The 556,588-nt window shown below is 50.1% G+C and overlaps 27 protein-coding genes, 3 long non-coding RNA genes and 1 pseudogene across 55 annotated transcripts in view; 19 read left to right on the top strand and 12 right to left on the bottom strand.

Moving 5' to 3' along the window:
- The window catches only part of LOC306809905 (oxidative stress-responsive serine-rich protein 1-like), a 5,047-nt gene extending 3,798 nt beyond the window's left edge, over window positions 1-1,249 (top strand). The window contains exon 4 of the mRNA XM_079321815.1: window positions 1-1,249. This exon is cut by the window's left edge and continues 383 nt beyond it. Within this exon, the coding sequence (XP_079177941.1) occupies window positions 1-302 (302 nt within the window). The 3' untranslated portion in view covers window positions 303-1,249.
- A 4,192-nt stretch (window positions 1,250-5,441) lies between these two features.
- On the top strand, window positions 5,442-17,931 carry GDAP1L1 (ganglioside induced differentiation associated protein 1 like 1). The gene is made up of 6 exons (XM_079321676.1): window positions 5,442-5,646; window positions 7,867-8,059; window positions 11,039-11,212; window positions 13,161-13,258; window positions 13,388-13,502; window positions 16,135-17,931. The coding sequence occupies exons 1-6, from the start codon at window positions 5,467-5,469 to the stop codon at window positions 16,476-16,478; spliced, it is 1,104 nt and encodes a 367-aa protein (XP_079177802.1). The 5' UTR covers window positions 5,442-5,466; the 3' UTR covers window positions 16,479-17,931.
- A 7,161-nt stretch (window positions 17,932-25,092) lies between these two features.
- FITM2 (fat storage inducing transmembrane protein 2) lies at window positions 25,093-30,011 on the bottom strand. Its single transcript, XM_079321381.1, has 2 exons — window positions 29,812-30,011; window positions 25,093-27,710 (listed from the first exon to the last, which is right to left on the bottom strand). The coding sequence occupies exons 1-2, from the start codon at window positions 29,982-29,984 to the stop codon at window positions 27,068-27,070; spliced, it is 816 nt and encodes a 271-aa protein (XP_079177507.1). The 5' UTR covers window positions 29,985-30,011; the 3' UTR covers window positions 25,093-27,067.
- A 5,407-nt stretch (window positions 30,012-35,418) lies between these two features.
- On the bottom strand, window positions 35,419-68,567 carry LOC306809965. 3 transcript variants are annotated; one of them, XR_013776329.1, is made up of 4 exons: window positions 65,402-68,567; window positions 62,240-62,307; window positions 42,873-43,089; window positions 35,419-38,025 (listed from the first exon to the last, which is right to left on the bottom strand). It is a non-coding gene; the product is annotated as an uncharacterized lncRNA (long non-coding RNA). The 3 variants fall into 3 exon arrangements; XR_013776330.1 differs by lacking the exon at window positions 35,419-38,025 and having other exon boundaries at window positions 42,075-43,089; window positions 65,402-67,035; XR_013776331.1 differs by lacking the exons at window positions 35,419-38,025; window positions 42,873-43,089; window positions 65,402-68,567 and adding an exon at window positions 62,436-62,490.
- LOC306809968 lies at window positions 37,975-38,733 on the top strand. Its single transcript, XR_013776337.1, has 2 exons — window positions 37,975-38,051; window positions 38,201-38,733. It is a non-coding gene; the product is annotated as an uncharacterized lncRNA (long non-coding RNA).
- On the top strand, window positions 47,048-51,357 carry R3HDML (R3H domain containing like). The gene is made up of 5 exons (XM_079321525.1): window positions 47,048-47,358; window positions 48,569-48,687; window positions 49,193-49,325; window positions 50,332-50,447; window positions 50,545-51,357. The coding sequence occupies exons 1-5, from the start codon at window positions 47,098-47,100 to the stop codon at window positions 50,675-50,677; spliced, it is 762 nt and encodes a 253-aa protein (XP_079177651.1). The 5' UTR covers window positions 47,048-47,097; the 3' UTR covers window positions 50,678-51,357.
- Window positions 52,574-55,796, top strand: LOC306809967. Its single transcript, XR_013776336.1, has 3 exons — window positions 52,574-52,802; window positions 54,734-54,822; window positions 55,625-55,796. It is a non-coding gene; the product is annotated as an uncharacterized lncRNA (long non-coding RNA).
- A 655-nt stretch (window positions 68,568-69,222) lies between the features above and the next one.
- HNF4A (hepatocyte nuclear factor 4 alpha) lies at window positions 69,223-87,722 on the top strand. Of its 3 annotated transcripts, none has more exons than XM_079321948.1 (10): window positions 69,223-69,511; window positions 72,795-72,972; window positions 74,686-74,780; window positions 76,781-76,887; window positions 79,374-79,533; window positions 82,319-82,402; window positions 82,907-83,062; window positions 83,326-83,562; window positions 84,181-84,303; window positions 84,941-87,722. In XM_079321948.1, exons 1-10 carry the CDS (start codon window positions 69,397-69,399, stop codon window positions 85,081-85,083), a joined length of 1,398 nt encoding a protein of 465 aa, XP_079178074.1. In that variant the 5' UTR covers window positions 69,223-69,396; the 3' UTR covers window positions 85,084-87,722. The 3 variants fall into 3 exon arrangements, with proteins under 3 accessions (XP_079178074.1, XP_079178073.1, XP_079178075.1); XM_079321947.1 differs by having other exon boundaries at window positions 69,227-69,511; window positions 79,374-79,529; window positions 82,315-82,402; window positions 84,941-87,720; XM_079321949.1 differs by having other exon boundaries at window positions 69,234-69,511; window positions 72,798-72,972; window positions 79,374-79,529; window positions 82,315-82,402; window positions 84,941-87,717.
- A 6,601-nt stretch (window positions 87,723-94,323) lies between these two features.
- TTPAL (alpha tocopherol transfer protein like) lies at window positions 94,324-103,653 on the top strand. Of its 2 annotated transcripts, none has more exons than XM_079321370.1 (6): window positions 94,324-94,405; window positions 95,875-96,327; window positions 97,031-97,224; window positions 99,002-99,112; window positions 99,796-99,993; window positions 101,701-103,653. In XM_079321370.1, exons 2-6 carry the CDS (start codon window positions 95,889-95,891, stop codon window positions 101,788-101,790), a joined length of 1,032 nt encoding a protein of 343 aa, XP_079177496.1. In that variant the 5' UTR covers window positions 94,324-94,405; window positions 95,875-95,888; the 3' UTR covers window positions 101,791-103,653. The 2 variants fall into 2 exon arrangements, with proteins under 2 accessions (XP_079177496.1, XP_079177497.1); XM_079321371.1 differs by lacking the exon at window positions 94,324-94,405 and adding an exon at window positions 94,794-94,816.
- A 689-nt stretch (window positions 103,654-104,342) lies between these two features.
- SERINC3 (serine incorporator 3) lies at window positions 104,343-112,081 on the bottom strand. Its single transcript, XM_079321369.1, has 10 exons — window positions 111,936-112,081; window positions 111,420-111,581; window positions 110,781-110,974; window positions 109,960-110,039; window positions 109,120-109,257; window positions 108,107-108,276; window positions 107,305-107,395; window positions 106,716-106,893; window positions 105,698-105,925; window positions 104,343-104,947 (listed from the first exon to the last, which is right to left on the bottom strand). Exons 1-10 carry the CDS (start codon window positions 111,972-111,974, stop codon window positions 104,809-104,811), a joined length of 1,419 nt encoding a protein of 472 aa, XP_079177495.1. The 5' UTR covers window positions 111,975-112,081; the 3' UTR covers window positions 104,343-104,808.
- Window positions 112,082-127,038: 14,957 nt separating this feature from the next.
- On the top strand, window positions 127,039-144,363 carry PKIG (cAMP-dependent protein kinase inhibitor gamma). Of its 2 annotated transcripts, XM_079321956.1 has the most exons (4): window positions 127,039-127,223; window positions 133,421-133,488; window positions 142,191-142,366; window positions 143,428-144,363. In XM_079321956.1, exons 3-4 carry the CDS (start codon window positions 142,216-142,218, stop codon window positions 143,505-143,507), a joined length of 231 nt encoding a protein of 76 aa, XP_079178082.1. In that variant the 5' UTR covers window positions 127,039-127,223; window positions 133,421-133,488; window positions 142,191-142,215; the 3' UTR covers window positions 143,508-144,363. The 2 variants fall into 2 exon arrangements, with proteins under 2 accessions (XP_079178082.1, XP_079178083.1); XM_079321957.1 differs by lacking the exons at window positions 127,039-127,223; window positions 133,421-133,488 and adding an exon at window positions 140,442-140,552.
- On the top strand, window positions 127,262-386,120 carry STK4 (serine/threonine kinase 4). Of its 2 annotated transcripts, XM_079321945.1 has the most exons (13): window positions 127,262-127,265; window positions 340,258-340,309; window positions 342,995-343,075; window positions 343,900-344,028; window positions 345,824-345,938; window positions 346,479-346,643; window positions 347,033-347,200; window positions 347,556-347,693; window positions 348,359-348,487; window positions 348,906-348,959; window positions 350,720-350,906; window positions 362,927-363,084; window positions 383,043-386,120. In XM_079321945.1, the coding sequence occupies exons 2-13, from the start codon at window positions 340,278-340,280 to the stop codon at window positions 383,199-383,201; spliced, it is 1,515 nt and encodes a 504-aa protein (XP_079178071.1). In that variant the 5' UTR covers window positions 127,262-127,265; window positions 340,258-340,277; the 3' UTR covers window positions 383,202-386,120. The 2 variants fall into 2 exon arrangements, with proteins under 2 accessions (XP_079178071.1, XP_079178072.1); XM_079321946.1 differs by lacking the exons at window positions 127,262-127,265; window positions 348,906-348,959 and having other exon boundaries at window positions 340,135-340,309.
- Window positions 145,886-165,497, bottom strand: ADA (adenosine deaminase). Its single transcript, XM_079321675.1, has 11 exons — window positions 165,406-165,497; window positions 157,907-157,968; window positions 154,722-154,844; window positions 154,464-154,607; window positions 153,611-153,726; window positions 151,296-151,420; window positions 149,668-149,739; window positions 149,304-149,405; window positions 148,526-148,593; window positions 148,013-148,142; window positions 145,886-147,626 (listed from the first exon to the last, which is right to left on the bottom strand). The coding sequence occupies exons 1-11, from the start codon at window positions 165,439-165,441 to the stop codon at window positions 147,525-147,527; spliced, it is 1,080 nt and encodes a 359-aa protein (XP_079177801.1). The 5' UTR covers window positions 165,442-165,497; the 3' UTR covers window positions 145,886-147,524.
- Window positions 184,346-189,952, top strand: CCN5 (cellular communication network factor 5). 4 transcript variants are annotated; one of them, XM_079321554.1, is made up of 5 exons: window positions 184,348-184,525; window positions 186,789-187,005; window positions 187,593-187,844; window positions 188,039-188,232; window positions 188,743-189,952. In XM_079321554.1, exons 1-5 carry the CDS (start codon window positions 184,466-184,468, stop codon window positions 189,013-189,015), a joined length of 996 nt encoding a protein of 331 aa, XP_079177680.1. In that variant the 5' UTR covers window positions 184,348-184,465; the 3' UTR covers window positions 189,016-189,952. The 4 variants fall into 4 exon arrangements, with proteins under 4 accessions (XP_079177681.1, XP_079177680.1, XP_079177683.1 ...); XM_079321557.1 differs by having other exon boundaries at window positions 188,735-189,952; XM_079321555.1 differs by lacking the exon at window positions 188,743-189,952 and having other exon boundaries at window positions 184,346-184,525; window positions 188,039-188,712.
- On the top strand, window positions 193,242-196,042 carry LOC306809943 (P2Y purinoceptor 1 pseudogene; annotated as a pseudogene). Its single transcript has one exon. The product of its transcript is annotated as a P2Y purinoceptor 1 pseudogene (transcript).
- Window positions 206,985-213,068, top strand: KCNK15 (potassium two pore domain channel subfamily K member 15). The gene is made up of 2 exons (XM_079321950.1): window positions 206,985-207,325; window positions 210,821-213,068. The coding sequence occupies exons 1-2, from the start codon at window positions 207,043-207,045 to the stop codon at window positions 211,732-211,734; spliced, it is 1,197 nt and encodes a 398-aa protein (XP_079178076.1). The 5' UTR covers window positions 206,985-207,042; the 3' UTR covers window positions 211,735-213,068.
- Window positions 214,894-269,968, bottom strand: RIMS4 (regulating synaptic membrane exocytosis 4). The gene is made up of 6 exons (XM_079321954.1): window positions 269,630-269,968; window positions 239,192-239,333; window positions 225,481-225,593; window positions 224,746-224,847; window positions 224,360-224,499; window positions 214,894-222,518 (listed from the first exon to the last, which is right to left on the bottom strand). Exons 1-6 carry the CDS (start codon window positions 269,724-269,726, stop codon window positions 222,300-222,302), a joined length of 813 nt encoding a protein of 270 aa, XP_079178080.1. The 5' UTR covers window positions 269,727-269,968; the 3' UTR covers window positions 214,894-222,299.
- Window positions 305,522-319,254, top strand: YWHAB (tyrosine 3-monooxygenase/tryptophan 5-monooxygenase activation protein beta). The gene is made up of 6 exons (XM_079321955.1): window positions 305,522-305,673; window positions 312,922-313,222; window positions 314,198-314,321; window positions 315,286-315,449; window positions 316,782-316,877; window positions 317,340-319,254. The coding sequence occupies exons 2-6, from the start codon at window positions 312,929-312,931 to the stop codon at window positions 317,394-317,396; spliced, it is 735 nt and encodes a 244-aa protein (XP_079178081.1). The 5' UTR covers window positions 305,522-305,673; window positions 312,922-312,928; the 3' UTR covers window positions 317,397-319,254.
- PABPC1L (poly(A) binding protein cytoplasmic 1 like) lies at window positions 321,203-332,961 on the top strand. Of its 4 annotated transcripts, none has more exons than XM_079321327.1 (17): window positions 321,203-321,307; window positions 321,618-321,655; window positions 322,393-322,604; window positions 323,306-323,499; window positions 323,938-324,053; window positions 324,803-324,942; window positions 325,709-325,803; window positions 326,033-326,170; window positions 326,646-326,741; window positions 327,571-327,837; window positions 328,290-328,380; window positions 328,659-328,787; window positions 329,782-329,918; window positions 330,251-330,344; window positions 331,112-331,242; window positions 332,059-332,148; window positions 332,753-332,961. In XM_079321327.1, exons 3-16 carry the CDS (start codon window positions 322,412-322,414, stop codon window positions 332,140-332,142), a joined length of 1,905 nt encoding a protein of 634 aa, XP_079177453.1. In that variant the 5' UTR covers window positions 321,203-321,307; window positions 321,618-321,655; window positions 322,393-322,411; the 3' UTR covers window positions 332,143-332,148; window positions 332,753-332,961. The 4 variants fall into 4 exon arrangements, with proteins under 4 accessions (XP_079177453.1, XP_079177451.1, XP_079177452.1 ...); XM_079321325.1 differs by having other exon boundaries at window positions 328,659-328,853; XM_079321326.1 differs by having other exon boundaries at window positions 321,203-321,655.
- Window positions 335,695-340,171, bottom strand: TOMM34 (translocase of outer mitochondrial membrane 34). The gene is made up of 7 exons (XM_079321953.1): window positions 340,007-340,171; window positions 339,830-339,929; window positions 339,317-339,469; window positions 338,607-338,767; window positions 338,198-338,342; window positions 337,444-337,570; window positions 335,695-336,724 (listed from the first exon to the last, which is right to left on the bottom strand). The coding sequence occupies exons 1-7, from the start codon at window positions 340,119-340,121 to the stop codon at window positions 336,626-336,628; spliced, it is 900 nt and encodes a 299-aa protein (XP_079178079.1). The 5' UTR covers window positions 340,122-340,171; the 3' UTR covers window positions 335,695-336,625.
- A 3,444-nt stretch (window positions 386,121-389,564) lies between the features above and the next one.
- KCNS1 (potassium voltage-gated channel modifier subfamily S member 1) lies at window positions 389,565-411,148 on the bottom strand. 3 transcript variants are annotated; one of them, XM_079321685.1, is made up of 3 exons: window positions 411,110-411,148; window positions 396,563-397,555; window positions 389,565-391,772 (listed from the first exon to the last, which is right to left on the bottom strand). In XM_079321685.1, exons 2-3 carry the CDS (start codon window positions 397,526-397,528, stop codon window positions 391,335-391,337), a joined length of 1,404 nt encoding a protein of 467 aa, XP_079177811.1. In that variant the 5' UTR covers window positions 397,529-397,555; window positions 411,110-411,148; the 3' UTR covers window positions 389,565-391,334. The 3 variants fall into 3 exon arrangements, with proteins under 3 accessions (XP_079177811.1, XP_079177809.1, XP_079177810.1); XM_079321683.1 differs by lacking the exon at window positions 411,110-411,148 and adding an exon at window positions 402,320-403,207; XM_079321684.1 differs by lacking the exon at window positions 411,110-411,148 and adding an exon at window positions 400,666-401,135.
- A 2,014-nt stretch (window positions 411,149-413,162) lies between these two features.
- LOC306809942 (waprin-Enh1-like) lies at window positions 413,163-413,959 on the bottom strand. The gene is made up of 3 exons (XM_079321917.1): window positions 413,801-413,959; window positions 413,487-413,648; window positions 413,163-413,329 (listed from the first exon to the last, which is right to left on the bottom strand). Exons 1-3 carry the CDS (start codon window positions 413,913-413,915, stop codon window positions 413,325-413,327), a joined length of 282 nt encoding a protein of 93 aa, XP_079178043.1. The 5' UTR covers window positions 413,916-413,959; the 3' UTR covers window positions 413,163-413,324.
- A 4,610-nt stretch (window positions 413,960-418,569) lies between these two features.
- Window positions 418,570-433,930, bottom strand: MATN4 (matrilin 4). The gene is made up of 11 exons (XM_079321412.1): window positions 433,802-433,930; window positions 424,646-424,762; window positions 423,186-423,755; window positions 422,747-422,869; window positions 422,162-422,284; window positions 421,948-422,070; window positions 421,693-421,815; window positions 420,844-421,257; window positions 420,380-420,532; window positions 419,532-419,648; window positions 418,570-419,389 (listed from the first exon to the last, which is right to left on the bottom strand). The coding sequence occupies exons 2-11, from the start codon at window positions 424,716-424,718 to the stop codon at window positions 419,322-419,324; spliced, it is 1,887 nt and encodes a 628-aa protein (XP_079177538.1). The 5' UTR covers window positions 424,719-424,762; window positions 433,802-433,930; the 3' UTR covers window positions 418,570-419,321.
- On the top strand, window positions 427,209-446,275 carry RBPJL (recombination signal binding protein for immunoglobulin kappa J region like; the record flags this gene model as incomplete). Its single annotated transcript, XM_079321411.1, has 12 exons — window positions 427,209-427,307; window positions 433,770-433,845; window positions 440,002-440,127; window positions 441,678-441,748; window positions 441,998-442,113; window positions 442,949-443,123; window positions 443,463-443,600; window positions 444,035-444,144; window positions 444,236-444,376; window positions 444,694-444,849; window positions 445,495-445,598; window positions 446,002-446,275. Exons 1-12 carry the CDS (start codon window positions 427,280-427,282, stop codon window positions 446,273-446,275), a joined length of 1,515 nt encoding a protein of 504 aa, XP_079177537.1. The 5' UTR covers window positions 427,209-427,279.
- A 9,463-nt stretch (window positions 446,276-455,738) lies between these two features.
- On the bottom strand, window positions 455,739-475,092 carry SDC4 (syndecan 4). 2 transcript variants are annotated; one of them, XM_079321702.1, is made up of 5 exons: window positions 474,379-475,092; window positions 460,775-460,916; window positions 459,859-459,911; window positions 459,434-459,617; window positions 455,739-458,217 (listed from the first exon to the last, which is right to left on the bottom strand). In XM_079321702.1, exons 1-5 carry the CDS (start codon window positions 474,451-474,453, stop codon window positions 458,066-458,068), a joined length of 606 nt encoding a protein of 201 aa, XP_079177828.1. In that variant the 5' UTR covers window positions 474,454-475,092; the 3' UTR covers window positions 455,739-458,065. The 2 variants fall into 2 exon arrangements, with proteins under 2 accessions (XP_079177828.1, XP_079177827.1); XM_079321701.1 differs by lacking the exon at window positions 474,379-475,092 and having other exon boundaries at window positions 460,775-461,012.
- A 5,632-nt stretch (window positions 475,093-480,724) lies between these two features.
- Window positions 480,725-483,776, top strand: SYS1 (SYS1 golgi trafficking protein). Of its 2 annotated transcripts, XM_079321824.1 has the most exons (3): window positions 480,738-480,972; window positions 481,535-481,602; window positions 482,173-483,776. In XM_079321824.1, the coding sequence occupies exons 1-3, from the start codon at window positions 480,811-480,813 to the stop codon at window positions 482,411-482,413; spliced, it is 471 nt and encodes a 156-aa protein (XP_079177950.1). In that variant the 5' UTR covers window positions 480,738-480,810; the 3' UTR covers window positions 482,414-483,776. The 2 variants fall into 2 exon arrangements, with proteins under 2 accessions (XP_079177951.1, XP_079177950.1); XM_079321825.1 differs by lacking the exon at window positions 481,535-481,602 and having other exon boundaries at window positions 480,725-480,972.
- A 654-nt stretch (window positions 483,777-484,430) lies between these two features.
- On the bottom strand, window positions 484,431-490,490 carry LOC306809914 (neuritin-like). The gene is made up of 3 exons (XM_079321826.1): window positions 490,325-490,490; window positions 489,797-489,944; window positions 484,431-487,250 (listed from the first exon to the last, which is right to left on the bottom strand). Exons 1-3 carry the CDS (start codon window positions 490,365-490,367, stop codon window positions 487,025-487,027), a joined length of 417 nt encoding a protein of 138 aa, XP_079177952.1. The 5' UTR covers window positions 490,368-490,490; the 3' UTR covers window positions 484,431-487,024.
- A 3,536-nt stretch (window positions 490,491-494,026) lies between these two features.
- On the top strand, window positions 494,027-501,457 carry DBNDD2 (dysbindin domain containing 2). Of its 3 annotated transcripts, none has more exons than XM_079321926.1 (4): window positions 494,027-494,168; window positions 499,362-499,520; window positions 499,971-500,114; window positions 500,863-501,457. In XM_079321926.1, the coding sequence occupies exons 1-4, from the start codon at window positions 494,162-494,164 to the stop codon at window positions 501,069-501,071; spliced, it is 519 nt and encodes a 172-aa protein (XP_079178052.1). In that variant the 5' UTR covers window positions 494,027-494,161; the 3' UTR covers window positions 501,072-501,457. The 3 variants fall into 3 exon arrangements, with proteins under 3 accessions (XP_079178052.1, XP_079178051.1, XP_079178050.1); XM_079321925.1 differs by lacking the exon at window positions 494,027-494,168 and adding an exon at window positions 494,334-494,719; XM_079321924.1 differs by lacking the exon at window positions 494,027-494,168 and adding an exon at window positions 494,955-495,445.
- A 1,809-nt stretch (window positions 501,458-503,266) lies between these two features.
- On the top strand, window positions 503,267-508,631 carry PIGT (phosphatidylinositol glycan anchor biosynthesis class T). Its single transcript, XM_079321923.1, has 12 exons — window positions 503,267-503,496; window positions 503,909-504,086; window positions 504,905-505,032; window positions 505,509-505,609; window positions 505,759-505,845; window positions 506,096-506,183; window positions 506,258-506,355; window positions 506,589-506,754; window positions 506,844-507,044; window positions 507,584-507,749; window positions 507,869-507,952; window positions 508,086-508,631. Exons 1-12 carry the CDS (start codon window positions 503,304-503,306, stop codon window positions 508,336-508,338), a joined length of 1,743 nt encoding a protein of 580 aa, XP_079178049.1. The 5' UTR covers window positions 503,267-503,303; the 3' UTR covers window positions 508,339-508,631.
- Window positions 508,632-512,625: 3,994 nt separating this feature from the next.
- On the top strand, window positions 512,626-519,698 carry BLCAP (BLCAP apoptosis inducing factor). 6 transcript variants are annotated; one of them, XR_013776286.1, is made up of 5 exons: window positions 512,626-513,462; window positions 514,830-514,987; window positions 515,304-515,500; window positions 516,422-516,513; window positions 517,706-518,000. XR_013776286.1 is itself a non-coding variant. In XM_079321380.1 (2 exons), exon 2 carries the CDS (start codon window positions 518,188-518,190, stop codon window positions 518,449-518,451), a length of 264 nt encoding a protein of 87 aa, XP_079177506.1. In that variant the 5' UTR covers window positions 515,322-515,500; window positions 518,115-518,187; the 3' UTR covers window positions 518,452-519,698. The 6 variants fall into 6 exon arrangements, 2 of the variants coding, with proteins under 2 accessions (XP_079177506.1, XP_079177505.1); XR_013776285.1 differs by lacking the exons at window positions 512,626-513,462; window positions 517,706-518,000 and adding an exon at window positions 518,115-518,128 and having other exon boundaries at window positions 513,495-514,987; XR_013776287.1 differs by lacking the exon at window positions 512,626-513,462 and having other exon boundaries at window positions 513,495-514,987; window positions 517,757-518,000.
- Window positions 519,699-523,674: 3,976 nt separating this feature from the next.
- On the bottom strand, window positions 523,675-551,834 carry SRC (SRC proto-oncogene, non-receptor tyrosine kinase). Its single transcript, XM_079321410.1, has 12 exons — window positions 551,552-551,834; window positions 535,703-535,952; window positions 534,705-534,804; window positions 530,946-531,044; window positions 530,119-530,222; window positions 528,847-528,996; window positions 528,433-528,588; window positions 528,135-528,314; window positions 527,986-528,062; window positions 527,475-527,628; window positions 527,209-527,340; window positions 523,675-526,891 (listed from the first exon to the last, which is right to left on the bottom strand). The coding sequence occupies exons 2-12, from the start codon at window positions 535,941-535,943 to the stop codon at window positions 526,683-526,685; spliced, it is 1,602 nt and encodes a 533-aa protein (XP_079177536.1). The 5' UTR covers window positions 535,944-535,952; window positions 551,552-551,834; the 3' UTR covers window positions 523,675-526,682.
- Window positions 551,835-556,588: the final 4,754 nt, after the last annotated feature.

Here is a 556,588-nt window from a genome sequence, read left to right as displayed (position 1 = left end):
AGTGCCCTTGTACGGACAAGAAGTGCCAGTGCAAGCAGTGGTGCAGCATGGAGGTGTACTCCTTCTCCGGCCTGCGGAGCGTCCTGTCCGAGTGCGAGAAGGCAGTGCTGGGGGTCCGTGCCCACTCCCTGCAGAGCAGAGCCCCCTCTGGGACAGCCTCAGCCAGCTCTGCCAGGTCTTGTTCTGAGCAAGCTCGAGCCTTTGTGGATGATGTGACTATTGAAGATCTTTCGGGATACATGGAGTACTACTTGTATATTCCCAAGAAAATGTCTCACATGGCGGAGATGATGTATACTTGACTGGGAGCAATAGAGAATCCTGGAGCAGAGTTTGTTACAATGGTTGGGCTAATTGCCTTGTCAGTGCCATGTTTTCACTGTTGTGTGTTTGATTAAATGTTTCTTTGCCTCATACAGTTTAGTTTTCTAATAAAATGAAAAATTAAATATAGTTTCTGAGCTTAGTTCTAAAAAGAATGCACTAAAGTCTCTGAACACCTTAACAAAAGCACTCTAGATCAAATGAGCTCTGTTTGGTTTTTGGTTTGTGCTGTGGATATTGAAGCTCTCTATGCTGTTTTCACTATGTTTTGGAAAAAAACAAACAAAACCAAAAAACTTAGGGTTTTTTTCTGATACTTTGAAGTGTTTGGAATTTTCATTCTTAATGTATCTCAGTACTTAGAGGAAAGTTTCACAGCTACAGCTCCGTCTTCATTATCCTGCTCTAGGGAGAAGGATGAGAAGGCCTTCAGCATTTTGGATAGGATGAATCTCCTTTCCTTCAACACTAGCTGGCTCCTTTTTTAGTTGGATCAAGTTGTGAATGCTTATTCCTTACAAATTTTTTGGGAAGTCCAGAACATGCAGGTGTGTACTTGGACCCTTCCTTAATCTAACTCTCTCACTTTTAAGCAGTTCTATTTTTCTGCAGATAAGTGAAGCTCTTAGAAGTAAAAATATATTTTGTTATTTGTGCTTTACAGATGGAATAATTTAGGGGGGAGTGAAGCAGGCTACCAGGTTTTTTGGGTGGTGCAGTCTCAGAAGTGGAGAAGGTGGAATCATTTATACAGGATGTTTCTGAGCACATCTGATACACAGAGTGTTGTGGAAAGGGGGTGAACAAGATGTGTGTATCATCCTGGCTTTGTGCTGTAGAGCTATGACATTCCTGCTGGTTGAAAATACTGCAATAAAAAATTCTGTTGCCGAGACTTGCATTAATAAATGTTTGTCAAAACCCAGCAACTTAAAGTCTGAATAATTTGACTTGCATTCATCTTCCCTCAAGACCTTTTGATTTAAAAAAAAACCAAACAAAACTCTGGTTTTAGTGTCAGCTGTACATGCTCAACAAGCATGTCTGAGTAAAGTACTGTAATTTTTACTTACATGCTGAAAAATGAGTGGTCAGCAAGTCAAGGAGTCACAAGCAGTTGTGTAAAAATAGATGAAAAGCAGATGTGAACAGTTGGCCTTGTATTCTGTGCTGGAGAAGGCTCAGACATTCTAGATGATAATCACTGTAGATTTTATTCTCACCATCCCTAAAATTTGCAAGTTCTGGAAGCTGAGATTTAAAATCCAAATAAGTCAAAAAACCATAGGAATACAACTAAAACCAATTTTGCTCTTAAGTTTCATGCATATATTTAGCATGCAGTATTTACTCTTACTCAAATTAAATGTAACTGATTTCTACATTTTCTCATGTCGCCTCCCTCTTCCCGCACTATCCTGCAATACCCACACACACTTTGGGTTTTCTCCACTTCCCCTTCTTTCTCCCTACAGAAAATCTGGTATCATATGTACTTTGCTTTTAAACATAAATATTTAGTACCAGTTATCTTTGCTGCTGCTATTTTTTGGAGGATATTTCTGCTTCAGCAGAGGGTATCTGCTCCTATTTTTATTCATGTTTTGGTTCTGTGCCCTCTTTACAATTGTAAAGACAGAGGGTTTTCCCCTTTTAACAGTTTTCCTGCCTCTTGGCAAGCATTGATCCAGAGTCCATGTGTGTGAAGCTGAGGCACAGCTCTTCCACGTGCACAAAAATGATTATTTAAGCCTTTTATTGGTTGTCCCCACTCTTCTCTGCACCTGGAGCCTTATGAAGGGGCACAGCAAGGCCCCTCTGCAGAAACGTGGAGTAGCAGCCTGGTCAAGGTCACCTTGGGGCAGTTCCTGCTGTGCTGCTCTTTAACAAAGTGTGCAGAACCCCAGGAAGTGTCTGGGCTGGTGTTACATAAACCCAGAATGGATGGACAGTGTTGGAAGGGCACGTTTTCAGTTGTGGAGCAGGACCATGTGCCACAGACCTGCAGGGGCCAGGGAGAGAGGAGGAACTGAGAAATCATGGAGGTTAAACTAGTCCAAGATCTACCCTGAAACTGAGGGCTGAAAAGTGAATTCAGGTTGCCAGAAGGGAGGGAAAAGCCTGAGAGCAGGTTCTGAGGGCACCCTTTCATTGTGTCCTGTGGAGGACTGGGTAACTAGTGGAGGAGGAAGGAAAAGGGAAAAAAAAGACAATAACCCAGTCATTTTGTTTTCTGCCTGAACCCCTGTTTTTCCTGGTGTTTAAGCACGGTGAGTGCTGCCTGTGGCAGAGCAAGGGCAGATATTTTGATTCTTGACTGCAGTTGTGAGGTTTGCAGCAAATGTACTGGAACGTTGCTGCTGACATTTGCACAGCACAGACCAACCCCTGGGTGTGACTGATGGGCCCTAAGAGAGGCCCAAACTTACTGTTTCCATCAAAACCTTCTCAGTTCAGCTCATCCATATCACTGATAACACAGTGGCTTGTTTTTGCTGCCTGTCTGAAACCTCAGGATTTATTGGAAAACTGCATCTTTGGGAATGCCTGCACAGCACCTTTAGCTTGATTGATGAGTAGAGATGCCCTGGTACAAACAGTGCTGAATGCAGCAGCCCTATTGCTCCCAGCTGCTGCTGTACCTGCCCCAACAAACCTGGGGGATTTTTCTGTGGGTGCTCTAGGACCTGTTCACAGCCAATCTACAGAATATGTCTGAAATGTTCTGAGAAAGCACCAGTGGACTTGCAGTGCTCCCAGGACTTTGCTATAATTGGATCCCAACTCTCTATTTCCTAGCTCAGCAGACTCAGCCTGGGTGTTTTCCAGTAGTTTCCCCACTCCCAGCACTTTACAAGTCCTTTTCCCTCTAGTTTCAGGACTAGTTCAACTGAAGCAGGATGCAGAAGAGCACCCTGGATCAATGACATTTCTTTCTTGCCTTACAGAAACCGAGTCTAATCCAAGCTGAGCTTTACAATGGCAGATACTGAATTAGGCTCCTGGGAAAAAAAAAAAAAATCAATGGAGCCATTTCTAGAGCCTGTTTTCCACCCTCTCCTTCTAAAACAGAGAGGGTTCTTCTGTGCCTGCAAAGTCCTGTGACCAGCTCCATCCCCCTGTTCTCTCATCTCTGTAACCTTTGCATCAGCTCTGAGATGAGACCCTCCCCGGGATTCAGTATTTCCAAACTGCCAGCAGCCACAGTCCTGCTCTGATGGCACCTCCTGCCAGTGCACAGCATCCCATGGGGCAGCCCCACACCGACCCCCTGGCAGTCAGGGAAGCTCTGTTGAAGAGCTTGGGATTATCTCAAGGTCACACAAGGTCAGGGCACCCCTACAGAAGGCTGGTACCCCTCGTGCCCTTCAAGCCTTGCTCAGTTTAGCAACCCAAAGCCCAGCTAAATAAATAGCCCCCTAGAGAGGCAGGACCTGCAGCACCCAGAGGGATGCAGCAGCCTGTCCTGTTTTGCTCCCCACGGCGCAGCATTGATTCATCACAGCATGTACCACTAGATGGGGCCTGCTGGACAGCGACTCAGGGAGAGCAGCTGCTGCCTGGTCAACCTGCTCCCTGCCTTTCCACACCCACAGTGTCCCCTTCCAGTGCAAGGAGCCCTCAATGACACTTGCAAGCAAGGGAAGCTGTGGAGCAGAGGGCAGGGTGGGGCTGCATGGGGGCACCAGCTCTTCAAAGTTCAGTTTTCCTCCGTTTTTGCAGCCCCAAAGCAGAGGCCAAGCAAGAGCCTGTCCCTGTGGGTGTCCCTGAGGCCAGTTCAGGGACTTGAGGACACCTGGGCTGGGGAGAGAAGTTGTTATTGGGGGCTGTTTCCTACGGAGGGGAGAGGAGGAAGCAGCCAGGGCAGAGCACTGCACGTCCCTCCCCTCTCATCACCTTCCTGCACACCCTGAGGAGCAGAACATCACAACAACCAAATAACTCTTTTTCATCTCCCAGTCCCTAGAAAAGGGCTTCTTGCACTGTATTTATTCTGGGTACCAGTTTGGCCCTGCTCCCTCCCAGGCTCCTGGGTAAAGTGTGCCTCAGTTTCCCTGCTTGACCCAGATCTTCCAAACCTTCCAGTTTCTATCCTCACCAGCCCCAGTGGCTCACACTGAGATCTCTCACACAGCCCTGAGACACAGGCTGGCTCCCTGTGCCTGAACAGCCCTCCCCCCATCCTCACCTGAACCTGCCCCTACACCCCCAAACTGGGCTGGCTTTATCCCCTGGCACTGGCAAGAGTTCCAAGGGTGGGGAATTATCTCCAGGCTCCCAGATTGCTGGAGATGGGGCATGACAAAGCCAAGTGTCATAAAGCACAAGTCCTGATGTCCAGATCACTGTATTCAGCTGCCCACACACCTGTGCCTGCAAACCCCTGGGTGATGCTTATGGGGCTGCAGAGCAGCAGCAGCTCCAGAAGCCCCAGTGCTCCCCGAGTCTCCTGGACAGTTTGGAATTGTGACACACCTTGCTAATTCTGGAATTACCCCCAGCTGTGTCGACGTTGTCCAGTTTGGGCAGGCACCCCGGGCTCTGGCACACACCAAAGGCTCCTGGGCTCTGCCCTTGTATGGACTACACAACACCCAATAGGCAGAAATTAATTTGCACTCTCCAAAAATAATTGAATACCCTTAAAGAGCCATTGCTGCCTCTTTCTGTGAAGGTTGCAAGGCAGGCAGACACCTGCTAGGCATTTTAAAGCCAGTGTCCATCACTGTGGCTATTTATTACACATCCGCCATATCTAAAGCAGTGTAAAAAAAAAAAAAAAGAATCTTAATCTGTGCTGGAAAATGTTCTGGAGGAGCCGCAGGGGCTGGAGCGGCTGGCAGGGAGGCAGCACCTCCGCTGCTGACTCCGCTATTGAAGCGATGCCTGCACGTTTCCGTGGGAGCCCCGCCACGAGCGGGGCCGGGCTGCGAGCCCACCCCCATTCCCACCCCCACCCCATCCCCAAACCCACCCCATCCCCATCCCCATCCCCGGCCCCGGCCCCGGCCCCGGCCCCGCGCTGTGACCCCGCGCCCGGGATGCCGAGCGCCCCGGGAGCGATGGGCTGGCAGGAGCCCATGTGATGCTGGGCTAGCGCCGCTCGCTCCCCGTCCCTCTCCCGCTCGCTCGCTCGCTGTCATGGCGACTCCCAATAATGTTACTCCCACCAACTGCAGCTGGTGGCCCATCTCGGCGCTGGAGAACAGCGCGGGGAAATCCACGGAGGGGGAGGAAAATCACGACCCGACAGACCCCGCTATCAAATCGCAGGACAGATTGGTTTTGTACCACTGGACCCAGTCTTTCAGCTCGCAAAAGGTAAAGGAGACAATCGCTCGAGAATCACCTGCAGGTGCCGGGGCATCGCTTTGCCTCGGGAGGATGGATGCGCTCGGGAGAGGGCGAGGGGCTCAGCCCGCAAGGCGCGGCCAGACACATCTTTGTACCTTCCAACAAACAGCATCTGCCTGGGGAGGGGAGGGGGTACGCGTGGGGATGAGGATGGGGGGGCTCAGCCAAATTTTGCCTTTGCTTTGGGATCACGGCTTGCACCGGGAGCCGCCTCGGCTTTTGTGCTCGCTGCCAGCCCCACAGCGGCGTGTCCGGGAGCGCGGACAAAGGCAGAGCCGGGCCCGGGACCAGCCTGGGCTGCGAGAGGAGAGGGAGGCAGCCCCGAGCCCGGCTGGTGCCCAGGAGAGCATCCCGGACCCCAGCACGCAGCGATGATTCACCCCTCACACTGCAGCAGTGCCCTGGAAATTCTATTCCCGGGATGCCCCAGCTAGAAATCCCGTTTTCCAGACAATAGTAAACGCTCATTTCTCAGCACGGCAGCTGTGCAGCAAACCCAACCTTCTCCCCCGGCCCCAAACCCCCACCATCCCTAACCATTAATACCGTACTGAGAACGGGCTGTTGGGAGGGTGGGTGGTGGAACACCAAGTCCCGTGGTGCCAGGGCCTCGCCGAGCTCCGGAGCCCGGGCAGAGGTGCCGTCCCTGCGTGCGGACACAAAGGAGGGAGGATGCCCGATGCAGCAGGGCGGTGCACGGGGCTGCCGGGCTCGGGATCCGCATGGAGGGGGATGCTCGTGCCCGGCTCCCTCCGGGAATTCCCCAGGAATGATTTGTCACCCCTGCCCGGGATCCCCATTTGGGCATCCCCTTGCCCTCAGGCACTGGGGGAGCCGGGGCTGCCTCACGCCCAGCAGCTGCCTCCTTCCTGCCAGGCCTTCAGCTCCTGACAGCAGAGCAGGGAAGCACAGGGAGCTTGGGGCTGGATACCCCTGGTGGTACTGGCTGAGGTTTATTCAGCAGCTGGGAGGAAAAGGCCAGGAGTGGGTTGCAGTTGAGGAATCCAAGCTTTCTTTTGACTTTAAAAGAAAAAATTAACTTACCAGTCCTGTGAATAATTAATGACTAATTCCCCGGGAACTCTGAAGTACTCACAGAAATGCTTTTATATGTTAAATTGTATTTTTAGCTGCTGCTAGTTGTATGAAAACAAGTACTTTTCCCTTATTCAGTGGTTCTGTAAATCATGACTTTCTCACATCCCCCGTGGGCTTTTTATTTTTTGTGTTTGACATACTTAGTTCATAATAGTCAGGTTTTATAACCCAGAAGCCTAAAATTCCATCCCTGAGTGCATATTCAACACCATCTCATGCACAGAGCAGAGCAGCAGGATCAGCCCTGAGTGCTGGCCATTGGGGTGGGGATGGTGATGTGTCCCACATCCAGCCTCACTCCTGCCCCTCTGCAAGACTGGACTCACCTTTCCCACCCCTGAGATGTGTGAGTGCCACTCCTGCTGTGCTGCTGGCAGGTCCAGGGCTGGAGGAGGGCAGGGGCAGTGGCAGGGGAACGGGACGCAGCAGGTTTGACACAAGAGGTGTGAAGGTGCTGGGTAATGTCCTCAAGCTAATGTCAGCATGGAAGAGGAGGATGAGGAATGCAGGGCCACAGGGGCTGCCTGGAACTCCCACAGAACAGAGCCTTAATGTGCTGGTAAAGCCAGAGTCCACTCCTGAGAGTGGGACATACCTGAGTCAGCGTTCAGGCCTCCTTCAGCCAGACTCATTGGGTGCACATGCAAGGCATAACACTGCTTCCTCCTCTTCCTCCTCCTTTTCTTCCTCAGGTATCCTGGGCTGTGCTGGGGTGCACAGCAGCATCACTCATTCTCCCCCAGCTGGGGAACTCCTGTCCCCTCCACCCACTGCTGAGGGACTGGCTCCCAGCCCTCCAGCTCCTCTGCCTGTCCCACAGGCCACCAGGACCAGGGAGGATGGGTCACTATTCTGAGAAGACAGGAGGGGTTTGGGTATCCCCTCTTTGCCAGCAAAACAAATTCTTTCTTAGCTGCCTGGATTTTTCAGCTGTCCCATGGCAACAGCTGCTTGGCTTCTAGCAGGGCAAGCAGGTGATCCTGGCATGTCACTGTGTTTCAGTTTTAGGGAAGGGTCTGGGGGTGTGCTGGGGTAGGGGGGACTGGGAGCAGCTGGGTGTGTGAGCCCTTTCTCGCCGGTTCTCGCCAGGTGCGGCTGGTGATCGCAGAGAAGGGGCTGCCCTGCGAGGAGAGGGATGTCAGCATGCCCCTGATGGAGCACAAGGAGCCCTGGTTCATGCGCCTCAACCTGGGCGAGGAGGTGCCTGTCATCATCCACAGGGACAACATCATCAGCGACTACAACCAGATCATCGACTACATGGAGAAGAACTTCACGGGAGGTAATGCCAGGCTGGCCTGTGCCTCACAGGAAATTTCTGTCTAGTCCAGGTTCTGTTTGCTAAATGAATCCACTTTTCCTCTAAAGTTTCATCTTCACCCCAGAAGATCAGCAAACCACCAGCCCTCGCCAGACTTCTATGTTTTCCTGTGGAATTGAAGAATTTCCAGTAGAAATCCCCTGCTGGAGGGCTCTGAGGGGTGTGGTAGCTGAATCCCCTTTTCTGTCCTGGAAGTCACGCTTCCAAATTAGAAAATTTCTCTCCATCCTCATGGTGGTATTTCAGCAGAGTCCCCATTGGGACACAGCCCATGGCAACACTTCTGACTTTAGGCACATTTGTGCTTTGGCAATTGTATAAAGGGCCATGAGGGGCTCTGCAGAGAAGGTGGGTTTAAGCTATGTGCTGCTGCCCCTCTCCCTGCTTCCTCGAGGACTCCAGGGCCATGGGCAGGGGACCCTGCTGTCCCTGCTGCTGCTGTGTCTCAGAGAAAACAGCCTCCTTAAAGCCAAAAACAGCCAGTGGTGCTGAGGACCATGGGAGGATGATGTGACACAAACCCAGAGGAAGGGACAGCCAGGAGAGGGAAGCTCATATTCCCCCCGGAGCAGGGCTGCAGGCAGTGGCCTGCTGGGGCACCCCGGGATGCTGAGACAGAGCTCAAAGTCAGCTTTGCTCTGCAGCTGTGGTGAGCAGCCTCTCCCTGGCACCTCACACCCCTTCACCCTCATCCCCCCAATCCTGTTCGCCCCAGCATCCATTCCCTTGCAACAGAGATATCAAAAACATCTCAAAATAGCTGCCGGAGCGAGGGCGCCTTGCCAGCTCAGCTGCTGTCCTCTCCCGGCCCCGCCGCCGTGCTGCTGCTCCGTGCAGGCACACAGCTCCCTCACCACAGGGGCAGAGGAGAGTCCCACACCAGCAGCAGCTCCTAGGGAATGGCAGCTGCTTTCCTGCCTGGCAGCAGCCCCAGCACCACTTCACCTGGTCTCTGCAAAGGGCAGGTGGTCTGACATATGTGACAACAGGCTGTCCCCAGCAGGAGGGGGACACAGAGCTGTCCGAGTGCTGGGAAACTCCTGTCGTTGAGATTTTCCAGCCAGGTGCAGTTTTCTACCTCTTTGCTGAGAAATGGAGAGGGGAAGCTCCAGGAAAGAGTGCCCAGAGCATCACTCCCTGCTCCACGCTCTGCTCCATCCTATCACCCAGCTGCCAAAAGCATTTCCAGGATGTGGCAGTGCTGATCTGAGGGGGAATCAGCCACCTTGCAGAAATATGTAGAGTTTGAAAAGGCCTTTACAAGGTATTTTTACTGAGCTATGTTTTCCCCTGGACTAAGAGCATGGCCTTTATCAGCTGCTTACACACACTGGGGGCAAGCTATCAGTAAAGGGTGGTGTGTGGAGAAATATCTTCCTTTCCTCAAGATAGCTGTGAATAGTGCCAATAAGCCACATTTGATGAGTTGACCAGGACAATATTTCTGCCACACAAGAGTGTCCTGCAAGGTCTGCACCCTCTAGCACAGCCATAGAGTGCAAAGCAGCCCCTGTGTGCAGGTTGCTGTGGCATGTAAAGGCAAGTCAAGCCATCCTAGTGAGAAACCTCCCTGGAATGTGCTGAAGGACGTGGGCTGGTGGCCAGCACGCTGCTATTTCATTGTGGTTGCTCCATCTTCCTGTGGGATGGGGCAGTCCCTCTGGATGTGCTGTTCCCAGCTCAGCCCCAGCCTGTGGAAAGAACACACAAGCTATAGGTCAGTTATTATTTCATTCCCCAGGTCACTTTTCTTGGGTGGAAAATCCCCACTTGGAGAGCTGGAGCCCAGGCAGCAAGCAGCCCATGGCAGGGAGGAGCCACCAAAGCACATTTTGCTCAGGGGACAGTGACACTGATGCCTCTCAGTGGGAATAACCCTGTGGAGCCTTCCAGCAGGGACAGGGTCAGAGCCATGAGGAGGCTTCCAGTACAGGAGGTACCAAAATTTGCCTGGTTCTCATCCAGCCATGGGCACCAGTGGGCACGATAATGGCAAGGCAAGATCCCTGCCAGGCAGGCATTGCCATGCCTGCAGCCCAGCTCCTGCCACCAGCAGCACAGCTGTCATTTCAGGCCCTGAAACAAGGGGCTGCACTGGTGACATCTGCCCAAAAGTCCTTCTGCCAACGTGACCTAGCTCAGGTGAGACACTGGCAGGTGGAGAGCCCAATGCTGCAGACAGCATGTGGGCAGCAGAGCCAGAGTCCCAGTGGTGGATTTACTCACTACCTGTGAGATGCTTTCTGCAGACACTATAAACATTTATGATCCCTTAAAAAACTGGGAGAGTTAAAAAACTTGGGGGAGACAAGAGCAACATTTTGTTGTCACCTGCCATGTATTTTAAACTGAAAGTGTAATGAAAGGCACAATGCAAACTGCCATCCATGGGAAGTGAATAAAACCCAACAAGGCAGGAAGGAGCAGAGCCAGCCAGGGCAGGGGATGCTCCTGCAGCTGAGAGGAAGGTACACTGGGCTTCTTTGGCCATCTTCTCCGATTGCCCATTTTTGGGATTTTCAAGGAAGCCCAAGAGAACAAGGTACCTCACTGCCACTGGAGTAAAGAATATGTAACTCGGGAGATCCTAAACTCAAACCCCCTGCATTTTTGTGCGGACCACGAAGATTTTTCTCCCATTCTAAGAGATGTGAAATTAGAGTGTACAAATTCAGAGCTGTTAAACTCAGGGCTGGCTGCACAGAGCGTAGGGAACATGAGGGCTCTGGGGCTGGGTAATGACATCTGTACAGCTCCCTGTGCCCATCTCGGGGCACGGGCTGGCTGCACTGCTGGCAGGGATGGGCAGCAGGAGATTTGAGTGAATGCTGTGCCTCAGCTGCTCGCTCTGCGGGCTGCACAGCGCTGTCCAGAGCAGGCTAACGAGGCACTAAGTGCTCGGCCCTGGCAGGGCTGCTGACACCTTCCGTGTCCCTGCAGAGAACGTGCCGCAGCTGATCCCCGAGCCGGGCAGCCTGCTGCACTCGCGGGTGCTGCAGTACCGGGAGCTGCTGGACTCGCTGCCCATGGACGCCTACACGCACGGCTGCATCCTGCACCCCGAGCTCACCACCGACTCCATGATCCCCAAGTACGCCACCACTGAGATCCGCAGTAAGTCGCCTTCCCGGGGGGCTGCCCAGGGCTCCTTCAGGCTCACAGCCCAGCCACCGTGCTCCTGCTCATCTCCCCTTTCCATAGGCACAGAGCTGGGGAATGGCAAAGCACAGCTCCTCTGGGAATTGCAGAGCCCGAGAGGGACTTCCTAACCCAGGGTGTGTCCGGGCTCCCGTGGGCCATGCACGCTTCTCCTCGGCTCTAGCTGGGGCACAGGAATTTGCCCCTTTCCCTCCAATAGCTCTAAGGGCAAAGGCAGGAGAGTGCAGCCAGATTGAGTTGCAGGCAGTGGATGAATCGGCATAAGTCTGTGTACCTGACCTTCAAGTGCTCATGAAACATTGACGATGCTTAATATAACTCAATGGCAGGGATTGCTCCTGGAGAGAATTCCTTGCCAGAAAAGCGACCTTGTCGGGAGGGTATTGGCATGTCCCAGGTCTCTCCCTCCCTTTAGGCTCTGACCCCAAGCTGAGCCCATAGAAAACACTGTTCCCACCCCCATCCCTTCAGCTGCCTGGGTCTCAGATGATCCTGCTGATGTGGGATGCACTTGTGCACAAAGAGAAATAGGCAGTTCCTGAGGTGTAGCTTGTGGCCTGCCCTGCCTCTGACACCTGTCACAGAGAGCTTTCCCCATGTCTCCAAGTGTCACCTCCACCCCCAGACCTTGGGCTGATGTAGGCCAGAGCCCATCCCTTCCCCAAAGGCTGCTGCTGTGGTGGCTTCAGCCCCCATCTGCCTCACATCACCTCCCCAGCACTCTGCTGAGGTCCCTAAACACATCTCCTTGTCCAAACCTCACCACTGGTGGCGTTTTTCCCAAGCCATTGGAGGGGTAAGAGCAGGTCTGTGGGCTCAGGGTGTCCTTGCTCCCCAGCACATCCTCTGCACTCAGGCAGTGGCTCAGCTGCAGTGGGTGCCAAGGGCAATCAATACAGCTGTGTCCCAAGGAGAGGGTGAACCAAGGTTCCAGGCTCTCCCAAGGGGAATGAAATCAGGATGATATCCAGCTTTCCATCTGAGTTGCAGCCCCAGGACAGCTGGTTGGCAGCCTCAGCAAGCACAAGCTCATGGCAGAAGAGGGAATTTCAGCATCTGATGGCAGTGCACAGCCTGCTGCTGGCTCCCACCCCAGCCAGCCCTGGCACCTCCTGCACCAGCACACTGGCAGAGCCAAGCCTCCCTTGGAGAGAACAAGGAGGGAAAGACAGATGGTCCCTGGCAGGAAGACATTAGCCCAACTTTGGGTAATTTATGCTATCTCTTAGGTGTTACTCTGCCTCTAGGATTCCTTTCTTCATTTCACTCTGCTCCTTTCCCTCCTTTAGCTCCCTTGCACAACACCCTTCCCATCCTCCCTATGCCCACAGAGGCAGGAGGGGGAGCATCTCTCCCATGCTCACAATAGGCTCCACACCATGGAATTGCACCCCTGGACACTGAGCCAGGATGGCACAGCTTCAGCCAGGAGGGACCACTCCCCTCTATGCCCTCCCTGCCCCACTGCTCTGAACTCACACCCAGGAGTGAGCAGCCAGCTCAGATATCCCAAAGCTGAGCCTGCTGGGGATGGAGCTGAGGAGCCAGTTATGGGCAAGCTCAGGGCTGATCTTAAAACACTAAGAAACAGATAGAACAGATAGAACTTCCAGCAGGGGAACTGAAGAGCTGAAACTCCCTCTGAAACTCCCAGGCTGGGACATTCACAGGGAGGGGGACTGGTCATACTTTGGAGCCAGCACTGCCCTGTGTGAGTGGATGGGATGGCTGACAGAGACACATGCCCTCTGATGTGGAAGCACAACAGCAGCAAACCATGAATTTGGCCCATTTTAGCTCTCTGGGGTGTTTTTTCTTGGTGCTATGGCAGGATCAGACATGGTATGGCTATGGCTTTGCTATCAGACACCCATCACCCAGCCTGTCTGTCTGTCTCTCCCAGGACATTTAGCTAATGCCACCACGGATCTGATGAAGCTGGACCACGAAGAGGAGCCACAGCTATCTGAGCCTTACCTCTCCAAGCAGAAGAAGCTCATGGTGAGTGGGTCAAAGCCACACACATCCCTAGTGCTGGAGGGAACATGACCCAAAAATTTGCCATGAGCACCTGGTGCTTTGTGTCCCTGCATTCATTTATTCCCCATTCTAACCTCACTCTCCACCCAGGCCAAGATCCTGGAGCATGATAATGTGAACTACTTGAAGAAGATCCTTGGAGAGCTTGGGATGGTGCTAGACCAGATTGAGGCTGAGCTGGAGAAAAGGAAATTGGAATACCAAGGTAGGCACTGGGCTATGTTTATGGGTTGCTTTCCCACACGAGGCTGAGGTGCAACACCAGAAAAAGCCAAAAGCTTTGTACCTGAAGAACTGCTGGTAGGTCTGGGGCTGCCACTGGGCTCTCCTGATTTTGGGTACACTGATGTTGTTGTAGCCATGGTCTTACTAACCTCTGGCAAACCAGCCCTTGCTACAGGGGATAGCAGGACCCCTGTCCTCATGGGTGCTCTTTGGGAGCCCCAAAGCCATCTCAGGTGATGGCAGGTGCCCTCTACCCCAGCAAGGGACTGATAGTGACTGATGCTCTGTCTGGTTTAGGAAGGAGCAGGCTGGTCCCAGGCACTTGCACCACGAGGAGCACTGGCTGCTGAAAGTGCAGAGATGGGGACGTGCCACAGCCAAGTGCCCTCACATCACCAGGCTGTGGCACATCCCAGAGGAGCAGGGAAACCCAGGAATGAGAGGGGCTCTGGAGGGGAAAGCCTTCACAGAACCTGCGTCACCTGCCAGCAGGTGGGAGAGAGGGACACCAGCCACCCCTGACATCAAATGCACAGTGCTGGGAGCCTGCCAAGAGCAGCCCTGGCAGTCAGGGGTGCCTGGGCACAGCTGGGCAGCACTTTCCTGCCATCACCCCTGCATGACGCTGTCCTTCTCCATCTTCCCCACTGCTGGCAGGGCTCAGGGCCCTGGCCCTGGGAGGGCTGCCAGCACCACGGTGCCAGATGCAGAGAAGGGCCAGGACACAGCTAAGAGGGGATGGTCCCACAGCCCCCCTCCCCTGGGGAGCCGTGCGTCACTGTCGGGGCCACGCCGGAGCCTCTGCAGGGCGTGGGGCTGGGCATCACCCTGATGTGCCCACACTGGCATCCTGCCTTGCCCTAATTTCCTCAAACGCCCTCATTAACTGGTGTGAGGGCTGGGACAGCACAGTTCAGCCTAATGAGGTGCCCTGGCAGGACATCCCAGGTGCCTGGGCAGAGGGATCCCTGCTGCTGCTGCTGCCAGCTCCCAGGTGCTCCAATGCCTTCAGTCCTTGAGTGCTGCTCCTGCCCTCTGCTCCAGAACCCCAAACCTCCAGGCTGTGCCCGTGGGCTGGTCAGGATCTCAGCAGGATCAGCACTTTGGCAGCTTCCCAGGAGCTGCAGTGCAGCAGCTTCTCTCCATGCAGCCCAGGAGACCCCTGCCACAGGCACCCATGCAGCTGGGACAGCTGAGCCCAGCTGGGGTGCTGGGGGTGCAGGGGGAGCATCTGCCTCTGCCTGTGCTTCTACCCCCTCAGTGCTGGGCGGGGCTGCAAGGGGCTGGGGCAGCCCAAATTGGGGTCCAGACCTCAGCAGGGGTGCAGACCAGGATGGGTAGGGGTGGGTCACAGCTCTCTCCTGGTCTCCATCCTACATGTGCTTTCTCCCTCACCTGCAGCAGTGCCTGGGAGTGAGGCAGCTGCCTCAGTCCTGTTCCCCTCACCACAAGGTCCCCACCACACCCAAGCAGCTCTGGCTGCAGCACCCCCACAAGTCATTAGTCACTGAAAATATTTATTGACTAATTATGCACAGGCAATCTGTCCACTCGGGCAGTGCCTCCAGCAGGATTTGGCAGGCTGCCAAGCAGCTACAAATGAGGGTTGCTAATTATCCATAATTGCCCCAGCCTGGTGCTGCAGACAGCCCTGCAGCAGCAGTGCCTGCACTGGGGTGCCATACCACAGCCTCTCTTTCCTGATACAATAGCCAGGACAATGAAGAGCTCCAGAATGAGGAATCTGGAGCAAAGCTGAATGAGGGTGGATTTTTGTGTCCCTTCTGATGTTCTTTACCTGCACCTTCTTTCATCTCCCTCAGCTCCATCCCAGCCCAGCTTCTCAGTACTGAAAGGGCACTGGGGGAGTGCTTAACAATATCCTGGCCTGGAACTGCTTTTTCCAGCCTAACAGCAGCTTGGTTTATTTTTGGATATCTCTCCAGTGGGGTTATTTCCAGGATCACACATTATCAGGGGCTCTCATTCCCTGAGCTCTGTCTCCCCAAAAGCCTTGGCACAGATGTGCTGCTGGTTTTGGTGTCCTGGAGCAGGGTCCCTGGTACAGGAGAGAGAACAAAGGCATAACCTCCCCAGCAGCACACAAGGGAGAGCAGCCAGGCCATCCAGCAAATGGTTTTGATTCTTGAGGATTTCTCACATCCCTAAAATAGGTCAAGTTGACGTGACAGTCCTGAAGCAGCTCGTGGTGCAGCCAAGGGCAGATACTGCTGCTCTCCCTGAGCACTGTCACAGCAGAGGGGTCACTACACAGCATCTTCCTTCAATGGGGGCAAAGGGCTCTTTTCCAGGGACCTCCTGGGTACAGGAGGGTGTCATCTGCTGCTGTTCTTGACTTGGGGGAGAGGCAGCAGAGCCACTTTGCAGCCAGTAATTTGTATATTCACATGGGTTATAAATTATCATCTCATATTCTTTTGGCACCCCCCTACTCTTCATCACATAACCTGGTAGATGGGCTCAGAGTTCCTGGCCCACCAAAGAGCTGGGGAAAAACACCCCAGATCTAATACAAGTGTGGACCTTTTGAGCAAGATTTTGGGTGCCCACCCAAGGGATTCTCACCTTTGCTCTGTCTCCTCTCTCTCCAGGGCAGAAATGTGAACTTTGGCTCTGTGGATGCGTCTTTACTTTGGCTGATGTCTTGTTAGGAGCCACCCTGCACCGCCTCAAGTTTCTGGGACTCTCTAAGAAATACTGGGAAGATGGCAGCAGACCTAACCTACAGTCCTTCTTTGACAGGATACAGAAACGCTTCGCCTTCAGGAAAGTTTTGGGAGACATACACACCACACTCCTCTCTGCAGTGGTACCCAACGCCTTCAGGCTGGTCAAGAGGAAACCTCCCTCCTTCCTTGGAGCCTCCTTCCTGATGGGATCTCTGGGGGGAATGGGATATTTTGCTTATTGGTACTTAAAGAAAAAATACATCTAGTGCTGACTGCTTGGTGTTTAGTTTGGTGTCTCTGTGCTGTGTGAAATTATGATGAAGCCTCAGTAACTGTAATGAAATTTGAAGCAAGGTAATGAATAATTATATTGTTTAATGTAACATTCCATAGTCTAGAAGTAGAAACCTATACTGCAAGGAAATAAGACAACAACAAACAACAAACAACAACAACAACAAAAGCGTCAACTTGTAAATGCCTTTTTTAGGTTTAAGTATTCAACTCCAACGAGAGGCTCAAGGGCTGAGCCGTGCCCAGAGGGAAGTGGCACTGCCTCCAGCACCAGCCAGCTCCAGTGGGAGAGACAGGAATCCCAGGAGGCTTCCCAACACCCAAGGGACTTGGATACTTGGTCCTGTGCGTTTGTGTTTCCAAATTGTTCACTGGCCACATTTCACACATGCAGGTAGTGGGGACTCTGTTCTTATAGGAGGCGTCGTGTTGTGCTCGGAGGCTTTCCTGGGAGCAGGGTGCAGTAGCTGGTCACAGTCAAGGTGGATTTCTGTTCTTCAAGTATCCATTTTAAAAATTATTTTCATTAAAAGGAATATTTTTTATTGAGCTGCTCTTAGAATGTATCCACTTTCTACGTCTGGTTTTGGTGGGCTTTTTTTTTAAAAGAATTTAATGTCTGTCTTTAACTGCCGCACTTTTTCCTTGAGATAAATCATTCTGACTTCCATCCTGAATTCTGGCACATGAAGGAGATTATTGTTTTAAGCCTTTTGGCTCTGTCTCTTGCATTTTCTTTCACGGATTTGCAAAGCATCTTTCACCAACTGAGCATATTTGGACTCTGAAAAGTACAACTGTTTTCAGAACTTTTCAGCACTTTCCCGAAGGCGCTTTGGCTTTCTTCCATCGGGGGCTCTTTCTGTCATTTCCTCGCTGTGTGTTTTCTTAGGGACACTTTGCACAGAATCACGTTGATGACTTTCTTGTGCCTTTTGCATGCTGGAAAGAATAATGGGCCTCACTGCTACTCATGCTTTGGAAACTGAGATCCTCAATAAACCATATGGGAGGAGTAATGGCTTTGCATCTCTAAATGTGTTCCACATCCTTCTGGTCCTAGTGCAAGGCATGCCCGAGGGCAGGGGGATGTGCAGGTGGTTTGTGCATTGGCTCGTGTGCTGCACTGGGATAAAACTGGCATGGAAATTATATATATTCCTCTTCCAACCACTGATTTCTGTCAGTGCTCAGCCTGCTGGTTTTCCAGGGATCTCAGGGAGCCATGCTGCATCTCAGGGCTTGGGAACATATGCCAAGTGTGGCTGAAATAAAAGGAATTGCATTTTCCCCCGATTCAAAAGTTATATTTATGTATTTGAAAGCAGCAAGCTTCCCCAGGACCTCTTGATACAACCTGGCAGCCACAGAATTGGGAATATCTAGCAGGAATTATAGGGGGTGAGCACATAGGGAGTGCAAAAGGCACATATTTATAGGGTGCTTGTCATAAGGCTGGAGTACAACAGGTTGTGTAGCTGTAGAGGCTCTGTGTTGTCCCTGTTACCTGCCCATGGTTGGGGCTGCATTTAAAATTGGTGTGTGAGAACCTAAATCCACCACCTGCACGTGCACACCTGGCTCCTGCTGCTGAGGCTGCTGAGTGAAGCCCTGCAGACACTCATTCTCCCAAATGCATTCAATATTTGCTTTGTGGAATCAATGATTTCAGAAGAAATAGTTATTTTCCTTCTTTTTGAAGAGGGAGGCAAGAAGGTGCTCTGTGCTCCTCTCTTTTGCTGAATCTGAAAGGTGTAAAAAAAAAATGAACTATGGGTTATCCTCTCTTTGGTGAATTAGCTGGTGATAAACCCCCCAGAAAGATTTATAAAGATACACCAACATGAAACCCTTACTGGGATTTCACTCTTTTCCCTTTGTTTGTGGTCCTAGACAACACTCCCCAGTGATGTCCAAAAGCTGATGAGATGCACAACCAGGTGTAGAAAGGAATATTAATGGGTTACAAGGTCAGGAAACCCAGATGGAAATAGAGGAAATACTTCCTCCATTCCTAGATTTCAGCCCAAGAATGAGGCAGAAGGGAGCTGCTTAGCAAGACTGCTGCTGGTTATTTTGCTCCTTAATTTTATTTATTTTTGTATTTTAAACCACAGAATACATTTAAAGTCATGGAGAAAATCAGACCTCTAAACACTGGAGAAAATAGGTGTGTGTTTTGTTTGGAGCACACTATTAAAATGCAGCTGTAAAAGGAAGCCAGCAGCTGGAACAAGAGCAGTCACCAGTGCTGCACTGTGAGCTGCTGATGCTGTAGTGGTGGATTTTGTACAGGTTCTCAACTAGAAATAGTCAATAATAAGCCTTTATTCTGGACCAAATTAAAAAAAAAAATAATAAAAATAAATTGGTGCCACTGCCTGTCACTAAGCCTTGTTTTCCTGCCCTGGTAATGAAAAAGTACCAGAACTTTGCTCCAGGGAAAAGCAATTGGTGAGAGTGATAAAAGACAATTACTGTGGCAGACAGAGGCTGGATTGATGGGTGAGATCCCCAGAACCAATGTCAGAGCCCCGATCAATCCAGATTAGCCCTCTGCAATAAGCAGCCCTGGGGTGATTACAGGCTGTCATCATAAGAAGATGCTCTTGCTCTGACTGATCTCAGCCTAATCAGACCTGCTCTGCTGCAGCTCCACTGCAAAGGGGAGCCCACTGCACCACCTGGCCACGAGCCAGGCACTGCCTGTTCATGCCCAGGGCATGTTCTGTACACAGAAACATGAAAATGATGGCAGAAATCTGTTTTCTCACTCCAGGGCTTCATGCTTTGCTCTCAGCATGGAGTGGGGTAACAGCAGTGCCCAAGGGGAAAGGCTGGAAGGTGCTAATTTATATTTTAGACAAGAAGGAATGGCTCCTGCTGCATCCTGCACCCAACACTCCTGTGTGCCTTACCCAACCCCAGCCAGGGTCTCCTTTACTCTAGATGTGCTTATTTACCCAATTTTTATCCTTCCAAGTCCCTGTGCTTTAGAGACAAACATGATTTGAGGCACCTCAGTGCTTTAAAATCTGTATCTGTGCTGAGGTGTGGAACTTGTAATTATCAGAGGCATGAAAATCAGGGGCTTTATGTCAAGTCCAAGCAGCCTTGAGATGCAGCTTCATGACACAGCCTTTCCCTCCTGCCTCCCAAGCCTCTTGTTTAACAGGCTCCCAGTGGTCACATTTGCAGAGCTACAGCTTCTGAAATCTTTTTACTCCTAGAGGATTTGCTCAAAAGACTCGATTATGAAAATTGAAACTGTACATGTCAGCCTTACTGCTGGCTGGCAGTGCTCCCCTTTGCTTGGCAAGGGATGGAGAAGACCTTTCCATGCAGAATAAAGGATTTCAGCACCAAGCTGGCCAGAGGACAGGAACACACCACAGAGCCTCTCACAGCTTGCCAAAGAAATTGAGATCAAGGGCAGCCTAAGAATATCTAGTGACCATTTGGTGGCCCTGTCAGAAATTATTTGCCAAGTGTTCCTCTGTTTTTGAATGAAAAAACCCATCCTTACCACCTGACTGCAATTTCAGAATCCAGGTTACAGAGGGAAGAGGGATGGTGTAAGAGCTGCTCCTTCCTTCCTTTCTGTAAGTAAATGAGGATTTCCCCACATAACACCAAACAGAAAACATTGAAGCTTGTGAAAATATTTAACATCTGGTTGTGTTTGGTGGCATTCACTGCCATCATTAGGAACAAAGCCAAAACCACCCAGGCTGGATCCACAATGCAGGCAATGACAGCAACTAAATCCCTCAGGCTGCTAAAAGATACATGGGATTAAAATAATGTGGGTTAATACGAATATAATATTTTGAGATGGCTGGGGATAATATAAAATATGATAATATGAGATTAAAAACCAAAAACCCAAAGAAACAGGAAATAATGTACAAGCTAAGAGCTAACTATTATAACCCCAAACTTGCAATTACCTGTGGCATAGCTGAGGATAAAAGGGCAATTTCTATTCACAGCAAAGCTGCTCTTGCTACACAAGTCTGTAGAAAAGCTCCTTCTGCCATGGTGGGACAGAATAAAGTTCCCAGTTCAGCAGTAGTGCCTAGGGAAAAGTTCAACCCCACAGGAGTGAATGAGAGTGAAAACATCTCTGTATGTAGTGAACAGGAACAGATTTTGTATGCCTGAAAGATTTCTCAAAGTTTGGCCTCAGTGGCCAAATTGCAGATGCTTCAGACCCAGCCATTTCTACTGAACCTAGAGCTATAAGCAGAAATAAAAACACACAGGGACTTGGATTCTCTGATAAAGCACATTCATGACAAATATATTTCCTGGTTTTCCCCTGGTGCTGATCCCCAAATGTGCCCAAGGGGCATTTCACTATGGTTGTTTTTTATCCTCCTTTTAACTCACTTTCCTCTGGAGGATTAAACAGAGAGAAAACAGCGTGTACTGAGCAGCTCCCAGTGAAAGCAGGAACAGCAGCTCTGCCATAAATAATGAGGATAAAGAATTGCTCTGTCAGAACACAGGTGTCCATCACTGCAGCAGTACCTGTGTGCTGCTGGCCAGGCTCTACCTGCAGAGAGATTATTTCCATTTCCATGCCACTTTGGTGCTGAAGAGCTGCAATAAGCAAAATGTCAACCTCCACCCACTTCTCAGGAGCTCACTGTATTTTTCTTCCTTTTTGTCCCTCTGCACAATGATCTAGTTTCAGCCCTTTTTCTCTTTACCCCTCTCTGCTGTCCTGCCCCTTTGCTCTCTCCTGGACTCCCTGGTGTCACTCTCCTGTCCCAGACAGCAGGCAATGTGTGACCATCTCCCAGAGATATTCCTATAGTCAGGAGTCCCTGGGCTGTCAGGTTCTGCATCAGTGAACACATCACCTCCAGTTCCCCCTGTCTGAGGAAGAACTGCTGAGAAAGGAAGGAGATGGAATCCTGCTAAAAACCTCTTTAACAAACAGCACAGATCAATGACTTCTAAAACATTCCTTTAAAAATAACAGCATCCATCCCCCTACTTGCATTGCCTCCCTTCTCAGCTCTTTCCTACCAGCACCTCATCTCTCCTGTGACCTAAATCCTTTTTAGCTCCAGGAGAGTTATCCAAATAAAGCTACTTTGCAACCAGAACAGTGCAACCAGGTTTGAGGGTGCTGTGTAATGCTGCAGGCAGTTCTTGACACAGAACCAAGTATCCTGCATAGTTAAGGGCTGTTTTGCACACGCTCTTTACATCACAAGGTCATGTCACTCCACCACCAGCCTCCTGAACACTCTTCTATTTTTGCTTACCAGAAGCAATTTCTTTCCATTCCATGCCCTAGGATCCACAGACTACACAACAGCAGTAGTTCTTTTCTTTTCCTTGGCCACAAGAAAATAAACTAAAGAAAATCTCTGAAAATAACAAAGAAAAATCTCCAGTAAACAAAATAAACCAAAAAAGCCGCAGTACAGTTTCTTCTCCTAACTTCCAAACTATGTCAATCAATGAAAAAAAAAAAAATCCTTAAAAATCTCAGACTTCTATTATTCCCATTTTTCTAAAAACTGGATCAGGTCAGGCTATGGCAAAGCTGAAGCAACAGAGCTGTGGTCCAGAGTGATACTGTACCAAGCCTACAGCAGATCCGTGCTCACTCCCATCACCTGCAGAGGACAGGGTGCCATCCCAACAGCACAATCGTGCCAGGTGTGCAACAATTCACACATCTGGGTAAGGCCAACAGGCTCTGTGGGCTGAGCACCATCCTTATTTTGCACTCCTTTTGCACGGCTCTCTCCATGCCGGTGGCTGTTGGGAGGCTCAGCACATGCAGCCGGATTCTCCTCGGGTGAGTCACGGTGCTCAGCCTGTCCTGAGCTGTCACCGAGCTGTCACTGAGCTGTCACTGAGCTGTCACTGAGCTGTCACTGAGCTGTCACCGACTGCGACCCCTCGGCACAGTCCCATGGGATGGGGACTCTGCAGGCAGGGCAGGACCCAGGGAAGGCTTTTCAGAAGAGCTGACATTGACACTGAGGATATGCCTTGTTCCTGCTCTGACATGGACCGTGACCGAGGGAATACACAGCCCAGACCTGCAAAACTGACCCGGGCTGGACACGGGAAAAGGCTGCAGAGATGTGAGATGAAAGTAATTGTATTTCTTCTTGTTGCACATTTTCCTTTGCTCAGCTTTCACCAGTGGGGAAACACTCAGTTCTGCCACAGATCTGCCACTGCACACATTGTCAGGAAGAGTACAACAGGGAAAGGGCATTTTTCCAAGTGCTGCTTTCCCTTGATATCCAGCCCTCCTGAAAAGCTGGTAAAGCTCTTCCCCTACTGCTTATTTTCTATGTCATCTTTCAGTCCCAAAGCTTTACAGAGGAGTTATTTGTCTTGTTACAAACATATGACATTGTCTTTTGTTTTGTCATGGACAGGGGGTAGTTTAAAAATAACTAACCTTTCAGACTAAATATTACAATTACATAATTGCCTGAGATTTCATGGACTGCACTCAGTCTTGATAGCTATTTCTATGTCTGCTTTTTCAGCTTTTAAACTTTATGCTCTCGTGCTGTACTTCATTTATGCACTAAGGCACTCTTCCCATATCCAAATTAATTATTTCCTGCTAAGCACCTGGGTGAAAGTACCCTCCACTGAAGCGATCACTCAGTCCCCAAGAGGACAAAATAATTCCTAATGCATCAAGCTCTGCTGTCACATCACCCTTTTTCCTTCCCTGAGCACATCAGGTGCAGAACTGCTTCAATGAATAAACCATGTGCTTTCCCCCAGGTTTTCCACCAGTGACAGAGCAGCTCTGTTTAACAACAGTTAAACAGTTCAGAGTCACAACTGCCTTTTTGTGTCTATTAAATACTTTAATCTTAAGCTTTGCAAAATACCTCAAAGAAGGGAAGGCACAACACTGAGAAAGAGCACACATCCAGCAGAGGTGAAGAGCATTTATTACTAATCTGTGCTCCAGGAGGAGAGATGAAGCTATGAAAAGAAATAATCCCAGGAAACAGGTTTCTGTGCAAAAGGAAGGTGATCAAAGAGCTGGAAAAGGCCAATTGCAGAGAAGCTGCAGGGAGCTACCTTAAGTGTCCCAGTTTGAGGGACATTAAGCTACAGAGGAAAAATCAGATATTATTTCATGAAGTGACCATAGACTTGTGTTCACAACTAGAGACTGATTTCCCAAAATATTTAACATATCACAGCAGTTTGTTCCATTAAAGTACACCCCAGGGCATAACTGGGTGGTTTTCACTTTGTCACCAATTGCCACACACCAAAACAAACAGGATTCTTCTTTTGCAGCCACCCACAACCCAAGTTTCAGCACACACAAATAAATTGGGAAAGCAGGAATATCATTTAGCACAGTGAAGCACTCACGGATCACATTTGCTTTGAACAAACTTTGAGGAACAATCAAATCCTGGGTTCAGACATGTTTAAACAGTCTGAAGTGCTCACAGGGCTCTTATGAAAGATCTCAACTTTCCTGTTTGCCTGATCTCACCTCCAGTGATGCAAACATTTGAAAGAGTCCCAGGTAAGTGAAGAGTGAAATGAATCCTAAGGCAGTTTCTTTCCCCACTATGCTCTACCTGTTCCCAGCAGAGGAAAATGTTTAAGGCACCAAGAGCTGCCTTGGTGACACAGTCAGGTCAAATGCTGCCAGTTTTTTCTTCTGTGAAAGAACTGTGAAACAGGGCCCACAAAACAGGCCAAACACAGGCAATGCAAGATTAGCACAGAGATGTTGAAATATGTTAGTAAGATGTTAGAGACAAAAACTCCCTAGGTTACTCTACAGACAGAAAGCTCTGTGAGAACAACAGAAATATTTTAATGCAGGAAAAGCAAAAAAATCCCCAACCCAACACTTGAAACAAACCATAATACCTGTTGACAGCTGGTTTGTGCTTTTGGCACAGGATACCAAATCCAGCTGCTCCCAGTACTTTTCTCTATGGCTGCAAATCTGTTGTGGAATGGCTGCAACTTTTATTTTAATGATAAAATTTGGGAGAGAAAAGGAAGTCAGATAAGTGTGATAGGAAATATGAGAGCAAGAAATTTGCAACCTTTGGTCTCCAGCTGAAGTAGAAGGAAGCAGATTCCTACTCTGGAGTCAAAGAGCACAAATAAAGGTCTGGAGCACAAGGGAACCTTCTGAGCCAAGAGCTGGCCCATGGTGTCTGGGCACTGAGAAAGAGCCCAAGATTTCCAAACTCCCAAGCACTATTACAGCCCATGGGAGTTTCCCCATACATTTCAATGGATTAGGATTTTCCCCTGCTACAATAAACCAACGTCCATGTCCACAAAATGAACTGCTTGGTGTAACAGGCACACATTGGGAAACTTGCTTTAGTCAGCCATGGGTTTTGTTTGGTTTCTTTTCAAACCTTGCACTCCTGAGAACTCGTGCTCTGTTAACCCTTTCAAACAGTGCAGAACTTGCAGTGCCAGTTTGATCAGACACCTCAGTGGTCACACAAGCTCTGGGGCTTGGGTCATCCAAGGGAATGAAGAGCAACAACAGATCTTTACAGACATCAGGAACAGATTCTCAAAGACACAAACTGATAAAATTTTCAAATGTTTTTCTTTCATTGTTTAAATAAGAGAATAACCATATCCTACATTATTTCCATTACAAAAATAATCTGCATGACACGGGTTAAAGTGGACAGAAATATCCACAGTGATTGCACAAAACATTTGTGAAAATTAACATCGTTTCAGCAAGTCAGTTGGTTTAAGTAAACAGCATTTCCTGTTCCAAGGGCTTGTCTATACAGCAAAGTTACATAAAGATAACCTAAAATAGGAGCTTAATGAAATTAATCATAAAACCTTCTGGGTATATAATCCTTTTTCATGGTGAAAGTGGCCTGTGGTCTAGCTTAGCTCTATTGGGAGAAGGCTTAAATTACATCAAAAGAGTATCTGCAAATAAATTTGCATTGTTTAAACAAATTTAGTTAAACCCAATATGAGTTAATCAGTGCAATTTTCAAAGAGTCAGCTTAAAAGGCAATTTAATACAAAACCAAGAGGAGCTTGACAGAAAATACATAACCCCCTGGACAGCTTCTTTCTGAGAGGTGATTTGTTCTTGCTAAGGGCACACAGCTCCTACTTGCCACCAAACTCAGTGGGAATTCCAGTGAATTTAGCTCTCCTCAGAGGCAGAACTGGCCTCTGGTTGAGCTGGCAACACGTGCCAAGATTACCTGATGGAGCATCACAGCCAGAAAAATTCACTCTGGAGTCTGTGACCCCACTGTGGGGTCAGTAGAGTGACCCACAGCCTTGCCCACAGACCTGTCATCACTGTCAAACACAATTCATGCAAATGCATCATGAATGAGCAATCATTAAATAATAAAAAGCTTTTTGAGATAAAAACTATGCTAAACATCTGACTGATAGGAGCAGCAAACCCACCCCATCCCTATCCATTATCTAATAGTAGTGTTTTATTCAGTAGTGGGTTTCCAGCCACATCAAAAGTGGCCACAGCTCTATGTGCAATCAAATTTAAATAGCTTATTGGCATTGCAAGAATAAATATTGCTTCAAGCACACTCTGCTTTGCAGCTCCCAGGATAAACAATGCATTTCACTCATTACCAAGCAGACTATTTGGGAAATAGCAGGATCAGCTAGCTTGTTCAGAACACTAGGATTCCATTGTTGTTCTAAGAGAAAAAACAAACTTAAGGAATTTGTTGTTGCAAAGTGTGCAATGGATTACATTTTTTTTTAAATTAAAACCCCAATCCTTGTACCAGACTTTTTAGCAAAACAGAAACGAGTTCGGGTTTTTTAATGTTAAGAATAAAATTATGAAATATTATTACATCTACTTCACCTAAGGAGAAAGTTAAGGCTTGTTTTTTCAAGAGTTTCCTTTTTGGAGGCAGGCATGAATTTAGAGTCACAGTCTGCTTAAGACATTGCATTTCAGATTTATTCTCTGTTGCAGAAGGTGCAGGCAGCTATGAGGCATTTCTGGCAAGTTAGAGTTTTTAACACTTGAGAACATGGGATGTTCCAGTTTCACAACAGAGCTGCTTTCACAAGAGTTTATATTTTTGCAATGCTTAGCAGCACTGTGATTATTAGAGCTTTCCCATAAGGTGATACCAATAGGAACATTAAAAAAGGCATGAGGTTTGGATCATACACAGTATCTTGATAAAATTAAAAAGGAAGAGAAGAAATTAATTGAGATAAATCGCACTCCTAAAGATCAAAGGCCTCTTTTAGCCTTGGGTCTGCTTCTCCATTTATTAGTAAGAGAAACAGATTCAGCTTCTGATTTCTTTGCTGGCCATCCCAGTTGTCAGCTCCTAAACAAGAGCAGATCTCTTCCAACATGATTTTTTTCTTCTCCCAGGGAAGAGGCTCATTACCACCTGTCAGCCAATGGCTGGTACAGATCTGGTTTCCTCCAACCCATCACCTTGTTCCTTACAGTGGAAATACAGTAACCATTCCTACATTCAACTACTCCAGTACTGAAAGCAAAATCTAAACCGTTTCAAACCTTATTTTATCTGCTGTAACTGTATTTCTTTGAACTCGAAGGTATATTTGGAAGAGGTAGTCCAGGAGAAAAGGGCTTTAAATACCAAAACCTGTATGTCCCGTACCAAGCTGACAGCCCTATCAGCACACCGAGAAGCTTCTGGCTGAAGTCATGGAAATACAGGGCAGTGCAGAGGAACATGAACACCCAGATGAAGGTGAGGAAACACAGGGCAACAAGCAGGACGTCCATCACCAGACGCAGCCTGGAGCTGTGCTCCATGGACAGTGCCTCCAGCACAGCCACCTCCTCCAGGATCACCATGGCGCAGTAGGAGAGCAGGAAGCAGTGCCCCGAGATGTCGAAGCCGTCCCAGACGCCGCTGTGCTGGTGGCACTCTCTCTTGGAGGCGTAGAGCCGGGGGGGCTGGCCGGGGCTGGCCTGCAGGGAGCACTCCCCAGTGATGTTCTCCACGTAGAGGAAGAGCCCCGTGCACAGGTACCAGACGGCCGTGCCCACCAGCAGCGCGCCCAGGCGCCGCAGCACCAGCAGCGCGCTGCGGCCGCGGCCGTACAGCAGCCGGCGCCGCGCCAGCTCGTACGTGCCCAGGCTGATGAAGGGCAGCAGCAGCCACAGCGTCCATGCCCAGGCCACCTTCACGAAGTAGCTGCCAGAGGAAAGCAAAGGAGACACAGCACATGTGAAACGCCACAGCAGCGGGGCAAGTGACGGAGTATCAGCGTTCAGAACCATCTAAATTAGAGATGCAGCTTAGCTAGCATCTTAACTCTCTCCCCAGTACTTCTCTCAAGCCCAAAACCTGAATACTTCCTCAGCTAGGTACTTATTCCCTTGGACCCAGAGCCCTCATCCATTGCAGCAGACTTGCAGCTCAGTTTTGCAATCACTTTTACCCTACAAACCAGCTCAACTCTGCCCTACTCGAAATGCAGCTGCAAAGAATGTATTTTTAGCTTGCAACCCTGACCACAGTAACCCCTTCTCTGACTCTTCCACCATCTCAATTATCCTTGCTTACAAAGCCTTTCACAAGCTCAACCTCTTAAGACAGCCAGAAGGGCTGGCTCTCTCCCCTCATCATCCTGTGAAGCTTTTCCTCTCTCACATCCTTCTGAATAAATGAAGCAGCACCATGTGTCTGTTGCTTTGTTGTCCTTCCAATTGACGAGAGCCTTCTTTCAGCATACACAAATCCCTCCATCTCTAAATTCTCTCTCTGCCCTGAAATCTTTTGCTGTGACTCCCATAAAATCTTGAAACCCAGCTGATGGTGTGTTGATATCTTGTTTAACAAAAGACAGTATTGTGCAACTCATTCTCTTCTCAAACCTTAAGCTGGAGCATTAGTAAGTGAATTTATTAATGAGTTAAGGAGGCCACAGTCCAGGATCTTGCTTTTCCCATCAGCACCTTCCAATGGAGTTTGCTTCCTATCAGCTGGTGGAAGAGGAGAATTGTGCACTCTCTTTGTTACCCAGAGTCCGGCTGAATTCTGCTCTGTGGCTGAGCTATGGACAGACACACACAGTCATCATTTAATCCTCACCTGAACATCAAAGGCAAAGCCAAACCAGTCTAGAGTTGTGCATCTTCCTTATGACCCTAACAAACCTGTCAGGGCCTTGCCCAGGATTTTAAGGAGTACCTCCTTCACTCTTTAATTTTACATGAGAAGTGATGCCTGTGTGGCAGTAATATGGAACAGCAATTGAAAATTTAAAATTATGTTTGGGGTTTTTTGTTTAAAAGCAAAAAAAGGCTACCAAGGTTATAGCTGACAAACCAGGAGACAAGTAATTTGCAGGGAAAAAGTCCTTGCTTCAGGAACTGTCAGTACAGATCACCTTCCTCTATTTAAAAGGTAGAACTGAACTATGCTTTTACTGTAAGATCAATTTCTCTCTAAGTGTTTCCTGTCAATGCTCTTTCAATCACACTAAAAGCAGCTCCTCTCACACGTCACCAAATGTCAAATTTGAGTCAGTGAAGTCCAGAGTTCCCAAAGTCACAGAGGAAAGCAGCGATTTCAGTTTTACTTTCAGATCTGCAGATGTACAGCACATTCCAGCCCAGCTGACTGCTTCCTTAAAAATGCTCAAACTTTTCACAGAATGACTAAGGCAGTCAGATCACTGCCCAAGTGCTAGAAAAGGATGGCAGCCACTCTGCTTTTAGGAAATATACTAAAAAACCTGTTTCCTTCAGCCGGGTTTTAGATCAGCTCAGTAACTATCACAGCAGCACAGAATGTGCTGAGTTGGAAGGGACCCACAAGGATCACAGAGTTCAACTCCTGCCCTGCACAGGACAGCCCAGGAGTCTCACCGTGTGCCCGACAGCACCAAAATGATGCCAAATCTGCCAAAACTCTGATGTGTGTCAGCCCTGCTGCTGGTACCGCTGCCCCGGGACCCGGCCGGTGCTCAGCGGCCTTTTGCTATGCCCAGCCTGACCCTGCCCGCTCAGCGCACTCACAAGCGAGGCATTATCTGCGAGGTTAAGAAAAAAAAAAAAAAGCAAAAACCCAAACCCAAATCCTCCCTGTTTCCCCCCTGAGCGACAAACTCTCGGTATTTTGAAACCTCTGAGTGGGGAAGAGGAAATCTCATCATGGGAAGCAGCAGCCCCCGGCCCGGCGCGGCACACGCGGCCAGCACCGGGCCCGGCCCGGTTCACCCAGCCCGCCCGGCCCGGCCCGGCCCGGCCCCTCCCGCCCGCAGCGGCCGGGCCCCCGCGCCCCTGCTCACACGTTGAGCGGGTTGCGCTTGTTCTGCAGCGGCGTGTCGGGCACCAGGTCGCTGTCCTTGAGCGCGGAGCCGAGCACGGCGATGGCGAGCAGCAGCACGGGCAGGCGGCGGCGCACCCGCCCGCGGGCCAGCGCGGCCCGCAGCCAGCGCCCGCTGCGCTCCAGCCGCTCCATGGCCGCCGCCACAGCCCGGCCCGGCCCGGCCCCACAGCGGCGCCGCCCCGCAGCGCGCTCCCGCAGCGCGCCCCCGCGCGGGCACCGCCGGCACCGCCCCCAGCGCGCTCCCGCAGCGCGCCCCCGCGCGGGCACCGCAGGCACCGCCCCGCCCTGCAGCGCGCCACCGCGCCCCCTGCTGGACGCCCGCGGGAGCGCGCCCGCTGCGCTGGGTGCGAGCGGAGCCGCCGCGGGGATCCATCCCCAGAGACATCCACAGGGATCCATCCCCAGAGACATCCACAGGGATCCATCCCCAGAGACATCCATAGGGATCCATCCCCAGAAACATCCACGGGGATCCATCCCCAGAGACATCCACAGGGATCCATCCCCAGAGACATCCACAGGGATCCATCCCCAGAGACATCCACAGGGATCCATCCCCAGAGACATCCACAGGGATCCATCCCCAGAAACATCCACGGGGATCCATCCCCAGAGACATCCACAGGGATCCATCCCCAGAGACATCCACAGGGATCCATCCACAGAGACATCCACAGGGATCCATCCCCAGAGACATCCACAGGGATCCATCTCCAGAAACATCCACGGGGATCCATCCCCAGAGACATCCACGGGGATCCATCCCCAGAGACATCCACAGGGATCCATCCCCAGAAACACCCACGGGGATCCATCCCCAGAGACATCCACGGGGATCCATCCCCAGAGACATCCACAGGGATCCATCCACAGAGACATCCACGGAGATCCATCCCCAGAGACATCCACAGGGATCCATCCCCAGGGACATCCACGGGGATCCATCCCCAGAGACATTCACGGGGATCCATCCCCAGAGACATCCACAGGGATCCATCCCCAGAGACATTCACGGGGATCCATCCACAGGGACATCCACGGGGATCCATCCCCAGAGACATCCACAGGGATCCATCCCCAGAAACATCCACAGGGATCCATCCCCAGGGACATCCACAGGGATCCATCCACAGAGACATCCACAGGGATCCATCCACAGAGACATCCACAGGGATCCATCCCCAGAGACATTCACGGGGATCCATCCCCAGAGACATCCACAGGGATCCATCCACAGAGACATCCACAGGGATCCATCCACAGGGACATCCACAGGGATCCATCCACAGAGACATTCACGGGGATCCATCCCCAGAGACATCCACAGGGATCCATCCACAGAGACATCCACAGGGATCCATCCACAGGGACATCCACAGGGATCCATCCACAGAGACATTCACGGGGATCCATCCCCAGAGACATCCACAGGGATCCATCCACAGAGACATTCACAGGGATCCATCCACAGAGACATCCACAGGGATCCATCCCCAGAAACATCCACGGGGAAATATCCAGTGAAACATCCACGGGGATCCATGCACAGGGATCTGTCCTCATGGAGCCATCCACAGGAATCCACTCTCATGGAGCAATTCACAGTGATCCATCTTCAGGGATTTATTGACAGGGATCCATACAGAGGGATCCATTCACAGGTATCCATCCAAAGGGATCCATCCAAGGGGGTACATTCATAGGGATCCATCATCATGGAGCCATCCACAAGAATCCACCCTCATGGAGCAATTCACAGGGATCCATTCTCAGGGATCCATCTACAGGGAGCAATCAACAGGCATCCATCTACAGAGAGACATACACAGAATCCATCCTCAGGGACCCGTTGACACTGATACATATGAATCCATCTGCACGGAACCATCCACAGAATCCATCCACATGGATCTATCTGCATAGATCCATTCACACAGACCCCCACGGATCCATCCTCACAGACCTACACTGATCCATGCACACAGGTCCATCCCCACAGAGCCATTATCAAGGATCCATCTACGTGGTTTCACATGGAACAACACAGATCCATCTACAAAGATCTATGACCTACACTGATCCATGCACACAGGTCCATCCCCACAGAGCCATTATCAAGGATCCATCTACGTGGTTTCACATGGAACAACACAGATCCATCTACAAGGATCTATGCCCACAGAGCCATCCCCACGGACCATTCCCAAAGAACAATCTTTACAGAGCCATCCACATGGATCCATCTACAGATCCACCAGCATGGATCCATCCACATAAATCCATCCACATGGATCCGTCTGCATCACCTTGTGGCGTGTCCATGTCACAGGAATAAAGCATTAATAAATAAATTAATAAAAAATGTGTTTCCCACCCTTGCCTGTCAAAATGAGAACACAGATGGGCTTTTGTCCCTCTCTACAGATGCACAGGAAGCTCCCAGAGCAGAACATCAGATGAGATGCTCCAAGGGCCTGTGGGCTGCAGCACCAGTGCTGTTGAATCACAGACTCTCAGAAACACTGAATATTCTGAGTTGGAGGGACCCATAAGGATCACTGAGTTTAACTCTGCACAGCACAGCCCTGAGAGTCACACCATGTGCCCAAGAGCATCGGCCCTTCACAAAACCATGTCCCCAGGTGCCACATCTGCACATCTTTTAAATCCCTCCAGTGATTGTGACCCCTCCACTTTCTTGGGCACCCTCTGTCAGTGCTTGTAACACTTTTGGTGAAGAAATATTCCCTAATCTCCAATTTAAACCTCCCCTGGTACAACTTGAGGCTGTTTTCTCTTGCCCTATAAAAGAGCAAGCACTGCTTTTAAGTAGGGTACCAATACATCTGAATAGAGGGTCTTACCATGATATTATTGAGAAAATCTGAGAATTTTCTCAATCAGTATTTTTACTTAATTAAAAATTATTTTAATTTTTCTAGGGCTCTAGAGGCTGGGAGAAAGTATTTCTGGAGCTGTTAAGGCTCCCATGCCTTTTCACTATCCATGTTTATGGCTGGAAATTGTGTCCAAACACTGGCTGCCACTGTGGCATTTGAGACCTATTTCATCTATTGAACAGCTGCCGCTGTCATTTCAGCTTAGTTCTTAAAATATTAAAAATGCATCAGCAAGAAGAGAAATGGCTCAATGAACAAAGAGCTTTTATTCATCCCAATGGCCTCAGTAAGAAAAATGTGAGAGTGGTGGGGGGGAGGAGAAGCAGACCCTATCTGAGACAGGATGGGAAAGTATTTCTTGCCAGAGCATTTCAAAGCTAATTTGCCATCATCGTCAGCAAATCTATGACAACATCTGGGCTGAGAGAGCAGAACAACACATCAAAGCAGCCCCAGCAGATATGGAGGGTTTTGGCTAAGGAGGTTATCCAGGGTAAATGGCATTTGGCAATTAATTAGCTGTTGTTTTTAATGAGACTGCCACGGCCATGTCTAGCACTCCCAGCCCCAGCATTGCACCCCGAATTAGAAACGACAGGCAGCTGCGCTCACTCAGACGAGTGAGGATGAGAGGGGCAGGGAGCAGGTTTCACAGAGTCCCCCTTTGTTTCCCTAAATCCCCTCTGCCTTTGAAACCTTGCCTCCTCTGCTTCCCAGGTTTGGGGCTGTGATCTGCAGTGTTTGCAGTGAGGTGGGAGCTGCTGGGCTGGCTGCTAATGAAGCGTGCTCGGTGTCTGCCACACGCAGGGGGATTTCGTAAGCTTGGCACCTGCTCCACATGAATGCAGTTGATGGCATGGGCTGGAAATGTTGTCTGTCCTCAGCCCAGCTTGAAATGTCTGAGGATTATCTCTGTAAATCGTGGATTCTTGCTAGTGTGGTGAGCAAAGCTCAGCTGGGCCCAGGTGTTCTGCAGATTTAGAGAAAATCTCTGCTTTCAGGCCGTGGATTTGCTGCCATGAGCACCAAGCCAAGGCCAGGAGACCTTCTGAAGAGCCGACTGCCATAGCTCTGTAAAGAATCAGAGAAGTGGAATTTAGGCCTTTCAAAACAGCAGATAAAGCTTTCATTCATAAACAAGGACTAAGGTTTGTTCGAAGGGAATTGCATAAGGCTCCTAAAAAGCTCTCATGGATATTTGGTCAAGGTGTGACAGGTATAAACCATACTAAACTGAATTAATTTGTCAGGTACAGCAGATGTGGCTTTTGCCTTAACTTCTTCCTTAAGATCCCCAAATCCCTGCCAGATTAAAGCTGAAATTTTTCAGACTACTTGATTTTAAAAACTGGTTTGGGAATTATTTCTTTTTCTTGTTTAAATTGAACTACGGCCTCCAACAAATTGCTTCTCTTTGAAAAATCCCATTTTGCCTCTAAAATCCGCAGGGACAGGTACATAGAGCTGGAATACAACTTTCAGAGCTGAAGAGGGATTGGTAAGCCCATTGTCCTTTCATGCCAAATCACCCAGATCTTAGGACACTTATTTGGACAGGTAATGGGGAGCTCCCAGCTCCCTGAGCAGAGGTTTAAAATAGGATCCAACAGTGCTGAAAAAAGCATCCTCACTCATGAGCTGCAGCAGGCTGGGGGGAAATCTTTCCTGTTCATAGAATTCATTTGCTATCAGTTATTAATTAGAGAAAGAACAATTACACTCGGAGTTGCTAAATATTTTAAATAATTAGGTTGCTTGAAATTTGTATTTGTCTTGTTTTGGTGATTCTGTTAATGGTCTGTTAATCATTTTGAGTGCAGAGAAGTCTCTCATTGATGTGAGACTGTGGTATGGATACCCTCTGCAGAACTGAGGCTCCTCATCTGGGAGCAGACCCCCCATTTCAACATAGTCAGTGCAAAGACACTCTTAGCAGCCCTTTCCAGGAGCCCAGGGCGGCTGTTCACCTAATTTGCATGCTTAAAATTAGCTGTGGAGAAATTCAGACCTTCTTGCAAGACAACGGCATTTTGGTCAGGTGCTGCATTTGTGATCTGCTGTTGCCTTGATGCTGAGAAAATGATGCTGCACTGAGGTCCCAGCCTCACTCCTCAATGTCTGGAGACCCCTGCTCACAAGCTCTTCCTGCTGATTACTTGAAAATATCACAGGCTAGAGAGTGGCAAGATTGTTACCGAAAAGCTGATTGTGCCTTAAAGCCATCACAGGATGAGTTACTGGAGTTTAATTCTTCAGCCCTTTGACAAAGCTCTGCAGGATGTTCAGCTGTCATGAGTGGCCCAGCCAGGGAGTGTCCTGACACTTTAAAAATTGGCAAAGGTTGGGAGTTTGCTGTGGAACAGGACCAAGACATTTGAACTGAAATCTCAGCTCAAGCAGTCCAACTAAGCCTCTTGACTGTGCTAAATAGGAATCAATTTCTTTTATGAGAATTCTGGGTTCTCTGCTCTGTGTTGTGGCCAAGGAAGGATGCCGTGAGGAGAAAGAAGAAAAATGACACAATTTTTTTTTACCAAAGCAATGGTTCTTCTCTGACCCACGTTTGGGGTAAGGTGGTTCTCCCAGCCCAGTGAAGCCCAGAGGGAAGGTGTGCTCCAGGGACCAGGAGCAGAAGGTGGGTGCCCATCCAAGCACCCAGCCTGGCTCTGGCAGAGCCACCAGCCTGTGTCCACACTCTCTGGGGGTGAGTCCCCCCAGTGGTAACAACCCCTGTGGATCTGGGATCTTCCCAGCTCATCCTCCCCCCTCCCAGCAATTCCCACAGCCTGCCAGCACCTGCTTGCCATCCCTGCCTTCCCTGGGGGAGCCAGGTGCTCATTCCTGCCCAGCCTCCCCTGCTCTGTGTTTTCCTTGGTGAGCACTGCTCACATCTCCATGATTGATTGTGTTTGAGTTTGATCCTGGAGTGTCCTGGGATGTTTGCATGAGAGGTGCTACATAAGCATAATTTGGGCTGTATTTTCTTTGCCTAATGGAAGCTTAAGCTTGAAGTTAAGATAGTTTTGGCCCTTTGCTGAGACACTGTCCATCAACCTCAGTGCTTTGAGCTCTGCAGCCTTCTCTATTCACTGCTGGCTTAGGAAAGGAGATTAAAAAAATAATATGGTGCTTTGTTCCCTTGTGTCAGTGATGCCTTTGAAATGCAGCCCAGGGTGGAGGCACAGCAGCCCTTCTCTCATGCTGGCCTGGATCTTTGCTGCCCATCTCTGGTGGGAAGGGATGCTCTTCCTGCCAGCCCCACACCTGCCATCAGCCCAGGCAGACCCAAGGCTGGCCTGTGAGGGGACGGTGAGGTGTTTGCAGTGGGGATGCTGAGCTGGGAAACAGAAGGGAGGTAACTCATCACCTGTGTGGCTGCCCAAATAAATGGGAAAGGTCTTTCCCTGTCCTGAAACCCCAGGAGTTTTAGAAAAAAAGTGTGGAAATTAACCCCAGGGAATTTAGACACACTGAACCCAGCTGGACCCAGCCTGAAAACATCTGCAGCTCACACATTTTCCCCCCAGCTCTCCTCAAGTGAATAGGAAGGGTATGAGCTGAGCTGCAGGGAATTTGTAGCAGGCTTGGTGGTTACATCCAAAGATCAAAATATTTTGGTATATGGGGCAAAGCATAAGAAAGAACCAATTCAGTTTTCAGTGGTGCAAACTTTATTAATGCTAAAAATTAATACCTCTTGCTACAAAATATTTACATTTCTTGCTTGGCACAGCCAGATCACAGCAGAGCAGACTAATGACAGGGTTTGACTTACAGGGGAGAATGATCTTGTGACAAGCATGAGGAGCTGAGTTGAATTTGTGGCTCTGACAAACTCCCTCCCCAGCCACAGACCCTTAGGCTCTGTGTCCCCACACCCTGAGCAGGGTATGGGAGAGATTCTGTTCTTCTCCTTCCTAAATGTCTCTCAGAGAAAATGGTGAGGTTGCAGAGGGCTGTGATAATGGTCTGAAGAGCTTAAAAACAAGCAGAGTTCACAAAGATGTAAAATAGCTACTCTGCCTAGTAGACAGATTAAGGAGCCCATTAGCAGATGAAGTGAGGTGAGATTACATGTGAAAATATATATAATTTATGTGATTAAGGATACATGTACTTGGGCATTAAAAGGTCTTAATTACTCATGTTTATCTCTAATTTCCTGACTTCCTTGAGCAGCTGTGGTGCTGCACTTGCAGCTCCTTGGTGAAATACTCTCCTTTTTTTCCTCAACACATAATTCACACCTTCTGTGTTTGCCCAAACACTCCTCACCCCCACACCTGTGCATTTGAATTAATTTGCTGTCTTTCAGGGGCAGCTGCTGAGGAGTTTTCCCTGTAGGGTGAGTGGGCAGTGCTCTCCCAGCAGCAGCTACTGGGAATTAACTCTTGCCCAGACCAATTAACCTTCCTGTTAGCCATTCACTAAAAGCATTATTTTTGTTCCCATTTATTCTCTTCTATAAGGATTATCAAGCATAGACTAAAGATCACATGACCATGAAATAATTTGCTGAGTAGCCCTTGAGCTACTGTACAAAATATTGGGTTTTTTAAATTTTATTTTTAGATTAAGAAACTACCGTTTATTGCAACTGATCAAATATGGGAAGGAAATGATCTGTGCTTATTAATTCAAATTCAGAAATATGAACTTTTCAAACTTTGTTGGTGCATTTTTAGCTCATATATTTGCAGGAAAGAATCAGAGTGTAAAATTTGGAAGTGACTTTGTGTTGATTAGCTGCAGGACCACAGTTCACAGCCCTGGTTTCTTGACTGGGTACCAGGTACAGCCAGCCACAAAACATGAGCTATTTCAGTCCAATATATAATTACAAATGTTTAAGTGTAAATCTAAAATATATACATACATAATATTTAATCTATGCTTTAGTGGCTTGGATAATGATAAAAGTGTTGGCTGGAAATGTCATTTGGATTTTTCCTGACCACAATGACCATTGAAATGCTCTGCAGACAAAAAAATAATAATTACAAAGATGTTCAAAGGGTGTGCTGAAGAGACCAGTGCACTCAATTCTGTCACAAGCTTAATTTGGATGCCAAATATTACAAAATATTATTTTAAAAAGTTATTTGTTCAGTTTTTTACCTATGCATTCCCTGTGTTCAGTGGGCTCATCATCTCTGCTAACCTTGCCATGCCCTCTCACCACAGGGCTGCCCCACACCTCAGCCTTTGGCAGAAAAACCAGGATGCCCCAGGCCATGGAATTTATCGGGGTGCTCACCAGCCATGGGTGGCATCTGCAAGACAAGAGGGGCAGGAAGAGGTGAGAGGATGTGGCAGTGTGAGGGTGCTGAGCAATGCCCAGCTCAGCCATGCCCAGTCAGGGCAGGGAAGGAATAAATTTGCCTCCAGAAGAAGCTCAGAGCTGTTCCGGTGCCTGGGCTCCAGCTTTTCACATTTTTTCTCATCCAGGATTCTTCCCTTTATCACCTGCAGCATTTTTGGAGCCTCATTTAACAGAAGAACTGCCAGTAGGTTTAAATGCTCCTAAAAATCAGGTTAAGCCTGCAGTGTCTGTTCTTGAGCTTCTGAACCTTCTCCAAGGCATCTCCTGGTATTTTACTGTCAGGCACAGGGGGCTGCAGGACCAGTCCTGGCTCATCACAGTCTGGCCCAGATTTTCAGGGTGAGAGGGACCAGCCTGGCTGCTCTTGGCTTCCACCCAGGAAGCACATCCCAATCTGCCAGGCACACAGCATCTCCCAAAATACAGCAACTCAGCCTGACCTTACCAAGTGGAAGGAAGGTCTGGAGGGTGGTGAACAGTGCACAGAGACCAGCCCCTGTCACAACAGCTGAGGAGGTGGAGGTAGGTGATGAATGTTGAGACTCTACCTGTTCTGAGAATAAACAACATTTTTTTTCCTCCTCTAGCTTTAACTGTGGTGAAAAATAAAATTAAAGCCAAATCCTAGCACTTTAACTAAATCAGAGCATTTACCAACTTCACTTAAAGAAACAAGATTCTTTTCACAAGTGTTTATTTGCAGAGTACAAACAAGATATTTTTTTAAAATATAAGCCCACCACAGATGTGCAGCTCAGCCCAATCTCTGTTGACACCACTCAGAGGTTAGGAACAAAAATACATGTGTAACATGTTCTGCCTCTTTGCTAGAACAAGGCTTTTCTTTGGGCTGATTAATTAATGTAGGCCCCAAACAACTGGCAAAGCAGATGTTGCTCTGGGTGGGAAGATGAGCAGGATGCTGTGAGAGGATGGAAAATGCTAGGACTGCACTGGTGCCCCAGGAGGAGGATGGGGGATGCAGTTTCCCTCCTTTCAGAGGGGAGTTTTTGCACGCTGGGCAGAGCTCGATCCTCCCACCACGTCAGCACTGCTGGGGCTTTGAACTGCACTTCAAAGCTGGGGCTGGAGGAGGTTTCTGCAAACCCAGGGAAACAGGTAAATATTTGTCAGAGTCAATTAACCCCCCCTGATCACCTCAACGGGCATCTGTGCAAGACGGCTGGAGGGGTTTCAGCACACAGAGGGGAGCCTTGTGGATTTACTGAACTCTGGGAGGTGGGCAGACACAAAACACTGCAGAGCATGGCCCATGGACTGCACACACCTCATCCTTTCCATCACTGGGGAACAGGGGAACATCCTTTTCTCGTCTGGGGAGAAGACCAGTCCTGCTGCTGTAGCTTTGTAACAGCTTCACTGATGCCAGCTACTCCAGATGGGCATCAGCTGCTCACAGAGCAGAGAGCACATTGTATGTTCCACCTGCTGCTGCAGGTTCAGCCATGAACACTGTGAGTCATCTATTCCAGGAGACACACCATCATATTTCCATGAATTTATTTCATATTTCCATGAATTTATCGAGTTCTGGCTCCTGACATCCCACCAAGCCATTGCAGGGGGACTCAGGGTGTTTGTTTTGGAAAGAGGCTTTGCTGGACCACTCTGTCCATGATGTCTGCACTGCAGCAGCTGGTGGAGGGGGAGATGCAGACACCCAGCCACCAAACCACCCACCAACGCTCCCAGGCTTCCTCTTTCTTATCAGCACAGCATGAAAATGCAGCTTAAATAAGGAAAAGGGAAGGGGGAAAGTAGAAACAGCTGAGCACCAGATGAGATGAATGCAGATGGATGGGCAAGGCTAATTCCTCAGCCCCCTGCCCAAACCTGACCCTGCACCTTCACTGCTCTGACATGGCCCCTGGGACAATGCCACCCTCCCTTTCTCTCAGCCAGAAACGTTCAACTGGATGTTAAAAACACAGAAGAAAGTTCAGGGGTTGTAAGGGGGTCCAGCTGGGAATATCCAAACCCCTGAAGGTGTTTTTGAAGGGCACAGGGACTCTGGAGCTGCCAGCACTCACACCAACCTCAGGGCACTTATCTTTAGATGATGTGTTCTACTTCCAGGGTTTTCTGGGATTCACATGTCAGCACGTCCCTGGTCAGGAAGAAAAGATTCTGAGAAGTGTGTCTCCGTTCTGAGAGAGCTGTAGAGATAATTGCTTCCATTTTGTAGAGTATTCTAAGAGTCTCAATTTCTGCTTTCCCAGATTTTTTCCAGCTTTGAGCAAAGTGGCTCTTGCAAAGTTCTCAGCCTCCATGGTTGAACCTGAGAAATGTCATTTCTAGGCAGAGAGAAATCTAATGGCTTAGATCCAGTCATCTGGATGTGGGAAAGCTTGGAAGTCCCACCAGAAAAGGGAGATTTCTTGGCAAAGATTCACAATACATTTTTATGGGAGAGTGGAGGGGAAATACAAAATGTCCATCAAACTTCTCACTTTCTGTAGGTGGAAGTCAGGAAGCACCAAGATGTGCAGGTGTAGCAAGAGATTTTAAAAGTGAGGAAAAATATCATAGGCTCCTTTCAGCTTCAATGCCAGGAACTGGCAGATGTCACAGAAATCCTGCATTGTCCTGCCCTGCTCACATGGAAGGGAAGGACTGGCTCTGATGCAGGACAGGTCACAGGCAGCCCTCAGAGCCCTCTGGTAGATGTGGTCAATTGAGATGGGAGAGTATGAGCAGAGAAATATGTTTGGAGAGTGGTTTGCTCAGTGTCACTGGGGAGATGGAGAGCTGGATTTCATCCTGTGTCACCTGTCAGGTGCTCGCTCTGCTTCAGAACTGCTGGGGGAGCTGAACTGGTGCTGGCTCCCAGCCTTGTGAAGAAATGTTGACACACCCAGAGCCTCTGTAGACAAGTCCTTCCTGCCCAAAGCTCCTGATTTACCCCTGAGTGTCCCTGAGAGCTCCTGTGATCCGTCTTTCCTTCTGCACCCCCTTCCTGTGCTCACCAGAAACTCCCCAGGCTCTGAATGACCATCACCACCAAAGCTGCATCTCCTCCTTCCTGCCCCAGGGAGAATTTACACCCATCCCAACATCCCACAGCATGAAAAAACACTGCAAACATCGCCCTCTTCCTTCAGAGGCAGGGAGGAAAAGCAGCATCTCTTTTAGCCCCAGTCATTTAATCTGAGCCAAACAAACCCTGGCAGCATTTTTCCACAGTGAAAACATTTTTCAGCTGGAGACAAGGAGCCTTGCACTGGTGGGATGGTCAGAGGGTGTTTGCTGGTGCCCCAGTGGAGTTCTGGGGATGTGAGCAGTGGGGCCACCCCAAGAAGAGGAGCAATGGGAACAAGACCTCCCTGTGCAGCCACAAAAAACCTGCCTGTGAACCAGTGCCAGGTGCTCAGTTTCTATCTTAATTTTGGTCTTGGAAAAATAGGGAATGGAGTGAATACACAGGGGCTGCAGTCAAACTGTGGCACACCCCCGTCCAAGCAAGAAAATTACACAGTGAGGCTGCCAGGATGTCCTGACTTCACTTCCCTGGGTCTGGGCTTTCGAGGCTGGGATCCACTTGTCCCAGCCCAGCAGCTGATCCAGCCCTTTGCTGGAGCCACAGCACTCCCAGCCATTACACAGGTAGCACTTACTGTGCCAGATGATGAGGAAAGACATGATCTCAGCTCACCCCAGATGATGAATTTTGTGCAGGCTGGTGAGATGGGAAATTCCCACCAGGACTCCTGGGTGTGAGGGATGGGTTTCCCACCACTGAGCCTGGAAAACAATCACACAGAAAGCTGGAAGCAGCACAGTGAAAACCCCACCAGCACCATGTTTCCAGGGCTGCTGGTTCTGGCACGTGTCCATGGGCACAGCTGGATGTGGGCTGCAGCTGTGTGGGTGTGTAGTGGGGATGGGGGGTGGGCATAGCACTGCTGTGAGGCAGGGGGTCTCAGGGGGGCTGCAGCTGCTGAGGAGGTCACAGAGGAGGTTCAGCTCCAAGGTTTGGTCTCAGCTGGCTCAGGGTGTGGTGGGTCCCTCTGCCCACTGAGCTGAGAGTTTCTTCTCACCTTGGCAGTGTGCAGTGAGACCATCACACACCCACAGCACCAGGCTAGACAACCATTTACTAGCAAGCAGCAAATTAACTATCCTCCAAATTGTGCTGAGAGGAGCTTCCGTGTTATTTAAGTGAATTTCTAAACTTAGCCCAGTTACTCTAAAAAGCACCTTTGCGAGCAACTACTGTCCACAGAGCTTGACTTCAGAGATGTTTATTTCTAGAGCTAGTGGAAAAATTTCTCACCTTTCAAAGGTTCCAAATATATCTTGGTGCGGGCTGGAGCCATTGGCCATCAGTTTCCTCACAGGCTGATGGTGGGGCCACAGCTCTGACGGTGCCTCAGGTGTTGTGGGGAGAGGTGGGGGCTGACCCCTCCCCAACTTGGCGACCTCTTCACCAAGGAGTTCATGAAGGATCAGGTCAGCCTCAAGGGACACCTTAGTTAATACCCCAAAACAAGTGGTTTTTACTTCAGGACTCAAAAGCATTAGTCCTGGCCAGTTGCACAACTGAAAGGAGCTAATTGCAGTGCCCAGGTCACTTTTGGAGAGGGGTCAGGAGCCAGACTGAGGGCAAGGCTGCTGTGCTGAGCCCAGCCTGGGTGGCCAGACCCACACGTGCAGGCTCCTGCCCACACTCTCAACTGCTGGCTCCCTACACTATCACTATATATAAAATGGGAAAGGTTTTTTTTCACCTTAGCAAATACACAAGCAGAAACTATGGGTTATGAGAGGACATTGCACCTGAAGCAGTGGGATGTGCTGGGCTGATGCAGAGCTCCAGGAGAACTCCTGTCCCTGTTGGAGGTCACCTCTTCAGTGTGAGATTCCTCCAAGGTTCAGCTTAGCTCAGTAAGGGATTCAGCATTTACAAGGAATTGCTCCTAATTAGGAAGAAGGATGACTTTGGAGTCTCCAGGACTGATCTCAGCTGTGTTACACCTCAATGGGTGTTTCACTCCTGGAAGATCACGAAAGAAGGTACAGGAGCTCAGCCTGGGTTTACTCAAGTCACAAGATGTGGAGATCAAATCTTCCAACCTCCAAGTCAGAAGGAAGATTTCCCTTTGTGATGTGTTAGGAGGAACCAAGCTCTGGAAATTCTGGACCTCTACAGGGCTCCAGAAATACAAAAATCCTCAAAAAACTCCATTTTCTATCCCTGACAGGGTGGGCACCAAGGTAGCTGGAGCTCTTGTTGATGTTTTGGGGTGAGACTGGGGGAAAGGAAAATCTTTCAAAGATGGAAAGTTGATAGGAGGGGAATATTTTACTCGAGCAACACAGTTTGTGCATTGCCTGGAGAAAGTTTTGTTCACACAGGACCCTGGTTTCATTTTATTTTACCCCAGTGAATAGAAGGCTCCTGCTATGGAATCCACATCAACCTGCTCCAGGCAACAGGATGCTCAGGGACAACAGCAGATCCTGACATCAGCAAAGGGCAAAGCCCTGCTCAGTCCAGTATGGGCTCCTATCACTGTCTGCCACCTTGGAACGTGGGTGATGGGTGATGCCCAAAGCCAACAGATGGGAGAAATAAACATGACAGAGAAATCCTGCAAGTCCCATTATGCCTTATTCTGGAGCGAGCTGCTGTCTGTTGGTCATAAAAGCATCAGGGGGTGTCTCTGCCAAGAGAGTGCTTGAACCCAGTGATTTATCTTTTTTGTTCCCCCTGATGCTCATTAAAATGGGGAATTTGCCTGCTGCTGCTGTATCCAGCTGAATGCATGTGCTTCTTGGCTCCCAGCAAGCTCCTCGCTGCAGATACCGTGTGCTTTGGCAGCCGGGCCAGTCTGGGCTGCAGGATATTACGCCTGGCAGGGACACAAACCCCTTCCAGTTCCTGGAATTTGGATTGTCTCATGGAGTGCTGATTAAGCAGTGCTTTCAATCTGCACCCAAGACAAAACCCTCGCCTTGCCTCTGCTGCGTGGCAGAGGGAGCTGCGGTGGGTTCGCTCTGCCCGAGCCCGAGGGAGACAAAATCTCAGAAAAAAAATCCCAAATTGAAAGCTTTGCAGTTAACAGTGTTGGATTAGCATTTGCTGCTCAGGGCTCTGTCTTTTGTGAAATAATAGATCATTAAAAACCACCCTCTCCACAACACAGCCTCAGTGTCCTTACCTCAGTGTGCACTTGGCAGCTGCTGCACCTCCCAGTCTGCCCAGTTAGGATCACTGCTGCATGTCCCCATCTGCCTTTTTAATCTGCTGGGAATGAAACTGCCTTTACCAGCCTCACTAATGAGAGATTTGATATCTGGGGCTGAGTGGAGGGAGGCAGCACCAGTGCCAGGGAGTGCAGCACAAAGCACAGTCCTGCTGCTGGCCCTGGAGCTGACACGCCTGTCCCATAGATGAACATGAAACAGGGGTGTCTGCAGGACTGGAAAGCTGGGGATGGCACTTTGCCCAGCACCTGCAGAGAGATGGCTGGTGTTTTGGGGTGATGTGGTGCTGGAAGGTGAAGCTGAGCTAGTTAGACCCCTACAACAGGCAGCCTGGAAAGTCAGAGGGCTATGGGAGCCATCCTGACACCCTGGCATTGCCAGTGCCATCCACAGCACAGCCCCTCACAGCCCTGCTGGTTCATGGGGTGCTGCTGCTCTCTGCACTGAGGAATCCCCTCCTGCAGTGCTGCAGTGGGGCCAGAGATGCCTCACCTGCATGAGAGATGCATTTCCCTGTCTCCTCACTGGCACAACCATCACCCCACCTGCTGGGTGGGGAATGGATGGAAATACCCCTCTGGCACACGTCTCAGCAGCTCACTGGGGCCTACAGAATCTTGAGTTGCTTTATGAGAGAGACAAATATACAAAGGGGTCTCTTGGGTCTCCTCTGTCGTTGGAGGCTCCCAGCAGGATGAGGCTGTATTGATACACATCAGCTCAGCACCTGGGTGTTATTCCTGCTCCATGCTCAGCTCTGTGCCTCCCTGAGCTCCTGGTCAATCTCTGCTGCTCAGCAGGTCTGTGGGGCAGCTGGGTGCAGCCAGCCAGGCTCTGGGACATGCTGTCAGTCCCTGCACAGGCAGGAGTTATGGGTCTGTGATCCTCAGTTCTTGTCCCAGTCACAGCTGTGGGGATGAGAAGCAGTGATCTGCTGCTGCTGTGGGACTGCCTTCTCCTCCCTGCACTCCATCTCTGCGCCCTTGCCAGCTCAGGAGTGGGAGTTTGACCTTGGTGTTCCTCTTCATGCAACTGCAGAGTCAGATCCTGGCTCCAAACCTGCCTATGGTGAGCCCAAAGCTGGTGAGGCACATGGGCACCAGCACCTTGCTTACCTGTGTCACTGTAGCATGAGGGATGAGAGCAGCAAGCCCTGCTGCAGGTCACACATGGCCACCCATGCTGGCTCTGAGCACAGTGGGATGTGACAGGCATTGCAAGCAGCCCCTCCGGATGGCAAGGTGTCCCTGTGACCTGCAATAACTCAATTGTCCCCTGGCATGGTGACTGTGTAGGATGTTGTAGGGAACACACCTCCACACCCACTGCAGGATATGGCTTTCAGATGCTACAGCCATTTCCCCTCCCTGGGGACAGACACACGGACACAGCAGAGGGAGCACAGCTCACTGCTCTGCCCTGTCATACCCTTGGTTGGGCACTGCCAGCTCAGGTCAGTGCTGGGGCCACGGGCAGAGTCCCTGTGGGCTGTGACAGTGGCAGTGCCCAGCCCAGTAAGTGGCTTCATCTAAAACAGGGGCAGCTGCTGACCCAGGGACGCGTGTGGCCACCAGGCACCCCCATAAAGGGGCACGTCTGCCATCTGCTAAGCTTGCACCAAGGTGGGGTGACCCTGGGGGTCCTGGTGAGTCCCAGCCCTGCTCTTCCTTGCGAGCAAACCCTCCCTGCATCCCTCAGCGAGCTGGACTCGCTTCTCTGTCCCAGCAGAGCCCGGCTCGGGAACGAGCAGCAAAGAGATGAGTGTGGGCAGCCCGAACAAGCCGCAGCCCCTCTGCCCAGCGAGCCGTGCCCCGCTGCTCCCCCCGGCCCCGAGCGGGGCTCCGTGTGCCTGCGTGTGCGCGGAGGCATTCACCAGCCTATAAATCTCCTGGCAGGGCTCTTTCCAAACTCCGGGACATTCCTCGGGGGAAGAGTGCAGATGCAGCTCGTGCGTCAGCGGCCGCAGCGGGCTGCCCGCCGGGGCTGAGCTCCCGTCCCGCATTGCCCCGGCAGGTTGTTCCCGCAGCTCCATCCAGCGCCGCCGCTCCAGCCCAGCGCTCACGGTACGTGCTGCGGGAACATCCTCCCGCTGCTCGGGAAGGGCCGCCAGGGATGCTAGGAGGTGTAGCTGATGGATGAGGGGATATTCCAGCCTTTTCTCTCATTTTTTTTCCCCCTTAAATAAAATACTTCGCTTTTGCTGTGGCTGTTTTTTCTTTCCCTGAGGTAAAAGAGTCATTAATGTTTCTCCACAATGCTTTTAAGTCTTGCCGTGCATTTCTTTATCTGTGTGAGATTTCTGTTTCTGCTGGGGATATATTCAGCTACCCAAACTCCTGGGAAGTTACGGGTAAGGCAGCTGAAGTGACTTTCAGCATACTCCTAACCATGCCTTGTGCCACAGGTACGTGCCATGAGTGAAAAAATAGGGGAGACTTTCTACTGATTTTATCTTTTTTTATAAGAAACAAGAAAACTGATTCCCCTGGCATCTCCCTGACAGTTCTGGTGAATTTACTCTGATAAATATGGTTACTAAAGATATTAATTTTAAATATTGCTATTTTTAATAGGGGAAAACTACTATAATTAATAGGGGAAAAAAAAAAAAAAAAAGAAGAAAATTTGCACCTTAATTTGGGAAGTGGTGCTTGCATGGTGTTTGCAATCCTGAGTGGTGCCTGCGTTGTTTTCTCTCCTAGATCTGCACACCAGCAGCGGGGACCAGCAATCCCCCTTTGTTCTTGCTTAACTCGGCGCAGGAGCAGAAACCTGCCAGCCGATCCCGCCGGGCATGGCTGTGCTGCACCTGCAGCTGTACCTGGCGGCCTTGGGCTGCTGGGTGACGCAGGTGTCCAGCTCGCTCGTGCTGCCCAACGCCACCGAGCTGCTGTCCCCGCGCGGGGGCGCGGCCGCGGGGCTGCTCTGGCCCGGGACGGTCCCGCGGGGCCGGCGGAGGCGGCACCTCTCTGCCCACGACATGAGCGCCATCCTGGACTACCACAACCAAGTGCGGGCACAGGTGTCCCCCCCCGCCGCCAACATGGAGTATATGGTGAGCTGGGCTGTGGCACGGTAGTTTGGGGTGTGGTGGGCTCAAAGGGCTCACCTTGGATGTGGGAGACCCAGCCTAGCAGGGATGTCAGGGAGCTGAGCTGATTCCTGGATTCCTGCCCTGGGGTATTTTTGTGTGTCCCAGGGGCTGAGCAGACCCATGCAGCCTCTGTGCAGATGGAATGGAGTCCCAGCACAGAGATGTTTCCTCATGAGGGCAGATTTAGGATCTATGGGTCTGTGTCTGGGGCATCTGGGAGGTGGCTACAAGCATGAAAAGCTCAGGTCCTAACCCAAAGCCCAGGCAGGAGCTTCTCCCCTGAATGCATCTGTGAGGAATGATCCCACCACAATCTCCAGAGTCCCTTTTGAGTGTTCCAAGTGGCACCAGCTCCAGGGAGAAGAAATGTGCAGGAGTGAGTCAAGGAGGGGAAGCACCTTGAAAAGTTGGATGATTTCAGATGAGGCTCACCCTGGGCAGAGTTTTCCCAGTCTGTCCACCCTGCTTGGAGCTCCTAACCCAGCCCTAAAGTTCCTCCAAGAGCAGCTATTTCCAGCCTACACAGGGCAGGACCCTGAAGGCAGGAGGTGCTCCCAGGAAGGGACCAGAGCTCTGAGGGAGCAGCTGGGTGGTCCCTGGATGCAGTCTGGGAGGAGCACACAGCAGCCCAGCTTGCTGGGTACCAGAGCAGGTCAGACATGCCCGGGAGCATCCTGCACTGCTTCTTGCTTGGCCTAAATTCCTGCCTTCCAAAATAACTCACACAGGCATCTCCCCAAAGGCGTTCAGGATGGGTGAGGGAGCTTTAAATAATGCATGAAGGAACCAGCTGTGCTCACCGGTCAGGCTGTGGCCAGGGCTGCTCTGAGGGCTGGGACAGCTGTGAGCTGCAGTGGCAGCACAGGGCTGCCCCTGTGCTCAGCTCCACCTTGTGCAGAACTCATTCCTGGAGGGAATCACACACACAGAGCTTGCAGTGCTGCAGGGCATCTCTGCTGTGCTATGTTGTGTGTCCAGGAGCTGTGGTGGCAGCTGGGGAGGTCCATTGCTCCTGGACATGCTGCTGTGCTTCCTTCCCCTGGGCTTTTCTAGCCTGATGCATGAGTCAAATTTTTTGGACACTCAGGAAGCTCCCACGGCACAAAGGAGCAGGTTTCTCCTCTTCCCTCCTCTGGGATTCTAAAACTCCTGCCTGCCCTTTTCCTTCCAGGTGTGGGATGAGCGGCTGGCCAGGGCAGCGGAGGCGTGGGCTGCGCGCTGCCTGTGGGACCACGGCCCCCCCGAGCTGATGAAGTATGTGGGACAGAACCTCTCCATCCAATCGGGCAGGTGAGTGCCCTGCAGGCAGATTGAGCTCCCCAGAATGCTGGAGGAGGAGCAGCAGCAACCCCTCAGTCAAGGAGCAGAGGGGCTCTGAGCTGGCACTGCAGGAGAGTGAGATAGAGCTGAGAGGCACATCAAGGACCCCGGGGTGGAGGAGGAGAGCCCAGCTCTTGCAGGAGGGTAAATGCAGGAAAGCAGAGGTGCCTGCTGCTCCTTTGGGAAGTATGCCATTGCTCCCCTCTCTGCCAGGCACCTGGACCAGGAGAACACAGGTCCTGGATCTCCACATGGCTGAGTGCTCAGGTGTCACTGGTCCTCTGGCCTCCAGCACAAGTGGGCTTGGCACAAAGATGTCATTACCCCCTTTTCCCCAGGAATGCCTTTTCTCAAAGGGGCCCTGGCTCCAAACCATTTCTCTCCTCCACTTCCTCGGTGTGGAGCTTTCCCTTCCTTTCCTTCACCATGCCCTCTGGTGTGGAGGAGATCCACCTCACCTGTAGCACCGTTGCAGGTACCGCTCTGTCATGGACATGGTGAAATCCTGGCAGCAGGAGAAGCAGCACTACTCCTTCCCCTACCCCCGGGAGTGCAACCCTCGCTGCCCCTCCAAATGCAGTGGCTCCGTCTGCAGCCACTACACACAGGTGAGCACTGCAGGGAGCCAGGGCAAAGGGGGCCTTGTGCAGCTCACAGCTCTCCTCCTGATCCAGGATCAAACCCTGGCAGCTGCCAGCTCCAGGTCAGGCAGCAGTCCTCGCAGCTGGCACTGCATCTGCTGGTGGAATGCCAGTGATGCTCTCCCACCCTGGGCATTTCCAGCATTTGGGCTGTTGCAGGAGGAGCAGCTGGAACCTTCTGGCCAGTTCACAAGGAGGTTTCCATTTTTTAAAAAGCTTTTCTTCCCTCCTTTGACCTTTCTCTCCTCACTGCACATCTGGAAACTTAAAGGTGGTGAAGAGAAAAAAAAAATTGCTTTGTACTTTTGCCAAGAATGAATCCTTTTGTCTGTGATGGAACAGCTTCACAGCACCCAGCTGTTTCTGGCTCCCTGGGAATGCAGCCCCTTCAAGCCCTGGCAAATTCCCACACAGCCTGGCCAGCACAAGGTGGAAAACTCCTCTGTTTCTCTGCCTGGCAGCAGAGCTGTGCCAGCCACTAACTAGCTCTTCTTCATGGCTGCAGCCTTTACCTGAGCATCTGCATCCCCATGTGGCTCATGCATGGGGATGCTCAGGGATGCTCTGGGTTGCAAAAGGGCAATATACACTTTTTATGGAGGAGACTTAACCTGGAGAGGCTTTCGGGAGAGCTTCTGTCTTTGCTTGACCTCCCTGTGTGCAGGGTAAGCTGCTGACCATGATTCAGTGTGATGTTTAGGAGCTAATTTGGGTAAATTGGAGCAGTGACTCTGCTGCTCATGGATGTGAGCTTGGCAAGGCAATCCTGTTTGCAGGCAGTTTGCAGGTAGGAGAGGGAGAACAAAAAGTCACCCTCTGGTAACAAAGCACTGCCTGTGATGGGACAGAGATTGGGGCAGTTGGGATGCAATTCCCTGGTGGGACAGAGCCCTGGACTGGCATCCTGGGGCTATCAGCTGCGGGATGTCTGGTGGATGGACACCAACAGTGTCTGTTCTCTGTCCTGGCACAGATGGTGTGGGCAACCTCCAGCCGCCTGGGCTGTGCCCTGGGCACCTGTGCCAACGTGCAGGTGTGGGGCAGCACGTGGCGCCACGCCATCCTGCTCGTCTGCAACTACGCCATCAAGTAAGTGACTGGGGGAGAGCCCCCGTGCCACCCTCCCTCCCCACACCAGTGGCAGCGGGCTGATGATGCTCAGAGGTGATGCCTCCTCTCTTTTTAGGGGCAACTGGCTGGGTGAAGCACCCTACAAGGTGGGGCGGCCGTGCTCAGCCTGCCCCCCCTCCTATGGCGGGGGCTGCTCCAACAACATGTGCTTCACTGGAGTCAAATCCAACCAAGTCAGCTGGTTCTAGGGCTGCAGCAACCCCAGGAGGAGCCCCAGGAATGGAGATGGGGTGAACGAGAATTATTTATAACACTGACCCCCCCAGCAGCCTGGCTGTCCAACCTGCTTCATCCCTAATGCCATGTAGGAAAATGCTCTTCTAACACACCTCGCCAGCAGTGTTGTCTGGCTGCTTCCCACTCTGCAGGAACTAGGGACAGTTCAGGTCCCTATTTTCTGAAACACAGATGGGTTAGGGGTGCATGGAGGGAGTGGGGCTGGCTGGCATGGTCCCTGCTCTGCAGACTCGAGGGGCTTTTCCCACTGCCCCTGGGTGCCAAGGCAGAGACTGGTGGAAGTGAAAACCAAGATGTTCCCCTCGTGGTGAGCAGCTGGGTAAGTGGGGAGCCCTGAGCACGCTCCTGCCTCACAGCAGCCCCTCTGACCGTGGGGCCCCCAGCTCTGAGCCCCCCAATAAAGCAGCCTGGAGACCCCCATGCTTGTGTTGGTTCTCCCTCACTTGCAGCCTGAAGCCTCGGGGTGACACCGAGCCAGCGCTTTGCTCTGGTTTTGGGGATAAGCAGCAAAGGGGCTGCAGAAGCCCTGGGTGGGGCTACGGGCACAGGAGATGCCTGGGTGCTTTGCTCCATCGTGTGGGAGAAGCCAGCACTGCTGGGACACGGGCTGGTGATGACGCTGAAGGGCCACAAACTCCCTGCCCTGTCCAGGCTGTCCCACACCACCCCACTACTCTACCTCGCCCCCAGTGCCACCCAGCACCCCATTATCCACATCCTCTCCCTCTCTAGAACCTCTCAGCGCTCAGCAAACTCTGGGATTCCTGCATTGCAAGTCCTTGGATTGGCCCATCCAGCTGTGGATTCCTGTGCTGGAGCCCTCTGCACTCTCCCCACCACATGCTCCCTTAGGATGTGCTTTTCCATTCAGAGGAGCAGATATCCTTAATTTTGGTCCCTCAGGGCTGCAGGGTTTCAATAGCTGAGATGTTGAGGCGATCCTGAGACTGGCAAGGATTCCTCTGTGCTCCTCCAGCCTGTCACCTCTTCCCTGAGATGTACAGGACATATGGAAGGCTCTGTGCTGATGGACAATAATTTTTCAGCTTCAGCTGTGGATTCCCCATGTACTTGGTATCCTCTCAGCAACACTTGTTGCACATGGCCCTGCTGGCCTCAGCACAGCCCCTGGCAGCCCTGCTCCTGCCATGGAGCCCCAGTGGCACAGGGGCTGCCACAGCCTCACGGGGAGGTTGGGGAGCCCATCTGCACATCTGTCACCATCAGGTCCTGGATGCAGCAGTCCCAGGGGGAGCACTGATGACCACAAGTGGCTGTGGCACCTCGATTTGGGGAGCAGAGAGAGACAGGGAGGAGCTGCAAGCACCCTGTGCCCAGTCCTGTGCTGAGGGCATCACCCTGCATCCCTCCACAGCTCCTCATCCCCAAGCAACCTCTGTGGTTCGGCACTTGGGGACAAGCCCTGGACTCATGGCCTGGCATTCTGTCCCTTGTGCCTCACCAGGCTCTGCTCTGCCCTCACCAGTCCCTACACTTGTCCCCCAGGCCCTGTCCCCCCACGCTGTGTTTGCCCTTTGCTGTATCCAGCCTCAGACCTGGTTTTCCCACCTTGGGTGGGTGATGGCACAAAACCCAGCAGCACCAGGGGCACTGCCGAGCTGGGTCCAGCCTCCCTGACTCCCCGTGGCCGGGGTGAACCCCAGCCTGGCGGCTGCCCCAGCCTTGACACCATCTGGGAGCGGGAGCCCCAAAAGAGTCCAGTAAAAGCCGTGTTTGAGTTTCTAGCTTGGCAGCAGTTACTATAGCTACAGCAACGGCACCTTGCAGATTGGTTTCCATAAGAGCTTGGTTACTATTTAACATCTCCACCCACATTAGCCCTGATTAAGCGAATCAATAAGATAACAGGAGAGGCAGGTTTCCTCGCCCTGCCTCTCCGCGCTCCCTCCTGCCTTCACCTAGTTCCTTAGTCAGAGACATTTTTATTTATTTATTTAGATTTCTTTTCGATTCCTCTACTTGCTCTGTTTTTGGCCCCAAGTCCCCATAGCAGTGGCCGGCGAGACATGGTCAATGTAAGCACCCAGCTAAGCGCTAAGATGGAGGCTCCATATGGTGAGTACAGCGTTCCCATCCCGCGCTGCCGGCCCGGCTGGCTGGCGGGGACGGGGCTGCCCCGCACAGCAGCCCCCAGCCCGGCCCTGCCCTGCTCCCCCACCTGCACAGGCTGGACATGGAGGCAGGAGAAGGGTTCTGCTTGGTTTTGCTGTGATGTAAATCCTCTGCGTGCGTTTTCTCTCTCACTGTGCTGGACCCAAGGAGGAAGGCACGTGCCCGAGGGAGCCCCACGTGCTGCAGAGGGGCTGCGGCTGCTGCTGCTGGGCTGGCAGCACCGGCGGCAGCGCTTGAGAGGAGCTGCACTGCTGCCCGAGCACACACAGCCAGGATGCTCCGGCTGCGGGCTGCCCGCGGCGTGCCCGGGCTGTGAGTGGGCACAGTGGGCAGGCTCCCAGCAGGGAGGGCAGTGCCTGGACTGCAGCAGCCTCCAGCCTCTGCAGGGCACAGCATCAGGTGGCACAGTGCTGCCTGGGCACCTGGCCACAGCGAGACGCCTGCCAGGCCTGTCTGTGCTCCTGCTGTGGCACAGTGGGCACCAGCCTGGAGCAGCCCCTGTTGTGCTCCTCGGCTGTGCCAGATGCCAGCTGCCAACAAATGCACCTGGGGGACAGGTGTCCCTGCCTGGGCTGACACCAGCCCACAGTTATCCACAGGATGGGTCAGCTGTGCCTGTGCTGCGGCATCCCCACACAGCTGCTTTGGTCCTGTGTGTTCTGGGAACCCCTGGAGTTCCTGGAACTCCAGGCTGTGGAGTGAGGTCCCAGCAGCTGAGGTCTCACAGTTATGAAGCTCTCCATCACATCCTCGTGGCTCTCCAGCACTTCCTCGTGGCTCTCCATCAGATCCTCATGGCTCTCCATCACTCTCAAGGGCTCTCCATCATGGGACTCTCCATAATACTTCCTTGCCTTCCCTCACTCTGTTTTTCATGTCCTGTTCCTCTTCTCTTTCACAAGCCTGCAGCCCCAGCCCAGCCCACCTTCCAGGTACTATGTGTACAAACCCAGGTCCCAGGAGGGCTTGTAGGACTCCCAGGCCACTTCTTGCACTTTGCTCATGGCCTCTCTTTGGGTGGTTTCTTCCCTTGATCCAGGCTTGATCCACAGGTATCACCTCCAGCCCTAATCCATCTCTGTTGTGGCATTCATGCTGCCTTGTGCCTCCTTGCCCCAGCACTTTAGTACCCTGCAGATCACTTTATTTCAGGTCACATCACCCCATGGTGAGCCACAGCCAGACACAGGGCATATCAGCATAGGTCCATAGCCTGTGGTAATGGAAATGTGAAGGAATTGTATAGTATGTGCTGTAGTGTCACTGGGCTGGGCTGCAGCAGGCAGTTGTGATTAAGCACTTATGGAATGCTGAGTTTTAGCCTACTTTTATCAGGTTGCTCATTTGTGCATCCCCAGCCTGAAGAGAGGAGCTCTGTTCACCCCTACCTCTGAGATCTGGAGCCAGCACCAGGAAAATGCCCAGAAAACTGTCCAGGTTTTGGTCTGTTTAGTGCAGGTTGTATCTTTGTGTCCAGCTGGTGCTGCTTGGACAAAATGCAAGGAGCCATGTGATGAAGGACATGTGTGAGCTGGTGAAACAAAGGATCAATACCTCTGAGATGTGCAGAGGGTTGGATCCTGGAGTCAGAACTGTCCCAGGAGGAGCCAATGCTGAGCATCCTCCAGGGTGAACCCTGCTGCTGGTGGGAGATGGCCCCTGACCCACCCAGCTCACAGGGACTGACTGCACCTCATTTGCAGGGGAAGGGGAGGTCCAAGGGATGTTCCCATCAGCCTGGGAGACCTGGTGTGCAGGGTACCTGCATCCAGCTTTGCCCCAGGGTGCAAAGCCAACCTCATTTCTGCAGTGATCAGCCAGCTTTGTCTGACACATGCAACACCAGGAGCTGAACCAGCTCTTTAATCACTTAGCATGAAGTTTTTCTGCCCACTTGCAACTGGCTCTAATGTGAGCAGCCACTTGCCAGCCCTGGCACATCAGTGACCTTAAACACAGGCAGGTAAACATTGCTGGCAGTCACTTTCTCCTGATTTTTTTTTTTTTAATTTATTAATTATGATTCTTAAAGTTGGTTTTGTTTTAATTTTTCAATCTGAGAGTCAGCAACTGAGATACATACTGAGCTTGGGCAAGTGCAGGCAGAGCCAGATGCTGTGGGGTGGATGGGGAGGAATCACTGCCCATCCCACCTGTGGCTGCTCTCCCCATCTGCTGCTGTGGCTGAACAAAAGCAGGCTCTGGCTGACACTCACTGCAAGCCTGGGGCCAGGCAAGGGGGAGAGAGAAATAATAGGAATAAAAAAGTGAGAGGAAACTCAGAGTGTTGGCAAAAGGAGGGGAGTCCTCATAAATAAAATGGGTGGAAAAGTTATCCAAACAGAGGTGAGGAAGGGCTGGTGGGATGGGGGACTGGGCAGTGCCTGGCTTCCCCAGAAGCTCTGTAGGGCTGGGCTGGGGCTGGGCAGCAGAGTGGGCACAGCAGCCAGGATGCACCATCCTGCAGATGGCAAAGTGGTGGCCAAACCCTTCCCAGGGTCACTGGGAAGTTTGTTCCCTTGCAGAGCAGTGGGGAAGCTCACACAGTGGTGGTGCTGAGCCCCAGCCATGCCCATAGTGATGCCCTTGCAGCCAGCAGCTCCCAGCCCTCAGCAGGACAGGCCATGGAGCTGGCATGCTTGATGGAGACACAGCAGGCTCCTCCAGAGGAGCCTGCAGCCTTGGGGAAGGTCACAGAGTATTTTCAGTTTCTTTTGACTGATGGAAAGATTTTTCTGATTTCCCCTTTCCCCCATCCATTTAAGGAGCTTCAGGATTTCAGCATCCATCTGAAGTCAGGGATATGCTCTATTGGGGAAGCTTGGCACTGGCATCCAGCCTTGGCACAGTGAGCAGGTCTGGCCCTCTCTTGGCAGTGCTGGCATCAGTAGGAGCATCTCCTCACTGCAGTTACTGCAACCCTCCCCATGCATCCCTGCCCCAACACCTTGGGGGCACTTGTTTCCCTCTCATCAGACCTGAGCCTTGTGTAAAGGAATTGGAGGATGCCCTGCCAGGCAGTGACTAACCAGGCCTGTCCCTGAACCCCAAGTGGGTCCCTGGAGGAGAAGGGAGTGATGCTGCAGCTCTGGAGAGATGTGGAACTGGAGGCACATTCAAAATCCTCACCAGCACCTGCTGAGGACAGGCTGTGAGCTGGAAGGGCTGCACTGGTGCTAAATCCCTGCAGGAAGCTGCAAATAGGTGTGTGAGAAGGTGGAGGATGGAGAGGGGGCAAGGGGAACATCTCCTCCTGGGCAGTGAGGAAGGGATGAGCCCCTAGATCCACTTTTATCCTCCCACTGAGACTTGGGCACAATTTGGGCAATTGGTTTCAATCCCAGTGCAGGCTGCACCACTCCTTCATATTTTGGATCTTCTCAGAGCTGGGGATCCCCAGGGCTAGTGGTTACAGCAGGGACCAGCACATGGTCAGGGCTGGCCCTGATCAGTAAAGCAGCTTTGGAAAACAGCTGAAAAATGTGAGACGTCACTGCTGCTCAGGAGCTCTGGTCAGATGTGGGGAATAGTTTCAACTGAGGAACATAAGAGGGGGCCAATTTTCTATTTTAAATTTTCACTGCCAAATGCATGGAATTTTTTACAGGTTTCCTCTAGATATGACCTGAACTGAGCTTTTCCTCCTCAGCTGCTCATGTCAGCTGTTCTTTAATTCCTCTGTTTACCCCTTGTTCTCTGTGTCCATGACCTGGCAGACATCAGGGACTGATGGGTCTTAGGACACCTGGCACAGCCCCTTTCCTTGTCCCCACTCTGGCCATCCCTGCTGGATGTTGGGGTGGCTGTAACACTGGTGCTGGCAAAGTCAGCACTTTCCAGTGCCTGAGCAGGGTATTGGAGCAGCCAGGAATAAGCACAGGTATTTGCTGGGATGCAAAAGGGACAATCACTGTGTTAGCAACTTGGCCAGCTCCCAAGAGCTGTTTGCTGGTGCTTGGTGAAAGTTTCCTTGGGGAAGAGCTGAGGATGCTGCTCAGTGTCACAGGAAGTCTGCACTTACCACAGGGCTGTGACTGCTCCCACCTCATTCTCCAGACATTTATGGGGCCAGCAGCACACCCTCAACTTTGGCTTTGCTTGAAACACAACGGTATTTTTATAGGGGGAGTGAGCCCAGAGGGCTGCTGTCAGCAGGAAATCAGCTCCAGCTCTGGAAGGTGAGCAACAAGTGGCTCAGGAAGGCTTGAAGAGTGTCTGAGAGATGCTCTGAGCTCAGCAGGGCAGCTGTAGGTCTGCCAGTCATACTCTGTTAGTCATCTGCTGACATTTCTTAAATGGAATTATAAAATGTTTATTTAGCATGGGTGCAAAGAGGTGGTGAGTGGTGGTGGTCCCAGAGACAGCAAGGGCTGGGTGAGTTTCTTTTACAAATAGCAGTATTTACAGCAGGACTAGGGCCAGCAGTGGGGGACAGGGCAGAGCCAAGGGGTACATCAGGGGATGTCTGCAAGTACCTCTGCCAGCAGGCTTGGGGTTAGAACAGGGCAAAGACTGCAAAAAAACCATCCATGACTGTTTGTGTTCAGGCTCCTTCTCTGTTTGCTTTCCTCAAATACTCAAGCAAACAAGGTTCCTGGCAGAAATGTATGTGGAAATGGCAAATGTTGCAGAATTTTCAGGGAAGGTGAATTTCGGGGTAGCAGCTGTGTGGTGAGCCTGGGGCTGAGGGCTCTGCTCTCCTGTCCTGGGCAGAGGCTCTGGGGCCTCTGAGCAAAGCTGGGTCCCAGAAGCAATTACTCCCAGGAACAGCTCCTGTCTAAGCCTCAGCCTGAGCATCAACAGAGATTACTCAGCAAATCCCTTTGGGAAATACACGTCTCAAAAACTAAAGGTAGGCTCAGGGTGCTGCACCAAAGGGGTGGGAGGAGCAGCTCATGCAGAGCAAGTGGCTGTGAAAATGCACCAGCAGTCAAGGAACAAAGAGACCCTGGCTCTGTGAGGCTGGACCAGACTTTGAATCCCAAAATCCTGCAGTCACCAGAGGGATTCCAGCTGCATCCCCACAGTAATGGAGCTCTGGTGCTGAGAGGCAGATGGGGACCATCACTGTGAGCTCAAGCCCTGTGAGCCTCCAGCACCAAGGTGTCCCTGAGGGCACAACTGCAGCTGGCAGCTCCTGCTGGGCAGAGGATTGGAGGTGGGGAATGGGTGCTAGTGTGTGCCTCCATCATAGGTGACCAGGCACAGCCCATATTTTCTGTGACAATGCTCTGGGAGTATCTCCTCCTCCTCTGCACATCCAGGCTGACAGCCTGATTTTCACTACAGCCCTACAGACCTCAGACCTTGCTCACTCCACTCCAGACTTCTCAGGGCAGCATCTTCCCTGCAGCTTTGCTCATCCATCTGTCAGGGTGGGTGGCTCATCTCCTGTCACTGAGCACAGGGAACCCAAACCCCCCAGCCAGTGGTGGGGACCAGCAGCCACCTTTCACCTGCCTCTGCACCAGAAACCTGTCCCAGCCATGGGTGTGTGTGAGATTTTATAGGTGATAAACCCTGGGAAAGTGGGAAACACAAGGAGAGACTCACACTCAGCTTCCTGGCATGGCCCAACGCTCTGGTTAGGAGAGCCAATGTCAACAGATAGACCCAAAGGAAGGAGCAAAACCAAATACATGGGCACTTCTCAGAACAAGAGCTGTAAAACCTGCACAAACCTGAACAAGTGCCACAACACCAGTTTATATGGTCAGAATCAACAGTTAAGCCCACTCAACATGTTTGCCAACACACAAAGGACAGCCACTGTGCTGGGTTTATGGCCCAGTGCCCTTCGTGGAGGCACAGCCCAGCTCCTCCTGCCCCACTCAGCCACTTCTCTCTCCCTCTGCTCCCAAGGGATGCTGATCATTTTGCCACATGTGATAAAAGGCTGCTGCTGCTCCTCTGCAGCATTCCAGCCTGCCCTGGCTTCCACCCAGCTGGACAATGCCTGCATCCCATCCAGCATGTGGGATGGCAGCATCCACCCCAGCACCCTGGTGAAAAGCAGCAGCTCAGCATGGGAAGAGGATTCACAGGTGCTACCACCACCCAAGGGATGTTGCCATGGGCTGTGAGGCTGGCCATGGTGTCAGGGCACAGCAGAAGGTGCAAAGTGACAACTACTGCAGGTCCCCACACAGCTCAGCCACCTCTCAGCTGCAGTCACTGCAGCTTGAGCACGTCCTGTGCCTCAGGTGCAGGTGGCCCAGCAGGGAAGAGTGGACAAAGCACTGATGGATGCCTGAGGGAAGCAGCTCATGCAGAGTTTAATGCTGGCAGGCCAAAGCAGCAGCAGGAAATGAGGAGTGGAATAAGGAGGCAGGAGGGACAAAGGGACAAACAGCCAGGCTCCAGACCCACAGCCCTGCCCTGCCTAGAGTCTGCTGCCACCATGGTGGGACCCAGGTGGTGGAAGCAGAGCCAAGTGCTGCCTGTGGCTCATCCATGGGTGTGTTCCTGCAGGCTGCCACTGTCTGGGAGAGACGTCTGTTGACTTGGGTGTGTTTCCTGTTAGAGCCACTGAAACCTGTGTGGCAACCAGGGGTGCAGGGAGGTGTCATGGGGTCACACACAGTTCAGTCCCAGCCCTGCCCTTGATGCTGCTCCCTGCTCCACATGGCAATGCTGGCCATCAGCCCCTGCTGCCAGCACACCCCTCCTGGGCACAGAGCTGCAGTCACTCCCCATCCCTGACCCACCAGCAGCACTCTGCAAGTTGCTGGCTGTGGGCACTCCATATTAACTCAAATGCATATCAGGCAGGGTTGAGTGGAAGCAGAAGCTTGTGGAAACAGGACAGGAATGGTTTAGGAATGCTTTTGCTCCATCAGATTTGTTCCTTCGAGATGGTGCTTGGGGCCCAGTGTCTGGAGGCAGGAATGAGCTCTCTTCTCCTTGGGACAGCTAAAGCAGAGGTGGGCTTGGCAGGAAGAGAGTCATTCATCCAAGGAGGAAGAGAAATGCAGGAAAATAGGTGTTTCAGATGGCTTTGTCCCTGAGTTAGTTCTCTGGACACAGAGGCCAATGAGACCAGCCCTACTTGGGTCACAGCCATGCAGCCCAAGGCTGAATTCAGAGGTGCCCAGGTCTCCCTTTCAGCAGCTCAGTCACTCAGTGCCTGTGAAACCCTACTGAAGTGCCACTCTACTCCCTCACAGGATTTTCCTCTGTCATTATAAACAGGGCCACACTTGCCAGAACACACTTCCCGAAGAAGAGAAAACTCGGGGTGCTCAGCAGCCTCCCTGCTCCCCTCTGGACTGAGCCATCCTGTGATGTTAGCTGGGAGGGGACACCAAGGTTGCTGCTCAAGGATATGGTGTTCTGGCTATTTATATAGAAACACTTTAAAGCAAAAGCAGTCAGCTTCTCCCGGAGGAGCCAGACCCACCCTGCTATTAGACACACCCAGGCACATTTTCTGGATCTACCTCCAGGGCTGCACATAGGGTCAGGTATCCCCTGCCCTAAAGAAACCCAGTGGCAGGCTAGAGATGAGTGTGAGGCACCTCAGAAAGGTGGCCCAGAAAGCAGCAGGCCCTGCTGTGGGCACTGACAGCAGGGCACAGACCCAGAGCCACCTTATAATTTTCCTCCGGGCAGTGGCCAGAACCCTTTAAAACCTGCAGCTCTGCTCACAACCTCCTGCTCCCCATCAAATCTCATTGTGACCAGCATTAAGGGATTATCCTGGCCCTGCTCTGCGCCACAGCAGCTCCTGGGCATGGCTGGTGCCCCGCTGCCCGCGGGGGGCTCGCCAGCTGCACGCCCCCAGCCCGGGGCCAGGCTGCCCTAGCTCTGCCCACCCAGCTGAGCACCCCTGGAAGATGAATGGCAGCAGATACCACCTGCTCCAGGAAACACCAGGTACCCCCCAGGTCCCCCAGCACCTGCAGCAGGGAGAGAAGCAGCTGCATAGCCAGCGCTGCAGAGTTCGTGTGCATGAAGGGCATTGCCAGGCCTCCAGTGGGGATTGGGAGCAGCCAAAATGTGCTCCTTCCCACTGGTATTGCTGGTCACCAGCATCTGGGACCCCCATGTCTCTGGTTTGTGTTTTGCTTCGTGCAGGGTGAACATGCCAGGCTTGTGGGTGGTGATGGCTCCTGTCCCCAGGTTGGTTCTGGGGATTGAGACAGAGACACCCCAACATGGGCAGCATGGTGGGTGCTGTGACTGCTGGGGGAAGAGCTCATAGAGTCAGGCTGCATCCCATGGACAGCCCAGTGATTGCCTGTGCTGTCTGGGAAGTGATTCAGTCATTCTCAGTTCAGTGCCCGGGCTGTGGCCTCAGCTGTGCTGGGGACAGATCTGCCCCTCTCAGCACAGCCTCTGCTCCTGAGCCAGGTCTGCACGGGACCTCTCAGCCCCCTGATGAAAGCTTAGGAGCAGCTAAGAGAAAAACACTTCCAGTGTGAACTTTACTGGTTGCACAGAGTCCTTACCAGGTTTTAGGGTTCCCCTCTGTGGCTCCCTCCAGCTTGTGCTCAGCCCCTGAGTCCCAGCACTAACAGGGGACTCAGTGTGGAGGCCAGGAGGCTGGGTGGGCTTGGGATGCACCAAACATGTCCAAGTTCCTGCAGAGCACTGCCAACACAGTGAGGAACTTGGACATGTTTGGTGCTTCCTGAGCCTTGGACCCCTGTGCCTCACAGAACCTCATCCCCAAAACACCCAGTACCCTCCATTCTGCTCCAGGACTCAGCAAAAATTGAGCTGCTCCTCTTGCTTGAGCAATTCCTCCCAAGCAGGGCTTGTGCTGGTGGTGGGGTTTGTGTTCCTGGGGCAGCCTGCAGCTCCAGCCACCATCCCAGGGATGAGATCCCCATTCCAGTGGGGAGTCACAAGCTGGGGGCTGCTCCCAGCAGTACCTGAGCTCTTTATCAGCTGGCAATCAATTTAGGAAAGTTCATGGCTTCAGCGTCCCACAATACGTTTACTAGAAGTAGTTCATTTCCTCAAATGATGCAGTTTATGGTCATAATATATTTTAATTTCTTTATGATACAAGAGGCCAATGGCACTGGGACTTGCAGGAATGTGAAGGGACAAACAATAGTGTTATCCAGTGTTAGAGACCTGTGTGGAATGCTCACAGCAGTTTCCCATGTTTGTGAGCTGGGAGCCAGGCAGGTGCCCTCAGTGTGCTGGCCATGGGTTTGTAGAACTGTAGGGATGTGTGGTCCCCTGCCCTTGCTGGTCCCCATCCAACAAACCTTGCATGTAGAAGGCTTCCATGTTCCATACCTTGCTTTTTGCTGTGTTTTTGTTTCTCTGGCAGTGAGCAGGAGGGTTGTGTCACACAGCAGGGTGTGTGGTGGGCGTGCAGCTGCTGTGGACATGGAGTTCCTGAATGTTGTCTGCTTCTCACTCACCCCTTGCTGTGCTCTGGTGATTGAGGACACTGGGGACATGACAGGTTATTCAGGCACTCCACACACTCCTGCAGAGAAAAACCATTTTGTACTAACTTGTTTCCTTCTGTCTCCAGAAATTAGAATCTCACAAATTTTAACTCACCATGCCCTTTGTTTTTTGTTGGTTTGGTTTTATTTTTCATGTCCAGCCTGCCTTTCCCAATTCAGACCTGCCAGTGCTCCCACCTGCAGCAGCCTCTCTCCTTCCTGTCCTGGGATGATCCCCCAAGTTCAGCTCCCCAGCTGGGGCTGACTTTGCCAGTCAGCCCTGGGCAGGAGGGCAGCTGGAGCTGTTGGGCCCAGGAAGATGCTTTTTGCCCTTGAGGTGCCCTTGCCTTGCCCTCCTCCAGGGCCATGGGCTCAGACTGTCCCTGACACCCTTGCCCTGTTGCACTCTCCCTCCACCCCTCAGCACCACTGCAATCTTTTGCCTTAATTTTGAGGGAGGGCTGATCCCAACAGCCCCAGCAGCCACTGGAGGTCACTTCCAGGCGTGGCTTGCTGATTCACCCAGCTTTGCAAAAAAGATACTTAAAAAAAAAAAAGAAAGGTAAAACTTGATGTGTAACCACTATTGATTTTGGCTGTTCTCCTCCTTTACCTATTGCTCCACAGCTGGAACGATTCAGGGGCTGTTTCATGTGTGTATAATGAATGCATAAAGTCAATGAAACATAAAAGCCCTGCAAACAGCTGGCAGGGCTGAAGGGAGACACTCACTGACTGAGCTCAGGAGGGATCCTTTTCCTTGGAAGCTTCAGGATTACTTCAGGCCCAAAGGACTCATATCTACCTGCTAAATAAATTCTCCCCAGGTTCAGAGTGGGCTGCTGAGATCCCTGCCACACTAAATGAGGCATGGAGGGCAATAGGTGTCTCCTGCTGGCAGCAAACCTTCTGTCCAGTGCTGCTGCTGAGGCTCCTACTCCCCCATTTAAATGGGGCTTAAACCACTGGATTTCAGCCAGTCCAGTCAGTGAACCTGGAACAGCAAAGTCAGAGCTGTTCTGGACTTCCTCCCAGATAGGCAGGAGAGTGTTCAGCAGGAAAGTGTCCTGGTCTCTGCTGGGTTGGGGTTTGGAGGGAGTGCTGTGCTGGTGGTGTGGGAGGGAAGGGAGGGAAGTGGGATCAGTGGTGAGAGCTGTACTTGGGCCAAGTTGTGTAATGCAAGAAGAGGAATCTATTCCCCTTCCTCTCTTGGCCCTGAGCTTATTGTGTGATTTTATATGGACACAGAGCAGACAGATTTCCAGAGTCACAACTGCAAATCTGCAGGCCCCAGAGCCAGCTCAGCTTTCAGGGGCTGCAGTGCAGGCAGTGATGGCAAATGCACATCAGCAAATGGCATTTCAAGCACAGCCGCCCTTCTGGGAACAGCCCAAATTTACTGTCCTTGCATAATAACAGCTCCCAGGAGAAATAGTAATTACTTCCTCAAGAGTTCAGAGCCCTTGTTACTCAGGATAATAAACCCCTTTCCAGTCCTGTGATGAAAGGTAAGCACAGTGTTATCACCAGAGCAGTATATGCTGAAATGGTCTGTCTGCCCCATGTTTGGAGTTCTTTTCCTACCACTTTTGCAGAACAGATTTTTATTTTAGCTCCAATAATTGCCTCCAGGCCCAACATCATCCCAGCTTCAGCTGAAATGCACATGTTTCTTTTGGAGAGGAGTTTGGGCAGAGTCTTACACCTTCTTTAAAGTAACTCTTCCCCATAGCCTAAAGCTGCCTCGATTCTCCAAATGGGGATTTTGTGGTTTGGGGACCAGGACAGTATTGGCTGGCTTGGCTACTTTTGGATAACTTTGGTCAGAAACAGGCTAAATTTGCAATGAAGCTGCCTCTGTCACCCTGAGCTGTGCTGGGGAGCCTGGGGTGCCACCACATATCCCATGCTGATCAGTGACAGTGTGCCTGGGGTCTGCTCAGGGATTGTCTGTCCTGGGCATTGCCCCAGCCCCAAACAGCAAATCTGCCCCAGCCCCAGCGACAGGCACTTGCTTCAGCCCTAGGGAAAGTAAATCACCAAGACTGATTGCTGTTGAACAGGCTGATAAAATTGATTGCATCTTCCCCAGGCAAGGTCTGGCACATGGCTGTGGTCTCTTCCTGCCTCTCATTGTGGATCTTTCTGATCCCTGGATGGAGCTGGTGGCTCATTTTCACCTCCACCAAGTGTTTTGCTGGGGCAGGGATGTGCAGTGTGCAGCTGGCAAGGGGCAAACAGACCCTAAACAACTTCTGCTGAATCATCCATTTGCCTGGAGGCTTCTCACAGCTCCTGGGGACATTCTGGGGAGGGACATGGGAGCAGACCCCCCATCTGTGTGTCTGTCATATGATTGCCCAAAGCAGAGGCAAAGATCTGCTCCCTGGGGTGGGGGCTTGTGAAGCTGCACTGACCTGCAGCCCCCCAGCCCTAAAAAATTCCTTGGAGCTGCTTATTAACACACTAACAACTCTGCTCTGGAGTCATGGCACGCCGAGGTAGAAGGCAGGAGGGTTTGACAGTATGGCCTAAATACCCCTGTTTACAAAAAGTCTGACAAAACACAAGCCCTTGGCTTTATCTTTCCCATTTGGAAATAGTCACCGAGCAAATATACTCAAGGCATGAAAGGAGGGGGGTTTATATTGACTTTAGAAAAAGCTGTTCTTTAAAAACAGGGAAAAAAGCTCATCCTGGAGCTGTGCAGACTGGCTGCAAGACCCAAAAGTCCTGTGTAGGGGCTTAAAGCATGCCTGCTAATCTGTAGCAGTTCTATGTGAACAAGTCATGCAGTAAACTGCTCTCTGTTAATTTTTTAATGCAGAATAAACAGGTCAAGAAATGATTAGCATGAGAATAAGTTGAGCTTAATTGGGAGAATCAGAAAAGATGAGAGGGAAGAGGCAAATTGGAGTTATCAGTTAACCATAGAGAGTGGCTCTGCCTGCACAAACTCATGTTCCCTCTTGTTTTTCACACCCTCTGAAGCTGCTTTTTTTTTTCCCCCTTCCCTTACTTAAATGATGAGCTAAAATTGCTGGTACAAGCACAATGAAAGCCCTTGTTTCTCCTTCTCATTTTCTCTCTGCAATGGCTGGCCAAATGAATTGCAGGTGATAAGGCTCCTACCTGGTTACTCCCGAGGTTCTTCCCAGAAAGGAAGCTGCTGACATTAAGTGCAAAATCCAACTTTGTGCAAGTACCAGTGCTGTGCTCCAGTGCAAAATTTTCGGTGTGATCCTGGGAGATCCAAGGACTGAGCAGACAGGTCCGTGGGCAAGGGAAGAGCAGTCTCGGGACTGCTTGAAGTGGAGTTTGGTCAGTGGTCGAAGATCTATATTCTCAGATAGGCAGGACTTTGTCCACAAACTGGAATTTGAAATTTCAAAGGGGGAAAAAAAAAAAAAAAGGCAGAAGGGACCTTTGCATGTGTGGAGATGACTACTGTGGTGACGTTCCCCCGGGGACTTTTGTTCTTTGTCTTGTAACTTGGGCTTCCTGCTTGCCACAGCTCACTCTGAAATGGCCCTGGGCTGAGCAGAGCCCATCTCTGCTTCCTGTGCATGTGGGGGAAAAAAGCCATGTGAAATATTGCAGCTCTCCAGTGGCCTTGGAGCTGTGAGTGACACGGGAGCAGAGCTCTGGAGTCAGCACTGCCAGGGCCAGTGATGGCATTGCCAGGGAAAGCTGAGGCTGATCCTGCTGCCTCTGGGCACTGCCTTTTCTACTGGGCATTTCTTAAGAGTGTAGAGCTGTGAGAGAGCAAAGCAAAGGGCAGGAGGCCCCTGGTTGTGGTCCATGCTCAGAAAGTCTGCAGGCAACCCCAGACTGGGGTGCCTGGTCAATCCATTCAGGATCCTGCATGAGGCAGGAGAGATGGGCCAGCAGGAACATAACACACAGGGGCATCAAAAACATAGGGCCAGGCTACTCACAGGGTGCATGGCTGGAGATGAAGGAGTGTAAAAATTGGAGAGAGGTTCAGCCAGTGTCTAACCATGAGCACAGTCAAACACCAGCTGGCTGCTGAGGCTGCTCTCCATCCTTGGAGATGTTCGAGACCCAACTAGATAAAGCTGCAAGGAAGCCATGCTGCTCTCAGCTGGCCCTGCTTCCAGCAGGAGTCTGGAGCAGAGTCTCTGAAGTCCCTTCCAACATCAATTTTCCTCTGATCCCACTACACCCTGTTCAAGAAGCAACAGGAAGGAGTCCCTTGAGGGGAGCCTGCTCATTTGCTTGACATGCAGAGCTAACAAGCACAGTAGGTGACTCCATCCTTACCAAAAAATGCCCTATTAAATACTCTGTTCCTGATCCTCACCTATTGAGAAGCACAGATCTTATTTTCAGGGAATCCCCTTTAGGTTTGCATAAATTTGCCAGATGGGGATATATAGATTATTATAGAGAATTAGTGCCATGATGTTCCAGTGTGGAAAAGGATTTACTGCTCAACAGATAAAAATTAAATAATCACTTGGCACAGAACAGTTCATGCCCCAGAACTGTCATGGTCTCCTTTGCAACCATGGCCTGACATAGGAAACAGTGGGTGGAGTGTACAGAAAATGGGGACAGGAGAGAGGAGCAGATCTGGGGGCTGAACTTCCCCCTAGTCTGGGAACAGCCTTCACCTACAGTGGGGGTCTTCCAGCTATGAGTTGTCTCTCTGTGGAATAAAGACAGCAAAACATCTTCTGTAGCCAGAAGTGTTTGAAACAGGCCCACAAGCAGCTGCTGACTCAAACATCTCCCACCTAAACCAGCTCCAGAGCTGTGGGGACCTGTTGGCCAGTACAAGCCATGACTGCATTGGCAAGCTGTCCCAAAACTCACCAGACAAGGATGCCAGGGGGAGATAAGGCAGAAGACACCGGGGGAGACATCATTTCCAGCAGCAGTGGCCAGGGAGCAGCCAGTGCATTTCCACCAGAGCCCATCTCCAGGGCAAGGGAAACACGCAGTGTCCTTGGCTGGTCTGGCCCTCGACCTCCACACCAACACGAGGGATTGGGGAGGGGACACTGGTGACCCACAGAGGACACTGCCAGCGAGAAAACAACAGTCAACACAACCCTGGGTGGAAAACACCACGTCCCATTGACAGCCCTGGCCTTGTGAGCCACCTAATGCTCTCCAAACTTCCCCACTCCTTATCTGCCGCTCTCCCGCACACGCTGCCTCTCTCATTTCTATTCCTGGCCCTTTTAATCCTTCCTGCCTGGGAAGTAAACGGCCTTTGCAGCCTCCTTGCTCAGCAGGCTATTGAAGCAAAGGGTTTGTTTTGCTGAGCAGAGCAGAACAGGCCCTGCTTTTACGATATTTTACTAGACGCTGTGGCAAATCCTGCACATATTTGACCTGGTGTCTGTAGCATTTATCTAATCAAAGGGATCACCGTGGCCTGGCTGGGATGGGGATGGAGGTCCCTGGGATGAGGCTATGGAAGGGGTTATGCTCTACTCTTGCATCTCCATCCCAGTCTGCATATTATAAAACCAATTTTTGGCAAGGCATGTATCTGCCTGAAGGAAGAGCCATCAGCACATGAGCTCTGGCCTGTCCCTCAGGAGCACTGACCAAATGACTGCTTCCCCTGCAGCAAAGGATCATTTATCACCATTCCCAAGTGAGAAAGCAGGGACTCACCCCGTGCTCAGATTCAATTCTGTAGACCTGTAGCCTCAGGGTAGAAGAACTGTTTAGAAGTGCTATGTAGGTCATGGTTTTGGGGGGCAAAGAGCTGCTTGAACAATTCCATGTGCTCCTAAAATGTGAATAGAAAATCATCAGTAGCATAACTGCCCAAAGGCATGCACTGGTGTGCAGCCAGAGACCTTGGATTGGTGTTGTGGCAGTGATGGCACTGTGGCCAGGGCAGCTTGTGGTGCCAGTGGGGTTGGGGCTGCTTTGGGGTGCCTGGGAAGAACAAACACAAGGCACTGGGAGCCCAGATCAGCAGCGTGTGGACTCAGTCGCTGCTGGTTGCGAAACCAGGGGCTGTTTTCAATGCAGAGCAAACTGATACCAAATCATTAATTGCTGCTTCTCTTGCACCATGCAGCCGGTGCCATTCGGAGATCGATTGAATTCCCACTCAATGATCTCGCAATTGCACTGAAAAGTCTCAGTTCTGGCTGAAGTGGAGGGGTGATGTGCCATGGGGAGCTGGGGAGGAGAGCACAGGCAGCTCTGGCCCCCGCTGCCCAGCCCCAGTGGGGTCAGACCCAAGGTCTGGGCAAGGCACAGACCCTGTTGGTGCTGACAGCAGACATGGCACCCAAAGGAAAACTTCTGCTGCAACATGCCTCATGAAACTTTTATGGCATATCAGCCAAAACCCAAGGCTGGAGGAGTCCAGCACAGTGATTTCAGCTGTGGGACAGGATCCACCCCAGCGATTCCCAGGGTGTCTGTGCCGCCCCTCAGCCCTGCTCGCTGTTTGGGCATGGCTGCAGAATGGGATCTGTTTTTATGTAGGGCATCCAGCCCCCTGTAAAACTTGGTTTATAGGGAAGTAAAAGGAGTCACACATTTTACTTTACATAGCAACGTGTGTAAATTTGCAGGTAGGATCTGACCTTCTCTGACCATGAGGGAGAGAAAAGGAGAAGGAGTGGAAGGAAGGAGCAAGAGAAGGAAAAGCAGGAGTGTAGGCAACCAGTGGTGAGGAGAGGAAGGCAATGACAGAAGTGGAGAAGAACCTTGTTCTCCTGGTAGGGCTTTTTCCAAATTTCCCACCCCAGGTATAAGTAAGAGCAACACCAGCAGCTCAGCATCAAGGTCAATAGCTCCTGGTGAGTGTCTGCAACCAGGAGCCAGGATCAGAAACACCTTGAGATTCAATAATAAACAGTCAACAAGAATCACTGCTGCTCCACCAGAAAAAAAAAAAAAAAAAAGAAACAGCTTAGTATTCAGCAATGAGATGATTAAAGATTAACCCCCTGCCTCCTGCCTCCACCCCTCTGGGACTATAGGCCTTGAGGCTCAGCAAATCCTTTCAGAGAAAAATCTGAATTAAAAGGCAGCAGGTAGGGGACGCAGCGAAGGCAGAGGAGGCAGGAGGGCCAATAGGCTGGGCCAAGGGGATCGGGACAATCTGGCCCTGTTTGCCCAGGATAATGCGCCTTTCCAAAGCCCTCATAGACATGGAGATGGCAGATTACAGCGCAGCGCTAGACCCAGCATACACCACCCTGGAGTTTGAGAACATGCAGGTGCTGGCCATGGGCAATGGTGAGTCCCCTCTGTCTTCTCCCCTCTGCTGGGTGGGATGAGCCAGGAGCTGCAGGAGGAGAATTCCTGGGGTGGCACAAAAATGTTCCTGGGGAGGGAAGGGCTGTCAGTGGGAGCTCGTAGGGGAAAATAGAGGGGGAGAGCAGAGCTGTGTTTGGTATGGGTGGGATGGTGTCCTGCAGCCCAGAGCCCTCGGCAGCAGGCACACACCAGGAGCTGGGTGGAACGAGAGATCCCCTCCAGACATTCAGCCCAGGGAATGGGGCTGGGGCTGAACATGGTGGGGTCTGCCAGACCCCAGCAAATAATTCCTGTGTGAAGTGCTGGTTCACCAGACACACTGACCCTGTGTCTCCAGAGCCAGTCCCTGGAGCAGAAAGGCACTTAGCACCTGGCAGGGGTGAAAATCACTATCAGAGGTGATTTAGGCACTGCTGCTCAGCTGCTGTGAGGCCACAGCCCTTCCCCAGAGCAGTGCTGGCGTGTGGGGTGGCATCCCCTTTCCTGGCTCAGCCCCCAGTGAGAGGGACAAGGGGACCTGGAGGGGATAGACAAATGCTCCCATCCCTTCAGGAGGGCAGCATCACACTTAACCCTGCAGAATTCACAATGCTGGCCCACCTATTTGGGGACTGAAGAGCCTGGGTGATTAAATGCTCGGAGATAACAAGAGACTCCTCTCCAGGTCCCCCCTGAAGTCTCTCTAAATATGAGGTTAATGACCAAATGAAGCCACAGAAAGGATCCCTCTGAGCCCTCTCCCCCCATGTGCTGTGTCACCAGGGCTGCTGGGCACCTCTGTCCCAGGAGGGCTGTGCTGGCTGTGTGGGCTCCTCCATCACAGCCTGTGTGGGTCTCCCCTGGGTTATGGCTCTGCTCTGTCAGGGATGTGACACTGTGGTGCCAGAATGGCTCTGCTATGCAATAACCCCCTACCACAGCCCCTTCTCCACTCCTAGGGGCTGCTGCTACCCATTCAGGTGCCTGGGGGCTAAAAATCACCCCCTTGGCTCTGCTGAAATCCATCTGGACACCCTGGGACAAGCCCAGCCCTTGCTCTCTCTGTGCCCCTCTCCCACCCAGCAAGCATCTGCGGGAGGGGCTGTGCCCCACCCTCCCCAGCCCCAGGGCTCCAAGGAGCAGAGGAACAGGATAATTTCCTGTGACAAGATCCAGTGTGACACTCCAGGGTGGATGAGTCATCTGGGGCAGACACACCAGCTCCTCTCTGCTGGGCCAGCTCCAGGACAGGGACAGCCCCTGCTGGCGGGGTGGTTTTGGTACTGCAGCAGCCCTGGAGGACACACCTCCACCTGCAGGACCTCCACCTGCAGGACCTGTGCCTCTTTTTCTGGCCAAGGGCTGCACCAGAGCCCAGCCATGCCCTGCACAGCTCTGTAGCTCCAGCCCCAGGGCAGCTCTCAGCAGGGACCAAATTTGCCTCTCACAGGCAGAATGCATCCCATGCTCAACAGGCTCAGGGACCTCTTGAGCAGCTCCTGTCCTAACACAAGGCTCAGCTGTGAGGTCTCAGTCAGATTTTTTCTTTCCTCCATTTACCTTAACTCCAACCACTTGGTTGTAGCAGCCAGAGCCCACGTTTTTGGCACATATTTGGCAAAATAAACTTAATTGGAAAATTATCCATTAGGCAATAATTTCATTGTTGTTGACTATTAGACTGAGATGTTGCAATTTCTTTGGTAAGAGTGCCAGTTTTTCAAGTTCTATGTTCATCTGATTACAGCATGATAGTTTGCTAAAAAGGGATTTATCTGGGCTTTCACAGATATACAAGTAATGGGATTACAGACAGATCAGCTCTTCCTCTCACATCTAAGACTTATGTTTAGCTGAAACTGGGAATTTGACTTTCCTTTTGAAGTGACCTGCATTCAGCTGAGCCCTGGGTATATAAATGGAGGAAGGATGTTTTCAGGAGCAAGCTGCTCTCAAGGACAAGAGAGAGCCAGGATAGCCTTGGGAGAGCTCAGGGCTTTGGGAGTGGAGACAGGAGCTTTGCTCTGTATGGAAGATGCTGCAGAGGTAGGGGAGGCTCAAGAGCCCCTGTGCTCACTCACTGCTGGTTCTGTACCAGTTACTCCTGCTGAGGGGTGGCATGAGCAGGATGTGCAGCACCTGCTCAAATACTATTTTCTCTGCAAAATAGGAGCTAAAAATGCAGTTCTGCCCCAGCCAGACTTGCCTTGGCTCCCCAGCACCCACAGCTGGGCCACACCAGCCCTTCTGCTGTCCCAGCTGTGGCCCATCCAGGGTGAGCCTTAACTGAGTCCCTACAAAAACCCAGAAATCAGGGGCCAATAGAGTCAAGCATTAAAAATCCCAGTAGGTTTCTATGGCTTTGTAGATCCTGAGCATGATTTGTGACTGGCATTTCCACTGAGGGAGGGGGATGTGCCTGTGCTGACACAGAAAAACCTCCATGGGAGGGGACAATTAGATCAACTGAATTAAGGGCTGATCCCTTCAGCCTTGAGGTTTGTTTGGCTTGCTGGAGGGGTTTAGTGTAGCCCTTGTATGGTTTTTAGCCTTTCAGATGTCCTTTCCTTCAGAGGCTGCTGCAATTCCCTGTCCTCAAAAAAAAGCCCTGAAAGTCCCAGCCCCCCTTGGTCTATAAGGACTGCAAGACAAGTCAGTGTCCACTGTGATCCTACCAAACTCTGGAAGATACCCAGCCTACAGCCTCCATGCCAGTGACACCTTTTCCCTTTAATCAGTCCTTCCTTGCATGGGCAGCCTTTGCCCACACGAGTTTTCCAACTGAAATAGTTTGAGTTTGTTATTTACCTAAAGTCCTGCTTTCCCAAAGAAAGGCTGTGCAGGCTGGAACTCAGTGCCTGGAGAGGGGAACTATTCACCTCATCTACTCAGGGCTGTCCTGGGCTCTTTCAGTGCTGTAACACAAACACCTCCCTAATAAATCAGCTGCTCACCCTGAGCTGTAATACCTCAGCTTTAACTCTGCGTTTTTCCCTGGCCACACAACTGCAGCCCAAAGTGTCTGCAAAACCCCGAGGAATTTTGGCTCTGCAAATGAGCTTCCACTTTATCTGAAGGCATTGCTGCAGCCATGCATACAGGAAGTTTTAGTGCACCCAAAATGCAATTATTTAAGCACTGAGAGGTGATGCACACCTCTCTGACTGACCCCTGCCACACAGCCAGGCTGCAGCTGCCTGGTTCCTCCAAGAGCCTCACTGATAGCTCAGTTAGCAAATGTTGGTTGTCTCACTGTCTCCTCCGTGCCGTGTGCCTCCCCAAGCAGACACGTCTCCGTCGGAAGCAGCCAGCCTGAGCAGCTCCAGCAGCATCGGGGTGAGCACGCTGTGCGCCATCTGCGGGGACCGCGCCACGGGCAAGCACTACGGCGCCTCCAGCTGCGATGGCTGCAAGGGCTTCTTCAGGAGGAGCGTCCGCAAGAACCACATGTACTCCTGCAGGTGAGGGCAGCGGCACGCACACACACACAGGCACAGCAGCCACCCATAGATCAATGGCAAAGCCCGCTAGGTGCAGCAGCGTGGCCCTTCATCCTCCTCATCCTCCTGCGCTTTCCCTGATCTGCGCCCTCGGCTGGGAGGAGTCAATGACTGCCCCGACTTTGGGACTGAGCACTGGGTAAAGACCCTGGGAAGTCCTGCCCCATTCTTTAGGAGCCAAGCACGTGTTTTTGCAAATGTTTATGGCCAGCTATTGATGGGGCCAGCAAGCAGCAAGTTGCCAGGGAAGCCTCATTTCAGGGATTTAGCACCCCACTGCTCAGTGCCCTGAGTGCAGCACAACCTTGCCCACTCTCCATTGATGGAGAGGATGTGTGTCTGCCATCCAGCTACAGTGCTGTCACTGCCTGGTACATGACACAACACCAACAGGGGCCGCACAACATGCACCTTTCTGAGGATGTTGCTCCTGAAACTCACCCACTGCACTCTTGCCGTTGATGGCAGCCCATGGCTCTCCTGTGCCATCAGCAGCTCTGACCTGCTTGCTGTGAGCAACTCACATGTAGAGTCACAGAGGAAAGTGAAGAATCCTCAGTTCACAGTGTCTAAATCCCTAATCCTGGTGGCCTGACAACCACCTGGAGAACATGAAGAGTAACATAAGTTGAAAACCTGAGTGACAGAAGGAAGCCCCAGGTTTCTGAGTGCCTGTGAAACACACCATCATTTGCACCCCAGGTTATTTAAGGTGGCTGCCCAGGGAGCCCCCTCCCCACAACTCCATCAGAAAAGCCAAGGTGCCTAGTTCTTTGGAAGCATTTTAAAAGCTGATTTAGGCATCCATTTAGGCAAATCATGGCTTGGGGGTTTTAAAAAGCACAGTAGAAGGAAGCCTTTCCAAAAACTACAGAATTCAGCATGGCTGGGAGCCCTTCTCCAGCTCTCTACTCCTTTGTCTTTACTCTGCAAGCTGGATCAATCTGCTGTAAATTAGAGCAAATTTGCAAGTGAAATTCATGCTGCAAGTGGCCACCAGGCTTGTGAGTCACACATGGGAGGAGATCAGTGTTTTCGCCACCATGTGCAGAGGATTTGGTGACTCAAGCCTGGAGGGAAGGAGCTGGTTGCTTCCCAAGTCCTCTCTGAAGTGCAAGTGACAGCAGTGCAGTTTGCACACCAGCAATGCTGTCCAGAGGTCAAAAACAACTTCTGAGAATCCCAGACACAGCCCTGGAGAGATGCAGGGACTTAAACTGACTTCTTAACCTCACAAATGGGCTACTACAACCTTCCACCTCTTTTTAAAATTCAAAATAAAGGCATTCTTCCTGCCATTCTACTGAGATCTAACTTACAACAAGTAGCTTCTAAGTTGGTTCTGATGCTCCTAGATCACACTTTTAACTTCCCTGGGGTTTGTTAGTCCACTATGGACATCCTATCCCTAATGATTACCAAAGAAGACCAGCAGCCTGAGCTCCTGCATGTGACTCAGTTTTAGTCTGTCCTTATGGAACATCCAGAGGTGGAAGGGAGAGCTGAGAAGTTCGGTGCAAAAAAGAAACCACAGGCTAAAATCACAGGCTAAAATCCTTTCTCAGGGTGAGCCTCTGGGCTCTGAGCTTGGGGCTTGGCTTGGGTCTCTGTCCTGTCCTGTCTTCAGGCTCAGTCTTGCTGCTCCTCACACCTTTCTTTCTTTCTTTCTGCCAGGTTTAACAGGCAGTGTGTGGTAGACAAAGACAAGAGAAACCAGTGCCGGTACTGCAGGCTGAAGAAGTGCTTCCGAGCAGGGATGAAGAAGGAAGGTGGGTGACTGTGGCTCTCCCCCAGCAGCACTCCCAAATGTTTGAGGGAGCCCTAGGCTGGTCCCTGCCAGGTGCACACCTGCCCAGCCACCTTAGCCCTGTCTTCCCTCCACAGTGCTCTGCTGGGCACAGATCCTGACCCCAGTTCAGGGGGATTCAGGGAGACTCCATGCCTGCATCTCAGAACTGCCCGTGCTTGTGCACACAAATCACACCCAGGGCTCTTCAGCTCCCTTGTGCTCACACTGACACAGACATCACCTGGGCTCCACACAGCCAGTCCATTGCAGGGGGTTGGGAATGCTTCTCTACATCACTGAGGAGCAGAAACTGCAAAGCAGGTCTGTACATTTGGAAAGACTTTGGTAAAACTGCTCCAAGTGCTGTTGTCCCTGACTGACCACAAAACCCACAACTGGGTAGGTGAGTCCAGCAAAAGTCACATTGACATTTTGCACCTCTTTTTCCTGATAGATATATAGGTTCTTGCTGACCCTCTGCAGAGAGGCAGTGAGTTTAGTTTAGTTTCAGCCACAGCAGAGGGAATCCAGGGTAAAGTGGAGCATTTTTGCTATTTAACTGTATGAAAATATTGGAGATATCCCTACATGACCCATGCTCATCCCTTCAGCTTCCCTGCCTCCTTTCAGCCCTTACAATTCCCCATGGCAGGATTGTCCCCTTGTTTAGCCCTGTTTTGAGAAGTGGCAGGAAAACCTGGTGGCCTTGGTGGTGGTTAGTGGAGGGACAAACTGCCATTAGCAGAGGCATCCCCCAGAGCTCACCCCACTCATGTCTGCAAAGGGATAATGGGATGCATTTGGCCCTGTTATTCTATACAGGGAAATTAAATCCCATGCTCCTCCCAGTTCACAGCTTCAAGGAGAAACTTTGGAGTAAGTACCAGTGGTACATTGGTGGCTGCAGAAAGACCTCTGAGCAGGAACATTTATCCCCTGTAAAAGGGGATGAGTTATCACATGCAACTTTTCTTGACTTTTCCTGAAGAATATAGGAATCCTCCTCTCCATGCAGCTCATCCCCTGCCAGAGCTGTGCTGTTGTCTGTTAATATTCAATAGAAGTTACATTAGGTGCATGACCAGCTAATACTGAGCAAACATTTGGAAAACATCATGGCGTGACTGAACTCGGGGGCCTGCCACTGATAACAAGCAGCATAACCTTGAGAGCTCCTATTTACAGCCGCTGACTGCAGGGCTTTTCTCCTGGCCCTGCCTCCTTATTGCTTTTTATCAGGCAGATTTATACATCAAGAACGTATCAATGCAGAGAGCCACCAGCCCAAGGCAAGGACTTGCTGTTTCCCCTGCCATGGGTCAATGGCTTATTTCAGCAGATGGCTTTGAGTGGTGTGGCCAGGGTGAGTTATGGCCAGCCCAAGCCTCATGACAGACAGAGCAGGCAAATCCTGGGGTCAGACCTGTCCTGGGATGCTTTTACAATAAGGTGTGAGAGAGCTCTTTTGCTCTGGGTGGATATGCAGGAGCAGTTCTGCACTTCCTTATTGTAGTTGAGACAGAATTTTTCCAACTACACCTACCCAGTTCAACAGCTTCCTGAATGGAGCTCACAGGAGTCGTGTGGGCAAGGAAACCTTGCAGATACTTCTCCATTTCACACATCAGCTTTGGGCTGCCTACATGAGCATGGCCACCGTTTCAAACCCCATATCATGAAATCAGAAAACTCAGATCCTTTGCCAGGAAATTTTCCCCACTGAGCTCTACAGGTGTTTGGGTTCTGAATCACCCCCATCCCTGGAAAGCCTAACAAAGCAAAAAAAGAAATCAGATCCACCAGATGTAGTCAGCTCTCGCTGGCATCCCATCACAAACCAGACACAGCTGCACCTCCGCCCTGCCTGGCAGGGAAGCTGGGAAACTGCAGCTGAGGAAGGGGAACGCCAGCAATCTGTGCTAGTTTTCAGTGTGCACTGCCATGAACGACCTGCAGCTGAGCCAAAATCCTCTCTTGCAGCTGTACAGAACGAACGGGACCGAATCAGCACCCGCAGGTCAAGTTACGAGGACAGCAGCCTGCCCTCCATCAATGCCCTCCTGCACGCAGAAGCCCTGGCACAGCAGGTACCTCTTCTTTCTTCAGCAAGTACAAAAGCATCAGGCACTAGCTGGCTTGTAGAGCCAGCTGAGTGTTTAATAGCTGAGTCTTCAAATTAGCACCTCTTTTCTAAGTGGCTTAGCTGCCAACTCAACACTGATTTTTCAAAAATCATTTGTTACCTGAAACCATCCCTTTAAATCTCCTTACTCCAGGACTCAGCTGTAACAATATGCAATGATTTGTTTTGCTTTAACGGGACACAGGAAGGCTGGAGAGCCTGATGGAGGAAAATAGAGTGGAATCATTGCAATCTGAAGAGCTGTGGCTGCCCAAGCCCACGAGGGGCTGGCCTTGCATGAGCAGCCTCCCTTCCCATTGAGCTGTTAGGAACTTTGGATTCCTGCACAGTTTCATGAGGAATCAGTTTCCTGCTTGTTTTATGCACATACCTTTTCCAGTGCTTGCTTGAAATTCCCTGTTTCCACTCACATATTGCCAAGATTTGTTTCTTAGAGTGTTCACACTGAAAAGATGACTCTGATTTAAGAGACTGGACACTGCAAAATGTGTACACAGCTCAGCACTCTCTGGGAGGATACAGGACAGGATGGGCACACACAGCCTGTGGGGAGGGTTTGTCTGTCAGAACAAGTGATGAGGATGGAGCTGTGCTGGAGGCAGGAGCTGCCACTCTTCATGGGAGCTGGGAAGAAAAGCACTCTGTGTCCTGGGGAAGATGGACAGGGGCTGAGTTGGCAGTCCATGCTGCTTCAAGGGTCACACTGCCCTGAAGGCTGTCCTGGGAGATGCTCCAGGACAGGATGTGCTCTGCTCTGAGCTCCACATGAGGCTCAGACTGTAAGATCCACTTCCCCAAGGAGGGGATATACCAGAAGGGCCAATCTTGTACAGAAAAAGCACATCCAATCTCATCCCACATCTCATCTTGTCTTATGCAGGCCCTAATATGTTTATATACCCTATAAAAATAAGATTGATGCTGCTCCCAGAGGTGTGAGATAATGGGGTCTGGAGTCACCAAATCTACAAGGGAAGGACATTTCTGGGGCTCAGAGCACTGCAGTGCCATCCCATGTATGCAGGGTCTGCTGATAAAAACTACAACCATGGACAAATCCAGGGGAGTTCCTGCTCTCCCACAGAGCACAGAGAGATTCATTAAACAAGTCAGGCTCCAGCACGGTAATTGGTAACTTTTATGTGCCTGGCTAATTAGAACAAGATACTGCTGAGGAGCTGCTTTCTCCAAGATCTAGGGTCACTCACTCAGAGGTCTTTATTTATTTGCTAAGCCTTCCGGGCCCTCTGATTAGGGAAATACATGGTGAGATTTTTACAATCTTATTTATTCAATAATAGCTGGTGAGCTGGAAAGCCTCCAGGTAATACAACCTGAGGGAAAAAAAAAATGTAGGTGGCATTTGAATTCCATTTCCTTGGGGAGGCTGGCAGGACCCAAGCTGAAAATGCTGGCAGGAATAGGACAGGAAGAGCTGATGTTGTACAAGAGCATAGAGGGCAGGCAGAGGGCAGTGATGGGGTTGAGTTAGTTGCTTACAGAAGCATGAGGATAAAGTAGTGACTAAGGGCAAATTTTTAGATGGCCTGGGTGAGCAGCTATGCATGAGAACCAGGCAGGAGGTTGGGAGCCTGGTTTGGGGGAGATCTTTTGTCCAGCTCTGTGTGACAGTACTTGCAGAGTTGTCAGATTTGTCCTGTGCAAGTGAACTGGCAATCACAAAAAATTCACCATGTAACAAACGTGACCTGTGTTGTGGGCATGTTTGCACTTGCCCAGTTTTGCCAAAAGCACCTAAAAGCCAATGGGGGGGTGGGAGACTGTTATCTTTAAAGTCTGTCTTTAGCTATTCAAAGTGGGTGATATCAAATGCTGATGACCTGGTGCTCACAGGGAGCAACCCAGACCTAGACAGCTGTGGCCTGGTGTGCTCTTGATGACCCAGGAGAGGAGCAGAGCCTGCTTGCCTCCCGTGGAAAGCAGACACAGCAGCTCTGGCCAGGCACTGCCTCTGGAGCAGGGTGGAGGGGGAGCAGCTCTCTGTGCTTTGGTGGGACCAGGCAGCTCATGCAGCAGCACTGGATGTGTCCTTTCTGCTGGTGAGGCTGACTGCCACACAAGCCCCTCTGTTCCCTCCTGGATCTTGACTGAGCACATTTGTTCAGTGGGAGGAAGATCCTGGATTCAGGAATGCTTCTTCTGTGCTTGCCAGTCCATTCAAGGCATTAAAGTTTATCAAGATGATCCACAGCCTCTGCTCTGCAGTGTTTCACATTCACAGATCCCCAAGCTGATCTCAGTTTAAGTGAGTCTTGTTGGGTCGCCTATTCTGGGAGCTGGGAGTGTGCAATAGAAAAATGTAGTTGTGATTTCTGGAGTCTGTGTCAACACAACCCATGGGCTGGGGATTTTCCTCTCTGTGCTTCCTCTGGGGCACTGAAAGCTGAAGGATCTCTTCTCTCCATCCAGATATCATCCCCAGTTCCCGTGCTCAACGGAGACATCCGAGGGAAGAAGATTGCCAATATTTCTGACGTGTGTGAGTCCATGAAGCAGCAGCTGCTGGTGCTGGTGGAGTGGGCCAAGTACATCCCCCCCTTCTGTGAGCTGCCCCTGGATGACCAGGCAAGTCCCCCCATCCATCCCACCCCTCTGCCCTGGTAAACACAGCAGGGACCCAAAGGCAGCTGAGACCTTCAAAGAAAATGCTCATTGTGCACTCTGTTATCCTGACTGCTGCAGCTGATTGGGAACAGCATCCATACAATGCCAGCACAGGCCAGGCATCCATACAATGCCAGCAAAGGCCACTTGCATGTGCCACTAATCTGCTGATGAGCACAGCCAGATAATGCTGGGGTTGAATTAAGTGGTTATCAGATGAGCATTTTGGGGTCAGCCAGTCATTTATTAATTATGGTTGGCACAGCACTTTGGAAACCTGAAGTGATATACAAATGCTTGGGGTAATCAGAATTAGCAGGAGAGATTTCTGGCTTAAGGTCTGCCCAGAATTTAAAATCTGCTGTCTCTTGATGCTTCCTGCCTAGGGGTGTTTTTATATCCATTCTCCCAGTTTGGAATTTTGAAGCTGAACACTAGTTTACTCCCAGGCAGTAGAAAATCTTTTTCCAGGATTTAAAAAGCAAGAATATATTTAACAGAAACTACTAAAATGACATTTGTGGGTTCCCTAATGAAGGTAAGCATGGTGGGTTTGGTGTCCTCTGTAGAACTGCACTGCAGGATCTCAGGCAGCCTCACAGAGGTACAATGAGAATCCTCCCATGGAAATCTAAATTTCAGAAGTCTGCAGCAGGTGTTGAAGGACATGATGTGTGTCCAGCCTTGAACAGCACATGTGGCAGGGCCAGCACAGGTCCTGTCACAGGTAGGAAGGTGTTTCCAGTCTGTCCAGCCCACAATCCCAAAACCAGCATGTGTTCTCTTCAGCTAGCACCAGCCTCCAGCCCTATTGACCTAGAGGTAATTTTTATATAATGAAGAAAAATAATATCCAGTTGAGAGTATACAGCTGATCAAAACCCCCTAAGTCGTAAATCTGAGCTCTTTGGTAACCACCCAGCAGCACCTAGAGCTCTGGGGAATTCAGTGCTCTTAAAATGGGAGCATGTTTCCTTCTCTTCTATTGTGTGCAAGAGCTAAATGGTTTAAAATTATAAGAAATCTGTTAAATTGCTAAGGAAAATACAATTAATAACTTAGAGAGACCAAAATGGACTCCAAATGCCATTGACTCAGCAAACAGGCTGCAGCCCAGCACAGACCTGGGGCAGCTCTGCACAGCCCAGCAAGGATGTGATCATCCTTGTGCCATTTGAAACAGAGACCCTAAACCTGCAAACTAAAGCATCTACATGAGCTCATTTTACAGTTGTGGGGCTGCAAAATTCCTCAAAGGAGAAAACAAAACCTCAAGATGGTACAGTTTGAACTCTGCCTTCCCACAAGGGAGAGGCTGCTCCACAGGCATGAAATAGATCTCCTTTTGTAGCAAAGATCATACCCAGCCCCTCCTTCTCTCTCTGCACCAAAATGTCAAAACTACCATGTTTGGTGGGGCAAAGCCATTGCATCTCTAAGTTCAAGTTCTGTTTTGCTGTGTTACAAATTCATATATCAAATAAATATCAAATGAAATGGTTTAGCCTTCTTGAAGTAATTCATGTTAACCCTGCTCAAACAAGGACATTTTATGGACACAAAAAATGTGGTTGCAAACTGAACCTTCTTGAATTTTCAGTAGGCAGTAAATTTCTAGGTGAGGGCTTTACTCCCCTATAGGACTGGCAGTTTTTCCTTGTCAAAGCTTTGTCAGGTAGGAAAGCTCAGTTTTGTGCAGCTCTGGTAATTCCAAGCAGCTCAGCTAACACATCCACCCATGTTTGGACAGTGATAGAGGCTAGATTTTGGCATCTAGATAAAGATTCCCCAGTATCATGTGTGCACAGTCTTTTTGCAAGGGTCTCTGTTTATTTTGCATAACCTTTTTTACCATCTGGGAAAAAAAAAACAAAAAAAACCCCTTTCCTAGGCATCAGCGTCTTTCCTAACCACAGCTCTCTTCTATGGGTGATACATTCTCCTGGCATTTCTGGCAGAGTAAGACTTCTCTTGGCTTTGACAGATGTTGAAGATAACACACTGGAAAGGGGGACCATACTTTTCAGCATTTCTCTATTAATGTTTAATGATTGTTTTCTCCAGCAGAAGCTCCTGGCTGGACATTAAGAAGTCTCTGTGTCAGGATGTCCAATCGTTAACTTCTCTTTCTGCCTAAATCTCTGAAATTTTTAACTGCAGGAGGGCAAAAGATTCAGAACATTCTCAGGAGCCACTGGAGGGTGTAAAGTGAAACACTTCAATCATTAACACCAGGGGAGAAAAACATCCCTTTGGCTTTCCTGTCCCCAATTCCTGTGGCTGTGGAGGGGATGCCTGGCCAGGGGGTGACCCCAGCTGGCTGTGGGTTCCCATGGGTGTGATTTCAGTGGGAGATGGGCACAGCCCAGAGGGACAGCAGCTGTCCAACAGCAGGGGACTGTACTGCTCCCCAGTGCCCAGGATGGAGGGTGGTCCCTGGTTCTGCACTTAGAAGTTCTCTGCAAACAGCCCACACTGGTGGCAGGTCCTGAGACAGGTCTTGCTCATGACATGTATCCTGAATATGGGATATTTCAGGAGCTGTCTGCTATCTGCTGGTTCTGCTGGATTTATAACTGGTTTAGCACAGACCTTCTTTTTGTCTCTTTCTCTGCTTGTAATTGAAGAGGGACCCTCAGTCCCTATCCTTGAGTACAGCACAGGAATGCTGAGCTTTCCCTCCTGCATACATGAAATCACAGCTTTGTCTCTGCATCACCCAAATAACTTTTCCCTGCCCTTGCAGGTAGCACTGCTACGTGCACACGCAGGAGAGCATCTGTTACTGGGAGCTGCCAAGAGGTCCATGGTGTTCAAGGATGTTTTGCTGCTAGGTAAAAATTGCACTTCTGCTCCCAGCCCATCTGCTTCTGTGATGCTTCCCTGCTGGGGTGAAGGAGAGGGTGGTTCAGAGTTTGTGGACATCCTTTTTGCAGGGTGGTGGCTTGAGCTGTTCTGTATGTTAGCAAGCCCAGCACAACCTTTGGGTGCAGCTAAGCCTGGCTGACATTGACATCAAGGCCACAACGTGTGGCAAAGTTGGGGATTGTGTGAACACTCATGATTCACCCCTAGGTTTGTGTAAGCAGGCTGTGGTGGGATTGAGAAAAAAGCTCCCACTCCTTGGTCAGCTTTTCCTCACTTGAGTGGCTCCTCTGTACTGAGAAGCTGCTCTGAAAATTCGTAGTGCTCTGAGACAGGGTAAGGGATGAAGGAGGAACTTCTTAATTCCTCCACCCCCAAAATGATCTCAGCACCAGTTACCTGCATTTTGAACTCCTTGTCACCAATGCAATGACAGGGTGACAGTCTGTTTTTTCTTTGCTGTTTTTCTGAAGGAAACGATCACATCATCCCACGGAACTGCCCCGAGCTGGTGGAGGTGAACCGTGTGGCCATCCGCATCCTGGACGAGCTGGTCCTGCCCTTCCAGGAGCTGCAGATAGATGACAATGAATATGCCTGCTTGAAAGCCATCATCTTCTTTGACCCAGGTATGCCCCAGCTTGGTGGGGGTTACCATCACAGGGGCCTAGACTGGATTATGCTGAGTAACACCAGTCTTGAGTTTTTTATCTGGGTCAGCCTGTTCTTAGAGAGGGAGGGGAGAAGTCAGTCTGAGAAGAGGAAAATTGTGTGTCCATCACAGCAGAGATGGGGAACGAGAGGCAGCTCACCTCGGGCTGTGCCCACACTGTGCTGTCAGTGCCAGGCAGCTCCAGGAGAGCAGCCTGCAGAGTTTGCTGTGCTGTTGCAGATGCCAAGGGGCTGAGTGACCCGTCCAAGATCAAGAGGATGCGGTACCAGGTGCAGGTGAGCCTGGAGGATTACATCAACGACCGGCAGTACGACTCGCGGGGCCGCTTCGGGGAGCTGCTGCTGCTGCTGCCCGTGCTGCAGAGCATCACCTGGCAGATGATAGAGCAGATCCAGTTCGTCAAGCTCTTTGGCATGGCTAAGATTGACAACCTGCTGCAGGAGATGCTGCTGGGAGGTGAGTATTGAGGGTCTGACAAAAGGCCTGGTTATTGTCCCCTTGGGACCCTCCTTAGTCACTGCTGCCTATCTAGAAAAGTTAGAGACAGCCAGTCTGCAGGTCAGCCCTTGACTCAAAAATCATCACCCCTGTCCAGGACAGGACTAACCAAGGGTCCTCTACTTGTTTTCACCTAAAGAGATGCATTAGAGAGGCATCTCCAGCCCTCTGCACACAGACAAGCTTTGCTGTGCACCCTCAGACTCCTACCTGGCAGCCATTTCACCAATCCTCCTCTGTCAGAAGGGCCTCATCAAAACAAAAAGTTCTGAAATCTCAAGTTGAAAGAACATCCTAGTGGGACCATCCAATGGGACAAAACAAAATGAGAAGTTCCCACTGTGCTATTCTTCCCGTGGAGGTGTGACTAAGGAATATAATCCTGTATAAGAGGACGTGCAGGCAGCAGGCAGGGGTTAGATAGTTCAAGGCATCCATGGAGAGCAAAGGGAAGGGTGTGCTCCAGTTACCTGTGCACAAGGTGATCATGCACAGAGCCTTGGACCCTTAGGTGCAGCCCATCTGAGCTGTCTGCTCCTGCCACTGTGACAATTAATGTCTTGTGCACGTTCTCAGGCTCGTCGAGTGAAGCGCCGCACGCCCACCACCCCCTGCACCCCCACCTGATCCAGGAGAACCTGGGAACAAACGTCATTGTGGCCAACACAATGCCTCCTCAGATGCACAACGGGCAGATGTGTGAGTACATCCACAGAGACAGGGAGCTCCCAGGAGAAACCAGGGAGTGCCAGGGGAGGTAGTTTCTACCTTGCAAGGAAATCTGCAAGCAAGACAAAGTCTCTGGTAATGAGCGTGTGAGAAATTCCTATGCAGAAAGGAGGGAAAGACAAACAGAGAGGTGGGTTAGGTTAGATTAGATTAGGCCAGACTAACTGATTCAACAAGATCCTCCTTGGCAGACTGTAGCTTTTACATAGCCCTTAAGGGATGAATGATTCTATGCAGAGTTTAGTGAAATCAGTGGAAAGGCTGCCCTTCCCTTGAGTGGTTCAGACACATCTCTGCAAAAACACAGGAGGATCTGGCCCACCACATGGGGCCACCACTGGGGACCTTGTGCTGAGATGACCCTGGCTGACCAAAACTGTGGTTAGTACAAGTTAAAACATCAGCAGCTCCCCTTATTTGATGTTGGTTACTGTGGTTCTCCTGGGCCATCAAACCATGCCTGCCTGTCTGGGCTGCCCTTCAGCAAACACACAAGCCCTTAAAGAGCTTCTGCTGTGCTGACATCTGAACCCTGCATGACTGGGGACAGATCCCAGTGCTGTCAGGTTTGTGAGGCCCTCTTTAAATTTGGTTTCTCTCTCTTCAGCTACTCCAGAAACTCCACAGCCTTCTCCACCCGCGGGCTCAGGATCAGAGCAGTACAAGCTGCTGCCTGGAGCCATTGCAACCGTGGCCAAGCAGCCCACGTCCATCCCACAGCCTGCCATCACAAAACAGGAGGTCATCTAGCAACCCCCACCCCAGCCAGCCTCCTTCAGAGCACCACGTGGGAGAAAAGCCCAAACTGACTCTGCCACTGTGAAAAAAGAAGCCATCCAGAGCTCCCTGGGCACAGACACACGGACTTGCTTCTTGGACTGGCCACCACCAGGAGCTGTCTTCCTGCAGCACGGACAGCATGTGCCATGGGCAGCCCCAGAGACCCAGAACTAAGGCTGAAGCCTTGCTGAAACCCTCAGTCCTTGTCAGGAGGGCCAGATTCCTGACTCCCTATGTGGGGAGGGTGCAGTGACTGGCTGGGGACAGGCTGCTGTCCCACTGCCATCTCAGCACTGGTTCAGCACACTGCAAACAAGCAATTCCCTGTGCCCTGGGAGTGGAGGGAGCAGTTCCCTCCCACAGCCCTGCCAGCCCCCCTGACAGTCCCCAGTCCAACCAGACCTGGTGGAGGTGGAAACTCCACCAGGAGCATCACAGCAGGTGAAGCTCATGGGGTTTGCCCAGGCAGCACTGCCAGAACTGCTCCTCAGCCTTGGCTAGTCCCATGGCTTTGTGTGGTGTCACCCTCCAGCACACTAAGCCCCCCAGCCAGATCTAACAAATCTTTTCTACTGATGCTGGGGCAAAGTGTGGCCCCCCAAGGTACTCCTCTGTTTGCATCCCTCTGCCTCTTGAGGGTTTTTGATATTTCTGTGCCATGCCTGCCCTCTCAGCACAGTGCTCAGAGAGGCAGCCACTGCCAAGCCCTTCCCCTGCACCTCTCACTGCCCCCTGGAATCTGAGGGACCATGGGATTCCAGAGACTTCAGCTCATGGGATAGGGTCACCCTTTACAGCCTGGCAGCACTGCCCAAAATACCACTGGCCCAACTACTGCTTCTCAGCAGCCAGAAGACCACTGGATGCCTATTTGGAAGGAAATGGGGGAAAGATGTAGGAAAGGGAGAGACCTATGGGGTGAGAAGAGCTTGAGCTCACAGACTGGACCAAGGTCTTGAGCTTTCTAAGTGCTGGGAGCATTGGGACCTAGGATCTCAGTTCAGACCCAACTTTAATGCCACACAATCTGCTTTTCCAGAGCAGTGCCACTCCTTCAGCTTGGAGTGAGTGGCTGATAACAGATTTATAGGTCTTCATAACACGATAAGATTTCGTTATGACTCCTTCAGACCCCTGAGTGTTTAAGAGCACCAACCTCAAAAAATACAATTCTTTGAGAAATGCAACAGAGGTCAAGCAATTACCCTGTTTCACCCAAGCCTCTTGGGTCTGCCCACCCTGCCCTGCTCCCTCCTGCCCCTGTCCCTGTTCCTCTGTGCCTGCCTGTGCCCAAACCCAGCAGGTCTGACCTTTTCTTCACAGCTGAAAGCAGGAGAGGAGCCCTCCCCAGAGCCCTGAGTCCCTGCTGGCCCCTGGAGAGGATGAGGATGGTGGGGCCATGGCTGCCAAGAGGTCTCTGGTGGGCACAAACCTGAGCCAGCTCAGCCAGAGGAGCTGCAGGTCTGTCCTTATTTCCAATGCAAAATGCATCACCTCGTGCTGGTGGTGTCAGAGCTATTGTCTGCTCTCAGTGCTGGTGGCATCGTACCAAGTAATTTATTGCAATGATGAATCCAATCATTTTCTGTAAATTATTTTGTAAATCACATTGATTATTTATAATTGGGAGATTAAATGCAAAAAAAAAAAAAAACCAACCCAACCCTGTAATAACCAGGCTGTCTTTTTCAACTGCAGCAACCTTTTTTCCTGTATGTAGACAGAATTGCCAGGAATTCTTTTTGGTCCATTTGCACCAAGTATTCCTTAATATTGTACATTAATTTTTGCTGGTTTCTACCTTCCAATGGAAACAGAAGACTATTTCTTCTCAAGAGTTTGTATTCATTTAAAAAAAAAAAAAAAGAAAAAAAAAGAAAAAAAGTAAAATAAATGCAAAAATTTTTTTCTAACTTTTCCCAGACAGATGGATTTCTTTCTTCTGGGAGGATTTATTTTAAATCAAGGGGCTAACCTCCCTATTGGTCTGAGCACAAAGCATATGTGTATGGAGAAAAAAGCCCAAACAAGTGTTTGATGCTGTTGCCAGCTGTCACTATTTCCTGGCAAGCCCAGTGCTAGCTGATGTCTGTCCTGAAGCCACATGTGCTGGAATCATAAGATTGAAAGACAATCCCAATTTTCATTAAAAGAAAAACAAACATGAGGAATAAATATTTGCTTTCATGATTCTGGGGAGCTTAAAGGCTTGAAGTAACCACATTCTGAAAGCCAAGCAAAGGAAACTAAAATATGTTATTCACCTTTCAAACATTTTCATTTTTATGTCCCCTCTTGCATTTCAAAGGTAATTTCTGAGCACTTTGGGGTGGGTGATTGTCCTTTTTTTCCAACACAGCCACCCTACTGTTGGCAGCAGGTGGGAACCAGACTGAGCCAATGGGGCACAGTAAGATGATCAAGTGAAAATCAATTTATCACTGGTTGTAAAGGTGAAGAAATATGCTGGCAATTAGAGAAGGCTCTTAATGACCTGCTTTTCTGACCACAGGAGCCTGTGCTCAGCTGTAGCATGCCCAGGAAGAGAACAGGAGGAGGGGAGAGAGGTGTAGATGGCTGTAAAGATTAGGTCTCTGGGAAGGAACAACATCCAGCATTTTCAGCTCTGTCTGCAGGAGCTGTCCCCCATGTTCCCCCATCTCCTGCCTCTGATGAGAATTGAGGTGGGCAGTCTCATCCCAGGTACCAGGGATGAGAAGCAGCCCGTTGCTTTCCATCCAAGATTTCCCATCCCATTAGCACATCCAGTGGCTTCCCAGTGAGAGTCATGCTGGTGAAAACTGCCAGCAGGGATGAGATCCTGACTGCTTGGGGACAGTGTGGAGGCAGCATTTAGAGCTGGGAGTCAAGGACCTGGGAGAGCAGGACAGATCTCAACCAACCTGCCCTCACTAGCTGTGCACCTGTGGTGATCCAGAGCCCCAGCACCTCTGCTGAATGCCTGAACAAGGACAGCCACAGGACATGTTATCTCAGCACACACAGGACTGAGTGGTTAGTCCAGCCAAGAGAAAGAAAAGGAGTTCGTTTATTCTTTTAATGTGGGATAAAAAAATCCTGGGACTCCTCTGTTGTGATTCATGGTTGTTTTTACCTGGGTATATGCCCTAAAAACTCCATATATGTAATATCAAATCTTTGAAGCAATAAATTCTCCTGGACTCCTTCCCATGAACTGCTCTATCAAGGTTGCCCTTTACCTGGTTAATCTTAAATCAGTGCAGTTCCTACAGGAGATTTCTTATTGCTGAATTCAGCTCACTTAGGAAAAAAATCCCATGAACTGTCCCAGAAGCAACCTTGTCCTTAATTGGCATCCTTGATCCCAACTCTCACCTATTTCATCACTCCAGCCTGGAATCATCCTGGAACACTGCTCTTGCCTCTCGTGGGCTGTGTTTTGCCCTGCTGGGTTCCTGGAGCCTACAGGCCATGTCCCATGTCACAGCAATCTGAGGATTGCCCTTCGACACACAACTTCCCTGACATTGTTTTTGAACACAAGAGCTTTCTGTGCCTGCAGCTCAGCCTAGGGATGATTTCCTGGAGAGCACTATCTCCGGGAATCTTTTCATCATGTCCAAGCAAAGATCTGTGAGAGTGGTATTTTTAGGTCCTTTGGCCACTATGAAATGCATTCTTTTCATATTCCTTATATAACTTCCATCTGAAAGAGCCAGCAGGCTATGGAGCCTTTTCCACAGCTTTCATATCTTAGGGGGAGGGGGGGGAAAAAAAGGGCAAACAACTTTTATGGCCTGCATATCATCTCTGACAAAAGCAACTATTGCTGTTATTAAACTCACAAGTGCACACACAGGCACAGATAGTCATGAACACCAAGAGGCAGCAGGGACAGCTCAGCAACGTGGCACTGCTGAGCCAGGCAATTCCATGTGCCAGGCTGGCCAGCTCCCTCTGGGCTTAATGCAAATATCACCAACCAGCTGGGGAGCTCAGGCCACACACTGCACAGGTCCTTTCCTCTCAGAGAGCAATGGGGAGGTGTGGGTATGTCTAAAATCCCTCTCCCCATTCCAACTTGAGGTGTGACCCTGACAATCATAAACACACCTAGTACCTGAAAAGTTCCCAGCCAGGACAATAAAAATGGCAATATATTGTCAGCTTTATTATGTGAGAGTGAGCAGGAGAGCTTGGCACAAACATCTCTGCAGTCATGACCTGCAGTTCAGTGTCCTGGGAGAGAGAACAGAGTGCTCCCAGCACAAACCCAGGGAAGAAGAGCTCTCAGTCTAACAGAGTAAGCCAGGCTTACTCTGGCTTTGGATCTGGAGGGATGCCAGGCTTGCCTGATCATGACCAAAATCCTCCAGAGGCCTGAGGGCACCCCTCACCTGGAGTTTAGTTGTGATTCCCCAGCTCCTCTTAGAAACTGCTCTGGGTGCAAGAAACAACACAAGAGCTGCCTGAGAGAATGCCTGGATAGACACCCAGCACAGAAAGCATCCCAAATCAGACAGGAATTCCTCTCTGCTGCTGCCAACCCAGGTGTCAGCACTGGCTGGAACATGACATGTTCTCCCTCACTGGCTGGGAAAGTCATTACAATAAAGTAACTCATAATACTCAATTCCTTTCCAGGACTCTCCAGAACGTCACTGTGCCTTAAAAACACTTTTTAATTAATCCCGCTGATGGGTCACTTACCATTAACCACTGGCACAGAGCACACTGGCTCATGCATAGCCTGGAATCCACTCAGAGCTGATTTGCAGCCACTGAGAAAAGAGCTTGAGGCAGAAACAGCAAAGAAAAACCTTAGTGCCAAACCCAGAATGGATCAGACCTCCAGCACTTCCAGCACAGATAAAGGATAACCACTGGGATCCCTGCTTCTGAGTGGGTTTTAGCCCTCTCTTAACCATTTTCTAAGGTGTGGGATTAGAGTGGCACTTTCTCATCTGTGAGAGCACACGGGAGACCTGCTGTGCTGCACGGCCATTGAGGAGGCAGTGGAGACAGCTCCAGCATTCAACACTCTTAATTTCCCATTGAAATCCTATTGTTTCTTACATGCAGCTCCTCCCCTCACAGTCCACCATGCAGCTGCATTCCTTCACCCCAATGATGTGCAAAGACATCACTCAGGGGTTACTCTAAAATCCAGCCCTGCTTCACTGCTTCCCACTGATATATGGGCTTCTGATGAACCCCAGGCTGAAGAGCTGGAGCACCCAGTCCAACCCAGCAATGCTTCCCTCATTCTGCCCCTGGAAAGTACCCTGCACCATTTACCCACTGGTTTCTTGCAGGAGCAAACCTGTTTCTACTGCTCTGACAGCTGCAGCCTGTGCCATGGAGGGTCCCTGGGCAGCCCCATCACAGCCCCTTTCAAGGGTTAATCCTGCCAGGGACCCACCCTGCCTCAGCTGCTCTCCTTCCAGTGTGCAAGAGCTGAAACAGTGAAAGGAAATTCTCAGTTCAGAGCAAACTGGGCGTTGGACTAGATGATCTTTAAAGGTTCCTTCCAACCTAAGTTATTCTGTGATTCTATAAAATTAAACTACAGAAATCCTGTAATATTTGAAACATTCCAAGGTCCTGCCAAGCACATTCCTCACCAAGCTCTTGCAAAAGCACTGCTCATCTTGAAGCTGGTAAAGCCAAGGAGAAGGGAAGTCTTCCCTCAAAGCCTGGGCTGGGTGAGGCCCTGTGTCTGTGTCCCACCACACACTGGGTTTTCTGGGGGTCTGTCAGCCCCTTAGCACAGCTTTATGTGCCTGGGTGGTGGTGCCTGCCTGTGTGCAGCTGCTTTGGCAGCAGATGCTACAGATCTGTGTGCATTTGCACATTAGTGTCTGTTTCCATAGCTGTGCACGTGGGCCTGGGCTGCCATCTGTGCTGGGGAGGGCATGAGCAGAGCAGGGATGGGCCCCTGCAGCCCCTGCAGCCCCTGCTGCTCCCAGCTGAGGCTCCCACCTGGGAGATCCCCTCACACCACCACACACAGGGTGACAGCAGGAACAGAAGCCTGTCCTGGAGGATGCACAGTGGAATATTTATGGTTATTCAGGGCGTATTTTCTTAGTCACTTCACCCTCTGAGCGCAGAGGAATAGCTGCTGGAAGGTATAACAGCCAGGCACCATGTCTGGAGCCCATTATGGCCCTGCCTGGGGTGGTCAGTAGGGACTGCTGCTCCCCTACAGCCCTTTCCTGCAGGAGCAGCAGCTCCTCACACCCAGGCAGACCTTGTCCAGCACTGCAGCACCTGTGGCTCTCTGCTCTGACACTGAGTGCCCAAAAGGGTTCTGTAGTTTGTGGGACTCAGAGGTTCCACCTGCAACCCAAGGACCAGAGCCCCTCCTGGACTGAACTGTTCAGATTTATCTTTATTACAGGACTGTTACGTTTGCACAGTTTAGTGATTTAATATCAGTTTAAAGCCTTCTCTGTGAGCAGTGCTGTTTGAAGTCATGCTCTTGCTTTTCAGCCTCAGCTTGCCAAGACTGTAAAACGTTTATTGCTAATGTTGGAAAATCTTAAAGAAGCCAAGATAACTTTCCCAGGCTGGGTATTAAGACTGGGATTGGATAAGTAAATAAGTGAAGAGTATTACATGGACTTCATTAAATATCAACCAACACCAACAGCCACTCATTTATAACACAACGGCAGAGCATGGGAGCACCCAGGAGCAGAGCTGAGAAAGGGATGAATCACATGTGATAGCAGAGATGAACATGAGAAGGGAGGGATTCCCCACGGGGCTCCAGGTGTGGCTCCCAAGGTCACAACACAGCTCCTGATAAAAACTCCTGCAAAGACTGTTTGGACCTGATGGAGTGGCAGAGTTGGTGGGGTTCATCTCCTCTCAGCTGGGGAGGGTTGTGAGCATGTGGTGCTGCATGTCCTTCTCCCTTCTGATGCAGTGGACAAGGACAAAGCTCTCCTTCCTAGGAAGGAGAATTAAATTCAGGCTACAGCCATCACATCTCCTGGGACTGTCAGTTCCTGGATGTTTGTTTTCAGGTTTTAGCTTGTACTTCCTTATAGGCAGGTTCTGCCTTTAGTGGTTTCAAGTCTCAGGATGCCAACACCAGGAAGAGTAAATTACAGAAGCTCTTGCTACAGTTCCTGTGATTTCCTGTGCCAGTTGAAAATACTCCCCCAACAACCTGGCTTGATGCTTGAACCCCCTCCCTCCATTCACCACCCACTGCTCTCCATGAGTTCAACATTCCTCACATAAGAAAAGCTGAGGTAAGCCAGTCACTTCATTTGGAGACCATCCCCAGATGCTCTTTCACTCCCAGCTCTTCCTCATTGTCCAATATCCTCACTTCTACTTTCCTTCATCATTCTCTCTCACCTCCTCTTGCATTTAATTTAATTTGATTTTCCCTATCTCTCAATTGTTACTGATTCTCCCTTATTTCCTACCCTTCTTATTCCTCAAAACAGAGCTTTATTCACACATCACTCCTTTCAAACATCCTTACTCCTAACACCCTGTTGCAGCAGCCATTAACCAGTCAGGACTGGAACTGTCACCTCCCTGCTAATTTTTCCTCCCTTGTTTGAGAGGTGCAAATTCCAAGCAGATTTTGCAACCTTTAGCATAAATTCCTGTTTACAGCTCTAGTACTCCTCAGCTGTTTGGTGTTTTGAAGCCTTTTCTCACATCAGCAATTAGGTGATCCAGGTGATCCAGGAAATTCTGTCATCCCTTCAGCTGGGAGGCCACAGATCCACCTCCTCAGCACACACCTGGGACACACCTGGCTGCTTGTGTCCCACCTGTGCCGTGCTGCAGGTCTGTGTGCCCAGGAGCTGTAGGAATGGAAATGGGAGAAATGCAAAACCTCTTGTATGAGCACAGGCTGGAATGAATGCATTCCCCTTCCCCGAACAGCTCTCTGCAGGGGGACACCTGTGACAGGTGGCATATCTGGGCTGGCGTATCTCTTACCAGCCACAGTGCCACTGAAACATTTTCTGCTTTGGAAGGGCGAACAATTGGCAGAGAAATAAATCAGAGAAACAAATCCGTGTGCTGCAGAAGGGCCTTGATTCCACTGCAGATTCCTGGGATTCCCACTCTTTGTCCAACTATCTTTGACTCCCTCTCCTGGCTGAGAACACGGGTTACAGCAGGGGAGGAGAGCAGGAGCCACCGTGCCCTAGGGACAGTCCCTGTCCCTTGGTCTGTGAGATCCCCAACACTCCCTTTTAATGCAGCAAACCCGGGAGTCACCATCTTTGACACTACAAATTCCTTGCAGGCAGGTCAGGAATCACCATCACCTCATCTCCTGTGGGATAATACAGTTTTCTGTCCTGTCATAAAACCAAACCAAAGCCAAACTACCCCAAAATTCTCCTTTTATTGACATTTAGTCCTTAAATTCAGGATACAACTGGGTTATCTCTTGGGCCCTGCTTCCATCCAGCTGTGCTTTGAGGCTGGCCAAGCTCTGCTCAGTGACCCCACACAGCTCGGGCTGGCAGGGCCTGCAATGCATAATTTATATATTTTATATATATTTAGTGTATATAGTGTGTATATATATATATATATATATAGTGTATATAGTGTGTATATGTATATATATATATATATAGTGTATATAGTGTATATAGTGTGTATATATATATAGTGTATATAGTGTATATATATATAGTATATATATTTAATATATATGTTTATATATGTGTGAGTATATATATATGTCTGTGTATATATATATAAACAAAATGTATTTTATATGTGTTTGTATTATAAATAGCATGTCATCTACAGATCATATAGGTAAATATATTTGCTGTTATATAATTACATATATTATATAGCAATATTATCAATTATATACACATAACATACATAAGCATGCATAAGTGTATTTAAATATATATGTATCCATAGATATACACACATAATAAAAAACACATTTTATATGCAATATAGTCTATAAATATAAAATGTATTTTATAAGTAAAATGTATTTATGCGCTTTATGTTTTATATATGTATGTGTGTAGATATATGTATTTTACATGCGTACATATACATACACATATAAGTATATACAAAAATGTGTATGTATGTATATGTATATATATATATATATATACACACGTATGTATGTATCTATGCATGTATGTACGTGTATTGATATAAAACTGCCGTGCGCCTCACGGCAGCGGCTCGGCCCCGCCCCGCGGCCATGGCGCAGGCGCGGCTCGCGCGTCACTTCCGGGCGGCCGGGGCCGTTCCGGCGCGGCGGGGCCCGGACGCGGCTGCTCCGGTACGGGCGGGCTGTGGGGCCCAGGGGCTCCGATACGGGCGGGCTGCGGGCCCGGGAGCTCCGATACGGGCGGGCTGTGGGGCCCGGGGGCTCCGGTACGGGCGGTCTGCGGGGCCCAGGGGCTCCGATACGGGCGGGCTGCGGGCCCGGGAGCTCCGATACGGGCGGGCTGTGGGGCCCAGGGGCTCCGGTACGGGCGGGCTGCGGGCCCGGGAGCTCCGATACGGGCGGGCTGTGGGGCCCAGGGGCTCCGATACGGGCGGGCTGGGGGTTCGGGGGCTCCGGTACGGGCGGGCTGTGGGGCCCAGGGGCTCCGGTACGGGCGGGCTGCGGGCCCGGGAGCTCCGATACGGGCGGGCTGTGGGGCCCAGGGGCTCCGGTACGGGCGGGCTGTGGGGCCCGGGGACTCCGGTACGGGCGGGCTGTGGGGCTCGGGGCTGCGCGGGGTCTGGCCGTCCCTGGCAGCCTCCTCGCCCCTGTGGCCGGGCGGCCGCTCGGGGCTCGGTGCTGCCCAGCCCGGGCTGTCCCGGGGGCTGGGGAAGGTGGGTGGGAGGCAGCACTGGAGCTGTGTCAGTGCAGCAGGAAGGTGGGAATGGGTGGCATGTCCCTGTGGCTGGCGGTTCCGTGTGAGAGCCGGGAGCGGTGTGTGTGCTGCGGGTGACTCTGAATGCGAACAGCTCAGCAGAATAAAGCCGTGTTTCCCTGCCAGTCCCAGGTCCAGCTACAACAATTATTATGGCAGGCTCGTGATTTTGTAATTTTTACTCATGTCTGTTCCCTTGTGACTGGATTTGGAATGTCTGCTCTCAGGTCAGACATATTGGCATCCCACTGGAAAGTTAAAACTATATTAAGCCAGCCTCAGTACCCATTCAGTGCTGACATAAGAGTCTGCAATTTCCTTACCTGCTCATCCAGTCTGTGCACTGCAGCCATTTCTTATATTTCTGAGTGCTGCTCCTCCCGAATTGCTCAAAATATTCCCCATGGCAGAGGTGTTGGTAAGTGCATATGTTTGCCAGAGAAGTTAAGGAAAACCCCTGGCTGTCTGGGTTTTGATGAGAGAGCTTTTCATAAGAGGATGTAATTCAACCATATGTGAGAATCATGACAAACTGGGATGTTTGCTTTGCTTTAGTTTCCAACTGGACATAGGGAATAAGGTTAAGACAAATTCTGTGTTTTGCAATGAACCAATGTAATTCTGTATTTTAACTTTATTTAGTTAGGTTTCATCCAAGGCAGCATTCTACCTGCTAGGTAGGATAAAGAGATTAGAGTAACTTGCACTTTCTAATCCTGGGAGGAGAATTAAAATTAACCGTGTGCCCTTACTGTAGCGCTGCTTCTCGGAAAGCCAACGTCTTTAGTTAGAAAACAGAGGGATACAGATAATAAATATGTAAACAGCCCATGTGGTTGTAAGTCTGTGGGTTTGCTTGTCACGTGCAGCACTTGTTTTTTGACAGATTCCTGCTGCATTATGTCAGGAGAGAGCGACTGCACCAGGACAAGTCCGTCAGCAGGGTCTCTGTCAGACAGTGAGCTCCTGCCAGACCGGCCAAAGTATGTGTGTACTCTGTCTCCTGATCTTGTCACCAAGGCCCGGGAGGAGCTGCAGGAGAAGCCTGAGTGGAGGCTGCGTGACGTGCAGGCGCTGCGAGATATGGTGTGCAAGGACTACCCTTCCCTGGGCACCTGCCTGGACGATGCTTTTTTGTTAAGGTTCCTCCGGGCCAGGAAGTTCGATTACGATCGAGCTCTTCAGCTCCTGGTGAACTACCACACCTGCAGGAGGACCTGGCCAGAGGTGTTCAGCAACCTGAAGCCATCTGCAATAAAGCCTGTCCTGGAGTCAGGCTTTGTCACTGTGCTGCCTCACCGGGACCCGCAGGGACGCCACGTCGTCTGCATCCGCCCAGGTACTCGGTCCTGAGTGTCTCTGTCCCCCTCCTCGAGCTGTGTCTGGGCCAAAACCCTGTTCCCTGCTCTCCTGGGAACAGTGCTGACTTGCACAGAGTGTGTGGGCTCTCTCAAATTTGAAAAGCTGACTGGGGAAGGGACACGCTGGTCCTTAGCCAGCATTATTCCAGTTCCTTTTCCTGTGTCAGCAATAACTGCGGTCACGCCAAAATGAAAATGCAGAGAGGTGGGTCAATGAAATATGAGGCAATTCAAGAAAAATTAATATGCAGTAACTCAAATTGAATCAGGGCTGCCAGCCTACCCTTGGAAGCTCATAATTTGTTTTTACAATAATCAGAGAGAGAAGCCTATAGCTCTGACTCCTATGTAAATAATCTGTGTCTTTCGTATGCTTTTGGTGCTGCCAGACTTGCTGTAAATTTCTCTTCATTCATTCTCCTCTTTTCCATTTACCTGCCTTCTTTCTGAGCTGAAACTGCTATTAATGAGCTGTGCTGGGTGGAGAATGGGGTTCTTAAAACCATTTGCCTTTGCTTCCTGAAGTAAATATGAGTTGCCATCTACCTTTTGCTCTGAACTAGAACTGTGGCTATACACACTAACCTTTGAGTCCAGAAAAACAGAAAATCAGTTTTTTGGAATGTGTCTTGTTAGGTTATCTTCACTCTCCAACTTACCATCCCTGTCTTGTAACCTCAGACAGATGGACACCCAGTAATTATCCGATTACTGAGAACATTCGTGCCATATACTTAACCTTAGAAAAACTCATTCAGTCCGAAGAGACCCAGGTGAATGGAATTGTAATCCTGGCAGACTACAAAGGAGTCAGCTTATCTAAGGCGTCTCATTTTGGTCCTTTTGTAGCCAAAAAAGTGATTGGAATTCTTCAGGTAAGACCTGAACTGGTGGGAAAATAAGCTTGTGCATTGTAAATGATTGCTTCTGTATGCAGAGTTCTTGACTATGTCCCCACAACCTTCATCATCTTGGCTTTCACTAGCAGAGTTAAACATGTCTCTGCCCAACCAGTTTCTCACACCCTTCCTTACCTCGCTTGCCCCTTTTTTTGACTTTTGCATCCCTAAAACTAAATTTGCATTGGAAGTGCAGACTTTGAGTTGGAACAGACAAAAGCAGTTCTGCTAGGTTGTAGTAAGGAAGAAAGAGAGCAAAGAATTACAGTTAGAGAGGAGACAGTGAGGAAATGATCTGATATTTAAATGGTTCCTGTCAGCCAAGGTGGAGCCATAGGGCAAGTGCAGGTTCCAGCTCAAGTGCTACTGCAAAAATTTTAAGAGAACATTTAAATGGGTGTGATTTGAGGAGGATTTCCATCCATGCCCTGAAGGCAGAGGCTTCTTTAGCATGGGGGCAGCAAAAGAACAGTAATGAAAACATCTCCTGGATGTGTGGAAGGAAAGTGTTGGAGAGCATGTTAGAGCAAAGGGTGTAAACACAGTGAAGCTGGACAAAATGGGAAAAGGAAAGGACCCAGGAGTAGCCTGGCCAAAGTGGAAGGAAAGTCTGATGATTTCACTGGATACAGTTTGGAGGAGTGAAACGAGAAAACTTCTCTTGAATGGGTTCATTCCATCAAAACTTTTGTTCTGGCCTGAGCTGGGTATGTCCTTTATTGCATCCATGGGGGGATCAGGAAGGATAGGGTGAATCAGGGGAGTGTATGGAGATGAGACTGGTGAGTTAGGAAGGCCTTTATAAGAACTCACTCCTTTACATTATGATCTAAACATGTCATTTAACTGTAAGCCCCCATTTAATTAGTACAAATAAAGCCATGGGTGTCCTGCTATTCCTAGTGGAAGATATTCATAAGACAATAGATGAACCTGGGGAAGGACATAAAAGGATGGTGGAATATAAATGTGTTGCATCAACCTTGCTGAGCTGCAGCTCCTGTAAAGATGAGGTAATTCACTGATGTTCCTATGGAGAAAAATACTCCAGCAGTGCCTGCTGTCTGCTTTTCATTCCAAGCACTGACTGATTTGTATATGTAGAGCTGGTTAGAGGGGAAGGAAACTTCACTGAGTCCTTAATTGCTGATCATGAGCTTTTGCCTGTGAAAAGTATTTCTGCAAATAAATTTTCTGCAGCAAAAATCCCATAATAAGCTGTTGTTTTAAACTGCTCTGTATGGGAAAGAGTGTGTCCTAATGATACTAGATTCCTTCTTCACATAAAAATACATTTTAGAGTATCTTGGGCACCAAATCTTGTAGCTGGACACACTGTTAGAAGCAGCCTGCTCTGGCACTGAGTCTGGTGCACTTGTCAGGAGCTGCAGACATCACTTTGTGACTGCATCCTTATCAAAGCTAGGAACACCCAAAGGACAGGGGTTATCTAAGTGTTTTTGTCAAGGGAATAAACATCAACACTAGAAATGAGGATTTGCTAACAGCAGTATATTTTTTGATGGAGGGTTTTCTTGTCCCTTGACTTTGCTTTTATGCTCACAGGTGTCATCCTAGGACTGCTCTCTGTAACAAGTTGAATTTCTATTGTTGTATTGGTTTATGTTGCTGCCTCACATTCAAGTTGGGGAGCCAGTGGGTTGTGCTGGCTGTCAGTCTCAGGAAATTTTAGAAAGAGAAAAATGACAAATGTTTTTTAAACTGCATTATAAAAATCTTCTTTACCCTTCAGGATGGATTCCCCATTCGAATAAAGGCCGTTAACATAATAAATGAGCCTCGTATATTCAAAGGCATTTTTGCAATCATCAAGCCTTTTCTGAAGGAAAAGATTGCAAACAGGGTAAGGATTTGTGTGATATTAATATTAATGTTTGTAAGTTCCTTGCTTGGCCACTCTTAAATAAAGAAAAATTATAATACTTGACAGCTAGAAAAACGTTAGTGCCGTTTTACTTTCTGCTTTAATTTTTAAAAATATGCCTGTTGGGAAAACTATCTGTGAGACAGAAACTTTGAGGAACTCAATACTGGAATAATACTAGTATGGAACTTTAGTACATATGCTCCATATTCAGGACATTATCCCTGTGATTATTTGGGAGAGTAGCTATGTGTCCATGAGGTGATGTTACAGGAAAACTGTGTTATCCCTTCCTGGCTCTTTCCCCTTATGTGTGGCACCAGTGTCCTCTCCACAAGGTTGCCAAGGATGACTTTTTCGTCCACAAGGATAAATCCCATCAATCCCATCAGCAAACTTGAGGATGAACTGAATCTGGAAGCTCAGCCAGGCACATGTCAAGTCTCTCTTGCTGGGATTTAATCTGCAGGTGTGGATTGTCTCAAGACTTCTCTCACTGTGTCTGACTGCACCTGCCCACTGTTCTGTGCTGCCACTTGCCCATGAACACATCACTTCTTAAAGTTGTTCTTTAGCTCAAAATAAGCTTGTTAGCTGACTGTTGTAGCAGTTTGCTGTAAAGTGTTTGATCTGCACTTTTACAGCTCTTTTTCTTTCTTCAGTTTTTTCTTCATGGCTGCGATCTGAATTCCCTTCACCAAAACATTCCTCCAGTGATCCTTCCTGAAGAGTATGGTGGTACTGCAGGCAAGCTGGACATCTCTGCCTGGAATGAGCTGCTGCTGGCCTCTGAAGAGGACTTCCTGCATGATTTCTCAGAGCTGGTGCTGCCCTGTGACAGCTCTCCCCACGACCTGCTAGTGAGTGGGGATGCTGATGAAAAGCAGTGTGATGATTCCCTGCGAGGGATGAAACCTCAGCTCTATTACTGTTACTAACAAACCACTGGAGGGAAGTTTTCCAGCACAGTTAAGATCTGCTCTGCTAGGTGATGTTGGGAACTCTGCCTTACTCCTAAACCTGCAGTTTAGGGACAGACTGCTGAGGCACTTTACACTGTAGAACCAAAGGAAGCTGGAGAGGGCACAATGGGGGCAGGGCAGAGTTCAGGAAAGGAAAGAGCACAAGTTATGTGGAAGACTTGAGGCTCATCAACCTCTGTGTGAATGGTGCAAACTGGCCTATTCTTTCTAATGATAAAGGGAAACATTATTGCAGATAGGTAAGCTTGACAATTTCTTGTCCCCGCCCCACACAGGTGAAAAGTGAGGATGATTTATGAGCTTTGTGATTATCTGGTCCCTTCCCCTTCTGCAAACACCAGTAATCCAAGACAAGAAAATGGCTTTTGAACCCTGCAAAATATAATTCTGTAGTGAAGATTGCTTAAAACCATAAAAGTCTAACTTGGCCTATCGTCTGTCACGTGGTTCAGATTGTGAGTTGGTGTTTCTGAAATATCTCAGTGAATATTTGTTTCAAATTAATACAGAGCAAAATTTACTCATAAATACCCGTATGGAGATAATTTCTTAAACTTTCTCACAGTTGGAAGAACTGTGACTGGATGGATTATAACTACCATAACATCTATACCAAGGTTTATACAGCAGATGCAATCTTCATTTTCAGAAAACAGCAAGTTTTTCAGATAATTTACTAATCAATTATTTTAATTGGACAACAGGTTCAAATAAGGAAGTTCAGGACCAAATAAAAGAAAGCTGTGTCAGCCACCTTCCCCCATTGATAGTTCTTTTCTGGTTGAGATAAGGAATGGGTAAGTACCTCATACCCAGAATGTGTGAGGTTTTGTAGCAGTTGGCATGTGATGTATAGAAGGCAATACTTCATGAAAGACAGCAAGGTGCTGCTTTAGCTTGTTACTTTGGGCTGAACTTGAGTTCACAGTCTGTGAAACCAAATGCAGACAAGCTTTTTAAAAGCACATTCTTAAATTTCCTGATATTGTAGCATTTTGTTCACTGTGCTTGTCAGCTCTTCTGTGAAATGTTACAACTTGGTTTTTTAACTTTGTTAACCCCTTTTGTCTTTGGTTGTCATGTTCCCGTATGAAGTTAGACTTGAATCATCTCTGTGATATTTACCCATAACTTATATGCCTGTGCTTCTAGGTCTTTGTTTAGAGACAGAACTAATGTTGATGTCAAACCAGGGTAAGATACCTGAGTCTGAATAAGCTGTTCCCACTCCCCAAGTTCATTTTGTTTAATGATTTTGAATTAGAACTTAACTCTCAGCACACTCTTTGCACACATTTTTCTGCACTATAATGGTGTGGAGATGGGCAACCCCACTAGGACAAGGAAAGCACAGTGTGTTACTTCAAGGTGAAATAATTCACTGTTTGGTGGAAAAGAGCATCCCTTCTAATTGGGAACTTATCACTAGAGCACTTTCTCTGGATGAAATCTTGATTTAGTGCCAAATGTGATTATAGGCACCAGTTACATTTCTGTAAATATAAAACTAAATTATGTTGAGGATCTCAGACATTCATTTTTCAAAGTGCCAAACTCTGTTTTGAATGTCTTTCTTCTTCTCAGCCCCCTTGCAGCATGACTGCACTGCCAAAAGGAAACTCCTACAACTGTAACATCTTCCTGACCTGGCAGCAGGCCTCATCCTGGAGCTAAGGGGTGGCAAATGCCATACCTGTCATCCCAAGTTTATAAAAAAGAGACTGGGTTCTGAAAAGGGGTAAAAACATGAAGCTTTTTTTCTTTTATGGGTGGCAGTTCAGAATCTGTAGGAACAGAAAACTCATCACATGAACAGTTGTAGATTAAAGATGGGAAAAGATTAATTTTCCTCAGTGGAAGCATCTCATTTTTCTTACCTTTACTTGTAACTCCTTTTTGATAACTATTACCTTTAGTGCAGGGAAAAAACAAACTACCATTTTCATCTGCTTAAAACAAGGTAAAAGAGTACTGCTAGGCAGCTCCTCCTTTGTGTCCAGAATATGCTCTGTTTTGCAGAAATGAATTCAGTTTTTTGACACCTAGAAGCCAGTAGCACACAGCACCAGGACTTGGACAGGTAAGTGGCTGCCCACACTGCTGAACTGCTGGAACAGAGAGAGGGGTGCCTCTGTTTTAGTGCCTCTTAATTCCAGTCACAATGTACAACTGAAAAGAACAGAATGATCATTTTACATAGAGATGAAGGCCTGATTGTCTTTCCTTAATTGTGTTACAGGATTTCAAGTGGGGGTGTATTGACTGTAGGAACAGCTACTTTCATCCCCTTATGTAACTACCAGAGAGAGAGGCTGGATATTCAAAATTCAATTTAGTGTCCTTCAATAAGAAATAAATCTAGTGGTGTTCAGCAGAAGGCTGAGGAACCTCTATAAAACTCCTTTTTCAGGCTTTTGTATTTTCTTGCATGCCTTTAATAGTAGGCAGACAAGATCCACCTCACCCTCTTCTTTCCTCTGTTCACTTAGAATAAAGAATATGATTTAGACATAATCAATGAGACTATAGGGTTGTGCTGGATTTGGCTGGGGTAGAATTTTCTTCACTGGACTCTGTGTGGCACTGTGAGTGAGCAGCTGGCTGGGGTTAAACCACAATACTGAAAAATGCCAGTCTTGTGCCTCCAGAACTTCTTTTTCTTAAAGCTGGCTCTTAGGCAGAGGATGTCAGGATGCTGAATTAAGCCAGGCTTTATCAGGCACCTGTTATTTCTGATTTGCTGTTCCTTGGCTTCAGAACTCAGCCAGGAGCTGCAGCTTCACTGAGCTGTGTGTCTGGCCCTGAAGTCTCTCTGAGCAGGGCTTGTCTTACAGAAAGCACAGCTCTGGCTTATGTGTGCTTGGCTACAGAGCTGAGAATGTTCTTTGAGCTTTAGCACTTAGCAGCATAGGAATCAGTTTGTTCCCAGAATTTCTCATGTCAGCATTTGGAAAATAAACATTTGTGTCAAGTGTAGCATCTCCTTACCTGGAAGTTAAGAGAATACATAGGAAAAGCTTGCAGGAGGGGGTGGTTTTTATGCTTGGGTGTTGTTTTTCTTTTTTTTTTTACAGCACAACAACCACTTTTTTTCTTCTTCCCACTTGGAATAACTTTGCTTTCCATGGTTATATGCCTTTCCCAGTACATAAGCTATCCCTGCCAAATCCAACTCAAAAGGAAGGATACTTGAACTGCATTGGCATTAGGTGGCACACAAGGTAGCTGCAAACTGTATATAAAAGTACTTGAATTTATACTCTTGCAAATGGGTGTTAGGAGCCCTGAGGTATTTTCAGGAACTGGCTGAAGTATCATTTTTGTTAAACTTCATTTTGGCATGAGTTAATTGTTGTGTTATTCAAATATTAATTTTGCCTTCTGTTATATGTATACCTAGAGGTGTTGGGTGGTTAAGTGTACATCTTATTTTGATAAAATTTATTTTTATATTGCATTTTATAAAACAAAGTCGTTAAAAATGTGTAAGTTTATGATGCATGACTGGGTGATTAAACACATTGTAATAGCTGCTCATTTGGTGTTTTCAATACATTTGTCTTGTGTCATGTTCAGGAATTTTACTGTAAATGTCAATAACACACAAATTCCACATTTACACACAGTTGCTACACAGATAATCAATCACCACAGCATTGCATTAGCAAAAGGTGTTGCTTTCTGCTGGAGAACAGAAATTAGACTTAAACTGAGCAACTTCCAGGAACAGGACTGACATTCACAGACTCATGGGGAACATACTGTTTGTTTCAAAAACAAACACATCACTTGGTATTTACTGCACAGAGAAAACACCCAGTCACATGCACCTGTGCACTGCCAGGTATTTTCCACTGGAGAAGTCACTGCTGGTTCTTAACACTTCAAGAGAGCTGGGCCACTTTCAGTAGTTAGTCTGCTTTATTCAAATGAGTTTACAGTGCAAATGCCTTAGAGCCAATAATAATAATAATTCCATGTATATTACTTTTATTAAGTGTACTGGACAACTGAAATCAATCAATAAGCTCTATTTTTCCAAAATAATTGATTAAGCTACTCATACACTTACCACTCTATTTGGCAAAAATCCTAAAAAAGAAGTTACCATAGAAATGGCCTCTTAAAAAGGGCAAGTTTGTCTTAAAAAGAATTAAGAGTTAACCAGTTTTTCAACTTTGGAGTTTTGTTCTTTTGGTGAGGAATAAGGGTGCTTTTTGCCACAACACAAAGTGAAGTAATTGAAATAAACTTTTCCTGTAAATAAACTTTAGCAGTGGAATGTAGAAATCAAGCAGCATGGCTTACACTTCCAGAAACTGAAGCATGAGCATAGTAGTGCATTATGCTGATTATAATTGTTCTTTAAAATATATTACTTCATATTTAACTAAACGTTAACTTCTATTCAGTAGAAGGTTGTGGCTTTTGGACAGAATAGATAATTTCTTTTGTGCTTTTGACAGCACAGCTGTAGTGAATTTTAAAAATGCAGTAATAAGATAACCCTGGTAAAGGTTAAAATACAAAGATAACTGGTAATTTTGATGCTGCATCAAGCATTATGCAATATATAACTCTATCCAACTGCATTTTAATACCAACATAAGAAACAGTAACTGAAGCAATAAGTGAACATTTTGGCTTTCAGCAGAGTTCCTCACTTTTGCAAGCTCGGACAGGTGCAGGAATTTAACTGAAGTCTCTATTAGTAAGGACAAGAGGTGCCACTAAGGTCCAAAGATAGAGGAGCAGACACACCCAGCTGGAGGTTATCTTCACCCACACGGCTGGCCACTTACTTGTCATGGTTTTGAAATCTGCATCAGGGCTAGAAAGTAAAGAAGGCCATTAGCAGACACAGAAAGCACCTCCCACTGTTCCTTGGTACCTCTCATGAATCTGAAGTGAGGACAATCCTTTGGGACACCCTAATACAAGACCCTTTGTGAGAACACAGCGAGACAACTAAACCAGCAGTGTCCTGTGGCTCCTTCACAGGCTGCTGTTCCTAGAACCCAGTTTTCATGCCTGCTTGCCCATGCTGATGTGCTGCTGTTTAAGGAGAATTTGCATGAGCTGTGCAATAGACTACTGGTGGTTGTTGATCTAAGTGCATTTGCTAATTTATGCAGTGTCCTGGGAGCAGTAGTTCTGAGCTGCAGGAGCAGAGGCTATGTCCAGGTGTTTCCAACAGATGCAGGAAATCACATCTCTGATAAGCAGCACATATGGCTGTCCCTGCACATCTTTCCCAGGATGAAGAGCCACTAACAGCAGCCTGACTTCTCACAAACTTTACAGGAGGTCACCTGAAAGGAACTCCATGTGTATCCTTCCTGCTACTCATCCAGCTGAAGAATGGCAGCCACACTTTCTACCCTTGCAGCTCTGAAGTAGTGCCCTGGAACCACAGCTGCTGATTGTGCTGTGCTGCCTTCTCCCATCTAAATTCAGTAACACTGAACTGAGAAGGCACAGGGCCAGCACCTTCCCTTGGCAGGAGTAACCCACAGGGCAGGAGCCTCCTATCCACATGGAAACACTGGCACACACACCCATCACTTCCCACTGCTCTCACCTGTACCAGTTTGTGAGTGTCATCATGATGTAGAGAGAGGCAAGGAAGAGCATGAAGTGGAAGAAGGTGTAGCTGTACTGGACCCCGTCCTTCTCGTTGTCCGCGACGCGACGCGCGTCCCCCTCCTCAGCAGCCCCACTGCCTGTCCCCACAGCCTCCTCCAGCATGGCAGTGTCACTGCCAGACAGGGTCAGCTTGTTCACCTGGCTGTTACTCGAGGAGCGGATGCTGCAGGGTAACCCAAAGAAAAAAGTGGTTAAAAACTCCTTTTACAATCAGCTGTGTTTGCTAATAAAGCAAGCAGTGGACCATAATGAATGTTTGAGACTAGCAAATAATATTTTTTAAAGTCCATTTGGAAACATAAGGAAATTCCTCCATGTTTTCATGCAATGAAACAGCATTTCTTGTCCCAAGATCATAGAAAGGTGTGGTTTGGAAGGGATCCTAAAGATTATCTTGTTCCAACACATTCCACTAGGCCAAGTTGCTCAGACCTCCATCCAGCCTGGCCTTGAACATTTCCAGGGATCTACAACTTCTCTGGACAACCATTCCAGTGCCTCACTATACTCCAAGTAAAGAATTTTTTCCCCAATATCTAAACTTAGATATATCTTCCAGTTTTGATCTATGCCCATAGAAAAGTCTCTCTCTCTTGTTCTTTGCAGGCTCCCTTTAGACATTGAAAAGCCACAATTAGGTCACCTTTAGAAAGGAAATCCTTCCTTCCTCCAGGCTGAACAAACCCAAAGTTCTCTCAGCCTTTCCTCAGAGGAGAGCTGCTCCATCCCTCTAATCATCTTGTAACACATGTTGTTCTGTTATCTAGATTGGGCTTACAAGGCTTATCCTCATGCACAAAGCAAAACAGGTTTATGAGCCACATGTGGCCTCGGGCCTGAGACAGCAGCTGGATGTGACTAAATGCAGGTACATTTTGCACTAGACCCAGATTCAAACAAAAGAGGCAGAGAAATCCCAATTCTTTATCACTGGACAGCAGTGCAGATCCTACCTGGAATACAAGAGGCAAAGGACAAAGATAACCAGTCCAACAACACTCTGGGCATCCCACCACTGCAGGGACTTGGGCGGAGCAGGAGTGGCAGGAGGGACGGTGGCATTGGCTGGAACTGCTGTGGGTGCAGCTATCTGGGTGATGATGTTCAGCAAACTTGGGTTACAGTTTCTTTCTGAAAAAGATTTCAAGGCAGATTAGAGGGATGAGCTTTGCCAGCATTTAGCTAAGAAAAGATGACAGGTGATGACAGGTGAGCTCGCAATTTTTCATTCCTTTAACTGCTGATCTCTTCGATTCTCCAGAGGCAGAAATTGCCTGCAATATTTCTCCTGCCTCTGAGCTAGACAGGGGTATAATAAATAAATAAATAACATCAGAATGCCCTGACACTGTTTCTTCCCCCCCCCTCTTACAAACACCCCAGTTTAGTTCTGCAGACGCAATTTGATGGTTTCAGTAAAGTCAGCTTTTCAGCCTCACTGGAATTGATCTGGACAGATCAGCAACACACAAATCTGTAACAACCATCAGCAGCTTCTGCCTTCACACCCAAATCTGTGACTCAAGACAGTGTGTTGCTTACCAGGCTCATTGGACATGGCTGCCCATGTGAGGTACATGGTGTAGAGAGTGATGACAGAGGACTGGAGCAGGCCAGAGCGAGGCTGATGTTCCTGTTCCAAAGCAGAACAGCAAGCCAAGGTCAAAAGGGCAAGTTTTACCCAGAGTTGGATAGTTTTACCCCACTGCCACAGATGAGACAATTACTAGCATGAAAACCATTTCTGTAGAAATGCACTGGGCTTTGTCTTGTGTTCAAAAGACTGGAAGAAACTCCTTGGAGTTACAAAATCTATGTAATTTATCAAATGCAGAAGGAATAAACAAACCAAATGCATTTTTTTTGTGTCCAAGACTCAGTTATGGGCTCTTACTGAGTTAATCTCAACTTTTTCAAACAATTTTGACAGATGTCAATCTAGCATGTGATTTGAGCAATACCAGTTCAGAATTGAGTAACATGCAACTTTCCTCTTATATTGAACAAGCTTACCCCAAATTTCAAACCCACAGTATTAGGCAAATAAATCTCCAGGTATTTTGCTACTCCCTAACAGATGTCTCTGTTCTGCCAGGGCTTCACTACTAAAGCCATGTCAGCAATACTCCACATGAAAAAAAGTCCAAAACCACATTTAGCTCAAAAAAGCCTCTCTTCAGGAAATGTGTCACTATGTAGTGCAATGGTTGCAGAATATTTTTTTAAGCTCCTAACTTGCACAGCTATGATAGCCAAGTTTTAAAGTTCTTATGTCTGACTGAACTGATACTACATCCTCACTTCCCTGCTTTGCATGTCAGGAGAAAGCAGAGAAAAGTAATACCTGAACTTTTGGCAGGATGGAAACAATGGAGACAGCAATGCAGAGGATCATGTTAAAGCTTATGAAGAACTTGTTCTCAGTGCAGTCATCAGGCTTCGTGTAGAAAACGTAGAAGAGAACAACAAACACCAGGGACAAGGCATAGAACAGGCTTGTACAGGACAATAGAGCTGGAGAGGAAAAAAAATGTTTACATTACACATATAGTTTTAATAGTACATCTAAAGTGACTTAATGTCCAGCTAACACTGCAATAAGACACTTTCCCTTCCTCACCTGGCAGTCTGGGTCACAAATCCAGACTAGCAGACTGCATTTTTGTAAGGTATGGCTACATTTCTGCTTGGGCTCACTAAGCAGCACAGCTCAGAGGAAGGCCAGTGCTGCCATCAGGGGAACAGGACTTGCCTTTCAGCAGCAGTTTAATTAGTTTAACTGGTATCAGGCCACAGTGGCATAATGAGAGTGCTTTTTGCACACTTCTCATGGACATTTATCTGCCCTGGATTGCTGTGCTTGAGGTCACCCATTTTTATTTCCACTCTGTTCACTGTAAGAAGTACAAAATGCTGTTGCAGCATTCTTAGCTATGAGCTAAGAACCACAACAATTAGCACTTTGTAATTAGTGGCCAGCTGGGGAGCAGGCACCAAGGCATGCCTGGTGTGGTACTGCAGCCACTGTCACAGACACAACTGAGCTCCTGGGGACACAGCAGGGGAGAGGGAGAGCAAAGCTCAGGCTTGAGGAGAAACAGGCTCCAAGCTCTGCACACACCCTGCAAACCAGGCAAGTGTGGTTTATTAGGATTCTCAGATGTGCTACTCACAAGTCTAAAATATTTTGCATTTTATTGAACAAGAAAAAAGAAATGCTGCTGCTAATAATTTCAAGGGTTTACAGCACTGACTCAGGGACACTGTGGAGTTTAATTCCAGGTATGTCTGCAGATCAGTAAATTATATTCTGCAGGGTACTGGCCAGTAAATACAAATCCTTTACAGGATTCCTACCTGCATACCAGCATTTAGAATTCCCCTCTTCCATTTTCTCAACCCAGCTCTCATTCCAAGAGTGAGCAAAATCCACAAGTAGAACCAACTGGATAAGAATGAAGCAGAAAGCTCCAGAAACACCAATCCAAAACCAAGCTAGAAAAGGGTGGAAAAAAAAAAGGTTAGCTTTCATCATGTGCATGCTACCTCCATTTAAAGCCAAAAAAAGATCCTAATTATACTGAAGACAAATAATGACAAAAAAAAAAATGATACTATAATTAGAAATGCAGATACTGTTAATCACTGTGGCCTCAATCTGGCAGGAGCATGGAAGGAGTCCCAGCTGTTCAGGGATGCAGGCAACACTGGTCAAGCTGAGCATGGGAATGTTTAGCCCAACACATTTTCAGAATGAAGGCAACATCTGACATGTGGCATCTCTGTGTACATAAATGCCATTATGCCATATTTTTTTGAGGGTCAACAACCCTTTCAAGCTCCTCTGATGTGGCCAGGCAGTAGCAGTTTCCCACACAGATTTTTCATAGACTCCAGGGAAGTATTTTGTACTTATCAATGTCCTCAGTTGTCCCCAGTCTACTGTCAGAAGACTCAGCTGAGTAGTAACTGTCTCATGAAGTAGAAAATTATTAATAACTAAAATCTATGCAGTTGAAAAGGGATTTCTTATTATCATAACTTCAGCTGGTCACCAAAATACTGGATCAACCAAAGTACTCCAACAAAGACAGGCAGAAACTGCATCTTCTACACAACTTTCACTACTGCCTAGTAAATCTGTGAAAAGGTTTGAGCTTCTGCAAGTCAGAATTCCATGATGAACATTAACTGTACCTCTTGTGAAAGGTCCTTCTGGTATATAAAATGCTCCAACCATGATAGCCACAATGGCAGCTATTTTGAAGAACCAGAACCTTTAAAAGAAGATAGAAGGCATAAATATTGGTCTTACTCTACACACAGTCAGTTCACACACAGGAGTCATGTGCTACATGATCTGTAAGCAGCTTGGTCCTGCTCCAACCAGGGCTTTGGATCACATGATCCTGCTGAGCAGGGAGATTGAGGATTTCCCAGCCCTGGAAGTGTCCAAGGCCAGGCTGGAGGGGGCTGTGAGCAACCTGGCCTAGAGGAAGGTGTCTCTGCCCACAGCAGGGGGTTGGAAGTGGATGATCCTAAGGTCTTTTCCAAGTCAATTCATTCTATAATTTTATGATTTTGTGCTCTCCAAAGGTCCCTTTCCAATTAAATGACTTACGATGATTCAGTCATCTAGCCCAAAACTAACTCAGTTAAATCAGGGAATTGGAAATTAGAAACCAGTTCCTGCTGTCTGAGTCAGACTGGCCTTGAGAATGACCCAATGAGTGCCAGAGGCAGCACAAGGTTGCAGATATAAACCAGCAGCAATCTGACATCTCTATAAAAACACAGAGCACTACCCTTTTGGTTACTGCACCTCAGAGTGACACCCTCAAACCACTGAACATTTCACACAAAAAGGAAGCTTTTAAGGAGACTAAATCACTGCTCTGTATTGAGTCCAAAAGAAACCTGAGGCTGTCCTTGTAAGCATAAAGGAATTTCCACTGTGCTCAGCAGAGAAGCTGAAGGAGGAAAGCAGCTGGAAGGGCAGCCAGCTGGCTCACACATACCCATTGTGGATGGAAGCTCTCGGGTCCTTGCTTGTTTTCACCTCTATCATCAGCAGGGAGAGGAGGAAGAAGAACACAGCCATGGCAAAGCTGACACGATAGACAGCTCTGTACCCCACAAACACATCACAGCTGACAAACCCATCCAAGTGGGGGAACTGAGTGTGAAGCCCCTCATCACAAAATCCAGGTATCTGGGTAAAGACACATTTCATTGTCAATTTACGTCTGCATTTACAATTACATTTTCTAAGCCCTCTAACAGCCAAAACTTTCAGTCAACAAACTTCTGAGAGATCAGAGAACAAAAGATCTCGTGCTCAGACCTTATTATCATCTGTCTCTCCCCATGTCAACACTTTTCACCCAGGAAGATTGATACCACAGCAGCTGATAGCAACAGACTGTTTCCAGGTCTGGTCAGATTACAGACACCAGGCATGTACTAAAAAGGAACATTCACTGAATTTGCTGTTTCCACCAGAAGCCATTCAGTACATGCAGCCTCTTAACTCAGGAACAAGGACACTTGGGTGTTTGTGGCTCACACATAATCCATTCCAAGTAAAGAAAATCAATAGTCACTGGCACAAGTAATGGCATTTAAAACAGTCAGAAAGAGGATTTTCATCTCCATACCTTTTTCAGCTGCTCTTCCATGCCTGGTGCCAGCATAATGCAGGCAAGCACAGTACTGAGGAGGAGGAGGAAGGCATAGATAAGCCGTGTCACTGTAGAATTCTTGCTGTTGGGGCAACATCGGCACAGTAAACACGAGGCACCGCTGCACAGACAGGGAATCTGAAGGGCAGAGACAAGAATAGTAAGGGCATTCCCCTCGCAGCTGACACCGGCGCATCAGGCGACACCGAGGAGAGAACCCGAGCCCCGTTTGGAAACCCGCCGGAGCGCAGAGATAAACAATAATCGGTGACAGTGTGTCTGCGAACGCGCCGAGATAACCGCGTTTATCGGCCTGGCCAGGGCGGGCCCGCTCCGCCGCCCCCCGCTCCGGCCGGGCACCGCTCTGCTCCGAGGGGCCCGAGCCGGGCTGCCAGCGGGCACTGCTGCGGGCCGGGCCCGCTCCCCAGGCTGGAAGGGGAGGTTCGCGGTGCGAAGGGGCAGGTTTGGGCGGGAGCGGCGCCGCGCACTCACCCAGCTGGCCAGCGAGCAGACCCCCAGCACGGCCCCCATGGCGCCGCCGCCGCCCCTCCGCCCGCTTCCGGCTTCCGCCCGCAGCCCGCGGCACCGGGGGGCGGCGCCCGCCCCGGCCCGAGCCGCCGCCCATTGGCTGCTCCCCAGCGCGGACACGGCCGCCCGCCAATGGGAGAGCGCGATGCAGCCGCGCGCCAAGGGGAGGAGCGGGAGGATGGCCAAGGGCAGGGGCGGGGCGATGTTGTTTATCAACACTTCTTCCGCCTTGGCCGAGGGCGCTGACTGGTCGGAAGGGCAGCGAGTGGGCGGTTCCTACAGCGTGGCAGCCAATGAGTGAGGCCGCTGCGCAGCCCGGCAGCCGTTCCGTACCTGCCGCGGCCGCCGGGGGCGCTCGGCGGTGCCTGGGCGCGCAGCCGTTGCCATGGCAGCAGCGCGGGCACCGGCGGCACCGGGACGGCGCCGGGTGGGACCGGGCCGCTCCGCCCGCCCGGCACTGTGACAGGGCACACCGCGTCCCCATTCCCCCGGGCACCCGCAGGGCCCGGGTAACGCTGAGCCCTCGGTGCCCACGGGCGTGACCCGGCGCGGCGAAGGCGTCACGGCCGTGTGAGTGACACCGCGTCACCGCTGAGCTCACCGGCACGCCGCAGGAGGCGAGCGGGCAGCGCTCTGCCCCTCCATGCAGCGCCTGAGTGGATCGTGGTGCGAGCCGTGGCCGCGGCCGGGGCTGGCGACACTGCTGTCACCTGCGGTGTTTGAGCGCGGCAGCGTCTGTAACTCATCCCCGCCCTTGAGCCGTGTGATAACACACAGGTGCTCGTGTGCCATCACACAGAACATTCCGGGGGGAAGAGATCCATCAGGATCTTCGAATCCAACTCGTACCCCCGCACCCACATCCCACCGTGGGCCTGGGAGTGCTGTCCGAGCACTCCTGCGGCTCTGGCAGGCTCGGGGCTGTCACCGCTGCCTCGGGGAGCCCGTTCAGCCTCTCCTTCTACCTTTGGATGAAGAACCTTTTCCTAAAAGCACTTTGCTGCCTCTCTTTTCCTTTATGCTGAGCACTGGAGGGTCTCCGTGTATTTTGGGCTGTAGTTAAACAGAACCCCGGGTGTGGAAGTGGGAAAGCTCAGGGAGCGTTTCAGAGCTGGAGTTTCTCAAGGAAACACTTGTGCAGCAGTTCACAGCAAGCTCAGGTCATACTCGGAAGGTGCACAGCTGCAAAAGCTCCAGATGGGCTCCTTTACCATGGAAGAGCAGGAAGGTAGAGGAGCCAGGTGAAAAGAGATGTTGTTTTTCGGCTGCCCGGAGCACAGGGGCCGCCCTGGGTCTGGATTGCCAGCACACTGCCCAGGTTGCAGCCGGGAGGAGCTGGAGAGGGACAGCTGAGTGATTTCACTCCTCCTCACAAAAGTCTGGCAGAAAATAAAGCGGATGAGAGTTGGCTGTGATGATGTAACAGCGCAAGGATTTGACAAAAGTTTGCACAGAGGTTTGGGAAAGCAATTTGCATTGGTTTTAATTGGCATTAGTATTGCAAAATATCACAGAACTGACCAGCTGGGGTTACAGGATATTTTCTGGCTGTAGCAGTTCCAGCTATTGCACATCCCTTTACACTCTGTCAGACCCTTCACTGTCCAAAAAAACTGCCTCCAGGACAGAAAGCCACTAATAATCAGAATGACAGCTTTACTGCCATCTAAAATTGCCAAAAAATGACAAAGAGCATCCAGTAAACCTGCCACTTATTTTCCACAGCAGTTTTAACACTCAGAATATATGAACACTGTGTTAACAGTATCATCTCTTGCAATCAGCCTTATTCATGAGGACATACAGGCTTCTTTCAGAAAAAGGTCACTCCATAAATCATTGAAACTGTGCTTCTTTCAGATAATAGATGAGCCTTTTGCTTTATTGCTAATGTATTTTTATTACCCTTCTGCTTGCACCAGCTGGATCTCTAAGAAAGCTTTTGCCATATCCCTGCTCCTTCACTGTTTGTTCCAATGAATATATGCAGAATAAAGGCACAATCACAAATTCTGTGTTCCCGGTAATCCTGGGCAAATAATTCAAATATATTACAATATTGTGTATTAGTAATGCAGTGATGAAACTCATCTAAATCTTGAACCTGCGAGTGTTTTCTTCTCAGGAAATTTATGAGACAAATAGTTTTGGTAAGTACTGGAGATCCTCCACTGGGTTATGCTGGGCAGAGACAAAGGATACAGATAAAAAGCTTTTTCCTTCCTTCCACTGTCCACGTAACAAGAGATTTCCAAGTGCTCATTTTACTTCCCAGCATAAACCCCCTCTGATTCTGCATCACATCACCTAAACCCCTATGTGTTTAACAGGAGATAAGGATGAAGTCAGCCTAGGGACTGTCAGCTCTGGGAACAAGACAGGATATGGCAGGAGGTTATCCTGGTTTGTACAAAAATACCCTGCTCTGGTTTGTTAATCAGCTCTGACAACAGAATCAAATGGTGCATCCCTTCTCTATCTATACATTACATCCCATACCTATGTGACTTGAAATGCCTAGAATAAACCTCTTGGAATTAGGTAATATTTAAAGGAAATGTGTCAGATTTAGTCATTTGAAAGCAGTTCTCTGCAGTTCCTTTGTGCAACTGAGCTCATAAAAAAAATGTCACTCAAGCTTGTGCGTTAGTGCTATTCTTGTTACTCTCAAGGGTCTCCTTTCTGTGATAACAAAAACGCAGAATTTTTCCTGATGTTCCCCTGAGTATTTGAGGGTTCCTGCTTTTCATGGCTGTGTTTTTGCAGGTAATAGATCACAGACACACTGTAATTGAATAATCCTTTGACCATCCAGAATCTTTCGGTCAGGCTATGGGAACTGAAAATTGGAATGGCTGTGCCAAACTGTCTGTAAAAATTAAAAAAAAATTATAATCAGATATTGTCTGTGTTTCTACAGTAACATTGGCTTGACTCATATGCAGGTCTAAACATCTTACTGTGCTCTGGCCTGCATAAAGTTCCAAATTTAGATGTATTGGCATCACCTTTCTAATATAATACTCCTAATTATTGGACTTCTGTAAAATATTTAGATTTAAGATACACTTACTGTATCCGTGGTTTGATTTGAGCACCAGAGCATAAAGAATAGCAGTTTTCTCAGGACAACTGTTTTTCCAGCTGTTTAGTCCAGAATTTGAATTGAGCTTTGCCCAACCATGCAGATTTGAGAACAGCTGTTAAAGTCCTCATCCATGAGAAGGTAAGTCATGAGATAATGGGCAAAGGACTGCTATGGCTGGCACCACCAGTGGGTTTAATTAGTCTTTAAACAATCAGAGTTAACAGCTTCTACAAAATCACGATGTACCAGCAGGGTAGGAAGTTCTGCCGAGTATAAATATTGTTAAATTTGTGGGTGACTTTGGCTGGTGTGTGATCTCACCGTGTGCTGTGTTGTGCTGTGCTGTGTGTGCAGGGCTCACTGAGCACTGCTTTCAAGGCCAGCTCTCTGTGCCATTGCCATTCCCTGGGGACATGCAGGTGAGTGGTGACAGTGGCCTGGCTCATGCCTGCACACAGCCTGGCTTCACACTCACAACCTCCTGATGTGACACCAAGAAAAATCAACCCAGTCCATGCCCTCGAGTCACCAAATACACAGGCTGATTCCTCTGCAGTCCTCTGCTCATGATTTTATAAATCTCTTCTTCCCTTGACTGCATGCTTTGTGACTGTATTAGCACCTGCCTCTGCACTTCTTAGGCTCTCTATTTTCCTATCATGTCATGGATACGTGAGTCATCTTATTTGTGATCTGCTGAGCTGAGTGAGACTCATAGTAGAGTTGTGTGCTTCAAGGCCATTAGTAACGCAGCTAAAACTTGCATAATATATTCTTCTGTGTCTAAATCCCTGAGAGATTGAGTAACTGTTTTCTTTTTCACCCCAAGTGACTATGCAACTGGATGAGTCACTGCTGTTATGATAGAGGAATTGTAATCTCTCTGTCTTTCCAGTTCTGTTTGGCCAGAAATTTATTTTATAAGACACCTTTATTCAATCCCCTCTAAGTCTTTATATGTCACCAGAGACCTTTTCACTCTCTTCAGTTCACTTAAGATCATGTGCTCTGGTCTGGAGACTGCATTAGTTTAGGTTATTGTTGAAACAGATGGAGAAAAATGTTCACCTTAATCTAATACCCTGGAATGATATTACTGAGCTTTTTCATATCATTATTTATGGAAGCATTAGTGAAACTGAAATGTATTGAAAAGTATTTAAATACAATTAAATAAAATCTTACATTAAAAAAACCCCATAACAATAAAACAAACAGAGATAGATTGGAGGGAATATTTTGCACAAAAATCTGCAGTGACATCTGTGAATGAACCATGGAAGGCACTAGCAACAGATGGCTGGTAAAAAGGAGGAGGGAGTGAAGAGTTTCATGCTAGGTGAATGTGGTACCCTGCAAACAGCACAGGGTGCTCAGACAGGGCCCCCAGGGTGCAGGATCTGACCCAGACGGGGCTGACACTGTTGGCTCAGCCCAGCCCTGTGCTGATGTGAGCTGCTTGCACCTGCCCCAGGAGGAACCTTGGAGCCAGAGGCATTGCTGGAGCTGACACCTGCCCCCATCCCAGCTCAGCACAGCCAGCACCACCCCCTGCTCCCCTGGCAGAGCTGAGCTGGCTCACCTGTGCTGCTGCAGCACCTCAGGCTGTGCAGGGCATTGAGCACCATGCTTTGAAGTAGCCACTTCAAGAGTGGGCACCCACAAAGCAAGCCAATCTTCCACTTCAGCATTGCCAGAGCACATTCAGAAATGTTGCAGAGTTCATACTTTCAAATGGTTTCATGCCTTTTCCTTGCTTGATATATTATCTTTTCATTAAGGCAGGATTTATTTCCCCTGTCTCTGTGACCCCATCTCTCCCCTGGGAGCCTGCACTGAAATCCAGCTGGCCAGCCTTTGTGTATCAGCAGAACAGCTTCCAGTGAAACAACAGGGGGAGGAAAACTCAGGAATTTCTTGATTTAATTCTGCCTTGAGCAGCGAGGAGTTGTGTGGCTTTAGGTGAGCCACAGGACTGTGTGAGTCAATATGTAATGTGAGAAAATGAGTATATCCCAGAGTCATGGCAGACTCTCTTCATTCATCTTTAAATGCAGCTTGAAATCCAATGAGAGCCTGACCCATTTTTTTTCCTTGCACTTAAAAGAGCAATACAGAATCATACTGGCCATGATAATTTCTCTTAGCTGGAGATTTTTTTCCCCTTCTTTTACATTGTCCCCCCCCCTGCTGCTTTCCAAGATGCTCTGAAGCCAGTGAAATAGTTCTTTCTCATAAATCTTTTAAATCATGTAAATCCTCCCAGCGTACCAGCTGACATTTCAGATGTTGCATTTTTGCATTTGTGCCAGGAAGCTTTGAGTGTGTTACAGTTGCTTATGTTGTTATAATTTTTTAAAGAAGGCAAAACAGTTCCTTCCTCTTGTGTCTCCAGCAGAGACTGTTTCTCCTTGAGAAAGGAGTTCACATGATCATATAGATGCGTCAGATAAATCCCTTCCCACGTTTGATATTTGCTAAGTTGAATGATTGTTATTCCAAAGCCATAGCTGGGATGGTTGTGTGATTTAACATCTCCAGAGCAGTTTTTTTCTTCTATTCACAAGCTTTAAAATAATAGTCTAAAACCTAAAACCTTCAACTTAGAAAGGCTCAATAACCAAACACTCTCAGCCGTGTTATCTTCACAAATATTTGTCCCTGTTTGTTTGTTTAAAGTTGGCCAAGAGTTCCAGAAATACTTTCAAGATTACCAAAATGGGCATCCAGCTCAGAAAGGAACTCTGTATTTAGAAACTCTGAAATACTGCTGGGGGGGTGGCTGTGCTGTTAACTCTTTTCTGGTTGTTCTGAACCTCTGTGGCATTGGGGAATGAGTCATGACATTCTTCTTCTTTATCTAACTGTTTTTCCCATCCTAGATGATTTAGAAGAAGAAGTCTGCAGGGGAAGTCTAATAATACAATGCCATGCTAGTCACATCTCTGGGTTCAGCAGGGTTGTTGCCCAAGAGGGTGTAAATCAAGTTTGCAGCGGGGCAGGAGCAGACAAGGCTCAGCATTCACAGCATCCGCGTGCACTGCGGGCAGAAACAGCCACAGCCTTAATCCTGGAAGGGAAGGAAGGGGAAGAACTGAGGGCTGAGTGTTGGTTTATCAGGGCATCTTACAACCAGCTTCCTGCTGCAGAGCACACTTGAGAAAAGGGCCCTGCAGATGCAGGCAGTCAGTTTGAAGTGCACGTTGAGCGTGCCGTGTTCCTGCCGAGCCGCGCGTCCATAGGAAACTAAAGCAGGTCACTGTGCTCAGCTGACGTACACAGGTGCTTCAGTGGCACAGTCATTTCCCCCTGTTGCAGATAATGGTTCACTTCTGAATTTGTTGGCTTTTTGAGATAATGGCAGAAGTTTCTTTAGACCCTACAGGACCACTTAAAGTTTGTAATTAAAAGGTGTGCTGGTATAACTGTGTTTCCTACCTTGTTTTCCCAGGCTTATGCAGAACCCAATGCCTGGACAATACAATTCTCATGGATATTTTCTTTTCAAAGCTTCTTTTATTTCAAACATTTATTTTGTATCATTACAGTCTTCAAAAAATTTGATGCAAGATCCATCAAAGCAATGCCCTTGTGTGTTTCAGGGTATGCCACACTAGCAGTGGGTTCTGGCTGAGAAATAGTCCTTGCAAGAGCTGAGCTCTCCCTGCAGCCAGTGAAGGTAGACAGACAGGATGAATTACTCTCTGATACCTGATCTACCACCCTTCCCTTAGTCGTGGCCTCTATTTACTGTCACGGTGCTTTGATGTCTTATTTTTAGATGAGCTTTTGTGGTTTTAAAATTAAAGTCTGATTGTAGCTGGGTATTAATTTCAGTGAAAAAAATAAATGTGGAAAACCTGACACATGCTGGTCAGCAAGAAACATGCTGGGCACTGGGAATCTCAGCTCAATTACCTGTCTGTAGGGTTTCATATTTACTTAGTGTTTTATGGTTAGGCAGCAGCTGATGTGAAAATGTTGCTTAACTGAAGAGTCATTATTTACCATTAATAAAACTGATACCATGACAAATTCCTTATGGCGTAGATGTGCTATCATATCTTGGCAACGGCAGCAGAAGAAATTATTCTGCCTGGCTTGCAGGCTTGTCTTCATTGTAAAAAGAAAAATAATGAGGCTGTAATTACCCAGCTTGGAACTAAATGAACCCAACTGAAAGTGCTGAATGATTAAAGATGACTCCTAACTGCTTCCCAATTGTGGCTTGTTTGGATACCATCACTGACAGTGCCAGCTCCTGGCTCTCCCTGGGCTGATCCATGGCCAACAGGCACAGCTCAGTTGTTTGGACTGTGGTGCTGTCCCAATTTGAAGCACCGTGGAACAAATAGTGGTAAATATTCCACCAGCCTTGCCAAAAATGACCTGTTTACACGAGGAAGTCAGCATGCAGCAAATTGGGATGAAATTCAGAGCACACAAACCTTTCCGTGTTGTTTCTTGGGGTAAAGAAGTCTATCATGTAGTGCTTTACTCTAAAACAGTAATTATTTTGCATGTGGGATCACACACTTCTCCCTCCAACATCCAACATTTCAATATCAAATCTATTAGGTTTCTCCAATTTTGCATTTTATGAGTTTGGTTTTTTTTCTCTTGTGCAAATAAAGATGGGAAAAGCAGGTCTGTTATTCTACTAATTCTAGTTCTTAGTTTCATACAATATCTTGTTAACTAGTAATACAACAACTAGCAGACTTAATTCCCAAATTGGTTTAGATACTGAAAAGATGGTGACTTCCTGTCTTCAGGACAGAAATGGTGTGTTGGTGTAGCTCTTGGAGAGATGGGAATGAACTTCCCTTGCAATGAAGAGGCATAAAAGAATGTTACCAGGTGCCCAGCTGGCTATGTTCTTGTTCAACTCATCCTTGAAGACAGCTGACTCAATTATATTATTAATGATAAATTACAGTTCCTGGAGACTTGGATAAATAATATCCAAAAGACCTCTTAGCCACAATAAAGTGGATTTTCCCTCCTGGCCGCTCAGTTTGAGCCCTTGCTCCTACAGAAAGCAGGTAGTGGAGCCCACACCTCTTGTCTGACCTGCAAGATCTGCTGGTTGCCATAGAGATGGAGAGCTGAGGCCCTTTTGTGAAACAATTCTGCACTGCAAATGTCTGTTGGGTACCACGTCCCCCCGTCACCAGCTGGGTCCCTGCAGTGCCCACGTGCAGGTGCCCAGCGTGCTGTAGAGGCTTTTCCCTGGAATCCTGCCTGTGCAGGATGGGCAGCACATCAAAGGGGGCTCAAACACAGAAATGCATCTGTCCATACAGAAATAACAGCACAACTGTCACACGGATGGCTTGCTGCATACCTGGCAGGTCACATCACTGCCAGCTCTGCTGTGGGACTGAGGAGATGTTGGGCACCACAACAATTTGGGCAAAGGCTGCTTTGGGGGGTGACTGGCATTTTCTTCTCACTCAGAGGGCAAGAAACCAGCCCAAACACAGACTTTTAGGTCAAATACACCTGAAAGTCTTTGGCCCAAGACAGCCTGGATGGTGTCTTGTATTAAAGGGCATTCTGCAAGACCTTCCTGTGAGATACCTAACTTGGGACTGTGTGGAGCTATGGTTTTAACATATAGCTCAAGAAAGCTGATGTCTATTTACATACTATTGCTAGGTTATTCCTGCAATGGATAATCTAAATAAAGACCCTTGACACTTTATCAGGCCAAGCTTTGTAAAACTTGAAAACAAATGCTTGAGAGATGTTATAAAAAGAAATTATTTTATCCACAAAAGTGAGTGGCAACAAGGGTCTCCTTGAAAACATTTAACTTTGTCTCCAAAAAGCCATAATCCTGCATAAAAGTGCAAATTTTACACCTGTCCAAAAAACCCCAGCCCAACCATGGGAGAAAGTAAGACTCTGAAATAAATATAGTGAACTAAGAGAGTAAGAACACTTTGAAAACTGGAAATCCTGGAATAACCATATGGGAATAGCCATGCCATAAACAGCAGTACATAAAATACCTCTGAAAGCTGCAGGGAGTGAGACTGGCCATGATTAGGTGAGGAAGGTCTGTCTGCTGGCACAGACCATGAGAGCATCCATCTGTGATGGCCATGGAGGAGCTGCCAGTAGCAGAGCAGACAAGGTTGATGTTCTGGGCTGGGTGAAAATCTGTCTCTGCAGTGCTCATTTAGCTGTTTGTCCTTCCACCAGCCACCTGTCAAAAGGAGATGATCAAACAAATACCTCTTTAACTTCCTCTGTCTTGGCTATTGAAAGGAATAAGATTTCTGACTGTTTCAGTAGGGAGGAGCAGGGATCTCAGATTGAGACACTGCTGTAACTCACTGAGAACTGCTGGCTCTGCCTCCTGGCAAATCCCATGCCCCACAGCACCCTGCATTCCTCCCAGGAGCCAGCACTCTCCTCTGCCCACAGCTGGTAAGGAAGAGCAGCCCCTGTGTCCACCCTGGGGTGGCAGAGCCTTCTCTGGGTCACTCAGGGCAGCCCTGTCACCACACTTACACCTCCCTGTGCCAGCCACTGCACACCTGGGCAAACACCTGGAACCCAGGATATGTTTCCAGTGTGGTGCTGGGAGCAGAGGGCTGTGTGCAGGGCTGAGTGAAATGCTCCCAGGCCACCAGGAAAACCCTGTTTTTATTTCATGTACACTGTTGGCACAAACAGAATATTTTGTTCTCTGACCAGAACACAGAGCTCTTCTCATGGAGCCCCCTGAATTCCTGCTGCTCTCGAAGTCACAGTGATGCTGCACCTCCTGACCTCAGGGTCTGTGGCCTTGGCACGAGCTAGAGGAGATAAATGGGACCATGTCTAAGGGCACGGATAGCACAGGACACAGGAGCAGCCTTGCTGGGCTCATCCTGGCTGGTGCAGTGGTCAGCTGCTTCACAAGAAGGCATCTGGTTACACAAACTCCCTTAATCAGCCAGCATGGAAAGCAGGGAAACTTAACAAGAGGTTAGGCTGAATTTTTTCCCAATAATAGGTAGAGTGTGTACGGTGAAGCCTGAAGATTGCAGTCCTCTGAGTCACACAGAGGATTAATAACACGAGTTGGATCCCTCACTATTCCAGAGCAGGAGTCTTCTTTGCAGACTTTGTGGAATAAAGTCATATAAAAGCCCATTTAGCTGAGAGCACAAGTTAGAATCAAAATATTTACTTTTGTCTGCTGCACATGGGCAACAGGAATCCTTGTCTGCTTGCCAACCACCGGTGAACAATCAGCTGCTGGCTGGGTGGCTCTGGCATGTATTAAACACTGACAGAGATGACTGCTTCTCATTTATCAGCAAACCCCTTTGCTCTTCAAAAGGGTTTGGCACAGCTGCCAACCCAGCCTGCTCCTTGATTTCTTCCAGCTACACTCTCTGTCACTATCAGAGAGACAAAGGGAAGAAGTACCTGTTTGTGCACCTCAGGACATCTCCTGCTTCCTTGCCAGAAACACCTGAGCAGTCAGTCATGATCAGCTTAAGCAATACCTCTCTTGCTGCACCATCTCATCCTGATAATCATTTTTAGCTTTTTCTGTAGATCTGACCCTTCCTAGCAAGCAGGATGAACCTATTTAATTAATACTTGCACTTCTTCCCCCCTCTGAACACATCCTGAGCCGACAGAGACGTTATTCACGCCGTGTCCCAGACAAGAAAGCTTTTACCACAAGGGATGATTTTCTGATGAAGCATGTGCTGGATGTGTGACCTTTGTGGGTTTACACTGGAGAAGCTTCTGGAGTCCTTTAGACAAACAAACCCCTGACCAAGCAGGATTTATGCGTGTTTTGTAGCCTTTGTGCCCTGAACCAGCTGCAGCGCTTGCTCCTATCAGCAGCAGGTAAAGTGCTTCTTACAGAGAGTGTGTGAGGGACTTTGGAAGGGGCTGTGGGACCCCTTGGGAAAAACGTGGTGCAGGCAGTTTGTCACTGCCTGGGTACTCTGGCTTGCCATGAGATCCGAGCTGGAGATCTGCTTGTATTTATGCAGCTGCAAAGAGGTAATTGTCAAGTGACTGCTTTCTTTTGTTGTCAAGTGACTTATATTGCAAGAGCCTTTGGACAGAAGGGATTTTGCAGAAATGAAGGATGAGAGGGTGCATGTCCATGATGGGCTTCCAGCAAAGCCTTGGAACTATTAAACACAAAATTAATTTATTTTCTAAACTGAAGGCATTCCCGAGGGAAAAATGAAAAAAAAAAGTTAAGGCTGAGACTCCCACGTATCTAGTTGGAACAAACCTTTTGGAGGTGTTTGGCACAGAGGCAGAGGAGATAAGGTCAGTGGAAAGAAGTGGCCAGGAAGGGGGGGAAGGGATGAGCTCATGGAGTGAAATTGCCCAGAAGCAAAGCACAGCCACTCACTTTGCAATGAAAAGCTTTATCATCTCTGCACAGATTAGTGAAACTAAAAATAGCTTCAGCTCAAAGTAAACAGTTTTCTGAGTGTGCTCTGCCCTGCTGGAATGCCAGCCCCGCACAGAGCCACCATGGCAGCAGCCACAGCCGTGTCCCCACGGTCCCAGAGCCCAGAGGGGCTCCCCACAGCCCTGCTCAGCCCCTCAGCTCTGCCCCTTAATAGGGGTGACCCTGGAGGGAGGGGGGGGTCACTAATGAGTTTAGCCTCATTACAAGATTTTCTGTGTTTCACTTGTTGAACCTTTCTGGATGAGCAACTTCTATAAAAACAAAATGGGTCTGAACACCGGGTAATTCATTCAGACATCCCAGCAGCCACTCTCTCTTCCCTAATCAACAGCAAGCAGTGTCCCTCCCTTGACAGCAAAAAGAGTGGCTTGTCACTAAAGCTGCTTTTACTTGTTGGTTTGTCTTCTCGTGAATCTCCAAGTGAAGCTGTTATTTGATGGCTTAAGTTATCCACTCATGCCTTGGGGAACCCAGCACATCAGTGAAATATGTTCTGCGGGGGGGGGTTGGATCAAAAATAGTTAAAGTATTTATTTTATGGGAGGAAGTCTGGAAAAGAAACAGGTTGTCCCATTTTTTCCATGCGTATTTTGTGCCATTCCACATTTCCTTGCAATCTTGATGACATCAAGTGACACGGAGACCTCAGTGCCTGGGAAATGCAGCGGGAAGCTGCTCCTAGTGAGGAGGCTGCGTGCTACACCAGCTCTGCTCCAGCCCTGGCAGCACGGGCTGCTCGGGGAAGAGAGGCTTAGGCTGCAAAAACATTGGGGTCAGAGGCAGGTCAGACCCTTGTGAAGTGACAGCCTGTCTCCTTGGGCTCCAGAGCTCCTCAGTGGCCTTTGTGCTGGTGGTTTTCCTTGCTGGGCAGGCAGCGTGCAGTCCAGCACGGCTGCTTCAGGGCTGGGCTTCTTTACACTGCACCCTTGGGGATACTCTCACCTCATCTGGACATTTAGCCTCTGAGATTGCTTTGGTTATGCCCCTCTTCCAGCTAAAGGTTGACACTCAACCTGCAGGGCAGTGTCTGTGCTCTCCCATCCCATGTGGCACCACAGTAGCCACGGTGGCACCCACAGCAAGGGCTGCCAGCCAGCACAAGACATCCCTTCCCTGGGGCATTGCTCTCTGCATCCCACTCTGTGGCACAAAAATTCACAGTTCACTGCAGACCAACTGCAATGTCAAAAGCAGCAGAGCCAGACCTCCAGTTGCCCAGAGTGGAATGGCATCACCATCGATTGTGGGCTACACAGTGCAGCACAGTCTGAGGCAGATGGAGACAACAGCCTCACCAAAGACAAACGTGTGAGCAAAGCAGGAGCCACTAAAGGCTGATTGTGGCTGCAGCTGAGTCAGTGAGCTCAAGGCTGCGACACCATGCGTCACACAGGGCGAGCCACGCCAGGCAGCTCTGACCTCTGCCCATCACCTCCAGATCAATGGCTTGTGGTGGAGAGAGCAACAGGACAAGATGGTGAGCATGAGCATCAGTCAGGAGTTATTGGAAAATGTCAGCCTTTCCTTAAGAACAGGAAGACTGAATACGTTGAAAGCCATGCATTTTTATCCTAATACATTAAGATTTCAGGCAATTTTTTTGGCATCTTGGGACTGCCATCCCTTCTCCCGCTTGTGAAAAAAAAATACAGTCTGTAGAAAAACTAAAACAGCATTTTTTTTTTTTTAATTTAAAAAGAGTTTTAATGGAAAATGTTTGACTAGTCGCTGTAGGGGATGGTGTTAGATGAAAAAGCCACTGTAAGGACACACAAATGTGTGCAGAAAAGGATGGACTTTGTGGTAGATGCTTGGGGGGGCCTGTTTCCAGGACCACACACAGGACTGGGAGCTTTGAGCAAGACAAGATGTGTCTTAATTTAGAAGTACATACACTGAGCTCCTGGCTTTCCAAAGGACTTGGCTGCTGCCATTGTTCTTTGTTGCCTGTTCTGTAATGGCACTGCTCACATTCTGCCAGGGAAACACCTGGGTAACTGGTATAGCACTTGCATCCTTACCAGACTCAGCCTCCAAACCCTGCTGTCCAAGTGAAGCTTTAACCTTCTGGATCCTTTTCAAATGTGTGGTGGAGTAAAGGGAAAACTGCAGCCTTGGCCAGACCAGCACAGCAGTCTCCTGAGGCTGTGCTGGCCCTTGGCACAGCAGAACCCTCCTCCCTCCCTGGCACTACTATCTACTGCTACTTTTGGGTGAGAGCAGCAATGTGTGTCTCAAAACGCCTGGAGAGAGATGAGTTCTGCCAGGTAATGCATCTCAGGGAATCAAGTGATCTTCCTGGGGCTGCTTTTGAACTAAAACTGAATTGAGTCAGGAGGCTGTACAAGGTAGGTTTAGGGATGCACTGAGCATGGGTGTGTTTTGCTCTGTCAAGGTCCACTGCCCTTCATCTGTGCCTCAGTATTGTCATCAGGGTGTTTCCTGTGCTGCCTGCTGCTGTTGGTGGTGGTTTTATCTCTTCCTGTGATCCTGTGGGTATCTTTCACAGCAATCACCACGTTTTTGGGCACACACAGATTCTGGCTGGAGGTGGTGATGGGAGCAGAGGTGGAGAAGGTCCAAGTGTGTAGGGTGGTGCAGGGGTGGGAGGAGAGGCTGGTGCTCTTCACCTGGCACTGAGTGGCTCTGGGTCCCATCTGTCCTGGGAGAGCTGCAGGAATGCAGAGATGCCACTTCTGTGCCTGACTGGTGCTCAGCGAGACAGTGAGTTGGGAAAGTGTTCCTGGCTCACATCACTGACTTTGCATGCAACCTGAAACAAAAACTTGCCTAGCTCGAGTGGGGACTGGATCCATTCCTTGGCAAACACACTTTGTGCTCCCCAGTTGAGTTGCGAGGACCGGAGTGTTCTTACAGCAGGGATGGAGCAAATCTTTCACTCTTTCAGCAAAGCTATTAGCACTAATGAGCCCTGTAGCAGAGATCAGGCAGGAGCAGGCAGCACTATGCACATTCCTGTGTGCTCACACACCTTCCTTCCCTCCACGCTGCTGGGGCCAGTAGGAGCTCAGGCCCACAGGACTGCAAAGTGTTTGGTTTCAGCCACCCGGTGGGGTCTGCAAGGCTGATGGAGCACCAGGAGGTGATGCCAGCTAGAGGGACATTGCTCAGTCCATGTGTGCTGAGAACATCCAAAATTTCCTCTTCTTCCGTAGTGACCTTGAGATCACTGACAGCTCCCAGGGTGTGCTTCACAAAGGCATGTTTTAAATGGGGAACTGCCTTAGCACCTTCCCCCTTAAACCCAGGTGCTGACACCAGCTAGCTCTTCACTTCAGCCTCAAATACAGCTGGCACACAGGGGCAGATGTGCTGAAATACTCCTGGGTTTTACTCCACGGGAGTCAGTGGAGCAAGAAGTGTTCCAAAACAACACACGGGTTTTTCTTGGGAGGCACTTTCACAGCGCTCTGCACCTGGTAGGATAGCTCAGGCTGCACGGGGTGTGATGGTGTGTCTGGCCAGGCCCTGGTGGGGAGGATAAAGGGTGGGATGCAGGTGGGACGTGCATCCGAGCCATGTGCTGGAGAAACCTGGGGAGCAGCAGGCAGGAGGGAGCTCCGGGCAGCAGAAACCCCAGCGCATGGAAGGGAGGATGCTCGGGCACACGCAGCTGCCGAGGGATGGAGTTACAACCCGAAGCTAAACAAAGATCGCTGTGAAAAGGAAACGGATCCCTCCTGCCGACTGTAAGGTAGGAGCCGAGCGGGAGCTGCTTGACATCATCGGGCAGAGCATTGGATTACAGCAGGCAGGGACTGACTCGGGGAGAGGAGAACACGCCCCTTGGCCCCACAAGTGCAACTTCATTTAGCAGCTCCCAGGAGAAGGAAACTGCAAGTCTGAAAGTGGCTGCGAGGCTGCCGGCCGGCTTGGCTGCTGGCCACGGCGGGCAGGGACGGCAGGAGGGGGAATCCAGCCTGGGCTCCTCGCTGGCAGGAGGGGGAATCCAGCCTGGGCTCCTCGCTGGCAGGAGGGGGAATCCAGCCTGGGCTCCTCGCTGGCAGGAGGGTGTTATCCAGCCTGGGCTCCTCGCTGGCAGGAGGGTGTTATCCAGCCTGGGCTCCTCGCTGGCGGGACACGGCGCTCGGGAGCTGTAAGTAGGGCTGCGCTCGCCGCGCTGGGGGCGAGGGGCTGGGGGTGACAAGGACACCTGCCCGGGAGCTCCTGTGCTGCCCACAGCCCCGCCACCCGGCGGGCTTTGTTCGGAGACACGGGGAACTTTTAGCCACCCGGCTGCCGACAGCGAGGGGATCGCTGCTGGCAAACCGTGGGCTGGAAAAGCAGAGCTGCATGCCGGTTTGTGTGCTGGTGGGAGAGGGGAGCCGCTCGCAGGCTCGGCAGGGAGCTGGCTGTGCTCGCTCGGGAAAGAACGCGCTTCAGCACCCGCCGACAAGGGGTAGCAGGGAGAGCAGGCTCAGGGGATAGAAATCACAGAGCACCGTGGATCAGTGACCCCCGTGGGGATTTCTGGCCTCATTTCCAGCATGTGTCCGTTTATTCTGAGCGCTTTGCCGGAGGGAATCCCTTCCAGCCCGGGACTGGGACAGGCACCCGGGACAGGCACCCGGCGGTCCGGCAGTGCGGGGCCAGGCTGGGAATCCATCCCTCGGGATGGTAAAGAGGGGCTGGGAATCCATTCCGAGGGATGGCAGAGCCGGGCTGGGAGTCCATCCCTCGGGGTGGCAAAGAGGGTCTGGGAATCCATCCCTCGGGATGGCAAAGAGGGGCTGGGAATCCATCCCTCGGGATGGCAAAGAGGGGCTGGGAATCCATCCCTCGGGGTGGCAAAGAGGGACTGTGAATCCATCCTTCGGGATGGCAAAGAGGGGCTGGGAATCCATTCCGAGGGATGGCAGAGCCAGGCTGGGAATCCATCCTTCGAGGTGGCACAGAGGGTCTGGGAATTCATCCCTCGTGATGGCAAAGAGGGGCTGTGAATCCATCCCTCGGGTTGGCAGAGAGGGGCTGGGAATCCATCCCTCGGGATGGCAGAGCCGTGCGGCTGCCCGGGACTCCCCTCGGAACTGCGGGCACCAGCAGAGCTTTGTGGCAGTAGGAGCAGGCTCGGAGACTTGCTGGCATGCGGCTTCCAAGCAAATGTTTGAAAAGGAAAAGACTTGGGATAAAAAAAGAACTGCTGTGTGGTGGTATTCTCAGGAGGCTTTGCAAATTCCTCCACCTCGAAGCTGTGTGTCTTTCTCTGGATTCCCCTAAGCAGCTGTAGCGAGCGTGGGGAGATTTCACATGCATGTAATGCCTTGGCCCCTAAGGCGTGTTAGGGAAATTTCCCTTTGCTTGGAAGGAATAAATGGTTCTGCAGATCAAGAGCCAAGTATAGCTGTGAACCCAGAGGCAATGCCCTGGGTGGCTGCGCTGGTGACTCAAACCAGGAGGAGGACAAGTCGGGGTCAATGAGCACGGGGCTGCTGCTGTAGGGCGGGGGTGAAGGGGATTTTTGGGGTGGGTACGGCTCCACTGGGTGGCTGAGACTCCGATGGTGACAGCCCCTCGAGCTCTGGGTTGTTTGCTTGGCGTGCCTGGCTTGGTTCCTGTGGGGCAGCACTTGGCTGGAAAGAGCCACCCTGCTAATGTGTGGCCACCCCGCTAAGAAATTGCCACCTTTCAGCTCTTGTCAGGGATGGTGTCTATGAAAGAAGGATCCGTGAAGAGATCCTCAATGGCCGAATTTGTTTATAATGCAGGTGTAGGGTAAATAATGATTTATCAACATGGATGTACCAATAGAGCTTGATGTACCTTGGGCATAGAACACAGTATTGAGTCCTTCAGAGTTCCACAGCACCACAGTGAGCACCCCATGCCATCCTTTTGGGGGACACTTTCTACAGACCAGATGACTCAGATGCCTCAGAGAACTGGGTACAATCAGCTACAGTACACAGGCAGCTTGGTCACAAAGAGATGGCACCCAGGAATGTTCACAGCTGTGCATCTTCCAACCACCTGGCACTTCTGTACCCAGGCTGATTCTGAGGGGTGTACAGGCTCATGATGAGCTAGGATGGGAAGCTTTGCTTTTTTGCTCTCATTCCAAAGAAGAATCAATGTATTTTTGATCCCACTCAGAGGAATACCCACAGGCACACAACCTTGCCACCCAAAATAACTATGGAAGTCGTTTTCCAAGCTGCTAACATTTCCTGATCTCCCACATTTCAGAGCCAGTTCCTGCAGCACACTACTGTGCATTAATGCCTGCAGCCTGTCTGGGCACCCAAGCACCAGCATCATCCCTGTTTTACATGGGCCTCACACAAAGCAGATGATTTCCCTGGGCTCACACGTCTGTGGCAGAATGAGGGGTGAATCCACAAAGCCATAAGGAACAGCAGAAGCTTCAACCTGGCTTTTTTTGTTTGCCTGTGTTGCCCTGTTCTGATTGCTCCCATTTTCACACTCCAATTGTTTCTCCACACCCTTAGGGCTTTCTTTAATGTCATCAAAGCTGTTTATATGGACTGAACCAGAAAATAAGTTTTCCATCACAACACCCATTTCAGAGAGGATGAGAGGAGAAGAAGCCCACTGCTTCTGGCTGTCTTTTGCTCACAACTAGGAAAACACAAGTCATAAGGGAAGCACAGCCAGCACCAGCCAGGGAGAAGGGCAGGTCCACGTGTTCCATGGGCTCCTCATGGTGGCAGTTAGAGAGGTTGGGATCGCTCCAGACCTTGCCTGGAACCTGCAGCACAGGCAGGAAGAGCAGCAGCTGGACTATGAACTGCCCAGGGCCTCGCTTCAAAACTCTCACTCTCTTCAAGCCTAAGGGAGCATGTACTTTACACCATTCATTTCTGGTTTCCACAGCCAGTTCCCCAGCACTCCCCTCCCCAGGAGGGCCCAGAGAGGCTGGGTGCTCTTTGCCCAGCTCCTCCATGCAGACACACTGCTGCCCACTGGCCCTGCCCAGGGAACTCCCCGGCGCCCAAATGCCATTTCTGTTGATATTTGCAGTGATGTAATAAGCCAAACATATCCCCACCAGAGCGTCACCAACTTTACTGGAGTTACTGTTTCCACAAAGTGTAATTAATCTGTGGTGCTCATTGCCATGAGATACCCGTGGAACAAAGAGCTCCGAAGGCATTTGAATGGATATCAGGGCAGTTATCTGGGTAACAAAACAATCCTGGCTATGATTAAGAGGATATTGCATTGTAAGCATTGTAACACCTCCTGGCTCAGAGTCATTAGTGACTTATGAAAAGCATTCCATTACAATTAGAGGTTTTCTTGTAGCTCTGAAGCTGAGGATGCCAGCTGCTGCTGGAGACAGGGCACTAAATGAGGCAGCCTGGCTGCTCTGGGAGGACCAGGCTGCTGCCCTGATCAGCCATGCATGCAGCCTGTTGTTTACCCAGCAGCCAAGAGACACAAGAACAACCTTCTCTCTGCTGCCATCACCTTGCTTGAAACCAGGATTTCCTCTCTGGATCAAAGCAGCACCGCAACAGCTGTTGTGTAGAATAGTCTTGAATTCTGCCAAAAAAACATTCTGGGGTGTGTTTTTTTGGAGCATACATTCATTTTGAAGCAATGGTGAGAGAACTAAGGTTATTTCAGGTTGTTTGCTCCTGTTGGGTAACAGCTGATCACCATGGAGGGAATCTGAACTTCAAACATGGGCAATCGTGCACGTTGAATCGGACAAGAGAAAATGGTCTTAAGCTGCAACCAGGGGAGTTTAGGTTGAATATTAGGAAAAAATTCTTCATCAAAAGGGTTGTCAAACGCTGAAACAGGCTGCCCTGGGAAGCAGTGGAGTCACTGTCCCTGGAGATGTTAAAAAGATGTGTGGATGTGGCACTTGGGGACATGGCTTAGTGCTGGACTTGTTGACCTTCAAGATCTTTTTCAATCTAAATTATTCTATAATTCTCTGCTGATGCCCTTGTAATTCATTCCTGATGGGTATGGATGCTTGTCTAGCCAGTAAACATTTACAGTAGGGTCCCAAAATAATCCATGGTACCTTGATGTGTTCCAGGATTAAACTACCAAAAAAAGTGTTCTTTAACAAGCCACTGCAGCCCATCCTTGGGTGGCACCAATCCCTGTGCCACCATTAAAGTTCCAAACAGCCTGAACCTTTGTGCTGAGGGGCCTGTGGAGCTCTGCCCATCACCCTGGGAGCAGCAGGACCAGCCAGAAGAAGATGAGCCTTTGTGGATGGAGCAAGAGGGTCAGCTTCAAATCTGCAGGCTCCAGATGCCCAAGCAAGGGCTGGGGAACAAACATCTAGGTACAGCCAAGCCTGCAGGGTTGGAAAGCCAATACCAGCTGCCAAAGAGGTTTTTTCTCCAAAAATCAGCTGCTTTTTGAGAGAGAAAATGGGGCCTTCCTATCATGTCCCATCACAAACAGAGCTGCTCAGTGATAACTTCTACTTCAGAGCATCATTGCTCCAGTTTGCTTTAAGCCTCTCTTGGCAGAGGCCCACGTGTTTTGAGATATTTTGCAACACTGCTGGAGTGCTGGAGGTTTAACTGTTTGGGCAGAGTAACCCACAAGCCAGGGCAGGAAGGCAAAGGAGGGAAATAAAGACTTGTGGATTTCCAAAGTTGTGTTTCTTCCTTCCTGCTTTTGTTTGGTTGTTTGGTGCCCGAAAAGGGCAATGCATATTCCCAGAGTTGTGGGAATACAGTTTCTTTTCCTGTCCACTGTTTCCAGTAAGCACTTTGCTATAAATGGGGTTAAGACTAACAAAAGTTTATTGTTAAATCCCTGTGTCTTTGTTTAGCTCCTGTCATGATCATAATTAGCATTTTCCACTTCTGCAAGCCTGTCATCTGCAGAGCTGAAAGTGCTTTAAAATATTTGAAGCATCTAACAGGGGGAGGGAGTATTAATAGCTCCATTTAACAGATGGGCAAACTGACACATAAAAGCAGCAAGTGCCCTGTCCTTGAAGCAGGGCCAGAGCCAGAAAGTAGTCAGCTCCAGCTACAAAGTTTTGAAAGTGGGTCAAAAAAATAAAGAGAAAGGCTGTAGATCTGTCCCAGTTTGGAAAATGATGGGAAATAGTTCCAGTTGCAGTGATATTCAGCCCTGATGGACCAGACAGATGAATTGCTGCATGAGCTACTGCTTATATGGTTAAATGGCTCATCCCTTGATTTCTGTTCTGCTAACATTTGTCCCTGGGACAAAGGGAAAAACACAGTCCATGATGTTCCAAAATAGTCAGAAAGCTGAAACAGCTGCTAAAATAAGCAAGTGTCCTGTTGGCTGGGCTCTGCAGGTCAGGGAATTGCAAAGCACCCACAGATGTTGAGGCCACAGAGGAAATGTCTTTGAGCAGGGCTTGGGGACAGCAGGAGGAGGCTCAGCTGTGCACAGACAGCAGAGATCCAAGGAGCTGGACACAGACCCAGCAAAGCAACCAGAACCAGATTAAACTTCCCCTTTCACCTCAGAGGGGCTGATATGGGAGTTTCACTTCTTTAAAGGGCAGCAGAGCTGCAAACCAATATTCATTTATAGTCTGGAGGCAGCTGCTGGTCCCTGCAGTGCAGGTCAGGACATGAGATGTCTCAGTTCTCCCAGCACCTGAGGGAGGGCAAAGAAAGAAGCAAAACCAAAGAGAACTTCTCTGTGCAGCCCAGCTGGACTTTCCATGTGCTTTAACACAGCAGTCCAAGTCTATTAGCACAAACCCTCCTGAGGAGGTGCCATATGGACACAACATCCCTGGTGTCTCCACCAAGCCAGGCTCCATCTGAGTCTGCTGGGCAGAGCCCTGCCAGCCCCTGCCACCCCTCTGCTATCCTGGGCACACAGTGGGAACAGCAGCTGAGCTTTATGCTTCCCAAAACAAGCACAGATAATGTTTTCTTACTTTCTTTTTTTTTTTTCCTTCTTTCCCAGAAGCTGTTGTCCTGCTGTGCATGAAGCGTGTTTGAAGTCATGTCCAGAAGGAAAGTCATCTAAATCAGGTAGGGACTCCCCCTATGGCTGATAAAGCTTTTACTCACAGGGAAATATTATAAACAGAAATGGGTTTTTTCCTTCCTGTAGCATTGAGTCACTTGACCTCCCTCAGAATTACTAGATGCTAGAAAGCTGCTAAGAGGAAAAAAGTACCAACAACTCCACCATAATGACTTTCCTGCTGTATTATCCACACCTCACAGCCTTGCCCTTGTACCCAGCCACACTGCAGCTCTGACTGCAAGCAGCCCCAGTGCCAGTTGAGCTCTGTGCCCTCTCCCTGCCAGTGATGGATGTGCTGTGCAAATCCTGCTAACGTCTTTGCCTGTATGTAATGATGTGAGTTCTGTTCTGTGTGTAGAGTCAGCCCAGCAAGACCCAGGAATCCCCAAAGCCCAGCCTTTCATGGCTCCTGCATAAATGGCAAGTCCTCTGTGTGGTTTTACCTGTGGCTCCTGCACCCTGAGCATCCCCTCTGTCCTCAGATCATGTCACTGCCTTCCCTTGTTCCTGTGCTGGTGTCCCCTGCTCAGAGCTCCCAGGGTTGCTTTGTGTGGGTCTCAGGAGTGGTGCACACAGACATCCCTCCTCTTGCAGGTCTCTCAGAGCAGCTCATCTCTTGAATCCAGCATCTTCCCTCTGTTTGCTGGAGACACCCATGTCCTTCTGTGCCCAGCACACTTCAGCAGACCATGAAATATTTGGCAATTGATTTTATTAGGAGCTTTCCCTTTCCTGAAACTACAGCTAGCAACAATCACTGAGCATCCCCAGAACAGTGCTGCAGGCACATCTAGAGCACCACTTCAGCTCAGGTTTAGATGTCCCAGCCCTGGGGACTTAGGCAGAAGGATTTACCCTGCCTGCAGGGAGGATCAGGAGCTGCTGACACCTGACACAGCTACAAGGAAATGTTTCTTCTGTCATAGAAATCTTCAGCAAAGGAGATGTGCAAGCCTGCAGAGCTTTCCCTGCCCAGACAGGGGTCCCAGCTGGGTGGCACAGCCAAAGGGGGTCCTGATTCCATCAGGTAACAGAAGCCAGGGAGCCTCTGCCAGCCTGTTCTGAGCCCCAACACTTCCCTTTGCTGTTGCATGGCAAACACCAATAGCACCATCCCAGGCACCAAAGACAGATCTCCCCCACCCCCTTTCACAGCCAGCACTGTCCCTGCCCCAGGCTGGGGTCCCAGCAGTGGAGCAGACACTCAGGGCAGCCCACTCCAGGGAGCAGAGCTAAGCCTGGCTTTGCTAATCAGCTCCATTCTGTACTGACAGTCAAGAGGTGCCCTGGTTATTTTTAGGCACCACTGGGAGCTGTTAGGACTCTTGCACCCCAGGAGGCTTCACAGCCTTTCTCTGAGTCCCTTACACTGCTCTGAGTCAGGAGGAGTCTCTGGATGCAAATTCCTGTGGGATTGAGCACACTCACTGAGGCAGAGCCAAGGCAGGTGGCTCTCAGCTCCAGGCACCCTGTGCTGAGCAGAGCATCCCCAGGCAGCAGCAGCCAAACCTGCCCAGTGACAGCCCCTACAGCCCCCACAGCCCCCACAGCCCCTGTCCCAGCTCAGCTCCCCTCACCAAGCAAGCACTGCTTCCACACAGCAGCAGAGCTCAGCTCCTCAGATGACAAAGAAGAGCTAGACTAAACAGCTCTGTGGTGTTTTAGGCATAAAAACAAGGATTCATCCTTGCTTACCTCTGTCCTTGTAGAGACATCTCCCTCAACCCAGAAACAGAGCTACACCACCAAAAACTTTGCCTTCCTCCTATGTGGAAAAGGCAGCTGTGCTAGAAAACAGCCCCAGCTGCATCTCCTCAGCACTTTTTTGACTTCTCCTTACCCAGAGAAGTTGCAAGGTACTGGGGAGCTTGTGCTGGGGTTGAGCATCCCTGGGCCAGGGGTTCCAGTGGGGTTTAGAGGTGATGCTCACTCGGTGTGATCAGAAGAGCTGTGGGACTGCTGGGGACTCTCCAGCCTTTGGGGTGGAATCCAGCTGGGACTTTTCTTCATGAACAGTCTGGAGGGAGGCAGGGAACCCAGGAGGGGATCCCCACTGTTCAGGAATTCACCCCATGGCCAGTGTGATCCTCACAAGCAGGGAGGATCCATGGGACCCACCTGCCCCAGCAGCTCTGGGACTGTAGCTGAAGGGTCACTGGCCTGTGCTTTGTCTGCTTTGTAACTTCAGGCACTAGCACATCTTCCACACAGCTGTTGGTGTAAAAATATGTTGACACATAAAGGCAAATAAGTAAGAAGTTGTGAGAAAATAAAAGTAATGGAGAAGGGACTCACATCCCCAGATTCCTTAGAGCTTGGAAAGGATCCCTGCAGGGACAGAGGGTCCTGTGGGTGCTCAGGGCTGCTCTGGGTGAACACAAAGGATTTGTCTCTCTCCTCTCTGCCAAGCACTATGTCCATCCAGCGCCAGCCTGCCTTGAGGGGGTGAAAATGGGCAGGGAGAAAGGTGTCAGCCTGCCTTGTCCTAAAGGCTCAGCATGCCTTATCCCACTGTCACCCATCCCTCAGAGGGACAGGTGAGGACAAACCAGAGTGCCCAGATTCACTGGCACCTTGAGGCTGAGAGATGGGAAAAACAAGCTCGACCTGGGAACAAAACAAAAATATAACTGCTGTCACGGCAACTGTCTCCAGATGCACAAAGAGACCAATTATTTCCATTAATCAACTTAGCTAGAAGCTGCAGAAGAGGCTTAAGCTGCATCAAGGCTTGGGAGTGAGGGGAGGGTGGAGCAGAGGGGCTCCATCAAACAGTGTTTGTTCCCGTGGTGGAGGATTTTTGGAAGAGATTCTCAGCACCTGTGCCTTGTGGGGACTGGCAGAGGGGTGCTGCCTGCTCCAGGCAGGGGGATGCAGGCTGGCAGCACTGCTGGGCACTGGGCTGCCTTCCTGCCAGATGGATGGATGGGTGGATGGATGGATGGATGGATGGATGGATGGATGGATGGATGGATGGATGGATGGATGGATGGATGGATAGGACAGGCAGCTCTCTCCCACCATCACCCACACATCCTGATGCTAACAGGAGGCCACTGGGGCTGAGCATTGCTCTCCTGCCTCCCTCAAGCTCCCCCTCTCCCCTGGGGATCAGAGCAGAGCACACAAGGACTCGCCCTACCCCCATGCCAAGGGTCAGCTGTGATTTTGAAATCTGTCTGGACCATTTCTTACATAATCTGGGAGCCAGGCAGTGGCTGTGAGGATGTGGGGCAGCAGGAGGAGCCTTAGGACAGTGGGGACTCTGCAGTGGGGGGCTGTGGGGATGTGCTGAAGGAAGGAGGGAGGGGAAGGAGTTTGGGGAGCTTGGCAGAGCTGAATACAAAGTTTGTGAAGTCAAAGGAGTCAGTCTAAGCCTAATCTTAAACATGGGGCTTAGCAATTGGTTATCAGTTCTACAGGCATTAAATGATCCTTATACTGTAAAACCAGGCCAAATGAAAAGAAGGGATCTATTTGTGGACACTGAACCTCAGCTGTATCTGCTCTCCTCCTAAAGGAATTAAAATTTTCCAGCAAGTCCTAGAGAATGCTGGAAGCTCTGTTCCTGCAAAACCATTGCAGTGCCTGGAGCAGCTGTGATGTCTGTTCTGGCTGAATTTATCATATTTAGTGTAAGAGCCTGAGGGTGCAGAGTTATTACAAGGAATCCCACAGCAAAAGCCTTCCATAAATATGGATGTGCTGGACCCAACTTGCTGTCTCTTCATCACTGAAATCTGGTGAGGTTTTTTGTGCTATTCTTGAAGCTATTCAGCAGAGGATGGACACAGTGCTCCTGCCTGTCTTCTCACCAGACCAGGACACTCAGAGCTCAGCAGCTTGGAGCACACCAGTTCTGGCCAGTAAGAGCCATCACCAGCACACTGTGAGAGCACAGAGCCAACAGGAAAGCAGGGGAGCTCTGTGTCTGCTGCAGACCCTGTCACCAGCCTTACACAGCTTGTTGCAGCCAGAATGGGCTCCCAACAGGAGCATCTTCAACCTCAGCTGCATCTTCAGCTCAGTTTCTGGCCAAGGATCTGAGCTCTAGTGCATGGGAATCATGATACATAACAAAGCCTTTACAGCACAATCACAAAATACCCCAATAACACCATTACAGAGCCTTTCTTCTTTGATGTACAGCCCCTCATGCATGTTCCCAGACAAGACCCAGTGGAAAATTTGCTGGAATTCCAGCTGGACGTTGTCAGACAGTTGGTGGAAACCCCCTGACCTCAAGTGCTGGCTTCAGCTCTATGGGATATTTTTTTCTCCTCGCTGGATGTGACTCTCCCAGCAGGAAACCTCACAGCAAACCCACAGGGAGCACAGAAATCCCGGTGCTTCTGTCTTTGTGCTCTACCAGGCCCCCCTCTTTAGTAAACCATCCTACACTGTAAATATTTTAAAAGCCCAGCAGGGCTGTTGAGTATGTTTTGCTGTTGTTATGGATCCGGTCCCAGCAGGAGAGGTCTAATAATAGTCCCTGTACCCTGGAATGAAAGGGCAAGGGGCACTGCACAATGTGGAGAGCTCCAAGGCGACTGCACTGCTTCACGCTTGGTGGTGGGATGTGATGCTTGAGCAGAAGAGGCAGTCAGATCAGATCCCCCTGTTCCCAAGCAGAACTTTGGAATTTCACCCCAGAAACATGGCAAGGCTTTCTTCAGCTTCGGGGCTTTACAACTCCAGAAGTTTGGAGAGTGTTAAACCCACTGGTTAAATCACCAAGCAGGAGGGAGAGCATGTCCTGGGCTGGGCTGTGGGAAGAGGGAACCATCTCCAACCAAAACCTGCAGCTCTTGGTCCCACCTGCCATGGCAGTGGCCAGCATGAGGCCAAAGCTGGGCTGCAGCCCCTTGGAACAGGACAGCCAGGGCTGCTGAGGCTGCAGGCACTGGGGGGCTGAGGCACAGGGCTCAGGACAGCACAGAGGGCAGGGCAGGGCTGTGCTGGCTGCCTGAAGGGACAGGGATGTCCAGGCAGGGCCCTAAGCTGCCTCACAGATCCGTTCAGAGAACAGGCTGAGGATGAGAACGCTGAGGAAGGAGAGAGGTCAAGGGGCAGAGCAGGAGGCACAAAGCAGGCAGGGGGGGATGGCTGAGTTCAGCACAGCCTGCTGATAGCCAGCACCAGCACCCAAAAATAGCCCTTGCTAGCCATTAAGAGTTTAACCTAGACAAGGGACAGATGCAGTGTGGTGTGAAGGGTTTCCTTGAAACTGGAGTGTGACTGTAGCATCCACCCAATCCCAGGGACCAGCCCTGGACACTGGCTGGGGTGGCAGGGCTGGGGCAGAGCCCTGTGCTCAGGGAGCCCTGCCAGGCGTGCCCAGGTCACTCCTCTGCCACTCTGAGGTTGTTTGCAGTAACTGTTTGCTGTATTCCTAGGGATCCGTGCTGTGAACCAGGCAAGGGGGACACAGGAATTAAATGCAGGCTTGTCAGTGGAACAGAATGGGATGTGGAGCTGAGCCAAAAAAAAAGCTTCATTTTATTCTACCAAAAGGCAGAGGAAATATTTAACTCTTTAATTTCATAGCACCCACCTTCTAAGTGGGCAAAACCCACCCCCAGAATGAGTAGCTGCAGCCCCCAGAGGGGAGCCAGCTGCTCTGTCAGCTGCTGGGTGATTTCCCTGGAAAATGCCAGCAAGCCCAGTTGCAATCCAGCAGAAAAACCACTCAGGAAGCCAAATCCCCACCAGCAAAGCCAAAACTATTACAGCTCAGATTTTTTTTGGTACTCACAAGACACTACAGAAAAAATAATTCCAAACCAAGCAGCAGGCTTGGCAGATGCAGGGACAGGAGCAGAGGCAGCTCTGGGGACATACCTGTGTCAGTGGCAGCTTGTGAGGGGTTTCTTCCCTTGTGGCCAGCTGCCCTGGGACAGGCAGCACCTTGTCCCCATGGCAGAGGGGACAGGGCTGCCTCCAAGCAGCAAATTTTAGAGGAATGTGAAAAAAGCAGCAGCTCCCAGCTCCTGTTACCATCAGCAGCAGAGAGGAAAGGGAGGGCAGGAAGGACCCGCTGGGGACGAGCTGAATCCCCTGTGTGAAGCACCCTGCAAACCTTCACATTGTATGTGTGTGCTGTGGGATTATTCCTGCAGTGCCTGGGAATAGCAGGAATCATCCTGCCAGTCCATAGGAAAATGAAAAACCAAAGGTGGGGAGCCAGCAGGTGATGCACCTCCCGTGCACCCCCTGGCACTGCCTGACACACTTTGATTCCACTGAACTCTGTAGGCAAGAGGGAATGCAGTTCCTTTGCAGTCCCTGAAATAAAAGCAGTTACTGAGTGAAATCCCACAGAACTGTGGGTTCTGCTGCTGGAAGTATGGAAATGCTGTTTAAAATCAGGTTTTCCTATGACAATCGAGGCAGCTGCTCCCATCACCCTCTCAGCCTCCGGAGGAGGAGGCTGGAATCTCTCTGCCAGCGGGGAGGGATCTGCCTGCCAGGTTTTTGAGAGCCACCCACCTTCAAAATCCCGGAGGAATTGCTCAAATCTGAAAGATTCGCTGTGAAACCTGCCTGTCTCCAGCTCTGTGCTGGAGAGCCGGAGGCAGGAACGCTGCCAGGCACAGAAATAAATAAATCACAGGCGCCATCTCCCGGCCACACAGCGGGACCCGGACCCGCTCACTCGCTGCCCTCTGTGTTAATCTGGATCCCATCCTATTCCCTGTGAGGGGAAACAATTACTTGGCACAGCACGGCCACTGGCAGCTACATCGAGGGACACCAGGAAAATGCTGCATCCCAGGGCTGGCTCCTGATCCCCAGTTTGGGGAAAGCTGGTGGTCCTGCCCCTGGTACAAAGGCAGCAGGACTGTGGAGCATCTCAGCTCTGGAATGGCCTCAGTGGTTGGAGATGGACCTGGCTTGTTTGGCTGGCTTCTAGGGAAGCTTCCCCAGTCCCTATGACATCAGCTGCAGAAGGCCAGCAGTGTCTGGGCTTCAGTGGCCTGGGAGAACTTGTCTGGGAATGATGGATGTCTGAGGATGCTTGTCCTGTCCTGGGGAAAAGGCACTTTGTACGCTGAGCTCATCCAGAGTAGGTGCCTTATCCTGGGAAGGGCACACGGGTGGAAGGAGGGAAGATGAGGAAAAACATCTGGGACATCCCTTCCTGGGGCAAGGGTTGCAGCTTTTCCCAGGGCCCATTTGACAGGAGCTAGAGGAATGCCAAGTCTGTAGAGCAGGCAGGTGTTCACAGGAATTGTCAGCTTTCGGGAAACAGGATCTCCTGCAAGATCTGGGTGGGCCAAGCCCCACATCTCACCCATGAGCTGGTGCCACTCCCTGAACTGGCATCTGTACTAGGAGAGGAGTCCCTGGGGCTACCAAAACATGCTGGGTTTCTGTGGGTTTTTGGTTAGTGCACCCTACTCAGCTCAGGAGCAGAGAGAATCAAACCTCTTTTATCTTCACCTGCATATCCTTTCTACTGCCATAGCATCAGGGATTGGAGTGAGGAGTGTGGCTCCTGTTCAGGCTGGTGCCTGAATCTGCCAGCAGATTTCCCTGGCTGGAAAATCAATATCAAGCAGGATTCATAAAGGAAGCTGAGCAAACTCCTCTGTGGGTCATTAACTCTGTGGGTCAAGGCACAAAAGCGAGTGAATGTGCATTAAATGTGCATAAATTTGTTTTCACTGCACACGAGCGTTTCTAATCAGGACCTGCTCCAAGCACTGCCAGCAATCAGCAGGGCTAGAGGCACATTTTACAGTGATCAGAATCACAGATAAGACAGCAATTAATCTCTTGATTCCATGCAGAAAAACAAACTAAGTGCCAAACAGGGTATACAGGAGCAGGAACTGGGAGCTCCAGGTTTCCTGAGCAGGGCAGTGTGTGCCTGCCAGCTCTGTGTCCAGGAGCCAGGATGCCCACAGCACCATCCCCGGGTCCCTGCACTCTGTGTGCTGGGCAAGTGCTGGCAAGGGCAGCCAGCAGCCAAATGAAAACCCAGCAACTTAAGGATTCATCAGCTGAACTGAGAGCTGGCTCACAGCAGAGCTTGCATGTGACAAGTGGCTGCTCCAGGCCTTTCTTCGTGCTGAGCACTTGGCACTGGCACAAGTCTGGAGTGAAGGGATCCAAATGTCTCAGAGAAGGGCTGATTTTCACATGGTAAAGTGTTTATCTCACAGCAGCCCAGCCCAGCTTCTCCAGTGACATCCAACAGCCAGTGGAGGCCAGTACTGCTCCAAGCCCTGTACCTGTAGAATATTCCCTATTCCCCAGCTTCACAGTGGGCATCCACCACTTCCCATTACAAATTCAGGTTGGATCACCACCCCATCCCCCAAGCAGTGAGCCACATTTGGCCTGTGTTCAAAGCTCCCGTGGCATTTTGAGGAGGAAGCAGGGCTTTCTTTGTAATGCTTTTTCTTTAGAGAAAAGCTGCTGCAGGCAGCCTCGTGCACCTAAAGGGGAAGGCTGGAAACTCAGGGGAGAGCCAAATGCTGTGTCTGCCTTTGCTACCTGCCCTCACCTGGCACAGGGGGTCACCCAGCATGGTGGGTCTCCCTACATTGCCCATATGAAGGAGGTGATAGCTGACATTTCAGTGTCTGCTGTCAGAGGAACTGGAGCAGAGTTCCAGGGACTGGAATCTTACCCCACAGAGTAACCTAACCTGGAGCATCCTGGGCCTCACAGCTGTGTTTCTGTGTTTTCTCTGCAGCATTTTGCAAGTGAATAGAGATGCAATGGAGGTAGAGTCCAGCACCTACACTGATTTCATCTCCTGTGACCGGGCTGGCCGGAGGAACGCTGTCCATGACATCCAGCACGAGGCCACCACCATCAGCATGCGCAAGCTGACCCAGGACATGGGGGAGCTGGCTGTGCAGGGAGCAGGTGAGCTGCCCTCACACACAGCACACAGCCCACAGCTCCTGCCACAGCCTGGGGGCAGGCACAGGATGGCACAGGGGGCAGTCCCCAGCAGCATCACGCTGGTGCTCAGCAGGAGCATCCCGTTCCTCACTGCTTCAGTCAGTGCCTGCATACTCTTGGGGCTCAGGGAGAGAGTGGGGAGAGAGTGGGAGACTCTCCAGGTCCAGGGGTGCTTGCAGTGAGCAGAGTGATCCCTGGTTCCTGGCACAGGAGCACTGCATGCTCCACCCTGGTGCTTCAACAAGGCATGCACTGACCAAGACCTTTCCCAGAGCAAGTTATACCTTAGGCTTTATAAAAATCATGTATTGAGCAGGCTGTGGTTTATTTTTTTCTTTTTTTTTTTTTTTTTAGGTGGTTGTAAAAAAAAAATAAACCTTTGAGTAGTTTTGCTGTATTTCAAATAACAACAGAAATAACTTTCACACCAGCAGCCATCTCCAAATCCTCCCCTTCAGCCCAAACGTGGCAGCAGTGTCACCTGCTCAGTGTCTGCTGGGCAGCTGGCTGCAAGAAGCTTGAGTCCTCTGTCCAAACCTGCCACTCTCATTTCACTAAAAAGTAACACAACATAGACCATCATTGCAGAAGGGAAACTCAGTTTTCCCCCTTGTTTTCTTAATCCTCAACCTGTAACTATAAGAACACTTTAAAATACATTCATTGCCCCAACTGTACTTCTTTCAGCACAACCATACCAGCATAGGTCCATCCATAGTAAGCATAAATTGGAGCTGCTCCACCAGAGAGATTGTGAAGGGAGAACCCAAGACTCTTAATCATAGAATAATAGAAAATGGTTTGGTTTGGAAGGGACCTTAAAGACAATCTGCCATGGGCAGGAACACCTTCCACTTGGCCTTGAACACTCCCATGGGTGTACCTGGTCACAGGAGGGGAATGATAGATCTTCAGGTGAAAATCTTACATCTTTCTGTATTAAATCAGCCATAGCAATCACTGATGGCTTGTGTCCTCAGCAGAGTGTAACTGTGCTTTCTTCCCAATCCTCCCTTCTGCAGAAAGCCAAAGAGATGCCAGTTCTTCTGACAACGACCCTGGAGCAAGACCAAAGGGGCAAGAAAGCACCCCCTCCCCATGAGAGCAAAAAGGGGGGTGGGATGGGCAGGAGGAGAGCCTTGCTGTGAGCATTAAACAAGAATTTGTTGAATCTGGGGACAAAAGGCAACCTGGAACAGCAAGTTGTCTGTCAGATGCCTCTGCTGGATCCGTGCTTGTGGAGAGAGACACAAGACACTTGCAAGGACTGGCACCTCCAAAAGACTTCTGCCCCCACCCCTGATGGTTTAGAGCAACACTGCCGTGGTTGTGGTGATATGAGCCATTCTCAAGATGCCTTAGCTGCGATTTTCTCTTAGGGGAAAAACAGTTTCAGTAATAATAGACACACCAGATTTTCCTGTCCAAGGTACCTTCCTCCTGTGCAGATTTAGACTATTATTTATTCTGTTTCCATAGATTATAAATTTAGGTTGTTGGTTTTTCTAAGCCTCACCCTCATCTGCATCCTAGGCCTGGCCTCTGGATTGTCCACATGGCCCCTCATCAGGGTGGGCAGTGGGGAAAGGACTCAACCTGTTCTGCTGCCCTCATGTCAACACCACTCACCTGTGCTGCTGCTGCTTAGCATCAGGAAAGGACCAAAGCACAGCTCTGTGGGGATGAGCCCCACCTGGAGACACAGCAGCACCAGCCACAGGCATCTGTTTTTTGGGTTTAACACTTCAAGATGTTGTTAAGGGGAGGGGAGAAACACTTTGCTGGTTTGACTGTTGAAATTCAGGCTTAACTTTGCAAGCTGTTAGCTGAGATGATCTCTGGTAGGATCTCACACTCTTCTCTCTTTAAGGAGACATGTTTTGTGTTAAAGATGGTTTGATAAAACTACATAAACTGTTGGAATAAATGACACAGCCTTCAAGTACTGAAGGTGGTTTTTTTTTGCCTGGATGTTTCTTCTTCGTTTTGCCTTTAGCTGTGGGGTGGTTTCATAGGGAGACCCAGAGCTGTGCAAGAAGAGTTGGGTCTATGAAACCCCATGGGTTTGCAGCACATGGATGGAGGCAGATGTGGTTGGGCACATTGTAAATCTGCCCCCACTTTCCCAGGCTCCAGCAGCATTGGTGCCAGTGGGAAGAGGTGTTTTCCCCTGCAGCACAGCACTACAGGAACATTGCTGGTGTTCCACTGGTCCCAGTGGAGCAGCCTGACTGGGACTGACCACCAGCACAGGGACAGGGCAGAGCTGGCCTGGGAAACTCTCCACTGGGGACACAAGGGCAAGCATTTCCCTGACAGCCTAGGGAAGGACTGCATGTTACAAGTTTGAGATTTATCAGCCAAAACAAGGCCATAAATCAGCAGAGAAGTGGCTGCCAGACAGAGGGAGAATTGTCTGTGAGAAGCAATGGCCGGAGGGTGAGCACAGAGGTGTCCACAGCTCCAGCCCCCACGGGAAATGAGGATTTGGCAGCCAGGCAGTGGCAGGGGCTGCAGTTTGGCAAAGGGCTCCTGGAATGGCTGGGTGTCATTGCAGAGCCATGCCCAGCAGCAGCCAAGAGCCTGCTCCCACTTCCCATGCCAAACCAGCAGGTAGCTCCTGGAGCTGGCTGACTGCACTGCTGTGTCTTTGAGCCCCATTTCCAGCTCTCCTTAGCACAGAGCAGTGATTTTGGCTCATGCTGACACACACACAGAGCTGAAAGGCAGTGCAGAAGGACTGAGCACCACACAAGACCTCCAACAGCCAAATGTGGGCTAATCTTAGCTCTCCCTGGTGAGAAAATATCTGTTTCAGAATTATATTTAGGCAGAGGAGCAGGGGCCTGTTGGCCAGCTTCTCTCAGATGGGTGAGAGGCATCAGGTTCCCCCTGCAAGTGACAGCCAGCCCAGCCACTGTCACTGCCTGTGCTGCAGGAGACCCTGCTTTGATCCAGCCACATCCTCACCTGCAGGGCTGCTGAGCACAGGGATGCTCTGAGCCCTTCTCAGCTGAGCGTGGCCATGCCAGACCTGTCAGAGTCTAACCAAGCACTAAATGACCCAAAAACCTTTGGGCAAACCCTCCCCTGCCCAGACTGATGGTGCAGCTCAGACTGCCCCTCTTTGGCTCTGAGCATCAGCCAACTGTGCAAAACCCAGCAGACAGGGAAAAGGGATAAACACCTGGACAGTGAGAGCAGCCTGTGATGGCACTGCTGCTCTAGCAGAGGTCACACCCCTCAGATTACTGAAGGGAGGTTGGAATAAATAAATAAATCCCTAAATCCCACTTGGCTGTTTGGCAAGGGAGCAGGCTTCCCTCTGCTGCCACATGCTCCAACCTGGCAGCAGGAGAAGGCAGCAGTCAAGCTACCAAAGCCCCATCACAGCTATCAATGAACCCCTGTGCTCCAGCAGGGGCTCAGGACCACAGGCCACAGTCCCCAGCATCAGCCCTGAACAGAAAGGCACAAGCATTTATCTTTTAATATAAATTTGTTATTTTATTAAACAGGATTAACAATCAACTGTCCAAGAATCCAAACAAGCAACCCTTCTTCAGAAACAATTGTTGGAGAAAAATGAGCCAAAAAAGGCCTGTTTCTTTCTGCAATCATGTCCCTAAAAGTGATACTTTATCTTTTGCTTTATAAAAGTAAGAAAATCACTCTCTCATCTTCATTTATCTATGTGTATATATGCAGCACATTCTTCAGAGATGAACATTTTACTCTGAAGACCAATTTGGAAGCCCAGAAGAATGGAAATACTCCCAGCACACCATCTCTGCTGGCTGAGACTGGACCAGCCCATGGTCTGCCCGTGGCAATGGTGACCATGGCCCCTTGTCAAAGGCAACTTTTTGGTACAGAATCTTTGGAGTGAGCATCTTGGCAGAGCCCTGGGATGCTAAAGCACACCACACACTCAGGTAAGAAAACAATGGTCTCTTCTCTGGATGCCCAGCTCTATTGCTAATTGAGTAAAAACACTATAATGCCATAAAATCACAAAGGAATTTTTGGTGAGTTTCTCTGTATAAATTCTCCACCAAACTGAAGATCTGACTTCTAGCCAGTGTGGTAATTGAGTGAGAGAAGCAATCAGAGACCTGAGTCAATGTGTGACACTGGGTCCAAATTAATTTACTTATTCAGCCTTAAGAGTGCCTAATGATTGTGTCAGATCAGAAAGAGGGCAGAATTATTAAATCAGGCAATCAATCACGTTTTTTCCAAGTCCTAAACAAAGGCAAGAGGAAGATCAAACTGCAGTTCACAGGAGTTCTCCAAGATGAGTCAAAAAGAGGGGAAAATCACAGAAGGCAGATTTTTGGTGGTAAAAAAGTGGTAAAATTATGTTCCAACTTCCTATGCATGTGTGAGCATGGTCATGGCCAGCTGTGAGCACAGCTGGGGCCTGAGCCCAAGGTGTGCACTTCTGCAGCAGTGACATTGAGAAGGATGCAAAAAAAAAAAAGTGTTTTGTTTTAAATGCCCTTCAGACTTGTGCATGGGCAAGGGCAGCAGCTTGCAGCTCGTTCTTGTCCCAGTCTTGTTAGTACAAGACTAACCCTGGGTAAATAAAGCTGTGTCCAAACCCTCCCAGCCACAGGGACAAGAATAAAGCCTCTGTGTCTGAAAAGTACCTGCCAGTACTAGCACACCTCTTCCCTGGAAAGGTGAAGATTAACCCAGGCCACAGCCAGAGCTGAAAGTGGTTATTTCAGCACTGCAGGCAAGGGCCAGGCAGGTCAGTGGGACAGGACAGGCAAAACAGGGAAAGAGGGAGGGAAAAAAAAAAGGGCAGGTTTTTCTGTTTGCATTTGCAGTATGGAAACACCAGCAGATGGAGAAGGGAGGCAGAGCAGCAGGCAGATCCAGTCTGCTTGCATAAGAGCAGGATAGGAAGCTGGATATCCACTGAGGACAGAGCCTGAGGGGTACAAGTAGGTGTATGTGATAGTCTGATTCTGATGAGCACTGTGGGGGTCAACACAGGGCTGCCAGGGCTAGAGACTGGCTCAGGGCACCCCCTGCCAGTGCTGCCACTGGCACAGAGCACAGCCAGGCACTGGTGAGGAAGGGCCCTGCTCCTTGGTGGCTGCAGGGAGGCTCACGAGGCGTTGGGGACCATCCCATAGGCTTTGTACAGCTGGTTCAGCAGCTCCTGCTTCTCCTTCTCAGGTAAGAAGCTGGACTGGGCTGCGTTGATGTTCTGAGGAGGCAGAGGGGGAACACATTAAGGCACATCAGACATGAACACACAGCTGTGCACATCCCAGCACCTGGCTCTGAGCAGCAGCAGGCGAGGGACAGTGTAAAGTTTCCACTCTCAGATTCATTTCCAAGGCCTCATTATATGCCAACTGCTCTGGCCCATCACTAGCAGCAGTCCCAGGAACCCAGCACAAAGCAAAGGTCTTTAAATGCTCTGGGATTTTTGGAACATGTTCTTTGAGCCTGGTCCTACTTTCCTGCTTACAAGGCCAGAGCAGAATTTTCTGGTTTACATTAAAAACTCTTTGGCTTATAAAGAAAAACCAGCAGGTTATTCTGGGTGCACTGAGACACCAGCAGAGCACCCAGCCAAGGCTGACTTACAACTCTCTTGAACTCCTCTTCAGTGAATCCCATGTGTTCCTTCACAATGCCATAGTCCTTGTCAATGGTGGAGTTGAAGATGAGGGGGTCATCTGTGTTCAGAGAATAGTTGGCACGATCCTTCTTAAACCTGCAAGGCCATCAGGTTGAACTGGTGAGCAGAACACTGGGTGTGCAGTTCTCAGGGTGAAATTGAGCAAAAGCAAAGACCTTGTGGCTGTCTCTGCAGCTGGCATTGCTGGAGAAAAGCACAAGGCTCAGCTTGTCCCCCCATGCCAGGAGTGGCTGGGGTGCAGCATCTCACATCCCACAGCTCAGAGCAGGGCAGGAGGGCAGGAGAACCTCCCCAGGGACCCCCACACCCCTCCAGCTGCACCAGGCTCTCCTGTGCCAAAGGACATGGATGAGCCAAGCTGTCATACATAATTAGATGTGCCTTAGTACAGCAATAAAGCAGCTGTAATCAACCCAAGTCCTGGTTATTTGAGATTTCACATAATTGAGAAGGCTTACTGTATCACAGGGTGTTTGGTGAAGTCCGGAGAACATGCTCCAGTGAGATAACTGGACCAAGGGCAGACCTGTTTGGGGGAGTTCAGCATGAGAACCAGAATCAACCACACAGATCTAGACCCCAGCTGTGCACACAGACAGCTCAGCACTCTGGTAAAACCAGATTAGAGCTTTGTTCACAGCTGCCCTCAGCACTACCCTGACAGAGCAGTGCATGTCCTGGATATGGATGCAAGGAGCCCAAGCCCACACAGCAGTGACAGGGGCCAGGGGGATGCTGCCAGTCACCAGCCCTGTGCCAATCAGTTACAAACCCACTTGCATTAAGTACATATTCCCTCTGTTATTTGGTATGTCTATTGTGGGGAAAAGCAAAATAAATCTTATATGCAATGTAACACCCAGGCATTTCCAACCAGTCTTGCTCTGATACAGCAGCCTGATTTCTGGAAGGATGAGCCTCTAGGCTTGAGATGTATAAACCAGTGAATATACCCTCCAGAATTCATCCTTGGCCACACAAGGTCCATTCTTTAAAGTACATCCTTCCCTGTGCATTCCAGTGCTCCCAGCAGCACATCCCAGCAAACAGACAGGTTTGTCCCCAGCATTTTTCCTGTGGCACTTTGGGCATCTGGGTTAAACACAACATCACTGTACACGTGGTCAGCACTTGGGTGTCAGGTTCTGTCCCTGCCTGCAGCACAGTCTGAGTGAGGGCTGTTTTCCACTCAGACAGCAGCTCCCTGGTGGTCACACTCCCACCACACATCCTTACCTCAAAATGCATCTTTATCTTCAGCAGCTCCTTGTAGAGCTCAGGATCCTCCACCACATGGTATCCATGGCCAACACGCTCAGCCTTGAGGACATAAACTGCCTAGAGAGCACAGGAACAGCCCTCAGAGCCTGCAGGCACAGCCCAGGCCCTGCCTGCCCAGAGACCCCCACCCCACACCACCAGACATCACACACATCAAACCCAGCTGGCTCCTGGATGTCCTTCTGCAGCCACCAGCTCAGGTCTGTGCCCATGTCCCCAGAGCTCACTTTGCTATGGATATGGGACTTGGAGCCTCTCTCCTGGTACAGGACACATCACACCCATGTCCCTCTCTGCCCTGAGTCAGAACTCCTCCTACCTCCTTGACCATGGCAGCAGGACCAGCCTCCCCAGCATGGACAGTGCGATGAATGCCAGATCTCACAGCTTCCTGTAAAACAAGGGAGAACTGTTCCTGTCCCTGTGCCACCACCTGCAGCAAGGTCAGCAGGCTCTGGGGCTGGCACTGCCCTCAGGGGCACAGCAAGGCTCCTGTGCCAGGAGCCCACAGATCACGAGCCCTGCACTCCAAGGGCTGCAAGAGCTCGCTAATGTCATATACAGAGACACTTAGAAATCCTGGGTATCCTCCACTGGAGCCCAGCCAGGCTCTTCACAGGCTGTTCATGCTGGGTGAGTTCACTGCTGCCTCCTCTCCAGCCAGCAGCAAGCTCTGAGCTCCTCTTCCTCCACCCACCTGCCTTTCTGCATGAAACTTGCAGCTTTGGAACTTCTATATTTTTGGTCAGCTGCAGCCAGGTGGGAGGGTGCAGAAGCACTCCAGGGCAGAGATGAAGAAATGCTCTGACACTGAGCACCTCCCTCCTGCAAGGGGCTGGGGGTGGAGGCAGCCCAGCCGTAAGGACCCTGTGAGTGCAGCTCCATGATCATCCCCAAAATTTCTTTGCCAGGAGGTCACAGGCACCTGGGCTTTGGGAAGCCTGGAGGGAAGCCTGGCTCCTGATTTGCTGGAAAAGGGCCACCCAGCTGGCAGCAGCAGGCAGGCTGCAAGCCCCATCTTGCAGCAGACGTTCTTCACAGACAGCCCTTCAGGGATTTGCACTCTGGGGAGGTTTTCAGTTACTTAATACAGATGGGAGGGGGGCTTGCTTCAGCATCTCAGAGCCTGAGTGAGCCCCTGGCACAGAGACAAGATGCATCCTTCAGACAGAGGAGGCTGGACCTGGGTATGGCTGGCCCACCAGGGCAGGGTGAGACTGCCTTCCATCAGTTAATGAACCCCTGCTCCTGTGCCATTGTTTGTAACTCCCCTGTTCACTCAGGACAGCAGTGAACAAGGCTGGCCTTGTATCAGCTCCCACTGATGGGGTGAAGACCCCAAGGAAGCTCCATGTACTTTCAGACCTGAGCACTGCTTGCAAACCACCACCCTTTTTGTCAGTAATGGTGCACAACCTCCTCCCCCACTAACAACCCCAAATTTCCACCAGCAAAGAGGAGTGAGCCTTTCCCTTCCCTTGGAGCCACTGCAAAGGCTGAGCTTTGGTGAGAGCCTGGGATCAGGCTCCTGAAGCCATTCCAGTGTTTGCATCTGAGATGAACAGATAAAAGCCCTGCAAATGTGCAGCTTCCCCTCTGCTCCTCAGTGATCTCTGCCAGACTGGAAAGGCCAGTCTCTCCCACCCTTGGCTGTGGTTTCACCAGCCCAGCAGTGGGGTGGGGGTTGGTTTGGGCTCCATGTCACTCATGTCACACTCAGTGCATGCCAAACCCCAGCTCTAAGGCCATGTTTTAGCAATGATGCCTGCCATTAATCATTTAGGAAACATAAACAAATACTTTTGCTATTTAACTGAATGTTTTTAATAGCTGCAATGAATTTTTAAGCTGTCCCAGCTGTTTGCAGTTTGAAAAGTGTCCCTTCACACACAACCCCTCAATATATATTTTTCTTGTAATCTCTTTTTAAAAACTTATTCCACAAACCTCATAGGCCTTCTTATGCTCAGAGTAATCCTCCACCTTCAGGGTCTCATCTCCAGCCAGGTCAACAGCCACCACAGAGTCATTTTGATACTTCTTGCAGAGCTCCACCACCTCTGGAGACCAGCCTGGAAGGGGCAGCACCAGGATTCAGGAGGAAGCATTCCTAAGGGTCACACCTTCAGCATTTTTCTAAACAAATCCTAGTCCTATAACTAGAAGACTAGAGCTATTTTCTTTAGTCTTTCCTAAAATTTGATGTCAGAAAGAAAGCAAGCTAACTCCTAGAAAGGTCTGTCATCCCTGGGATCTTCAGGAAAGTAACAGCTGTCAACTGATCAGTCTGTTGTCAATGAAAAGGAAATCAAATGCATTCACTAGCTATAAAACTGCTCTCATCATGTTTTTCTGCTCACTTCAAGCAGGGTAGAAAATTAATTAAATAATTTCCAAGCAGTGGTGACTGCTGCAGTTGGCTCAAGGTCAGATGAAGTGACTGCCCTGGGGCTGTAATAAGGTATGTTAGAAAAATCCCTCAACTCCTGAGCTTTCATCCCTTCTCTGGCTGGGCAAGGTTAGGGCAAAGGCAACAACTGTCCCACCAGATGAGCTCTGTCAGGGAGGAGACTGGGCTGGAGGGGTCTCTGGGGCAGGTACTACAGCCCTCCCTGCCCTGCTGTAGGGCATCCTGGACTCTCCCAAGGATTCTACTCCTGGTGGGAAGGAGCTGAAGTTTTATCTATTTGCCATCAGTGAGAAAGAGACCAACAAGTGGCCAGCATTTGCTTCAGAGCTCTCTCTGATCAGGATAGATAACCTCTGAGAAAGAAACTGCATCTACCAGCTCACATAGCACTTAACCTTAGCAGAAAGGCCAAGAAACAGAGATAAACAGTAGTGTTAATTATTAACAGGCACCTGCTGCATACAGACAATCCCCAGTTCATATGAACACACCAGCATGATGTGTGCAACTTCACCATCTATATTATTCCCCACCATTTTCCAGCTTGCTGGGTTAGTGTCATTATTTAATTAACAAGTTTAATATGAGTTAGTTCTGGCTGGTATCTCTGCCTTTCTCTCAACAGTTCATTAATTACAGGGTGGCTTCTCACTGTGCAGCACATCCTGAATGCACTGCTAAAGGTTCTCTATCAAGCACATCATGGCTCTGGCTATCAGCTGGTGCCCTGGCACACAGGTATGAGAATGCCACCTCTGCTGGTTGCACACCTTGGATGCTCCTGCCACCTCCTGCCTTTAACACCTGTGCCCTGGCAGGGGCTGTAACTGCAGAGCAGTGTGACTGTGCCTTACAGATCTCCAGTTTCTACAAAGAAAAACATTTTTTTCCCCAAGAAACCAGAACTGTAAGGATCAAGTTTTCAAAGTATTGTTTGGTGTTGACTGTGCAAGCAGGAAAAATAAAAACCCACTCTCAAGTCTACTAGCTTACAAGAATATAATTTTTCACATTTCTAGACACAAATTAATCACATACTCACTAGGAAAGCCTTTCTACCATCTACCCTACTAAGCCTACATGAAACTGGTGTGAGATATGAAGATACTCAGATTAAAATCTCCACATAAAATAGCTACTGCCACACAGCCTCTCTCTGGCTGCATCCTTCCCTAGAGAAAGATCCTTGCAAAGCTCAGCAGCTCATTGAAATGCTGGAAATTGGGTTTTCTTCCTATTCTGGGTCACAGCACCTGTTACCAACAAAGTTTTTCATCAGAGCTGCTGATTTTATAAAAAATATTTTATCTATGTGCCTTAAATCTATCTGACTTGTGTTTCCAGCTTAAGCCAGTAGGGACTGGCTGCTGGCAGAGGATTCTCTGGCTGCCCCATGACCCAGGCTAAGGAAGGAGCATCCTGCTGCAGGAGCATGAGCAGGGAAGTGTCAGATGTTGTGCCTGGTCCTCCTTCCATGACTGTTTGCTCCAGTCATTCATGGCAGGTGCAAGAGCTCACTGTGCCAATGGCTTTTCCTGGCCCAGGGTGAGCTCTGGCCTTTGGGCAGGCAGCAGAGATCAGAGCTCCTCCAGGAGAGGACACAAAACCCCTTTTATCCCTCTAGCAAGACCTTTCAGATGCTGGTTGCACCCACAGACCCCCTCCTGCATCCAGCACACCTTTCCCTCCAGTGAAAGGAGCAGAAAACCCCCAGAACCTCCTCAGCACTGCCTGGTCCTGTACCAGACCCCAGACTGGGGCTGTCCCCACACTGCTGCAGAGCCCCAGACCCAGAACCACCCCCCACACGTCAGGGAAGGGACAGAGCAGCAGGGGAGCTGCAATACATTACTTGGCATATGGCGCATGCAGCATAGAATAGACCTGGCTTTGATGTGGAAATCCCTTTCTCCATCCTTCAGTCCCTGATTTACGAGCTGAACCACTTCATCTGGAGTCAGGTCTCCCCTGCAGGGAAGGAAAGCCATCAGCAAGAGGCCAGACACTTGGCAGGGAGGCAGGCAGGAGCCACAGGTCCAGCCCAGCTGCCCCAGGTAACACTTGCCCAATGAGACCACCCAGAGCACCTTTTACACCCATGCTATGGACACATTCACCAGATATCAGGCACTGAAGCAGGCACAGACTTAGAAAGGCCTTGGGGAAATGGGTGCCCACCCTGCCTGTGCAGAGGAATTCCCCCCTTTGCCAGAGCATCTCATTAGGGCACACAATTCTCTGCAGCCAGGCAGGGCTCAGCACCCACCATAGCACACTTGGGAGAGAATCCAGAGCCCAGCACATATCACAGGGATGACATGAAAGGAAGGGATGTGACCACCAGCCCCCTCCAACACCACCCACCACCTCTGCCAGCTCAAATTCCCATTTTGTGGTCAGGCACTCAGTCCATATGTGGACATTGCTTTCCCTCTCACAGCCAGAAGGTTGGGCACAGCTGCTCTGCACATGCAGAACTCAAGAGCCCAGAGCAAGGACATTAAACCCTGCAGCACACAGAGGTATTTAAGATGAAAAACCCAATGATGGCAGGGAGAGGTGGAAGCATGCTGGCTCTCACTGCCTGGAGGTGAAAAGAGCTTTGTTACAGCAGCCTTTGAAACACAGCAGCTGACTGGCATGGGGATACCTTCTCCATGCCCAAGCAGCCTCCCAGCAGCTCCCAGCACAGCAGGATCACTCACTCAGCTTGTCCCCAGGGGATGGGAGCCACACCAGAGTTGGCCAGGAGGTGAGGGCTGTACCGGACCTCCACGTAGGCGACTCCTTCCTTGGCTTTGGTTTCCACAAACTCGTAGGCAATTCTCTTCACTGCCTCACGGTCACCCCTGCAGGGATGGCAGTGGGACTTGTCACCCACAGGGTCCCCAGGAACCTCCAAGGCTGAGCCAAGGGATCCTGCCAAGGGTTGAGGGGGGAAAAGCAAAAAGCGGGGTACTCACGCGATGGCAGGCATGTAGTAATTAAATTTCTCCAGAAACTTGGGAAGTGTCAGTGGTGTGTCATAGCTGACATACTTCAAGAGTTCCTCAACAGTATCCCCAGGGAGAGGGATGCCTCTTTTCCTGGAAACAAAGGCACATGTTACATGACAAGGGAAGGTTATCACATTTTTAATGAGCCCATTTTATCACCAGTTGCATCCAAATTTGGCAGCATCAACCACCATTTCCTCACAGGAAAGATACAGCACACGCTGTCCTTCCAAATCCCCTCAAGGATGGAGCCCTGGATCTCAGCAGAAAGGAGAGGAAGGAGATCCAAAACACAGGCAAAGCACAAACAAACCAAAGTACAAGCCCAGGCTGACCCAACAGGAACACAGCCAGGGCACATTTTAAGCTTAAGAAGGAGTTCATCTAAAGGGACTCTGGATTATTTCTTGGCACCTCTTAGACCTAGCAGCAATATTGCCAAAATTCTTTAGAAAAGTTAATTTCCACTTATGCAGGCTCAAAGTATTAAAAAATCAAGGAGATGCTCCAAGGCCTGGGAGCACCCAGGCAGAAGTTTCTGGCTCATGGGTTTAGTGCCAGCAGCTCCTGCTGCCTGAGCCCAGCATCCTGGTGGCATCTGGGACAGCAACACCTCCCACAGCTGCTGCCAGTGAAGGACAGACAGGCTAATGCCCAATAAATCCTTCCAGGAGGGAAGAGGCCATCTGCCCCAGGAACAGCTGGAATACCAAGTGGGTGAAGGTGTTCCTGGTGTGGCAACAGCCAAGATCAAGGGGGCTGCAGCTTCCTGGGGCCTCTGGTACCCTGTACAAGCCAAAACAAATTTGGAATAATAACCAGACATTTGTTTTTAATCCTCTTTCCTGCCACAGTGAATTACAGCTGACTGATGGAAGAACTCTGCTAATAGAGACCAAACACCACAGCTTTAGTGCTGCAATGCCAGCAGCCATCCCAAGGAGCCATGCAGGGACACAGTCCAAAGGACCTCACTCCTGGGCTTGGTAATCACTGCTCCTTCCTCACTCAGCCAGCAAGGGCAGCAGCCCCACACTCAGCCCTCACATGCAATCTGCACAGATTAAGTTGCTGGCACTCAGCAGGGAACACTGATCTCTGCCAAGGAATCAGTTTTCCTCCCTGCCTTGCCCTTTCCATGGCACTGACACATCACTCTCTGCTCCAGGAGCCCACTGCACCTTCCTCCACCTGCCCAGGGAAGTTTCCTGCAGCACAGCCCCTTCCCTGATCTCTTCCACGTGCTTCCTGAGGCAGTGCCTTCATGCAGGCACCAGTGGCAGTGTTTGGGATGATCCACACTGGAATCATCTCTGGATGAGAAGGTCTGGTGGGTCATGCCAGTGTGGCTTTTGGAGCTGCTGCTGCCCCATCCACTCCTCCTTGTAGGCAGGATTTTTCTTGAAGCAAAGTGGCCAGAGGGGAATATTTGTCCTCCCTGCCACCTCAGAGTCCTTCCCAGACTCCCCCCAGCCACAGGCAGCACCATGCACACCATCCCACCACAGAAAGGGCACCTCTCCTGGGGACACCTAGACCCCATGAGGGGTCTGTCACAGCTCTGAGCCCTCTGGCTGAGCAGGAATGATGCCAAGACTGACCCAGACCTGACAGAATCAGAGACAAAGTCTCTAAAAACAGCTGAGCTCAGCACTACCCAAGGGGGCTTGTGCATCCCAGCAGCTTGGGGTTCTGTGTACATGGTCAAACACCACCTAGCAAAATTATTTCCAGCTCTTTACCTTTAAAAATAGATCACAAGCAGCTTTCTGTGCCCAGGGTGAGGTTATTAAGGCAGTCAGTCCCCTACAACCTTCTGCACTGCCCCATTTTTTTTTTTTTTTTGTGTGTGAGTGCAAGTTTCAAAGCCCATGAATAGCACAGCCTTGCTCCACCCGAGGGCTGGCAGCTCAGGGGGATGCCAGGGCTGTTTAAAAATAAGAGAGAACTCAGCACACACTCAGGCAATGAAGACTTCTACCCTAAGAAAGGATCCTGGCACAGGATCCCCAGCCAGCCAGTGCCTCCTGGGTTTCTCCTCCAATTCTCCTAGGGGACTACATTGGCATTTCCCATTTGTGGGCAGAGACTCAGGAGAGCCTCAGGGAGTCAGCACCAACTCTTCTGCTCATTTGGACCTGTATTCCAGCTCTGCAGCCCACCAAGAGGAACACTGAGTTCATCATGCCAGCATCCAGCAACAAATGGGATGGACACTTTCCCATCCCAAATGGGATGGACAGCCCTGACCCACCCTCCTTTCTCTGACTACACAGCACAAAGTATGGCCAGGCCCTGCAGAAAAAGCTCTTCCAGAAAGAATATTTCCCCCTAGGACTGCACTGCCTTGGAATCTGCTGGGCTCACAGGATGCCAGAACCACTTCCCATCCTCCTCAGAACTGATTTGCTCCCCAAAATACAGAGCTGTGGCTAAGAGCCATTTCCCAAAATCCTTACTCTTGTTGCCTTCTTGATCTGAGGGTATCAGTGACAGCTGGAAGAAATCTTGTTTATTCTGCTTACAAATGTGGAGCCAGGCCCTCACAGAGGTTAATCATTCACCCCATGCTTCCCACACAATCCACACTGAGGGAAGATGCACGTGGGCTCTATCAAGGAAACAACCTCTCTCCAAGTCACTGCCAAGTGCTTCCCTGGGTCACCCCAGAGCAGTGGGACTCCTCTCTGCTGGCACCAGCCTGGGACTCAAATGTCCATGGCAGCAAGGATATCCAGCTGGCATCTCCTCCCAAACCATGCAACAGCACCTCCAAGACAACTTTGCAGCCTGCTGTCACTGCACTGGGTTTGGCTATCAGGAATGTGGAAAAACAACTGAGAATACAGCACCTCTGCTGTGTGCTGGGTGCACTTCAGAGGCAGGCAGCTCTTCATGAGACATCTTCTGGACTTTGCTCATGGTGCTCCTCTGAGCTTGCCCAGCTCACAAACCCACCTCAGCCACACTCCTGCTACTGGCAAGCCCCACTGTCTTTTGGGGTGTGCTCAGTGTCCCCACAGTGTGCAGAGCAGCAGCAGCACCAGGCAGGCTTGCTGCCTGCAGGAGCTCCTCTGTCACAGATCTGGGAAGGAGAAGGGAGGATGCCTTTGAACTGCAGCTCCCAGAGCTCCCTTCCCCCCACAACTCACTTGCCAAAGTACAAGATGGTCTCTGGTCTGATGGCTCCATCCAGGTGGACGTGAAGCTCTACCTGCAATTAGAGAAATGGGTCAGGAATTTTTGAGCTGCAGCAATAATTCAGAGAGAAGTAAGTGGTGCTCACGTGGGTATAAATGTAGACAATACATGGACAAAGTCATGACAAGGAGGAACATAAACATTTTTTAATATGATCATCATAAAGTTTATTACTCAATATCTAAATATTGTCTAAATATTTTGTTATGGCTGCTGCAGCTCACACATTTAATGAATCTTTAGACATTTATCCTGTTTCCAGTAATTTTTAAGAACCACCCTATCCTTATTTAGATTTCAGGAAGAGTGAGAAAAGCTAACCCCAAACACCTTCACTTTCCAGCTTGCTTCCTCCTTGAAATCACAGGCAGCCAAACACTAATTAATTGCCAAGAGTCATTACACGAAAACTTTGACTTCACTTCCAAGAATCAGTTCCTGACAGGTTGTTAATTACATGGTATTACCAGGGTTTACAGGCTGTCTAATCCTGCACAAAGGGTCAGTCCCAAGACACAAAAAGTGCTGTAAAAAATAATAAGTTGCCCCATAGAGGTAACAAGGTTTCAAGGTAAAATGTTTAAATTTTTAGTCATTAAAAATGGGACAGTAATTCAGGTCTTTTCATTCTGAAGCTCTATTTCCCCAATATTGCTGAAAGATTGGATTTTGGAGAAACCCAGAAAAGCAAAAACAGACTTTTTCCATTAGTTAGCTGGGGCTTTTGGAGAACATGACAAATGTGATCTGGAAGTCGAACTGGGAAGGAAAATATTAGCTGTAAAATGTTTCAGCTAGATATCCATCTTTCCAGAACTGTTTTAAGTAACAGAATAGCCTACAAAATACGTATTTGATTTTACTGTATTTTTAAATGAAATTGTAGACCAGAAACTTAAAGCACAAGGTTCTTTTTAGTTATAACATCTATGCATTTCCCTGCAGGGATGACAGCTGCAGGGTGCCAAGGGTAAGAATGGAGGAGGATTCAGAGGAGGACTGGATATTTTCACAGATAACTAAACTACCCAGGGTTACTAATTAAAACCCACAAACCCTCTGGCATCAGGGTATGTATCAAACAATAACTACAAGAAGCTGGGAGAAAATTGAGTAAGCAGTGCCTGCAAGTGTCCAGGAGCAGGTGACGTGAGCTCCTGGCACAGGGCTGGCAGTGCTGGGCACCCAAAATGCAGGTGGGGCAGGCTCAGGATAGATCAAACTGCTGGTGGCAACCACCTGGCCCAGGGGCCATGAACACACCACAGACATCACTGATAGCAGACTAAAAACACATCCCTGCCACTTCTCCTACCCTGAAGATATGATCTCGATCTACAGAGAAGATGATTTAGTAAGGGCAAAACCTGATCTTTCCCCCCTCCTTGAGTTATGCAATCCTGCTTATGAGGACTAAGTGTCCTGCAAAGCAGCAGATAAAATAACAGGATGCAAACATGGTCTGCATTGCCAGATGTGGATGTCTGGAACGTTTTCCACTCTTGAGCTCCAATTCCTATTTCAAACCAAGATCCGCTCCTTGAGGTATTCAACAGCCCTTATGACTTTCTGATGGAGTTAGAGGCTTGAAATTTGTTCACATTGTATTAAAAAAAAGCAGCCTGAGCCTATTGAGGTCTTCTCCCTTAACCACTTTTCCAGCATTTTCTGCAAGAATATCTCAACGTCGTGTTTCCATCAATGAGAAAGCAGATTCTGTGGCATCCTTCATCTATGAAAATCACCTCCTTCTACCACTACTGCATGCAAGATGCTAAAGCAGCAAGTTTCTCTCCAATATCAGCAACAAGCTCTTTGTCCCCTGCCAGCCTTTTTTGGGGTCTGGAGACACTTAAACCAAGTGCTGAGAAACCCTTGTGCAATGCTGTTCAACCCAAAAAGTTCTGGGTTTCCTCCAAGACCAGCGCTTCAGGGCAGAGTTTTCTGCAGCTGGGAACTAATCTATGCTATTTAGATGGCCAAAGGACATCCAAGAGGAGATGCAAAGGTGTGCCTACAGGCTCCAGATAAGGATGCAATGGCAGAGGCACAGCACAGCTGCCCTGGGCACCCTGTGTGCAAACCCTGAGGGTTTCCAGGTCCGTGGGAGGCTGCTCGCTGCAGATTGCATTTCAGCTCCCTTCCTGCCTGTTTGTTTCGGGTAAACAAAGCACGAGTCCTTTCCAGATACAAATGGGTGACACGACCTTGCCTTAAGCCAAGGAAAGTAGCCAGATAAGGATGAAAGAGTTTTCTCTGAACTGTGACTCTAGGAGATGACGCCTGAGCAAACAGAAATTAGGTGGATGCAGGAGCCCAGTGCTTCTTCCAGAGCTCTCTGCTCCTTAGTGCACACACTGCTCCATGTGTATGTGGTCTCCCACCCCAAACACTCTGATGTATTTGTAGGTAAAGCACAAGCACACATTTTCTATTGGTATCTCAACACCTGGTGAAGGATCTGAACAGCACCACAAGCTGCACTGGACAGGAGCCTTCAACCACTGCAGGACCACTGATCTTAGAATCACAGAAAAGTTTGGGCTGGAAAGGAGCTTAAAGGTCATTTAGTTCCAATCCCCTGCCGTGGGCAGGGATGCCACCCACTAGACCAGACTGGTAACTTCCCTTCTGGATATGGTACTACCTGTTCAGATGAAGAACAAGAGAGCAGCAGAACTCCCCAACGCTTTCCTGAGGAAGGAGCTTTCTTCTTCTCCCAGGTACAGTGACCAGCTTTGTGCAGAACCCTTCAGTCCCTCCTGCACCTCTCCTATCTCCCTCCAGCTCATCAAAAACCCAGGGTGTAATGCAAGAAAACTCCCAGTTTCACTCTAGACTTGCAGAAAGCCAGTGGGATGGGTTCAAAGAGTGTTCAAAAGGTGTAAATTGTGCATCCTCAGCACAGACAGACCCCAGCAAGGCCATCAGAGCAAACCCAACGATTTCCAGTTTTATGCAAAAAAAGTTTCAGCTCAACGATGGCACATGACTCATTAGTGCAGATATCAGCAAGTTAGTTCAGATTTTTAAAAAAGAGAAGTTTTAAGAGCTCTGGCTTGACTTCTCTGGAAATATTGCAATGTTTTCTTTGAGACGTAATAAGCTTCAAAAATAAATTCAAATACAAAATTAAGGTACTCAAACAAGTATGTTCCATTCCAAGATCAAGTCTGATTATTTTCATTTTAGTGAAATTAAGGGGAAAAAGTTAACCAAACATTCAAAGTATTTTCATCCACAGTCAACCCAACTCAATTTCTCTATTATGGTTTGATCAGTGGACCATGGCAGAGCAGTTACCTGCTCAGCTTGCCCATTGTATGGCATAAAAAGAACCATTTAAGCTAAGGCACTTCAAGGATTCTCTGTATTAGGTGGTTTTAGGATCTTTTTAAAAAATTTATGCAATGACCAAAGTCAGTCTGCCCCTTTTATTGTGGGGTTTCCAGCAGACGTTAATAGATAAACAAGCAGCTGCTAAAATTGCATCATTTTGAAACCCTTAACAGTGACTTTGCCCGGGATTATTTATCAGCCTCTTAAAAGGGGATAATGTAGGTTCATTCTATTAATCTCAATGACTGAAAAGCAGGGTAATTACAGCTGTAATTTGTCAATTATTAGATAAGCGTGGCAAATCACTGCAGAAAACAATTAACTGTATTCCCTGAAGAATGGTTTTATGGAAGTGTGCTGTTAGAAATAGAGTTCCTCATCCTAAATTCATCTCAAACACTCATTTAGAAGCAAGAGGTGAGAGTGGCTCAAGAGAGTTGTGAAGTGGAAGTAGCATAGCATTATCCTAAACATGAGGGCACCACAAATGCATTTGGGAGATGCAGCTGCTTTAAGGGGTGAGCCTTTAAAAGAGAAACATGGGAGAATACAAGCCCCACAGTGCTCCACTGCAGGAAATATTTGTGCTTTCTAAGCATCTGGACAATGATTCATGGGTTTGGTGGCTGAGGAAGAGGAGGATGCTCCAGTGCTGAGCAGCCTTTAGCACCACCCTCCTGGCACCAACTACTCAACCTCACTGAACTCAGTATGAGACTCCTGGTGACATTAACGGGTGATGGTGGCTGTGTGTCACCACAGGGGATGGCTCCCATGGTGTGGCAGGGCCATGTGCCCACCAGGCCAGCAGAGACCTCACACCCTCACCTGGCTGGAGCAAGGCACGGCTTCAGAGCAATAAACAGAGTCCTGGCACTTTGTGCAGCACCAACACAACCTCTTACCTGCCATGTTTGACAGGTGCATCTGGGAAGGCTATCCAAGAGCATCCCTGCACCCCATTATTAAAGAAATGAGCACACAAGGTACCACTGTGTAAGGCATGGCTTGAGCTGAGCACAGTCTCAGCAGCACCGGGCTCTGACCCATGCCAAGTCAGGGGTCAGGTTCTGCACAAGAAGTGGACAAGCCAAATCCAACATCATCCTCCACACACCAACGTGCACTTGCAGTCCCCTCAAGAGGCAGGGAGAGTCTGCAGTGCTGCAGGAGTGGGGCAGGGTGTCCACTCAAACCCCCTGGGTACAGCCAGCACAGGCACCTCTGGCACCACCCAGGCTGGGTGAGAGGCTGCCACACACTGTGTGCCTCACACACACTGCCCCAGGTCACCTGATGGTTATTTTGCAAATGAGCCACTGGAGAGAGTGGGCCTAGAAACCCCTGCTCCCATTCTGCTCTCCACAACACAGCTCCAGGCACATGGGAGCTGCAGGAGCACACAGCCACATGCCCTGAGACCCCCCAAGCTGGGGCTGGCCTGCTAGAAAAGGGCAGTGAGCAATGACACAGTGCTCTGGCTGTGGAACAGAAAGAGTGATGGCTGATATCAAAGGAACATCAGCCTTTTCTTTATTTTATGGCCCATGATAAGCAGGGTTCAAAGTTGTCCTCCCTCAGCTCCCTGTTCATCACTGCAGTCACTGGGAGTCAGCGAGTTCCTGAAAAACACAGAGGCCGTGGCCCCACATTCAGCTGGGCTGAAGCTGCTCCAGTTACCAGAAACATCTCTGAAACACAAAACTCACAGTTCCCAATGGCAGAGGATCCAGAGGAATGAATAGGGCTCATTAACTGACTTCAGGCCCATTTTTTTTACCCCAAGCCTGACTTAGCAGGTTCACAGGACTGAAAGGGACCCCTGAGTCAGGAAAACCAGTCTCATAATTGCCAATAGCCAGACAACAGAAGCCTGATCTTAACAGTCAAACCCTGCAGTTTTTCCTAGGTCTTTCTCTTTGGTATCCCAGTCTCCCACACACTGGAAAAGTAGAAGCACAAATGAAAGAAGAACTTAAGTTGCTTCTCTCGGCTAAAAGTTTAAAGGCACCAGGATGAACCAACAGCCTTTTTTCTTAGTGGAGCTGATGAAGCACCACTATCTCTCAAAACTGAAGTGGACTTATAAAGGCTTTAACCATTAGCAGCTGTCAGTGCTGCCTGGATTCTGATATCAAGATTTGCCTGCTATTGCATGGATCAGCTTCCTATCAAGGGAACCACAGTGATGGAATGAAACACGAATCAGACCTGTGCACACCACCCATTCCAAGTATGTGAGACTTTCCTGGTGCAAAGTCAACTGAGAGGTAAACGGTTTGGGAGTGGCAGAGGATGCAAACAGCAGCAATCCCCCCCAATCCTTTTGTGTTTTTTGAGACAGTCTTCTCTGGAAAAGCCACAAGCAGCTGCCACCACTTATGTTCTCCGTGAGCAGCACCACAACTCTCACATCACTTTTCTTGATCTCCTCTGCCGTGCCTCCTACTCTCCCACAAGAGCCCAACCTGGCACACCTGCTCCCTGTGCAGCAGCTTACCCAGAGCACAGCCAGGGCTCTTCCATCAGATACAGGACTCTTGCTAACCACAGCTGTTCCATCTTCTTCCTCCTCTATTTTACAATCTAATCACATATTACCGTATGATCCTACTACAGATGTAGGTAGCACAGGGCATGGATAGAGTGAAAGGCTGGTGCCTGCTGCCAGAGCAATTCAAAGTGATGTCATGGGTATCTGAGGAATAACTGAACTAAATGCGTAAAAGAAAAAACAACAACAAAACCGAAAAAAAAAACCCCAAAAAACCCCAAAAAAACCCAACAAACCAAGCACCCAAAACCAACAAAATCAACCCCAGAAACAAAATAAAAAACACAAGAGAAAACATCTGTTTTAGAAGACTACGCTTGCCCCTTCCCCAGGCCACCTGCTCATCCCCAGCCCGGCAGAGCCGTGTCCCCGGCCGGGCGCTGGGATCAGCCGGGACCCGCATCGCTCCGGCGGAGGGATGTGCGGGACAGCCCGTGCCCGTCCCGGTTCCTGCCCCTGCGGGGAGCAGCGGGCCAGGGCAGCCGGGGGCACATCCCCAGCGAGCCGTGCCCCAGCTCACACCCGGCTGCAGCCCCGGCGTGCGGGGAGCAGGTGCGGCTGCTCGGCTCCGGGGCACGACCGGAGCGGGCACGGCTCCTCAAACCCGGGCACGGCTCCTCAAACCCGGGCACGGCTCCTCAAACCCGGGCACGGCTCCCCAGCCCCGGGCACGGCTCCCCAGCCCCGGGCACGGCTCCTCAAACCCGGGCACGGCTCCTCAAACCCGGGCACGGCTCCTCAAACCTGGGCACGGCTCCTCCGCCCCGGGCACGGCTCCTCCGCACCGGGCACGGCTCCTCCGCACCGGGCACGGCTCCTCCGCCCCGGGCACGGCTCCCCCGCCCCGGGCACGGCTCCCCCGCCCCGGGCACGGCTCCCCCGCCCCGGGCACGGCTCCTCAAACCCGGGCACGGCTCCCCAGCCCCGGGCACGGCTCCCCAGCCCCGGGCACGGCTCCTCAAACCCGGGCACGGCTCCCCAGCCCCGGGCACGGCTCCCCAGCCCCGGGCACGGCTCCCCAGCCCCGGGCACGGCTCCTCCGCCCCGGGCACGGCTCCTCCGCCCCGGGCACGGCTCCCCTGCACCGGGCACGGCTCCTCCGCCCCGGGCACGGCTCCCCAGCCCCGGGCACGGCTCCCCTGCACCGGGCACGGCTCCCCTGCACCGGGCACGGCTCCCCTGCACCGGGCACGGCTCCCCTGCCCCGGGCACGGCTCCCCAGCCCCGGGCACGGCTCCCCTGCACCGGGCACGGCTCCCCTGCACCGGGCACGGCTCCCCTGCCCCGGGCACGGCTCCTCCGCCCCGGGCACGGCTCCCCAGCCCCGGGCACGGCTCCCCAGCCCCGGGCACGGCTCCCCTGCACCGGGCACGGCTCCTCAGCCCCGGGCACGGCTCCTCCGCCCCGGGCACGGCTCCCCTGCCCCGGGCACGGCTCCCCTGCACCGGGCACGGCTCCTCCGCCCCGGGCACGGCTCCCCAGCCCCGGGCACGGCAGCTCGGTGCCGGTGCATGCCCCGTTGCCGGCCCTGCGCCCTCGGCAGCGGTGCCAGCTCACCTTGGGTCCCCCGAAGATCCTCTGTGTCCGCTCCATGCCGCCGCTGCCGCCGCTGTGCCGCCGCCGCTCCGCGCCCGCCCCTCCAGCCCCGCTCTGCCGCCGGCCCCGCCCCGGCCCGGCCCCGGTCCCGGTCCCGCCCCGCGCTCTCGGCTCTCGGCACACAGCGCTGCGGGGTGGGGACACGCTGGAGTTCATCGCATTGCTCCCCTCTGCCTGGGCTGGGACACCTGTCGCTATCCCAGGCTGCTCCAAGCCCCAGTGTCCAACCCGGCCTTGGACACTTCCAGGGATCCAGAGCAGCCACAGCTCACAGCCACCCTCAGCGGACTCGCAGGGAAGAACTTATCCCTCGTATTTAATGTAAAAACCCACCCTTCCTGCAGTCCCACTCGCGTTTCCTTCAGGAGCTGAGGGCCCGGGTGGACCTGCTCCTCCAACGATAACACTGGCAGAAAATAGAACAGGAAAAAATGGTAGCTCGGCCTGAAGAACAGGAAAGCGATCTCCACCTTGATTGCAGTCTTAAGCCAATTCAACAATGTTTGTTGTAACCTTTCCTGTACTCAAACCTGCTGTTCAGTGACTCACTTTATTTTGTGTGATGGTTTTTGGTCTGCCATGCACCTGCATGCAACTCCTGCAAACTCACACCCTGCTTTACGTTTCTTAGTGACCTGGCCATGTTTTATGCTGCTCCTCTGCCTCCTGCTTTCCTCTCCTGTCAGAGATACACATAGCAGCTCACATCTTTGAAGAGAGTGAGGCAGAAAATCACAGAAGCACAGAATGGTTGGCTGCCTCTGGAGACCTTCTAGTCCAGCCCCTCTGCTAATACAGTTTCACCTAGAGCAGGTTGCACAGGGTCACGTCCAGAAAAAGAGACTTTTGTGTCTTTGAGTATCTCCAGAGTAAGTTGTTGAGTATCTCCAGAAAAAGAGACTTTCAGAGAAGTTCTGCCTGCTCCTCTCTCCGTGAATTCTCTGATACTGGGGAGAGCAGAGTTTCAGTCACTCCAATCCTAGCATCCCCATCTAGCTAAAGGCAAATTTCCCAAATGGAATCTTCCCTAGATTGACCCTTGGGGAACATCCCTGGGGCCCATATGCAGCCCTGGCTGAGATGAGATCTAAGCTTCCCAGAAGACACTGACCAGGCAGCTGGTATTTCTAAAATCACTGCAGAGACAGGGACCACAGTTTAATTCTTCATGACAGGAGTTCACCTGCCATCCCCAGACCACAGGTCGGGTCTGCAGGGAGCACTGCAGACTAAAGTCACTATATCAATGAAAAATACTATTGTTACTTGCTCTCGTGCGTAAGCAGAGGAAGCACTTGGGGCTGTAGTTGTGAACACTACCACAAATGGTTGCAAAATAAAGCTTCCTCATCTCCTTCTCCAGCTGTGTTTACTCCAGATGGACACTGTTTGTGGAAGCTGGCAGCAGGGGATTAGCTATGCAGAGCTCTGCTTGTGGGGATGGGGAAGGCTGGGTGCTCCTCCAGCCCTGTGCTGTCACAGCCAGGTGACAACTGGCAGCCCAGGGAGTGAGCAGCCCTGAAAGCAGAGGCTGCAACCTGGAGCTGGCACTGCTTAGTGAGTGCAGGACATGCTACAGGCTCACTGCTCTGTGGGGAAATGTCACCAGCCTCCCTTGTCACCTGTCCCCAGCTTTGCCATGAGGGCAGTGATGGAATTTCTGCCCCAAAGCCAAGTAGGCATTGAGAAAACAGTAGTTTTTCAGCTCATATCCCAAGGTTATTTGGGTATGTGCACTGCAGTGGAGCCTGTGGGAATAGCCCAGGGCTTGGCTGGTGTGGAAGGTTCATCAACATGTTCTCTTTTATCAAATACAACCTTTCAGGGACGTCCTGACTGCATCCATATTGTACAGACAAAGCCCATTAGCCACAGCTAACAGGCAAAAATATTCTTTACAAAATAGTGACTGGCAGGGGAAAGTAATCATTAGCTGCCAAGTGTGGGGCCAGCACCACTCAGGGCTTCCAGGAGACTGTGGGATGGAGCAGCACTAACCAGCCTTATGGAAAACAAGCAGGAATAAACAGCATATATTTTAAAATCGTTTCAAGCTCCCAAAGCTTTGAAAGTGCTGAATTTGGGAAACAAATTTGGGTGTGCATAGATGGTCTGGGCACAAACAAAATGGTCCAGGCAGGGTACAAATTGGCCACTGGGTGTAAAACAGAGCAAGGGGAGCCCTGGCTCACATGGACCATTTCACCTGCATATCATGGGCTTATTTTATCAGCCACCTGAAAAACATATATTTTGCCTAGATAATGACTTACAGCGTTACATATTTGAGGTCTGACTTCTGGTTCAAAGCAATTACAACATATATGGCCCCAGTGTGAATAGATAGTGCTTTCCAAGGATCTTTTATGGGCACAGCCCTGCTCGGTGTGTCACGTACACTGGGAGGACAGAGGTCAATTAGAGCATTTAGATGAGATTAGAGGAAATTACAAGGTATAAAAAGTAGCTGGTGGGTAATTTTCTGCTGGGAGGAGACTTGATAACAAAGGTCAGAAAGAGGCAAATGGAATTGAACTGGCCCTATCGACTGGAAATGGTGCAGTAAGGGCTTTTGATGGTTTTTTTCCTGCTTAGCAAATACACGTGTGCTGCAGACTCAGCTCTTTCCAGGAGTGTCAGCACAGTGCATTCATTGGACACAAGTGTGTTGCAGAGCCTTAGAAACACGGCTTGGGCTGATTTTAATTGACCTGACCCTGATCCACTTTATCCATCTTTACCACTGGCTTAATCAGGTACAATAGCTGCTGTGCTGTTGGTATTCAATCTGCGTTTCCCTAGGGGAACACCACATCTCTCCGCAGCCAGAAGGCTCAAGAAGAAAAAAATCTGTCTTTTATGGTGAATTCCCACTTGAGAAACCAGAGGGGCAAGGATAGGGACCTGTCTGGATAAGCACAAGGATGCTCTGGGGCCATCCTGGAGGAAGGCAACTGCTCCTCTGCACATTTGTCTGGTCCCTGAGGCTGTTTATCTTCTGTATTTCTAGGGAAAATTCCAGGCAGCAAAGGAGGGGAAAAACTGATCTTGGAAGCTATTCCAATGCTTATTTCCCAGGAGCTATATTTAAACCTGTTCCCTTTCTCTTGCCCCCAGAAGTTAATACCAGCTGTGTGTCAGGGTTCCTGACACCTGCAAGCAGCTTTCCAAAAATAATAAGAAGTGTGTTTATGCTGGGCTTAGATCTTAAAAAAGGCCCTTTTCTATTTTGGTTTGGGTTTTTGGTTGGTTTTGGGGTTTTTTTTTGGTTTTGGGTTTTTGGGGTTTTTTTTACCAGGTACCAGTATCTCACTACAGCCCATTCTAAGTGGCTAATGGAGGAAAATATGTTTAGATTCATTAATTCGGTCAGTATAAATGCCACTGCCATGTATTAATATGACATAATGCTGTATTGGTTGACTTTGCCAGATGAGACATTCTCAGCCCAAACATCCATTGCTTCTGCAAATTTTTTGGTTTTGAGACAAAGCTTTCACTTATCTCAGCAATTCCCATTTAATTTCTGCAGCTTCCCTGCAGGGCAGGGAAAACCTCTGCCCCTGGGTGAGCCACTACTAGAGTCACTGGTGGGAACTCAGCTGTGTCCCATTTGGCTCCTGTTGGGGATCATGGGACTCTGTGGTCAATGGGAAAGGCAAAAACCCCTCTGAGGATCCACCCTGCTCCCCAAAGAGACTTCCCCTCTGCCCTCAAAGGAGCTGGGAGCAGACACAACACTGGCCTCCAAAAGCAGAAGCAGATCCTGCATTGCTCCCTGGTTGCAGGCAGGCTTTCTCCCTGCTCTCCACCAGCAGGGAGTGGGTGCTGGGCTTTTCCTAAGGGTATCCATGCACCTGCAGGGCCAAGAGCATCAGAGGAAACAGAGAAGGATACCAAGCAGCACCTCAGAGGGCTGATGACACTGCAGGGGCACCATTGACAGATCCCTCTGGGGGGCTCCTGTCTGACACTGCTCACAAGGAAACCACAACCCTCACACCCCTAAAACAACACCAGCCTGGAAATAGAAGGAACTAGAGCAGAAACCCCCTGAGACACACCCCAGGGAGCAGATGAGGCTACCCTGTAGACAAGTTGCATTTTCCCATTTTGGGGGCATTTTTGAGCAGCAGAGAAATTCACACCCAGCATGGGCACAGCCCAGCAGGCTGCCACTGGCAGAGCCACGTGGGCTGCTGCAAGCCTGCTGCACTGATCTCCTAACCAGATTAGGGCTGTAACACAGATGCCCAATTTGCACCCAGCATCATGTATTTCAACCTGTTCTGAGCATCTCCTAGACAAGAAGGCTACCTGAGATGAGCTAGAGAGGAGTTGGACTGTTCCAGACCCCACCAGACAAGTATGCTATCCCCCAAGATTGGGATAAACAGACTTTGAAAATGATAAAGCAGAGAGAAGGCAGAGATATGCAGTCAGTGCTTTGGGCTGTGGGAAAGAGGAATGGTCTGAGTCTGGCAGTGTTTCAGGCTTGGAAATGTCTCCAAGGCCCACCCTGGAAGCTGTGGGATGTCTAAAGATAAAGGCAGCTCCACTCTCACACAGAATTTGGGTCCCAGGTGAGAGGAGCACACAGTCCCTGCAGTGCAGAGCAGCTTCACCTCAGCAGGGCACCACCCTGCCCTCTGCCCTAGCTGCTTTGTCAGCCTTTGTCACTGTTAAATCCAGTGCTCAAGTTAGAGAACAAGGGCATTATCATCACAAGTGGAAGCAGGGCTCACCTTACCCAATAGCCCAGCTCCTCCTGGGCTCTTGGCCTCTGGCTGCCCTTGGATTTCTCTTGTGAGTAAAGACAAGGAGCCACCTCCACCCTGTGGGTAAAGACAAGGAGCCACCTCCACCCTATGGAAAGATGTGGCCCTTTCCTCTTGTGCCAGTGCTGTTAAGAGGAGCTGAGAGAAACCTGAACCAGCCACAGCAGCTAAGACAAAAACCTCACTGGGGTGTGACCTCTGCCAAGGATAGACCAACATCATTTTATGCCAAGATCATTCTGAGGAGACCAGGAGATAAGGGGGTGGTAGGTACAAGGCCTCTCTGGCCAAGTGCACCCACCACCTTCACCACAATGGATGAAGCCTCAGGAAAAGGTTTTGTTGCTAGGGAATTACTGAACCTGCTGCTGCTTGCAAGATTGGAGCCTCCTTACTTATGGTGGGATGACAAGAGGGTCCCCCTCCTGCCTGACCCCCACCATGCAGCACAGGGGACCCTTCTGGTGCCTGCACACCAGGGGACTCCAGCCCAGGCACACACCAGTCCCTCCCTGTCCTGACCCCAATTTTCACAAAGAGAAGCCCAGGGATGAGAGCAGCACGTGAGCCAGATGTGTTCCAGCACGTCCCAGCGGGCTCCCACACCTCACTGAGCAGGTCCCAGTGCAGCTCAGCCTGATTTCCAGCAATCAGGACGTAGGGACACATTTTTCTTTTGTGTTCCTTGAAACAATAAACACATCCCTAACCAAGGCTGGGTGTAGCAGAGCCATGACCCAGCAATGCAGCTCTGCCACCCTCTTTGGCGAGGTCACTGCCCTTCTTGTAAACACCACATGGATTTGCACCCAGATTTAACCCAGTCTGGCACAACGAGCTCCTCCTAAGGGTTTTTAGCACCATCTCAAAAGTTTCAGCTCACCTGCAGATCAAAACCTCCACAGGAACAGCACTGCTGTGTCCAGGCTGTGGCTGGATCATGACCCCAGTGTCCCACTCTGACCTTCCTGCCCTCTCCACAGAGCTGGAATAGCCCTTCTGGCCTGGCCCTGAGCACCCTGAGCCCATATTGCTCTGGGACCCTGTTGGGAGGGGGGGAGGGAAGTGCTCCAGAGCACATTCCCCCCCACACCCCTTCCTGCAGCACTTCTCCCGAGGGAATTCCACCAGGAGCAGGATGCCCTGCTCCAAAGGGTCATGGAACAGGGCAACACAGATGCAGCTCCCAGGCTGAGCACAAGCCCAGCTGTGGCCAGCTAACACATGTCTCTATTCAAGCCCACTTTTTGAATGAGGACCAAGACACAGATGGGCTGACACCTCTGATTTTGTCTCTGCAAGGCAGGCCCAGGGGAGCCAAGGCTTGTGCAGTTTTTCACGTATGCAAAGCTGCACAGCCCCAAACCCACAGTGCCCCTGAGCCCTTCCCCCCATTAACCAGAGCTGTATGAGGAGCAGGTCTCCATCCTCACAGGCAACTCACAGCCACATCCAGCGAAGGAGCTACGTCAGATGTCACACCACGTTCCATGGCAAGGAGTCCCAGAGTCACAGGGCGGAGTGGCAGGGATCCCAAAGGAAGCCTCTGGCCAGCAGCTGTGACCAGCAGGACAAGCTTCTCTGGCCCCAGAAGAGACTCTGATGCCGGGGTTTAGCAGCACATGTCACACTGTGGAGGGCTGAGCTGTTCTCCAGCCCTCAGGGTAAGCAGGTAATTGGATTATCGGCCAGACACTGCCACCAGGGCCACTGAAGGACAGAGGGGAGCTGAGGACAGCATTTCTCAGGTCTGTGGTGCCACAGGTCAGCACCTCACTGCAATGGTGCAAATAAAAAGAAAGGGAAAATGCTTTAGCCAAATCTGACCTTTTTTAGAGATAGTTCAGCTGGGATGGAGCACCAGGAAACAGAAATTATCAACATAATATTGCCCCCCTCAGACTCTTTCTGATATCACAGCCTCAGCCCAGGCTGCTGCCACAGCAGGAAACTCCAAATCTCTCCAGCTAAAAGCAGAGCACATCCCCTACCCAGGGGAATTTGAGAGCTTCCAGTTGAACCAAATGCCACTTCTCACCTCCCCAGAGGATGCCCAGAGAGCACCTTCTGGAGCCTGGTTTGTTGGGTTGTGGAATCCAGCACAGCCCAAGGATCCACAGGATCAGCTTTGTGCTTCCTCAGGGATTTTGGCTGAGCTCTCAGCCCTTTGTCACACGCTCATTTTGGGGTATTGGGGAGGAGGGGGGGAGCAGGGCTGGCCAGCTGCTGCCAGGGTGCAGGAGACACAGCTCACAGGTGGGGAGGTGCTCTCTGTGGAGTCCCTCAGTACTGGGGAAAGGAGGGCATTTCATCTGCTCTAAACCTCTAAAAGCAGGGATTTAATGCTGGGTTATTCCATGGGTACAGGCTCTGGCCAAGCCATGCTCAGGCTGTAACACAGCAGTGCCAGAGCTGAAGGGGGTCCCTGATCTTCCCAGCAGCACTCACAGATCAAGGCTAAAGATCCATCATTGCCCCATAGCTTCATCTCCAGCCCAGGCCAGGCCAGATCTTTGTGTCTGTGCCCAAACCCAGATGCTGGGCCAGAGAAAGGAGCAGCAGGGACCCAGAGGTGGCAGCCAGATCCAACCAAGAGCACAGATAATGAGGCAACATCCGTGATGGGGCAGGTCCCAGGCCAAGCTAGGAAGTCAGTCTGACCATCAGGGCTGGGATCAGGTGCAGGAGCACCAGCAGGTCCAGAGCAATGGTGCAGGGGTGACACCAAGCCAGGAAAACAGTCAGCAGATGGAAGCCAGGACAAAAGGACCCATGGCCAGGCACCACTGTGGCTGTACTGGAGCCCAGCATTGCCCCAGCACAGCCAGGAAGAGTCTGAGGCTCTGGGCTGAGCTTAAATAACCTCAGCTCCTGGGCCCATGGGCATGGGGCAGGTGAGCTGGTCAGGGCCATAAGGCCCATTAGTGTTTTCAGAGCTCTGAGACTTGCAGGTCACATCCTGCAAAGCAAAGCTGGGGGGATTGTCCCCACTCTTCTGCCACACTGACCCTGTTGAGCCCTTAAACCTGACAGGGTTTGGTCCATCTCTGCTGCTGCTCCACCCTGCCTGTGGGTGGTTTTGGTACAGAAGTTGTTCTCATGCCCAGATTTAGGATCTGAAGAGCAGAGCAGTAACTTAAATTGTCCTCTCTGATCCCAAATCAAAGATGCCATTCCAGGATGTCCAGATCACTCATCCTGAAATCCCAGTGAGGGTCTGGCTGATCCCAAACTAAGGCTCCCAAACTGAGCACTCATGTGAGTTGTTTACTCCTCAAACAGGGCTCTTGCTGAGCACCACCAGAAATATCAACACTAGGAGCCAGTGCAGGTAGAGAAAGGTGGGTGTAGGGGAAAAGAAGCAGAGGGAAAAGGGGAATAACCAGATATTCCCACATATCTCCCCAGTGCTGGCTCCTGGCAGGACTGGGGCTAATGGGCTATGCTGGAGCTCTGCATGGCAAAGGTGGCTGCAAGCCCCAGGGCCAGCTGGTCACAGCCTCTGCTTCACCAAACAATGTTTGGAGACCAACCAGTCTTCAGTGTTTTGGGCTGGAATTTTCTGGAGCATCTGGAGATGTTTCAATTTATCTAATCCAGGGCCATGACCCAATTAATATTCTATAGGATCTCCTGGAGGTCTTGTTTTGTTCAGTTGTTTTCAAGAGCAGCAGAAGAAATTGAAAACAGATTATTGGGAATAAAACAGCTTCAACTTTTAGGCAGCTGACTCTGGTGAGGCTGGCTTTGTTTCCAAAAGGCAAGATGCAAGATGCCTATGGAGAGTCTTTCCCCAGTGGCAGCAGAAAGGATTTGGTTAAAAGCAAGAGGTGAATATCCAGGAATGGTGCTCGGGCTGGGATGGAAACGGGGAATGTCGGGGAGCCCGGGACAAAACCCGCAGCTCCCGGAGAGCCTCGGCACAGCCGCCACGAGAGGGAGGCAGAGCCCGTGCGCTGCGGAGCGAGGGAATAAGGGACCGGGAATAAGGGACCGGGAATAAGGGACCGGGGATAAGGAATAAGGGATAAGGGACCGGGAATAAGGGACCGGGGTTAGGGGACTGGGGATAAGGAATAAGGGATAAGGGACCGGGAATAAGGGACCGGGGATAAGGGACCGGGAATAAGGAACCGAGGGTAAGGGATTGGGGATAAGGAATAAGGCATAAGGGACCGGGGATAAGGGGCCGGGAACAAGGAATAGGGGACTGGGAATAAGGGACCAGGAATAAGGAATAAGGGATCAGGAATAAGGAATAAGGGATTGGGAATAGGGGACTGGGGATAAGAGACTGGGAATAAGTGATAGGGGATCAGGGATAATAGACTAGGGATAAGGGATTGGGGTTGTGGTATTTGGGATAAGGGATTGGGGCTGTGGGGTTTGGGATTTGGGATAAGGGATTGGGGTTGTGGGACTAGGGATAAGGGGCAGCTGAAAAACTGCAAAAGTGTGTGGTCTACCAGGGGCCAGAAATATGCCAGGGACAGGAAAGCAGTTAGTGGAGGGGAGGGAAATGTGGGGGAGCTTCTTGGTGTTTTTAAAATCACATCATGCCAGGTGCAAGCAGAGATTTTACAGTGATATACAGGAGAACTGGCTCTTTGACACAAAAGTGGCCCACAATAGCCAGTGACATTTTAAACACCTGATTTCCAGCTAACTAAGAACAACCTGAGGTCAGCCCTGTAAGCTGCCACGTTGTGAAAAAAAACCATTCCTTGCAAAAGCCAGCCTTGAGGGATGTTGCACAAGGGGTGGCACCTGGACACAGTGGAGCCAGTCTGCTGGCACTGTCAGCATGCTCATGCAGCCAGGACAGTGCCAGCAACACTCCAGACCAGTGCTTGGCTGCCTCATGGATTTCCAAGACAGACCAAAAGCCCAAGGCTGCCTTCCCTCCCCATTCACCAGCTCAAGAAAGAAAGTGGGGATGGCAGAGGAATGTAAAGCAGGCCAGAGGACTCATTCACCCTCCTGCTCCCAGCTGCAGTGCATTCCAGGCAGCCTCACTACAGGCAGCATTTTGTGTGCTGCACTCCACCCGTGCACACGCCTGCCTCTCATCCTCTGCCAGCCTTACTCTCCCGAGGCACCTCGAGCTGAGTCTGTAATAAATCAGGCAGCAGCCTCCATCCAAGACACGCATTCCCTGGGCTGCTCTGCTGAAAAATGAGTGCTGAGCTCTCCATCTGAACACCTGCAGCAGCCAGGCAGCCCTGCTGACCCGGCTGTGGTATTGCCTCCCAAATTAAAGGCATGTTGCTCTTTGGACACTGTGAAACTGTGGCCAGTTTGCTGTGTGCTCAGGACTGGGATTTGGCTCCCACACCTGATCCTCCAGCTTCTGGGAATCCTGGTCTGGGTCAAAGCTGAATTTGAATCCATCAGCCTCTGAGTTCAGTGATGACCATTGCATTGTAAGGAACTGGTGAGAGATTGGCAGCAAAATGCTCCCAGTCCCAGGCTGGGAGGGAGACCTGGGAATGGGTACATGCTGGAGGGATGTGCCACAGGCATCTGGGGAAATATCTCCAGCAGAAGAGGTGGGAGCAGGGAAATTTTGCCCAGGGCTTCTGTGGTGGCAGCACAATGGCAGATCTGCTACCAACACTCTGACTGACAGGGTGTCAGGTTGTATTCTGACTCTGTCAGTGTTTTTGAGATTGTTCTTTGTAATACTGCATTTATATTTTAATTTTCCTAGTAAAGAAATGTTATTCCTAATTCCTATATATCTGCCTGAGAGCCCCTTAATTTCAAATTTATAATAATTTGGAGGGAGGGGGTTTACATTCTCCATTTCAAAGAGAAGCTTCTCCCTTTATTGGCAGACACCTGTCCTTCACACCAAGACAACAGCCTGGAGCTCCCTGTGCTCCACAGAGGAGCATGGCCCCGCTTGGGGAAGCTGGAGCCAATGCCAAGCTCATCTGGCTTTGCTTTGCACACTGCTGAGATCTTTCTTGGGTTTATTTTCATATGCAGATCCCCAGAATGCAGAGACAGGCAGGAAAGTGAGAGCTGAAAGCAAACAGGAAAAAGGCAGGTTCTCTTAATTTCTATTTTTAACACTGCAAACAACATTAGTGTCATTATATTTAGGAAAAAAAGTATTCAGAGCGTTTCCTGTCTCCCCTTTCAATACTTTCAGCTATTTCCTTGCAGATGTTTCCAGGGGCGAGGGCTCAGAGGCAGAAGGAGCAAGGCTGGGCTCTTGCTCTGCTGACAAGTCCTGGGAGAGGAAATTTGGCTCAAAGCAGGTGCCTCTGTTCTGCATGGGGACAAGGAGGACAACCAGGCTGTGGAGGATGTGTTCAGGAGCAAGCAGAAGCTGTGTGACAATGCAGGACCTTCGAGCTGCCTCTCTGTGGGCTGTAGCAGCTTTGGTGCCATGATAGGAGGCACAAGGTGAGTGTGAGGCAGGGGGAGGCACAGCAGCACTGTGAGTTTGGGGTGATGGGGGGAGGCTGCAGCAGCTGGAGGGATGCTCTGCCTCGCTGCAGGAGCCCTGGGCTGAGCAGAGCATCCCTGGACCAAGCAGAGCATCCCTGAACCAAGAAGAGAATCCCTGGACCAAGCTGCTGCTCAAGGGGCTGCTGTGCAGGAGAAGCTGCACCTCGAGTCTGTGGTGAGCAGTGGCAGCAGCAAAGTGAGATCTCAAAGCTGGGGTTCACATAGAGAGGGGCTGGTGTCCCTTGGAGTCAGAGCTCCTGCACTTGTCCCTTGCCCACTCACACATGCCAGGCTGGCTGGGCTTGTCCTGCACAGCTCAGAGGATCTTCCTCTGCTCCACAGCTCAGTTCATTGCCTCGCACTCCAGGGCTGGGTTTGCCAAGTGTTTGTGTTGAATCCTCCCACAGATGATCCAGAGCAGCATTTCTGGGGGGCAGGCCAGCAGGATGGCTTTGCCTGCACGGGTGGCAGACCACAGCTCAGCAGGACCGTGGAATGCAAGGAAAACCAGGATTTGCATGTGGTGAGCTTCTGGCAGGGGAGAGGGCAGCTGAATACCAGGGAACGCTCTCCTAACCCCGACCACGCTGTGCTACATGTGCTCTGCAACAAAACCACAGAGTAGCAGCTCTCCATGTGGCCTAGGGAGCTCTCTGCCCGAGGAAAGACATGGAGATAATGTTGGGAAAGTATCATGGACAGCATACACAGCAGCAAAGTCACCTCAAACCATTCTCTGCAGCCTGGGTCAGCAGGGAGGGCAGAGCAGCAGCCTGGCTGCCCCATGCACACACTGCCCTCCACACTCCAACTGCTGCCCTGGTGACAGGGCTTCCATGTTTTCCTTCCTGGAGCTTGGTTCATGAGAAGAACTGCCTTGTAAGATGCTCCTCTGGGGCTCCTGCTGACTCCAAATTGGCTGGGAGCAGCTCCTGAGACAAGCCAAGCCAAGCCATAGCCAGGCTGCCAACAGCAGCCTTGGATAACCAGGTACAGATGGCCACATTTGTCAAACATTCCCTTTCTCTGTTTCTCTCCCCAAAGCCCTGCAGCAGGTGGAAACCCACCTCAAAGGGTCTTGATTTGAAAGTACAGGAGGGATGCCTTTCAATTCCCAGTCCAGTCCAACCCATCTTCCTGGGGAACAGCAGGACAAAAACAAGGCTGTAACAGCCATTTTTCCCTTTCCTCCCCATGTCAGAGAAACCACCAGCTCATGGGAGACCCTCGTGCCCCAGGGCACCTTTTCCCCAGCCTCAGCTCACTTTCACAGGGGGAGATTCCTACCACCTTCATATGGCCACAGACATCATCCATGGTGACCTGCTGCAGGGCACCTTGAAATCACTGGATGGTTTGAGATGAAAGGGGTCTTAAAGACCATCATCTAGACACACCTGGCAGGGCCAGGGACACCTTTCAGCAAAGTTTCTCAAAGCCCCATCTAACCTGGCCTTGGTCTCCAGGGATCTCCCAGGCTTCTCATCCCAATCTGCTCCTGTTCACTCAGACACAGCCCTGCCTCAGCAGGAGCTCCAATCCCCTGCAGATTGATGGCACAGCTCAGGCTCAGACAGCAGGAGGTCTGAGGACACTGTCCTGTCCAGCTGTGTCCCCATGGTCCTGCAGCTCTCCACTGCCTCCTCAGTGCCCACACAGAGCCCCTGCCTGTTGTGTGCTGGGTGCCAGCCCCCCAGAACCTCCCCACACTTATGGGGGGCCACCCTAAGCCTGTAAAAGGACAATCTGGGCTGTTGCTTCGTGGTCAGAGCACAGAAAAAGCCCAGCCAAGCAGGCTGCTTGCTTTTATTTAGGACTGCATGATGTAGTCCCCTCCCTGTTCCTTTGGGGGGATTCCCACTGGGGGGTCACCAGCTGGCAATTAGCAAATCACTGCTCTCCCACCTCCCACAGCATCAGGCCACCCTGCCCTGGGCAGCCAGGGGAGAGAACACCCAGCCAAACACCTTTTACAAATCATTCTGCATAGTTCACATTCTCGGCCGGTTTATGAGCATTTCAGCTCCTCATATTGATCAGGGCTGGAGCCGAAGTAATTACATTAATCAGAAATAATTTCCCATGATTTTGAGTCATGTTTGAGCTGGTGCCCAGCTGCTCTGCTCACCCCTGTGCTCTCTGCTCCCTGGTACATTCTTTCCAGGCGACATCGCTGCTTCCATGACCATAGTGAGACCCAGAGGTTTGTTTTTCTCAGCTGGATCCCACACACTCTCTAAAGGTTTCAGTCGTGCCTTTATTGATTTGGCTGGGGAAAGGGACAAGAGGAGGTGGTTTGTGTGAAGTTCATGCTTGGGAAATGTCTCCAGATGTCTCTGGCATCAGGAGGGGCCATAGGGAAGGGCTGGGAGCCTGGGACTCCTGCACATGGAGGCATCACTTGCTTCAGCTTGGTCAGAAGATGGAATTGGTCAGAAGCCATTGCTTTGTTCCCTGGGATGCAATTTGGAAGTGGGACTCACCTGCAAAGCCTTTGGTGTGAGTCCTGGGGACAAGCAGCAGGTGCCCTTGGCATCTGGCTTGGGTGGGGACCAGTCGTTTGGGGTTTTCAAGTGCTGGTGTGAAGGGTGAACTGGCAGCTCATCATCCCCCTGCCCAGCTCCCCAGTGTGCCCAAGGTCAATGCTGAAAGCTCCTGCAGGAGCCAGGCTCCTTCCAGTCATCAAGGATGCTGAGGAATGCCCTCACTGCCTTTGGAAGATCCCAGCCACAGCCAGGGGTTTGAGAGCATCCACTGGAGATGTGCCAGCTGAAGAGGGCTGTCTTTGCCCCAGGTCACTGTCCCCTCCCCAGCACTGCCCTGTCCCAGATCCAGCACCCTGAGCTGCTCCTGCTGCTGGTGAGCCAAGAGCAACCCTGGGGAAGGTGAAGGGCTGTGACATTTGGGAACAGACACAGCCTGTGTCACCCAAACCTCTTCCAGCACCACACACTCCCCAGGCACAACACCAGCTGCCTCATGCAGGCAGCACTTACATCCTCAAAGCCTTCCCAGAGTGACAGAAAGCAGGGCTGGAAGGGAGCACAGCCATCACCAAACCCCTCTCTAAAGCAAGCTGGCACATTTTCCAGGTGGGTTTGGAGACACCTGAAAGCATCACTGGCTGCACAGCAGTGAGTGCCTCCATTTGCAGCCTCTGATGCTGCAGGGGACATGGCAGCTGTGTGAGAACACACAGACCCTCCAGCAAGACAAGAACTAGAGGAAGAACACTGTCTATTTTAGCCTGAAACCACGAGAAAAATAGAGATAGTCAAAAAGAATGAGCAATTTGATCAGGAAACATGAGTGAGCCATCCAGCTCCATGGAAAATACAAAGGGTCTGTCAGGAACCACACAAGGTCAAGATCTGGGGATTATATCTTGTCTGAAAGATAAAATTTCTAGTGATATTTTTAAAAGAAGTTTATGTTTGATGTTTGATACTCTATAAAAAAATTAACTCCCAGAGGATCACAATATTGAATCCGTGATGATTTCTGGCACTGTTTTCCAGATAATAATGGAAAACCTCATCTGGCTGATTTTCCAAGCTTTGTTTTACAAAAGTCTTATCCTTTGAGTTATCTGAATGTTTAACTTAGTGGGACAATTATGAATTGCTCTTGTCTGGATTGCAGGGGAAAAAAAAATCATACAGAAATATTGCCCAGGGTTTGATGGGTTTGATCTTTCCCTGTTGTCCCTTCACAACAGCTGATACAAGGCTGTGCTGTGCTAATGAGGAACCCCTCAGCCTGAAGGATGAGCTCTCACTGTAGTTTTGGCTAAGCCAAGCCTTTTCTTGGTTATGACAGTCCATTTGCTCCTCATGTAATCCCTCAGCTCCTTCCTCTTGGCAATGTCAGACTTTAAAAGCAGAACCAGCCCCAAGCCCCCTTTTTCAGTGCTTCATTCTTGTGAAACCTATCTAAAAATGTCTGGGCAATGGTGAAGGATCAAGTGGCATGGTTCTGTCTCTCCTCTGGCAGGGCAATGCCTGGCCACTGCCTTGCTGGCCTGGCCACTGTGGCTGGGAGTTGGAGGGGTCAGCTGCTCCCAGATGTAGCCAAGGTTCCTGCCTGGCCATCAGAAACTGGACAGCAGCCCTGAATTCTTTTCTCCCAAGTCACTTGGCCAGGCACCAGATGGTAAATACTTTCAGTCCCTGCATCCCTGGTCTGGGCTGGAAGCAGTGACCTCAAGGTAAAAGATTGCCTGGCCCATCCCTTGTCCCTTGGGGTGCCCTGTCTTCTCAGCCTGGCTCTGCTGCCCAGTTAAGGTGTGAGAACCAGAGGGAATACAAGTGCCCAGACAGGGGTGGAAACAGCCATCACCACCTCTCTAGGCTCCTGCTGTTTGAAACTGAAGCCAGATTCATTCTGGGTAGGAAACAATTCTCCCATCCTGCCAAAAGCAGAGATATTTCAAAATTTCCCAAAGCCTTGGTGCTTTCCGGAAGTCTCATGAAAAACATCCAGCAGCCACCCCAAAGTGTCCAACAGCCAAAGGAGACCTAAGGCATCTCCATTTCAGCTCAGGGCTCTTGGTTTTTTCCAAGCTGGATGTATGTCCAGCTTTCCACCAGTGCTGCTCACCCTCCCTGGGCAGCTCTGCTCTTCTGCAGTGGGGATTTGAGCCAGGAGTGCCCAAGAGCAAAGGGAATGCTCTTCCCACTAAGCCATGGAGCTGGGCTCACCCTAGACCCACATTTTCACACCAGGAGCCAGGACAGCCTCACTGCTCCCTGCCAGAGATGGACATCCAGGCCCTGCTCTGACTTCCCCCAGCTCCAGGGAGAGTGTAGAGTAAAGAAGGGGAGTCTCCTGCAAAGGAAAGGCATGAAGGGAGAATATGCTCAATATCCATCCCAGCTGGATGCAATTTCATCTGAGCAGGGTGTGCAAACGAGAGCTTTTCTGTGTTATTCATGATGGCACGTTAGAACAGCAAACACATGAAAAACTCAGCTCTCTAAAATGTAAATTCACTGGGGCAGTTCCTTCATTTCTATAGAAACAGCAAAGCTTGCCAGTGGCTAACTCAAAGGAGATGTATTCAGATCCCTGTATCAACTATGCTCTTGCACAACTGACCACAAAAAAAAAAAAAAAAAAAAAAAAAAAAAAAAAATTATATATATATATATATAACCCCCAAAAAACCTGACAATAATACCATGGAAACTGTGGAGTGAGACATATGGACTTAATTACTAGCTCTGAAATCACACGTATGGTACAGAACACTTAGAGGGTACGTGCTCCAGAGGGGAAGGGCTATAACTGGGTATTTATAAAGTGAACTGCTAATGTGCTGTTCTGGTGCAGCTTTGCACATCACAACTGGTGCAGGGGCTGGATTCCTGTGCCAGGCTCTGCCTGCAGCCCTGCAGTGCCAGCACAGAGAGCTGGGCAGGCACGTGGGACCCAGAGATGGGAGAAGGGGAGCTAAAACCCATGGAGAATCCTCTTTGGGAACCAGATCATGGGAGACTTCATGGGTATCCCTCCAGCCAGCTCCACTGGGCACCTCCAAACCCCAGCAAGGTACCAGTGAGGATTGCCAGTGCCATGGGAAGTGTGGACAGCTCACCAGGCATGGGATGCTGGGTTTAGCCCCTCTAACTGCTTGATTTGGGGGTGTTGGCTTGACTCAGGCTTGGCTCGGGTTCTCTGTCACTGCCTGAGCTCTGTCAGCTTCCTGGTGATGTCAAACCATCACAGTGATGTTCACCTCACTACCCCTAAATCTCAGTGACATCAGGTGTGGGGGGAAGCAAGGTCCCCTCTTGTTCAGAGCTGAGGAGAGAGCAGAGAAAGGAGCTGACCCTGCAGCCAGGACACATCAGGTGACAGGGGGTTAATGTCCAGTGGGTTCCCCTGGGCAGCCCTGAGCCTCAGCCTCCCCCAGGGGTGCCCTGCTGCCCCCTGAGACCTCACACACGGGTCTGTTGGCTGCTCCAAGGGTCATTCATGGGAAATGAGAGGGTTTAATTTCTATTACCAGCACTGGCACCTGATTTCTAACTGGGAAATGAACTTATGGCCATTAATCAGGAGTCCCTAATAAACATGAGCCTGGAATAACTAACTGAGCTGTCCCCCTGTGGCCAGGCTGGATTGGTGCTTTGGCTCTCCCAAGCCACTCCAGGATGTTTGGCTGGGCTGTAGCCAGTGGGAGAGCACTGGCTCTGGAGCAGAAAGTGGAACTTGAAAGGTGTCTCCAGCCTTGCAATCAAACCCTCGGGCTTGTGAGCACCTGTTGGTGTGTTCTGAACCACCCCTCTGCCTATGAGTTCAAAACAATGTGCCATCCTCATGTCTCCTCAGCCACAGGCAGGGCTGCCAGAGCAGACCCCCAGACCTCCAGGCATGACCTGGGTGATGCACAAAGCTGCAGCTCCAACATGCAGAGCAGCAACTCTGGAGTTTGCATAAGTGACAGCAGCCTTTGGAAAGTGTCCTGGTATTCCCACAAGCTGCCATGGCCTCCTTAACAGCCTGGCTGCAGCAATGAACACAGGCAAAGCAGAGATTTGGGGTGGTGGTGTGAGAGATGAGTCTGTGCTCCTCCCTGCTGTGCCCACCCTGCTCCATGCTCTGGGTTCCAGGCTCTGGCAAACATGGACCTGAGGTCAGGATTGCTGCTCAGGTGACTGACAAACTGCTTCACAAAAGCAAATCAGAGAGAAAAAAAAGGCTGGAAGGAGAGATGGGGCATCACTCTTAGTTGCATGGTTTTGATGTTCTGCTTACAGCAGCCAGCACCTTCTGTGTGTTTGCCAGCACATACCTGATATCCAGCAGCAGTTCTCATCATGCCTGAGTGATACAGGGAGTCTGTGCACAGCCACCAGGATCGATCCCTTGGGCTGCACAGGAGCAGTCACTGGGGACAAGAGAAAAGCTTGCACGGGGCAGACTGAGAAAGCATTGGGATGCAATGGCTGAGCACCAGCTTTTCTTCCTCAAACTTGGGTTTCTAATTCTCATAATTGATTAAGATGATCATAACACTTCAGGGGCTGAATTTACATTTGCAAGGCTTGAAATCAGCAGGATCAGACTGCAGCCTTCTCTGCATTAGGTACCCAGGACAATGCAACACCATAGGTGCATCCAACCACCCCACCCCAGCCTCCCCAGATGGCCACAGTCCCTCTCAGGAGGGGGATGATGTGGCAGCAGCACCAGCACCACAGTAAATCCATTTCCAGCTCCTTTGGGTGACTGACCCTCTTCCACAGCCTGCCATGCACGGGGTGCAGTATTAAATACAGGGGTGGTGCCCTGTTCCTGCCTGGTCAGGGCATTGAATCCACAGCAGCAGCAGGGACAGTCCTGCAAATCCCTTCAAACCCCAGGAGGAAGATACCAGCTCTGCCTGGGCAGACCTTGATCAGTAGGATAGGACATGAAGCTTCCCTCCCAGGCTAGAAGGGAGGGAATCACCCCACCAGCCTGGTTCCCCAGGGACAGCACAGCATCCCTTCCCTTCACTCCTTGTCTTGGTGGACAGCACATTCTCACCTTGAGAAGAGTGGAAATGGCAGCTGGAATGTAGGCTGGAAAAAAAAAATAAAAAAAAGAAAGGAAAAAAAAGAAAATCTTGAGGCTTGTCCAAACCTACTCATGTTTATATTGGAGCCTGTGAGTGACATCAGAGCAGGGAGAGTATAAACACCAGCAGGACCTACTCTGGGCTTTAAAACCTGTGAACACGCCAGTGCCTCCAAACTGCCTGGGGGGTGATGTGCTGAAGTGGCACAGGGCAGAGCACCATGAGGCTCCAGCTGGAGAAGCAGCTCCTCTTCCTCTCCCTGCTCTGCATTCTCTCCAAGGTAAGGGAGATGGGGCAGCTTTAGCCGTGGAGCACCCGGTTCTGTCACAGCGGGGCTCGGGAGGGACTGGCAGGAGGCTGCGCCATGCAGGGCAGAGGTGTTTGGGATGCAGCAGCGGGGTCTGAGCGCTCCTGGGCCCCAGGCTCCGCTGAGCGAGTCCCTGGAGCACGCAGGAATGTGGGCAATGCAATGCGCTGCTCGCCTCCCTGCGCCTCTCCGGGCTGGGCTGCGCTCGGTCCCCCCGAGCAGCGAGCGGCAGCCGGGCGGCAGCGGCTCCTCCAGCCTCCCCCAGCCTCCCCCAGGCTCCCCCCGGCTCCCCCCGGCTCCCCCCGGCTCCTCCATCCCCGCCCAGGCTCCCGAGGCCGGGGCCAAGCCACGAGCACCAGCCCTGGCATTATTCAGCTCTCCCCGCTTCTCGGAACGCTCACACCAAGCCAAAGCATCCGATGGGATTTGGGTTGTTGTAGAGATTTTTTTTTTTTTTTCCCTCTTGGACTCCGTGTGAAAATATTTGCCTGTGCAGAGAACAGGATTGTTGAAAAATTTGGGGCATCTCAGCTCCAAGTTCCAATTGCTGCCTGAATCCCCAAGCAGGGATGTTGTGGCAATTTCGTGCCTATTTGACTCTTTTCCCAGAAAGTTCAGATCTCTGAGAGCCACATTGTCATCTAAAGACAAGTAAATTAGGAGCAGGGGGGAAATGGATTTATGGCTTGGCTAATCTTTCTAAAACATCAATTTGTAATAACAACCTCCTGAGAGATGAAAAATGCCCTTGGCTGCCTGGGTAAGCTGTAACAGAGCAATGATTCCTGCCCCAGGTGCTCACGAGTGCCTGGAGAATCACCAAGGACCATCGTGCTGCCAGCCCAAACCTGGCCACCACAGCCAGTCCCTAGGTCCCTGCCACATAATTAATGCTGCTCACTATCGGAGCTAGAACAAGACCCAGATTACCCAATCCATTTTGGATATATTTTAACTCCAATTACTGGACTGACACTTCCACAGCCCCATGAAAAGCATCTGAACTGCTGCAAATGGGGAACAGATAGAGCAGCAGTAGCTACTCTCTCTGACTCATCATGTCAGACCTGATGCCACTGGGAGAACCTGAAAGAAGAAGAAAAGTGGTGTCTAAAACCTACATGGTCTGGCTGAACCCATCGCTCTCCTGGCAGACTCAGCAGTCACACCAGTACCTGGAGCAGGGCAGGGATGAATGTTTTGGTTGCATGTTTGCTGTGCTGCACACGCTGGCCCTGCAGCCAGAAGCATGTGCATGGTGCTGAGCAGCAGGGCTGCCAGGGGGCTCACATGCACTGTCAGGCCAGTACTGGCAAAGGATTCACTTCCAAACTGCAGAGCCAACTCTCATGGCTTCATCTCTGTCACATGTGACATGATGGGAGCTCAAGAGCTGCCTGAAAAAGCTGTTGGTGCCAGGGTGGTTGTGCAAGGATGAGCCAAGGGTACAAACATCCACCTGCCCAGGTGAACTCCTGTGGGCACCTCCCTGGCAGACAATTGGCTGAGCAGGCAAAGGACTGCAGTGCACAGCCCTGCCAAGGTGATTACTCAGTCTAGCCACGAGGGAAAACAGCTCCCAGTGCCTGAAAACGTGCCTATCTCCGGGCTCCTGGCCCAGCGGGCCAGCCCAGGTGAGCATGCTGCAGCCAGGGACAAGCCGAGGATGCAGCTGGACCAGTGAGGAATGCAGTGAGGTCTGCCTGGCTTCAGATCCCCACTGCTGATGCACTGTCCTATTTCTCGGCATGAATGAGAGCTCTTAAGACTGCTAGGAGTGAGGTGCAGTGCAGTCACCATGTGAATTCAGTCCCTGCAAAGCCACCTGTCCAGCTGGGCACAGCCTGCTGCCTTGGGGGCAGGCGTGGGGGTGGGCAGCTTTCCCTCCCTCCCTTCCTCTCTCCCACTGGGCTACCTGGGGCTGCTGATCTCCTTAAATAACCACCACTGCCTGGGAGCTTGTAGCTCTATCCTCCTCCCGTGTCTTCAGAGCAGTGGCACATTCAAGTCCCCATCTTGCAGACTGCAGAGCCTCTGAGCATCCTTGATTCTCCTAGGTGCCCTTCAAAGGGGACAGTACCTTTTCAGGATGCTCTGAGACATTCCCATGCATTTGCAGAGCCTCCCTCCACCAAAAATCTGTCCCCATGACTGAGACAAGGTTACCGGGCTGTCACAGTGACAAAGCAGCTGTTAGCCAAAAACCACCTGTATGGATTCAGCTTTGCCTCCGCAGGTTTGTGCCCAGCTGTGCCGGAGACCATGCTACTGCCCCTGGGTGCCACCCCGCTGTCCCCGCGGGTCCCCGCTGGTCCTGGATGGGTGTGGCTGCTGCAAGGTCTGTGCCCGGCGCCTGGGAGAGCCCTGCGACTTCCTGCACGTCTGTGACCAGAGCCAGGGGCTCGTCTGTGACTACAGCTCAGCATCTGCAGGGACAGGAGGCACCTGCAACTGTGAGCACAGGGGTGCACATTTTCCCTGGGGATACCCACACACTCCAGCACGCAGCCCAGCTCCAGCCATGACCTCGCATGGCTACAGGCATCCTTCAGCACCACCAGGGAAGTGCTTAGGGCCAGGAAAGCAGCTTTCCTGAGGATGGTACATGCAGTTTGGCCGTGGGGCTGTGACCCATCTCCTGCCAGCTCTTGTGCCACTTTCTGGCTGAGAATTCAGGGATGGACAGGGGATGCTGCAGTCACTCAGCCAAGCCTGGAGCCTGGGAATCCTGCAGATAAATCTAAGAGAAACTTTTCCTAGCCTGGAAAGCCTGAAGGCAGGAGCAGAACCAAAGGGAGGGGAGGGGCTCACACAGCTTGTGAGCTGTTGCTTTGAATAAACAGAGAGATGAAGAGGGGGGGGAGGTTGGGTGATGAAGATGCTGCTGCACACCCATATTTGCCCTGCATACCACTCAGTCACTTCTGTGATCTCCCCACTTCAATCCCTTTGTTCAGTCCCACAGTCACCCCAGCACTGCCCCTGCCATCCCCATCTCTCTGTCACTGTCCCTTACGGGCTCCCCGGCTGTCGCTTGCAGTTGAAGACGATGAGGAGGGCTGCGAGGTGAACGGCCGGGTCTATCGAGACGGGGAGGTTTTCCAGCCTAGCTGCAAAATCCAGTGCCACTGCTTGGACGGGGGCTTCAACTGCATCCCGCTGTGCCAGGAGGATGTCCGGCTGCCCACCCCGGACTGCCCCCACCCCCGGCGCGTGGAGATCCCGGGGAAGTGCTGCCCCGAGTGGGTCTGTGCAGCCCCGGACCAGCACCTCCTCCGGGATGCCAGGGCAGGTAAGATGCAGGCAGCTCCAGGGAGGGGATGCCCACACAAGTCTCTGGGGATGGCCCCTTTCCCCCAGGCTGTGGAACATCAGCAGGAGGCACCTCACACAAAGGAGACACCTTTCTTAGTGCCTGCAGCACCACAGGGAACTGCAGAGCACCTGCTCCAACCATCCTTTCCCCCCTCGTGTCGTTTCTTGCAGCCCCCGGGGCAGTGTCCCCGCTGCTGCGACAGCCCTGCCAGGAGTGGGGCACGGAGTGGAGCGCCTGCTCGGCCACCTGCGGGCTGGGCTTTGCCACCCGCGTGTCCAACCAGAACCGCTACTGCCGGCTGGAGAGCCAGAGGCGGCTCTGCATGCTCCGACCCTGCCCGGCGCTGCCGGCAGCGTTCCCCGCGGTGAGTCAGGGCTGGGGGAGCTGCTGCCCCCGGGCACCGCGTCTGAGTGACCAAGGGAAGTGCCCCACTGCCCTCCGGGCCCCCATCAGCCCCCCTCAGCCATGAGCTGACCGTGTCTCAGGGACACGGAACATCCCCTGAAACTGTGCTTGGGAAACAGCCGATGGCAGGTGCAGAGCAGAATTCTGGGGTCTCTGGATCTCTGAATCCAGGAGCACTGTGGATCTCTCTCAGGTGAGCTCGGCCTGCCCCTATGGTCAGAGATGGATTTGCAGCTCCTGCCGGGCTCCCTGGGCACAGCCGGGAGGAGGCTCTGCCACCTCTTTATCAGCCTGATACAACCCCAGTGTGGACACAGTGTTAATCTGTCTGTCTGGCATGAAGGTGGCACTTTCTGCTCACTTCCCCTGTACTGCCACTGCCATGTGGCCCTGCTCCCCAGCTGCAGGGATACACCACCACCCTCTCCATCTCCCCTCTGACCCCCATTCTGCCTTTCCAGAGGGGAAGAGGAGCTCATTTGTAGCTGTGCCCACCCCGGATTCACCCTGGAGCCAATGCCTCATCCTGGCAAAGAGTCTGGCACAAACCCATGGCACTGTGGTTATGGTGAAGATGGAGGATGTTTCTATTGGGAAAACAGAGAAGAAATTATCAACTTTGGCTGCAAAGGAGGCTGGAAACAAGAGAACGAGATCCCAGTGTCACCCATCACCTGCCTCCTCTGTACACCCCACCCCTCTGCCCCAGGCAGGGTTACTGGGCAGCATTCCGAGTTCCTGAGGCTGGATGAAATGGGGAAATCCTGCTCCAAGCATAAACACACCTGAGAAACCAGGAATTGGTCCTTCCTTGGATCAGTGAGGCTTCTGAAGGGGTGAGGCTGCTTCTCTGCCACATCATGCAGCTCTGCTTTGCAGGGACTTCAAGAGAGACCATGTCCAGCACCTGGAAGCCAAAATCCCTGGAAGGAATGTTCATACCCAGCCCCCAGGGAGGGAGCTGGTCATCAGGCTGCACCCCATGAATCACTGCCACACCAGGCTGAGCTGCTGGACCACGCAGGAGCTCAGCCAGCCCATGGTACCCACCCTGCAACCCAGCAGCCGCCTTCCCGGGCACGGGCAGCCTGCTCCAGATGGCAGCTCTAATTCACCTTCCCCTCATCCCTCCAGAATAAACAGGAGCCTTCCCGCTCCGCCTGGCCTCCTCCTCTCCAAAGCGCTGGTGGTTTGGCAGGGCTTCGGCCAGCCAGGAGCTCAGACAGCGGAGACTCCGCCCCGCGCACCAGACATTCCGCCCGCCATCCAAGCACATTCCCGCGAGCCGGGGACGAGGGCAAAGCGGGAAAAGGGGAAAACAAATCGCAAAGATGAGTCGGTGCCGCCTCCCGACGGGCTGGAGCTGCTCCAGCCATGCAGGAGAGCTGCTCTGGCTGTGCTTTCCCGCAGTAAAAAGTCTTTCTGGGTGATGGAAAGTGAAACCCAAATGCCCTCTGACGGCCTCGCACAGATGTGCAGAGGGAACGCGCGTTCCACCGCGGGAAGGGCAGCTGGAAGAAGCTGTGGCGTGTCCAGGTGAGAGATGGACTTCCAGAAATACTCTGGAACTAAAAATAAAGATGTGCTCATCCAGGTGTGGAGCTTGTCTTTGCAGGGTGAGCCCAGTGCTGCAGTTCAAGCCAGCTCGGTGGGTGCAGGAAAGTCCCACAGGGTGGGGCAGCTTGAGGCACCTCAACTCAGGCTGATTAGAGAAAAAGAAAAGAAAAAAAAAAAAAAAAAAAAAAAAGGTGAATCAAAGCACCGAACACATTATTGCAGTTTATTATATCCTGGTTTAAACTCTTCACTCTTACCCAGCCATAAGCTCTGCTGCTGGCACCAGCCCTGGCCACAGCAATGCTCAGCTCTCCAGTGCTGGGATGGGCAGGAGAGCAAGGCACTGGCTGCACTGCTGCTGCACCTGCAGCCACAGGCACAGCCTCTTCTCAGCCTCTCAAAAATCAATGCCCAAACTCCCCTGTAGCTCATCCCTCCTATGCCAGGTCCACACTTCCCCCAGTACCCCCGGGCTGGGATTTCCCCAGCATGATGCAAACACCATCACCAGCTGACTGTGCTGCTGGCCAGGGCAGATCTGAGGGTGAAGGGGCAAAAGGCTGCATGGCAGGGGGAGCTCCTCTCTCCAGCCCAAGGAAAAGCCTCCCCAGAGCAGCAGAAAAGGCAGAAGGGCCAAGGCAACTCACCCACTCTCTCAAGCCTTGCAGGAACTGAAAGTAAAATGAAAGGATGTGGTTCAGTCACCTCGCGGGGGGAAAAATAAAAAGAGAAAGAAAAAAAGAAACCTCACTGCTCTCACAGTAAAACATTGCCTACAAAGAGAATTATTTACTGCAATCATCTGGTGCTCAGCCTGAATACAAATCATTAATTCTGTTTGATACGGGCACATGGTGAATCTCCAGCAGGCAGCAAATCGCAGAACAAACAGCTTTGGTTGACTTTTCTAGTTCTCTGGGGGCCATGCCAAACAAGTGGTGACCTAAAGCTCACGGAGACTTCAAAACTACCACATTTCTTGATTGACATAGATAAAACATGTTGTGGGTACTGAAAATCCTGGTTTTAAGCCAGTTCTTGTTTTGAGCATGTTGGGACTCAGCCACCAAGACTGAGTGAGCTGCCAGGGCTGTCACACACTCCCAGATCCTGCATAGCCACCTCTGGGTGATGGTAAAAATCAGAAGGTCACTTTTTAGACAGCAACCTGCAATTCTCATCTCAAACAAATGACTCAACACACCTCTGCTATAATTATCTTTTTTTTCCCCTGCAGAATGTCTCCCTGATTCACTAAGCATCTAAATAATGAATTAATGATTCCAAATAAATCAGAGTTATTTTTCCCTATGAATACAGGGAAATCAGCTCTTGCAATTTGATTGCCAGTCTCGCAATATTTCCCTCTAAAGCCCTGCTACCCTGGAAACGTGGTTATTTGAGGCTCTGACGCAGGGTCCTGGCTTTGCCTGCTCATGTGGGGCAACAGAGAAATATTCCACAGCATCCACAGGTAATTTGTAAAGATAAAAATCCCCAAACCAAAAGAAAATTCACTTGTATCCTCAAGGCACAAGGCCACATCTGCACAGAGCCTGGGATCTGCCATCCACACTCCTGAGCCAGAGATGAGCAGCAGATCATGGCTCATTTCTGTGCCAGCACACGCAGCAGATGAAGGAAAACTGTCCTACTGGATGAGTAAACAACATGCATCAGAATTTCTTTTCCAAGCCATTCTCATGAGTAATGATTTTTAAATGCAGAGTGTTGGGTGAGAGAGGGCTAGATGAGCCCCTTATTAAAGCAAAATATTTCCAGAAACTGAGCACAGGAATGCAGTGCTCAATTGGAAAAAAAAAAAAAAATTAAGTGGATCAAATGGGTTTTTTATTTTTCCTGGAAACACATGATACAGGTTATGTGTTTGCAGGAGCTGTCTTGGCCCTGTGTTCTCATCCTGACACCAGCACTGCTGTTGCCTGCCACAGCCAGGACCAGAGGGGAGTGTCCCCATGCAGGATGTTTGTGCAGTGGTACCTGTATTGAGAGTGAAACCATGGGTCAGGCAACACCTAAAACACACAGGAGGCAGACACAAGAGAAAAACTCTGTGCTTGTGTCTCCAAGGGGTCCAGGGAACAGGAGATGTGGAGGGCAGGGGGCTCCAGCCATTCATGGGCAGTGCTCCCCATGCCCTGCCCTGCTCCTCTTTTCCCACGACAGGCACCAGCTCCAAGCTTTCATTCTTGGGACAGGGAAAGCTTTGACTTCATTGTTGAGAGGAGCTCATGACCCTTCCCATGAACACAGAAGTCCTCCCAGCCAGCTCTGCCTCAGTTTCCCCAAAGGCTGATGCTCCGGGACAAAGGGAATTGCCCCCAGTCTGTTCCTCGCCTCTCGCTGCCCTTCCAATCCTCCATGGAGCTGCTCTGCAAGTGCCACCCCAAGCCCAGGCTGCAGGAGCAGCTGAAGTGCACAGAGGTGAAGGGGACAGGAGTGGGGCAGAATGGAGAATCACTTCCCTGTGCGGTGCACCCCCATGGACTCCTGCTGCTGCTATCACTCCAGGAGCACAGATCACCAGCAGCTCTGCAAACCGCAGAAAAGCCGTATCTTCACCACATGGAAACCTTTTACACTTCATCTCTTCGGCGGCATAGTGCTGAGATTTTATAACGCAGGCAGGAAATAACATACAATGTTTTCTACCGCTTATCTGCTCCAGCAAGCGCTTTCCGAAGTCAACAAACACACTGGTACTCACAGCTAACCACCACCCCATCTGCGCCTTGGGCTTCCCCACCGTGTCCCCGAGCCGCGGTGATGTCCAGCTGCTCCCAGGGAGGGATGGATGCGCGCTGGGGATGGCTGGGCTGGACTCGCCCTCCCTCCTCCTCCCCACGGCTGCTGAGATACCTACCAGCCTCCTCCCACTCCCGGATTCAATTCTCGGAAAGCAGGCGGCTGTGGCCCTTCCACAGCCTAGCCTTTCACCTCAAGTCGTTTCCCCAAGGTCTTTTTCCTGTGGCTTATCAGGGTACACCTCCTTGCTGATTGCTTCCCTGCTAACTCCTGGTCTCCAAATCAGAGTGATTTCCTGCCCCGTTTGTGCTGCAGCAGCTGCTCAGCGATGCAATCGGGGCTGCCCTTCCTCGGGGTCGCTGGTTTCAGCTCCTGCCCCAGTTTCTCAATATCTGGGTGTCTCCTGCCTCACGGTCCCTGTGACAGGACAGGAAGGGCACAGCTCATCTCACGTCCTCCCCGCACGGCTCGGGACGGCTGCAAGGAGGAATGGGAAAGGGTTTTTGTGCTTGGGGAGGGAGGTAAAGTAGGCAGCAGGAGCAGCTGTAGGGAGGGGGCAGCTCCTGAGCAGGGCTCGCTCTGCCTGTGCCGGGCACACAGCCGGGTCCAGCTCTGCCTGCTGGCACTGCCTGCGGCACCGGGAGAGCAGCATGAGCCCCGGGAACACTGCCTCTCTCCTCCTTACCTCTGCTCCCCGTACTCCTGAGCGTTGGAGCCGGGAAAAGGGCTCTGGGGACTAGGGCGGCTCATGGGGTGCAGCCTTCCATTCCCCGCTCTGGAAAGCCGGGAGGATTCTCCCGATCGCGAGTGGGGCAGAACAGAAACAGTCCGCAAGCTTTGGCTCCCCTCCTCAGACATCCCTGGGCCAGCTCCCTGCCTCCTGCTCGCTCCGGGCACTCCCAGCACCCAAAATAGCCAAGGGGCTGCGTGTCCCGGAGCCCGGCTCCCAGCGCCTCAAGTGGGCTGGGGGAGGCGCCCGGGGAGCGGCGGAAGCTCCGCTGGGGCTGCTTGCGGCACATCCTCCCGTGCCCCGGGGAAAGTCCGGCAGTTCGGGTCCCACGGGGACGGAGAGCCGAGGGGAGCCGCAGCCCGGGGACAGCGGTGCTCCCGTCGCCGCCAGCCCGCAGCGCCCATGGCCGCGGAGGCGCTCTCCACGTGGCCCGGCAATGGCACTCGGGCTCCTTGCCCGGTGGATTCCGCCTTCTCCCAGCGCTTCCTGCCCGCCGTGTACCTGACCGTGATCCCGCTGGGGCTGCTGGGCAACGGGCTGGGGCTGTGGCACCTGTGCACCGGGCCCCGCGAGGGTGCCCGCCAGCCGCTCAGCCTGCTGGTGGCCAACCTGGGGCTGGCGGACCTGCTCTATGTCAGCACCCTGCCCTTCCTCGTCAGCTACTACCGGCAAGGCAGACGGTGGATCTTCGGGCAGGCTTGGTGCCGCCTCACCCGCGGCCTCTTCCACCTCAACCTCTACGCCAGCATCGGCTTCCTCACCTGCATCAGCATCCACCGCTACCTGGGCATCGTGCACCCGCTGAAGGCGCGGGGCAGGTGCCAGGGTGCCACCTCTTCAGCCTGGCTCAGCATCACGGTCTGGGTGTGGGTCATTGCACAGATAGCTCCTGATCTTGCCTTCAGCAAGACGAATGACGGGACGCAGTGCCATGACACGACAGGACAGGAGCACCTGGGCACTTACTTGCCCTACACCTTTGCTGTCACCATGACTGGGTTTGTCATCCCGTTCCTCATCATCATCGGGTGCTACTGCCACGTGGTGTTCGTGCTCTGCAGGAATGACAGTGTGGACCCCAGCCTCAGGAGGAGAAGCATTGCACTGGTGGTTCTCGTCATGGTTCTTTTTTCCATCTGCTTCCTCCCCTATCATGTCTTCAGAAACCTCAACTTGTTTTTTCGCTGGCGACCACTAGGGTCCTGCATACAGGCTTCAAAGGATGTCTACATTTCCTACCAGGTGACTCGGGGCCTGGCCAGCCTCAACAGTGCTCTCAACCCCCTGCTCTATGTGGTTACCAGCAAAGACTGGAGGTCACGAGTGAGGATCATCCACCAAAGCGCCAGGCAGTGCCTCAGGTCATCCTTCGGGAGCAAAACCTCTTGCCAGGCAGCTGAGAAGAAGAGTGACACCATTATTTGTAATGGAGAAGCTTCTAGTGAGCTCTGACACGTGAAACCCCTGCTTCTGCAGCATCAGCTTGTGCTTGGCCCCTCCCTGGGGCAGCCCCTCACCTTGGCACCTGCTTTGCAGAGATGGTGACAGCAGCGTCACGGGCTCCGTGACACACAGCATGGACAGGACTGCCAGCATCACAGACAAAACTGGGACCAGATTTCAAAGCAAAACTACTCAACCCAACCATTTTGCCTGCAGCATGCCTGGAGATGGAAAGAGATGATCAGGTTTGCTCCAGTCCAAAGTATTTCCCTCCAGCCTCTCGTGCAGCAGTCTGAGCTGGTTAACATCCCCCCGCTTCCCAGCTCCTCTGTGACTGAGGGATGGGAGGGAATGACACCTCGTCCCTCCACTGCATCCTCTGTACTCTACTCTACATGGGTTTGAGACAGATTTCCTTTTTTCACCTAAGGAGAGGTCCAGCATTGCAGAACAGCTGAGAGGGCGAATTTTTCTAGCGGGGGAAGAGCTTTGGAAATGGAAATATTAATTTAAAAGTCAGGTTTTAAGTACATTACTAAGCTGTTCCAGTTCCTGGGTGACTGAGCTGTTTCAGAATCTGTGGGATCCTCTACTGCCCACCTCCTTTGCAGAAGAAAAAGACATTTTTGGCATTACTGCCTCTCTTTTGGAAGAGCACATAGCAGAGCTAACAAATGGGCATTTTAAAGTTTTTGAAGGCTATTGGTTGGGGTTTTATTTTGGAAGTAGCCTGAATTCCTGCTTTCAGTGGGAAAAAGCCAGGAGAATTTGCAAATCTTCAGGTGAGTGCTTGCATCTTGCATCCAGCCTTGCAAAGGCATCAGATGTGACTTGTAAAAATTAGATGTGCAAGTAAAAAGAGAAGCAGCACTAGTGTGAAAGCTTGTGAAAGCAGGGTGTGATAGCAAGGACAGCAGTCTGTCATCACCAGGGGTTGCAGATCTCTTTGGGTGGAGCAGAGGCTCCCAAGCAGCATTTTGATTTTTGTTCTTTGTGTTACCCACTACAAACAGCTCAAGCATTTCAGTTCAATAATGTGATTTGCAGCAACAGCAGCTTTTGGAGCCTAGCTGAAGGAAGTGGACTGAGAGTTAAAATCAACCCTTTCTGGGAAAGCACTGGCCCACAGACGGATGTTGTGCTCCTTTCCTGACATTTATCTCTGTCAGCTGCTCCTCACACAGACCCACCTTAGCTGGGCAGTGGAGGGAGCACAGCTGGCTCTCCGTGCAGTTAATATGTCTACAGTGCAAATAAACACCTCATGCTTTCAGTTGTGAGTTGTCTGGCTTCTTTTAAAGCTTTATGGGAAGCTGGGAGCCAGCTGGCCTGCAGGTTGGAGCAGGGAGTGGTGGTGGTTCTCAGTGCTCTGCAGACAGGGAGCTGCTGGGAGGCTGCAGTGGCTGGAGAATGATCTGTGACAGGCACACACTGAGGAGTCTGCTCAGCACCAGCCAGGGGTGCAGCAAACTCTGGGTCCAGCTCCTACCTCCTCCAGAGGAAAACCAAAGGTAAAGAATAAGATCACCAATGAGATCTCTCTCTGTAGTGGGAAGATTGAGACATTAGGATCAGACCTGCTGCTTGTACACACGCTCCACATCTGGGCTTCTGCAGAGCTCTGAACACTTCTCCTTTCCTCAACAAACACCCACGCCCCTGAAAGCTGTCCAGCTCTTCTATCTTCACACATGGATCCTGTCTGAGAGCTACAGCTCCCCACAGAAGCAGCCTTGGCTCCCACAGCCCATGGGAGCTGTGACTCTGTCCCTGCCCCCACTTTGGGCAGGATTGATTGAAGTAAAGCATCACTGCATGCTGGGGAGGGAGTGCCAGCAAACTCTGCTCTCACCCCCTGCATCCTTGTCCCCACATGTGTCCTCTTGTCTTCTCCAGTGCCCCCTCCCTTCACTTTTAATAATGATTTAAAGATCTGTGTCCTAAGAAGCATCTTGGAGCCCCAGGGACAGTTGCAGGTATAAATCTGAACATTCTTCTGTGTTCTGTATCTGTCCAAGCAGCAAAAGCCAGTAAAGATCTGTGTGTTGGTCTGATGTCTGAGATATTTGGGGTGGAATTTTTAGTTAGCTTTTAATCTGTAACTTCACAGTCCCCTTGATTCTCAGACTGTGCTGCCTTCCATCTGAACTGAAAGGAACGAGCTCTTTCCTTTATTAGGTGTGTGTGTGTAATTAAGGCTCAACCCCTGACACACAGCTGGTGATGGGACAATAAAACCACCCTCCTTCCTCCAGCCTTGCCTCCTCCATCCCTCCTTCCTGCCCTGGCTGTCAGGGAGGTTCCTTCCCTCCCAAAGAGCAGCTGCTGCTTCTGTGGGACATGGAGGTGTGTGAGCACTGCAAGGATCCTGCTCAAAACATGTGGGCACTGCTCCCCCTTCAGAACCTCCCAGGCTCTCTCTGGCACCAGAGGGTGGGATCATCCCTGGAACAGCACCCAGTCTGTCCCAGGTCCCACTTGTGGCATGGGAAGAACTTTTGGGAGTAGGTAAACAGGCAGGGAAGGTGGGGAGCTATCATAATCCTCTTTCCCTTTCTGCCAACACTCTGCCAGACATTGGCAGGGCCACACACAAGAATTTGCTGCTGGCAGGAAGGGCCAGTGCTACTGGAGAAGCTGTGCCATGGTTGCCTCCTGACTCATCACCCCTTTTGGGCTCCTGGCTTGTGAGGAGCTGAACATTCCTTTTTCTCTTCCTTGTCTATCTGTTGCCAGACCTTGAAGATGTCTAAAAGCAACTGAGAGGAATCCAACCTGCACTCTGTGCTTTTCCTCTCTGGTATAGCAGCATGGAGCAATGGTCCTGTCTGCAAAATCAAGCTGAAAGCAGATTTTTAACTCCTTTACCGAGATTAGACCCAACCAATAAATCAAACATGGTGGGAATTCTCCTGCTGACACTAATGGGATCAGGATCAAGCCTAGAAATTTGGCAGCATTTCTTGCTTCATTAAATAAACTGCTCTTAGTTGAGGATATGTTGCAAACACAGTCAAGGTTTGTTATGTTACAGAGAACTTTTGAGCTGACAGCCCAGGGAAGGCAGTCAGGCAGAAATAACAGGCACACGTACAGATGCACAGATGTACAACCACTTTCTTCCTCCAAAATGCAGAACTGTTTTTTTTTTCTTGGCATGCAAAACACTCTACAAGAAGAAAATATTGCTATCAGCAGCATCTAAATGCACAGAACTCAACTCTGATTAATTCTTTATTTCGTTTTGCACATATTAGATAAAATCTAGCTCTGACTCAGTTCAGGGGTGTGGGTATGGCCAGTTGTAGCAATCAGGGAGCTCTGATTGCAAAACAAGTGTGAGTTGGCTGCCCTGTGCTGAAACCATGGGCTCATGCCTTTGTGTCAGAGATTTCCACAGCCCAGGAGAGCAGGAGCTGCTGCACACAGGGGCTGGGGAGGCTGGGGGCATCACTATGGGATTGAGATGGTGCCCAGGTCCCTGTTGGACAAACATGGCCATAACAGGAGAGCCCTCAGGCCCAGGAGAGGTGTGAACACCGTGTGTGAAGCTGGAGGAGAAGCAGCCAGAGCAGGACGTGGCTCCCCATTGCTCCAGGCACACAGCTGCAGGACTTTGTGGAGCATCCTTTACAGCATGGTGGGAATCTGCAGTGTACACACATAAAGGGATGAGTCACTCAGGTCACTAATGAAAGGTCACAGCATCCTCAGATTCTGTGAGAAGCATTTATTTCTCCAGCAAAACAATTTTATTGCTAAAGTACCTTTGGCTGCAGTGACAACAGACCTGGCAGGTTATCTTATTTACCAAGGGTATCGATCTGACTGGGAATGAATAGCAGGTGCAATTATCCAGGTGAACTGGGAAAGATGGTAAATATACCTGCCACTGGGGTGTTGTTGGTGAATATTTTAATAAAAGAGAAAAATCTGAGTCGTTGTCTATTCTGCGTGGAGTGCTTTGGCATCCGAGGGACCAACAGCTTGTGCAGGAGAGAGCAAATCACAGAAATAGAACAACACTTAGCGTGCCTGTGTGAAGCCATCAGTCCAATAGTACTCCTGCAGTGCCTGCAGTTATAAATAGGTGATGCCGTGCTGCGCGGGACCTGGGGAGCGTGAGAGCGAGGAGCTCCGGCCATGCCCGGCCCCTCCATCCCTGACCCCTGCATCCCCATCCCCAGCCAGCCTCAGCCCCGGCCAGCCCCGGCCCCGGCCCCTCCAGGCTCAGCCCCGGCTCCTCCATCCCCGGCCCCTCCATCCCCTCCCTTCCCCGCCCCTCTATCCCCGTCCCCTCCAGCCCCAGCCCCTCCAGCCCCGTCCCCTCCATCCCCGGCCCCTCCATCCCCTCCATTCCCCGCCCCTCCATCCCCGGCCCCTCCATCCCCTCCAGCCCCGGCCCCTCTATCCCCGGCCCCTCCAGCCCCGGCCCCTCCATCCCCTCCATTCCCCGCCCCTCTATCCCCGGCCCCTCCATCCCCGGCCCCTCCATCCCCGGCCCCTCCATCCCCGGCCCCTCCATCCCCTCCATTCCCCGCCCCTCTATCCCCGGCCCCTCCAGCCCCGGCCCCTCCACCCCCCGGCACACATCGGTATGTGCGCTACGGAGCCGCTGAAGTTGCACCCTGAGGGCACGGATCTGGAGGACTCGCCGAGCCCAGGTATAAAAGAGTTGTGCCACTTTTCACGCCATTCCTTTAAATATCCCCCGCGGCAAGCGCTCCTTGCCTCGGATCGCTGCTCAAGGCGAAACCCCCGGGAGATGCTCAGTGCACCACGACCTGTGCTGCCTCCTCAGCATCCTAGGAGGAAGCTATCATTTGAATTTGGCCCAACACCTCCACTCTGTCATGAGCAAGAAACACTCAGATCCAATCTGGCCCCCTGAAGAGCCGTTCGTGCCAAAGCACAGCCCAGCCAGCATGAAATTCTTCTGCTTGTTTGGCCTTATGGGCAAAAAGTTTACCCTAAGGAGCATCAGAGAGCTCCCAGGCTTCCCAAAGGCACCACAGCTCCTCCTTGGAAAGCTGCTTCCATGCTGACAGGAGACAGATTAACTCTGTCCTGGCTGCCTTTGCTCACATGTGGAGGTGCAGAGGTGCACCTGTGTGCTCAGCAGAGGTGGGGAGAACCACCCAGCACAGCTCCCAGTCTGCTCTTACCAGCACAACCCACCCTGCAGAGCCTCCGTGTCTCCAAGACCCCAGCAGGTCTGCACTACCCATCAGGAGATGCTGCAGCTTCCTCTGGGCTCCAGCCCAGAGGAAAGAATCTTTCTGTGTGCAAAGCTGAAACAACAGGTCCCTGTAGCCACTGTCCCACTGCACTGAGCTGGGATGTGGGAAAAGCTCCAGCAGAGTGCCCCAAGGCAGACACCAGCAGCACAAGGGACACAGTGAGGCAGAGGGGCTTCATGAGCTGGAACATTATTTCCTTTTCCAGTGGGGCATGTAGAAGCAGAGGGTTGCCCATGGACACACCAGCAGACTCTGCCTGGGAGTACAGGACGCATCCTCTCCCAAAGGCACAGCAGGAATGAGTGCTGGGCTTGTAGCCACACCTGCCAATCCCAGCCTGGGAAAGTTCTCATTGCTCCATAAAGGGGCTGATCACACCTGGTTCTCAAGACAGAAACCCCAAATGGCCACGCCCTGAATCTGTGCCTGGTCCTGTGGGCCCAAGGGATAGCCAGAGCATCACCTCCTGTCACTGCCCAGCTCCCACCTCAAGAGACACTTAAACAAATGACCTAAAATCAGTCAAAAGTTTCAGATCACAGAGAAACTTCTGGTTTATTTTTCCATTTACCTGGAAATGGTAGTTTGCCTGCCTCCAAAAAAAGCCTATTGTTAATTTAATTCCCTCTGACTGATTCATGGCAGATCTGGCGTCCCAATGCCTGGAACAGCTGTGATTCCTGTGCCACCATTTGCTGTGCCCCAGAGACACCACACAGCCCGTGAACTGTGTGAGAGGAGAGAAAGAGCCAGGGCTGGAGCAGGGAGCAAGGAGCTGGGCTGAGCGAACACAGGGATATTTTTGCATTTGCAATTCAGAGACGATATGTCTTATCCCCCCAGTTAGTTTTTCCAGAGAAAAGCCTAGAGGGAAACAACTGGAAACTCTTTGTATATAAACAAGACTTAGTAAAATCTGCAGTTTTAAGGTGGAGGAAGAAGTAAGTCCCTAACATGGTGCTTACACTGCAAGAGAAAACAAATATTTCATTTTGTTCTGTTCATTCCCGACTGGGAACCCGCTGTGCTCTCAGGCATGGGCAGCAGGAACATTTTCACAGGGCATTTACAGCTCCCTTAGCCGGGAAATCGCTTGTGGCCCCCAACCCAGGGCTGTTCTGGCCAGTGGAGTGTGGGACCAGCCATGGAACATCGCTAGCAGGGGAAGAAAAATGAGTCTTGGAGGAATCAAACCCTGCATTGAAATAAGTCGGTGCCTGGCTGGGAAGCTCAATCAGCCTCTCAGCACCGGTTCTTCAGAGAAAAGCAGGAAAGGACATCTTGAGTTTTACCAATAAATGCACTTTTCTCCAGTTAAGTCCCGGGGCCGATTTGTTTCCTAGCGGGTTATTTTTAGCATCAAAAGGAGCCATTTGCTGTAAACTGTCTGCCCAAGAATTGGAGCTCCGGGGGCCGCACCCGGGACTGCGGCAGCGCCCGCGCCACCGGCTCAGCGCCCCGGCTGTGCCCGGCTGTCCCCGGTCCTGTTCCCGCTGTCCCCGGTCCTGTCCCCGGCTGTGCCCCGCTGCTCCCGGCTGTGCCTCCTGTCCCCGGTCCTGTCCCTGGCTCTCCCCGCTGTCCCCCGCTGTCCCCGGTTGTGCCCCGCTGTCCCCGCTGTGCCCGGCTGTCCCGCGCTGTCTCAGGTCCTGTCCCCGGCTGTGCCCCCCTGTCCCCGCTGTGCCCTTCTGTTCCCCCTGTCCCCGCTGTCCCCGTCCCAGCCGGAGCGGGGCTCAGCTGGGAACCCGCCTCCCTTCCTCCCAGCAGCACACCCAGGCAGGCACAGGCGCTGTCCCCTGCCCCTCCAGCCCTCGGCGGGGACATTTTTGGGAAGGGCGGTGCCGTGGAGTGCCGTGGGGAGCCGGTGAGCGCACCCACCCTGCGGCCAGGCACCTCTGGCACCTTTGGCCCCGAGCTCACCGCATGCACCCAGCGTGGCACAGCCCATCCCTCCCCCCGGGATCCCGCAGGATCCCTGCAGCTGCTCAGGACCTTCCCAATCCCTGCAGTGCAGCGCTACTATGGCGTGAGCTGCCTCTAGGACAGAGGCAAAGCTGTCACCGGGGAACCTTCCTAAAGAGCCTGACATATTTGTAATTCTTTCCCAGAGCCTTTGTCCCCCCCAGCCCTGACCTTCCTGGCAGTCCCGAAGGCTGTGATGCAGGGGAGGCATTTTTAGCATCGTGATGGTGCCACCGTGGTGGCAGCAGAGACACGCCCGGGATCAGGCCCTGCTCTCCCTGTGCCCGAGTTCCTGTGTTGAGCCTGTGCTGGTGGCCATGGCAGCTCATCTCCACGTTCACCTTGCCCAGAACCAGACCCTTCTCCAGACACACTCCCAAAGCCTCTCTCCTCCATCTCAGGGATCCAGGGTCTCCTGGCAGTAACCAGTCCACTCTGCAGCAACACCAGAGAGCCTCCCAGCCCCAACACCCTATCCAAACTGGCTGACAGCTTTGATTTAACAGGCTCTCAGCAAACAATTCCACAGATTTTACAGTAGAGGCATTATGATTTTATCTTATTATTTTATAATTAAACCCAAGATCCTCAAACAAAATAAATGAACCAACTAAAGGATCCGAGATCAAGGACTTGCTAAAGCAGAGCAGCACCTTTCCCATTTGGTTGTGGTCCAGGCACTTTATGGCAGGTACTTTGTGTCTGGCTGATGTTCAACTGAGCTTTCCAAGCATATAAAAAACTTATTATGCTGAAAATAGAGTTTGTGACCATAAACTGTCAGGAGTACTGTCAGCATTTCCAGCCCAGGTCTGCTTTGTGTACAACCACTGGCAGATCAGGCTGCTGGGGGGAGCAGGGTGAGAGGATGGGGCTGTGTGTTCTCTCACAGAACCCATTTTGGGTAGGAAGGGTAGTTGGGAAAGGCTTCCCAACGAGTTCTGGGATATTAGGAGGTGGCATGATGAGGTTTAGCATGGCTGGTATTGGGTGAGGTGGTTGGAGTCACACATGGAACTGTGCCCACCTGCTCTGGAGTGGTGCTCTGGAAACCTGGAAGTTACATCCATGGGAGACCATGTGGAGGCAATTTGCATTTACAACCACTTTATATCCAATGCTTCGTTAGCTCCCTTGCTGAGCTTCCACATCACGATGCAGAACAAAGTGCCTGCAGCCATCTGAGCTACAAAGAGCCCAGGAGGGAGGCAGCAGGAATTCTCAGAGCTGAGGGAAAGCTGTGAGGCTCCTGAGCCTGCAGTAACTCTGAGCATGGCCAAAAGACAGATCCGAGGCAGCTGCAGCATGCAGGAGGATGTTTTACAGGATGATTTGTGAAGCCATGGGACAGAAGCAAGCACTACATCCAGCCTGGATCCAACCAGGGGTGCTGATCTGCAGAGGAAGGCATTGCCATGGCCCCTCAGGCAGAAAGGAGGGATTGCTCTGTGCCAGCTCTCAGTGCTGCCTGACTGGGAGCAGCACAGCAGGGCTGGGGTCTGCTGTGGTTAAGGACATCATCTGGGCAGCTGCAGGTTGTTGTTCATACCCTGATACCTAATACATTTTAGAAATTAACAAATCTGTTTCTTCAGAAATACCTGGTGGCTTTTCCAGGCTATCTCTAATCTAAGTATTAATGGCATTGAAGCTGGAATAGCTGATGCCTTTACTAAAGCAAACAAAAACATCAATTTGGTATTTTAAAATTAACCAAAAGAAGCAGACTACATCAGAATGGGCCCTCAGAGAGCTGGAGCACCTTGCAGCTAAAACCAGGGAAGGGGCTGATACCTGGTGGGGCTTGGGATTGACTCAAGCAGCCTCACACAACTGGTCCCTGTTTAGTGCTTTTCATCTGAGACTGCTAAGCAGCTTTGCTTATTTCAGTCCATTAGAACTAGAAAAGCTTTTTAATAAACTCCCTGTCAGCCTGGAATTAGTAGATGTGGGCCAATTAGACACATTAATTAGGCACTGGTTTAAACACAGATGAGGTTTGACTTTGTTTACTAGCCTCAGAGGAAGCAGCTTCTCAAAGTTCACCTCCAAAGACCTGGAAAAAGGCACTTTTACTCCCAGTTGCAAGCACTTCCCCACACAAACACAGCACTTGGACAGACGTTTTATTTTCAGAGCTCCTGCTTTTTCTTTACCTCCCCATGCAATAAAAATGAGATATTTAATCTCATAATGCAACTTCTCACTGAAAATCAATTATAAAGTACATTATCTTGCCTGCTCTGAACCCACGGCTCCAGCTTGACCTTCCTCAAGAGAGCAAAGTCCAGAGAAACACAAAGGTTGAACTTATGGTTTCCCAGCAGGAAAGTGTGAAACTTTCCTATGCCTCAGGAGGAACAGGACAGGATGGTCTTCCACAATAGCCACCTGACACAGTTTGGTGTCACTCATACCCTGTGATCACTGCAGGCAGGAAAAAGCAGAGTGTGAGCAATGAGAAACAAAGCAGGCTGAATCCAGCCTGAATTTTGAGGTCTCCAGTCCCACTCCAAACTACAGCATCAGCTTAACCCACCAATATCACCTGGGCACCTCAGTATTTGACCTGCAAGGCACTGGAGGCCCCAGAACCCCTCCGAAAAGAAGTGTGACAGGCTCCTAGAGATGCAAGTATTGTAAGATATCCTTCCTCTGCAATGGAACCAACAGAAGATTAGTTATAGCAGCTCTGGTTCCTGTCTCCAAGGTGGGAAGTCATTGCTGACCAGTGGAGAAAATTACCAGCACCAGGTGAAGTGCATCTTTATGAGCAGGAGGCCCCCACACATCTTTGGGGCTGGAGGTTTGACAGCATCCCAGGCCCAGTTAGCAGGGCTGCAAACACTCCATGGAGAACACAAACCAGAGCCATTCCTCCAGCAGAGGCTCTGCTCAGGATTTAGGAGGCTGTGATGCCAAGCAGCACACCAACAGCCTCTGCTGCTCCTGATGGATGCCTGAGTCTATTTTTTCTCCAATAACAACTTTCACTAATGGTGCTGGCACGGAGGCTCAGCAAGGAGGAGGGAAGTGGCAACTGGCCAGGGTGAAAAAGAGTTCACAATTACAGTAGGAAAGGCCACTGTGTCCCTTGTGCTGGCCATGGGAATGCTGAGGACAGGGATGGAAGGGACTCTAGGAGAGCATTGAGTCACTTCCTCTTTCAGGAGAGCACCCACTGTACCCAGAGAATTTTCAGCAGACACCCAGACATCTGTTTATTTTATTTTTAAACTCCTCAAGTGACAGGATGCCACAATCTCCCCCAGCAGTCTGTTCCAGTGTTTCACTGTCTTTGTGGTTAAAAAGTTTTTCTTATGTCCAGTTCAAACCTCCATTAGTGCAACTAAATCCCAAAGCATCTTCTCCTCTCCAGAGAGAGAAGCAAGATGGATGGAGAGGGATGTAAGCCTCGTTGTTTTTTTCACTTGTGTGTTTTATTCCCAGCCAAACGAAGAAGAGTTTATTTTCCAGAAAGAGATACCATCTACTGCAACACACAACTCAGAAGTATCTTTCTATTTTTAAAAGTGAAGTATAGGAGTTACATAAAAGCTATGGTAACCAGGAATGAGAAACAGGGTCTTCAATTTGTGGGCTCTGTCTCCTACCACAGCTGATTTCCCTGCTCCTTGGGGCTGACCTGGGCTGTCCACAGCACATCAGTGCAGAGAGGCTGAGCTCACTGCCCCCCACACCTGCACAGGGTGGACAGGCCCCACATCCCCTGTGCCTGAAGCCTCTCACCAAATGTGCCAAACAGAAATACTGAATGTGGTTTTGTTCCTTTCTGCCCTCTCAAAACAACACTGGACACCACCGGCCAGACTCCCTGCTCTGGTAACCAGCTGGGAAAAGGATGACACAGATAACGCAGACAGATAGCACAGCTAACACAGACAAATAACACAGACAGATAACACTGGGAACACAGACAAATAACACAGATAACACAGACAGATAACACTGGGAACACAGACAAATAACACAGATAACACGGAACAGAGATAACACAGATAACAGAGATAACACAGATAGATAACATAGACAACACAGATAACACAGATAGATAACAGACAACACAGATAATGCAGTTAACACAGACAGATAACACAGATAGCTAACATTGGGAACAGAGATAACACAGATAGATAACACGGACAACACATATAACACAGGCAGCACAGATAGATAACACAGACAGATTGCACTGGTAACACGAATAGATTACACAGGCAGTAGCAGCGTTCCTCAGTGCCATGGGTGCGCACAGAAGGAGCAGGGATGATCCAGAGGCTGCTTCGGGACAGCCACACAGCCCCGAAGGCGCCTGCTTGCGGGAGGGCAGGCGGAGAGGGCACAGGACGAGAAACTCCTCCAGCCTGGGAGCTTCCAGGGGCAACTTCGGGGATCGGGGCTGCTACTACCGGCACGGGAATGAAGCGCGGCCCCGCTAGGGCTCACCTGCAGGCGGGCACTGCCCGGGGCTGCCAGGCAGGGAGGGCTCGGGACACACCGGAGCCAGCCTAGGTGTGCGTGCGAGCCGGGCCCGGAGGAGCCGGTGCCCGGGGCAGGCAGGAGGGGCTGAGCGGTGCCCGGGGCAGGCAGGAGGGGCTGAGCGGTGCCCGGGGCAGGCAGGAGGGGCTGAGCGGTGTCCGGGCTCGGTGCGCGGTGCGCGGTGCCGGGTGAGCAGTGCGCGGTGCGCGGGCGGTGCGCGGGGGGCGGTGCGCGGTGCCGAGGCTCGGTGCACGGTGCGAGGGCGGTACACGGTGCGGGGTGCCGGTGCGCGGGGGGCGGTACACGGTGCGGGGTGCCGGTGCGCGGGGGGCGGTGCGCGGTGCGGGGTGCCGGTGCGCGGGGGGCGGTACACGGTGCGCGGTGCCGGGGCTCGGTGCACGGTGCGAGGGCGGTGCGCGGTGCGGGGTGCCGGTGCGCGGGGGGCGGTGCGCGGTGCGGGGTGCCGGTGCGCGGGGGGCGGTGCGCGGTCGCGGGGGTGCGCGGGGGGCGGGCGGGGGGCGGCGGCGGCGGGGCCATGCGGAGCCCGGGCTGAGCGCGGCGGCCGCCCCTCGCCATGAAGCGGCAGAACCTGCGCACGGCCGCGCTCATCCTCTGCATCTTCTCCTACCTGCTGGTGGGCGCCGCGGTCTTCGATGCGCTGGAGTCGGAGGCGGAGAGCGGCCGCAAGCGGCTGCTGGAGCAGAAGCGCGGGGAGCTGCGGAGGAAGTACCGCTTCTCCGCCGACGATTACCGGGAGCTGGAGCGGCTGGTGCTGCAGGCCGAGCCGCACCGCGCCGGTCGCCAGTGGAAGTTCGCCGGCTCCTTCTACTTCGCCATCACAGTCATCACCACCATCGGTGAGTGCGGGCAGCCCGGCCGGCGCGCCCGGCATCCCTCCATCCCTGAACCTCTGCACCCCGTGTCTCTCCATCCCTGAACCTCTGCACCTCGCGTCCCTCCATCCCTGAACCTCTGCACCTCGCGTCCCTCCATCCCTGAACCTTTGCACCCCGTGTCCCTCCATCCCTGAACCTTTGCACCCCGCGTCCCTCCATCCCTGAAGCTCTGCACCCCGCGTCCCTCCATCCAACCTCCCTACACCCCGCGTCCCTCCATCCCTGCTCCCATGTCCCTCCATCCCCACGCCCCTGCATCCCGTGTCCCTCTATGTGCCTGCACCCCATTCTTCTCCAGCTCCACACCTCCAGTACCCCGAGAGCCCCAGGGCAGTCTGGAGGATGCTCGCTTGGCACAGGCAGGTGTCACCCTTGCAAGGCTGGGACATCTCTTCAGGCCACCCCCGAGCTGACTCTGTAGGATCTGTGTGCCCCGTGCGGGGCGAGGTAACCCGGGAGCAGCCCGGGGCCACCCTGTCCTGGGGGTGCTGCTACGGCCGGGCCTGCAAGCCACGAGGGTGTCCCAGGGAGGCAGCAGCTTGCAGAGCTGCTGCAGGAGCCTCTGGAGCAGGCAGCTGCCAAAGTTGGCAGCGGAGTGGGAGGGCAGAGGTGGGGGCCTGGCTGTAGCCTGTGAGCTGTGTGAAGAGCTGGGTGAAGAGCTGGGCAAGAATTGTTCTTTGCTGGCTCAAAACTCTGGGTGTTTGGTTGTGTGAGACCTGCTTCAGGAGCCAAGAGAGCCACGAGCCACTGCCCACTGCTCTGCCTGACAGAGACCTGCAGGGACAGGGGTGCCAGCTTGGAGGGGAGAGATTGACTCACATTAAACTCCCCCACAGACACATCCACACTAGAGCCCAGAGCCTTGATTTGTCCACTTCAGTGTTGTGACAGAATGAAACTAAATTAAATGAGAGTTGCCTTAATTTAGGTGAGATTAGCCACATGGGAGTGGAGCATTGTTTAATTAATCCACTTTAATTAATCCATGCACCCTTGGCATTCCATGGGGGTCCACAGGGATCCTGTGCTTGTGTCACTGCTTGTGCTGGGATTTCAGTCAGCAGATGTGTTTTGGAGGAATCCTGAGACCAAATCCTGCCCTGGCACAGCTAGCAGCTGCCTCCTGTTCTTCAGGACAGAACTTTAGCCTTTCCAAAGGGCTTGGGATGGTTGAAATACCTCTGGTATCTGGAAGCATCATCCCTCAGGGCAAGGGTTGGTGGGATCAACTCCACTGTGTTACCAGAGGACAAGAGGTGGAAGAGGGACAGGCCTTACCTGGGGTCTCCATGCACTCCCATGGGATGGGGTGTGGGGTTTGTGCAGCTGGGAACACACAGCAAACCACAGTGGGCTCAAGGCATGGTTTGGGTCAGACCCCAGCAGGAGGGAAAGATGAATGGCTTCAGCAAAAATCCCCATCATCATCTGACAGGTTATAGCTTAATTTACATGATTTTCCTGTTGGCTGTGACAAACAAGGGCTGTACTTATCACACACCCTGTGTGATAAATAATTCCAGCCCAGGTGCTGTATTTCTCAAACGCTGACATGTTAGATCTCTTTATATTGGGCTGTGTTCCAAATCTCAGTTTTAATGGTACTGTGGCTGTGTTTACTCTTTCTAATTCCCTTTGTCATTTCGAAACCATCAGTCAAACACTCCTTCAACAGTCTCTCAGGGTATAACAATTGTTTTTCCACTTACTGCTCTTCTGGATCATTATCTTTACATCCTCATTGCTGTCACTGTATTATTTTGTAGCCTGGGACCTGGTGATTGCACTCAGTTATTAAGCTTGGATCTGACTGGGAGGTTTTGCCACTGCAGTCTCCTGTCTGCTTTCTATTTCATGAAATATGGCATGCAGGCATTAAATGCATCATTTTTTGTTGTGTGAATTGTGAACAGAGAGAGCTGGTCCCACTGCCTGCTCACAGTTGAGAGCACAGCACGGTGCTGTCCTCAGCCCCTCAGCCCTGTGCCATGCAGGAGTTTCCTGGAGCAGGAGGTGTGCTCAGCAACCCAGGGTAACATGGTTATCCTCCTCTGGTCCTTCCATCACTGGGTGCAACACCTTCCCCAGGTGTCCTGGAAATCCAGGGGCAGCAAGGACTGAGGTGAAGCCAAGTCACAGGTTAGAACAGACTGTGGGGTAACAAGAGGCTGTCTTCCCCCATGTACTCCATGCAAAAGGCAAATTCCTTCAGAAAGTGAAAATACAAATAGCTATTTGTGAAGGGCCTGGCAGCAGTGCAGGAAGGAGCTGGCACTGTTCTGCAGGCACCTTCAGAAGGGAAGTTTCAGGCCCTGGTACTTTCTTGTAAAAGCAACTCAAAAGAAAGGTTGAGATGCCTTTGGATGCCTTTGGATGCCATTACTCCCCACGCCATGTGACTGCCTTGCTCTGAGTTTGTTACTCATCCTCTGAGGTCAGGGGCCACTGATTTCTGCCAAGCTGCTGTAATTGAGGTGGGCACAGAATCGCTGGAGGCCACATAGTGCAGTGAACACCTCGCTATGCCTCACAGTGTAATTGTGTGTGCCCTTGAGTCACAGCCCTGAAACTGGGGCCAAGGTGGAGAAATTAAATCTCAGAAGGTGTTCAAGGAGAACCTTGTCCTCCTGGAGCTCCTTGTCCCCAGGAAAAGGGCTGACAAGGCTGCAGTGGCATAAATGCTCCCTACCCTGCATCTAAAACAGCACAGCCCCTCCTCCCCAGCAGCCAGGTGTGCTTTAGGTCTGAGTCTTAGTGACACTGGAGTAAATCTGGAGTGGATCTGCAGAAGCTCTTCCAGACTCAGCTGCTCCTGTGGGGCCTGTCCCTATAGCACAGGGTTGTAGGGTGGCTCTGGCTCCTGTCCAATAGGCTGCACAGCAAGTTCTCATAGAGCTGAGACTCAAATGTGCATGTGACACTGGACAGCTTGGGAGGAGGAGGAGGAGCAGGTGACAGGGGAGGGGGCAATGCTTCTGCAAGGGTAGTTGTGGATGGTCCTGGCTGGGTTGTACCTCCCCTCAGGGTGATCTGATGCTGTTGGTCTCAGCATCTTGCAAAGTGTCTGTTCCTTCTCACTGTGGGGTTCAGGTTACCCTGCACACCTGGCACTGGCACAGCCTCATGGCCTCTGAATTATTGGTGAGCTGCAGGAGGCTTGCAGACCCCAGTCCAGCTCTAGGCCTCCTCTTAGCCTCTGTGGCACTGGGGCTATCAGGAGGGTGCCTTCTCTCTTTAGAGGTCACACGAGGTTCTGCCTACACGATACTTCAACATGCCATCATCCCAAAGGATGGGCATCCCATGGCCCCACCAGCATTGCCTACAGATCTGTTACTGAGTCATTTTCCATCCTTCCCCCATTTTTCTACTGCTCCTCTTGGTCACAGGGCAGCCTCACTGGAAACCCCAGTGAGGGCTTGACACCACCTCTCCTTTTTCCCGTGTCCTTCACAGGTTATGGGCACGCTGCTCCCGGCACAGACGCCGGCAAAGTCTTCTGCATGTTCTACGCTATCCTGGGCATCCCCCTGACACTGGTCATGTTCCAGAGCCTGGGGGAGCGCATGAACACCGTCGTGAGGCTGCTGCTCAAGAAGATCAAGAAGTGTCTGGGCATGAGGACAACCCATGTCTCCATGGAGAACATGGTGCTGGTGGGCTTTCTGTCCTGCATGGGCACCCTGTGCATCGGCGCCGCAGCCTTCTCTTATTTTGAGGGCTGGACTTTCTTCCATGCCTATTACTACTGCTTCATAACCTTGACCACTATCGGCTTTGGAGACTTTGTGGCTCTGCAGAAGAACGAGGCTCTGCAGAAGAAGCCCCCGTACGTGGCTTTCAGCTTCATGTACATCCTGGTGGGCCTGACGGTCATCGGCGCCTTCCTCAACCTGGTGGTGCTGCGCTTCCTGACCATGAACTCGGAGGACGAGCGGCGGGACGCCGAGGAGCGAGCCTCGCTGAGGAGAGCCCGCAACAACATCCTCCTCAAGCCAAAGGAGGAGAGCCGCAGCAGCAATGCCATTTTTCTCCCTACGGAGGACAGGACGAGCCAGATGAACCTGATCCCGCTGGTGCAGGAGGAGGCGGAGCGGCAGCGGCGCCAGTCGGCCGCGTCGGCGGCGGCCGTGCCGTCCTTCTGCACCTGCCTGTGCTACAGACCGCAGGTGTGCGGCAGCCCCGCGCCCTCCCACCCCGAGACCCTCAGCTGCCACACCAACCCTGTGTACTACAACTCCATCTCCTACAAAATCGACGAGGTGTCCCTGAGCACGCGGGGGCAGACGGGCTCCTCCCCGGGGAGCACGGTGTCTTCCAGCAGCCCTCGCTGCCGGCAGCACCCCCGGCTGCGCAGGAAATCCATCTAGGAGCGCTCCACTCTTACTACACGGATAAATTAAGAACAGGGATGGCAGGTTCTTCTTACTCATTTCTTCTGTTCCTCTCCCTCTCCCCAGCAGGAGACTCTAAATACTGTTGGGAGATAATGATTCTTTTTTTGCAGGCACTGAATGACATTGTTAGTTTTTCTTTGCTTTTTCTTGCCAAGTTCAAGCATTTAGGACTGGCAAGAGCCCCCCTCGCCCCAGTGTGAAGCCCAGTGAGCTGTAGGTTTGCTCTCCCACCTCCCTGCTCCCCAGAGGGTGCATTGCTGCCCTCCCACCCTGTTGAGCCTTGGCTGTGGCTGCTGCCAGCACATGACTCTTGCTCTGTGAGCTGGGCTGCATTTGCTGAGAGTATGTGAGCAAGCCTTGCAGGGCTGGGGACATTTAAGTTGTTCCCTGCCAGCAGGTGCAGGTAAGTCAGTGCCACACAGCAGGTTTGCAGCTGGTGGGTGGGCAGGGAGAGGTGGGCAGGAGGGAAGGGGCTGCAGTCCTGGAGCTCAGCACACGGGGACAGCTCCATGGAGGAACTTCATCTCCTGAGAGCAGCCCTCTGGGTCTGAGCTCGGGTTTGGGGCTGGCTCAGTGCTTTTGGAAGCTGGAGGCCCATGCACTCACCCACCTGCCCACCAGCACACCTTGCCTCTTATACCTCACCACCATGGGCAGGTCCTCCTGGCTGGAACGGCTTCAGGGACACTGTGCCCCATTCCCAGGGGAAACAACTCCTGCAGTCCAGTTCAGCCCAGTCCCAGCTCTCCTCTGTGCTGAGCCCAGTCTGTACTAGGGGCAGCCCCATGGAGAGCCTTCCTGATCAACACAGTCATCTGCAAAGGGCTTAGTCCTAAGGAGATTGGTTTTTTTTCTTAGCTAAAACCACCCCTTCCTTCCCCACCTTTCCTCCAGCTGGCAGCCCAGCAGCTGTGCTGGCTCCTCGCCTCCTCCCAGACCCTGTGAGCCCATGGGCTTGTGCTTGTTGCTGCTGGGGTTATCTGACATGGGGGTGGTCCCATCCACGCTCATCCCCCTGTGTCCCCTGTGGGACAAAGGTGACCCCTTTGTCCATCCTGTCTCATCTGCATGAAAGCAGGGCTCTGACAGTGGTAGGAGCTCTATTTATTTTATTTCTTATTTCTCCAGTAAGGGACATTTTCACTCTCAGTTCTATCTAAAATACCCTCTGAGGGGGTTTTTGTGGAGAAATAGCCCCTTTTCCTGGTGGGGAAGGCATGCAGAGTTGCCAGCACTGGGAAGGTCTCAGGGCAGGCTTTGCACTCTCCTCCTTTTGTTCTGGATGGCAGCTTAATAAAAGGTGAATCCATCTGGTGGTGGTTGACTCTTTGTCCCAAGGAGGAGCAAAGGGATGTGTTCAAGCCCCAGACCCCAGGCTGGCTCCCTGTGGCAGGCTGGGCACGCAGGTAGACAGCAGGTGCTGCCACCAGGGACTGGTTTGTGACACCTTCACCTGGGTGCTCCCCAGGCTCTTTGGGGTGTGTGACATTCCCAGGGCTGGGAGGTCTCCAGCAACTGCCTTGCTTTGCACCAGTGGGCCCAGATCTGCAGCAGCTGGGTGAGCACTGGTTTGAAGAGAAAGGGGGAGGAGGGGTGGGTGGGAAAAGCAAGCTGTGAGCGTGGAAAACAGGCTTAAAAATGAGGCTTTCATTGGCTGCTCAGCTCCTCAGTGTGTCACTTTGATTGGCTTCTCAGCTCCTCAGTGTGTCTCTCCATGCTGATCCCACCAGCTCAGCCCTTTTGTTGCCATGTCCCATCTCCCCCACGCTCCCCACAGATTTCAGCCAAAGGTTTGGGCTGTGCTGTGCTGCCCTTTGCCATCAGAGCAGAGCAGATGGAAATCTCCCTCTTTCCACGTTGAGCCTCAGACATCCTCCCAGTGGCCAAGATGGAGCTGCACCTCTCACCCTCATCCACTGTTATGGAAAGTAGCAGGTCTTCAATTCCTGCTCAAGTCAGACCTGCATGGTATTGTCCTGGTGAAATCCACCTCTAGTGGAGCTGGAGGCGGGAGAAAACCTGAATCCAGAGGCTGAGCCAGCCGTGCACTGTCCCTCTGGATTCAGCACAGTACTGCCCAAGCTCAGTGGCTCCATGGCTGTGTCACAGAGCCCGTGCTGCAGCCATGCAGAGGCACAGCCTGGCAGAGGCAGCAGGGCAGGGGTGTGACCTCCACACCCTGGAGGGCAGTGCTGCTGGTGGGTGACAGGGCAGAAAGCTGGGCACCTGCTCTGGCTGCTGCTGCTTCCATGTGGCCTGAGCTTCCAGGCAGCACTGCCAGGCTGCTGAGTGACAGCCTGAGTGCCACCCTGCTTGGGAAGCTGGTGGTGGTCTGAGGGTGGGAGATGCTGGGCTGCCCCCTGACTCTGCAGAGAAACCCTCCTCCTCATTCCATCACTGCTCCCCCAGGGGCTGTGGCTGGGGCAGGTGGGAAGCTGCTCCTTGGTCTCACCCTGATCACCTGCAGAGGGATCTGGAAGGGTGACAAACACCTTTTAAGAAATTCTTAGTGAACTTGGGCTTTTTGATCCCTCATTCCCACATTCCCAGAGAATGGTGCCTATTCTCAGCACCACCAGCTCTTCCACAGACCCCTCTAGCAGGATCCCCCCACATTTCCCACCCACGGGCTCACAGCTCCAGGTCCCTGAGGCAGCAGCTGCACACTCAGTAACATCTGAGGGTCCCAGACTCCCCTGAACCCACACTGATGTTCCCAACAGCCTGGACCAGGGATAATTTATTTCTGCCAGAAGAGTCTTCATCCTCCAGGGTTTCAAAATCACCCCTGAATGACCAGGGGTGATCATGAAGGGTCTTGGAAAGAAAACAGGAGCAGGAGGTTTAGACTGGGGTGGTAAGCAGAGCACAAGTGGGAGCAAGCTCAGCTCTGTGCCTGGAGATGCCCACAGCCAGAAGTGGCTCAGAGAAATGCAGGTTTGAAGCTGGGGCTGACTGAGGGAGCTGGAGTGACAGCCCTTTCACAGAGCACTGGGAAGAGCACACACCAGGCTGAGCTGCTCTCATTCTCCACAGGCACAAGGAGGGGTCCAGCTGAAATCCTAGACTGAAGATAATGGTGGTGGCAACAGAGAGGGCAGAGACACTCCACAGAAAACCTCCAGCACACCGTAGGAAAAAAAAAAAGGTTTTATTATCACCATTATCAACGTTTTCATTAGCTTAACACTGAATTGTAAATCACTCAATCATTACATATTGTCTGAATAAAACCTACAGACAGGAAAAAAGTATAGCAGAATCCTCTCCTGACTACAGACAAGTGGCCAGTGTCCCACCTTCCACCCAAGGCAGCCCAGGCACCTTGCAGGCCACTTGCCACCTGGGCAAGCAGGCTGCCCAGCTCCATTGCCTGTGTTCCCTCTGGCTCCACAGAGATTACATCTCACCAAATGATATTAAAAACCTCCAGAAAGTTTTGGAGAGGGTTACAGAGGCCAAAAAGAGCAGATTTCAGCTGCCCCCACTCCTAGGGAAAAGCATGAGGAGTGTTGTAGTGCTCCTGCAGTTTTACTGGTTTTTGTGGAGCAATTAATGAAGTAACAAGGTTTTAACCTGTGAAAGCAGATTTCCCTAGAGTGGCCAGGCCCTGGCAGAGGGGAACAAGGCAGAGCTGCAGCAGGGTGGCAGAGTGGGGTGGGAGCAGGGATGGGCTGGGGGCCCTGTCCCCGAGCAGAGGCCAGCTCTGCCGCACGCCCTGGGGCTCCCTGCGGGCAGGGATGGATGCTCAGGGCAGAGATGCCGTGGGCAGCCTCAGTCCCCAAGGGCTGGAATAAGGCCTCGTGTCCAGAGGGAAGTGGGGACCCATGCAGAGAGCAGAGGGTGCTGGGGAAAGCAAAGGGAAGGCAGAGAAAAGCTCCCCTTCTCCCTGGCCAGCTCAGAGGCAGCTCCCTGTCTTCTCCTGGCTCACACTAATGGCACATCCTGCCTGCCTGGGCTGCTGAGCCCCTGCAGAAGAGCCCTGGCTCCTTCCAGGGATGGCAAAGGAAGGAGTTTGAAGGCAGGACTGCTACAAAACACTGTCAGGACATGGGCATCCTTGGTTGGGTGGCAGGCCATGGCAGTGCTGTGTGAGGGGGTCTCAGGGGAGGCACTGCATCCCCGGGATGCCCTTGCACCATGCAGGGAGCAGCCTGCAGGGACTGGGAGTAAGACAATCCCAGTGTGGTGAGGCTAGGGAAATATGCCCTAAGATTCACCCTCCAAACCTCCCTTGCCCTGCCTCCAAAGCCAAAACCAGCTCCAGGTCAAGAAGATGGGATCACCAAAGTAGGGACCAGTGTGCAGCACTGGATCAGGAGCCCCAAATAAAAAAACCTGCTGAAGCTGCAGGCTGGCATTTAATGGGACCTGGAGTCTCAGTGGGCAGATAACCTAACATTTGGTGCCCAAGCAACTAGAAAAACCAGCTCTTGGGATGGCTTCAGCAAGGTGTGCCTCAATCATTCCCTTGGTTGGTTCTGCTCCCACCATGGCTCAGTGTGTGCCCACATGCCAGACACAGCCTTTCCCTGCCCCTACACAGGAGCTCAGCTCACATAACATGCCCAGAGTCAATGCCAAGGCTGCCCATGGACCTGGCCAAGCTGGGATTAACAATCCTGCTTTGGTTGCCATTTTAGCTACTGGAAAGTCCCAAAGGGAAAGTCCTTGGGTCATCACCTCTGTTTGCTGGTGCTCTGGAAAGGGCTGGTGCAGGGTCCTTCTGTTTCAGCCATAAAAGTGCAAAGAACCAAATGCTACAAAGAAACTCTCCCCAGTTCCTCTCCTCCTCCAGGGTAAGAGCAGCTGCCAAGGGGAAGGGAGGGCAGAGGGTGCCTGTAGTGTGGGAAGAGCTTGAGGCTCCCTGGGGATGAGAGAGATGCTGCTGTTGTGGGTGAGCAGCTGGGGAGGGATGTGAGGCTGCCTGGTCACTGGGACGTGGCCACTGAGCAGAGGAGTCTGGCAGTGAGAGCTGAAGCCACATTTTGAGAACACCTAATCACCTGCAAGCTCCCTGTGGAATTGCCCCACTCACAGACACACACCTTGGCTGGTGTGCACTGGGGGAAACACAAAAAGCCTTTCACTGGTTGTTATATTTTCACTGATCATCCTCTTTTCTAAATGCTTGGCTCAAATCTGGCAGCTGCAATTTCATTTTAGATGCTCCCTCCAGGTCACAATAAACCTTGGACCACTCTACTGATGGCACTTTGCATTCACACCTCTCCCTCTATTCAAAGCATTTCACAAAAACCAGGAATTCTTCCAGTATTCCTTGGGGCTCCCAGCACCACTGGGAGCTGCTGCCTGCACAGCCTGGCAATCTTGGGAACAACACGGACACTTGTCCTATGGGAACTGCTGGGAGGAATCCACAGGCAATGGACTGGGATGCTGCTTTGAAGCTCTTTTATTCTATGCACTGCAGCAATGATGGAGCTGACTTAAAATCCAGTATCCTGATCCTGCCCTTTTGGAAAAATCAGAGAGCCCAGCACCAGCAAATTTCTGAAGAAAGGCAAAGAACAGCCTGTGCCTGTTTTACATCTTGGTCCCCTGCAAAGGTGCAACCTCTCTGCCTTGGGTGGAAGTTTCTAACAATATGGACAAATACCACCTATGAAATGGACAAAATAACCCACAGAGCCTTTAAAGAAGAGCAGCCCAAGCTGCTGCTCTGAAAAAATCCCTCCCTTTAGCCTGCCCCAGGTATCTCAGGAAAAAGGCAGCTGTCAGGCAGAACTGAATTGGCCCCAGAGTGCAAAGGCTTTTTTTGCTTTATCAGGGCTACAATGGCAGTGGGAACCATTCTCATCAAGTTACAAATACTAGATAGCCTAAGAAAAACAGGAGATTGAAACAGTCATGAAGTTTATACTGAAACTATTTTTCACCTCTGTAGTATGAAGTCACCTACAGCTGTTTCTTTCTTCACCTAAGAGAGATCTCATGTTGATGGGCACAGACACTCACAGAGAATTCTATAGGATGAATATATCTCACAAGGCAACAGCCCAGTTGGTGTTTTTTACAATCAAAGTTAATATGGATCTTTTTCAAAAGTGATGTTGTTGAGATTGAAGACAATTATAAACTGTATCAACAATATGTACTACAGCCTGCAAGTCACAATCTGTGCACACCCAATGGAATATATTATTGCTTGGTAGCCTATTAGACTTTGTTTATAAAAAGATTTTTATACAGAGTACAGGATTATGACAAAACTAGCTAAGTAGTTCTCATCTTGAAAATACAACATCGATTCTTTCAACAAAGTAGCTGAGAGTTAATGAACAATAACAAATATTTACTTATAATTTTATGGCCAGTTTGAACAGAATTTCTTATAGGACTCTTTTTCTGGTGTTTATTTACATATGCCTCTTTTCTTTTGGAAAAAAGTTGATAAAATATAACAAGGAACATAGAAATCAAAAGAATGAGTAAACTTCATACCAAGAACATCAAACATTTTTGAAAACACTAAATCATGTTACCTGTTAAAAAACATACATATCATTTTGTCTTTAAAGAAAAATATTTTTCCTGTTTTAAAATATTACCAACAGCATGTAATAAACTAACTTAAAATGAGTTTCATAAAAAAGTTGTCTTGCTGTCTAAACATTACTAAACATGCTTAGGTTGAGATTCTATTAACTGCCTCAACATCTTAAAAACAGCTCCTTTACAGGAACTTGTGATATTCATACTCCAGAACATCTGCAAATTTAGAACAGTACAATGATAAAGGATCTGGTAGCTAGGAACAATAAATATATATTTTCATTCAAAGCAAATAATTCTGCAGTGTCCTTTGAAACAATCCATGGTCAAGAAATGCTGGCCCTGCCCACAGTGCCTGCAGTGCAAAGGGATGCTCCAGCAGCTCCAGCTGCAGGATGAGGACCCAGGGATTGAACTGCAGAGTGAGGACCTTGCCCATCCCAGCTGTGTTGGGGCAAAGGGAAAGAAACACCAGGAGACTGGGAAAATATAACTTTTTTTTTTTTTTTGCCTGAACAAATCAGGACCAACCATGGTCACAGCTGCTTTTTGCTCAGAGCACAAAGGGGACAAAGGCAGGTGCAAGGCTGCCCTCCCTGTGTGCAGGGGACTCCCACTGGGGAGAGATCATTCTGCTCTCAGCATCAGGATTTCTTTGTTTCCCATAATGCAGGGAACATTTAGGGATTGGCTCTCCATGGTTTTTTTGGCCAGCAGTGCTCCCATTACCTTTACAATGTAGCAGTTCATTCACCAGGAACAGAGAATCAATGCTGAGTTGGGCAGATATTTATCTCTCCTCAGTCTCATCCCTCATAATCATTCACAAACCAAAAAATACCACAAAAGCTTTTTTTTTTTTCCTTTTATTGAAGTCTCCTGCTCTTCCTCTCTCTCTCCCTAACTGTAACCAACAGCAAGACTCAGGCACAGGAGCAGACTCAGCCAGGACTTGCAAAGGGGACAAAAGTTCAGCTTTCACTGCTCATCACTATGGCAAAATGCTGCTTCATACACAACCACACAGGTAATCCCAACTCTCACATCACATCACCTTAGACAGAAACTGGCCAGCCAAATTTTTGGGAGAAAAGTGGGTTAGGCTTTATAAAAATAGGCTATTCCAAGCCTGAGACTTGTCTTGGATGCTACACTGGGAGTCTTAAATCAATGGGCAATAGTTCTTTTTTGACTACAAAACACCATGGCCCAGTGCAGGAATCACACAAATGAGTGAAGCAAGAATTTCAACTGTAGGGTAGCCTGCAAGTCCCCTGGGCTCACTCTGTGTCCTGTGGGCACTCACAGAAGGGCTCCTGTGAGTCTGCTGTGCTTGGCAGCCAGGGATTGCAGTGCTCACTTACTGGGGAGAAACTGCACTTGGAGTGAGTAAAACAAAAGTGAGAAGCACTGGACCACAATCAACCATGTAAAAAATGCAGAAGAAAATAGGACACAGCAGACTGTGAAACTGCCTCCAAATTACAGAATTGGAGATGTTAACAAAACTAACACAACTAGAACCATAACTTCTTTATTTTACCCTGACAGTGACCTTTCAGCATGATGAAAACCAGATGGAAGATAGTCCTTGGTGTTAAGGAGTCCATGTAATTAAATTGGTCATCACTGAGCCTGCAGAGCTTTCAGGGGGGCAGGAAACAGAGACACCTTGCATCTGCCAGGCACACAGGAACTGAGCTTTTTGACAGACAGTCGTTAAACAAAGTTTTCTGGGGAAATATTTTTGGCATATATACTCTCCTACTCCCCATTAAAAACTGCAGAAATGCTGCATTCATCTTACTGGACACAGGAAACTCAGGATTAACTTAGCTCTTACTGGTAGATAATGTCCAAACGAAGTACCAATACAAAGCTTTTGGCATAATTTAAGACACAAGCCCTGTTGCCAAGTCTGGCATGTACCTGGAGCTCCCCACAGTCCTTTTAAAGTCATAGTTATTAAAAGATCCAGTGCTACAAACCACTAAATCTACCTAATCTATTCTAGTTCATACACATATTGTACAATATTGCCTAGTACTCACTACATACCAAGAGGAAAAGATGCTGACTTGAATTACAGTAAATGTGCTTCTTTTTAAAAAAGAAAAATAAAAGAGAGAGCGCCACAACATAGTTTGACCAGCATGCAACAAACTTTCTTCAGCTAATATATAGAAATTGTCTAATACGATTAGAAAAAATAATTAGTGAGAGGCCAGAGACATATTTGATCAAGGAAATTAAGAGATTTATCTGAAATGTTGAGGCTTTTGCCACTGAAGACTCAAAAAACTAGTCATTCTATGTCCCTTGTCCTCCTTCCCTCTCCTTTATATTATATAATTTTTTACAGATTATGGTAAGGCCTATATAATTTTTGCATCTATCCTGTAATTTATCTCAAAATAATTTAAAATGTCATAGACAAGCTAGGACCAAAAGCAACTGCTTTTACCATCCACTCAACACTCATGCTTTTACTCTAAAAAAGCTGAGGTCCACATGCAGAAATAAATGCTCAGTATTTCTCTATGACAGGCCAAGAATCTGCCCATTCCTACATGGGACATGGGACCTTCACTTTCAAACCACAAGGTAAAACATCTCCACAAGCTTATTCTGGAACAGCAGTCACCAAATCCTCATTTAGTAACTAGACAAAACAGAGCTATCAACAGAAAATCTTTGGAGATTCTCTATGATTCTGGATAATTTATTTGTCTGAAGGATCCAGTGCACTTCCTCCAGCACGTGGCTCTGCTGCCACAGCTCAGCAAATGTGCTTTACTCATGTAATGAACACAACACACGTGCTGTGACCACTGTGTCATCACACTCCTCACCCACTACCTCTCTGTACTTTGGGGATCACACCTCCTCTTGCAGGACACTTGACAATGTCTGTGTAGTACCAAGACTGCCCAGAGCTCCCCTCTCTCCACAAGGAAGGTTATGTGCTCTCCAGCACCTTCTTCTCAGATGGCAAACTTTCTCCTGCACCCCCAGAACCCCCCATTTCCTCTCCTATGGCAGAATAAACCAGTCCTGCTTCAGGTCTGGGAAGGAAGGGCAGCATCTCCAGCAGATATGTACCAGTATCAAGGAGATGAAGGAAAAAAGCAGGAGATAGAAGACATCATGACTGAAAAATGCACAGCAACAAGTAAGGGAGTCAGCAAGTTGCAGAATGTCTTATCTGACAATACAAAACACCTCAAGCTGCAAGTGTGATGTTCAGTTCCCACTTTTAGTGTTTTGGGGGTTTTTTTCTAAGCAAAATTGCAGTTAATTAGCCTGCTAAACTCGAACTCTGTTTAAACTGTCTGCTCTAAGTAGGCGCTTCTTGTTCTCCCACCAAGTATGCTTCATCAGCAGTGTTAGACACGTAATGCAGTAAAGACACTTGCTGGTAATTTGGCACAGTTTGAAAACACAGCAACGACAGTGTTACAGCTAACATGACTCAGTGACAGGGAACTGATTCTAAAGAAAGAGTTGCAGGTTTCTTTCTTCTTCTTCCTCTCAGAAAGAAAGACATTGTAAAAAGACCTAATGCTTCCTCTTAAACTTTCTGTTCCTGCTCTTTTTAGCCCAGATGATGACATCTAAATTTTTCAGGTACTTTCTTGTGAAAGAACTCACATTAGAAATTTCCAAGACGCACAGCTAAGAGAAATTCACTCCTTACTCCCTCCAAATTCTTTTGAATGCTGCAACTTTCCAGGGTTAATATTGATCTGAAATAAGGGTTCAAGAATGACAGCGAGAGAAGTGAAACAAGAGGTGTATGTCTAATTTGACAACTAGGACTCATGCCCCATGGCACCTCCTCCTCGGATGGAGAGGGCACAGTGCCCTCCCCCTCGTCTTCTGTCTAAGGTCACTGGTTAATCCTCCTCTTCCAGCTCCACAAGAACTGATTGAACATGCATTGCGCTTGAGGTCAGAGTTCCAGCAAACAAAACCTTGACAGCATGTTTAAAAAACAAAAGCAGTTCCCCCTTCCTTACTCACTAAGACCTGTCACAGCAGGGTCCCACTGTGCTCTCCAGGGAAAGCTGTGAGGACTGGCGCAGCAGCGGGCCTGTAGTGGGATCCACCATCGAGGAAGTTGGGAAGAGCTTGTACCAGCCAATTGCTAAAGTGGACAAATCCAGTTCTTCCAGGAGAACCCTGGCGACTCCCATGAAGTGCTTGCGCTCCATGCGTCCATAGTTTCCCCAGACTATCACCTTAGGGACAAGAAGGGGGAGCACAGTTAATCCTCCAACTTTCACACTTCTTTGGGAAGCACAGGTCTGACCAATCCTATTCATCTAACTTTCTGGAACTTTACTACAGCCTGAGAAGACCAGAATTATTTTCTCTACCAACAGGTGATGTGAAGCTCTGGCTGATGACATTACTTTTTTATTTTAAGCACGTTTACAAATTCTAATGTTATTGGGTCTCCCCTCACCATCAAAAAGAGGTGAATGTGGATAAGACCCCATTCTGCAGGGCAGGGGCAGCACCTGCACAAAAGTATTCTCAGGACTGCAGACAACACCTGCAGGTAAAATCTGGTCCTGGCATATAACAGGCCCTGGACACACCAAAAGGTGGCCTAGGAGAGAAGTGCAGGAGGGGGTCCTGATCTGGAAAAATAAACCAACAAAAAAAAAGGTAGGCAACAACTCAGGCCAAAAGCCAACAGTTGGAGGAGAAGAGCATGTTTTAACTTCTGCACATGGAGTTCGTGCCATAGGCAGATGGAGACAAGGCATGGCCACTCACCTGGAGCAAGGCAGGAGCCAGGGACACAACACACGTGAGTGACATACAGGACAAGCAGCACAGATGGCCAAGAATGGCTCACACACACAGAGGAAGGGCCAATGGAAGAGCTGGCAGAGGAGCAGGGAAAGCTGAATCACACTTACGACACGATGGAGACCAGTGGGTGGAAGAACAGATGCAGTGAGGGTCATGGGCTTAGGCACGCTGCAGGTCTGCAGGTGGCCCTGTGTGGCTCAAGACAAAGGTGGCGACTGACTGCAGAGTGAGTTCGTGCTCTGAAGAGGAGAGGATGAGTAGGATGGGTTATGATGACATTTAGTGATCTCTGGCTAATCCTGACAGCTTCTTTCCCTAGGCTGCTAACAACCACAACACTACAGTTTTCTGTAAAATATGGTAGGAGAGACAATGAATGTCAATCAACAACCAAAAATTCACATGCTAGGCCAGGAGCAGATGGAGCAAGCCACTGCACAAAGTGATTTGGTGTCATGGCCATCAGCAAACACCAAGTTCCTCATTCTAGTCTTGGAATAAGTGCCTTTCCTGGCAGCTAGACAGCAGGTAAGGAAACCCACACAAGGCAAGAGCAGACCAATCCAGGTCCCACTCCATTTCAGTCATAAATGGGCAGTCTGGTTGCATCAGGAGAAAATGCTTCTAATCAAGGTAGATGAGAAACCACTAAAGAAAAAGGTCCAGCAGGTTAGCTGGTAATTCACATGCCAGTGGAAGTAAATAACAGAAACTCATGGATTAAATACATTAGTACTACAAAGAGATTTTAGCCAGGCTTTATTGGACAGAAATTATTTTTATATGATTCAACAAGGCAAATCACTCTTTCCTCTGGAAACATAAGTACAAAGCTGAAAACATGAGTATGGCAGAAAACATATGGCAGCAACAGAAGAGAGGTAGAAAATGGTAGGATGTGTTTGGGTGATGGCAAAGCAGAGTGCCCTGAGTGTGGTGTACAAACAAGGAAGGCAACCCATGCTGCAAGATCATTTAGCACCTATAGGTACCACCCATCTCCTAACTGGGTGGGGAAAAAAAGAATTTAAAAAATTTTAAAATCAATCCTTTCCTGGTAGGGACTCATGGTACATGGCAGGTGAGTATGAATAAAAAGGGATTCCTTTCCTTTTGTTCGGTTCAGATCTAGTGCATTTGGCTTGATAAAAACATTATCTTTTCCCATCTATGTTAATTAACCAGCATGACAGGACTCAATATCTTCCATGAGAGGTGGATCACAGAGAGGGGCAGACCTGAGACCTGCTCATCTTACCTGTAATACTTTGCCCTGGGGACTCTCAGCAAACAGCAACACCTGATTGTACAAAGGGTCTAACGACTTGCGGGCCACTTTTGTCTTCTTTTTGGCAATGCACACACCGTTCTCTAGCAGGTAAGCTTTGATGTAAGCAGCTGGAAAAAAGAAACACAGTCTAATATGAAGAAAATCTTCATGCTCATTTTAGAAAAGATAAAGTGTCATGTCTTAGGTGTTTCTAAAGAAGGCAGCAAGGAAAAGATTTGCCCAAGCAGCCTTGTTTTCAGTGCCACACACAGGCTGCTTAGTCCTGCCAAGCAAAAATTCAAATTTTCCCTATTTACAAGCACCTTGGGAGGCTGGGGCTCAGGGAAGTACTTCAGGAGATCAAAGCATCCTACCTGGCAGTGTTTTGGAGCCAGGTTTTGGTGTCAGTCCTCGAGCCTGAATGATATCCACTTCAAGCTGCCCATTTCGCTCTTGCAAGCCAATTTCCACGTCCCCTAAACCAAAATGTCAAAATATAGAAGACTTTCAAAATAATGCATCCTTGGGTTACAAAAATGTTTAGAAAACAATCTTCACATCCCTCCTGCACAAGCTGTAACAAACTGTATGTGCCTGATTTCCTCCTGTATTACTCTGGAGCAGCCCCACAGTGATTCCAGGCCAGATTTTCAAAAGCAAACTCAACTGAGAGCCCTCTAAAAAGGCTTTGGTGGCTCAGTCTCCTACTCTTTGTGGCAGAAAGTTTCTCATCTGTCCCAAATGGAAGAACATAGGACTATAGGCTGCTTTGGAAAATGCAATTATGGTGGACATAACAAAACTCTTACAGAGCCTGGTGGGCCTTAGAGAGAAATAAAACCCCCACAGGATCCATTTTCAGGATTTTAGCTGCATTTTTAGTCTGTGCCTTTCAGAGCTGAGGGGGAAAAACACAAAGCTGCTGCTCTCCTCCTAATGTCATGTTTGCTGCACTCAGCAAAACCTTTCAGCCAAGCTCACTGGATTTAACAGAGAAATGGAGCAGGACAGTGTTAGATCAGCAGAAGCTGGACACATTATTAGGGGGTGGGCAGGAGCTGTCTGTTCAGGACTCAGTTAAAGCCACCCAAGCCCCTTGTGTTCCTTACCCATCGAGGTGGTGGCCAAGGTCTGACGGCCAACAAACTGTGCAGGGCCCATGCTCCCCAGGAAGTCACTAAACTGCCCAGCAGATGCCAGATGGACTCCACTGAAATTCAGGCTGCAAAAAAAAAATCATTTTGGCACATGGTTAATCTGCATTTTAAAGCAACTCAGTAACTAAAGAAGATTTAATATATATTTGAAATTAAGGACATCTATAGAAGCCTTTTGTTGAGCAAAGCTTGATGATTTCCACAGTTTAGTTGCATGGAATCTATTTCAAATCTCTTTCCTTGTCCAAAAAGCTCAATAATGGCTGCAGTCACCAGCTGGTCAGTATTTGTTTAGCTAAAATTAATTTTCTCTAAGGAAAATCTCTGCCATCTCAGGCATGTATCTGGTCTGTCACCTCTTCAGGTAACTGATTCCTAGAACTGCTTATAGGATCTCTCTTGGTAGCCATCCCTTTCCAGTACTAATTTCTGGGGAGGAAATAATCCATTTAGAGTAGTAGCTAAAAGTGAGATGAGCAAGGCAAGCATCAATCCCCTTAGGACTCAATTCCTTATTTATTTATCACACTCACACACAAAGCAATACATCTCCTTTTTGATCAGAGGGTTCCATTCCCACTGCTCAACATGTGAAGCCTCCACCCTATTCACACAGTGTGGTTTTCATATCAGCTTCCATGACTGTAGGCACAAAGAACATCTGAATATGGGTGGCAAGGCTAACAGCACAAAATCTTCAAACACCAGCAGGGTCTCTGCCCCAGTCACCACAGCAAAACAAAAGCTGTTGGGAGGACAGAGCCTCCAAATCTCATCACCAGGGACTGAGGCTGGTCCCTGGCAAGCTACAGGTGCTGGTCACTGCACAAAGACACGTGGAGCAACACAAAAGCACTGAACTCTGTGGTACACTGATACAAATCAACATTTACCCAGTTGTACCCTGATTCACACAGCTGCTTTGGAGGTTGTAGAAGAACTTGCTGCAAATGTTAAGGAGGAGGTTTGGGGCCAGCATTTGACACCTACACTTGTCCCACAGGCATGTGCCAAGCCATGACACAGCTGCTGAGCCACACGTCAGGAGCTTGGTGCCGGGGTACCCACGCTGCCGCGCCGGGCGCTGCTCTCTGCCTGCTGCGTGCCAGAGCCAGGCACAATTACACACCTCCTCCACTTCTCCAAACTTCCCTGAAGGGGGGCAATTACCACGGAATGATACAGCCCCCTGCTCCCCAGATCTGTTTCTCACAAAGGATGCTGTGAGGAGGCTGCTGGTTGGGTACAAGTGATGGCAGAGAGGAGCCCTGCCTGTGGGGAGGGCTGGGGGCAGCTGAGTCAGCCACAAAGGCTTGGTGATGCCCCCCTGCAAGCCAGTTACATTTAAAAGGCATTAAAAAGAAAATACATTTTTTTTCCAACCCCATTCAACCAGCAGTGTGTTAATTTCAGGTTGGGATTTCAGCTCTCATTAGCTATTTGCAGACCTGCTCTCAGCCCCATGGGAATATTTATTTATTCTGACAGGGAGGAGGATGCCAGCACACACACCTCAGCATCTCACCACACACAGGGACTGAAGAGGACATGTCACTGGCATGGGTTCATGGGGTGGCTTAGCTCCCTGTGACAGGGGCACTGCATTAAATGGCCCAGCTTTTCCACTGAATATTGCATCTCCCCTCTACATTAACCTGACTCTTGAGAAACCTGGTTATTGCTGCTACACAGGGAGAGCTGCTGAGCCATCAGCATGGAAAAACCTGCCCTTGATATCTTTACAAATGTCACCTCTGTGAAAAAGGATGAGGGAGCCCTGGCATCCTGGGTGACAGTCTTGGGAGAGGCTCTGCTTGGGTATATTTCCCTCAGTTCCGTGTTTTTTTCACCCTGCATCCACTGTCTGCACCAACACTCCAGGTGATACTTTTAAGATGCAACAGAAACAGCAGCATTTATGTGGCATTCCTTGCAGAGAAGGCTTAACATTTGTCACAGTTTCCTGAATCAGGTAGCAGCACAAGGTGCATTCCCAATGTCTAGGGCCACACTCTGCCCCATGTGGGCACACAGTTCCTGCCCCACCACTTATCTGGCATCTGTCAGCCCCACTGTTTCTAGGACCAGGGCAGAGGCACGGGATTTGTGGCCTGGCTTCCCAGGATAAACTGTGCACACAGAGAGAGAGCCCCAGGGCTGGAAAATCTGCAGGGCCAGGGGATGGGGGAAGCAGAGGAAGAGGGAGCCAGAGCCAGACAAGCTTTATCAGGCTCATGATTTGCCCATACAAGGAGGGAAGAAGCAAGTCCCTGGTGCACATGAGGACCAGCGAGACTCCGTGACCCTGCTGGCTCAGGCATTTTGGGCTGCACACAGAGAGTCAAAAAAGGATGAAAACTAGTGCATAAAGAACTCAAAATAGTGCAGGAAAAAGGAGACCTGACAGACAAAGACACAAGATTAAGCAGGAGATGAATGGATCATCAGCCAGAAGGTAAATGTTTTCTTTATTCTCTTCAACTCATGGAAGACAAATGGGCCAAACTCAGGTCTCGCCCCTGCCCTGGGGAGTGTGTGACCTGAACGAGCACATAAATAACAATCTGGCAAGACAACTCCCAGCCGTTCAGGGAAATGTTACTGCTGTGCTCAGAACAGATGCTTGGGCTAATTAGCAAGATGCTGAGGACCAGGACAGAGGAGGGGAAACTCAGGATTCAGTGAAGCTGAGGGCTATGAGAGTTCACAGCACACCCAGAACCAGGTCTTGGAGCAACTTCTCTCAAGGGGGAAGTCCAGCCATGTTACTGCAAAGAAGATACAAAGGTGGAAGAAGACCACCCACAGAAACTCTGTATGCTGCAGGACAGAAAAGAAGAGAAACCCCTCTGGTCCCTGAACACTCAAAAGAATTCACTAAACCACTTTCTCCTACCTGCCAGGGAGAGAATCACATCAAAGACTGATGCCAAGTATTCCTCTGTACTATACCTGTGTGGAGAGAAGGCACCTGTGCTCTCACACCAGCCTACCCCTCCTCTGGTCTAGCAAGAGGTGTCCCTTCCCACGGCAGGGGTTGGAACCAGATGATATTTAAGATCCCTTCCAAGCTGTTCTGTGATGCTATCTATGAATACTGCTAGCAAAAGCTCTGCCCAGCAGCTGAGGCAGCTCAGGAGAAAGTAAAAGCACCTGCTAACAAAGCAGCTGATGCTGCAGCCTGCATAAATGATAGAGAGGAAAAAAGCAGGAGAGTATGAAGGACAGTGTTAAAAAGCACAAGGACAAGAGCTGTTGGGCTAAAGGTGAAACAATGGCAACTGGAAGGGTTTACAGCAAAGCAAAGGCTGCTGTTATCCTCCATAAATTCAAAAGTCAGAGAGCTCTGGATGACCTTGAAACAATGAATGCTCTGCAGTGCAAACTACAGGGAGAGGGCAGGACACTGCTGCAGGGACACCTGGGCTGGGCCACCAGCACAGACCCTCACAAGGAGGGCAGTGGAGCTGCTGCTTGAATTAAGCTGCTGATCCCAAGGGGGATGGCAAAGCTCACTTAGAAACACAGGCCAAGGTCAAGTCTGTCAGTCTGGATAACAGCCCTAGTTAATGGGTTTACTAGCACTATAAGAAACTCAGTATTACATCAGACAGTTAATGTTCCCCACTGTTGTTATATTTGACTGGGAAGGGAAGACATAGGGAATTACTTCTATAATAGATTATGCCATTAACTGGTAGAACTGGCTGCTACATTGCACAGAGGCTGACCTTTTGCAGTGCTGCTTTATTAGACACTAGAAGCAGCAGCTCTAAATCTTGGCTTCAACCAATTCCTGGACATATATTTGGGTATTGCCAATAACCCTGGAATGAAAACAATTTCTGTCTGGAAAAGTCATAAGCTATCTCCAAGAAAGCTACTGCTTCTCCCTTGAGGGGAGAGTGAAGGGGAAAATAAAACTGCAGAAATTTAGTATGAATGTGAATTAAAAACAGCAGGAACCATTCAGCAGAATAGGCTAAATTTCAGCTGCTCAAATGCAGCTTGGTGAGCTGTCTGTCAAATGCTCAGAGAGAAGCTGGGAGGGTGAAGTGAGATGTATGGTGAGATTGGTGGGACATGCCGTTCCCATTCACTCACTTGTTTTTTCTGCAGTTAAAGCAGGGAGGAAAAGAGCTCCAGGGACCACTGTGACTTCTCTTGACTCTTTAAACGCAGCCCTGATGCTCCCAAGAGCCCTTCCCTGCCACTCTGGAGCATGCTGCAGGCTCAGCAGACTTTTTGTGCCTGCCCTTTGTATACACTGAGCTGTTCTGACCTGCCCTTGATCCAGAAAGCAGCTCTCCAGCTGAACCACCACACACTGGCTGTGCTGGAGACAGGCTGCTGAAGGGATGTGCTGCAGGTGACAGTGGTGTCTCCACCCTGGATGACAGCCAGCAGATGTTTCACACACACTGGAGTGATCCTGGAAAGCCCTGCCCCTCCCATTGCCCAACATGTCTCTCCCTTCAGGGGAACAATCACTACAACCTGGCTATCACCGATAGGAGATGGCTTTTTTTTTTTTTTATTGCATCTAAAGAGAAATGCTAAAAATAGCCAGAGGAATAAAGAGGGAGTGCTTTGCAGCTGACTTGCAAATAGCAGCTGTCAGAGCCAGCAGGGCCCTGACAGGACCATCTCACGCTGCAAAGAGCTGCACACAGAGAAGATTAACAGGTGACACTTGTCAGCCTTTTGTCTAAAGGGCACAAATCCTCCACTGAGCAAGGGCAGCACAGCCTTTGAACAGCAAAGCGAAATTAATTATCTCTTCTCTGGCCTTTTGCTTTCACTAATCATGATTTACGGGCTCTGCTTTGCCACAGCCAAATGGGGATGATTTTAACAGAGTTAAAGATTATGGGTTTGCTGTGGAATTGGTCATAACTTGAATGCAATGCTGTTATTGGCTGGAAGGCAGAGGGAGAGCACAGGGAGGTCAGCAATGCCTCCAGCGTGTCAAGGACAAATGAAGGACATTTTGCTGGAGGATGCTCAGACATGGTGTTTAGCTGTAGGCAAGGAGGCAGAGCAGGGACAGCAGAAAGATGACACTGGTTACTATTGATCCTGGGATCTCTGAGCCCACCAATGCAGCACAAACCTGCATGAACATTAACCCTGTCTGCACAGCTATCAGCTCCCACCAAGGTTCAGCACAGGCTGCAAACGCCATTCCAGCCACAAGCATCAAATATTCAGTGCTGTGCCCAAACCATGCCTGGGACAAGGGACAGTAGGCACAGCTGGCTCCCGGCATGCTGCAGACAGGGCAGCAGGGACACACCTTGTGACAGCGGGGACACACCCAGTGGCAGCGGGGACACACCTTGTGGCACAAGGGACACACCCTGTGGCAGCGGGGACACACCCTGTGACAGCAGGGACACACCCAGTGGCAGCGGGGACACACCTTGTGGCACAAGGGACACACCCTGTGGCAGCGGGGACACACCTTGTGACAGCAGGGACACACCCAGTGGCAGCGGGGACACACCCTGTGGCAGCGGGGACACACCTTGTGACAGCGGGGACACACCCAGTGGCGGCGGGGACACACCCAGTGGCAGCGGGGACACATCCAGTGGCAGCGGGGACACACCTTGTGGCAGCGGGGACACACCCAGTGGCAGCGGGGACACACCCTGTGGCAGCGGGGACACACCCAGTGGCGGCGGGGACACACCCTGTGGCAGCGGGGACACACCCAGTGGCAGCGGGGACACACCTTGTGGCAGCGGGGACACACCCTGTGGCAGCGGGGACACACCCAGTGGCGGCGGGGACACACCAGGTGGCATCAGGGAGCGCAGGGACAGCCGCGAGAGGGAGACACGAGCCCGCAGCAGCGCTGGCAGCTCCCGCACGCCGTCCCCGTGCAGAGCAGGGACCAACCACCCCCCGGCTTTATGGCACCGATGGCCCAGCCCGTAAAGCACTGCTGGCTTTTTGTGACACGTTTATATGCAGAGTAAAGCTGGCTGTGTGCACTGACTAGGGAGCAAGAAGCTGGAGAGCAGCGCTGAGGAAAGGGATCCTGGTTGATGGCAAGTTGAATATGAGCCAGCAGTGCCCTGGCAGCCAGGAGGGCCAATTGTCCTGGGGTGAATCAGGCACAGCAAGGGAGGAGATTGTCCAGCCCTGCTCTGCACTGGTGCAGCCTCACCTCAAGTCCTGGGGGCAGTTTTGGCAAAACAATATAAAAAAGACATTGAGCTATTAGAGAGTTCAGAGGATGGTGATGGGACTGGAAGGGAAGCCCTATGGGAAACACTGAGGTAATTTGGTTTGTTCATCCTGGAGGACACTGAAGGGTGGTCTTCAACATCCTCATGAGAGGAAGCAGAGGGGCAGGCACTGATCTCTCTCATGACCAGTGACAGGTTGTGAGGAAATGGTATAAAGCTGAGCCAGGGGAGGTTTAGGTTGGATATTAGGAAAAGGTTTCACCCACAGGGTGGCTGAGCACTAGAACAGGCTCCCCAGGGCAGTGGTTATGGCACCAAGACTGAGTTCAAGAAGCATTTGGACACTGCTCTCAGGCACTGGGTGGGATTCTTGGGGTGTCCTGTGCAGGGCCAGGAGCTGGATTCGAGAATCCTCGTGAGTACCTTCCAACTCAGCATATTCTACATGCTATGGATCTTAGAAGCTGTGGGCTCAAACTGGGGCTGAAACTGCCCAGACCTTCTTCTTTTAAACACAACATTCCTAATCCTGATTATTTAGGAAATCTGTGCAGCCTCTGAAGACTGAAGACTGTGCTGCATGCTGTAATCAGGGTGTATGAAATCTGTCCTCTGTAGAGTAAGTTCAGAGTGGCTTAAAGGCTCCTTGCCAGCTGCTTGCTTCTCTGCTCTTTCAGGGTAGCAGCATTTCCTGACCTACTCTTTGCAAAGATCCATGTCCTTCCTCTCTGTAAATCACGCAGTCGTTTCCTTCATGGCACAGCACCTGCTCCTCATAACTGCATGGAAAACCAGATTTTCAGAGTCTGCTTTTAATCTGATCAGGATTTGAATGCCTAGATGGACAATACTGATTTCAATGCAAAATGCTATGAAGAAAATGCAGAGCAGCTGTGCTGATCCCTCTCACACAGCATATGTGGCTCTGCCAGTCCCTTCCACACTCCCGCCTGCTGGTGGCTACAGATTAGCATGCAGAGTGTGCAAAGGCAGACACATTTAGGGAAAATGTATCATTAATTTCTTTTCCTGTCCGTGTGGAGTTTGTCTGACCTCTTTTCCAAATCTATTTTTAAATTGCTTCTGGGACTCTGCATGCCAGGTATCCCATTATGCTGTTGCGAGCGTTTGCAGAATCAGCTTGTCAAAATCTTGTAATATGTGCAGGAAATATGGTCAGAATGCATCTCCACAGCTCAGCCAGTCCACACCCAGGTCCCAAGGCCAGAGCAGTCTTATTTACACCATCCATGACAGCCTGCTTTTCTAACCTGTTCTTAAAATCCTTCCCTGAGAATTTATTCCTGTGCATTGCTTTATTTTTTCCTTCCAAATCTTTTTCCAGTCCTTCCTCTTTACACATCAGTCCTGAACGTAATTTGTGAATTATCACTCTGAAAAACAGACCATATATTCCCTTTCTTTTCCTTTTGATATCAGATCTTTTTTTAAGTCTTACAAGACAGTGAGACTGGTCCTGATTGTACTAACATGTAATGGCCACACACTTGCTGCTGTGCCTGTGCAGAAAAAAATATAGAGCAAGGTGTTCATCTCCTCCCTTCACAGATTGGGTGTAACACCCTTTTTTCCAGGAGCTCTCATGAGAAGGGAATTTTGTGTCCTCCTCCTTGGACCAAAGCCCCATTCCTGTCTCTCTGTTTCACGAGTTGCACACCTTGACTCCTACAGAACTCAACTGCTGTGGGTTCAGCGAGATGGTGAGGCCAGACAGCTTCAACACAGCCACCCCTGGCACACCCAGAAAACAGCTATTTTCAGAGGGTAACATTTTGTCTTGTTCTTTTCATGGATTCATTTACATTATCCACACAAACACCTATCTGCTATCATCTCAAGTCTCCAGAGGTGATACATTTTTAAAGGCTTGCTCCACGGTGTCTGGGCCCAGGATTCAGAAATTATTGTTCTGTTCTTGTAAATAAAAGAGCCTTCTTTTTTGTCCTCTCACAGCACAAACTTGCAATTCATAAGCAAGTTGCCTAAACACAGCCATGCATCTCAGTGGTTTGACTTGCACAGCTGAACTAAGAGATACAGCAAACATCTACATCTAACACGGAGCTAAACTCTCCAGCTCTATCTTTAAAAAGCAGGGACAGCAACACATTCCTTCAGCCAGAATAAATGGGGAGGGGGAAGTCTCCTCAGAGACTGATAACATATTTGACAGTTATTTTATTTGAGCATTAAAAAAACCCCATCAGAAGTCCAATTTCAGGGAGCAGTAACGTTCTGTGTAGCAATCACACTCATCCATATTGCATGCTAACGTCTTTTAGATCGCATCTCACAGGCAGGAGCCAAGCAGATATCTATCAGCTAAGGAGGCAGGCAGAACTTGCCAATGACCATTACTTTCAAATATTTATGGTGTGCACGAGGAATATGCATCCAACTACTCCGTCCAGGGACTGGCACACAGCCCCTTAACCTGTCAGAGTTGAGCACTGCAGGAGCCTTCACTGGCTGGGATGGTTTTCTATGAGAATCTATCCCTGCAGGACCCAAACCCACCCTAACCCCACCAACTGCACACCTCTCCTGTGCCAGGCAAGATCTCCAACTCTGCCTCTCAACAAGCTCTGTTTCTCTCTGGGCCACTCCACTTTCAGTAGCATTTTTAGCACTGTGACGTGCTGTCTTATGTGCTGTAACACATTGTACTCCGCTCGCGTATCCCATTCCTTCTGCTGTATGAATTCTGCCACTGAAACAGCGCTATAAAAACTACGCACTGAATTCTGTACAAAGACCTCCCCCACTCCCTTCCCCACCTTGCCAAGCTAGCTCCATTTTTAGCAATCACTAGTCATCTCAGATGCACTGAATAAAAGATAGCTACCTGTCTTCAGTGAGCAATTCTGTCTGTTCCCAAGAGGTTGCTGAAGGTGGGATTCACTGTATTTCCTGCTGTAATTACAGCTCTCAAGGTCACATCCTTTCCAAGCTGTGCTGGTCAAGCTTTGCCAGAACAAAAGGATGTGCTGCTGATGAACAGGGTGAGGAATTTCTTGATATGTTAAAGAAATAATCTCCATGCCTTTCCTAGTTTCCATCTCAAAAGACACCAATTTCTTACAGCCTGAACTGATATTAACAACACATTTAATTACTTTTTTTTAAAGGACTCAGATAAAAAAGGCCTTAAAATAATCTGTTATAAAAGTGTCTAGAAGTCTCCTGCCTTTGGAAATAAAAAAAGGAACATTCAGGAAATAGCTGCAACATGAATCTCCTGAATGGGGTATTCAGGAATCAAGTATTTTGGTCATCCTTGAATGCTGATGGATAATTTCTGGTGAAGGGAAGTACATTTTCACGTGGCCATGTGGTCACAACCCAGGCCAGTATTTTCTCCTGCTTCCTGTTAATTGCTCCACAGTGAAGCAGAGAAGCACAGGCAACTCCCCCAGCCTTTGTCCCAGTGTTGGCTCACAGCAGCTCAGCAGGAGAACTGGTACCAGAGACAGAAGGAAGCCAGGAGGTGTGAGATAGCTGTGCTGGTGGCACTTGTGCCAGGCTGTGTCCTGCCTCCTGCCTGGGGCACAACAGGGCAGAGCTCAGGCTGCACTGCCCTCACCATGGAGAAGAGAGGTGACATGGCTTACAACAAGATGATTCCTTGCTGGACCTGCACACTCATCTCAGATAATACAAGAACAATCCTCCAAGTCCTTGTGAGTCACCACCTGCTGTGCTTTTCTAAGGTAAAAATCACCTGATCTCTCCAGAACTTAATCATCTCAGCAGTAGCCAGCAAGAACAAAAACACTATGAGTACCACTCACTAGGCACTATGGCAGCTAGCAGGCTTTAGTTCCAGGTCCATTTTTATCTTTCTGCTCCATTTTCAGAAAGAATAGTCTTTGGCAGGAACAAGTTACATGCAAGTCCAGAATCTACTGCTTTTTTGAATGCTGTACATGGTCTCGTGCAGCTGCAGCAAAACCCAGCCAAAACAAGATGTAGATCATGCAAGAGCCAGGATGGAGCTGAGATTCTGCTGAATCTCACAGGGCTGTTTGTGAGTTATTCCTATATTCGGAATTGTATCCTTGCAGCAATCCTGGTGTCCTGAGACTACCCCATAGGCACTTACTACAGTGGGCAACTGTTTTCTCAAGCAAATCTTTAATTACAGACATAGAAGAAAACATTCACTGCTGCAGAGATTTGTAACCAGTGCTAAGATTGTTCCGGATGAATTATGAATGGAAACATCTGTGTATGTGAAAGCACAACCAACCTGCAGCAGATCTGCTCTCCAATGACAGGGGAAGGACTGACAACAAGGTTAGAGAGCACAGCACTTCCATACCCTGTCTGAGGGCAGACTGTGGCCATAAAGATTCCCAAAAAAAGGGAACAAAAAGGTGGCAGTGCTGCTTGACATCTATAGAGATGAAAAAATCAAGACCCAGAAATGAAAGATCACTCCAAAATAGCAGGTAAGTCCTAGAAAGTGGGAAAAAAAAAAACAAACAGTCTAAGAGCCAGTGTGTTGAGAGGAACAACTCAGGAGACACAGCAAGGGCTTGACAGATTGTGTCCCTTGTCCTCCCTGCAGCACAGACCCAGCCTGGCTCCAGCATCTGGATTCATGAGGCTTGGTGCCTGCATGGGGTGGTGAGAGCATGAGGGAATGAAACCTGGACATGGGAATAACTGAAAACAGTTTTGTTCAGAATCAGTATTTAATTCTCCTTCTACAAAGTCTCACCTTGAGGTTCATTATATTCATTTCTTATACTAGCATACAACCACTGTGCAATAGAAAATCTGGCTAAGAAGGTTGGAGGATTTTTTGTCTGGCAAAAATTTGCATGAAGCAGTGTGTTGACAATGTCAGCATTTACTGGCATGCTGTATGAGCTTTAGTTCCAGGAGATCCATAATTTAACCCAGCTAGTCTCCAGTATACTTCATCTTCAGGTAAAGGGAATATTCAAAAGAAGGCATAGCATACCTCAGAGGTATACCCCTGCATAATAAGCCTCCCCATTAAAAAAACTGGATTTTCTGCACTCTGGAGGTCACATGAAAGCAGCATTGCTTAAAACCATGCACTTCAGAATATTCTTTGACTGTGATACCTTGCACTAGCACAGAGCAGCTGTGGCAGCTGCCACCAGCTCCCTGCAACAAACATGAAAAAGCACTCAGTGAGCAACACTTTAAAAAAAGCAGTTTGTATGGCTGAGGGAAGGTATTTAGGCATGTTGCAGCAAAGTTTCACTAAATCTTTGATCAATTCAGCATGCCATCTTCAGAAGTTGTCCCTTTAGTCCTCAAATTGATAAGAATTTTTAAAACACAGGAAAGTTGAGAGGTTTTGAATCCATCTTCTTCCAGGTGTGAACACACCAAAGGGATGCATGGGTGGAAAGAACTAGAACAGCATTGCCTAGCTGAAAAACAGGGGCTTGACAGTCACTGGTGAAAACTCTCTGACCTGGGAGTATCTGCACCAGTCACAAACCCAGCTTTTATTAGAAAGAAAATCAACTCGCCACAGCTAACAGAGACATATGAATCTTCATTCAGCCTCTCTGGGAAGACAGCTACAGCAAATGAGAGAGGTCAAGAGAAATCTGATTTAGGAGAACACATTTCTGTTCCTCAGAGCTATTCCCCAAACAATTCCATTCTTTGCTGCAGGAAAAGAAAGCAGAGAAACTCCCCTCCCACCATGTTTCAAGAGAATTGAACCCTCTTAGCTCTTTGTACTCTCAGCCCTGTTTGCTTATCACTTGTGGCTCAGACAGATAGCTGCAATTCCCACCGGGCTCCCAGAAGAGATTAATTATCCCACCTAGGAACAAAGCATCCAGGAACCACTTAATCACAATTTCAGAGAAGAGAAGGAACCTCCCCATCCCTGGCCAAGGTGCTGGCAAGGATGTTCTGGCAGCATTCAAGGCTGGAATACCACACATTAAGAATGTTCTAATAAAGGCAATTGGACTGCAAGACAGGCTTTTCCTTTTTCTGTTGAGTGACACCTACATGTCACCTGCCTCCAGGATGAGGCAGCACTTGTAGGGGTGCAGTATTCTGTTGGCAGAAATACTCCCCCTCTGCTGGTGCATGCATTGAGAGGACACAGACCATTCAGGGAATTACATCCCTTCCCAGGAGCTATGTAAATATTAAAAGGAAAGAATTTTGCTCTGCACAAAAGCAGATTCTTGCTCCCCCACTGCCCAGGAACTGAACTTAATCACTAATCCTCTGCATCTAGTAGTGGAGGCAGAACTCCAAGGCACAGGACTGTGCTGGTGTAGCAGGAATATTTCCCTGGAGACAGCAGCTCACAGAAGAGATAAGGTACATCACAGCTTTGGAGTGACAAGATTGCTATCGCAGTCTGTGCCTCATTACTATTTTGAACCTTCAGCACAGATCTATGATGCCTTTCCAGGATTAGCCTACTTCTAAAGCTAAAGAAAGTCTCTCTTAATTTACAGCCTGTTACTTATTTAACACCAGAATCACATTAATTGAGAGTGCCTTTGGACTATCTCAGTGCTTTAGCTGTACAGTGTACTTGGAATATCACACAGGAATAGAGAGAGCATGCAGAGTGGTGCCAAGTGTGGTCCTTGCCTTAATCAGAACACCTTTTAGATATAGAAACATTCTGGTGTCACACCTAGAAAGCAAAAAATCGGATGGTATGTATTGCCTTCTTTAAATACTGTGGGTTTTTTGCTTCCAAAAATTCCCATGAACAGTCATCTTAAGTAAAATTATTAAATTTCCATATATGGCTTCAAGTAATGGAAATACAAAAACCAGAACTGGAGACAAGTCAGGTTCCAAAGTTCTGGCCTAAAGATCCCCTGCTTTGCATTCTGGTATAAAGTCTAAATGCAATCGTCTTGTAGTTTCTCTTGGGGTCAAAAATCTTTCCTGAAACATTCTTTTAGGACATTGTAACTCAGATGAAATAAAATAAAATTTTTTATCGAGGTATACTCAGGTACCAAAATCCATATTTTGATATCAGAATTTTGCTATGCTATGATGTATTTTATTACTTTCACCCTTTTCAGCACCTTGAAACTTCTGCCTGCCCCAAATCAAAGGGCTATTTTGAAATAGGAGAAATGAACTATTGTGCAATACTAAAAACTACTGGCTTTTAATTTACGAGCAGTAATGAGCCTCTGCTATTGACCCTGAATTACTCATCCAAAGGCAAAGCAGTTAAAAGTAATGGGTATCTGCTTCAGCTCAGAGTAATGAGGACACTAAAAAAAGTATATAAACAGTCAAGTAAGTGCCAGCTATGCAGAGAGATCTGCTCTAATTGGATGGGCAGTACACCTGCAGCACAGGCAAGTCAGAAAACACATCATCCATCATGCAGGAGGAAAATTAATAGGTACAGGACCAGTGCATCCCATGAGTGATTACCCAGCTCCCTCTGGATGACTTACTTTCCCTCTGATCCATAGCTGTTCATGCTGTCCTCGATGGACTCGTGGCTGGCTTGGCGGACGGTCCTGCTGGGCATTTCCACAGCCAGGCCAGTTTCTGTGCTCCTCTGGATGGCTCCTTTCAGTCTCCGGCCATCACCATCTAGGAACACAAGGGGAGAAAAGGCACTCAGCCCCTATTCCCAGAGCCTCCTGCACTGACAGAGCCAAGGAGAAGCAGAGAAGTCTTTTGGAAGACCAGCCTGGCATCTGTAACACAACATTTCCCTTACTCAGCCCTGCTTCATCAGCAGCTCCTGAGCCACCTCTGGAACACACTCACTGCTCCACTGTGCCAGGCCCAGCAGGTACTCTGAGCATGCACACCCTCCCTACCTACTCCAACCTTTTGTACCAATTAATTATCCACTGAGCAGGCAGCCACACCAGCTGGCTACACCCAGAACTGCCCAGTCAGGGAACACAGGCACAGCTGAGGTCTACAGCCTGATGCCTCCAAGCCTTTCCCAAATCCCATGTTGCTGCCTCAGGTTGTGTGGAGCAGCACAAAGAGTGAGAGGTCCTGGTGGCCACTGAGTGAGCACTAGAGGTGCTGTGAAAGCAGGAGCCCTCCCAGACTGGCCACAGGGGAATAGCTGGGCCAAATGTTCCCTGGTGGCAGCAGGAAGGCACCAGCAGTGGAAAGCCCTGGAGAGGACTACTCCCCTTGGTAGACGCCCTCAGCCACAGCACAGAGGGAATTAAGTAGGTTCTGGTTCCTCCTGGGTGCAGTCTTCAGAGGCTCAGCCCTCTGAAATTAACAGCTGCTATTTTCATCCTCCATCTCAAGCAGTCTGTTTCTCAGAACAAACCATGTTATGTAATGAATATGTAATGAATACCATTACTATTAATTGCTGTAGCTGGTGTTAGGAAGCTCCAGATTTCATCCCACATAGTGCACTCATCCTGAAACACATCTGCTACAAGTTTTCAGAACAAAGTAAAATTATCTAAATCCTCTAAAAATGCCCAGTCATTACCCTGGATTCAGGCAACAAACCTCTGACCCACAGGGCTTCCAGAAGCCTTCCAGCTTTTTCAGTACCACTTCCAGAAGAGAAATGACCCAGCTACTGAATTTGGAGAATTCAGGATTGCCAAACATTAAAGAAAGCAAATCTTTCAAAGAATCACAGGATGGGTAAGGTTGGAAGGGACCACAGTGGGTCATCTGATCCATCCTCCCTGCTGGAACAGGGTCATCCTAGAGCACACTGCACAGGATTGCATCAAGATGGTTCTGGAATATCTCCAGTGAGGGAGACTCCACCACTTTTTGGGCAACCTATTCCAGTGCACCCACACATTGAAGAAGTTCTTCCTCATATTCAGGTGGAATTTCTTGTGAATCACTTGCTGAACTACTTTGGAAATATGAGGGTATCTGTAATAACCTGCCTAAAATACACTGTTATTTGTAGCAGACTGCTTGACCTAAAATACTTTTCTTTAGATCTTGCTGTGAAGAGGAACTTCAGAAAAAAAATTTCGCTAAGATATCAGAAACACTTCCTATCCAACTTCTCCAATTATATCTACACAGAAATACAAAGATAAAAATTCTCCCATAAATACAGCTGTAAAGTACCTTTTCCTAGACTATCATGAGATTTCCAGCTGGGTAAACGTGCTGGCCCCAGGGCTCTGTACCAGCTGCTGTCCCCACATATGGTGCAGCCTGTGTACACGTCCCTGTGAGCTAAGGGGATCCAATGTGCACGTTCTGGGTTAACATTAACTACAGTTTGTACTGTTTGTGTGCCTAGAGCAATGCATAAAGTACATTGTATAAATCAGGAAGTTACACAAATGTAAAACATATTTCTCATGTGCTTTCAAAATCCAAACCTTCAGGCAAGAATAACAATATGGGCATCAACAAAAGCAAAGCTTGGTGAAATGGCCGTGCCTATTCTCCCAACCAGTGCAGAGCAGCTCCCTCTGATGCACCATCTTTAGCCCTGTGCAGCTCTCTGGAGCCTCTGACAGGGTTTGTAGGTTCCTCTGAGGGCACAGCCCACAGCCATGGGGGCAGAATTGATGGTCCATTTCATTTGTCTTGCATTCAGCTCCACAAACAATCTCTGAGTCACCCACACGCACCAGTGCCCATCCCTCCTTCACGTGTGCACTCAGAGCACTCATCCTCCTGCCCTTTGAGCTCAGTCCTCTCCAGAGCTCTGCTGGCAGCCTGAGTCAAAGCATCAAATGACAAATGTAGGAAACAAATTAAAAATGCCCCATTGCCCAGCCAGGCAACATCAGTTTTAAAAAAATCTCTTCTTTCCCCAATCTAATGAGATGTGCCTGGAGACACTCAAAATTAAAAGACTGTTCATCCACAGCTGGCAACAAACGAAAGGCTGGGGACAGAGCTAGGGTTTGGAGCAACACAAGGTGCTTGCTCTATTCTATCAACCATGTCCTGACTGAAAGCCAGGGAAATAAAGCAGAAGGGCCCAAAGGCAAGGAAAGGCAGCACTGCAGGAGCACCAGGGCACTGTACCAAAGATTTAGCTGGCACTGGGCAAGTTCAGCTGTAGAGCACCACATGCACAGCTTTCCACTGCTGGGTGGGTCATTTTCTAGTAGTCCTGACTGCTTTTACAGAGTAATAACTTTTAAAAATTTTGAAAAAAATAAAAAAAGAAAGGAAAAAATGGCAAAAGTTTAATCGTGAATCGCTGTAAAACAAGACAATGGGAATAAAGAACAAAAATCCTTTGTTCCTTCCACTTCCAGACAGAGATGCATAGCAGCTCCTGCATCTTACAAATAATCTCTCATTATTCTGGAGATTCTCCAACCTTTCTCCCTCTACAGTCTTTTTTAGCTGAAAGTTTCCTTTGAACAGAAGAGGAATAATTTGTTTTGCCAAAAAGGCAAGTTCCCAAACCACAGCAGCCACAGGCATGACTGAAACAGGGTAAGAGATCACCACAAGCACCAGAGATGCCATCAGAAAGAAGATATAGGTTTCTAAACTATTCACTCCCATCAGCTGGGAGGAGCACAGATCAGGGATAGAACACCTGGAAAGGAAATAAATATGGATGACACTGCACTTCTCATCTATGAGCCAAAAATTTTCACAAGCAGCAGTCAGCTATCATTAACCTTCTCTGGTCAGTGTGGAGCACAGCATAGGGGCTGTGCCTCCTCCCCTTCCTGAAATCTTTGTGCTTTGACACCTTTGCCAATCAGAAGGTAAATGATATGCATCTATGTGGGTGTTGCCTGGCAAAATCATTTGTCTTAATTTGTCAGTGGTATCTGAAACAAGTAAGAGCAGTATCGACGTTTTCTGCAGCGTCACCAGATTTATTCCCTGCATCTCTTCCAATTAAGCAGCAAATAACAGAGGTTAAGCAGTCAGTCAAGCCTGCAGCACAACACATCACTAAGAGAGGATTTTACTTCAGGACGACCTTGGGAAGAAGAAATGTTTTGGTCAGATACCCAGGATGAAGATACACAGCACCTTGCTGACGCCAACAACCAGAAGGGCCCAGCAGCCACTCTGCCAAGTTCCCAGCGTTGACAGGTGCTTCGATTTTGCTCTGCTCAGCCAAACAATTTATGTTTGGCTAAAGAATATCTTCTAAAGCACTATCCACTCTGGGTTTGAAGATACTGAGAGATGAAGAATCTGCCATTTGCCTGCACAGTTTATTTTACTACCTGACATTTAGAGATGTGGCTTAAGCTTGCCTGGTTTCAGCTTTCACACATCAGGTTTTTTTAGTGCCCTGCTCCACCCCAAGAGCTGCTTTGTGTTCTCACTATAAAGACTTTTCTGCAGTGCAGATGAGTTATCTCTCAATCTTATTTTGACAAGTTAAACAGATTGAGATCTCTCTGTCTCTCATGCTCTGACTTTTTTTTTTTCTCCTGGCCTTGAATCTTTATAACAACCTCCCGATGTTTTAAACACTCTTCTGAGAACAGAACTGGAGCCTGCATTTTAGTGCAGAAACACACACAGAGGTAAAAATCAGCTTGTACTCTCATCTTCACTACTTCTGCTGGTGTCTCCCAAGACCACAGTAAACTCCTGGTCACATCACACCTCATCTGGAGGCTGTGCAGTCCCTTGTCTGTTCTGCTGGTATGACCTTGCAGAACATTATATTAAAAAATATGTAAGAAAACTAATTTTATTTGAAGAGAAAGGAAGCAAAACCCCAGACATCTTTATACAGCTCACCCACTCTCAATACTATTTACTCTGTTTCTAATGTCCACATGGCCTGTGAATTAAGTGAGGTTTAAACTCATCCTTGCTTCAAATGAATTGAAAACACTGAGCACCACCAGTCCTTCAAGAAAGCCCTCCTGCCTTTGAGGCTTTCCCTTTGCAACTGCTTTTTGATATGTGAAGCAAGTTTTTAATCCATTTATCACAACTACATTTTTAGGGTCATGTTGTTCTAGGACAAAACCCCAACATACTTATTATATTACCCAGATATCTGTCTTCTAAAACTTGGAGAAAAAAAAATTCTCACAAGACCCATTTTCTCTACATTCTTCTTGACTGATATTAATTATATTCCATAATTTTCTTCATTATTAATTAGGTCTCATTATCATGTTTCCCCTAATCTTTGAACTATGTTAGACCAGCCAACCAAAAGTTCCTTCCAGACAGCCCAGTAATGAACAAAGAGGAGCAAGGGGAGCATGCAGAGCAGAGCACCTTTTGGAGTTTCCCTTAACTTTCAGCTGTCACCCACACAAGAGGCAGCTTTTTTCAAGGATGGTGCCACTCCCATGGAAGAGCTGCCACCAAGAACTGGATTTGCCTGAAATCATGGGGATGGGAAAAATAAGAGCTTTGCTGCTCCCTTCTCTCCCCCAAGGAAAGAGTGACCACTTCTCATGTCCTCTTCTTCATCATTCCCACACACAACTCTTCAAAGCTCTTCCTCTCTGCTACTGACAGGGCTCTCCATGCTCAGAGGCCAGCAAGTTTTAAAAAATCTATGTGAGTCCTGCAATAGCTCATCACAAGGTCATGATTATGTAATTATTACTCCTACACAGAATTACTCTATGGTAGATGTTTATTGATGAAATTTCTGAGAAACAGAACATGCAACATGCCCTTCTCATTGTTATCCCTACACTGTCTCCTTTCTTGTCACTTCCTTTCTGTCCACCCATCTTTCTCTTTTACACTTTGTTTTCAATTTTCTCCTCCTTCACAGTTTGCTACCATCACAATAAGAAACCATCATGATACATGTGCTACAGACCCTCCTGTACTTTAGAATTAATTGGTATTGATTTAGCCCTGAGATTAGGCATTGACTGAATTTCAACTCAATCAGCTTGGCTCCTAAATTACCCAATGACTTCCAAGCACAGAGCACATGGCACCCAAAGCACATGGACACCCAGCACCAACAGGAGCCACCCCAGACACCAAGGGTCTGGCAAAACAATGTGGGCAGCTGTTATCCTTTCACAAACTTCAGCTCCAGGTGTCAGCAGGAAAATCAAGAAGGGAAATCAGTTGGATGCTTACTTCCATTTGTTTCTATTGCAAAGCTTAGGAAAATACAACATTTTGTATTTTCCAAGAAAGTTAGTCCAAGCTTGAGTGAAGAGATTGCATCCCCACTGCTCTTCTTACCCAAGTGCAGCAGTATGGAACAATTCCCAGTCAAACATGCTGCAGGGCATCAACCTGGGCAGGCTCTGCTCTGGATTCACACCTGAGCTCCTCAGCTCATGAATCGCCTGCTTTGCTCCAAAATACAAACCTCCACTTCTGAAGCATGAAGAACTGACAACTCCAGCAAGGGAACACAGAAAAATCCATCTGGCAGAGTCAAGGAAGCCTTCAGAGCATATTGCAGATCAGTAAAAAGCAGAGAAAGGACAGGACACAAGTGCCTGCAGAGGAGATTTGCCCTGAGCTATCTCCTTTCAGTTCATGCTGAATCTGCCTGCTCTACCCTTGGCTCAAACATAGGCTCACAAGCCCTTTCATTTTCCACAGGCAATAACTTCACTTTTTGGTTTTGACCCTACGAGTTTTTTCTAGCTTTCTTCCCCATGAAGATCTGCCTCTGAGAAAAGAGGAAGCAGGTCAGTTTGGGGCTGAAAACAAAGGGAAAACATCAATCATCTATTTGGATATTATCACCTGCTGAGGTGAGGAAGGTTCCCAAGTCCAACAACTGGCCTTTGGCATGTCTGTGGGCAAAAAGCAGCAGAGGGGGTCTCAACTCAGCACCCCAGACTGCTAAAGCACTGACCATTTCACCTTCTACCTATTTTCAGGTACTCTGAGAAAAGAGCCAGTACATTAACTTCTCCACTTCAAACTTTGTCACTGCATTGTTGCTCCTGAAGTGTTTAAAAAAAAAAAAAAAAAAAAAAATTTCTGTTTAGTCAGATGCTGACTCCCCATGACACGTACTAAGACTTGTGTGCCATGAATCAGTTCTGAGATGAATAAAAATTCCATTGTTCAGCTTCAAAGGAGAAAAAGAGAAGTCTTCCCACAGCCTTGCATGAATACCCAACACCTGTGACAGCCTGGCACACGCTGAGCTGTTGGCTGCCAGGGTGGGCAGCCCAGGCCCCTTTACAGGGGGATCTCTGTTCAGAGCAAGCCCTGATGCTCTCCTAAGGGGCTGCTTCTGCTGAGGAAAAAAAAAAAATAAATACTGGATTGTCCCTTCACAATGCAGTTTAACAAGATGAACTCAATCTCATCATGCCTGGCAAGCCCTGACATCCTGCCAAGCATTCCCTATATCAACATCCTAATGGAGTGTGAATTATGAGCACCTAAAGAGAGGCAGTTTGTACTGTGCTCCAGAACATGCCAGGCTATCATCACAGCCTGAGTAATCCACCAGAATGACAGAAAATGGCTGGGGATAAGCAGGGGCACTAATCAGGCTGTATGCTTCCTTCCCCTTGCCCTAGTTTCAGACACCAACAAAATCACACCCTTTCTTTCCAAATTAAGCACAGAATTTTTATGGGATGGAAAAAAAAAATATTTCAACATGTTAATTCTTAATCTGTGGAGGTTAGGTACATTCACAGGGTTAGGAAAGTTCAAGCAACTCTTCTTGTGAGAGCCAGAAAAATAGTAAAATTAGCAACTACTTGCACTGCTGTTACAGCTACCAACTCCAGCTGAATGCAGAGCAGGGCAAGGACACCCTGCCTTGGATGGAAACCTCTGGAAATGCCAATGAGACACCAAATTCCCACTGCAGCACAGCCCCAGTACACCCCACTGCTCCTGATCCACAAGGGTATTTTAGCACAGAAAAGCTTCCTGACATCCTGGAGCTCAGACTGGCCTGTCCTCACCCACACCTACAGTGCTGACACCCATACCCAGAGGTGTGGATGTCAAACCAAATCCCCCTGAACCCAGAGGTCTCTGTTCTTCCCCCTTCACCATCAGGAGAGGACCAAAAATCATTCACAGGGTTATTTTAATGAACAGCCTCTGAGCCTGCCTTCCCTAGTTCCCCACAATCCAGCCCAAACTCCAACTCCTCAGACACTTCAAGCAGCATTTTCCCCTCCATGCTGGCCTAAGCTACAATTTGGTTTAAATCCAACTGTGCCTTTATTTAAGCAATTCTCCACCCCAGTAGATGTTATCATGTCTTGTGGTTTGGCTGGGCCATGGGTAGAGCATCAATTTTTTCTTCCTTTCTTCATGAGCTCCATTTTCATATTTTAAACATATTTTTTCTCCTCCTTTTGAGGTTAAAACCAAACAGATCCCATGATGCTATTTTTACTTTTGACCTTTCTGATAATTCACCTATAGAAAAAAAATTTAATGGCCAACATTTTAATTTGAAAGCATCTAAAGAAAAAATTCTGCAACAAACACGCAGCCAGGAAAATCACTAGGAAAATTTTTCCTTCCCTGTCAAAAAAAAAAAAAAGCCAACAGCCAAAAAGGCAAACATGTATGTTCCACTGTCAATGACTTTCAAATGAAGTTTTTGACTACCATAAAAAATTGCTTAGCTTTTCACTATATAAAGTTGCAGTACCATAGCACTAACAAAAATGTTTGGTTCTTTCAGAGTATTTCATGGGAACTACTTTGCAGCTAGACCCAGCTCTTCAGAATTCTTTCCATGTCTCTATTTTGTTTGTAGCAGCAGGATCTAAATAGCTTCATCTGATGGCTGCTTTTGCATTTTTATTTTTATAAGAAAATGGAACACACTGCCCCCTTCTCTTCCCCCAATCTGCCAGGCTTTGCAGTAGAGTCTGATTAAATGAAATGTCCATAGCCATCCAGAAAATTCACTGCTGTAATATTCCTGCAGCAGCCTAGCAATGAAACCTGAACCCTGCCCTGTCTGTAGCCCAGGTCTCCTGGGACAGACAGCACAGAACTGCAGATGCTGCTCCAGTTGGCTGGGACAGACACATCCCACATCCCTCTTCATCCTTCTTCATCTGCAAGGGGTGATGACTTAAAAATGTAACCTTACTATGGTATTTACAGTGCAACAAACACAGTTATAATGCATTCTCATTGCATGGCAGTTAGGGGATTTAATCTTTCCACTTCTTAGATTTTGGGTTTTAAGTCTTACCAAGAGTTAAACTCCCCTCTGACATCAGCCCACCTAAGAAACCCTGCAGGTCTGCAGTCCAAGTATGTACCAAGTCAAGGAAAATTTAGCTGATGGGCTCAGAGAACATGTACATTTGGCACAGGCAATTAATTTAACTGCTTTATTTAAATTACTACACTCCCTAGAAAGCTGAGGGAAGTGTCCTACATCGAACCAACAACCAGTGGTGTTCTACATGTTCTCAGTTCCAAACTCTTAGAACTTTGCCAGCCATCAAGATAAGAGTATCAGGAAAATATTGAAGTAGAAAGGTGAGTGGCTGGTTAGTGGACCAGCACCATCCCAGGGCTTTCTTTTTGTAAATTCACAAGGAGAATTAGAGGTTGAGCCAATTTGTGTCCCCATGGCTGGAAGTCCTCCAGCAAACCAACTTAAGTTGTGAAGGCCAGGTAAGGCTCTCTACTTAATTACAAGAGAGTTGAACCAGAGCAACCGAATGTCCTAATTCTGCCATCCATCCCACACTATTAATAACTGAGGATGTTACTTAAGTTCAGGTTCTGAAATATGAATGAGCCTGAGCTGCAGAAAACCTCTTGATTTAGAAAAAGATCACAAAAATGAGGTGAATTCACAAAAATAAAGCTACTAGAAAGAGCCATTGTAGAGAGGGATGACGTGAGATGAAAGAGCTGCCCTGCCTACACTCCACTAAGCCAAGAAACTTTGCACGAAGCTGCTGTGCCCTTCTAGCTCTTCACTTGGTAACTTTTGGGAAGCAAGCAGGGGGAAAAGTAACTTCAGCAACCTGTTTGCAAGCTGTGCTTTCCTCCTGGTCATGAGCCTCCTGAAGCCACCAAAATCTCCCAGAGGTGCTGACACACCTTTCTGTCCCTCCAGATGCTCAGCTCCAGCAGTCTGCTTTCATCCACAAAGTGAATTTTAAACTGAGATTGTGTCAGGCCTTTACTTCCAGGGGCACTAGTTTATGTCTCTATACCCAGAGCTACCTTTTCCAGCATTTTTTTGCTCTGCACATCTTAGACTTCTCCCCCAAATTTGGCTCAAACTAGAAAGTATCTGCTATATAGTAATGATGGGAAGAGGGTCAAGACAGCAGTTTAAGCACTGAAGAAATATTTGCCTCCCTCAAAATCACAGCTATTAGACAGCAGGTAAAGTTTTGTTTTGGTACAGACAAAATTCAGAGGAAGCAGTGACAAGGCCATATTTATAATGAGATTTCTTCCCTTCTCCTCTGTCCTATTGATGCTCTTTCAGGAGCGAGCAGCTTTGTTGAGACCACGTGTGTGTGAGCATAGAGAGCAACAGTCTTGGCACAATGAATGAGTCATGCAATCTTTTGTTCACTCGTTATAAATACAATTAAAAACACAGCCCCATTTCCTTAACAGCCTCAAAGCCACAGAACCCTGGAGTCATTCATAAAGTAGAATCCTGGTGCAGAATTGCGTTTAGAACAGCATTTGATTTGTGTTTAGCTTGGGTTATAATTACTTCATCATATTTTCCTTAAGGAAATGAATGATCAAATTCACAAGGAGTTGACTTTAATTATAAACACTGCTTAATAACTTATGTCCATTTGGAAGCAATTATTTGATCCACTGTGGAAGCAGAGGGTGGGGGGGCAATGATCTGGTTTCCAGAGAAGTTAAACAGTTTCAGGCATTGAGTGCCTAATTCCAGACAATCTCACCAGATGCTGCAACTACATGTGTCAGGCTTCACCAAGGATGCTTTCATGAAACACCTGTAGCAAATGCTAGAGGAAGCAAGCCAGCATGTTCTTCCCCTCTGATTCTACATATTGCTTTGACTCACATGGAGATATCCTGTGACAGGACCATGGCTATGGAGCATCTGTTGTGCCAGGCAAGTAACACAGCCCACCACAGGTGCACTAAAGGGAACCCTTTTCTTCCCAAATGATACCAAGGACTGTACAAAACCCTCTGTTTATAGCACACCTGTGGTGCTGAAGGGAAAGCTCAGAGAGTGACTGCATTTCCCAAAAGGCTGCAGCTGGATCCACTGCACTCACACTGCCTCTGTCACATAGATCCCTTTCCAGGATCAAGGTTCTGGATCAAGTGGCAGGTTCTGCTTGGGTGGTGTGAAAGGAGAGCACCCTGGCCTTCATGATTGCAGTAATTTCACTGCAGATATCTCATGACAGCTGGAAGGAAAGGTCAGGCTTCAATGCCCAGAAGCAGGACAGGAGCAACAGCTCCTTACGATGCTAAGTCATTCACAGTGACTAAGAAATCAAAGTGAGTTTGTATCACTGCAAACAGCCCTGCCAATCATACATCATAAGTATCTTCAACTGGGGACAAGTCAGGCCGTTACACATGGAAAACATCATCCAATACCAAAAACAGAGGCACTGCAATTTAACTAGCAGACACCTAAGAAAAAAACATTCAGGCAAAATTTTCACAGCCCAAAGCCTGAAGAGACACATGCAAGCTCTCATCTGAGTGACACACTCTCCCACAGATGAACATGGCAGACACATAACTGCCTCCTACATCTGCTTGCTGCATGCACAAAAGCACCACTCAGATAGAAAAACATCCCAGATTATTTGAAGTCTTTTGGGAAATTCAGTTCACCGTTTGTCTATGCAGAGTATTGAGCTTTCAATAGAGGAGAAAAAGCCCTTTGGCCAGAGCTGGAAAATAAACATAACATGTTCATCTCTGCTGAAAGATACTGCAGAATGTGGGAAACCAACCAAAATATCATGCCTGGCTGCAAATTACTGAGGATGGAAGTGAAAAATCATCAGATTAATACAGATTAATTAATACAGAAGATTCATACACTTTAGGAACAACATCAAAATCCCATTTTCTCAATTATCAGCAAGAAGATGCAGTAAGAATCAGTCCATTGTGAAGAAGAGGCACACCAGGGTTCAATATTGTATTGATGGAATTTGAATTAATCACTCACAGTGAACAACAGCCACACACCAGCACAGCACCCTGAGAAGCAATACCTGTTTGCAGCATGGCTACCCCACGGCACATACCTGGCAGAAAGCTCACCAAAATCCCATGATCAAATGTTTCTGAACAAATTTTGTAAAAGGAGCAAGGATTAAAAATGCTTCAGAGTGCCCTGCTAATCCCTCTCTACTATGAGAGCAGCAAAGAGAACAGAAGAAGAAGCAATTGTGATACAGCCAGCATCAGCCTTGTAGGCAACACTGACAGTTCAGTGAGATCAAACATGCATTTAAGGGCAGTGTGTGAGTGAAGAAAGACTTTTAATGTAACCACAAAAAAAAAAAAAAGTTTGATGGGAATCTCTTTATAAAATGTGCAGGCAACGACTGCCCAACAGGAATGGAAGAAGGTCAGGAGAGGACACCGTGCTTACGAAGCACCTGCATCACTGTCACTTCCTGCCCTCTGATACCTGCAGCTAACTTTCATGTTTCTGTTCTCAGATGTAACAACTGGGCTGACATAAGGAAGCCCTGGGATTTCTCAAGATGTTGCTGGCAAGGTCAGAGCAGTACAATCCCCTCCCATCACCGCCTGTGCTGGGAGCACTCTGTTTCACTCTGCTGTACAGGAACTGTGCCAGTGACCTGTGCCAGCCACCCACCCCACCTGGCTCCACCTTCACACTCATTTCAACAGGGAAACAACACAAGGAGGTAGGACTCACAATTATGAAAGTGAACTTGAAGGTGAGACCCTCAGTCCAAACCCATTCACAGTCTCTGATCACAAGTTACAATTACAAATCGAGCTCAGGAGTGAAATAACATCCTTTCCTCCTCCTCCTCCTGCCTGCAGAGACAGGAGTTCAGGGCTCTGTTTCCTTGGCAACAAAAAAGAGCATCACAACAGCCTCCTCGCTAGCAAATGACATACGAAAACGTGTCATTTTTTCCTCTCCAGTGTCTTTTATCACCAGGGAATAAGTCTGAACTCAGAACTCTCCACTCAGCAAGAATGGAAATAGATATCCATTTCTGCTATTTAAAATGCAGTATCTTTAGAACCTTTAAGCTTGTCCAGAGGTAGGTAACAAGTAAGGGATTTTCATTTATTAAGTGAAAAAAGAAAAAAACCTCAAACCCCTAACCTTGCTGAAGTTCACCTTTTAAGACAAATTATAGAACTTAAAGAGTTTGGTGAAAAAAATGCAGCTCATAAATTTATGAGCTGCATTTTAGATTCTGTTAATATTCACTTTTGAAAAGCATTAGAAATGAAGATTACAAATTTAATAATGCAACACATGGGAGGAATTATCCTCCTCCCCATATAAAAAGGCAATTTGCTCTTGCCTATAAATTGACTTTCTATTACTGTCATTAAACCAGCATAATGTGCTATAATTAGGGTCTGCCCAGCCACAGCTCTGTGGCAACCCACAGCCAGGAACTCATCATGCCAATTTTAGCAGACACCCTCATGAGGCAACAGGGGCAGTGGCACTGCTGGGCATCTCCTCACTGCAGGACTTTGGGGTACTCATGGACATTTATGAGGGGTCAAAAGGAAATTGGATTAAATCAATGAGGAAAAAATTCAAGACTAGATAAAGTCTCTAAGCCACAAGTCAGTGGAAGCTAGGCCAGCATTCTAAGGAAGCATCCTTAGACACCTTGCCATCTCCCTGACTTTCCCCAAATACCTTGAAAGACACAAAAATCTCTTACTCCTTCCCTTTTGCCACAGACTCAGACTGCAGTAGTTTCCCCAGCCCTTTCCTAAGCTGCTTCCAGGTTCTCCTCCTCTACACCTTGTGCAAACTGGGTGTCCTGCATGGTCCGTGCAAGCCCTGTCCCACCTATAGAGTACCTGCTGCTCCCCTCTCACTCAACATGCTCATGTCTAATTCCACATGTGTCTGGACCATCAGGGAAGATTTTGCAATGCCCATATGAGAACCTACCAAGCAGCAAAAGCACTGAAATCTGCATTCAGTGGTTTCCTCTAACAGGCAACTACATTTAAACAGCTCAACTGAAGGAGCATTAAAATTGTGCTGGCAGACATTTACTGTCCCATTTCCCACAGCTTTTTCTCCATCTTTAAGTTACTGATGGGCTGTGACATGCTGAAATAACAGAAATCTCAGTAACAGAAACCTCTTTGCCACTTCTCAGCACTAGCATCATTCTTCCCTTTCACGAGCCATGTACCTAAACAGCTAGATGTTAATTCTGTCATCTATCCTTTTTTTAAGCTACTTTCACTCATAGTTTATGCAGCAGGCAGACTTGCTCACATTTCAGTTACTTCTGGAACAAATCTGAGTGACTAGAACTGAGGGAGTGAGTTGACAGCATCTGCTAATGGTTCTTGCTCTTCTTTTGCCTGTGAATTGTCCTGAGTTTTAAAAGGAAAGAAGTTGGTACTTTTTCAAGATGACCAAAGCATCACTGGTCAGTGCATCCCCCAGCAGGTGCTCTGTGCCTGAGGAAGCAGGCTGGCAGATCAGCCAGGCCAGCACTGCACCTTCAAGCACCACTGGCCAGCTTTGACAAGTCGTGCCCTTTGCTCCATTAAGTCAGGTCTTAAGATTGCTGGATGACAGCCAGTCCACTCAAAAACTTCTCACTTACCCAAATGTTCATTCAAAGGAGTTTAATGGTTTGGAATTAACATGAAGGGAAGTTGTAATAATGAAAGCAAACCCATTTGCAGGTCTGACACATGCACAGAAAGCACTCTGCAGCCTCCTGGTTTAGTCTCCCAGCTGAAGCGATTTTTAGGTCAGAACAAGTGTGGATGTTTGGAGTCTGCTTTGTCCTTGGCCTGTTTTGGAGAAAGTGTAACATTTTGCTTTTGCTCCAACTGCACATCTTCATCAGAGAAGCCACAAGGCCACACTTGATTTGAAGTCACTACTGGATCCTATTCCTCTGGATCCATGAATGACTAGTACATCCTCCTATCACATAAGCCATATTCCTGATTGAATTGTCCCTCTGTTGTACCCATTCTCCTTAGTAATTTCCTTTTATGAAGCATGGCTTGGCCCTTCTGAGTATTACACAATATTTGTCTTTGCCCTGTATTTTCTGCTACGGATACGTGACTTTTCCCTGTATTTTATTGTCATGTGGAACAGCTTTCCCTCTCAATAGTCACAGCTGCTTAATGAATTCAAAGTGTGACATTTTGTTTTCCACGGTGAGTTGTGTGAGAAGTGTAAACCGTGGCTGAGAGATGAACTAGAAAACACAGAGGGCACTGAGCCCTTCCCAGCCAGACACAGCATCTCAGCAGCACCCATTGCACAACTCAGCTTTACTCAATTAACTGACAGACTTCACTAAACAAATCAAAATGTCAACTTCAGGAAGTATATACAAGCTTCTATACACAATACAGTTTCACAAGCCCCAAAGATATTCTCCTGTGCTTGATACTCACTGTGCTATCCCACCTGGACACTTGGATGTTTTGCTCAAACAACAGTTCCAGGATCCAAGGGGATTCAAAGCCTCGAAAGACTTTCCAGAGCACTGCACAAATTTCTCTGATGTCGCCCACACAGGAGGCTACAAATTGGCACCACTAGTTGTCAACATTTTGTTTTGATCTTCTGGCAAACAAATCCACCCTCTGAAATGTTTGCAGGATGCTGAGATAAAAAGCAGCAATGAATAAAACCCAAAGAAGTTTGAAGGGTTTATTTTTACCAAGTAATCAATACCTTCTGGCAATCTTCCTCCAGCTCTAATAATACCAGTGAGGACAGTGACCCTTGGCAGATTTTGTACACTGCCCTACAAACATTATCTAATTAACCATCACAATCCACTCCTAGAAAAAAGAAAGCATGACCTGAAGTTCTTCTACAACAGGAAAGAAAGAGTATTGGGAAGGGCTACTGATAACAAGGTCATAGTCTGGGAGTTCTATATCTTGCACATGCAGTCCAACCGTGCTGTTCCTCAGGAGCCAGCTCCAGGGAAATGGTGTGCTTGTCACACAATCTGTGCTTAGCACAATGCTTGGTTTCACCTAGCTGGGAGGAAGCACTAGGACAGCACCCAAGCCAACTCATTAATAAATCAAATGATAATAAAGCAGTTGGAGAGAGATGAATTATTGAAATCAAAGCAACTTAGTGCTCAGAGACAATGCTAAACTCTGTAGGCTGGGAGTCACTGAATATGGAGCCTGATTTTCCTCAGAACAGCTTTACAGACACACTGCAAACTGCCAGTCCAGTCCACCTGTACCACTGCTCAGAAAAGGATTCACCATTTAGTGGAGTGGTAATATCTTGATGCTGATCATCAATATTAAAGATGGAAGAGGAATCTCAGGTCATCAAGCCAACCACAAAAGCATCTCAGGGGATGCTCACTTAAACCAAGTCTAAGAAACAGGTCTAAACCCAGAGTCAGCATATGTGTCAATATAAATCTAGGTCTGGGTTCTTTTGAACAGAGTATTTTTCTATCACTTTGGGGCAGCCATTAGAGAGTCACAATATTTAGTCAACCTTCTACTTCTACAGTCATTAATCATGCACCATTTAACTACTGGTTTGTCATTTACTCTCTTAATCCTTTTAAAATCCTTCTGCTTATTTTCACATCTTTTTTCAATCCCATTCTATGTGTCTTGCTAATTACACTCCTTAACTGTCATAGGCTGTTTCAACAGGCATGTTGAGCCAGACGTGGTTTGATTACTTGCTGTGTTATGTGCCCAATGAATTGTTTGCTATTGAGATATTTAAAATATAAACAGTGTTACTGGAAGATGATTTATTATTTATTTTTTATTATCTGGACAGCTGTCTGTAACTCTAGGGAGGAAGGGCAAATGACCATTTAACAATGTACTCAAAATCAAGACTTCCAACCTTGCAAAAAAGAAAAAAGAAAAAAAAAGGCCTAGGGTTTCCATGTTCTCAAATATGGACTTTGCTTCCTTGGCAGACAGCACTGCTTTCAAAGGACTGTTATTTTCAATGTTGCTGTGTCCTGAGCCAACCTTTCCAACTAGTCTCAGAAGACTCCATCTCCAGAAGTCTGCATATGACAGCTTGAGAGTCACAGGCCATCAAAAGTAAGGTCACATCCAAATGAGAGATGCCAAAACCTGGAGACAGATGAATGAGACAGCAGACATCACCTGAAAACTTCAAGATAAGGGAATTATTCATGGCCAAAAGGAATAGGAGAGGTATTGTGATATATATGGGAAAGATGGAACTAAGGGAAGCAGGTGGCCAACCGTGATGGAACAATTGTCAGAAATTCCCAGAGCTCTGGAAATGTCAGCCCAGCTTTACATGTCCACACATTCACTTCCAGTGACAAGCCTGACTACACAACTTGACATAGAGCAAATGTCACCCTGAACACTTCCTCTCCTGAATCTCAGTCTTCATTTCACTTCTACAACCATGCTCTGACCTGCCATGCTGGGGATGCAAACCTTAAAACCACATGTATGTAATGAAGAGACGAGTTCACAAAGAGCCTGGAAGAATAACCAACTCATTCAGCCTGAGGAGAGCTCACAGAGGCTGGAGAGGACCATTATGTGCCATCATTGTTAGCTACTAATTCAGGATCTTCAAGGATAGGAAGAACTAAATGCTTCCTTCTCTTCCATGCCCATCTCCTCAGATATGGCTATCAGCCCACACCAAGGAAAGCGTGCAAGGCTCAGAGGGGAGCAGAACTCCCTGCACTTGATACACCTTGAAGAGTTCTGTCTAGGCATGGTTTGCCACACCCATTGAAGCCCAAATGTGCAGCTAGAATAGGTGAAGGAACAAATACTGTCCAAGACATCATCTGCACTATGTCAGAAGGTTGTGCAGCTTTCACGTGCCAAGAAAAATGCCATGCACACCATAATCCCCAAATACACTCACATCATGCAACCCCATTAGATCAGCAGCTCCTAATTAATTTAGAGTATGGATCAGCCCTCAAACACCTTTTGCTATCACTAAGACCTACTGAAAGTGATGAAGAGGAATCATTATGCATAACACCCTCAAGAACTTGCTGTAAAAACATTTGGCAGCACAGGGAGGTTCCTTTATGGCATAATCCATTTTTATATACACCTAATATTTTCAGGTTTTCAACTGATTGTCAAGAGTGTTTGTAGAGGCTGTTAATGAATCTCACTGCTAAAAGCAGTTACAATTCTGTAGCTATTAATACAACGTGACATCAGTTATATCAGCTTCTGAGTGAATCACAGTTTGCAATCTTGTAGGTGTTCGATAGCTGTTGTCACATCCAAATAGAACATTGTTAAATATACTCCAAGTCTGTCCTAGTTCCACAGCTCTTTTCCCCCCTTCTGCACTGCAGTCTTAGTGGACTGAACACCTGCAGGTCTGAAGAACTAAACAGAGGAATGTCAAGAGGAAAATCAATTTGACTGTTAGACCACTCAGATTAGCAAGTTTCAAAATGTTCACTCTTGACTGCAATTTCCTCTTAAATCTGATGACTGTAAGAGGTTAAGAGAACAGGTCTCCAAATCTTTTATGATGTCTAAATCCTTCAAGATGTACTTGTATCAAGATGTCAAGGTTTTATTTCTTCCTTGTAAACTGAAATAAAAGGCTGGTAATCTTTCTTAACATAGTAGTTTAGCATTAAAGCCGGCAAAATCCAGTTTTCAAACCATTAACTGAGTATTAACTGAGTAGCAGATGCCAAATATTGCTTTAATCTGCATAACTGAAATTCACAGAACACTTCTGCCTTGGTCAGCTTGTATATAAAAGCACATTCTTAGCAGAACTGGCATAAGCCTGTGAAGTCATTAATATTTTGCTCAGTGAAACATTTTCAGATCATCACGTTGTCCCTGCTTCAGGATTTCAGCGCCCCACCAACACTTTTCATGCAGGTAGTACCTTGTATGGGCCATCTTTGGAAATCCAGCCTTAGAGCTCCAGAACAAAGATGTTTTTGAAAATATACAGCTTTCTAGATTTCAGAAAATTAAGCAAAATTACAGCCTGAAATAAGATTTCCTGATTTTTGCACTCACTCTGTCCAACAAGCTTGCTGCCTTTCTGCAGCAGACAGCTGCAGTGAACAGGCTGTGAAAACAGTCAAATTCACCAAATAAAATGGACTGTGGATAATTTGCCTGGTATTATTCCTAGAGCAACAAGCCAGATTTTGTCTCAACCAACCATGCAATACTTCATAGAGTGTTTTAGTAGGTAAGCCAGGCAGTACTGAGACAGAAATAGAAAAATATTGAAATAGGGCCCACACGATGCCAGGTTTAGAGGCACTTGGCTTGGATTGGGTCTTGGGAAAAACTGAGTTTAGGACACGGCAGTGACTCCTGTGCAGGAGCAGTAAAAGCATTTCTGCAGAGACTGAGCAGCCAGGTCACAGGAACAGACTTACTCCTGTTACTAGGCAGATGCCAGGAATTCAGTGGAAACAGATGAAAAACAAGTTTATAGAATGATTAACTTGGGACTCTGGCACAACTCAAAGCAGAACACTGGGCAAGATGGGAGAGCTGAGAATTATTATTGTGAAACAGTCCAGAAGTGGGTCCAGACAAACAGAGATGATTAAAAAGTCAAGTTCTGCTCTTTCCCCTAGCCCAAACAGGTACTTTCCCAAACCTCACATTTACCCTCTCAGACCCTTTAGACCAGGTGTGAAGATTACAAGCTCTGGGTTTTCCCACATATGATTCCTTTATGCTGCAGCACCATTGTGTGAAGAAAGCTTTGTTGTGTACCCAGATACCTGGAATTGCACATCCACACAGGGTAGGCAAATCCTTAGTGAAACATCTCTTTGCCATTTGCAGAATCTTCACATGCACAATAACTAATCCCAGATGTCTCTCCTGATCTAATGAAATACCAAGCAGAAGTGAGAAACGTGCACTGGTGGAAGGTCCACAGGCTGCCATACAGGAAACATCTCCACCTCTGTTATTTCTTGCCAAGGCTCCAGCTTATATTGAGAACAGGTTTCCCTACATCAAGGGAAAAGAGCCAATAAACATGTGTGAAAAAACCCATGCTACTAATTTTGGAAGACATTACCTGGCGGAAATACAGAAATATAGGAAGACAAGGAGAAAATAAACCTTGGGGAATACTGAAAATCCTGGTGGGACACAGAGGTAGCAGTAAAACTGAAATATTTTTAGGCAGCCCCAAAACATTGATCAAACACGATGAAACCTCCAGGTGGCCATGGAGGAAACTCCACCCAAAGGTGTGAGGCAGCTGCCCAAAACCAGCCCCACAGCCAGCCCTGGAGGGCAGATGCTGGGAAGGGAAGGAGGGAGCAGAGCACTGCAGGCTGCAGATGGACATCAGCAACAGGCTTCTCTGGGCTGAAAGGACTGGTCCCAAAACAAAACCAGAGTGCCTTCCCAAAGTGAGTGATCTCAGAGCTCCTGACAGGAGTGACAGAGGATCAGGATACCTCGGGTGCCAGGCAGGACACAGCTACTGCAGCGACCATCTGATGGAGGGAAAGCTGCTTCCCGAGTGCAGCACAACACAAACCCAGGTGCTTTTCAGCCCAGCCACGATCCTAAGAGTGTTGCTATGCCAAAAGAAGGAATCTCTGCCTTACTTAAGACACCCCAAAGCCCAGTGAGAGCATCTCCTCCACCCTCAGCCCCATAACTGAAGAAATGCACACGATCCCGTACCACAGCACTCAAGCCCCAGATGGAGGAGGAAAGTACATCGGCGCCAGCATGCGCTGACACCCAGTACGAGAGCGGTGTCATGGGATGTTAACGTTGCCATGGCAATGTCCTCATAGCACGTAACATTTTGACACTGTCTGTTTTGCGAGCGGCAGCACCGATGTGGCAGCCGGCAAAGGCAGGAGGAAACGGCGGCTCGCGTTTCGCCACGCTTGTTACCGCAGCCGGCAGCCAACTCAAACTGCCTGGCCATTGGAGTTTGACCAACCTGGCAGCTCTGCTTCCTAAAGTGCACGAGGAAGCTTTTAACTGAAAGTGTTGATAAATCACCCTGATTTAACACACGCGGGCTGCCAGGCCGCTTTGGGCACTGCCTGCCCTGCTTTGCACACCAGCGTTTCCAGTGCTCCCCATCGGCTCCCCTGAAGTGCAGATCCCCGGGGAGGGTCTGCCCTCTGCTCAACCAGGGCAGCAGCCTCAGCCCCCCTCCTGCAGAGCTGTGGGCGATTTTCTGAACTGACACAGCCCCAAATCCCATTCCCTTTCAACAAATACCAGAGACCAAAACTCACAGGCATTTCTGAAAAAGCCCAACTTTGCACATTTAATATTTAAAACAAGCGCTGACTCTTATAGAAACTATGTTCACAGCAGAATGCTTGTTCTTATCTCAAGGTACATTAGATAATGTACTTTTCCTCTTTACTTACATTAAAACAAAAATTCTGTATCTGGAGGGGATGGACTGTGGACTGTGTGATCCACAAAGGCAGATGTGTGGGGATCAACCCACACAAAAATGCCTGGGTTTTTGGCAAACACACCAAATTCATCACTGAAATGAAACCGTGAGTTGTGACAGCAATTCCTGCAATTCCTTCTGGTCTGGGGGGGTCTGAGGGAAAGCAGAATACTGACAAGCTTCAAAAGTTGGTGTGTAGCACTGCCTACCCTTACTGTGAATTTAACTGGAATGGCTATAGGAGGAAGGGCCCTGCAGAAGTGGTGCAGAGCTCTAATCCCATGGCTGCTGGTGAGGTCTCATGGCAGGAGGCAGCAGGGCTTCAACCAGAGGGACAGCAGCACCACCCCAATGCAAGGGACAGGGAAATTTACTGGGTCTGAGCTGTCATACTTTCAGGAATTAATCAACTACAGCAGCTGAAAATCCAACAGGCATTAGAAAGGAAAAGCCTTCTCTTTTTTTTTTTTTTTTTTTTTCTTCTGACAATCTGATTAAAACACAAACATGGATATAAAGCAGCCACCTTAAAATCTTGAGAGAAGGTTTCCTAATTTTTCGCTGGAGCTGTGATGACACGCATAAAATACAAGAAAAGAAAGGTAAATAGTAAAAGTAAAATTTTTTAAAAACGAAAAAAAACCAACAACCCACCCACACAATCCTCCCAGGATGCTGAGAAGTGCTAAACAAGGAGCTGGATTTACAACAGGGGAAAAAAAAAAAAATCTTAATCTTCTTAGACATCTTGGCTGCAACACAATTAACATGTTTTCCATCCACGTGGCAGGATACATCCCCTGCTAACTGTAAATATACATACTGCTGGTGGGCAGCTGGCAAGAGTCCCACAGCACTGGGAAACTGTCACCACTGGGAAATGTCAGCCTCATCCATATTGCCAGGGAGCTGAGAGGGGCAGCCTGTCCCCACACTCCTGTCCCTTGGTGACACTGCTGCTTCCTTGCTAACGTGGGTCCTGCTGCAAGGCTGAGTGCTGCTGCTCAGAGATGGTCAGAGAGGGACACAGCCATGTGCTCCTTGGGCACAGAGACTATAACCTCTGAAATCAACTCATGTGAAGCACAATAAGAACCACCTCATTATTATCCTCATTCCAGCTGCTAAATGAGAATGACACCCTGGCAGTCCCTGGCAGAATGAAGCTATGAGAAGGTGCCTGACAAAAGAGGCCACTCTGGATGCACTGAAAGCAAAGGTTTTCAAGGAGGCTCCACTCTGTCCATGGATCCTCAGTTACACAGCATCTCCTCCAGCTCCCAAAATCATCCATAAACATTGCTGTATTCCTGGAGCCCAGAGAATAAAGCACTTTATCACAGACATCTACTCCACCTCCCAGTCCCACAAAAATAAGCACAGGTCTATTCACAGATATTGAATTGAGACCAATACCCATAGGATAAAATAGCTCAACCTTCCAAATCAACACAAGGAAAATCACTAAAGGCACATGTAAAAATCAGTAATTTCAGAGCACTGAAAAAATTAACATACAAATGCCAGAAATGGAATGAGTAGCCAAAGCATTCATGCTGGGAATGATCTGGAAAACAGCACGGATCATACCCTGAGTGTTAGCCAGCAGCAAGAGTGTGTATTTACAGGAATTGTGCATACAAAGCATGGGAAACAGATACTCCTCACTGAAAGAGGGCAGACAGCAACCAGGGCATTGTCCACACTGCTCCTCCTGCACAATCCCAAGTCCAGCAAGAAGGCAAACAGGACACTTCAAAAACTGCTTTATGGGGGAAAAACAAACAAACAAAAAAAACCCAAACCATAAAAACAACCAACACCCACAACAAAAACAAAACCATCCATCAGGTTTCTTTGGTCCAAACAGCAAAAGGAGGGAGGGGGATGCCAGGCAGCAATGGTTGTCACTATGTTAATTTCATGACTGGGAGTTATAAGGACACGAAGGAACAGTTCTGTGATGTGAAGAGTTGCTTTGAAGAGAGCAGCAATCAATTGTTTTCTGTGTTGCTGGGAGCAATGCAATAGTAATCCATTATTTCCATTCAGATTTAAGCTAAATTTTAGGGTAAACTATCCTTCTGATTAGGAATAGATTAGTTACCTGGGGAACAAGTGACCTCTCTACCTCTACATTTGCAAGAATAAGGACACAGACAATAGCTTAAGTTCCCCTTAGTCATAAAACAATTTTGAGAAAAATGTGTCATTTACCTCTGTACACAATGTACTCTCCAAATTGTTGAGCACTCAAACATTTCAGACTGGTTTCTGCAAGGCTGTATGAGTGCTTTGTGTTTTGGACAAAGCTAATATAACAATCTGATGGTATGAAGGTGGAACTGATATTATCCATCCCAGTGATTTAACTGTGGCTGGATTTGACTAACAGGTAGGGCTACAGAGCTTGCTGCACCCCTGTGTGGTGAGGCTGTATCAGGCCTGCTCAGCCTTTACAAGCTGTTTTGCAAAAGCAAAGCCAAAGATATAACCTAAATGCAGATTTCAAGGCAAGCATGGTTGGATGGAAAGCAGAGAATGCCTAATTTGTGTGTCATCAGCAGATTACTTAATCAATGGCACAACTGCTGGATCATTGTGTTGCAGAACCCCAATTGTGACGTGTTGCCATATAGTATAGCACCCTCCCAGAAAATAAAACCAAATGCCAAAACATCATTTGGATAGATGGGATATTCAAAATGTGTTGAGCACTTCCACAGAGGAGCAGAAATCCTTATTCAAATATGCTAATGGTTCTTCTCAGCAGATGTCTGTAGGAGAGAGGAGGAGACGGCAGGGCTGAGAGTCTTGAGTGAGTCAGGTCTCACTGCCCCACCAAAACCATCAATGACTTACAGACCACTTCCTAAATTAAATTGTTCACATTTGTAATCTCACTGAAGGCATTCAAATATAAGCAAAGAGTGCTTCAGAAAACAATTGCACAGATAAATTATTCCTCAAAACAGATACTCCAATCAAACTTAATTCTCCCTACACAAAGCAGATCCACACATTTCGTCAAACTGAAATGTTGAAGCAAAGTAGTCACAGCGTTTCACAACTTGTCCTGATGCAAGAATCTGACAAATTTTTTTTTTTTTTTTTTTTGCCTGGAGAACAGAGTGCTTTTGAATTAATAAATGTTGCATTAGAATTAACTGCACATGAAATAGAAGCCGTAAAAAACCAGTGTCTCCTCGATAGAAAGCTTTCCAGGGACAGATTCTTCTACTCAGAAACCATTTGACACAGAATAAGAGATATCCTTTTCCTGGATATTCCAGGGGTCACCCACCCTCAACAACTGGAACTCAGCATCATCCTTTGAATACCTCATCAAGCCACCTTTGAGGGAAGGAGACACAATGCTGTGCTCTCTTTTGTGTGTGCTGCAAAAGCCAAGAGACAGCCCAGAGCCACTCAGCCACATCCCTCTGCCCTGTAAACCCACACCCAGATGACCACCAAGGAAACCTCTAGGCAGCACTTTGTGGCACAGTGCTTGAGACCCCTGGGTGAGCAGCTACCTCTCTTCCCCCCCCACAGCAGCGTTTCTAACTCTGAGCATGGCACAGGGGGACCCAGGCTGGGGCGTGCTGGGGGACTCTGCAGGATGGCCCAAGGGAGGCAGGAGTGGAAGCAGCAGGTGGCCTGGGCAGGCAGCCTGGCACGCTGAGCCTTGCTTGGTGCCACGTCACCTTCCCCGTGCTGGCCCATCTGCCAGGCTCTGCCACACGCCACCAGCGCCCCGGGACTGGCACTGACATTTTGCTTTGCCTTTCTACAAGCACAGCATGAACCTGGCCCAGGAGCAGCGCACGTGCAGCCACAACACCAACAGCAACACAAACAAGGACCAGGTTTTGAATCCCTTGCTCCTAGTGCTGACTCATTCTCAGGGCTCCTGCTCTGCTCCAGGCTCCCATGGCCACTGGATAAAACCTGTTGTCTGTAGTCTCTGATCAGACCTGCAGCAGCAGCAGGGCCTGAGAGCAGAACGCTGCCCCCAATGCACAGGGCAGGTAAGGGACAGAGAGGATTGCTCAGCTCTACCTGACCAGGTGCACCCATGGTGCAAGAATCAGCTCCTGTATTTAGGATTTGGATTAACTCATAACCAGGTCTGGGATCACCAGCCTCTGCAGGTGTTATCCACAGCATCTTCTTCCAGGTCCCTTTTATACACCTTCCTCTGATGGAAGACTCAACTGACAACAGCTCTTCCAGAATTGTTCTTATTTTTTATTTCAGCTTAATCCATTTATGAAATAAACACGTTTACCTAGAGCTAGAATGTGACCAGCAGGGAGAGAGGCATTTCTTATCATCACTAGGATAACCTACAGCCAAAGACACCCTCCTTATTGTGCAAGAAGAGGGAAAAGTCCTGGATTTCACTGCCTCCTGCACCAGCCAAGAGAGCTGGCACCCCTTGTGTAATGCATGGCCAGGTGGGCTCTAGGGGCTATCTTTGCAAGGTTACAGGGATAAACTGTCCTTTCATTTATTAAAGATTTATTTGAAAAACAGTTAACATTCCAGATAGATGAATAATTTCCCCTGTTCCCTATATGTCTGCCACACAAGCATGGTTACCTACCTTACAAACAACTAATAAAACTGGTTTAGAGGTTTACAGAGCTCCAAAAAGTAACTTTGGATGAAATAAAACCTAAGTAAGCAAAAAAGGACTTAACACACTGGGCTATATTTTTTAAAAATGTAAAGCCAGACTAGTTAAGTCTTGAATCATTATTTTCTTTTAAACCATATGTACCCCAATACAGTGCTGCAACTGAGAAATATCCATGGCAACATGAAAACACACATAGGGGCTCTCTCTATTTAATAGCTTTGTAACACTTCAATGTTTGAAATTATAGAGAAGGTCAATGTTTAAAATTATGAGGAAGCTCAATAGATAAAACCCAAACAAAAAAATATTCTAAACTAACCTATATGTTCACAGCCCCTTCTTACACCCCAATAGTTTAAATGTTTTTTATCAATCCATTAAATTAGTATTTCACATACTTCTCTTCAAAGCAATTGATTGTAACACAGTGCTTCTGCCAGTACTTTATAATGTGTGAAAGCAGCAGCCCGGACTGAATTTTATCTCTAATTCAACTCTTTTCTGAATGAGCAGCTGACACGAGGAAGGCTTACTGTCAGTATCCAGGAGACATTTTGACTTTGGAAACCATTTTCTCTCTGCCAGACACTTGGTTCCAGCTGGCTGAGACACGATTTGATCCTCCTGTCTTGAAGCCAGGACAAGGGTCTGCCAAGCTGGGCAGTACCTGTGCTGAGGTCCTGACCAGGGAGGGGACAATTACAAGTCCCTCACAGCTGCTCTGTACCTCTTCTCCCTGCTCCCTGACCAGAGCAGCCCTGCTCTTCACACCTGTGTGTGTAAGGAGCCTTGTGTAAATGTTGGAGCTGGATCTGGATTCCAGGGTAGCTGCATTTACAGTGTGACCCACAGCTACAGTTCCACACATTCAAATCTGCATCCTGTCAGGGCATGCTTCAGATGCCTTCTGCCAGTGCAAGCAGGTGTTCTTCCCAAAACAAACCAGGATGAAGGATGAAAGGAGCTGGTGCACTGCAGTGTCTCACCCACCTGGGCCACAGCACAGCTGGAGCACACAGCCAGACCCAAGAAGTGCTGCTGGGTCCTGCAGTTTAGGCACAAGAAAGCAAAACCCATCCCTTCCAGTGGTTTTTCACATTTCCCTACCTGTCTTTCTTTAGGTGTAGTTCTTGTCTTCTGTAGTACATGGGGTCCTCATCCCTCCAGAGCTGAATACTGCTTCTGAATTCCCAAATCCCAGCAGATTCAACACTGCTAGATCAACTGTCCCAGCTACTCAAACCACCTCCTCTCTCCTGCCCAAAGCTTGCTTGTTCTGCATGTGCAGCTCTAAGTCGGTTGTTGGCATTCTCTACAAAATCCTTACTTTCTGTTCTGCTTTAGCCAGGTTTCCAAACCTCATGGTCCACACAAAGAGTAAGATGGTTCTCCATCTTTCCATTAACCTTAACTCTCATCCTGAACTGGGGAGAGCTGTGCTAAGGCCACCATCAGTCAAAGGGGGATTTCATACACGCCATTCCCTCAGTTTTAATTATGAGCTGCATCCAGGTGCACCACAAGCTGCTTACAAGGCAGGTACCCACAGTCATCGTGGATCCTGCTATTAACCCACACACATTTGCCACTTGGCAGTTCAGTCCTCAGCAGTTTGGTTCCTTCTGACATGTTCCCACAGGAATATCAGCATTCCAAATGGCTGATTCCAGCCAGGACCAAACGTATAGCAGATCCTCAGAACAGCTAAGATTTGTTCACACAATTTGTGTTAGAAACAGGCATTCTAGAAATGTGCCCACAAAGAGTGCATGACTGACTTCTACCTCTTCTTACCCTACTACTCCATAACTGAAATGTAGGATAGACATTTGCATAAGTTAAACCAACAATTATTCCGATAATAACTGCAGTTTAAAAATCCTTAAACTTCAGTGACATTGCTGGGAACCTCAGTGGAGCAAAGACAGTGGCACTCAGCCAAGAGGAAGGCCAGCAACATTACCATGCTGAGATCAAAAGAGTTATTAACCCCGAGTCCTTGAACTGCTGAGTGCATTTTGGCTATTTCAAAGCCCCACTGCAACTTCCTGGCAAAAAAAAAAAAAAAAAAGCTCTGCATTTGCTCAGAGCATCTTCTTTGTAGTCACAGCTGAGGAATGAAAAGGGTATTGGAATACTGAAGTCCACATCCACCTCTGGAGAGAAACATGGACATGACAAATCTGAAACTCCATCACCCTCATGCTCTGACCCTGTCTCTTGCTCCAAGCCCTGCTGCTTTCCTGCCTCCACTGGCTGCCTGCTTCTGCACCCTAAGAGATCATCTCCACCAGTTCACTGCCCACAACTCCAGTCAGACACACTGCAGGTGTACCAGGCAAAGGAATTGTGGAAGATGAGGAGAGTCTTCTCACCCTATGTGCACAAGGTAGACAGCAAAGAAGAACAAAAGAGCCATGGCAGAAAAGGAAATATTGTATAAATAAAAGTATATACTGTGTTTTTCAAAAGCAGAGTCATTTTTCCAGACTAAAAGAGTGAAATACTGCAAGCCAGAGGTATTGTTACCACTGTCCAAATGTAGCCATGGCTCTCAGCACATCTGTAAATTTCCTTTTAGGCTCCTTTGATATAACCCACCCATAGTAACTTAAATGAAACACCTCAAGAATATTTCTTGTTTGTAGATTTAAGTGACCATTAGGCAGTTTTCCTTTTCAGAGGAAGATGTCAAATTTCCTTTAAACTTGGCCATTTATCAGCTCTTCTCCTTTTTCCGTAGGATAGCTATTCTCTTAAAGATGTGGTTCTCAGCTTCAGACAAAATGGATGATGTGTCTGTTTGAAATAGGATTGTTTACTTTGTCAATGCCCCTGGGATCAATTTCATTTTTTTCCTGCCACCTCCTATGGAGAACATCTTGCCAAGTGCAGCATTCATCTCCCTGAATGAGCTATCGAGATCTAATTTTTTGACAGAAATCATGCTGCAACCTAAACTGGTCAGAATCTCCCACAATTTCAGAAGCGTGCATGGATATACAGAATCTCATCTGGCACAATTTTAGCATTTTTTCTTATAATTTCTCTTTCATGTCATCTATTTGCTTGAGAAAATTATACACTTGTAGTTTCAACACCAAAAATAGAAGGCAGCACACGTTCTTCCTGGCTGCTCATACGTGTCTGAACACACACTCACAGGCACGGAATACAGGAGCAACACTGCAACATCCCCATCGCACTGAATCCACCCTGAGCAGCTTCACTAATGAGACAACTCACACAGGCAAGGTCTGCTCATAAGCTGCTGGAGAATGAGGTCTTAATTGTAGATTTATTTAATTCAGAGACAAGTACTTGTGTTGTATTCAGAGCAGCTTATTAACATTCATGCATGAACATTCACTCAGTGTGAATAAATACAATTCAGCGCAAAAGCTTTTTGTTTTTTTTCTTGAGCAGTGGAAGAGGAAGCATCCACCTAAACTATCACCTTGCTCAGAGAAGGAGGGATTGGACACCAGGGAATGAATTGCTGTCCCAGGCTTTGTGTAGGGTTCTCATATTTGAGCTTGCCTCACTATCAATCATTCCTGAAGCAACAGCGCTGAGACTTCCCAAAGCTCCCGTTATTGTCTTGTACGTTCCTCAGCTTTGGAACCTAATCTGAAGTGCAAATAAGTCACCAGCAAAATTTTTAGACAAAAATTTTAAAAGCTACATCTGTTGGAGGAGACAATCCTCTGCCTACCACCTCTGCATGATGCTGATGACAAGTCTAGGTTAATCACACAGATGATGAATTGATTCTTACGTCAACTCCTTTAAAAACAACATTGTTACAGGTGTAGCAGCTGGCGGGCTGATGCATTCCTGCTGGCATCTGCACATCTTGGGATGAGCCACTAGACAAAGGAGCATGCCGGCATTTTGAGGGATGCAACCATGACAGGCAGTGTTAAAATACGCCGTAGTTACCAACTTTTATTATTTCCCACTGACAAGATCCACTTACAGGTTCAGTCTCTGATACAGTGTGCGCTGGGAAAAACACCCCTCGATTAGCCGGGAGCCATGGGGAATGGACAGAGTGCTCTGTGACCGCTCTCCATCCTCCCTACCCACGCAAAGGCTGTGCTGCCCTCTACTCCCAGCACCTTCTCCAGCACCCACCACCCTTCCTCCCCCGTTCAACCCAATGCCTTTCCTGCTTTTCCCTGCCCTTCTTTAAGCTTGGTCTCATTTTATGAGCACCGCCAACTGTCTGAGGCCAGAAAGGTCTTTCTGATGCCGGCAAAAAATCACCGCATCCATTCTGCAAGGCTTTTGTTTTGGGATTTACTCTGCCCTCATTAAACTGAATCGCTTTATTCCCCTCTCCAAAGGCAGCACGGTGTACGGCGCTAACAACCCCTGGGAACAATCGGCCCGAGAGTTGACGGTGCATAAATCAGAGTGGACACATCACCCGGCAGAATGGACGCTGCTCCCTGAGCGCTGCCCTTCATTCACACAGAGGATGGAGCGTGAGCCGCTCCATTTGCAAATAACCCGTGTTTGCTATCGATTAGCAGCCGGAGCGTGTTCCACCGCTGGAACACGCTCCCAGGTTTAACCTCCACAGGCACACGCATCCCTTGGCCAGCAGTCCCCAGCACGCCCCGCACATGATGACCCGGCGGCCGCACACCCACCCCGCCTGCCCACAGCGCCCGGCACACACAGCCTGGGCACACCGCCCCCGAGCGCTCCCAGCCCGGCCACCCGTACCCGCGTCCTCCTCGTCGAAGCTGTTCATGCAGGGGAAGTAGATGGCCAGGGCCTCGAAGGAGGCGGAGAGGCTGAGGCGGCTCTGCGAGCGCTCCATGAAGAGCCCGGCTCCGGGGGCGCCGCCGGGGGTCTCGCCCGCGGCCGCGGGCGGCTTGGCGAGCTTGGCCGCCCCATTCTTCACTCGGAGCACGGCCCGCGGCGTCTTGGCGGCGGCGGGGCCGCGCTGAGGCGGCGGGGAGCGGAGAGGAGAGGCAGGAGAGGCGGCCGGGAGCGCGGAGCGGCGCGGAGCGGAGCGCAGCCACCTGCTGCTGCTGCCGCCCGGCCCTGCGCGCCGCCCGCCCCCGCCCCAACGCCTCAGCGCCGCCAATGGCGGCCCGGGGGCGGCCCGGCACCGCCCGGCCCTGAGCCCGGCCCCGAGCCCGGCCTGGGGACCCGGGCGCTGTGCTCGCCTTACCAACCTCTCCCGAGCCCGGCCTGGGGACCCGGGCGCTGTGCTCGCCTTACCAACCTCTCCCGAGCCCGGCCTGGGGACCCCCGGCTCTGTTCTCGTCTTGTCCCGAGCCCGGCCTGGGGACCCGGGCGCTGTGCTCACCTTCCCCACCTGCCCCGAGCCCGGCTTTGGAGACCCCGATTCTGTTCTCCCCTTGGGACCCCCGGTTCTGTTCTCGCCTTGCCCTGAGCCCGGCTTTGGGGACCCCCGGCTCATTGCTCGTCTTGCCCCGAGCCCAGCTTTGGGGATCCCCGGTTCTGTTCTCGCCTTGCCCCGAGCCCGGCTTTGGGGATCCCCGGTTCTGTTCTCGCCTTGCCCCGAGCCCAGCTTTGGGGATCCCCGGTTCTGTTCTCGCCTTGCCCCGAGCCCAGCTTTGGGGATCCCCGGTTCTGTTCTCGCCTTGCCCCGAGCCCAGCTTTGGGGATCCCCGGTTCTGTTCTCGCTTTGCCCCGAGCCCAGCTTTGGGGATCCCCGGTTCTGTTCTCGCCTTGCCCCGAGCCCAGCTTTGGGGATCCCCGGTTCTGTTCTCGCTTTGCCCCGAGCCCGGCTTTGGGGATCCCCGGTTCTGTTCTCGCCTTGCCCGGGCCAGAAAAGATCCTTCACATCCCGAGCACAGTGATAATGCAGGTGCAGGTTTGCTTGTGAACTGATGTGAGAAACCGAAATAGAGGAAGAGATGCAGGAGGAAGGACGTGGTCCTGGCTTTGATCTCAATGAGATCAGAAAACAACCTTGAAGCTTTCAGGAGCAGAACCTTGAGGCTTTCTTGCGAAACGGAGGGGATGTAAGTGGTGCCAGAGTGAATGGAGGAGCAGCCCGGCTCCCAGCCTTCTTCCACGTACCTCTCTTTAGACACACAAAAAATCCCTCCCCAAAATATATAAGCCACTATTTGGATGTATACAAGCTCCTGGGCAGAAAGCACATAAACTGGGAGGTTTTCCTTGGTGTGTTACATTGAATAGGAAGGCTGGTGCCTGTTGTGGCTCAGCATTAAGCCCATTCTGCTGCACACCGTGGGACAGAAGCTGCTCTGTGAAATGAGCAAATTTGAGATCTTTCCCCAGGTCTCATTTTTTTTCCAACAAGATTTGTGGAGAATTAGTGGCTCAAGACTGCCAGCTGTCCACAGGTGCTGTCTATGGCACAGACATCACAACATCTCCCATTCCTGCTTTGGGGAAGGAAACGCAGTATAGCCTTATTTATTCAGTGCAAAAAAAACCCCTCTGGGATGGTATTAGACAGAGTGTTTTCCACTAGTGACATGGTCTGCACAGAAAGGTTGCTGTTCCCTCAGGGAACAAAGGAAGATGTTCCTCGTGCTTGGTCTGTCCCTCCATCCTGATAACTAAATGTCATCCCACTGAAATGACAGGCCTGCTTGTGCTAATCCAAAAATGCTTATTAGAAGTCCAACATCTTCCTTAGGAGAAGTGGGGCTAAAACTACTACATGTTGAGGGTTCCAGAACAACAGCTTGTATTCTCCATTCTCAAATAGTTAATAAATCAACCCATTAAAAGTCTGCTATCTACTGAAAATCCTACCAGAGCTGTATTTGTGGCTGCCAGTGCCAAGAAGCAGCCAGAGCAGGGCTGCTCCCAGGGAAGGAGTGCCAGGAGCAGCCTTTGCACAGGGCAGGAACAAGCCCATGCCCTGCCATGGGAGGTAGAGCAGGGGCTGGTGGCACTGGCTTCCATCAACACACCAGATCCAAAGCCATCCATGGAAAGCCACACATCAGCTCAGGAACAGGTCTAAGACAGTCTCACCTACAGCCCAGGCAAGAGCTAGAAACCCCCCATGCTTGGAAACTAAATGGAGGGTAAATATGATGTCCAAGTGAAGCTTTCTGGGGCTGTTAGGGCCAACTAGTGCACTCTCAGCCCTGACATCCAGGTTCTTCAGGACTTCGAGTATGCAGGATGGCAGAGATGATATGAATATCAGATGCCAAGATGAATTTGCAGGACTTTCCAAAAGAAAATATGTTATTTAATTCAAAACCTAATCAAAACTTGCTCTGGAGTTAGTAAGTTATATGAATTACTTCATCAAAGCTAGGCCAGGCAGGCAGTAAAGCAGAAGGAACAGAATGAACTTATTATAGACAATGATATCTCCAGGTCTGAGTTTTGAAAGGCAGGGGAATCAGTGAGGAATGTATTACCATATGTTTAAGAAGAGATTTCAATAGCACCAATCAAGGCATTAACAGCAGCTACAGGCACAAATTTAGGTGCATTAAAACTGTTAAGACAGCTCCTGTCTACCAGTCCTGCCAGCACATTTGATCAGAGGAGCAAGAGGCATCTGTGAGTCAAAATTTGCTTCCAGGTTGCCAGGCATAGCAGTTACCTAAAAGTGCTGACAACTGCTTTATTTTCATTTAAAGACTGCAATAAAAAATTTAAGTGGGGAATAGAAGTTTAATCTCAGCTTTATGCTGTGGCCATCTAAATTGTTTGTTTCACTAAATCTTGAAAGCACAGTGATGGCAGACACAGGCCTGTGGTTTGGAGAGTGAATCTCTGTCCCCAACACTCTGTTGTCCTTGCCACCATACTAGGGCTGAAGACCCTTCTGCTTTTAGTGCTTTGAGACCTCCTTTTGAGGTGCATCATCATCCTCACCCCCCTCTGTGCACCTTTCTCCATGCTCATCCATCTGCCAGCTTCCTCCAGAGAACAGTCAGAGCCCCTTGCACCTGCACAACTCAGCACCACTTGGTCACACTCTCTAAATGCTCCTTTTGTGCATTTTTTCCAGGCTGTCATTCACCTCCCTCTTTATTATATCTGTGGGCCCAGCCATGAGCCATTGAGTCCTTCCCTGCTCCTGTCTGCCACAGAGCAGCTTGGGCTGAGGGCTCTGAACATCATCCCTTAGCTTTGGTGTCATCTGCCTCTCATTTGACTGCTACATTTTGCTCCTCAGGATGGGGGCAAATATATGTCCTGCAGGGCTCTTTGATTATTAATTGGGCCAAAATAAACACCCTAAACCAAAACCATCTGCCTTAAAGTGAGACAAAATGCATTGACAGCAGGAAGTCAGACGGACAGTTAAAGGTCTAATACCCTCCAGATGCCTGGAGGAAACTGTTTGTTTTGGCTGCCTGTTTAAGGGAAATGGGGATTTGCAATAAAGCTGGAAATTGTTAATCTGTAAGAGTTCTTCTTCATTGATCGACAAGGACAGAAAGATCCTTGGGAGGGACTTGCAGAAGCGAGGATAAACAGGGAGGAAGATTCCTGTGATGTAAATAAGCTGAGAGTGCAACCAAGAACAAATAAACTCAAAGATTTACTACCTCCAGAACAGCACGTCTGTGGCTGCCCTAGTGGAAGTGGTTAATTGATTGTTTCCCCAGTGTAGCAGGCTCTGACTGATTGAACCATGGAAAGCTCTGATAGATTTTTCCTGCTGGCTCTTTCTCTTCCCACTAGTCACGTAGCTTATATTTTTGCCTTTACTCTTAGGTGTCTGGATCAGCCTAGGAAGTTCATTTTTATACTAGAGCAAGAGGATATGCTGCCCTCTCCCTCTTGTACTCCCTACGGTTCTGTGTATGCCTGTTTGGAAATAAAACCAAACTCTCTGATTTGTGTGTGTTTGCTCTTTCTGCTCTCTCTGCCCACTGCTTGCTCAAAAAAATAGTCCACATGCTGGGAGCTCAAATGCAGCAGAGAAACAAGCCCTGCTAGTGAAAACATATCTCATACATAAATCTGCTCAGAGTAAATACAGCATTCCTAAGGGTGAGGAGGGTTGGGCTTCTCCCTGTCTCATGCTATCCTTTCCCTGCCCTGAGCAAAGCTGATGCTGGAGCCAGGCAGCTCGTGGTTGGCAGCACATGATGTTCTCCAGCACCCAAAAACAAATGTAAACTTGACCATGCCTGCTCTTCAGATCTCTAATTGATTCCACTTAAAAGTTCCTCTTGGCCTTTCTGGGCAGGCTGGAGGGCAGGAGGTGAGATGTGCTGAATGTGGATACCCAGAACCAGGCACTAAACACCAGAGAAGAGCCTGTGGTCCCACAGCATGGCATCAATCAGGGTGATGCTCAGAGGAACTGGTTCATGTACCCAACACACCAAGCACCACAGCTTCACTGGCCTTGCTTGTTGTACACTTACATAACAATACACATTTTAACTTATTTATTCTTTCTTGCTATTTGTATAGAGAGAATACTGCAGGCTGACGCCTCGAAGAACCAGGCACAGTATAAATCCAGAGTGAAAGCCTTTCTTTCCCCAAGTGCTCACTGTCCAAGTAGCCAAGACAAAGAACAGAAGGCAGTATAATTTTTTTAATACCAGTTCAGGGTACAAAGCATGTGAGTTTTGGTTGGCTTGCCCAATACTGTATAAGGAAAGTCTCTGTTGGAGCTAGGAACTGACTGTAGATTTCCTGCCATAATCTCAAAACTACCTTCCGCTTTTCACTAATAGAAGCATTGTTCTAACCTTAGCAAAATTAAATTATAAGCCAGACAGGTTTTTACAACATCCCTTGTTGGCTAGGCTCCAGACAAGCCAGGAGTGCTCTGGTTTGTGCATAGCTGAACCACATAATGTCCTAAAGAGCAAGCCAGGCTGATACCTGTGTGGAGCCTTTCACAATGCCCTGCACTTCCTGAAACCTGGCACCCCATCTGGAGGCAGAGATCCTGCTGTTTCAGTCACATCTCTCTCACTCCCTCTCTAGCTATCAAAAACAAGCCCACAAAGGTGCTAATTGACTAGTGAGACAGCCCAGAGGATGAGTAATGAGAGGCTAGCCCTGCTTCTTCTCACATTTGTCTAGCCAGGGTTTTCCTGAGTTGAGAGAACTCAAGGCTTCACAGCACGTGCTGTACTCTGTTTTTACTGTTGGCATCTGCTAAAACTCCATGAGTTCAGCCCATTCATTGGCTTCCAACCCCTGGCAGCAGGAGTTTGGAAGGGCTGGACATTCTCATGGGGTATAACTCAGCAGACCATCTTCTGTTTCACTGTGTCCTTCTCAGTGGTGGGGTTTGGGTCAGGCTTTTTTTGGTTCGCCAGCCAGGATGAGTAAAAGGATATTAAATCAGGCTGATTCTCTTCTGATGACTAAAATGCAGACCTAGACTGATGAAGTGCAGGGTAATGGTGATTTGCAGATATGATGTCTGTTGCAATATTCACTCACATGTGAAAGGGAAGAGGAAGCACCTGCATGTAGAAAGTGCTGTTATGAGCAAGTACTTGCTTATCCACTTCCCTGATTTATAATAAATAAAACATCTCTCCGGGGGCTGTGCTATTCCCCAGCTCTCCAGGCTGGGAAATGGCTAGGTACACTGAGGAAAAGCTTGAGATCTGGGAAAAAGAGAATGGAAGATCAAAAGCAAGAAGGAGGCCAAAAATACAGAAGTGTGGGAGGCACAAGAGAAAAAAAAGACTGGGGAGTTTAACCAGTCCAAAAAAGTTTTGCAGCCAGAGGCAAGTTCAAGAGAGCTGAAGAAATGGACTTGGGCACATCCTGTGGCCAGGAGAAAAAGAGACTCAGTAGGAGCTCATGTATACAAACAGCCCATCTAGCTCCTCCAAAAAAGAGAGAAGCCCATCTGGAAACTCCATCAACAGCCATGAGTGTTTTAAAGCACCTGGCTGAGTGACCACACATGAGAGAGGGGTGCCGCTCAGGCAGGTGAGTGTAAAATCACACAGGCTGCTTTGGAAACCTGAACCACAGGGGTCTCATTCTGTGAAACATCAAACAGAGCAGATATTTTGTGGCAAATATCCCAAGGGTTTGGGACAGGAGTTTGGCAGATTGTGGCAGAATGAAAGGATGGAATTCTGCAGACAAACCACTTCCTTTGATCCTTTAGTTCTTATCCACTCGTGGTGTTGGCATTGTCACAACAGAGGCACTGCTGGGAATGACAGGTAGAATTTAGTGCATTTGAATTTTAATCAGCAATTATTGTAAAACACAATAATGCTTCCACTAGTGGATAATTCAGCTTCAATTCCAAAAATATAGACTCATCCACTCTAAATGTCCAATCTCTTTCCTCCAAGCAAACTAGCACATAGAAATGTATGAATGATAACCAAGCAAAGTAATGATGGCTGGAGAATTAAGATTGCTCAGAACTACCCAGCCAAATTACATATTAATAGTATGGCAGCCATCCCAGGCCAGGCTTAGAGAGACTCAGGCTTGCTTCTCTTGCTGACACTGGAAGGGCTGTGTCTCTATCTGATTCCCCTGTGTACTCACACAGCCACAGAGGAAAGGAGAGGAAATATTTTAATGCTGTTGGTAGCAACAATATTCATTGCCAAGACTGGGGAGTTCTGCTACCTGTGCAACTACAGTGTTTCTTGGAAAGAATACAGAAAATAGAAACATAGAATCATAACAGACATTTCATCTTTCTGGTATTCTGAGTTTGTGAATTTAGCTTTTTAGTTAAGAATGCATTAGTGAGCTACCCCCACACCTGGCATTCAGGAGCCCTCAGTGCTGAACACCTCCCAGCCACTCTGGGAAGGATTCCATAGCCCATGCCCAGGACAGTCCCTCCAGCACTGACACAGCTCAGACCCCCATGGGGAGAAACCCAGCAAATGAGGGCACATGAGCTGTGCCCAGTGTGCTGCTGGGGCTCAGGCTATCTGGGAGCTGGTTTGGTTTGGGGTTTTATGAAATTACAGAATGATTTGGGTTGGGAGGCATCCTGAAGAATATCTGATTCCAGCCCCTACTCTGGGCAGGGACACCTTCCACTTGACCTGGCTGCTCCAAACTGGCCTTGGACACTTCCAGGGGTGGGGCAGCCACAGCTTCTTTGGGGAACCTGTGCCAAGTCTCTCCATTCTCATAGATAAGACTTTCTTCTTAATATCTAATCTAACCCTGCCCTCTGGCTGTTTGAAGCCGTTCTTGTCCTGTCAATCCATGCACATCCTTGTCCAAAGCCCCTCTCCAGCTCTCTGTAGCCCCTCCAGGCACTGGAAGGGGTTTAAGGGCTCCCCAGAGCCTTCTCTCCTCCAAGCTGCATAACCCAACTCTCCCAGCCTGTCTCCAGAGCAAAGGGACTCCAGCCCATGGAGCATCTTTGGGACCTTCTCTGCTCAAAAGAGCAGCTCCATGCTCTTATGTTGTGGCCCCCAGAGGTGGATGCAGCCCTGCAGGTGGGGTCTCACCAGAGCAGAGGGAGAGAATCACCCTCAACCTGCTGGCTTTACTGCAATCTCTGCCAAAAAAGTCCCTTAGAGCAGAGACCTCTCAGCAGCCCAAGGAATGGTAATTTAATCTAGTTTTCATGTTAGGATTTAGGTCCTTCAGAACATATAATCATGTGGACAATGTTGCTTGCTGCCACCTGCCTCATCCCAGCATTTCTGCTCCCTGCAGGACAGGCCCATCAGGGCCATGGATGCTGCTCAGCTCAGTGACTTTTGCACTGCTGCCCCTTTCACACAGTTCTCAACCTGGGAGGCAACTGCTTTGTGAAATGTCTCTTCTAAATGAGTCTGCTGAGTCTCTAATAAGAAGAGGACAGAAATAATTCTCTGTGAGGCTTCCTGCAGATGAGCTTCAGTACTTGTAAAAGTTGTAGCAAATGGATTTGCACTGGGATTGGATGGACAATGGCAGATTTATGGAATGAGGTGATGAAGCTGCAGCACAACTGGAACTTGTGGGGACAAATCCCTGCAAGAACCTGAGAATGCTTCAGATGTGTTTTCATTTTGTGCCTGCCCCACCTGGGCAGGGGTGGTCTCAGCTTAAAAGGATTTTGTGTCCCACACTGCTGGGCAAGGCACTAGAAGCCAATGGAGAAGGGAGAAAACGCCTTTTCTTCATCTCAGATGCTAAAAACAGTTTGGTGACATGTATTTCCATGTTTATGGCTCTGCCACAGAAGCTGCTTTAATCCTTTCTCTTGTTTTGCCTTGCCTTTTCCCTCCCTCCTTCCTCCAGGCTGTGATAACTCTGTCCCCAAATGAAAGGAAGATTCACTTGTCTGCAGTTAGCAGAGGGGCTAAATTTGTTATACATTATGCATATTCTTCACGATGCAGCATTTTTTGCTGAACTTGAGAGGAATTATGTTACATAAGAAACCCCTAACAGATTGTCTATAGAACACTATACAAGACAAATAGTTCAAAGCTGTGACTCAAACTGTGGAACTACAAACTGAAAGCAAGGCCAGTGCTGATCAACCAAGTGATAACACATGTTTGATCATAATACCCTAAAACATTGCATCTGCTTGAAAATAAACAGAGATCTCAGTGACCTGTTGTAGTTCTCACATTTAGCTTCACAACTCCATTCTGTCTTCTGACAGCCCCAAAATCAAAAAAGAAAGTGCTCTACCTTTCAAAATGCCTTATCTATATATGCCATCAACAGACTGCTCCTTCAAGTGTTGTAACTCCTCTCTTAAATCTCTAACTATAGAAAACTATAGAAGGAAATGTAGGGGATTCTGTACTGGGCAGAATGTGTATCTTCTGAAAGTTTAAAATTAAAGCAGCACATTATGAAATTCACTACAAGCATGTCTCGGAAATATATTTTTACATTGATTGTTTTAGTACTCTCAGAGTTATTATATTTCTTATCATCTGCCTATAAAGATGCACTGGCAATACCAGTGAAAATCCAGCTAATGTTTTCATGTTTTTACAGACACTATATTTCACCCCAAGTACTGGAATATATCACTCCATTTCTTATCTCACCCGTCTTGTTTTTATTCCCCTCTTCACATTTAATTTCAACTCTTTTTTACATTTGCAGTCTCATCAAATCATTCACTTTTTTTCAATCTGTTTGAGGGCATGGCTGCCAGCATTCCTCATGCAATTCAGGCTGCGTTTCACACTTCTCACAAGGAAAAATTTTCAAGTTCATTCAGATTGCTTCCAATCTTCAAAATATTAGGCCTACTCACTCAAATACTTAGTAAAAGTACTGCAAAACAGTTTACCATATTTTGCTTTTGCTGCCAAAAAGACTCCCTCACTTTAGAGTTCAGCTATTGAAGTGTTTATCATCATTGCCTGAAAATTTGCCCTCTTTTTACTTCAATTCTTATCATTAATGGCTTGATGTCCCCCATTTCACAAAGATATTGTGCTGAGTTGTCTTGACTCCAGTGGAAAACATCTTCAGTTTGCCTCTGACAAAATGGAGTTGCAGCAGTGATTCAGGACTGCTGAAAAACTGCTTTGATAAAACAGGACACTTGTCATATGAAAGCAAATACGGTTTAATGCATCTTAGAGGTCAATAAATCTGCTGCTGGCTGGCTGTAGAGATAACTACCTTGTCTTACAGGGTCTGAGATTGCTTTTAGTTTATATCAGTAAAATTGTGAGGGATGTAGAAATATGGGCAGGAGGGATTCACTGCTCATAATGCATCAGCACAGATTGTTCCAGCTCCTGGTTGGGGGGACAGGATAATCCCTTCTCTGGATGTCCAGGTTTAGTTTTGGGTTGTTTTGTTTTTTTGATTTTGTAAACAGCTTGTTAGTTTCTTTCTCTCCTGTCTCTCTAAAATTCACATCACCAAAGGAGATGAGGGTTTTGTTTATCCAGCAGCACCTGCCCAAGGTCTTAATGGGCTGATGACACACTCAGCATTTGTACCAGCTCACTGGGGGCGGTCCAGTGGCTTGAATACACTTTTGTTTTTCTTGAACAAAGGCCAAATTCAACCTGCATGTGTCAGTTCTTGCAGATATGCACCCTGGGTGTGTAACCCCAGGAGATGTCCTGTTTCCAGGGCCATTGGGACTGTGCTCTGCTCCCCTGCAGCATCCCAGCTCCACTGACTGCTCCACTTTCACCTTGAGCACAGATGTGCTCTTTCTCCAGCAGAGGCATTGCAGCCCTGGGCAAATCACTTATTGGAGCAGATGCTGATTTTTGTTTTTCAAGGCAAAATGCATGCAGTGTGGAGCCCTGGACAGACAGGAGGATGTGCTGCCCCCATAGACACTTCCCCATCTCCAGCTGATGGCTCTGCAGGCATCTGCCCAACTTCCCTGTGCCAGGGGCTCTGCTTCTAACAAGGCTGCTTTCCATCGTGCCAGTGAGTGTGAGAGGGGCTACACATCCAAATATTGGAAGGAAATGTGAAATACTGACATAGGAAGAGATGAGCTGTTTGAGTAATTGAAAACCAGGGTTAAGCCAGAGCCCTGAATTCCATGCAAATTCTCCTGTTATGGATTTTGCAGCAGAAACCTGTGCAGCCTGTGAGCTGTACCCCAGCTCTGAAGGTTTGCTCCCATCACCTGGCAGCTGGGGAGGCTCCAGGGTGCTGCAGCACCAGCTCTGTTGTCCCCACCTTGCTGGCACAGACTCAGACTGTGGGAACACTCTTGTCCCCATGTGGGTGGGTGTTTGATGCATTGATGAAGTGGAAGAACCCACCCAGTTTTTCCTCAAGCAGCAAACAGAGGCAGGAGCTGTCTGAACACCTCTAGGGCAGCTGCTCTTGTCACATCTTGAGTCCTCTTTGTCTCTCACCAGTGCACAACTTTATTCTGGAGGTTTGTCCTTGATGAGAGGAGGAGAAGCTCCTCATCACTAATAGGGTTTCCCTGATTTTGCCTAGTTTTCCCAGATTTTATCCCTGGGTCACATCCCTGCTCTTCCCTGTCCCCTCCATAAACACACAGGGAGCCAGAGGAGAGCAGTGCTGCACCAGCACCTGTGGGATGCCCAAAGGGCACTGCTCCTCTTGGCTGCCAGTTAGAGAAAAATCTGGAAACTGGATCCATCTCCAAGAGACTTTGATTTTTTAATTTGCTTTCTGCTTGATTTAGCTATTTTCTGAAACAATCTCAGCAGTGAATAGCATTTTCAGAATAGAGCAGGAAGGTTTTCTTTCTTCTGAAAACAAGATGTTTTGATTCTGCCAATTTTTATGTTTGTTTGTTTCATTTCAAAACAAAATTCCAGTGAAATGCAGTAAATTTTGTGAAGCACTTTGATTTGATGGTTCTGTGTGTGCTGGCTTTCATATTTTTCCGGCTATCTGGGTTTGGGAGAAGCGGGAGGAAGGCAGAGCAGATGTCACACCATGCATTGCAGAACTGGAGATCTGGCACCCATCCGGCAAACAGCCTCAGGAAGAGTGGGAACATGGTGTGGGTGCAGCTGGGCCCAGGAAGGGACAGCAGAGGAAGAGGGAGAGCCATGGAAACTTGTCTGATGGCATAAATCCCTGATGGCCCAGCTCGGGCACCACCGCTGCTGCTGCTGATTCCCCAGTGACCTTGGACAAATGTCTGTGGCCCTGTGGCCTGTGGGGAGGCAATAACAGAGACAGAGTGACCCCTTGGACCACTGTGTCTGCTAAAGATTGAGGCTCTTTGGAGCTGTGGCACCTTTTGAGTCATGAATCACTCAGGTGGCAAGAGATCTATAAAATCATTGAGCCCACCTGTAACCCAGCACTGCCCAGACCACCACTAATCCATGTTCCCAAGACACACCACATCTACCTGTCTTTCCAATCCCCTCAAAGCTGGTCCCTCAACGTAACTTTTGTGTTGTTATTTTGAACACAGCCCTCATCTAGACTGGGCTCTTTGTGCAAAGCAAGCAAGAGCAGTAATTGCCTGGACCTGTGAGTTTTTGTTAAGACAGGCAGTGTCAGAAGAATTTAAATGCAGATCCCAGCATCCTGCCGACACAAAAAGAAATCCAGGCTTTGCAAAGTCAAAGAGAAGCAGTTTTGTCCTCCTGGGAGCTACAAAATAGGTTGGGATGCCAAAAATAACCTGTTACTAGTTATAGATGCTCCAGCTCTTTTACCGAGACATGAAAACTTGAGCTGGGTTTAATATAAGACACTTGTTTAGTGTCACTGTGACCTTCTGCAGATTTGCCACCCCAGCTTTAACCAAATTAAAGACTAATCCATCCTGTCACTTCATCACTTTATTCTTGCAAGAAGCTTCCTCAGTGAGATTCAATCCTGTTTATAATGGCTTTGTCTCCTCTCTGAATTTATTTGCATGAAAACCTGGTTCCCAAGTAGTTGCTCCAAGTCGTCAGGAAAGAGAGAAGAATTCAGGCTGCAGTTCTCAGGAACACACAAATGATATGGGAGCTCTCACAGGTGGTTTTGGTACTTGGGGTCTTCCCAAGCTATTCCATATTTCAGGCTCTCCTTTCCAGTCTCAGGAGTGCCAGGTCCTGCTCTGTGTTCTGCAGAAACCATGAACTGGACAAGAGGCAGAATTTTATTTTATTTTTTACAGGAAAGATCAGCAGCCTGATACTCAGGGCTGGGAATGATCACATCTCCTGCTCCTTTTGCCCTCACTGCTGTGAGTCCAGAGCAGAGGGGAGAGGCAGCAAAGCGGGTCACTAGAACAGAGATAAACAAAGGATAATCTTTCAGGCAACAAATCATCATTTAAAGCTAAAACAGAGAAACAATTTCCCAGCTAGCACAGCATTAAACAGATGGGCTAAACCACTTCAGCAACAAGCAGGTGTCTCTGGGCTCTGCAAACCCATCCATCCAAGGCCACAGGGTGACTATCCTGGGTGACTCAGGTGTTTCCAAGATGAGAAGGCCAAATCCCTTCCTGTAGCCACTGCTTTTATTGATTTATTTATCTGCACAATGTGCCAGTGATGTCTCTGGAGGATGCCTGCAGTGGTACAGCCCCTGCCTGAGGAACAGATGCTCCTGGAGAATCATTTCCATTTGCAAGACCTCACATCAAGAGAGCAAACAGGAGCCATTGGTGCTGCCCTCGCCCCAGCCTCCCCCTCTGCCCCAGCTCTGCCCTGCTCATGCCATGGCCACAGCCACTGCATCTTTTCAGTGCCAAAGCATGCAGAAACAGCTCCAGGCTCCATCTGGTTTGCCTGGTTTGTCCAGGTAGAGCCCTGGCTTTGCCCAGGTCATGTAGGAGGTGACACAGAACCAGGCAAGGAGAGTGGGAAGGCTCAGGGTTAGTGTTACACTCCAGCAGTCAGCATATCCATGAATTTTATGGAGCCAGAGAAGGGACTGTGGAGCACTTGGATATGTTAAACCTTCCAAACTTGGGTAAGGTTTGGAAGAGTGGGAGGGGTGTGGGAAGTGCAAGGCAGACCCAGTTCTGGCACAGTGCTGCTGTGAGATCCCAGCTCCCCCTCTCACTCCCTGAGCCGAGCCTGTCCCAGCCCATGGAGTTCAGGGCTCAGGGACAAGGAGGTGGCCCTGGGCTTTGCCCTGCCTGTGCCAGGATGTCTTCACCCGGGGGGTCCAACAGCTCCAGAGCCATGTGGCAACCAGGGAGCATCTCCCCTTTCCTCCTCCACCTGGGAGCTGCACAGGCAGCAGGCAGGTCAGTGCTGGGTCAGCCAGCTCCAAAATCGAGCCAAGGAGGCACAGCAGGAGAGCTCAGGGTGCCCAGAGGCAGCTGCTGCTGCTGCTGCCATTGGCAAGCTGTGCCCTGGGGTACCTCGGCACCTCGCTGTGCAGCTCTGACGTCAGACGCCTCTGACAACTTTGCTGTCACTCAAAAGCCTTTCCACAAACACACACTGACAGCTTGCACTGCAGCCACCAAGCCTGGCTGCCTCCTTTCCTCTCTTTTCTTTTTTAAGCACGCAGATCTCAGTTTTAAATTGCTGGTCCATTGCTGGCCTCCTGAGGGAATGAACCTGCCCGTGGTCCCCAGAGCTGTGTCCTCTCCTGTGCCTGCTCCCCAGGCACTGCCACAGCCCTCGGAGCAGCCCTGGCCCTGGCAGCCTCCCTGCAGCAAGCACAGCCCCAACCCCTCGATTTACCAACACCATGAAGCTCCCAGGAATCACGAGTGTGGGTGATGGGGATTGGAGCAAAATCCTGCATCTCCTGGTGCTGGTCATATTTAGCAGGTAGTTGAGACCCTGCAGAGGCTCATTTTCTCCCTTCTCCTTTCATTTGCCTCTCTTTCCTTTTCTCCTATTCCTCCTCGTGGCCCTACCTTGGAGATCCTGGGTCCTCCAGCCTGAGGCTCTGGGGGAAAACAGAGATCACTGGGGTTTAGGTGTCTGTGCAGGGAGGCAGCCAGCCAGTACCTTTTTCTCCTTTATCCTGAGCTGTGCTGAATCCCAGGAAGTGAAATATTTGTTCAAACATGTCAGTAAATCCCCCCTGTGCTACAGGAGGTCACCTTTCCTAATCTATGATGTCCAATTGCATAACTGAGATACTGAACAAATAGCTTAAATTTAATCTGTGTTTGCTTCCACCTCAGGCATGGCAAATCAATTCCTGGGCAAGCAAAGTTTCAGAGCAGGGCTGGGAATGCACACTGGTCATGGTAAACTCGAAAAGAACAGAAAAAATTAGCCAAATAAACTAAGTAAGGTTTTCCTGCCTGTTGCAGCACCTCTGCCTGTCAAACATCACTCCAGCTGGTATTTTGATGCCTTCAGCAAAGATCAAGACTTGTTGTGTTCAGGTGAGGTCCTGGGACAAAGGCAGGAGACTTTGCTCTGGATCATAGCAGCAGGATGCAGTTTTGAGGAGCTTCATGTCAGTGTTGTGAGGCACCAACTCTCATATTCCCTGAAACCCTCCACCCCATCCAGCAGCAATGGGAGGGTGGCAGATTAAAGACAGCAGGAAAAATCAGAGAACAAGGGGCAGCAGGACTGCAGCAGGGCTTGGAAGATGTTCTGTTAACAACGTGGGTGATGGGAGGCAGAGAGGGATTTGGTTCTCTTGTTTCTCTCCACACTCATTTTTCTTTGGATCATTAATGACCTTTCATTCAACAGCAGAGATATTAATAGGACGCTTCAATTCCAAATGTCCCCATCTCCCCTCTCTGCTCCCCCTCTCTTCACACTTTCTGGCACTCTTAACAGTTTCCTTCACATTAATTAAAACAAATAACAAGCTTATACATCTCATCAGGGTAATTCAGAAACTAAACACATCAGTCATCTGCTCCAGGCAGTGTGGATGGAGCAAAACCAGCTCTTCCCCCACCCTGCCACGATTTCTTCTCCTCCTTCTTGGAACAAGGATGTGTTTTAAATGTCCATCCTCAGCCAGACACCATGGTGGGTAGGAAATGTTGTGCCTCTAAGCACCTACAGGGTCCTGCCTGCTGTGCTGCCCTGCCCTGAGCTGCTCTGGCTGCTGTCAATCCCATGTCCCAAGCTGTCACTGCCTTCTGCATGGCACAGATGTTCCAGGTGCTCTGAGCCCTGGTAAGCACTGCCTCAGCTCTGCAGCCACTCAGTGCCTCTGGATGCATTCCCCAGGCTGAGGGATGGATAAACAGTCCTTGGCATGCTGTGCTCTGGATCTGGCCCTTAAATGCAGCCTCCTGCTGAGCCCTTCTGCATGCAGGGATACAGCCCAGCCCTTCCCATGGCAAACACAGCACAGGTCTACTGCTGCTTACAGCTTATTTCAGGCACCAAAATTCAGTGGCAAACTCTCCCTTTGCAGAAAGTCTTTGAGTGGCATCCCCTCAGACAGTGAGAGGGGGCCCACACAGAGATGGTTGGGGGCTCACACCACTCCTGGGGATGGGAAATGATTCTGCACATGGATCCCAGGCAGCTGAGATTTGCATGGGCATATGTGTGGCAGGAAGATGCTCCCATGGCTCCAAGCCTGGCACTGCCAGGAAGCAACAAGTATGGGTTTCCAAGGGAAAGACAGCAAAAAATAAGTGAAAAGGAGCACACAGTCCTTTTTTTAGGACTGAAAAACAGCACCAAATCTCTGCCCCTGGAGGTAGCCAGGGAGAGGAGACTGCTACCCACCCCACAGAGCATCTTCTGTACATGAAAAGCCTTAGCTTCAAATCTCCTAATTTACCCTGAGTTTTTCTCTTTAATAGTATTCATAGTGGGAGCCATCTGGAATTGGTACTTTATTAGCTTAGAATAATTCAGCTGTTTTGTTAATCTCATCCCATTTCGTAGGGTTCATTCCAGTTTGCTCGTGGTGCATCCCAGGACAGGGCAGGGCTGCTGCCCTTGCTCTCCCATCACCCATGCTGCCAGTGTGGAGCAGCCACCTCAGCACAGGTCCTGCCTCTCCAAACACGGGCTCACAGATTTCTTTAATGTCTCTGAATCTTTCAGCAGGCAGTTGGAGGCTTCTAAATCCACTGGGGTTTCCTACTGGTAACTGGGGACTGCAGCCAGTCCCTGCAGCTCCTCACAAGCCTCCCCAGCCCCTGGTGGGGGCAGAACTTGGCAGTCCCCAAGGGCCCAGATTCCAGTGCCACATCCCACACTGGGGGCCCTGCCCAGCCCCCCAGGAGCCCAGCAAGCCAGGCTGCTCCTCAGCCACAGGAGCCACTTGCTGTCCCTAATGCTGGCCTTGCTACAAAGCAGTAATTGGGCTCCTATCAGCCTAAATGATCAAATTGCTCTGTATTGAGAAAAACCAATTTGCCAGCAAATTTTCTTCCACTCTGCCTGTAGCACTGTACCACTAAGTGGTCATCAAACTGGTGCTGGACTTCCTGGGCATGTTCAGAGGGACAAGTCTCATGGACATCATGCTCCTCTCCTTCCCCCTTTTCCCCTTTCCATCTCCTCTCCTCTCCTCTCCTCTCCTCTCCTCTCCTCTCCTCTCCTCTCCTCTCCTCTCCTCTCCTCTCCTCTCCTCTCCTCTCCTCTCCTCTCCTCTCCTCTCCTCTCCTCTCCTCTCCTCTCCTCTCCTCTCCTCTCCTCTCCTCTCCTCTCCTCTCCTCTCCTCTCCTCTCCTCTCCTCTCCTCTCCTCTCCTCTCCTCTCCTCTCCTCTCCTCTCCTCTCCTCTCCTCTCCTCTCCCTGCCAGGGAAATAGCAGGAACCACGTGAATGAGATCATCTGCTCCGAAATTACTCACAGTGAATTAATCACCCAGAACGGCAGCAACCGCAGTGGGAGTGAGCCAGGGTCACTGGGAAGGAGCTGGTGGCTCTGGGAGGAGGAAGCAGCCCTGCATCAGGGATGGTGCTGCTTGGGCAAAGGTCTGGAGGGAAGGGCCCTTGTCTTCCTTTCCTGCCAGCTCCTCCACACAGCCAGTGCCTCACACCACCAGGGACAGGTTCGGGCTGACAGAAGAGTGCAGCCACCAGAAAACATCAAATTATTTCCCTCTGCCATCATAAATTAGAGGTGCTCATCCTGCTGAGAGAACAGGGCTTCTCCTGAGTACAAAGCCAGCCTGAACCTGGTGAATATTTCCCTGCCCTTTGCCTGTCTGCTGCCTGGCAGAAAAGCAGGCATGAGCAGGGAGGATAGTGCTGCCCTGGGAGGATAGTACTGCTCTGGAGGATGGTGCTGTTCTGGGAGGATGGTGCTGCCCTGGGAGGATGGTGCTGCTCTGGAGGATGGTGCTGCCCTGGAGGATGGTGCTGCTCTGGGAGGATGGTGCTGCTCTGGAGGATGGTGCTGTTCTGGGAGGATGGTGCTGCTCTGGAGGATGGTGCTGCTTTGGAGGATGGTGCTGCCCTGGGAGGATGGTGCTGCTCTGGGAGGATGGTGCTGCTCTGGGAGGATGGTGCTGCTCTGGAGGATGGTGCTGCTTTGGAGGATGGTGCTGCCCTGGGAGGATGGTGCTGCCCTGGGAGGATGGTGCTGCTCTGGGAGGATGCTGCTGGCCAGCTCTGCTGGCCCAGGATTGCAGCAAGCATTTGCACAGCTGTTGGACAGAAAGGGGCCTTTGCCAGATCAGTCTGTAATGGCAAGTGACCACAGCCATGGTGACAAGAACACTTTCATGGCAGTGTGTTCCACACTACTCCTCAAATAACCTTTAATGCCCACATCCATGTACCTGCTATGCTTTCAGAGGTGCATCTCCCTGGCACCCATCTCAGGTACCCTGGTGCACATTGCTGCCCCACTTTGTCTCATCCTCTCCCAATGAAAAGTGCAAAGGAGAAAAGGTCCTTGGGACCTGGCACGAGCTGGAATCTCCCAGACTGAGGCAATTTAGGACTCTGTGTGAATCCCAGCAGGAATAAAGCAGCTGAGCTGGGCTGGGAAGAGCAAAGCAGCAAAGGAGCTGGGAAGAGTGAGCCATTATGGAGCAGTGGGTGAGCTGGCAGCACTGCAGCAGGAGGTGACAGAGAGCAGACCTTCCTCCTTCTGCCATGGCAGCTGTGACACTGCCTGCACAGAGCCCTGCCTGTGGCACAGACCTGGTGCAGAGACACAGCACACAAGTGTTCCTGGTGCTGTGGGTCTGACCTGCACTCAGTGTGTGCTCAGGATTTAGCTCCCTGTCTCAGACTGCTCCTTCCTTCTCCCAGCTCCCAGCCTCCATGTCCATTTAATGATATGTAATCTATACCCATGTTTACCTGGCATGGACCTACATTCCCTGTAGATAAAATGGTGTTCACACACTCAGGTCTGGCAGCAGGAGTGAGTTACTTCCCACAGAGAGACTTAAAGCACTTTGCATTTGTCACCCCACTCCCAGAGGTGCAGAGACAGGAGCAGGTTTGTTCAATATCACCTGGCAGGAAGAGCACTTGCTGCTGGGTGATGGCACCAAGGACGAGCTGCTGCACAGGGACCTCAGTGCCAGCACTGCCTGCATCAAACAGAGACACTCGTTTTTTCTTTCTCAGTTATTTTTGCAGGCAGTGCTGGTTGGACACCATGACTTTACCCATCACAGAGCTGGAGAGGGATGCACCCTGCAGCTGGGGACAGCCAGCTCCATTCAGCTCTGAGCCCAGTGCCCAGTCCCAGAGTTGGCTGCCAGCTGATAAAGCCACTTTGAATCAGAGACATCAGTGGGGAAAAACATTTGTCCCAGCTCCTGCCTTCTCTGCTGCAGCAATGATTCTCACTCAAAACCAAACATTTGTCTTGCACAGACACATCCACTGCATGTCAGGACATAATATCTGTGTGTTTGGATTAATTCACCAGGTGGAAGATGGAAATTTGTGGATAGCCCCTGAGCCCCCAGCCCCCACCACCATAAACCCACTGGGCTGTGGCCATCCAGGCACTGACAGAGCCCATTAATCCCACCCAGCATCCCCCAGAGGAGCTGGGCAGTGCTGCCTGGAGCTCTAAGATGATCAGGAGGTTGCTTCCCCAAGTGAATGTTTCTGTGGTGTGTCAATGCTGGGATGGATTCAAAGCAGGGATGCTCAGACATGCTTCCCAGCAGGAGTGTCATGCACAACAAGAGGGCTCCCAGCAAGGGGTGTGTGTATGTGCTCAGGGCTTCTCTGGGATTTTAGGAATACTAGGGAAATCTGATATTTTTTGGACCTCCTTTTGCTTTCTGGAAAATTGCATGCCTTAATGAAATGTTTGTGTGTGGGCTCTAAGTCATCAGCAGCCCAGATAAAGTTCAAATCCATTTTGTTCATGTTTTGCCTGTTTCAGTGAATCCAAACTATTTCGGGGAGATTTATGCCCATCATAAAATCAAGCTCCTGTCCCAAAACACCCATAAGAAGGTACAGCTGAAAATATGAAGGTTTAATAAAAACTTGTGGAGTAATTTGACTCTTAATCCCAAACACAATCTCTCCTGTCAAATAACTGCAGTCCCTGCAAGATTAAATTCTCCCTACGTATTGTTTTTAAGTCTGATACCTTCTATTGAGCTTAGCTGGGGTTTAAGTTCTTAAATCATGGCTCTGTAATTGCACATCTTATTCAGTTTGTCATGCAAAGGGTTCCCTAGGAAGATTTTGTAAAGATTTCTCCGATTCTGGCAGTAGGGAGGGACCTGTGTCTGTATTTCGAAGATGCACAGTGCAGGGAAGGCAAGAGGTCAATGCTTTTGAAAAGCAAGAGGAGGTTGTGGCTTGTGTTCTTGTTTTAGCTCTGAGCAGCAGGTCCCAGGAAAATCAGGGCAACTGCAAACTGTTGTTGAGCTGGGTGCTTCACAAGTGATGGGGAGTGTGTTCCTGAGGCAGGAAGGGCTTGGGGAAGGCAGGACTAGTCACCCCCTTTGCCCTGAGCTTCCCTTTCTTCCAGCAATTAGCAAAATCCCAATTCACAATGGATGACTGAATAGAAGTTTTAAGCGTGGGCTACAAGGAGAAACAGGCAGTGATAAAAGCAGGCCTGAAACTCAGGAGACCTGGTGCAGCACCAGACCTTCCCAGATGACCTCCAGCAAGTCCTTTGATCCCTAGATCCCCCTGGAAACACTGATGAGGAGATGTCTCTGTCCAATGCTCTCATCAGCTGGACTGCAGCCCCTGGGGTAATAAATGACAGTCCACATCCAGCTGGAGCTGTGGAGCCAAGGACACAGAGCTTGTACCATGGGATGCCCACATCTCCTTTCTTTTTTGGTTTCCTCAGGCCAGGAGTGCAGTTCTCCCTTTCCAGGGCTTAGAAAACATCTCTCAGCTTTACTGCACAAAAGCAGGACCCTGCAAAGGACCGGTTGTGTTGGCTCTGTCCATGCAAAAGTCTCCAAAATAGCAGCTTCACCTGCTCCCCTGGGGCTAGCTGGAGAAATGCTCTGGAAACAGTGCCTCTGCAACAAGCAGGTCCTGCCTGCATCTAGCTCACTCAGCAAAACGTCACAACCTGGTTATATTTAAGTCCTCAGCTTGAAAATCATTGTTGTAACCTCCCCTGCGATCTGCCTGGGCAGTGTCATAATTAATGGTGCCCTTGCTCAGAGTACAAGTGGAACATGTGATGGCTCAGCGAGCTATAAATCACGACAGAGTTTCCATCTGGTCCAGCATCTATTTATACCTCACCAGCCCCAATTAACTTCAAAACTTGGGGCTGGTGATTAAGGAGAAAAATGGTTCTTGAAAAGTGTGCTGGGATATGTGGCAATGTGGATGGCAAGGAAGAGGTGGTGGAGGCTGACACTTCTCCAAAGAGGGAACTTCATAGCCTAGGGCTCCAAAGGCCACTGAAATGCAGCTCCTGAGACCAGGCTGGCCTTTGAATCAGTTCAACAGCAGCTGTGAGTTCCCATGGCTCAGGGTTGATAGTAAGTCCTGGATCCTAACATATATTCCCTAGAGCCAGCAAGAAGTCTGCTTCCCCCTGGCACTGCCAGCCGTGGCTCTGGTCTGCATCTCAGCCAAAGCCAGTGGCTCCACTGAGGCAAGGTGATTAGATCTGGTCCAGCAGCACAAGAAGAATGAGCCACAGGAGGTGGGACCAAGCTCTGTGGGGTGAGAGTCTCCTTCCCGGTCCATTTCACCACCAAACACAACAGGTCACTCCCAGTATCTGGGGAAGTGAAGCACAGCCTGAGACAGCCAAGGGAACCCAGAACAGTCCTGAGAAAACTGCACATCATCATCCTATGAGCACCCATATTCCTTCAAACAGAGGCATGAAACTGAGCCAGGAGGGCTTGGCCCAGTTTGGGAGAGCTCCTTAGCAAAGACTCTGGCACTGCTCAGGAAGTGCAGAGAGTCCTGGTTTGTAGCCTGGCACAGCCACTTCCCTGATGCACACAGCAGCTGGCAGCTATTGAGCTAGAGAGCACAGCCTGACCTGGTGCTTGACAGCCCTGAAATGCCTGCAGGAGTCTGAATTCAGCAGGTTTCACGCAGCTCTGAGGAAGCTCACAGAGGTGAGGCTGAAACTGGGGACTGGTGTCTGCAAAGACCACAGGCCAGTGACAGGGGTTTCCTACCATCAGCTGAAGGCTGTGACTCTCAATGTCCCTAAATGGTTTTGTGATGCATTGCTCCAACCCATCTACATCCTCCTCAGCAGATTCTGGCTCTGCTTTGGGCTGAGATGCTTATGTGCCATCCCAGCAGTTCAGGTGTGGGTCTGGCACAGGGTCCTGTGGATCTGCTGGGTGAGGGGCTGTGGCTGGGACACACTGAGGGATGGTACAAGGGGTACCTGGGCCAGAGCCTCCCCTGGGCAGATCTCCAGCCCTGCAGGGCACTGGAGTGGCTGGGAAGGGTGCAGCAGGCACACACATCTCCCTCCATCCTTGCAGGATCAAAGCCCCAGCAATGGCACAGTGCAAAGATGTTGCCTTCCTAAAGAGAGTAAAAATCAGTGCCTGGTTCTCTGGTCCCCACCTCCCCCATCCATCACTCCCTCACGTTTTCCACCTCTTGCTCTTGCAGCACTATGGCTCCTGGAGGCCTGGCCAGCTCCCAGCTCAGGTAATTACACGCTGTCTTCCAGTATTTGAACAGGATATTTGTTCTCCTTGGTTTCCTGTCCTACTCTCCTGTGCAGGGCTGCAGGCAGCCTGTCACCCTGAGAGAGTGTGTTTCCCTGGCAAAGGCACTCATCCCAGTGTGTCCAGCTCCAGCACTAAGTGGGCATTCTGTAAACAGGGGATTATGTAGATGCCCTCCCCAGGGAGTGCAGATGGGCTCTAGATCCTCCTGTGCTGGACACAGTGACCTGAACAGCTGTGCAGCTGTGGTGCTTTCCTTATTCCCACTTCAGTAGAACAGCTTTCAGCCTGGATCTGAAAACTCCTGAACACCCAGCTCCCTCTTTGGAGGGTTGTTTGTGGTTCTCTCCATGTGACCCCTTCTTGTTTGGTATAAACTTTCCTTTCTGTTTACATCAATCATTCACAGCACAATCTCCAGCAGGTACAGCTAATACCTGGCAGGAGGGTCAGAGAAATGGGATTAATGTACACCTGCCCTACTTTAAAATCCCACCAGGTGATTGTGAGCAGAGCAGTAGCATGGAGCCCTTGCCAGCACTCCAGGATCTCTGCTGAGCCAGGGATCCACCACCTGCCTCTGGGCTTGTTCCCACCACACTCCCAGGTGCAGGTGGATCACTGTGCTGGAGCTTTCTTTATGGCAATAGGAACAAGCTCTAGGGAAAAAAAAAGTCCTACTTTCTAGCAAATCAGATCTATCTCTGTGCTTTATTGGACTCCTTGTAACGAAATCTCGAAGAAAGTTGGCAACAATTTACTTTTTTTTTTCAGAATTTCTAGAGCGGGGAAGTTCTTGTTAACTAAAGACTGCAGGGAGAAAGGAAAGTTCTTAGAGGAAAAAGTGGAGCACAGTTCTGTTTCCTGAGGGAGGAGAGAAAATGCCCTGGATGGTGAAGCTCAACCCTACTCTCCAAGAAACAACTTTGTCAGTGCTAGCTGTTCACTGCTAAACTCACCCTGCCCTTGGGCAAGAAGGAATTGATTTGCCTGGCCAGGCTGGACTTGACATTCCAGCCTTTTGAGGAAGAGTCCTGGGGCTCAATCCCTGCAGTTTTGTGGTGTGCCCATGAAGCAGTGCAGCAGGTTGTCAGCCCCATGCAGCTCCATGGAGTCCCAGGCTGCAGAAGGCCAGGCAAGGGGCAATCCTGAGCTGCCAGCCCTTTCTGTCCTTTCTGACTGTGTCACAGATCTGGGCTTTGCTGGGGTCCTCACAGAGCTCTTGGGCTGCAGGTGATTACATAAACCCCTGGAGAACAGTAGCTGCATTGAAAGCCAATTTTTTCCTTCTTGGGAAGGAACTCACTAGTAAGCAGTTCAGAAGATTGGCATTCTTTTCCTTTGCAAAGTTTCTGGATTTGAGCTGGGTGGCAGACAGGTGCCAAGCAGCCTGGGAGCCCAGGAAGATGCCTGGCACAGGTTTGTTCCATGTGCAGCAGTGATCACACAGAGCAGCTTCTCTCCACTGCCAGTCTCAGCTTCCCAAGTGAAGGGAGTGCTCCAAGGTGGTGATTAGGCTGGGTCTGCTATTTTCTCACTCTGGTGCTCGCAGAGTCTACTGGCTCATAGCTTTCCTGTGCTCAGGACTGCTTGGAGATATCATAATCCCAAGGCTGAGCCCTGGGGCAGGCAGAGCAGATGGCTGTCTCCAACAGCAAGAAAACTGAGAGCAAAGGGAGAAAGTAGAGGGCAGTAAAATCTGTGACACCCTAGTGCTCATCAATATCATTTCCACTTAAAATGGTAAATTCTTCTGGTTCAAGTTCTGGAGTTCTACCAGTGAAGAAGGCAAAGGACCACATGTGGGAGACAGGCTCTACAGAAAGCAAACACCAGTTCCAGGCTATCTTGTGCACCCATGGCAGGGACCAGTGTGCATTCCATGGCCATGCTGTGGATGGAGGGCAGACTCAGCCCTGCAGCATCTCATGGGGGAACCACAGGTGTCTGAGCTGCAGAAGAGGAATGAGGTTGGCAGAGGAATCAGCAGTTTGATAGACCCTGTGCTGGCTGAGGAATTGGACTCTAAATCTACTCAAAGAAACCAAGGTGCAAGGGGCTGCACGTGCACGTGTTCCACTACCCCAACACAGCCCAGAGGCAGCCTGTCACTTTGAACTGTCTCCTCTCTCCCTAAGGAGATTTCTTCAGAATTTTGTGAGGAAGCCACTGATGAGGAACTTGTTTTGTCCCACGGACATGGTGGTTGTGTGAACTGGGCAGACTGAGCCCTTGGCTCCAGCTATGGGAGACACTGGTGGCCAGGACAATGTGCAGTGCCCCCACCTCACTTTGGAGCCCACACTCAGCACCCCTGCCTGGGGTGGCATTTGCTACCAGCCTCCTTCTCCCAGAGCTAATTTGCAGCCTTGCTCTGCAGAGCAGCACACTTTGAGGCTGTGCTTGGGGACAGCTGGTGGCAGATGGTGTGTGTGGTGGTGAAGCAGTGCCACGTCACAGGCTCTCTGAGACATTTGGCCAGGCTTCCTGACAGCCTCGTCCCACCACCCAGGAGTTCAGCTGCCTGGCAAAGCCACTCCTCCCCTTCTGAGGAGTGCTCCTGTCCTTGTCACCGGGCTGAGCTGACACCAAACGCTCTCTCTTTGCTTCCCTGCAGGTGAGAGGCTCCCTGGCTGCCTCCTGCCCTGGGCCAGAGAGATCTGAGCAGGGGCCAATGCTCCCTGCCAGTCTGAAACACCCCCACCTGTTGCATCACATCCTAAACTGCACTCTGTGTTCCCTCTGGTGAGGAATATCTTATTCCCATGTTTTTGGACAAAACCCAGCACAAACAGACCATAACTGATGGTAGATATGACAAATAATGATGATCATGGGAATAGTGGCATCACTGCTGCCCCAGTGTTTCTTCTGATTTCTTCCTTTATTTAGACATATGTGAAGAGAAGGGCACAGAGGCTTGGCCATAGAAAGAGAAGTGGGCAGATAAAGAGGCACTGAAGGGATGGATTATGAAGGACTGTAACACTAGTCCTCTGACAACCAAAAGAGTGTAACAGCCTGGGCAGCCTGAGCTCACCAGGAGCCCACCCTGTGCTTTCTCTTGCTGCCTGCTGGTCACAAACTCTGTGCAGCTGCACTGTGGACTTTTCATCACTGAGCTTTTGGGGTTCAGTTCCCAGGGCATTGTCCTGATCCCTGCAGTTATTGCCTGGGTTAATGCCATTAACCACAGGGCCACCCATGCCACAGGAGGTCCCTAGGCACTGTGGCAGGGTTGTCACATCGTGCACAGATGGAGGCTTGGCTGCCATCCTGCCCATCATGGGGCTTCCCCAGGCCCCAAGTGCAAAATGACAGCTTTGTCAGATGAATGTGATGTGACAATGCTGTAACAAGTCCTGACTGTGGCTCCTACAGTCGCAGCCAGGCTTCAGAAGAGCAAGGCTGGAGGCTGCAGGCTCTCCTGCTCCCTCCCTGCCTGCTTTTAGATGGCATTAACCATCAGCTAAAGCCCGTGCCTGGCAGTCCTGGTGACTGACAGCTCTTTCACTGGCACTGCTGCACCCTGGGGAAAGGTTTTATCCCTCTTGCCTGCAGCTTTGGCTGCAGAAATGAACTCTCTGAGCACTCCCATTAGACTGAAGGAGAGGATCAGCTGAGCCCTGGGCCTGTTTGCAGCACAGGATCAGAACAGCCAGAGAAGTAGATGGCAGGATTTGATTGAGTCCAGGATGTGGTTGCCTGACAGGGGGGTATATTTGCCTCTATTCTTACTCAGAGGTCATTAAATTAAGATTTCATGAAACCCCACACTGCTATAAATGTTGCTGAGCTCATTTCCCACACTGGGCAGTGATTTATCTCACAGCCTTGATAAAATGAGTAAGCTAAAAATGTCACCCAGTGTCACGGACTTGTAAGTAAGGTAGAAGGAACAGGAGACTGACACAATGGATTTTCCTAGCAAGGGAAGCATTAATAAATGGTTTCTTTCTGATGTTCTCATTAGTTCTCTCTCATTCATCCTCAGGACCTGCCAAGCACAAATGACACCACCATTCTGCACCAGAACAGAGAGCAGATGCCCCCATGCAACCTTTCTGCATCCAAAACCCCATTTCTATCTCATCCTGCTTAGTAGTTGATGCAAGCAAGATATCAGAGTACTTAAAAAACATCCAACCTTGTCTCCTGAAATTTTTTAGACTCTGGCAGGAATGGTTTGGAGGAGGCAAGTGTTAGTACCACAGTTCTCCAACACAATCCTTCCTCCCTCCTCATCCAGCAGTGCAGGGAGTCACTTACAAAAAAAAGTATGTCCTGGATTCATTTTCCTTCCTTTCTGACACTGAAGAGGTTGTAGATGCCTCTACTTTCTTTGAATCTAATCAAAAATATATTTTTTTTCCTTGAACCTTTACTCCCAGGAATGAATGCCAAAGAATTAGTCCTGTTGCTTAGTTGTGACTGATCATGAATCACATTTAATTGCTACTGTTCCTTTATTGGACATGCTGGCTGGATCCTGGTATGCATTATTAAATTACTGCTCTGACAGAGAAGAAATAGCAACTGAGTGGCAAGTGTGTGCCATAGGAACGAGGCAGATTTGGGAGTGCTGCAGGACCACAGTCTCAATTTTCCGTGATAAACAGGAAAAAATAGTATGTAAGAGATTACTTCAAGCAGGAAACAGAGCAGTGGGCTTTGAGGATTTTTCCCCTGGGTTTCTGAGCACCCAAAATCCCAACCATATGTGAGGGGTGTGTTCAGAGCAGTGCCAGGGTATGCTGTGCATTTCAAAGTCATCCTGCTTGGGCTGTATCTGATGGATTGAGCAACAGAGCAACAAAGAGAAGAGGAATATGGGAGCCCCACCACAACACTCCAGTGCTGCAGGAGGCCTCACACAAGCAGAGATGTGGCTGATCATCATAAGATTGTTCAGAGAGAATAATTAACCAAGAACTGGAGGTGAGGGGAGGTTAAACACAGGCTGAAGGAGGCCCCGTGGGCATCAGCATGTTGAAAGGTGAATGTTTCTAAATCACTTCTGTGTGGAAGGAGCACAAGCCATGCTTGAGCCATATTCTGCTTTTTTTCCTCTGAGTGAGCTGTTCACAGCTTTCTCCTGGGTCAAATGCAGAATCACAACACTTCTGAATATCATAGCAAAGCAATTAAATGAAGAGAGGAACAGAGCACTGCATGTGTGTATAGAAACTTCCACCACTGCAGCTTGCTGAGCAAAGATTGTAAACCACAAATGAGGAACAGGAAAAAAAAAACAACTTGACATTGCCCCTTTATGTGCACGTGCAAATCCCACAGTTACACCAGCTTGACAAGATCAGAAATATTTGCCTTCTGCTCTTCTGCATTGCTATTCTGAGGAGCTTATTAACACTGAATTGTCAGCTTTTCCATCTCTCTTTGCTTTCCTGTGTGGTAGCAGTGTTGCTGTACCCTGAAGGTAATAAATGAAGCAAGACCAGCTTTGGGAGGTGGAAACTCTTCCCCATGTGTTCAGATCCCTTATTTCCTTGCACCATCAGAGGTATGACACAAGCCCTAAAGAAAGGCAGATATGTGCTGATTGCAGATAAATCAGTTAGTCTGTTAAATTATACCTTGTTTCTTGCACCATTTGCCCTCCCTCTGTCTGCAGCTGATGGGTGCAGTTTGAGTGCAGCTCTGGGACATCTAGTGGCTGGTAGCACTTGTAGTTAAGGGCTTACAGTAGTTTTGTGCTGCTTCCTTCAAGAAATCTGTCAGAAAACCAATTTAAACCAAAAAGACACATTCTGCCTCTATTTCTGGGGCTACAATGACTTCATCCCTTCATATATTCATGTTTGTAAAATGTTTAGGTATTCATTTGTGATGACTTTGTCATTCCTTTGCATCTCTGTCTCACCCAGCCTGGGGAAGCATCTTCAGCTATTCTCATCTCTTTATTTCTTTACCACGGTTTTTCTTTATCAGCAGCTTTCTATGTTCCAGGCAGCTGGCATTAGCACAGATAATTGGATAATGTTTTGGCAATTCCAGAGTGAACCTGTTAACACACTCCCATGTACTGCCCTGGCCTTTGGCTGATCTGTGTGTATCTGATAAATGAATCTGGCCTGAAATAAAGATGACTTGCAAAAATCAGGCAGATCTTTAATATCAATAGGGAAGTGCCAGTTGGGATTTTCAAGAAAGCCTCAGTCTGCTACAGGCCTCAATCCTCATTCCTTCAGGATTCAACTTAGGCTGGAACCTAAAGGAGTCAAAGAAGCAGCAGAGGCCTTAGTGTGTTTTTATGAGGCTGGATAGTCTCCAAGGAGCTGTAGTATCCTGACCAGAGCTCTAGTGACAGCTTTCTGGGGATTTGAGAAAAAATTCAGCTATGCCTTCCATTCAGTGTTCAGTGCAGCCTGTACCCTTCCATCCCTGATGATACCTATTAACCCTGGACAAAGCAGAGAGTGTATCTCAGCCCAGGGGATTGCCAGGATATAGGAAAAAGGATACAGTGCTGCAAAGAGCTTTTTAACTGTGCAATCTTTTCTGATTCATGTTCGTGTCTGCATTGCTCTGGAAAGGTGACTTGAGGCACAGCTGAAAGTGCAGAAAATGATCCAGAGCAGACCCCCTACTCTTTCCCTTGCCAAAGCCTTTATCAGACATTTGGGAATCTCCTGCAGTGAATCCAGGCCTGCAACACTGAACTGGTTTTGTTATAAACTCCTGGGTGTCACGTACTCCAGAGTACACTCTGTCATGGGTTAGATATGTTAAGAGGAGGATCAATTTTCCATGATTCTTTTCCAGGAATCCTGCTGAGGAAACTCAGGTGGCCCAGTATCAGCCTTCAGACTGTTTTCTTGTTCTGTTCCTGGAAAGCAGGAGAACAAAGATCATGATGTCAAGGGGTTCATTAAAAGGTGGGTGTCAAAAGTGACTCATTTGGAGAGCCTCTCCTGGAGTTAAGGGACAGTTTAACCAGCTTATTAAAAACCACAAATAAATCTGCAAAATGCTGACTTGCTCAGGAACCCAAATTCTGGCCATCTCAACTGCCCCCCATTGCTCACATTGAGGTCAGCATGAAGGAACTTTTTGTTTACACTGTTGTTGGCTTCTGCCTGGGATAAAAATATGGTCTGTGCTTGGAAATCATTGTGATTTCCAAAAGCTTGTCACTGGGCAAGTCTCAAAGCTAAAGTGAATCTTGGTTTTGGATTCTCTTTTTTGTTTTGCTGGATCAGACTGTCTTACAGTTCAGCAGGGAAATGACATTTTGTTTTGTAAATACTCACAGACAGAACTTGAGGTTTCCCTTAAAGGCTTTAAGCTTTGGGAAAAAGTAGATCAAATCTAGTAACATATTGAATCTGGTTACTGAAATTTCAGGACAAGCAGCGTGATGAAATGTCCTTACTTTGCCCTTGGGAGAAATGGTAGCTTCATTATAACCAAACAGCTTTTTCATATGGAAATAGCAGGTGGCAGGAGCAGAAACAGACTTTCATTTTCAGAGAAACAGACGGAAGAATTCCAGTAAAAGTGGAATAGCAGAGTTAGGTTGAAATGGTTGGCAGTTTCATTCTGCAAAATTATTCTACTTTTGCCGTGAGAAGACGTGTCACTCCTTCCCCTCTCTGTTTTTCAGCCCCCTCAGTACAGCTCAAATACAAGTGTCTACTGTAAGGACCAGAGTTTAAATGTAATTTAGGAAGAAATCTAGTTCAGTCTGTTTGGAAAAACTCTCTGAATCTATCCCAGAGCTGCACACAAACTTCCGGGGAGAAAAAGCAATTAAGAGCACTGAATGCACAAAATAATCCTTTGAGCCAGTGTCAGACAATACTGAACTCACAGCTCTCAGGGCTGTGAGTTATTAATCCTTTTATCAGGCCTATGCCATTCTCTGAGCTATTTTCCAGCTCTGACTGCTGGCAAGCATTGCCTTGGAAGCTGTGGATTGTTAAACTATTAACGGTCTAGTGGTAGGTGCTTATTAAGAAAAAGACACCTTGAAACACAAGGCAGAATAAAGAACAGATACTCAGCTGGAGTTGTGCTACTTCAGAACTCTCACCCTGATTCGTATGAGAAAAATCAAGTTTTTGAGAGTCAATTGCACGGGGAGGTGGATGAACAGTCATCTCCTCCTCTGCAATTGATTCATTGCACTCTGGAATTTGAGATTTGGGGCAGAAATGGAAGGAAGGAAATTGCTGTCCTATTTAGGAGTAGATAAAACTCCACCCTGTGCTGTAAATTCTTTTTTAAAAGTCAAGGTTTTCACAGGATGAAGGTTAAATATTTAATGCATTTATACTAATTATAAAGAAACATTTTGGAGCTCCAGGCAGCTTGTATAGTTCTTTAAACTTCAGATTTTTAGCCCTTTGGATAGTTCCTGTTTAAAAGGAGAAAAGCAAACACCAAAAACCCAGGCTGGACTTTGAAGTATGGCCTGAAACAGATACATAATTGCTGGGAGAGAAGCTGCCTTTCCCCAGAGACATCCAGAGAAAACGTCATGCCAGGCTCCCCCATGCATTATACCAAAGAAGGAGCTCCACCATTCCATTTATTAAGGAGAATTTTCTCCCAATTTGCCATAAAGGGGCCTGGCCTTGTCCAAGCTGATCTCACCAAATCCTAAAGGGACCCATTCCTCTGCCAAGTGGAGGTTTCTTGACTGGCTGCATCTCTCCATAAAGAATTCCAGCTTATCTGCACATGCTGAGGAGTGAAATGATATCAAAACTTTAGCAGACCTAGCTGCCATTACCACAGGGAAGGTTATTTCTTCCATAGCTGTTTTTCTAGAAGAAATCCCACTTCAAAGGCACCTGGAAGATAGCTGCTTGTGAGGAAGCTGGAGCTCTGGGGGATCCAGACAGCCAAGTCTTGGAAGAGACACTGGCTTGGAAGTTCTGCTCAGCAGACTGGTATTAAATACGAAGAGAGAAAAGAATGAGAAATCAGGAAATGGAATAATATTGGTATTTCCTAAAGATCAGCGTTTCCTAGGAAAATGAACACATGCCATGCAATTTCAAAACATCAGGACATTTGCCTTTCTTTACAGCTTGTCAGAAACAGCTAATAAATAAAGTTCAGGGTTTGGGATGTCACCTCTTCAAACCTCTCTTCACAGTCTGCTTTGAAACTGAATTTCCTTAGGGTCACTGAGTTGGCAGCTTTGAAGGGTTTGCTATGTGTTCCTTGGCTTGAATTTTTCTTAGGCATTACCTGGCATCAGAAGTACATGACAACTTTCCAGGTCCCAGCAGCTACAAAATTTCCAGCAATATATTCCATTCCATTTCTGTTTGGTTTTTTGCACTGCCACTTTTTATGAGCAGAACATAAATTACCTGAGTTTAATTCATGACCCAGAGTTCAGTGCATTTCCCCAGAAATAGCATTCTCTGTTTGGGGCACTACTGCCAAAATTGCATTCCTGGAGCTGAATTCCTATCCCATCCAAGACATTTGTTCCAACCATATTTCCCATCATACTATTTTATACTATTTAGGTCATTTATATTTTTGTTCTCCCACAGTTACTTCTTGTAAGTTGCTTTGCAATTATGCTCTTAACTGTGTTCTCTAAAGTCACCTTCAGACCTTTAAACACCTTCAAATTAAAACAGCCATTTGACTTTGGTCCAAATCACATTTAATAGAGAAACTTCACTAAACCACTTGCATTCCTTGGACATTAGGAAGGACTGAAAGATGCCCAAACAAAGTATTATTTAGTCTAGCATTTAGTTGGCAGGGACTATGAGGAAAACCTGCTGCTCTTTGCTTTAAATGTTGCTTCAATTAAACTTATTAATAGTTCTATCCTATGCAAGATATTTATGCCTGAGCCCAGTTGTAATTTTAGTTCTAACTAACCTAATTCTAGTTTTAACTTCACAGTAGTCTGTAATGTCACAAGCAGCTTATGCACAGGGAAAATACGACATGGACAAGAAATGCAGAAGTTTTTCCCTTGGAACTTTTTTGTTTCCTATTTCAAAAATATTAATTTTAAAAATACTGTTTTGCTCTTTTGTATTTCTTGTTGCTTCCTTACAGGTCTCCTTCTTAGGGTCACCATGTGCTATTCAAAGTCCACCACAACCAGCATTGAGAAATGATGGAATTCTTTATGTACTGATGAGACTTCTGGTGGACATCCCAGCTGTCAGCTCCAGCAGATCAGCTGTGTCAGCTGCCATAAACCACCAGTTCCATTTGGGATCCATCACCTGAGCCACTATTTAGTGATCTGTGAGATCCAGCTCTAGAACAATTGAACAGGCTGTACATTCTCATACATACAGCAGAAGATTGGGAAAATGAGTATCAGAACAATCAAGAAATAAAATATACTTAATCGGTGGCAATTACATTTTGTGAGTGTCTTTCCTACAGCATGGAAGGGAAACACCTTGTTTTTCATTGAGTCAGGCTGCAGGAAGATATAACTGCAGGGACAGTGATCATGCAGTGCCATCAACTGTTTGCTTCTGGTACCCACAGCAGTTGAGACCTACTACTTTTAACACAAATTACCAAAATTAAAATCAAAAAATCTTAAAAATTGAGTGATCTGTCAGGATGGCATCTCTGAGCAAAGGTTTATGCACTTATTTTAGTACAAATCTCCAGTTCATTTTTCCTGTACCAGAAGCAGCACACCTGAGGGCAGGTAGGGGCTGCCAGAGCAGAGACTGAAGCAGCTCGAGCTCTTGTGCCATCTGCTGGGAACAGTTTCTTTTGACATTGCTGTTTGGCAATTGACATCTTTGTCAAAGAGCTTGTGCCACTTCTTCTACCTGCCAGTGATGTGAAGTACTGACTTAGTGCAAGAGGAGTGTTTTGGAGACTGAAATCTACAGTGAAGCAGTTACAAAACACAGAACAAACTGTCCTTGCAGCCCCAGCAGAGCCTTCTTTGAAAAGTGGAGCCTGTGGTGTATCCAGGGAAGGGCTCACTGTCCTTGTAAAGAACCACTCTGCAGCGAGGGGACTGCACCTCAACCATGAGCTGTCTCCTTTTGCAGAGCAAATCCCATGATTTCTTCTCTTCTGGATTTACTCTGTGAAGCTGTAGCTCAGTGTGAGCACTCTTAGTGCAGCTGCTCTGTGCTCCCCCAGGGCAGGGACAGGGTTAATGCTGGCCAGCTGCTAAAGCCAAATTCCATTTATACCTCACACTTACCTACCTGAAATGTGGCTCTTTGGGAAAACACACAGAAGGACATTTTCTGTGGGAGGCTGGTCTCTGTGTTGTGCTTGTTTACTCATGGATCCAGCCCGTCCCTGATCTAAAGGCCCAGAGTTTTGTATCTCTGTCTCAGATCCTTTGAGCAGACATGTACTTCCTCCCCTGAAATGTGACACATTGAACCCACTCACAGCTGGTACAAGCTTTTCCAGAGTTGAGGTTTGGTGTTGTCTCCAGCCTTCACCACTCCTGGAATAACTGCAGGATGTTCTGCTTATCTCTTGAACCAGACCAGGCACAGGACTGGGAAGGCCCCAGGGTAGGAAGAGCTCAGGGAGAAATGACCTGTATCATTAACAGTTATGTCTTGGTGGCCTCTGGCCCAGCAGGGACCCAGCTCTGTGAAAGCAGAGGTTGATACTTCATCTCTGTCACTACACAGTATGGAATTGTCCAGCTTGGATATTGTGGTGGAGATTTCACAAAAATACCAGCTGAGGAGCATTGTGAGCAGAGAATTTTACAGGGAGAAATCAGAGGAGCTGTATGAAGGGAACTCAGTGCACCTCACTGGAAGTGAGAGGATTGAGCTGTGACAACACAGGCAGCAAGGGGGAAAGGTGAGGGAGGCACAGTGGGAGCCTAAATGAACAGGTGTCGACAGCACACCTCTGCACACTGAGCATGATACACAGATAAGTAGGCAAGGAGTGTAAGGAGTGTCAAAACCCAGTAATTATGCCATGAATCAGCACCCCCAAGGCCTCAGCAAGAACACTGGGCATGGCCCTAATACAAACTGAGAAGATAGGGACTATGGAGAAGACCAAGGGAAAAAACAAGTTTTGCCTAGAAAAGAAAAAAGAGAGTGATTACAGCAACTGATGGAACTGAATCAGTGTTTGCAGCTTAAGATAACTTGTGGGTGCCAAATAATTTTCCTTCTGACTTTCCAAAGTAATTAACCTTTGGATGGAGACTAAGCAGGAAATTAATGAAGTCCTTCCATCACCAAAAAGGAATCTGACAGTGACTTTGATGGGCCCAGGACTGTATCTGAAAGTAGAAGAGAACATTGGACTCGGGGATGCTGTAATTGAACTGAGCCCCAACAAAAACACTTTCACAAGTGCTGCTGCCATAAATCTGGGATCTGGGTGCAGTGCAATTGAGTTGCGTGTCCTGTCACTTCTTATCCAAAAGGATTATATGGATTACAAAACTGAACTCTTTTACTTGGATTCCTCTTTGGAGACCGAGCTAGACTTTTCCTCATGCCCCAAACATGTCCTCTTTCACCATTTCCTTAGAAAATATAATTCATTAGTTGCACAAAACCCATCTAGACAGTAAGGATCTTGATTTTTCAGTGAAAACATGCAATTGAAGTTATAGGGAAGAGCTGCTACTAAAACAGCAGCTTCTTTTTAAAGGCGATTTTGCAATTCAAAGCATTTGGGAAATTTTATTTCTCTGAGGATGAACAGAATAACCCCAGTGCCGGTTTTCCATGGATATGAATATTATTATATTCCTTATGGGATGGTTTGGGGAGGTGGTGGAATCACCAGCTCCTGGAGGTGTTTAAGGTCCCTAGAGGTGTTTAAGCCCGGCTGCAGCACTTTGTACTTTGCTCTAATTAACATAGAGGTGTTCAGTCAGTCATAGGTGGGACTCGATTTTAGAGCTCTTTTCCAACCTAATCAATTCTGTGATTCTGTGACTCCTACCGCGAGGTCCAGCCAAAGAACAGCAGCGAGAAATGGCAAGAAAACAAAAAAACTGCTTCTTTTGTTGCCGGAGAAACTGCTGCACTTACAGGCCGCGCACTCCCTCCGCCGGACTGGCACCGCAGCGCTTCCTGCGGCAGCAGTGCGCTCCGCGGAGACAAAGAGCGCGGCGCTGCCGGGCTGGGAGCGTGCCACGGGCCGTGTCCCGGGGTGTGCTCGCAGGGGGCGGGCACGGACGGCACCGGCGGCACCGGCGGCACCGGAAGCACCGGCAGCACCGGGCGCAGCTCAGGGCCGGGCCGGGCCGGGCCGGGCGGGACGAGCCCTGTCGCCATGGCGACCGTGGCGCTGGGGCGGCGCGCGGGGCGGTGGCGCCCCCTGGCGCCGGAAGGGGCGTGTCGCGCGGCGGAAGCGGGGCCGAGCGCCGCAGGGTGTGTGCGCGTGTCCGTGCGAGCGGCCGCCGCTCCCGTCGCCTCCGCCCGTGGGATCCGCGCGCGCCGCCAGGTGAGGGGGGCCGCGCCCGCCATCGGGGTGGGCACGGGCGCGGGGCATCGGCATCGCGACCCGCGGGGCGGCCCAGCCCGGCCTGCCCCCGCCCGCCCGGCCCGCTCCGCTCCGCCCCGCGCGGGAAGCCGCAGGCCGCGGCGGGCGCGCCGTGCGGGGATCCCTGCGGGAGGGTCTCCGCTTCTGCCTTCCCGGTACTGCGACCCCCGGCCCGGGTAACGGCGTGACCCTCGCTCGGCGGCCGCTGGCGGGCCCGGTTGGGCGGCGCCGCCCCTCGGCAGCGGCCGGCGCTGCCCCGCCCCGGTGAGTCACTCGGTGCCCGGGGCGCGGCCGCGCTCACCTGGGCCCGCCCGGCGGGAAGGGCTGCGCGCCCCGGGCCCGCAGCGAGCCCCTCCCGGCGGCACCGGGCACGGCTCCGCGCCCAGCCCGGGAGAGCGCAGCTGCCGTGCCCGTGGCTGTGAGCCGGCCACAGGGCCGTGTATGGGCGCTTTAGAAGGCCACCAAACGCGTTTATTATTATTTTCCAACTGTGATCGTTCGTGTCCGTTTGGGAATAGAGATGCGTTTGGGGAGGATTCCACCGGGGAAGAAGGTTGGTTCAAGCCAGTCCCAGCCTACTAAAAGGCTGGGCAGTGGCCCAGATCTGACGGCCGTGGGTTTTGGGTGAGGTGTGTATAACCAGATATTAATTGGGGTGGTCAAATGACAGTGGCACACAATCACTGTATTGGCATAAATGCATCTCACACAAAGATCACAGTTCAAATTGATTGCTTTCAGATAGATTCTTTATTAACAGTTAAAATACCTTTTCCAGTGATAGAAAAACATAATACACATCATGCAGCACCGTAAAAACTAAATTCCCATAGAAAAATATCAGAGATTTTGGCAATGATTGTAATGTTTTGTATCTTCAACGGCTGTAGGAATATTTGTGTTTTCACGTGTTCACTAGCACAGGACACCTCAGTCAGAAATTAGAATACTTTTATATGAAAAAAAGATGAGCTTTTATTTCAAAGCAATAATGAGATATAACCTGGTCTACAAAAGAAAACAAGAACATGAGTGTCTTTTTCTCCCTTCACGTTAAAGGACTGCAAAATTATCACCTATATCATATTTTGTTTATTAAATTGGTACCAATAAAGTGATAGACTCGTTGCACAGATGGGCCTGGTGCAGTTTTCTCAACCTCATTATGTCAGTACCGCATGTTCTGATCTCTGCTATTTTGATGTTGAGTCTTTTTATTTTTTCCTGGGCAGGCCTGTGCCAATATGCAGTTTTTTGTGATGCATGGGAATAAACTCGGATGAGGAGGAGCTCAGTAAATAATTATTTGGTTAATGAGGTAAAAGCTCCTGCTCTGATCCGTGTGGTATCCTAATACCAGGCATTACTGTGTCTGTTATATGGCCACACTTCTTGCCCCACCCTGTAATATAAATACTGTCAGTTTATTATTAACAAAAGTGATTTACCTGTGATATGAATTCATTAGTTTGGTGTGAACTTTATGCCTGGGGGAAGATTTTTTGGGTTAACTCACTATTTCCACCTGGATTCTAGCCAAAAGCCATTCTGCTGGTTGGAACAAAAAGGTGTTGCCATGTGGGGATGTTGTGCTGTGGAAGTGCCAGCGTGTCTCCACCTGCAGCTGTCCTGAGCAAAGGGCCAAAGGCAGGGAGCCTTTTCAGCCTGGCATTAGGAAGAACAAGGCTGCTGTCACTCAATTTAAGAAGTCCATACACTATCAGTGGTCCCACATGCTCTTGATGGTGGTCATAGGGATTTTGTAATTCTCTATGGAGACTGAAAACCACTGAGTGTCATTTTATTCAATTTTATGAAGCAACAAGTAATGATGGCAGCAGATGGCCAGAGCAGGGTGAGGCATAGTTTTATAGAATGTTAATTTTATCTCAACATTTGCATAGAGATTTGAGCTGAAGGCCAGGGTAGATGCAGAGGAGGCTGAAGTTATGTGCTACACAAGGTCAGCAAGAATATCACAACTGTGAAGTCATTCTCCTTTTTCCCTCATTATGTTTGCAGGATATTTTACTGAACTTGCTATACCCAAGCTTCTGACAGGAAGATTTTGCTGTACCAGAGCCATTCATTTTCCAATCAGTTATTTAAAAATCCATGGTAGCCTTTGAGGCAACCAACTAGAAAAACACAACTAATAAAATCAAATGCCTAACACTGCAGTAAAGCAAGGAAGGTTCGTTTTGCTGCATTGAAAGAGTTGCACTCCATTTCCTGTAAAAAAAAAGAAATAAAAAATAAAAGCACTGTCCAGTTGACAGAATACCATCCCCATCATGCAGATACTTGTGTCAGCATGTGTGCACCTGAATGTGGAGAATTATTTTCTATTCATTTTAGAAATTATGTCTCCAAAGCTCTTACTGTCTGTGGTTATAGAACCATCATTTGCAGTACCACTAACTCTGAATGAATTGCCCATCCAGAAATCAAATTAGGTATGTTTACACATTGTTGGAATATTGAACTGCAAAATCTGTACCAATCTGCTGCTTTTTCTGTTAGAATTTGAGTGGATTTACAGAGCTTTTGACTGGGAAGTATGATTGCTTCCCATTTCACCAAACCTCAATTTGTGCTCCTTTCTCAGAGTGAAATATGCAGGTCTGTTAACCTGCAGCTCTACTCAACCCATTAAGGACCAGTATGTCAAACCAGTAACTGCACTGCTTTCTCACCAGTTCTTTTCTATAAAGTGGGAGTGTTTGCCTGATAGATTCTCATGCTTGCTGTAGAGAGAGAAACAGTGCACAAAAATCAATGACTTAATTAGCATCAGAAGAACAGGTCATCAAGAGCAGCAGACTTCAGACCAATGTAAGCTTATTAGTATTGTCCTGTCAGTTCAATATGTTATATAAGCCAGATTATTTTCAGTGTCAGTTTTCATTTGATTTTTACAGACTTTAAGCACAGTTAGTTTTGATTCATTTTGGCTTTGTCCTAAAGAGCCCATAGGAATGGGAACCAGTAAAGGCTACAGAGCAGATGGAATAAGTGCTGAAGAGTAAGCTGTAGTTCTCAAAATCCTGCAGTCTTCTGGAGAGCAGTAGCTGCATGTTTCACCCCTCAGCTGTTAATGGGATGTAAACCTCCAGTTCTGTGTGGCCATCCACTCTTGAAAGACCCATGGGTGAGCTGACTCCAGGTGCTGTTCCCAGGCTGGTCACACCATCTCCTTCTCACTGCATCTTCCACTGAAAGACGCAGGCAGCTGCAAACTAATGAGTTTTGCAAGTTCTGACCTTTGCTTTTGATGCTTTGTGATATGTTTCTGCAGTGGGAGGAAGCATTTGTAACTTACAGTGCTTGCATACATGCTCTTCTGTGTGGGAGATAGAGGGAAAAATAGTAAAAAAATTACATTTTGAGTGTGGGAGTTCAGGTGATTGAAACTTCTGGCAGCTGGCTGTGACTGCTGGGCAGTGGTTGACATTCCTTATTGTGAACAGTGTCCAGCCACTTCTTTTTGGAGGGCTGCTAAGTTATGTTGGACTGATTCTTAAGAAGACAGTATCTTAAGAATTTGAACTGTGTTAATGCATCTAATACCAGAATCTTCTGCTTAGAACAGGCAACTTTCAGGACTCCTCCATGGCTGTGATCTGCACGTCTCTGCTCCTTTCTCCATCTTCCCTCTTTTCCCTTTGCCACCATGGCATGGCTTTATCAGTGCTAGAATAGATCATTCCTGTCAGCCTCCTGTTCATCACCTCTGTGTGTTTTGCTCCTAGCTGCAGGTAACCTTTGGTAGATGGCTTCTGTGTGTGGCCTAGGTGTATTTTTAGCTCTAGGCTTTGCTTGTATCAGACTGTGGCACACTGGTCCATTGTTAGAGTGTGGCTTTCATCTCCTCTCTGGGAGGGACCAGTTATAACTGATAGTTGCTTCTTTGCCTTTTCAAACATCACTCCTTTCCTTGTATCTTTTTTCCTTCTGGCAAACACTTCCCTCTTTTGGAGCTCAAGCCAGCATAGCTCTGCAAAGCTCTCTCCAAGCTTCTAACAAGGTAAGCAATGGAGAATCAAATGAGGATTTTAAGTGTTCCTTTATGCAGATCCTGGGAAGGAAGTAATGGTAGGCTTACTTCCATTGTAAGATATTTTGGTGTGGGCAATGATTTTCTTACTGCATTTAAGTTCTCTTAAATCCATGTTACTGAATAATACTTGTGTTTCATAGCAAGCCTACTAACAGATACTAACACAAATTAACTAAACTCAAGCCCCTGTACACTGAAGTCTTATGTCAAAACTAAGTCAGTGAAGTTCTCAGGAGCTCCATCTTTAGTGATGAGTTTGAGTTTCATATATTCGTAAGTGACTTTCATGTGCATAAATTAGTTACATTGCTGAGGAAAGTTGCTTGATGAGAAGCAACATTTTAATCTTTGTGCTGGTATTTTATTTGTATAATTGATGTGTTAAACTGGTTTCTGGATCTCTTTTGTCTGTTAGGTCTTTGTGCCCCGTGTTTTCCTTCATGTGCAGTTCCCTTTGTGATTTCCTTCATGTGTCCTAATATGAACCCATTGACTGCTGTGAACTGTCTTGCATCTAAATATAAATATGTCAGTGAGCTTGATAAAACAAACTCTTCACCCTTTCAAAACTAAACTCTATATTGTTTGTAAACTGAATTCTGCACAGATGACTTGTCTGCAGATTAGACCACTATTGGCAAAGTGCAGATCAAAGATAAAACTAACTGACCTTTCAGTGGCAAAATGTAAACTCGGTTGGAGCTACTCGCCTCTGCATTTCAACAAGCAGGCTGCTTCCACACAACAATCACATTCCATGAGAAGAAGAGGAGAAGATAAGATGTTTGCAGTGGCAATACTTCTAGAAGCTGTGCAGACAAAGAAGAAGCTAAAAGTGCTCTGAAACTGTTTAGCTTCAATGTCCTGTTGTTTTAAGTTGGCTCTTGTATGTAAAAAATCATTCTTCAGGTGTACTTTGCTCACATTCAGATTTTAGGGAGTGTGTAGAGAAATACCACTCACAAATTACATCCTGCCTTAAGCACGTGATCTGCAATTATTGCTGGTTAAGGGAATGGTTTACAGGGTTTGATGGACTCAAAAAGAGAAAAGATGGGATGGGTTGTCTCAAGGGGAAATGGTCCAATGATTTCCTTGGGCTTGTTCTGCATTGATGCTATGATAGCCTTCAAAGTAGGAAGAAACAAAGCACATCACAAAACCTACTTAACCTTTTCCCTCATCAGGAGCTATCTGTTTGATAAGCCTATGGAAACCAATGATAATATCCCCAGGGTAAAAGCTTCACTAGGGAAGAGAGAACCAAATGAATCATGCCTTACCAAAATTTGTCACACTGCTCCCTGCAGTCACCCTGTCTTGTAGAGGACTTTGATCTGAAATCTCTGTGGCACCTTTCAATAGGTCCCAGAATCCACTGGTTTAAACACAGCATTTGAAACAGAGCTGAACCAGAGCCCAGCATTACTTACCAGTCTACAAAAGGTCCCTTTCCTCCAGGAGGCTGGTTTTAGTATTCCATGTCCTTACTTTGAGTGCCTTACAAAGATGGATGCATTCAGCTTCCATCACAGTAGGAGTGTGACTTGCAGATACTGAGCAGGTGCATTTGGTTGCAAGGTTTACTTCAGGAATTTTCATATGAAATAACAATGTTTGACTTTATATCCTGGGTGATTTTTTTGCTGAAGTGGAATATCCTCAGCTGGAGGGACAGAATGTGCTCATCTCAAAATAATTTTGTAGTTAGGACTCGTCCTCAGCAGTGTGACCAGTGTTATGAATTTGGAAATGTGTCACAATGGGAATTTGGGTCTGTATTTCATTGTCCTGGTTGAGGATTTAGTACAGGGGACTGGTTTGCCTCTATAGTAGTGTGGTAGATGATCCTTGGAATAAAATACAAGGTGAGAAAGATGTTTTCCATCAGAAGCCTGTCAGACTGGAATCTTCAAAGGTGAGAGCCAGGGAAAAGGCTGCAGCAATCTCTTTCAGTGTGTTGGTTCTTTCTAATAGGACTGTAGGTGCTTCTGTGATGAACAGAAGTCTGTGAAATACAAATGTAAACTTACTGTTCTTGTTTGGTTTTTATTGTTCTTTTAGAAGCTGTTCAGTCTCAGCCTGACAATTTACCTAGACAGGGATAGCCCTGATTAGGGTTTGGGAGTGGGAGAGAGTAATTACTGCTCGGTACTGATGAGAATAACAGTTCTGGATGTGTGCAAAGGTGAACCTGCACATCTGCAAAAATTTTATGGTTAAATTCGGGGTTGTGAGCTATCGAGGTCCATTTTGATAAAGGCAAAGAAATTTCCTTATTTCTGCTGTGTATTTATTCTCCTTGGCATTAGCTCTTCAGCGACCCTGTGGCCATGTGATGTATTTTCACAGCTTTGGTTGCTAAACTGCATTATCAGAAATTATAAACAAGTTGTTTTCATAAAAGCAATTTGTTTTGTAGCAGTGACTATCATGTGGACCACGTTCCATTCAGATTTTATGAATGTCAGTGTTATTTAAAAGGTCTTGAAAACCTGAGACTGCAGCCACCCTAGCTGTGTGGAGTCATCCATTATGTGTCTGTTGATGCACATGTAAAAAAACCCACGTTATTTTCTGGCAGAGCATTATAAGTGTGCTTTCCATAGTTGCCAACAACTACAGCTTTCCTGGGTATGGTTTATGTAAACCCAGAGAAACATTTCTCTAACTTGCCAAAAATCTTCAGTGTCAGAAGGAGCTGTCCAGTGCTTCAGTGCTCCCAAGTAGTTGCTCTTGTACTGCAGTGGAGGGAAGCAAACAACAACAACAGTAAACAAACCTGAAAAGCCCCAGCAACCTGGTGGTTTCTTGGTTTAATATCTCCCCAGTTGAGCTGTGGCTGGTAAAGGAAAGAGGAGAGATTCACATAGGGCTGTGCTTAATGCCAATATGGCTTTTGCTGCATTTTGCAGAACGATGCTTTCATATCTTCAGGATTGTCATTAGTCATTTACACATGGAAGTTATACATATTTGGCAAAAGGTCAAATACATTTTGAAAAAGAAACCTTTTGTATTACTTAATTACAGTTGATAGCTTTCCCTCTTATTACTGCCTGTAAAATCTGCTTCAGCCCTCAGCCTGAGCTCCCCCAGTGCAGACCATCGAGACATTTTTCTCTGTTTTTATTCCTGGCTCGTTGCAGGACAGCCATGGATAAAAGTGAGTTGGTACAGAAAGCCAAACTGGCCGAGCAGGCCGAGCGTTACGATGACATGGCTGCTGCTATGAAGGCTGTCACTGAGCAGGGACATGAGCTGTCCAATGAAGAAAGGAATCTCCTCTCCGTGGCCTACAAGAACGTGGTCGGTGCCCGGCGCTCGTCCTGGCGCGTGATTTCCAGCATCGAGCAGAAAACAGAGAGGAACGAGAAGAAACAGCAGATGGGGAAGGAATATCGTGAGAAAATCGAGGCTGAATTGCAGGATATCTGCAATGATGTTCTGGTAATAATCCAACAGCAAAAATAACAGTAGTTAGTACTGCAGCATTCTTCAGAGAAGCTTAAGGAATTTTAGTAGAGCTGTAGACACTGCAGCACCTTAGCAGGGGAATAATTTTGCACAGCTACATGCTTGGGTCCAATTCTAGCTCCTAAGTCATTTAGCTTGCTTCTTAGGGGATTTGTTATAAAAGACTATTTTTTTCTAGTAGCTAGAAGCAAACAAGGCCGTGTTGGACACCCCTGACTGCTGGCTGGAGGGGATTGACCATGAAAACAAATTTAGATCTGGGTCACTGACATGAGTCCTGCTAAAAGGCCTGCTGTTTAAATTCTTTAATTAATGAATGCTGACATCTTGAGTTTGTTTAGTATTTTTTTTTTAGTGGAGAAGGTGTGTAGTTCTTCTCCCAGACTGATTTTGCTCTTTCATTCACTCAGACAAGAGGGATTCCTTTTATTGTTGTTCCATTTGCTTAGGATCAGTCAGGAGCTGATGCCATCAGTGCAGTCAATCTGTGCATCTCTTTCTGAGTGCATGTGTGCTGCCTGTGCCACTGTCAACCTTTTCAGCTGAAGCTGGAGATAGAATCAGTTTCTTGTGGACAATTTCACAGCTCACACAAAAGTGGCCAGATGTGCAGATTTCCAGCTGCTGATTTTCATTTGATCATGGATGTGGGTTTGCATCAGCAGGCTTAAGCCCTGATAGCCTTCAGATCCTGCAGGAGGGAATTGTGGGTAGGATCAACATAGCAAGTTTTCAGCTCTCCACAGATTAAAATACAAGTAGTTTATCTTTTTTTCCCAGAGTTTAGACAACAGTAGGCAAAGTGATTAACACATGAGTCTGCGTAAGTCATGACAGAAGTCATTGTTACTGTTTGAACAGTTCATACTCACCATTGTAACAAAGGCTCTGGTTCAGACATTATTTTTATGACTCAGGAAATATCACTTTTTTTTTAATCTTTCTCAGGAACTCCTGGATAAATACCTTATTGTCAATGCCACGCAGCCAGAGAGCAAGGTGTTCTATTTGAAAATGAAAGGTGATTACTACAGATACCTCTCAGAGGTGGCATCTGGGGACAATAAGCAAAGTAAGTAGAAATGAAATCTCTCTCTACAGACCAAACAGAATCAAGTATAAAAAACACTTGTATTCTTTTCCCCAACATTATATATTTGTTCTTTTCAGTACTGCTCTGTAGTTATGAAGATAGGTGCAGTGCAAATCACTTTTAGAGAAAGTCTTCACTGAAATTAATAGAAGTGATTGACAGATGCTCATCAATGCAGTCAAACTCTGCTTGCAGCCCCTGACCACATTGGGTAGTTTCAGGCATATGTGGCAGTGTAAAATCATTTTCCTGAAGAATGTAGGTTTCTTTCTCATGGAGAATGCTTAGTTTGTTTGATCTCATGTTTAAACTATGAATTAAGCTCAAGACTTCACTGTTTGCAAAGTCTGCATACAAATACAGGATATTGGGTTCCTGGGTTCTAAAGCAGTAAATTCTGAAATAAGAAAGAAGTGCTGAACTGTCTGAATTCCTGTGAGTGTCTTATGTAGACCAGGTCTTGCAAACTTAGCTTGATGTCAGCATGGAACTTATTGTTACTCATTAGCCAGGAAGGGAATGTTGGCTTTGCCCTGAAACCCCAACCTGAAATACAAAGTTCATGACCTAACTGCAGCAGTTTACCTCTTCTTCCACATATGGTTTTGTCTGGATTAATTATTGATAACTATGACTTCTTCAGCAGGGCTGGAAATGAATCTTTAAAACCAGAATACTTAAATAGAGTTTGTGTCAATTCAAATTGGTTGGAATTCGTTGAATAAATTTTATTTTAAGTTTCTATTTAAAAATATATATTTCAACATTAATTTTTCAGCAAGTAGAAGGCTTTTGCATGTAAAAACATTGAAAGAAGTGTCTGTGCATTGGTAATTGTATGAATTTCTGGTGGGACAGTAGCCTAGGCTGAGAATATAATTGCTTCCCCCATGAAGTAGAGAGATGTACTGTATATTTATGTGCTTGTAATTGCTTCTTGCAGCAACGGTAGCAAACTCCCAGCAAGCTTATCAGGAGGCATTTGAAATTAGCAAGAAAGAGATGCAGCCAACACATCCCATTCGACTCGGTTTGGCTCTAAATTTCTCTGTCTTCTACTATGAGATCCTAAATTCTCCTGAAAAAGCCTGTAATCTGGCAAAGACGGTAAGCAGACTCTTCATATCACCAATTTTTGTGGAGGCTGAGGAGGTAATTACATGGTTACAGTAGCACTTGCTAGATGATTATGCTTTTTCATATCAAATTCCTTAAAAATGCTGTCATAAAATGGTTGTCATTGTGGTATATTTTCAGGTAAGTTGGTTTGCTGGTCTAGCTTAGCTTTGGGTAAGGCTAATTTGCTACTGCAGCTGTTCCAGTGACAGGGAAGACAAATTGCCTCTGTTTAATGTCCACCTAATTCTCTTAGAATGTGCTTGTGTCAGAATTGAAAACACTTGAATTAATTTAGCACTTTTAAAGCGAAATATTTATTGAAATTGTAGCACTTAGCCAGTACATGAAGTGTTGTCTGTGTGCCCATCTTTGTAGCCCTAAATGTCCTTGTTATCCATATGCATGTGTGCCACTCTCTCCAGAGACCAAAAAGAGCTTTTGTGGCAAACAAATAGCCAGTCATTTTTTCCTTAGCCTTCTTCCTAAAATAGGATTAGTCTTCTAAATGGATCTTTTTGTGTCTGTGAAAATTGTCTAGTAGGAACTTGAATAACATGGCATTAGGTGAATGTTTGTGTTCCTAATGTGCACTTCAGTAAGACTTTGTAACAAGAAGTGATGTTGTGCTTAAAATGTTGCTGCTGTTCTTGCTTTTTTTAGTTAAAATGCTTACATCTGTTTGAAACCTGAATGAAGAAATAGCACTTACGGCTCTCAGACTCACAGTATTGATTTTCATGTGTACAGAAACAGATGGATGGGAAGAATGGCTTTGTTAATCTCTAGTGGAACATACCTGATTTCTTCTGCTGTTTTGAAAAGAAATTGAAAACCTTCCTCCCTACTGTCGAAAAGTCTTGTGTTCCATCTTCTTGTCTGCTTACTCATGTACTACACACATATATATATACACTCATACAAGTAATGGTACCTTTGTCTTTCACTGCTTATTTAGACCAGTTAAACCTTCCTTTTTAATGAAAGTCTTTTCTTTAAAGTGTTGTATTAAATCTGATTTCAAGCTATGTGAACCATTTTTCAGCATAACATATAGAGTGCTCTTGCCTCTTCAGTATTTGGTACTGGCATTTTTAGTAAAGTTTTTCTGGGCTTTTATCCAGACACCCCTGAAGACTTCTGTTTTCCCCTGGCTGTCTAGGATCTAGAGTTCACTTTATTTTACTTCTTGTAGTGGATAAGAAAAATACTGGAAGCTTTTTTTATTGAATTTGGGTAGTAATATGGCAAATTTGTAAGCTCTGTATAAGCAGCAGTGACTTCAGAGAGCAGAGTATGAAAGGGCTGTGTTTATGTTTTTAGGCATTTGATGAAGCGATAGCAGAGCTGGACACGCTGAATGAAGAGTCTTACAAAGACAGCACCCTGATCATGCAGCTGCTTAGGGACAACCTCACTGTGAGTACCATGGGGCAAACCACTGCACTCTAGGCTGCTGCACTCTGAAGTGGGACTCAGCATCTGAAAGCTGATTCGGTTCTTTGCCATTAAAAGCTTTCTCTGAGGCGTTAACTGCATGTGTTAACTGCGATGCTTTTTGTAACCAGACCAGTTAGACTTGCTTGTTCAAACTAGGAATCACTTGTTAACTGCTGTAACAAGCTCAGATTCCTTTTGTAACACAGAGTGGAGTTTGTTCTCGACAGTTTTATGTGGAACTTCCCAGCTTGTGCTAGCTTCTTGCTTATCTTTTATTCATGTTCTAGTTTATTATTCTTCAGCTTTACTATTAAGTTCAGTTCTGCATTGCTCTTAGCTGAGAAAATTGCACAACTACTACTAATTACGCTGTCTTCCCTTTCCTGACAATTGTAATTAACCGTGCTTCCAGCATAAACACGTGTTTGTATTTCCTTACAGCTATGGACGTCGGAAAACCAGGGAGATGAAGGGGATGCTGGGGAGGGAGAGAACTAATGGCTGTCACGCTTCACTATATGTTCAATGTCACCCTGTATCCTACACATAATCCCTTTGTGCGACAAGCAAAAAGAATAGTACATTGACTTTCACAACCTCAACGTAGCAAAAACTGTCTGTGGGGTAAAACCGGTTGGTTGGTGTTTTGTGTACCTAGAGCGGAGGTCGGTTATTCCAATGGCATTCCGAACTTTCCTATTCTGAACATTTACAGTTCCGATTACCGTGTTTATATTTTTAACTGAACACTGTGATGATAATAATAATAATAATAATAAAGGGTTTTGTGATTGCAATTGACTTTACAAAACTCTTATTGGTAGAAAAGTAGACATCAATTATGTAACTCTGGCGAGCTTAATTTGGCACCAAAATAGTCGAAGTACAATTCTGTTGTAAAGTTGTACAGAAAGTTATAGAGATTCTATTGTGACACTGGGGCATGGAAGGAAAACAATCCAGTGTATGGCATTCCAGTTAGGGACACTGCTATGAGGTAGTTGAACAGGCACACTCTGTAGACATTTGTAACCGAGTCTGAGGCACCGCTTTCAGTCAAAAGCTCACTTTGTCAATCCTGTCTTTCTGTGGATGGGGTTTGTTTTGGGGAGGAGGGATACAGGGGAGTTAGCAGCTTGATTTCCAAACTCTTTACACTGGCAGATAACTGGGATTTGACTTCTCAAAGTGCTTTCATGCTCACACCACATGCATGACTAAGCCCCTTCCCACAGCAATAACTTTTACCTAGTTACAACATAGATATTCTTCAGTAGTAAAAACTCTTGGTTCGCTGCCATGGACTTGCAATAGGAGAAGATTCAATTTTTTGAATGGCCTTATTAGTTTGGATGATACCATGAAGTGATCTGCCACTTTTGCATTACTTTACTCTTAGGTGAATCAAAATCTCCATGGTATTCCCATTCTCAATTTATCCTGAAAACTTCGTAAGTAATCCACTGAGCCATCTTTAAGTTCACTTGATAGAAAATTTTCTCCCACTAGACTCTGTTCATCCTTGACCCTTTCACCTGTTTAAACTCCATTAAAGCAGTTTGGACTCCCACATTACACATCATCCATTCTTTGGTTCCTGGTGATGTCAGGATGGTGGATGAGACCTGCACCTCACCAAGGACAGGTTTCTTCCTTGGGTGTTTGAGAGCTGCCAGTGCTGTTGTGTTCTTCAGCTCTTATCTGCCATTCTTTGGTAGGACCAGGAAACTGGCTCAAGTACTGGCTCAAATATTCAGGATTTCCCATCTTGTACTGGAATGCAGACCTACACATCTGTAATGCTTGTAATATTTGAGCTCCAAATGTCCTCACCTTGTCATGTTTCAAACATGTTTCATTAAACAAAACCTAGTAAGAGTTGCGTGAATAATGCAGTGGAAAAGATTAGGAATAGTCACCTATCAGTCCCGTGGTATCATCCCCTGCCTTCACATTCCACTTAGGTATAGGATCCATCTGTTTGTCCATCTGTCTGCTGAAGAGAATTTCATGCACTGATTTTAAAACTCCCCTCTACTAGCTGAACAAATTGTGCAGTTAATACTTGGCGCTTGATAAATGCAGTAGTGAATGTGGAACCGAGCCTGTCTGTATATCTGGTAGCTCTTTTCGCTTTGTTTTTACTGACCAGTATTCTGCCTAAAGTTTGCTTCTGTGACGGTTATATTGCCTAGCACACACGTGGTTGTGAGAATAGTATAGCAAAAAGAAATACCTGGTTATTGATGTACTAGATTTGTGTATGTCTTTTAAACAGTTCTAGTTTCACCTTACACAAAATAATCAGGAAAGTGTAAAAGAATTCAAAAGTGAATAATAAAAAAAAATTTTATCATTTGGTTGTCTGTTTTCTTTGTTGTAGTAGTGCTGAAACCTGTGGTAGTAAAATCACCACTTGTATTCAGTTTTCAGTTTGTGGATTGTATGAGTTGATTCATGATTTGCAAATACTGAGTTACTCATTCCTTTACCAGGAGACTTTCCCACACACCGTCCCAGATTTGTCAGAGAAAACACTGCTTCCCTTCATTTTCCTCGAGGGCATACTTGTAATATATTGTCATTGCAGGGTTTAAATGCAACTCAGAATAACCATTTAACTTGCCATGAGTCACTGTATATTGTAGGGTTGAACACACTGTAAATGAGAAAAGTCTCTTGGTTACTTAGAGATTTTTCTTGGGAATCTTTTAAATACCCACTCTGAACACAGGGCTGCCTCACCTCTGCACACTCAGCACTGCTTGTCTCGCACTGTGCTGTGCTAAAGGACCACCAAAAGTGCAAAATAGTGCAGGTGCATGCACTGGATATAAGAGCACTTGAAGGGATGGATGGCAGTAACCATGCTTGGCAGATGCCAAGCAGCCTAAAAGCTTCAGGGAGGCTTGGTCCTGCTCCCAGAGTGGGGCAACACAGAAGTGTGCACAGTGGGAAATGGCACTTGGCTGCTCTTGGTTGACCTATGAAGGCATTAGGCCAAAATCTGACCAGCTGTAGCTTGACTGCTGCTCTGCCCCATGGTCTCTTCATGTCTGTAATTACTGCAATTTTGTCATTTTCTTCAGCCTTTATGGACATACCTAAATGTATGCACATACAATACATCTTAAATTATTTTATACTGTGCACTTACTCCCAGTCTGACTCATGCTGATGGCATTGTCAGCTCTGAGAAGAAAAATCACGGTGTCTGCTTAGCTGCTGCTCTTCAGGGACCACCTCCTGTCTTAGTCCTTCCACTTAACATCTCTCACCCTTGCTGTCTCTTTTGGGGAAATGGTGAGCTGAGGAGGCTGGTCTGCAGCAGTGATGAGTTGAGGGGATATCTAAATTTTTTATTTAATTCTGTCTTTCTGGGAAAGGACACAACTGCCCCAGCCACAGTGCACTCTACATGTTTGACTCATCTAACTGTTGTTGCTGCAGCTTCTCATGCGTGGCACTGATGCTCATCTGACCTTTGGGTGAAGCATCTGAGTGTGGGAAACCCATCAGGAGGCTTTTGTGAAGGTGAGGGTTCTGCTGATTGCCCCGCAGCTGACCCTTCCGAGGGTGCAGGATGGGTGGAGCCGCTTTGCAATTGCACTGCCTGCGGCTCCAGGTTCCCGTGTGCTTTCATCCAGCCCTATCGCATCCCCAGCAGCTGGGGTGCGATCTCGGTGGATGACAGTGAGCTCACAGTACTGGGCCATACACACAAGAGGTGATGATGGCAGAGCCCATATTTCCTGGGTCTCTGTTGGGTCCTGAGGGAGATTGCTGCAGAGCTGGGAAATGTGTGGGCGCCCGGTGATGAGGGACTCCGAGATGCGTATGGCTCCTGCCTGTACTCCTTAACTGCAGGGAATTACATACAGAAGTGGATGTGATTTCCTGAAAGCGCGAGGGTGGGACACGCTGTCAGTGCTTCAGGGCGCACACGGCGCAATTCCCCTGCCGTTCCTTTGGGAAGGCACGAGGTGCGCAGGAGCTGCCCCTCGCAAAGAGGAGCAGATGCATCTGCCGAACCCCGGAGCCCCTCACTCGGCAGGGGCCGCCGCTGCCCGGCCGGACCGTGCCCCGTGCTGACCGCAGGGCTGAGTGCGGGGCTGAGCCCAGCGCTGTCCGCAGCGCTATCTGCTCCGCACGGGCGGGGCGGGCCCGCACCTGGCCGGGTGGGTGTGGCTCTGGGCGTGGCGCTGGGTGTGGCTCTGGGCGTGGCGCTGGGTGTGGCGCTGGGCGGGGGTCCCGTCCCGCCCCCCGGCCGCCGCGGAAGAGGCGGCGGCGCCGGCAGCCGCAGCGGAGCGGAGCTGCCGCGGCGGGCGCTCGGTGTGAGTGCGGGGCCGCTCCCGGCGCCCAGCCCCGGCTGCGGGGCTGTTTCTCCGGGGCGGGGGTGGTCGGGCAGGGTGAGCGGCGCTCCCCCGCAGCCCTGTCCCGTGTCCGGCGGTGTGCGCCGCCCGTGGCTCCCCGGCGGGGCTGTGCCGCCCCTGCCCGGCTGCCTTCTCCCCGTCTGAGCTCCCTTCCCTCCCTGCCCCGCTGGCTGTGAAGGGGCGCTGGGGCTGCTCTGTCACCCTGTGTGTGTTCTGGGGGCCCTGGGCGGTGCGAGGAGCGGGGCTGAGTCCCGGAGCGGCTCTGCCGCAGTGGGGACCTGCCTTTGCCGGGGGATGGCTCCTTGCACTTCTCCTGTACATGCCTGTTAATTTTGAGTATCTATAGGTGTCTAAGCCAGTGTCTCAGGATTTTTGAGCTTTCAGGTAAGAGCCCCAAGGATGGATTTATAAGCTTTTGGGGCAGGACCTGCATTTCTGTATTCTTAGGCAGTACCCCGGAGGTTTCAGGCAACGACTGTTGTCTTCACACAGAACTTTATACTCAGCTTAAACCAGGCAGACACTGAGCATCAGTTTGCCTGCTCTGGGAACAGTAGTCAACAAGCTGAGAAACTGGGAATGAATGGCTAAAACCTGGTGTCTGCCGTGTTAGAGATGGAGCTGTTTGCAGGGAGTGATGTGAGCTGCAGTTCTGCTCCCTGCACATCAGTACAAACACTGACTCCTTGGGACTGCTCTAGCTGGAGAGAGCCATTGAATAGTTCAAATGGAAGTCTCTGGTGGAGAAGGGCTGTTTACCTTCTGAGAAATTAAACTCCATTTTATTTCACTTGAGGTTTGAGTGCTTTAAGGAGCAAATCTCTGTATGGTGTGTCCCTTTGCATCCTTCCAGCGTGTGCAAGGGTCACCTTGCACTGCACCAAGGGTGTGAGGTGCAGATTATCCCAGTTTGATTTTTGCACCAAAATTGTTATGTCCTGGAAAGTTTTGGGATTGCAGCTTGCTTGGGGCATTCCTATTCCTAATGCTGCTGGTGGGAAGGGAAGGGCATTGCTTTGACCTGTGCAGCTGCAGTGGGGCCAGCCCCAGTGTGGGCCTGTGGTTGCTGCAGACCACCTGAAAGCTGTGCCCTGCAGCCTCGGGTCTGTCTCCTTCTGCAGCTGAGCTCTGTGGGTGACCATGAATGCCAGTGGCCCTGGCTATCCCTTAGCCTCTCTCTACGTGGGAGACCTGCACCCAGATGTGACTGAAGCCATGCTGTACGAGAAGTTCTCCCCTGCTGGGCCCATCATGTCCATCCGAGTGTGCCGGGACGTGGCCACGCGCCGGTCACTGGGCTATGCCTACATCAACTTCCAGCAGCCCGTGGATGGTACGTGCCCTGTGCCCCAGCCCTGAGCAGCTGCCTCACAGTGGGCTTGGGTGTGCAAGTGATGGAAGGGAGCATTGTCTGAATGGCTGCATTGCTGCTGGGGCTTGGTTCTAACTCATCCCAGTCTGCTCTCTGGTGGTGGCCCATCCTGCTTCCATTTCTTTTAAGGGTCTGGGAAAGCATGCAGCTGCTGGGCTCTGGTGAGGGGTTGAAGTTGACTTGTAAGAGTTGCCTCCCTCCTTCTTCTTCATCAGAGAAGGGCACCAAAACCCCTTCTGCCCTTCCCCTGGGGTACCCAGCTGCACACTGGCTCACAGTGTAAAGTGAGGCCACTCTCCTGGCAGGTATTGCCATGACACAGTACTGTAATTGGAGGGTGTTCCATGCTGAAGTGAGGCTGTAGTGGTGGGAAGGTGTTGATTTAGTTGCCCTAGAGACCAAAATCCTTACTGGGTAAATTAGCTAGGCATTTGCCAGACTGGAGCTTGCAGTGAAATGGTTGATCCTTGGGAGTCAGACATGCTTTGGAGAGAAAAAAAGTAATTAATGAAAGAGTGGAGTGGCTGGAGGAGTGGGGAGGCAGAGCTGCCTATCCCATTTAAGTTAACAAGCCCCTGTCCCTGATTCCTGTGCCCATCTCAGCTGCTGCAGGGTGTGAGGGAGATCTCTCTTACTCCCCTCTCCTCCCCCCTCTTTGCCAGCTGAGCGAGCCCTGGACACCATGAACTTCGAGGTGATCAAAGGCCGACCCATCCGCATCATGTGGTCCCAACGGGACCCTGGGCTCAGGAAATCTGGGGTTGGAAACGTCTTCATCAAGAACCTGGATGACTCCATTGATAACAAAGCCCTGTATGACACATTTTCTACCTTTGGAAACATCCTGTCATGCAAGGTAGGTGTGCCCAGGGCCCTGCAGGAGAGGACTTGCTGCAGAGCTGCCCTCACTCTTGGAATCATGCTCCAGCCAGCTGGAATTCACTTTCTCATTTCACTTCCCACTACATCTCCTTTAAATTCCCAGCTGCTTTGAAGCCAAAAGTCTCTGCTATGTTTCCCTTTAGAATGGGAAATCCTGTCCCAGCTCAGTGGGTCTTGGGGAGCCACAAATCCCTGGGTATCTTATAAAGCAGCATGGCTCTGTTCCTGGGATTGCCCACATCCCTGACCTGCTGCCAACACCCCAACAGAGCTCAGCTGCAGTGGGAGCTGGATGTCAGGGAGGGAAAATACCCTTGGAAAACAGGGATGGGTTTTCCTATGATGTACTCATGAACACACATGGAGAAAAGCAGTGTCTGTCTCTTTCCTTTGCCCCTCATGCTGTTTGTAGGTGGTTTGTGATGAAAACGGATCCCGTGGCTATGGCTTTGTCCACTTTGAGACACATGAGGCAGCAACTCGGGCCATTGAGACCATGAATGGGATGTTGCTCAATGACAGGAAGGTGTAAGTGACAGAGAGGAGGCTGGGCTCTGTGCTTGGCTCTGCTCTTCCCTTGCCTTGGTCCACTATGGGCAGTAAAAGCACACCCTGCTCCCCTTCCTGCTTCTCTCTGTGTTCTTCTCTTTTCCATCCCTGCTGGGCATGGCAGCTCTGCTCTCTCTGGGACAGTGAGTCACTTGTGGTGGGTGTTGGTGGAAGTGTGATAGTGGTTTGGAGCTGTTCCCAGGGGAAGGAGTCCAGCCCCAGGCTGGGTTTTATTGTTGAGGCCATGTAATAAGTGCCCACAAAATGGGGCTGGTCCTTGATCTTGGCTGTTGCCATCAGATAATCTGGGCAGGAAGAGGTTTTGTTGTTGTTCCTCTCTCTGCTTGCATTGCATCACCTCCCTCTCTACATCCCACAAGGCAAGGGCTGCCCAGAGCATTTGAGAATGCTTTGGGGAAAGAGAGCTGACACCTGGTGGCATCCTTTGGGGTCTGCTGTGGTGGTGGCATCCTCTGAAGTTTTTTGATGCCCTCTGGGTAACACATCCCTAGTTTTGGCAGTGACAAGAGGGTGTTTGTGTGTATGTACACCAGGGAGGGATATGCTGAAGTTGCTGTAAGTGAGCTCATGGTGAGTTTGTGGGTGAGCAAAGCATGGCCTGAGCTGCTGAGATCTCTCTTGGCCTGTACTGAGACAGGTGTGCCGGCGTCCACCTTCCCTCTGCAAGGGAAATTCAGGGTTTGAGTCCCACTCCTTTCTTCCCACAGGTTTGTTGGACACTTCAAATCCCGCAAAGAGCGCGAGGCAGAGGTTGGGGCTCGGGCAGTGGAATTCACCAATGTCTACATCAAAAACTTTGGGGATGACATGGATGATGATAGACTGAGGGAAATATTCTCCAAGTTTGGTGAGTGCAGTTGTTGAAATATCCTCGTGTCTGATAAACTGGAGTTGGGGCAACTGAAAAGGAAGCTGGGGGAGTGCATGGCTGAAATAGCAAGCCCCTTTCCAAGTGAGATGTGACTTGTTTAAACATCCCCCACATAAAAGGACTGCAGTGCTTTCATTTGTCAGGATGTTACATGTGCTTTCCTGCTGTGACAGAGGATTACTTGTGCTTGGTGCTGTCTTGAAAAAAAGTGTGTTTTTCTTTCTTGGAGAGGTTTTTTAAATTTTCCTGTGACCAGCATGTTGTCTGGTTACAGGAACCCTGGGAGTAAGAATTGTTTAGCCTGAATTTAAAGAAAACAGACTTTTTCAGTTTAGTCCACTACTGGAGGATGCCTCTTGTGATGGGTTTTAGTGTTGTGCCAGTCCATGGGCCATATTGTCCATGCTTGGTCAGTGTCATCCCAGATAATTGTTGGTTATCCTTCACATGAACCCAATCTATGTGTTCATGTGTAAAGGAGATGAGATCCTCTAGCCAAAGGAGCTCACTGCATGGGCTGGAGAGGCTGAAGAGTCCAGGGCAATGAGAGCAGCAGCCTGGGTTGGAGGATCAGTGTCACTAAACCTCATAGCCTGCTGTCCCTGCTCATGGGGACACTATTGTCTGTCTGTCTGTCCTTGTGCTGGGCTCCTCCATGTTGCCATGGCTGTCCTGTCTCCTCGCTGGGCTGGTCTCTCCTGGTGGCTCCCAGCACAGACTGTCCTTCCCTTGCCTCCTGCAGGGAAGACCTTGAGTGTCAAGGTCATGACAGACAGCAGCGGCCGCTCAAAGGGCTTTGGGTTCGTCAACTTTGAGAAGCACGAAGAAGCCCAGAAGGCAAGAGGCTCCTCCTGCCCGTCTGTCCCCTGAGATTCACCTGGTGATGTCCCCACCTCTCCTCGGGGGACCCTCACCAGCTTTGCCTTGCCTGGGGGCTGGTGCTGGGTACCTGGATGGGCAGGAGCTGGGCAGGGGGAGCAGGTCTCTGCTTGTGGGGGGTGAAGAGCAGGGCTGGCCATGGGCGCTGTGCTGAGCTGAGATCCCTCCCCTCCCTCCCTGCCCACAGGCAGTGTCTGACATGAACGGGAAGGAGCTGAACGGGCGCCTGCTGTACGTGGGCAGGGCCCAGAAGCGGCTGGAGCGCCAGAGCGAGCTCAAGAGGAAATTCGAGCAGATGAAGCAAGAGAGGGTGAGCAGGTACCAGGTAAGGGCAGAGCAGGGTGCTCCATCCTGCAGCTCTGCAGCAGGGACACTCTCAGCTTGGGGACAGCACAGATCTCCAGAGCAGCATGGTGGGCACCTCCTGTGATCTGGGGTCTGGTCATTGCCTGGGAATGTGCTGGGAAGCAATATCGGGAAAGAGGAGAGGGATTTACACCCAGGATGATGTTGGGAGGTGAACAAACAGGTCTGCTAATATCCAGAATTATGAGTCTGGAAATGAGACAGCTTCATCATGTTCACAGTGATGGTGTGGGTGCCCTCTTCACGTGGGCTGTTTGTACTTTGAGTGGAGTTTATGCACAATCCTGGCCCCTCTCCATGTCACTGCTCCTGCAGGGGATGGCCCTGTGGGATGTGCCACCCTCCAGTTGAGCTGCTGGTGGAATGTGCCTCCAGTGTGACAAACTGCTGTAAACTTTAGGATCCCAAGCTGCTTTTTTTTAACCTGTGTGCAGGGAGTCAACCTGTATGTGAAGAACTTGGATGATGGGATAGATGATGAGAAGCTGAGGAAGGAGTTCTCTCCCTATGGCACCATCACCAGTGCTAAGGTGAGGGACTGGGGCTGCCTCTGGAGCTCCTGGGCTCAGTAAATGGTGCACTCAGCCCTTGGAGGTGGATGGGGGTTATCATCCTGTTGAATTACACCTCCCTGCTGATGGCTTGTATCTCAAGCCAGGTGTAAGGGACATGCCACTTCACCTCACACTGTCCTGAGAGCAAATATTTTGTAGCTTTGAGTTACCCCAACCCTGGTGAAGTGCCAGGTGTGGGACCTTAGAGGATCAATATTCTAAATATTGCCCAGCTGCTTTGTGACCCTGACACAAATGGAAATGACTACAAGCCACTTTTCTTGGGACAGTGGGGTGACACCATGGTGTTTGGCCTTTTGGAACAACATGGACCTGTTGATCTTTTCACTGGGAGTGGTGTCAGGATTCTCTGGAAGGCAACATGTAAGGGATGGTCTGGCTTTAAGGTCAGCTTCCTGTAACCTGCCAGGGACAGATGCTGCCTGGCCCTTGTCAGGACAGTGTCCCACTGATCCCCATCTCTTGCTGGCTCCTGCAGTGTTTAGCACCAGAGCATTTCTGGCCCATGTGCCCTGTGAGGCTGAGGCACAGATGATGACAGGCTCCCAGTCTCAGGCTGGTGCAGACTCTGCCATCTTCATTTCCCAAACCTACTGCCTGACCAAATCCTGCCCTTCCAGAGAAACCTGTCTGTGAGAGAGGTGCAGTCCCATCCATCCCACCCTGGGTGTGGGGGCTGAAATGGGGTGCCTGTGGCCAGATTCCTCACACGCCCCCTGTGCTGTGTTTTGTGGGTGCTGCAGTGACCTGTGGACTCAACTGTCTTGTTCTAATCCTGTTTTAGGTGATGACAGAGGGTGGCCGCAGCAAAGGGTTTGGGTTTGTATGTTTTTCCTCCCCAGAAGAGGCCACCAAGGCCGTGACAGAGATGAACGGGCGGATTGTCAGCACCAAGCCTCTCTACGTGGCGCTGGCTCAGAGGAAAGAGGAGCGCAAAGCCATCCTCACCAACCAGTACATGCAGAGACTGGCCACCATGAGGGCCCTGCCTGGCCCTCTCCTGGGCTCTTTCCAGACTCCCTCTGGGTACTTCCTACCCCCCATGCCTCAGGTGAGCCCTGCTCCCCAGTGGCAGCCTTGCACAGGGACCCAGGTCTGCCCTGCAGCAGAGCTTGGGCTGTGCAGATCTGCACACACCCTCTGGAGCTGCTGGGGTCTGCCTGGGCTTCCCTGTGAGCAGCAGGGTGGGGTGCAGGTGCTCCAGGAATGGGCTGGGATTTCATAGTTACTGCTGCTCCTTTGAGGGAGGAATCGAGGAGGAGTTTAGTGGGAGGGTGTGAGCAAGGGAGAAGGGTTGCAGAGGTGCAGAGGCTGCTGGGGAGGAGTTCAGTAGAGCTGCTGGAGGACATGCTGACAGCAGGGCTGGAGGTTGCTCTTTGAAGTGCTCTGAGAGCATGATTTTGGCATGTCTGTCCTTGTGCAGCAGCCACCAGTAGGCTCTGGGTTAGTTCTGGCTCAGCTCAGCTCCCCAGTCACGTTGGACAATGTGTTCTTCTTCCCCAGCCCCAAACCAGAGCTGCCTTCTACGGCCCCAGCCCGGTGGTCCCGGTGCGCCCTGGCACTCGCTGGAGCACGCAGCCCTCCCGGCCCCCCTGTGAGTCTGCCTGGCTGTTCCTGGGGCTGCAGCTGGGCTCAGGCACCGGCTGAGGGGCTGTAAAAGCAGCACCAAGTGTGTATTCATGGGGGCTCATCTTGGAAAAGCGCGCAGGGGTTTGGTGCAGGGTCACGGTGATGGGCAGCGGGAGGTGAGGTGTTGGCAGTGACACCAGAGGTGGGGGTCTCCTGAGCTGTCCCCAGCCACAGTCACTCTCCCCACGTCTCCTTCCACACCTCTGCTACCAAACAGCTTCATTGTGTGTTCTCTCTGTACAGCAGTGTACCCTGAAGCCACCCCCATCCTGAGGGCTGCCATGCCGCCCCGGCGCCTGCTGTCCAACATCAGCACCACCAGACAAGCCTCCACTCAGGTGCCCCGAGTGCCCCCCCAGGCCCAGAGAGGGGGTGAGTGGGGGAAGGACCCCCACCACATCCATCTGGGACAGCGCCGTGGTGGCAAGGGTGCTTACTGTGAGCTCAGGTGTCATTGAGGGGGATTGGGCTGTGGGATTGCTCCTGGAGTGGTCTGGTGGTGGGATGGGGTTGGAGTGGTGTCTGTAGGAACTGAGTGTGTAACTTTTGGGGAAGGTTGGGATCTTCCAGGTAATGGGATGGGCCTGATATGTAGGTTGATCTTGTTAGTGGCTGCACCTTGAATTTAATCCTTGTAGCAGATGGTGATGCAGGATGCAGCCACTGCACCTGGGCTTAGTGCTCAGACAAAGGCAGAGGGTTGAAAGGATCTCTGGGGAAGAGAAAGATCTTACAGGCTCTGGATGAACTGCTGCCGATGCTAAGCCTCATGTCAGAGGGGTTTGGAGCTGAGAACCAGACCTTGCTGGCACTCCAGTGCCTGGCTGTGCTGAGGCTGGCCCTGGGTCTTGGGGTGTCCCCTCCACACATTGACCATCTGGGGCAGTGGCTGCCTGCAGCCTTCCCATCTTCATGAGATTTTTCCCAAAGTTATCTTTGGCATTGAGCATCTAACTGCTGAAGTGGGACCAGGAGGGCTGTCTGTGGCTTTCCCCCTTTCCTTTCACCATTGTGCTCTCATTTCTGCCTTCACCTCCCTTCAGGATGAGCTGGGAGACAAGGGTCTTGCAGCCCACCCTCCTCAGTGCTGTTTCCATTGTCTGGCTGCTGATGCAGATGGGTTTCTGGAGGAGACACAAGCTGTGTGTTCCTTTGCCAGCTCTCCTGCCCTCTGCACAGCATCAGACCACCCACCCTAAGGCTGGTTGTGCCCTGCCTGTCCTGAGGAAGCTGCCTTTGACCTGGGGGCTGCTTTGAGCCCACACAGGGCTTTTTAGGCCCTCCAAACAAGCACCCTCTCCTTCTGGCTTCAGCCTCCTTGGCATTTAAGGACTCTTCCTCAGAAGTGTTCTTGTCCCCATTGCAGCCAACATCGGGACACAGACGGTCAGTGCCCGGGTGCCCTCATCTGCCCTGCCACGGGGTGCCCAGCAGTACAAGTACTCCTCCTCTGCCAGGAACATGCAGCCCATGGGGCACATGCCACCTGTGGTGGCCTCACAGGTGAGTGCTCTGCAGCCACCAAAACGTGCCATTCCTGGTGCTGCTCTGGGATAATGTGACTGCTGACCCCTGGGATCCCCATGGCTCTGTGGGTGGTGCTCTGGGGACCTTTCCCAGAGACTCTTGGAGGGCTGTGGATCCAGTAGCCACACAGCTCTAAGGCTTGACTGCAGCTTTTCTGGAAGCTGGTGTTTGAGTACAAACAGACAATGGTTGTATCTTGGAAGGCTGAGATGCCCCATTGTGGTTGGTGTTGAGCACCATTCCTGCAAGCCAGGCAACTCCCATCCCTTCCAGCCTTTGATTGCTGCTCTTCCCTGTTCTTCCTCCAGATGGGAGAACCTGCTGTGCACGTCCAGGGGCAGGAGCCACTGACAGCATCCTTGCTTGCAGCAGCCCCTCCTCAGGAGCAGAAGCAAATGATTGGTGGGTGCCAAAGCTGCAGGGCCCTGGGGGCATGTGGGCTGGCATACAGCAGGGAAAACAACTGCTGGGAGAAGCTGTAAGGCTTTGTGGGTTTGCTCTGATATTATACTGCTTTAAGAAAATAATAATAAATTCAGTCTGTGTTGGCACTGGAGGGGAGCAATAAAACCACTCCCTGTCTGTGTGAGCTGCGTGGCAGTGAGAGAGTGTCTGGTGAAGCTTTGCAGAGAGGCAGAGTTCCATCCACCCTGTCTGTGCTGCCAGGCTGTGCCAGGGCATTTGCAACTCCCCTGAGCTCTGAACCACCCTGTACTGCTGCTCCTGGGCACTGATGAACACTTGGATGGCCATAGGGGTTAAGGTCAGCTGTGCCACACAGTCCCTGGGTTTCAGGTGTTCTGTGGTGGAGCAGGCAGTGCCCTGGTGTGGGACAGCATTGCTTGGCCTGGGCAAAGCAGAGCAGGTCACAGACCAGCTCTTTTCTGCCCAGGAAGAAACTGCTCCTGCAGAAACTGCATTTTCACCTGGGCACAGGTGGGCAGATGTGCTCAGCTCACTGCCCTTGCCCACTGTAGGTGCCTGCTGCTGACTGCACCCAGCAGCTTCCTGTTGCTGTGATGTGCTGGAGTGGCTTTACTTGTGGGCAGTTTTTCCACCATCACCACCCTTGTGCCCATTTTGGTGGAGAAGGCAGGAGGGTTTGCCCTGGGTTTGAAAATGCTGGAGGGCTCTCACAGTGCTCATGTCCTGGCTGGTGTTTGGAGCAGGTGAGCGCCTCTACCCCCTGATCCATGTGATGCATCCCTCTCTGGCTGGCAAGATCACAGGAATGCTGCTGGAGATCGACAACTCCGAGCTGCTGCTGCTCCTGGAGTCCCCAGACTCCCTGCGCTCCAAGGTAGGAGGGACTCAGTCCCAAACCATCCCTTTCCAAGGGGATAGCTGAGTGCCTGCTGCTGCAAGGAGAGGTGAGCACAGCCCAGGACATGGGGCACTGCAGGGACAGCAAGTAGCTGCTGTTTTTATTTTCAAGTGAAAAAGGAGCCCCAGGTTGATGTCACCACACCCTGTGCCTGAATGTCTGCCTGCCTTCAGCAAAAGGAAGAGCTGGAAGCAGCTCCCTGAAAGCACAGGGTGAAAGCCAAGCCTGAGAGTGGCTTGGAGATTATTTGGAATCAAGATGGGAAAAGCAGGGTGGTGTTTCTACATGGAAGCAGCCAGGAAAATGCTCTTTCCTCAGAGTAGAAAGCAGACAAGCTTTTGCCTCTCTGCAGTATTTCTTCAGTTTCTTTCTTAATTCTGGTGAATATTTAGCTTTGGCACCCATCAAAGCAGTTGAAGTGAATTGACTGCATATTTTTGTTGCTCCTTGGAGACAGGAGCTGCTTTCACCCTTGCACTGCTGTTTTTTGAGGAGCCTGGGCTCTGCTGGGTGGTGTCAGGTAGCTTCACCTCTGACTGCTGTCTAGCAAGTTCTGACTTAATAAAGGAGAGATGCCCCAGAATTTCCCTTGGTAAGAGACAGAAAAGGTCTTTGGGCTGATCAGTCTCCTGCAGAAGCAGCAGGCTGGGATTCTGTAGCTATTCAAGTCCTTTACCCTTTGAAAGCGGATCTGTGTGGAGGCCACACTGGGACCTGAAACCTTGACTTCGTGGTGCAGTGCAGTTTTACAGGAGAGTGACTCAACTTCTCCCCCTTGTGCTCTTTTGTAAGATCGAGGAGGCAGTCACTGTTCTGCAGGCACACCAGAGCACCGAGACACCCCACAAGGGCAGTGCTGGGGTGTTCCTGCAGTGACTCCAGGTGCGTGCTGCCACTGTGCTCTGCTCAGCCTCACTTTCTGCTCAGCCTGCTTTCTCACTCTGGAAATGGGGATTGGGTTTCTCATCCAGGCCAAGTGAGGTTTAATGGGCAATATCAGTGTCTTTGAGTGTAATATTCCATTTATTAAATTGCATCCCTTGTTTCCTGGAGTACAACATTTTAGTTGTATTGTAAAGACCTGTGTGGGCTCTTTCTATGTTGATGAGGGCAATGGCTCTGCTACCTGAAAGGAATAAAGGAAAGGTCCTTGCTTTTCTGGAGGTCTAGTGGTGACCAGCACAATCTCTTCTGGGAATTCCCAATGGGTTTTTTTGTAGAACCTTGACAGGACAGTAGATACCCTATAAAATATCATTTGTGTGCTTGATCAGGAGAGCTGGCCCCGCTGCTGAGGCTGGGATAGACACACTAACAAAGCAATTCTGACTGTATATACTGCTTTGAAGATATTTTAGATATTTTCTTGATTTATGATATCAAAGTAACTGTGTTAATCCAAGTTCAGGTGAACTTCATCTTTTCTGGATTAAACTCTTCCTTTAGCAGTTGAAAATTACATATGTGGGTTCTCTGTTTCTTGCAGACTGTGGGACTGAGAGCAAGACCTGAGAATGTTCCTGTGGAAGAACAGGAGCAGGAACCCCACCATGCTGTTGGAATCATGCCTGTGAAGTGACCCTGGCTTGTCTTCAAATGCCCCATCCTATTGTTAGTGTGTATTGTAACCCCTGTAGAATTGCTTTCTCCTGCACCTGTAAAAATCCTCACATTAAATCTCTTCTCACCACTGAAGGCACCTTGTGAAATGTGGTGTGGAACCCAGCCTGGGTCAGTTGCCCAGGAAATGATGAGTGAATCATCATTTTAGTGAATTTATTGGGTTCTGTAGTTTTATTTGATCATGTAGCTGGCACTAATGAACTGATACTTCCACCCCCACAAATAGGTTAGTTCCCTGGGCAGAAAGACAGCTAATGCTTTGCTTCTTGCAGGTGGAAGGATGGACTCAGGCTGCAGTAATTAGTGATTGAGTTTGTGGTGCTGGTGGGGTGGCAGTCTGTAGAGATGACAGAAGGGACATACAGGATTACATTAACAAATGGCCAACCAACAGGCTCCTCTAAAACTTTCTGATTCCCTAGGAGGATGGATTTAAGCAAAGCAGGATGGACTGCTGCTGTTCTCCTTTTGTAATGAACTTTGTATACCTGCAGTAGTGGCCTTGAGTGGTAACCACAGGGTCTGTCTATGTGTCTGTGGTGCACAAGATCAGCTTTCTAAGGTACTGTGGAGTAGCTCTAAATCCAAAGCTGTTTCCAGTGTGTGTCTCTGAGCAGAGGTTCCCAGGGGTCACTGAAGAGCCTGCAATCATTCACAACTGCATTGTGTCCCACAGGGACACCTCCTGCTTGCAGGGGCAACTGGGACCTGTTATTGCTGTGTTGTGTTCCCTGTGCTGCTGTCATCACCCTGCTCTTCCTAGTTAGGAAAGGAATTTCAGTCCCTGGAGGCTCCTGGGTGCTTGAGGCTGGTGGTGCACTGACCTCACTTGACTGCTTCCTGGAGCTGGCAGGAGCACACCTCCACCAGCACCACCCACCTTCTTTCTGTGCAGCTTCTGCTGGTTTTGCTGTCTCAATCTTCCTTCTGTGCTGTATCATACTCACTTCAGCTCCCTGCTGAGTCACCCCTCCTACCTCTTGTTTTCCTTCCAGCATTTTAATAAAGCCACTTACACATTTGCTCCTGCATGGTGTCTGCTCTGCTCCACTGGGATTCTTCACTGGGGCTTTTCATCACTCTTTTTTCTCACTTTCATTTCACCACTTCTTCCTCTGACCTCCTTAAATATTTATTTTCCACTTAGTGGATGCCTCAGCCTGAACTGTTCACTGTTTAGATATTACCTCCTCAATGAGATGCTTATAGAGGACTTTAATTCACTTAATATACAGGACCTTAATTTGTTATTTCTCTCAAAGTGTCATGGGCTGGAAGCTTTTCTGGTTGGTCTCTGGAGGAAAGTACATGAGTGTAATGCACATAAGGAGAGCTGGAATGGGGCTGCACAGGTAATCTTCATTCTGCTGTTGTTTAGCTTGGCTGCAGCCTATTTTCAGGTGTGACAGGGCAGTTCAGGTGTGATACCTGTGACAGGGCAGTTCACCTGTGACACCACCTACAGTGCCAGATAGCTACACTGGTTGAGTCCCCTTTAAAACCAGAGGGAATGTGGAGTAAGGCCCAGGAACATGGGGATATCAGAATAGCCTCTGAAAGGATGTGAACCAGGATAAGGCTCTAAAATTATGATCAGCAAAGGTGAAACTGGCACTTGGATGCCTGATGATACTAGAAATAACTCGGAGTAGCTCCCTGGCTGCAGTCCTTGAAGTGTGAGGCTTTAGGGAGTTGAGGCAGCAATGCAAATGAGCCTGGAGGCTCCAGTCTGGAACAGCTGCTGTTAGAATGGAGCAGATGAAGGTGTGTCCCTGTCACAAACCCTCTCTTGCCCTGTGGCCAGCTTTTCCTTTGCCCACCTGGGAAGTGTCTGCACAGAGAGCAGGACTGCAGCAGGAGCAGAAGGGACCCTGAGCTTGCAGTATTATCTTACTGCTGTGTAAAACCTCTGTGCACCTGGTGCTATTGCTGGGGAAATCTTTGGTATCAGGCACAAACAAAACTGCTGTTTTGAGGGGAAGGGGATGGTGACTGCTGCTGCTTAGGGGTGCTGTCATGAGCTGCTGTTGAACAGTGCAGGTATCTGCCACTCAGGGCTGCCAAAAGGATAGCTCTTCATCAAGTGAAAGCAGTCCTACTCCTGGGCTCTGTGACCTTTCTGTGCTTCTCTGTGTGCTGCTGTGTGCTTCCCCACCCTGAAATCCATCACACCTGCTAAGAGCCTGGGCAAGGGCTGGCTGTGGGATCAATGGAGCTGCCAGCTTAGAAGCAGGAATGGAGTGAATGGAGCAATTTGTGCCCCTCAGGGAGGACTTGTTCCAAGCCCTGGCCCATTACAGCTGATGGAATACAGCCCTGGGACCTACAAAAAGCTGTTTAATGTCAGGCTAAGGTAAGAAGTCTTTGTCTTCAATGGCATTAGAGGGATTGCTCTCTAAATTCAATTCAGCAGGGTACCTGAAATACTGCTGGGAGAAACAAGGTGGGAAACATATTTTTTTGTTCCCTGACCAAGGGCTAGCTTCTGCCTCCTGGTCTGTATTGTGAGTTGGATCAGGTCAAGCATTGCCCAGCACCTAATGAGCTGAGGCACAGTGCAAGGCTGAGCCATGGCTGGAAAGCCTGAAGCAGTGCTGTGCCCTCCTTGGCACACCTTTCCCAGTGTCCCTGGAGCTGTAGGCTTCCTGCTTCTCTGAACTCTACTGCTCACTAGGAGCTGAGCCACTGTCTGAAAGAGCAAGGCACTGTGCAGTGCTTGAAGTCCTCTGACAAACAGGGGACAGTATGAAGTAGTTAAACAAGTGTTTCCCTTCCCTATTGCATCCATCACAAAAACCAGAGTCCTAGAGTGAAAATAACATGGCTTTAATGAGAACAGGTTTTAACAGCTCACAAAGTAACTCCAAGTATCTCTTTATCTACCATTTGAAATCAGTGCCATCAATACCAGGGCAGGAGAAATTCAAACATGCATTGAAGTGGTAAGCCAGACATCAGCTGGGGTGTTACTGCATATTTTCCTCCTTGTAACACCCCATAGCAACTGCTCCAAAAGGCACAGAAGAGCTAAAGTGGTTTCCCAAAAAAAAAAAAAAAAGAAAACAAGACAAAAAACCATTGCAACATTCTCAAGCACCCAGATCTGAAAGAATAGTGCACAGTGTAACACGGCAGAATTAACTTGCTGCTGTTTTCTTAAATGTGCAGAATAGTTAAAGAAAGCTGCTACTGTAAACATCTGCCCAGCCACACTAAGCAGCAGAACCCAGCTGAGGGCCAGCAGGCATCAAGGGCAAGAGGGAACAAGCTTGGCCCTGTGCAAGTAACTGTGCCCCTGTCACAAGAAGGGTCTGTGGTGCTCTGGCAACTACAGCAGTTCTTGCAGCAACTTTCAGTCATAGCAGCACAAATGCAGCAAAACTGTCACCTGAATAAGGACTAAAACCCCTCTGTAGCTTTTCAGACAGAACAGCCACTTCCTGTGCATCTTAGCCAACATGTAAAGAGTCCCTGAGGCCAATAGTTTAGAGGCAAGTTGACTTCAACCAGGAAAATTAACCTAAATGCCTCTTGGGGAGGGGCATTAAACCTATGCATGATCATAGAGCCAGCTTAATAGAGTTTGATACAGATTATGTCTTAACAATCATTGTGCTGGTACAGAACCTCTTAGATCTCAGCAGCACTGGAAGAGAGATTTCAACACCAATCCTGCATTGACTGGTCCCTGTATCAACAGCAGAAGGGAGAAAGCTTTCCTTGTTGCTTGGTTACTCTAGGCTCTGTTCAGCTCTTGCAGTAATCTCAGTGCAGCTGTGTTCTTTGGTTCAGTTTTCAACAAGCTCTTGATGTCAGCAATGCTTGATTTGTAATCCTAGAGAGAGAGTATTTTTAAGGGTTAGTGCATGAAAAAGGCAGTCTAAGGCAGAATACTGCCCAGCAACAGAGGCAAAGACAGCACAATTAAGCCTGTGACTCCCTCTCTGTAACTGCTCAAAGCACTGGCATTGATGCAGCTGTTCCAAAATATGCTCAAACTGGGGCTGAGAAGATAATTTCATCACTTAAGTGGGTCCTGAGTCCAAGATTCCTCACGAGACAAAAAAGATAAAGCCCAACACAACACTGGTCTCTGTGGTGACCAGGGACAGGATCTGCAGCCATGGCCTGAAGTTGTGTCAGGGCAGGTTTGGGTTGGCATTAGGAAAAAGTTCTTCACCCAGAGGGTGGCTGGGCAGTGGAACAGGCTCCCCAGTTTGGACAACACTCTCAGGGCCAGGGTGTCATTGCTCAGGGTGGTGCTGTGCAGGGTGAGGAGCTGGACTTGAGGATCCCTGTGGGCTCTTTCCAACTCAGCATAGACTGTGATTCTGTGAAAAGCAGCTGCCTTCAGCATCTCTAGAAACAGGACCTGATGCTGAAAAACTCATGAGTTCAAACAGCAAAGTGTGATGTCTGACTCTCTGTCCTTAAAGGTCTGATTGCAGATGTTGTCTAGCACAGAAACAAGCCCTAAAGGGTATCTCTGCCTCTGATCATGCATCAAGAGCCATCTAGTCCTAGCCTAAAGCCCTTCAGAAACTCCTGACTTACCTTCAGTTCTTTAAGTGCCTGAGCACGCCTGTAGAGTGCCTTAACATTCTTAGGATCTAACTTCAGAGCTTCAGTGCAGTCCTGTGCTGCTTCCTTGTATTGCTTCAGGGCCAGGTAACAGAGAGCTCTGCAACACACACACCTGCTTAGAGACCCTGGACACCAAGTACTGCCACACTACACAGAGAGCTGTCAGTGCAGCACAAACTGGACTCCAAAACCAATCTTGTGAGCTATGTCATCTTACTTCTTGAGCTCAAGTTTGTTTCATTTACAGGAAAAAAAGAAAATATTTTTTGAAAGAAACAAAAAGGAAGATGTTTAGAGCAACCTGCTCTAAAGGTAAAGAACCTGCAATTGCACTTTGAGGATGCAGGTTCCTGCCTCTGCCAATGCAGCCTCTGCTCTGCATGCTGTCACTGCCTTAGCAGTTCTTTGAGTGTTTAAGAACAGCAGTCTGCAGACTGTGGTTTGTAGGAGAGCAGAGACCACTCAACATACCCAAGACCTGTCAGACAAAGCAGTCAAGGGAGAAATCCCTTGGCAGCCCAGAGGGGAATGTCTCCAAGGGGTTCTGTAGTACCTGATCAAAGAATGTTGTACTACTGGGGACGTTGCACTTGAGATGAACCTGAGGCAGTGGTTTTGTTTTATTCATTAGTTGGGGAGCAAACATTAAACAGTTCTGCCAGGAAGTACCATGGTGGCTTTTGTACAGGACCAAGAAGTAGTTGGGCAAAGAGCTGAACAGTACCTGTTGGTGTAAGTTGCACATTCCTTGTTGAGCTTTAAACTCTCACTGTACTTCTCAACTGCTTTCTTATGGTTTCCTTTCTTTACAAATTCATTTCCTTCTTCCTTAAGTGTTCTAGCTCTCTCCATGGCAGCAGCAGTCTCATCTAGAAATGGTGTGAAAGGATACATAACTCTGTAAAACCAACAAGAATATACCAGCCTCACAGAAAACAAATATCCTCATACCAAAGGCAAGACACAGACATCAAAGGAACCAGAATCAACTGAAAGGGCTGCAGCAGAGCCAGCCTGGGTTTCTCCAGGCTTCAGCCCTGGCTGCAGACACACCAAGCAGGTGTGGCAGCTGTCTTGTTCATCACCCTGGGGAGCTCCAGGGCTTTCAGCCCAGCCCAAGGGCACGTTCCCACCTCGCTCTCCCTGTGGTGCAGTTGCAGGAGGAGTGTTTGCCCCAGGGGCCTGGGCAGAAGGAATGCTCCACCTCGTCTGGGCAGAAACAGGCACTGTGGGGATTGGTGGGAGCTTCTGACGCCAGTTCACACCATCCTTCTCCAGCAGGGCTTTAGTCATCCTGGAAGAGAGCTCCCAGTCACCCTGGCTGTTGGCTGGATGGGCCATGCAGACACCAGCAGGGTCACTTTTAACCTGGCTTGTGCATTAAGAACAGCATCTCTCTGCCTGCTAATTTATTAACATGCATCTCAGTTCAGTCTACAGACAAGACATTTGCAAAAATATTATCTTCACATCAGCAGGGCTAAAAATACAACAGGAGATGGGCTGGGGCTGTGAACTGCTCAGGTAAGCAAGAGCCATGCATTTCACTCCTTGGTCTAGAAAAGCAAAGCAGAGGGCACCAGAAAGAGAACAGGACTATAGCAACCTCTAAACACAGTACACAAAGGGAGGCTAAAAGGATAGGGTACTGAACTTTAAAGGAAATAATGAACTAAACCAGACACTGAGCAAAGCAAAACCAGTCCCACGGCAATCATTCCCAAACCTGGACCTGCACCTTGAAAGGAGCTACAAGCACAGGGAGCAAGGCCAGGCTTTGCTTGACTCGTGTGCCTGGGACCCAGCTCGGCTCCAGCAGCAGCACCCAGCCGCCCTCCCTTACCTGTTGACCCCATCGTGTGCCGCCTGCACGGAGCAATCCACCTGCAGCGCCGTCTTGTAGTCCACATAGGCCAGCGAGTACCGCTCCAGAGCCTCGTACGCCGCTGCCCGCCGCAGGAGGGGCTTGATGCCGAACGGGACCAGCTCGAGGGCGCTGCGGCGAGGGCACGGAGCGCCGTGAGGCAGCGCTGCGGGGCCGCTCCGGCTGCCGTGAGGCAGCGCTCCGGGGCCGCTCCGGCCGCCCTGGGGCAGCGCTGCGGGGCCGCTCCGGCCGCCGTGGGGCAGCGCTGCGGGGCCGCTCCGGCCGCCGTGGGGCAGCGCTGCGGGGCCGCTCCGGCCGCCGTGGGGCAGCGCTGCGGGGCCGCTCCGGCTGCCGTGAGGCAGCGCTCCGGGGCCGCTCCGCCCGCCCTGGGGCAGCGCTGCGGGGCCGCTCCGCCCGCCTCAGCCCGGCCGGGAACGCGGCTAAGCGCTCCCCACAGCCCCGCCGGGTGTCCCTGGCCCCCCCGCCGCTCACCTGGTGCAGTCGGCCACGCACAGGCTGCAGGCGCCGTCCTTGAGGTGGCAGGCGGCGCGGTTGGCCAGCAGCACGCTGCGCTCCTCGGCGCTGGCATCCCCTGCGCGGGGCACACGGCCGCGGTTCAGCCGCGGTTCAGAGGGTGCCCTCGCCCGCCCGCCCCGGGTCGCGCCTTACCTGTGGCTTCCAGCTGCGCCAGCGCCCGCGAGTAGAGCTCTGCGGCCGGGCCGTACTGCCCGCGGCGGAACTCCTCGTTGCCGGCCCGGCGCAGCGCAGCGGGGCACGCGGCCATCGCGCCGCCGCCGCGCCCGGGAAGCCGCGCCCCTGCCGGGAGCGGAGCGGGGCGGGGCGGGCGCTCCCCGCGGCATCCGGCGGCGGGCGGAAGCGGCGGTGGAGCGGGGCCATGGAGCAGTGAGGGACCGGGGACCCGGCGCGCCGACAGACCGCCATGGAGACGGTGCAGCTGCGGAACCCGCGCCGGTAAGCGCGGGGGTGTCCCTGCCGGCACCGGGGATGTCCGGCCCGTGTCTCCCGCGCTGGTGTCGGAGCGGGGCCGCGCCGAGCTCCGGCCCCCTCGGTTCCGCGGAGCCGTGGGCAGCAGTGCTGTGGCTGCGGGTCCGTGCGGGGACAGCACCGCGCTCAGGTGGGGAAGCGGCGTGACCCGGAGCACGGGGAGAAGGCGCTGTGCGGGCGCTCCCGCCGGGGACCGCGGCGTACGAGCCGTGCTGGCCCGTGCCGGTGCCGTGACAAAGCCCCGGGCACTTCTTGTCCCGTCGCGTCTCTCCCGGGGTGGGTTTTGTGCGGGTCTGTGCCCGCGGTGCCGTGTCCGGGTGCGGTGCAGCCCTGGCAGTGCCGCCAGCGCACCGGGAACACCGAGCACACCGGGCACACTGAGCGCACCGCATCGAGCACACCGGGAACACCGAGCACACCGGGCACACTGAGCGCACCGCATCGAGCACACCGGGAACACCGAGCGCACCGGGCACACTGAGCGCACCGGGCACACCGGGCACACTGAGCGCACCGGGCGCACCGGGCACACTGAGCGCACCGGGAACACCGAGCGCACCGGGCACACTGAGCGCACCGGGCACACCGGGCACACTGAGCGCACCGGGCACACCGGGCACACTGAGCGCACCGCATCGAGCCTCGGAGCCCCGCACGAAGCCGTGTGTCCCTGTCTCGGCGGCCGGGCCGGGGCTGTGGTGCGGAGCCGGAGCTCAGCTGGGATGCAGTGTCAGTGTCAGTGTCAGAATCCTATCAGTGGTTCGCAGCTGTGGCCCAAGGAACGCTTGGGCAGCGAACAAAGGAAGCTGCTGGCGCTGGTCCCCAGTGGCATTGGCCCGTTTGGTTAAACAGTGATGTATAGTCTTTTAAAAAACAAAACAAACCCATTTTTATTCTGTAATTGCTTATGGCAGTGGTTAAGATGAGATGTGAATAACGGCAGAGGTGAGATGGGTTTGTGTTGCTGTTACATCTGTGTGGTACACACATCCAGAACAGTATGTCAGACAGCAGCAAGTGCGCTCCGTGGAACAGGACAATGCAAAGTCATTTAAAATAAATTAAAATAAGCTCCTGCTCTGTAGTAGAGATTAGGCTGTTCACTGCAAATGCAGTAGTTGTCTGATTATTGTGTTTGAGTACATGAAAGGCTTTTTTTTTCCCCTTTTATGCCAGTAGAATTTAGGCCTTTAACAAGAAGGTTCTGCCTCTTGCATCGTTGCTTTTTGGGCTCCTTGTGAATGGTGACATGTATTTTCTGGTGCATGTATTACTTGTTTTTCCTCTTTTTCCACTCCTTCTTCCCTCTCTGTTTTTACAGGGACAAGTAAATTCTGTTTAATGCTTATCTGAGTGGGGAAGCCAGCAGCTACTTTCAGTATTTCACCACTTCCTGAGTCTGCTTCTATATAATGTTTCCTCTGCTTCAGGAAGCCATTGTATGTGCTCCATGTGTGAGCTGCTCCTCCCATGTGGCTTTTGTACATAAACATAATAGCCAGGGATCAATGAATGGTTTTCCACTCTGTTTCTGAAGAAACTGTGTGAAAAAGTTGTATATTTAGTATAAAAATTAGTATTCCTGTGGCTGGAGTCCTGGTCTTTAGCAGCAGTTGTAAGAACTTTCAGGAGTTATTTGCAGTTGCAGGCGACCACGTGTGTTTTACTTTAAACACCAGTCAGTGCTAAAAACTCTGAGACTCTTAAGTTTCTGTGTCTAAAAATCTTGTATGAGCTGGTTTAGGGAGCTTGGAGGGGGTTTTGTTGGCTGGTTTTTGTTTATTGTTTCAGATTTTTTTTTTTTAGTTCACTTGAAAATGAAAGAGCACTTGTTTGTGGGCTGTTGGATACTCTTACCACTGACAATAAAATACTGTTTTCAGACCTTTTTGTTATGTAGTCCTTAGCTGTTTCAGGAGGTTTGGTGAACAGCTCTTCAGTGTAGACTCAAATAAATATGATTGATCTTGTTGCTTTGCTTTGTGCTTTTTTTAGGATCTCCCTAAAAGCAGTACTGTGGGAAAGGGGGCCACGTGAAGAATCACAGCACCTGGCAGGTTTTTATTCCTAGAAATTATTTCAGCTCTCATTAGCAATGCAGTTAACAGAGATGGCATTAAGACCCTGAGAGTCAGACACAGTTTCCTTTTTCCTGGTAAAATTTTCTTAGTATATGTCCAGGCCCATGAAGTTAAAATCTGAAGTTTTGATGTTAGAAATGTACAGGTGAGAGCAGTATTACCTCCTGCCTCCCAACAAATGTATTCTGCACATACTCTGTGTATCAGGGAAGAGGATATTCCTTTTTTTTTTTGGCCTTGGTAGGTATCCTTCCATTCCAGATATTGAAATTTAGCAGACATGTTCAGTGGCTTCAAGGCTCCACCACGTTGAGATGTGACCACCAGCATATAGATTCTGAAACTGATTTCTGCCTGCTCACATTCTGTTATTTCTAATTCCCAGTCCTTTTTTGCTATTGGATGCTAATAATCAGTATACTTATCAGGTGAAATAAACTTACTTCATAATCAATTTACTTCATGCCAAACCTTTTGTATGTTTAAGTGGTGCTATTTATTTTTCTGTTTCAGCAGAGCCCAAACTGCCATAAAATTAAATGTAGTATTTTCTCTCTTCTTACCCATACAGGCAGCTGAAGAAGTTAGATGAAGACAGTTTAACCAAACAACCTGAAGAAGTATTTGATGTCCTGGAGAAGCTTGGAGAAGGGTATGTGTGGTGTTCCAGTGGGCCAAATGTACATTTTTCTAGGAACATATCTGTGTAGAGGTGTGTTCAGTGGACTCTGATGTTTCATTTTTGTCATGGTCGTGTTTCTGAAAGGGAGCTACTGATAGAGTGACAGTGTTTGATTAATAACAGAATAAAGAATTTGTTTCCCAATTTTAATCCAAGTAGCAGGTTATGGGTCAGCAGTAGGTAGTTAAAAAGTTCTTAAAAAATGCCAGTCTGGAGTTGGTAGAGCTCTGTGGGAACTCAGGAGATATTGTAGCTCATCCCTGGTACCTCTTGTGGAAGATCTGTCTGGTGGAAGTGAACTTCAGTGGCACTGTGCCCTTTGGTGAGGCAGAGCAGCACAGGAATACTCCAGGAGTGGCATGTTCACTGCCTTGAGCAGTTTGTTTGAAACAACTGAGTTGTAAATCTGCCTGGCTGCTGTAAGTAAAGCAGCTGGAAATAAGGATGATAATATCTGACAGGAACAGGCAAATCTCTCTGGCCAGAGTTGTAGTTTTTACTGATGCTCAGCTTGTACTCTGTGCTGGAAAAAGAGAATTTTAGTTGTTGAATTCGTGTAAAAGGCCATTCCAAAGCTATGGTCAGTGTAATGATGGTATGCACTTTCCTCACTGTCAGTGCACTGTATTACTGTGTTTAGAAGTTAGTGGGCTGATTATTTACATTAAAATACAAAACATTTTTAAAAAAGGATAATTAATGTTTTACCTAATGGTTACACTTGCAAAAAGTAAAGCCATGGCATTTGTGTTTTGTTACTATTTTCAGTGTTTGTTTAATGTTTTGTTTTCTAGTTCTTATGGCAGCGTGTTCAAAGCCATCCATAAAGAAACAGGGCAAGTTGTTGCAATTAAACAAGTTCCTGTGGAATCTGACCTGCAGGAGATCATAAAGGAAATATCCATCATGCAGCAATGTGACAGGTAAGTGTGCACTGCAAAACCCTTTATTGGGATGCAAGGAAAAATATCACCTGTGACCTGGCATTTAATCAAATAAAAGCCACCATGTTGCCTTAAATGTTTTTTAAAAGGCTGGACTTGTACAATCAAGTTACCTGGTATCAACTGAGTCACCTTAGCTGACCATTTGGGTAGTGCAAAGGTAAGACAGCAGAAATGTGGCTTGCAGCAGGAGGGAGCCCTGAGCTGAGTGGGGTAACCCTGCACTTGCTGCCAGCTCTGCCCCAACACTGGCACTTCTTGGGCACTGGGGGCTTGGTTGTGTGCTGAACAGCAGCTCCCGTGCCCACAGGGCTGCTGGCTTCCCAGCAAGGCCTAGAAAACTGCTAGAAGGAGGTGTTCTGTTTCTTTTTTCAAGGGCGTGTGGGTGAGAGCCACCAATGCATGACTGCTCTTGCATGTGCACGGCCTCGGTGCTGTCACCTGCTCGGGTGGCAGGGCTGTCCTTCCTGGTCCTGCTCTGCCTTGCAGGCTCTGCTGCAGTGCAAGCTCTCTGCTCAGCTGAGCATCCCCAGAATAACCTGCTGGCAGTCTGTGTGCTGATGGCTGTCCCCCTTCGTTGCATGTTTTGATAGGAAAAGATGCTGCAGTGATTTAGACAGTGAAAAGCTTGTGGGTAGGGAAGACCCTCTCAAAGTCCAAGGCTGAAGGTTTAAAATACACTCATTTCTTCTGGTTGTATGAATCTGGCCTTAGGAAACACTACTTTGGAGGAGTTCCTGCATGGAAAACCATTTAAAATGAATTACATGAGCAGTATAAAACTGTGGTCCCAGTCACTTACTCTGCTGCATTCCACTCTCACTGTAGTTAAATGAAGATGACTTAGGGGCTGGCAGCAGGGTGTACCTTGAAAAGAAATTGTTCCTGAAAAATCTTACTGCATAACTTGAAATGCATTAGTACTTTCTCTTAAATCAAATATTAGTATTGTGAGGCCTAAAGTGAGACCTTACAGTTGTGAACAGCAGAAGGAGTGAATCACTGGAGCATCACATTTCCTGTGCAAGCATTAAAGGACACTGTGCAGTGTGACTGACTTGCTAGATTTAAAGATTTTTCATTAGAAAATGTTCATCAGAGAATAGATTAAACACACTTTTGTTCCTTAGCTCTATTCCCATCAAATCAGGGGCAGTGTTTGTGTTAGTTTCTACTTTACCTTTTCCAGAGGACATGTGGTTTTTCTGAACAGTGTACTTTACTAGGCTGTTTGCTTTTTGGGCAGCCAGACACTAGATGAGACAGAGTCTTAGGATGTACTGACATCCTAAAATATATCCTGGACTAAATTGAAGAGACAAGTAGGTTCATGTGGTGGTGAGGGAACATTTGCCTTAGTGAATATAGTAGCTATTTTCCAGCTTTCCTTTGTTTGCAAATGTTCTGCAGCAGCTTACCAAGCACTGCTGTGGCCTATTTCCCATTCCCTTGTCCTGCCCCAGCACTGACCCCTGTGTAACCTGGTTCAGGAAGCTGAACCAGACTGAAGGCTAATCGTTCTGTTTCCGTGGGATTTGTTGGCCAGTTCAGCTCCCTGCAGTGACTTACTGGCAGGTCATATGAGCCCTGCTGTGGGAACAGGCTTGGCAGGCCTGGGGAGCCTTGAGCAGAATTCTGGGTGTTCTGGTATTCTTCTGATCTGAGTTTCAGCACAAAGTTTCTAAAACACACTTAGGGTTTCTGCAGTGTGTTGTGTTTATTCAGTGATGCTGGTTGCTGCTGTCTGACCCTTTGTTTTATCCTTTTTTCCCAGTCCTCATGTGGTGAAATACTATGGCAGCTATTTTAAGAACACTGACCTGTGGATAGTGATGGAATACTGCGGCGCTGGATCCGTGTCTGACATCATTCGCTTACGGAATAAAACTGTAGGTCCTTTCTCCTCTCAGTGCATGGATGGGAATGTGCTGTCCAGCAGCTCCAGGAAGCTGAGTAGTTAGGGAATAATTCTCAGTGTTCAGTGCCTGACACAACCATTGGCCATGACTTGAGATGCAGGTCCTTTGTTCCTCTGAAAATAAGAAAACTGATTACACTCAGTTTTGGTTATCTGGATGATTTAATTGGTGGAGCAGGTTTTGGTGTATTGACTTTCCTGAAAACCCAGATGGATTCCAAGTCAGACCCTATTTTGCCTTACTTTGGTTATTGTAGGGTAAGAATTACCAGTTGAGAACAGGTTGAGAACAGGTTAGGATGTGAAATGTGGCAGTGTGTATATGTGTGCTGGTTGTGATCTAATTCTGCTGCATAGTGCTGTAAGTCACTAACTAATTCCCCGCTGGTATGGAAACCTTTAGTGAAAGCAGTTAAGTAGCAATTAGTGAATCTCAGTAAAGTACAGACCAAAGCACAATAGTGCTGTGTCTCAGCTCTGGTATGTTGGCAGTAACTCTTCCCTTCTTCAGCTCACAGAGGAGGAAATTGCTACAATAGTGCAGTCGACACTCAAAGGACTGGAGTACCTGCATTTTATGAGGAAAATTCACAGGGACATCAAAGCTGGAAATATATTGCTAAATACAGAAGGACATGCTAAACTTGCTGATTTTGGAGTGGCAGGACAACTTACAGTAAGTAAAACCAGAGTGGCTGTGTACATTTCAGTTTACCTTTCTAACCTCTGTGTGTGTGGTGGGGTTGTAGAGATTGATAAATTGTTCATAGCTGGTTTTTAGCACTTTGCATCAACATGAGATGCTAAACCAGCAGCAGATTAGAGTAGATCTTCCTCTATGGAGGCTGTTACAACTAAGTAATTGTCTGCAATAGCATTTGCTGCTTTTTTTTAGGATACTTTTAAATTCTGTGAGCATGTTTTAATTGTTCTTTGCAGGCTTCCATGTTCTGGTCTTGCTGAGTTGAATAATCTGCATGTGTGCAGGATAATTAGGGTGATAATTCATTAATGACTGTTTGTGGCTAATACAGTTGCCATTGTGTGGATCTTTATCCTTCTCAGGACACCATGGCAAAGAGGAACACAGTCATAGGGACCCCATTTTGGATGGCTCCAGAGGTGATTCAGGAAATTGGGTATAATTGTGTGGCAGACATCTGGTCCCTGGGAATCACTGCAATAGAAATGGCTGAAGGAAAGCCACCCTATGCAGATATTCATCCCATGAGGGTAAGGACTGTGGCCTTAAATATATTGCTATATGGGAAAGGTTTGATATCATAGCTGGCTGAATCACATATCAGCATGCAATCTTGCTTTTAATGTATAGAACAAGTTGTTTTCTGTCAGTTTACTTTTGGGCACATAATGGCTCAGCCAGTTATGAGCACCTAGTGAGAAAAGTCTGTTTTCCTGCTGCTTGATCTCTGTGAGCAGATCTTTGTGTTATACTGGCACAAACTCCTCAGAGGCAACACCTTGAAAAGTCCACTGTTCTTTAGAACCAGCATGTGTTTGGGTGTATTTGTTGAATTGTTGGTTTTAAGCTTTGTTGTGGAAACCTGAACTACTCTTCTGCTTTCAGGCAATTTTCATGATTCCTACCAATCCACCTCCAACATTCCGGAAGCCAGAGCTGTGGTCAGACAATTTCACAGATTTTGTGAAGCAGTGTCTTGTGAAGAGCCCAGAGCAGCGAGCCACTGCAACCCAGCTGCTGCAGGTCTGCCTTTTCTTAGGAGAATATAAGCTCTGGGGGAGGCTTGCCCAGGGTAGGCTGTGCTGTGTGGCTCTTGAGAGATGTTGGTTTCGTTTCTTGCAGCTCCTGCTCACTTATAGATTTTACTTTTTAATAACTCATTTCAAAAATCTCACACTCAACTTCAACTTTTCAGTTCTTCTCTAAGAATCAATCTGACTTCAACTTCCTTTGTCTTCTCTGGGTTGTTTTTGTTGTTTTGGCTTTCAGAGTTTGTTGTTGATTTGCTGGTTTGGTTTGGTTTGGATTTGTTGTTTTACTTTCAAATTCCCACGAGTACTAGCCAAGAAACTGTCTCTTAAAACACAAAACAGGGCAGGCTAAATGGAAGTGGTTGCTCAGAATGTTCCAGGCATGGTAATGGTCTGTGTAATTGGTTCTTGACAGCTAAGCTAAGGAAAGAAGTAAGTAGAGCTGTAGGAGGTGAATGAGCCCAATGTCTCACATCATTTGTGCCCTCAGAGCTTGATGTTTTTTGGAGGGGTGGAAAGTCTAACAGAACTGGATTTTATTTTAGTAATGTTTCAAGTTAAACTTTAATTTTATTTGAAGTAGGCCTTAGTAACAGAGTTTTACTGTTCTGTCCTGCTTTGGATGCAGTGCTTATTTGTTTTCAAAATATTTCACAGCATCCATTTGTTAAAAGTGCCAAAGGAGTGTCAATTCTGAGGGACCTGATTAATGAGGCCATGGACATCAAGCTGAAGCGCCAAGAGGCACAGCAGCGTGAGCTCGACCAAGAGGATGAAGAAAATTCAGTGAGTATTTAATAGCACGTGTGGAAAGGCCAAACTCTTGCTCCTTTCAGAAGGCTTAACTGCTTGGGGTTTTGCTTTTGCAATATTTTGTCCAATTGCCAATGGATTTGACTTAGTTCTGGAGTTTTCTGCTTTATGATTGTGTAACCCAATGCTCAGGCTGTGTTTGGGTGGGACAGGCAGCATGTGTGGGGTACTGTTCACCTTACAGTGTAGCTTGAGAGCTGGGATTGAGTAGGGCTACAAAGTCCTGTATGCAGAATAGATTGATTTTCCCAGTTGGATTATAATATTTGTGCAGTAGTGAGAATTTTTTCCTCGCAGATTCAGTCTTAGGCTGCTCTCCTCATGTAGAATAATAATATCATCTCTGATGCACTGTGATATAAGTCTGTTGTGTTTTACTATTGTGCTTTAGAACATCCCTTATAGAAACTTTCTTCTACACAAGAGCAACCGACAGAAGCCTGAGGTGAGGGCATGGGAAGTGTTCAGGGCTTGCTGTGGATTTCAGTTTGACTCTTTGTTTCAGTGGTTACAGCATGTGAGTTTGGGAAGCATGTTGAAAGCTGGTTTTTGAACCTCTGCCTGCTTCAGCCTGAATAAATGAAATGGGCAACACAAGTCATTGTATGCCAGCCCTGCTCAGGGGTGGCACTTGGGCAGCATGGTCCACAGTATCTGTGCTGAGCACATTGTGCATCTGGTTTTGCAGTCTAGGGCTGGATATTTATTCAGTGTGGAAGATTGGTCATGTTGCCATGATGTCAGTTCTACTGTCCCTACCCTGAGTTTTGTCTTTGCCATCCCCTCTTCGTTTCTGACTGACCTGGGATCACAATGCTGAGAGCTGGTGTCTGTGTAGTGGAGTTGGGTCCTCTCTGTTGGTCTCTGTGTTTTCCTGAAGCTTCTCTACTCAGTGTCTGCTAGCAGGAAAGCTTCCCAAGCACTTCCCAAGTGCTGTGGAAATTTCTGATGTAGTCCTTTATTAAATGATGTGTAACTAACAGATTTATTACTTCCTATCACCCACTCAACTCCACTGAAAATTAATTCTCCTCTGTTAACATCTTGTCTAATTTTCTCCTCTTTTGCTGCTGGTTTTGAGGTTGGGAAGTAAATTTTATAAACACCCTTGATACGACAGGTAAAAAGCTGGGGACAACAGAACATGGAGAGGTGACTTCTCTTTCCATGGCATTGAGATGGAGTATTACAACTTGATGTGCAATACCTGTATGTTTTCCTTCTAACACCAGTAAGGCCATGGTCACATAAAAGAATGTGAACTTCATTCTGAGAACAGACCATGAGCATCTCATCTAAGTGAGATGCCTAGAAACTCTCCTATAAACCTAAAAAGGGATTCCTGTTCATGCAGTTGGATAGCTGGTCCACATTTCCAAGAAACCAAATGGATTGTGGAAATCTTGACCCTGTTCTTCATGAAATCCTAGTCACAATACACACCTAGTGAGGCACACACCACCCAATGAACCTGCCAGGAAGTTGTTCTGCCACAGTTTGATTTGGAGAGGTTGTGTTTTCCTACAGAATCAGTCTCCTGAGCCTTGGCAGCCGTAAGTCCAACTTTTGTTATTAGTCCCTTTAAATAACTGGGAAGATAAAAAGTAATTTTCATTGGAAAAAGTTATCAAGCTTTGATAATGTATTTGAATCTTTTTTAAAGATTTGCAGATGTAGTTAATTTTTCTTCAGTGCTCCTGAAGTTTATAATGAGTAAAACTGCCTAAATGTCAAAAATAGGGAAAAAAACAGGATGAGGGGCATTTCTTTCCATGTTCCACATACTCTTCAGACTTAGACCTGGTGCTGTCAAGTTAACTGATGACTCCTCAGTGAGCTGTACCACTGGAAATGCAGGGTTAGGGTCAGCTCTCAGAACTGCCTGCATGAACAGAAACACTAATGACTGATTGAGTGTTCTAATCTACTCTTTACAGACACTTCACCAGCTCAGAAATGAGATACCACTTGCACTGAGAAGTTTCTGCTGATTATTTATCTGTTCTCTTATTTATCATGCTGGCAGAAAAGTATTCATTAGTTTTCATTACCTGTTTGGAGATGACAGGGAGATAATAAAGTGCATAAACCCAAACGTTGCTTCTGTGTGTGTGTGTAAAACCTCTGAATCAGTGTGACTTTCCAGGCATTGCTCATGGGGCTTCACCACCATCACTAAAACCTGTTTGTGGCATGTTTGAACAGGAGGAGGATGAGATGGACTCGGGTACCATGGTGAGGGCGAGTGGGGATGAAACTGGCACCATCAGAGCTGTGAACACCATGAGTGATGGAGCCAACACCATGATAGAGCACGATGGCACCCTGGAGTCCCAGCTGGGCACCATGGTCATCAACACTGAGGAGGAGGAGGAGGAGGGCACCATGAAAAGTAAGACTTCTAGAAGATTACTTCAATCTTTGTGTGGGCTGTGATGTGTATTCCCAACCTGCTTTGATATTTTTATTAGATTATTGTGGTTGTAAGGAGCCAAAACTCAGGTCAGTGCTCTCTGGCAGTAGAGAAACCTTTCTAAGCCCAAGTTTCAAGCCATGCTTTGTAGTCTTGCACTTGGCATAGCTGAAGTGCACAATTTCCATAAGCTTTTGTGTTAATCAAGTAAGATCTGATTTTAGCTAGTAGTTTGGAGGTGGTTTTTTTTATCAGTTCTATTTTGCAGGTTTTGTATTTTTCGCAGAATGTAGAGGGGGATTGTAACAAGGGGTTAATCACAAAAAGTGTGTTATTTTAGATGATGATGTGGCTGTAACCTGGCCTCTGAAAGCAGTAAGTCTGTTTTAGGAGTGATGCATTCAATGAAGAGACAAATTTATGAAATGACAAATATATTGCAGGCTTCCTCACAGCAGGACATGCAGGAGGTGGGGTTGACACGTCTCTAGACTGGTGAGCTGCTTTGGTGTTACTGTAGTCACTGAGGACAGCCCAATCAGCTGTGTTGCTGTTTCAGACATTCAAGCTGAAATCCATGTTGCCATAAAACAGGAAAGCTTACTAAAGCCACAAGCCTTGTCAGAGGATGTGAGATTTAAAATTATTTGACTGGTAATCTATGGAAGACCCTACAGCTTGAGCTGGAAAAGGGTTGGAAATGTTTCTTTGATTAAAGAAATGGCAGGGAGAGCCTTCCCTGAGAATTATGACTACAAGAAAAGCAATCTTTTCTGAATTATGGATTCTCATAGAAATCCATTCCCAGTGGTTTGTTAACCTCACAGTCCTGAGGCAGAGGTAGGCAGGGATGATTCAACTGGCCAGCCTGGAGGTTTGTTTGCTCAAGGACTGGGGAAAGTGCTGACTGAGGGCTTAACAGTGTAAGTATGACCATCACATGCAAGGCTTGTTCTTTTGGCTCTGGCACTGCTTCTAAAAACCTCCTTGGCCTTCTGATATTGAGCCTTTAGCTGTTCTTCATAGGAGTCTGGAAAAATCCTTTCCTCAGGAATTTCTGTGCTGAAACCTTCTTCCCTGTCATGACCCTTTGAAGCTTGTGAAATGATGTTGGTTTTGAGAGGGAGATTTCAGCAGAATCCCTTTAAAGATTTTTCCGAACTTTGATAAGCATGATTCAGCACATTAAAACCCAGATGTGTCAGTGATAAACATGATTCAGCACATTAAAACCCAGAGGTGTCAGTCCATGTAGCAGCTTGGGGCAGCAAAGAAAAAGGTCAGTCTAGCAAGGAGGATGGATGCTTAGAGCAGCTAAAATGTCATCCAAAGAAAGGCACATTTCAACAGGATTAAATAAACCTGGTGAAGCTTCAGCTTCTTTCCCAACAGACTGCACTGATAGTTTCTCATCATCAGTGTGTACTGTTCCATTTCATGGCTCTCAGTATCAGAGGTTTTGCTGTCTGGTGCTCCTGCACTGCCAGCACTGTGTAAGTAAAGCACCTCTGGAGTTTATCTTCGGTGTTTGACATGTGCTTATCTTCTCCCTATCTTTTTGAGGCTGCAGTGCTTGTAACTCAGAAGCACCCAGTGCTGTCTGTGGTGTTCAGAGGCTTGAGGAGATGCCTTTGATAGAGTCTCTTTAGCAAGGACATGCTGTGGTTTTGAGCAGAATCAGTGATGAGGATGCAGCAGTGCCTTTACCACAGGGCAGGCTCTACCCTCCAGAGGGAGCTCCTCAACAAGCTCTGACACCTCCAGAGCTCCGTGACTGGAAAGTGGAGCTTTTATTTTAAACCCTCCTTACACTTCAAGCTCCTTGAAGACTCTGTTCTTCAGCTGCTGCAGTGTTCCCAGCCAGGTGTGTGGCAGGAGGTGTTTGGAGGTACTGGAGGGGTGGCTGGCACAGGGACCCCTCCATGGCCATGGGCTTCACACCCTGTGAACCCACTCTGCTGCATTTTCCCTGCTTGTAGCTTCATTCCAGCAAATCTGGTATTTGTATGTCTGCTATCTGTACCTTCACACCCTTTTCTACTCCTCCTTGTGTAGTGTAACTCTTTGCTGCACAGAGCAGTTCTCAGTTTGGTTTGGGTATGCATGGCAGCTTGCCCTTCATGAGGATTCCCTGCAGTTCCATTTTTTCATCCTGCCATTTACATATTCATAACATTCAGTTAAATGCATTTGGCCCTAAAGCTCATCAGCCTGCTGCAGAACCCTCTGGAGAAAGTGCTCTTTGTAATCTTAAGTATAATAATGCTGTATGAGAACAACTGAGTTTTTAGGAGCTTCATTGAATCATATTTTTAAAGACATCTATATATTTTTTGGGAGTTTGTGTTATGACTCACAATAGAACCTATTTTTAAGGTTATAAAAAACTTCTCTTTTGTTTTTTACATGGAATTATAGTTTCCCTAGGTGTCCTGGGCTTTTTAAGTGCAGGTTTCTGAAGTTGTGCTCTAGCCCTTCTTTTTAATTAGAAAAATAAATCTGTATCTTAAGTAGTTTTTTGTTTGGTCGTATTTCTTTTTAATGTAAAAAGTGTGTAGAGTGTTGTATTTCAGTGTTTTATAGATAGGATTGTCTTAGAAAACTCTAGCAAACAACTTCCAATAGCTTTGAAAGTGCAAACAACTTCCAGCAGACTTGAAAGTGATTCTTGCATAAATCAATTTGTGACTTCTTAGGCTCAGAGGAATCTTAAATTCCAGTATTTTACATTGTAGGGGAAATTTTGTTTTGCAGTCAATTGAGCTGTAATTGTGTTTGCTTAAATTCTTTCATTTGCTTGGCTTTATTCTGGGCACTCAATATAAATAGTCAGGCAGCATTAAAAATGTCACTGTGACATTCTGTTACATGTTCTGAAAGCACTCAAGTGATTGCCTGAGACCACAGATACTAAATTGTGCTGTGACACATTTTACTTCTAAATCGATTGCTGAAAGATTACTTATGGATTGCAGTTAAACCATTCCAGGAAAACTTTAAATGTAGCTGGAGAACTATAGATGAGCAGTGATTTGTAATAACAGACATTTCCATTGTGCTTGAGAGCTGGAATAACTTTAGAGCTGTTAATATGTCTGGAAATGTCCTTTTTAAATTTTTCTGTGAGAGAATATATAGTGCTAGTAAACAGTGAAGCATTTTTTACTCTTTATGCTTTTACTCTTCCTTTTTCTGTTTTACTTGCTGTACTTGTTTAGATAGTGGAATCTTGGCATGAATTTCTCTCTTTGATTTGAAGAGTGGAACATAATTTTATAATAATGTTGCCTTCCTTGAACACTGCAATATGATCAGATCCAAGTGAAATTGGATCTACTTTGTCTAGTACTATAGTCTGCCTTATTTTCTCTGTTAAAGTACATCTTGTTTGTTCAAGCACCAAATAATTGGTGAATTATATGGAGAATGCAGAACTGCCAGCAGCAGTGTGAGTTGGGCTGTCTGGTGTTGGGGTTGAGATGAATGAGGAATCTGGAGATGGGAAGGACTGTGGGTGTGGGGTATTTGTGGCACTCATTCAGTATAGTGGCTGGTGCAGAGGTAGATCAGAAGCTTTAGTAACACTGTTGTCTCTACCTTGATAATGTGATGTACTGGTAAAAATTCTTTAGAGTTTGTAAATGTTCAAAATAAATAAATCCAGGCTTCATTCTTACACAGTTTGAGGTGGTTTGGGTTTTGTTGTGCTTTTACCATGCCCACACTGCTGAGCATGGTTGTGTCATTTTAAAAAGTATTTCCCCTTTTGAGGGGGAATTGGGCTTCATTAGCAAATTAAATGAGCTAAGATGCAAACTTGGCAATTTCCTATTTGAGAAATGATTCAGAGTAAGCTTGTCATCTTGGTGGCTGTGTGAGACATCTAGTGGGTCACACTTAAACCTAAGCCAGAGAAATGTTTCTGCCAAGACTCGGGAAACGTTTTTTCCCCATGAATTAACCTGAGATTTTTCACTGCAAAACCTGCAGGGTGAGCAGCAGAATGAGAATTGGTGGCAAGAGAATTATGTGATTGCATTAATATTGTAATTGAGTAAAGTGTTAGTGGTGTATAGCTGGGGTAGCCATAGATGATGATATCTTTAGTTGTCCAGAGAAGTGCAGTGGCACATTATCCAAATTGCCCATGGAGAATAACTCCACGTCTTGTCAGGATTTACATCATGTGTGCGTCAAAGATTCTGGCCAAAGGTTCTTGTTTTGCCTCTGGTTTTCTCCATGGACAATAATAGCTCTTTGCAGAAGCTTCCCACTACTTAGTGTTACTAATGTCCAGTGGTGCAGTTCTGTGTTTAAAGCAAATTGGTCCATTTAGTCATAATTGAACCATAAAACACTCCCAGCATTATGCATTTAAATAACATGCTGCTTATACAAACTCCTACATTGATTAAATTGTTCTCGAACTGTAAGAATCATCCTACTGCCACTCTTGGGATGTGGAGAATACAAATCTGCACAGAGAAATGCTCCTGGTGCTTTTTGACTTTTAATAGCAGCCGTGCTGGCAAGCTTGACATAGGCAGTGGCCAGCAAAATTTGCTTAAGAATATTAAGCTGTGTGAACATGCAGACAGCATTTCTGAGGGATGGGAGATGATGTGTGTGCTGCCATTTGTTGTGGGGTTTTTGCTGTATGTTTTGTTTTTCTTTTTGAACACTGGCCCTAGTAATTGAAATGCTGGCTCTATGCAGGCCACAGAATGAAGAGAAGTTAAATCCAGGATCTAAGGGGGATGCTTGTCTGCCTTTGGTTGTCCAGCACATTTGACAGAGCTTCATTGCTAAGACAAAGTTAACTATCTGTTTATCTTTTCAGAGGTACTGAAATTGGAGAAAGGATGTATGAGTTTGATAGAGCTATTTTTGCTGGTTTTATTAGTTTATAATTGAACACTCCTGTATTTAGTAGGGTGGGGGATAGAAAGTAGGTTGTTTTTTTTTTTTCTGGACAGAAGCATTCTTCTTGGAAAAGATGGGAGGTGTGATTATAACAGGGTCCTGAGCACTGTGCAGGAGGTGGTGTGCTTAGGAGACTCAACCAAGAAACAGAATAATAGTAAATCACTTAGTAAATACATCTCTGTCCCATGAACATTTATGCATTTGCACATACAGGCAGGCTGGAGCCTACCTATCTCTTCTAAGAATAAACTCCCCACTGGATCAAAATAAATCCTAGAGAAAGCCTTACTCCTAAGCAGGAATAAGAAAAAGTGTAAACTCTTAAATTCCTTCATTGCAGAAGTTCGAAACCAAATTTGTTTCTACCAGCAGATTTTCCAGCTTCAGGGGAAAAGAAATGTTCATTGCAATGTTGTTTTCTGCTCTCTCTAGATAAGCAAATGAGTTTCTGGCTCATGAATAGAAAGGGAGTGAGGAAGTGCTTACTTGGTTCTGTGCCATCTGGGGAGCCTGAGCTGTCACCCACAGGTGCTGCATGTGAAGACTACATCCCTGCTGATGAGGCTGTTCCTCATTAAGATTTATGAGGAGCTGAGCCAGAGGATGCAGAATAGGAAATGTTCACTTCTTTCTCAGTGCTCCTTCCCATCTCGCTGCCTGCCACGTGCTGTGGCTGCTGGACTCAATTAGCAGCTCAGGCTAATGAGGTGAAAGACATGAGGTGGCCACTGAAAATCTGTGATGGAAGAAGAAAGCTGCTCTATATTTATAATCATGACTGAGATTTAAAGCAGAGCAGATATAAAAGGAGGAAACCTGGCCTTAAGCACCCTCAATTACTGTGAGGATTTCCTCCCCTATTTTTGGAAGGGCTCTCACTGTAGATGTCACAGCTTTGGGTGAGTGTTGGTGCTCTTCTCCTTAGATGTCTTTCACACCTTACTCATTAAGAGATTTGGGTTGATTTTTATGTTCATTTAGGAGTTTCTTATTAATAGCAGAACCTGTTGGGAGTGTTTTGGTTTGATTTAATTTGAGATAGGCCGTAATTATGGGGAGACTTGCCCTCATAAAGAGATAAAAAGTGTTACGTGTTCTGCTTTTAATACGAGGGAATTTCAGCTCCTCTTGCCATGGGATGAGCTTATTAACAATGGAGCAATTTTTGCTCTAGTTGAGTAATTTGACATCTCTCTGCTCTGCTGCTTAAAACGACTCAGTCCTCTTCAGACTGTACAAATTATGCTGTCCAGCTGCTGAAGTTCACCTATGATCTCCAAAAAATAGCCCAAAGCAAACTGCAGTTCCATTTGAAATTTTATATTAATGAAGTGTTGCTTACCCATGATCATCAGGCACTTCTTCATGCATCCTGAGTATGTATTTTCAGTCTTAAAGCTACATAATTGAATATAAAGCAGCAGCTTACTGAGACTAATGAGGACTAAGGCTTAGTAGAGATTGTAGCCTCTGAATTTTTGACAAATACACATACATGTACCAAGGATCACATTTTACTTCCAAATCACTCATGTAGTAATTGATCATTGTTGCTGATTCATGTCAGCTTCATTGTTAATTAATTTGTACCATTATCTCCTGACTGTTCTGCAGCTGCAATTTTTGTGATATAGGGAGGAAATCTAATCTTTGTGACATCAAGAGCAGCTATTTAAGAATTAACTAGATAAACTGCCTTGAGTAAAGTGCACACCAAATGTGTTCCTGAGGTTGTCTTACTCTCCCTGTCATGACAAGCTTTGTAACTCCAGAATATTCACCCTAGGTAGACCTTAGCAATCCCTTTCAAGAGGAAAGAATAATAAAACAAGGATTCTTCTGATGTCAAGATTGAGTAGAGAAGAATAATTTTAGAGAAAAGCAAAAATTTTAGTTTCGTTTCTCAGCAAGCTTGTTCAGATAGATAGAAGGTCTTTGTAAATCTCCCTTTCTTTTTGAAAGCATCCTTTGAAGCTCGTGAGCTTCTGAAAATTTTCAATTGTGAGAGCTGATTTGACAAAATCAACGAAATGAGTCTTTTGATTTCTGGGACTAGATGATGGCAAATGATCTGGTTTCATGGATATTCTTTACTGCTGGGAATGAAAAGTAAATCTCTTGCTGGTTTGATTGACTGGGCTGTTTCTTCTTTGTCATTCTGCTTTCTCTGCAGCATCATATGGAAATGCAAATGACTTGGAGGCTCTCCATACCTTCTTTGTCATCTTTTGCTTCATGTGAGGTGATTTTTATGCTTCAGTCAGCCCCTAAGACTGACCTATTCCATTCCCTCAACTATTCAGACAGGTGACATTTTTTTGGAAAGGAGTGGATTGTTCTGGTTTTTTCCTTACAAGTTGCCCTTGCTGTAGCCTGGCAGATTTGAGGATCCAGTGCTGGCTTCTTGCAGAGCCCTGCCTGTACCTGTCACTTGTCTTTTGGCTTTTCTGGGCTCTTTGTGCTTGCAGAGGGATTCTCTTTCTTCTTTCACACTGCCATGTGCAGCTGGGCATTGCTTTCCAGTGCTGAAGGGTAAAACAGAAATCAAAGTTTACAGGGATATTTGTTGTGCACAACTTACAGCATTCTCTACCTTTGGACCCACTAGTTTCACACCTTTTCCTGTTCTCACACACAACAGCACTGATGTTCTTACACTTTTTAAACATGATGTAAAACTAGGCAACGCCTGTGAGTTTTCCATGGAGATTTTCTGCTTTTCTCAGGACACAGGCTGAGCTCTGAGCAGCCCTCCCTGCTCTGCACAGCCACTCTGAACCTGCAATTCTGCAGTCAGCTGGACCAGCCCCAGCAGAGCTGTGGTGTTCCATTTGTGTAATTAATATAGCTCCTCAAAGATGACTGCATATCTAAATGATAGACCTTTAATGGCTCCAGGGAGCTCTCATGGCTCATCCTTATGAGCAACTCTTTAGATTCCAAAATAGATGCAACAATGAAGCCTTCCTTGTCGCTGTGGGGTGACCTTCTCATAAAAGGCTCTTCTCCACCACAGTTGTGATCTCACTTTCTGTCAAATGTTCATATTTTAGCCTAACCATATAAAATTAGGAAGTTAAATGCTTTTTGGCACAGACACATTTGGTGCGGTGTCATCTTTCAGCAGCATCTGCTGCTGCAAATAGCAGTGATCGATTTTTGTCTTTGGCTGCCTCTTATCAAAATTTTAAAGATACAGTGGTGTGACTCTTGTGTTGAATTAATAGCAGGTCATCTTTGGAAAGATGACACTGCTGTTAAGTGCTAAGATTGACAAAAAGAAATTCAGTCGTGCTGGGATGATAATTGATTTGGTGTAATTCTTTCTGTCTCTGTGAGTGTTTCTGTCCATCCTGCTGCATCCACACCCCTACAGAGATCACAGCAGCAACTAAAATTCCAGATATCTTAGATCTGCATCAGTTATTTCTCCTTTTATATTGCCATCTTTTTTCCCCCCATTTTTTGTCAGTTAGAAATCTCTGCTTTATATCAGTTAAAATACAAAGCAGCACTAAGACGCAGTGTTATGTATTGACGTGTGGAAATGTACTAAAATTGGTGACTAAATGTACCAAAATTGGTGACTAAATGTACTTAAATTGGTGACTAAATGTTGCCTGTGTTTGCAAGGCCTGAGGTGCCTGCAGGGGAGAGGTGTGTGATGTTGGGTGTGAAGAGTGCACTTGGTGGGCAGGGAGCTCTGGTGCTCATCACCCTGATTCCCTGTGTGCAGTGGTCCCTCCCATGGGACAAGTGCAATGTCACATCTGCTTGCTCAAGTTCTTGCAAGGTCACTCCAGTCCCATTCTGTTGCACAACCGTTCCTGCTGTGAAACTTTCTTCCTTTTGTTCAGCTGAGGTGCCCTTTGCAGTATTTCATTTCCCCTCATCCTCTCACTGGGAAAGTGAGAAGGTCACACAGAAAGTTCATTGCCCTGCACTTCAGGAGAGCAGATTTTGGCCTCTTCAGGAACAAGCTTGGTAGAGTATTGTGGGATAAAGTTGTGGAGGGAAAAGGGGCCCAAGAGCTGGTTCCTGTCCAAGGCTAACTTCCTCCAAGCTCAGGAGCAATGCATCCTGATAATGGGGAAGTCAGGCAAAAATGCCTGTAGTATAAACAAGGATCTCCTGGACAAACTCAGCCACAAAAAGGAAACCTACAGAGGGTGGAAGCAAGGACAGGTTGCCTGGGAGAAATACACAGATTGTCTGAGCAGCCAGCAATCAGGTTAGGAAAGCTAAAACCCTGATAGAATTAAATATTGCCAGGGACATCAAGGGCAGCAAGAAAATCTTCTATAGGTACATGAATTTCCCTGTTCTTCCTTTTGTCACTGACTGCACTGAGCTGTGTGGTGCAGTTGACATGCTGGAGGGAAGGGATGCCATCCAGGGGGACCTGGGCAGCTGGGACTCTGCACATCTCTTCTGCCAAGTGCAAATACTGCAGTTCTTGGTGAAACACAAGATGTGAGCAAATGAGTGTCATTATTTTAACTGACACTCTGGATTTAGTTTTGAGTGAACAGTTTTTTAGAAAGTAAATAGAAAAGAACTGAATAAGCCAATGTCGCTGGAGTGAAACATTTGCTTTCACAGTCTCCTCTGCTGCAAACAGTAATCTTCAAAACAGAGCACAAACATGATTTAGATTTTTTCTTTTTTTCCCCCTAGGAAGTCTGAATTACCAAGACCCAGGCTGGCTGTCAGTGAGCTGTGTATAGATTAGCCTGGCTAGTTATGAATTCCTCTCTTTCTACGAAATTAGTTGGTGTTAAACATTGCCATGATTGTCCATAATAACTTACCTCCTGCTTCAAGCAGGCTGAGCTGCAGCAGAGTACAAGGGGTGTGTTTACTTCATTCTAAATAAATGTTTTATCACTCAGCAGTAATTGGATTGTGATTGTATTTCAGTAATTATTCCCAACAGCAAATCTGCTCTCCACTTTGCAGACGTGTTCCCTGCCTGACCTTCACGCTGCTGGTCTGAAGGTGTCTTTCTTGATCTAATTATGTATGATGAGTTTTTTAGTTTTGGTTTTTAAAAAAGGGGAACTACTGCCAGGGGTATAATAAATTGTCTTTGCTCCAGTTGTCATGTTGAAAAAGTATCAGCACTTCAGTTCATGCTTGAGCTTTTAGCTGGCCCTGGAGAGGCAGAACGATGCAGGGCTTTTTCAAAATGTATCATGACATTTAGGGCTGTGCAGAACCACATTTCTCTCAGTATCATAACCCAAATATCCTGCCAAGTTTTCTCATACTTTGTAGAAATTTGTTCCGTATTTAACATGTCTATAGACAGATAATTTCCTAGAGTATCTTGTAGCTGACCAAGGACTTCATGCACTTCTCTGAAGTTCAGATAGAGTCTGCCAGGGAAGTTCTGGATCACTGGGTGGCAATTTTATATGCAAGAATAATATTCTGTGATTAAATCTTAATGAGTTTCCACAGCAGCTAATATTTTTTCAAGAGGAAAGCACTGCTGAATGTCCTTAGAGAGGGCTGTTTTGTGACAGCCTGCCTTCTGTACAGATTCTTGTGGGAGAGTCTCTGCATTACACAGACCCTGCCAGCCCATCACAGGACATCCCCTGTGTGCTTGTTTGAAGCTCTAAACTCGTGGTTGGTTGCCTGCCTGACAGATTATATTCATTTCAAACCTATGGCATTCAGCACTGAACTTATTTCCACAGTCCAGACTTAGGCTGTTCTGATGCCATTTTCTGTTAATTCCAGCCCTCATCCTTCTTTCTGAAAATTATGGTTTCTGCATCACCTAAAACATATGTTTCAAGTATGAGTAACATATTCTAGAGAACCTTGTGTTACAGAACAAAACCATTTAGTGGGTTCCAGTGCTTGCCTCCGTGCTGCTCTCAGGTTTTGGTGGAGCATTTCATCATTGACATTAAGCTGGGAGCAGCCTGGAGCTGTGTCTGCAGCTCTCATGGTCCTCTTAAAGCACATTTGCTGTGCAAGCCTCTTAGTTTGGACTGAGACTCTTCTCAAGGAATTATCTGAGCTGAAGCTCAGGACAGCCCAATTTAAGTGTGCAGAGCCTGGGCAGCATCTGGTTGCACTGCTGAAGAAATCTTCCCTTGCAGATGCTGAAAACCTTGTAACCTTGAATTGCTGTGAAGTTACATTTCATCTTTTCTTCCTGTTTTGGTTCTTTTTTTTTTTTTTTTTCTTTTTTTGCTGTCTGTGTTAGCAGAAATTAGCATTTCCATCCTCTCACATTTCATCACTTCCTGCCTTATTGTGCTGTCATCACCCTCCAAATTAAGCCACCCTCCCATTTCTTATTATTCTTAATTGTAGCCTAGAATTGAATGGTTAATCTGTGTATCTGGCTTGTTTGAGTCTAAGTCTAACCCTTTCTTCCACTAAGAAAGTTGGTTCAGAAGAGCTAATTTACAAAAAGAAAACTAGGGCAGTAAACTTGAACACTACTGACTATTTATAAGAAGAGGGGAAAAAAAAAAAAAGAAATTTTGCAAGCTAAATAAACCTTTCTACCCAAACAATATTGAAAACTTGACCACTTCTACCCAAGGCAAATTTTGTGGTATTTATAAGGTGTTTGTGGTCTTTGAAAGCCTCATTTTTCTGTTCACAAATGGAAAGGTGAGTTTCTGTTTGTAAAACAGCACTGTTTATTTTTGAAGCTTGCATTTTTTTCACAGTGGAACCTGGCTGGGATGAAAAAGCCCAGCCTGTCTGGCCAGCAGCTGTTCAGTCCTGAATTCAGTGCATGAAGTTGGTTACCTGGGGTGTGCTGTCAGGGATGGATTGCAGGTCTAGAGGCCAAGGCCCTCCAGCATTATAATCATTTCTGTGCTGGGCTTTCAGCTTTCCTTCTCCACTTTTCTCACTGTGCAGTCCATTTTATGATGGAAAAGCTGCTGAAAAATAGTATTTTAGTGAGTGCTTTAGCAGTACTGTGTGATTTAGTGTGTGCTAAAAAAATAAAATCACTTTTGAGCATGATGTAGGGCTGTATAACCAAAACTGTATTTTTCAAAACAACTGGTTTTTTTTCTTATTTTTAATATTTCCAGGGAGGGATGAAACGATGCAGCCAGCCAGACCATCATTCCTTGAATACTTTGAACAGAAGGAGAAGGAGAATCAAATCAATAGCTTTGGGAAGAATGTTTCTGGCCAGACAAAAAATTCATCTGATTGGAAAGTACCACAGGATGGAGACTACGAATTTGTAAGTCTATACTTTGAAATTCAATCAATGTGACAATCTTTAAGAATTTTAGTCAGCTGCCATGAGATTATTTCTTGTTTTGACAGACTAATGGAAACTTGAGGAGGTTCTAATTGCTAATGCATTTGGATGGGGCATTCTGAAAAACTCGTTTTCTTTATGTATTTCTCAGTAATCACAGCCAGTCATTATCTGTAAATGTTCCTTGTTTAAAAGCAAACAAAGGAACCAAAAAGCCTGAGGACATGAAGGTATAAGCTGTCTTGCTTTAGTTCCCCATTATGCATTTTAAATTAAAAAAAAATTCCAGATGGCAGTTGGAAAATGCAAATCCTCAATGTGTAGTGTTTGCAAAGAACTATTGAATTTCCTTGTTTTTTTCAAGCTTTGGCACTGGATTTTGCTTTATTATACAAACATCAAGCTTATCTTCAGTTCACTTTCCAAATTCTAATTTTCATTCTTCCTTCCTAAGGCTGGCATACTCATAAGTCTCAGGAACTTTTCAGAAGCTCAAAGAAGGAGATATTATTAATAAATTTGATTTAATTTTTTTTTTTTCTGTGTGCGTGTGGATGTAAAATTTCATGTTTGATTTCAAAAAAGCCAGAAGGTGCTGAACATTGTTCCCCCCTCATTTTCCTGCAGTGATCTTTCTCTGCAGGCACTTTCTGCCCTGTGTGCTGGTGCTGCTGTGGCTCAGGTTGTCACTCTGGCAGCAGCTGGTGACATTCACTCCACAAAGTGTGCAAAACAAAATCCCTCTGCTGTTCACCACTCCAGGAGATGCCTCCCTTCAAGGCTGGAGTAACAGCTGCAGCTTTTCATTCTCTTTCTGGAGACTCTATGGATTCACTGCTGTTGTTTTGTTGTTTTTGCTCCTGCTTGGTGGAGCCCTGGGCACTGAGAATTTCAGACTTTCTGTGCTGACAGGCACTGACTCCCAGGAGGGCACTGCTTTTGACCTGAGGCCATGGAAGGCTTCCAGCATTGCATGCTACAACTGGCTTTGTCCTCACACAGGGCACCACTTTATCATGTTTTATCTTTTTTTTTTTTTCTGCCAGAATCAGGATTAAATGCTCGAGAGAAGGAATTTCTTGTTCAGACTCAGATGTTTATTAATTCTTATCTATTTTACAGTGAGTTCTACAGCACTTCTTGCTAACAGGCTAAAAATGCTGATGTATCTCTCTGTCTACAAGACCTTTTAAGGGCCAATCTGTCCAGTTAAGAAAGGACACCTAAATTACTTTTACTTTTAACCCAATAACCAAACATGACCCACAGTGTGGATTTTTCTATCCAGTTACAAAAGTACCACCTAGACCTGTGAGGAAGAAAGAAACCTCCACCCTAAAACCTCCATCTTGCGTTAGCTGCTTTTTTTATTTTCTTATTCAGGCTGCAAAGATTAGCTGAGGGCACCTCCTGCATTGCCTCCCTTTGCACTAAGTTATCTTTGGGATAAAGCCACTGATAAATGTGTTTTGTGCAAAAATAACCCTCAAGCTGCCTGTGTCTCACAGGGCCTGGGCCCAACACACAATTCCAGTTGAGTCAGACACTTCATTTATCTCATTCACCTCGTGCTGTACCTTAATTGAATGATAAACAATTGTTTTTCAATGAGTGGCATTTCCCAGGAGAGATGGGCTGCTTCAGAGTATCTTCAGAGTCTTTTGTAGTCTGCAGAGGATGGCCCAGGGGGAAATTTGCTGTAATTATTTTACTTTCTAATTTGGTTGATAACAAGTTTAGCAGTGTATTTCCTCTGGCACCCTGGGAGCTGTAGGTTCAGGGTACACCCAGCCAGCACAGGCAGCACAAGCAAAGGGCACTTCTTTTCCAGCAAGCAGGACCCACAAATATTTTTAGAACATGAAAAGCAGCTCTTGTGGCATGTGTGACCCTGTTTACTGATTTCCATTAGTACTGCAGTACTGCCATGTGCACAGATTCCCACTGTGCTGGAAGCAATAAAAGCAAACAATAAATCGGCCTTTGGGTCACCTTTGTGAAGGAATTTGTACAAATTTCACTTGCCAGCTCTGTGTGTTTCTCTAGTTCAGTTGTGTATGAATGTACCAGTCTGCCTTGCATGTGAATTTTGGAAGGAGCCACATTTTTTTTCCTTGTAGGATGAGAAAATTGCTTGAAAGCAGCCTTAATAAATAATGTGGGTGTTTGTATAGCCCTTATCTGAGGGTTAGTAGCAAACTCATGTTGTATAATATAGTCAAAGACTTAAAATCATGTCTTTTTTCCCATTTGACTAAAAATTGATTGATTTGGTGACTGTCTGTGGGTAAAAGTCATGTTTATTAATGATGTATTAATTGAAAGCATCAATGTAATAAGCACTAAGGAATAAGAAAAAAAAAAGGCATTCATCAGTTGTTCCCAGTACATCTGTCCTGGACCTCCTGCAGCTAAAACTTCTGCATTGCCAAAGGTTTGAACAGCCTTTTTCCACAGTTTGCTGCATTCCAAGTAGAGATGTGATCAGTGAGATGCCAGGTAAATATTAGTTCCTCTGGGCCTTAAGAAATGATTGAAATATTATTGCTTTCTGCTGCTGCAGACTAGATAAATATGCCTTCTTTTCTGTATTCCTCTCTCTCCTGTGTGACTAGCACCTGGAGTCTCCTGTCTTCCAAAAAAAAAAAAAAAAAAGCAATATTAAATTACAATAGATTTTTGCTCTTTTTTTGCCCGTGGCAAAACCATTTGACCTTTTCTTGACTAACATTGCTCTTCTGAAGCAGGCAAATAAGACACTATTTATATCACAATGGCAATGTCACATTGGATGAGGGTTAGATTGAGTCAACCCCATCCACTGCAGAGCTGAAAACCCAGAGATCCTGTTCTGAAAGGTGATGAACTCCATTCCTCCTAAATGTGATGCTCTGGCTTTGTTCTGGTTGTGGTCAGAGATGGCATTAATCCAGAGTATTTCCAGAAATGTATTTCCAGCCTTGGATTTCTGAGGTAGAAGTTGTTATTAGATGATTAGTCAGTGCCTGATGCTGTTAATGTTTATCCCCTCTCATGTTTGAACAAGGAATTTTTAAGCCCTGGTTGACTGCAAACAATATTTTCAACAACATTATGATTTATTTAACATAGGGAGAAAAATAATAATTGTGGGCAAAAAAATCTTGCTTTTAGGAAGAATATAACAAACTCCAGCAGGAGATTGCTGCAGGGGTAGGCTGATAATGGGCAGGCTGCATTGTATGGATAATTCCTAATTGCCATAATCAGATCTCAACATTATTGTAGTTGCATTTAATTTTGCCAGTGAACATTAGTCACATGCTGTTGCACAGACTTAATAATGCTAGAAGATTTGTTTACACAATGTCCTACATTTTTTCACTTTAATCTTTCAGTAGCACTGTAGCATATAGGAAAATGAGTTGTGTAGTGTTCCCTGCCCTTAGACACAACAAATCCTTTACTTATCCCTATTTTAAAAGCCTTTTTCCTGCAGGTCAGTATTCTAATATCACTTGTGGCTAAAGTAGAATCACTTGTTTTTATTCTGGCCCTGCTTGAAAGGCCCTCAGTGTTGCCAAACCCATTGTAGCACATATTTGTGAATCAGCCAGTCATGAATATTTTGTATTACATCAGTAATCCTTTTATTGAAAGCCTGTTTTGTTAGCAAATTAGCAGGTGCCAGCCACTCCTGGCTTTTGGGAGCTGTGACAACACTGAAACCTTATCAATTTTATTTTGTAAGTGTGGTTCCACAGGCAAAAATCAGTGGCACTCAGGCCCTAGTCACATCATGATGTGACTCTGGGTTTGTTTTTTTTTTTAACATCTGTAGTGTTGAGCTTAAGTTTTGCTATAATTTTAAGTCATAGTTTTTTCATTTGTCAGTGAATTTTTGCTTCCTGGGTGCTTGTTTTGGATGTGAAGTCAAGTAGGACATGAACTTCTAACAGAGATTAGGGCAGGGGTGCTGCAGGACATCAGGTCTTCATGGAATTGGAGCTGTTTGCTCCAAGGCTTGCTTTGCTTGCAGCCCCTGTGTGTGTGCCAGCACTCCTTGCCTGTGTGAGGCTGAGAGCTGGGTTGGTGCAGACACTTTTCCTGACTCTGTGCTGCCCTGGCAGAGCAGCAGGAGGGAGCCTGAGCCATTCCCCTGCAGCACCTCCTCATTCTCTGACTGCCAATCTCCATCCTGCTGCCTCGTGCTGAAGGAGGATAACAACCACAATCAAGGCTTGTGTCTCTTTCCTAAGAAGTGTGCTGCTGCTTTTGGGAAAATCCTGATCTTCTTGCACCTGCAGGGTCTTGGTGAGTCAGACCTTTCCCAGTCCTGCAATTATCAGCCCTGATGTGGGTCCATCCTTCTCTCTCCTTGGTTTAATGAAGAGGATCTGCTTCTCTCACTGTAGCAGAAACACTTTGGAGCAAAGCTTCTAAGTAGAGCTTAGAAAAATAAAACCAGCATACAGCCTTGAGAATGTCAGGCTTTGCAGAGGTGGCCAGTTGGTCAGATTTCTGTGCAAGGTGGTCCCAGTGCCACCCCCCTGCAGTCTGCTGGGAGGGAAGCTGCTTCACTCTGTTTGTCCATGCTGGGAATGCCATTGCCTGTGTTAGCTCATCCTTCAGCTCCCTCTGTGCAGTGTCTCACTGGCTGCTGATGGGAATTCCTTTGGACAGGAAAGATTGCTGTGATTTCCCTGGGTTCCAAAACAGCCTTCATCACTTCTCAGTGCACAGTGTCATCTGTTCCTCTGCTGCTGGGGAGGGCTGTGGATTCTGAAATTTTTCCAGGGCAAAATAAAGAAGGATGAGCAGGAGGTGTTAATTGCCTCTAACTGGGAGGAAGAATGCAAGAAGAGCTCATCAGCTGCCAGTTCTTTCAGGGCTGCACAGGCAAAGCCCCCAGGTAGGAGCAGCAGTTCTGCTCTCCACAATCTGCCTGCCAGGGATGGGCAGGGAAGGAGCTTCCCTGAGGTGCAGGAGTTGTGGGATCACACCCAGCTCTTCCCCATCTATTGATCTCTTTCCAGTTGTTTGACCTGTTGCTTCCAAAGTGCTCAGGCCACAATTTGCTGTCCATATGTGACTTCTCTGTGGAACGTGCTCCTTAAAACAGACCAGTGATGAGATGTGACATCCTCATTTCAGAAATACCTGTACACCTCTCACTGTGGGCTCTGGTTCTGTTTGCTCACCCTGTCCTGCCCTGGGCTCCTTGGAGCTGGAAGCTGGAGGAGTTGGGTGCTGGCTCAGTGGGACAAAGGAGTGCACCACAGAAACCTGTTTCACACTGGGAATTGTAGTTTCTTCAGATAAGAGACAAAGCAATGTCTAATAAGTGGTTGAAGCAAAACATCAAGAAAACACTTAACATTTAATTAAGTCCAGTTTCTAAAAGTATATTTTCAGCTTTTGGAACTCTTATATTACCTACATTGCAAGAGTTGGTATCACAACTGCAGTCTCCTTCAAATAGCTGAATAACTGTCCATTTATAATTATTTGATAGGGTACTGTGATTTTTTTTCTCTGTATGTCTGTAAGCAGCTTCTAGCCAGAGCTTTTAACAGCTACTGCTTAGATTTTTCTTTTTTTATAAGTATAATGTAGATAAAAGCAAACCTTCCTCTTCCCTGAGTGAAGGTATAATTCTTTTTCTTGAAGTGGCAAAGAAAAATAAAATTTTCTGTTTACTGGAGACAGTGTATCTCACCTGGGATATTCTGTTATTGTTTCACATCCTCATTTCTGTGCTTCTACTTACTAGTTGAAAACATTACATTGGAAATAAATAAATAAATATGTGAACCCATTTGTTGTATTCTTACCAGCAAAAAAGGAAAGTGTGTTGGGTCTGATGGTGTCTTCAGCTTGTTTAGCCTGAACAAAAGGATATTTGTTTGCAGTGAAAGTGAACATGAATCTGTTTCCTTTCAGCTAGACAAGTTAGGTATTGGTGTGATAGAAAGAAATTGAAGTTGCTGAAAATTGTATAGAAAGGTGAATTCTTTCAGAGCAATGCTGCCAGAGCATTAGGATCATGTCATTTTTTATATTCTTATTTATATTTTATATTCTATATTTATATTATTCTGTATTTTATGGGTAGACAGCAGCCTGGCAGTGCCTGCAGATCAGAATCTGCTTGTGTGTGTCAGGTCCAGGCAGGGAGGATCCAGCCAGGAGGGATTGCAGTGGGCTGGAATCCAGGCCAGGGAAGTGCACTGAGGATCCCTGGAGCACCAGGTGCTGCTCAGCCTGGCACCACCCAGCCACACTCACAGCTGGAATTTGGGGTGCAGGGAGCTGCAGCTCCTGCTGCTCCCCTGTGCAACAACTGCAGGGAGCTGCAGTTCTGCTGCTCCCCTGTGCAATAACTGCAGCTCCTGCTGTTCCCCTGTGCAATAACTGCAGGGAACTGCAGCTCCTGCTGCTCCACTGTGCAACAACTGCAGGGAACTGCAGCTCCTGCTGCTCCCCTGTGCAACAACTACAGGGAACTGCAGCTCCTGCTGCTCCCCTGTGCAATAACTGCAGGGAGCTGCAGCTCCTGCTGCTCCCCTGTGCAATAACTGCAGGGAGCTGCATCTCCTGCTGCTCCCCTGTGCAACAACTGCAGCTCCTGCTGCTCCCCTGTGCAACAACTGCAGGGAGCTGCAGTTCTGCTGCTCCCCTGTGCAATAACTGCAGGGAGCTGCATCTCCTGCTGTTCCCCTGTGCAATAACTGCAGGGAGCTGCAGTTCTGCTGCTCCCCTGTGCAATAACTGCAGGGAGCTGCAGTTCTGCTGCTCCCCTGCACCCTGTGCAACACCTGCAGTTCTGGTGGCTGTGGCTCAGCACAGCTCATCCCCTCTCCCAGCCCTGCTGAGGAATGGCTCATACTGGAACCATCTGTTTCTCTCACTGGAAGTGATTTATAGGGAGGAACTTTGGAGGGCAGGTGATTTATTGCTTATCAATAACAGTAAACACATGCTGCTTTACAATGACCAGAGTCTCTAATTTATTGCATTCTGTCTGTGAAGGTGTCATTTGTCTTGTGAACAGCTCGTTGTCTGCCAGTACCTGGAACATTCAACATCTTTGGTTTCTCTGAACATCCATTTGGATAGCATTTGTTAGCAATCTAATATTGATGCTTTATAGCTTTACTACCTTTTGTCCTTTTAGAAGTTCAATCGATTAAAAACTTGAGAGTATTTTCTGTGCAGTTGCCAGCTTTGAAAATGATGGCAGACTGGATAATTGGCTCTTATTTTGTTGGAACTGGTCTTTGTGTCTTTGCTTGCAGTAGGAGGAAGGCATGCTGAGGGTTAAGGCAGATGCTAGGAATGCTTGCATTGTATAGGAAACCTGCTGGTGTGTGACTTTTTATAATTTATCATTTTACAGTGTTTTCTGACTTTGCTGTGATCCTCTTAGGTTTATCTTCTTTTTACTTCTGCCTTTTAAGCAGCTTGGTACAGGTGTCAGATGCAGGCCTCTGCACTAATCTTTCTGCTCCTCCTTTCTCCCAGGCAAATTACTCAAGTGAGTAATTTGAGTTGGTTACTGAGACACCAGAAAACCTGTCTGCTTGGACAGGAGCAAAAAAAGCTGCATTAGAGTGTGCACATTTGTAGATCATTTATAAGGCATTACTGAAAATCATATAATCTTCTGACTCCTATTGAATTATTATGAAATTTAGATTACATTCTTTATTTTCTAAGAGAGCAAGTTTCTCTGACCTTTGTGTGATGAATGAAGATCGATTGTTCAAAAAATCCATCTGAATATGTATAGTTTTGTGTGGAAGAATAAAAAAGTTTGGTTCAAGTAGAGCATTTTACAGTAACATTTTTGGAAGACTAAACCAAACACTTGGAGTGAATCTTCAGGGATTTCTCTGTCCAAGTGTTTTTTCCCTTCATCTATCATGAACTCTCCTTTTTCCCAGTGGTGACTGGAATAAAAATGACTTCTCAGGCACTGATTTCTTCCAATAGTCTTACTTTGAACATAAAGTGAACTTATTTGGTGGGGCATTCATCAGTTTGAGAGATAAAGCCAGATCTGGGATGGCTGATTGATGTCTCTGTCCAGGCCCTGTGGAACTAGGGCAGATTCCTAGTTGGGAAGCAAGAAAACTTGAGATACTTGTTTCTGCTGTGCTGGATCTAAAATAAAGATTTCTTTCTTGTTGGGAGAATGAGAAAGTAAAAATCTGGGAGAGCATTAAGGCTATATTTTTTTTTTTTTTTTGTGGGAGGGAGGGAAACAAACTCTCATAAAAGGACTGTTTTTCTGACAACAGGAGGCAGTCCAGGATAGACAATTATTAACTTTCAAAACCTGAATTGTAGCCCCATGGTATCTCCTGTTTATTGAGGAGGATCTTGAAGTGTATTACCTAGATGTAGTTCCACTGTGAAGTATGATTTATAAAAAGAGACAGGTTTTCCTAATGTTTTATTCATTGGTTTTAAATGTCACCTGTCTTGATTCATAACACTGACATTCCTTGAATGGATTTCCTTTTTTTTTCTCTTCTCTTCAGCCATCTGCCAAGAATTTTTAAAGCTCTGTTAATTGTTTATTTCTCTTTTAAACATTACCTTTCCAGCATATTTATTATGTTCTTCCCAGAAAATACTTTTAACTTGTGACATCTTTATTAAGGACAAATGGTTCATTTTGTCACCTTGTAGAAAAACAATCTTTTTAAAAATAAGCCCAGGAGCAGCTTGCTTCTCTGTTTTATTGTTTAAGTGGTCTTGAATCTTCTGTAACATTTGCATGAGAAAAACACTCAGAACCTCACTGCAAACTTCATAGTTCATGGCTGTGTCAAACCACCACTGTGATTCACAGCAAGTTCTGTGCACGTAGGTTTTATAAACCTTTCCAAATTCCCTTTATAACAACAACAACAGCAACAAAAGAATATACCACATTTGGTTTTAAAATTTGTTAGCAATATTTAAAATTGTAAAAGGTACTTCAGAAATGTGTCTTTGCTGGGGAAGAGAATAGATTCCTGCTCTTCCATTTGGTAACAGGGTCATTGCTCACCACCTGCTTTCACTTTGGTGCAAACTGACATTGATTGCAAAGCACTTACTGCCACAACTTGCTGTCAAATTCTCATTTTTTGCTATATTTTTGTATATAGCAGGCCTTCTGTGACATGAGGCTTTTAGATGAAACTTGCAGTGAGTGGGAAGTAAAACGAGTTGCTGTAGTTTGTTGTTTAGGTCATAGCCCTTAATGGAGACTGAAATAATGTAACCTGAAATCGACTTCATATCAGAGTACTCAGACTTGTAAATTCAACATCCTGGACTATCTTGGAGGCCCCTTGCCTGCTGTAGATTTAATCTGCTGAGACATTGACTGAAAGTTTTGCAGATGAACTAACTAACTAAAAGAACTTCATCCTGGGTCTGTGATTATTGGGTTTGTTCATTGCTGCTGCATGGTTAAGGTCAGGCTGCAATATGCATTTCTGCTTTGGGAGAAGGGGGAGAGGAATTGAAGGTGTGATGCTGGAAAAATATTCCCTGACCATACTGAATTCTTCAGAAAACCTGTTTGAGCCTTGTTATGCCTTGAGATCTGTTTTCAGGGCTGGATGTGTTCTTGGCACAGCATCTCCCTTAAAGAAAGAACACTGCTGCTGAAACAAGATCTATTTGAAATGCTTCTGAAATCTTCTTCCAGCTCATCTGTCAGTGCAAATGTTTGTAAAGGGTAATGTAGCTTAAAAAGACAAGCTTGTCCAGGTTTTTCTCATCTGTAGCAAAAAGGGCTCCTGTTGGAGACTCTGCATGGAGGGTCTGTCATAGCTGCTCTGTATTCCTCTTGGGGGATGGAGTCTGGAGCAGCTGGAAAAGCCAAGGGTGAAGCCTCCATCAGTCTGTGAACACTTTCCAGTGGGCAGGGTCTCATCTGGGCAAATGCTTGAAATGATGAACTGTGAGAGGAGCAAAGTTATCTCAGCCCTGACTGCTGGACCTGCTGCATCTGACCCTGTGCAGCCTCTTCTTGTGTTACTTCAAAACCTGCAGAAACACCAAGTGTCCCAGGCCAGGCTGGACAGGGCTTGGAGCAGATGGGACAGTGGGAGGTGTCCCTGCCATGGCAGGGGGCACTGGGTGATCTTTAAGGTCCCTTCCAACCCAAACCATTTTATCATCCATAATTAAAGCTTTGACCTTCAGGAAAAGAGAGAAAGAGCACCTTAATACATATAGCCTGATACAGTCTGAAAGGAATATTATTCAGAAATGAAGTCTTTAATTCCTTCTTTTGTGTCCTGCCATCATGCAGGATCATTATAAATGGTTACCCAAGTAATAGTGAGCAGCTGGGGAAACCTTTCCTAGTGAATTGTGCAGGTTAATTTGAGATGGATTTTGTGGAGATGGTTCACTTGGGGACTGTCTCAAAAAATATTTGCCTCTTAAATATTAAACATATGCCCCTGGTTTTAAAGACAACTGCCTGAACATGCAGCTGTTAATTTTTCCAGAATGCCATGGAAATCTCTGTAATTCAGTCTTTCCTCAGAAAGCTTGTAGTTCTCTCTCCTGTCTTTTTTTGCCTTCAAGTTGCAGCTGTTTCCTTCTTTCCCTGAGTAAAACAGGGAAGGCAGAGCAGCACTGGGCCAAGGTTTTGCAATAATCTTAATTTTTTGGGTAGACAATTTGGGGTCTTCCAGCAAACAAACCCCTTTCAGCAGCTCTCCTGGACCTGGAACTAAGATAGGAGACTAAGATACAAAAATGTGTGTTGAATTAAGTTTAATACTCCTAAGATAAATAGGCCCAAGTTATTTAAAGCTATAGTGGCTACTTGCCATGGATGATGTAGTCTTAAGCCTTTGAAACTGAAACTGTGTGTTTTAAGCCTTGCAGATTTGAGTGTGTGAAGTCTTCAGATGTGTTAATGATGCTTCTTACTGCACATCATTAATAAAGGCTGTATTCAAGTACTGATTTAGTGTTAATTAATTGGTTACCACTTCAGTTACATTTACATTTGTGTTTCATACTGAAAGCTGTTGTATCAATGAATCACTCTGAGTTCAGGTATTCTTACTTCTTCACTTGTTCTGCTTTATTCAGGATAAGTGATCCTGAATTAAGAAATTAATTGTTAATCCTTCAGCAAGTAGAGCCCTTAGGAGCAAGGGAGAGAGGGGTGAAGGGTACCTGGAATTGGAAGGAAGCTCCTTTATGGACATATGTCCCCTTACTAGAAGAACTTAGTTAAACTTTCAGATTTGTAAGAACAATTTTTGATTTTGTTTGATTTAAAGGAATAAAATCATTTTCTGACAGATTGTTCTTCTTAAAAAAAAACCCACATTGGTCAGCTCTGTACTTTATGGCTGAGTTGTGCAGCTAGCCAGATCCTCATGGCCTAATGACATGATTTATTTTAGCATGTTCAGAGGTATTATTGTACTCTTACTTAAGAAAATTAAATCATAATCACTTAGGGAAGGAAAAAAACCCTGCTGTTTTTATTTAATCAAACCTCTGGCAAGCAAGTGCTTTTTAAAAGCAAACAGTGCTTCTTTTTTTGCACTTTGTTTTTTTTTTTTTTTTTTCTGCTTGCTTGTCCAGACAGGCTGACCTTTTAGCTTGGTTTGTAATTCAGTTACTGAAAAAAAAGAATAGCAGTGAGATAACTTGTCTTTGTGGTTACAGGATTAGTCAGCCACTTTCTAGTTCCTAAAGGATTTCAAGGTTTGGACTTCTTGAAGTTCAGTGCTGCAGAATAAGACTGACACAATTTGTCATTCCCTTTGTTTAGATTAAGTGTGTACAGTACTTGGGATGATTTTGGACATGAATGGGGCTATTCATACTCATAATTGACAGTAAGGCTAAAAAAGGAAATTGAATCTTGGAGCTTAGAAGATTAAAATGAATTGCTCTTTTTTAAAAAAGCTTTATTTTTTTAATGACCACTCAGCACTCATATCATGAGTCCACCTTTGGATGGGTTTTCTCCCTTAATACTTCAGGACAGTGCTGAGGGTGGTAACAGCTTGCAGAGGTTCTGTGGTTGTGCTGTGACACCAGAACTTCCCTGAGCCTGTAAGGATCACAGCAGGGTTTGGTGAAGTGCAGCCCAGGTGATCCAGGCTGTGGTGTCCCCACAGCTCTGTCTGGGTGGCCAGGGGGAATGGGATGTGCTATAATCCTCTGAAATCAGGACTTTCCTGATACCTTGCCAACAGCAAAGCTGCTCTCTGCTTCCTAAAGGCTTTTGAGGAATAGGGGAAAACTTCCCGAGTGTGGGGAGGGTGGGAAGGCAGAGGAGCCTCTGAGCTGCTGAGGAACAGTTTTGTGTGCTGAGTGTGCATCTCCCAGAGCAGCCACAGGCATGGGCTGCTCAGGGTGGATTGGGAAAGGTCCTTGTGACCCAGCAGCATCAAACATTATGGGTGCACACACACATAGCCTGAAATAAGATCCAGTGGAGTGGCAAAGCTGTGGCAGTTCTTGCTGGGGAGGAGCAGTGGCCTCAGCAGCCCTGGTGAGATCCAGCAGTGCTGAGAGAGGGGCAGCTGCTCCAGCTGTGCCTGGGGATGTGGGAGAAGCCTTGCTGAGGCACAGGGCCAGGCTGGAGAGAGGGGGCTTGGCAGCTGTCACTCCTGCACAGGAGCTTCCACTTCACACATGATCTTCCCATGTGTCTGGCAGGGAGAAGATGGCACACAGAGCCCCCAGAAATTCTGTAGGGATAGCACAGATCCCATGGTCTGGTGTTGTCAACCTTTATTTTAATCAACTGAGCAGAGCTAAGTGGAAAATTAACTGGAGTCTGTACTGGCATCATAACAATAAGGTGCTTCACTTTCAGGAGCTCCCCATCTGTGCAAGTGAGGTAGAACCATCCCAAACACTTCACTTGAGAGGCCCTGTGTCTCCTCTGATATAACTCTCTGCTAAGATGCACTTTTCCAGTTCAGCTGGGGGTCAAAATCTGAGTGGTAGTGTCCATCTTTTCTTCCACAAAAGTGTTGCTGTGATTGCACTTAAATATTTACCTGGCTAAAGCTGACTTGACCCCTGTGTCATCTGATTGAAAGTGTTGTTTCTTTGTGGAAAGCCTTCTGCTGTTCAGGTGAGGTGGGGCTGAGTCTCCAGATGTGCACTGATCACAGCTCCTCTTCTCTTTCTTTGGGCAATTATAGCTGCAGTGCTGTTTTGGCTGCTGCTGGATGCTGCAGCCCATGATGTGTTTTGCCAGCACATTGCCTAAATAATTAAGGTGTGTTAAAAGCAGAAGCTTGTGCTGCTGAGACTTATTTTTCAAATCTTTTGAAAGATTAATATCTGTATTTTTAATCTTGCATGAAATCCCACAATGAGTGCATTTCATCCACTGCTTTCATAACAGTGAGAAGCTTCACTGACATGCTGATGCTAAAAGGGAGGAAAATCAAGATAATTAGTGCTTGTGTAGGCACAAGGGCTTGTTCTGATTTACTGCAGCCCCTCTTTAGTGTGGCTGCTTGACAGATCTGTGAAGTTGTAGGAATCTGATGGATGAGGAAAAATGGTCAGAAAGTGCCAGTAGGTCCTTATGTCCTTTGCATTTGTCAACTTAAAGTGAATAAATAGTTAATGCCTGCTCATACATTACATCAAGGCTTCCTTGTGCTGGAAACGTAAACGAGAATAAGGCACTTAATTTTTAGAGCAGTGATTGAAAGCATGCCAAGTGGTATTGAGGCAGCATTTCAGGAAAAATGCCATGGGAAAAATGGCATGCTATTCCAGCACCAATTTATATCACCATCTTCAAGATCTAAAGTCTGGAGCACTGCTTAGCATGAGAAATTACCTTCTACATTTAATTTTGGCCAGAGAAATTGAGGACTTTTTTTTTCTGGTTTTAAGAAAAAGTGTGTAGTACTTTTGAGTAATCTGTGTCCTCGGAGTATATTTGATATGAGCATTTAATGGATACCTTGTTTAACCAGTATTTCAAGTTACAGAGCTCACATTCATGGATCCCTGAGTTCTGACACCCCTCCCTGGCTCGTGGTCTCTGCAGCAACCCATGGGACAGCTCCTCCCAAAATTAAAACTCTGTTCATGGAGGTGATAGAAGAAAAGCTCAGGACTCAAACTGATCTGCAGGGCTGTGCAGAAGGAAGTGTGAGTGTGCCCTTGGTTTTATCAGCAGGGAGGCATCTTGATAGCCTTGGTGATAGCCAAGGTCGAGTGAAGCAAGAGTTTAATTATTCTCTTCTGTGAAGAACCTCCCTTCCTCTAAAGGACACCTGAACATTTAATTGAATTTGTTGGAATTGTTTTATACTTGTCCCTGATATGTAGCCACTTCTGCTGTTGAGTGTGATCACCAGCAGCCTCCCCAAGGGACTCCCACCCAATTGTAGTCCCAGTTGGTTCTGGTTTTGGTTTTCCAAAGTAGACTGTTGCTACTCTATTACTGTGGTAATACTTTTTCATTATCCCTAACACCAAATTCCCATTTGGCATTTAATGTTTAGCATGGCTTGGGTAACTTGATTTGGGTAAAACCCCTTCTCAAGCCACATTTAAAGTTTGCCTGTCTAAATACACACTCAAAAAAAAAATGATGGGTTGTGCTCCCTGCTGATGGGATTGATGAGTTTTATGGGGGGCTTTGAGCACTGGGTATGCAGTCAGAGCTGGTAGATTGCAGCATAAAACTAGGCTTTAAAGGAAGCTATAACAATAAAAGCTATGCTAAATAGACAATTAATTTGTTTTTCCTTAGCTCCCATCTAGCTTGTATCTTTCCTACTAAGAATTTATTTCCCTGTGTAGCGTGGGAAGCTGCAATTTTATTACTTCTGTATTTTAGTCTTCAAACTCCCACTGCCCCTTATGAAGTGATAATTGCCAAAGCCAGTTTTTCTAAAGGCTATATAAAACTTAAAAGTTTGACATCAAGTTATGTTGAGCAGTAAATGCCACCTGGAGTATCTGGGTGAAAGGCAGGCAGAGTGACTGCTGCAGCTGGGTGTTTTCTTTCTAAAAAGCCACAAGCTCTTGGTAACAGAGGGAGGAAATTCAGAAAACACCCTGAGCCTGTGGAAGACAACTCAAGTTCAAACTCACAGAAATTATGGTAGAAGGATATGTCTAGAAGGTTAAGGAAGAAGAGAACAAATTCCTCATTTTATTTGTAGGATTGGTTGTAGTACCAAGACTTGAAAATACTCTCCTTCTGAAAAACTGTTCAAAAGCTTTCACCCTAAGGAAAGTAACTTAATCTCACCAGTGTCATACATATTCCAGTTTTGTTCCAGAAGTCAGGGTCCATCTGCACTTTTGAAAAGTGATGGTAGAAAAAGAGCATCCCCACCCAGGGGATGGAGGTTCTGTTTGGCACAACCCCAGGGCTTCAAAGACAGTGTTTAAAAGCAAAGCCCAGATAGCTTGAAACGTTGCAGACATGTGAAGAAAAGGCTTTGTGCTAAATGCAGGGATCAAATTCAGTGTCAGCAGTAAAAAGAAAATTTCAGGAGGAACATATTTTCCACTTGCCCCAAGATAATATTTTTTGATTCGTGTGCAGTCAGCGAGCTAGAGCTTGGCCAAAACTCTTTGTTGGGGGAGAAATGTGTGAAAGCTGCTGGGAAACAGCTCCTTTCTGTTTGATGCTTGTAATTCACACAGCAAGGAGGTTTGGCTGGCAGTGGTTTTGCTAGAGGAGCAGATGAGAGTGGTGGCTGGGGGTTCCTGGACAGCTGTATTTGTGTCAGTAGTGCAGGGCTGACCTTGTGCTGCTGTTCAGGGACCAGAGAATGTGCCAATCCCAAACTGGTTTGGGGTGATCTCAGACCTTGCTGTAGGCAAACCAGCACGGGTGCTCCTCAGTGTCAGAACTCTGGGTGCTAAGTGGACTCTGATAAATTATTTACATCAGCTTCTAATTTAAAAAATTCTCACCATCTGGGGGTTTTATTTGGTTTTTGTGGGGACAGGGCAGAGGCTGAGTTAATTCTCTAGGCTTTGTGTTTTACAACAGATTATTTTTTGTTTTATGTGAAACAAATCTGGCATAGTCTGTTTAAAAATACTGTGGCAAGGTTTTGGGCTGTGTCCTGCTGAGGACAGAACAGCAGAGGTATAAAGTTCAGACCATGGTGCCCTTGAATACCAAACCTGTGGCTGTGTCTGTAGAGAGCTTATATTTATTCTCCTTTTGCTGCTTAGGTTCATTTACATTCAGAAGGATATCATGTTGCTGTGACACTTTACCTGACTATAAGAAATGCAAGTGGGTTTCTTTTCCCCCTGTTTTTAAAATGCTGATTTGAAAGAACTGAAACTCAGGAGCAGTTTGCTGAGTTGAACATTATTCAGTGGGGTAGTTGTCTGCAGATCTGTCAGAATGCTGACAAAGGAATGCTGTGAATAGCTTACAAATCTTCTCCTTGAGGAAGAAATTGTATTTCAAATTATCTGTTCCTGATTTGTCCATCACTGCTGCATAGGCATGGAAAGGCTGTAGGTTATGTCCTTCCAAAGGATATAATTATGTATGTCCTTCTGAATTATACAGTAGAAATCATCAGCATATTAAAACAAGTTGTTGCTGTCAGTGGTGTCTGAAGAAAACAAACAACATCCAGTGGCTGTGGGTGAGAGGCTTTCACATGAATGCTTCCACCTCTGTTTGTCTTCATTTGGGCATTTTTACAGAGTTTAAGACTGTTCTCAAAACCTCAAGTAAAAATACAACTGTTAATCAGATGGTTGAAAACTAGCTTCCAACATACAGGCTTGCTGGAAGAGTTTCACTGTGCTGCCTCCTCACCATTTTGATAAATTTGTTTGGCCAACCTTAGTACAAGTATTTTTTATCTGGCTTTACATTTGAAATGAGATTCCTTCCTTCAAAAGTTTGTTTTAGGTATTTGATCAGCATGGACAAAAATAGATAGCTTCTACAGAGACAGTTAGACTTCTTAGAGCAGAGGGATTGCTGAGAAGTGAGGAGAGGAATGGGACTGAGCCCGTGGCTAAAACCAGCTCTAATTGCAGCTGCTCAGCACTGAGACTTTACCCTGGGTACCTGTCTGTCATGAGATGCTGTCCTTGTCCTTCTTGTCTTATTTTGCTCCTGGCATTTCTCTCAGAGAACAATGTCAGTGTCCCAAGAGTGCAGAAACAGATATACTGGAGTCTAAAAGTTCATTTCTGGGAGAAAGCCTGTCTGTGGCATTGCCTTACAGTGAAATGCCAGACAGCAAAGTGAAATGGAGGCCATCACATTTGGAACAGTTTGTTGGGTTTTTTTGCCTTCTAAAGATGTGGGTGGAAGGACAGTCTGAGTAACTGCCCAGGCCAGGTCCCTGGCACAGAGGGAGCAGGGGGCTGGGTGTCCCCTGCTCTGCGTGGCTCTCGTGGCTCTCATTGCCCACTGGCACCTGTCAGCCTCCCATCAGCTCTGGGCTGAGCACTCACCTCCTGCACCTTCCACCAGTGCAGCCCTTTGGCTTCTCCAGCTCTTGCAGGAGTGTGGCATTCACAGACAGTGTGCCATTGTTCCAGATAAACCTCTGTGAGGTGTTCATCCTTGCTGGCACAGCACTGCACACAGCATGTCCTGTGCTCCCTGTGCTGGGCCACATGGACTTGCCTCCCTCCCTTCTGCCACCATCCCTGTTGTGTTTAACCCCTGATCAGGCTCTGTGAGCACTTTGCTCTGCCTCATGCAGGTAACCCACCTCCCAGATGGTTCATATTATATAAATCTGTGGGCTTTGCCCACTGCACACTTAGCTGTGCTCCAGCATCTTCCACACTGTTTAGCCATCTGTCCTGACAAACACAGTCCTGGGAGTTGTCAGAGCTGTTGTGTCCCTTGGCAAGCAGCTCTGACACTTTGCAGGAAGGCTTTGTGTTGTCCACAGAGGATGTCCTGTGATGCTCCATCCTGTCCAAGGACAGCAGTGTTTTCTTACTCTCCACTATTTCCTAGAGACCCCATCACTGTACATCTGCTCTCCAGCTCAGGCACTTTGTTTCTGGCTCTAAGCAGCACCCAAGCACTTCAGGAGGACAGCAGAGAAGGCTCAAAGGGCATCCCTGGAAGATTGCAGCCCTAGGGCAATTTCTCACATCTAATAGTTGGCTTAAGCATTGAGCAAGGTGTCTTAGATGTGTTTCAATACTCTCTTTAAGCAGTCCAGCATTGTGGCTGCTTAGTATATGTATTCAGTGCTTGTATTAATATTTTCTTCTGTTTTGCATTTTTATTTGACTTTTCAATTCCCTGGACTGTGAGGAAGTGGAATGTTGAATAATTACCTGCTCCTTAATAAATTAGTGTGAAAAGGCAACTGGTGCCATGCATCAACTTAAACTGCTGCCTGTTAAAGTTGCATTAATGTGTATAAATAATATATATCTTTGTGGAGGAAGTGCTTTGTCTTTCTAATGAACAGTTGCCTGATTGGAAAGGCTGAAAGACTGTATACCCTGGGCAGAAAGGTTGTTTTATATGTGCCTGGATTATTAAAATGAATTTGTGATCTTGAAACAGAAACTGGGAAAGATCTTGTTTAGCAGCATTTTCTAAAGAACTTCAAAAGACATTGTAAGAAATTAGGTAGCAGGTGACTTTGTGATTTAGGGACTGGTATCTCTTCCACCTCAGGAAAAGGCATCAAGAGTTCCATGTCTTAGTTTTAAGGAGTGATACAAACTGCCATTAAACTTTCATTTGTTGTCTTATAGTAGGCAGCAAACATTTCACTCCATATTTCAGTTCAGAAATGACTTGAAGAAAAACCATGACAGCTGACTAATTAACAGCTAAGCTAGGACAGCCCCCCTTGCATGAAAATAAAGATAAGTCACTTAATTATGACATTTGTTGAAAGCAAAAAAAAAAAAAAAAAAAAAACCCCAAAATTTGACAGTTCTTTGTGCACAAGAAAAAACCCTAATTATTTTGCATATTCTTAGCATCCTCAGCAGGTGCTTACTGATAGCAGGTGCTGCACAGTCATTTCTCTCCTGCTGGAGTGCCTGTAGAACAGTCTCTTCTGTGGTCACTTGGTCTTAAATGGGGAGAGGACTGGTGCTTAAGTAAACATTTGAAATACTTCCAGTGTCCATATTTTTAACATTATACTAAAATCCTGTCTGTTCCACCTGTTATAATATTATAACATTACATAAAGACTGTAGCTGTGGACAATCTAGAATGTCTAAACAACACTTGGCATCTGTAATCACAGAGCAGAACTTTGCTGTGCCAGCTCTGAGCAAATTGGCACAGACAAGACAGCCAGGTAAACAAAGGTCAGGCAGAGGGAGAATTCAGGGAGAGGGAGCTTGTCCAGATGAGCCTGACATCTTCACATGTACAGGAAAATACAAATTGTGCTTGCATATTTTATCAGTGCAAGGCTGACCCAAGGTGACCTGGTGTGTGTTTGTGCACTGGAATTTCTGGTGTGGCAGAGTCTGGATTCCTCACCAATTCTGAGATACAGCCTGATTGTACATAATTGCCTTTATTTTTTCAGATGCAGCTTTTATCAATTGTAAGATTTTCTTCCTGTTCCCTATGTCTCCTTTTGTCATTTAGCATAAGGAGGTTTAGTTGCAAGGAAAAGGGAGGAGAAGAGAACTTTGCTTTCCTTCAATCTCGGTGCAGCATTTCTGTCCTAATGCTGCAAAATGAAGCATTAGAAAAGCAACTCCATGGGGGAAACACTTCACTGGTTGGTTGTGTGCTCACATTGCCAGTAACCAGAGCATGTAATGCACCTGTGAAACGAGCAGAAGCAGCATCCTGAGGCTCACTCCACTCTCCCTGAGCCCCGTGTGCCGTTCCCTGCTGGAAGCTGCGCCGTGGCCGTGCAGGAGCAGCAGGCTCCCTGCTGGGTGTGGCTGCACTGATGCCAGTGTCTGTTCCTCTTTTATCTCCCTGCTAGCTGAAGACTTGGAGCGTGGATGAGCTGCAGAAGAGGCTGTCTGCCCTGGACCCCATGATGGAGCAGGAGATCGAGGAGATCCACCAGAAGTACCAGTCCAAGCGTCAGCCCATCCTCGACGCCATCGAGGCCAAGAAGCGGCGGCAGCAGAACTTCTGAGCTGCAGCCTCCTTCACCCTCAAACAACCAGCCCCTTGCTCCTATGACTGCTGAACAGATTGATTTCTATTGAAATATGCTAGCAAAATAGAGGGCAATACTTCTGCTCGTTTATTTTTCCATAGCACCTTTGTGAACTCAGGTTCCCGACTGTATGTTTTAATGTTAGACACATATTTAAAACATCATTCCAAAAGAGTTCTGTTACTGTTTTTAGGAGGATTGTTTTTAAACCAGAGGAACCAGATAGAAATAGGATAACGAAAGTTGGCTCGCTCTCTTTTCAACTGAACTTTGAGGAGTCTATTTTGGTTTAAGTTAATGCAGATTGTTGTCTGTAACAGCTGATTCTTTTGTGGGTATTTTGTTTTTGTTTTCCTCTGTGAATACATAGACTCAATTTCAAGCTGTTAACTGTTTCTACTGTTAAGGTACTGATAAGTTTTAGGTCACTGAAGAGAGCAGGTGAGAACATGTACAAACTGTTCCAGCCTTTTGAAAGAAACTTAAATCTCAGTTTTTAAAAAGCCTGTAATAAGCCCCATGCCTTACACTGTGTGCTTAAAACAAGTGTGATTTCTTCAAGACCTCAGTTTTGTCCTCGTTTTGTGTACTTCATGAATTTGTATGAGTAGATAAAGCATGTTGTGCCTCCATAAGAAATTACATTCTGTAATTTAAAATCCACACCCACTTAAAACCAAAAGCCAGTCAGTGATCTGATACCCCTTTGTCTGTCTGTTTGGAAATGTTCTTCAGGGAGACCCTGCTGAGAATGGAGTGCTGGGAAAAGGAAACAGTGTTTGAATGGGTGGAAGTTGTGTGAACCTCTCTCAGGAATTAGGTACTTCAGCTGTGTCTAAGAGGACTTAAAAATCTCCACAGCTTGTGAAATATTTTATAGGCTTCATTTCAAATTTACATCTTTGGATGTTTGAATAAAACTTGATTTCATAATCCTTCACATTTCTGCAAGGTTTAGCACATCAGGAGAGTCAAACTGAAAGTAAAGACTGTTGAAATAACAAAGATGTGCATTTATGGTGGTGAAGCAAAGGCAGAGTTGATCTGGATGAGAAGACAATTACCAATGTCCTGCTGGAAGATGTTCAGTCTCTTCCAGTTCCTCTGGATGCTCTTGTGTTGTTTTTTTTTTTAATTTCCCTGCCATCCCTGCCCAGCATAGCTCAATCAGCCACAATGCCCCAAGCATGTACAATCACTGTAGGATGGTGCAATCAGCTGGCATCAGAGTGGAGAGTGAAACAAAGCCTGTGTGCAGGGCAGGGACTGAGCAATGCCTCTGCCCCATGGGCTCTGACAGCACAGCTCTGTAGTTTTAGGTGTTGCTAGCATATGATGGAATGTTTGGGCAGAGCAAATGTTTATACCAATATTTTTTTATTTTGCTCTGATAAGAGGGAAGTGTTTCCACGTCATGCTTCTGAGCTGGGCCTTGGTACATCACCTAGATGATTAAACAGCAGTGTCTCCTGAATCAAATGCTGCCACAGAGGTGATGTGTTTGTTTCATGTTTCTGTAGGGTCTTGTTTCCCCCCTGGAGCAGGCTCCTGGCTGCTGCTCACAGCTCTGCTCCACAGCTGTGAAAGGAACCAAGCCATTCTTACCCTCTGCAGGGCTCTGTGCACCAGCTTGTCTCAGTCTGACAATGCAGTGGGATCACAGCTGCCCCTAGGGAAAAGGGAGGCAGTGAGCAGTGTTTGTGGGGTGCTGCAGGAGGGGTACATCCTGGGACAGCCAGCAATGGCAGCCCCAGCTGCTGGGGGACATCAGGGCTCATACTGTGCTCATCTGCAGTCTGTGCAATGGGCTTTGCCCTGACCATGTCCTTATGATGAGCAGTTCCCATGAGCATCCATCAAAGAAACTCCTCCAACTTAGCAGGGAGTTCTCTGGTCAGTGTTGGATCCTGTGTCAGTCACTGGGGTGGATCTGGCCCAGCACCTCTGGTGTCACAGACCCAGGTCTGTGACATGGTAAGTTGTGCACTGCCTGTGTGGTGTGGGTCAAGCCTGTTCTGCTGGAAGGATTTTTTTTTTTCCTCTGCACTGTATAGATAACTCTAGAGATCAGAGGGCATTAGAAACCCCAACTTTTAGGTGAAACACCACGGGGTGGTGTCTATTTACAGAATATGCAACCTGTGACTGCTGTAACTGAATGTAAGCACTCTTGAAATACTCTGCTTTGCTGACGTGATTGTCTTAAAATATAGCAAACAAACCAAAATAACTCAAACTGGTCCAATGGCTTAACTGTCTTTGAACCTTTCTTAAATGCTTGCAGTGGGTGAGATTTAGTGATGTTTCTTGCACTTAGAACTGTAGTGCAGAAGAATTATTTTCTCCTTCACTGATTTTCAGTTTATTGGAGAAAATATTTCCCTTTTTGGTCTCTTTGTAAAATGTCCAGGAGCACAGTACCTGTTCATTCCTCAAAGTCCTCCAAGCTATGACCAAGGCTGGTACCATAAGGGAAGGCTGTTTTGACAAAATTTTAAGCAAAAAAAACTTGCTTGATTGTGAAGCTGCATTCATGTGCTCCTTGGGATCATTTGCATTTTGGAAAAGGTTCTGGACAAACCATTCTCTTTGCTTCTAAAACCCAGAAATACTGATGGTGTCAGTCAGGTGAGACTTACAAATGTGAAGTTTGTAGCTTTAACTTTTTTTGTAACAAAGAAATAAGCAACACTGGCATAAACTGCTGACTTGAAATGCTGTTTTGTAAGATCTGGCTGTTTGTATATAATAGTGTTGGGTCTTTAGTTTGTATATGTCTGAAACAGTAACTTTTGTTGCATTCCTCTCAGTTTGATACAGGAGATTTTGTTTGATCTTTCTGGAATATCTTGCCTTATTTGTTCAAAGGGGCAAATAAAGTGTCCCTACCTGAAAGCATCAGTGTGGTGACTCATATTTCTGCATGCCAATACTTTGGGGTGTTACTTTAGCAGGACAGGTTTTAACATGATGCACCTCTACTCAGCCAATGTTGTGCAGCATTGTGGAGAGTGCAAGCTTTCAGGAGCACAGGCAGTCAGCATGTCAGACACACATTTTATAATATTACTAATTCTGCAGCTCGGGGTTGAGCAGAGGGGCAATCCCAAGTGCTGGCAGCTCGGGGGGGTTCAGGAGGGGATGCTCAGGCAGTTCCAGCAGGGAGGAGCACAGGCAGCCCTGCCTGGAGCCCCAGTCGTGCAGGAGGGATGTTTGCCCCATAGTGTGCTTTGGCAGATGGGGATGCTGAGCTCTGCTGCAGGTCCTGGCTGTCTCTGCAGCAGCATCCCTGAGCCTGCAGGCAGATTTGGGGCTAGGTACATATCAATTTATCCACCTTCCTACACAACAGGTGAGGCTGGAGGCTCACTCCTAATTCTGGCTCACTTGCTGCACTTTGAGCTCTCTAGCTCAGAAAAAGATGAGGCTGACAGTGAGTGGGTGCTGCCTTCCAATGGTGAACTGTTGGCTTCGATGTGGTTTTCCTGAGCAGTTACTAAATCTGTCCTGGAGGGATGACTAACTGGAGCAGAGACAGAATTCATTCAGGAGTCAGCTTTGGTTAGCAATTCCGGAAGAAACAAAATAGATCTGAGCTTTTAAATGTTGGGAAGGAGCTTGGAAATCAAAGGGAGGGAGGCTGCTGGCTTTTCTAGTAACTGGGGAAGCCTGGAGCTCTCACATATTCTCAGCAGCATTACCAGGATGTTGTGCAGCCCCAGAAGAAAGGGAAGGAGGGTTGTGCAGCCACAGCAGGGGAGTGTTTGTGAGCACTCCCTCTGTGCTGGGAGCACTGCACCTGCTGCACAAACTCCTGCATGTGACTAACAAACCCAGCAACAGGTACCCCAGAGCTGGGACTGATGTTTAGCCTTGGTTTTCTCCCATCTAAGGGAAAAAGTCAGCTCTCCACTAATTTCATAGCACCAGCAGTTTTTAAAAATTATTAGCATTAAGGTACAGGAGCTGCTGTGCCAGTGTCCTTTTTGCCCAGCTACTCATTTCCTACACCCTCATTTTGTACCATTTCCTGCTGTCCACAGGCCAAAAGAGACTGAGCTTGGATAAATGCTCTGAGTGTTGGCTGACAGCCCTGCCTCGAGAGTTGACAATTTTTCATTTCACTAATCATTTTGGCAAAAGTTTGAAGAGTTAAACCAGGAAATACCCATCAGCTCTTTCCAGACTGAAAGTTAATTGCTCTTTAATTTAAGAGCTCAGGAAGAAAGCCAATGTGTTTAAAAACTTTAAAACAATTCAATTCCAGCTACCAAGGACTGTGCTGCTCCCCTTCAGGTTATTGCTGTTCAGATCAATACAGTTGTGGATGTGGAGGGAGCCCAGAGTCCCTGAGTCCCACCCTGAGTGGTCACAGCAGCCTCTTGCAGACCTGTCTGTGCACAGCAGACAACTGAGCTGTAGGCTGCATTTTCCTCAGCCCAAGGGGCTCACAAGCTCTGGACCATATTCTTTCACCACAGGGAGGATGATCTTGAAAGAAATGTGGGGCAGCTTTTCCCACTCTGCTGCTCTCAGGCTCAAGGTCTGGATGTGAACATGCATTGCCTGGCCTGTGGGTTTGATTCCCTGCAATGGTGTGACCTGTCTAGGCACATTTGGTTAATTTAATTCCATGCCTTCAAGGCTGCTCATTTGGCTTTCTCAGATGGTTAGAATCGAAATCTTGATTTTCTGATTGTTCTTACAACTAAGTTAGCAGCTTGGGTTCAGGTAAAGGCTAAAGTGAACCCATAAGTGCATGCGGACCTTGGGGCTGTCTCACTACAAGACAGAAGTGGTTTAGCATTACTTAAAATAAATTTTAAAGAAAACACTGTAATTTATGCACATTTTGTCTCTATTGATCTCCTTACATAGAAGTAACACTGATTTAAAATGTCAAGCAGTGTGCTCAAACAATGAGATCTGATTTTTGCTGAGGTCAGCAGGGTTGTAGGAATCTGGGAACAGGACAGATCCCAGAAATACTGCCAGTGAGGAGTCTTTCCTTCCTACAGATGAAGTCCTTTAAAATCTCCTGGTTTTCTAATTACCAGCCAAGTGCACAGACCATGCTCAGGGTAGTCATGGATCTGAAAGTTGGCAAAGGAAAAGAACTTTTAAACAAAGGTAATGAAGTTTACTTTGTCTTTTTGAGCAGAGTTGTCTAATTCTCAGCTGCATTAAATAGCTTAATAAGGTCACTCTTTAATCACCATTCCCTGGAGGCAAGAGAGTCATGCTTTAGTCAATCATTTGGTGAATGTGGAAAGCAGCTTTGTAGGAATAACCTGATAAAGTGTGTAATTGATTTACCCACTGTATCAAATGAAAACGCCACTCAGGAAAACTGATTAGGGATTAGCAAAAGAACACGAGTTTCCTCCTTGCCTTAGAAATAGTAAGTCAGGCGGGTCCCTGCAGAGCCGTGTCTCAGTGGGAGCGTGGGCTGTGCTCACCCACTCTGCTGCTGGGCACCTTCCTGCACCGGCTCTTCCTGCTCTGCACAGCTCCAGCTCTGCCAGATCTGCCTGCACAGCAGTGGGAGGATTTTCCTAGTGCACTTACTCAGAGCCATACAAATCCTAATGTCTTCACAGGGAGCAGAGGATAAAAAAAGCAAACGTCTTTCGTGGCTTTGCCAAAGCCGAGCTTGGAGCTCTCGTGCACTTGCCCCCTCTGATGTGCCTTTGAGATGTGGCAGAGGGGCCCACAGGACACCATGCCTTGCTTATAGCCCACAAGGTAGGAGAGCTTTTGCCTTGGAATGCTTAGCAGCATGTGGATTTTTAATTTTTTTAATGGGAAAGCTCTCCAAAAGAGTAAAGATTAAACTCTGATTTTACCCCTGCATATCACACCCAGCAGAGTAATGCACCTGATACAGCAGTAGGTGCTGCTCTCCCCAGCCAGCCCCTGCAGAGCAACAGCCTAGAGACACCCCCTCATTTCAGAGCATCAGAGTGGCCACACACAGCATCAGGATTTCCTCCCTCCCAGCTCTGGAGCCTGGCTCCCTGAGAGGCCTTTCCAGAGCCCACCAGCTCCAACCCATTGCCCCACACCCCATCAATGGCTCGTTCACTGAGCCTCAGGAGGGTGGGTTATTCAAACTGCTCCAGCCAGGATGACAGCAGTGGTCCAGGCACAAGGACCAGCTGTCAGCACAGCATCCAGAGCAGGGATGAGCTGGGAACTCTGCTGTGCTCCAAGCTGGAGCTGGAGCTGGCTGACAGGGACCTGCAGCACTGTAGGAGCAGCTGGCTGCTTCTGCTCACCTTGACCCAGCTCGTGGGCTGCATGAGCACATCCAGGTGCCACGAAACAGAAACCAGCACCCACAGCAGATCATTGAGGTCTTTAATAAAATATACAGTATGCATCCCATGCATAGATAGAAAATTCATTTACATGCTCCTAATTATTTGCATAATGCTTTTTTCATTAATAGATGTAATTTGCTCTTCATATTTGAATACATTTTGCTACTGGAATATTTATGTCGAGAAGGGGAAACTCCTTCCTGTATTCAAGTAACAGTGCAGCAGGAGCTGGCTGGAGCAGAGGGTGCTGCTCTCCAGTCCCAGCTCCCAGCAAGAATAAGCAGAGCAGACCATGAACCCTTGGTACTGGAAGACTTGATGATGCCAGAAGCATGAGCACCCCCCATCCCACACCACCACCATTCCTTGGGGACCCTGCCTGAGTCCCACTGGGTTTGGAAAGGCTGGACCTGCACCAGTGTTGGTTTGGCTTTCCTTGCCTGTGACCAGCAGATTGCTGGCACTGCAGAGCTGTGCACTGCAACTACAGCTGTGCTGAAACCCAGCCAGGAGAACCAGCAGCAAACTCATGATCCAGGTACCTGGGGTCATTCTGCAGCCTTCAACCTGTGTTTGAGGTGGTTTGGGATTGCAGGATGCACGTTTCTCCTGCTTGAAACTGGCTTTGCTGGGTGTGCTCCTTTGTGTGCAGCAGAGCTGCACAATTTCCAAACAGAGAACAGGGGGTGGGAGAGCAAGGCAAAGCTCTGTAGGGAATTAATGCTGTGCTGGGAGCAGCCCCCAAAGTGCTCAGGTGGGCTGGGGGTCCAGGCAGGAAGGGGTTTGGTGTTCCAGGCTGAGGTGCTCAGAGCCTGCAGTGACAAAAGTGCAAGGTTCTCTCTGCCCCAGCTCTCTCCCTGTAGAGGGAAAGGGCTCCCTGTGGGGACACCCAGGGCATTGTCACCCCCTCCTTACAGCCCTCCTGCCCCTGCCTGGCCCTGAGACAGAGAGGAAAGAGGCAGGATTAAGCCAAGCTGTGGCTGTGGTGAGGGAGACCAGGGCTTGGGGGACAGCCCCACTGGGACTGGCTCCTCAGCTCCCCCATCTTGACCCCTTTGATTTGCTGCTGCTTCAGAGGACAGTGTTCCTTCTGCCTGGCCATCCCCTGGTGTCCCTGCCCCATATGTGGCATTGCTGCCAGCTGTGCCACACTCCCAGCACAGCCCCAGGGGTGTCCTGGCACTGACAGTGCAGGACAGCAGATAAATCCTGGCTGCAATGGAAAGGTGAGGTTCAGTCAATCCCACTGCAGGGGCTGGGGACCATGGGGCTCACCCTGAGCTGGACACTACCTCTCCTCCCATACAGACTCATTCCCAGCCCCATTCCTTTATGGCTGGAGAGGCAGTTGAGCCTTTTGAGGCTGTTTCCAGCTGGGGTAGGACAAGGCTGGGGCTGCAAGGGCTGCCAGCCTGGTTGAGGACTGCTTCATCCTCAAGCTATTTAACCTCACCCCAGACAACACAAAACCTTAGGACAGGGGAAGATCCCTCTCCATGCATTTGGGCAGTGCCTGATCAGGAGTCACTTGTATTTGTTATTTTCTGCCTCCCTTTTTGGCAGGGGTATATCCAGCACCACAACCTCCCTTTGCAGCCATGGGAGAGCAGGGTGAATGCTGAGACACATCCAGGCAGGCACAGGGTCTGGAAGCATCCAACACCCTCTGGGCATCTGCTCCAAGCCCTGCTGTCCCTCATGGGCAGGGGCGATGCCAGCCGTGGCTCCTGTGCCGCATCACCGTGGGCAGGCAGGTCCCACGCGCCCAGGGCTGCAGTGCCAGGGCTCAGGGGCTGGGGTGCCCCTCAGGGGCCAGCCCAGGGTGCTCGGGGCTGCCCCCACCCAGGGAGGTCTCGCTCAGAGCCTCCGAGACGCTCCCCACCTCCTCAGGGTCCTTCTTGCCGCTGTTCCTCACGGCCGCCTCCAGCGCCTTCTGCTTGCGGTAGAAGTGGGAGAACTTGTTGAAGATGATGGTGATGGGCAGGGCCACCACCAAGATGCCCCCCAGGATGCAGCCCGAGGCCGCCAGCTTCCCTGCCACGGTGACAGGCACCACGTCCCCATAGCCCACGGTGGTCATGCTGACCGTGCCCCACCACCAGCACGCCGGGATGGTGTCGAAGCCGACGTCTTCCTCCTTCTCAGCAGTGTAGGCCACTCCAGAGAAGACAGAGACCCCCACAGCCAGGTAGAGCAGCAGGATGCCCACCTCCCGGTAGCTGTGCTGGAAGGCAAAGCAGAGCCTTGGTCAGTGGGGACATGACTGGGGTGTGGAGATCCCACACTGCACACACAGACCCTGCACACCTCCACCAGGGATCTCATCCCTCTATCCACCTCGGTGTGGGATGTCCTGCTGCAGGGGTGGGCTGGGATGGGGCAGGAGTGCATGGGTGGCTCACATCTGGAGTGAGTGGTGCAGCCAGGAGTCGCTCCTGGCACCCACAGCTGCCTCTCTGCACTCCAGAGCCTGTGAGTGCTGGGAGAGAAGGCAGATCTGTGCTGCCCAGCCAGGGATCCCCGGCAGAGGCTGCTCCCCTGCCTCCAGCACTCACTCTGGCCTGGTCTCAGCTAACAATATTTAGCACATTTTCCTTTTATCTTGGCAGGTCCCCAGAAACCACCTAATAGGCAGCCACTAAAAGAAGCAATTTGTACCTTCCTGAGTCGCTGGCACTGCTCGCAGGGAGGACGTGGTCTCTGCTGCAGGCTCAGCTCAGCTCTTACCCAAACCTCAGCCCAGGCTCCCTGGGGACCCCTGAGCCCCAGGGTCCCTCCTGCACCCCAACATCACTGAGCCTCAGCATTCATGAAACCCTTTGTTACACACATGTAGAAACACCACATCAGAGCTGACATGGAACCAAACATCCCTGGTCATCAGGGACCCATCCAGTGTCAGCATGGGCTGGTCCTAGCACCCATCCTACAGGGTGCTACAAGCCCCAGCTTGATGAGACACAGCCCAAGAGTCTGGGAGCTTGGTGGGAATAGTCATGGACACCCAACTCTGATGGCAGAGGTGTGCAATGCTCCTTGAAGAAGTTTCTCTGGTTTCAACCTACAACCTTTGTGCTGCAATCTTTCTTTGTACATTCCTAATATTTGAACAAAGTATAAACCTGTGCCAGAAGCCCGGGGGAAAAGGCAGTGGGCAGCTGGGGGACAAGGCAGCAAGTCATGCCAGGAAGGGACTGAGAGGGAAAACACTGCCACCACCATCCCCCCAGCACAGCTTGTCCAGGCACTTTGTGACTGCCACAAGTGAATTTTTTGGATGTTTCTGCCCACTGCCCTGCCAGCTTGCTTTTCATCTTTTGGGGAAAGGAAAGCAGGACTTTGATTGTGGGGATTTTTCCCAGTCTCCTAACAAGCAGAGAATGTTTTATTGGAGACCACATAATGGCTAAGGCAAACAACATTTGAGCAAAGCAAACAGCAGCAGATGTGGGAAAAGGCTTCTGTGGTCAGGGTGAGACTTAAAGGAGGTGGATTCATGGCAGGGAATGAGGAGACATTGCTTAAAGAGCTGGCAAAAGCTGCTCAGTTAATGCCAGTAATACCAAATAACCTCCTGTTCCTCCTCCTCCTCCCTTTCTCCTCCCTCACCTGTGGCTGCAGATGCTCTACAGCAGTGCCAAGGGGGCTCCTCGAGGAGGACAAACAGCTCAGAGCCAAGGGTGTATCACTTGGCCAGGGAAGACCTGCTCCTGGCTGGAAGCTAACAGCAGATCTGTACATCCCAGCTGGGGATCAGCAGAACCAAATAACCTCATACATTTTTTAAGAGTTCTGGCCCTGGGATGTGTTGGAGGGGAAAGGCAAAGAGAGAGTCAGGCAGCTCCATAGCTCCTGCTGCTTCAATTTACAAGCAGGGTCAGGGTTTGCAGCACAGGGAAGGTTCCAGAAATCTCCCAGCTGATCCTCAGGCACTGGCTGCCACCTATTTGCAGCCCTTTATCTGCAAAAATTCTGGTTTGCTCATTGATTGAGAGGGAAGCTGCTGCAGCTGGGGTTTGGCTGGGATGCAGGGTTAGCCATGGTTTGAGTGGGATGCAGGCTTAGCCAGGGTACAGATGGAATGCAGGTTTAGCCAAGGATTGGATGGGATGCAGGCTTGGATAGGGTTTGGGTGGGATGCAGTTTTAACCAGGGTTTGGGTGGGTTGCAGGCTTAGCAAGTATTCAACCTTGGCAGAGGCAATGCTGGGTAATAAAAGACTCCAGCTAAAAGCCCCCCAAGCAGCAGTCTCTCCAGATTCTTCCCAAATGTACAGAAGACTGTTGGAATGGAAGAGCCCACTTTGAGTCTTGCCAGGAATATCAGTGGAGAGAGTGAGCAAAGGTGGCCCATGGTGGTGACAGCAGGGTGACATGTGATGTGCAGTTCCACCCTCTTGATGTATTCAGGCCCCTGAGGGGGCAGACAGCAGTCCCTGAAACCCTGTATGTGCTGTAATTACCCAGGGACCAACATCTACAGACTGCCAGTGGGAGAGGGGATCCAACCCACACCCACAGAGCTGCAATAGCAGCAATGGATGCCCAGGGAGGAGGAGCAGAGATGGGGAGGAAGCCTCACTCAAATTAAACACACTGTGGATCAGGCCCCAGGGTTTATTCTGCACAAATGGCAGAATTCCCTCTGCTAGCACTTCCATGGCAGGGGAACAATCACTCAGCTTGCCAGAGCCATGGCTCCTGCTTCCTGGCTGTTCACAGCCTTCACTGTTCTGCTCCCGCAAGAGGAAGTAAATTATGATTAACAAGACGTTGTAATTTATGTGCCCACTAAATCACAATGCCAAGCTGCTGCATCAGATCTGTGTCTTTGCTCATCCCCATTTAGAGCTGGCCACGGAGTCCCCAGGAAGGGGCACTTTCAGCACGTCACTGGTGAATCAGCTGCTCCTCAGAAGCTGCAGCCAGCACAGCACATCAGCTCCCCTGATCCTGTTTGCTGCTCAGCAATGTGCACGAGTCCATCAGGGCCTGCTCTGCTGGAAGGTGCTGCCCATGCTTGCCTGGAGCACCAGCAGGATGTGGGGAGCCCTTTCCAAGTTTGCTTAAATTTCACAGCAGTGCTAAGTGGGTCTGTCACTTGTCAGTGCTCTTTCAAGGTGAGTGTTCAGAAATATGATGCAGGTAGGACTTCAGGCATCTTCATTTCACACAACCCTCCCTGGACTCTGTTCTCAGCAGGTTTTGAGGATGCCAGGAGTATTTTGATGCTCTGTGGGCTCTGCAAGATTAGTTGTGAGCAGGGCTGATCCTGCTTCACAGCAGAAGCTGGCAGAAGATCTTTCCTGCTGCCCATCCTCACTCCCATTCACACTCAATAGTTGCTTTTCTCCATGACTCAGCCTCGGGAGTGGGTCCAACCCCAGAGATCTGCCAATGCCAATACATCCCATGCCAGCCCTGCCCTGCTGCAGCAGCAAAACCAGGGTGTCCCCAGCTACTCATCCCTGTCATGGCCCTTCAGAGGGAGCAGCACCAGGAGCTCCAGCTCCCTCCCATGCCAGGCACTGAGAGGGAGGAGAGTGGCCTTTTGGTTGAATTTCAGGCTCTGTTGCAAAGATTGCTTCCTTAGCCATTTGTTTGATAGATCAGTTGTTTGGAGGGGAGAAAGCACAGAGGTCTTTGTGTAATTGCCCTGAGAAGAGGCAATGTTTGCCCTGGTGATCATCCCCCCGTGCCAAACATGAGCCCCATGTGTGGTAGGGCTTTGGGAGAATGTGTCACTCTGAGTCTTGGCAGGCTCAAGGATCAGCCTTAGGATTCCTATCGATGCAATCATCAAGAACCAGAAACAATTAAAGGCTGAGTTTAATTCTGCACCAGGCTGGATTTTCTGTGCAAGAACAGGAGGTGAGTTTCCTTCTCCCCAGATTCAGGAACAGGGCTCTCAGCAGAAGGGGGATGGAGGGGAGAGATGGTGGGGGTGAGCAGAACCACACTGGGTGTGGAGGTTGCTCCTGCTTCACCACTGAGCTGCAGTGATGGAGGTCTGGCTGCACAGGGATGATGAGCACAGGGATAGTGAGAATTGCATGACAGATTTCAAGTTGCCCTCGGTCTGTTTGAAGAGGCTGGGGTACAGTGGATGGGGGTCTGGAGAAACACAGCCTTGGGACAAGTTATGGGGCATGTGGACCCTGTCGCCAGACCTGTAGGGATGCCACTTATAGGCCTGCCTGAACCCTGCTCCTCCACTTGGTCAGCATTTCCTCCTCCAGACCTTCCTCCTGAGGAACACGTGGCCCTGGGACCAGGTTTCCCCAGCCCTGCACACCAAGTTTTCCATCCCACTGAGGGGCAGCTGCTGGCAACACAGGCTCTGCTGAGGACATAGACCTGGGGCAACTCACCCTTTGCTTTTCTAATGCTGCTTTGTGCCAGTCCCAACCTCACTGAATCCTGAAGCATTCAGGTATCAACTCAGCTGGACCAGGATTTCTATGTTTCCCTAAGTGGGCAGATACCAGGGTTGGACACTGGCCTCTGGTCAGCTGGCAGCATGCCCTTAGGAGGGTTCCCCTCGTCCCAGAATGGGGACAGGAGCAGTTCTGAGCCATACACACTGGTGCTGGCAGACCCAGCAGCTGCTGGCTGGCCTGCTACCTGCTCAGCAGGTCACTCTCCACCCCACCAGCCACTGACTCACTTCTGGTGGGACATGCCCATCCACCCATGCATGGCTGAGTCGATTCCAGTGCTGTGCAACGAGGCTTTCACACCTCAGTGGATGGCTGAGACCCTGGAAGCACCAGTGCTGCACGAAGCAAAGGGGGGGTGGATTTGTGCTGTGTGTGCTCCTGCAGTCAGGGCTCCTCACACCTGTCTGATTTAGCAGACAACAGCCCAACCCACCACCCCAAGCAAGCTCACCAGGCACCACCCAGAGCTGGGAGCTCACTGCAAACAGGGGCTTCCACATCCCCCAGCCACGCCAGGGGGCTCCTTCTTGCCCAGAGACTAAAGGAGTAGATAAGGAGATAGAGAGCCACTTTACCCTCAAGGTGGCCCCCAGTGACCTCAGTCCAGTGGAGTGCCGAGCCAGCTTCAGCACCCGGAATATCCTCATGAGCCGAAACACCTGCACCACCTTGCCCAGGTTGCCCAGCTCCGAGTCACTGCCCATGGTCACGTCCACCAGGAGGGTGAAGTAGAAGGGCAGCACTGAGACAATGTCAATCAGGTTCAGGGGGTGCTTGAAGAACTTCCTGGGGTTGGGTGAGAGCAGGAGGCGGGCGGACACTTCGAAGGTGAACCAGGAGATGCAGAAATACTCCAGCTTGTGCAGGATGGGTTCGTCGAGCACGTTGCCATTCTCATCCACCTCCTGGTACTCGGGCATGCTGTGGATGCACATGGTGGCTATGGACACCAGCACCACGCTGATGGACACGAAGCTGAAGAGTTTGCTGGGGATGGAGTAGCCAGGGTTCTCCATGGTGAGCCAGAGGCGCTTGCGCACGTTGCCGCAGCGCAGGGTGCTGTAGCGCAGCAGCTCGTGGTTGATGTCAGAGATCTCATCAGGGGACGTGTCCACGCTGCTCACCTCGCTCTCCTCATCCCAGTTGTGGTGCCGGCTCTCCAGCTTGCGCTCGTGGTAGCGGTAGCTGCAGCAGGAGTCCAGGAAGAACTCGTTGATACCCCAGTACTCGATCTCCTGGCAGAAGGAGAAGACGCACAGCTCCTCCATGACGTGCAGCTTGCCCGTCTGGTAGAAGTGGAGCACGTAGAGGAAGAAGCCGGGGTTCCTGTCGAAGTAGAACTCCCTGGCGCTCACGTCGTAGTCATCACAGAGCTGCAGGATGGACTCCTCCGAGTCGCAGGACAGCAGCCGGCCCAGCCGCGTGTCGGGGAACTTGGAGAGCGCGCTGGAGCTCAGCCGCCTCCGCAGGCCCCCCACGTTGATGTTGATAACGTCCTCCTCAAAACCAGGACCCCAGTAGTTTAAGGTCTTGTTGACCATGATCAGCAGAGCAGGAGGGGGTTCCACCTGTGGGCGAGACAGCGGGGCTGGAGGGGGCCGGGGCTCCCCCAGGTCGGGGTGCTCCTGGGTGGGGCGGCCAGAAGCACCCTGGGGAGTGAGGAGGGATGCTTGCATTTTGAGAAGTGAGGAGAGAGAAAGGGAGAGAAACAGCTTTAGACTGTTGTTGTCCTGTGGTACGGAAGCTAAAACAGAAAAGCCAATGATTTTTCCATGTGAAATTTTTCCTTGCTGTTTTACCTCCTAAAGTTTCTCCCTTTGCAGGTTGTTAATGGCCTAAGGAAGGCATTTTAATGCACCTTCAGCACCTCACCCATGGGGCTCTCCTTCTTCAAATAGGTAATTAGTCACTGAAGAGAAGATTTATTCCCCAAAGAGTCTCCCGGAGGAAAAATTAGATCTTATCAAATCACCACTGCTGTGATTCTGCCAAAGTGCTCTGTAGCCCCACTACCTACACTGTTAATTAGACCTGGTCAAAAAGTCCTTAGATGGTGCAATCTTTCCAGCAGCACAGGCAGTTTTGCCAAAATCAAAGTATTGTCACAGAAGGTGTCGATTTTAAGGAGAATTTGAGAGGAAGAAATGTCAAAACAATTCATCTGCCTGTTTTGTTTCCTCTTGTGTGTTCTACCATGTAAAATATTAAGATTATTTTGATTATGTTGAAACATAACAAAAACATGATTCAGAACCATTGATGACTGAATAAAATCTGTATGTCAATGGGGAAATAAAGCCTCAGAGTTTTGATTTCTGTTGTGTTTTAGGAATTTATACATTTCAGGGAACCAGGCTTTTTCGAGAACAGAAATTCTATTTTCTAATGAGAAACAGTTAAAGCATCAGAGAAAGAGAAGCATTCCTACACCTTCAGACACATTTACCTGTCTTGACTAGATATTTAGAGAAAAAGCAAATAAAAAGCATTGTGATCTTTATGCACCACCTTGAAATCAGATTTTTCCATCTACCTTATTAATCAAAACAACCAGGGGACACATGGAGCAGCCCTGTACTCACGGGATCCCCCTGCTCCTGGCACAGAGTGGTGGGGTTTGAGGGACACTGCCTTGCTCTCTCAGCTGAGGAATTACATTTTTTCCTACCTTAAGTCACCCACAGAATTTTCCAAGCTTTTAGGAAAATTCAGGGACAGAGAGCACAGACAGGCAGCAAGAGCCAAGGGAAAAAAGGCTCAACTTTCCCCTGCAGTGATGCTGAGGTGCCAGCAGACCCCACACAGACCAGCCTGGTCCCACAGCAGCCACCAAGGCCAGGACAGTGACACGAGGTGGGACCCTCCACCCAGGGGAGTCCCATGAGTCTCCCTCACAGGATTTGTGGGGCAAACACCAGAGCTCTACCTGCTTTCCAGCCTGAGAAACCCGGTGTAAAAGGTTTGTCAGACTGGGAGGGACCTGGGGGAACACGGTCACATCTAAATCTGTGTGTCAGAGCAGAGCTGCAGAGGAACAGAGCCATGGTTAAGCCCTGGAGTGTTTTTAAGCTGAGCAGGGTTGTGGGTGCAGGAAATGCCAGATTTGTGTGAAACAGCCTGGCAAAGTCATCTGTGAACTCCACTGCATCTCCAGGCCAGGGCTCCTTAAAGACACAGCTTTGCACCACAGCCATTCCATTACACCACTCTGGAGGAGGCAACCAGCTCGTGATAAACCTCAGAGCTTAATGGACTCATTGTCTTGCCTTTCAAAGGGAAGGGGAAAAGGAGAAGTGTAAACACTTTTTTCAGGGAAAAATTGGAATTTCAGTGTCAGATCAGCTTTTCCAGAGAAGACATCACACAGCCCATCTGTGGGGTAGGGATGACTAATCCAGGTTCCTTCCAGAAGGATGCTCATGCATTCAGGCTGTAAGCACACACACAGATGGGGGGCCCTGGAGGTGCATCTGTGGAATCCAGTTTATCCCAAAACCAGCCTCAGACTCTCTCTGCACCCTCCCTATAGAGCAGCCTCTCTAAAAGGTCAGACCACGTGCCACCAAAATCAGAGGCAAGGTGGTTTGGGGGCTGGCTGGGGCACAGGACAGCCCAGGATGGCAGGACAAGCCTGAAGCACTCTTCCAGCTCAGCCATTCCATCCCCAGTGCACGGCTGTGGCTCTGGGTGAGATGTGCCCAACCCCAACAGCCAGAAGGGAGACAGCTCCTACCTCTCTACCAGCTCAAAATTAAAAATGGGTGTCAGGACCCTGCAAGCTTTTAACCCCAGGGATATCCCTCCATCCCTCCTGCACTGGAAGCAGAGTGAGGAGAAGGGTCACGAGCTGCCAGAGATGTTCCTTTCTGATGTTCGCTTATGAATAGACCAAATAATTTCTGCCCACATACAGCTTTCATCTAGGAATCTAAAGCAGCAATTAATAGTTTCATAATTCTCTTGCCTATTTGTTTCATGAACAGCTAAGCTCAGCTTTAGAACAAAACTGGGCTTTGAACTGGGACCCAGTGTGATCTCCCCTGCTGGACCATCAAAGCGTGCACCCCATTCACATTTGCAGGGGAATCAGCTGGGAAACAGAAGCTTATTTTGGGAAGCTTGGGTGATTTTTATTTAAAAGCATGACAGACAGAGAATACAAATGTGTCTGTCTGGGATAAAGTGAATTGGCAAAATTTTCTTTTAGTTGACCCGAAATTTCCATGAATGATTGGAAAAGGGGAACAGATAAAGCCGGTCTCTTCCTGATAAATGTTGAAATATATTGTAAGCTATTTTGAGACAACCGTCAGAATTACACAAGCCCAGTGTGAGCTGGGTGTTGGGCGTTCAAATTAATATCTCTCTTGTGGAGAAAAAAATCCCTGATTTATGCATTTATGACAGTAAAAATAAAATATAAAACAGATCAAGCATGTCTATAAGAAATGCTAGAAGAGTTTCCCTTGACAACATTTTTTTTCCTCAAAGGCTTTCAAATGGAAGTTATGTATATTTATTCTACCTGGCAGAAGGAACTCAAGGGAGTGGGAAGCAAGGTGCTAATAGACATTCAAGTGAGGATGCAGCAAGTGCAGGGAGCATTGCACACAGGGTGTTTTCCAACCTGGTACAATGGATTTAGATTAACAGCCCAAATAAAAAGCCCTGTACTTACAGCTTCAGCGAGGCTTCTCAGCAGGGAGTCGTGTGGCTTGTCTCAAAGGAGCCATTAGAAATGCGTAGAGGAGGAGGAACCTCTTCTCCTTTGCCTGTAGCCTAAATGCCCTGTCACCCGGGGCTTGTGACCGTGCACGTCCCAGGTGTGCAGGAGTGGCGGCTGCGAACCACTGAGGAGATCCTGTGCAGGATATCCATGGGACTGGGGTGGGACTGGGGGTCCCCTGCTGAGTACTTGAGGGGGCCAGCGGCGCTGGGTGGTGTCCCAGCTCCTACAGGGTGGTGTCCCCATATGCTGGGTCAGGACTAGGGACACATATGCTTTCTGGTCATCCAAAATTGCCCCTGCAGGGCCCCATTGCTGAACGTCTCTGTGCTCATCGGCTTGAAGATGCTCAGGACCAAGCCCTGCCTTGGGCGGCGCGGGGGTTTGCCAGGCAGGCAGTGGGGAGAATGGAAGGGGGATTCCCACTACTGGCTGCTCCCTGCAGGCAGAGCACAAGCTGCTGCTGCACGCTGCGAGGCCACCGAAACGCTCAGGGCTGGAGATGGAGATGACGGGGGACTCCCTGCTCGCCTCGGGTGCAGGAGAGGGTGACTACCAACAGCCCAGCGCTGTGCCAGCCTCCACTCCCAGCTCTCAGTCTGCGCCTGCACAGCTCTCCAGAGGGATCTCCGTGCTCCGTTCCCCGGAGAGGGGGAATGCAGCCCCCGGGGGAGGCGGGCTGGGGGCGAGGGACTCCCCTACACCCGCCCGCAGAGGGACGGGGAGGAGTGTCCCTGTGTCCCGGCACCCAGCAGCATCCCGGGGTGTGGATGCTGGCACGGCACCTCCCCGCTTACCCCGGGATGCCGGTGCCTCGCTTCCCCGCTCACCCCTGCATTCCGCTGCTCCGGTTGCCCTCTCACCCCAGGATGCCGATGCGCCGGGTCCCCGACGCACCCTAGGGTGCTGATCCCTGCAATGCCCGCGGGTTCTGGCAGCCCGGGTACCCGGGTTGCAGGTGCCCCGGTCCCTGTGTTACCGATCTTAAGATCCTCGCCGCGCCCCGGGATGCCAGCGCCGCGGGTCCCCGGGATGCCGCTGCCCTGGTCCCCGCCCCCCCCGGGATGCCGCTGCCCTGGTCCCCGCCCGCCCCGGGTGCCGGTGCCGCGCTCCCCGCGCCGCCGGTGCCCGCAGCACCCCGGTGTCGGAGCCCGGCCCCGCGGAGCAGCCGCTGCTCACCTGCTCGGCGCCGCCCCCGCCGCAGCGAGCGCGCCCGTGGCGGAGCCGCGAGCCCTGCGGGGCCGGGGTCCCGCCCGCTCCCTCCCGGTGCCGCCCTCCGCCCGCCCGCCGGCGCCGCCGAGCGGGAACGGTCCGGGAGAGCCCGGTCCCGGATTCCCGGCTCCCACCCCCGGTTTCAGACCGCCGGTGCCCGGTTCCTGGCTGCCTCTGCCTCCCTCCAGCCCTCCCGAGCTCTGTATAGCGGACAGGGCTGAGGATGCCCGTGGGGAGCCCACCGGACAAGACCAGCGACCTGATTTTGGCGAAACCGGCTGACAGGCCGGCACAGCTCCGTGCGAGGCTGGCGGTGTCCCCTGCGAGGGCACCGCGGAACCGAGCCGGGAATCTGGACCAGGCGAGGATACCCCTGGCTTTCCTGAAGTCTTACCTGCTGGAAGTCCCTTGGAAGGCGGGCGAGCCCACAGGATGGCTGTGGCCGCCGCGTTGGGGGTACCCGTCTCACCAGGCCGTGGGATACCCCAGGTTTTCGCCAAGCTGCCCGGGTGGCGAGCGCTGTCCTTGGGGCTGAGCCCCCGGAGCCGGGAGGGCCGGGCGGTGCCGTGCCGTGCCGTGCTCAGGCCGAGCCGGGCCCCGGCAGCGGTGCCGCCCTGCGCCGGGCACACGATGCTCCCCTGCCCTCCATGCGATCCATCTCCATCTTCCTCCCTGGAGCTGGGAGTGTGCCGGGCACCGGGGCAGCCCCGCGGGGAAGCGCTCCCCCGGCTCGCCGAGCTCCTCGGTGTCTCTTTAAAGGCTCTCGGGGAGGTGGGAGAAGGCAGCGGGTCCCGGGCATGGCACACGCCGGGTTTCAGGTCAGCGAGCTGCCGCCGCCCCGGGCCATCCCCAGGCACCCGGGGAGCGCTGCGAGCGCACCAGCACCCCCGAAATCAGCTGCTGGAGCACAGCGATGGCAAGGAGAAGGTGGGGAAGGGACCTTCCCAGGGTGACGGCCGGGGCTGCGTGTCCCCGCAGCGATGGCTCATTGCTCCGGCAGCCAGCGCTGAGCAGCTGTGCCAGACAGGCGGCTCGCACGGGGCGAGACTTCACAGCACCCTCTGCATCCCTTCCATCGGCTGATTGCAGTTGGAGCCTGAAGGCTCTCAACCTCCTCCAGGCTTGCACGAGGAGGACTGAGAGCTCTTTTTGGTGGCGAGCATCCTTCCCCTGCCCGCACGCCCGCCTCCCGCGTGTGCTGCCAGTCCTGTCCCTGTGCCAGGCAGAGCTGGCCGCTGCAGGGCCATCAGCGTGTCTCCATGTGTGTGATGTGTCAGACTGTGTGTGCCTCGGCTTGTTTACATGGCAAGGAGGCAGCGGAGGGAGGGGGGAAGGGATGACTTTGAGGGAGGCCTCAGAAAAGAGGTGGGGGGGGAAAAAAAGGAAAAGAAAAAAACCGGAGGGAAATTCCTCTGTTCTGTGATATGAAGCAAAAAGCATTTATTTTTATGGCAATTAGAGATGGCTGAGCATCCCTGGAAGCTGCAAGATAAACATGCCCATCTTTGTCTGCTCCAGGCAGCTGCGAGGCTGGCTGATGGTGGGTGCTGAGCCCCAGAGGGGTGCAGCCCACGGGGTAGGAGAAGGGCTGGCTCCCACGTGGGGTTTTCTCTGCCTGTCACTGACATATGGTGATCAGGGTGAATTTTCTTTTCCCTTCTGAAAATAGTTCTCATCCAGCCATTTTTCAGGGAAGGAGCTGTGCCTGGCGCTGCAAGGGTACCCACTCCATCTGGCACTTTGTGTCTGCACCAGAGCCCTGTTTATGCTCTACTACAGAGTAGACCTCAGCCCTGGCCCCCCAAAATCAGCTCTCTCAGCCCGAGGAGGTTTGCTGAGTGTCCTTGGGCCACGTGGAGGAGCTGAATTGAGTGGGAAGAGAGCTTCCAGGGCTGTGCCCTTATTGCCCCCAGACTGGAGGGATGACCCTGGGAAGGGACTGGGGAGACACGGAGAGGAGACACCCCCATGTTTCCTGCTGCAGCTCAAGGCTCTGGCTGGAATCAACTGCAGAGAAGGGAACTACACTTCCCAGGCTGCAGAGACCCTGTTCAGGTCTGTGCTGGCATCACAACATCCTTCAGAGGGGACTTGGCTGATGCATCAATGGCACCTGAGGTGAATTTTCCCTTTTCTCCACCAATTCAGAGTCAAAAGGCCTGACTCTGCTGTGAGCCAACCAGAGCTTCTTGGCCTGCCTTCACACTGATACTGGCAAGCTGTGGCAGGAAAGGGAGGCTCCCATTTTAAGGCTGTTTTCCAGCAAAGTGAAGTGTAAGGGCTGTTCCTTGGCACAGCTGTGTTTGCCATGGCCCTGGTGAGGCACAGGCCAGCCCTGTGCCCCCACTCCTGAGTTAACTGCCAGTGACGTGGAGATAGGAACAGGCAGAAAATCAGGTCAGCTGGAAATGCCTCGCCATCTCTTCCTTTCATGTCTCCCCCCATCTTCCTCTCTTGAGCAAGGCAAGGCTCTGCAGCCCAAGGCCAGGGTGGATTATGCCCATAACCACACAGCAAATCCTCCACGTGGGCATGGGGGGCAAAAGCTCTTGCTGTGGTCTCTTCTGCAGTCTGGAAGCAAATTGCAGAGGCAGGGTGAGTCTGAAGCCAGCAGCCATTTCAGTGCTGCAGTGAGTCATCCCAAAAGGCGCTCAGCTTGTGGCAGCTCCCTTCCTTTCTTCTTTTTGCCTTTTTTGTTTTTTTCTTAATAGCTGATGTAGCAATAAATTAAAAAATAGCAGGAAATACATATGAATATAGCATGTCTCCAGAGCTCCTCTAATTAAAAGAAAAATCTTCAAGCACTTTTGAGCCCCTTGGATATCTGTTGTGAAAGGCTGGAGCCTCTGGATACCTGCCACGTGGGAGGGTGGGATAGAGCAGCACACCTGCAAGTGCAGGGGAATCCATGAAGCTGGAAGCTGACAGGGGCTGATTAATGCCAGGGACATGAGCACAAAGCATTTCACAAATAGTCCTTTCCAGAGGGAAAGAGCTAAATTAGGGCAGACGCAAAAGCCTGGTCTTGTGTTTCTCAGTGGCAAAGATTTTATACTAAATACATGGGCTTTCCTTAATACTGTTATTTCCTGGAGGTTTCTGTGCTCATTGGTGTGTTTGTTCACCAGGCTATGGGAGGGGGTTGCTCCAGCTGGAGGGGTTTGGGCTTTTCCTTCCCATCCCATTGGCTGTTCCCATTCTTGTGCCATCAAGTGTCCCAGTTTCCATGCCTCTCCCTGAAGCCAGTTCATGGGGTGGAGGGAGAGAAAGTGAGCTGTGATGGCAGCATCCTCTGAGCAGGAGGAGACAAGTGGGGGCACAAACTCCACGGGATTCTATCCCTACAACCTCCATCTTCCTCCCAGAACCACAGGGTGTCTGCACATGCTGCTAACACAGGCACATCAGCCTCTCCATGCTGGAAATTAATTAACCAGCTTCATTCAGCCTCTGGAGCCCTTGGATACACCTGAATATCCAGCCCCCTGCAGAAAGGGAATTTGTTGGACTCCATCTGCAGCAGGCCTGGGACAGGCTCTCAGAATGGCCAGCAACAGCCCATCCCTCTGACAGCCTGGAACTCTTCTGGACTTGAGTTTTACTGAGCTCCCTGGGTGCCTGAGATGGAAAAGATTAATGGACATTCACTGAACTTGCTGCAGACCTTGACTTGTGTCTGGACTCTGAAGCTCTAACAGGAAACATGAGAAAATCCAGAGTTGCACCCAAGCAGTGGCTATTTTTCATATAGATGGAGAGCCTGCAGCGAGGGAGCAGGGAGGAGCTGCAGGGTAAGGTCAGCCATCTCAGAGCACTGATTTATTATCTGGAGAGTTCCCACATGCCTTGAGCATATGGATTGCCTCCATCTTACAGCAACCTGCAATCTCCATCTGCTGCATCCCCTCCATCCACTCTGTCTGCTCCAGGTTGTCTCACCATCCTCCAACACCCAGGACACATTACCAAAATTGAATTTACCAAAACCAAAGGCTATTCTCAGGCTCATCATTAACCTGGAGCACCTCGGGCCAGGGCTTCCCATGAGCCAAACCCTCTCCAGACCATTCCCAGCAGGGCTGGGAGCTGCCACAGGTAGGGATGGTGGCAGAAGGGCAGCAGGGTGTCAGAGGAGAACTCAATGACAGGACTTGCTCTGTTCCCTGACACCCATCTTTGGTGCTGGGGTCAGTCTGGTCACACTTCATTCACCAGAGAAAGCCACAAAACCCATCTTCTTGCACAGGCAGCATGGGCTCACTTCTTGGGTTCTCTGCCAGGAGAGAGACAGGTGAAGATGCAAGAACAGTTTTAACTGCAATTAAATCTTACAGTGCTGCAGGTCGAATGATGCAAGTCACCAGGAGTGCAGCCCAGCTCTGACTCTGCAGGCTGGTGCAGTGAGGACACTTGCCCTGCATTTTGCTTTTGACAGCTGTGCACAGCCAAGGCCATGGCCATGGAGGGAGCCAGAGGTGGCCTCTGATTCCTGCCAGCAAGGCCAGGCTGGGTGGAGAAGGAAGGTCCATCACCTGCCCCTGTGCTGCACTGCACATGGAAATGCCTTATATATTAGTCTTTAGAAATGACACAAGGAGGCAAATTGAAAATTGGTCTTTTCATGAAGCAAGGGGAGCAAGTTAAAGGGTGATTTCCCTGAGATTTATCTGGGCCTGGGGGTAATTTCATCCCACAGCAAACACAGGTAAGGTTCTGGCACTGGTGGAAGCAGGGGCAGCAAACCTGCCCTGAGACTGGCTCCCAACCTGAGCTGGAGACAGACAGTGCCCACTGTATTTGGGGCTCTTCAGCCTCTGCCCAGCTGTGATGACACAGCTGAGAATTTCAAATTATCACTATGGTAGTTTGCAGGTGTAAGTGCCCTGGTGGTTTGAGGCTCTGGGTGAGCATCCTGCTCCCATTCCAGCTCTGCCTCCAGCTGCCTCTGTGCTGGCAGGGATGAACACAAAGGAACAACTACAGCTGGAGATGCTTTGGGTGTATCTTGGGTGGAAGGATCTGCTCTCCTGTCTCTGCAAGGATGCTGTGGATGCTCTTTTGGCCTCTCTGCAGAAGGTTCAGGCAGTGCTGGAGGTGCTGAGAGAGCTCCACTGCCAGAGTGTCTTCAGGTCTTGAGGCTCTGAAAGATGCCAGGGACTTGCTGGCTTCCTCCATTCCATCTCTGCCTCTCCCTCCTTTAGGCATCACCCCAGCATGGGCAGGACACCTCAGACAAGGAGGAGGATGTGGGGCTGGAGATGCTGGAGTGCAGGGGAGGGGGGTGATGTGACACCCAGGGCTGCAGGCTGGCCCTGGGGGGCAAGGCTGGCACGGGACCCCCTAAGCCCCCCAGGTGCCCTTGGCAGCAGATCAGCAGTGCTGTGGTTCTGTGGTTCAGGGCTAGTGACTCACTGCCAGCCCTGGGAAGGCTGCAGAGCCACGGCAGGGGGGAGCAGGGGTGTCTGACAGCTCCTGAGTCTCCTGATAGATATTCCTCTGCTGCTGCATGGAGAATCACTGCTGTCTCCATGTCAGAACCCAGGTTTGCTATGCTGGCTATGAATTTTTTCCTTCTCTACAGCCATCCTGGCTGCTTGTCACTAGATATTTGTAGATTTGAGGGGTTTTTTACCAGGAATCTTTGAGCAAGCAGCAGAGGAGACACCAAGGATGCAGAATGCAAGTGGATGATAGCTTGCTGGCTGAGTCTGGATGGCTGGGGGAGACACAGGCACTTGCTCCTGCAAAATGCACACAGGATCCCACATTTCATTACCTCCTTTCACCAGCTGCAATGTTGAGGGCACTCCTCATTCTTTCATTCATGCTGACAGAGTTCAGGATTTGCCTTTTTAGGTACATTCAGGTACCAAGAGAGGACACATCTACCTTCTTTCCAAACTCTTGGAGCAGTGGAAGTGACATTTGTGTCCCAAGAAGATGCCTTGGTTTGCTGGGATGCAGCATGGCATCCAGGCAGAAGCCCTGTTTGCCTGAGCCCTGGAAAGAGCCTCCTGATGACATTTCAGGAAAGCATTTTTCTATTTTTAGAGGCCATCGTGCACAGAGCCAGGGAGTCAGCACAGGATTCCCAATCTTGCAGAAAGCAGTCGTGCATCTTGGGATGCAGCAGCCCTGGCGCTCATTAACACGATCGAGTCACAGGAGTTCCTGAAGCAGAAAGGAATTTGGGCAACACTGTTTTGCCTCTCAGCCTCTGCTGGGTCAGCCTCTAATCATGCTGGGAGCAGGGTGCTCCTCTGATTGGCACCACAGCCCTGATCTGCGCCTTGAAGGTCCAGAGCTCCCCGTTTGCCTGGCTGTGCAGGGCAGTCTGCGATGCTCTGCTGCTTTTGCCCATCTCTCCCTGATTAATGTGAAATCCAGCCTCATGAATCATTCATGAAGCTTTATTTAGTATAATGATTTCTGACATCCACTGCCTGGGAACAGCATTTTGGGACAGACCGCTTGCGACCAGCAAACTCCAGAAATAGGGAGCTGACGTTTATCCCATCTGAGAGGGGATGGGATGCAGAGCAGGAGGGAGGGGGGGGAAGCAGCCCTGCCTCCTTCTCAGGGAATCACAGGTTGCTTCCCAATTAGCCAAATGTGTAAAAGCTAAATATTGACATCGCGTTGCGGTTGCCTGTGTCTTGCCATCACATTGCATGTTATTAACCTACATAATGTCAGGGAAAGGAGCATCTGTGTGTGCCTTGGCACAGGCAGGGCTGAAGAGACAGGAATTCCCCCATGCAGCGCTGCTGGTGGGACCTGAAGGAGCTGGGAAATGGCTTCCCCTCCGTGGCTGGAGCTGGGGAGAGAGAGAAGCTGTTTGGGCTGCCCTATAGCATAAATAGCCCACCCTCCTGTTCCAGAGCACTTTGCTGTAGGGAGGCACTGGTTTCATCTGGGAGAGGCTCTCTGCAGGTGAGCAGCCCCGTTTAGGAGGATGTGCAGGTACACTTGTCCCTGTGCTGGTGGATTTGGGAGTGATGCTGAGTTTGTGACCATGTGTGGGCTGCCAGGTGGGATCTGTGTTGCAGTTTGATGCGTGAGCAGGGGCTGGCATCTATGGAGCTGCTTTCTTCCTGCAAACTGCTTCATGTGAGTCTCCAAGTGTTTCACCAGCCTTTGCCAGAGCTGTTATTTGTGGAACATCCCAGCTGCTTGGCTGAGCACAGACATCAACCTCTCTGAGGAACTGAGAGATGGGGCTACAGAGAGGGCAGGGATGATGGAGCCCAGCTGCCCTGCCTGCCCTGGGACACAAGGAGGTCCAGCTGCCCTGCCTGTGCCACTGCCAGCCTCCTGCTGAGCTCTGACATGTGTCTTCATGCAGTGTCACTTACTGCAGAGGAAAAAAATATCTCCTTTCCTCTCTTTCTGCATGGAGAAAAGGATTGCTGGCATGTAGGGATCTCCCTCAGCTACAGGGTGCTGTCAGTGCCTCATCTTTTCTGCCTTCCTTCTGGCTGCCTGGCTCAGGGAAGTCCTGCCAGCATCTGAAAGGCTTCCTGGGTGTGCACAACTTTGTGCAGCCTGCTGAGGATTCCTGGTGGGATGGAGGAGGGATGGAGCCAAGCAGCTCAGCACAGCTCTGCTGCCTTTTGGCTGGGGCAGGCAGAGCTATTCCCTGCCAGACTCAAGGCCTTCGTCACAAGCAGCTTGTGAGCTTTGGCAGCATTTTAGGCAGGAGAGAAATCACAAAGGGCTGCTCTGGCATCCCTCAGCTGTGGTTCCATCCCCTGCCAGCCCCCACCACTCTGGGGCTGGGGGCAGTGCACAGCTGGGGTGGTGTGCCAGAGCCAGGCATGGGACAGCTCCCATCCCTGCTCTCAAATCTGCCCTGGTGGCACAGGCTGTCTCCCTCCACTATGTAATTCCAGGATTCTGCCCTCCCAGCATGGGGAGCTGGTGTCCTGTGCTGCTGCTCACTGGGGAGGATGGGAGGGCACTGGGAAAGGTTACTGGTGTATCCTGCCCATGTAAGACACAGCACCCCTGTGTCTTCAGACAGAAAATGCTGGAGGGCATCAGCTGCTGTGAGACAGCTCTGGCCCAGACCACTCTCTCCCTGCCACTGGAGAGGGGCTGGGGCTGGGTGAGGAGCTGAGTTTGTACAAACTGTCCCACAGAAGAAAGCACAGAGTGAATTTGTGCATTTGTTGACCTTTAACTGTGAGGATGGTTTGTTTTTCTGCAGAGATGTGTATTCTTTTATGGTGGGGGGCAAAATGCTGTCGACTCCTTTTCCCTCCTGGAATATTGCTCTTCCTCAGCAGGAATGATGAAGGCTGTGCACAGCTCCTGACCATGACAGAGCTGCTGCTGAGTGGATCTCCTCTGCCCAGGGCATTTTCTCCTCTGGAACTGATGTGATTGCTGAGACCCTGCTGGGATTACAGATTCCCACTCCTAGGCCAGGCTAGCTAAGTAACCCTCCCTTTCAAAAGCTATCAAAGCTGCAGTAATTCTTATTAGGCTGGTTTGAATCATCTCTTGAAAAGGTCTCACATTACCTTTGAGCACCAAACTGTTCTGTATTCAGACCCCAACCACCCAGTCTTCCAAGCCAGACCATAACCTATGCAGGGAGAGGCTCCAAGAAAATATTAAACATGTGCTGCAGTGCTGTGGGTGAGACCTGACTTCTCCATCCTCTGTCCTGTGTAACTTCAGAGTGGAACAAAGGACATTGCGTGGAGCAAGGATGCTCCGTGGGGCTGATGGATCCCTGGGGAGACACTCTGGATGAATTCCTTTGGGAATTGTTCAAAAGTGACTGGCCTGAACCTTTGCTGTGAGGGAAGCTGGAGTAAGCCAGAGCTGCTGCCTGCCCTGCAGTGGTGCTGCTGCTGTGACATGTCATGATGGAGGTTTCAACCCAAAGCTGGGCCCTTGAGTGCAGCCTTTGCCCACATTCCCAGCACCAGACCTGGTGGCCCTGTCCCAGGAGAAGTAGTGAGTACTGACCCCTTGCAAAGGAAATTAACACCTTCATCTCCAGGCTGCTCTGGCCTTGGGGAAACAGGTGATATGGGAAGAATCTCTCTGACACAGCACTCCCTGCTTTTCCCATTGCTTGCTGGCACCTACCTAGGACAAGGAGGGAAATTCCCTTCCTCCCCAGAGACCTGAATCAGAGGATTTCAGCCAATGTACACTGCCAGGAGCTGACCACAATCAGTGATCCTGATCTCTGTGTTTTGGTGCACTGCCCAGCTCCTCCCAGGTGGGTGCTGCATCAGGGAGGGGGTAGAGGTGAGCCTAATCCAGTGCTGGTGATAGCTGGAAATGCTGTGCTCAGGAGGCAGGGACCTATGCCTGGGAAGAGAAAGGCAGAGGATTTGTTGACACAACTGCAGGTGGAGGCACAGTTGGTGCATTGCCTCAGGAATTTCTGACTTGCAGGACTCCAAAACAGAAAGCAGCAGGACTGAGACAGACTAGATGTCCCCAGAGCATCCTCTGGCCCAAAGCCACCTCCTCCTGCCTTCCTGGGCCAGCAGCTGGGTGACAGCAGGGACATGAGCAAAGCTGTCTCAGAGCAGGAAGAGGGACATCGCACAGGGAGATCTGGAGGCTTCAGGCAGCAGGTTTTGGGAAGATGAACCCTTTCTGCCATTTCCTTGTCTCTGCAGAGGAGCTGCTGCCCCGGGCATGGCATCCATCGGGTTATCCAGGGCCAGCTGAGAGGCACCCCATGCCTGGAGCTCTGTGTTTAATCAAACCAATTAGCAATTTAATCTTGTTAACAAACCAAGATAATTGCAGCATTATCAAATTAGCCAGCTGTATGGAAATGCCTGCTTAATAGCTGATAATAGCTGGTGCTGATGGAGGAGGAGGAGGGCTGTGATCTGTGACTAATGCCGGCGGGAGGGGCGGTGGGGCTGCCCCAGCCCCGCGGCTTGTGCGGCACAGCTGTCCTGTGCGGAGGGCTGGGCTGGCCTCTGGGAGAGATTTTCCCCGCAAGGACAGAAGCAATGTCTGGTTTTACTCTGAGTTTGGCTGAAGAGCTCCCAGTTCTTGCTCTGCCTGGATCACCTGGCATTTTCAGCCTCCACAGCGCTGCATGAGCTCTTTAGTTCTCTCTGCCCTCCCGTGGCCAGACTAAGCAAAGACTTGGGTTTTTTTCACCATAGGACTTTTTCCTTCTCAGAGCAATTTTTGAGTCTTTGCCTTCTTCTAGCTCCTCCACAGAGAAGAATACACCTACATAGATGCGACCATACAAGGACTCGTTTCAGCAGATGCTCTCCCCTGTCTTGGCCAAGAAACTTCCACCATCTCAATGAATCATGTGAGGTGTCAAGCCCACAGCCGGAGTCTACATCCTGCTGTGTTTCTGGGTAGTTTAAAATCTGGCCAGCTGCTGCTGCTCTTCAGGTTGCTTTGCTCATGCCTGGCCGTGGGGATCATTAGCTCACAGACCAAGTTCCTCCCCAGTCTGGGCTGGGACTGCTTGCTGAGAAAGGGACATTCTCAGCGAGCCTGGCATCAGCAATGGGCTGGGGAGGACTGGCTGTGTGTCTTTGGGCATTAGGCTGGGTGATGCCTCTACAGTGGATGGTGGCAGTGCCTGGTTTTGCCCCTGCACAGAGGCCAGCAGGTCCCTCAGGCTGCACACACTTCTGCTGATGTTTCCTGGCATTTCCTGAATTTTTGTCCCCAGCAATCAGCTGTACAAAAATTACAAGGACCCCTTGGAGCTTTGATTTTATTGCCCTGGCTTGAGGCTTTCCCAGGCAAGATTCTTCAGCTGAATTTTTCCCACCAGCTCAGGTTCAGGGAGGGGTTCAGCACCATGTGGGGTTTGGGTCTCTGTAATCCCCTCTTCTGCTCTCTAGATGTGCTCCAAGAAGGGTATTCATAGGGAGGCTCTGCCACCTGTACCCCCCTTAGCAGGGAGGTGAGTTCCTTTCCACAGTCCTGCCCAGCTGGGACGGGATGGAGGACACACTGCTCTCCTTGCCCCCTTCCAGCCTTCCTAAAACAACCTGTTTTGTTCCAGTTCCTTCTCACTGCTCCCTCCTCCTGCAGGTTGTGTGCCTCTGATGGATTTCCCCCCACCCAAGCCAGCCCCTAGCCACACTGCAGGTGTGTACCCAGGCTGTTTCCATCCTCTTCCCCAGGCAGAAATTCTGGGATGAAAGCAGCAGTGGGACTGTGTGCCAGGATGGAGAGAGGAGGGAGCAGGTGGGGAAAGGAGTCACACATCACAAACACCCTTGGGAAAAGCCTCTTTTATTTGTTGGAAGGGCGGTGGGGAAGCAGAGGGAGAAGGGAAGCTGGGGGCACAGAGCACTGTGCAGCTGCAGCAGGCACGGAGTGATACTGGAGCTGAGGTGGGGATGCTGGGATGACCCTCAGCCTGTCCTGGAAGCTGGAGCTCACACTGGAAAAGGGAAAGCAAGAGAGGTCGGGTCTGGTGTTCACCCCAGCCCAAGTTTGTCCACAGTCACCCCACCAGGCTAACTGGAGACTGTGGCAGCTGGACACAGCTCCTGCCCAGAACCAGCTCATCACACCCGCCCTGCTCTCTGAGCTCCTACCGTAGGAGACGGGGATGGCAGGCGGCTTGGAGAGGCACTTTTTCCCGCAGAAGGAGCGGCAGCACTTCTTGCCGCGGGGGCAGTGCCGGTCGACGAGGCACTGGTTGCGCGGGTTGTGCAGAGCGCAGGTGAAGCGCACGGGGGGACAGGACCAGGCGCTGCCTGCCGGAGAGGGACTGGTTTGCTCCAGGGCAGCTGAGGGGACGGCGGAGATGCTCCCGACAAACACCCGCTCCCCTTCGCTCCCGCAGCATCCATGGCTCCTTCCCAGCACTGAGCTTTTCCCCCGTACCTTGTCCTAGGACATCTCCTACCTGTTGGCAGCTCTGCCCAGAGGATGAGCATCCCCGCCAGGAGGAGCGCGGCCACCGCCTTCATGCTGCCGTGTCCCCGAGCGGTGCGAGCGGGAGAGGTGGGGGACACCGACATTTAAACCCTTGGCGAGGATGGGGTGGGGAACAGCGCTGGGCACGTGCCAATGTTTGCACCTTTTCCCTCTGCCTGTTTCACTGCGTTTTCCAGAAGAGCCTTTTGCGCAAGACACACAGGGGTTTCTTTCGATTGCTCAAAAAGCAGCTATCCCATTGCACAAGTGACCCCTGCAGCCACACACGGGGTGGAGGAACAAGCCAAGGGATGATGAGCCAGGGCATTGTAAACCCCGACGGGCTGGAGTCAGTGGAGCTGCTTTCTCCTGGGCAGGTATCATCTCCAGGCACCCTTTTTCAGGAGAAACATTTGTAGTGAGCATGTTCCCTTTCTGGGGGTCTATTATATGTTTTCCCTCTGTTCTTTGCTTGCACATGGTCCTGCAAAACAAACCCTACAGCATGATCTAAATCAGCCTGAGGCTGCCTGTGCCTTCCCAGGGATGATCCTTCAAGTTTTTTCCCAGAGGTAACTTGCCCCAACCACAAATCCTCCTTACTCCTGCCCCCCGGGAGTATAAATTGGTGTAGGGAAAACAGCTTTGGCTTAGTCAAGGGTGAGTCTTTCTCAGGCTCTGAACCCCAGCGTCTTCTCTGGGTGGCTTCTGCCATATAAGAAGCAGGTTGGTGCTGGAAGAAAGTGGCTGATCTCTGGGGTAGGACAATCCACCCCTTAAAGACCTTTCATCTGTCCTATGCAGCACAAGGACAACTTGACTGAGCCCTGACTCTTGATGGCTGTAGGGATTAGGGGCTGTATTCTTTGTTTGGATGGCAAAGATCCCACCACCCTTCTAGTCTCAACCAGTTCCTCCCTCCCAAGGAAATTGTAACCCTGCTCTGGCCTCCAGGTAAATCTGTTTTCTTTAGTTGTCCTTGGGCAATGGGAAGTTACTCCATTTCCCACCAATTGGTCAATGTCCCACTCAGCTTGTGTAAGAGGTTCCTGAAATATTTCTGTGGGATTTCAGTGGCTGGCAGGAGCCCAAGCTGTCCTGGAAACAGGCAATGCCTGGGGAGGGAAAAGCTCCCACAGCCGACCTCCCCCAGTCCTGCAAAGGGCAGCCCCTGATCTCACAGCCAGGCAGGGACAAAGAGCAGCAAAAGCCCAGTATCACCTCTACATGCTCTGTGCAGCCCCTGAGCTGCCAGAACTACACTGATCCAGCCCCTGGAGCTGCCAATTTCCATCCAGGGCATGGTGGGAATCTCACTGTGCCCTTTCCTGCTCACACTTCCATTCCCAAGTTGCAACACACCCTGTTAGCTGGACCTCAGCTAACCTGGTGTTTGTTAATAATTGTCCAGTTTCCCTGTTGACTCTGTGGCTGCATTTACCTCTTTGTGAAGTCATTTATTAAGTAACGTGCAGAAAATATAGCCAACCTAAAAAGATTACTTGGGCTGTGCACCAACAATGTAGCACTTTTAATGAGAAATACAAGCACTGGAATAATTTTTAAACAATCCATTGCCATTCAGCTGTTACTGGGGCTGAAGAGGACAATGCTGTGCTCCCAGCTGGTGCCAGAATCTGGCTGAGGTCGTGCTTGGACCTATGTCTCCAAGGGAGGAGAAAAGATCTAGGACTAAGGCTTGGATTAAGCTGAAGAGAAGATGGGGAAATGGGGTTGGGGGCAGGGGGAAGAAATCCACCTGAAGAATATTCTATAGTGCTTTATTCATAGCAGGGGAGAAAGTGTGAACTCTTTTTGTCACAAACTCCTGAAATAACCAGGACCCAGCATTTCTGGGCACAGGATTGCCTGCAGTCCCCATGCTGCATTCTGTTACCTGTGGAGCACCCATTGCCCCAGCACCCCTCAGAGCAGCTCCCATCCCACATGGCTCATGCTCTTCTCCATGAAAACCCCTTTGTGTCCCTCCTTCCCAAGCCACAAGGCCCCAGTTGTGCAGTGCTTGAGGCACATGCTGCATTTCCCCAGCCAGAACATCCATCCATCCATCCATCCATCCATCCATCCATCCATCCATCCATCCATCCATCCATCCATCCATCCATCCATCCATCCATCCATCCCTCAGTTCCTGGCTCAGGAAGCTCCCCTGAGCTCCGGGCTGTCTCTAGCTGCTCAGAGTACCCAGGAGAAGAGAAGGGGGTGCCCAGGAGAAGGAGGTGCCTGGGAGAAGAGGAAAGGGGTGCCCACAGCCCAGCCTCACCCTCCTAGTGCTGGTGTCTGGTGCCATCTAGTGAAGTGCCACTGAGGAGGCTCTGCAGGAGCAGGCAGGCTTGGCCCTGCTCCCAGATGGAATCCCACGGGAAAGGGGTCTGTGGGATCTGCCACTACAAATCCCAAGTGTGTACAGAGCTCTCAGTGGGATCTGCTCTGGGCACAGGGACCCCCAGCCCTGCACTCCCAGACATTATGTGGCTTGCAGCTGGGTGAACCCAAAGGAAGAGGAAACCACACACTGCACTGCTAAACAGGAAGCTGGTGGCCAAAGCAAATGATAAGAGAAGTGAGGTGTAAAAATGCAAAGATTATTTACAGAAAAGCGGAAACACACAGGTGAACTACACCATATATTTAAATGGTAAGAATCCCAATAACAACAATAAATTATAAAACATATTTACATAAGAACCTGTGTAACAACTATGTATGAAACATATTAACAAAAGACAACAATGCTCTCTAAAATGAATATACAGAAGAATACTGAAGAGCACTCTACATATATTCAGAAGAGTGGCATCCCTGCTTGGCATCTCCGTCAGCCCTGGAATAAAAGCAAGGACAGGGTCACTGCAGTCAGGTACAGAGAGCTGTTCCCTGTGTCCCCAGGCTGGCACAGGCTGGCACAGCAGGACTCTGCTGCCAGCACTGCCCTGGCTGGGGCTGGGGGCTGCCCAGGCTGTGGGACCCAAAGCAGGGCCCAGGGCAAGCACAGGGCAGGCTGGGGGTGCTGCTTGTGCCACCAGAGCCCAGGGCCACCCCAGGCACCGTGTCCCTGAGCAGGGCCACCAGCCCAGCCCCAGCCTGGCAGCAGGGACCCACTCTGCCTGTGGGCAGGGCATGGCCAGCACCTGCCTGGGGCTGGTGTCCATCCCAGCACCATGTCCTCTGGCGCACCTTTCTCGTCCACTTCCATGTCTTCAACATAATCCTCCAGTTCCACCTCCATCTCCTCCACATCCTCCTCCATCTCTTCCTCCATTTCTTCCATATCCATATCCACATTCACCTCCACCTTCATCTCTTCCTCCATCTCTTCCACATCCATCTCCATTTCTTCCTTTCCATTCTCTTCTCCATCTATAGCCACACTTTCTTCTCTATCAATCTTCATATCGATTTCCATCTCCTGCTCAGTGTCTGTGGCAGCCTGCACAGGGAGCAAAGCCTCACAGTGGGGTCCCTGTCCCACACCATCCCCCACAGAGCTCCAGCCCACCTCCATGGAATGGCACTGTACCTTCATTGGGACAAAAACTGAGTGTCCTGCAGGATTGGATGGCAACATCCAGGCAGCAGCTCAGGACTGATGACAGTGTCAGGAACCTAGTGACAAGCAGGGTGACAGGGATGCTCTCAGAGTAGGGTACAGGGTGGGTCAACACGAGGGCCAGTGTGTTTTTTTGTGCTCTTTGCTTGAAAAAAGTCTCAGCTGGAGCTCTTCCTGTGCAGTGACAAATGCACAGGAATTAAGTGATAAACTTCCTGTGTGCAGTGGGGACCACCCTGACAGGTTTGCCTTGGAATGGACCATGAAGATCATCTTATTCAAACCTGAGCTACCTCCCACCAGATCAGGTTGCTCAGAATCCTGTTCCCTCTGCCCTTGGGTGTTCCCATGGATGGGGCATGCACAGCTTCTGTGCACAACCTGGGTCTGTGCCTCACCACCCTCAGTGTTAATAAACAGCTTCCTTTTAACCCAAATCAACCTCCTGCAGTTGAAATCCATCCCCCCTTCTCCTCCCACCACCTGTTGAACACTCTGTCCCCATCTTTCCTATGGGACCCTTCAAGCCCTGCACAGCTGCAGTGAGCACACCCCCATGGCCATCTCCTCTCCAGGCTGAGCATCCCCAACTCTTCCTTTCCTCAGAGCAGAGGGGCTCCAGCCCTTGCAGCTCTCCCTCTGCCCTCAGTCCAACACCTCCAGGTGCTCCTTCCTGTGCTCAGGACCCCAGAGCTGAAGGCATGGATGGGTCCTGGGGGGGCTGCAGCTTCATGGGGAGCAGAGGAGCATTTTGTGTTACCCCTGAAAGGAACTGAATGCACTCTGGTGCTGAGGGATAAAATCAAGAGAGTGGAGACCGCCCTGAGCAGAGTCCTGCTGTCAGCAGCAGTTCTTTGTGAAGCCTGCAGGGATCCATCAGGAGCAGATCCTGGGTGTCCCTTTGCTCAGCATCCACCCCTGCAATGGGCACCCTGGCCAGGCTGGGGTGTGTGCCCAGCTCAGCTCCCTGTGCCCCTACAAGCACAGGCTCCAAAGCAAACCTTGCCCATGGGGACACAGTGTCCATACCACATTAGCTCCCTCCAGCCTGGGGTGCCACACAACAAAGATTTCCCCAAAGGATTTCTGGATCCTGGGGACAGGAGCTGCTGCAAAAGCCAGAGACCCCACTTCTGACACAGAGAAGTGCCACCCTGCAGCCCAGCTGAAAGGAGAGGGACATGTCATACAAATCTTCAGGGTGTTTATTGTCAGGATAGAAATTCCTTTATATAAAACAAGAGTTTAAAAATAGCACTACCCTGCTCTCAGAATTAAATATACATATATATATATACACACACATTGATATTGATAGAAAGAATAATTACCATTTTGCTATATTTTGTGATTATAAAACCAAACGAGATTAATACCAATTTCCAAACTATTCTGCCAAATCAGGGCAAGGGGATCTAAGAATTCCTGCCGCCCACCTTCCCATGGGAGCCCACCAGGGCACCACACTGGGAGCCAGCTGGGCATCAGGCATCCCCTGTGCTGCCTGCACCACCCAGCTGTCCCTGCCCCACCACTTGGAGACAGATGCTGAGACAGCAGAAGCTCTCAGGGTGGCACCACTGTAGGTTTTTCCTCTTGCAAAGCAGCCTGCCAGGGTCCAGGGGGACTGTGCCATCCCAGTCACTCTGGGGGACACCAGGTGTCACCTCTGTCCAGTGACCAGCCTGCCCACACAGTTGCCCCCTCTCATCCCAGATCTGCCAAGGAACAACTGAACCCCTTGGCTTTGCAGCAGAGGCTTTGTTCAAGTTCCATCTCTTGTGTTTTTAGGATTTTTAAATACAGTCCATGCCCCCCTGGGGATTTTGCAATACAAGAACAAACACTGATGCTTTATGATAACCTAGCAATAACAATGTCACACAGCTACTGTACATCCATCCCTGTGTCCTGCCGAGCACTGCAGCCTCTGCCAGGATCACTTCTTGTTGGCAATCTGCTTTTCCAAGTCTTCAAGTCTGGCTGTCATCTGAGCAAGTGAACGTGCTAAGGAAACAGCGTGAGCCAGACAGTCTGCTGGGCAAAGGCCTTTATCCCTTAGGACAGCCTGAAATTCTCCCCACTCCCATTTATCTATCCCTCCCTCCCCCACCTGTGCTCTGTGCACCCTGAGCAGCCCAGGCATCACCCCAAAGGATATTTTTCTCAGTCAGGCTCTGCAGGATGGCCACGGTGTTGGTCTGGAACTGCACCAGCGCCTCGCACTCGCAGGGGCTGCGGATCTCGGTCTCCCCTTTGCCCTCCTCTGTGACAGTGGGGGTTGGCTGCAGTCAGACCAGGGCCCCACGCTCTCTCCCTTGCTCCCAGACAGTCCCACCAGGGCTCTCCCCACCACTTTGCCCCATCTTTTCAGCCTCCCTGCTCTCTGTCAGGCTGCCCTGCTGATCCATCAAGCTCTCTGCCAGGTACCCCACAGAGCTGACACACGTGTGGTCACTGTGCCAAGGACAGCCAGTGCTGAGCTTCACTGTGCCTTCAAGCTGGGGTGGCAGGGGGCACATTGACTCCATATCTGCAGCCCTGTGGGGGTCTCGAGGGCACTGGGGAGCCCCAGCCTGTCCCCACAGAAACCCAGCAGCAGCACAGGTCTGAATAAAGTATTTCTGTATTGCAAAACAAGGTGCACAGGCCACTTTCAGAGCACCCCACAAGGCAGGGTCAGCTCCCAAATTCTGCCTGTGCAATGGCACAGAGGTGGTTGTTCACATTAATACTTTTGTATTAACCCCTCCTGTTTTTTAATTAATTCCCCCAGCTCCACCTTTTCCTCTTCCAAATCCCTCCCACAGACCCACATCTATACCCACAAGAGCCTGGAGAGGTCCTGAGACAGCCTGGACTCATACCAGCCCAGCTCAGCCTTGGGTTACTTGACACAGGGTGACAGACACACAAACCACCCCACTGGCTCTGTGGGGACAGAAGGGCCTTCCCTGGCTTGGGGTCAAGTCCCCAGGTATGGCCAGGAACACCCACCTGGGCAGATATTCAGGGAGAAGTTCTCCACAAGGTGGGTCATGGTGGTGAAGTCTGCTGAATAGGAGAAGTGCTGCTCCACCGGCTCGGAGGCGATCGCTCTCAGCTCTTCTTCCACAGCTTTTCCAACACCCACAGCAAACATGACAATCCCTGCATGGCAAGGACACATCCTGAGCACTGCACTGCCCACCCCGCAGGAAGCAGCCCCAAGCTCAGAGAGAGCAAAGCCAAGGATGCAGGACTTTCCCTGGGATTCCCAAATATACAGCAATATTGGGAAGGACAAGCAGGAGCATGGCAGCACTGTGGCAATGCAGGCTGCTGCATGAAGGATGCTGCTCAGAGAACATCTGCCATGGGATGCAGCCCCTCAAGGCAGGATGCTGCAGCTTTTCCCTGAGACAGCCACATCCCAGGCTGCCCAAAACACTTCAGTTTGAGGTTCCCAACCCCCTCTTCACCTGATTCCTTTGCTCTCCTGGCCCATTCCGAGATGTCATCCTGGGAGCGCCCATCTGTGAAGACCAGCCCGATCCTGGGGATGTTGTGGGAGCGAGGCCTGGCACCTTCCAGCTCAGAGAAGCTGTGCTCCACCATGTGCTTGAGGGCAAGGCCTGTCATGGTGCCTTTCTCCATGTACTCCACATCCATCACTGCCTTCTTGATCTCATCTGCACTGTGGTACTTGTTGAGGGGGAACTCGGTGCGCACACGGCTGGAGTACTGCACCAGTCCCACCCGTGTGCCCTGGGGGGACACCTCCAGCAGGTCCACAATACGGTTCACAAACTGCTTCACCAGCTCAAAGTTCTGGGGCCGGACACTCTTGGAACCGTCGATCACCATCACAAGGTCAACATGGCCAGCTCCACACTCTGCAGGCACGGGGGAAGGTGAGAGAGGAGCAGCCTGGCCATGGTCACTGTCAGAGTGAGGAACCTGGGGCTGGGGCTGAGCTTTGGGGCTTCAGGACACTGTGGGAACACCCTGGAACTGCAGCTGGAAAGGAGAGCAGACTACACCCAAAAACCTCCACTGACACCCCAACACCCCTGAAAGTCTTTCCTAGGTTTCTCTTTTCCTGAACCTTTCCTTAAAGCTGTTGCATGTTCCTGCCCATGTCTCTGAGGACACAAGAATCCACCCCCAGCTGGGTACTCCCCCAGCCACAGCCAGCTTTCCACTCTCTTCCAGCCTAGTTTAGAGTCCCAAGTGCAGACAGAGTTGCCCAGCCCAGCTCCAGGTGAGCTCTCTCCAGGAGCACAGAGCCCAGATAAAGAGAATGTCAAGGGCCGTGTCCCAGTACTCACTGTTGCATGTCTTGCCATCAGCCTGGAGCTGCTGGCCCTCGGGGCACACACAGTGGTAGGAGCCATCTGTGCTCACACACTTGAACTCACAGCCATGATCCACCCCGTTGCAGAGGTCGGTGGCTGGAAGACAAGCAGGGGAGTGGGGTTATTCCCATTTGGGGTGGTCTGGGAAAGCTCTACCCTGGAGACTGGGCAGGACATAAAGGCACGTGCCATACACACAGCCTGTGCCTTGCAGACACCCAGACCTACCCCTGCAGGACTTGCTGTCGGGCTGGAGCGTGAAGCCGCTGCGGCAGCGGCAGTAGTGCCCGTTGGGGATGCTCACACACTCGTGCTGGCAGCTGTGGTTCCCGAAGCTGCAGTAATCAATCACTGGGGAGACAAGGACAGCGATGGCAGGAAGGAAGAGACAAGAAGAGAGAGAGAATGGGAAGCAGAGGAAGGGAGGGAGACCGTCACTTACTAATGCAGCTCTTCTTGTTGTGGCTGAGGTAGTAGCCAGGCCGGCAGCGGCACGAGTAGGAGCCCCGCAGGCTGACACAGTGGTGCTGGCAGCCGTGCCTCCCATCTGCACAAGCATCGATGGCTGCAGGCAACAGACACCATCACCCTCCTGGCCCAGCCTCCCTGGGCAGCAGGGCAGGGCTGCTCCAGGGCTTCAGAGCAGCTCCCAGTACCGTGACACAAGAAGGGAAACTGCTGGTGTGGTGGTTGGACCAACTAACACAGCTTTGCACTAAAATCCAGGGGAAAAACACCGCTCACTTTGGTGCTGGGGTGGGAATCCTCTGGTACTCTCACTATCCAGACCCCCTAAGCTGACAGGCAGCTGGTTGTGCCCACATAAGTCACGAGTGTCCCATCTCAGAGAGGTGGCCAGGATTTAGCAATGCTGAATGCCTGCAGTCATTGCAGATCTGGCAGGCAGTGGGCCCAGAGCACCCAGGCTGCTGCTGGCCACCCTGAATCCTCTGCTGTGTTCCAGCTTCCCCGCTGGAACCCGCTACAAGCCGCCTATGAAAGTTCAGATAATGAAAAGGGTTTTTACGGGAGCAGGTCTTTCCATCCACGTTGAGCCTGTAGCCTGGGTTGCACTCGCAGTAGAAGGAGCCAGGGGTGCTGACACAGCTGTGCTGGCAGCCGTGCTCCCGCTCCACACACATGTCCACCCCTGCAAGACAGAACGGGCATCAGAGTGGCCCACAGGCACACCAAAAACACAGGAACCCTGGCTCTGGCACATGCCCTGTCCCTGCAGCAGATGCCAGCATGACCACCCACACATCCCCAGACCTGCCAGCCCCGGTGGATCTCCAGCGCACAGACACTGTCCTGGCACCTCACTGGGGATGATGATGCTGCCCCATCTACCCTGCTTCTGGCACAGGCAGCCAGCCCAAGCACCTCTCTGAAGGTCACCTTCTGACCTGGGTGAGGAGCAGGCACCAGAGCCCCCCTTGCCACTCCGCAGCAGGGCTCTCACCCACCGCAAAGCTTGTCCTGGAACTGCTTGGCAAACTGCTGGATGAGCTCAAAGGACTCCACCAGGAAGACGTGCTCCTCCAGCGGCGGGGAGGCCATGGCCCGCAGCGAGCTCATGTCAGCCCGCTGGATCCCCACGGCGTAGATCTCGATGCCAGCGTTCCTGGCCTGCGTGGCCACCTCGGTGACGCGGTCCTGGGGCCGCCCGTCCGTCACGACGATGGCGATGCGGGGGATGCCCTTGTGCGGGGGCCGCGCGCCCTCCTGCGTGCTGAAGGCCACGTTCATGGCGTACTGGATGGCCAGCCCCGTCATGGTGCCCTGGGCCAGCGGGACGATGCTGTTGATGGCCCTCTCCATGTCCGCCTGCGTGAAGAAGGTCTTGAGGGAGAAGATGTTCTGCACCTGGCTGGAGTACTGGATGACGCCCACGCGCGTGGCGTTGGGGCCCACTTCCAGGCTGCCGATGATGTCGGTCATGAAGCGCCGCATGGTCTCGAACTCGAAGGGGCGCACGCTGCGGGAGCTGTCGATCACAAACACGATGTCCAGGGGACCCGTCCTGCACTTCAGCGCTGAGGAGAAGGTGAAGAGAAGGCTCAGTCTGCAGGAGCAAAGAGATCTCTGCCTGCTGGCTGGGGGCTGCTCGTGAGGGGTGGACAGAGCAGGTTTGGGCAGATCCTACACACCAGCACCTTTCTACTGCCCACTAAATCCACAGAAGGGGCGGCAGAGCAGAACCAGTGCCCACAGGCTGGGGAGACATCCCCTGACTCCGGGTTGTTGTGGGCAGAAAATGAGACAATAAAAAGCAAAGCTAAGTGCATGCACTCAGGAGAGATTGAGCCAAAGAGCTTCTCTTGAGCATAAGGATGCCATTTCCAGTGCAAACTGGGACAGTGTTTAGCAACTGAAATGTCAATGAACATATTTTGCTTAGCTTGTGTGCACCCAAGCCTGGGAGAATTGGGCCCTAATCATAAGGAAACACTTTGTTTCCCTTTGGGATGATGCCAGTCTCAGTTCTCTGAAGGTCTCTGAGAGATACCTGCTCCTTTCTCCATCTGATGCCTTCACTGTTTTTAAAGCAAAATTGATTGAGATCCCTCTGTCTTGGGAGGAGAGAGGCTGGTACCTCTGGGTTTGCTTTGTCCCTGCAGCTGGAGAGTCAAGCAAGGAGGAGGATTCCCCTCACAGCTGTGCCTCCTGCCAGGGTCCCAGCCATGGCCTGCAGGGTGACAAGCCCTGGGCAGGGCTGTGTCCCAGCCCAGAGCAAGCAGCACCAGAGCCACCATGCTGGAGCCAAGAAGTTTGTGTCCCACTACTCCTCCACCCTCCTGAGGATGCTCCCAAAGAAGAGGCATCATGTCCCCCCACATCACACAGCAAACTGTCCTCTGAGGCTCCATTGCCCTGTATTCTCACTTCTCTTCCCTCCATGCACTCCCCACCAGCCAGGGCTCACCTGCAGGTTTTGGTCTGGCTTCCAGTGCTGTCAAGAGAAGCAGGAGGAGAGGGGCAACAGGCAGGAGTTTCATGATGGCTCTGTGAGACCACACAGCTCCAGTGCTGGAAGGATGTGCTGCAGGGAGAAGACAAGGTGTGATCAGTGCTGAGGGGGAGCTCAGCCACAGGGCAACACTCCCCCGTGGTGGGTGTCCCCTAAACAGAAGCAGTTTTCACAGACCCATCCCCAAACTTCTCTCTGAACCCACATGGAATCTTTCCTGTTCCAAGGACTGGCAGTCTCAGCACAGCTCAATTTCATTACAGTAGCAACACTCAGCCAAAGGGTCTGATTTTCTGCTCTGGGTGGAGCTGGCCATTGGACAAGCCTTATTTTCACTTGCAAACCAGGCAGATGGGATGTTCAGCCAAATGCTTGTTCCCTGACTGTGTGGCTGTTCTCTGCAGCCAGTGGAGAGTGGGAAAGCTGCACGCAGGGATGCAGAGCACCAGCCCTCCTGATACTCCTGCACGGGAAGAGAAGCCCCCAGACGAAACAGCAGCACAGACAAAATCTGCTCAGAAGTCTCTCAAAGTCACTGGCAAAGATAATTTTTCCAGGAAATTCCATTCTCTGCCTGTTTCCAAACTCCCTTGGGAGAGCAGAAGCCTCTGCAGGCAGTGGGTGGAAGGTGCCTGTGCAGGTGGGCTCACACCTGTCCCCCCAGGCAGGTGCTGGGTGAAGCATTGCCAGCCTGCTGCTCTCCTTCACATCACCCCACCACTCTGCCTCCAGCACTCTGCAGCTCTCCCTATTCTAAAAGTTTTTCCAAAGGATACTCTGCACCTCAACAGCTTTTTTCATGTCTTTAGGGTGGGATCATTGAGGGGAAAAAAATATTTAAACTTGTTACCCAAAACCTTAGCTTGTCACTTCTCTCCCTCCACACCCACTTCTGTGCTGTCTTGCCTCGCCTTGCCTTGCCTTCCCTGGCTCCTGCAGGGACATGGATTTATTTAGTTTATTTTTATTCCAGTTCTGGTTGGAAACCCAAGGTGCTAGGGATGGAAATGCCACAGATAATGTAACTCTCCCCAGGAGATGTGCAGTGCCAGGACTGGGCAGAGAAACTGGAAGAGTGCTTTTAAGAAAAAACACACAAAAATTAATTTTATAGGTAGTTGCCAGCTGGTATTTATTTAGCCCCAGGAGGTCTCCATGTAATTCATCACCAGGGTTGCTGTTTAATTGCTCAGTGGTTACGTGCAGCCCTGAACACTATGTATTTGATAGCAGGGACACTGATAATAGGTTTAACAGCTGCATCTCAAAACGGTCTCGAGACTCAGTGTTCACACCTGGAAAACTATATTAAAGAATTAGGAGGGCAGGAAAGGGGTACAAGAGGATATACTGGGATCCAGAACAAAGTGAGAGACGTGTCCTTTCCCTGGAGGTGAGCAGAGTACCAGCCTGGGAGCAGCCCAGGACGCAGTGACTGCACAGCAGTGCCACCAGCTCCTGCAGAGCCGTGCAGGGCAAGGACCCGTGGGACCCTTCTGCCTGAGGGGATGAGCAGGGACAGCAGCCTGACAGCTTCCCAGGGGGCAGAGGTGAGCTTGGCTTTGTGGCCAGGATTGCTCAGACACCTGTGTCCCCTCACCACATAAAAGCAGAGAGGCAAACAATGCTCCTCCCCCAGCTTTTTCTCCATTTATTTATCAGATTCTTTTTCCAGCGCTGCCTCTTTCCTGGGAGAAAGCACTCACAAACCACTAAATATTTTTGGGACAGCTAGAACATTTCTGCAGCTCTCTTCTCTCCACACCCCCTTGCAGTGGCAGGCTGCTAGGGAACCTATGTCTCACAGCATCCAGAGAGTTTCAAAGACAGACCAGAGGGAGGAATGAGCTGCCAGCCAGGAGCCAAGAAGGAGAAAACCAGTTCACGACTGATCTATTTTTAACAGCATCTCAGCTTTTGGATGAAGTTTTGGCTCTCCTCATGGCTGGAAGGGCTGAGGCTGCCTGGACAGGGCAGGGCATGGCAGCTCAGTCATATGCTGGTCCTGGCAGCAGAGACCAGGCTGGAACAGTGTCCTGTTCCCTGATTCAACTTAATGCCCCAGCAGCAAAGGGATAGAGAAGCAAAGATGATGGGACAGATGTCCCCCAGCATCTATCCCACCATCCCACGTGTGACAACTTCCCTCTACCCTCAATTCCCTGGGGCTGACTTGCATCCCTGTGGAGGGACTCCTCACGCCCCAGCACCCCCAGCCTGCAGCAGGGGAGGGAGGAGGGTGGGAAGCGAGCGGCTGGCAGGCAGCTGCTGCAGGGCAAGGCAAACACAGACCGCCTGCAGCGCCACAGACCTTGAGATAACACTGAGCTATAAAGGAAAAAAGGTCCAGGTAAGGTGAGTGCTGCTGCCTGGGCTGGCTCAGCCAAACCCTGCAGATGAGCTGAGAGGGACAGTGGGACCACTCCGGGCATTTCTGAGGAATGCAATGGGAGAAAGAGTTTTTGCTTCTCCCTGCTGAAGGAGATGCTCAGCACGTGTTGCAAGGAGAGTGACCAAGGGGAGAGCCACATGTAAGGACAGAAGGGTCACCTCCTCCTGACTCTACACGTGATCTCAGCCAAGGAGGATATGGAGATGGATCCCCAGACACAAACAGGTAAGGCAGCACACTTTCCCTGGGCACCTCCACCAGCAATGCTGCTCCCCAGGGCAATTGCTTCCCTCCCTGCTCCACCACTTGTCCGTCTGCTCTCCCTGCCAAATGCTGAGTCTCAGCAAAAACAGCCGCTTCAGGTTTCAGCCTGGCCTCCTTGGCAGCTCTCTCCTGGCTACAGGTTAACAGAAATACTCTGAATATTCCCCTTCTGGTTCATCCAGATGGTGGCAAAACCTGGGTGCACCCTGCCTTGGGCATGGGGTGAGGATGAGGATGAGGGTGAGAATTGCTGCCAGCTCCCACCCTCCATGCTGTTACAGGGATGGGGGATTTCTGTACTGAGCTGTAGAGGGGATGAGGCAGATGGAGAAAGCAGAGGTGAGTGTGTTCACAGCCCGAGAAAAGCCCTGACCATAGTGTCACGAAGAGGAAAGCAGATTGTGGACCAAGGCTGTGGAGCTGTGCTGGCTCCAGACCCTGCAAGAAGTCAGGACAAGGGATGACCATGAGCTGCAAGGAGTGGGGAAGAGCTGGGAGCCTGTGAGCAAACACAAGCCAAGCCAGAAGGGTGTCCCATGCAGCAGGGCTGTGCACAGGAGGAGGCACACACAGCAGGTCCAGGCACACGTGGCAGGGTGCAGGGCACTGATGCCACATGTGCTACCAGCTAACAGCACCTATTTCTGTGCTGGAAGCACTGACCAGTGTTAGAGCAGCCCTAGACACGATGCTGCTGAGATTCACTCTCCTCATCTGCCTCTCCATGCACCCTCCTTTGCTCTGCAGAGCTTTTCTTTGCAGAGACCCAACTAGGAAGTTCTGAGGAATTCAATTCCATCAGTGTTATTTAATGAAAGTCTCAAAAAACCCAATCAAAATATGGCTGGGAGTCCCACCCCTGAGTCCTTTTGCTTAGGACACCCGAGTTCTGCCAGTTCAACAGCAGAAAGAGAGCAAGAGCACCCTCAGGCTGGAGGATGGGGAGAAAAATTGTGATGTCCTCAGCAGAACAGAAAGTCATCATCCTTCCAGTCCATGCCTGAGAGAAAGGCTGCCCAAAAATGCATGTGGGACCAAGGGAGGAAGACTGATGTGTGTCTTGCCCCAGGGGACAATGAAGCAACCAGAGCTACCTGGAGAGATGTAGACAATTTACATCATCCTGGAGGCACCTCTTGATGCCAAAACTTGTTGTAGAAACATGGATGAATTGCTGGCACGTTGTCCATGTATTTGCAAGACCTGCAAGCAGTGTGAAAGGATGAGGCCCAGGACAGCCCTAGAGCTGGATCCACCCTCTCCTGTAGAGTTGCCCAAAGGTTGGTTTCTCCCAGTATAATCCCCAATCTCAAGATGCTCTCTGCTTGCAGATGCCCAACTCTCAGTGCTACAAGCACTGAATCCACCCTCAGGACCATTTTACAGGCAGCATTGACCTTACACTCAATCACAGCTCCAAAAACTCGATGCTCATCTCCCACAGCAGCTGGGTGATGAAAGGCAAATCCCATCAGAGAGGACAGCAATGCAGTTTTTAGAGCAAGGATGGCTCAGGGACCACAAGCACAAGATGACCAGGGAAATAACATGAATTTCCAACCAAAAGGATTTTTTTCCCCCTCATTTAAGGACTGATGTGTCCTTGGTTTTTCTCAAACACACGTGGGAGAACCAGAGCAGACTCTTTCCAGGACTTTGCAGAGGTCTCTGGTTACAACTCTGCAGCTTTACTGGGCCAAGGGCCACCTGGAAGGGCTTGGTGTTTGACAAACAAGGCTGTATTTCTCCAACAGCACATCAAGGCTCCAAACCCAACAGCAGCAAATCAGCAGGAGTGCTGTAACAGGAAAACCTTGCTGGATGCAGAAGGAACTTCTCTTTTGCTCTGCTTGCTTCCCACAAAAGCCTCTTTCCCATTTTATGGGATCCACCCCTGTATATTCACAGGGAGGGCAGGAGGAAGAGGGGCTTCTTGACCAGGTCCTTTTGCAGTAACAGATGGCTTTGACTCACAGCTCATGGACTCAGACCCTGGCAGGTTTATACTGTGACATGACATTTGAAGTCCCCTTGGAAAGGAAGTGCTGGGTGTAGCAATGGACAGAGCATCCCCTTCTAGAAATTCTCCACAACAGCACATGGGGTATTTCTCTGCCACCAGTCTGTCTCTAAAGACCTCCCAGTGCTCTGCCACTCACCTGGCAGGAAAGCCTCTTGCCCAGACAGCCCTGCACTGAAACAAGCTGTACCTGGGCAGCAACAGCTGCCACGAATAAAAGCCACATTCACTTGCAAATTAAAATGTTAAAGATCTAGCCAAGAGGAAAACACATCTGCCAAATCTCCTTGTTCAACTAATCATGTCAGAGATGGCTCCTGTTTCAGGACTGCTGGTGCCATTCCTCTGTTCCTCTCTGTCCCACTCAAGACCTTTAGGCTACACTTGTCCCCTGAGCTGCACAACAACCAGCCCATCTCCTAACTGCTACTTTCAACAGAACTGGAATACTCTGATTTTTATTGAGTGATCAGCAGGGGACAGATCCACCTTACCAACTCTCTTTGAAAAGCAAATGTTCTTCTGCAAACAGGTCCTTGGAGGACAGCTGAGCTGGGCCAAGAGACTTCAAACTTTGGAGAGAAGGATGTCCTGGCCATCCAGAAGCTGATGCAGCAATCCATTGCCCAAGTCCTTGTTTTGCAAGGAAGGTGTTAGACAGCATTTTTTTCCCCCAGAAAAATGCATGTTCAACCACAAAGGAAAAGAGTCATGCCCAGATCAGCTACTGGGCTGCTGCAGAGTTTGTCAGCTGAGCTCCTGATGCAGCAGAGCTGGTATGAGACAGTTACTAGCAGGGCATCTGTCTCCCAAATCTTCTGAGACCACTATCCCCAGCTGACCTGCAGGAAGTTTACATGGCACAGCAACCACAGAGACTGCCTGCTATTCCAGCCCAGCAATCATAGATTCATTGCCTGACCTCCTTCTCTAAATCTTTATATCATATTTCTCACTCTAGAGATGTGACTCAATGTGTTGGCATAAGAAAACACGCCAAGAGAATATTCTTGTGCCTCTCCCCTTTATCCTACCCATCCTGCTATGTGTTTAATTGAAATAGCAGAAAGTGAGGAGTGCTTGGCAGCTGCAGAAAGGCATGCAGGGACTTTTTGTCCCTCCTCAGAACAGTAAAGCAAGCTTTGTGTAGATACTTTTCACAGGGAACACCTGAAAGGTAGCACAGGAAATGTCTCACACCTAACTTCACAGCTTCCACATCCCTCTGGCAGCAGGAGACCTGCTGTCCTGGGGCTGGGATGCTGTCACCCCTCAGGAGATGCACCAGAGAAGAGCTTCCCCAGCTGCACAGGGGGCTGTGCCCTCTGCCCAGGCTGAAGAGCAGGTAACACTTTGGGGAAGCCATCCAAGTCCAGCTGCAGGTGTAGGAGCTGTGAATTCCTAAAGGCAGTGTTTTTCCACGTGTGGACTTGCCTGGTTTTCCAGCCCAGACAGAGACTCTTGTACAGGAGGTTATCTCTGCTGTCAACAGATCTGGTTCCTGCCATAGACCATGGACTCCTATGGGCCCACAGACTACACTCAAAGACTCCTGAACTAACACATTGGCAAAGCATAACACAGCCCAGAGACAGAAAAGCTGAATTCTGGAGAGAAACCAAGGTACTTCCAGCTCTCTGCAAGGGACAACAGCTGAGCCCTATGGATTTCCCTGAGGGGCACCAGAGGGACCAGGCTAGGGATGGACTCGTGGGCAAGCAGGGGCTTGCAAGGTGAGAGGATCAGCAGATTGCAGATAGATGGGCAAAGAGAGAATATTGGTGAGAAAGATGGATTCTGACTCCAGTGAAAAACACCAGGAAGGACAAGATGTGTGAGAATCATGAAAGATTCAGACACAGGGTAAGACACAGCAGTCAGGAGCATCCCATATGGAAATGCTGCCATCACTGTGAACCAGTGTCTGGAGCCTCCTGAGCACACACCTCTACCCTCTCCTGCTTTAACAGAGCTGGTTTAAAACCCTCTCTATTTAACCAAAACAGGAGAGAACCAAAGCCTTCTAAGAGCTGAAAACATTACCTGGCACCCAAAGGTGCATCTGTGCTGTGAGTGCCTACAGAGGGGCGATGCTCACCAGCCCACAGCAGGTAATGGGGAGCACTGGGTCAGGGTCCCCATGCCCAGCAGATAATGGAGCCCTTATGGCAGCTGCCTGAGCTCCTGATGGAGCCTGAGTGCCCAATTTACTACTCTTTGGGCCCAAAGTGGAGAAAACATGATTACTGAGAGGTAATGACAAGTGTCAGGAGCCACTCAGCCTTCTGGCTCAGCTGGAGGAGACATGTGGCATGAAAGGGCCCAAGTGGTGCAGGGGGAGTAGCTGACTTTTATAAGTTTCTTTATAAGCACCACTCCATCTATTTATTTTTTTTTTGTCATATTTTTTCTAGATCCCATTTATTCACTCATGGTAGGGTTTGTCTGTAAGTCCTATGTGTGTGTGGATACAAACAGTACTTATCTCCCCTCCATGTTCCAGCCCTATTCATCAGGCATTTGTAAATGGCATTTTATGAGTGCTGAGTTTTTAACAAGGCAGGCACGCTGCTCCAGAGCGAACAAAGGGGCCCCTATTGGAAACTTTAAAGATGTTTAAACAAAGACTTCTCTTGAAAACCTTTAACCCCTAATGCCAACCTCAAGGGAAATACTGTGTTATGAGCAATCAGAGCACAAACATCTTCTGTGACCACAGATTGCCTACAACGGGCTGCCTTGTTGGCCACAGCTCCTCTGTTTGCTACGGCTGCCAGCCAGAGCAGCTCCCAAGCCCATCTTGTATGGAGCACATATGGTTTCTTTAATTCTTCAACAACAAATGAAAGTTACAACTTCCACAAAAATCAACAAGAGCTTTTTCCCATTGGATGCAGCAATACCCTGTCTGCTTCGATGAAAAGTGTTGTTTTACTGCAAACACCAAGATCTGTCGCACGGTTTCCAGATGGGAATTTGCTTTTTGGATGAGGCCAAATTTATCCATATCCCGGTGGCAAATATCAGGGCTGAGACCTGAGAGATTTCCTCACACACAGCTTTTTTTTCTGATATCAGCACCAATCTAATGGATTCCTGCAGAGACCACAAGAATCTGCTTGTGAAATGCAGTTTCTACTTGCTATTGAGAACCTGCACGCTTCTGCCTGGGATTAATTAATCCTCTCCTCGAAAAATTAAAAATCTTTACTACCAAGAGATGCTACAGAGGATCCCACAGGGAGGGGTACCAAAGGAAGAACTTATTAATAATTTTATAAATAATCCAGGTTTAAGTGAAGCAAAGATCCAGTGTGTTTAAGCAAAGAGGCAAAGCCCTGTGCCTCAGAGCTGGGGCTGAGAACAGGCCCCTCTCACAGACCCCTGCTCCTCTCAGCCCCACTGCACACACGTGGGGGCTTCCACTGATGGGGGACAGTCCCGTTTCCCTGCCAGCCTCCTCAGCCATGCCTGTTCTCACTCTGCAGCCTGCCTCCTGAATGGATTCAGCAGCTCTGCACCACAGCAAAGGCTGTCCCTGCACAAGGAGGGGCAAAACCCCAGCAGAGCACACACCATCACCCCGTGTATCTGCTCCGCTCTGCCTGGCTCACACGAGTGCGTGTCCACACAAACACCATGAGTGCAGAATAATCTGGTTTTCCAAACAAGTTTTCCCATGTAATTGCTTGGAACAGAAGTGCCCAAAGCTAATTTTATCCTGTGAAACAGTTGGAATGATAAGCCGAAGGTGGGTGACTGCTTGTGCAAACGAGTATACACAGACCCAATTTTCCAGTCGTGCAGAAACGGCGCATTACAAACTTAGGGTTCACTTCTGAGCTTATCTTTTTACAGGATCTCAATCTCCTGTTGCTCAGTACGCCTTGCCCAGGTGTACCAGACCTTATTATTCTCTGCTAAGAGATCCTCGGTTGCATAAGCAGGGACGTGCCCGACAGGTAGGCAAAAGGTGAGCAGGGCAGGCGGGCTCATCCCGACAGCACGGAGGAGTTCTCATCCCTCCCGTAGCACCGAGCGGGAACCGTGCCCCGCTGCCCCACCGAGCGAACCCCGGCACCACTGCGGGGGCCAAGCCCGGGGGTCGGGAAGGCTCCAGCCCAGAGAGGGGAGGAAAAACCCTTCGGGGCAAAGGTTATGCGCTTCCTCTGCTCCCAGGCTTTGCTTTCTGCTCCTGACGCCCAGGATCGCCGCTCCCCTTCCTGCCAGCCCCTCTCCAAGGAAAAGCACCCTCGGAGGCAGCCAGAACGCGCGGCAGGGGAATCGGGATCGGGATTAGGACCGGGATCGGGATCAGGACTGGGGTGGGCATCGGGATCGGGGTCAGGACCGGACTCACCCGCACCCTCCTCACCCTCCTCCTCTCCTCTCCCTTCCCGCAGGGGCGGCGGTGTCCGCGGAGCCCCTCACTCACCCGTGCCGGCCGCGGAGCCGCTCCCCGCCGCGCTGCTGGCTCAGGTACGCGGGGCGCGGTGCGGGCGGTGCCCGGTGCTCGGTACGGGGTGCGGGCGGTGCTCGGTGCCCGATGCTCGGTGCCCGGTGCCCGGTGCTCAGTGCCCGGTGCTCAGTGCCCGGTGCTCGGTGTTCGGTGCCCGGTGCTCAGTGCCCGGTGCTCAGTGCCCGGTGCTCGGTGCCCGGTGCTCGGTGCCCGGTGCTCGGTACCCGGTGCTCGGTGTTCGGTGCCCGATGCTCGGTGCCCGGTGCCCGGTGCCCGGTGCTCGGTACCCGGTGCTCGGTGCCCGGTGCCCGGTGCTCAGTGCCCGGTGCCCGGTGCCCGGTGCTCGGTGCCCGGTGCGCGGTGCGGGGCGGCAGCAGCGGCGGGAGGCGGCGGGGCGCCGGCAGCATTTTTAACGGGGCGGGGGAGCGGGGGGGCGGCGGGGCGGGCACGGCCCGGCCCCGGGGCAGCGCTGGGAGCGGGGGGGTCCGGCCGCCTGTGCCGGCGCGGGGGGCTCGGGGGCTCCCACCGGCCCCCGCCCCGCCGTCCCCGCGGGTCCCCGCGGGAGATGCGCGCAGGTGGCACCGACACCGAAGGGTGCGGGGCCCGGGACGGCCGGGGGCTCACCGGTGTGGAGGGCCCTGCTTTTAGTGGTTGATTTTCCTTTTTTTTCTTTATTTTCCCTATTTTTCCTTTTCCCCCCCTTTATTTCTCTTTCTTAATTTTTTAAAAATTTTCTTTATTTTATTGTTCTTTTTTATCTTTTTATATTTTTAGCTATTTTTTCTCCTTTTGCTTTTCTGCTTTTTTTATTATTTTCTTTTTTCTTATTATTATTATTTTCTTTCCTAATTTTTTAACCCTTTTCCCCCTGCTGGGGGAGTGCACCTGGGAACCCCATAAACTCAAAAGTTCATAGAAAAAGGAGAATCTTTAAAGCTTAATATCCATTTGACCTACAGTGTCCCAGAAGTTTAGGAACATCAGCAGGGAATGCTGCAGTGTGGGGAGGTGAATTTGAACCAGGAAACCAGAGCTTGGAGGGCTGTAGAGCCTCAGGTTGAGCTTCCATCAAGAAGGTCAACTGATGGCATTGGAGATCATCAGCAGAGGATTTAGAAATCCTGGAATAGACCTTTCCCAGTCCTCCAGCCATCCCAGCACTTAGATCAATCTGGTGGGGGCAGGAACCACCTTTAATGCTTTATGGGACTGTGTTGTCACACTTTAACTGCACTTCCCTTCCTCTTTGCACACGAGGAGCAGATAAAGGAGACTCCAGTAAATCACCCCCACTGTTTGAATTTTCTAGCAGACATGCCAACACTGCTTTATCGAGCTTTGGGGTTTTGGGGGTGTTGGTGCTGCTGGGGTGCCCACCCCAGCTGGCCCCTGCTCCCTGCAGAGCTCACTGCCACAGGCTTTTTGTGCTTCCTGCCCTCGGCTGCTGTTTGCCCTTGGTGTGGTCAATAAATCCCCCAGGCCTAGAAAAGGCTGAATCTCACTTGTGTGTGCAGTGAGGAAAATACAGGATTTATAAATACCCATGCATATACAAGGACTGTGGGTTGGGTTGGTCTGGATTAAAGGAGGTATTGAAAAATGAGGGAAGCCAGAAACTGCAGGCTTCTCATTTCTGTGATTTCTAATGGCTTTTCCTTTTGCATAAACATCGCGTTGACTCCATACCCAAGAGCACTGCAGGCGTTTTCTCCCCTGATCTGCACAAAATATAACCCAGACCTCTAAAATGGATATTTTTTATTAGGATGTTTGGTTTCCCCAAACTGAGGGAAGAACAATTGCCCTCTGTGGCAGCAAGTCCCCAGCAAACTTCAGGGCAGCTGTGTCCTGAGCGATGCAAACCACAGCTCCTTTTTGGGGATAAAAGCAGCAAATTAAATCTCTGCACTTCAATTCAATGCTACCTGCACTTGGGGACACTGTTACTGTGAGTTACAGTTCTTGTATAAAGAGGTGACTTGGAAGACCCAGTTTCTAAACAATAGCTGCCAGGATTGTATTTTGGTCTCCAGAGTCAGGTAGTTTCATTCCCAGGGGACAAAATAGATCAGATCCCTTCCTCAGCAGACTGAACTGAAAGGGAGCAGGGCAGAAGGCAGTTTGCTTCTCCCAGTGCTTGTAAAGCTCTTTTTCTTCTCCTGCAGCTGCCCAAGGGTGCACACACAGAAGGTGATGTGTGGACCAGGGCATGTCCCACACAGGGAGCAGCATTCCCCAGCTGGAGGCAGGACAGAGCACTGAGTGATGCCCCTAAACACATTCTGCTGGGAGGCAGAGGGGTAATTTTCAGCTGTGGTGTTAAACATCAGTTCTCCTCAAATCAGGGATGGGGCTGTGGGGTCCAGCCCTGGCAAAGCCTCTCGGCGCCTGCCTGGGCTCCCTGTGTGCCCACATGAAACAGCCTTTGCAAGGTGGTCCAGCTGTGTGTCTCCTGTGGAAAGCACACAGAGCTCTCCTCCTTTTCTGCATAATTTCCCATGGGAGAGGGCACAGCAACCCAGCCAGGGCTTGCAGATCCCCTGGGTTACCCTGGGTCTCTCCCACCTCAACCACCAGGGCAGAGCCACCCTAGAGATGCACCACAAATGCACTCACACCCTGAGGCACATCCTGACCTAAAGCAAAGGAAAAGCCTTGGTCAGTGGTGCCAGGCTGAACAGGGAAGGGGAAAGACTTACAGAAATCACTGTAGGAGAAAGGTGGTGGATTCCCCCTTGCTCCCCCCCCTTCTTCTACATAATGCCCAACTGTGTGGAGAGCAGCCGAGCCCCAGCCAAGACCTCAGGCTCTGAAAAGGCAGCTTTTAGTGAGAGCTGCAAGAGCCTGGCCCGTGTGGTGCTGCTAACATGACACTGAACTAACACTGCACTACAACCAAAGCATTTTAATAATTTAATATAATAAATGTCAGGAGGAGTGAATAATTCTCTGTAACCCTGAGGAGGCTGTAGGTGCCAGAAGGAGCCAAGTGGGCATACTGAGCTGCTTTAGCAATAGCCCTTTGACTCTCTGAAGATAAATTTAAACCAGGTGATGGATGCTGGGTGGTCGCCTCTGTGGGCAGAATGGCAAGCACTGTTCAGAAGTGCGTCACTGACACAATTTAGCCCCAGAATTTGGAAGGCAAGGGCTGCAGAGAATGGACAAAGAAAAGAAAGCCAGGTTTCTAGGTAGTTGTTCCTCCAGCTGGACATCAAATCTGGAGAGCCACCGCCTGTTTACCTGTCTTTGGCATGCACACTGCCACTTCAAGCAGTAAGTAGCATGTGGGTAATTGTTCCAGAAGGCTCCTCAATAAGCTCCAGGCAGTGACCCACGTGCCTCTGGAATTATGTACGGATGGCAGGGAGCAGTGATACCTGCACAAGCCTGGCCCTGCCCTGAGCCAGTGCTGCAGGAGGCTCTGCAGAGCAGGCATTGCTGCTGCCCACGCTGTCAGCACACATCTTAATCCACAGGTTTTGGCAATTAGCTCATGAACACTCCCTGCTACTGCCTGGCCCCCATACCAGGCTGCTCCATGATTTGTCAAGGGGTTAATGGCAGAGGAGCCCCACAGGGAGACCCCAGGCTGTATGGATGGGCACTGGTGGCTGTGTTGGTGACACTAACAGTGGTGGAGCATGTGATTCTGCAGCTGAGACACAAGGACCCAAAGCTATATTCCTAATTTTACACAGCACAGTGAACAATGAGACTCACCAGGAAAAAATTCACACCCCCAGCCTGTCTCTTCCCTGCTGTGTGCCTGTTGTCTCTGACAAACTGAGAGTGAAATGCTACTGAACAGAGCCAGCAAGGTTCAGTACTCATTTAACACTGTCTTGCATTAGTGTAAAAGAGTATCCAGGGTCAGGCCAATTTCCTTGACAAATTTTCACATTTATCCCAATCATAATCAGTTTTTCTGGGGCTGAAAAAAATAAACAACAAACAAACAAAATAAAAGCACCAACTAACCAAAAAAAAAAAAAAAAAAAAAAAAAAAAAAAAAAAAAAAAAAAAAAAAAAAAGAAAAGAAAAGAAAAGAAAAAGGAAAAAACAACCCAGCCTTTTGCTGAGAGATTCCCAAATAGTGCTTTTATATGAAGGGAAAAATAGCAAAGGCGGATCAAAGCTGAAATCACACCATGGCTTGGCAGCAGAGGAGTGAAACAGCTGCAGATTGCCATTATGGAAAAAGATTAAATAACTTGCTTATGGGATCCCTTTGGCTGTGCAAAGATATAAACTATTCATTGGCTAGAAAATGAGTGAAACTTTTCAGCAAGAATAAGTGACCCACCCTGGGGCAGCCACTGGTGGGATGCTGGTTGATAAAGCAGCACCACGATGGAGGGGACAGGTACAGCCTTGGCAAAGGAGCTCCTCCTGCCTTGCCATGGGTGCTGTGGGGTGAGCCAGGGCTAAGCCCAAACCCTGTGCTGGCAGCAGCTCCAGGGCTGCCACAAGAACAGAGCCTGTGCTCTGCAGTCAGGAATGGCCATAAAACATTCATTTTCCAGGCACAGAGTAGCAGTTAATGCTGGGGGTGACACTGACACTGGCCTGGCTGTAAATCTGGTTCTGGCAGGGCTCTGTTGATTTATGTTTGCTAGTGATCCAGCTAACACATCTAGGATAAAGGACTGGGAACCAGGAGGGCAGGAGACTGCATTGCCCCTCTAGTAACCAAACAGAGCACATCTGTGCAGTGCAAAGTGTCAGGTCCCCATGGCACTGCTCAGAGAAGACACTGGGTAAATATTTGCTTGTATAGAACATGTGTTTTTCTTCCTCATACAACAGGAGAGCATCAGCTCCATCCAAAGGTGGGAATGCTGGAACTGAAGTGATATGTGTTTAAAGTGAATTGCAACATGGGTGCTAAAAGCTGTTAGGGGCACAGCCTTTTTAGAAGCATTGCACTGGGAAGAACAGAGCTGGCAGGCAAACTCTTCTAGAAGGTTACTTGGATGAGTGCAGCTTTTCTCCCTGGGAGCTTCTCTGGCCTCTGAGCCCAGAGGAGCTCACACGAGGAGCCCGCCCTGGGGTGATGGCAGGACCAGGCTTACCTCTCTTCACACATCTGATCATTTGTGCTCTAACTTTTCTCCATTTCTAGCCCATTTAAGAGGAAGAGAGACTGTGTTTAATGGGAATGCTTCCCTGCACACCTCTTGCAAGTTCCTCCTTGGAGGAGCCTTTCCACTCTGGCTGGGGTTTCACAGTCTTTCCTGGCTGCTGTTTTACCTCTGCCTCTGATAGGAAAGTCATCACCAGCCAGGCTGGGTCCCTTCAGTAGGAGCAGCATTCCCAGGGGCCACATTGACAGATGTGCCAAGGAGAGACTCCTACACAGGCATCTCCTCTTCCTTCTCCTCTGGTTTCATCTTATCCTGTCAAATATCCCAAACCCGGGGAATGCTCCTGTCCCAGACTCAGGGGTTCAGGGGCTTTCAGCAGGGCAGGACTGGTGGTGTTCAGTGAGTGGTCTCACCTCCTCTGAAGGCAAGTCAGCACCACAGAAGACCTCCACAGCTGGCATCCCACAGCTCTCCCCCCTTGCACCCATGTCCCAGGTGCAGAGCAGGGCATCTCAGATCCACCTCATCTCTCTCCAGCTGGTTAACACCCAACCTACCAAGATAGCAGAGTTAAATGCCAGGTGCTTGGGAACTCCTGCTAGTTAATAGAGCAGAAACAATCAGCAGAACCACCTACTTCTTAGGTCTCAGAGAAAAATGCAGTTATTTTCACCCAACATCTCTTGCAAACCCAGAGAGTGACTCCACCTCACATGACATCTCCCCAGCTGCACTCAGAGCTCAGCAGCATCACTACCCAAAAGCCAGACAGCAACAAGCACATCAGGTGGCAAAACAAATTAGAGAACAGCCACCATTGCATGGGGCTGGAAGTCTTAGAAATGCCCTGTGTGTGTTTGGTGGCAAACTGATAAAACAGTTATTCCATTATCCAAACTTAATATTTTTCAAAGGCAGCCCCATTCTAGGAGCAGCTGAGCTGCAGTGCTTTCTGATGGGAAAGCCTTTCCACCTTCCCACTCCACCAGGACATGGACATGGCTGGACATGGAGGGAGCTCCTTGTTCCCTGCAGGGCTGGGCTGGAGCTGGCTCTGGTGCCAGGGTGCCAGGGAATTCTGTCTTGCAGATCCAACCCCTACCAAGCCAGCCTGCTCCAGGACAGCGTCAGGAGGTACCTGCAGCTGCCAGCAGACCAGACCGTGCTGATCCTGCACGCCAAAGTGGCACAGAAATCCTACGGCAACGAGAAAAGGTGGGACAAAGTTCCAGCTTCCCCCATGGTCATCTCTAAACCCAGTGCCTAAAGCTTGATTTCTTGCTGGATTTGACTCATCTAAACTGGTGAAGCAAATTATTTGATATATCCCCTCTGCATTCACTCACAGTGTCTTTGCATCCAAAGCCACCACCTAGTCTCCATGAATTGAATAACACAAGAAAGGTATTAGCTCCAACCTGCACCCATCCCAGTTAGACATTCCCAGTGGTCAGGTTCTTTCCATGAAGAGGTAAAGAAAGACAAGGTAAAAGAAGTCAAGATTCTATTCAAATTTGACCCCTCAAGAAGGAAAGGCTAGTGTTTTAACTGCCCTGTAACTCTTGTTTTAAAATCTGCACGGCCACAGCAGGGGCTGGGGCGTTTCCATCAATGCCAGTGGTCTCCAAAAAGCTGCTATTTTTGAAAATCCTTCCACACTGCAAAAACACCTTGAGGTTCTGGCTTGAATCTCCAAAATTGCCACTCCCTGGCAGTGACGTCAGACTGCGGCACTGCAATGTAATTAATCCTCCATTAATCCTTGTGATATAAATACTCCTCCCTCATTACCGAGTGGGGAATAGCTATGAGGAGACGAGCTCAGCCTCCAAGGCAAAACCACCCAGACCCCAGCGACCCCAGGAGACAGCTCTGGGATGGGCTGCCTGTGCCTACAAAGTTCTCACCACATCCAGTCTCCTGCCAGGGGTTCCTGGTCCACAGGTAAAGAAAAGTTATTTCAGGATTGAATCTTCCAGCCAGGAGGGAGCCTTCTCATCACAGCCTCTTTCCTCTGCTCCTGACCCCGTGCAAGGAATGAGCTTGAAAATCAGATGCCAGTCTGAAAAGGGAGAGAAAACCTGCACAGAACTCCCAGGTTAAAGTTTGAAGGTGCTGCTGCCATTTTCCTTTACAGTGGGAGTCAGGGGCCTGTGCTGTGGAGGAGTTGTTTAAATAAACCTGTAACCAGGACTTTAGGGCTCCAAAATATCCATCCCACTGCACTGGTATTTTCTCTGCTAGTGCTTTACCCAGTATCAATAGAGGATGAATTTACACCATTCACACAAGTGCAAAGACAGTGGAAACCTAAATAAAACACAGGAAAATGGGATTCCAAACTCCTAGCTATAGATTTATTTGCCCTGGGCTTCAAAACTGATTGTGAATGCAAACCCTGTTCCCAGCCTGCTGAAACTCCCACGTGGCAGCCAGGCAGAGGCAGGGTCTGATCATTCCCTGTCTTTGGGGAAGCTGGAGGTGTGGGTGCCAGGGTTCCTGTCCTCCCATCCCAGGGCCATCCTGTCACTGGCAGGACCATGGCCACCAGGTGTGGCAACTGTTGAGGCTGGAACCAGGCACTGGAGGGGTGCAGGGTGTCCAGCCCCTCCCTGAGCTCCATGTGCCCCTCGGGGTGCAGGGCTGTCCCCCGTGCTGGTGATCCCCAGTGCAGGTCTCTGCTCTCAGCACAGCCATGCAGCCACTCCTGAGCACCTTTTCAGGGTGCTGAAGGGCAGTGAGAAAATGCCCTCTTGTCTCTGCAGATTTTTCTGCCCCCCACCTTGTGTTTACCTGAGTGGGCCAGGATGGAAGTTAAAGCAGGAGCAGATAAAAGGTGAGCACTGGGCAGCAGCCTGGACCTCTCCTCCTTCCCTTCCTGCACCATGGAGAGCTGCCCTCTGCCTCTGCAGAGGGGACAGTGAGTCTGATTATGTAGGTTTTGATCCCCCAAACTCCTCTTTTGCTCAAGCCTGAGCCCCCTGAAATTCAGACCCAGGGAGGGCTGGAGCTTGGCCATGCTCTGCTCCTGGAGAAGCTGAGCCTGTGCAGGGAGCTGGAATGTGCTTCTCTTTGTTTCTTCCAGCCAGGGGCCTGGGAGAGGCTGGATTTCGGGTGTGTGGGTACATGGGGCTGGACAGCATGGGCAGCAGCCTGATGGAGACCCAGAAGCTCAGCTTTGAGGAGCAGCCAGATGCGAAGGTAAAGCCCTTGGCTCCCTGGGGCTGTGTGATCCCCCTCATGCAGGGGCTGGGCTGTCACCAGCATCACCCCACACCCTGGGACATCACACCCTTCCCATCCTCGGGATATCACAGTTCTTTCTTCCTAGCCATAACTCCCTATTCCCACTCTGCCAGCCTGTTGTGGTATATGCAGCAATCCAGACAGCCCAAAGATCCCCTTCTTTCTCTGGAACCATCTTTTCAGGTCAACAGCCCTGTGGCTGCCAAAATCTGCACAGCTCCCTCAGCCCTGGTTTCTTCTCCTGATGCTGCTTGTCACAAAATAAAAGCCTGGTCCTTCATAGGCAGATAAACAGCTTATTAAAAAAAAAAAAAAAGCCCCAGTTGATCCTTAAGCTCAAAAGCTTCAGCAGAGCTCTGGCATCTTTTGATTGGAGGGGGAAAAACGGAGAAAAAGCATTATCTGGGGTCCCTGAAGAGCACAGGGTCTGAGGCAGGCCAGGAACCTCAGAGAAAGAGCCTTTGTCCACAGTGCTTGCCTTGCTGCTGAGGCACAGCGTATCAGCCAGGATGAGGGAAACCATAAACCCAGGGTTTCTCATGTTATGTGGGATAAATCACACATGAACATTCATTTCCACAAGGAATACTCTGCCCCCAGTGTAAATAAAGCCTCTGCCGATCCCCAGCTCTTCATTCCACCTGTAATAACATCTCTGGTCGTTTCTCCCTTTAAATGAACCCGGGGCTCGTTGAAAGGGCACTATTATGTCCTCGTGGGGTGGTGAGGAGGTGGGGATGGCTGGTGGGGCTGGGCTGGAGCTGCTGCAGCCCCTCTGTGCCCTTGGCAGGGGTTCAGCTGTGCCAAGGCCCTGTACATCTCGGACACGGACAAGCGCAAGCATTTCCGCCTGGTCCTGAAGCTCTTCTTCAGCAACGGGCAGGAGATCGGCACCTTCCACAGCAAACTCATCAAGGTCATCTCCAAGCCCTCGCAGAAGAAGCAGTCACTGAAGAACACAGACCGTGAGTACAGGAATGGTCTGTGGGTGCCAGCCCAGGATGGGATGCTCTCTGCTCACAGCTTGGTTCTGGGGTGGGCCAGACTGGACCCAGAGCCATGGGAGTTCCCAAAAGAGGATGTATGTGACACAGTGATGCCTCATTTCCAAATGGTTCACCCATCATGAGGTGTAATGCCCTGATTCCAGTGTGTTCCCCACACCATGGGCCCCACCTGCACTCACACAAAGAGGAAGGCAGTGCTGGCTGCTGCCAGGCTGGGAATCAGGACACATCCCTGCTGGGCTTGACAGACCCATCATTCAGTCCTGGCAAGCACTAACCCAGCCACCTCTCCCACAGTCTGCATCTCCTCAGGCTCCAAAGTGTCCCTGTTCAACCGCCTGCGCTCGCAGACCGTCAGCACCCGGTACCTGTCTGTGGAGGGGGGAGCCTTCATCGCCAGCGCCAGGCAGTGGGCAGCCTTCACCCTGCACCTGGGTAAGGACCCTCGGGGACACTGATGCCACCACGCCCAGGGCTGCCTGCCTCCTGCCCCGGCTCTGCCATCCTGCAAAGCCAGTTCTTGGGGACAAAAGGTGTGGGAATTAGCAATCCGGCTCAGTCTTACCTCTTTCCAGCATTCCTTGTGTGTCTCTGGATGTTTCCTACTGGTTTTGAGGGCAAGGGGTTGTGAGGTTTATAAATCCAAGAAAATGACTTGCCTGGAAGAGGCCAGAGCCCACTAGTATTCCTGCCCACACTGCTTCGAGTGGTGTCCCTACAAGGCACTGCATCCCCATCCTGCTCTCCCGTACTGGGCTCCCAGGGAGTGGTGGTCTCTCCAAGCAGCGAGCATGTGCAGAGCACAGAAAGCCGTAAGAAAGGTTCCCCTGCTCCCCGGTGGGTGACTCTGCCTCTCTCCTTGCCCCCAGCCGACGAGCGCTGCCCGCGCAGCGAGTTCCCCCTGCGGGAGGGGTACATCCGCTACGGCTCCGTGGTGCAGCTGGTGTGCACGGCCAGCGGCGTCACCCTGCCGCCCCTGGTAAGCTCCATCCCCGCCGTGCCGGGCGCTCGGACCCGCCCGTGCCGCCGCTCCGGTTCGCGGTGCCATGCCGGGGTGCTGCCGCCCGCAGATCATCCGCAAGGTGATGAAGCAGTACGCCATGCTGGACGTGGATGAGCCCATCTCCCAGCTCCACAAGTGTGCCTTCCAGTTCCAGGGCAGTGACCGCATGTACCTGTGTCTCTCCACAGACAAGGTGATCCAGTTCCAGGTATGGCAGTGCAGGAGCAGGTGAGGAGCCCAGGGTGCTTGCTGTCATCTCTCCAAACTCCTGTGTTGTGCAGGCTGGGGAGCGTGTCACTGGGAGGGGTCTTGCATCCAAACTAAGGCCAGCATCTTGGCAAAACTTTGGTGGGGACGCTGAAACTGAGGTTTTTGGAAAGGAATCATGATCCCCATTTCCCCGTGAGCAAAGCATGGGGACAGTCACTTGTTGGAACCAAGGCACTGAGGGCAGAAGCCAGGCATCCCAGCCCCATTCCCACCATCTCCACTGCAGTGTGTTTGGAGCTCTGACACTCTCCACAGGCATCTCCCTGTCCGAAGGAACCCAACCGGGAGCTGCTGAACGACGGCTCGTGCTGGACCATCATCAGCACGGAGACGGTGGAGTACACCTTCAGCGAGAGCCTGGCGTGCGTGCGGGAGCCCGTCAGCCCCGTGCCGCTCATCGCTGCGCTGCAGGTGGGCACAGCCTCGGCTGTCCCCTCTGACACTGCCTGCCTCGGGATGTCCCCTCTGTCACCTCCTGCCTGCCATGGGCTGTCCCCTCTGCCACCTGCCTGCCTCGGGCTGTCCCCTCTGTCACCTCCTGCCATGGGCTGTCCCCTCTGTCACCTCCTGCCTGCCATGGGCTGTGCCCTCTGTCACCTGCCTGCCTCTTGCTGTGTCCTTCTGCCACCTGCCTGCCTCAGGCTGTCCCCCTCTGTCACCTCCTGCATGCCATGGGCTGTGCCCTCTGTCACCTGCCTGCCATGGGCTGTTCCACCTGCCTGCCATGGGCTGTGCCCCTCTGCCACCTGCCTGCCATGGGCTTGTGCCCCTCTGTCACCTGCCTGCCATGGGCTGTGCCACTCTGTCACCTCCTGCCTGTGTCAGGCTGTGCCCCTCTGTCACCTGCCTGCCTCGAGCTGTCCCCCTTTGTTACCTGCCTGCCTCGAGCTGTCCCCCTCTGCCACCTGCTTGCCTTGTGCCTCCTGCTCCTGAGCCCTTGTGCCCCTGTGGCATCTCCCAGTTTTGGGATGCTGTGGGAATGAGAAGCACAGGCAGAGCAGAAGGGCTCTGGCTCACTCCACCATGTAACCCTGCCATACTCTGTGCCCGTCACAGCTCACAGGTGGTGGGGATGTGGCCATGCTGGAGGTGCAGGGGGAGTATTTCCACGCACACCTCAAGGTCTGGTTTGGAGATGTGGAGGCAGAGACGATGTACAGGTAACGTGGATGAGGGAACTGGGTGGAAGGCAGGGAACAGCAGCCAGGTGTGGGCTGTGCTGGGCACATCTGGGAAGGATGTGCAGGCCTTGGGAACAAGGACACTCACACTGCCCATCCTGCAGGAGCAGGCACAAGCACTGCAAGCAGAGGCAGGGATGAGTCTGATGCCTGCTCTCTGCCCTGGCTGCAGTCCATGGGTGGGGGACGACAGGGATGTCAGGGAACTGCAAACCAAGCAACCCTGGCAGAGAGGAATGAAAGACTGGGAGGAGAGAGGATACTGGCTGGAGGCTTCACACTCAGCTCCAGGATGGAGGAGAAGTGCAGTCACTCACTGCTGGCTGTTCCTGCATAGGACCTCCTTCAGTTAATGCATTTTCCTCCCCTGCACTGTTGCCAGGAGCCCCAAGTCCCTCGTGTGTGTCGTCCCTGATGTCTCTGCCTTCGGCAGTGACTGGAGGTGGCTGCGATATCCCATCACAGTCCCACTCCTGCTCATCAGGGATGATGGCCTCATCTACTCCAGCTCCTTCACATTCACCTACACCCCAGAGCAGAGCTGCATCCCAGGGCAGCAGGTCCTCTCAGATGTTCCCCAGGACTCAGACAAATTACTTGACAGCATCCACCAGGAGTTCACAAGGACCAACTTCCACCTCTTCATGCAGACCTAGTGGGCTGGGTGGGCAGAGGCTTGGCTTCACTGCTGGCCTAGGGAAGGAGAGCAGCCCTGAGCCATGCTGGGGGCTCATCCAGGGCTTGGGGTGACCCTGCCAAAGGTCACCCACCATGCTCCTGTGATTTACTGATCTATCTCTTTCTCACAGCAGCATCTTACACTGCTGAGATCTCACATGAGAGCATCAATAAATCAGTCCTGAAGGACCCTTTACTGATTAAATTGCCTTTTTATTAACTTGCATGATTTACCTTCATGCTGGCATAGAGCACCACAGCTCCCTCAGTGTCCTCAGTCCATATATTCAAAGGCCAGGAGGGACAGGGATAATGCCTGAATTCGACCTTAAGTGTTACTGATCCATACCAGGAATCCCTGCATTGCTGCTGTGCTTTTCAGCTCAGCAGGAGCTGCTTCCCAGCAGCCAAATACCCAGCACCAGATGTTTTGTTTTTTTATTGGAGGCCCAAATGGGGTTATTTAAGAAGGAAAAGGGAAAAAGAGAGCAAAAACTTCAGTGTGAAACCCAGCTCCTCCCTAGCTGGCGTGGCTCTGCCAAGCTCTGTTGTTTTACACAATTAGACACACGCAGAAATGCTGTGCTGGCATCAGCAGAAAACTGCTGATTTAGATGCCATAAAAAGCAGCCAGGTTTCCTGGAGCATTTTGCACAGTGGGCCTTAAAGGCTTTATTTAGATCTCTGTGGCATCCAAAGGCCCATGGTGTACCTGGAAACCTTCTGGTTTGGCAGTCCTGAGCTGGTTTGAAACAACCCAGCAGCCAGACTACAGTGGTAATCCCACCCTGACCTCGGGGCAGTGGCAGGAGAGCAGGGGAAGCACAGCCCCCCGTGACCTGCAGCACCCCAGGATGCACAGATGGGCATCCCTGCAGCAGCACTGGATTACCTCTGTTTCCTGTGATCTGACGTGTCAGATGCAGCACTGCCCTGCATGCAATCCATCCTCAGCCTTGTTCATCACACTGTGGCTCCAGGTGCTGAGTTTGGGGCTGCAGAGCCCTTACAGCTTCACACCACCCAGCAGGGAGATGCTCAGGCATGCCTGGAGTCTTGGCCTCCTCCCTCTGCAGCTTGTACCTGTCCCTGGCTCCCATGGAAGCACAGGAGCTTGGGTCCCCAGCACCCAAACTCAGGGCTTCCCAGGGTCTCCCTAAACACCACCAGGAGATGGGGTTCCTTCTTCCCCAAAACAGGAACCTCTCTAAGGGTAAAAAGCTGTTGGCAGACACATCTCTGCATCTGGAGCTGCTCTGGAAACACTGGGAGAATATTACAGCACATGACAACAGCCAAGGGCTGATGGAGAAAAAGGCTGGAGGACAAAAGAAGGGTGATCACATGGAGAATCACAAGGGATTCAAAAGCAAGTTTCTCGAGCAGGTGTCAAAGTCCTAATGTGCTCATGAGGTGTCAGGAGCAGTGGTACAAAACTCTACTGCTCCCATTTCTGGAAAATGCTCGAGTATCTTACACAGGTATGGGGACACTGGGGGTTCCTCTGTGGTGCTGCTGCTTGTGCCACCCCATCAGCCCACATTTAGCATCCCCTGCACTCACCTCCCCAGCAAATCCACCCCAGCCCTAATGCACCTGAGGGTGAGATGCAAGAAAATACCTTAATCAAGCCAAACAGAGGATCCCCCACGTTTCCCCCAAACGCATTTCCTCCCCATCTACTCAGTGAAGGGCTGGAGGGCTGTGAGAGGGTGGGGTGAAGCCTTTTGGTTGCTGCCTGCAACAGGAGAGTCCAGAGCACACAGGCTCCTCAATCTGCTCCCCTCTCTCAGAGGCCAGGGCATAATTCAGATTTTATGAATGGAAAGCACCCTGGGTTATATTTAGCACCAACCCAGACCCAAAGGGCAAGAGGAGCACTGCTTATTGACTTCAGGGGCTTGGAACAAGCCTGCCTTGTTATGTTTACAGCACTTTGCTGGATGGAGAGGCCAAGAAAGCACTGAGTGGCTCATTCTTGAAGCCTGATGGATTAAGCAAACAGCCGCAGTAATTCAAGCCACATGGGGAAAGGGAAGAGGTGGCAGCGGCGGGCTGGGGGGCCTCGGGGGGCTCCTGCCTTCCCCCACCGGCCACGGGCTGCCTTTAATCTGCTTTTCACAGCCGGTCCCACGCTGGGAAAGGAGCTGGGAGCTCCTGGAGGCGACACTTGCCTGCCACCAGGAGCAGCATATGCTCCGCGTCGCGCCGCGGAGCTGGGAGCGGGCAGAGCTGTTTATTTGCATAATCACCGATTAACACGAATGTCTCGGCCAGGCGCCAGTCAGCCACGGCGTGCTCTCGCTCAGGAGTCAGCAGCGCCTGTCCCTGCCGGATCCTGCAATAATCCAGCGTGTGGCCGGGAAGGAAACACTGCCCGAGCCCGTCTGACTGCTCTGTTCTGTGCTGCTGAGCTTTTCCCTGTCCCTCAGGCAGCTAGAAACGTGGGTGGGTATAAAATCGAGCATGGAAAAACCTTTACATCGCTCCAAGAGCTGGGGATTTAGGAAAAGCATCGAATGCTTTAGGGATGCACGGGATAACTCGTGTGTAAGATGTGGTGTTGCATGAGCATCTCCCGGTGATGGTGAGGCTTGGAGGCAATGGGGATCCCCTGTTCCCAGTGTCCAGGGTGCACCTGGGGCTGCCACCAGCCCCACCACATCAAGCAGGTCTCAGAGGAGAACATTACCTTCAAAAATATCAAGAAGGAAATGAAATCCTGGCTTTCCCGCCGTAACACAATGACCCAGAGGAGCACCAAGCCCATTTTGGGTCTGTCTCCCTCCTCCTGGGCTGTGTCACTGTGCTGCCCGTTTGAAAGAAGCTGCTGCCATCTAGTGAAGCCAGCCCAGCCCGGGGATCACACTGGGCTCTGGCCAGCCCGGGACACACTCTGGGCACCTCTGGCCAGCTCCGGGGCACATCTTCTGTCCAAATCCAAGAGTATGGCTGCTCTTTAAACAGCCACTGCACTGCATTTTCCCCCAAATCACGCAGCAGCTTTCCCGACGGACTGATTGAGTGTTTTTCAGAAAGGGAAGGGCAGCTGTGGCACACATGGAGGGTGGGCAATGTCCCTTCCCTGCCCACTCAGCCCACATCCAACTGGTGACACCACTCCTGGCTCTGAGGTGGCAGCTGGGTTGCCTTGCTTGTAGGGCAATTTGTAACACCTGCAGGAAAAACAGAAAAACTCTGGTTAAAGTGGGGGTTTTGCAGCCCCTGAGGGCAAGGGGGAGCTGGCCAGGGGTCTGTAGAGAGTGGAGCTGTTGTGCACCAGTGAGGTGTTTGCCTCAGCAAGGACAGCCCCAGGGCAGGTCCTGTGCTCTGATGTGACTTGGTCACCTCCCTGACAGGGCAGTGGCAATTCTCCCAGGTCCCTGTCCATCCCCTGTGGAGAAGCACAGAGCTGTAGGCCAGCATCACCAGGGAATCTGCATCGGGGTGAGCAGCTGGTGCTGGAGACAGCCACTGAGAGCAGCCTGTCCCTACTCTGAGCCCTTTGCCTGGGGCTGTCCCTGCCCCACACCCCCAGGCAGAGCCTCCAGGCAGGCCAGGGGGCCCATGGCCCACACGTTCCATGTAAATGTCTGTATCCCTGGCCCTCAGGACCAGGGGATGTGGAGATGCTGCTCTGCCCATCAGCCAGGGGAAAAGAGTAGGGAAAAACCTTTCCTTGGAAACTGCCCCAAGGTGTTGATGCCAGGGCTGATGCTGTGCACAAAAGGGACTCAGCCAAGCAGGCTGAACCAAGTTACTGCATCACAAGTCATAAAATCCCTCTCCCTACCAAGCCTGGTCCCAGCACTACCCACACACCCCAGTGGGGACCCTGGGCATCCCACCAAGGGCACTACAGGCCCCAGAACACAGGGCCATAGATTTGCACAGTGCTCAGAAACCCTGTGCTGATTTTATCCCTTTCCTGACAGAGCTATAAATTACCCAGCTGGGCCTCAGGATGCAAAACTATGCTGGGGCCAAAATAAGCCAAGCTGGGTTGCTGAGGAATTACAATTACCTGCTCAAGTGGCTTCAAGTGCATCGAGAACTGCTCAGGCGTGTGGCTCTGAAATAAACCCAAATAGCATCAAGGACAGAGGGAGCCCGAGGCACCCGTGGGTGCTCATGTCACCAGCAATGCCAGGAGTGGGTGTCATTAGCCCCAGGCCTGAGATGGGCAGTTCATGGGTGGAGACTGCCATGCTTCTGTGCCCACAGCCTGGGCACTCAGCCCTGCCCATGCAGCCAAAAAGCCTGTGGAAAATTAGGCTTCCTTTTTGACAGTGTTTTGTTTTTTTATCCTAAAAGCAAGCTGAAAGCAAGTGAAGCAACTCAGGGAAGAACCAAGCCCAGGGGCCAGCAGTAACCCCCAGGGCTGCAGTGCTGGGTCACTGCCCCAAGGGTGATGCTTTGATGGCCTGATCAGGGCTGCAAGGTGGACACAGCTCCCTGTGGTCAGCCCCACACCACAGCACTGCTGGGAATTTGGGGGATCCAGTGAGCAGGGGCCGGATGGAGGACACAGCCAATTTCCTTTCATCCTGTTCTCAAAAGAAACACATGGATCGCTTTCTCAGGATTCACTAGGGAAGGAAAACAGCTTTTTAAACAGCTTAAATAAACAACTGGGCTTGAAAAACACGGCCCTAATTTCCATGCACTGTTGCAGTAATTAGGGTGCAGAGCAGGCAGGCAGTAACAGATCAGCACTGAGAAGGAAAGAACTGATGCAGCTCCCTCCCTGTGAGGCCAGGGGGGATTTGGCATCGGTGGAGCTGCCAGTGGAGGAGCTGAGCAGCACCCCTGGGTGCTCATGCACAGCCCCAGGGCTGTGGGGCTTGGCAGGATCATGGCATGGCATTGCCCAGAGCACTGTGAGGAGCAGGCAGGATGGTGCAGTAGCATGCATGGAGCACATTGGCACACAGCTGCTTGGTGGTGCTGGCTGCAAGAACCCCTGTGCCCCAGATCCTGCTGAATCAAACCTCCTGCCCTGGCTGATTTGGACTGGGATAGTTAGGGGTGAAGTCCCAGCTGTCCCACTGGTGCCCTTCACCTCTGCAGCAGATTGGCCAGAGGCAGAGGAAAGGCACTTAATAAACTCACTCCAGTAAGTATTTAAACGAAGAGCAAGAGCAAGAGGCAGGGTGAGATTTGCTCATTGCTGCCTTGGGATGCTCACCAGGAGGGGGGCTCTGCGAGAGGAGCTTCCCACTGCAGCTGTGGCTCCAGGGGAGCTGAGGATGCACCCAGGCTTTGTTCCTGAGCCCCTGCCCAGTGTCACCAGGCCCTCTGGGCTGCTCTTGTGGGTGTGCACGGTCACTGTCCCCTCGCACCCCGCCGAGAGCCGACACGTGTGTGTGCCCACAGCCCGGGGCTGTGCTGGGGGAGCGGGCGGCTTTGAAGGGCTCTTTGTTCCCCCGTGTAATTATACCTGGGCAGCGGAATAGAAACGTGCTGAAAACCCCTCGCTGGACCTTTCTGACAGGAGCCGGGGCGTTTGGCTGCACAGTGGCTCCATTGTTCCCTTCCATGTGCCTCGAGCAGCCAGATCACCTCCTGCACCCCCCACTTCCCCAAAATAACCAGCCTGTGATTAAAAAACAGGTCTTTTCCCTCCAATACTGGGCAAAATGCCCCAAGCCTCCGCCCTACCCAGGGCTGTGGCAGCAAGGGCAGGGCCCGCAGGTCAGCCGGTGCCTTTGGCACTGGGGACACCCCCAGCACCCCGGACCGTCACAGAGCCATGGGGACGTCCGTGGAGACTCGTGCCCATCCCTGCCCACGGCAAACCCCACGGGCGGAAAGGGGCAGGGGGCAGGGGGAAAGCAGGAGAAGGACGGGCAGGAAAAAGGGGAGAAAGGGGGAAAAAAAGAAAAGGAAAAAGGACAAACTCCGCAGGATTCACCCCCATTACTGAGATTGCAGGCCGCAGTCCTACGGCAGAAGCCGCTGCCGCCGAGGAATTCCCACCCGCAGCGGGGGCCGGTCAGGCTGTACCAGCAGGGAAAGATCCCCTTAAAGATCCCCTGGCTGTGGGACACAGCGGGAAGCAGCGGCAGAGCCGGGGGCAGAGCCGAAGGGAGATGGGGGAGAAGGGCCAGAGCCAGGGACAGAGCCAAGGGAGCAGGGGCAGAGCCGGGGGGAGCGGGGACAGAGCCGGGGGAGCGCAGGGAGCGCTCGGCAGAGTCGGGGACGGAGACGGGAGAGCGGGGCACGGAGCCCGGGGAGCGCAGGGAGCAGGGACAGAGCCAGGGGAGCGCAGGGAGCGCGGACAGAGTCAGGGGAGCGGGGACAGAGCCGGGGACAGAGCCAGGGACAGAGCCAGGGGAGCGCAGGGAGCGCGGACAGAGTCAGGGGAGCGGGGACAGAGCCGGGGACAGAGCCAGGGACAGAGCCAGGGGAGCGCAGGGAGCAGGGACAGAGCCAGGGAAGCGCAAGGAGCAGGAACAGAGCCGGGGACAGAGCCGGGGAAGCGCCGGGAGCAGGGACAGAGCCGGGGAAGCGCAGGGAGCAGGGCAGAGCCGGGGACAGAGCCGGGGAAGCGCAGGGAGCAGGGCAGAGCCGGGGAAGAGCAGGGAGCAGGGCAGAGCCGGGGACAGAGCCGGGGAAGCGCAGGGAGCAGGGCAGAGCCGGGGAAGAGCAGGGAGCAGGGCAGAGCCGGGGACAGAGCCGGGGAAGCGCAGGGAGCAGGGCAGAGCCGGGGAAGCGCAGGGAGCAGGGCAGAGCCGGGGAAGAGCAGGGAGCAGGGCAGAGCCGGGGACAGAGCCGGGGAAGAGCAGGGAGCAGGGCAGAGCCGGGGACAGAGCCGGGGAAGCGCAGGGAGCAGGGCAGAGCAGGGGACAGAGCCGGGGAAGCGCAGGGAGCAGGGCAGAGCCGGGGACAGAGCCGGGGAAGCGCAGGGAGCAGGGCAGAGCCGGGGACAGAGCCGGGGAAGCGCAGGGAGCGCGGTCCCCCCGCCGTGCCCGCGGTGCCCGGGAGGGGGCAGCAGACCCGCGGGGAGCGGGACGGGCGGGGCGGGAGCCGGGACACGGGACCGGGGGAATGTCGCGGTGTTCGGCGAGGAAATTATGGTTGTGACACTGCTGGAAATGTTCAAAACCGTGTTGGATGGGGGCCTGAGCAGCCTGATCTAGTGGAAGTTGTCCCTGCCCCTCGCAGGGGTGTTGGAGAATCAGACTTTGTGGTCACTTTCTGATTCAATGAAACACAACCCTTCAAGAGCCACTTTGGAACACGGGACAGGCTTGGCCCCCCCAAAGAGACCAGAACTTCGGGCATCACCACTTGCACCGTGACTGGCACTAAGCAAGAGGGGGCAGAGGACAGTGAAGGAGGAACTGAAAGGTTTTAGCCCCAAGTATCAGAACATCCCTACAGGTGTCACCTGCACACAGTGATACTAGAGGAAGGAAGGTTTTCAGCTGGCAGGCCCCAGCCCCAAAGATACTGCCACACAGTACCAGTTTATCCAATTAACTGGGAGCCCCAGTCCAGCCCCAGTGGGCAGAGGAGGGCTGTACCCAGGACTCCCATCCCCAGGGCTCACCCTGACTCTGCCTGCAGCCACAGGGAGCCCAGCTGTGCACCTTACTCATGGTATGCTCATGGCAAACACCACATCTCCAGGGTGCAGGAATTGTGTCCTCCCAGACTCTGCAGGTTCAAGGTGATGGGGACAGGCACCACAATCACCAGCACATCCCTGCTGTGACCCATTTGGGCACCTTTGGCACACAGCACAGCAGACACCCCAGTGCCTCAGCTTACACTGCAAAACAAGGGACCCAAACACCCAGGAACATCACCTCAAAAAGCCCCTGGAAGTCATAAAGCAAAGGGGTCAGCAAGGTTACACTTAATTTTCCAGCTCCTCCACATCCCCCATTCCGGGAGCATTTGGGAATGACACAACTTCCCCAGTCTGATGTGATCACTGACTTGGTCACATCAGTGCCTGGGAGGGTTCCAGCTATTTTCAAGCCAGATAAAGCAGATCCTCAGCCTTTTGGCTTTGAAACCAGAGCAGCACAAAGGAGAAAAACAAAAAGTGCTATCTGCGAGGTCAGAGATGAGGACCAGGAATTCTCAAGCTATTAGCACCTCTCAGCACACAACCAGGTACAGGCAAGCTAGCTAGAAGGGCAGAAAGGCAGATGGAGGGAATGGTGACAAATCCATCTCAGGAACTGGGGCTCTGCAAGGACAGGCAGGCAGCCAGGCTTGTGCTCTGGGGATTTGCAGACTACCCGGCCAGATTGCTTTGCAAAAACAAGGCACTTTGACGCTGAGGGCAGTTTTGGAAAGTACACAGGATTCTTGCAACCAAGAGACGGAGCCCAGGAGAGAAAGAAAGGAAAAAGGAAAAAAAAAAGAAAAAACCAAAAAGTGACAAACAGAGGTTGTTCCAAGCAGCACTTCCAAGAAGCTGTCAGAGCCACGAGAACATGGAGATGGCAGGAGCACGTCACTGATGTGCTGACAAACAGCAGCTCCCACGGAGCACAGGAGGCTTTGGGGAGCACATGGCTCTGCTTTTCTTAGCACTGGGCGAAATTCTCAGAGGACCTTTGAGAGCACACCTGGCACAGAGCAGGCAACAAGGAGCAGAAGAGCATGTGCTACTCCCTTACCCTGAGGGAGCTGTGTACTAGTCCCAATTTGTTTCCTCTGCCTGTGCTAATCCAAAGCACCTGCAGCAGGAATTCCCACCAGGGAGAAGGGAATTAGATTTTCTCGAGGATGATGATCCTTTTAAATGCAGCACTTCTGAGGAGCCTCAGCACTGTTCCCAGTGAACAGCCCCTGCTCTCCCACCTGTCTGGGGTGAGATGTGGCTCCTAGCCATTGAGAGCACCAAGCTGACAGAGCAGAGGGGCTTGGACAAAGAGCAGTTTCCTCCAGAGTTTGCCTAAAAGTGCAGCTGTTTTAGTCCCAAACAGCATGAAATCACCTGTGGCCTTGCTCCCAGAGCAGCTGATCAGCTCTGTACCCAGAGCAGTGGTTAAACAGGGATGGCTTGAAACTTGGTTAAGCAAAATACCCAGTACACTGCTTTCATTTGAGGGGACAGGCACAGGGCTCCTTCTACCTCTCTCTGCCCCTCCTGCTTACAAGGGGACAGCGCTCTCAAAGTGCCATCACAAAACTGATCACAAGGCAGGACACACATCCCACAGCACTGTGCTGTCTCTGCTTTATTTGTCTGGAGGAGCTGAGCAGCTCCAGAGCCCCAGGGCTGCTGGTCCTATGGGACTCAGGCATGGGGCAGGGACTGGAGCAGCTCAGGAGCTGCTGACAAAGCCCCTTTGAGCTGCAGGCCACCACACCAGTCCCAGTGTGCCTCCCCCTTCAGTAAACCAAGTAGTTACACAAACATCAGCTCCCGGTTATCCAGCTCCCAAAAGTAATTTCAGATCAGAAACAGTCCAAAAAGCCAGTTTTAGAAAGTACCATTTATTCAAGGGAAAAAAAAAAAATAATAAAAACCAGTAACAGTGGAAAATCCCCAAGAGCAATTACACAAGAGATTTGAAATATCCCGAGAAGCAGCCCCAGCTCCTGCCTGCCTGGCAGAGCTGTCCACAGGCACTGCAGCCCTCCCTCTCCTGTCCAGCCTCCAGTGAACTCTGTGCAGCTTTCAGAGCCTCCCAGAGCCCACAGCTTCCCTGAACACACTTGTACTGGGACCAAGTGAGTCACCCGGAGGAGGACCTCTCCTCTGCCACTGATGTCTCAACACATGTTCCTGCCTCACCCCAAGAAGGGGTGGGCATTTTTTTTCTATCACATCTCTGGATTTGGCCTCAAGCCTACAGCAAAGCCTCAGGAAGGAGGCTTCAGGAGCCATGAAGATTTCCAACCAGCCTTTGCAACTGCCTGGTTTAGTGCTGCCTGCTCAGGTGCTCAGTTTGGGGACCCACACTCAGATTTTTGTCTCACATCACATCAGACTCAAGAGATGGAGGACCCAACTCTGCTCGTGGTTCTGTCAACACCTTCCTGACACAGAGGCACAGGACACACATCACCCTTTGCTCTGGGAGTCTGGGGTGCTGGCCCCACTCTCAGTGGAGGTAGGAGCCACGTTCAGGGATATTAAAGACCCACAGTGGGGAGTTCAGAGCCTGCCCCTATGAAAGCTTGTTGCTCCCACCCAGGCAGAGCTCAGACCCAGCCTGCCCCAAGGGGCAGGGCTCAGCACAGCTCCACAGGGGACACAAAGTCATCACCCCCACACTTCCAGTGCTTGCTCCAAGGGCAGCTCCAGGTGGGGATCTCTGCTCTGACAGTGGATCAAACCTGGCACACCCTGGCCAGAGCTGCTTCCAGGAGCCAGGACACAGCCATGGAGCCCCTGGGGCTCTACACAAGACACTGGACAAACAGCAGCACAAACAAGATCAAAAGCCTCTTACACACCACACCTTAAGGCTGCTGAAGAATTAACTCCAGCCTTCCCATTCTCATCTGTATATATCTCAGTAAAATATATAATATATAGCTCTATAGGACTGATTGTAATATCTTACAGCCTAGAATTACTCTTGTCTTTTCCCTACTTCAATCATATTTATGCATCCAACTTTGCATACAGAAGTTATGGCATTGAATTTGTAATTGAAATTCACAGAATAAAGCTTAAATAGTTTTCACAGAGACTCATTATATTAGTGTTTTACATAAAAAGGATAAAAGTTACCAAATGAGAAAGCAGCCATTTCAGAAACTATAAATAATTCTATTTTTTAAAAAAATCCTAGAAAAATTATGAGAAAACCATAAATATCTTTACCCTCTATAGTAGCTGCTATAGAACTAGAAGAAACCTGTAACACTCTGTAGCTAACTCTGCTTCAGTTCAGAATATGAATCATATAAAACAGCGTCTCTAGAGAAATGCCCGGCCAAAGGAAACACAAAGGGATTGAAAAAATAAATCTGAGGAAATTAAAAAAGTAGATTATCTTTTTTATTATTTCAAAACAATTTCTACAAACTTTATATAAACATTAGGCTATTTTCTTTAAAATTTTGTTATAAAAAAATCCTACAAGCAATCCTTAAAAAAAGGTAAGAGACTGAAGGCAAGGAAAGGGTGTAACCATAGCCAAACACAACTGGCTGTCCTGATTTTGAGGACTAATGACCCTTGCCTGGGGCCAACAGGAAGAGACAGAAATCTCCTGGGGAAGACATTCCCCTGGGCCCTTTATGGCATTCAGGGATATTGAGCCCTTATGGGCCTTTACTCCCTGATAAGGCAACATTATCTGTAGTGTAAGAGATTCATAAATAGTTCTCCACAAAAATGCTTCACATCAACAGCCTGCTGCAAGACATCTAGTAGCAAGAGTTGTAAAAAAAAAAAAAACCAATAAAATAAAAAAGCCATCTTCTATAGAAGCAGCCAATCCCAGCACAGCATGCTGGATGCAAACACATGGTGTTTGCTTCCATACAGTCTGGTTTGTGTTTATATACCCTCTATAAAACCAAGCAGAAAATTTGGCATCTTTATTCTTTTTACACTAACTTAGAGGAAAAAAAAAATACACTGAGGTTTTTTTTCAGACTCTTTGTATTTCATTGGGCCCTTGTTAGCTGAGTGGGATGGGAAGGGTCACGAAGGAAGTTTGTTTTTTCTCAAAGTCACTTTGAAATTCAATCCAACAAATAAAAAAGCATTTGTTCAGCACATCTCATCTGAGGGCACAGTGTTTCCATACAGTCTGTTTGTCCCTTGATGGGCACAAGGTGCTTTAGGCATAGAACTCATTTGTGGGGGCTTTCTTGTAGATGGGTTTCTTCCCCAGGTCATAACTGCCCTCGTCCTTTTTCTTCATGCGATAGACCAAGAGCAGGATCAGGAAGATGGCAAACAGGAGACCCACTGCTCCTCCTGCAATGAGAGCTGGGGAGGAAAGACACTGGAATAAGTCTTGGACAACTCCAAAGCATCAGTGACATCACCAAATCTGCTCCAAGAGCAGCAGCCCCCAGTGTCCATGTGCCTGTCACTATGTGCTGGCACTTCCAGCAACAGCAGATGTTACTGGGAAAGGCCAGATTGCTTCCAGTCCCACCACAGAATGATCACATGTTCCACATTAACCAGACTGAGCTAATCTTCCAGTTTAGAAATGTTGACAAGAATATGTTCTTTCTCTCTGTATAGAGACAAAACAGAAAAACCCCATCCAAAAAAGACCCACCACAACTCACAAGAAAAATGGTACAGCTCAATCTGAATGTTTTGTTAACTACCTGTGTCAGCACACGCTGGGGACTCTGTATTTCAATTCATCAACATCCAATTACCAACACCACTTCCCTCATAAAAAAAAAAAAAAAAAATACAGAAAACCCAAACAACCAAAACCCACAAACCTGCAAAAACCCACTAAGGTTTCCTCTCTCCTCACATAAAGAGTGGCAACAAGACTTGACTGAAGTTCACCCCTTGTTGTGACACCTATTCCCTGCACTAAATCAGCTGCTGTGCTAGACAGTTTTGCAATCCACTCTTCCAATCTCTTCTCTGACTGGGAGGATGGCTGCAGATCAGCACCAAGGGCTTGGGTTTATTCTTGGACCATCAGGCCAAGTGCTTGAAGCAGCAATATGCTGGAGACAGACCTGTCCCACATGCTGAGGGAAGGCAGTCACTTGGTTTTGCTCTAGACATTGGTACTCAGATTCCTACAGCTGACCATGAGCTAGAATCCCTTAGAGGGGTTGCTTGGCTCCTGGCAAAGCTCAGAAAAGGCAGACCTTGGGCAGAGGTTGGAGGGAAAATGCCTGTATTTGATACAGAAGTCTATGATTTCACTGCTTTATGGCCAGAGACATCTTGCTGAGGCAGTATCTGGGTGCAGGGCAGCTGCCACAGGAGTTAAGCCAACAGTCAGCTGGCAGGCTCAGAAGCAAGCTTTTTATCCCAAAGACAGCAACAGGCTCTGCTGTTGCTTAAGGACTGGGAGGCAGAAGCCACCCTGCCACAGGTAGCCACAGAGGTAAAACAACTCATTCCCCTGTCAGCAGGGAGCTGCTCCCCAGAGAAACAGGGAACAACAGAAGCTGGTTTATTTTCAGTATTAATGATTTACCAGGACAAGGTGGAGCATTACCTGTAAGGACTTCTGTTCTTTCAAAGATGCTGCTGTTGGCTGTGCTTGCCATGGAGATCTTGTTGGACAGGTTCTCGTTGACAGGTACAGCTTTGTCTGGAATGATTTCATTGTCCACCATTGTGTTTCCCTTCTCACCTTCTATCTTTCTCCCAGTATCTCCAGGGATAGAGTTGTCAGATATCTACAGAACACAGACAAACCACACCCATCAGCAAGCAGCACCCAGCCTACCCACAGCTGAAACCAAGAGGGTGTGCAGGGCATAGAAAGTTTGCTCAGTGCATTACAAGCACACTGTGCCTGCTCAAGCAGGTGGATTCCTCTCAATGCCACGTCTTGTGGGTGGGAGGGTGTTCAGAAAGTTTCACAGACAGACCAGAGGAGCTACATGCTGCTTAAAATCATACAGGGGCAATACCTACCACAGGGGTATCCATGGTGGTCAGATACAAGCCATCTTCAGAGTCTAGGTAGTCTGCAAAAGAGGAAAAAAGAATTGAAAAAGGCTGTCAAGTTTGTCTCATTACATGCTGTTCCTAGAGAATTCAGACACTTCCTGCAACATCAGCAACTGCACATAAACTAGGACTCTTGTCCTCTACAATTCCCTCTTATCAATTAGTACTATTTACCATTTAATGACTTGGATTGCACAAGACCATGGGATGTAATCTTGAAACCAGCACCTCTCTGCTGGGAGGGATCTTCAGCTGGGCCCACTGGCCCCTGCAGAGCAGGTGTGCCATGGTTTACAAGGTGATGCCAATGGAGGGCACTGCTCCCACCACCCATCCCTAAAGGATTCTTCACCAAACCTCCAGATCTGCCCAAACATGTCAGGCACCGATCCCAGCACTTGTTCTTTTACTCTAGAGAACAAATATTCACATAAAGGGACACAGAGCTACAGAAACTGGTTTGGGCAGGGAGCTTTGCATGTCACAGAGAGTTCACTTGAACACCAGTTAGTCCTTTACCTTGTTTGGCCTCAGCTGAGATATTAACTTTAAGCCTTTTAACACCGCCTCAACAATAGATTGGTTTTTTTAAAGTTTCTCAGCAGTTCTTTGGAGTTCAACAGGAAAAAGATCCAGCCAGCACAAGGCCTTTTCATTTGCAGCAAGGTAAGCTTGGCTGGACTCCATCTGCCCTCTCTGAGTGATTCAACATCACAGCACCATGACTTTCACTGTTCTCATCTGAGTGACTACAAGTCACAGTTTTCATCTCCACCTGACACTGTGGTTCCTCTGGAGCTCTGGCTGTGATTTATCCCATCACTCAAGGGCTGGTGCTGAAAGAAATTTCACAGCAACAGCTGAGGGAGATCCCACTTACCTCCTGACCCAGATGTCTCATCTATATCAAATCCATCAGTAGATAAGTGAGGCCTGAATTCACCAATGTCTTCATCATCTGGCAAGTCTCCAGAGGCAGGGTAGTCAAGCCATCCAGCATCCATGGTCTCAGTTTCTCTCACCTGTAAATGGGAGTGGAAACATGTTAAATATGAGACTATTCTCCAGAAGTATTTCACAGAAGGTTCAGAGCCTGACCACATCACTTCCACCAGAAAAACATTTAATGCTGAACTTCCTCTCCACCAAAAGCATTATCTTTATCAGCTGAATTTCCCTAGAATTACTCAGAAGTCAAAGCCAGTCTGGGAGGGGAATTTCCTGAGGGTTACAGATTGAACAGGTTCACCTGAACACACAGGGTGAAAATACCATGACAGGATCTCAGCCAGGAGTTTGTGGCAAAGCATTTGGAAAAAGAATACCTTCAGTTTATGATAAAAGAGACTTTGGAAGGACTTGTCATTCCCAGGAAAAAAAGCCTGGCACGTGTAGGTCAGTTTTTTGCACAGCACCAAAGCTTCATGCCAAAGCAGTTCCTCAGTGTTTATAGTGAGAACAAGCCTATTTTATCACCCAAGGGTTAAAAGCTGCTCTGTCAGTTCAGCTGAATTGCAGTGCAATACAAGCCGAGTTCAAGAGCACTTGCTATCAATAATGACTTGCCTGAAGGAAGAGCTTCCCCTGCATCACCTTTTTTAAAAGCATATAAACAAACAAACATCAAATATCCCCAGGATGCAAAGGCTCAAGGAGTGCAGTTAGAGCACAAAAGCTGGAGAGCCTCCCAGATATCAGCTGTTTGGCCACAATGGCAATTTGCACACCAGAGCTCATCTGCACTTGGACCTTCAAGAAGCCACAAGCCCAAATCTCCTGCCCTCAAAGTTATGCAACTTGCCAGAACTATTTCTCCTCACCCCACAGCCCTGGGGCCAGGCCAGTGAGGGTACCACAGGTATGAGCTTTGGGGTTGCTCAACATCACCCCACAGATTCCAGATGCTTCCACAGACATGAAATTATCACCATGGAGGGGAACTCAACCCCTTCCCCCAAGGCAAGGGGCACAATGCAGATGAACGGGTCCCTTAGCTGGGGGCTAAGCTGACAACATTCTTTCTTGCTGCCCTCACAGGACAACTGGGAAGTCTTGGGGAAGGTTTTGCCTTCCCAGAAGAGCATTCCACAGTCCTGCACATCTGATGTTTTTTCTCAATGTACAAGCTTACCAGGCTACAGCCTCAGTGGGGTGAGGAGGGTCAGAGACTGGTGGGGACATTAGAGCTGGATGGCAGCACCACCGAGCCCTGAGCAGCTGGGATGAGCCCTCCTGCTCACCTGGCCAGGTGTGGCCCATCCCACAGCCCAGAGGTGATGAATTACATCCGCTATCAATCTCTAACCAGGGCAAACAACCAGCCACAATCCATGTGTCAGCTTCCTCTGCCCACAGCCACAGCCCTGCTCCCAGCCCCACTCCCCTGCCCCCTGGCACATGGGATTTGCCATGAACATGCACAAGATGTTTCTCATTTTGCACCAGGAGCAGAGGCACTAGTTGTGCTTTCCTTTGCTTATTGAGGCATTTTTTGTTTCCCCAGCAACCCTGCTACAGGATAATCAGATGAACAGCCCAGAGGGCATAAAGTGCTGAGGCCAGTTCTCCTCCCAGACCCACTCTCCCTGCTATGCCAAGCCTGGCACTAGATGCTGGGAAGGGGGCTGGGAGGAAAGAAATCCTCTCCCAGCCTGGAATCAGGCATTCCTAACATTACAGATCACTTGCTCCAAGGCAAATCCATTTCAAGATATGTGAAACCCAGCCAAATCCAGCCCTGCAATAGAAACTGCTTGCCAGCATGCAGTAGCTGTTCCCAGGGCAGCTTCTGGCCATTCCATCGAGGGGCAGGAAGAAGCCAGCTCCTGGGAATGGGGAGCACGTTTGCTGCAGACCCTAAGAGTCCTGCACCAGGCAGAGACTGATGTTGGCAAGTCCTCTGTGAGCCACACCCCGGTGCCAGCTCACCCTGTACTTCACCATGAGTCACAGCCAGGAATGTCCAAGCAAGGGCAGCTCAAGAAAACCCAGGTTTAAGCCTCAGGGTGGCTGGACAGCCCTTATCAGATCAGCCCAGCCACAAGCTGAGTGGTGGCACACAGCCACAGTGATTAGTGCATGCTGTGCAACACACCAGGTCTGCCTATCAAAAATCCCTATTTAAATCAGGACAGACAGTGTTTACCAGCAGGGTACATAACAAGGAAATTACTGACTCACAAGCATAAATAAGATTATATGGGAGCGTTCCCTGAACTCATTCTTCATCATCCTCTTGAGCAAGGATGGGGAAGTTCCTGGGAGCCACAAGAACCTCTCAAACAGTACAGGAAACTTTTCTTGTGGGCAGTGGCCTCACATTACAGGTTCATCTGACAGGAAAGTCAGAGGACTGCTGGGCACCTCCACAATTACTCTCCAGGTTTCAAGGCATGTCCTTCTAGGAAGGAAGCCCTGCCTGGGAGCTGGGGCACAGGCAGGCTAGGAAGAGTTAACACTGGAGTGCAGTGCTCACAGGGCAGATCTGGGACAGGCACATTCCTCACATACACACCTGTGACAGGGCACACAGGCACCTTCACACTACATAAAAGCAAGAGCTTTGGGCTTCCCAAGTGCCACATGAAGAGCTTCCTGGAGTATTGTTTAAATAAAGTACATCCCTTTCCAGGAGCACACAGTCCTCCCTGCAGCTCTGCTGCTTGGTGAAGAGGCACCACAGAAGGTGCCCATACTTCCTCTGGGCTTGCAGGCTGCATCCAAGAGGAAAAAAAATCTCTGAGATGGCCACAAGAGGATGGTCAGCCCCTGCCAAGTCATCCCTGGCCACATCCAGCTTAACACCTTCTGAACTGCCAGCTGGAGAAGGGCACCAGCACTGCTCCAAACCTGCTTCCCATAACCTGCTATCCCCACACCACAGCCAGCCAGGGACTTGCTGGGAGAGTCCCTGCACAGCCCCCCCCTCACCCTGGAAGCTGAGGTAGAGTCCTACTATCAATATGGTCCTCTCTAAGAGGGGTCTGTACAGGAATCAACCTTTCCTGCAGGAGTCTAGTTCAAGGATTTCTTCCTCACGTTAAGCAGCTTTGTCCCCAGTAAGCACAAAGGGAGATTAAACAGCTTGCTGGGGAGCAGAAGCTTTTCCTGCCTGCCAGTGGCAAAAAAAAAAAAAAAAAAAAAAAAAAAGTTTATTCCCTGCCAGACAACCAGAAGGTCAGGCACGTGAACTGTGAAATTCCTGGAAAAGCTGGGCACAGAGGCCTCATGTTTTGAGACAGGCTGTATGAAGCCAGACACTTTTTGCTCAGTGGAGGCACAGGAGTAGCACCCCTGGGACCCCAGACAGCCCTGCTGTGCTCCATCCCTAATCCATCCCACTCCATTTTGTGCTCCTGGGGTCTTCCCTTACAGCCCCAGAACACCACTCACCTCTTCTCAAACCATGATCAGCTATTGGTTTAGGCAGCAAGCAAAGTTTCTGTGCCATGTGTAATTTCCCCAGCCAAGTTCAAGGAAAAAAAAAAACCCAGGCAGCTCACCTGCCCCAGCCCACATATCCTCACCACAGCCTTTGCAAATCCTTTCAAAAAAACCCCAAATGATGTTTTGGGGAATAGACAAAGTTTTCCAGACATGGAACTGGCTTTTACAGCTGTCCCTTGCCCCTGATCAAACACAGAGTTCATTGAAAGCCCTTTTGAAGGGTCACAGCCAGCAAGCTGCAAAGGGAGCCAGACCTGCAGGGACTGGGGCATTCACAGTGTACAGAACCCTTTATCAAGTTTATAATTTTGGCATGGAGATCCAGTGCTTGCTCCTGGTCTCCCTCCCCAGCACTGTGTACATAAACCTGGGAGTAAACAGGAGCAAGGTGAAAGTCAAGCTTTCCTAGACAAAAGCAGATGGAGCTGGGCCAGCCTGGGAGGTGGCAGAAGAGGGCAGAGGCACAGAGCTGCTAACTCTGTGTAGCCTGCAGGGACAGGAAGGTGTAAGCTGGTCCCAGGGCTTTAGGTGCTCTGCACTCAGTTGTACAGATCACCCCATCTCACTGCAGCAAGCAGCAATACACAGAATATCCTCCCCAGAGCCTGTGCTGTCACAGACAGATGTCACCCCACAGCAGCACCATGCACATCAGCATAGCCAGGCAGGGCTCCTGAACAACGTGAGCAGCTGCAAGGATGCAGAGCTCTGTAAACCACCAAGCCCAAGAGAGGGGATTTCCATACAGTTCTCTTCCACCCAGCTCTTGCAGCAGCCACAAACCAGGAAGGTTTTAAAGCTCACGCCAAGCATGTGAAAGAACAGGGGTTAGGAATGAGCTCACCCCCCTGAAGCCCCAACAGCCCCCCAAAAGCAGAGGAGCTACACAGCACTGGAAACAGGGCAGGTCAATCAGTGTGGAACAGCCAAACAGAGCTCATCTCCACAGGAGGGAGGTGTGCAGTGACAACAGGCAAAGACTGCTCTATCTTCCCATCTGAATAAGCATTAAAAAACCTTATTAGAAGTGACATGAGCTTCCAGCAGAGACAGCTCCATTCAGACAAGTAAGGGAAGGGTGTACATCCCCCTCCCAGATACCCTTCACTCCCTTGCCTCACTCCATGCTTCAGCTCTGTGTAAGGGAGAAGAAAATAAATACACAAAAGTCATTTTAGTCCTGAGAGCAAAGCAAATATCAACATTTCAATCAAAGTCACACCTAACTCCCTTAACACATCAGCCACAGTAAAATAATACAAAAATTCACTTGTGCCAGCTCCTTGTGACCATGCCTGGAGGTATCATTTTACCACCAATTCCTGGTCAGTCTGTCCCACATAACTTTCAGCACACACAGCCTGCACTGGCCTTTGTGCCAAGGGACAAAAGTTAAACAGCTCCCATCCAGGCATATGTTTGCATTTAGTTGCATGACAGGATCACCTGAGGCTTCCAGACATAGTTAAATACTACCTTTGCTCAACTCTTTCCAAGCAGACCTAGAGCAGGGCCACAAACAGCCTTGCCCATCTCCTCCGACAGCCACTGCCCAGCACAGTGACCCAAAGAGGTAAATCCATGGCACTGAGGACTAAGGGAGAAATCAGAGTGGAGGACACACCAGGGCTTGCAGGCAGCTCCAGTACCCACAGCACTGCACTCCCCAAAGAGGGGAAAATACATTTTCTTAAATTGTTCTCAGTAACAAGGGTTTTGCTCAATAAGATGGCAGAAGCAACATGCAGGTTGGAGAACTGTTCAGCTGGTTAGAGCATCACTTGTTGGAGGCGAGCTCAGGAAAGGCTGCCCTGCCCTGTCCCTGCAGGTCTCCATCTCCAGAGGGCTCACACTGGCATCCCACGTGCAGAAGGCACATCCAGCCCTACCCCAGCCCAGCCTGCCCCTCTCCCCGTGTGATTCTTTAAGCTGTGTCACCACAAGCAGCTCTCCCCAGGGCTCATGCGGCAGCGGAGCCACAATCCCCGTGACAACTCCACTGTAATCCCGGGCTCTGGAGAGCCCCTGCTGGCACAGGGGCAGCAGGGATGAATCCTCCCAGGCCCTGCCTGCTCCAAATAGGCTTCCTTGCACTTACAAAGTCAAACCTGAGTTACCTTTGAGCTTACACACAGCCTGTTCTCTCCAGCTCGCATTGCACACCGGCCATGCTGCAAGAGGACAGGGAGATTAAAAAGGAATGAACTCTGTTTAACTGCTTTCTGCCTGATTATCAGCCAAGAGCAAAGCCATAAATATTGAATCCTGTGCTAAACAGGCACATGCTGGAATATGTTTACTGCAATGGTGGCAAAATAGCTGCTCTAAACACTCAATTCCCAGCTCCAGAGCCCAAGTGGGAAGGAGATCACCACGCTTCCCACTCCAGCTCAGGGATATAAAAAAGCTCAGCAGGCAATTGCAGATGGCTGTGTGTCCATCACTTGCCCTGAAGCAAATGAAGAAAGTCTGGAGGAAAACTACAAGAGGATAAAGCAGCTCTCATGTGACTCAAGAGGAAAACAACCGTGACAGAGACATCTCACACCCCGAAGGGTTCTCCCGGTCACAGGCCATGATACACACCTAGTTCATAAAGAGATTATATATTTTTTATGGTATTTACAAACCTAATCGTAAGTAGTTCATATGCCTGACTGTCCAGAGCTCAGCTTAGCAGCTGGAAAAATTCTGTTCAAGCTTTAAAAAGGAATTCACAATTTTTCCAGCCCACAACTCAGAATGAGTTGCCCTAGTCTATTGCATCCTTGTCAGTGGAGGAAAAAAAAGGACATAAATGTCCTAGCAACACAGCTTTTCCATCAAAGATGATTTTTCATGCTGACATTTCAGACTTGGGATATTTCACATGTCACACCTCCCCCTCATGCCAGGAAGAGACCTGCCCTCACTGCCCTTTCCTAGAATACAGCTACACCCCAGTGCTTCCCTGAGCACGCACACAAGCAGCATTTCCACTTGGCAAGAAATGTGTGACGTGCATTTTTGGGATCTTTATGCTCCCTCATGCCAGAGAGTTAGCAAAATTAAGCCAGGCAGATACCCAACTTCAAAGAGTGCCCTTCCTATCTGCTCACCATGCAGCTAATCTCAGCCTGTTTGTACAGTCAAGATTCCCAATGCTGCACCCTACAAATGCTTCCCTCCCACGGTCCATTTTAATCTAATCAGAAGTAGTAGCCCAAAGATTTAGGCTTAGCCCAGGCAGCTGAGCTCTGCCAGCACAGTTATGCTATTTCAAGCCTTGCTCTGCTGGCAAAGGTGCCAGCAAAGAACAGCAGTGGAGGAAGTTATCTGCACAAAAGCACTCGAGACAGTGGAGTGCTGCTGCTACGCTATCAGCCATACCCGTGTGAGCATTTATACAAACAAACATTTCAACAGCAGGGATTTTCCTGGCTAGCTGCAGCACCAGAGGCTGGGTTTTCAGTGCATGGGGTTTGGTGGGGGTTTTTTGGTTTGTTTCTTCACAAAGACATTGCCTACTTGTGGCTTGGCTCGGGCCCAGAGAGCAGCAGACACAGCGCGTGCTGTTCGGGATAACGCAGCTGTACTTCAGGAAACCTGTCACTTCCAGAAGCATTTCCCTCCCTCTGAGGGCTCTGAACTCCCACTCAGGCTCTGAGCAGGGGGTGAGCACCCAGCAGAAGTTTTCCAGCCCTCCCTGAGCACACCTGGCACAGCCAGAGCAGAGAGACCCAAGTATTGTTTGGGTCACTCCTTCCCCTGCAGAGCCCATGCTCGGCTGGACGAGCAAGTCTGAGTAACCAACACGCAGGACCAGCTCCTCGTACTCAGCCTCAGGAAATTCGGAATTAGCGCCAAGAACAGCCCGCACACAAACAGTCTCCTGCGAGATCCTGGCTCCAGACTCTGCTCCGCTGCACACTCTGCATTTGCAATAAATATTTACCTCGCCGGGGAACAGAATCTTCCAAGCAAAAGCTCCTGACATCAGTAAGGGCTGTATTTCCACTTGGAGGAGAGTAGGAGCTTCTCTGCTTTTAAAGCAGGACATTAGCCCACTAAAGCAGCTTCTGCCACCCTCCCAGCACCACACCAGTCAGGATTTGTCTCTCCACCTATGGATCTCACTCCTCTCCAGCCAGCACAGCACCACACCTGGTGCTTTCCTTCGAGCCACTCAGCCACCACTTTCTGCACAGACATTTCTGGCTACTGTGCTGTGCAGATCACTTCAGTGTAAGTCCAAGCACTTTCAGATTCATTAATGCACAATAGCACTGCTCTTTATTGCTCTAGTTTGACTGTAACAGCAGCTAAAGGGCAGGAGGCAGGGTTAGCCTTACAGCAAGGGAAGTGGGGCAAGGCCACATCTCTTTAAATTCAAGTTTGACAGCACTTTTAGAAGAACCATGGTGAAGACACCTATTTTCCTCAGCAGGTAAGGCAGACCAACATCAAGAGAAAAATCCTTCCCATGGAAGGCTTTGCTCTCCCTGACAGAACACGATTTGTTTAAGCAAGAAGCAGCCGTGGTTTTGGTTGACATAAGACCAGCTGCTTGGGTAACAGTGCTATGGGTCTCCCAGTCTCCTTCCTGCCCCAAGGAGTGTCTCCCTGAGATTTTAATTAACTGCTTTGATTTTTAAGCTATCCCAATAATTTGTCTAACAACAGCCTCTTGGCATTTCATAAGCAGAGTCTCAGCTTCAAAGGATTTAAGGATAAAACTGACAAGAGTGCATATTTCCAGCAAAAATAAAGACTTTTGCAAGAAGCACACTTTTCAAGTCAGCCAGCATTCAGAAATTGAGAGGGACGCAGCCACATCTTGCGTGCTTTCCCCTCCTACGCTGACATTTTCTCCAGATTCAGGATTAAGTATTCAACCCCCTCTTCTGAGACTTTGTGCTCCTTTAGCTTGCTTTGAAAGCTTTCAGTCATTTCAGATAATACTGCTGCTTTCCTCCCTCCCATGCAACTCTTGTTTCCAGCAGTATCTGCCTGGAAATGAAGGAACCACGGAGCTGCCAGAGCAAGTTGCTGCTGCTCAAGACAGGGCCATTTTCTGATCTCTTTACCAACACCAACTCAGCTGCTGGCAGCAGTCACATGTCAGAGCCCCACAGCTTTTCTGCCCACCAAAGCCACAACCAGATTAAACAGGAGGCAGCAGCAAAGGCACTCGGTGCCAAGGGCAGCACAGACTGGATGCCAAGCAGCAGTGCCAGTTTTGCCTGACACCCCTTTTCTAGCCCCAGAAAAAAAAAAAAAAAAAAAAAAAAGAAAAAAGAGAGATCCACCTCTGTGCTGCAGTGTCTGAGTCACTGCTTTGGGTAAGGGGCCAGGGCCGTTACTCAGAGGGTGACAGCAGTGTCCTGGGAGCTGGCATGCCAAGCCAAGTGCCAGAAACCTGAGTCACAGTGTGACTGCTGCAAGTCAGGGCGACACAGCAGAGCTGCTCCTCTGACCAGCAGCATTTACTGAAAAACATCCAGGCACAAGCTTAAAGACAGAAAAATAAGTCTGAACTAACCTAGCAGCACAGCCCTAACTGCTCATTAGTGTAGGATCTTTTACAGCCCCTCAGAGCAGAGGCTATTACAAGTGAAACTAACTAGGCTGCCCTGTCTATTCAGGGCCACCAAGCCTAGTCTCATCACAAGAGTCTCATTCTAGTGCAAATCATTTGAATCCTTAATCTCAAGCATTTGCATTCCAGCGAGTCTCAAACAAACAGCCACACATGCTCCTCAGCAGCAGCCCGGAGGTCAGGCGTGTGCAGGGTTTGTCCCCCTGGTTTTGTAGTGCTTCAACTGCACCAGCTTCTCGTTTGAGGCTGCAAAAGCAGCACAGCCCGGCTGTTCTTACAGGGCATAAAGGAACAGGATGTACTGAGTAGAGGGGGAGAATGCAGCTGCAAGACCTAAGCACAGGCTCAAGAGGATAAATGTGAACTCAAGAGCTGGGAAGTGTTTTGAAGGATGGATGCTGAGTTTAGTCTGGCAGAAGTGATAGCTGGGGATCACAGAGCTAGATAACTTAACCAAGTAATCTTACAAGTCAATCCAAGTAATTTACATTGCAGACCATGGAACCACAGCTACCATGCCACCCTCACAGGTACAGATACTATCACTAATCAAAAAAAGTCTTAAATCCCAAATCCATCAATCCATTCATTTGAGGAAAAACAACTTGCATACAAAATAAAACACAACCTAGAGTAAAGGGGATTCAAGCCATCAGGTTATTTCCAACAGAGCATTTACCAGCAACAGCAGTCAAAAGGGAAGGAAAAGTAGCTGTAGGAGCTGGGCTGAAGCCTGCATGCTAAGCAGCAGGCCAGGGTGCCCTCCCTCCACCATCAATTTGAAAGTCAGGTTAGCAGCTTGTGGTGGAAATGGGACACAAGCATTATGAAAAGGCAGTATGACACTACAGGAAAAACATAGCAAGGTCACATTAGGCTCTAGTTCAGGCATTTGAGAGCAAGTGGCCTCCCCATGCCACTCAAACAGCTCAAGGCAATAGTACAGCCATTAACAGAGGCTTGGAAGGGAAGGAAGAGGGAAAGACACATAAAAACATTTTCCCTGTTGCTGAACTGGATGAAGGCCTTCACAGGCTCTCAAAGTGCCAAGACTTGGGAGAGAGCAACAGGAGGGGCAGGAAAGAGAGCAATCAGGTTGGCTAATAGCCTTTATTTCCCAGGGTGAATGAGCCTCTGGTATCAGAGCTCTGAAAAGTACCAAGTTCAGCCCCAGTGCGCCTCTTGCGTAAGAGGTTCAGGAAAGCTCTGAAGCACAGGAAAGCACTCTCCAGCATGGGAGCTGGCAGCACGTGGGACAGAGGAGAGCTGGGCAGCAGTGCTGTTTCCCTGACTGTGCCCCAAGTGCTGCAGGGTGGCTCTCCCTACCCATGGGAACCTCCACATGCAAGGTGCTCAGCTGTGAGGGACCCTGCAGCCCTGGATTCCCACTCCAGGAGTTAAGCATGCAGTTCAAGAAAGTATAAGGTGCTAAAGAAGTTTTGTTCCTACCCATTACAAGCATTTCATCCTAACAGCTATAGGTTTGACTTCCAGAAGTCATGAGCTCCTTCCCCTTCAGGGCTAAGGGCATTGCTTCAGACAGTCATTTCACTGCTCTGTGTTTCAGGGAGATTGAAGCAAAGCAGAGACTTGCTCTAAATGTGAACACTGCAAGTAAAGGTAAAATAAAGTAAAACGTGCAGATAGCAATGTCTTGATTTGATTGGGAGGGACAGATGAGAAACTGGGCAAAGAGCAGAAAGAACAGGCCCCAGGGATCAATGGCAGCAGGACAAGCCAAACCGGTTTTAACATTAATAATGCTGCACTACTTTCCAAACACAGCTATCATCAACAAGACACCAGCTTTGCCAATCAGGAGGCCTCTGAGCATGATTGCTTTAAACCAGCAAACAGAGCCCACAAACAGCACGAAGCCTCCCCCGCCTCTCCCTAAGCAAACCTCTGCCAGCAGCTTCTGGGTTGGATTTGTGCTCCTCTGCACTGCTGAGGACACACAAACACGATGTGGTGCTGCACAAAGACTTTTCCTGCATAGTTCAAGGCACAAAAGTAGGACAACTGCAACAAGCCTGCAGCCCACATGCACTGCTACAGCCCTGCTGAGCTCTGGGCACTTGGCCCTTTTGCAGGCAAGCCGAGCAGAGCCCAAGCCTGCAGCAGAGGGAATACCCTCTGCCATGGGGGAATACCCCTTGCCTCCCTCCTGCTCTGCCAGGGGCACCTCTGGATGCTGAATGCACAGGGAAAGCTCAGCGACACCCCACTGCCCAAGCAAGGCAGACCTCACATCCTTTGTTAACTCCACTGATCCCACATCTTGGATGCATTGGTGACTTTGTGTCCACCCCCCTACTCAAGTATCTTCTGCAGGAAGCCCATCCTTGCACAGCACAGAGGGGAGCATCCTGCCCACACATCCTCTGCTTTCCAAGGCACTTAAGCGGAGAGGGCTGGGGACCACCTGGTGACACCAGGCATCAGCTGCAGCCCCCTCGGCCCCGCGGGAAGAAGGCAATGTTCCCACACAAAGCTCTAACACAACCCACCCACCCACAGCCCGAGCTCCAGCGTCACACTCGGGCACTTCAGTCATACTCCCCACCCTCTTACACATCCATGATTGCTTCACACGGAGAAATCCCATTTACACCAGAAAACTGCTCAAGGGGAAAAGAGCCAAGGCATTTTTGTTTGTACAGGCTTGGGGAAAATTTTCAAGCACCGAATCACTCTCAACATCCATGGTCTTACATAAGCACAAGAAATACAATCCCCATCTTGTTAAGAAACAGCTACCTGTCTTCACCCTGCCCACATAGGAAAACCAAGAGCCACATGCTGTGCAGCTCTGCACGTTTTGGCAGTGCTATTAAAAAAAATAATATGGGAGGAGTGCCAGCAGAACTCTCCCAAACCGTGTGTCATCCTTGTCTCCTCCCCGGCAGCCTGTAACCCAAACAATTTGTTTGGATTAGGCTTTATAGTAGGCCAGTGTTACTTCTCAAGCATACACTCAATCTTAGGTAGTTTAAAAGACACGGATAAATATTCCACGTAAATTCTATGTAAGGATTTACAGACCACACGTGTGCAAAATTTGTTGTCTTTGCAGAAACACGATGCTTGCAGACCAGTCCAGTCCCCAGGGACACCAGGTTGCATTTCATACCAAACATGGTCAGTGCAACTTCCAGATGCTGTCTGCCCCAAAGGTTTGCCCTACTAGTTTGGGCCAGTTCCCAAACGACCGATTCACGTGCTTAATGGCAAGGATAAACACACCAGATTAAAGTGGATTTGGGCTGCTTGGTTTTAGAGTAGCTGACAATGACTACAGATGCTCTCTGTGGGAGATTCCTGCTCTACAATCAGCAACCCCTCAGCCATGTGTCCCTACCAGAAAGAAGCAGAGCCTTATCAGTTCTGATCTGCCCACCCAGCCTTCAGACCAAAACAATCCAATGTGGATGATTAAACCTACTTTGGGAACCCCTGATCTCCTGCAGTTACCTTAATCTTAGCAGCTCCTTCACACTAACAGAGGAATCTGCCCTGATTGCATTATCAGCAAGATGGGCACACACAAAAACAAACAAACAGCGGGGAAGCCAGAAATCCTAGACCTCCGCTTCGCCACGAAGACCTCACGTGTGCCAGCTTGACGAATTCAAAATGTTTCACCTCATTATATGTTTAAGAGATTTTGAAATCCTCCACGGTAATGTATCGTTTTTCACTCCCAGGTGGACGCGAGGAATGTTTGATAGCCACAGAAAGGCACCAGGTACTGCACAACCAAACTCAGGTACGGCTGGAAAGCCCATCCAGGTGCTGTAACGCATCGCACACATCCAACCCACCACACATGCACAAGAAAAGGAGAATTAAAGGACTTTTATGACCAGAAGTTGGGAGATTAAAGCTGCAACGGAGAGAACTCATTTCCACCAGGTAGCCGGGTCCCCTGCACTGCTGTAAGCGCAGCACCGTAAGCACAGCAGAGCACGGGGCAGAACGGGATACGTGAGAAGCGGCACAGCCGCGGGGACAGCGCGGCACCGGGCACGGCCGGGCCGGCACCGGGCACAGAGCGGCACCGGGCACGGAGCGGTACCGGGCACGGAGCGGCACCGGGCACGGCCGGGCCGGCACCGGGCACGGAGCGGCACCGGGCACGGAGCGGCACCGGGCACGGAGCGGCACCACGCTGCCTTGACATCGGCCGGAGGATCGAGCGTCCGAGCCAAGCGACCCGGAGGAAGAACGGGAACTATCGCCGACCCTACCGCCGTCTCCCTATTTCCCCCCCTTCTCTTTTCCCGGAGAAGGGCAAACAGCAGGGACACAGCGCCCGGGGGGGGGGCAGCGCTGGCATCGGCTCTCGGCTGCTGGCGAGTGGGGTCCGAGTCTCGCGGGTCACCTCCAGTCCCCGGGACCGGGAGCCCTTCGCTGCCGGGGCAGACCCTCCCCTTTCCCCGTGTCCCGGCAGGACTCACCGACTCGGCGGCGGCGGCTCGCAGGAGGAGGCCGAGCAGGAGCAGGGCGCGCAGCGGGACGCGGGGCAGCGGCATAGCTGGGCTGTACCGGGACAAACGGCGGATGGTCCGGGCGGAACGGGCTCTGCCTGAATCGTGCCGCCGCCACCGCCCTTATAGGGCCGGCTCCGCACTAAGGGGGAGGAGCGGCGCTGCCCCCGCCCCGCCGGGAATGCCCCGCACCCGGACCGGCAGCGGGGCTGCGAACGGCCCCGCACCGACACCGGGGCTGGCGGAGCAGCGAGGCCGGAGCGGGGACACTGTGGAGCTGATGGCCGAGCCACCGCGGGGGGACACGGCTCCGGAACCCGCTGTGCACGGCTGGGACCCCCGCACTGCCGCGGTCACTGCGTTATGGGAGCGAAAGGAGAAAGGGGTTAAAGGAAAAGAGAGGGAAGGGGAGGGAAGGGCAGGGAGAATCGGGTCAGGAGAAATGGAAAGGAGGAAAAGGATGAGAAAGGGGAGGGAGAAGTGAAAAGGGAGAGGGAAAGGAAAGCGAAAGAGGGGGGGGGGGGCGGGGGAGAAGTGAAAGAAGGGAAAAAGGAAAAAAGGGAAGGGAAAGCGGGGTAAGAAGGAGGAAAAGAGAAAGTGGGGGGAGCGGGCACACAGCATCCGCTTTTGCAGCATTCCACAAGTGACAATCTCATATTCACAGCGAACCGAGCCCTGTCCCTGGCAGCGTGTCGCCGCCGCGGTTATCCGGCCGGGTGTTGCATCACTCGGGATGGAACACGAAACCGCTCCCTCGCTCTTCTGTGTAAGCGACAAGCTCAAAAACCCACACTGACAAAGAGGAGGGGAGAAACCTAACAGCACAGCTTAACTATTTCCGTTTCTCTTGTCACATTGATAACTTTGCCTGACCATAAGCATTTGCTTGATAATATCTGTTTCCATCCCTTAACCCGAGGGGCACCTGCAATACCATAACGCTATAGCCTGCAGCCACATCAATTTGCACTTGGGCTCTGGTTTGTAGACAATAAAATATTTTCTTAACAGGGAAGCAATGCATATGTGCCGTGTTCCCACCTGCCAGGTTCAGATGCCAGCTCCACTAGATCTGGTTCTCAGCCTCCTCCAGCACTACAAAGTTATCCTGAGAGAACTTGTAGCCTCCCCCCTGGCCCACCTCCAACCAAAAAGATCCCTAAAGTGCAGCAGCTTTTCCAACTGCAGGTTCCTTTGGGAATAAACAGCTGCAGAGGGTGTGAGCTGAGATCCAGACATGCCCTCAGTGTTTGCTAGGACTGTGCCTACAAACAAACACTGGCAGGAGAGATCTCCAGGCAGCACCGTGCTGAGCCTGTTGGCATAATATGAAGTGACAAGGAGCACTGCTCAGGGCTTAAAAAACTGTTAAGATCTGAAGACAGCACATGTGTGGGTAACAGTAGGAACCAACCTGGAGCAGGCTGTGGGGGAGTTTGCTGACCTGCTTTGTTCAGGACAGCCATGTGTCACTAACCCTTTAGTGAACCTCAGCATCCAAGGCCATGAGGGAGGGATCTGTGCTGGGTTACTACCCTTCCTTATTACCCTCACTTCATCACAGAGGAGCTGATAAAAATCACTGCTGGTGCAGCCAGGGAGCCCAGTTCCCATAGATCTCCAGCTCTGGACACTCAGCAGAGGTGAGGAGCAGTAGATGATGAGGAACAAAAGCACACAGATGGGGTCAAATGTGCAAAGAGTGGTCCATACCATGACATCTGCCAGACAGGAGACAGTCTCAGTAGCACAAGGTGGCCAGAAGTACTCCATGCTCCCAAACCCTCTAAACATCACCTGTATTTGTGTGCATGTGGCCATGACCTCACTGTACGTCCTTCCAGGTAAAGCAGCCACCACAAAGATGCTTTCAAAACCAGCTTTCTGTGTTGTGGCTACAAATACTGTTCACTCAGCTGTTAACTTCCTCTCCAAACAAGCACAATATGTTGGGCTCCTGGTTATCAGAACCCCTCAACATATACCCCTTTCACCAAATAATCCCCTTGCATAGCACAGGACAGTGCTTTCCCTCCCAGGGAAGTTCTGCTGTGATAGGATGGAGAGGGGTGTGGAGGGACCACACACATTGTCCATGTCACACCTGCATGCACAATCCTTCAGGCAAACTGACCTTGGGCTTCTGGAAACAGAAGAAAAAATTAAACTGATCCCTAATGTACTTTTCAACCTTGAGAGCAAATTCCTGTCACTTTACTGATGATATTTTTTTAGATTGTAGATCCACCTCCCTTCCTCAAACACATGAAAATGTTCTGTGACTGTGTCTCAAGAGAATGAGAGAAAATGCAGTCATAAAAATCATAATATGGTTCTGTACACTCATGGCCATAGAATAGCTGCCTTCATTTTGCCCTTCAAGTGTTCTCTTTCAAAATTCTGACATTCTCCTCCCTGGAACAATGCAGAAAATCCATGGGTTTATGGCACTCAGAGAGACCAACAGGATAACTGGGCCCAGAGAGCAAAACTGCACCACTGAAATGTCCTTTCCTGAAACTTCACCACGAGGGAGAGAAGTAGAAGAAAAACAAAATGCATGTGGAGAAACATATTAGTTCTGGGAAGTTAATTTTCACATTCAAGGTGTGCCAGTTGCATTCTCCATACAAAAATTACAGATTGGCAGAGAAATAACACAGGCTGGCCACCATTGTTCCTAACTAGTGCTCAATAGTGAAGGATTACCTAACTCTCATGCTAAAAATCAAAATAAACAGCTGTCAGTCACCAACACAACACAAACATGCTGGAAGTGGAATGGAGTGTCCGAATACAGCACATTTGGATGGTGAGGGGAATCACACTTTTACACTGCACACCATGAAATGTCTAGATAATCTTAAGAAGGTCCTTAAGACAGCTCAATCATACATTCTATTGCATTAATCAGGAAAAGAGATTCTCCAGCCAAGCTCAGCACAGTTCCTATAGGCAAATTTAAAAAACAAAAGACCTTAGAGCAGGATTCTCAAGCAAAAAGAAACCTTAAGTAGAGTTTAAAAAAATCTCAACTTCCAAAGTCCATTCAGTACACTGAACTCTTTGGAAAAACACACCTGCACACCACATGGGTGGAGGAAGAGGAGCAACTGAAAACTCTCATCCTATGGTTTGAGCCACATAATGTTGAATTATTCTGGAAATGTGTACTCTCAGCCTTGCTGTCCCTTTAGCAAAGGTGACCTTAGCACAACTTCTACCTTCCTGTCAAGAGGGAAATGGTTATTCAGACAGCACCACCCTTTGTACACCAGCTGGTAAAATACAGATCACCTAAATAAACAGCTTCCTGTTTTAGGGCACAATTCCTGGGGAGGAAAACAATACCCTCCTAGACAGCTATTTTTAATGTAAAGAATTGATGGCTAAATAGAGTATTCTTTTTCTACACTCCTGATAAAGAAGTGACCACAATAGTTTCATGTGATCTGGGTACACCCTGAAGTCATCTGCTGTGTCCTGGGCATATTGCCACTTCTCCTTCCACCTGCTGCTCCTCACAACATGCAGGTGGCACACACAGAACAGTCATTAGCTAAAAAGAATGTTCTAACCAGAAGTCAGGCGAGCAACACCCACTGTGGCATCCTAGAAATCATGGTCTCTGTTTCAACATCCTTTTCCTCTGTAACACATTTCCTTCACAGCTGTCTCCAACTTTTTGTTTAACTAAAGAGGAAGAAAAGACAAATGAAGAAAGCAGTTTAATTCCCCAATACTGTCCACTTTCCAGGTCAACTTTAAACCTTACTCCACACAGCAGGTGTGTGGGGCAAGGCACCCCATAGGGAGAACACCCTCTTTTCCAGGAGGAGGACAGTCCTCTGTGCTGGAGCAGCCTGGAGAGGAGAGAGAGCCAAATCAGGAGCAGGAACAAACAAACATGACCATGAAAAATGCTGTCACAAAGTCAGACAGGAAACAAGTTCACAAACTGGACTGGAGTTGAGTCACAGCACAAATGCCTTAGTGTCACAGCATTTCCCCATGTCCAGATGGGGACTCTGCCTGCCCAGGACAGGAGGGAGCCTCAAATCACACCCCAGGCTCAGCTGCTGCCCTGGCTATTTTGCCTTCAGTCACAGGGCAGCAACAAGCAGGGAGGAGCCTTAAATTCCAAAGCAATTCAAGTCAACACCTCCCAAAACACCAGCTTGCATCTTGTGATACCATGGATTTTTGGATAAATCAAGTATTTGGCTGTGGAAAGACACCCAGCAATGATACCAACAGGCCTACCTTACACTAGTCAGCTTTGTCTAAACTGAATTTTTTTTTTTGCTGGCAAAGGAAAGTTAGTCCTATGAGGGACTATAAAAGAAAGAGGTAAGTGAGAATTAATATCTAAGCTATGTCTTGCCTGTCTCTGAGAGCCAAACACAGCAGATTTCAGGAAAGGAAACTGATTTCTACCAAGAATTAACAGAGGAAGTGTTGAGTGTCACAATTTATGCTCAGTAACGTGTTGGCAGCAGACAGCCCTGACAAGGCTGGGATTTTCCCCTGTTCATTTCTGCACTGAGTAAGGCTGGAGCTTCTGCAAAAATAAATTCTCCAAAGGCCTAAGTGAGAACTCGGCAATAGTGGCCCACATCCACCAGGCATGTGCCTCTGCCTTGCACAATCTTTCCTAGGAGATGGTCCGGGAACAGGGAACAAATTGTGTCAAACCTGGCTCAGCACAGAAATTCACAGAATGAGGAAAGGAAAACATACAGCAAAGCTGCATGGGGAACTTCCCATAAGAGGCATGGAAAAAACGTCATGAGAGCCTGTCAGAGATCATAATCTGAGTTCCCATAGCCACCATACTCCACACCCACCACTGATGTGAGCCTACCACCTCCCATAGAACCTGGATTCCCCTTTTTGTTCCTTCTCCTCTCCTTTCCAGGTGAAAACGACTCTTGTGGCAACTCCCCGGTTCACCGAAACACCCCGGGGGTGCTTCCTCTCCTTTTTCTAGAAAAGATCTTATCTCCAAAATGCTCCGTTGTCTCAAACAGCCTTGGGGATTTTGCTATTAAGTCAGTGACAATTCTTATACCTGAAGCCAAGCAAACGGGACAGCTCACAAGGAGCCCCAGCAGCCAGGAGCTGATCACAGGAGGGGTACAGGGATCACCAGGGTCTGGCACCTCGGCCATCTCGAGCCTAAACAGAAGAAATCAGCACGTACCAGAAGAAACCTCCCAGAAAAACCAACCCAGCCCTGTAAAGGAAAGGTGCTGCCAGGGCATACCAGGGCTCAGAACAACAGCCTGGTACCCGATGGCCTGAAGCTAAAATGAGCACAGCTGGGCAGCAGCTGCCAAGAGCCTCAGCGCCTACGGGAACGGGCCTGGAAATGAAAGGAAATACCCGGGGACAATAATTTCTTGTATGGTTGGTATTTGTGTTTTTAGCAAGGGCTGCTCAGCCGAGTTATTGAGCGCGCTGACACGGTGCAGATGGGCAAGGACAGGGTCTGGGGAAGCCTTATCTCCAAAATCCTGTTGTCCCACACAGCCTTGGGAATTTCACTATTCACACAGCGACAATTCTCACACCTGGAGCCAGGCAAACACCGCTGCCCACCAAACCGAGCCCCGCAGCCGAGAGCTGATCACAGAAGGGGTGCGGGGCAGCATGGGGGGCTCTGTGTCCTTTTAGCAACTTTTAGCCAAGTTACTGAAGGCACCGATCCGGGCAGAAAACAGGGCTGGGGACGCCCTTGCAGGCAGATGTGACAGAACTGGGGCTGGACACTAAGCACAGACGGCCGGCGGGGCGGAGGTCATAGCTGGGAGTCGTGGGCAGCGGGCAGGGGTCGGGATCGGGATCGAGATCGAGATCTAGATCTAGCGGGATCGGGATCGAGCAGGGTTAGGATCGGGACTGAGCGGGATTGAGCATCGTTATCGAGCGCGGGTCGGGATCAGGATCGAGCGGGATCGGAATCAGAATCCAGAGGGGTCAGTATCGGGATCCAGCGGGGTCGGAGTCGAGAGGGGGTCGAGATTCAGCGGGATCAGGATCCAGCGGGGTCGGGACCCGAAGCGATCGGGATCCAGCGGAGTCGGGACCTAGAGGGGTCGGGATCGGGACGCAGCGGGGTCGGGACCAGCGGAGTTGGTATCCAGCGGGATCGGGATCCAGGCCAGATCAGTATCCAGCGGGATCAGGACCCAGCAGAATCTGGATCGGGATCCAGCGGGGCCGGGACTCAGCAGAATCTGGATCGGGATCCAGCGGGGCCGGGACTCAGCAGAATCTGGATCGGGATCCAGCGGGGCCGGGGCAGCGGGCGCGGCTCAGGGGTTCACCGGTCCTCCCGCGCGGCAGGGGGCGCTGTGGCGCGGCGGCGGCGGCACTTCCGTCGCGGGCGGCGGGCGGGCGATGGCGGCGCAGTTCCGCAGCTACGTGTGGGACCCCGCGCTGATCGTGGCGCAGATGGTGCTGCTGCAGGCGGGATACTACAGCTCGCTCGGGCTCTGGCTCGCCCTCCTCGGCACCCTGGGCAGCACCGGGCCTTCCCTTCAGCAAGTCTTCAGCGACGAGGTGAGGGCGCGCCCCGGGAAGCCGCCGTGGGCGCAGGCCCCTGCAGCGGGGGGACCTTGCTGAGGGAGACAGACCCCGGTGTTAGGGACAGCCCCCGCCCTGGGAGCACCCCGGCGTGGGCTCAGAGCTCCCTGCCCCCTGCAGCAGCCCCAGTACACAGAGCCTTGTGTGGGTGCCCCAGTGTGGAGGTAAAGCCCTCCCTCAGAAGAGGTGGGAGACAGCCCCCATAGAGACAGGTGTCCTGTACAAGTGCTATCCCTGTGGAGAGAGAGCACCTCGCTCTGTAGGTGGTACCCCCTTATGGAGACACCTTGTGTAGGTCCTCTTGGTGTAAAGACAACTCCCCTACTCCTAGAAATAACCCCAGTATGGATACCCTCCACCCCCAGTTTAGGTGGTTCCCCTAAACAAGAACCAGACCTTTCCCTTTCCCATAGGTGCCCCCAGACAGACAGACAGACATGTCCAGCTCCTCCTGTAGATCCTGGTCCATGCAGGGCTGTGCCACGGGAGATTCGGGCTGCGAGTTGTGCCGCGGGTTCCTACTAATAGTCCCATGTAGATTTTAGGCTTCTCAACCCCGCCGGGGAGGCTCTCCATGATGGCTTTCATCCTCAATGCTCTCACCTGGTAAGTCTGCAGCTAGCTGGAGCACCTGTATCTTGTCTTTTTATACCATTAAGCTGTAAAAAAAATTCACTGTGATGTACTGCCTCTCTCCAAACATCTCCCAAAATCCCTGTGTCTTCTAAGGATGTTTTATGAAGGCATTGGGGAACTGCTGACTCTTGGCTTTCTAGAACCTGTGAAAGTAATTTCACTTCACTGCCTCAGTTTCCCAGCTGTGAATGAAATTTGCTTTCGTGGGAGATTCTGCTAAAAGTTAGAATGAATAAATCTCAGCCAACACTGATCTATAAACACAAATGTATTTTGCCACTGCACAGAGATTACTAGAGGTGATAGTCTATAAATTCCTGCCTATTCTCTGCATTAAAATCTCATTTTCCTGCTGTCATATAGTTCAAAAGCAATAGTAAGGTTTTAAAAGGGAGAGGTCAGAAACAACCTATTCTTAAAACACTTGAAGAATTTTAAAACCCCTACATAACCAGCAGTGCCAACTGCTGATAGCTGTTGCTGCACCACCTTTTCCATAGGTCTGGTGGAGTTCATTAACCTCCTGTCTTCACTTTGCAGCGCTCTGGGCTTGCTGTACTTCATCCGGCGGGGGAAGCAGTGCCTGGATTTCACCGTCACCGTTCACTTCTTCCACCTGCTGGGCTGCTGGATCTACAACTCGCGCTTCCCCTCGACGCTGACGTGGTGGCTGGTGCACATCGTGTGCACGGCGCTGATGGCGGCCATCGGGGAGTACTTGTGCATGAGAATAGAGCTGCGGGAGATCCCGCTCAACTCCGCCCCCAAATCCAACGTATAGTATAGACTGCCTCTGGCAACGACATGCTGCGTTCTGTCATTGTTCCCAGCACAATGCATCCAATGCCTCAGAATCATCCCCGAAGAAGCACAGCAGGTCTGTTTAGACTTTATGATTTTTTTTTTTTTTTTGGACCTCGGTGACTGCATGAGTGTGAACATCTCCTCTGGCATCGGCTGACAACGGGGGAGGAGCAGATGTTTATTTTGTTAACACAAAGTATTAATCTGACTGTATGGAGAGCGTGCCCTCTTCACTCATGAGACTGTTAAAAGCCAGGTAGCAAAACTTGGTGCGTGAGGAGCATTTGGAATTGAACTATGTGGGAGTGTCCTGAATGGGTAACAATGATCAGCTCTTCTTGCCAGAGCTGGCACAGTGAGCAGTGGGGCTGGGAGCTGCTGCTTCCAATCTGTGACTTGTTTGGGCTTTACCTGGGAGAAGAGTCAAGGAAATGAATGGATGGGGAGAAAGAAAATAGTTGTACTTACCTGAATCACCAGCTGAGACACTAAATAACCTGTAACGTTAGATGGGTTTGTTTGCTGTTTCCATGTTTGATACACAGAGGTGACAGACAGCAGTTTGCTGAAGAAATCTTTTGTAATAATAAAAATATAATGTTGCTGTGAGTGTTACGGCTCTCCTGGGAAGTTGAGCACTTCAGGAAATACCACAAGTGTCTGTATCATGGCAACAGAAGTTTGCAGCCAGAGAACACTTGGCTGTGAGGTGTCCACTGTCTGGGGCACATAAAATTTCCTACAATAAACATTTCATACCTCTGCTCTGAAAGGAAGGCATCCTTGAGTGCTGTCTTGGGGAGTCAGCTGGCATAATCCCACTTCAGAGGGAGTGTCAGCAGTCCAGGATCTCCACATGTCCAGCCTGAGCCTAGAGCTGCCCTGGGGAAACCTGCAGAAGGGTCCTGGAGCCATGATGCTGTTCCCCCTTGGATGGGCTTTCCCATCAGCTTCAACAGTCCAGCAACAGATCTGGCCTGGTAGAAACAATGTTAAGTAAGAGACTGCTGTTATTTCTCACGTATTTAGAGGCCCTTTAAACAGGCAGGGTCATCCCCTGATTGCTGAGGGTCCAGAGCTGGGTGGTACCTCCAGATCCATCAGCCCAAGGAAGCAGCCCCAAGTCCTGCCTGGTTTCTGCTGAGGAGTGGCCATGTTGTGCAATCCCAAACAAGGGCAAAGCCAGGTCTAGAGAGATTTTTCTCCTGTGCAGAATCTTGCTGCAGTAACTTCCTTTTGTATGTAAATGTTTGTAAGATTTAATTTGCATAAATTGTTTTTTAATTGAGTTTGTTGGAAAGTGGTGGGATGATGTGAGACTGATAAACTCTCTGAAGCTGTTCTTTTGATTTTTATTACTGGGGAGCTGAGCTGTATTACAATCCCTACTCTCACACTCAGACACTGTAAATTGGGGCAGGATGACATCCTGCTGCTGTACATACTCAGCCGGTCTCCAGAGGAGGATTACTGTCTAAAAAAATGTAACCAGCACTTTCTATATTGGGGGATTTCACCAGGAGCCCTTCCTGACCAAAGCCCCTGTAAGCAGAGTTTCAAACAGCAGAAGCCTTTCAGAAAGATGAAATTACACAAGTGTTTGTCTGGGCAGGAGCCAGCCTGGAGGGCCACCCTGAGGTCACTTCCTAGGGCTGCCCCTGCAGCAAGACATTCCATTCCTCCTCAAAACCTGCTCATTTTTCATATACAAGGATACTTGCCTTTCTCCCAGTAACATCAGCCTGGATATAAACTGGTCTCCAGTAGGTGCCAGTATCTCCCTCAGAAAGGAGCAGGGCGTGTGCCTGTGGTTGGGATTGGGGCGTGGAGCAGAGGGCAGTGCTGCCTCAGGGTAACAAGCACTGCTAAGCTGTTAGTCATGTTTTAAGAGTCCTTCAGGGTCATTTTGTCCTCTGCTGCTTCTTGGTGCTATTCTTGAGAAAGAACATCCCAGTCCTGCAGGGACAGGGAAGGTTTGCAGGTTACTTTAAGGATTAATACCACACCAAAGCATGGTGTGAACTCTTGTGTTCAGGACTATTCTTGAGGCAAGTGGGAGCCAAAGATTAATTACAGTGAATTTGAGAACAAGGAGACAAAGCCACGTTCTTCCAGCTGCTCCCAGAGTTGCTGTGGGTCTGTATTAACAGAGCTGCCACCTTTGTTCCCCTGTAAGAACAAAGGTGAAAACCTTGAACTAAGGAATTCTTAACCCATTTCTTTTTTAATACACAAGATATGCTGTAATCACTTCAGCAGCTTCCTTGTGGGGGGGTGGGGAGTGAAATTTTGGGACATCTTTGTATCTGGAGAAACTCACAGCAAAGCCAGGAGAAGGATCCATGACAAATGGGGCTTTAACACTGAGGCTGCAGGACATCCCAGGAGCTGCACTGCATCAGCATGAAGTGTGCTGTAGGATCAGAAATCTTTCTGAAAGGCTGCTGACTGCCTACAAGAAATGAATCTGTGTGTCACTTTTTTCTTTTTTATTTTTTTTAAGGACTTCTACTGTAATTGTCCTAGTCATAGAGGAAGTTCTGCTAAAAATGAAATACTGATTGAGGAAACTCATCACTCCCATACTGTGAGACCTAGTTTTCTCTCACATGCTTTCAGTCAGATTTAGAAGCACCTTTGGCTTAAAAAAAAAAAACTGCTCCCCATACCAGAACAGTGGCAGATGGTCTTTGTTTCTTAATGAATCTTTGGGGGGTTTTTTTTGTGTGCAATAGTTGAGGGATTTCCTTCCAGGGAAGATATGTCCCAAGACCTGCTCTTCTCAGAGACAGTGGCAGTCAGCCATTTGCATCCATGGTTTTGCAAAAACATTTCTTGCAGATCTGATAATTTTACCTTCCTTTTCCCCAAAGCTGTTTCAACGTAGAAAATTGAGAGAGGAATTGCCAAATCCAAAGAGAAGGCAAGGGTTGTGGGATTTTATGGGGGCTGTGCTAGCTTCTTTTCCTAAATGCATTAAATAGCAGTTCTAAACAAAGAATAGGTACAGGACTTTGAGCCAAAATACTCAAATCTTGGTTGTATGTGATTTTCCTCTGCTTCAGTGTTCGCCAGCCACAAGAGGTAACAGGGGAGCGGGGAGCAGGATCAAACAGCAAACAGTGCTCTTGGTTTAGAGGAAGAAGAAGAAAATTAAGACCTGAGTGGTTCACTCCAGGTTTTACCCTGCTCTGATTTACCATTTCTCCACTGCTCACCCTAAGGCTTTGTGCCCCAGATGCTGAGTACTGAATACATAAGTAACAACTTGAGCACAGAAGGGCTGTCTGAACACCAGCTGCTCTGCCCTGGCTTATTTCTTGGAATTTGCTCCAATTTCTTCATTATCTCCTGCTGCTGCTGCAGGGGCAGAGTGTTGATAGTGAATGTAAGAGGAGAAACACGTGCGTGCCAGGGGAAGGCAGCATGACCCAACACCACTGTTAGGAAAAAGATCCTTTGCTCTAGAAGCTTGCCTGGAATGCATCTGGAGGGATCTTTGGGAGCTAGCAGGGCCCTGGTTTCCCTGCTCACACTGTGAGCACACACCCCATGACCCTGTGCAGCCAGGCAGGGCACAGAGATCCATCAGCATCCTGAAAACACAGACTGCCTTGGGCTAACACAGATTATTGTCATGTTTCTCCTACATACTCAGAAATCACTTGCAAACACCTCTCTGTTCCAAATACTTCCATGCATGTACTGAAGCTGCAAAACTGACAACACTGAGCCATAAAGGAGACAAGAGGAGACTGTGCTGTTGAGCAAGAGCCAGGACAAATAACTTCTGCCATGCTGTTGGCTCTATAACAAACTTTAATTCTCTGGAATTACACACTTCTACCCACAGCTGCTTCCAGGTACCTTGGGGTAAGCTTTAAAGCAGAATAGTTGCTACAAATCCCTTTTGTCCTCTTAGCTTGATACTCCTCCCCCCAGATATTTTTCACCTCTGTCCTCAGAAAAGGGATTTACACATAACACAGAAGTTACTCAGGAATTCAGATGTGTGCAAGAGAAGTCATGCAACTGTGATTATTGTTCAGCAGGGGTTTTAACATATCCTCAAAGAAGAAAGGCCAGTACAGGGCAGTAAGGTCTCCTTTCAGCTTGTGACAGGACAGACACCATCCTCATGAAGCAGTGGGAAAAATACTCATCTTGTTTTGAGTGCCCAAATTAAAATCTTGGGGAGTTGATCTGGTTGAGAGAATCAGCAAAGTAAACAGGTTTCCTTCCAGTTGCCATAGAAGAGTGCAGAAGTGTCCAGCATTCATCCTTTTTCTAGAATTTATCATTTCTCCCCAAATCCTGTGCCCTATATTTACAAGTTCCCAAGTCTCCCAACAGCCAGATCTGTGCCTGTGCCTTGAGGCAGAAGGGGACAGGAGTTATTCCAAATTACAGAGAAATGCCAACAGCCTGGAGATGCTGCCAAGCTCTTCCACGTCTCACAGGTGCAGAACAGAGCCAGGAGTTTCTGAGCCCCACACAGTGTATTCCTCAAAGGTTTGGAAAACAGATCTGAAAGATGCCACACCACACACTGCCACCACTTTTGTTGGGATACTCAGAGAGCTGCAGTTTATAAGTTCAGCCAAGTGACGATGAGGGGGATGCTGAGGATGGAAATGTTGGGAACATGGGTCCAGGCAAAGCTTTGGGCCATGCTGGGGCTGCAGAGGTCAAACAAGCTGCCTTGGAATTTGGTTTTTCGGGACTCCCTTCTCAGCATCTCCCAGACAGCTGCTGCTTCCTTCTGGCACTCCCAGAGCACTGTCAGGGCACAGGTGTGGAATTCATCCCAATACCTGCAGCCAGAGAGACAACACACTGTCAGTCCCTTTGCACTCCCACTGCACTGGATGCCAGGCAGAGCCTTGCTGCCCTGAGCCTGCCCTCTGAGCAGCAACACCCCTCATGTACTGCACAAGTTGCCCAGATTATTCATCCCCTCCATTATATGCCAGAGCTTCTTGGCTAAAACTCCAAGCCTCAAAACACTGAAATTATTTATTCCTTCCCCACCCCACCCCCTCCCACTTTTCTCTTGAAGTCAATAAAATCCATTATTTTCCATCAACAAATGTTTCCCTGAGTATCTCACAGTGGCTGCAAACAAAGACCCAGCACATCTCATTCATCACTTTCTCAGAGCTTTCTCCAAGCAGAGTCAAGGGCAAATGGAAGCACAAAGCACGGAGAAGGACAAGAGCTCCCACAGGCTGTCACAGCTTTTCCTGAGGTACGGGCAGGGGCAGGAGGAGTTATTCACTGTGTTCTCATTAGAATCATCTCCATTTATATGCTGGGTATTACTTTCACAAGTAGAAGCTGTTTAGTGGAAAGAGGCTTTTGGGGAGTACAAGAGGAAAAAGACAAAACAGGCAAAGCTAACCCGTGGTGCTGCAGGAATAAAGCAGGAGTTGCTCTGGTGTCTTGTCCCACGTGGGCTGGGCACCTTGCCCAGCTCCCTGCAAGCTGGAAGACAGGAGTCTGGAGGACAGGAGCAATTGCTCTGACACCTTCCCTGTGTCTGCCAACACACCAGGCACACACACCACCCATCAGGAAGGGGATGCAGCCCAGCTGGCTGAGAGGGGACACTGTGCACCCGAAAAGGACTGCAGGGTGCTGTGTGAGTGCACTGTGCTGGAGATGACACTTTGTGCAGGCAGGCAAACTTGAGCACTCTGCTTACTTAGACCCAGACTTACGTCAGAACGCCAGCTGTGAGGGAGTTCATTAAACTGAGTCACTGTGGCAGAATAAACGTCCTCAGATAATGAGAAAAGCTGGTGCCAACCCTGGCAACCTCCAGCACTCACTCCCAGTCTGCAGCAGCAGGCAGCTCTGACAGGTAAGAGTTAAACCTGACCCATGTCTTCAGGCAAGACAAGCTCGGGAAGGTGAAGGGGAATGGCAGCTTCAGCCTAGATCTGCTTTCAGCTGGGATGGCAATTCCCAGCGTTTCACCCTTCACAGCCCCCATCTGCTCAGGCAGGCTGTTGGCAAGCACCTTGCCCAGCCAGCTCTGGGGCAGTGCTGCACACTGAGCTGAGACACCACCAGCCCCCACAGCAGTTCCTGCTCCCTGCCCATCCCTCACCCAACCTCCTGGAGAGGGGACCATGGCAAGAAATGCAAGCAGTGGATAAGGCTGAGCATAATTCAGATATATTTCCTGGAAGCTGGGAAATCATCAGGTTCCTTGCCAGGTAAGATCCCAGGACCTGTTCAGCGATGGTCTGTGCCTCTGAGCTGTAAGAAAAACTCAGCTCACACATTTCACATGAGCTTCAGCAAAAGAATTGCTCCTCCAGCAGCAGCATGGGCTGGGCTGTCTATTTGAGTGTTTTCTAATACCAAGAAGCCTCCTTTAAAAACAAAGAAACAAACCAAAAGTGTCAATTCTGTCCAAACCAGAGTAGTTCCCATTTCAACCCACCCACAGGCAGTCCCCAAAGAGGCTGTTCATCCTGATTCAGGCTGTCTCCTGGAGAAGGGGGAATACAGAGCAGGTCACAGCCTGCAGGGTGGTTTCCAGAAATTGTGACCCCAGGGCACTCAGCCCTCCACCTTGCTCTGCCAGGTTTCTATCGCCTCCAGGCACATGAGTTTTCCCTTCATTGCTGTCTGTATTTCCTTCTAACTCCTGTCCACTCAGCACAGCTCACTCTGGAGACACAAAGCTGCCTCCATTTATCTCTGCAAACATTTTACATCCACCTTGTGGCTTCTGCTCATCTGCTTTTTAAGTGGACCTTCCTCCAAACATGCCCAACACCACCCCTCATTACCCAGCTCTTCTCCAGTTCTGTTACAGCTAACATCCTCCCAATATCATCATCTTAGGGCATCGCTACAAACTCGGGCAAACCAGGGCTGGGACAAATCCAAAGATGAAGGGTCTAGACAGGGAGGAATAAAGCTTGTTCTGGACAGCATGTGGTGCCCGATGTTGGCTGCTCCTGGCAGTGCTGGGCAGGTGGGGAGAGTACTTGGGGTGCAGGGGAGATTTTCCTGGGGTGCAGAGTGGGTCAGCTCCCTCCAGCCCCTCTCCTCCTGGCTGCAGGCATGCAGGGTCTGGTGGGACCAGTGCTGCAGGCTGGAACTGCTGCCAGGGACCAGGGATACAAACTCCAGTGGGAGACAGGTAGGAGATGGATGGATGGATGGATGGATGGATGGATGGATGGATGGATGGATGGATGGATGGAGAAACAAAGCTCACTGGGTCTATGTGAAACTGGAGTGAGGTGTGGAGCACACGTGTGTGTGCAGGCACACTCAGGAGGGCAGGAGACTTCAGACAGAGGCAATGCCAAAAGCCAGCCTGGCCATGCACCGTACTCACCGGCAGACTCGGTGCAGGCCCTGCAGCTCGATGCCCTCCTCCTGCTCGTACGTGGCCATGCTGTCCCCCAGCTTGAGGACGCAGTCCGAGAGGCCCCGGTAAGCGCCGGCGCAGGCGGGTCCGGCTGCCAGCAGCCCGGCCAGGTGCCCTGCCAGCACCGGGGGCGAGGTGAGCACCGGCACAGAGCCCACCTCCGCCCCGGGGTGCCCCGGCTCGGGGGACGGCCTCGAGCCCCCGCCGCCCCCCGGCTGTGCCCGGCGGTGTCGGGGTCTGCCCAGAGCCCGGCGGGCACGGGGCGAGCTGAGCGCAGACAGTCCCGGCTGCCATCCCACACCGGCACCCCCGGCCCGGGGCGGGGACAGCGACCGCCGGGGGGACCCGCCGGAGGAACCGCGCGGACCCGCCCGGACCAAGGGGGAGAGAGAGGGAGGGAAGAAGGGAACACCTGATCGCATCGCCCCCTCCCCGCGGACTCCACAGACACCGCCCGGACCCCCTGCCCCGACCCCCGCCCGGGCATCCCCTCACCCAGGGCGAGGAGCAGCACGGCCGGGCCCCGCCGCTGCCCCATCCCTCCGCCGGGCTCGGGCTGCAGCCCCGCTCCCGCTGCCGATGCCGGTGCCGGTGCCCGCACCGCCGGGGCCGGCAGCGCTCCCCTCCCTCCCGCCTCCGCGGGGAGGGCACCCGTCCCCAGTCGCCGCTAATGAGCGGCTTCGGCCGCGGCTAATTAAGGAGGGGGCTGGGCTGAGAGTAACGAGCGTCCAGGGCACCCCCTGCCCCCACCCCGCAGCGCCGGGATCCCGCAGCCCGCAGCTCCCTGCAGCGCATCTCGCCGGGACTCTGCCAGCACCCACCGCTGCCCGCGCTCTGCACCCGCCTCCAGGCACCAGCGCCCCGGTACCGGCATCCTCACCCCAAACGCTCCCACCCCCTGCCCACCACAGCCTCTGCTGCCCATTCCAGGCGTGACGCGAGTCGGGGACGTGGGACAGTGCCTGCTGCCAGCAGCAGGACTCTGGGCAGGGTGAGGATGTCTTTGCTTGGCTTGAGTCTCTTGAGCAGCACAGGAGAGCACAGTGAGGGGTGGGAAGCAAAGCCCAGAGTGTTTGAAGGGTCAAAGCCTTAAACATCAGCACCTACAACTCTAAAACCTTCTGCTCAGACCCTGGTTCCTGCAATTCCCAAGGCTGCATGGCCTTTATGCCATCAGTTGGGATTTTTCATGTCTGTAGCCTGATCCCTGCTCTTGCTCCAGGAATCCCTTTGGCTCCAGCAGGAAGGGGAGCAGAAAGTTTCCTGCCTTCTTTGGCAGCATTGCTGTGAAGACTGATCATGTCAGACCCCTCTCTTTGCTGGTGACAGCTTTGCTCTTGGGGACACTGCTTTGCACTAGCCCATGAACACTACTAGTACCAGGATCATCAGTGGGACCCCTCTGTGCATGGGTACCCTCATCCCTGGGCCAGCTGCACCCCCACACCCAGACACCTCCAGCCCCAGGAGCCCAGAGCAATTGGAAACCACAACTCTGCAAGCACTGCATGTATCCAAATCGAATGCAAAAAGAGCTGGGGTGTGAAAACCAAAGACAATTTCTTTACAAAATATCAACAAAAGCAATGAACTACAACATTTATTTACAGAGGAGTGCCACATGCTGCATCTTCATCAGTCCTGGAAGAAAAGCAAGCAGCATGGTCATTTCAGTCAGGCTACTGACTGATGCACATTCTATTTGCCACCAGCCTGGGACATTCAGGGGAGAGCCTGGCCCAGAGGTGCCACCATATGCCCACAACTACCTACAGGGACATGCCATCCCCAAGGGCTCTTCCCAAGAACCTGCACAATGCCCCAGGACACAGGGCTGCTCCATGGCACTAAGGGCAAAGTCTGTGCAGAATAGCTCAGCCTGTAAAGTGGGATATGATGAACAGGAAATTCCGCTGGGACAGGCACCCTTTACCAGCTCTGTCTGCTCCTTCTTTGGCCAAGGCTGGTGTCCTGCTGCTTGCACAAGACCTCCCAGCTCTACCTGCTCCCGTGCCAGCAGCTGGCAAGCAGGGATGTCTGTATGGCATGGGGCCCGAGGATGTGGGGACATGACACCCCCGGGGCTTGGCAAGAGCCTCCCCCAGCACCACACAGGGACAGAGGCCCTTCCCTCGGGACAGGGCATGGCCAAGGAACCCGCTGGCTCCAGGCATGGAGTGGTGCTGCAAACCCCATCCAGGCTCCCCCCACCTCATCTCGCCTGCAGAGATTCTTATTTCTCAGCAGCCACATTCCTTTGAGGGTGTTTATGGCTTTTCTGTCTCCCCGCTGTCCCAGGCAAAAATCGCCCCTTTTAAGGGAGCCACAGGACCACGGGTTGCTGGAGCTTTGCCTGCTGCAGGCTGCTCCTTTGCAATGTATCGCCTCATTTACTGGAAAAGCAGCCTTGCCTTGCCTTGCTTTTTCTCTCGACTCCACAATTTTCTGATGGAGTTAAGCTGCAGCTAACTCCCAGCCCCATCCACGCACGCCTCCCAGAGAATACGAGGTATTTTTACCAGCAAGTGATTCACCTGAGCCTGGAACTGGTTTTCCTTTCCCTTAGCTGCTGATTCCTCCCCAGCTCCATCTTCACCCCGCAGCTCCCTGACTCACCTCCCGAACCTCTAATAAACGAGAAAAACCCTGAGCAGGAAGGACAGGAGGAACAAGTCACCTTACATTTTCTCACAATGACAGGGACACTTAGATGCTGCCCCCACCTGAGGTCTTTTGGCAGAAGTCAGACTCTGTGTCGTGGAGAGAAGAGGTGACATTCCACCCTGGGCTCGTGACCTGGGCATTCGCGGTAAGGGCGAGGGCTGTTGACACAAGACGGAGCTGTGAGCTTGTACTGGAGGCACAAGGGAGGCAGGGATGCTGCGGCAGCCGAGACAGACCCTGCAGGTTTCTGGCAAGACTTATTCTTAGGGCTCCGTACCAGAAGTGGAGACTCTTCACTGACTCCAGCGCCACTTCTGTCCCCTCTCACCTTTTGGCCCGGGGCAGGCACGCTTTGCTACGAGTGAAAAAAAAAAAAAAATCATTATGTAGAGCTGGCTTGCCTACAATGGTTTAATTGGAATAAAATGTGTGCCCCGCTGAGCGGCACGGCTTGTGCTGAAGAGCCAGGATGAGTCAGGCTCGGTGCCGATGATATCAGTGCTTTTCCATCGCCCTCCCGGCAAGGCAGGATGAAGGGGACACGACAGTGAGGGGCCTGGGAACGTGTCACTCCTCGCGGGCAGCACCCACATGTGCCGTCCCCGCAGCAGGGATTGGGGATGCAGCGACTCTGGGGACCTCGGGGTGCTCCGGAAACCCGTGTGCGCACAAACAGCCTCCACGCCTCGCAGCAGCGGCTGGTGCCAAAAGACACAGACGTGTCACATAGCAGAGACCTGAGCTAATTCCCCGGCCCTGCCTGCTCGCCCCTCCAGAGGCAGGGTCAGCCAGGGCAGGGCAGGGGGCAGCAGGGGCAGTGCCGATGCTGCCCGGACTCCACACGGAGCTCTGAACAAGCCCACGCCGGCAGGTAGCCGGCAGAGATTTGGCCATGCAGGTACCCAGCAGAGATTTGGCCATGCAGGTACCCAGAAGAGATTTGGCCATGCAGGTGCTCAGAGACCATAAGCCCCCACTCGTGTTACACCAGCTTGCTCCCCCCAAACCGCAGTGCTTGCATCCCACAAATATCAGGCAGGAAGGACTGGGAGTGCTTATGGATGGGGTTGAACATTTATGTGGGCAAAATTCAAAACCACCGAGAAAGCTGAAGCCAGCCGCAGGGTGCAGCCTCCGGGTATCCAGCACAAAGTCGGTTTTCGGCAGCAGGAGGTCCCAGGAGACACAGAGGGGACAGCAAAACAACAGTAGTCAAAATAGAGCCGGGACACAAACAATACCCAGTTATCTTTTGTTATGCAGACAGTGAGAGGAACACAGTGAGGACGGGACAGGCGGAACACACCACAGACACTGGAAACTCCCTGCCAGCTACAGCAAAGGGCGCAGTGGATGTCCCCCATTCCGGCTTGGCGGTGACCAGGCTCCGGGCAGAGCTGGCGCTGGGCACGGCGAGGCACTGACTCACCCTGCTGAGACACAGGAAGGAGGCGGCGGCCAAGTCTCTGGCTCTGCCAAGGAGCAGCCCTGATGTGCAGGGCTGGACGTGGGGGAAAGCACCCCAGAGTGGGGTCTCCTGGGGATAGGGGTCTCACCAGGCCAGGACTGAGATATATCAATATATCCCTCAATATATCATGCTGTCCTCTCTCCCGGGGGAATGCGTGAGCTGGGCATTTTTAGGATATAAGCAAAGAAAAAGCAAGCATGAATGGTAACTGTTCTCCCCGCCCAAGCAGAGCCCCTGCCTCCCCCGATTCCCCCTGCCCACCTCCTGCCAGGCGGGGCACAGCTCCTGCCGGGGCAGGGCACCTGCACCCACCACTGCGGGCGCTGATCTCCGCTTGGGGCGGTTCTGCTGGGGAGGGACTGCGCAGGGACCCTGCATGGGGACACTCCGTGGGTCCCGGCACCGCACAGAACCGGGTAGCGCGCACGGGAACCCATCTCTCCATGGAGGCCGGGGACCCTTCACGGGTCTGCTTCTCTCTGTGAAGCGGAGACCCCGAACTCTGGGCAGCAGCGGTGCGGGACCCCGCGGGGCAGCGGCGGGAGGCGCGGCCGCGGTGCGGCGGTGATGGGCGCGCCGGTCCCGCCCCGTGCCGCGCCGAGCGCCGCCCCGCAGCGCGCCTTGGGAGAGCGGCGGCGGCGGGGGGCCCGCACCGATCCCCGTCCCCCGCCCGGCCCGGCCCGGCCCGGCCCGGTTCGGTCACAGCAGCCGCATGTCGGGGCCCGGGGCGCAGAGCCGCAGCCGGCGGCTGCCCGGTAAGTGCCGGCCGCGGGGTGGGCTCGGCGGAATGGGAGCGGGGCACCGCACCGGGCGGGCGGGCAGGGCGCGGGTGCCACATCCCCTCCGTGCTCCCCGCAGCGCTCACCTGATGCCCATGGGAAAGCGGCTGTGCCCCGCATGCCGCCCCCCGAGCCTCCAGCCCCGGCCGCCCCCTCGCTGCACCAACCTGCTGCCGGCCCCGCTGCCCGGCTGCCCGGGGAGCTCCGTGCCTGGGACGGGGATGCTCGGGAAACAGCGGGGTTTGAGGAACACCTGCTTGGGAAGCGGCAGAGCTCGGGAACCTGTTGGGTCACGGGCTGGTTTTGGAGTGGCATCGGCCGCCCTCAGAGCCCCGTGAATCCCGGAATGAGCGGAGCCCCCCGTGCCCGCAGGGCTGAGGATGCTGAGCAGAGCAAACTCAGTGGCGAGCGGCCGGGCGAGTGGCAGTCGGGGCACCGGGGCTTGTAGAGGAGCAGCGTGCCAGACACCGTGCCCGGGTCGTGCCTGCCGTGCCTCGGGCACCGCGCTGCCCCGTTCTCATGCTTCTCCTCGCGTGAAAGGAAGCAGGGCCCCGCAAATAGCAGGGTCTTATGACACAGCCTCTGCCGGGGAAGAGCTCCGGGCGGCAGGGAAGGATATTTTTAGTGCTGAGACGCAGGGGATTTGGAGATCGCTCGGAGGAGTGCAGGCGATGAAACCACGGCACACACAGGGGTTACGAGGTGCCATGTCCTTTCTCTCCATTCCCCCCCTCCCTGCTTTTTCCCTTGCCAAACCACTGCCTCCCTCGCACTCGCCTGGTGCATTTCCTCTCATCAGGACTATGGTTATTTTTTGCTGTGCTGCGACACGAGGTCAGACGTGCCGATGGAGAACTGTGCAGGGCATTAACACTCGGGCAGCCGGAGTCTGAGCATCCCATCTCTGCATGGCCTGACCCTGTGTGATTCTCTGGGGCATTCCCAGCTCTCCCCGCCAGCCGCTTCTCCCAAGGCTGAAGTAGCTGAAAGCCCTTGGGAGTTATCCTTGCTCCACAGGGGTTGTGCTGGGGCAGGGTGACAGGGAAAGGCTTTGCCATCTCTGCACAGCCTCCCAGATGATGCTGAGGCAGCTGAGGAGCTGCATTGCCCCCCATCCATCTCCTCGCAGACCTGGTGGGGGGGAAGGCTCATTCTGGCAAGTTGGGGGCAGAGGGGCATATTTGGCTTCTCTGGAGGAGCAGAGACAAGGGTTTGGGCTCCAGGAAGGCTCAGGGAGAAGAGCAAAAGCCAGTTTACTCCAGCCCTTTCATTCATCAGAGAACTGACCCGTGCTTGGAGCAACCTCCTACTAAAACTCTGCTCACCTCTCCAGCACCTGCTGCTCCTTTCCACAGCCCATATTATTTTATCAGGACCTTCTTTAAATCCCCCGAAATACATGCAAGATATTGCAGAGCTGTGGCCTCAAGAAAAGTCCATTCCCATCCTCTCTTGGCCTTGTGCCTTCACTAACAACCCTTCTCCCAACCCAAACACACCCCTCCTATTTACCGGCACAGAGGGGCGTGTGCCGGGATCCCATCAGACATGAGGGATGAAAAGTACATTCCGAGTACCCTGAGCTGGTACTCCCAGCACCCTCCAGCCCTGTCTGGTCCCCTGCCCCATCCAAAATGCATCCCAGGAGCTGCTCCTCTCCCAAGGCTGCTTTGGCAAAGGTGTGGATGGGAGAGCTGACAGAGCTTTGCCTCTCAGCCAACCCTCCCACGCCTTTCCCCACCCCAGCGTGGCCACGAGCCCACACAACGCGAGGGGTGGCGGCTCCTCGGTGCGCCCTGGCAGGGCAGAGGGACCAAGGCACCATCGTTCTCGCCCCCAGCCCACCCTGTGCCCATCTGCCTGGCTGCAGGTGCGAAGGAAATCCCTGCCTGCTCTTCCTGTGGGGGATCCTGCCCTGTCCTGCCCGCCCAAACTCTGCAGCAGTGTTGGCCCCGGCTCCTCTCCAAGCCGTGAGAGCCGGAAGGATCTGAAGGCAGCGGGGCGCTCGGAGCCGCCGCAGCCGCGCTGGGCGGTTCAGCCAGCGGGGCAGAGCCTGGCTCTGAATGCTGATCAGCCTCCAGCCCCTTGGCTGAGCGCGCTGGAGGAATAACCATGACAATAGTAATAAAAGCCAGGCCACCAGCAGGTACCGACAGATCCCCCACGGTGCACAGGGGCCGCATTGTGTGTGCGAACGTGTCCCGCGGTGGGAACATGCCAGCAGGATGAGACAATCCCCTCGACTGACAGCCACGGAGTGTGACCGGCCGTCACATGGGGAAGGGCCGCGGCAGGGAACGCCGCGCTCCTTTCTTTCCGCGGCGGGGGTTGCCGAGGGGCAGCCACACACTGCAGGGCTGTTCGCTCGCCCTGGGCCCGGAAGAGCCCCCAGAGGGGGGAAGGCTCCATCCCCGGCTCTCACCGCGGTCACGGGTCAGGCAGGGCCAAGCACGGCCCCAGCTGCTGTCTCCCGCTGCCGGCGTTCCTTACATAATGGGATCTCAGTGCTCGTGCCCAACTCCCCGACCAGAGCTCGAAAACAAGTTCATAAACAGGTCCTGCTAATTTCTCCCTCGAGAGAAACCCGGGCGCCCACAGGAATGCTGCCACCAGCAGCCGTCATCACTCTCCCCAAGCACACTTACTGTGAGTATCGGTCACGTGCCGGGGAGAGCATTAACAGCCCCATCAGCCGCATTCATGGCACTCGGAACAGCACCTGAGAGCATTCTGCTTTATTCTGTATTTGCACTGCAGAAGGCTTGGGACCGGTCCTTACCTCCACAGTGAGATCCCTTTGGCAAGACGTCCCGCGGAGAGCTGCTCTGTCACCCTGAACTCTGGAGCCAGCACAGCCTCTGCCCTGAGCCCAGCCTCCCTACAGCTGAGCCCGATGGGCTCTCCTCGTGTGGTGAACTCCGGCAGTTTGCCATGGGTTCGGCACAGCTGGGCTGGGGAGCACAGCTCTGCCTGGGACAGCCAGCTGCCAAAGGGACACAGCTCCATAATCGGTGCCTTGATCACCCCCTCCTTGTCCCTGGCTCCATTCTGTTGTGCAGATGCACAAAGAGGCCAGAGGTTTTTGCTGTACCTCAGTGGCACCGGGCTGCAGCCACCTGGTGCTTGCTTTCCTGGGAGGAAAGGTTCACTGGCACCACCATCCTGGGCCCTGCACTGAGCCTCAGCACCAGAGCAGGCACAGAGCAGTGCTTTGGTCAGACACACCAAGGAACAGACCCCTGCAGGCAGCCTGGCCTGCTGCCCCGGGCATTGCAGGAGGACTCTGAGCAGCCAGAAGAGGACCAGAGCCTCATCCAGAGAGTGTGTGGTGAGTCGCCCTGAGTCACAGTGCATCCCCACGTGGTGCTGCCAGCACAGCCCAGCCCGTCGGGGCAGGCACCTGCAGATGATGGGGTTTCACTGAAGGATGCCCTAGAAACGGGATGCAGAGAAGCATCTGGAAGAGCTCTCAGGAAGATGTGACATTGACCTCCATGACATCTCACCAGGCTCACCACTTTTCTCCTACGTGGCTCCTGTGCTGCTCCATGCTGCTGGCAGCCAGCTCCCCTGCTGCCCTCGCCCCTGCCCCTGTTCCTGCCAGACAGGGTGGGGATGCTGCTCCCTCCATTCCCTTCTCCTAGCCTGAAGGAGCAGAGGGTTTGGGCTGTGCTCAGGCAGAGCACAGGATGTTTGTTTGGTTTCCTTGGTTATTACATTGCCTGCTCCAATAATCACATTTTCCTTGTGCTGGTTGGGCCAAGTGCAGCAGAGAGGAAATGTGGAATGGTTGAGGTCAAACACCAGCCTGGGAACAGCTGGGGCCACCAGCCACAGCCTCTCTATGCCACTTGGGTCCTTGCTATTTTGGGTACCGAGCCCAAAAGGAAGTTACCAAGACCAGAAATGCAGCAACAAGCTCCTTCAAACACAGCCCAAGGGCTCCCATCACTCCCTCCTGTGAGCTGGGGACACAGGCACCAGCGGTGAACTGCGTGAGGAATTACAGGAATGAAAATGTTTGTGCAGGCAGAAGCCAAGCTGGCTGTGAGCGGGATGTGAGCGGGAATGTGAGCGGGAGCTGCGAGCGTGGGCGCGGCTGCATTTATAGTGACAGTGGTGGCGGGGGTGTGCACGGGCAGGGCTGTGCACGGGCAGGGGAGACAGGGTTGCTGCTTCCTTTTATTCCTTATACACCTTTGAGCCCAGAAAGCCCGGAGCACTAAGGCCAGCTCTTGACCCTGGGAGTTCCCCTGCTCGTTAGCATTCACAGACAGCACTCTGGTAGCAGGGAAACCGAAACTTGAAAGTGTGCAAACCGCAGCTGATCTCTACCAGCTCCCTTTCCCCCTCCATAATTCCCTTCAGCAGCTGTGAGCACAGCATAGGAGCTCCCTGTTCCTGGCTGCCCTGCACCCCAGGAGAGGGATCTGAAGCTCCAGCACAGCAAGTGCTGGTGTGTGACATCTATTCATGGTGACTAAATCAACGTATGCTGGTAAAGCAGAGCAGAAGGGAACCACCAACCATCCAGCACAACCATGCAGTGTGAGCTGGGACAGGCAGAAGGGCTCAGACAGCCCTGCCTGCTCCAACTGTCCTCTCTTTTCCTCCCCAGCTGACATGGAGCAGGCCCAGCGGAACCTGGATTCAGAGCAAACGCAGCAGCAGCAGCAGCTCAAGCTACGGGACCGGCAGAAGTTCTTTGAGGAGGTTTTCCAGCATGACGTGGATTTCTTCTTCCCAATGTCTCACCTGCAGATAGAGCACAGGAGATGTACGTGCTGTGGGCACCAGCACGGGGCTGGAGCTGCACCAGGGGCAATGACACAGGGGTTGGAGATTGCTGGGACATCCCCAGTCTAAACAGACCTGCATGTCCTGAACCAAGATGGGACCACACTGGCTGTGTGTGGGTGTGCAGTGGATTACTCACACACTTTAACTGAAAGCACATGGGTACCCAGGCTGGCACCCTGTAGAGTCTGGCTTTGGGCAGGCTGCATTTTGGAGCAGGGACAAGGACTGCAGTGACACAGCAGGGGCTTCCAGAGGGATGTTTTAAGGAAACATGATTTTCCTGGGACCTCTTACCAGCAAGTAGAATTCAGTTCCTTGTGGCAAGGCTGGTCTCCCACCTCAGGGTCCTGTTCCTATCTGCACAGAGCTGATGGTGCCCTTTGCCTGGCATTATCACTCACCTTTTCACTGGCCTCTGTCTCTGCAGCCCCCTTAGGCAGCATTTCCTCCATGGAGGTGAACGTGGACATGCTGGAACAGATGGATGTGCTGGACCTGTCAGACCAGGACACTGTGGATGTGTTTCTTAGCTGTGGGACAGAGGAGAGCAGCATTGCTGGGTCTCTGCCAGGTATGTGCAGTCCCAAGCCCTTTGTGGGCCAGGCTGGAAGCCCTTCCTGCCCCCAGTGTCCACACAGACTCATTCCTCAGCCCCATCCACCCTGTGGGCAGATCCTCACCCACCCAAAGGCAGACAGTGGTGCTGGCTCTCTGAAGCTGGAGGAACCTCATACTGGGCTGTTGCACATCAGTATCCACCTCCACAGCCCAGACACACAGACCCCTGTAAATACCTTGTGCTGCAGAAGACAGAAGAGCCCAGGCACTTTCAGAGTCTGAGTCAAATTCCCTTGTCCCAAAGCTTCTCTGGAGCAGCCAGTGCCTTGTCACAACTCCCAGGGCCCCCACCATACTGCAGAACCATTGTGCTGAGCAGGAAGGCTGCAGAACCTCATCAGGGAGGGTGTGCAGGGAAAGCATGGGGTGCCAGCACATTCCTCCCCACTCTCACACTGTAGTGAGGTCAAATGAAAAGTCTCCTCCCCTGTTGCAGCCAACAGCCTCACGCAGCATGGCTCTGAGCCGTGTTTCAGGCAAGATGGAAGAGGCTCCACTGCCAAAACTGGGAAGGAATGTGCAGCAACTGCCCTGAGCCAAGCTGGGGGTGTGGGGTAGGGAATGGCTGGAGTAGCCACATGGGGAGCTGTCAGGAATGCACAGCCCACTGAGGAGTGAGTCTTGGTGGGGCCATCCATAAAGCTTAGGCAGCAATAAACCTCCAAAAGCCTTTTTCGTTCTCATACTGCTCTCTCCTCCAGGAGCAGATGCCAGCCAGTGCCCAGAGGAGATCACCCTGCAAGTGCCCAACACAGCTGAGAGCAAATCTCGCATTTCCTCCACATCCTCTGCCTCCACGGACCTGAACAGCCTGGACACCAGCGAGGAGGGGGCCGAGACCCCCGTGGTGCAGTCGGATGAGGAGGACCTGCAGGAGGACAGTCCCAAAGAGCAGGTGGTGAGAAGCTAGCAGGCAGCTTTGCCCTGCTCCCAGCCTCCTCTGAACGGACTTGCCAGCCCAGAAGAAGGAAAGCTGCTGGTGCTCAGTAAACCCCATCCTGGACTGCTGCCCTGCCAGAGGGGAGAGATGGTTTTCCCCTCCTCTCCCTCCACGTGCTCTCCTGGCAGCCAAAGGAGAAGGAAAGGGGTATTGTAAGCTCCCAAAATTAACTTCAGGCTTTGCTGCTAACACTCCCTGCTTCACCCCTCTCCCCAAAATGCTCAGCATCCCACAGCCCCACCATTCCCAGAAAGCCATCCCTCAGGATCCCAGTTCCCCCTGCCTTACTGACAAAGGTTCTGTCCAGACAAGCACTTAACAATGGCACAGAGAAATAACACTGATCTAACCAAGCAGTGGGTGTGTGTGTCATTGGGAGAAAACAGGGGGATGAGGGCTCACAGTGGATTGCAGGATGGAGAGCAATGCAAAGCCAGTGTGTTCCTTGTGCCATGCAGGAGCAAATGGAGCCCAGGGATGGTTCCTGTGCCCAGGGCAGAACAGACAGCACAGACCTGGGCAGAGAAGGGCTCCTGGTGCAGCAGGTAATGATGGTGAGCAACTCAGGCTCTGCAGAGAGAGCCAGCACAGACACAGCTGGCCTGAGCAGGGCTGGGCTGCTCCTGACATGGAACCACCAGCCATGAGCACAGTGGGGACTTCCCACACAAATGGGCTGAGCAGAGAACAGCAGCTGCTCCCCCAGTGCTGCTCCACAGGAGTGAAGGAAGTACCACCAACATGAGGCCACTTTACAGCCCACTGTGCTCAGTTCCTGCAGGCCTGACCAAGAGGAGTTGGGCACAAAGCTGGCCACAGGCCCCTTGCCACCATCAGTAGCTGCAGGCCAGGAAAGCACTGTCCCTGTCCCTGTCCCTGTCCCTGCATCAGCACAGCCGTGGTAACCACGGGGAAAGAGAAATTCACATGGGGAAATTCTGTTGCGAGATACGCAACAGAAGCCAGGGAATGCTCCTCATCCTGGCTGCTTCCCCGGGGGTGTTGAGACATTACTGCACTGTTCCTGTGTCAGCCAATACTTTGTGGGACCAGCTGGAGTGACCCATACCCGAGTGCAGCATAAATGTGTTGCATGTGCTGCCTTAGGCTGGGAAATTGCTCAAGAAAAAGGGCCAGGCTTCATGACTTTTCAGGGAGCACAGGGAGTTCCCTACTTAGGTGTAGGGTAATTAACAGCTCTGGCTGGATGGTTTTTCCTTTAATTTGGCTGATCACTTCCAAAATGCATCTAAACTGTTATTACTTACCAGTACTTTGTTGCAAGGAGTTGCCCAGTGTTAAAAAAAAAAAAAAAAAACAACAACAAACCAACAATATTATGTAAATATGACTTTTTTTTTTTTTTTTTTTTCCTGGGCATGCTGACTTTCTGGTTTTATGTGATGCCAGTAATTAGCAAGAGGGGGAAAAAAAGAGAGATATAAAGCAACTCCTTATTCTTTACAAATAGTGAATCACACTGTCAGCTCCAAGTTATCATTGCACGAGGACCTTAGATTTGAGCAAGTGGGTAATCAACAAGGCAGAGTAGCTGCTAAGTGACAATCACACGTTGTTATAATTTTTATGCATATTTCCTACTGGGGCACATCATCACCACACTCCAATCATCACGGGGAGAATGGGAGATGGTGTGAGCGCCACGGGACCGTCACCGCGGGCGCTGCCGTGCTGTGGCCGCCGTTCCCTTGCCCCGGGGGCGCTCCCGGATGGCTCCGCACCCGCAGACAGACGCTGCCCTCCGGAAAGGAGATGAGCAGCGAGGGAGAGCCGCCAGCCTCGGCAACAGCTGGGAAGTAAAAGTCACCTGGGGACAGGCACAGTCCTCGCAGCATCCTCGGGCACAGCCGAGCCCTGCAGGGAACCGCCCAGGCTGAGGCCGCGCCAGGGCTTCCCCTGCCCCCCAATCTCAAAGTGGTGGAGGGGAGCCCTCGAGGAGCCGCTTAACCCCCTCGGAAACCACCAGAGTTGGCCGAGACCATCCCTGCGGGTCCTTCCCCACGCAGGGGGCAGGTGCAGGCACAGCCAGGCTGGCGCTCCTCCCCGCAGAGGCTCCAGACTCGCTGCGCTCGGCAGCGCCGGGCGCCAGGCCGGCACAGCCCCGCGTCTCCAAGGCAGCCCCGGAAGCGGCGCCATTGGCGGGGCGACCGGAAGCGGAAGCGGCGCGGCGCGGGCGGCAGGATGGCGGCGGCCGTGTTGCTGCTGCTGCAGCTGCTGCTGGCGGCAGGGCCCGCGCCCGGGCGGGCGGACGCGGGGCAGGAGCGGCGGGACGCGCTGCGGGAGGAGCTGCTGCTGAGCCCGCTGCCCACCGGCGATGTGGCCGCCACCTTCCAGTTCCGCACGCGCTGGGATGCGGACCTGCAGCGGGGCGCAGGTAGGGCGGGCCCGGTCGGGGCGGACCGCGCCGCTATTGGCTGGGGCGGGGCGGACCGCGCCGCTATTGGCTGGGGCGGGGCGGACCGCGCTGCTATTGGCTGGGGCGGGACGCAAGGACGGGGATATCGAGGAGGGACCACGCTACGTGATGGTTTGCCTCTGTTGGTGACGTCACGAGTGCGGGTGACGTCAGAGGCAGGTGAGGTGAGCAGGGACAGGGCAGAGGAGGCGGTGGGGACGGAGCGTTGCGGTGACATCACACGAGAGGACTCGGGGCCGTGACGCAAGCGGACTGTGTGTGACGATGCGAAGAGAAGCAGTGTCGGGGTGAGCTCATGTTTGGGCAGGCAGGTGTGCTGTCAGGGGCAGGGATCGGGGATGAGATGGGCGGGGACTAACGCTGCCCACAGTGTCTCACTACAGGCTGTTCCCGAAGGCGCTGGGGCGGCTGGTGGCAGCGCTGGGCGTGCGGGAGCTGCACCTCGCGCTCACCCAGGGCTTCTGGCGCACCCGGTACTGGGGGCAGCCGCCCCTCCAGGCACCCGCTGGCGCCGAGCTCTGGGTCTGGTTCCAGCCCACGGTCACCGAGTAGGTACCCCAGCCATGGATCTGTCCCTCTGGGTCCCCTCTGTGGCCACTGCGCCCAGGAGCTGCTGCTCATCTCCCATGAGGCAGCCATGGTGTGTGAGGGCCTCCTGGGCTGAAAAATGTCTGCTGCAAAGAAGAGCCCAGGAGTGGCTCTAAGAAACCACAGAACATACCCCATCAGTTCACAGGATAGGATGTGGTGCTGAGGGCAAGTCCTTGTTCACTAAAGGCCCAAGTAATTCCCTAGTGGACTCTGTGATGACAAAACCCTTGCTGCACTAATACAGTGGGGTTGTATCTTGACCTCTCATCCATGACTCACTTCCTTTGACTCCCATCCAATACCTGTCACCATCTCCCTTAGCACACCACCCCTGTTCAAGCTGCAGCAGCCCTGTGGGGACTCACAGAGCTCTCTTCTCCCTGCAAGTGTCCCATTCCTCATCTGCTGGTTGGGTCAGCCTTTGGACCTGCACCAAGGCAGCTTTGGGTCTCACAGCCCCTTCCCCATTCACACACATCACCTCCTGCATGCTCCCTGCTCCCCTGGCTTCTCTCCTCATGTACCAGCTGTGCCCACTGCCATGTCCCTTGGCTATGTGATACCTGTGTGTCCCTGCTGTCCCTCAAACCTGATATATCAGAATAAAATACCAAGAGAGCTGGGGAATGCATGCCCAGAAGTCTCTCTGCACACTCCATGCAGCTTTGGTGACCCAGTGTGGCCACCCCACTGTATTTACTGAATGTTACTGATTTAACATTTATTGTTTCAAGGATTTGAGCTGCTGAGTAATCTCTGGTATCTGTTCTCACAGTGTTGACAAAGCCTGGAAAGAGCTGAGTAACATCCTTTCGGGGATATTCTGTGCTTCTCTCAACTTCATTGACTCAACCAACACAGTGATTCCAACAGCATCCTTCAAACCCCTGGGTTTAGCCAATGGTGAGCTTGGCTCTGCCCTCACTCTTGCCTCTCACTTTAGTTCTGCCCCATGCCACTGCCAGCATTCCAGGTGCAGGTCCTGCAACAACTCTGGGTCTGGGTGTGTACAACAGCATCTCTTAACCCCTTTGTGGAAGGATTTCCTCACCCTACAAACAAAGGCTTGGATTTAAACAGAGGAAACACACAAATAGTACATGGCAGAAGCTCCCAGACCCTTATTTGTCTCTATGAAAAGTGTTTTACAAAACAGGGAGGACTACGGGATTTAAGGCACTCACAAAAGAAAAATCTGCTATGAAATGACCTTACCCATTCTTTCCAATCACTCTGAACAGGGTGAGATCTACTTCTGGTGGAGTATTTTAGTCATATTGAGAGGGTGGTGGGATGTGGGGTGCACAGGGGGTGGAACAGATCTGCTGCTGTCATGCCTGTAGCAGTAGCAGCCTGCTGATGTCCCTCTCCCTGCCCAGGCACAGATCACCATCTGCTGCGTTACGCTGTCCTGCCCCGTGAAGTCGTCTGCACAGAGAACCTCACCCCTTGGAAGAAGCTGCTGCCATGTGGCTCTAAGGTAAAGACAAAGCTGCCTAATTGGGCCACTCCTGGTGGATCTGGGCTCCCAGCAGCAATCTGGGAGCATGCACTGGGAATTTCCCTCAGGGCGTTTCTGGTGGGAGCAGAGGGCAGGGCAGGGCTGAGTTTCCCCTTTGTTTCCCGCAGGCTGGGCTTGCTGTGCTGCTGAAGGCTGAGCGCTTGTTCCACAGCAGCTACCACTCCCAGGCAGTGCACATCCGCCCCATCTGCAGGGTAAGCTGGCCTCAGCTCCCTCCCTGAATGCCCCAAGAGAAAATCCAAAGCCACCTTGTCACATTGCAAGGTATCACACTGGTTTGCCCAGCTACCCTATGGTGGGTTCACTGTGTCTAACACAACTGTCATCCTGCTTCTCTGGTAACCCCAAATGGAAATCTTGCAATCCTGGTGGAGTTCCAGCTCCATCCTGGTGTTCTCCTCCTCCAGAAGGTGTGATGAGAGCACTTGTCTCTTTCTTGTTCAGGATGCCTCCTGCCTGGCTATGTCTTGGGAGCTCAGACAGACCCTCACTGTGGTCTTTGACTTCTTTTCCAGCGGCCAAGGAAAGAAAGGTAAGCTTGGTGGCTGTGCTCAAATGCTCCCAGCCTGCAGCACTTGACCTGCCACCTGACCTTGCTTCCCACAGACTGGTCCCTCTTTAAGATGTTCTCTCGCACACTGACTGACACGTGTCCTCTGGCATCGCAGAGTAAAGTCTATGTGGACATTTCCCCTAAGAACAAGGTAAACTCATGGGCCAGGAAGCATCCTCACTTTTATTCACTCACTGCATGGCCTGGCCCCTCAGGGGCTAATGAAGGGAGGCGATTTCCTTGCTCTGAGCAGGGCTTAGAGGATGAACCTGCTGGTGTTAGCAAGAGCACAGAGCTGGCTGTTGGGTGGCAAAGCTCAGGGCTGCCTGGAGGGACTTTGCCCACTGCTGCCAGTTTCTTTCACAGTCCATTTGCTTTCTCCAGGAAAAGGAGTTATTGGAAGTGTCCCCCCCTCCAACATCAGTGCATGAAGCTGTTGTCCAGGGAGAAAAGAAAACCTACGCTGTGTATGACCTGCTGAGCCCCTCGCTCTTCAACACATCTCGCAGCCTCAATGTGCAGCTCAAGTGGAAGCGGCCCCAAGACAGCTGTGAGTGAGCAGAACTTCACTTCATCTGCACCACTGGCCAGGGCTCCAGGGCTGACAATCACCCCACTCCTGTCCTTCCTCTTCCCCAGCTGAAATGCCCATTCCCACGCTGCATGCCCAGCGTTACGTGGCGGGGTACGGGCTGCAGACCGGGCAGATCTGCACCCTCATCTACAACACCCACCCCTACCGAGCCTTCCCTGTCATCCTGCTGGAGACTGTGCCCTGGTACCTGCGGCTCTACGTGCACACCCTGACTATCATCACCAAAGGGAAGGAAAACAAGCCCAGTAAGTAAACCCTCCAAGCAGGACATGCCACCCGATTCCCTTGGCATGAGCGGCTCATTCCAAAGATGGTTGAGTCCCTCTGTCAGGCCTCAGTGATTGCTGGGAAACTGGATTGTGAAACAAAACATTTTAGGATGTTTTCCTAGCCCCAAGTTCAGTGCTCACAGCAGATGAGAACCATTAAGTCTGTTTTTATTTATAAGAGGCACGTGGATGGTGTTTCATTATCCAACAAAGGTTTAAACCAACATTAATTAATTTTTGTAGCACAGGAAGCTCAATTTAAAACTGATGATTGTGTTTTATTTTGTGTTTATACCTTTTCTTATTAATACCTGACTTTCACAGGTCAGTAGCTTTAAAGAGCAGCTAAATTTAGCTTTAACACATGCTTCTTGCTATGGGTACATCTTCACTTGCCCAGAAAGCCTCTCTCAGGACAGTGGAAGTAGGAGCATCCAGCTAATGGGAGATGTCCACGCAATGTGAGATTGGATTAGGTCCCCGTGGTGCCACTGCCAAAATTTCTTTGGTGTTAGGTTACATCCACTACCAGCCAGCCCAGGACCGGAGACGGCCTCACCTCTTGGAAATGCTGATCCAGCTGCCAGCCAACTCTGTCACCAAGATCACAATCCAGTTTGAGAGGGCCTTATTGAAGTGGACAGAGTACCCACCTGACCCCAATCATGGCTTTTATGTTGGGTAATGACATTCCCAAGCTCCTTCATCTCTTTCTGGGCTTTGCATAGCACTTAGTGCCCAGGTGTCTGGAGAAGTCTTTGCTGTCAGGACTGACATGGGTGTGTTCTTTGTGCCCTTAGTTCATCAGTGCTCAGTGCCCTGGTGCCCAGTGTCACTGCAATGAAGGACACGGATGTGGAGCAGAGCCCTCTCTTCACCTCACTGTGAGTGTGCTGGTGCTGGGGAGCAGGACTCTGCCAACCTGTGGGCTGTGGCTGCTCTCATCCTCTCTGGTGAGCATGAAGCACTGGTCCTGGGCAGGCTGACCCCGCTCTCCTCCTTCCTTCCACTCTCCAGGTTTCCTTCTTCTGATGGCTCCAGCTATTTTGTGCGCCTGTACACGGAGCCTCTGCTGGTGAACCTGCCAACACCAGACTTCAGCATGCCCTACAATGTCATCTGCCTCACCTGCACCGTGGTGGCCGTGTGCTATGGCTCCTTCTACAACCTGCTGACCAGAACGTTCCACGTGGAGGAGCCGAGCCGGGGCGGGCTGGCCAAGCGGCTGGCCAACGTCATCCGAAAATTCAGGGGGGTACCCCCCCTCTGAGAGGAGCCAGGGCAGCCAGCACTGCCTGCAGGGCTCTGTGGGGAGACTGAGATAGCAGAGCTGCTGCCTCTTGTCTTGCTGGAAGCAGCTTGTTCTGTTTTGCTGCCTAGATCTCTCTTTGGGATCCAATAAGCTGAGAGATCACGTCCATTGCTAAGATGGGAAATGGCTCTAAGCCCATTGACTACTGAACTGCACTGCTTTGGGACTGGGAAAAGTAAAGGACTTCTGTTTGGGAGAGGTGCAACTTACATACTGGGAATGGTGCTGGAAGTAAACTTGAGTGTTTTGTACGTTTGTGCTGCTCCTGGTTGGTTTGGCTTTTCTCAGCTCACAGGCAGAGCTGACCCTCTAAGACTGTGATCTGTGGAGTCTGGATCAGCTGAGGTTTGTTGCAGGCAGGACCAAGCAAGGAGGTTTTATCTGCAGCAAAGAGATGGATTCATCTGCTCTAATGTCTCACCTTTTCACAATTGCTGTGTTTCACCTCTTTGTGTCCTGTCACACTTGGCCACATTGGAGCCAGTTTGCCAATTAATTGTTGGATGCAGTGTATGTCTGCCCCCTCACCAACAGCAAGGATTTATTTTCTTTAGCAGGAAAAAGCTCTTGCTCACAACCACTATTTGCAGTATTTTGAAACTCTCCCCCTGCTGACTCCTCTGCCACAGCACAAGAGTCTCTTCTGCAGCCACAGTGTCCCCAGAGCTTTGGGGAGCCGTGGCTCAGCAGACCCCAAGTGCTGAGCTGCAGCCAGCCCTGGGCTGGAAATGCAGGAGTGCTGGCACCACTGTGCTCTTCAGTTATTCTCTCAAAATACAAATTACCACCTTGTGGTTCACACAGAGCAGTGGGAGCTCAGTGCTGGTGCTGCTTGGCCTCTGACAGTGCTGCTTTTATGGGTACACCCTTTCCATCACAGATGTGGCTTTTGATTGGAACAGACACTGCTCACAACCAGCTAAACAAAGGACAGGAAAATCACTGGAAGAAATATTCCCCAGAACCAAAGCAGAGCACAGCCAGAGGTCCTTTAAAAGCTTCTGCTTGAACAGAAAGGCCATAAAACCCCATGGCCTGCTGTCCTGCACAGAACAATCTGTTCCCACTGGCCTAGGATTACCTTTCCCTTCCATGCCAGAAATGCTCTTAACTCTGCAGCTCGTTACAGATGCACTCCACTGGATGGCTCCATGCAGCCTGCAGAGCCTGCTGAAATATGAGTTTTGGATGATCCCTCGCTGTTCCTGCCTGCTGAAAAAGGTGCCACAGGGCTGGGAGCTCATGCTGCTTCCAGCTACAGCTCTGCCAGCCAGGCTTAATGGAATTTCTTTATAGAAAGCTGTAACTACAACCAAACCCCAAGTGAGCACATGGCTCCCATAGCAGGGCACGAGTCTTAGTCATGAGGGTCCATATTGAAGTTTGCATAATGACTTGGAGATCCCAAGTTTTGTCAAGTTGGATCCAGTATCAGTCCTGCAGACTGCCACCAGCAGTATGTGCTGGAGCAGCTCAGTTCCCCAAGTGAAGCCTGCTTGCTGCTGGTGTTAGGTGGGATCCTGAAAATCCCCTGAGTGGTCATGGAGTCCCATGGGAATCGTCAGCTGGCATCTAGTAGTTATTTTTACTATGAACCATCAGAGCTGGCATCAGCTAAAGGCTTTAGGGCCATTCCTATGCAGTGCCATAAACCAGGAATTTTAAGCACCCCATAAAGAGGTCAGCCCAGGCAGAGCAGAGGGAAACTATCCCGGGCTGGATACACACTTGCCAGGCCATTGGCAGAGCAAGTCTTATCATAACTATCAAATGCACAGGCCAGCCAAGTGGAAAACTCTGTGGGAAATGTGGGTGGCCCTGAAACTGTGGCTGGGAGGGTTTTAAATGGTTGTGAAAATGCCAGATCTTGGTCTTTCGGTTTTTTGTTTTTCCTGGACTGTTTTTCTTCTTTCCCTTGGGCTTGCTCAGGTTACTCAGACAGGAGAGACATGGAGCTCCCTGAGGGGAGTCCAGGGGAGGGCTGAGAAGATGGATCTCTCTTATGAGGAAAAGCTGAGGGAGCTGGGGCTGTTTAGGCTGGAGGAGACAACTGAGAGGAAACATTATTAATGTCTGTGAGCAGCTGCAGGGAGGGTGAGGATGGAGCCAGGCTCTCCCCAGTGGTGCTGAGCTGTGAGATGAGGCAACAGGAACACTGAAGTTCCACCTGAACATGAATTTCACGTGTAGGTGACTGGAACAGGCTGGCTCTGAGGTCGTTCCCTGGGGGTATTCCCATGCCCCCTGGACATGATCCAGGTCACTGTGCTCGAGGGGACCCAGCAGAGCAGGGGGGAGCAGGCTGGCCTGCAAACAGAGCGTGCAAACAGGATTGAATAATAACCACAGAATAATCCCAGCTGGAAGGGACCCATGAGGATCCTCGAGTCCAACTCCTGGCCCTGTACAGGTCACCCCAACAATCCCACCCTGTGCCTCAGAGCAGTGTCCAAATGTTCCTAGAACTCGGACAGGTTCAGGCCCATAAGCAGTGCTGAGGTTTCCCCCTCAGCTTCCTCTTCTTCAGTCTGAACAGACTGTGATAATTGATAAAAGATTCGTGTTAATCATAAAAGTATTGTGGTTTATACAAACCACAATAGGTCTGAAATGAAACATGACATTAAAGAAAGGAAAATATATGATTAAATCATTCTGTTTTACTAACAGTTTGCAGAACTAGGCTTTCACACAGCCCTGTAGATTCTGCAAAATCAAGATTTCCTGCCTTTGTGTAATCAATTGCAGCCTGAGACCAGACTTCCTGACTTCTGTCATTTATGGTTATCTATGGGACTTGACAAATTGGAGACTTCACGTCCAGAGATCCCACGGACCACCACTGCTTACCTGGCAGAATTATGACAGCAAAAAAATAACAATTACTGATGACTACAAGGAAACCATGCTATAAAAGGGAGCTGCAAACCAAAGTTTGGTGGAGCATGGAGTGGGTAGTGCCCCCATGGATCCCCAGTGCTCTGTCTATATAAAATAAAGCAATCTAAATTTTGCCGAATATCGAGACTTTTGTTTCTCATTTATAACAGGTTCTTGTAATGAGCTGCGCTCGGTCTTGTTATAAATGAGAAACAAAAGTCTCAATATTCAGCAAAATGGAATGGTCACCACCCACTCCACATTTCCACAGAAGTTGGTTTGAAGGTCCCTTTTTATAGTATGGTTTTCCTTGTAGTAATCGATAATTGTTATTGTTTTATTGTAACAATTCTGCAGGGTAAGCAGTGGTGGTGACAGAAACTCCCGGGGGACAGCTCTTGGGACAATTGGTCGTGTAACCATCTGCTCTTGGGAGATAAAGAACAGGAGAAATAGGAAGCCTGGTCTTTAGCAAATAGTTTTGATTGATTACACAAAGGCAGGAAATTTGATTCTGCAAAAAAACCTTTCAGACTATGGAAAACCCTTTTTTTTTTTCTTTTGACAAACTGGTATACACAATATAACAGGGGGATTTAAACAGAGTGGGTTTAATCCTATACTTCCCTTTATCCAGCTTCATGTTCTTTTCTTATTTTAAGCACTGTGCTTTATCCAAACTCCAAAACTTCTATGATGAACACGAATCCTTTGTCAATTACCACAATCCCATCAACACAAGCCCTTTTCTAACGCAGCGCAGGCGGCTCGGGCCGTGCGCAGGCGCAGCGCCCGCGCAGGCGCAGCTGGCGGCGCCGCCGGACCCGCCTGAGGAGCGGCCGCTCCCGCGCCCCCCGCTGCCGCCGGCGGAGCAGCAGCGCCGGCAGCGCTCCCGGGCACAGCCGGCTCTGCCCGGGGCTGCGGGGCGTCCCCGCCCGCCGCCGGCCTCTCCCTCCTTCCCTCCCTCCCTCCCTCCTCGGGGCGGCCCCGCCATGGCGGCGTGAGGCGGCGCGCGGTGAGTACGGGCCGGCGAACGGCGCAGCCGGGCTGGGGGAGCCCTGCGGGCCTGGCGGGGGAAAGGGTTGGAAAGGGGAAAGGTTTCCCCGCCGCGGAGGAAAAGGCTTCGGCCGGCCCGGAGCTCGGTGCCAGCATGGAAATAACAGCGCGGTGTGTGTGTGCCCTCCCTTCCTTCTGCTCTCGGCCGCCAGCCTCTCGTAGCTCTCGTTCTGAGAGGAAAGCCGGGCCCGTTTCTCCCCAGGGCAGCGCGATCTTTGACAAGCTTTTGTCCAGTGGCTGGGCTGGGCCGGGCCTGGCGGGTCCCTTCCAGCCCGGGATGTGCTGTGATAATCTGTGAATGCAGCGCTCTGCACCCTCCCCGAGCCCCCACACGTGCTGGGAGCCAGCTACAAAGGGACTTTACGAGATGTTCTGTCATACGAACATTGCTCATGATACCCCAAGCGTGCGAGTGTAAGAGAAGAGGAAGAACAAGCTCTTAAATGTAGCCCACAAAGTGCTGAACTCTCCTATACTTCCCTGGTACTGAAATGTATCAATGGACCTTGCAAATACTGTCATAGTGCAGTAACCTTTGTATTTCCAAGCTATAGGTCATAACTCCTAGTAGCTGCCCAAAGGACATTTCTGCCTTTCCTAATGCAGGTGCAGAAATCTGAGGTGCAGAAAACTCACCCTTATCAGGCTGTATTTGGACCTCTGAAGGCACAAAAGGCAGAGAAGAGATCAAAATTAAAACTGCTTTTCTCAGGGGACTTGGAATAGGCCTGGAAATTGTGATCTCTGGCAGTTAAACAAAGGAGAAGGTGGGAATGACGACCTCTGAAAATTAATGAATTAATACAAATGGAAGTAGTAATACTTCAGATGACAGCTGTGACTGCTGACATCTCTTCCCACCACAGAGCATGGAGACAAGCTTCTGCTCCTCTGATTCCTGATGATTTCCAGGCCCATTCCAAGTTCTCTGAAAACAAAAAATACCCAATTAGTTTTAGTTTGGATCTCTCCTCTGCTTTCCTGCTCATGGGTGGAGGAGGATTCCCCCTGGTGCTGTGAGGGCATTGCAGTCCAGATGGCATGGATGCTGTCTCTGGACAAAAGCTAATCCATCCCCCATCAAGAATGAAGCTTTGCCTGGAATGATGAAAAGAGTGGCTCAACAGAGACTCCACTTTTCACCAAGTGAGTTGCTTTGGGTTGTGTCTAGCTTGAGGAATAAGAACACTAACCCCAAGATTTGGTTAGTAAAGGATTTGTTGCTCTATTTGGAAACTGTTGTGATTACATTGCACCATTTCTGAGTCTACATCAAGTGTCCAAGGCATGATCCAAGACTAGGGTAAGGCCTTTGCCAAAAATTATAGAATCACTCTTTCCAGCTGAGTCATACCAGCAGATAAAGCTTTTAAAAAAAATTGAAATAATAGTGGCAAGGCTATAAAAAACCCTAGAGGAGTTAATCCCAGCTGCAAATAGGTCTTAAAGTTTGAGCAGTTATGGTTTGGGTTTACGACAGAGGGTTGGCATCTGGGAAGCTGGTCTGCTGTTGCTTTTCTTAGCTGAACTCTTCCAACTTGTCACTTGATAGTTCTTCACTTCTCTTTTTGTCCCATGCTTTGGATGATATGTATTTCTCAGCAGCTGTTTTGGGTGCTATGTGATATTTGAGTTGGTTTTGAACACGCTGGCAGGGTGAAGCACTGCCCACACACATCAGTTAGTAGTTGTGACAGGGTTTTGGATTAAAACAATTTTAAGCAGACAGGTGAGCATTGTAGGTAAGAAACACATCCCTGAGGATTGCTCTTCAGTTTATGTGCACTGGATAACTTGAGAGACTTTTATCTAACCAGTGTGGCTTTTCATCACAGGCAGAGACTTCAGCTTTTGGGAAAGGGGGTGGGTGATACCAGCACACCCCAATAAAAAGGTTACTCAGTGTTTTATTGCAGACTTTCCACCTCTCAGTCTGGGAGACTCATCTGCAGGGTGAGTTCTGTGTGGACTGGCTTAAAGGCTGCCTTTGTAAGGTCTGAACAAGCCTAGCCTTGAAGTGCTTAGGGAAAGCTGGCTGATTATTCTCCCCTTCCAGGGTAAATGGACTGTTAAAGAATTCAAATGTTCTTGAGAAAGGTACAGACCTGGTATTGACATACTGATGTGTCAAACCTATGGTGTAGGAACACCTCTCAGTGTGTTAATTGCTGATTTAGTTTGTAGAATATGAAGGAACAGCTTGCTAGCTCCTCAGATGGATTTATTCCAAACTGTGACTGTTCCATTGCAAAGCAGTGCACTGTGCTACTCACTCTAAACTGGAATTTTGTTTCTGCTTGGGAAAGGTCTGCTGTTGCCTTTTTCACTGGAATTCTAAAATCCTCCACACAAACATACACCAGTAGGACCTGAATGTTTTTGGGAGGGAAGATGACAGCAGGGAGGGTTGGGAATGCAGTGGAAGCCAGCTAATAAGCATGTGGAGAAGTATTGGTGCTTGCCTACTGAGGAGGTGTGCAGGGAACCTCCCCTGGCTGCTCCTCTGCCTGCAGCAGCTGGAAGTGCCAGGAGAAGGCTCTGGCAGCACGTGGAGATCAGACTGGCCACACTGGGAGCATCACCAGCTGTGCTGCTGAGGGGCCTGAAGTGAGTTCAAGTGGCTCCAAGAGCTGTGGAGAGGCAGAAGGAGGAAGTGGGAAGGAGCTGTCAGGTAAACATGAGTGGCCACCAAATGAGGTGACCCGAGGAGCAGCACAGGAGCAGGTTTGGGGATAGCGGGACACTGGGCTGGCTGAGGCAAGAGGTGAGTCAGGCAGGGGAGAACAAGAGCAACTGGTTGAGGGAAAGCAGGATGCAGTTGTGAAACCACTCCTGTTGGGTGACAGCTTATTATTTGCTCTGGAACATGGTAATCTTTGGCTTGGATTGTGAGGAGGGGACAAAGACAACAAGGTAGGAATCTTTAATTTGCGTGCTTCACCTTGCTTGAGAAACCAGGCAAAACCAAATATTGTTCTGGCTTCCAGAAGGATCTGCATATCCTGGGCATGAAGGAGAACGTTCCCTGTTCAGCTGATAGCAGGAGGTGCTGTTTCTCTTTGATCAATATAGTGTAAAGAAAACTCAGTCTCAATGCCAGCTGGACAGAGAATCTCCAGTGAAGAGCACAGATCTTACTATTGGAGAGTCCTTGAGGGAGACAGAGCTGTAGCAGCCTCCAGTTGTAAGTACTTTGTGTAGGATCAGCTGTGGGATACAGCAAAGGGTTCTCAGCCTTTAACTGCTTGGTAGTGAAGGGGCATGTGAGAGTACAAGCAAACTGACTACAGATACAAAGAGCAGCTGTGTGAATGGATGCAGTGGGCAGAAATCCAAGAGGTTTGCAGGTTGAAGGGCATTGGCATTGAAACTTCATAGTAAAAATAACTACTGTTAAATGGTTCTTTATTCTGCAGTGGTTGCATTGATTGCTACAAACAGCTGGTTCTTGTGGGAAATACTAATATTTAAAAATGGGTAACTTGTTCTGAGATAGCTTTGTGTTTGGAGAAAGTGCTCAAGTAAAGCTTAGATGCTTAAAATCAACTCAGTGTTTAGAGTGTTCTTATTAAGAGCATTGTAAGAGCTACAAAGTGTACCTACAACACGAATTATACTTATTTTCTATCTGTAGTCAGTTGTAAAGTTTGGGGCTAAAGCCTCAATAGTGACACATGACCCTGGTAAAGCTCAGAGATTTGTGACATTAGTTTTGAAAAATTGTAGTTCTTTTTTACAGCCTTGTGCTACTTAACAAACATGTTCTTTACCATTTCTTTACTCTAGAGACAGAAAACTGAAAGCAAAGTAGGCACTTTAAAGTAAAGTTTGGAGAACAGGTGACACAAATTGCCACAGAAGTCAAACTGATGCAACTTAGGACTGGATCTAGCAAAAACATGACATGGTGTTTAGGCAGTGATTTTTAATGCTCAATGTTTGGAGCACTTGTGAGAAAAAAATTGCAGGAAACTTCAAGAAGGGAACATTTCAGGAGGATTAAGGCAGCTGCAAATCATTGATTTAGTACAACTTTGCTGCATTCTGAACTGAAAAGTTGGGTGATGGGGTTTAATTACCTTCCTGTTTGAATATTTGTTGTTAGATCTTTTTCTCTCCATTCTTCTCCTTGGAAAAAAGTTCTCCAGTACTTCTGTGATATTGTTTACTCCAGAAATAGCTGAGCAATTCACAAAGGCAAGCAGACAGCATGTTTTGTTATGAAATGAGTAATAGCTAATTTCAGTTTATACATGGGGAAATGGCTTGGGACTAGACTTGCCCTTAAAGATGCAAATGAGTGACCTGCCTAAAACAGAACTAACATTGGGAGCTTTATTCCTATGACTTGGCTTTATCTGTACTGCAGCATAAAATAATTCCTTACTCTTTGGCTACTGAGCTGCAGCTTAGTTTTACTAATGGAACTCCAGCTGCCCTCTCTGCTGGAGAACAGAACAGAACTTTCCCTACATAATGTTTGTGCTGGTGGGGATGTTGGCTTGTATTTTCCTACTAACATTAAAGTGAAATAGCTTGTGCTGCTCAGGATGGCAGCATTTCCTGCTGCTGACAGCAGAACCCGTTGGTACCTGCAAGACAAAGCTGACCTCAGTGTTCTTTTGGAAGAGAAGCTCGTGTGGTTTTCTCTTGGCTTTTCTCTGCAATCCCTCATTCTGTCTCCCTTTGCCAGGAAATCCCTTCTCCTGCCAACAGGAGCCAGTGGAATGTGCTGTTTGTTTACATTCTCACTCCTTCATCCTACTAACCTTCCCACCCCCAGCTGTAATCTTAACAGGCTGGCTGAGCCCTTCATCCTTCTGAGGGTGCACTGCTCCATTGAGTAATTGCAGATACAAGGCTTGCTGCAAGGATCTGTCCCCACCAGACTCTTCTTGGTGGGGTTGAGGCATTGTTTTTAAAGCCATTTGAAATTCTTGAAGGTTTTTGTAGTGCTTCAAAGGAAAAAATCTAAAGCATGCACTTAGTATCATTTAGGTGGTTGCTAAAGGTAGGAGCAGGTTTTCTGGACTTGTAGTGCTGCCATCCCTGCTTAGGAAAGCCCTTAAAGCTCAGTTTCCAGAGGGTTTTATAATAATCCAAGTGAGGAAATCCTGTGTTTACAGCACTTATGGAAATTGCCATTTTGAGCCTGTCCCCCCCTTTGTTCTATTCACATACTCTGTCTTATCTGACTTTAGCTGTTTGGCAAGGATTATAAATCCTTAAGCAGGGACTGTCCTTCCCTTTGTTTTACAGCCTGGACACTGCCAGGGCTTTCCTGGGTAGCTTCATGTGTAGCTGGTCTGGTGCTGTCCTGCTGGAAGACTTTGTTGTTTGTGTGCAGAACAATTCCTTGCACTAATGCTTCTTTAATATTTCTCTGTAGCACCAAATAATGATTACCCTTCAAGTGCATTACTTTATATCATCACTCAAGCCTTTGGACTGTCTTGGATCAATGTATGTAGGGAAGGCTGTGGCAGCTTGTTTCCCATTTCCACCTCTCCCTTTCTGTTACTGTACTATGTTGAAAGGGTCTCACTTGTTAGTCTGGATAAAGGCCTGAGGAGCAGAGCACACAGGATACACTTCAATACCAGCATTAGCTGATCCTGTCCCCAGCTGAGTGGTTCAGAAAGCAGGAAGCTTTCCACACACCAAGACACACCAGAATTAAGTATTGTGAGTTCAACCATCATTAAATGATGCTTGGAAGTAAATGAAGCTTTAGAATAATGACCATTGATTTTTTCCCTGCCTTTCTCTGACAGTCTGACATTTTCCCCTCCCTACAGAGCAGCCTGCCCTCTGGAGGAGTTGCTGGAACACATCTGACTGCTGCTGCCAGCGAGGCCCCAGCCAGCCACCATGTACTGCCTTCAGTGGTTGCTACCTGTCCTGCTCATACCCAAGCCCCTCAACCCAGCACTGTGGTTCAGTCACTCAATGTTCATGGGATTCTACCTGCTCAGTTTTCTCCTGGAACGGAAACCTTGCACAATTTGTGCCTTGGTCTTCCTAGCAGCTCTATTCCTCATCTGCTACAGCTGCTGGGGGAACTGCTTCTTGTATCACTGCACAGGATCCCAGCTGCCAGAATCAGCTCATGATCCCAACATAGTGGGCACCTAGAAAATCATAATCTTCCAATCTGCTGAGGGCTCTTGTTTTGCTTTTAAAAAGGGGGTAGGGCTGGGGAGGAGGGGGGTGTTGGGTATGGGACTGGAGTAAAGACAACCTGTTTCCTGTAACTGTGCGTGGACTGGACTGACAAACTCTTCCCACTCTGCCTGTGAAATTCGACTCGTTTACTGTGTGAACTCTGGCAGCACCACCTGCTTTTTTAGAAGCAGAAGATCTTTTTCTCTCCCGTATCACCGGGAACAGACACCAGCCCTCTCACTGGGAACTGCTGGGAGCCTGAGCTGCTGGCACTGCCCAGCTGGGAGTGCTGAAATTGTGTGTCACTTGTCTGCATTAGGCCATGGTGGTCTAACTCAGGGCTCTTGGCCCACTGATCCTGCTAGAATAGCTACAAGATTCTCTCAGTCTCTCTTTGTGGGGAGCCAGCCTTCCCACCTTGCTGATCAAGGGCAAGTACAACAGCTCACAAATGGACTTGGCCAAAAGCTGCTGGAGCTGGAGGCATGTGAGTCATCTCCTCCTGCCCAGACTGCCAAAGTGATGTGTGCACTGCTGAAGTGCTTTCTGAACTCTGTGCTCCAAGATCCCAGCCTGAAAGCCTCAGTTATGCTGCTGCTTTTATAAAGCCTGACAGGCAGTAGAGACTGTCTCTTCCCTCCTCCTCCATGTCCTGGGTTAACCATGGTATTGACTGTTGGGAGAAAGAACCAGCATGCTGCAAGACACGGGGTTTTGGAAGCCACTGTGAACATCACCCTACAAAACTCATGCTAGCCCAAAAGGCTGGATGTGGACAGGGCAGGAGAGGATCCATGAGGTGGAGCCATGGCTTGGAGCAGTAAATGCTTCATCCGTTTTCAGAGATAATAGTTTTGGGTCAGAGGTGACAGAAAGTGCTGGTGCTACTGACTAGAGAAGGCTGGAAAAATGCCTGCATCTTCACTGGCAGAAGGATATCAAAAATCCAGGGTGGTGGTGGGTCAGGCCTACAGCCTGGGGCAGAGGTTGGTTTGTGAGAAGCCTTAGAGGTTGACACAAAACACCTCTAAACTTGGAAGGTTTCCCTCTGCTTTGCCATCTGTTTGTCTTTCCTTCTGTCTTCTGGTGGAGAGCAGCAGAAGTGGCTGTTGCTGTCCTGAGGCAGTTTGAGCTATGAGGTTGTGAAACTTCCAGAGTATTGTTTGTTCATTGCACAGCTGTTCAAAATGTTTAATAAAGCTTTATAAACTTTGGTCTATGGCCTCCTGCCCAGCATGATGCATTGGCTGTTCATTGTGGATGCCTTAGCCCAGCAATCACGTGTCTCTGCATTGTTCTGTTCCCAGCACAGCAACCCCAAACAGTCTCCAGCAAGAGGCAGAGCCTGTTTGCCCTGTAGCTCCCAGTACTGACTCTTCTGGACTGTTTAAACTGACCATGGGCTGACTGGGAGCCAGACTGGCAATTCCTAACCAGCCTCATCTCACAACCAGAAGCACCTCCTGTGTATCTCTGCACTTACATGACAGATTCCCCTTTTTCTTGCTGCTTATGAAATTAAACCCCTGAGCTGTGTCCTGGAAGCTGCTAATCCCCAGTGCTGGCAGTGAAAGTGTCTGCTGGGTGCCCACGTGGTGTCACCCCATCCCATGACACATCACCCAGCTTGTCCCTCTGCTCAGGGCAGCCCAGCTGCCACCAGCCATCCTGGGGGACACACATGGTGCTGTGAGCCCTTCCCCAGCCTTGCCCATGCCCCTGTGTAGAACAGGGAGAGACAGACTGTGGGATCCAAGAAGCACCTGAGAGTGTTGAAGGGTGTGCTGGAGCTGAAACAGGCTTATCCCTTGCTCTGCAGACCACGTCCAAGCTGGAAAGAGTTCAGGGCATATTATTGTTTATATGAGTAAAGCAAAGCATGTGCTACATCAAAAATAGATGTGACAGCTTTGTCACCTGTCAGGCTGAGGGAAATCCCAGTAGCTGTCACATCAACTCAGGCATAAATAACAAATGGAAAGGAGAGGGGAGGGCACTCATTGCAAACCATGGCACAGTTGTGCTCTGAGCAACTTCTAAGTTTCAATGTATTTAAGCGAGTGCACTCTGTTCTGTCAAGAGAACACTTCTGTTCCTTGCTAGCAAAGTTGCACTTTACAGCAATTTAAATAAGTGCTAGTCAGGGAGCCAGACAACCCTTTGGATGAGAGCAAGCCTTGGCTTTGTACGTGAGGTTCAAGAGCTGCTAGCTTTGCCTTGTATGAAACCCAGCTTGAAAAAAGCACTTCAAAAAAGAGGGAGGCTGCAGGACAGCTTTCAATGGGGTAAGGAGTCTCCCACCCCTACTGCAGAGAAGGAGCACTCTTTGAATGCACACAGCCCTCCCCAGCACACCCTCCTGCCCTCTTTGGGGCTCTGAGATACCATCTTCATTGTAAAGATAGAAAAGTAAAGCAACTTTGTCGTGGTCAGACAGAAAGCCTCGGGCAGGAGGAGGAACACAACCAAGTTTCACATCCCATGCTAATGCCTTGTTCATCCTTCTCCATAAAGAGACTGAAAAACCAGCCTGTGACTGCAGAACAGGTCAAACCTGATGGCTTGTGAAAAGCAGCATCACAGCATCCCTGCCTGTGCACCTGAGATGGGGCTGAGCCTGGACAGACAGAGCCAAAGGGCTCAGCTAGGCATTTGCCAGCTACATGGAAAAATGCTCACAGGAGGTGTTTTGCCCTTCTCTGCCAGAAGAACAGTGGGGTGGCTCTGTCCCTGGGTGTCCTGGGGACACCACGGGGGCTCTGTGTGGGGACTGCACAGGTGGGCAGCTGCACCAGTGGCTCAAAGCTGTGGGATTTGGAACACAACCACTGTGTTGTGCCAGGCCCCACTGAGCCTGGACACTGCCCACAAGTGTCACTTGACACTTTGGCACTGAGTGAGTCTCCTCACCTTGCTCAGTTACAGAGTGTCCATCTGCCTGATGCTCCCTGGATACAGGGAGCTGGAGCCTTAAGCTGTTCCTTTGTCTTTCTGTATGAGGGAGAGATCATTTTCTTTTCTAGGTCACATAACAGATAAGTGGCACAGCAGGGTAAATAAAGGATAAAAAACCCAAAACAAAATCCAGCCCAGATTCCAATCCTTAGAAACAGAGATGCAGCGTGGCTCAGGCAGTCCTTGGACTCCTCAGTACAGCTGTAGGGTCCAGGGGCTTTTCATACTCTTCCTCAACCCTTCTCAGGGAGAGGGAGCATCCCCAGGATGAGCAGCTGGAATACCACAAGGCTTGCCTTTTTTTTTTTTTTTAGCAGCTTTAGATCTGGCTGATATCCATGATAGTGCATCATCTTGGGATCTGATACTTGGCACTTGAGCTCCCCAGCACTGCTCGGGGTGCAGGTAGGAATCAGCCTGCTCTCCCAGCATGTGCCTCTCATCCAGGGATCTTGCTGGGTGATTAGTGCTTCCTGCCTGGATTCTCTTCCTGCTCACCCTGAGACAAGCCCACAGCATGGCCTTAAGAACAGCAGCAGCAAGAAGAAAGAGTTGATCCCATGGAGGAGCCATTTGGGCTGGAAGCACCCACCAGTGGGCTCAGGGAGGCAGCCGAGTCCAGAGGCACAGTCCCACTGACAATAGCACCAGCCTTGTCCCCTGCTGCTGTCACCAGGCTGCTCCAGCCAATCCACAGACACACTCAGGGTCACAGGTAGCCCTGCCCTGCAGCTTTTCCCTGGCACCAGGTGCTTTCCCAGCCGTGGGAGGTAAGCTACAGTCAGGTGAGGACTTCAGCCCTCCCCTCCAGAGCCTGAAGATTAACCCTTGGCAAGAGGGTTTTGCTACTCTCCCAGCAAAGGCAAATCCTCTGGTAACAGGGCAAGGGAGGACAGATGGCTCAGGTGGCACCCAGACCTGCTGCTGGAGGGGATGAGATCCAAGTGACAACAGGCTGTGTCCTCTGAGTGAACACATGCTGGCAGCCTCCTGTCCACCCCTTGTTACCAGTGAGTTACAGGCACTGTGGGAGCTCTGGTGGCACTGCCAGCAAACCCTGAGAGCCTCACACAGGGGGACAGTCCTGCTGTGAGCCAACCCTTGAACATATAGCATCCTGCTTCTGCTCCAGAAGACCTTCTGCTGCATTTAGGCTGTGGGAGAGACCCCAGACCCTCAGCACAACTCAGGATCTGCAGTTCAGGGCTGACCCTGTGTACTCAAAAGCATTTATCCTGTGGGAGCCAGGACTCCACATTCTTGGGGAGAACTCTTACTGAGCTTTGAGTAAGTGAAGGGAATGCTCAAGTCAAACAACTCATTCTCACCATTTTAGAGCCCATTGCCAACACAAACTGCACAGCACCTCTGCCTCCTCACCAGAGCTTCTCAGGGGCAGCCACAGCCCCATCCTAATACCCTCCTAAGATGCCTCAGCTGCCACTGAGGCTGAGGACAAGACAGGGAGAGGAGGAAGCAAACAGTGCCATAGGCAGGACTTGGAAGTACTGACTCCAGTCCCCTCATCCCCTGTACACAAACCAGCTCAGTTCCCCTGTGCCTCCCCAGAGGTCAGGCTGGACAGCAGCACCCTGGCCCCTTCCAGCACCCATCTCCTCCTCCATTTCACCCCCCACGGCCATCCCATTCTCAAACAGCAACAGATGTGAGAGCTGGAGCAGCCACAGCCTCAGCTTCCCTCCTGGGTGACCTCACCAGCCCATTCCCAGCCCACACATTGCACAGGCACCAAGGGATCTGCACACAAGAGATAACCCCTCAATAGCTTAATTGTTTTAAAGACAAACAAAGCATAAAGCAATAAACTTTTGAGGTGATAAGACTGAGTCACTTACCAGTCTGAGGAAGAGGGAGCAGCCAGACTGGGGGGCTTGTGGCACTAAAGCCACCCCAGCCTGTGGTGATGATGGTAGTGGTGAAGGAGCAGCAGCCACTCTGAATTTAGAAAAGTCCCTGTGCCCAGTGCTGTGCTATATGTCAATCACTTAACCACCGAGTCAGGGATCCAAATCAGCACCCACTAATTACCTTAACATAGCAGGCTTGTTTCTTACAGTTGCTGATAAAGCAGATTCTGCTGAAGCCCCACCAGATCCCAGAAGCATCTTCCAAAAAAATGTGTTTGAAGCACAGGAGCTTCACATGGGTACTGCACATGCTCCATCCTCTAACAGGGATGCTAAGGAGCTGACAAGTCCTCTTATACACAAGCTACACTTTAGTTTTGTGAGGTCTGTTTGTATTTAATTATCAAATAGCAAAGTATTTACATCAACGTTAGAGTTTCAAAGCGTCTCCACCCCCCCACCACCTTTTCAGGTTTTTTCCCCAAGTTTTATTACTGTCCAAAAAAAAAAAAAAAAAAAAAAAGCTAAATATTTTACTTAGACACCAAAAAAGGCAAGTGAGGGGAGCTGGGGAGAGAGATCCACACGTTCTCTGCATAGTCAGTTGGAGATCTTAAAAAAGACTGTGTAAAAAAATTATAACAGCAGAGGAGAATGACTTGTAGGGTTTCATGGACCCCAGGAAGCCAAAGAGCATCCTTAGGTGGGGGCTCCCCTTTGGACTTCATTGGCTTAAAGAGTCAATTGGCAGACAGAATGGTGATGGAGGGGAAGCTCTGAATTCCCAGGGCCTCCAGGTCATGCTGGCCACGATGGCAAGTCCAGTGACACCTGATGCCACCACGAGCACTGCACAGAAACATGGATGGACACACGGACATGTGGACACACAGCCCCGTGCAGGAGGGCTTCTCTGGGATTGCCTTACTGCCTTCTGCCCTGAAGTGTCCCCAGCACATCTCCTTCACCAGATCCTGTGAAAGCCTTGGGGAATTAAGCCATCCCAGAGTGCTCCTTGCACCTGCTGCCTTCTGGAAAGAGCCAGAGGCTGCACTGGCAGGGTAAACCCTTCCTGTCCTGCTGCACCCAAGACCCTGCATTTGCCACAGACAACCAAAGGCCAAACCTCAACATGTGTGCTTGCCTTCTCTCACCCCAGCTTCCAGACCAAACCTGGCCTCCACTTGTTACAGCTGTAAAAGGTTTCTCCCAGGGACAGGGATTTGTATAATTCAAGCAGAGCTATGGCACAAGCCACCCCTTGGAACAGCTGCCAAGGGACAGGGTGTTTGTGGCAGCTGCCCATCCCTAGAGGCTGCAAACATGGGGAGACCCAGAATGCTGAGCTTTGGGGAGTGCCTGCCCAAACACAGAAACACCAACACAGCAAACCTGCTGGGAAGGGAGGGGGGGAGAAAAGGCTTCAACTCCCAATATGATTTAAAAAAATCCATGAAACCAGCTGCTGCTCTTCAAGCTAGCATGATCTCTCCATACTGCTGAGGAGCCCATTCAAACTGATTTTAAATGTTTTACTCATTAAAAAAAGGAGCCACCAACCAACCAACCATGTAGTTGGTTCATAAATAAGTGGCTGGGTCGAACCACACCAGGGCACTGTGGGACTGAGTGAGTGAGTGAGTGGCAGTGGCTTGCCTGGGTCCTGCTCTGGTGGATATTTGGGGTGGGGGTTTTGGCCTCCTGCCCATGCTTGGCTCCCTCCCAGCTTTTGTAGGACACTGGAACCATGGCAGGGGCTGCTGGGGAGGGGGGTTGGGTCTGCTGCCTGCAAGGAGGCTGTGCCAGAGGCAAACACCATCCCAAAGGTGATGGGGAGGCACAGAAATCCCATTGCCTGAGAACTGAGAGGAGGAAACAGCCATGGCTCCCCTCTCTGGGTCCTTCCCTCCAGCACCTCTGCCCCACAGCATCCCCTGAGCCCCCAGCCCACCGTGCTCCAGGAGAGCATCCAAAGACCCCCAGATCTCTCTGAGCAAGGGTCTCTGGGACCCAGGAGGTGAAGGAGTGAAGCTTTGTGAACCACCATGGTACAGCCACAGGAGAGGGAAAACCGACACATGCAACGAAGTCAAGGTGTGGGACAGTGCAGGGATCACAGGGGTTATGTACAGGCAGGTGCTGGGTGGGAGAGGGCAGGGAATGAGTCTTGCTGACACCAGGGATCAGCCCCACAGGAGGGGTGGGGGACAGAGCTGGGCAGGAAGAGCCACCCACAGCTGAGGCCTTTGGGAGCAGAGGGGAGATGAGGATGCAAATGTGGCACAGCACTTCCAGATGGGGGTATGTGGCTGGGGATGCTGCATGGGGATTGCTGCCTGGAAGCTGAGACACAATGGGTAGAGAGAAGGCAGCCAAAAACATACCAGGTGGACAAAACCATATGTGAAAGTTGAGTACTTCCTCCAAAACATTCCCACACCCAGAACAGCTACATGGGCCATGCACCCAAGCACCACATTGGCACTGGATTTGGTGTCAGGGCCAGCCCAGAGAACTCTGCTGGTGGGAAAGCTGGTGGCACAACTGGAGAGGATGGTGGGGGGGTACTTCCCAAGGGTCTGGCTGGAAGACCTGGAGCATGTGGTGGCAGAAAGCACACCAGGGTGAGGGCTCTGCTGGCACCCCCAGTCCTGCTCCCCAGAGAGCTGAGATGTGTCCCTTGGGGCAACAGACAGAGCTGGAAGATTTGATTGTGTGCCCAGGTGCTCCAATGGGACAGTGCTGGTCACCAGAGCCTGGAGCTGTCACATTTCAAAGACCCCAGACCCACCAGCCATTAAGGTCATGGTGAGGCCAGAGGGACCACCAGAGTTCTGCTGTCATCCCGTGCCATCACCACCACCCCGGCACATCACCCCATTCAAGTCAGACTGGAATTGTGACATCCTTGTGGCAAAACATCTCTGCCAGCACCTTTGGGAGAGATGGAGCCAAGAGGGACACGGTGGGGAAGGTGAAGGGGCAGGAAAATTTGTGCTGATTTAGAAAGGGGTTGCAGGAGACTGGGACCATGTGTCTGAGGTGGGGTGATACTGTCCCCCAATTCCTCCTGGCTCACCCCAGAGCTGTGGGGTGAAAAAGTCCCCCAAAACCCAAGTCTCTTGGCAGGAGATGCTCTGCTTGCCCTCCTGAGCTGGCTCTGTTGGTGCCCACAGGCTCCTCTCGCCAGCAGAACAGCGCCACAGGGGCCACAAGTCATAATGAGCGACGGGGGAGCCCAGCAGCTCCCCTGGCTGCACCCAGAGCAATGCCCTGTGCTGCTGCAGGGCTGCTCACAGACACAGCCCCTCGGCGGGGAGCAGCCCTCGGCGCCGCCGCGGGCACAGCGGCGTCCCTGTGCCAGGAGGAGGCCTGTGTCTATAGGTTCTCTCCAGGCTGGTACTGGGGCTCTGTGGAGGTGAAGTAGTCCTCCAGGAAAGCCTGCAGGTACTCGAAGGTGGGTCTCTCCTCCGGGTCCTTGCGCCAGCACTGGCACATGAGGTCGTGCAGGGACTCGGGGCACTCGGGCGGGCAGGGCATGCGGTACCCCCGCTCCACCTGGTCCAGCACCTCCCGGTTCACCATCCCTGCGAGCAGACACAGGGGACAGGCACTGAGCAGAGCTGGACCAGACCTGCACCCTGCCTGTCCCAAGGGTGTTGTGCCAGGACACGCCTCAGGGGCGATCCCTAAGAGAGGGACCCCTGGCCTAGCAGCACTTGTCCCTCTCACTCTACTCAGGGATAGAGTGGGACAAGGTGGCTGGGATGCTGCATCCTGGCCAAAATCTCCCCAGTGGGGCAACTTGGGAAGGGGCAGCTCAGGGGCAAGCATTGGGCATGGACAGCTGGTATTGGGCACCACAATGGGGACAGGGCCTCTGCCAGCAAGTGCCAGCCCTCACCTGGGTATGGCACTCTGCCCTTGGTGGTCAGCTCAGTCAAGAGGATGCCGAAGGACCAGACGTCTGACTTGATGGTAAACCTGCCGTACAGAGCTGCTTCGGGGGCTGTCCACTTGATGGGGAACTTTGCACCTGGATGGAGAGGCAGAGTGAGGGGGTGGTGCCTCTAGGACCCCCATGCAACTAGAGCCATGTGCTGGCTCCAGGCACAACACACCGTGGGGACAGTGGCCATTTCTCCAGGGCCAGCAGCCCTGGGCACGCACCTTGCCGAGCTGTGTACTCATTGTCCTCGATGAGTCGTGCCAAGCCAAAATCAGCCACTTTGCACACCAGGTTCTCCCCCACCAGGATGTTGGCTGCCCGCAGGTCCCGGTGCACGTAGTTCATCCTCTCCACATAGGCCATGCCCGATGCGATCTGTGGGGAGCAGCACGTGGGGCACTGCGGCTGACAGGGTGACACGAGGGTCCCCAGGGAGAACCTGGCACCACTGAGGGGACCCAGCTGAGGTGTGGGAAACACCAGCTGCTCAAGAAATGCCATGCAGACTTGGGTTTGCTGGCCAGGGAGAGCTGGTAGCAACAGGAATGGGCAAAATGATGGTGCCAGTGTGCAACCCTGCTCTGGGCTGAGAGCCAAAAGTGGCACCCACACAAATGAGGCTGCAGAGCACCCCACTGCCTGACCAGTGACAGCCACCACAGCCCAGTGAGGGGCTCAGGCAGCCAGTGCCCCCACAAGGAATGAGGGAGGCCCAGGGATGTGCAAACCCACCTGAGCAGCCATATCCACAAGCTGGGGCAGCCGCAGGTACTTGCCCATCTCACCCTTCAGGAAGTCCAGCAGGCTCCCTGTGAGGAAGACCATGGTCAGAGCCATCTTCAGCCCCTCAGCTGCCCCCTCAGTGTCCCTCCCGTGCTCACCCTTGCTCATGTACTCGGTGACAATGTAAATGGGCTCCTCTGACACCACAGCGTAGAGCTGGACCAGCTTCTCGTGTCGCAGCTTCTTCATAACCTGGGCTTCCTGCAGGAAGGCCTCTGGGGACATGGTGCCAGGCTTCAGAGTCTTGATGGCCACCCGGGTGGTGCCATTCCAGGTCCCTGTGGCACAGGACACGCTGCTCAGGACACACGTACGGGGCAGGGGCTGTGTCCCTCCCCTGGGGACGGGATGCAGGTGGTGACACAGAGGGGACAGCGGGGTGGGAATGGTCCTTACCCATCCACACCTCTCCGAAGCAGCCCTGTCCCAGCTTGACCTCCAGCCGCAGCGATTCCCGGGGGATTTCCCAGGCATCCTTGGCAAGGCCTTGGGTCTGGGGCTTGGACGTGGGGCAGATGTTGGTGAGACGGTGGCACAAGCCATCAGCGTGCTCTGCCACAGGAAGGGACAACAGCAGCGTCACACAGGGCTATTTAGGCATGTGATGTCTTCACCCCACATCTTCCCTGTAAACACCTTGGGGATCCATACCCAAACCCTCACCCTCTGCCCTAAAACCCAGCCCCACACAGCTGCTTTGGTGACCCTCAGGGCAGCAGTGACTTCCCAGCAGCACCTGCCCTGCAGTGAGGGCAGGGACAGCACCCAGGGTGCCACCCAGACCCCAGGGGGACCCACGTGGCTACCCACTGGAGTAGTAGGCCACCAGCTGCTGCAGGCTGTTGAACTGGGTGCGGGAGGTGATGTAGAAGCCGCCACTGTCCAGCTTGCGGATCTTGTAGTGCTTCACGTTGAGCCCCTTGGCGTTGTCAAAGTCAGACACAGAGAGGCAATAGGCACCTGTGGGCAGGACACAGGAGCTGTGGGAGATGTGCCACAGGTGGAGATGTGGGCATGGGGGAGACAGGACTGGGAATGGAGCTGCTACCTTCACCCCAAAGCAGAGGATGGGGAGCAGCTCCTGGCTGCACCAGCTGGCACCAGGTGCCAGGGAGGAACAACACATATCCCCCAGCCACAGCCATGCCACACCATCACAGGCTCCAGCTGCCCTCTGCTTGCACAGCAGCTCTGCAGCATCCTATGGGATGTGCCAGCAAGGCAGAGAAGCAGGCAGAGCCAGGCTGGGGGCAGCTGCTGCTCAGTGTCTCAGAGAGGAGCTAGAGGGCTGGTGGGCCCAATTCCCTCCTGCACAACTCCCACCACAGCCTCAGGAGCTTGGCTCTGCTCTGCCTACACGAGAACAACATGGTGTTGCTGGGCCACAGACAGCAGCAGGGAAGATTAATGCTGCTGCTTGAAGAAGATGCTCCCATCAGAATAAGACAAATAGTTCAAATAAGTTCAAGGTGTAAAACCAGAAAGGAACATAAAGGGGCTTTTCCCAAAGGTGCATTTGGAGCCAAACTAAACCAGGTAAGAAACATAACCCTCAGGCAGTCAAACCTCAAAGATCACAACTTGCACTTTCAGAAGTGTCAGACTTGAAAGGACTAAAGTTCATCATTCCCTTGTCCTGGCGGCCCAGGAAGCACATGTTCAAGATTTTGTCACTGCACAGGGACCAAAGGAAAACATCTAGTTGGGGGTGTACAAAAACCCAGTCAAATAAACCAACAGCAAAAAAAAAAAAAAAAAAAAAAAAAAGGAAAAGAGACCATCCTGCCTGGTGGTCTTGTCAGAGTTGGTGAGAACCCCGGGTTCCACGCTGCCATGAGCTGAGGCAGCTCTGTGGGTGGTGAACCCACACTCACTGGGCAGTCAGTGGTGGGAGAGCAGTGGCCACATCCCTCCAGCCCATGGGCTCAGTGTGCCTTTGGCACAGACACTGGTGATGTGATGGCCACATCAGCATCAGCTCCCTGGAGACCAGCACAGCAGGAGAGACTGAGGGGACTCAGGGTACCCCCATACCCCCCAGAGAGGGTCTCCTCCAGGCCAGCAGCCCCCAGCCCTGCTCACCTTTCGTGGTCTCGCTCTCCCGCACCAGGAAGGTCCCTCGGGGGTTCTCGGGGTTGAGCAGCAGCCGCTCGGACTCCCGGCGAGTGATCTTCCCAAAATACCACCTGCAGGAGAGAGGCAGTGCCTCAGCACCTGGCACTGCCCCCTCCACTGCTGCCCCAGCTGGGGGCTCAGCCCTGCCCACCCACTGCAGGTTTGGGAGGCCAGGGGCTGTGTCTGGGCTTGGGCACCTCGGTGTGTGCACATCCCTCCACAGCCTGGGCTGGGCATCACCTCCCTGCCACACCTTCAATAGACCAGCCTGCTCAAAACCCCATCCAAACTGGCCTTGAACACTCCCAGGGATCAGGCAGCTTCTCTGGGCAGCCTGTGACAGTGTCTCACCATCCACTGGGTAAAGAATTTTTTCCTAACATCTAATCTAAATCTTTCCTCTTAATTTCAAAAACTTTCCCCCTAGACCTTTCACAGGCCTCTCTGCTCATGTAAAACATCACTCTCTTTTTCAGAATCCCCTTTAAATTGTGGAAGGCTGCAATGAGATTTCCCTGGAGCCTTCTCTTCTCCAGGCTCTCCATAAAAACCAGTCCAAAAGCATCCACAGCCCTGCTCTGCCACCACTCACCCCTCCACCATGCAAGCACGCTGCAGCACTGCACTTATGGCCTTAAAGAAAGGCTGGTCTGCACATTCAGAGGGGAAAACTGAAGAAAAGGAAAAACCCAGAGGGCTTGGAGGCTTCTCCCAGGAAGGGGCAGGGGTGGAGGGGGAGCTGGGGGTGCGTTTGCTGTCACTGGTCTATGAACTGTCTAGAAAATGGCAATTACTCTTCAGCCTGGATGGAGTCTGAGGGCGCGACATAGTTACTGGGGATGTAGCCCGTCTGTCCTGTAGTGAGGGAATGAGCCAGCCACCAGTCACCTTCCCTGCAAGAGAACCAAAACACACTCAGTGTGGAGCCAGGAGCCCCCCAGCCAGCCCCTCACCCGCCCACAGACACCAGGGGAGGATGAGCCAGCACAGAGCCCCAGTGGGAAAGGTACAGCCCCAGAGCCAGAGCCCAGCCACGAGTGCTCCTGCTGCCAGCCCTGCCCCTGCCTCTGTTTGGGTCAGCTGCTACTGGGGCCACCCATCCACACATGGAATGCTTTAAAGCTGAATCAGGCAGGGCAGCCAGCAAGCCAAAATACCTTTGGAGCCACCTGAATGGGAAGGGGATCTGGCTGGAGGTTGGGAGGCACTGGGGGTCTTGGCAGCAGGAGCAGCAGGCAAGGAGAGGGACTGGAACCATGGAGAAGCAACAGAATGATGGCAGCAATTGAAAAAAGAACCAGGAAAACCCAAGGGAGTTAGTTAAACACAGGCTGCAGAAAAGCAGCAGGACCGGGCTGAGGTCTGGGCAGAGGCTGAGCGCTGCCCATCCCTGGTGTCCAGCCTGAGTGTCCCATTCACAGCCCCTGCAAGGCTGTGAGCCTCCTGTGAGCCCCCCAGGCTGAGCCTGCACAGCCACCAGAGAGGCTCCTTGTCCCTAAAAACCTGCAGCTGAGCCACCATCCACCCCTCCTGCCCCAGGAATGCCCCCAGGAGCTGGAGAGTGCTCTGCCCTCCTTCCCGCGGCTCCTGCTGCGGACAGGGCTGGGAAATGCAACAAAGAGAGAACAACAAGAGGACGGCAGGAGGTGCTTCCCCTTCCTGTGGACAGCAGGGCTTTTCCTCCCACCACCTGCATCTTCTTGCCCATCAAAGACAGTCACTGAATTCATCCTGACCACAAGGGAGACGAGGCTACGGAAAAAGTGCAGATTCGTGGGAACAGCACCGTAAGGATACAAGAACTTGGCAGGACAACCCCCACAAATATGCTACAGAAAAACACCAGTAACCTCAGTCACCACTACAAGGATCACCAGACCACATCCAGACCCATCCCTGACCCTGCAGATGTGCAAACCTCCATCCTTGCTCCAGACTCACTAGCTTGGTTGTGGCCTGTGCTTTTCCCAGCTAAACCAGTGATGCTTCAAAGCACTGGGATAACCCAGACATGGTGTTAGTGTGGTGGGGGTGTTGGGGACCTTCCAGGCATATCTTCCAACTCACAAAGCTGGGCTCTGCCCCTGGAACAGCCTCACAGCAGCCCTGTATTGTATTTTAGCTTCTTCCAGTCCCAGCATATCTCTTGGCAGGCAGCTTGTGCTCCTCAGCCAGGGGTGTTGTCCCAGTCACCTTCACTGAGGTGGCTCTGAAGGGGACAGGAGGCTGGTTGGGCTCCTTTCCCACAGGACCAGAGTAAACATCTGCTTGAAAAATGCCCAGCTTTTGACTTGTGGCTTTGTTCCAGCTTGGGCTGCAAGGCTACAAGCTAGGAATTCAGCAAAACAAACTATTCCAAAAATGTCTCAGTGGGGAAAAAATAATAATAATCATATCATCATCAAAACAAAGCATTTCAACAATTCCCTGCACAATCTTACCCAAAAATATCCCACCACATCCCAGCTGGCTGCCTGTTGGCTGGGAGGAGATTTCTTCCCATTGGAAATGGTACCACAAGAGCCTTTGTGCACTGGGTGGATTGGCAGGATGACCCAGAGCAGGGAGGTGAGTGATGTGGAGGCTTCTCCTCTCACCCTGAGCAACCCCAGCCCTGTCAGAGCAGCCAAACCTGCAAAGCCACCCTGGCCAAGGGCTCCCACTGTGCCCAGCACCTGCCAGCCCTTCCTGGGCTCAACACAAATCCCCTCCCTGCAGCTGCAGGGCTCTGACTGTCCTGCCAGGGAGCCCAGAGGAAGGGGACATCACACATCTGTCTGTTGTGTCCCCAAAGTGCAGCAGCCTGAGCTGTTCCCACACTGTGTGAGCATCTCTGGGAGGTCATTGAGAAGAGTGATTCACCCCTGAGTACTGCACAAACTACCAATTTCCTCCACCACCTCTCTCCCTGTGGACATCTCACCCACACAGGCACTGGGAAGGTTAGCAGCTACATCCTGCACCCTCCACCAAAGGACTGTGTCACCAAAAAAAGACCTTTTGCTCCCCAGGGTGCTGCAGAGCCTGTTACAGACTAACTCTGCCCTCTGACTGAGCCTTTGACAAATAGCAATAGAGGAAGAAAAAGTATGGAAAGCCCAGAATTGATAAAAGGCATAAAGAAAAATCCCCCTCATATATGGGCCTGATCTGGACCTCCACAGGCAGAGTTCACTCTGAAACAGCTGGAAAGCAGAACTCAAGCATGGAGCTCACACACTGCTGAGACTGAAAGAAAGAAGCACCAAAAATCCCAAATTCAGGCTTTTCCTGCAACATTGAAATGCTGCACATCTCAGATCTCATAGATGAAACAAATCACCATTAATAAGCATTGGAACAATGAGAACAAGGATCAGACTGAAAACATTTTTGTGTCTCACTGTCTCAGCATTGCAGGGGAAAATCTCACTCCTGGGATGTTCCCTTGTCTTTCCACCCTTTGGCTTTGCTGTTTTGGGTGCCCATATTGGAAGGCAGCAGTGGAGGGGGAGCAGGAGCTGCAGCTCCATAGCTGGGGACATTGGGGACATTGGCTCTGCCAGCCAGGCTCTGGACTGTGTGTGCCTTCTGTCAGGACAGACCACACATGGGTTAATTCAGGATCATTTTTAGGAACATCTTCCAGCTGGCCATGCTGCCCTGCATGTGATGGATGTGCTGTGGTGACCAGCACGGGGAGCAAACCAGGAAATGAGACCCCTGAGGAAACACTTGAATCACCAGAGCCACTCATGAAATATAAAAGTAAAATTTAAAAGTGAAAAAGAAAAATGCAAAGGGCAGCAGGGAGTGGAGAGGCAACTGGAAAGAGAGTGCAGAGGGGAGCATGGACAAGGAAAGGGGATGGGTTCAGACCCAGGTGCAGACACAGCTATGCATGGAACATTTCCCCAGCATGGGAAGGGACTCCTTGCTGTGTTCTGGTCACTCAGAGAGGACAAATACAACCAACCACAAAACCATCTGGAAACCATCTCCTCCTAGTCCTGCTCCATTCAACCTGCCCTCAAGTGAGCAGCAGAGAGGATTTGATCATTTAGGTCATTTATAATAACAGAAAGAATGTGCAATACACACCTGACATCCACTTTTCTTCTAAACGACAGCATGGAGGGAGAGAAAGAAGAGTCAGGAGAGAAGCTGAGATCAGAGACAGTGTACAGCACAGGGAAAAGCACCCATGAAGCTGAGGGATGTGTCCAGGCTAACAAGGGGAGCTGAGCATGGGTGGGGATGGAACTGGTGGGGATGTGGCTCTGTATTGGAGGGCACAGAATGGCCAGCAGAGAGAGGATGTGGCTTGGTGACAAGGCTGTGGGGCCACAGTGACCAGCAGCAGGGCCAGGAGGATGAGGAAGCAGGGAAATGACTGCTGCCAGTGTCAGTGTCCTTGGACAAGCCACTGTGTCCGTGTGCACTGTGGCACAGCTCTGAGCACCCACCCGGGGGCTGGGGGCTCCACAGGAGGCACAGAGGTGAGAGCTCAGCCCCAGTGTCCCTGCAGGGACAGGGACAGGGACAGGGACAGGGACAGGGACAGGGACACTCACGTGTTGTTGACAATTTGCAGGCGCTCTCCTTTCTTGAAGGACAAGTCGGTTTCGGTCCGGGACTCGTAGTCGTAGAGGGCTACGAAGGTGGTGACTCCCCCTGTGACAAAGGGCACTCAGCAGGGGCACAGCCACAGCCATGAAACTGCTGGGTGCCCTACCCAGCAATCCTCCCACATAACACAGACCTGATCTCCCCCAAGCCCAGAGTCACTCAAAAACCCGAGACCCCAAGGGCAGGACACTTTAAAGCCTGTGTTGGGTTGATGTGGCCAAAAATGTGTATTCTGCCCTCACCTGCTAAGACCAGGTGGGGCAACGATTCCTTATCTCTGTGGCACATATTATCTGCTAATGGGCCATCTTTAAACCAGCTGGGGCAATCATCTTTATCTTTTCCAAAACCCATCCTCCCTCCAGGAGATATCTCCTGTTAATGGGCCATTGAGTCCCAGTGCATGACTGATAAAATTACATCATCCCACTGGGAGATGCTCCAGCCAGGGGAGGAGCCAAGCATTTCCTACCTAGATAAAAACTGAGATTTTGGACAGCAAATTACTTTTCTTTCCACTAGATTCCAGAGGAACACTGGACCTTTCCACATCATCCCTGGACCTTCAGAGGAAAACTTCACCTTCTACAGGAGCACTGCTCCAGCTGAACCACATCTGCCACTGCAGGAGGATGCAGCCACCATTGAATGGGACTGCTGCCAACACCCTGACTGACTGATGGATGTCAGGCTCTATTCTGACTCTGTCAGGGTTGGGACTGTTCTTTGAAATACTGCATTTCTATTTTAATTTTCCTAGTAAAGAACTATTATTCCTAATTCCCATCTCTTTCCCTGAGCGCCCCTTAATTTCAAAATCACAATAATTTGGAGGGAGGAAGTTCACATTCTCCATTTCAAAGAGAAGCTTCTGCCCTTATTGTCACACACCTGTCCTCCACACCAAGACAAACCCCCAGGACCCTCCCCAGCCTGCACACACCAGCCAGCGCCCCGGCGCGCTGTGGAGAGGTGACGGTGTCAGAGGTGTTGAAGCCCCCGAAGAGTTTGGACTCGGCAGCCGCGGTGCCGAAGGAGCGGCTGGGCGTGCGGTGGGCGTCGGGAGCAGCCGCCTTGCTGGGTGTCTGCGAGCCTGGGAACCCCCCGTGCTGGCTGCTCTCGGGGGGCTCCAGGCTGCGCCGCCGCTGGCTGGGGTCCTTGGGCTTGCTCTTGCTGCTCCCCATGGTGCCGGGCTGGAGGACACACAGACACCTTCTATTATTATTATTATTATTACTATTATTAATATTATTACTATTATTATTGTAGTTATTATTGCTAATAAGAATTTGTTTCTCGAGTGACAGATGCCTGCCCACCAGGAAATGAAACAACCTTCGCAGTGCGTTCAAGTCCGTCCATCCTGCCCTTGCCCTGGGACACCAGTGCCCCTCATTAACATGGAGACATCTCCTGCGTGGCCACAGCAGGCAGGGAAACTGCCAGGACACGCTTTGGGAGAAGAGGGAAGCACGCTGGGGTGCGGGAGTGTAGAGCAAAGATGCTGAGCATGGAACCTGGACCTGTGCTGAGACTGTGGCAGCTCTGGGGCCAGGCATGGGACGCAGCTCAGCCCCCACACATTTCCTCCTACACACGAGTTTCTATCAGGATGGGGATTTAAGTACTGAACACAGACCTTTGAAGTCCAAAACATGCAGCCAGCAGGATAAGTTTAAATCAGGAGCAGTTTCAGGCAGTTTCCAGCTAAGGACCAAGGGATCTTGCCTTTATATATAGTGAAATAGTTTATATATAGGCTTCCTTCCCACTCAAGACCACGCTCTATAAATACCTTCAAGGTAATGACATAAATGAAGGCAGGGAATTATTTGCAGTCTCCAAAGATGGCAGGATACCCAGCAGTGTCCTGAAGCTATGGAAGGAAATATTTAGGCTAGATCACGCATGGCAGGAGGGAAAAGGGAGGTGGAGACAAGCAGGGAGGAGAGTATCTCTGGTAAGAAAACAAGCAGGGAAGCAGCAGAGGAGGCAGACCTGGATGCAGCTGTCTGTGAGGTTTTGGAGGGCCCAGCCTCATCCAGCAGAGGGTTTTTCTGGAGAGAAGCTCGGGCCAAGCCCCCCAGAGCCATGGGCAGCCCCCGCATCCTGCACAGCCCCAGGGTCACTGGGGCAATGCCCTTGGCTCTCGCTGTGGGAAAGCTTAGGGGTGCCAGGCACGAGCTGCTCCCTGTTCCCCTCAGCTCCCCTCCCACAGCAAGGGCTTTGACTGACGATCAGGGCTTATTTCCCAAAAGACACAGTTTCCATCTACTGTTTTCCAGCTCCCACACTGCACAGAGGACCAGCAGTGTCCTTGTGTGACCCATGCCGGCAGGCTCAGATCCTGCCATGGTTTGGGAAATGTAACAAACTGATATTTTTGTGCTGGCTATGACTCCAGCAGCCACTCCAATGGGCAGCAGAGCTGTCCTTCCTCCTGGGGATGTAGGTGATGATGGCTTCTATCTGCCACAGGAGTCCACCCATATCTGTGCCAGGCTTTGGGGGTCTCAAAGCAAATAAGGGTCACATAAAAGCTTTGGACTTGCAAATGGTCACTTCTGGCAATCCAGAGGCAGATCCTGCAGCCAAGAGGAAGGAGTCTGCTCTGTAAATAAATGCACTTTAAAAGCTTGTTGCAGTAGAAGCAGAACTGCAGGGGAAAGCAAGAGACCTGAGGAGTGATGGAGCCCCCACCTCCCTGTCCCAGCCAGCCCCCTGCTCACCTCTGCCCAGGGCTCTGGCACCCACTGGGACTCCCGGGATGCCAGTGGCAGTGCAGGGAGAAAAGTGGGAGCATGGCAGGGCTGTGACCATGTGGCTTGTGACTCCCCACGGGACTGTGAGCAAGAGGAGAGCTGCTCAGAGTTTCCCCTGGAAGCAGCACTTCCCCAGGCAGGAAAACACCCCAGCCAGGGTGGTGGGTTTAGCAGCACTCTGGGGACACAAGTGTTCCCCAAGCCCATTTTCTGAGCCTGAGTCAGAAAATGATTTATCAGTGTGCAGAGGAAATCAAAGTATAAAATAGTCAATATGCCCAGAGATCAGCCAGGAGAGGGGACAGGGGATCTCCCAGGCACTTCCCTAAAACAGGGGTGTCCTCACCTGCACACCTGTGAGCCTGTGGGCACAGGATGTGCAACTTCCAGGCATGTCCTGGCCAGGAACACCATGAACTGTGAGTTCATGCAGCAGATTGGGCAGGGAGAGCTCCCACCCTGCACTGGGGTGCTGACCCTCCCAGGCAAGGTGTGCTGGTCATTGTGTCATGATGCTCTGACAGGACCCAATCCAGCTGTCAGGACTTTGGCTGAAAGAGCCAAAGATGGAGGAGGAGGAGGAGGAAGAGCCAACAGCTCTCTGGAGAAGGGGCTGCAGAGCCCCACTCCAAGACATCCTGTTGCTTTGCACCTAAATAAATATCTGCACACTCTGACTTCAATCTGGCCAGTGCAAAATGCAGGCTGGCAACCCCAAACTGTGCCCAGAGGCACTGGCAGCCTCGCACCATTCCCACTCTGAGTCCCAGGTAACTGAGTCAACATGACCATGTGGCTTTAGCCCTTTGGCTCTCCTGTCCCCAGGGAGGAGAGGGGCCTGAGAAAAACCCCTGCAGCTCCCATACCCCCTTGGCAGCTGGAAAGGAAAGGGTGCAGATTCCCCTGGGAGAATGCAGGGTTGTGCAAGAGCCTGGCAAAGGAGTGATTAATGACAGCAGGAATGTGCTGGGGAGGCACCAGAGAGAGGACCCCCCTGCCTCTGGCACCAAAGAAAAGCCCCCCGGAGTCAAAGGGCAGAGAAGGAAGTGTGGTGGCACCCAGCACACCCCAGCAGCACCACTGGGAGCTGGGGGACAGCATCGAAGCAGCCAGACTGCAAAAAATACCCATGGCCAGGAGCTATGCTGTGTGTATGTCTAATGAATTTATGTCTAATAAATACAGCATTCCCACACTCAGCAGGCTGCAGAGATGCTCAGCACCACCAACACCCAGCCAGGGCAGCCCGTGGGATATTGCCGTGTGGGATATTGCCCTGCTGCCGTGCTTTCACAGCTCTCAAGGCTGGGATGGGGGCTCAGCATCGCTGCCCATCCCGGCCAGTGCCTTGTTTTCCAGCAGCACAGCCCCTGTCCCCCGGCAAGGCTTGTGCAGAGGCTGGAGCAGGGCCAGGCGATGCGATGCGATGGGAGGCGATGCGAGGGGCGGACGGGCGGCTCTCCTGCGGCGGGGATTTGCACCCCGGGCACGTCGCAGCCTGCAGGAACTCCCCGCTCTCCTCTCGGGGCACAGCACGAACCATCGGGGCATGAGCTGCTGTGCCCCCCGCACCTGCAGCCAGCCCCCCCAGGGCTGCTCCAGGGCCGGTCCGGCTGTGGCAGAGCGCCCGCCCCGCAGTGTGAGCCCTCCCAGAGGGGAGCAGCCCGGTCCGCACCGCCCGGGCTGTCGGCGATGTCTCCCCGCTGCTTTCGGGGTGGGGAGCGGCTGCCGGCGGACTCAGCTCAGCTCCCGCTGCAGCCTGCGGGGAGAGGGAGGGTCAGCACCCGCGCCCCGACACCCGCTCCCCGCACGGCACGGGCCAGTGCCCAGGGCTGCCTTCATCCTCCTCCTCCTCGCCATCCCCGCGGCGTGGGGCCGGCAGCTCAGCCCCGCTCGCTCTGATCTCTCATGTGTGATGAGGGGATGATTGTCCGCTCCACTTCATCAACCCCACCACTGGGGATGGGAGAGGAGGCGGCTGGAGCCGCCCCAAGCGATGTCCCGGAGTGGAAGGGGAGCACAGGCACCCCCAGCCCAGCATGGGATTTTTTCAGGGGAAAAGCAAAGCCAGTTCCTCCAGACACACCAGCATTTCCAGCCCTGTTGCTCCATCTCCGGACAGCCACGACCTGCGGTAGGCATGGTCGGCCACCAAGCAGAGACCTTGTCCCCCGGGATGAGTCACCTGCTCCATCCCCAGCAGCAGAGACAAATGCTACAGCACGAACCGTGCACAAGGTATGCGAGCAACCCGGGCTGCTCGAACCCTGACTCATCCAGAAAAGCATGTTTTAGCTAAATCTTTCAAAAAGGATGGTTTACTGTCACAAGCGTGCGTGCCAGGGGGACCCTTTCTCAGCTTGGGGCAGAGCTTCAGGTGAAAACAGAGCAGGACATGGCCCCGCAGAGCCAGGGCAGCCCCTCAGCTGGCTTTGTCACCCTTTCCCAGCTCCAGCTTCTGCACGAGCTGCTCCCCCTTCTCCTACAAAAAGGAAATTCTCTCTCCAGCCAGCCCTGTTCACCCAGCGCTGGGCGGAGGCTCCTGCACAGAGGGGATTCAGACCCTGCCTCAAGGCCCCAGGCAGAATCCCACCAGGATCCTGCCCCAGCTGGAGCCCAGGCTTCACACCTCATCCAAAGCCAACATCCGAGTTTCACACCTCATGTAAGGGGAATACCCCAGTGTTTGCATGCAGGGACCGTGCCCCACCTCAGGTTTGTTTTCATGGCCTCCCCTTCCCCCTACTAATAAGTTTTGTCACTATTTTTAGTGCATTTGATTAGGATAATGAGTGGGAGCTGACTGACAGCTCTTTAAGACGTTGAATGGTTTGTAATTTGTACTTGACAAATAGTGGCTGGTAATGATTGCACAGCGGGATGGAGGGGGGAAGCTGCAGCCCCAACTCCAGGCTGCAGCACATACAAATAAAGCTGTGCCGTGTACACACGTGGTGCCCATGTCCCTGCCACCCGGGCACGCCGTGACACGGGCTCATGCTGCGAGCTCACAACAATAATTAGACCAAAAAGAGCCAAAAAAGCCACGAGGAAAATCCAAATACACCTCAGCCTGGGGTCAGCCATGTGCTGTAGCAGCGGGGTGCCAGGTCTGCTGATGGGGAAGGGCAGGTCCCTGGGTGGATGGACGCACTAGCAGCCTCACGCTGACAGGCTGGACTGTTTGGTGGCTGCTGTGGCAGCAGCCTGGCACTCCCTGGCACATCTGGCATAGCCTGGCATTGTCCTGCTGCTCGCTTGGCAGTGGGGCTGCCATCCTCACCAGAGTATGGCTGGCATGGCCACAGCCAGCTCAGACCACCAGCAGTGCCAGCCCCTATTCTGTGTGCTGCTGGCTCTGCATTTGGGGTCTTCCCGGCCCCCACTCCTCTCCAGACGGAGGGGAGGCTGCCAGGGCTGAGCTCAGCCACGCAACTCGCCCGGGGCAGAGGCCGCAGCAAGGAGAGGCCGACCCCGCCCTCCCCTCTCCAAAAGCAATTAAAAATGAAGCACACTCGGCTGCACACCTCAGCTCGGATCAGATCACGGCACGCCAGAGAGCGGCAATGCCCTCCTCCACTGCCGCTGGAAATGCCACCTGCACTGCCCAGCATCCCCGCGCCTCCAACACCCACACCCCCAAAAAGATTACTTGGCAAGCCGGGTGTCAGGAAAAGGCCCCATCCTCTGCCCTACCTCCCTGTGCAGAGATGGTCTCACAAAGGCAGCAGCCAGGGGAAGGCAGCTCCCCGGCGAGTCCCGCTCCGGATCGCTCAAGGATACAATGGTGCCACGGGCAGGCTGACAGCGGCCAGGGGAAGCGATCTTATCGTCTTCGCAAAGACACCAACAAAAGACACTGATTGGGAGCAGACAAAACACGGCAGAGGCAGAAACCTTGGGAAACGCCGCGACAGGCTGAGGGCCAACAGCAGACAGCGAGAAACATCTCTGGCAAAGCAGCACTGTCCTTGGAGCTGCTCCAGAGCCGGGGGTGCAGGGGGAGAGGGGCGAGGGGCTGGGGGCAGCAGCACCCACCCACTGATGGAGGGAGCCGAGCTGAGCCGTGTCCGCAGCTCGCAGAGCCCCGGTGAGATTATTAATCACGGCAACTGTCTCACAGCAGACTGAAAAATGAAGCGTGCGGGACGGCGGGCGAGACAAAGCAGCCTGGCGGCAACTGGGGACAGGGAGAGGCACGGAGCAGCGGCCCCAAACACACGCAGCCCATGGCAGCCGGCTCCGGGGACAGGGAGAGGCACGGAGCAGCGGCCCCAAACACACCCAGCCCCTCCATCCCCTTGGCACACCACCAACCCCCTCCCAGCAGCGCCAGCCGGGGCAGATCCCTGCAGGATCAATGGGAGCTGCCTGCGAGGGATGTCATTGACCCAGAGGTGCCAGGCTGGAGGCAGCCAAAGGGCACTTTGCCATCCCCCGTGTTCTCCTGGGTGGGTGGCACGGAGTGGCAGCAGTGCTGTCCCTGCCAGAGAGCGGGGTCAGTGCTGCAGGTCAAGTCCCAGCTTGGTCCGGCTGCCATAACCACACCGAGATGTGTTTTAATCATCTTAAGGTGGCACCCTGTCTTCTTCCCCGCCTCACTTCTGCTCTCTCCCCACATTTCAGTAGGACATACAGCCCCGGATATGCTCACAGTACAGTTTCCCCCTCTGTCCCAGGGGATGCTCCTGGTTTTGCCCTTTCCCACGGCAAGCATCACAGCTGGGGGCCAGCGAGCAGCAGCACAGCCCCCCGTGCTTTGGGACAGCCTCGCTGGCCAGCTCAGCCCAGCATCCCCCCAAATGCAGCCTGTCACAATGTCCACCCTGTGACAACTCCTGTCCCCTGTTCTGTGCCATCAGGCTTTGCTCAAGACAGGGAACACAGGCTGGTGTCTGCCAGACTGGGACCAGCCTCACTGCAGTGAGTCCCAGTAGCTGTGAAAAGGGGGAGCTGCTGCCCCAGCCCCACAAGGGGTGTGATGCAGCAGACCCCTCCCTGCCCAGCTGATGCAGTGAGGGCACGTCTGGCTTGTACCTGCAGCCCTTCTCCTCCACATGGACACTCATTTCTCACCTGCACCGATTCCTAAACCAGGAGGAACAATGCAGGGATGCTCACTCCATCTCTCAGCTCCAACTTGGGGATGGGAGAAGGCACAGGCAGCTGTCCCCAGTGCCTGTCTGGGATCTCTGCTTCACCCACTAACAGCATGTTGAAAATATCTGAGCCAAGGTAGTCCAGCCATCCCCTGGCTGCTCCCAGCTGATGCAGAGCTTTTCCAGATGAAAGAATGGCTGGAGTAGGGAGAGCAGTGCAGCTGCTGTGCAGGAGCCCAGCTACACACTCCCCACAGATATAAGTCCCAACCCCTCCTCTCTGACCCTGTCAACTCCCGTTAAAATTAAGACCATCTTAATTAAAGCTCCACAGCCCAAGACAGCAGAAGCCAGTTCATCACAAAAGGGGAAAGGATAATTAGATCAACCATCCAAATTCACTCCCCCTAAGCATGGGGGAGAGTCACGGTCAGGAGTGATGCAAAACGCCTCCAAAAAGACATGTCAAAACAAGGAGTTTAAAAAATCAAAACAAACATTCTGGATGTTCATGTGACCAAGAAACTGGTAAACTCCAAGCATGCACACTGGAGCATGAAGGGAGCTTGAGTTCTCCGAGCCATCACAGGGTCAGCCCCTGCACAGGCAGATTTTGGCTTGCTGGGGTGATGGGCAGTGGCTCTGACAACATTAGTGGCCACAGAGAGCTGCAGGCTGTGTCCCCCCTACCCCCACAGCACCCCAAAACATGCAAGGGCATCCTGGCACTGGGCACCCCAAGCACCATGCTGCATAAGGCTGGCAGGAGAAAGCCACAAGCCTTATCTCCCTGAAACAATGCAAGCAGCTGAACAGAGGAAGCAGAATGTGCTGCAAGTTGTGCTTGCTGGTGCTGAGCTGAGCACTCAGTTTTAAGCCTTTTCTCCACTGAGAGATGTGAGAAGGGAAGGTGGCCATTGCCACACCCTGTCACATCCCTGTCACTGCTCTGCAGCAGGGCTGGGGACTGACAGGACCATGTCTTTGGATCCATCAGAGTGTGGGTGCATCTTTTCTGCACTGTAAGGTGTCCAACAATTAGAGAAGGGAAAACAAAGCTTTCTCACCCTGGGGGAGGTCCAGCACAGGAACAGGGACCAGAGTGGTGGTGGATCCCCAGCAGGAGATGCTCAAGGCTGGCTGGGTGCTGTGCAGCCTGACTGTGCTGATGCTGCCCAGCTTGGAGCAGGGATGCCTCCCAGTACCTCCCAGCCTGACTCAAGCCTGCACTTCCAGCATTCCCATCAGGACACCAGCCAAAGCCAGGAATTGCCCAACCAGCTCCAGCAAATGCTTTCCAAGGCACACAAAGCCTTTGGCCTGCATTAACCTGAGCTGGCTTCTCCCAGACAGGTGATGAGGGCACCGCTCTCCTCCTGCCAAGTCCAGAAGAAAGAAACTGAAAGGAAATGCTTCCAAGGGCAGGAGTGCCCGTGGGGCTGGGAAGAGACAATGCTGAGCAGGGAAACTCTAATGCTGAGCTGGAATGGCACTAGGAGCTGGAGCTCTTGGCCACCAGGACTGCCTGGAGCCATGGGGCAATGCTTCCCAAAAACAGCCCTGTGGCTCAGCACTCCTCAAAATGTGCCCTTTTAACACTGCCCCCTGGGCATGCTGGCACCTCTGAGCTCCCACTGCCTGTCACTTAATCCTCCAGGTTCCCATGGCCCATCACAGCTCTGCTGTTTCCATCCTGCTCCAGGCAAAGAACCAGGACAAGGGACTAGCCCCACTGGAGGGGATGATGGAGACCTGGTGACACAAGCTGGCCCTTGGAGGAGGAGGGGTGATTTCTGTTCCCCATTTCTGCAGTGCCTCTCCCAGCACAGGCAGCCTCAGGCTCCAGGAAATGTGGTTTCCTTCTGCTTTCTGGAAGTGAACACCAACCCCGGTGCCCTGGGATGGCTGTGGCAGCACCCAGCCCACTCCGTGCCCTGCCTGCCTCCTGGGGAAGGGGCAGGTGGCAGCAGGAGGCTGAAGTGACTCACAGGTGTCTCAGATCCGGACAAAACAGTGGTGCCACCTGCATCTGCCGTGGCTCCAGGGCTGACACACCCATTCTGACCCGGGCGAGACAGCAGCGCAGGCAGGCGGCAAATCTGCAGGGCAGGGGGAGGAAGGGGGCAAGGAACGCAGGAGGCAGAAAAGCTCCACAGCTGAGCAAGTTACAACCACCCTGGCCACGCTGGCGTCACTGCTAAAACATTTCCCCTTTCAGAGAAACCAGCCCATCCAGTCCAGCCAGGCAAGGAGCTTCCAGGGCTCCACTGGCCCTCCAGGACCAGAAGCACAGCCCCACCAGCCCTGCTGAGGGGTCCTGTAGGACCCCCGTGGCAGGAAACATCCCCACAGCCTTCCTGACATGGAACAGGAGCTGAAACACTCCTGGGAACAAAGGGAAAAGGTGGGGAGGGTATGTGGGTATGTGCACAAACCCATGGAGCTGAGCATTGCCCCTGTCCCAGCTGGAGCCACAGGGACTTGGCAGGACATGCTGGGCTTCACTGCAATGGGAGGAGATGAAGGACAAGCCAGGCAGAGGCCAAGGCTCTTCTGTCACAGATTTCAAACACTTCCCACTCAGCAGACCCCTGAACATTTTCAAATAAAGAAGCAGGATTCCCACAGAACAAATTTATGGTGATTATTTTCCTGGGTTACTCTGGGATTTTGGGACATAAGCCAAACACAATCCTCATGCTCTGGGAACCATGGGGCCACCAGCCCTAATGCACACATGCTACATGTGGCTGCAGGTCAGGGCTGGATGATCAGGGTCAGCCTCCAGCTCTGCACACTCGACTCCTTTCATCTCTGTGGGCACGGATGGGACTGGGAACAGGTCCCATACCAGTGATCACAGCAGAGGACTCTGGCCCTGGCCTTGGAACACCGAGGACATCACTGGCAACACAGCCCTGAGAGAAGCTGGTCTCCACAGCCACTCCCATCTGCACCACCAAAACAAAGCAGCGCTCAGGATGTGTCAGAGGAAGCAACCAGGGAGGGTCTGGAGGGGCAAACAGAGATCAGCCAGCCCCAAAAAGGTTTTCCAAGCCCAAAATGCTGCATTGGATTGCCAGCTGCTCTCGGAGTGAGTAGGATGCTCATGCCAGAGAGGATCCAGCTGGGAGGTGCAGCCCCCAACTGTGCTCACTATCAACAACCTGAGCAGATGAAAAACAAAGAAAAATGCTGAGCTGGTGTCTTTTATCCCTGTCACTCCTGGAGCAGAGAGCTGGGCTCTGCACACCTCTGGCACTGCTCACTGCAGTCGTGGTGGGGGTCAGAGATGGACTCTGGGCCAGGTGGTGTGACCAGTGACACGAGGACCTTGCACCTGCCCATGGCATCTCTCCAGCCCTTGCTTGTGCTGCTCATCCTACAGGGACAGGATGAGGAATGCAAGGACAAAGGGATGAAGGGCATCTCCTCTGCTTCCCATCACCTGTGGCTCAGGGTGCCTTCAGGGGGCTGTGAGACCCCTGGACCACAGCATGGGAGCACGAGAGCTGTACCCATCCCCAAATCACCCAGAGGGCTCAGGTGAGTGTGTAACACACCTGCACCTGTGCAGCATCCAGCTGAGCAGGCAGCTGCCCTCCTTGGCCAGCCCCAGCCACACACACTGGTCTCAGCAGCCTGAGCCTTCCCACCCCACACACTTCTGAGCTCAAATGTTCATGGCACTGGAGCATGGAGCTCATCCTGGTCACAGTGACTTTGGCAGCTACATCTGCACCCTTCCTGACCCCATGTCACCCTCCCTGCCTGATGCAGCAGGGTGCTCACTGGCAGCTGTTCCAAGGATTCCCAATTCCTTTCCCAGCACAGCAGGGCCCCACCAGCACTTGCCTGATGGGCAGGGGAAGGAAAGGGCCCTTCTGAGCAGGGAGTGACTCCAACAGCCCTTCTGTGTAGTTTTTTTTTGCATAAGTCAGCAAGCACATGTTTCAACCCGGGAACATCGGAAGCCCAGGGAGAGCACTGAGAGCACTGCCCGACCCCAGTGCTGCTGGCACGGGCTGCAGCTGCAGCCGAGGATGAGGAAGGTGTTTGCTTCATGGAGATCAGATTCTATTTGCCCTGCCTGAGAAGAGGATTTACCCGTGGGGTATGCATGGGGTAGGGCAGTAGAGCTGGGAAACTGAGGCACACACTCTGTGTAAAACCTCACCAACTCCAATGACAGGTTCTCAGGTGCTCCTGGGGGAAACTGAGGAAGGCAGTGGGCAAGCAAGGTGGAAAAGTGAAACCCTGACACAGCACTACACCTCCAACCCCAAACTACTGCAAAAGGGTGCCCCAAGGTGAGATATTTTTAAGATCAATTTAGCACTGACCTGACCCTCTTGTGCTGCCCCCAAACTGATGTGTGGCATGGGAGGGAGACACACAGGAGAACAGGATGGACTTGTTAACCTCTGCCATGGTGGAGGGGACAATGCAGCAATGGGCTTTTACCCTTATTGCCCAGGTTTTTGGTGGGCAAGGTTGACAAGCACAATCAGGAAGGATGGGAGCAGCTGCACTGGATAGAAGCTATTTGCACAGCATGCAGTCAAATTTCCATCCATCCATCCATCCATCCATCCATCCATCCATCCATCCATCCATCCATCCATCCATCCATCCTCAGCCAAAACCTCACGGTCACAGAAGTGAGACCTCAACAGGTCAAGCATGGGTTGGGAAACTCAGGGCCAGCCTCTGAGCTTTGCAGTGCAGGGAAAGCACAGCACAGCCCAAGTCACACATGTCCCTGCATCATGTGTCCCCCTTGATGCAGACCCCAAAGCCATCCCAGTGCCCTCCTGCCATGGTGCCCACAGCTGTGAGGGTTTTTTTAAGAAAAAAAAAATATTATTTCTTGCCTTAAACACCCAGACAGTTCTGTTCTCTACATTTCTCCAGACAAGCCCACCAATCCCACATGCCAGCCCATGAATATGCTGCATCTCCACTGAGACTATGTGGGGTCAAGGGGCTCGGGCAGATTTTTTTAAGAGCTGGGTTAAAATCAATGGCCAGTCCTGCCCTGCCCAGTGGCCCAGCCCAGCCCAGCCCAGCCAGCCCCCAGCCCTCAAAATCTCCTCCCTGCTCCCCAGTGAGAGCAGCCAGCAGATCCATAGCCTGAAGGGAAGTCAGCGCAACACACAGATTTGCAGGTCCTGGTTCCTGGCCCAGGTTCAAACCACATTTGTTCCTGAAATCTGTTTCAGGGCTTTCTTTGCAAAGCGTGCGTGTGCAGAGCCATGTGCACAGCGGCACCGCTTCCCAGCACAGCAGTGCCAAGGTCACTGTGCCAGCCTGGCACCGAGCTGGGGGCCTGGCTGCCCCTCCTGAGCACACCCTGTGTGAGTCTGGAACTAGATAATCAGGGGAATCTGAACTAGAAGTGGTTTAAGGTCCCTTACAACCCAAACCATCCCACGATTCTGATATACTGGACTATCTCCCAGTTTGCTGCCCATTGAAGCGATGAGGAACCAAACGCTTTACAACAGCCCCGTGACACACACCATGTTTTTGCTGATGGGTGGAAACTTCAGCAAGACACGAGCCCTGGGGAGCTGGACTGCACCACCCACAGCTACAGGCGGTGGGATGAGGAGCTTGGGCTGGAAACAGTGACAGCTCGTGCTCCTGTCCCAGGAACAGCTATGCACGGATGGTTGTTTCCATCCAGAGGTCCGAGCTGCTCCCTGGGCAGGGGATTCAAGGGCTCCCTCCTGAAGGGAGTGCAGGGATGTGCTGCTGTCTGACAAGGCTGTTTCTGGTGGGATGCATGCTGGACACATCTCCAGCAGGCTTCGGAGCGAGATGCGGAAGTGAGCTCAGATGGGAAATTGTTCCAAGAGATAAAGAAACAAGTTGGAAACCGAGCTGCAAAATAGACAGCACAGGAAACAATAGCACTTCAGATAGGCTTTCCAATTTCCCACAGCCATGCCAGGAGTCCAGTGCTTTGTCCCAGGGATGCTCATGAGTTCCCCCTGCTCAGACATGCTGGAGGAGGTGCAGGCTGCTTGCTCGCTCCTACCTCTTCTCTTTCAAGATCTTACAGGCATTTGCTGGTTGTTTAAATGAGAGGCTGGGGACCAAGTCCTTCAGGTCTCATTAGATAAGAGTTTAGCTCTGTGATGACTTCAAAGGCCAGGCAGGATCCCACACCAGTAACAGGGAGAGGCAGATGGGATTTCAAAGGCGTGGGAGCCCCATGGTCTATCCCCTGCTTGCCTCAGTGAGTCCAATGAAATGATGCTGCTTCTCAGGAGCTGCCCATGCTGCTAAAGGCCATCCCTGTCTCAGGATCACTGATGTCCCCTCCATGCCACCAAGGCAGCAAAGAACCCTCTTGTCTGCAGCAGAGCCTCCAGACTGGTTGGTCACTGCAGCGCTCTCCCTGTCTCATCCCCTGCTCCCCAGCCAGGGGCTGGGATGGCCCTTTCTGCCTCCCTGCAGAACCTCCATGATTTTCCATCACTCTGGCACAAAGTCATTAAAGGGCAGAGCTATCATTAGGGCATCTCCATCACACAGGGAGCACTGCAAGGCCACTAACGATCGAGACAGGGAACATTGGACTTCCCTTCCCTGCTGCTGTGCAGCCCATAAATAACCCTGTCTTGGGCTGTTTTGGCAAAGCCAGGAAGTGTTTAGAGGAGTCCCTGCCCTGCTGCTCCCAGGTCAAAGCTTGGAAGTGAGAATTGACCCTCGATCTCCTAAGCAAAGGTGTGCCTTCCTGATATATAAGCATTAACTGGCTAATGATTACAGAGACACAGCTCCCTTGGGAGCCAGCACAGGAGCCTCGGCTCAGACACTGAGAGCCACGGTTTTGCTCTGGCTGGATCTGGAGCCAGACAAAGCTGATGGCTTAGCACAGGTAAGCCAGGATCAAACTCTATGGCAAAGGTGTCAGGAGCAGCACAACAGTGAAAATGACAGAAAGGTTATTGCTTTAAAGGGTAAAATTGCTGATGTCTTCCTCCACATCACCTTCCTCATGCTTTCATGGGCAGCCCTCTGGCCAACACCTGCTGCACAAGGGGCTCACACACGTGTTGAGCCCCACTGAGTTATGAGGGGGGTCTCCAAGACTGGCAGGGACAAAAGGGTTCCCATCACTAATGGCTGGGTCTTGGGAAGGTTTGTCACAAGCCAATTCTTGCACTGGTCATGCTGACAATGGGTATCTCCTCAGCTGAGAAGAGAGTAACAAAGACCCCCAGGACCTCCTCCTCTGAGAGCACCAGCTGGGCAGGAGAAAGAAAAATCAAGTCTTTTGTTGCCACCTTCAAGCAGTTTCATAGAGCACTGCTGGATGTGTGCTGCCCTGTCCCTGTCCCTATCCTTGCTGCACAGGCAGGAGCTCACCTCAGGGAACCCTGTGCTCTGCACCCTCCACTGTCCCCAGCTCCTAATGCCACAGTGTGGTGGAACCTGACTTGAGGGACCCCCTGGCTTCATGTCACATCATGTCCCTTCCATTGCATCACTTCTGGGGAACCAGGAAGAAGGGCAATGGCACACACAGGGCAGCACAACCTGCTCCCTGCCACCTACAGTATCTACTGCTGCTCAGCCTCTCTGGGACCAGGACCAGGACCACAGTCACTTCCTGGCACCAGGTCCAGGGCTGAGCCCTGGCACACCACAGCAGCCACTGGGGTGAGGAAGGGCCAGGGAAGAGTGCACTGGGCAGGACCAGCAAAACACAGGGAGATGGAGCAGATCCCCACTCAGGCCAGCAGGTCTCACACAAGGCTGCACAGCTCCCTGACATGATGCCCAACACCAGAGAGGACCATGCCAGGATCGGTGCCACAAGATGCCAGCACACCTGTCCCCATGCACACAGCCCTGTGCAGCGGCCTCATCCCTGCAGGCTGCCCTCTGTGTCCACCCCCAGGAGCCCCAGGATACAGCACAGCCTGGCTGGACAGTGAGCAGGATAAAACCTCATCCTGCCCCCAGTGTGGCTCAGGACAAAATCCGCGATGCTCTTGCATGGCACTGGGAGCTGTGACAGCAGGGACACGCCACTGCCACCACTTGCAGCCACACATGGGGGTTGGATCGCCCAGGCTGCAGCGGGGAACTTCACAACTGGATGAAGTCCTAAATCGGAGAAGCCGGGGCTCTGCAGCCCCCAGCAGCTGAGCCAGATGGGCACAGCGAGAGGCACGACTTGCTCAGTCCACCAGGGCTGGACACTGGCCCCAGGATCACCGGTGAACAAACACGACACGGGAAGCGGATCACGAGACATCAAAGCAGGGGGGCGATGAATATTTCATGTCCTGGCCTACATACAGCCCGGCTGTCCCCGCCCTGCGCTCCCGGGGGTCCCCCACAGCCCCCGAGCACAACAAAGGGGAGTTGCAGGCAGGCGGGGCCGCCCCGCCGGACCCCCGCGTCCCCAGCTCTGCCCCGCCAGGCAGTGACACCCCCAGCCGGACCCACGGCTGACCCAACAGACCGTGTGCATCCCCCTGGATCCACAGCCGCCCCACCGACACCCGGCGCCAGACCGCCAGCATCCTTGCGGGGACCCGCAGCCAGCTCTCCAGGCTGCGCGTATCCTACGCTGCCTGACCCACAGCTGCCCCACGGCAGCCTGGGCATCCTCGGCTGAACCCATCGCCTCCTTGCCGAACTGCCAGAATCCCCGATCGAACCCACAACCAGCTGGCAACACAGCGGGCATTTCCCCGCCGCCCCGCCGGACTCCTCTGCGGGCATCCCACTGCGGGCATTCCCCCGCCGCCCCGTTCCTCCCCACTGCGGGCATCCCCCCGCCGCCCCGCTGGTCCCCACTGCGGGCATCACCCTCCGGACCCCACGGCCGGACTCTGCACACTCCCTGCCGGACCCACAGCCGGACCGTGGGACCCCCCTCCTGCCCCCGCCGCCGCCGCCACTCACCTCCCGCCTGTCCGCGCAGCGGGGCCGCCCCCGCCGCTCGCCTCCAGCGCTCGGCCCCGGCTTTGTCTCCGCGCCGGGGGCGCGGCCGCCGCCCCCCGCCGCCCCCCGCCGCCCCCCGCCGCCGCCGCCGCGCTCGGTGCCCGCAGCGGGCCGGGCTCACGGGCTCAGCGCTGCGCCGCCGGCAGCAGCATCGCGCAGCGCCGCGGCCCCGGCGCGCTGGTGCCTCGCCCGCCCCCGCTCACCCCTTCTGCGGGGCGGGGGGGGCACCGCGGGGAGGGGAAAATTAAAAAAAAAAAAAAAAAAAAGAAAAGAGTAATATGGCAGCAAACCGGAAACGGAGGATGGGGGAAAAGGCGGCAGCAGCCCCTCCCCTCCCTCCGTGGCTTTTCTTTTTTTTTTTTTTTTTTTTTTTCCAGAGAGAAGGCTCCGGGCAGCCGGGCTCCGCGGGGCGCGCACGGGCCAGGGGCCGCCCCCGCCGCCGGCGCTGCCGCCGCGTCCCGGCCCGCGGCGGGGAACCGCCTGCCTGCACCGAGAACACGCGTGGGAGCGGCGGTCGAGGGGCTGGGGGTGCTCCCACCCGAGCCCAGCGCTGCTCGCCCCGGCGGGCTGCCTCGGTGTGTTACCTGGACGCTGGAGCTGGTTACACAAAAGTGATTTTTCAGGAGGCTGAAAGCGGGCTGGGTTGCGGTTCGTTTTATTCAACAGCTCTAACACGCGGCGAATTACAGGGAAAATGCTGTTTTGTCAGGTTCTGTTCCTTCCCATCCTCAGGAGGGACACCTCGCCTTCCCAGAGGGCTGCAGCCCGCGTTCTCCCTTCTCTGAAGTCAGGAGGAGGCAAAACTTCAGGTGGAAAAGCAGGCAAAGATAAACCACGTCCTGGGCCTCCCTGGGAACCGGGTAACTTTTGTGGGGCCCTTTGGAGGCAGCACAGGCACGCAGCGGTGTCTGTGCCCTGCTGGGGCATCCCTCCCGTTCAGGGGTTAACACCCCCCAGCCCCGATCGCCCCTATAAGCCGGTGCCGGCTCCAAAGCCAGGCAGAGTGGAGCTGCGGGTGTTCCTGGGGGCTCAGTCCCCAGCTGGCAGCATCACCCCCTCAGGTGTGTGTGTCCCTGAGCTCCGCTCAGTCAGGTGGGCACACGGGAACAGTTCCACCCTCCCGTTTCAGCAGCAGCAGCAGCAGCAGTGGGAATGCCCAGCTTTGCCCTGCTCCGAGCAGTGCCGGGCTGCACACACGGGCTCGGGGCTCGGCCGGGCGCCCCGATCCTGCACCCAGCCCGTCGGGGCTGCCCGACCAGCTCGGCGGCGCTGGCAGCGCTCCCACCTCCCCCACTGGCGATCCATTCAAGTGTTCCCTGTCACGTTATCCTCCAGGAAGAAAGGAGGTGAAGCAGTCCACTCCTTAAACCGCCATCTAGGTCTTTTATCCAGCACGCTCGGCTGCTGGCCAGGTCCAGTGACCCTTGCATTTCCACAGCCAGCGCCACCTCTGCCATCCTCACCCACCCCTCCGACCAGCCCTGCGGCCACTCCGCGGAGGTTTTCCAAAAATCCTCCTTATTCTGAGCAACATCTGACACTTCAGAAACAGTTCGGGAAGTTACCAACTTATAAAGAACTATGTGGTGGAGTTTTTCTTTCTGTTTCCCACTCCACCACCCCCCCGCCTTTTGAGTTATTAAAAAAATATTTCCCATGACACTGGCGAAGGCCAGCGAATCCATGAGTCACCAGGAACAAGGAGTCATGCACGCGCCGCTCCATCAGCCGCGGCCAGCGCATTGTGAGGGGCCCTTCCCTGGGAGGAGCTGACGCTGATAAGGTCCCTCCAGCCGGGCAGGAGCCGCTTTCCCTCTCGGTTCCCTCCCAGGGCTGGCCGAGGCCGCCCGGGCTCCCCGGACACCCGTGGCGTGTGTGGTCTGGAGGGGCCAGAGCATCGAGCCACAGCCTGGTTTGTTCCGAGCTTTGGGGAGTGTTAATTCTTAGCCCACCCTCTCTGCTGTTCGGCTGGCGTGGGGATGTGGCGGGGAGGGTTCTTCATCCGATGTGGGATGAAAATTCGCGTTGGTGTGGAGCAGTCCCGGCTGCTGCTGTGCTCACCCATGTGATGTAGGGGAAAGAGGGGTCTCACAGTGCCTGGGGAACCCCACACCTTATTCCTGCTGTGCTGCACAGGGACACAGGAACACGGGACACAGGGAAACAGGGAAACAGGGACACAGGGAAACGGGGACACAGGGAAACAGGGACACACGGACACAGGGACACGGGGACACGACGACACAGGGGCACAGGGACTCACGGACAGAGGGACACAGGGACATAGGGACATAGGGACATAGGGACACAGAGACACAGAAACACAGAGACACAGAGACACAGAGACATAGGGACACAAGGACTCAGGGACACAAGGACACTCTCCTGTGCCTCCATCCCAGGAGAACCCGCTCTGCAGACCTGGAGCGCTGGCGGAGGGGAGAGCACCCCGGGGGAGTGGGGACCTGGCTCCAGCCCCGGGTGAGCTGGTGAGGATGACTCAGCCTCCACTGGATCCAGACCCAAATCTAAGATGCAATTATGACTTATAAATATTTGTGTTTTGTTTTTCTCTTTTGCAATCAACTCCTTTTCTCCGGGCTGTCCTCCCAATCGGAGTTCCCATCTCTGGCGGTGCCGGCCCATGGCTGGAGGGCAAACACCCACAGCACTGTGCCTTTCAACAGACCAAGTCCACGACACAACTTCTTCTTCTTCTTCTTCTAAGGTGATGCCAATGTGCAAATCTAAAATTACAAACAGACACTCTCTAAAGCCAGACTCTTATCTTTTGGGCTCAGATGCTGGAATGTGCCCTCACAAGGCTGACATTAAACATGCAGTGCTGGTAATACTGTGATTTAAAGACCATTTAAGCAACCCAGCACACCTCAGGACACTCCTGGCTCAGACATGAGGTCCAGAGCCTGACAGCCCCTGGCCACCCACTTTACTTTGCCTCCTGCCTCACTCCAAATATTTATCTATAAGCAGTCTAATGCAAATTGCTACTTTTTTCACCCAACCAGGGATTTCAGTCTCTCGCCCAAAACTTATTTTCTTGATATGATTCTTCACTTTTAAATAGCACTGATAAAACCCACTCCAGAGAGAGGAAGAGGGTTACAGAAACTGAAATCAGGTACTTTCAATTTGAACAAAAGTAGCACTGAGTATTTCCAGTGGCTTGGTTATTACAGGACGTCTTGAAATGATACTTTAAAAAGAAATGAAGATATGCTCAGGTATTTCTGCGTTTTCTTGCTGACCTTTACACGAGTTTCATCAGGAACAAGAAGAATGAGAGTTACTGTGGGCAGATGCTGTCATGCTCATGAGTAAGTAAGTAAGTACGTGGCTCCTTCCCTCCAGGTGTGCAGATCAAACTGCTCCACAGGGCTCCTGAAATCCTCCTGTGAGGTAAGAGAGTGCTTGTTGGGTCCAGGATTTCATCTGAGCCCTGACCTCCCCAAAGTAACTGGATTTACAACAAAACATCTATTCATCTCCAGCCAGCTTTATTTTTAAGCATCCCCTTGGCACGCGTGAATAAGTTTTGTCTATTGGATTCTGTTCCTGAGGCTGCACTTTGTTCACTGAAAATTCCAAATACAGTTGCAGGAATTATTACTATTAATAATATAATGGTTGTGTTTGAGATGCTGGACCAGGAGAGAGGCAGCCACAGCTCTTGCCCTGAGATTTTACAATCATTGAGCTTTACAGCCCTGCAAATGGTGAGTGTGAGATGGGAAATGATCAGCACCATCACCCCGTTAGGGAAGCTGCAGCTTCAAGCTCAGGAGCTGATTTACTATGGGGGATTGACCAGAATAACCCTGCAGCACGAGCCATTTGGCAATATTTCATGCTAGAAATGCTCATTCTGGCCATTTCTCTCCCACACTGAGAATCAGGGCTGCAGGAGCCAAGCAGTGATCACCAGCATCCTGCAGGTAATAGGATAAAAAGGGGCAGCTGAGAAGAAATTACCAGGAGGGCTCAGGACCTGCTGTGTCCCTCAGTGTGGTGACAATCTGCTGTGTAAAAGAAGCCCTTAGCCCCAGCCAGGAAGTGTCATTGCAAAATTCCCTGGGGGAAAGGGCTGCGGGGAAACCACTGACTCTGTGACATGCAAATATTTAATAAGGAGGCACTGAGTTCAACAGCTGTGGGCTGAAATTATCTGCATGGTCAATAAAGGCACAACATTTCCTGTCAGGTTTCTGACTGATAAAAAATGCTTTGATACAATCTGAATTAAATATCTTGGAATAGCTCATTTGGGCAAAAATCTGACACATTTTGCATCTTGCCTCAGCTCAGTGTGAAAGTCACACACTTTGTTGTTGTTGGCATCTCCCAGCATGGAAATTCTGCTTTTTGGCCAGTCTTAGTATCTACAGAAAAGAGCAATTCAGAAAAACTCAGGGAAGCATGTCCAGGTGAGATTCCTGATTTGGCAGCAGAGCAGCAGAGGGTGGCTGGCTGGTGCAGTGCTCTGGTAGCCACATGCAGGGGACCCTGCCCCAGGGCTGGGAGTTCCCTCCCTGCAGCAGCAGCTGCTCCTGGCCCGCCTGCAGCCTGAACAGACACAAGGGTGGTTCCCCTTAATCATCCAGTCCTGCTCCTTTGAGCGAGGGATGGGCAAAGGAGGCCAAAGTCTGAATCTGAAAATCTTACACTGTATGATGTTTGGATCTGAGCTCAGTTTAAAACGAGTTCAGTGAGGAGGGAGGTAGGGATGAGAACTGCTTGCAGCTTTTCTCCCAATCTGCTCTTCCTGCTCAGGCCTGACACTGGGGGATATCTGCTTCACCAAAGGAGCAGCCCAGCATCACAAGCAGCTGCTCTGTGGGAAGCAGAGCCATGAGGAGCCTGTCCTGCACACACCCCAGCAGCTGCAGCTGGTCCTTTGGCTCACCCAGCCATGGGCAAAGCTCCTGGGGGAGCCAAAGGGATGTGACCCCACTCCAGCAGCACAGCTCCAGCATGGAT

This window comes from Erithacus rubecula, assembly GCF_903797595.1.
Source record: "Erithacus rubecula genome assembly, chromosome: 18".
Classification (NCBI taxonomy): domain Eukaryota; kingdom Metazoa; phylum Chordata; class Aves; order Passeriformes; family Muscicapidae; genus Erithacus; species Erithacus rubecula.
Note: the sequence above shows the minus strand (reverse complement) of the source record. Positions and strands in the feature narration are given on the sequence as shown.

What these genes read in the sequence shown, in the direction of transcription:
- SDC4 (XM_079321701.1), bottom strand. Translation starts at nt 460,997, where the DNA reads ATGTGGTCAGGCTCTGAACCTTCTGTGAAATACTTCTGGAGAATAGTC. An exon ending in TGAGACATCTGGGTCAGGAG is followed by an intron (nt 459,912 to 460,774) that starts GTAAGTGGGATC and finishes CCTCTTTTGCAG; the next exon opens with ACTACCTAGACTCTGAAGAT. An exon ending in AAGAACAGAAGTCCTTACAG is followed by an intron (nt 458,218 to 459,433) that starts GTAATGCTCCAC and finishes TTTCCTCCCCAG; the next exon opens with CTCTCATTGCAGGAGGAGCA.
- TTPAL (XM_079321370.1), top strand. Translation starts at nt 95,889, where the DNA reads ATGTCAGGAGAGAGCGACTGCACCAGGACAAGTCCGTCAGCAGGGTCT. An exon ending in AAGTGATTGGAATTCTTCAG is followed by an intron (nt 97,225 to 99,001) that starts GTAAGACCTGAA and finishes TTTACCCTTCAG; the next exon opens with GATGGATTCCCCATTCGAAT. An exon ending in GCTCTCCCCACGACCTGCTA is followed by an intron (nt 99,994 to 101,700) that starts GTGAGTGGGGAT and finishes TCTTCTTCTCAG; the next exon opens with CCCCCTTGCAGCATGACTGC.
- ADA (XM_079321675.1), bottom strand. Translation starts at nt 165,441, where the DNA reads ATGGAGCGGACACAGAGGATCTTCGGGGGACCCAAG. An exon ending in ACCATCTTGTACTTTGGCAA is followed by an intron (nt 154,845 to 157,906) that starts GTGAGTTGTGGG and finishes CTTTGTTTCCAG; the next exon opens with GAAAAGAGGCATCCCTCTCC. An exon ending in ACCAAACACCCTGTGATACA is followed by an intron (nt 148,143 to 148,525) that starts GTAAGCCTTCTC and finishes ATGGCCTTGCAG; the next exon opens with GTTTAAGAAGGATCGTGCCA.
- R3HDML (XM_079321525.1), top strand. Translation starts at nt 47,098, where the DNA reads ATGGCTGTGCTGCACCTGCAGCTGTACCTGGCGGCCTTGGGCTGCTGG. An exon ending in CCGCCAACATGGAGTATATG is followed by an intron (nt 47,359 to 48,568) that starts GTGAGCTGGGCT and finishes TTTTCCTTCCAG; the next exon opens with GTGTGGGATGAGCGGCTGGC. An exon ending in TCTGCAGCCACTACACACAG is followed by an intron (nt 49,326 to 50,331) that starts GTGAGCACTGCA and finishes GTCCTGGCACAG; the next exon opens with ATGGTGTGGGCAACCTCCAG.
- SERINC3 (XM_079321369.1), bottom strand. Translation starts at nt 111,974, where the DNA reads ATGGGGGCCGTGCTGGGGGTCTGCTCGCTGGCCAGCTGG. An exon ending in TGGAAGAGCAGCTGAAAAAG is followed by an intron (nt 110,975 to 111,419) that starts GTATGGAGATGA and finishes GTCTTTACCCAG; the next exon opens with ATACCTGGATTTTGTGATGA. An exon ending in CTTTGCCTCTTGTATTCCAG is followed by an intron (nt 105,926 to 106,715) that starts GTAGGATCTGCA and finishes GTTACCCTGCAG; the next exon opens with CATCCGCTCCTCGAGTAACA.
- RIMS4 (XM_079321954.1), bottom strand. Translation starts at nt 269,726, where the DNA reads ATGGAGCGCTCGCAGAGCCGCCTCAGCCTCTCCGCCTCCTTCGAGGCC. An exon ending in CTTGGCCACCACCTCGATGG is followed by an intron (nt 224,848 to 225,480) that starts GTAAGGAACACA and finishes ATTTTGGTTTAG; the next exon opens with GGGACGTGGAAATTGGCTTG. An exon ending in TGGCTCCAAAACACTGCCAG is followed by an intron (nt 224,500 to 224,745) that starts GTAGGATGCTTT and finishes TCTTTTTTCCAG; the next exon opens with CTGCTTACATCAAAGCTTAC.
- FITM2 (XM_079321381.1), bottom strand. Translation starts at nt 29,984, where the DNA reads ATGGAGCGGCTGGAGCGCAGCGGGCGCTGGCTGCGGGCCGCGCTGGCC. An exon ending in AAGCGCAACCCGCTCAACGT is followed by an intron (nt 27,711 to 29,811) that starts GTGAGCAGGGGC and finishes TTCCTCTGGCAG; the next exon opens with CTACTTCGTGAAGGTGGCCT.
- SYS1 (XM_079321824.1), top strand. Translation starts at nt 480,811, where the DNA reads ATGGCGGCGCAGTTCCGCAGCTACGTGTGGGACCCCGCGCTGATCGTG. An exon ending in AGCAAGTCTTCAGCGACGAG is followed by an intron (nt 480,973 to 481,534) that starts GTGAGGGCGCGC and finishes AGTCCCATGTAG; the next exon opens with ATTTTAGGCTTCTCAACCCC. An exon ending in ATCCTCAATGCTCTCACCTG is followed by an intron (nt 481,603 to 482,172) that starts GTAAGTCTGCAG and finishes TTCACTTTGCAG; the next exon opens with CGCTCTGGGCTTGCTGTACT.
- PKIG (XM_079321956.1), top strand. Translation starts at nt 142,216, where the DNA reads ATGGAGGTAGAGTCCAGCACCTACACTGATTTCATCTCCTGTGACCGG. An exon ending in GCTGGCTGTGCAGGGAGCAG is followed by an intron (nt 142,367 to 143,427) that starts GTGAGCTGCCCT and finishes TCCCTTCTGCAG; the next exon opens with AAAGCCAAAGAGATGCCAGT.
- PIGT (XM_079321923.1), top strand. Translation starts at nt 503,304, where the DNA reads ATGGCGGCGGCCGTGTTGCTGCTGCTGCAGCTGCTGCTGGCGGCAGGG. An exon ending in TTCCAGCCCACGGTCACCGA is followed by an intron (nt 504,087 to 504,904) that starts GTAGGTACCCCA and finishes CTGTTCTCACAG; the next exon opens with TGTTGACAAAGCCTGGAAAG. An exon ending in CAGCGGCCAAGGAAAGAAAG is followed by an intron (nt 506,184 to 506,257) that starts GTAAGCTTGGTG and finishes TGCTTCCCACAG; the next exon opens with ACTGGTCCCTCTTTAAGATG.
- GDAP1L1 (XM_079321676.1), top strand. Translation starts at nt 5,467, where the DNA reads ATGGCGACTCCCAATAATGTTACTCCCACCAACTGCAGCTGGTGGCCC. An exon ending in AGTCTTTCAGCTCGCAAAAG is followed by an intron (nt 5,647 to 7,866) that starts GTAAAGGAGACA and finishes GGTTCTCGCCAG; the next exon opens with GTGCGGCTGGTGATCGCAGA. An exon ending in CCAAGCAGAAGAAGCTCATG is followed by an intron (nt 13,259 to 13,387) that starts GTGAGTGGGTCA and finishes CTCTCCACCCAG; the next exon opens with GCCAAGATCCTGGAGCATGA.
- BLCAP (XM_079321380.1), top strand. Translation starts at nt 518,188, where the DNA reads ATGTACTGCCTTCAGTGGTTGCTACCTGTCCTGCTCATACCCAAGCCC.
- PABPC1L (XM_079321325.1), top strand. Translation starts at nt 322,412, where the DNA reads ATGAATGCCAGTGGCCCTGGCTATCCCTTAGCCTCTCTCTACGTGGGA. An exon ending in TTGCTCAATGACAGGAAGGT is followed by an intron (nt 324,054 to 324,802) that starts GTAAGTGACAGA and finishes TTCTTCCCACAG; the next exon opens with GTTTGTTGGACACTTCAAAT. An exon ending in CACCTGTGGTGGCCTCACAG is followed by an intron (nt 329,919 to 330,250) that starts GTGAGTGCTCTG and finishes TTCTTCCTCCAG; the next exon opens with ATGGGAGAACCTGCTGTGCA.
- KCNK15 (XM_079321950.1), top strand. Translation starts at nt 207,043, where the DNA reads ATGAAGCGGCAGAACCTGCGCACGGCCGCGCTCATCCTCTGCATCTTC. An exon ending in CACAGTCATCACCACCATCG is followed by an intron (nt 207,326 to 210,820) that starts GTGAGTGCGGGC and finishes TGTCCTTCACAG; the next exon opens with GTTATGGGCACGCTGCTCCC.
- DBNDD2 (XM_079321924.1), top strand. Translation starts at nt 495,124, where the DNA reads ATGCTGAGCAGAGCAAACTCAGTGGCGAGCGGCCGGGCGAGTGGCAGT. An exon ending in GCACACACAGGGGTTACGAG is followed by an intron (nt 495,446 to 499,361) that starts GTGCCATGTCCT and finishes TTTCCTCCCCAG; the next exon opens with CTGACATGGAGCAGGCCCAG. An exon ending in CATTGCTGGGTCTCTGCCAG is followed by an intron (nt 500,115 to 500,862) that starts GTATGTGCAGTC and finishes TCTCTCCTCCAG; the next exon opens with GAGCAGATGCCAGCCAGTGC.
- KCNS1 (XM_079321685.1), bottom strand. Translation starts at nt 397,528, where the DNA reads ATGGTCAACAAGACCTTAAACTACTGGGGTCCTGGTTTTGAGGAGGAC. An exon ending in CACTGGGGGCCACCTTGAGG is followed by an intron (nt 391,773 to 396,562) that starts GTAAAGTGGCTC and finishes TTTGCCTTCCAG; the next exon opens with CACAGCTACCGGGAGGTGGG.
- SRC (XM_079321410.1), bottom strand. Translation starts at nt 535,943, where the DNA reads ATGGGGAGCAGCAAGAGCAAGCCCAAGGACCCCAGCCAGCGGCGGCGC. An exon ending in GGAGAGCGAGACCACGAAAG is followed by an intron (nt 528,997 to 530,118) that starts GTGAGCAGGGCT and finishes TCCTGCCCACAG; the next exon opens with GTGCCTATTGCCTCTCTGTG. An exon ending in TGAGTACACAGCTCGGCAAG is followed by an intron (nt 527,341 to 527,474) that starts GTGCGTGCCCAG and finishes CTCTCCATCCAG; the next exon opens with GTGCAAAGTTCCCCATCAAG.
- LOC306809942 (XM_079321917.1), bottom strand. Translation starts at nt 413,915, where the DNA reads ATGTCGGTGTCCCCCACCTCTCCCGCTCGCACCGCTCGGGGACACGGC. An exon ending in CTGGGCAGAGCTGCCAACAG is followed by an intron (nt 413,649 to 413,800) that starts GTAGGAGATGTC and finishes CCTCTCCGGCAG; the next exon opens with GCAGCGCCTGGTCCTGTCCC.
- STK4 (XM_079321945.1), top strand. Translation starts at nt 340,278, where the DNA reads ATGGAGACGGTGCAGCTGCGGAACCCGCGCCG. An exon ending in GCAACCGACAGAAGCCTGAG is followed by an intron (nt 348,960 to 350,719) that starts GTGAGGGCATGG and finishes ATGTTTGAACAG; the next exon opens with GAGGAGGATGAGATGGACTC. An exon ending in GGAGGAGGGCACCATGAAAA is followed by an intron (nt 350,907 to 362,926) that starts GTAAGACTTCTA and finishes TAATATTTCCAG; the next exon opens with GGAGGGATGAAACGATGCAG.
- TOMM34 (XM_079321953.1), bottom strand. Translation starts at nt 340,121, where the DNA reads ATGGCCGCGTGCCCCGCTGCGCTGCGCCGGGCCGGCAACGAGGAGTTC. An exon ending in TGCACCACAGGGAGAGCGAG is followed by an intron (nt 338,343 to 338,606) that starts GTGGGAACGTGC and finishes CACCATTTCTAG; the next exon opens with ATGAGACTGCTGCTGCCATG. An exon ending in AGGCACTTAAAGAACTGAAG is followed by an intron (nt 336,725 to 337,443) that starts GTAAGTCAGGAG and finishes CTCTCTCTCTAG; the next exon opens with GATTACAAATCAAGCATTGC.
- HNF4A (XM_079321948.1), top strand. Translation starts at nt 69,397, where the DNA reads ATGCGCCTTTCCAAAGCCCTCATAGACATGGAGATGGCAGATTACAGC. An exon ending in AACCACATGTACTCCTGCAG is followed by an intron (nt 72,973 to 74,685) that starts GTGAGGGCAGCG and finishes TCTTTCTGCCAG; the next exon opens with GTTTAACAGGCAGTGTGTGG. An exon ending in CAGAAGCCCTGGCACAGCAG is followed by an intron (nt 76,888 to 79,373) that starts GTACCTCTTCTT and finishes CTCTCCATCCAG; the next exon opens with ATATCATCCCCAGTTCCCGT.
- LOC306809914 (XM_079321826.1), bottom strand. Translation starts at nt 490,367, where the DNA reads ATGGGGCAGCGGCGGGGCCCGGCCGTGCTGCTCCTCGCCCTGG. An exon ending in CGTGCTGCTCCTCGCCCTGG is followed by an intron (nt 489,945 to 490,324) that starts GTGAGGGGATGC and finishes CGGTGCTGGCAG; the next exon opens with GGCACCTGGCCGGGCTGCTG. An exon ending in GGCCTGCACCGAGTCTGCCG is followed by an intron (nt 487,251 to 489,796) that starts GTGAGTACGGTG and finishes CTCTGGCTGCAG; the next exon opens with GTATTGGGATGAATTCCACA.
- MATN4 (XM_079321412.1), bottom strand. Translation starts at nt 424,718, where the DNA reads ATGAAACTCCTGCCTGTTGCCCCTCTCCTCCTGCTTCTCTTGACAGCA. An exon ending in GTTCCAGGACAAGCTTTGCG is followed by an intron (nt 422,870 to 423,185) that starts GTGGGTGAGAGC and finishes TCTGTCTTGCAG; the next exon opens with GGGTGGACATGTGTGTGGAG. An exon ending in TGAGAAAAATATCCTTTGGG is followed by an intron (nt 419,390 to 419,531) that starts GTGATGCCTGGG and finishes CTGTTTCCTTAG; the next exon opens with CACGTTCACTTGCTCAGATG.
- YWHAB (XM_079321955.1), top strand. Translation starts at nt 312,929, where the DNA reads ATGGATAAAAGTGAGTTGGTACAGAAAGCCAAACTGGCCGAGCAGGCC. An exon ending in ATCTGGGGACAATAAGCAAA is followed by an intron (nt 314,322 to 315,285) that starts GTAAGTAGAAAT and finishes TGCTTCTTGCAG; the next exon opens with CAACGGTAGCAAACTCCCAG. An exon ending in CCTGTAATCTGGCAAAGACG is followed by an intron (nt 315,450 to 316,781) that starts GTAAGCAGACTC and finishes TTATGTTTTTAG; the next exon opens with GCATTTGATGAAGCGATAGC.
- CCN5 (XM_079321554.1), top strand. Translation starts at nt 184,466, where the DNA reads ATGAGGCTCCAGCTGGAGAAGCAGCTCCTCTTCCTCTCCCTGCTCTGC. An exon ending in CCTCCGGGATGCCAGGGCAG is followed by an intron (nt 187,845 to 188,038) that starts GTAAGATGCAGG and finishes CGTTTCTTGCAG; the next exon opens with CCCCCGGGGCAGTGTCCCCG. An exon ending in TGCCGGCAGCGTTCCCCGCG is followed by an intron (nt 188,233 to 188,742) that starts GTGAGTCAGGGC and finishes CCAGAGGGGAAG; the next exon opens with AGGAGCTCATTTGTAGCTGT.